We start from the raw sequence: 572348 nt of genomic DNA on the forward strand, positions 1-572348 counted from the left end.
CGGTGATGTAGGTCATAACGACGCTTTTGCGAGCACTGAGACGCGCCAAGCCGGTCTCGAGCAATGTGGCGGGCGGCATCAGCGTGGGCGATGGCATCCGAAGCGTAACTACAGGAAGAGTCGTCAAGAGGCAGCAAGGTGTCGAATGGAAGTAAAGGGTCACGGCCGAAGAGTAGATAAAAGGGAGAGTATCCGGCGGTATCATGGCGTGAGGAGTTATAGGCGAACGTGACGAAAGGTAAGGAGACGTCCCAGTCACAATAATGATAGGACACATACATAGATAGCATGTCGGTCAGTGTGCGATTCAGGCGCTCAATAAGACCGTTCGTTTGCGGATGGTAGGCCGTGGTGAATTGGTGACGAGTAGCGCATAAGCGGAGGTCATGAACCACACGAGAGAGGAAACAGCGACCACGATCTGTTAGCAGTTGACACGGAGCGCCATGAATCAAGATTACATCATGCAAAAGAAAGTCGGCAACGTCGGAGGCGCAGCTGGTGGGGATGGCCCTGGTTACAACATATCGGGTAGTATAATCAGTCGCCACAGCAATCCATTTGTTTCCAGAAGCTGACACGGAAAAGGCCCAAGATCCAGGCCGACACGAGAAAATGGCTCAGTCGGCACTGAGATTGGTTGCAGGGGCCCGCTAGGTTGACGCGAGGGTGTCATGCGACGCTGACATAGCTCACAAGCGGCGACGTAGCGGCGGAGAGAACGGTAGAGACCAGGCGAGAAAAATCTGCGTCGCACACGGTCGTACGTGCGTGATACTCCTAAGTGTCCTGCTGTAGGGGCGTCGTGAAGTTAGGCGAGGACAGTAGAGCGCAGATGAGCCGGAACAACCAGTAAAAGGTCCGCGCCATCTGGACGCACATTGCGTCTGTATAATGTCTCGTTATGGAGCACGAACATGCTGGCGGAAGAATCAGGGTTGTTGTGCAGCTGGTCTATGATTGGTTGCAGGGCAGGATCACGACGCCGTTCGGAGGCGATATTTATAAAGTCCGAGATGGACAAAATGTAGTCAGCAGTATGGTCGGACAAATCGGGACGATCTACCGGATGGCGGGACAAGCAGTCAGCGTCTTGGTGTAAGTGGCCCGACTTGTATACCACAGTAAATTCGTACTCTTGTATTCGCAAGGCCCAGCGACCTAAACGGCCAGTGGAGTTTTAGGTGGGGACAGCCAACACAAAGCATGGTGGTCTGTCACTACACAGAAGGACCGCCCAAACAAATAAGGGCGGAGTTTGGTTAGCGCCCAAACAATACAAGGCATACCCACTCTGTAATTGAATAATTGCGCTCAGAGGACGAAAGCAGGCGGCTGGCATAAGCAATGACCCGGGAGGACCCATGAAGGAACTGGGCAAGGATAGCACCAATACCATGGCCGCTAGCGTTAGTGCGCAGTTCGGTAGGTGCAGAAGGATCGAAGTGCGCCGGAACAGGTGGTGTAGTGAGGGCGGATAAGCGTCGTGAAGGCATAGGCTTGGTCACAACCCTATGTGAAAGGTACGTTTTTTTTTTTTCAGAAGAGAGGTAAGCGGACGAGCGATATCTGCGAAGTTCCGAATGAAGCGGCGGAAGTAGGAGCAAAGGCCGAGGTAGCTTCGCACATCACTTGAGCTACGCGGGGTAGGGAACTCGCGCATGGCTCGAACTTTGTCCGGGTCGGGCTGCGCACCATTTGCATCAACCAAATGACCCAGGACTTTGATTTGGCGCCGACCGAAGCTGCATTTTTTGGCGTTCAGTGGAAGACCGGCGCGGCGAAAAACGGCCAGGACTGTAGAAAGTCGATCAAGGTTCGTTGCGAACGTGGAAGAGAAAACGACGACGTCATCTAAGTAGCATAAACTTGTTGTCCACTTGAAGCCACGGAGGAGCGAATCCATCATGCGCTCGAATTTCGCAGGAGCATTACAGAGTCCAAATGGCATTACCTTGAATTGATAGAGTCCGTCGGGGGTAACAAATGCGGTTTCCTCGCGATCCCGTTCGTCGACAGCAATTTGCCAGTAGCCTGAACGCATGTCGATGGAAGAAAAATAGCTGGCACTATGCAAGCAGTCAAGCGCGTCGTCAATTCGCGGAAGAGGGTAAACATCTTTTTTTGTTATTTGATTAAGGTGGCGATAGTCGACCCAAAATCTCCAACTTTGATCTTTCATTTTGACCAATACGGCAGGGGACGCCCAGGGACTGCAGGAAGGCTCAATAATGTTTTGCGCCAACATCTTGTCAACTTCTTTCTGTATAGCATGCCGGTCAGTATGAGAGACACGATAAGGCCGTCTGTTAATGGGGCTGGCGTCACCTGTTTTGATTCGATGGGTCACAAAAGATATTTGGCCCAATGGTCGGTCCCCGAAATCAAATATATCTGTGTACGACAGTAAAAGGTCGGATAGACCTCTGGCTTGGTCATCTGGCAGATTCGCAGATATCATGCTTGAAAAGAGGTTCGAATGGGAAGAAGCTGATATATGCGGCTCCGACAGATGCTGAGGCGTTAGAGCAGCAACTTCGCAGTCCGCCAAAGGAAACAGATCAGCAAGCGCGATGCCATGGACTAAAGCCTGGGCCGAGCAGCTGAAGTTAAGGAGGGGAAGATAGGTGCGGTTAGCAGTGACGGTCACTACAGTATGAGGGGTATGATATGATGTCAAGTTTGCCACTCCCTGATGATGTCGTGGTTGTAGTGGTGACAGCGGTAATGGGGGTGTTGTTGTTGTGGTAATAGTAGTGGTAGTAGTGGTGGTATAATAGTGGTAATAATGGTGGTAATAGGGATGGTGGTAGTAGTAGTAATAGTAGTATTAATAGTAGTACTAGTAATAGTATTCGGCATCGCGTGTCGAAATATTCAGGCGGAAACTCATGATTGGTCGACATGGTTATGACGTCACAATGACATGACCTGGAATTTCAAGCACCACGAATTCAAAGTTATATAACAAATTTTACGAACAGTCCAAATGAAGCCGAAATTGGCAAGGCGAACGTTCCTGAAATTGAAATATATCAGAAATTTGAAGGCATTAACAAAATATTTTGGTTGCAGCTCGGGTTCGAAACGGTATCTCCTGTCAGATTGGTACGCAACGCAGAGATCACGGAGGGTCCGTTGTGTGAGGATGGGCACCTATAGTGAACGTGTTGGGGTGCGTATGACTTACTAGCGAGTATTTGCGATGAGTGTTACAGTAATGATATTTTAAAAAACGGAAATGGTATAAACACTACAAGTTAAAAAAACATTCGCATAATGAAAAGGTGCTTCCCGTCTACTGTTAAAGCGAAGCTTAAATGTACGGTAATTGTTTTTATTTTTGGAAAGTGACTTCAGTAATTCTTTTCGAGTAATTGCTCGTTGAAGAATCATCTTGCAATTGTAACATTTTTCCACAGTGAAGCAAGTCAGCAGTAACTTATCTCTAGGACAACTCTCGTTTTGCTCCTGATATGGCGTGATGGGCACAGTGTATCTATAGTTGTCCACTGTTGAGTTGTGTAATGCTTTTCCGAAATTTCCTTTCAACTTCTTCAGTGTCACTTACTAAGTGTTTCTACTTTTTGCTTTTTGTTTTTCGCTCCCCATTATGTAATGCCCCGCCGACGGCCAGTTGCTTGAAGAGCTGCTTTAAGGAAGGATTCTTCGCTTACCACTTGCCCGATTTTCGACCGCAGCCCATCATCCAGGTGAGCAAGCACATGACATCGAGCCACAATACCAGTTATTGGGGCGTTGTGCGGAGAATAGGATTCTCATGCGAAAGCTAACGTTCCGGACCCCGGACGTACCTCGCTCAAGCTGACAAACGCATCTTGCAGTGCAACGGGCTAGTGTGCTCGCAGATGAGGGTGTGATTCCCTTCATGCTCATCAGATGGCAGCGAGGCCGCTGATGACGGTCCACGTCGCTTTGAGATCAGCCACTGGTGCAGAGGCACAGCCTCCCGTGCCAAGGCGGTCTACACGGCCCACAAAACCAACCACCTGTTGGCGGCGACGGGAACTTTGAAGAAATGACTAACAGGTGTTGAACCTTGTAAATGCACCGTATCAGCGCCGGTGCGTGCATTTTACACTCAATTGCTCATATGCGACGTATTACATCTCCTTCTCCCCAGTTAAGCACTAACCTTCCCTGCACACGGCCCTGCATACAGACTAAAATAAACCTGACCTCGTTGTTTTCTGACTGCAGTTCCGGTCGATGCAGCCATACAACTTCCTTCAACAAGTCGCGATTGCAACATGTCAGTGCAGGCAGTGCAGCCATGGTCGCGGCTGTTTCGTTTTGTGTTCGTGGCCTTTGAAGTCCAGTTCGCGCTCGTGACGCCGCTACTGTTTGATTTCGCTTCCGCGCCGACCTCTTCTCCCCTGTGAAACATTTGTGTGTTGTCTTATTAAAGCAGAGGTCTTTCATGCTTGCGACCTTTGTGTGCGGTGAGGCTCGCTCACTACCGCTACCTTTGGCAACGAAAGAGGATGGCTGTCCGCGATTTTCACATTTCAAGCAATGTTTCGCTGTGGACGGTGCGTATCTGGATCGTACGTTAAGAAACTTCTCGATAATAACTGAGATGAAGTTAGAACTCAGAGTTTTATTCAACACACAATACTTGGTACAAATGCGCACTAGGTGCAAGAAAAGGAGCGTTTAATGCTTCTTGACTAAGCCCGCACCATTTTTACAACTCAGGAGCAGCCAGCAGAACAAACAGAAGCAATACAGTGACTAGATGCAGTGAAGGAAAAGCTAAATTTCACTTCATTTTGCAAACAAAACTGTAACATATCAATGCAGTGTTTCTGGTTATCTTAATATAAGTCCTTTATATGTCTTGCATTAGTTTGGTCTACGACAAAACACGCTCAGGTAACATATGCTACTTGAGCATGTTTTGTCGTAGAACAAAATATTACAATACATATAAAAGGCTTATTCAAAGATAATCAGAAACACTGCATTGTTTTACTGGCTATCAAGAGGCTCATAAAAGCGTCTACTGGGGCGTAAAACAATAGACCTTATATTAGTCTTTAAATGCCAAACAGCGTGACATTCTAGAGCGCACCGAACGCACCAGTAATCAAATTTCACTCGCAGAGGCGTCGATGGATCGTGGCAGGCAATGAACAGCGATGCGAGTGCACCCGGGGACCTTTCACCCATGAGACATAAGAGTATAAGCGTTGTCTTGAGAAAGGCAGGACGCCAGCTTAAACGTCAACTAAAACATAAAAAAGAATAAGAACAAAACTAGAAGCCGTATGAAAAGTTTTTTTTTTACTTCTGCATACATCTTGCAAACAAGTGTGTGTGTGTGTGTGTGTGTGTGTAATCGAGCTGACATGACCTTTTTTTTCTTTGTAATGACATTTTATGCTGGGCAAATGTCTCGACCCAAAGGAATGAACCCCATTTTTTTATTCAAGGTACGCTGTAGTGTTCTCGGGAAAACTTGTGTGTTAGTAGAGATGGAATACGCCGTTTTTGAAATTTCCAAAAGTCACACGTTTGGAGCCCTGCTGCTTGCGCATTCTGTTTTTGTCGTAGATCATTTTTATTCGGCCGGCACTGGAAACTTTACTTTGAGGAAAGATATTAAAATATTTTTTGGCGCACTTGTTTCAGTAATAGATAGCTAATTGCGCTCCAGGAACAACGAACTGCAAAAAAGTTGACTTTTAATCCTGTGTTCTGGCACAAGACATTTTTTTCAATTCAATTCAATTCAATTTATTTTCAGAAAGCTTCTGAAGGGTCACCTGGCCTAAAATCTGTCATGACAGCTTGACAAGGCCCAGGTGCCCGATGTACAAGGCAGGGCATGGTGGCCTACCATGCATAGGACAGTACAATGAAAAATAAAATACACAAAATTCATGGTACAGATTTGTACATGTGAAAAATCAACTATGATAGGACAATATGGATACATGTTTGCAACAAAACAGCAATGACGTCATTCAAAGAATAGATGCGAGAAAGAAAAAAAAGTCTAAAGATGCAATACAAATAATACTTCTAAAGGGAAACATACAGGAAACAAGTATATTTCATATTAACGGCTTCTGAAAATCAGGATAGCAGGAAATATCACCCCCTAAAATCTAATGGGATAAAAAATACTGCCGTAATCGGTTAAGGTTGGGGCTGCTAAATTCATCATACTTATTGAGAATTTGTGGAAGATTATGTTTCAAAGACTGTAGTTTGTAATTGGGGCGGAAGCGTGGAATCAGCCACACATCAGTTCTGCGTGTAGAGGCATTACTTTGATAATGTTGTAAGGATGCGATAGACGTAATGAACTGCCTGAAAGCGGGTGATGATAAATAAAATGAGCGCAGCATACGGAATTCATAAATGTTTTGTATCGGGACTATATTGTATTGAGGAAAATACTGTTCAGTTGAAGAGAAGTAGTCAATGTTAGCTATAATGCGCACAATCTTCTTTTGCAACATGTAAACCTTCTTAATGTTGCCTTTAGTTGTTGTCAACCACACCAAATTGCAATAGTTAATGTACGAGAAGAACAGCACCTGATATATTTGAAGTTTAGTGTGCACTTTAAGTAATGAGCGGCAGCGAGATAAGGCCCCGGTTGTTTTACTGAGTTTTGCGCAGGTTTTTGGTGATGTGCGAGTCCCATGTTAATGAATCGGAAAACGTCACTCCTAGAATCTTATGTTCTTTTACAACTGAAATTTCTTCTCCATCACAGTGAAGAGTGGTCGCCAAGCTTACTACTTTATTTTTCGGCCGAAAAATAATTACTTTTGTTTTTGCCGGATTAATTTTCAATCGGTTATTCTTTGACCAGAAAACCAATCTTTCGAGCAAGTCGTTACATTGTGTTACAAGACTGTTTTCTTCTGGGCCAGATAAAAGAATGCCACTATCATCAGCATAAATTATAAATTTTCCCTCTAACCCAGTCGTCACAATGTCATGAATATATACATTAAAAAGGAACGGCCCTAAAATACTACCCTGTGGAACTCCATTTGCAATGGGTAAAAACGAGGACTGTCGGTTACCTAAGTTTACGCACTGACGTCCCGAAGGTAAGATCTGATAAGGTTTAAAGGTGTTCCTCGAATTCCATACAAAAATAATTTATCTAAAAGGATATCATGACTGAGTGAATCAAAAGCCTTGGAAAGGTCGATAAATAGACCAAGAGTAAGCAACTTATTTTCAATATTCTTTAAGATCTTCTCTTTGAGAATCGGCAGAGCATGCTCTGTCGAGCGCCCCTTTCTAAAAACAAATTGGGCATCAGAAAAAAGCCTCATCTGGTCAAAACATTTTTTCAACCTTACGGATAAATTTTTTTCGAACCCTTTTGAGAATATTGGTATAACAGATATTGGCCTGTAATTTTTAGTGTCATTTTTGTCGCCGCCTTTGTGTAGGACAGTTACTCTACACCTTTTCATTTCGTAAGGAAATTCGCCATCCTCAATGATCAAATTGAAAATGTGCGTGAGAACAAGAGCAATGGACGGTAATACATACTTTACAGGCTTGATTTGCAAATTATTTATGTCAAGAGCTTGGCTATTCTTAAGTTGCATGAATATTCTTGAAACTTCTGCCTCTGTGACAGGGAGACGAACAAAACTGTTTATAGGGCTATTAATGTCAGGGGGTGAAAATGGGAGGGTATGATCCGTCGTTATGCTGTCGATAAATATTTGATTGAAGTGATCAGCTAGAGCTTGACCAGAAAGTTCACGATTATTAACTAATATTTTCTCAGGTGCAGAGTTCTTATTTCGAAGGCCGAGGACCTTATTTATGGCTTTCCAAGTGGCTTCTGGTTGATACTTGGTAATATCAGCGAAAACATGTTCAAAATATGCAGTCTTTGCACGCCGAAGCTCAGAATTCAATTTATTTCGGGAAGCCTTGAAATTTTCGAGTGCCATCTGCGTACGCGCATTTAGAAATGCATGAAAGAGCTTATTTTTCTTTCTTATCATACGTAGGTGAACTGTGGTAACCCACGGCTTTTTTATCTTTTTTGATGGACGGAAAGTTCAAGAAAGGAAAGTGCTCAGCATATATTTTTACGAAAATTTCAAGGAAACTCGAGTAGGCGTCGTTTGCATTTCTTTTGAGAAATATAAAGGACCAGTCATATGTGCCAATGTCTTGCTCAAAAGATAACAGAGCTTCGTTTGAAATATATTGCATTGTAATGAAATCAGGGCGACTTTTGTTTGAGCTCATATGGGAACGATAAAACATAAAAACAGGGCAATGGTCACTGATATCTGCAGTGATCGTACGGCAAGGGACACGGCCGTTTCAGTGTTTGTGATAAGTAAATCAAGGGTGGAAGATGAGGACACTGTAAGACAGGTGGGCGTTTTTATAACATTTGTGAAACCATTTGCACAAAGTCTTGTCTCAAAATCATGGACACTGGCATTGTCATCCTGCATATTTAAATTGAAGTCTCCACCACAAATCAAGTGAAAATTGTCCGTGCGCAGGTATTCTAGGAATTGGTCAAAAAATTCTATAAACACTCCGTACCTGCCATTGGGGGGACGATAAACAACAGCCAAAATCTCAAGATTATGTCGAAGAGTTACAGTTTCATAATCGTTGGTGGCACGGCAATAATTAGGTACAGTTTCGTAATTTAAATCGTCTTCAATGTAGATGGCTACTCCACCACCACGTCGGCTTTTGCAATTAATGGTGAAGTTTTTGTAACCGTCAATGCGAACCATATTACAACCATCATAATACCAAGTTTCTGTAACCATTATAACGTTATATTTGAAAGAGAACTGGGTCAGCAGATGGCTAATGTTATCTTGTTTATTTATTGTGGAGCGTGCATTAAATTGTAATACAGAGTTATCAGAGGAGCAAGGCGGTTTTATACAGTGTGGAAGAACAAGTTCTTTGTAATCCATTATGAAAAGAGCCGAGCGCTATGTGTGCTTAGTGCGCGCAGATGTGCTTAGGTATCGGGAGACGGTGGTTTGTCTTTCTCGTGCGAGGAAGAAGAGTCGAGGGGCTGTGTAGAGACTATCTTGACAAGATCTTGCTCATGGGCTATATGAATGCTTTTTGAGGTGTCACTTTCTCGAGCAAATATTTTCCCATTTTGTGTCCAAACCGACTTCCAGTGCTGTTCTTTTTTACATTTTATTGTTATTCCAAGGAATCGTTTCAGATAGGGGCAGAGGTGCTCATTAACGTAAATGGCAGCTTTGCTGTTGATTCCAATGTCTTCGTTGCTGATTGTAGCCTTTCTTGCTTTTTGAAGAGTAGTGTCATGTTTCGCACAAGACTTGAACTTAACTACAATGTTTGGTGTGTCAGGTTTATGGTTTGGTACTCGATGACAGGCTTCAATATCACAAACATTGATTGGCTCTTTGATGAGTTCGCCGATTTTGGTTAGAATTTCGGACACGTCCTCATCGTCAGTTTTTGCCACTCCTTGAGTCTCCTGATTGGCGGATCTGGAATATTGCTCCAAATGTACTAACTGCTTTTCTAACTCAACAGCCTTGGTTTCCACCGTATAGCATTTAGCTTGCATCGCCTCGTTCTCTGCTCTTAGCGTTGCGTTTTTTGCTATTAGCTTCTGTCTTAACTCTTCAATATTGCCGCGAAACCTTCAAAACAGTATTTGTTGTTTTTTAACAGCCGCCGGCATACAGGCTTATCACTCTGATTCTGGACCGCGGATCCGTTCCGTAGTCCTTGTTTGTTAATGCTCGATGTCGCGAGTCACACCTTTATCAGTTTTGTTGTAGCGCAAGATGCACCGAGATCTGTCTCGAAGGTACTGGCCACTCGGGTGTCTTTCCACAATGTTCCAGCCCGTGCTGGTAGCTGTTTGCGACGTTATCTAGATTGTTATGTGCAGCCTTTAAATTGAGCGTTACCGAGTGTGACGAGCATTCTTTGTTCGACGATCAACGAGCACGTTTGTTTCTATCGCCGCCGCCGAGTTGCCTAGTTCTTTTGCGGGCGCAAGTCAGCCCAAATAAAGAGTTTCTTTAGTGCAATCATCGACCTTTCATTTGTGTCGTCGACCTCGTCACCACTACGTGACATCTGGTGGAGGTGCTGTCCTTGATCCTTCAAGCGAAGACCTCAGCCTTATTCCTGTCGCCCTGGAAAACCAGCCTACAGGTCACCGAGCCAGCCGCCGACTCCAAGGCCTACAACCCGAACACGGTCTGCTGCCTGACCACATTCGATCTCGGAAGACATCGACGCTGACAATGGCCCAGCCTACAGCACCGGTTGTTTTCGTCCAACCCCGTGAGCCCCCCTGCTTCCATGGACGACCGGATGAAGATGCGGGAGATTGGATGGACCTTTTCGACCATGTAGCAGATTTCAACGGCTGGAACGACGCTGCGAAATTCAGGCAGGTCTACTTTGTTCTTCAAGGACATGCCCGAATTTGGTTTGAAAATCACGAGACTTCTTTCAAGGATTGGGAGATATTCAAAGCACAGTTGTTGATGGCCTTTACAAGTTCTGTCCGAAAAGAAAGAGCTCAGGCCCTCCTCCAATCAAGAATTCAACTACCAAACGAGCCCGGCCTGGTCTACGTAGAAGAGATGAAACGCCTGTTTCACCGCGCCGACCCTAACATGACCGAAGGTGAGAGAGTGAAATTCCCAATGCGAGGAGTTAAAGAGTCGCTTTTTGCGGGGCTTGTCCGAAACCCGCCGAAAACTGTGGAAGAATTTGAAAGTGAAGCATCGACCATCGAGAAGACGTTGGACACCCGGATGCGCCACTACGAGCGACCACTTCAGCCGGACTGCTCAATCCACTACCCCAGCGCATCTACAAGCGGAGAGAACCTTCGGGACCTCATCCGGGAGATTGTGCGAGAGGAGCTCCACCGACTGATGCCATCATCGCAACAACCGCAGGTGGCGACGCTCGCAGACGTCGACCGTGAAGAAGTACAGCAGGCGCCGCGCGTTCCTCAAGCGACGGCTGCGACTGTTCCAGCACACGAGGCAACAGCGATGAACTACGCTGGTGCATTACGTCGCCCTCCGCCCCGACGTGATGACTTTCCGAGCCCTCGCCGCTACCGTCCTGCTCCTGAAAACCGCCCCTTGGCCCCCGCCCGCCACGCCTACCAACGACCAACAAGCCCCAGGAAGTGCGACGGTTGGAGGACTGCAAACAACCGGCCATTATGCTTCCACTGCGGTGAGGCCGGCCACATTCTGCGCCCAGGCCCGTACCGACGAATCGGTCTCCGTGGATTTGCAGTCGACACTCCACGACCACGCCCAGGTGAACGACCACAAGAAATTGACAACTATCTGCGTAGCGGTGAGATTGCGCCACCAAGCCGTCAGTTCAGATCTCCATCGCCGTACAGGGCCCGCATTGCGTCGCCAGGCTGTACCTATGATGAGAGTATGCGCGGAAGGTCCCCAAGCCCGCACAGGGGAAACTAAACCGAGCAACCTTCGGAGGTGAGGTTGCTCAACGGCGAAAAGACGAAAATCCTCCGCCGCCGACGACCACTAACGACGACGCATCCATTTCACCGCCGCTCCACACGACGTCATCAACGACAACACGACCAGAGTGCAAGCAGACACCGCCGCCCAGCGAAGTAACAACGGTATGCCCCGGCCATGACCTGAAGAAACGACGGAGCCGAGATCGGACACTAAGGCCCACGTGCAATGCGAGGACGCGAACAAGTGACCTTGAAGTTGATATCGACGGTCGCAGAGTCACTGCCCTTGTTGACACCGCAGCTGACTATTCAGTCATCAGTGGACCGTTAGCGTCCCATCTCAGGAAAGTTACAACCGCTTGGGATGGCCCGCTGATTCGCACCGCAGGTGGCGACCTGATTACTCCATCGGGACGATGTACTGCAAGAATAACCGTAAATGGGCGTACTTACCACACCAGCTTTGTGGTCTTGCAGCCGTGTTCCAGCGACGTGATTTTAGGCATGAACTTCCTAAATGAAAATAGGGCTATCATCGACCTCCGATCCAAGCTCATCAAGCTCTCTGCAAACAAAGCCATACCTGCTACGACGACTTCGACGCAACACGTCGCTCTAAACGTCCTCGACGGAGAATTGACCGTGCCGCCCCGGTCAAGCGTCGCCGTCAGAATAGGTAGCACAAACATCGAAACCGCTGAAGGCATCGTCGAAGGAAATATCCAATTGCTCTTGGAACGAGGTATCGGCTTCCGGAGAGGACAATTCCGGAGAGGACAAGCTCAGGTGCTGGTAACAGGTGGTGGTGTTTTTTTAACAGCCGCCGGCATACAGACTTATCACTCTGATTCTGGACCGCGGATTCTTTTCGTAATCTTTGTTTGTTAATGCTCGATGTCGCGGGTCACACCTTTATCAGTTTTGTTGTAGCGCAAGATGCACCGAGATCTGTCTCGAAGGTTCCGGCCACTCGGGTGTCTTTCCACAATGTTCCAGCCCGTGCTGGGAGCTGTTTGCGACGTTGTCTAGATTGTTCTGTGTAGCCTTTAAATTGAGCGTTGCCGAGTCTGACGAGCATTCTTTGTTCGACGATCGACGAGCACGTTTGTTTCTATCGCCGCCGCCGAGTTGCCTAGTTCTTTTGCGGGCGCAAGTCAGCCCAAATAAAGAGTTTCTTTAGTGCAATCATCGACCTTTCATTTGTGTCGTCGACCTCGTCACCACTACGTGACAATATATTTATGTGCATACTCAAGACTGTCAAGTTTCTCTGTTCTGCTCTTAATTCCCGGATTTTATTTCGGAGAGCTCTTTCAAGTGCTTCCCGGGCTATTTTCAATTCCACCTTTATTTCCTCTTTTAGCTTCAAGAAATCATTTCTTAGCTCTTCTCTACATTTTCGCAAAGTCATTTGTCATTGTAGGTCTCTGGTACGTAGAAACACGTCACTTAAAAACACAGCTTGGCAGCAGCGACGACAAATATAACACGAGGATAACAAAAAGGTTGCTGAGCACCAACCTGTAGCAAAAATCCTGAGCAATGCTTAATCCCTGTTCACAGCGGCCGTCGCCACTGCCAAGTGATGCTCCGGGAGCCTCGGCAGGCCCTTTTGTAGCTGGTGCCGTGACGTAGATGCTGACGTACAGATAGCTGATGTCGCTCTATCGTCGCTAACCTCCACGCTGCTGATGTAGATTGGTGCAGCTGATCCTTGTCTGAGCAGGCGCACACGGCTGATATCACGGTCCTTGTCATAGCTTTACGGTGACAATCTGTAGCAAAAATCCAGAGCAATGCTTAATCCCTGTTCACAGCGGCCGTCGCCACTGCCAAGTGGCTGTCTCTTAATCTCTCTGTTGTTGTTACGGAGGCTATTTTCTTAATTTCAGGCATATTTGTAGGCTCTTGACCGTTGGGTGTGTTCTCCATAACGCATCAATTTCTGCCAAATTTCTGAAACAGTGAAACATCGACAAATTTGATTCCAGTGTTAAAAAGATGGTTCCGTTTAGGTGGCATAGAAGTAGAACATCCGCCTCGCATGCATGTGGACCATGGTTCGAATCCCGGTTCGGCGCAATTCTCTACCGGATTAAAAAAAATCCCCGTGTCGATGGAATGGCATAAACAACTTTGGGGTACGGCTTGATTTCAGTGAAAACCTCTTGGAACGCACTCCCTTACCAGGACAGGAGTTAGCCACCCCAGTGCAGTAATCGGTCACAACCTCCCATGATCTTATAATCACCGACACTCAGTCACCAGCAGCTGCGGAGAAACTGACCACGGCGGCGGTCAGACCTGTGACGCAGCGGAGGGTGCTAAGAATTTCTGGCTCTGGACAGTCCGCCATGGGAAACTGACCCTGATAACGTTTAACGATAGAACCCTAGCTAGTGAGGCTAGTTTGGCAATGCTATTGGAAGTACTAGAGGGTATTAAATGGGGCATCATAGGGCTTAGTTACGTTAGAAGGCCAAATGAGGCATATAATGCACTGAATACGGACATGTACTGTGGTTATCGAGGTTTACCGGAGAGATGAGAACTATAAATAGGTTTCCTTGGCAATAGGGGCATAGCTGGTAATTTCGAAGAATTTTATAGCATGAACGAGAGGGTTGCAGGCATCATAATTAAGCTTAATAAGCGGTATATAAACTGAAGGTTTTACAAACATATGCGCCTACATGTAGTCATGATAACCAGCCAGTCGAAAGCTCCTACGAAGATGTAGGATTGGCAATGGGGAAAGTGAAAACAATATGGTCACGTAGGGGTGACAAGGTCGACGACACAAATGAAGGGAAGAAACTCTTTATTGGGCTGACTTGCGCCCGCAAAAGAACTAAGCAACTCGGCGGCGGCGACAGCAACAAACGTGCTCGTCGGTCGTCGGACAGAATGCTCGTCACACTCGTCAACGCTCAATTTAAAGACTGCACAGAACAATCTAGATAACGTCGCAAACAGCTACCAGCACGGGCTGGAACATTGTGGAAAGACACCCGAGTGGCCGGAACCTTCGAGACAGATCTCGGTGCATCTTGCGCTACAACAAAACTGATAAAGGTGTGACTCGCAACATCGAGCATTAACAAACAAAGATTACGGAACAGATACGCGGTCCAGAATCAGAGTGAAAAGCCTGTATGGCGGCAGCTGTTGCAAAACGACAAATACTGTTTTGAAGGTTTAAAGGCATTACTCCCCCCTTAAAAAAAAACACCGCCTCGATGTTCCAAAACAAACATAAACACTGCAAAGTTTAAACACCACAGATATTTTAAAGCGCGTAATATGGCTTCAGTCGTACAACATGTACAATTTCTGGGCGTGCACGTCGCCGTTGTGATGCTGACGTTCCGTCGGGAATGACTTCATAGTCCAGTGGCCCGTCGCGGCGAAGGATTTTGTATGGCCCAAAGTATCGACGCAACTTGTCACTTAATCCGCGACGGCGAATTGGTGTCCAAACCCACACTTGGTCTCCTGGATTGTACTCTGCGTGGCGTCGTCGTAAATTGTATCGTCGGCTGTCGGTGCGCTGTTGGTCTTTAATACGCAGCCGTGCGAGTCGTCGGGCTTCCTCTGCACGCTGTAGGTAGGCGGCGACGTCAAGGTTGTCTTCGCTAGTTACGTGCGGCAGCATTGCGTCGAGCGCCGTCGTGGGCTCCCTGCCATACACAAGCTTAAACGGGGTCGCTCTGGTCGTCTCCTGGACTGCTGTGTTATACGCGAAGATCACGTACGGCAAGATGGCGTCCCAGGTCTTGTTTTCAGCGTCGACGTACATAGCGATCATGTCCGCGATCGTTTTGTTCAGGCGCTCCGTAAGGCCGTTGGTCTGGGGATGGTACGCAGTTGTTTGTCGATGGCTTGTGTGACTGTATTCCAGGATGGCTTGCGTCAACTCTGCCGTAAACGCCGTTCCCCTGTCCGTGATGAGCACTTCTGGGGCGCCGTGTCGCAAGAGAATTTGTTCGACAAAATATTTGGCGACTTCTGCCGCGGTACCATTTGGTAGTGCTCTTGCTTCGGCGTAACGGGTAAGGTAGTCAGTGGCCACGATGATCCACTTGTTACCCATAGACGAAGATGGAAAGGGGCCGAGGAGATCCATCCCAATTTGTTGAAAGGGCAAGCGGAATCGGGTTTAGTAGTCCTGCTGGTCTGATCGGCGACGTCTTGCGTCGTCGACACTCATGACACGTCTTCACGTAGTGGGCAACTTCGGCAGGCAGTCGCGGCCAGTAATACTTCTCCTGGATCCGACGCAACGTGCGCGCAAATCCGAGGTGGCCTGCTGTGGGCTCATCGTGCAACACCTGCAGAATTTCTTGCCGAAGGGTTTTAGGCACTACGAGAAGCTGCGCGGTCTTGTTGGGTGCGAAGTTGTTCTTCACGAGGAGGCCATTGATTAACGTGAAGGATGATAAATGTCGCCTGAACACACTGTAGTCATGATAACCAGGCAGTCGAAAGCTCCTACGAAGATGTAGAATTGGCAATGGGGAAAGTGCAAACAATATTGTCACGTAGGGTTGACAAGGTCGACGACACAAATGAAGGGTCGATGATTGCACTGAAGAAACTCTTTATTGGGCTGACTTGCGCCCGCAAAAGAACTAAGCAACTCGGCGGCGGCGATAGCAACAAACGTGCTCGCCGGTCGTCGGACAAAGAATGCTCGTCTCACTCGTCAACGCTCAATTTAAAGGCTGCACAGAACAATCTAGATAACGTCGCAAACAGCTACCAGCACGGGCTGGAACATTGTGGAAAGACACCCGAGTGGCCGGAACCTTCGAGACAGATCTCGGTGCATCTGGCGCTACAACAAAACTGATAAAGGTGTGACTCGCGACATCGAGCATTAACAAACAAAGATTACGGAACAGATACGCGGTCCAGAACCAGAGTGAAAAGCCTGTATGCCGGCAGCTGTTAAAAAACAACAAATACTGTTTTGAAGGTTTCGCGGCAATATACTGTTTTGATGGGCGACATCAATGCCAGGCTCGGTAGGAAGCAAAGACATGACCAGGCAGTGGGCGACTATTTCATTGGGTTAATGAATGACAGGGGGACGTATTAGCTGAGTTTGCTGAATGAAAAAACTTGCGAATCATGAATGCATTCTTCAGCAAACAGAAGAACCGGAAGTGGACATGAAAAAGCCGTAATGGAGAGACTAAGAATGAAATTGACTTTATACTCTGTTCTAACCGTGGAATTGTGCAGGATGTAGAGGTAAGCGTAAAGGTTCGGTGCAGTGACCACAGAATGGTAAGATCTCGAATTAATCTGTATTTGAGGATGGAACGCAAAAGGCTAGTAAGGAAGAAGTCCATAAACCAATTAGCGGTAAGGATAAAAGTAGAAAAATACAGGCTGTCGCTGCAGAATATATATTCAGTGCTCATCGAGGTAGCCGACCTTAGTCTAGAAGCAATAAACAATAATTTCAGGGATACTACTACTGAGTGCGTGGTAGAAGTAGGCAGTAGAATGGTTAGAGATGGTACTGGTAATCTCTCTAAGGAGACCAAAGATTTGACTCAGAAGCATCAAAATATTAAAGCCTCCAACCAAAAAGTCCGGCAAGAACTGACAGAGATATCAAAGCTAATCAATAAGCACAAGGCAGCCGACATGAAGAAGTATAACATGGAGAAAATTTGAGCATGCTCTAAAGAACAGTCGCAGTTTGCAAGCACTAAAGAGGAAATTAGGCATAGGCAAATATCACATGTATGCACTGAGGAACAAGGCGGGCAATGTCATACATGGACAAGATAACCAAGGTAGCCGAAGAGTTCTATACGGACCTCTGCAGAAGCCAAAGTAGTCGTAACAAAAATGAAATTCGCTTTAGTGAAGAGCAATCAGTAACGAATGACTAGGTTAAAAAAGCCTTAGAAGCTATGGAAAGAGCGAATGAACTGCAAATAATGATTTATGACCAAGACAAGAAAAGCAGAAAGGTAGGCTTGAAAATCTATATGCAGAAGACTAAGGTACAGTTCTACAGCCTCGGGAAAGAACAGCAGTTAACAATAGGTAGCAAAGCACTGGAAGGGGTCGGAAATTAGGTCTACTTAGAACAGGTAGTGAGCGCAGACCCGGACCACGAAAGGAAAATAACTAGGAGAATAAAATGGGGATGGAGCGCATTGGAAGTTACTCAAACATTATCACTAGCAGCTTACCGATATCACTCAAGAGGAAGTATTAACATTCGCATCCTACCTGTACTCGCATATGGGGCTGAAACCTGGAGATTAACGAAAATTATTCTACTCAAGTTGAGGACAACGCAGAGGGCTATGCAACGGCAAATGGTAGGTGTAATGTTAAAGGGGCTCTAATGAGCTTGGGATACAGTTTCTCTATGCCTAGTATGTGAAAGAATGTCGATGTAAGAAAACCTTCCCGCAAGAATTTTTGAAATGCCGCAATTGGAAGCAGAGTTTTTGCAATCAAAATTTGAATATCTGCGCCTTCACGGCTTACCTTTTCCTTTCAACTTTCTAGCGCGCGCACAGGCGGGCCCTCCTCATCGGGCCTCACCCACTGGCACGTCACAACTGTCGCATTTGCGCTTTAACATTTTTGCTTAGCGCCGCACGCCGAAACTTCCGTTTTGGCACGCGTGCTTGCCGCCGGGGGTATCTTGTCGTTTGCATCATGTATACCTTGGTTTTGTTGCCACCTCACTCTCGATTTCGTGTTACGTTGTGTGCGCGACGGGTGCAGGACAGCTCTGGGCTAGACTGGCCACTCTCTAAGTTCGCGAAGGCAGTTATCGAAGCGTCGAATTGTCGTTTTGACAGGACATACGCGGGAGATTGCTACAGTGTGCAGTCTCCGGCTGCGAAGGTATTGCTAGTGACGGCAGGAAAGGCATTCTGTATAAAGTGCCTCAAGACGCCAACCTAGGCAAACAGTGGCCACAGCTCATCTGATAGCCAGCATCGGTGAAGAAAGCGTTCATCTACATTTGTGGACGGCATTTCTCTCCCGATTCGTATGATTTTTACCCGAATGTGGTTCGCGATATGGGGATCCCAACAAGACTAAGTCTGCGTGAAAAGCGGACGCTGTTTCTTCCAACGCTGTTTCTTCCAACGCTGCCGGTAAGTATAAAATGAAAAGATTGTGATAATATTAGCTTTAGATGCGTTATCACAGTACAGTGGGGATTTTTTTTTTTGAACGCGGGTGATCTTGCTCGGCGTTGTGGCGTGCATAAGCGGGATTTGTCATGATCACTATTTATTTATTTATTTATTTATTTATTTATTTATTTATTTATTTATTTATTTATTTATTTATTTATTTATTTATGGATACCCCGCTTTGCTCAAGGGCGTGCAAGCAGGGGGTTACAGCTTGTAAAAGAACAGATCTTCATTAGTACAGCACACATGGTCATGCGACAAATCATTCCACTCTGATACGGTTCTGACAAAAAATGAGTTAGCATAAAGGTTCGTTCAAGTCCGGTATTCGCGAATTTTCAGGTCATCATCAGTTCTTCTAGATACGTAATGCGGTTGTTTAAAGTAAATATCTTTATTAATGCCAGTTCTGTTGTGATAAATTCTAAAAAACAATTTCAAACGCAATTTCCTCCGACGAGTCGACAGCGCTTCCCATTCCAGTTCTCTTTTCATTTCAGTGCAGCTCTAAGCTCGATTGTACCGCCCAAGAACGAACCTTGCTGTTCTGTTCTGTATTCTCTCTATTTTGTCTATCAAGGTTTTCTGATAAGGGTCCCACACTTAAGCATATTCGGGGATCGGTCTAACATAAGACAGATAGCGGTGTTTACTTGCTCAAAATAAACGAAGTGGCGAGCTTACGATGTGATTTTGATGTTTTTTACTGTTAAGCTAGCCGACCCCTCACCCCGATGCACCCATATAAGCCGTATCATCGTTGGGGTCACGAAATGCGAGTCAGTTCAGTTCAGTCGTTCAGTCGTGTCAGACTATTCGTGACCCTATGGACCATGTCATGACACGCTTTCCGGTCTCTCACTATCTTCCTAACATCACATAACTTCATCTGCAGAGTCTCGAGAATGCCATCTAACCATCGCGTTCGCTGCCTACAACTTCTACGGCGACCCTCAACCTTTCCCAACATCAAATCTTTCTCCAGCGACTCCTCTCTTCTCATCAGATGACCAAAGTAGCTGAGCTTTAACTTTAGAATTTGACCCTTCAATGAGCAGTCAGGGTTTATGGTCGACAATATCGACTGATTTGATCTTCTGGCAGTCCAAGGAACCCTCAAGGGTCTCCGCGACCACCACAATTCAAGCGCGTCAATTCTTCGCCGGTCAGCCTTCTTCACAGTCCAACTCTCGCATTCATACATCACAACTGGAAAGATCATAGCACAAGTTATACGGATTTTGGCTGGCAGACTAATGTCTCTGCTCTTTACTAGGCGGTCAAGGCTAACCATGGCTCTCTTTTCCAGAAGCAGGCGCCTCCTAATTTCATGGCTGCAGTCTCCTTCCGGGGTAATCTTGGAGCCCAAGAAGAGAAAATCTGTCACAGCGTCCACTTCTTGTCCCTTGATGCTCCAGGACTTGATAGGGCAAGACACCATGATCTTTATCTTTTTAATGTTCAGTTTAAGCCCGAACTTCTCACTCTCTTCTTGTACGCGCATCAGAAGTCTCTTGATTTCCACTTCACTTCCTGCCATTAAAGTGGCACGAAATGCGAAGTGTGCCATAATTCTGGATACCATGACAATGCAAACTTGCCTCTTCCAACCGCTAAAATAGGTTTGTATTGGATTGTCTGACTAGAATAAATTCTTCTATCTTATATTCGCCATGCTGGTGAAAGATATATATATTGCAATGGACCACTGTTATTACAAACAGCTAAGCCGGCTGTTTCAAACACATTACTTATTTCTGTGTTCATACCTCACTCACACAGTCAAACCCCATTTATTGAAGTTGAAGGTGAAGTCAAACTTTTTCGTAACTATTACTCTGTTATAACCATTTCCTGCCAGTATGGCATGCCAGAGAGACATACCACCAAGTAAATTGACGCCAACATGCAGTTGGCCCCACGATCGAGCATCCCCATGTGATCTTCATGGTCTGTTATGGGATAAAACAGACGCTTGGGCAAGTTGGTAATCCATTGAGGGTAAACAGCGCAAAAAGCGTTTGTGTACTTCGTTCGTCCTCGTCGTTTTTTGCGCTGTTTACCCTCACTGTTATGGGACCATGGTTTAGAACACAAAGGAAAAAAAAGAATGTATATTAGCCTCTTTTAGGAAAAAGTAAACGTCAGCTTAGTCCCATTTTTCAGCAAAGTATTCCATCCATTATGCCCCGACGAGTTTTCTCGGAAAGGGCCACATCCTGCCCTATAGCACTATTTCCATCCCATCCTCATCATCGTCCTCTACTGAGTTCGTAACTGGAACAATACAAACCTATTTTAGCGGTTGGAAGAGGCAAGTTTGCATTGTCATGGTATCCAGAATTATGGCACACTTCGCATTTCGTGCCACTTTAATGGCAGGAAGTGAAGTGGAAATCAAGAGACTTCTGATGCGCGTACAAGAAGAGAGTGAGAAGTTCGGGCTTAAACTGAACATTAAAAAGATAAAGATCATGGCGTCTTGCCCTATCAAGTCCTGGAGCATCAAGGGACAAGAAGTGGACGCTGTGACAGATTTTCTCTTCTTGGGCTCCAAGATTACCCCGGAAGGAGACTGCAGCCATGAAATTAGGAGGCGCCTGCTTCTGGAAAAGAGAGCCATGGTTAGCCTTGACCGCCTAGTAAAGAGCAGAAAAAGAAGGAGGCAGCTCGTCCAGACGCACCTTGCTTAGTATTAGGGCACCGCTACGAGCAGAAGGCGTGAATCGGCTAAGTATTGGGCGGCTAGTCCTCTTTTTTCTGTTTTCCCCTGCGCATTTGCGCTTTTCACCGTGTTGATATAACGCTCGCAGAGAGATTGTAACTATAAAGTGATGTCTACGCAGTCTCCCGGCCAGGGGCGCTCCCCCTGGTCGGCTTTCATTACTCCTCACGATCTACCTCTGGAAACGTTCCAACGATCTGGCGTTCCAAACATTCCTGTGGCGCTGGTGCCCAAGCATGGCGGATTTATTAAAATGAATAACCCTGGGACTGTTCGAGCTGCTCTCCAGGCAGCCTCTACCCTGTATGACTCGATCACAGAAGTGAGGCAGTTTGGGCGTGGCGGGATACTGTGCCGATCTCCAGACCTCAATTGCGTGAAGGATCTGCTTAAATGCAATTCATTTGGATCACTTCAGGTGAGCAGCTTTATCCCTACTCATCTTGCATGCACAAAGGGATTAGTCCGAGGAGTAGACTCTTCTTTAACTCCAGCTGAGACCCTCGACCTTCTTTCGGCGGCTGGTGTGGTAGCGGTGTACCGTTGCAGCCGGGAGGTTAATAATACGCGGGTACCAACAGAGTCGGTGATTGCCACATTTGCGGGAACTTCATGCCCGTCAGAGATAAGAGCATGGCCATTGATCTTCCGTGTGGATCCTCTTGATTCTAAGCCACTGCAGTGCACTAATTGCTGGCGATATGGTCACAGTGCTCGTGGTTGTAAGTCCTCCGTGCGGTGTTCAAAATGTGGCGATGGTCATCATTCGTCATCATGTTCACAACAACACGACAAATGCTGCCTTTGCGGTGGAGCCCACGCTGCAAACTCCTTGGAGTGTCCATCTCGAAAACAGGAGCTGCAAATTCTAGAGGTAATAGATAGAAAACGCTGTTCGCGTCGTGACGCTGTAATAGAAGTTAAGGACCGATTACACGGTTATGCAGGTGTGTCAGCCCGATCAGGTGTGCCTATGGATGCATCAATCTCAAAGGCGATAATGACTGCAGTGGAAGCATCAATGAATAAAATGGTCGACCGAATAGTTGCTACTGTCACAGAGTGTTTTTCTAACGTTCTGGCAGTTCAGCTAACGCAAGCCCTGCAATCAGGAACAGCCCCTTTCATAGCAAATATGCCCTCTGAAAGCTCTCAACTGCTTGAAAGCACTACTGTTGCTTCGCCTAACAAGGCTGCTCTCCCAGATGACGATGAAAACATTGATGACGCAGAGATGGTAGAATCAGATGTGAGAATTCTAAAACGGTGTGGGTCTCCCATGTCCAATCATTCTTCTCCGCGGTCCCAACCAAAATCAAAGAAACATCAGCATACATTAAAGCCAAAGGATAACATTTTGGGGCAGGCAGTTGCGGCTGCCAAGATTTCACAATCATAGGGGCACTAAGAGTTATCCAGTGGAACTGTCGTTCAATTCTAACAGCTTCAACAGATTTAGTTTACATTTCTTCTCAATATAATCCACACATAATTATTTTGCAAGAAACTTGGCTAACAGCCGAAAAGCATTTCTATTTACAAAATTATCATTCATTCCGACAAGATCGCCAATCAAAAGGAGGAGGTTTAATTATATTTGTCTGTACAAAATTCTGTCACAGGGCTAAGATTTCTTTCCAGTTATCTTCTATAGATTGTGAGTTATTGGCCCTAGACTTTGAAATTCCAGGGCACTGTCCGTTTTCCTTAGTGAATGCTTATTTCCCTAGCGGTGTACAAGATACAAAACCTCTAGATCTACTATTAGTTAATTGTCGAAACTCAGTTCTTCTGGCTGGTGATTTCAATTCGCATCATGTGTCATGGGGCTACAAGACAGATAGTTGTGGCAAGCGTCTTTGGGATTGGATAACAAATAATAACTTTTCCTGTAGAAATTCGGGTTCGGCCACATTTATAAGAAAACACAGTAAATCTGTGTTAGATTTAACTTTTACCTCTCCCAGTCTCTTCGTTAATAATTGGTCGACACTTGATTGTGGCACCTCTAGTGACCACATACCGATTGCGTTTGAGGTTAATCACCCTGTAACTCCAGCGACTTCTCAGTTGAAGTCATTTATAAACTATAATAACTTTCAGTCAACGTTACGCTCTAATCTTGAGTCATTGACTAACACGGATGAAGAAGAAAAATCAAAACGCCTATGCTCGGTGATTGAGGATTGCCGTAAGAAGTCTGAGATCTTGGTACGGAGCTCAAAGGGGAATACTTCAGCTGTTTGGTGGAATGCTGATTGTTCCCGAGAATACAGACGTAGAAAGGCGGCATGGAAACAGCTTCTCCACAACCAGTGCCCGAAAAACTGGCAGGATTACAAGTTCATTGCTGCTACTTTTAAACGTACAGTTGCAAAAGCGAAGGACGAGTATGATGCTAAGCATTTTGATTTCCTTTCTAAATCTGGCAATCGAACTGCTCTTTTTGGTTTTTTACGCTCGCGGAAAAAGATTCCGCACGCACAAAATCTACATTCCTTCATTTTGACTCCACATGAAGCAATAGACACAATTGAAACAATTGCCAAAGGACTGGAGAAGCGTTTCTCGTCTGCACTTCCTTCGGGCTCGATACCTGTAATGCCAATGGAACCAGTTAATTATGATCCCCAAATTTCCGTTTCTGAGCTTTCTCCTATAGTTATGAGATTACCAGCCGCTGCTCCCGGTCCTGATAAAGTAACTTCAAAAATGTTAAAAATTCTTTTTGACGAGTCACCTCAGACGTTATTAGAGCTAGTAAATTATTCCATTAAACATGCTTGGATACACCCAGAATGGAAACTTGCCAAAATAATTCCTTTACTTAAGAATAAAGGCGGTGCCTTGTCCATTGATAATATTAGACCAATTGCATTAACATCAAACATTGCAAAATTAATTGAAAGAGTCATACTTATACGTGTTTCGGAATTCATGAATAAAGAAAATATCCTCAGCCCTTGCCAAATTGGTTTCCGTCAAAAGTGTTCCATCTGGAATGCGCATGCTGATCTCGAAAGTCGAGTTCTTTTAGCGCGACGCCAAAAAATGTACGCTGCGTTGATAACGCTAGATATAGCCAAGGCCTATGATAGCGTTGAGCATCGCATTCTATTGCAAAAATTGAAATCTCTTCAGTTTCCACATTATTTAGTAGCCTGGATATCTGAATTCCTCCAAAACCGAGAGTTTTACTGTGCACTAAATGGCGTCCATTCTGGCAGATATAAGCAAGCCAGGGGAGTGCCGCAAGGAGCAGTCCTTTCACCAGTCCTTTTCAACATACTACTCAGCTCAATACCAGTTAATTATGACGTTCGCACTTACGTATATGCGGATGATATTGCGTTTTTTGCAACTGCATCGGATATTCAATCCCTTTATCTCCACTTGCAAACGTACCTAAACTCTATTGAGAATTGGTTGTGTGGCTTGCGTCTCACATTAAATGTCAACAAAAGCGCAGTCCTCGTATTTAACATAAAAGATTCTGTAAGTATGTCTGTAATGTATCAGCAGCAAATAATACCACAGGTTAAATCATTAAAGTATTTAGGGGTCACTTATGATGATAATCTTTCATGGCAGCCCCACATTAACCATATTGCTACGAAAGGGGCTCGGGCCGTGGGCATGTTGCGCCGAATTAGTCGTCCCAGGTCTGGAATGCGGAGAGATGTCCTTTTAATGATTTATATTATGTATGTGCGTCCAATTTTAGAGTTTGGTTCAGTCTTGTTTTCTGGATCAGCAACTTATAAAATTCGACCGCTAGTTCTGTTGGAGCGAGAAGCACTTAGGTTGTGTCTGGGACTTCCAAAATTTGTTGCCAACAATGTGCTCTACCTTGAAGCCCGGATTCCACCCTTGATATATAGATTACAAATTCTAACCGTTCAGACGTACTTAAGGATATATGAATCAGAGTTTCACCGATCTATGTCTATTTTTTGCTGTCAACCGACCTCCTTTTTCGGTGTCCATTGGTCTAAATTTCACACCCCGCAGGTTGTTATGGTCAAAAATTTGCTGGACCCTTTAAATGTTTCCCTTCCTAGTATTCTACCCATACAAACCATCGGTTCATCTATTAAAATTGCCTTTGACGACATATTCCCGAATAATGCTAAAAACTTATCATCCGTTATTCTAAACGGATTATTAGAAGACCATTTAAGAAGTCTTTCTGCTAGTTTAGTTGTAGCTACTGACGCATCTCAAAGTAATGAAAAGGCGGGTGTGGGTATATATTGCCCACATTTAGACTGGTCTTTTTCTGTCCGGCTTCCGGACTTCACCCCAATTTTTGAGGCAGAGTTTCTGGCGGTGGTACTCGCTTTACGAAAATTAGACTCCTCTTTTTCTAAAGTGGCAGTAATTTCCGACTCTCTATCCTTGTGTTCATCTCTCTCTTCGTCGGTGGATTCTGCAATAGTAAAAACCTTTGTCTCCCTGATCCCTAGACATTTGAAAATTGTACATATGGTATGGGTTCCAGGCCACAGCAATGTGACTTTAAATGAATATGCTGACAATTTGGCAAAAGAGTCCCTTAATGGCCCCGTATTATCTATCCTTCCGGCGACCGCGTACATCACCGCAGCGAGGTTTCGAAGAAACGTCCTATTAAATATGAAAAATGGACATCTTTTAAGATCTGATGACTACCTGCATCTAAATTATTCTTGGAATAGAAAATTATGTCATTCACGGCAACTTGAGATTTCACTAACAAGGCTGCGATGCCGTATCCCACCTTTAAATTTCTATCTTTACAGGTCTGGTTTGGCACTGTCTCCCGTCTGCGCATTTTGCGGTGAACAAGAAACATCAGATCACTTTTTATTGTTTTGCCGCCGCTTTACTACGCTGAGAAAGCAGTTGATGGAAAGGCCATTGCAACAGCTTGGCCTTAGTTTAAGCAGCCCGACATTGTTATCATTTGGCGCCACAATCCTTGGGCACAGTCACAGGTCTGTGTTAACTGCCATGCTAAATTTTTTACTGGACTCAAATCGTTTGCCTTGCTAAATATTTAAACATCACTTGCTCTAAAATTGTAGTGTCAATCTCCCGTGAGTGTTACCACTTTTCATTTTATATTTCACTTATCTCCCGTTTTGTTTCCTTTGCTCTACCCCTCAAATCATTTTTTTTTTATGCAAGTATATTAAAAAAAAAAAAAAAAAATTCTTTGCTACCCAATTCTTGGCCGATCCCCCTCTGTGGGTATGTGCCATAAGTTATTTGGACAACAACAACAACAACAACATCCCTAAGTTTAGGCTATCAGAGTCAGCTGCGGCACAATCACAGCTGTCCTAATCAGTAAGGTCACAGTGCATACAATTCCTTTCTATGTTCGCTTTTCTGTTGCGACGGAACCAAAAAAAAAAGCGAACATAGAGAAGTCGTACAAAACCAAAAAAAGAAAAGGGAAAGATAGAAAATCACAAAAACACGACAGGATAAAAATATTGCAGACGATTATGCATTCACGCACAGATATTCAATTTCGCTATCGCGAATTGCTGTAGCAGTTATACTGACACACACTTCGCCCCTTTGTCGAATGCTAAAGGCTTTTAAATCTATCTGGTCCGTTGGTCTAAGTACGACGATAAGACTTTAGTCCTGCCGAGCTGGGAAACACATTCATTTTCTCCGCAGTGTTTTGCCAATTTACTGCTGATGGAAGGATCTTTTGTGTTCTTGGAGCTGTTCATTCAACAGCGCCCGGTTTGACCCATGTAGGTGCGCCCGCCAATCCAACAGACCTGATAGAATTGGCAGAGATATCAAAGCTAATCAATGAGCGCAAAGTGGCCGATATAAGGAAGTATAACATGGAGAAAATGGAGCACGTTATAAAGAACGCGTGAAGCCTTAAAGCGGTGAAGAAGAAATTAGGCATAGGCAAAAATCAGATGCATGCGCTAAGGGACAAGGCGGGCCACGTCATCACGAATATGGACAAGATAGTCAAAGTAGCCGAGGAGTTCTATGCTGATCTCTACAGTAGCCAAAGTAGTCAGAACCGTAATGAGATTGCTGGTAGGGAAAAACAGTCATGTTCCACCAGTGCCGAAGGACTTGCTTAAGAAAGCAATAGAAACTATGAAAAGGGGAAAAACAGCTGGAGAGAATCAGCTAGCTATAGATTTGTTGAAGGACGGAGGGGATATCGTGCTAGAAAAACTGGCCACCTTGTATACGCAATGCCTGGTATCATCAACGATACCAGAACCATGGAAGAACACAAACATTATCCTCATTCATAAGAAAGGGGACACTAAGGACCTTAAACATTACAGACCAATCAGCTTACTGTCTGTTACGTATAAGGTATTTACTAAGGTAATTTTTTGGCATGTTTTTTGTTGGCCGTTTATCATGCATCTACACCTTTTCATGATTATGCCTTGTTTATGGTTGGCTCTTCATGCCATTTTTCATTTATCACTCTGCATTTTGTTTTTACTTGCTTCTATGCCTTGTTTTTATAGCCTCTTCTGTGTTTGTTGCACCACGGTCGTTTTTTGTGGGCGGCCTTCTTGTACTGAGATTGTAATACGGCTACTGGGATTGCGATTCGGTATCTGAGAATGCGAGATATTGTAATGCTGCTACTGAGATTGCTATATCTGTCTTGTGAGTGCGCTTGCGTGTCCAGTTCCTTCTGTCAACTATAAATGCGCGGATCAAAAGCGTCCAAAATAAAGTTGTAAGTTCAGCGCAATTGTGTGTGTCCCTAGTCCTTTGTCCTTGTCTGCCAGCGCTGCGATACCATAACGTTTGATCACCTATGGGGCTGAAACGTGGAGGCTAACCAAGAGGGTTCTGCTTAAGTTGAGGACAACCCAGAGGGCTACGGAACGAAAAATGGTAGGGGTAACATTAAGAGATATGAAGCGTGCAGTGCAACGTTTTTAGATCCCTTTCAGTTTGAAAGCTGCGGCGCGGGGAGTGTCGTCTTTCCGTTTCCTGCCGCGCGGTGGCGCTCGCCACGCTGTTTGCCCCAAAACGTTGGTTTGCCCGACTGGCGCGGCCCTTTGTACCTGCGCTCGCAGTGTTTTTGCACGTGTGCGTGTTTGTGGTGTGTGGGGCCGTGATTATTGCCACTTGCTTATCTCTACGAAGTGAGTAGCGAACATGCCACGTTGCTTCGTGCCCGGCTGCAAAAGCGGTTATGACTCCCAGGCACCTGCTACCGGGAAAAGACATTTTTTTCGGCCGCCCAGTAACCCTGTACGTCTCCTAGAATGTCAGCGCATGATTCGCCGACTGGACAGAGAGCTTTCGAGCTCTTGCGTTGTATGTGATGTACACTTCCACGACGAGGATGTACTAAAACATTTTGTGTGCCAGATTAATGGTGACACTGTGACATGCCAACATATGACATGGCTCCAAAGATATACTGGTAATGTACCACTCAAGTTACTTTGTATGGAAAGTTTTTGCTATTCAGGTTAGTGCAGCTGCTGTCCCTGCCAAATATTTGATCACGTCCTTTTTTGCTGGGATCACTTCTAGGTCATTGAACGGTTTTTGGAGCTCCTTGACACTACTGAGAGGAATGCTGTTGAAAAGGGTTTGAAACTTTTTGCATCACAACTCACCAGTGAAGCCCTGCGGGTAACACTGCTGTCAGTACTTGACATCATACGATACCTGTTAGGCCAAGGCGCCCACTATATCTCGACAACCAAGCTCAATCAAGATCCTTTGGAGGTAAGAGCATAAACACAATTTCGTTTCTTTAATTTTAAAGCAGTGTGGTGTTCAGTAGCACTCATAAGCTCGTTTTATATTTTTCAGCGCCACTTTGGACTTGTACGCTCATTTGGAGGAGATAAATCTCATCCTACAGTTGTGAACTTTACCCAAATATTTCGACTGCTTAGTCTGTACACTCCTATAAAGACAGGTTTGCGTGGAAGTGTGGAGGGTGCACCGAGTGCTGTGCTTGTGGGTATTCAAGACACACTGAAGAAATGCAGAGAAGCACACTGATGCAAGCAAGCTCACCTGCGTGAACTGATTGAGTCGAGGATGCTCGACTTAACTTCTGAAGTTGACACGCCCGATCACAGTGACAGTGACCACATTTACTCGAAAGCAGAAGTCGATGAAAGCATACTGTACTATTTTTCAGGCTATGTGGTCCACAAATTCTCCAAAACCTCAACTTGCACTTCCTGCATGAAAGATATCAGCTCTCATGGGCCAGTTGTTGGCAAAGACGCATACCTTACAGTGTATAAATGCTTCAAGCAAGGATGCCTAAAGCATCCCACAAAAAAAGATGCTAGAGTTTACTAATATTGTGAACAAAGCAGTTTCGGTTTCCTTGAAAGGAGGTCCAGTTTTGGGGGACATTTTTTGGGATGTGTTTGATGAGCTGGAATTCCAAAACCTTGCCCGGCTTGGTTGTGCAGAACATAAGGCCACTTTTACATGCCAGGTTCTGCATTTCGTCATAGTTTCACGCATGTACTTCTATGCGAGAGACCAGAATCGCCGGCTGGAAAACAGAGAAAAGGTTGCCATTGCAAATAAAAAAGCTCGCCTTTTGTAGCCATTCTCTCTGTGCTTCCAACTCAGTGTGCCTGCATTTAATGCTTGCCTATGCTCACTGAAATTAACATTCTAAAAATTAAAGTGCAAAACGCTGCTCCCGGCTGTGCGATCATTGCAAATAAAAAGCTCGTCTTCTGCAGCTATCCCCTCCGTGCATCCGGCTAAGTGTGTCTGCATTTAATACTTGTGTCCAGTGAAATTGGCATTGTAAAAAACGTGAAAACGCTGCTCGTATGTGCGGTGCTCTGTTGGTAACAGCGCGTAATTTCGTGAATGCGATCTTGAAACGGAACATCGCTGGTTCTCATTCCTTAATGTGTCGTGCATTCTCCCGAATAGCTATTGATAGCTTTACTCCAACAAATAGTAAAATGTCCAGGATAAACGTCGCAAATGCGATGCGATAAAGCGCCAGGCAAATAAACGATAGCACGGTACCGGGTTAATTGGAAAATAATAGGGGAGGGCTTCACCCTGCACGCTGATGATGATGATGATGATGAGGTGCGCCCGCAAGGGTATCGGATAATACATTTTTTGTACATTTCGCGTGGATGTTCTTGCGCTTCTTTTGGCATTGTTTTTTTTTTCGTTCGCTTGCCTCGTGTTAGCGTTGTTTTTTAGCCACAGATCATACACCAAACAGCCCTTATTTCCTTATTTTACACCCTGTTCTCCTTTATGCCCGTGATATTGGATGACCATCCCCAGGATCCTGATCCAATCCACTTTTGGCATCGGTTTCCGCTCAACCTGAATATAAAACTCCCCGCTATTCTTGCATTGAATGTATTTTGGGTTATATACGAACGACTCCGATTTTTGTAGTCAGCACAAAAGTCACCTTTACGCCTGCGTAATCGACAATGATGGCGGTCACTGCCTGTAAGCGTTTCTCCGTACTCGCATCGCTCCCCAGGTTAATTCATGCTGAAATTTAGCCCCTTGATTTCGCTGTTTCCCTGGGAGGCCTCTCATCGCCACGTTGAATAGGAAAGGTGATATAGCATGAGCCCTGCGGCATGCCTCTGCCTGCTAACTCTATCATGGGAGATTTTACAGTTTGAAATCTCATGCAGACTTTTCTTCCCAAATAAGAAGTCTTTTATGTAGTTGTATGCTCGCTCCCCTACTCCGTGCGCTTCGAGCCACTTGAGGATATCCTCGTGTCTGACTTTTTCGAAGACCTTGGTGATGTCTAGGCCCAGGATTACTGGTTTCTTTCGATTAGTGTGTGATACGTTTTATTGGGAACTGTTGTGTTCCAAGTGCTGTGCTCGTCCGTTCTGTTGTGAGTGGAGCAGTGCGCGCTAATAAACAGGCCCGCACCCCTCTTCGCGCTTCGCCGGGAGGACTCGCCGCCTGCCTGCGCTCAGCGGGACGCCCCCCACGGCGGGCTCCCTCACTCTCCTCTAGCTCCGGCCTCCGTTCCCTCCGTCCTTCGCCCGGCAGTTCGGCCTACGCCTCGGCCGACGCTGGTCGCACCCTCTTATCTGGTGAATAAACCAAGTTAACAGTTTAACAGAAGCGCGTACGTCTTTTCTACATCGACTACGCGCAAACACGACAGGAACATTACGTCCTGCGCGCACAAGTGTGGTCGGAAATCGACCATCTCGTGCAGCCAGAGGTCTTTTTGCTCCATGAAGCACGTTAATCTCGTTAATCTCGGCGTATGGCAGAGCCGGTCAGGGACGGCGTCCCGCCGTGAACTGAGGAAGATTCCGAGTGATGGATGGGGAAGATTTGTGATTCTTGTTTCACTTGTCGTGCGCTGATTGTCAGTTGTTGGTTCCGAAGGTGATACCTCTTCTCCCTCCACTACAATGGGCCGCCGTCGAGGCACCCCGCTACAGGGTGTCCAAGCGCGAAGCTGCATCTCTTGCGGCGGTCAGTGTTGGCGACAGCTGCGCCGCGAGACAGCCTTTTAGCGCAGTGTGGTGCGTATAAACATGGACTATTGCCTCGATGTGGCTGGCCAAACAGGAAAAGGTTGGTATCGGTTCGTGACGAGAAGCGCAGGATAATGATACCAATCTCAGATGGCCGGAATAAGTTGTTTCGCTCACAAATGACAAAGTGCCGAGCGCATTTGAAATGCACAGCGACAGAACGCCGATCGGCATTGCGTGAGGGCACGTGCACGTGGCGAGAACGACGAAGCGCGTTCCGGGCACGAGGAACGGAGGGGTGACGTGACGGGAAATCATGACGTCAAGGAAGAGAGGAAAACAAAAGAACAGCATTCAAGCGTAGATGTTGACAGATGCCGGATGTCTGATCCGTGCTGCTAAGAGGCCTCTCTTGGATCACAAATGCCAAGTTGGCCGGATTAAGCTTTCAGCATGACGGGACAGCATCCACGGGTCTAGCGCTGGTCTCAGAATAGGTACGCTGCCGCTGCCAAGTTCCAGGGGCTGCAACGCAAGTCCACCGGTGTCTTGTTTGGGTCCTCTCTGTTTCTGCTTCCACCGGGCTCATCGTAGAGCATCCGCAACGCTGAACCGCCGACGAGACGCAGCTCACCCAAACGCGTCTTCCCTGGCTACAAGACAGCGCTGCCTTGTCCTGGACCTTCTTTATCGGTGAACACTTTCATTTAACTTGTAGTGTCGTGCGCGTTTTCTGTGATTTCTTACGGCGTCCTAGCTCTAAAATATAAAAACGACTTTGTTTTGTTTTTGCTTCAATTGTTTGTGATCTTGTTAAAAAATCGGCTCGCACAGCGTTCCCCTATTTATTCGGGGACGCGTTCACAAATTTCGCAACAACCTCTTTTTGCGTGAATGCACTCAATCGTCTTGTGGCCTCCGATCTCAATCACGGTGTTGTGATCCGGTCGACTCCCCTGGCTTTCAACAAGGCGCTCGACGCCGCCACGACGGGAAGGAGCGACCGCGCAGCCGCCCGCGATGCGCACGGACAAGACGCCGAGGTGAGGAAAAGAGGGAGCAAGAAGAATTATGCTTCCGGTGGCCGAGCAGGGATGACCGCCCGCTGGGCTGCGCGTTCTCCGCGGTCCCTTTGAAGCCTTCGGCGGGACCGCTCTGTTTCCTGCGAACTGCTGTGTGCCTCTGTCGGCGTTACCGTGACGGTTCGCCGAAAGACAAACGGCGACTATGTCGGACCTTTGGAAGCAGCCGTGCCTCTGTGTTTTGTACTTTTTTGTTACTATATATCACCCTCTCTCTCTAAACTGGCTACGCGCCCTCATTATTGTGCAGTTTGAGAAATAAACGGAGATGATCGAGCATTGAGTCTCTTCCTCGAGGCCCTGGGCAACGCACGGAAGGCCCAGCTCCTTGCAGCTTCGATCCCGAACCACCGCTCGGGCACAATGGCCAAACTGCCCAGCTTTGGCTGGCTTGAGTTTCTCTGGCTTGAGTGTTAAGTCAGCTGACCGAAGGGCATCTAACACTGTGCGCAGGCATTGAACATTTTCGGCAAATGTTTCTTAGAACACGACGACATCATCGAGGTAAACTAAACAAATTTGCCATTTGAGGCTAGCGAGGACCGTGTCCATCATGCGCTGGAAAGTAGCCGACGCTGGACAGAAGCCGAAAGGCGGCACTTTATACTCGTATAGACCGTCTGGGGTGAGAAAAGCCGTTTTTTCGCGGTGCCGCTCATCGACTTCAATCTACCAGTACCCGTTCTTCAGGTCGATTGAGGAGTAGTACTGGGCGCAACGTAGTCTGTCGAGCTAGTCGTCGATACGGGGCAACGGGTATACATCCTTTTTAGTGATGTCGTTCAATTTTCTATAATCAACACAGAAACGAAGGGTCCCACCTTTTTTCTTTACCAGCACGACAAGGGACGACCACGGACTGTTGGAGGGTTGGATGACACCATCGCGAAGCATCTCCTGAACCTGTGTCTGAATCGCTTCATGTTCCGTCGTTGAGATGTAGTACGGCTGCTGGCGTATAAGGCTGGCATCGTCGGGCGTAAGTATGCGGTGCTTCACAAGAAGCGTTTGCAGAATTTTCGATGAGGTCGCGAAACAAGCGCTGTATTCTAGGAGGAGAGAACGCAGTTCGCGCTGCTAAGTTTGCGAGAGATCTGTACTAATATCAAGACGATCAAGGAATGGGCGCATATTTTCAACTGCTCCGAACGTAAAACATTCAGAAACATCGGCTAAGGAGTCGACGAATGCAATTGCAGTAGCGCGGAAAAGATGACGGGGTTCGTTCGTGAGTTAGTAACCAGGAGCTCAGATCGGCCGTTACGGAGGTGGATGAGGCTCCGCGCCTAGGCAATGCCGTGGGAGAGCAAAAAGGACTAGTTGCCCTCAGCGACCGCCGTCCCGTCACGTACGTCGTCGCAGTTAACAGTCACAAAAATTTTGGAACGTGGCGCAATAGAAACGCTCTCGGCAGAAATTCTAAGAGGGGCGCGGCATTGGCGGTCCGCGGTGTCAGTATCATCAGCTTTCTCTGTCGAAAAGGTCACGGTACGCTTCCGGAGATCGATAATGGCTCCATACTCCCGGAGAAAATCTTCACCAAGGATACAGTCGCGGGAACAGTCAGGCATCACAAGGCAGCTGAGTGGGCACGAAAGCAGCGTATCAGCCGCAATGGCTAACAGATCGTCCTTGTTTGCTACACAGGGTCTTGTTTCCACTCGTGGTGTACAGCATCGGCTTTATCAGCATTTCTGCCGGCGCCAACGTTTCCCTTCATCAAGTGACGCAGCTCTCTACCTTTGATTTGCCTGCATTCGTCCACCAGGGGGCACCTCTGGGATTCCCGCCCGTCCCTCATGCCTCCTTGGCTACAGGATGGTCATCGACAGCAAGTGCAGCGCCAGTATTTAGGCGCTGGTTCCCGCAAGACCGCTCCAGTGGGCTGTGGGCACGAGAGCGGCGTATCAGCCGCAATGGCTAACAGATCGTCCTTGTTTGCTACACAGGTGCGTAACTCTTCCTTTGTATACCAAAAAAAGTAACAATCGATGCTTGATGCTGCTCCCGTGCCCACGAGTTCTTTTGAGCGTGTGCAATGAATGCTTTGACAGCAGCCTTCTTTTGCTATTGTCGGTAGATATTGAGGAAAACCCGGGTCCTATGAACACGCGTGGCACCACCAAAGGCGATTTGCACACAGATGGTGCAGACGAGAGCAGTAATTTCGCTACTAACGTTGTACTGACACAAACTGAGCAAAACATGGAAATTATGCTCATCTTGAAGGAATTGCAAGCACAGTCAGCCTCACTTTCAACCAGTAACGAGATAAAGAAATCAATGGAAGAGTTACAGAATGGACAGAGAAACATTGATTCAGCCCTCGCCAATATCAATACCAGACTTATGGCCGTTGAAGGAAAACTTGAAAAGATAAACGACGCAAAACAGGACTTTCAATGTACTTCTCTTGATCTTCAGAAACAAAACCAAATGCTGCAGGCCCGAATCAATGAATTGGAAGACCAAAGTCGGAGAAATAATTTAGTGTTTCATGGAATCGCCGATGACCAAGAAACATGGCCAGAGACGGAGAGTAAACTTCCTGTCTGAATACCTTGGAACCAAGCTCTCACCACATGACATTGAGCGGGCTCATCGACGAGGCCGGTATTCAAACTCTGGATGACGTCCGGTGATTGCCAAGTTCGCAAACTTCAAAATCAAAGAAACAATTCTGAGCTACAAAAAAGAGATAAAAGAAAAAGACATTCAAGTATCAGGAGATTACTCGTTTGCCACACGCAGAAAACTGATTGGTTTTGCAAAATCACTGCCCGGCTCCCCACCTTTCAAACTAAAATACAATAAGTTAGTCGTGGATAACATATCCTACATGTATGACCCTGTTAGTGAAAAAACGTACCAAATTTCCACTGAACGCACCAAGACAAGATCAGCGCAAGCATCACCATCATCCTACGCTTCACCTAGCGCTGACAAATCTGATTAACGGTCGCTGAGGAGTGGTGGGAAATATCAGTACTATTTACCAATATTCGAATTGGTATCAAAAAACGTACTGAACTCTCCACTGCCATAAACGCATGCTCCGCTAATGTCATCATCCTAACTGAGACTTGGTTCCGTGAAAACATACGAGACTGTGAAATTTTCGATTCTTCAAATACCTGTTGCTTCTATCGTTGTGACAGGTTAGAAAGGCAGGGTGGAGGTGCACTAATAGCAATTAAGAAAACAATAGGATCGAGCGCCATTCACTAACATCAAGCATCGAAATGGTGTCTTTGTAACTAAGTTATCGGAGAATAATCCTAGGCGCATGCTACCGTCCGCCAAATGCCCATCCTACATTTGTTGCCGAGCTTCACGATGCCGTTAATACCGTCGTTACGCGCTACCCTTCATCTCCAATTTTTTTATTAGGTGACGTCAACTTTCCGGGTATCAATTGGTCTCTAGCACAACCTTCCACGTCTTCGTCTACATGCCAGGAATTCGTTAACTTATGCTCGCTGTTTAGCCTTACCCAAATCGTCAATCAACCTACCAGCATTACCGAAGTTACCGCAAGCACATTAGACCTAGTACTAACCAATTGTCCGGAATTGTGTTCAGAAATAACCTACATGCCCAATATTAAGCGACCATTCTTTACTAAATTTTTCTGTAAACATACCTATTGGGAAACCTGCTAGTCACTCTAAAACCATACGTTTGTATCATCGCGCTGGCTTCAACATAATAACGAACTAGGCCCGTTCTTGGAAACGTTTTTCGACGGATTCGACTTCCGATCGGTGAATACAAACTGGCTGTTATTCAAGAACAAAATCTTAGTTCTCGCTAATCGCTATATTCCCACTCGTGCAATATTTTATCAGCAGCACGCACCATGGCATAATGTTCATCTTAAGCGCCTGTCTAACCGCAAGAAACGTTTCTTCCGTATAGCTAAGAACTTTCTCGTTACCGCTCTTCTCGTTACCGCTCTGCAGCTGAAACTTACATTTCCGCCGTGAAAAGTGCCAAAACCAATTATCTGAATAATACAATACCGGGCATGTTGCTAAATAATCCGAGAAAATTTTGGAACATCATTAACCCGTCTGAAACGTCTAGAATAGTACTAACGAATTCAAGTGACGAACCGATGTCTGATAGCGCATGCGCAAGTGTACTAAATGATGTGTTTTCGAGTTTGTTTGTTTTTTCAAGTGCTAAAACGACGGATTTGCCTGATTTGGTTGATTGCAACTACCTTCCGATGTATCCTGTTGTAATCAATCCTCATGGTATAGCTAAAATTATTGACAATGTGAAAATATCCTCTTCTACTGGTGTTGACTGCATTACTGCGAAAATTCTAAAAAGTACTAAAATGTATTCATCTCTTGCCTTAACTAAAATTTTTCAGCAGTCATTGGACAATGGTGAATTGCCGGCTGATTTGAAAGATGGGTAAGGTGGTTCCAGTGCATAAATCTGGCAATAAACACTCTCCTTTTAACTACCGGCCCATATCAATTACCAGCATCCTATGCAAAATCTTGGAGCACATACTGTTTTCACATATTGTCAGTTTTCTTGAATCCAACTCATTTTTTCATCCCTCTCAGCACGGTTTTAGGAAGTCTTATTCATGCGAAACACAGCTACATTTATTCACACACAGACTTCACACAATTTGAGACCGTCGCTCGGTTGCCGATTGCATCTATCTTGACTTCTCGAAGGCGTTTGATAAGGTTTCTCATCCCCTCTTGTTACCAAAACTGCGCACGATAGGATTAGATACTAACATTCTAAAATGGCTGGAATGTTTTCTTACGCACCGTCAGCAGTTCATTGCAGTTAACGACGTTAATTCCACCATTCACACTGTTCTTTCCGGTGTTCCCCAGGGCACTGTCTTGGAGCCTCTGCTCTTTCTTATCTTTATAAACGACTTACTCAAAAATCTCTCCTCTTCTGTGCATCTGTTTGCTGACGACTGCGTTCTTTTTCGGGAAATAACAAACGACAGAGACCAGCACTTGATTCAAACTGACCTTAACACTATCTCATCCTGGCGTAAAACTTGGCACATGACACTCAATCCTAACAAGTGCAAACTTATGCGCATTGCTCGTGTTAATAATGATCTGCCCCACTATTCCCTTAATGATGTCTTTCTTGAACCTGTTACAACATATAAGTATCTCGGAATTCATATTACTTCCGATCTCAGTTGGTCCACACACATAGAATACCTTACTCAAAGCTAATCGCATGCTCGGTTATTTGAGACGTAACTTTCACGCAGCCCCAGCAAACGTCAAACTTCTTTTATACACCACACTCGTCCGCTCACAGCTTGAATACGCTTCAGCAGTCTGGGATCCCGGTACTAAACGTTTGATCGACCTACTGGAAATGACACGACACAAATCAGCTCGTTTTATTCTCTCTGACTACCTGCGCACATCAAGCGTAACCACCATGAAACGTAATTTGGGCTTAACTTCACTTGCATCACGACGCAAAACTGCACGTCTGTGTCTTTTTCACAAAATGCTTCATCACGAATCGATTCGCAGTGAGCTGCTCGTTCTCCCTTCATACATTTCACCTCGAACCGATCACATACATAAAGTATGCATCATCATCTGCAGAACTAAAATGTTTTTGGACTCTTTTATACCTCGTACATCATATGACTGGAACCACCTTCCTTCTTCCGTTGCGGCAATTACTGATCCTGTTCTGTTTCGTTCTGCTGTTACCGTTTCTAATGTTTAATATTGTATTATTAACTTGTAATGATTTTTTTTCTTTTGTTTTAGCAATTTGTTGCGTTCTGTTCATGTTTCACATTTTTCAGTGTTTTATGTACTTTCCCACTCCCCTCTGTAATGCTTTGCCCTGAGGGTATAATAAATAAATAAATAAACTTTGAGTTGCGAATTTGGACTCTCGCCGTGCACTGACCACTCGGGGTTACCACATGCCCGCCAGCGGTGCAAATCTGCGTGCCAGACCATTGCGTCATTACTTTTTTTTAGAAGCGCCACTAGCTTCCCGCTTATAAAATCGAAAAATCAGCGTGCGCTAACCTTATAGCCGCCGAGGACCACGAGTATATCCAGCGAGAATCTATATTCATGTGCACGAACTGTAGTCGGGACCGTCAATTCGTGGTCGTTCACAGTTTGCGTTGTCGGGGGGTCTTCGTAGCGTCGATTTGAAGCGGCCTCGCCCCCGGAGGTCGCTGGCTTTAGTTTTCCCGACGCGGACTAGGCGACCGTCGCTGCGCCATCCAGGAGCTAGACCGCGAGGATGGTCGGCGTGGAGACGGAGATCGGGACTGTCGCTGAAAAGTCGGCGCCATGCGCTGCTGGGGTACGTAGTCCTCAATATCCTGGGGTCGTTGACCTAATAGAGGGCGACGCAAGTCGATTGCCGATATGGGCACTGCCGATATGGGCACTGCCGATACAGGTGACCTGGTTCTCCACAGTGGAAGCCCAGGCGCTGCCGATTTGGGGCACGCTACAGGTATGCCTTTCGCTGGGGTGGTCGATGGTTGTCGATGTACGGCTCAGGGTGGGCTGAATACAGTGAGCCTTGGTCGGGTGGAAGTAATTGTGGGGAATCAGTCGGAGGACTTCTCAAGACGTCCGCATACTTTGGCCGACAGGACTCGGTTGAAAAGAATGGCGGGTCAGCAGACGGTACCGAAGGCCGAAAATGCTTGCTGAAGCTCTTCTCGGACGATATTGCGACAGAGCTGACCGTCGGCTGGGGGCCACCGAAAAGAGTCTGAAGCTCTTCGCACAAAATGGGGCGTATGATGTCGCGGAGAAGATCCGGAGTAGTCGCGTAGGCCGAAAGCGGCTCTCTGAGCAAAGCGGCGAGTACCGGCCTGTCGTAGGTCGTAGACCGCTGCTAGAGCATATTTTCCATCGTGATTGCCTCCGTAAAAAAAAAATCAGCAACCGTGGTCGGCAGATTGCGCGTGAAGCTATCGAACAGTTGCTCCTTAAAACCGCGCATAAGATGGCGCACCTTTTTCTCTTCAGGCATTGCCGGGTCAGATCGTCGGAACAGCCTGGTCATGTCCTCCACGTACATAGTTAGTCTCTTTGGGCATCTGCATGCGAGAGTGCAAAGCCCTTTCCACTCGTTCTCGGCGATCCGGGCTGGGGTAGGTGTCCAGGATGCAGCGGCAGAACTCGCGCCACGATTTTAGGATGCCTTCGCGATTCTCGTACCAAGTACGACCGCCATCTTCCAGGCTGAAGAAGACGTTCCTGAGCTTCGCGGCGTCGTCCCACTGATTAAATGAGACGAACTGTTCAAACTTGACTAGCAAGTCTTCGACGTCTTCATTCTGGCTGCCATGGAAAGGCTTAGGCAGTCGTCGGTTCTGTAGAGCGTAATCAGTTGGAGCTTGCATGGCAGGTTGAAGGGCGGCTGCGGTGGTGAATTCCCATGGCCCGTGCTCAGGTGGTAGGCCTAGGTTCCTCCGGCTAGCGCGGTGCACAGGAGTGTCCACTGGCATAGGACCTGAATCCTGGATGTGCGGAGGTGTGCGCGACATACACTGAGATCAATACCCTGCGCCGACACCAAAATATGTCACGGAAAACAGGGCTAAACGTGACTAAAACGACGGGACGTAGCTGTACCAGCAGACAGAGTTCCGCACACAGCACGCGAGCCGACTTCAGCGCCCTTTTCTTCCAGGCTCCACCTGAGAACATCAGGAACACCAGGTGGTCTAAACATAAGGTATCAGCTCTTAACAAACGAGCGCTTTCGCTGGCGCAAAGTCAGCTTCTTCGCGAACCATTCTTTACATAGTTTTCTATGCACCGCACTACCGCAAAATGCATTTCTAACTCAGATTCTGTACAACAAGAGGTTTTAAAAGCAGATTTCCTCGGCAGTGACGCAGCGTACTTTGTCACACACTTCTTCAAAGCGCTTCCCGACGTTTAGCAACCGGCCACTACTTCTGGCGCTCTGCGAAACAAGAAAAATACCGCAGTAAGCTGTGTTTACATGTGTCTATATGGGTCACCCTCCCAACTCGCACCCCATACCTTTCGCGGTGTGTTAAAAATACTTCGCCTCGGTAATGAGATTTCATACTTGAACCATCTGTTCTGAGATGTTCATGGTTGCTCTGTGCCGAATAACGCCATCATAGGTAGCCTGTGAAATGAGAAAACTGCTTTGAAATCTTTCAGTTCCATATATTCTTGTCGCCACGGCCGATCCTGTCGTTGATGCACCGGTCAGTCCCACTAGGCCGACAACGACGCTAGCACGACCAACGACCGCCTGTCGTCGTAGTGTGACAAGTTCCCAGACCAGCGACGCCGACGAAACGCATCGGCCGACGGTCGCCCGATCAGTCCTCGGCAGATCGTCGAGCAAGCGAAAATGAAAGGCCGACATACTGTGCATGGCTGCGCTTCCCTGTGTCATATACATGCTAAAATATAGGGAGGATGGCGGTTCATATTATCACACTTCCACACTCGCGGGTGTGCTTTTTTTCGTTGAACACGAGTCGACGCCGGCCCCGTCGAAGGCGAGTAGGCCCGCAGGAATCGTGTGTGTGATTTCGACGATCGTGGGGAGCAAATTATTATGTTTTAACAAGTGCAAACTGTCATCGAGGGTTTATATAGTGACCTAAGACCGACGTTTGTTTTTATCACGAGACGCCGGCACAGAAAGCGGTAAGCGCCGGCGTAACCCGGTCTGCCGAGCAATGTTGAGGGCGGCTGGTAGTAGTCGGCGGCACTCGTGGGACACAAATAACACCGTTTTAATTCATGCAAATGGTTGACGAACATACTTCCGGTTAAAAGGAACTAGAATCGACCACTGATGGCATCGCAGGAAACGCCGCTCTCGTGCGATGTCAACAACCAAATCCCAAACATTTCTCATGCGGTATATCGCCTCATCGGCGGTTCTTGCGGAGTTATCGCATTGCGTAAATGCGTAATGTGCAGCCTTAGCGCGAGAAGAGTAAAAACCCGAGTAAAGTACAGCCCGGCGGGCGGTTGTTTTGCCATGAAAACGAGCAGCCTGTGTGTATGCAAAGAGATGTAAACTGCAGCAGCGATGGCATGCACTCGTCGTCATCGGCGCATTTCCGATAAAATTTCTCGCTCACACGGAAAATGGCAAAGCGTTTACTATTATCATGAAGTATACATTTAGCGAATGCGGGCGCTATTTAGTGAACAAGTAGTAAAAAGCGAGAAGCAGGTATCGAAATCAGTCTGCAGCAGACGAGAGACGCGGCTGTGGGCTGGGCGAGGTGAAAGCAGCGACTGCTATTGGTCGGCGCGGGCAGTGAGGCATCGCGTCGTCGTAGTGTGACTATACTCGGGGACACTTTTTCTTGGCAATGGGCGCAAAGGTAGGGAGGCGGGGCCTTTAAACGTGTCGCTCCGCCATGTAGTCCGACCGCGCGACTTTCGGCCTGCATAGACGTTGCAGATCATTTCTTTCGTTTGCTTCGACTGCCAGCGTCTCCTGAACTTGACTCAAATCTTGTGTGGTGAAAACGCTTCAAGACGTTGCGGAGTGAACGAACCAGAACCGGAACGACCCGAACAGGCGGCAGTCGCCATCTTGTCTTCAAAGTCGGGGCGTCTCTAAAACCCGCGACAGACATCGCAGAAGAAACCCTGGCGGAGCCAAGACAAGTGTTTTAGACATAAAAGCTTCATTTCGAAAAATCGGCTCTGTTGTAAAAAATATACTGTAAATAACTAGCGCTAAGATTTCAATTTGTTTTCGCAGAAACTACTCATGTAACTAGGGACTATATTCAGCTGCGTAGGAAGATGGTGCGTTTTGGCTCTGTAGCTTTGGCTTCATTGCCAAGAAAAAGTGTCCCCGAGTATAGGAAATCGGCCGACGGCCGCCCGATCGCTTCGCTCTCGGTGTCGGCCGACCAACATCCCCGTCGGTCGGCCATCGGTGCGCTGTCGGTGTCGGCGCCGTGTGGCAAGCACAACGTCCACGCAAAAAACGCGTCTGGCGATCGTCGGCCGACGTAGATCGGCCTAGTGTAAACGGGCCTTAACCAGCATACCTTGCAAAATCATTGAACACGTCATCTATTCTCAAATCATGAACTTTCTTGACAGTAACAACTTCTTTCATCCCTCACAATCCCTCACAGCACGGGTTTCGCAAGGGTCTGTCATGTGAAACTCAAATGGCCATCTTTCTTCATGACGTTCACTCCAACCTCGCCCTAAACTTACAAACTGACGCTATTTTTCTAGACTTCGCTAAAGCATTTGACAAAGTTCCCCACAGGCGTTTACTGCTGAAACTAACCATGCTAAATCTGCATCCTAACGCCTTATTATGAATCGAAGAACTCCTTTCTAACCACTCCCAGTTTGTTCTCGTTAATGGACAAAGTTCTAACCCTCTTCCAGTAACATCAGGCGTACCCCAAGGTTCTGTATTAGCTCCCCTCCAATTCTTAATCTATATAAACGACTTACCCTCAAACCTGGTTTGCAATGTTCGTCTGTTTGCAGATGACTGCGTTATTTACTGCACAATTTCCAACACCTCTGACCAATCACAGCTCCAAAACGACATTAACACAATACATGCCTGGTGCGATGACTGGCTAATGTCGCTTAATCCTAATAAATGTAAACTCGTATTTTTTTCACCGCCGGCGTAACCCCCACATTTTCACTTACTCGGTTGCTAACACTCCACTAGAGCCTGTATCCTCATACAAGTACTTAGGCGTCACCTTGTGCCAGGATATCTCCTGGCGCTCACATGTAACGAACATCGTCGCATCAGCTAACCGATCATTGGGTTTTTTGAAACGCCATTTACGGCACGCCCCTCAAAGTATTAAACTTCTCGCCTACCAATCGCTCATCCGACCCAAACTAGAATACGCATCTGCTATCTGGAGCCCGCAACAAGCATATCTCATCAGTTCACTAGAATCTGTCCAAAATCGCGCCACGAGGTTCATTCATTCTGCCTATTCGTAGAACATCAGTGTATCGTCACTTAAACGGCAATCAGGTTTATCAACTCTTGCCCATCGTCGTCGCATTGCTTCTCTTAATCTGTTCCATAAGTTTTTTTTTTACAGCTCCCTCGGCCAACCACCCTACATCATATACCGCCAGCTCGCATATCTCATCGCACCGGCCATCCACTAGTAGTTTCATGCCAGCGCGCCCGCACCGTCACTTTTTCTTCATCATTCTTTCTTCGCACTGCAAAAGACTGGAATCGCCTTCCCTACGATGTTGATGCCATCACCTGCCCATCAAGTTTTGTTAACAGTTTAAATATGCACTTCATAAATATCATATATGCAATCATATTCAATCAATGTTTGTACTCCCACCCCTTATGTAATACCCCCAATGTGGGGTCTTTAAGGTAATAAAGTGAAGTGAAAGTGAAGTGAAGATACAGAATTTTGAAATTTCTCCTGGGAGCATATGGCTCACCAGGAGCGGATGCGGGAATGTCCCAGTCTGAAGGCGACGACCTCCCTGCAGTTTAGGGTAAAGGCTGATGCAGCAGCCACTTGCCGACTTAGTTGATAGTGCAGTAGAATTTTACTATGATTTGACCCTCTGCGCTCCGCGCTCCAAGCCCCCTTCCTCTGCCGCAGGCTGGATGGTACAACCCTCGAACCTGGACATGGGCTGATTCGTTGTCGAGAATGCCAGTGTGCGCTGGAGTCCAAATCAGCTGTGCAGTTCGCGAGACTGGATATTGGTATAATATTCGATTCGCCTTGGGGCCAATCAACCTACGGCTGTAATTTTGTAGGCCGTCTTGCTGTAGTAAAGCGAAACTAGCCTTCATCTTGGCGCAGGCTAAAGCTACAGCCACTTCCTCAGCTATCCCGGAGGTCTAGTTTTCAGAGTGTCCGCGGTGATCGGTCTGCCCGACCCGCTCCTTACCGCTGCAACCGCAAAGGGGCTTGTCCCTCCAGCAGCACCTACAAAAGGCTACTTCAACGGGAAGTATCGTCGACGACCGTTGCCTGCCGCTTGCAGGATTGCTTGGTGGACTGGGTAACATCGGCGCTTCGTGGTGATTGTACGTGCGTCTTGCGGTGTGAGCAAATGTTAGTTCACTGTTGTCACAACTTTACTCGATGGCTATTTCGATTCGCTAAAATTTGTAATTTTTGCTCTAGAATTACCAGATCGCACACGCGAAAGAGGCTCTCAGAACGGTACACGAGAGCTGTGCCTCAATCAGTGCGATGAAAATTATAAAGTCGGAGAGATTACGCGCCCTCCTGTGTAGCTAAAGCCCCGTACGCTATTTAATTTTTCGAAGCTTCTCGTAAAGCGTAGCAATTTGGGCAAAATTGTAGCGAAGCGAGCGGCCACCGGCATCGGCGTTGCTAGGAGCAAGAAATTTTCGCGGTGTGATGCGGTGTTGACCAACTATTGGAGAATAGGTTGGCGACAGCTTTCGGGGTGCAACCACATGTTTCCGAATAGTTTGTGTTAACGCGACGTGATAGATTCGCCAACACGACCTTCGTGCTTGCGGACGCAGTTGACTAACTGTTCCCGCTGTGTGACATGCATGCCATGAGAGCATGACAGTCACACTGCAAACAGAGCAGACGATGCGCCTATTCGTTGACGTCACAAGTTTTTGCTGCACGTGTCATTTGTTATAGGATGATCTGAATCTCAGCTAGTTGGTTCATGATAGTGTGTAACTACAGACTAATATGTATTGATGAGGATATGTATTGTATTGCTCGAGAGCAGAGCACCAAGCAAGGCCCGCACTTCACATGTACAGTGAATGAGTTAAAGCATAAAGAGTTAAAGATCTGCCTTTCAGACAAGGAAGGAGGTTTTGTTGTCCTTAATGCTATAACGTATGGAAGGAAGGCAATCTATGCCATCCGCGAGAACTTCGCCACTATTTTCTTAAAAATAGCTAGGCGGGCAAAGATGGACATAGTAAACTGCTTAGAACTGAACAACGTGAGCAAGCTGGCCGTTCAAGTGAAGGGAACAAAACTGAACACACTGTCTGTGTTTTTCACAGCCAAGACGCACAAGATCCCGGTCTCGTTCAGTGCCATTGTATCAGAAAGGCACTCTTGGCAAGTGCAAGCTTTTACCTTCCTGGCCAGATACCTGTCGCAAGTGCATTCGCGCTATCCGTTCAAGATTTTCAACTCCGTCCCGGTTACAGAATTTCTTCAGGGGCATGGCGACCAGATTGTGTCAGCTTTTTCTGTCGACATCCAGGACATGTTCTATTCCGTTCCCCACGCCAGTCTTCTCCCGGTTGAGCACGAAGCGGTGGAAGAACAAGGTGTGGTCCCGTTCCAGATCGCTGCTGGGATGCTGTTGGAGTGTTTCCTGGAGCTGCTCACTAACTACTTGAAGGCTGCAATTGTTACCTTTGAGGAATGATACTTCATCCAAAGAAGCGGAATTTGCAACGGTTCGCGGGTCGCTCCGCACTTGTGTGATTTGTTTTTCGCGGCATTTGGGAGGGAAGTGAAGAGCACATTTTGTGACAGAGGTGTGCAAGCCATCTCCAGATACGTAGACAACTTCCTCATCTTCTGCGATGAGCATGTCGTACATGAGTCGAGCAATCGCAAGGACGCCATTTTAGAATTGTTTCATGCCAGTTGTCCTGATCTCATATTCACGACGGAGCTACCACAGGAAAAAAGTATCAGTTTCCTCGATCTCATTTAGAAGTTTTCTGATAAGCACGTTTGTTGGAGGTGTGGAGCTCGTGCTAGGAAGCAGTTCTTGTCGTTTGACTCTAGTCACTCGAAAATAGTAAATCGAGGGGTAGGATCGGCGGCGTTGTCGTCGGTCCTTGAGCGTTCATTTCGGCACCAAATGGCACAAAGGTTCGCAAATCAGATCACCAGGCTCCAAGACGTCGGTTTCCCTGCATCGCATATCTCTGCTATATGTGAAACGCTGTTTCGGAAGCTCAGGGCCACCAAGTTCCCTTCGAAGACAGCGGGATCAAGCAAATATGTTATGGTGATAACGTATGTAACATTGGTTTTCCCACAATCTCAAGAAGGAAGCCGAAAGAGGTGGGGTAAAGGTGGTATTTTTCGCGCCTAGCAAAGCTGTGTCTATGTGCTCGGAAGTTAACAACACTAAAAATAAGCCCAGGTGGGATACGACTCACCAGAAGCCGTTTACGGAATGTGATGTGGGTGTTGTGTACAGGTTTCCCGTCTCGTGTGGTAAATTGCACGTAGGACAGACTGGTAGGGGCTACAATGAAAGAGCGATGGAGCACGCAAGGTTCGCAAGCAACGCTTCGGGAGGGCATTTATCTCAGCACTGCAGGCATTGCGATGCCACTGGATGTGCCCCACTGCTGCACGAGTCATCCTTCTTGGCCAGAAAAAGCGCGCCGTTAACCCATGAAGTGCTGGAAGCAGTGACCATTAATGATTATGGGGAATCCTGCATCAGCACCGTCTCTGTGGCGCTCACTGAAAAAGAGATATTTCTCGGGCAGTTCTATAAGTTTTCAGTGCCCTAGGCTTTTTTTCCACTTTCCCTCACGCTTTGGTTTCATCTATTCCACCATCACTCTGTGTTTCGGGTTATCGCCCCTCGCTCTCCCCCTTTTTCCTTTATATTCCTTGCACCTTTCATTAAAGATCAGTGGTTAGTTCAGCCTCGTGTCGTCTTGTCTTCTCTTTTGTGCATATTGCCAGGGGGCGCTCGCAGCGAAAGACGTTGAAGTGGCACTCGGAGAAAAAGGACGAAGTGAATCGGCTCCGGACTAGAAGGACGTACCTAAAGCTTGGACCTTATAATTCCACCTGCACCGGCTCTGATAGCCTAGCCCTAGTCGCCAATATCGTGACAAACCTGGTGGAGGTCAGGTCTGATGTCCCGTACCCCTCCGCTAAGCAGGAGTGCTGGTCATATATTCGAAGAAACGCCTGTTCACCGCACCAGCCGCAGGCAACGAGGCCTACCACCTGAGTTTTTCCCATCGGCTATGACTACCGGCAGCCACGACGTCGTCGCAATGCCTGGAGCGGCCCCTACTTACGTGACGATTCAGAACCCCCGCGTCCCAAAGACCTTTCACGGGGACACCTATGAAGACGTCGACGACTGGTTGCAGCACTACGAAAGGGTAGCTACCTTCAACCTCTGGGATGACGCCGCCCGGCTTCGCAACGTCTACTTCAGCCTTGAAGATGGCGCTCGGACATGGTTCGAGAACCATGAAGACCAGCTGTCATCCTGGAGTGAGTTCAAGCGTCATCTTGCGGCTGCTTACGGTAGCTCAGATCGCCGCGAACGGGCCGAACGCGCTCTCCAATCTCGGGTTCAAATGCCCAACGAGACGGTCGCGGCATATATCGAAGACATGACACGCCTCTTCAAGCGTGCAGACCCTACAATGTCCGAGGACAAAAAGCTGCGCTACCTTATGCTTGGCGTTAAAGAGCAGCTTTTTGCTGGCCTGGTGCGCAGCCCACCGAAGACTGTCGCAGAATTCCTTGCGGAAACATCCACAATAGAAAGAGTGCTTCAGCAGCGAGCTTCGGCACAGAATCGTAACGTCCACGCCACCTCCGTCTCTGCCGAGTTACCATCGCATGGCAAGGACGCATCGGCGCTACGTGAGCTCGTACGTTCGATTGTGCGCGACGAACTCAGACTGCTGTATGGCGCACATCAACCAGCTTCTACTTCCATTGCGAGCGTTGTCCGCGACGAAGTGCAACAAGCGCTCCGGCCTCCGTTTCCAAGCGGTGAACCTCACCCTGCTCCTCCCCTTACGCCACCTGAGTGCCAGCGTCCCACATACGCCGAGGTGCTACAATACTCGCCACCCCAGTCGCCGACCCTAATTCCTGCTAACGTAGCTGCACCAACAACACCGGCCCCCGTGATCCAGTACGTAACGGATTCCCGACAGTCTAGGCGGAAAGCAGACGAGTGGCGTACCCCCGACCGACGGCCTTTATGCTTTCACTGCGGCGAACCAGGACATGTTTATCGGCGCTGTCCCTACCGTCGACTGGGCCTCGAAGGTTTTTCCGCCGATTCTCCGCGGCCTCGCTACGGCGAACGGCCCCGAGCCGTTGAAGATTTCCTCAATGACCAGCGCCGTGGTGTTCCGTCTCGTCTGCGGCAATCTCGATCACCGTCGCCCAGGGCTCGCCCTTCGCCATCTGCTGCGAGGTCCTCATGGGCAGCGCAGGGCCGATTGCCCAGCCCCCAGCGGGAAAACTGAAACCAGCGACCTTCGGGGGTAGGCTCGCTGGACATCGCTGCGCGGGAGACCCCCCATCGACGCGGACACGGAAACTCTACGAATCGACATTGGAAAAGTCCGCGGTTGTCGATTATAACGCTACCTCGACGCCACCACGACGCACCCGCAACGACGACGAATTGCCGGTGGAACCGACGACGCACTAATGCACCCGCAACAACGACGAATTGCCGGTGAAACAGACAACGCAACAATGCACCCGCAACAACGACGAATTGCCGGTGAAACAGACGACGCAACAACGCACCCGCAACAGCGACGCATTGCCGGTGGAACAGATGACACGACAACGCACCCGCAACGACGAAGAATTGCCGGTGGAACGGACACCGCAACAACGCGCCTGCAACAACGACGAATTGCAGGTGAAGCATACCGCGTACACCGACGCAGAGCACTCAAACACTCAGAAGCCTGATATTCGCGAGAAGCTGTCGCTGGACATACCAGTAATACTGGATGGTCGCCATGTTCGAGCTTTGTTGGATACTGGCACTGATTATTCTATTTTGAGCAGCCAGTTTGCCACGATTCTCGAGAAGGTTTTGACTCCGTGGGCTGGCACACACGTTCGCACTGCGGGTGGTCATCTGGTTACTCCTCTAGGCATGTGCACGGCCAGGGTTCAAATTCAAGAGTCGACATTTGTGGTAAGCTGCCTCGTTCTGAAAAGCTGCTCACGTGACCTAATTCTGGGCGTAGATTTTCTTCGGGAATATGGCGCAATTATTGACCTCCGGGATTTTAAGGTCTCGTTTTCAACTGAGAAAGCAGTGGCCCTCAGCAGTACACAGCGACCACTCAATGTGCTTCGAGTTTATGCGGACAGTGTCACGCTGCCACCCCGAACCAGCACCTTCGTTAATGTCAAATGCAATGCACTTCACGATGGTGATGCAATAGCCGAAACTAACCTCTCGTTACTGTTGACGCAGGGAGTCTGTGTGGCTCGCAGTTTGATCCATCTTAACTGTGGCCAGTCCAAGGTACTTGTTACCAATTTTTCGCACGAGTATCGACACCTTTTTCGGAATACTTCCGTAGCTTTCGCGGAACGCATATCTGAAGTCTCCGAGTGCTTGTCCACAGAAACCGTGCCACCGCCCACATCCCTCGACAACCTCGATATTAGCTCAGAGCTATCGATGAGCCAGCGTGAACAGCTGTTTTCATTGTTACTTGAATTCAGAGAGTGTTTTGCATCATCGTCAAAAGTGCATCAGACTCCCATTGCCAAGCACCAGATCGTGACGTTCGATGATGTCCGCCCAATTCACCAGCACCCCTACCGCGTCTCTTCGACCGAGCGCGAAGCTATTAAGTCACAAGTTAAACAAATGCTCGAAGATGATGTTATCCAGCCTTCAAATAGCCCATGGTCCTCCCCAGTCGTTCTAGTTAAAAAGAAAGACGGCACGTTACGTTTTTGCGTCGATTACCGCAAGCTGAACGCCGTAACCAAGAAGGATGTATACCCCTTGCCGCGGATTGACGACTCTCTCGACCGCCTTCGGCGTGCGAAGTACTTTTCGTCAATCGATCTGAAAAGTGGCTATTGGCAGATTGAGGTAGATGAGCGAGATCTTGAAAAAACGGCCTTTGTCACACCCGACGGACTTTACGAATTTAAAGTTCTACCTTTCGGACTTTGTTCCGCGCCGGCCACATTTCAGCGGATGATGGACACTGTCCTCGCCGGGCTTAAATGGCAGTGTTGCCTAGTCTACCTAGATGACGTGGTGGTCTTCTCAGAATCGTTTTCACAACATCTTAAACGCCTGCGGTCAGTACTCGAAGCCCTTCGATCCGCTAACTTGACGCTTAAGCCACAGAAATGTCACTTTGGCTACCAAGAGCTTGAATTCCTCGGTCATGTCGCAAGCGCTGCCGGCGTGAAGCCCGACCCTGACAAGCTTACTGCTGTTGCGAAATTTCCGATTCCACGTGACAAGAAAGCTGTTCGCAGATTTCTCGGCTTGTGCAGTTATTACCGCCGTTTTATCGATAACTTCGCTGATCTTGCTGAACCGCTGACTCGGCTCACCCGGGGAGACACCCCTTTTGTTTGGAGTCACGAGCAAGAAGCTGCTTTTACCGAGTTGCGTCTCCGTCTCCAATCGCCGCCTATTCTAGCCCATTTCGATGAGCACGGTGAAACAGAAATCCACACTGACGCCAGTAACATTGGTCTTGGGGCGGTTCTCGTGCAACGTCAAGAGGGTGTGGAACGAGTCGTCGCCTATGCCAGCCGTGCTTTATCCCGCGCCGAGATGAACTATTCAACTACTGAGAAGGAATGCCTCGCCATAATTTGGGCGGCTGCAAAATTTCGCCCCTACCTTTATGGTCGCCCATTTAAAGTGGTCACTGACCACCATTCCTTGTGTTGGCTGGCCAACCTGCGTGACCCATGCGGCCGCCTGGCGCGATGGAGCCTTCGCCTACAGGAGTTTGACCTTACTATAGTCTACAAGTCCGGACATAAACATGAAGATGCTGACGCCCTCTCTCGTGCGCCCGTCGAGCTCGCTTCACCACATACGGGTGACTCTGGCAGTTTTCTCGGAGCTGTTGATGCTTCAGATATGTCTCATCAGCAGCGTGCTGATCCAGAGTTACGAGCCCTGATCGATTATTTAGAAGGTCAGCCAGCCACAATACCTAAGTGCTTTTCTCGGAGCCTCTCAACTTTCTGCCTGAGAAGTGGTGTACTCTATAAGCACAGCTCTAGATCCGATTCGAGAACCTACCTCCTCGTGGTACCCTCAGCTCTGCGAAAGGAAATCCTTTCCGCGTGCCACGATGAACCAACTTCTGGTCACTTGGGCTATACTCGCACACTTGCTAGAATACGAAAAACATTCTACTGGCCTAACCTTGCAACTGCCGTTAAGCGCTATGTTAAGAGCTGTCGGCAATGTCAGCGTCGGAAGGTTCCGCAATCAAAGCCTGCAGGCCTTCTCGTGCCCATAATACCACCACGCGCACCGTTTCATCAAGTCGGCATGGACCTTCTCGGTCCTTTCCCTCGATCCTTGGGGGCAACCGCTGGATAATCATCGCCACAGACTACCTGACTCGATATGCCGAGACCAAAGCGTTACCTAGTGGTACAGCATCGGAGGTTGCCCATTTCTTTGTACACCAGATCATGCTGCGGCACGGTGCTCCGACCTGTATTATTACTGACAGAGGGACTGCCTTTACTTCACAAATGATGGCCGAAGTTTTTCATCTCAGCGGTACGGCGCATCGAAAAGCTACTGCTTACCATCCGCAGACCTATGGGCTGACTGAAAGGCTTAATAAGACCATTGCGGACATGCTGGCGATGTATGTCGACGCCCAGCACAAGACTTGGGATGCTATCCTGCCATATGTGACATTCGCGTACAATACGGCAGTCCAAGAGACGACACGCTTCACGCCGTTTCGCCTAGTTTACGGCAGAGAGGTTCGGACGATGCTGGACGCAATGCTCCCTTGCGAAACAGATACCGAGCTTTCTACTGACGCCGAACACTTTGCCCAACAAGCTGAGCAAGCACGCCAACTAGCACGCGTCCACATCGCCCAGCAACAGGACAAGGATTCACGCCGGTACAACCTCCGCCACAAACAAGCTTCCTACAACACCGGGGACCAGGTGTGGGTGTGGACTCCTGTTCGACGCCGTGGCCTATCAGAAAAGCTGATTTGCCGTTACTTCGGACCATATAAAGTCTTGCGGTGCCTCAGCGACGTTAACTATGAGGTCCTCCCAGATGGCCCAGAGCAGAGAGGCCGTCGGCTACCTCGTCCAGAGACAGTTCATGTCCTACGCATGAAGCCGTATTTTACGCGGTAACTGAAAGACGGCATCTGCAAACTTTTTTTTCGTTTGCTTTTGTCCACCTGTGTGCACGTGTGCCGTGTGCGTCACGCTTAAGGAGGGAGGAATGCCAGGGGGCGCTCGCAGCGAAAGACGTTGAAGTGGCGCTCGGAGAAAAAGGACGAAGTGAATCGGCTCCGGACTAGAAGGACGTACCTAAAGCTTGGACCTTATAATTCCACCTGCACCGGCTCTGATAGCCTAGCCCTAGTCGCCAATATCGTGACAATATTTACAAGTTAGGCTGTAGTTACACACTACCGTTTATGTCTTCTGTTTTTTTGTTTGTTTTTTTACGTCTACTAAACACCTGGCAACTACAAAGCGAAACCGAAACTGCTGCGTACTAATAATACGATTAAAAATTGTGTACATAGATTTCAAACTTCTAACACCGTGGTTTGTGATCACGGAAGCGTGCACACTGTTCACAACACAAAAGTGCAGCCCTAATGTTTGATGTCCCATCCCGTTTAGTCTTTGCCCTTAACTGTAGTATGCAATAGCGCTAGGAGCCTTTCAGGATCCTACCCAAGTCTCTCTGAGACATGTGTTCCCGATGACCATGGCGGGTTGCAATAGGCAGAGCAAAATGTCATGACCCCGTTGACCGCTGCCAAGTGACATGAGGTGGCCGCTCTACACGTGCTCATCGGTTACGCCGACGGCGATCCGCTCAAGCCAGCAATGGGTGCCGAAGAACTGCGCTCTAAAACCACCACACTGACGGAATGGTTAGTGTGCTCCGCAACTGAACCTGCATTATACCCGGGTCTGAACACGGCCGCGACTGCTGCGTTCCGAGTTAAGTTAAGCACGAAAGGCGCCCATGTGCTGTGCAGTGTCAGTGCACGGTAAAGATCCCTGGCTAACGCAATTCTCCCCACCCCTCCACTACTAAACCCCTTTTTTTAATTCCCACCTTGCTTTCTTCCTTCACAGCTCACTGAGGTGAGAAACTGCACTTTCCCTTTCCTCATAATTAAAAAAGCTAGTCTACACATTTGCTGTTACCTTGGTTCCATGACGTAAGAAGCATAGGTTAAGACTGCACGTTTATATATTGTTTACTGGTCTTGATTGTTATGAGGATTCAATGGAAAAGCCAGAATTAAATTAGATGAATGCTGTAGAAGTAACCTATTTCCTTGTCATTCTTTTCAAGCCCCACTATTCTTTCCAAGAACTGGTGAACGTTCACTGGTAAAATGAGCTTCAAAGAATTTTACGTTCCAGGACTTGGGGGCGTACGTATTGGGTGTACGAGGTGCCGTAGTGGAGGGCTGTGGTGTAACTTCGGCCACATGGGGATCGTTCACCTGACATCGCACAGCACGTCTTTACGTTTCGCCTCCATCGAAACGCGGCTGCTGTGGACGGGATCAAACTCGGGTCGGTTCAGTAGCCGAGCGTCAACCACTCGGATACTGCGAGGGGTCAGTCGATGCTCGCTGCCCTCCAGGCTTAACGCCTTACTATTTCCGCGTTGTGCCGGATCATGACGATGTTTCAGTAATGGACCACTATTTTCTGGCCTAAAAACAGTCAATAGTACCAGTGAACGCAACGCGCATGGCAAATTATGGAAAGTGGTGTAATCTTTCTATGAGGGCGAGCAAGAATAGGTAATCAGGCAATGTGCGGAACAGGTTTGTCCGATAGAGGTTACGACGACATCCCCCCTCCCCCCCCCCAAAAAAAAAAAAAGAAAGAAAATGAAATCTAGGCATATTGCTGTCATATTATGATAATGAGCCGTCGTCCGCTAGTACCAATAATGTGGCTGCATTCGATCATTAGCGCTGATACCAGGGCCATAGGAGCGAGCCATACCGTGGGGGGGCCACTTGTTTCTCTAAATAACCCGGGTTATCGTGCAGACTTCGCGTGACGAGGTCGCCACGCTGTGAGCTGTAACATGCCTTTAGCGATAGCACGTGTTAGTCTTAAAGGCGGAGCTTAGGAGTTCCCCCACCTCCCGAATCGTTATCGAGTTGAAGTTATCGCAGCATACGTCCTATAATTTAAAGCAAAAGAAATATATTTCAAACTGTTCTATGCAGCTAGGCTGTCAGTGGCATCCATCAACTTCGTCGCAGGTTTTAATGTGAAATCATTTTTTATCTAATGAGTGGCGTGAGAGAGCCTGTCATCACAGTGTGTAAATAGGGCGTGTCAGTCACCTGGCCACCGCCAAATACTAACCCCCCCCCCCCTCCCAGTCGAGCGAGCATTCCACTATTCTATGCACCGAGGTTTTATTTTATCTATTTGCATAGCGCAGCTAGCCTTGCAAAAGGTCGTAAGCAGGAGTGGAACATAGAGTTTTGAATATACAAAAGAAGCGCATCAAAAATTAGTTGTGGTTTAACTCTTGTTAACCCTACTTTAATTGCAATAGCGACGGCTGAAACATCTTTTGCCTGCTACATTATTCACCTATCACGCCCTATCAGTGTAAGGTGCTACATTATTGGGGACACTTAAGTTCATCCTTCAAGAGTATGACGCAAGAGCGTAAGCTACCAGCCCACATATAAATTGAGGAGGGTTCAATGCTGCTGAACCGAATGTGGAGCGAAAGCCATAGCGGCCAGTGATCGATCGTTCTTCTTCTTCGCGGCTGCTCAAGGTCAAACGTGGCGATGGGCCGAAACCTGGCGCAGTATTGAATAAAACACTGTTTCAAGCTGCGCACAAAACAGCAGCGCTTCATAAAAAAAAAAAAAAAACGACCAGCAAAAAGTAAATGCATAATTTAAAAAAAAGCAAAGAAAGAGAGCCCAGGTTGCACGTTGAAGAGAACATAGCACCACCTACACATTGACAACCAACTATGGAAATAGCAAATGTTGCACATTTGTAAACAGTACATGAATTAATCCCTGGCATAAGCTATTGGCATGATAATACGAGGGGTTTATATTGAGATATGAATAATGTCACTAGTGAAGTTTCCACCATATCAGCTAGAAGTCTGTTCAAGTCGTTAATGACTGCTTAACACTTCGGTGCGACTGCAATACTAAAAGCTTTTTGAAATAGTAAGAATACCTTTCCGCCCGGATAACGTTCTGTATATAGGTTTCGCTGTTTATTCCAGGCTTACCGTGAAAGCAAAGTCTATATACAGATTATTATGAAAACTGCGCCAGATCAACACAATGTGGAATAGGGCATACCCAGCCAAAAAGCTCTGTACAAGAGGCATTGGATACACAGCCTCTGGAGAACGAACATGACCGACTGGCTTTGTGAATCTTTTGTTTCTGCAAACGACCATTTCTTAGGGTAATTTTCATTTACGAAAAGTGTAGGCATAGGCCGAATTCTAAACGAAGTGGGACTAACACATAGTGAATTGCTCTGCATTTTCTTTTGTTTACGTAGACTACCAGAAAGAGAGTCCGTAATTCTTAGTGTCCAGCACAAGGACGCCGGATGGCGCTGAGGGACAGGATAACAAAAGTAATGAAAAGACGACAAAAATAAACAGAAAAAGAACTGTCCTGTACTATATGATATGGTGGGTAACAAAAGCGTTTCAGAATATGTGCATGCAAAATTCAAAGCAAAGCAAAGACAAAGAATCTTCCGAGAGATTGACACGTGGGTCCGTCTATCGAGGTTTACACTAAACACCAAACCACAGCAGTCACTTGCACCTCTCGCCAGGGAGCCAAAATATGCTTGGAACCTCAATAGCATTGATTTTAGCGGAAAACACGTGTTAATAAAAACGACAAAGGCAAAACGAATCGAACATGGCGTAACATAATTGGCTGAAGCAAGAAACATTATTTGCATTGTTGCACCCCTGGAATTTTTGTATGGTTGCGTGACACTAATATGAACACGTGAGGAAGCTGCATGAATTAAAAGAGAGGGCTCAGACACGACGCGTTGTTTAGTATCTTTATATTTGCCGAAAGCAAAAAAGCCGAATTAACAACGTTTTTATATTTCCAGGATAAACGAGCTCAAAGGGAGACCTGGACAGCGAAGGGCACTACTTCCAGCTCATTTGTGCAACGTGCTCAGCTGTTGAAGAATAGGTTGAATACGAGAACAGACGTTCTATATTACAACGCTATGTTTTTGAACGAAAGCTCTTCTCCCGATATTGAAATTGGTGCTGAGCTGCCGCAGTCACTTCCATGTGAGACTATTTTCGGCTTCGGATGAGCTCTCGAGGTTGTCTATTTCGACTTGCCACGGTCACATGACCTTTTAGTCTGGCACGTGCATTCTTGGCACTGTTATTGCTTCAGGGTCTCAGATGGGCATAAAGCGCATGTGATGCTGATTGGATAAATCTGTGGGAAGTAGTACTCGTTCTTTCCTTACAAATAATTCTGTTGAAAACTCATTCAAGTCTTTTCTCAATTGTTGAAAATAGTCTCTAGATGTATTTCTAATATAATAGCATGTATTGAGCTGTCTCACTTTTCTGTAGAATTGGCTTCGAATTGATCTTTGGATTGCAATTGATTCATCTTGAGTTGTGATACCATTGTTCTCTTTTGATGCGTCGTTGACATTCTTCATGACTTCCATAAAAGCATAAAAGCAAAAAGAATCACATGCACGTGTTTCTCTTCGGCACAGCCACATTGGCGGGACACAGCTGTTTCATTTAAGCGGCAACCTTTGTTCTTGCAACTTCGTGCTGACGTTGTGCTGCGAACTTGCAGTTATGTCCTTTTTGACCGTATTCTGGTAAGGACGGCAATCGAGGTCCTATGAATTGTGTTCAATGAAATGTTTATTTAAGGGTACATATGTCAACACAAGGTAATGAGCATTGGCGTTTCGAGATACGCTGTAGGTCTGGAAAACGAGGGAAACGAAGTATGAAGCCGTGCTCTGTGTGCACTAAAATAATTGTCGCACATAACTATTTACTCATCAAATGTAGGCAACGTGTGCTCTTAGAAATGCCAAAACACTTTGTTTTGTTTCTGTCTTCGTTTGAGAAAACTAGCGAAGTTTGCTTCCGGAGTTACGAACTGCGAAATCTATTTTGAGACCTACCTTTACTGCTGAGTCTTTTTCGCTCTGTTTTTTTTTTTTTCACATTGATTTTCGTGATCTTGGGTAAAAGTAGTGTAGTAGAATTCTTGGAATTTTCTCTATATTGATACAAATTCAGCCTAAGTTCTAAAATATAAAAAAAAATGATGCTCTTTCTTATTTGAAAATCTTCGTTTTAGATCGTTAACAAAAATTTTCTGCGAACAGACCCGACTACCGCGTAAATATAAGACACAAGAACGTGTTGCACAAAATTCACTGAATTTATTAAAACATTGCAAAACAGAGTGCATGTTTTTATTCTTGAACACTTTCTGGAGCAACTTTTCAGTCTTCTTTTTGAAGCGTCTACAGTTGGTTTAGGTAGTCAGTAATGCCGGCTCAGGAACCTTTATGAAGGCCAAGAGGCCACAGTCAGAACTGGGCATGGTCTTACTGATTGGTTTCCGATTGAGAAAGGGGTGAGGCAAGGCTGCATACTGTCGCCCTGCCTATTTAACCTATATGCAGAGTGCATCATGAGGAAGGCCGGTCTGGACGAGTCTTCAGCTGGAGTGAAGATTGCTGGAAAACGTATCAACAACCTTAGATATGCGGATGATACCACTTTAATGGCAGAAAGTGAAGTGGAACTCAAGAGACTTCTGATGCGCGTACAAGAAGAGAGTGAGAAGTTTGGGCTTAAACTGAACATTAAAAAGACGAAGATCATGGCGTCTTGCCCTATCAAGTCCTGGAGCATCAATGGACAAGAAGTGGAAGCTGTGACAGATTTTCTGTTCTTGGGCGCCAAGATTACCTCAGAAGGAGACTGCAGCCATGAAATTAGGAGACGCCTGCTTCTGGGAAAGAGAGCAATGGTTAGCCTTGACCGCCTAGTAAAGAGCAAAGACATTAGTCTGCCAACCAAGATCCGTATAACCCGTGCTATGGTCTTTCCAGTTGTGATGTATGGATGCGAGAGTTGGACTGTGAAAAAGGCTGACCGCCGAAGAATTGACGCGTTTGAATTGTGGTGCTGGCGAAGACTCTTAAGAGTTCCTTGGACTGCCAGAAGATCAAATCAGTCGATATTGTCGACCATAAACCCTGACTGCTCATTGGAGGGTCAAATTCTAAAGTTAAAGCTCAGCTACTTTGGTCATCTGATGAGAAGAGAGGAGTCGCTGGAGAAAGATTCGATGTTGGGAAAGGTTGAGGGTCGCCGGAGAAGGGGTAGGCAGCGAACGCGATGGTTAGATGGCATTCTCGAGGCATTGCAGATGAAGCTATGTGATGTTAAGAAGATAGTGAGAGACCGGAAAGCGTGGCGTGACATGGTCCATAGGGTCACGAAGAGTCGGACACGACTGAACGCCTGAACTGAACTGAACTGAATGCCGGCTAATTTAAAATTTATTTTTAGATGCAATGACAGCGGTAATCCGGGCCTGGTAAAAATGTCGCTTTTCAGAAACAAGCAGTAAATGTAGTTGTCTGCCTAAGACATCATGTCTACTGCCAGAACTTCTCCTTTTCTAAAAAACGCTGCAGGTCAGCTTAACCTACCCGAACAACTTTGGCTAATAAAGGAAATTAGATTGAGCAAACATCTTCCTTAAGGGCTCCAATATCGTTAGCGCGGAAGTGTACGGCGTGCTCGTGTTTTTGAACTATTGATCCATTCATGATCTTGTGTGAAAGAGTTGGTTCTAAATATACGCAACAAATGTTTTGCATTTTTGTTGAAAGTAAAATTATTCAGTAGTATAAAGGGTTATAATATAATAATACATTCCCAGGTTCGATTTACTACAAACTGAATCTTATTTTTTAACTTTTAGTTCGTGCAATAGCCAAATCCTTCACAATGCTTGTGATGCTTTTGTTCCTCTTGTTTTCGGGGTTAGTGATAGATTGAAATAGAAATAAAAAACTCGCTTCGTAATTACTGAGAACAGGCTGATTGCTGTACAAGGATTCCTGCGCCCTGAACTATTTTCATTGTAAGGCGCACTGCCATGAAATTAATACGTTAAAAATGTACCATCATCATCATCAGCCTGACTATACCCACTGCAGGGCGAAGGCCTGTCCCATATTTCTCCAATTAACCAGGTTCTGTGCTCGCTGCATCCACTTGACCACTGCGAACTTGTTAACGTTGATCCATCCGCCCACTTAACTTTCTGCCGCCCCCTGAGACGCTTTCCTTCCCTTGGAATCCAGTTTGTTTCCCTAAGCGACCATCGGTTATCCTCTCTTCGCACTACATGCCCTGCCCATGTCCATTTCTTCTTCTTAATTTCCACTAGAATGTCGGTAACTTGAGTTATTTCTCTGACCCACTCTGCACGCCTCCTACCTCTTAATGTTACCCCTACCATTTTTCATTCCATAGCCCTCTGGGTTGTCGTCAACTTAAGTATAACCATCTTTGTTAGCCTTCATGTTTCAGCCCCATAGGTGAGTACAGGTAATATGCAACTGTTGTATAGTTTCCTCTTGAGCAATACCGGTAAGCTGCTAGTCATAATCTGCGAGTGCTTGCCAAATGCACTCCATCCCAATCTTATTCTTCTTGTTATTTCCTTTTCATGGTTCGGATCTGCGGTTACTACTCTCCTAAGTAGTCATATTCGCCTACTACTTCCAGTACTTCGCTACCTAATGTAAACTGCTGTTCCTTCCCGAGGCTGTTGGACAATACCTTAGTTTTCTGAATATTTATCTTGAAGCCTACCTTTCTACCTTTCCTGTCTAGGTCATCAATCATTATATGCCCCGAGTTGCTTAGCAAGGCAATGTCATCAGCAAATCGCAGATTACTGAGGTATTCTCGATCTACCCTTATCCCTAACTGCTCCCATTCCACGTCTCTGAATACTTCCTCTAAACAAGCTGTAAATAGTACTCGGGAGATTGTGTCTCCTTGCCTAACATCTTTCTTTATGGGAATTTTGTTACTTTCTTTATGCAGAACTATGGTTGCTGTGCAGCCACTATATATATCTTGCAGCACTTTCACGTACGGCTCGTCTACCCCCTGATTTCGCAATGCCTGCATCACCGCCGAGGTTTCAACTGAGTCAAATGCTTTTTCGTAATCCATGAATGCTATGTATAAGGGCTGGTTATATTTCCAGCATTTTTCTATCACCTGATTGATGGTATAGATATGATCGATAGTAGAGTACCGTTTACGAATACCTGCTTGATACTTTGCTTGATTGCAGTCTAAGGTTCTCCTGATTCTATTAGCGATTACCTTAGTAAATACCTTATACGTAACAGAGTAAGCTGATTGGTCGGTAATTTTTAAGGTCCTTAGAGTCCTCTTTCTTGTGAATGAGGATAATGTCTGCATTCTTCCTTGGTTCCGGTACCGTCGATGACACCAGGCACTGCGTATACAGAGTGGCCAGTTTTTCTAGCGATTGCCCCCCCCCCTTCCCGTCCTTCAACAAATCTGTAGTTATCTGATTCTCCAGCTGATTTCCCCCTTTTCATATTTTCTAATGCTTTCTTAACCTCGTCCTTCGTCACTGGTGGAACGTCTGACTGTTTTTTCCTACCACCAATATCATTACGGTCCTGACTACTTTGGCTACTGTAGAGATCTGTATAGAACTCCTCCGCTACTTTCACTATCTTGTCCATATTCGTGATGACGTTGCCCGCGTTGTCCCTTGGCGCATACATCTGGTTTTTGCCTATGCCCAATTTCTTCTTTACCGTTTTAAGGCTTCCCCCGTTCTTTACAGCATGCTCAATTTTCTCATGTTATACTTCCTTATATCGGCCACCTCGCGCTTTTTGATTAGCTTTGATATCTCGGCCAATTCGATCTGGTCTGTTGGATTGGAAGCTTTCATGCTCTGGCGTTTCTTAATCAAATCTTTCGTCTCCTTAGACAGCTTACCGGCATCCTCTCTAACTATCCTACCGCCTACTTCTACCACGCACTCAGTAATGATATCTCTGAAATTATTGTTCATTGCTTCCAGAGTAATGTCGCCATCCTCGGTTGGAGCGAATATCTATTCTGTAGCGAGATCCTGAACTCTTCTGCCCTCCCCCTCACCGCTAATTCATTGATGGGTTTCTTTCTTACTAATCTGTTGCGTTCCTTCTTCAGATTTAGGCTAATTCGGAACCTCACCATCCTGTGGTCACTGCATTGCACTTTCCCATTACCTCTACATCTTGCATAATGGCGGGGGTTGAACACAGTATGAAGTCCATTTCATTTTTAGTCTCTCCGTTAGGACTTTTCCATGTGCATTTCCGGTTCTTCCGTTTGCTGAGCTGGCAGAGAAGAGCAGCTGCAATGCGGACGCCGGAAAGTTCTTTCTGTTTCTTTGCTGTACAGATTCCCCTCCTTCTTGGCACGTGGTTATCTGCATCCGGCTGTGAACATATCGACATCAATGCAAGGTCATCGTTGTTTGTTGCAGCGAACTGGAGGACTGATGTCATCAATTCTGTCAACACTTTCCTGCCCTCAACGCCACCATGCGTCCAAGGAATGTCGGCCCCACCCACCACGGATATAAAAGCCAGCGGTTTCAATTACGTCTTCAGTGGGCAGAGAAGAGCAGCTGCAATGCGGGCGCCTGAAAGTTCTTTTTACTTCTTTGCTGTACAGGTTGGTAATGGTGCTTCCTTACACGCTAAACGTACCAGCAACGTTTGTACGCTGCTCTTTCCTTGCCCACTTGCGTTAGCTTCAACGATCTGCGAATGCATGCATGTTGTGAAGCTCTTATTGTTAGCAGGCGACATTGAGTCAAACCCCGGTTCTGAACTAGGTGAAGCTAACCCTAATGCTAATGTTCTTGCTGCTATTGCGGCGCTGTCGGCAAAATCAAATGCCCGCCATGCTGAGCTGATGAATACCTTAACCCGGCTCAAGGCTAACCAACTTGAATTAGAGCAGAAAGTGTGTGATCTCACTTCCATGCTTATGGCTGTTGAATCCCACGTACAGACGTTGGAAGGCGAATGCTCCCACGGATTTACTGATGCTATGTCCGAAGCTGTTCATGCTGAGTCTGCTGCAATAAATTCACGATTAGACGATCTTGAGGACCGATCTCGTCGAGGCAAAATAATATTTTACGGTGTCCCGGAGAAGGCTCAGAAACCTGGGCTGAGTCCGAAGAACACATTCGGAAAATTCTTTCTGAGACATTAGCCTTATCTTTTCCTGATGAGTGCATTCACCGTGCTCACAGACTGGGCTCGTTATATCGGAGGGATGTCGACCTATCGTTGTCAAATTCGGTTCCCCCAAATTAAGAGACAAGATTTTATCGCAGCGCTCTAAATTCAAAGGTTCTAAGATAGCGATTAGGGAATACTTTTCTCGCGCCACACGCCAGTCCCGCAAAAAGTTGGCCGAATTCGGGAAGGCTTCAGGACAGAAGTATTGATTGCGAGCAAACCGATTGTACATAGACAAAAAATGTTATGTATATTGCTCATCGACCGATCGTGTTTGTGAAGTAGATCTTGCCGACAGTCGTTCTAGCACTAACAGAGGCCAATCTTCTGTTTCGAATTTCATGGACAATACCATGAGTGTTTCATAACCTTCTAGCTCATCTCAATAGCTATTTACACGCCCGCTCGCAAAGCCAGTTTCCCTTCTTTTTTCGAGTGTACGTAGTGTCCGTAACAAATGTCACGATCTGTCTTGAGTTATCGACACGTGTTCAGCCGACATTGTTATCTTAACCGAAACTTGGCTTTCGAGTGATATTGCGGATGATGAAATCTTCGAATGTGAAAGTGTTTTCAAATTTTTTCTCTGTGACCGCATCTTGCGTACTGGTGGAGGGGTACTGATTGCTGTGCGTGATGGTCTGAGATCTTGTCTTTAAGATATCGCTTCACCGTTAGAAATTGTGTATGCACGTGTCACCCTCAGATATCGCGATTTTATTTTTTGCGTGTGTTATCGCCCACCCACTTCGTCCATGACATTTTGTTTTGATCTACATTACGTATTAAACGAGTTACGTGCGTAGTTTCCTTTAAGTCCGCTCTTTCTTCTTGGCAATTTTAATTATCCAGAAATTAATTGGCATGACTCTCTTCCTACATCAGATGGTTCATCTGAGTGCTCTCTCTTCATAAACCTTTGCCTAGATTTTAACTTTAAACAGCTTATTTTCCAGCCTACGCGATCTACACAGTAGTCTTCTAACACCCTTGATCTCATCCTCACTACCACACTTGAGCTGGTTTCCTGTCTAAGATGCATGCCTGGTCTAAGTGATCGTTGCCTAATTTATTTCGAACTGCGAACTTCTGTTCCCACTATGAAAAGGCGAAAGGTTATTTCTGACTACAAAAACACAGACTTTGACTCTATAAATCTTGAACTAATGAATTTCGTCGCTGACTACATTCCAAGCTTTCACACCCGCAGTGTTGAAGACAACTGGGATTTGTAGAAACAAAAAGTGAAATTTTTAATTAATAAATTCGTCCCTCGGAAACGCATTACATCCAACTCCTATGCCTCATGGTTTATGCGTGCTTGCAACACCTACTCAACAAGAAGAAAAGGTTATTTTGGCAGGCCAAGGCAGCACAAACTGCTGAACGTTGGCACGCTTACGCTGCCGCTAATACTGAATACAAGAAAGTTGCATCTGAAATAAAAAAAGCAATTTTACCATCAAACCCCCCCATCTCTTCTGAAAGAAAATCCCAAGAAATTTCGAAGTGTGGTCAGCGGGAATAAGTCGAATATAGTAGATCTTTCCGATGATAGCAACACACCAATACCTGAGAGTGAATGCTGCAAAGTGTTGAACGAATATTTTGCTTCATGTTTCTCGTCTACATCTCTGAACTGTTTACCCGATCTTTGTCCATCTGACGTTTTACCTATGGATCCCATAACCATTGATTCTGTTGGTGTATCATGTTTAATTGAAAGACCGAAGGTTACAGCTTCTTCGAGTGTGGATGCAATAACATCAAAGTTTTTGAAAAGTGCTGCTACATGCTCATCTTTGATTCTTCGTGAAGTATTTATGCAGTCATTGCAGAGTTGTTCCATGCCCAATTATTGGAAGGTGGTGAAGGTGGTTCCTTTACATAAATCAGGTAACACTGTTTCAGCTCTAAACTATAGGCCCATTTCACTAACCAACTTACCCTGCAAACTTCTTGAGCACATAATTTACTCTCACCTTGTTTCTTTCCTCGAATCTAACAACTTTTTTAGTTAATACCAACATGGCTTCCGAAGACTTTTCTCGTATCAAACGAAACTCCTCTCTTTCACTAATGATCTTTTTCGAGCTCTGGATGCTAAATTTGTTGTGGACTCTATTTTTTGGATTTTGCTAAGGCATGACTTGCTACTCATTAAGCTCAATGCTCTGAATATTGACAATCAGGTATTGGGCTGGATTAAAGTTTTCTTTCTAACCGAAGCCAGTATGTCACAGTCAATGGTTATGACTCGCCTCTAATTTCTGTAACTTCTGGAGTACCTCAAGGTTCTGTGTTAGGTCCTCTCTTGTTTCTCATTTATATTAACGATCTTCCTAACAATGTTTCTTCCCACATTAAACTTTTTGCAGATGACTGTGTTCTTTACCGTATGATCACTAATCCCCTTGATGAAGCATGTTTGCAGTCAGACTTGGATACAATTTCTTCATGCTACAGCGACTGGCTTATGAAGCTTAACACTACTAAATGCAAATACATGCGTGTTTTTAACCGAACTCATGATAACATCACTCGCTATCTTAATTCCACTCCGTTATCGCATGTTTCATCGTACAAATATCTTGCCGTTCACATAACTCATAATCTCTCTTGGAAAATGCACGTCAAATATATATCTAACCAGGCTAACCGCACACTAGGCTTCTTACACATTTCACAGCTGCAGACAGTTCCGTTAAGCTTCATTTGTATAGGACGTTAATAAGACCCAAACTAGAATATGCATGCTCTATTTGGGATCCCAATCAAGTAACTTTAATTAACAGCTTGGAGTCCGTTCAGAACCGCGCCGCCCGCCTTATTGTTTCTAATTTTTCACGAACTGCAAGCGTATCTGCAATAAAATCAATCCTTGGTCTTCCTGTACTTTCTCTGCTTCGTAAATGTTTTCGCCTATGTCTTTTTCACCGAGTTTATTATACTAATCCTATTCTCAAAGATCAGTTACTTCTTCCTCCTTCTTATATATGCTCACGCATTGATCATAGCCTCTGGGTAGGGATCCCGTACTGCCGAACCACACTTTGTTTGAATTCATTTATTCCTCGAACTGCGAATGACTGGAACCACCTCCCTGCCTTCATCACTGCCATACCCGATGTCGAAATTTTTAAGAAGACTACTGCTGATTTTGTATGCCCCTCCTCTCTGTAATGCCTCCGGACCTTGAGAGTATTGAAAACAAATAAATAAATAAATAAATAAATAAATAAATAAATAAATAAATAAAGGTATTCATGATTCGTAAGTTATTGCGCTCTGCAACCTCATCTAGTAACTCTCCACTGCTATTCCTAGAGCCAATGCCATAGTCACCTGCTGCCTGCAGTCTCCTGCCTGCTTTTTCCCTACCTTGGCATTGAAGTCGCCCATTACTACAGTATACTGCGTCTGCACTTTTCGCATTGTCCATTCTACATCTTCGTAGAAGCTTTCAACTGCCTGCATCATAACTACATGTAGGTGCATAAGCCAGTACAACCTTCAGTTTATACCCCTTGTTAAGCATAATTAGGATGCCTGCCACCCTCTGATTAATACTATAGAATTCATCTATATTACCCGCTATATACTTATTGACAAGAAAATCTACTCCCAGTTGACGCCTCTCCCTGGTAGCAATGTATCATTTCTAAATTAAGCCGATTTTCTGAATGTGAATTTATGTACAGCCGTCAACAGACTTAACACAAATGACGGAAGGCGTGGTTTGGACTGCCGATAGCGTCTCGAAGCGATCGAAGTCATTAGGTGCGAGATAATGGTCTCGATACGCTTACGGCGACTGACGATAACTAGTTTGCTGCTCCCTTTGATGTTAGCTAGAGGCGATCTTCGTGTGGCACTAAATTAGAGCTCCAAGTGATCATGGCTTAGTTGAGTGCGGGTGTATACACTCCGTGGTGTCCAACAAGAGGTATACCGCGCCTTCCTTTCTACAATAGTTATTAAATGACACCCTGTATTTTCACTTTGTTAATTCTATACTACTTTCGAACTACAACTCTACAAGATTTGCAGCAAAGAACGATTTTCTACTGCCGAAATTTCATACTAATTATAAGAAAATGACGTCATCTTTTGCAGCCGTTTGATTCTGCAACTCATTGCCTTTATCACTGAAAACAGCAATGTCCTTGCCCGCATTTATGAATAACTTGAAAATTTATTTGTTGAATTGCTAATTTGTTATACTTTTTATACGTGTAACACCTGTGTTATTATACTTTGTTTTGTGTAAAAGTGCTGATTTGGCATGCTTTGTATTTTTAACTTTAGCTCTATATGCTGATATTATTTCTTTTGTTGTAATGATCTATCGAGGGTCCCGGTGCAGTCTTCTGGCTATGAAACCCTCGTCGAGATATTTATGTACTGTGTAAATATGTTCACATTAATAAACTTTCATTTTCAAAAAAAAAAGCTAACCTGGGCCCCACCGCGGTGGTAAAGTGGTTAAGATTCCCGAATACTGTGCCAGAGTACCCGGGTTCGATTCCAGGGAGAGAGAGAGAGAACTTTTATTCGTCCAACAGAGTGACTATCCCGCTCTTCGGGGGTTAGACCCGGAAGGTGGGACAGTCGCCTTAGTTGCAGGCCGGTAGTTCTTGACTCCGGCGGCATTTTCGGCCAGTCGAACAATTTCTCTTTGGGCTCTTGGGTCTGAGCTTCGCAGAAGGGTCTCCCAGTCGTCTTTAGTTATATTTTTAGCACTGCCTGGTGACTTTGCACATTCCCATATTATCTGACCTAGAGATCCCCTTTCCTTACATAGTGAACATAGGTCTGATCGTATTTCTGGCCATATATGGTTGACAAGAACTGGGTTCGGGTATGTATTTGTCTGTAGCTTTCTCCATGCTACTGCTTCCTTTTTGCCTAACGTGGAGTCTGGTGGTGGTAGGACTCCTCTGCTAAGTCTGTAGGGCACTGTTATTTCGCTATAGTTAATCAGGTCCTCTTGTTTGCCTTGCTCCGGTGGCACTCCTCCAGCCCGGTGTGTGAGATCTCGGGCTACTTTGTGTGCCGCCTCGTTTCCGGGCACGCCTGCGTGGGCTGGCGCCCAAACAAGGGTGACGTCTCTTTCTATTCGCTGTTGACCGAGGATTCTACCCGCGATCTTTGCTATTACTCCAGCGGTGTAGCTCCTGATTGCGCTTTTGCTGTCACTGACTATGTATTTTGCCTCGGTCTGAGCAAGAGCCAGTGCTATTGCAGCCTCTTCCGCTGTCTGTATCGATTTTGTTTTTATAGAAACGGCTGTAACCATTTCTCGCTTGCCATTGAGTACGACTGCATTCATTTTTCCTTTGCCGCAGTATGCAGCGTCTACATATGCAATTCTACCTGAATTTTCCGTCTCGAATCTCCGCGTCTGTGTTTCGGCCCTTTTCTTTCATCTTTGCTTATTATATTCAGGGTGCATGTTCTTTGGTAATTGGGGGATATGGATCCGTTTCCGGACCTCCGCTCTCATTTACTCTGTCGTGTCCCAGTATTCCTTCGGTTGTATACCTATTTCCCTCAATATACTCCTTAGTTTTATCTAGCCTTCTTTGTTGTGTAGCTAGTGTTGCTTCAATTATTTCATCCAAGGTGTTGTGTATTCCCAGCATCATTAGCCTGTCCGTGGAGGTACCTGCCGGGAGGTGTATAGTGCTCTTTTAATGCATTTTCTGATCATGATATCGATCCTGCCTTTTTCGGCCTTTTTCAGGTCAAAGTATGCGGTTGCATACCCGACCCTGCTTATTACGAAAGCTTGTATGAGCCTTAATAGGTTACTTTCCTTAAGGCCTCCTTTTTTTATTAGCTATTCTCCTTATAAGGTTTGTCGTTTGTATGACCTGTCCTTCTAGTTTCTTTATCATTTCTTCGTTGTACCCGTTCGTTTGGAGGACCATTCCTAGCACCCTCAGTTGCTCGACTTTCGGGACTGCTCGTCCCTCCACTTCTATATGTACGCCCACTTGTTCTTTTTTCCTCAGGTGTTTCGGATTGTATATAAAGAACTCCGATTTTTCTGAGGAACATTTCATACCCCTCTCTTTCGCATATTGTACAGTGTTGTTTGCCGCCTCTTGCAATTTTTGTTCGATTTCAGCATCGCTGCCTTCGTTTGTACAAATGGTTATGTCACCCGCATATAGGCTGAATTTTATGTCTTTTATTTTCTTTAGCTTTTCTGGAAGTCCACGCATGGCTATGTTGAAACGTGTGGGCGATAGCACCTCTCCTTGTGGTGTGCTCCTGCTCCCCAGTTCGAATATCTGAGATTCTATCCCCTGGTATTTTATTTTTGCTTTTCTGTCTGTTAGAAAATTTCTTACATATTCATACATCATTTCCCCTACATTAAGTTCCGTGAGGCCCTGCAGAATAGCATCGTGTTTTACACTGTCAAATGCCTTCCAAATGCCGGCGGCGGCACTTCAATGGAGGCGAAACGAAGAGGCATCCGTATGCTGTGTGATATAAGTGCACGCTAAAGATCACCGGGTGGTCGAAATTACTCCGAAACCCTCCACTACAGCTCCTCTTTCTCTCTTTTCACTTTCTATCCCACCTCGATCCTTTCCATTAGCACGTGTCCACAGAAACAAGTCTGACAGATATTGCGTCTTTCCCTTCTTGTGAAACGTTTTTACCGGAGAGGCAGCCCTGTGTTGTGCGATCTCAGCGCTGTTAAGAAGAAAACGAAAATGCACGGGCGTGCTACTGGCTCTGTAGATGAGCCACCTCCGCTGCCTCGTGAGGACAGAAGAGAAAATAGAGCAGAAAGAAAAAGAAGAGGGGGTGGTGGTGGTGGTAAGAACATTTATTACCTATACAAGGGCCTGGAGGTATGTTCGGATCGGCCCATATGGGACCGGTCCTTACAAGCACTAGGTGGAGGTCCCTAGTTTGGGACCCCAGTGGCGGTTGCAGCCGCCCGGGCACGCCCGACTAAGGCTTGTTGGGCCTGTAAGTCGTGGCAGCCGAGCAGGATCGCCTCCCAGTCCTCCCGGGTTGGGTTGGGGATGGGGGGAACAGCCGGATTAGAGGGGCAGGCCCACACCATGTGGTAGATGTCAGACGACACCGCTCCACAGTGTGGGCAGCAGCCACTAAAGGAGGGGTCAAAATGTTTTAGTGCTGCCGGGAACAGCAATGTATTTGTGAAAAGGCGGAGAAGGAGCCGCTCATTCGCCTTTTTGAGGCCTTTACATGGGCTGAGGTAAAGGCGTTGACAATTCTGATAGTACATCGTGATATCTTTGAAGCGGTAGGCTGGATTAAAATCGGGTTCCTGATCGTGTGGGGAGGAGAAAACAGCCCGGTGAGAGAGCGCGCGGGCGGCTGCGTCTGCTGCCTCGTTTCCTGCCAAACCCTGATGAGCAGGGGCCCATATAAGGTAACGGAGTGCGGGGTCCGTATCCCGTATGCAATTTGAGTAGATTTCATAGGCTAGTAAGGGTTTCCAGCCTTGTCTGTCGTCCCGACAGGCTCCTCGCGAGTCGGTAATTATGCATTTTGAATCTGAGTCTGAGGCCGCGAGAGCAATCGCCACCTCTTCTGCGTGTGTTGTACTGTGGGCTCTGAAGGTGAGACAGTTAACCGTTTTGCTGTTGTTAACTACAGCGGCCGTGAACCATCCGCCTTGGTGAGGGCCGGAGGCGTCCGCGTTGTATACACCTGTTATGTTGCCATAATGTCGGGCTAGGGCTTCCGCTCGCGCCAGGCGCCGCCATTATGATCTTTGTGTGACATATTGGCTGGAAGAGGTGGCACACAGAGGGCACGTCTCCACAGTTCTGGGGTGCGAAACTTGTCTTTCGTGAGAGTGGTGTGTTCGGTACGGAGTCGAGCAAGAAGGCGGCGACCCGACTCCGTTTGCGATAAACGCGTGTACTTATTTGTAAGGTGCGCCTCCCGGAGCTCCCGGAAAGTATTTACCACCCCAAGGGCCATAAGACGGCTGTTTGAAGTAGTGATGGGGAGGTCTAGGACACGCTTATTAATTTTGCGATGGATGACCTCAAGGGCATCCTCCTGTTGTTTTTGTAGGTGGAGATAAGGTACCGAATAGAGAATCCGACTGGTAACGAAGGCGTTTTCCAGCCACAAGGCATCTTTGCTTAGTAACCCCCCGCGTTTGTTTGAAACCCGCGGACCATGCGGCCCACCTAGTCCCCCACCTTACGGAGTTTGGCCAATGTTGTGTCTGACCGTCTTTGTTTGTGAATGTTATCTCATCAGCTTCGTGTCTGGGACCACTGTCTTAAGAAAGAGTGATTTGAGTTGTGCACTTTGGCGAGGGGCGGAGGTGAACAAATTCCGATTTTTGTGGAGAACACTGAAGACCACAGCAGCGGGCGTAGCGGTCCACTATCGTCGCCGCTGTTTGCAGGCTGGTTTCAATGTCCCCTATGCTGCCATGCGTGGAGAGTGATGTCATCGGCATACAGGGCATGCTGCACACCAGTGACACCATCGAGTTGGGCAGGCAGGTGCATCATAGCCAAATTGAAGAGCAGCGGGGAAAGTATCGCGCCTTGGAGGGTTCCCCGAGTGCCGAGTAGGTAAGGACCATGTTCATTATCTTGGATGCGAATGTAGGACTGACGATCCGTGAGAAATTGCTTTATGTATTGGAATGTGCTGAGGCCACAGTCGGTTAGTGAGTATGATCTCGTGTGTTACGTTATCAAATGCCCCTTTGAGATCTAAGGCGAGTACTACCCGGTGATTATGGGGCATTCGAGTGGGTCAAAGACTTCCCGATTGAGTTGCAGGAGGACATCTTGAGCGGATCTGTGTGTGCGGAATCCGAACATGGTGTCCGCGAATACATGTTTTTCTTCAAGATATTCAGATAACCGCTCCCGCACAATCGTCTCCATTAGTTTGCCCACATAGGAGGTGAGAGAGATGGGGCGAAGGTTATCTGTGTCAATTGGTTTGCCTGATTTAGGAATAAAGGTTACCAGAGCCGTTTTCCAGTCGCTTTGTAGGGGGGTGTCCCCGCGCCAAATTGCATTGATGTAGTCGAGGAGGGACTGGTATGCCGAGTCGGGCAGGTTCGCCAATAGCTTGACGGTGACCTTATCCCTTCCCGCGGCAGTGCCCCGTTTCATTTTGGCAAGAGCCGCCCGCAGATCATGGAGCTGCAAAAGTTGATCCAGCTCTGTGTTCTCTCTGCCTGCATAAGAGTATGCTGATCCACGGGGTTGGATCTGATACACAGAAACTGGTTCCTGAGTTTCTGTGCCAGTTGAGTCGTGTTTCCAGAGAAAGCATGCATGGCTCTCTGCAAATGTTTCTGTGTTTCGGTTCGTGTTTGGGTTGGGTCGATGAGGGCTCGAAAGAGGCGCCATGTGTTGCGGCTGGACATTTGTCGCGCGGCCGTGTTACATCTATCCACCCAGTTGGAGTCGGCGAGTTGGGCCGCGTACTCAGCCGCTTTCTGGTTGAGCTCGGCAATTCGAGCTTTATGCTTGCGGTTGTGTTTCTGGCGTCGCCAACGGCGGACGAGGCTTTGACGGGCTTCCGAGAGGTGTAGAAGGTGGTTATCCACGTCCGTGACCGCCTCTGAAAGCTGGATCTGTGCTTCATGCGAGCTAAGGTGTGTCAGCAGCTGTTGGGACCATGCTGAGTAGCCCTGCTCGAAAATGGGTGTGTTATCAAGTGAGTCAAAATTTTGCCTAAATTTTGTCCAATCTGGGATACGTGCTTGTGTTGTGGGACGTTTTAGCGGGCGTGTGTGTATTGTAATGTTAAGGATGCAGTGGTCATTACCGAGGGTTTCCTCAGTGTTCAGCCAGTCTGCGTGTTTTATGTTGCGAGTGAAGGTTAAGTCCGGACACGTATCCCGTGTCACGTAGTTTCCTAACAGTGTTGGGTGGACGGGGTCAGTCTGGAGGGTGAGGTCCAACGTGGACGCAAGTTCCGCCAGCTTACGTCCGTGCGACTCCTCCTTGCGATACCCCCACAGCTGACTGGGAGCATTAAAGTCCCTCACGATCAGGAGAGGATCGCGACCCGCTACTCTTAGCGCGCAGCTGAAGAGGTCCGCGAATGTCACTCGCTTGAGTTTGGGAGAGCAGTACACGTTGAGTACATGCAATGGCGGGTCCCTGCGGCGGAGTGGTAGGATGGTCACCATTACCTAGGAATAATCTGTTTGGAGATCGAGATCCACTAAGTTGGCTGTGCATGCTTTGTGTACGAGAATACAAGACGCGGGATCCTGCTGGAACGTCGTGTAATTTGAAAGTGTGGCGCCCAGGCCTGGCTCCTGGAGGGCAACCACGGCTGGTACAGACTCGAAGGTTTCAAGGTAGAGGCGGAAATTGTCCCGCTTAGTGCGGTCCTTAACGCCTCTACAGGTCCATTGTGATATTAAAGTTTAGAAGGCCGAATTGGAGGTGGGAGTACGCCTTTGATTAAGGTGTCTCGCCATGATTAAACCTTTTTTGGGAGGAGGATGAAGGAGTGGCCGCCCCAGAGCCAGCTACCTGCGGTACCACGGGGGTGGTGACAGGAGCGGGGCAGCTGTCCTCATTGTCTGAATCAATGATCCGACAGTTGAATTTTGCAGGACGGGATACGTCCCTAATGGGTCCCGACTGACGGAGGAGGCAGGGATTGTCCGAGATGTGTTTTGAGACCACCACGGGTATGGCACTTATAACCTTGGTGAGGATCTGGTCCATAGCGGTCTTGATCATAGATCGCATTTTGGAGGGTAAGCGCTCCTCCATCGCGGAGATTGCTGTCACGAGGGCAAGCGACAGCTCCGCGTCGCTCTCCATTGCGTCCGAGTTCTGCGGGCTCGGAGCGGCAGACACCAATTTTCATTACAAATTTTGAATTTTGTTGAGCAAAATTTCATTCTGTGCCCGGAGGACGTCAATCTGTTTTTTTGTATTCCGCATCGAGCGCGGAGACGGTGAGTGGAGAAGAGGGGGGTTGGGGAGGAGAGGAGACGATCCCAGCCCAGTTGCTCACCTGTTTGCCATGTTGGGGCGCTGATGCCCGGGCGCCGGCAGCGCCGGCCGTCTTGAGGGCCGGGAAGTGGTGGGTGTCCGTGCCGCTGGGCGGTGGCGGTGGAGGCGCCTTCTTCTTCCCGGGCGGCGTTTTGAGGTCGGTGGCGGGAGCACCAGGCAGCGTTCCGCCATTGCCACCTGAAGTTGGCTGTTTACCAGGGTGCTGGTTTGCTGGAGGCTCACAGCGTTTGGCCTTGGGGCCGGGAACCTTGAGCTGGCGGAATTTCCCTGTGCAGTCGCGGGAGTTGCTAGGGTGGGCTTGCCCACAGACTGCACAGGACGGAGTGCATTCGTGAGGTGCCTTGACCCCGTCGGCGACAGGCACCGTTTGGCCACACAGGTCACACTTTTCGTTGTCCGGGCAGTGGCATGTGTCCGCCCGGTGGCCCACAGTGCCGCACCGCATACAGGCTGGGACAGTTCTTTTGTAGGCACGCACAAGGGTAACTTCAGAATTGTAATGAATAAATCGCGGCACCACTTTGCCCACGAAAGTGAGCGCCGCGACGTTTGTGTTTCCAAGCTTGCGAATATCGACAAGCTCGCCAGCACGCCACTGGATCTTGTTTTGTAGTGACTCATTGGTCTCTTAGTTGGCTACAGTGATGACGCCGCGACACACATCACCAGTGAGTTTCAGGTGGCCGTACATTGGGAGCCGACCCTTTGGTGAGTCAATTTCAAAATTTCGCAGAAGCTTGTCCGCGACGTGCGGTTGTCGGGTGCCTGCGACGATGAGATTTTGCTCCCACGTGGGGAGCAGGCTGAGTGATGCTGCGGCCTGGATGCCCAGGTAGGCCGCGAACGCTGCTCCAAGCTCGCCATGTTGGTACACATAATTGAGAGCGACGGTCACCCGGGGCTTCAGGATGATAACTATGTCTTCGGGGTGAAGCCGCGGAAGCTGCGTTGGTTTCCAAACGGGTCCGGTCTTACGTGAGGGCCCGCCGTAAAGTGCTGCAGCGCGCGCAGCAGCGTCTTGCTGTGTTGAGGAGCCAGCCAACTTGGCGTCCGCCTTCTTGGAGTTGGCGTTTCGTTTGCAGGAGCGGCGTTCGACTAACTTGAATAGCCTCTCGTTCTCGATGGGCGCAGAATCTGGGCTATCAGGCGAAGTTGCCAAAATCTCGGCCCAGGACAAGGTGCCCAGGTCGTAGCCACGTTGCTGTTGTGAAGCCATCTTGCCGCGGTTGGGCGACTCACTCACGGCCGGGCTGCGGCGCAGCCGTTAGGCCTAGCGTCACCGCCACGATACGCAAGTGAAGATCAGCCCAACGAAAGTCTTAAATAGTCCCACCTGTGTGCGTGTGGTTTCCACAGGTAGCTGCCAACTTCACGCAGACAGTCGCAGCTGGTTAGATGAGGTTGTGGTCGAAATTTCGTGGCTCCAACCAAAATTTTGACGGAGCCGATGCGCTGTGCGTCCTCTCGCTTCGCGCGCTCACAGCGCCCCCCCCCCCCCCAAAGAAGAGGGAGAGAAAGATGCGCGCCGCAACAACAGCCGTCGTCCACCACCGAAGCGGTGGCGGGTGTAATGACGGCCCACAACAGATAAAAGTTCAGCTGCAGGCCGCCCCAAGCGGCGGTCCCGGCCCCATCAGGACCAGGATCAACCACTCTCACGTTAAAGGACCCTGGGTGGCTGAAATTACTCCATAGTCCTCCTGGTATTCTTCAGCATTTGTTTCAAGTACGCTACGTACAAAGACTCAAGTAGTCTGCCTCACATGTGGACTTCCGCTAGTCATGCTCTATCGTTTTATGTTTACTAGCCGCCACACGCCGCTGTAAATTACTTTGGCTCGGCCATGTAGCAGAAACATTCGCTACGTCTCTTGAGATTTATTGTGCTGCAGTTCCCGAGATGTTTTAAGTGAGGGGAGTCCCGTGGCTAATATAAGATATTGTTGGGAACTATTGCAATGTTTGCTGCTTCCGGCAGCCGCAGGCATTATTAGCGCCCGCCCTTGATAGCGTCCTTTCAAAATTTAATCACATCTCTATCAAACTACAACAAAGACACGTTCAGTTAAATCTTCATTTCCTGAGGGGTCTATTTGGTGGTCGGTTGATTCGCGCATGGAGCACTCACGTGTGTGGGCTCTTCGATGTTGTTTTCAGCGTATTACCGATCCTTCACAGAGAATTTGCCAGCGCTCAATTTATTATAAGAGCTCTTGCTGTCTATAGAGCTAACATCAGGTGCACACATGACAATTATGTAAAAGAACTTTTCTCCAGTGCTACAAGGAAATTTCTTTTTGGCAAGTCATACAATACGCTTTTGGAAAGCTCAGGACTCCATCAATAATTCCTATGCTGAGATACGCTAACGGTAGCTATAAACAGACGGACACTATAAAGCTTCTGCTGAGTACACATGTCGCCGTGGACGATTCTATATAACCACGGCCGCTCGATGGAAGCGCTTTCATCGAGCGGCCGTGATATAACTTTCATATGCATGTGTTTTTTTTTATTAATTTATTTCCAATGCCTCAAAGACCACAGGATCCGAGTGTGGGGTTTTACATGAGGGGTAGGCTTGACAATATTGTCGAGATTAACAAAAAAGTTTTCAATGGCGGTTCTGAATTGGCTTGGGTTAGAGTGAACGACGATGTCAGCGGGAAGATCGTTCCATTTGATGGCTGTCCTTACAAAAAAAATGAGTTGAGGTGCTTTGTCGTACGTGCATATGGCGGATAAACAGCCAAGGTGTGGCTGATGCGACTGGATGTTCGATGAATCGGCATAATGACTGCTGTGCTAGATGACAAGGTATGATAAAATTTATAAAATAAACATAGTCTAGATATTTTACGGCGGGCTTGCAAGCTTGGGAGACCGGCATTAGCTTTCAGATTAGTGGCGCTAGTATTGTGAGAATAGTCAGAGAAGATAAATCTAGCTGCATGGGTTTGTGTTAATTCAATAGTAGATATTGTGAGCGCAGTGCGTCAACTTTCACCTCTTTTATCTGTATAGATCTATCATCATCAGCGCTGACTGCTGCTCGGAGCGTCGTGCGCTGTGTGCCAGCTGGTTCTAGAAAAAAACAGACGTTCGTGCAAGTGCTGCCTTACAAGTGGCGGAGGTGCGATTAGTATTCCCCACCTCTCGCTTTAGACCCACCTACCGTTTTTCCTGGAGATCCGTTCAGGTCTTCGCTTGCGTCAACGGCCCTGTGCTATGGATGAGGGCAACGGTGCTTGCTCACCCCCGGCGTCTCCTGCTCCTACTGCGGCTGCCCCGGCCTGGACAGTCAACCAGCCGCCAGCGCAATCCCCAGATCTTTGCCGGCCTTCACGGTGAAGATGTCGACGACTGGCTCGACAACTACAACAAGGTCAGTACATTTAACCGCTGGGATTACGCTCACAAACTGCTGAACGTCGTCTTTTACTTGGCCGATGTCGCCAAAACCTGGTTCCTCAATCATGAGGATGAATCACTTGCTGGCCTACATTCACGGACCAGCTAAAGAATATTTTCGGCACTCCGGCTGGTCGCTCAGAGCAGGCAAAGAAAAAACTCGAAGCTCATCTCCAGCATCCCGGCGAGTCCAATACGTTGTATATCGAGGACGTTCTGGCCCTTTGTCACTGTTTCAACGCTGCTATGCCTGAACTTGAGCGGGTTCGCCACTTAATTAAGGGCATCAACACTGCTGCTTTCAATGCCTTTGTGGTTCAAAATCTGTCGACCGTGTCTGACATTACATCTACATGTCAACGTCTGGACAAGCTACAGTCGTGCCGCCTCATGCAAGACCCCAGTGATGGCGGCTCCCTCATAGATGGAAATTTGCGGTCACTAATACACACCATGATCCGAGAGGAGCTCTACGGCCTCACCAACTCCTCTGCTGTATCTCCAACTCTTCCACCAGCAACCGTGGATTTGCGCAGCATCATCAACGGTGAACTGACGAATTTCAACTGCACTGTGGCACCTGCTCCCACTCCCATTGCCTTCCAACCTCCCACACCGCCTCCCATCGCCTCCCAACCTCCCTTGCCAACATATGCCGAGATTACTTCACGCCAACCCACCCCGCCTTCCCCTACTTGTTCGACACCCGTGTGCGGTCACGTCGCTGCCATGGCACCATATCCTACAGTGAACCGCCTTGTTCCAGCCTGGCGCCCCTCCCACTCTATGTGCTACTATTGTCGGATACGCGGCCACATTTCCCGTGTCTGTCGTCACCGCCATCAAGACGAGCAACGGGGTTATGCTCCCTTTGAACGTGCCGGCGTGCGCCAGCTTATGATTCTACACTGCCCTACTCAGACTTTTACCGGCGTTCTTCCTCTCCTCCGGATTCCACCAATGTTTCACGGCCCTCACGTCTTTCCCAACGCCGATGTCCTTCGCCTTTTCGCCGCACGTCACCGCTTCGTCCTGCCTCGCAACCCTTCGAACCCGAAGCAGTTTTGGGAGGGAAAGCTGCTTCGAGTTCGAAATCTACAATTCCTCCTGGGCGACCATCAAATATATTAGTAGTGATTGCTGAAGCATTGTACGTTGAGACCCTCATCGACACCGGCGCCGCTTATTCTGTCATGCATTTCTCTCTGTGTTCTCATCTGCGCAAAGTTCTAACGCCATACATCGGCCCGCCCCTTCGGGGAGCTAATGAAACTCTTATGAAACCCACCGGCCAATTCACAGCACGTGTCCTCATCGATAACCAGCGGCATCATAATGAATTTATTGTGCTCCCCACGTGCGTTCATCTCATGATCTTGGGGTGCGATTTCTTATCGTCGGCGCCCGCCCTCATTTCTTGCCGTGAGCGCCTTATTCCTCTTGCGGACCCCGATATATTACCGACTTCTGATTGCTCACCTCCACACGTGTTCGAAGCAGTTGATTTCGGTTTGCCCCCAGGACGCAGGCAGCCGATCATCGTGGCATTAGACTACCTTTTCGATGGCGAGGCCTTCGTTATGCCCGCTCCTCGGTGGACCTCCGACGGCCTAGCTCTTGCCTCGTGCCTCACCTCCTTCACCCGTGGTTGCGCGGTGGTTGCGGTCCTGAATACAACTCTCCAGCCGTTCTTACTGCCCAGAGGTGCCAAAGTTGGGTTTACTTTTGACTGCGATCCCGTTCCCCTCAACACACTTTCCAGTGCACCACCGCCTGCTGTCAAGCCTCCATTTCCGGCATCCTCTGCGTTCACAGCCGCCATCAGCCCTGACCTTACATCCGAGCAGCCCACAGCTCTGCTAGACGTCCTCTTGCGGCACCGAGGATCTTTTGATGTGTGCGCCTCAGCGTTAGGGAAGACCTCCGTCACCTCTCATCGCATAGAGACGGACGGCTCTGCTATTGTTCGACGACGGCCGTATCGCTTTTCAGCAGCAGAACGCAGTCATTGAGGAGCAAGTTGCTGACATGCTTGCTCAAAATGTCATCCGGCCATCCACGAGCTCTTGGTCCTCACCTGTGGTTCTCATTCAAAAAACGATGGCTTAGTCCGCTTCTGCGTGCATTACCGGGCACTTAACAAGATCACGCGCAAGGATGTTTACCCTTTGCCTCATATTGATGACGCATTAGACTGTTTCCAAGGCGCTGAGTATTTATCCAGTCTCGACCTTCGCTCGGGATACTGGCAAATTCCTATGCACGATGCAGACAAGGACAATACTGCCTTTTCTACCCCCGACGGTCCCTACGAATTTAACGTGATGCCTTTCGGACTCTGCTATGCGCCGGCCACCTTTGAGCGCATGATTGATACCGTGCTTCGCGGCATGAGATAGAAAACATGCCTATGTTATCTCGACGATATCATTGTCTTCTCGTCGAACTTCGCTCAGCACTTACAGCATCTCACTGAAGTCCTCACGTCCTTTGCCCAGGCGGGGCTTCAGCTTAATACCAAGAAATGCCACTTTGCCAGTAAGACCATCAAAGTACTCGGCCATGTCGTCAGTAAGGCAGGAATTCAGCCTGATCCCCAAAAAATTGCAGCTGTCGTTAATTTTCCTCGGCCTCAACGTCAGAAAGTTCTTCGCAGTTCCGCCATTTTATTCGGAACTTTGCAACAATTGCGGCCCCGTTACACAAGCTCGTGTCTTCCAAAGTGTTTTACACCTGGTCCACTGAATGTGAAGACGCCTTCAAAGCTCTCAAGCAGGCACTCACTTCCACTCCTGTGCTTCACCATTTTGATGCTGACGCGCCCACCATACTTCACACAGATGCCAGTGACCACGGTATTGGCGCGGTTCTCTTGCAACGCAACGCAGTGTCTGAAGAGCAAGCCATCGCACACGCCAGTCGTACACTTACTGCAGCTGATCGTAACTATACTATTACCGAGCAAGAGTGCCTCGCCGTTGTTTGGTCGATTCGAAAATTTCGACCTTATTTGTATGGCCGCCACTTCACCATTGTCACAGACCATCACGCACTCTGTTGGCTGTCATCGCTGAAGAACTTATCAGGTCGACTGGGTCTCTGGGTGCTACGTCTTCAAGAGTACACCTTCACCATCACCTATAAATCTGGGCGAAAACACCTCGACGCTGACGCCCTCTATCGCTGCCCATTGATTCCTACTGACGCGGCCCATACTAACACTTTTAATGGTCAGCTATAGAAACTCCTTTGTATGGTCGGGTATAGATATCTGGCCCAAATATCTATAGCCGCTTCTATGCCTGTCTTTAGGTTTTTCGATAGTCTGTTCTATAGAAATCTTTAACCTGTTCTATGGACTTATGGCTCCCTATTTACTGCAGTCTTTAGCATTTTTATGGTCAGGTACAAACTTTTATGGTCAGCTATAGAATATACTTTGTACTGACGGCTATAGGTATTTGGCCCAGAAAGCTATAGCTGTCCCTCTGGTAGTCTTTAGGTTTTCTATAGTCAATTCTATAGAAGTCTTTAACCTATTCTATAGACTTGTGGCTACCTATCTACTGCAGTTTTTAGCATTTTCTATGGTCGCATACAAATGTTTAGGGCCAGCTATAGAAAGTGAATTCCTTGTATCGTCGACTATAGATATTTGGCCCAATAGGTTATAGCCTGCTATAGAAGTCTATAACCAATGGACTAATTCTAGTGTCCTGATGTATTGTCAGCTATTGAATATTCACGCGCGCGCGTGTGTATGTGCGTGCGCGTGTTTGTGCATGTGTGTCATGTTCTATATCTTTGGACATTCATTTTTCATTTCGATGAATAAATAACCGAAAATTGGCCAGCAGTCCTCACAACTAAAACCATCATGGGTCGGAGGTACTCACCGCAGGCGTACTTCTATGCGGCGACAGTGCTTCCACCAGTTATACCAAGATTGTGACCTAATCCATGTCGTACAGCGTTGCAGTTGATGACATACGGTTTTTCGTTGCATACAGCACACAGCTCCCAATCAAGCTAGAGTACAAGTCGCACGAGGGATTCGAACCGACGATAAACGTTCTTTCATATAAGGGCGTACGCCTACTGGTCTATAGCTTTTGGTATATACAATATTCTATAGCCAGCTAAACAGGTTATATAGCCGTAGTGGAGGACTCCAGAAATTTCGACCGCCTGGGGTTCTTTAACGTGCACTGACATCGCACAGCACACGGGCGCCTTGCTTTTCGCCTCCGTCGAAAAGCGGCCGCCGAGGCCGGGATTCGATCCCGCATCATTGGGAACAGTAGTCGAGCGCCGTAACCACTGCGCCACCCCGGAGGGACGTACAGAGCTAAAGGTAACAAGTATGAATAGTAGCTTCAGAAACATACACGTTTCTATAACAGGCTAAATCAACTTATATGGCTTGTAGTCTGTAGCTTTAGAGGCATTCAAATTTCTATAGACAGCTAAAGATATTTGTATTACTAATATTCTATATCTTCAGGAGCATGAACTTTTCTATAGCTTGCTAAAACTGATTCTGTGGCTTGCAGTCTGTAGGGTTAGAGCCATTTAAATTTCTATAGACAGCAAAATATAACTGTATGACTAATAGTCTATAGCTTCATGGACATATGGTTTTCTATAGTTAGCTAAAGAAATTTTGTATGGTCCAGAAGCTATAGACAAAGTGGTATAGAATTTTCTATAGCTGCATATAGATATTTCTATGGCACTTTATAGCCGACTATAAAAGTCCATAGATAGACATAACTGACCATAAGCGTTTCCATTGAAGTACATAGACCATTTTTGTATAGGGGCCCCACCTACGGCCTCCTCTCCCTCCTGCCGTCCGAGTCAGCCTTCTGCTGGCAACCTGAATGTTGCACCCATCGCTGTAGCTCCACTCGAGATCAAAGCTGATTTCTCGTCCCTGCAGCTGACTGACCCTTACTGCCGCACAATCATCGCTCGCCTCCGTTGAGAATCAGTTGTCCCAAACAGTCGCTTGCGCCGTCAGCTTCGTTGGTTCCGATTTTACCATGGAACACTTTACCGCGACGTTTATCACCCTACGGGTCAACGCTGGGTACCTGTTGCGCCTCGCTCCCTTCGTTTTAAAATTATGGAGGCTTACAACGACGACCCCACTACGGGACATTTAGGCCACTTTAAAACTTACGACTGTATCAAGAGCCGCTACTTCTGGCCTGGGCTTTCTGCCAGCGTCGCCAAATACATTTCACCATGTCCGTCTTGCCAGCATCGCAAGCTTTCAACATCCCCTCCTGCTGGCCTACTGCAACCTCTTCCTTGCCCATCTGTGCCTTTTGACACGGTCGCCATTGCCTTGTTTGGTCCTCTCCCTTTGACGTCAGACGGCAACCGTTAGTTGTCACTGACATCGACCATCTAACGCGGTACGCTGAAACCTCCCCTCTTCGCTCCGGTGCCGCCTCTTAAATCGCCGATTTTTTCCTGCGTGCGAAAGTTTTGCGTCATGGAGTTCCCCGCATTCTCATTAGCGACCGTGGAAAGACATTTCTTTCTCAAGTCCTTGAGGAAGTACTGCGCGCAGCCAACACCGTCCATAAGACTTCTTCTAGCTACCACCCTCAGACCAATGGACTCATCGAGCGGTTTCATCGCACTTTGTACGACATGATATCCATGTACATCGCTACTGATCACCGGAACTGGGACAACGTTTTACCTTTCGTCACCTACGCCTACAATTCCGCTGTTCAGCGCACTACTGGTTATAGCCCTTTCTTTTTAGTTTATGGCCGACAACCATCGGCAGTATTCGACACTACTTTCATCTCTGCTCCCTCCTCTACGTCTGAATCTCTGGGCGAAGAGTTCGCCACTCGTATGGCCCAGTGTCGCCAACTTGCCCGTTTGAACACTGAAGATGCCCAAAAAGAACGCAGAGCCCTGTGTAATCAACACCATCGAACTCCCTCCTTTTACTCCGGTGATAAAGTTCTCGTGTGGACGTCCACATTCCTGGCCTGTGTGAGAAGTTCCTCCATCGTTACATTGGCCATTATACAGTACTCCAACAAACGTCTCCGGTGAACTATCGTCGTCGCTCCGAAGAGATCGTCCACGTCTCGCGCATGAAGTCTCATGCCCGTAGCCCCTCATCCCTGTAATCAGCGACCAGGGTGACCGCCCTCTTGTCGGGGGCATTTGTGTGAGCGCAGTGCGTGAACTTTCACCTGTTTCATCTGTATAGATCCATCATCATCATCGCTGACTGCTGCTCGGAGCGTCGCGCGCTGTGTGACAGCTGGTTCTAGAAAAGGACAGACGTTCGTGCAAGTGCTGCCTTACAATATCAGGTTTTGAAGATGCGGGTCCCACAATGAGCATGCGAGTACTCCAATTTGGGCCTTACAAGAGTTACATAAGCTAGATGTTTAACGGAAGAAGGTGCCTGAGCTAGGTTACGCCGAAGAAAGCCAAGTGTGTGGTTCGCATCGTTATAGTAACGGATGTAAAGTGAGAATGCCATGTAAGATCGCTGGAAATTGTGACACCTAAGTATTTCAAAAAAAGATACCAGATTTCCTTTTTATTTTAAAAAAGTACGTACGTCTATCCCCCTCTTCACTTTGTTCCTGTGGCAAGATGTGTAATGACGTCCGCCACTACTTCCACGGCTGTTCCCTTACTGCTCCTTTTGTTTCTCGCCTAAAGTCTGTATGCTCATCAGATATTACGTCTAAATGACCGTCGCTGCTTCGGAATCCAGTCGCTTGTGCAGTTTTAATTAAAATGGTTCAACACATAAGCAGCACTATATCTCACTATTGTCGCTGACATTCTTCTCTTATGTGAACTATTTTCTTGCTATTTCACATTGTTTAGATTATATGCCGCAGGTTTAATATTTCTACATATCTCCTCCGGAAGGTTACCTATGTTGTTTTCTTTTTCTCTTTATTTCTGTCTTGATCCATTTTATTTTTATGTTTTCGAAACATGCGGTCCAATTAAAGGGACAGACCACTGGTCAAAATATGTCGTGAGATTATGATGGAGATGAAAAGATCTTGCCTCATATAGTACAGATCCAGCACTAAAATATCAAAGAAAAGAGGCTTTACAATTTTAATTTTCCATTGAAAATCGCATAAAAACAACCGAGGCGCTATCTAGCGGAGAAACCCTAGTACATTCAGTGTACCCCCCACGTGACTACATGTCAGCCAAATATCGCGGATTTTCGTAACTACACATTGTTCTTTTTTCTTCTAGGAGTGCTTGCCATAACGTAATATATTTTGCGCACTCTCCAGTGCGTCCTTAAATAAAAACCACCCCTGCTTTCGCAGCGCGAGAGGTATGCTTTCAAGTTGTGCCACTAGATGGCGCCACAGTGTTTGCAACTTCGTGAATGGAGCAATGACAGTCATGTAATGCCATTAAGGCTATGCGCAAAAAAGACAACACAAAAAACAGAGGCAACGACAGGACGAGCGCAAACTAACAACTAGTTTATTCAGAAGTTTAACCTCTAAAAATAAAACATATAAGCGCATGCGCAGAGGAAAAAACCACAACATGCCTGATAAACGCGAACCACCGTCATACCCAACAAAACAGAATTCAACAAGGCAGACTCGCTTTTGTATAAGGCGATAGACGTATCACTGACACAATTGTGCGCTTTGTTTAATAAAAAACGACTCAAATATTTCGCGCGCCACTGCGTTGCTGCCACGGCCAAGTATCTTAATCTCATTTAGTCGCGGCCGGCACTTGCAATCTCGACAATGTTCGGTTAAGTTTGTAGTACATTCCTTATCCCCTAACGTGCGCACGTGATCCCCTGCTCGATCATTAACGCATCTCCCTGTTTGACCAATGTAGGCCTTTCCACATGTTAGTGGAATTTCATAAACAATGCCTTTAGCGCATTTTACATAGGGCTTACCATGCTTCTTTGTGCAAAAGCCCGGCCTACTTCTCTCTTTCGCCGTGAGCGAGCAGAGTCGGCCTAGCTTAACAGGTGCAGAAAACACCACAGGCACACCAAACCTGTTGGCCACTTTCTTCAAGTTGTGTGCCACTTTATGCACGTAAGGTACAACTACTGGTTTTGTACCCTCCTTTGGGGCCCTTTTGCGCACTTTTCCTTTCATTTTCTACAGGAGAGTTTCACTCACTGCCGTCAAGATCGTGCAGGGGTATCCCGCATTGTCCAAACGGGACACTTGTGCCAAGAAACTATCGCCCATTTGGTGCGGACATGACCTCATGAGGGCAGACTCGAGACACATAGCACCTCTTTTGACCGTCTTCGACTGTGCAGACCCGTACGGCATAAGATCTTTTGCAACTCTGGGATGATACATCCAACACAAATGCTTATCTGAAAGAATCATTTTCATGTCCAAAAACTGCAGACTGTAATGATCTGGTACCTCATGCGTAAAACTTAGACCTCTACCGTGTAGTTTAAAAGCTTCTAAAATCTGATTCGTCACATCAAGGTAGTCAATGTTATCTTGTTCTTTTAGAAGAATTAAAAAGTCATCCACATATCTAAAAACTTTTAAAACCATAGTGCTGGCAAGTACATTTGTCAGGGTACAGTCAATAAAAGACAGAAAAATGTTACACAGTACCGGGGCAACACACGAACCTATACAAATACCGCGACGTTACAGCTAGAACCCATTGTCAAATGTAATGAACGTGCTATTAAGATAAAATTCAAGTAGAGTTATAAAATTATCTACAGTCATCCCTGTTGCGTTTTGAAAGGGAACATCCCCGTTCTCTTCCACACGAAATCTAACAGTTTCAAGTAGTTCAGTATGAGGTATGGAATAAAAGAGGTCCTGGACATCTACAGAAAACATGAACCCAACATTCTGGCTTTTCTCCAAATAGCCACTAACATCCTGTGATTTTCTAGTAGTAAGTGGGTCAAACACATCTAGCTGCTGTAAATGTTTCTGCAGAAACAAACTGACCTGGTTCTGCCATGAGCCTTTCTTGCTCACAACTGTCCTAAGGGGCACATCCACTTTATGTGCCTTTGCCAAGAAAAATTCCTGCAACAAGTTGCCGACACATTTTTTTATACCTTTTGCTATCTGCACCAGACCTAAATCATTGCACAACTTCACAGCCTTACTCTTAACTCTAGTTACACTCCTTTTAACTGACCTAAAGTTTTTGCTGATTGAATGGTCTGCCTTTTCTTTAAACACACCTTTGAGGGTACGACGCTTGAGGGTACGACGATGGAACACATAGTGGTGAAACACAGAATGATGGGAAAGATGGAAAGTGGATACCTTGGTCAGCTTGATGATCGCCAATTCTGTTCGTGCAAAATCCATCTCTTACTGCCTCAGGAAAGGGATCACCCCGCATGAAGTGAGTGCCCTTTTTGGGGTTATTAAACCGTCGGTTGGTCACCGTAAGCGGGTGTGTAGATTACTCAGATCTGAGTTGTGGAGACAGGTTCGCCTATGTCAAGACTGGCTGCGCATTGTGTGCTTGGCTCAGCACCCGTCTAGGCTAGGAGAACATATGCTGCGCGTCCACATGCGAAATTCTTCGCAACATACGGAGGCTATGTGGAACGTCACTATTAAACAACTGTTGAAGCTGACGGACAGGCGGAGTGATGTTCGAGGAAAAGGGTCTGTGACTGTGCTCGGAGACGTTCAAGTTCCAGAGTCTGTAATGAGCGTTCTCAAGAAAGGACCCAAGTATAGCGAAGAGCCTGCCGTACAAGCTCATGAACTTCTGGAACTGAATAGAAGAATTGTCAAGAAAGCTGAAAGCGAAAGTCAAGAGCGGTGCCTTTTGGAAGGGGTGGACTGCTTAGCAAAGACTATTCACAAGCTACCGTCAACAAGGAAGAAGCAGGCCACGAAAGAAGTGCTGAACTTTTTTAGAGATAACGACTTGCGTTTATTGCAGGCTGATAAAGATGGTGGATTTGTCATTATACCTGAAAGTGTGTTTAAATAAAAGGCAGACCAGGCAATCAGCAAAATCTTTAGGTCACTTAAAAGGAGTGTAACTAGAGTTAAGAGTAAGGCTGTGAAGTTATGCAATGATTTAGGTCTGGTGCAGATAGCGAAAGGTATAAAAAAATGTGTCGGCAACTCGTTGCAGGTATTTTTCTTGGCAAAGACACATAAAGTGGATGTGCCCTTTAGGACAGTTGTGAGCGAGAAAGGCTCATGGCAGAACCAGGTCAGTTTGTTTCTGCAGAAACATTTACAGCAGCTAGATGTGCTTGACCCATTTACTACTAGAAAATCACAGGATGTTAGTGGCTATTTGGAGAAAAACCAGAATGTTGGATTCATGTTTTCTGTAGATGTCCAGGACCTCTTTTATTCCATACCTCATGCTGAACAACTTGAAGCTGTTAGACTTTGTGTGGAAGAGAATGGGAATGTTCCCTTTCAAAACGCAACAGGGATGACTGTAGATAATTTTATAACTCTACTTGAATTTTATCTTAATAGCACGTTCATTACATTTGACAATGGGTTCTACCTGCAACGTCGCGGTATTTGTATAGGTTCGTGTGTTGCCCCGGTACTGTGTAACATTTTTCTGTCTTTTATTGACTGTACCCTGACAAATTTACTTGCCAGCACTATGGTTTTAAAAGTTTTTAGATATGTGGATGACTTTTTAATTCTTCTAAAAGAACAAGATAACATTGACTACCTTGATGTGACGAATGAGATTTTAGAAGATTTTAAACTACACGGTAGAGGTCTAACTTTTACGCTAGAGGTACCAGATCATTACAGTCTGCAGTTTTTGGACATGAAAATGATTCTTTCAGATAAGCATTTATGTTGGATGTATCATCCCAGAGTGGCAAAAGATCTTATGCCGTACGGGTCTGCACAGTCGAAGACGGTCAAAAGAGGCGTTGCTGCTATGTGTCTTGAGTCTGCCCTCATGAGGTCATGTCCGCACAAAATGGGCGATAGTTTCTTGGCACAAGTGTCCCGTTTGGACAATGTGGGCTACCCCTGCACGATCTTGACGGCAGTGAGTGAAACTCTCCTGCAGAAAATGAAAGGAAAAGTGCGCAAAAGGGCCCCAAAGGAGGGTACAAGACCAGTAGTTGTACCTTACGTGCATAAAGTGGCACACAACTTGAAGAATGTGGCCAACAGGTTTGGTGTGCCTGTGGTGCTTTCTGCACTTGTTAAGCTAGGCCGACTCTGCTCGCTCACGGCGAAAGAGAGAAGTAGGCCGGGCGTTTGCACAAAGAAGCATGGTAAGCCCAATGTAAAATGCGCTAAAGGCATTGTTTATGAAATTCCACTAACATGTGGAAAGGCCTACATTGGCCAAACAGGGAGATACGTTAATGATCGAGCAGTGGAGCATATGCGCACGTTAGGGGATAAGGAATGTACTACAAACTTAACCGAACATTGTCGAGATTGCAAGTGACGGCCGCGACTAAATGAGATTAAGATACTTGGCCGTGGCAGCAACGCAGTGGCGCGCGAAATATTTGAGTCGTTTTTGATAAACAAAGCGCACAATTGTGTCAGTGGTACGTCTATCGCCTTATACAAAAGAAAGTCTGCCTTGTTGAATTCTGTTTTGTAGGGTATGACGGTGGTTCGCGTTTATCAGGCATGTTGCGGTTTTTTCCGCTGCGCATGCGCTTATATGTTCTATATTTAGAGGTTAAACTTCTGAATAAACTAGTTGTTAGTTTGCGCTCGTCCTGTCGTTGCCTCTGTTTTTTGTGTTGTCTTTTTTGCGCATAGCCTTAATGGCATTACATGATTCAAGCCAACTAGCCCGACAACAACTCTTGTTGAGCAATGACAGTGCCCACTAAACATTTCGTCGAAGAGGGCGTGCGTTATTGTGCAGTAACAGCATTGAGTGTGAAGCTGAAAAGGACGCTACCCTACGCAAAAATATGTCTGATTACTGTCTGGCGAGTGAAAGTTATATTTGTTTTCGGTACGTCATTTTTGTCGACCACCAGTCATCAGCGCGGTCGCTGCTCATGGTCTCCAGCATCGGACTACATAAAAACTGGCGCACGCATTGATCGAAAAATTTCCGGTAAAACATTTATACAGCGTTTCTACCAAAACCGTTATGGAATCGAACATTTCAGACATCAATCTTTCCACTGCGGCGAAAAAAAATGATACCTAAATTCTAGTGTTCTGTCCCTTTAAGTATGTAATCAATTAGAGTTGATTTCCTTTTGTTTTGTCTCTAATATTTTCCTTCAGTGTATTGTTTTTCTTCTCGGGTATCCTTTATTTCTTTTTTTTTTATTTCTGGCTGCCTTATTACTTGTGTTAGCTTTTTCAGTTGCTAACGCGGAAAGCAGTGAACAAAAGGATAGAAGGACGGACTACAAGTTACAGTTAATGAAGTTTAATATAAAAATACACACAATGTACAAGGGTAAAATACTAAGCACGATTTCGCACAACGAACCGCTCCCGCACACGCTCGGACACACACTCCCCGCTTCTCCCGTTTTCCGCACTCCTCTCTCCGCACAAGTAGGGTGCTCTGCTCTTCGTCGCATTTGAAAGCTGAAAGAAATGCAAACACTCCCCGAAAACACAGAAACATAGAGAAGGGACACACACGTGCAAATGTCCTCTTCCGAGAAACGTCGGGGTGGGAGCCTTCCCGCGTCCGAGCCAAGGTCGCTTCCTCGGAATTGGCCACACTGCGTCGGGCCCCTCGCGCGCACAGACTCTCACACAAAGAAGGACCTCACTCCCCTTGGCCGTAAAATAAGAGGAATGGCCGTTAGTAAAGTGAACACACAGAAAGAAACGGAAGCCCGTTACACTTGCTTACACTTGGGTGCATTTAATTGACCTGTTTCCTGGTATGGCGTGCACGCTGATGCTGCCAACAGTTCATCCTTGCCTTTACAAGCCCCAGCGGATTTCCATTAGATCCTGTACTTGAATCTGGGGATGAGGGACTCCGCGGGGTATCCTGCTGACCCCCAGCCACGCTCTGTACAAAGGCGGAAGAATGGTCTTCTTTTCAGCCTGTCTGATTCGGACACGCCCACTTGCTTGCTTGGAGGCGCCTATGGCTGTAGTGCGCAGGTCACTTATGTCTACTGGACCACGTTTCTACGTGTCCATTGGTATTTCGTCGTGGCGTGCCCTTCGATGCCGCCAACTCTCCATCTTGGTTTTTACAAGCACCAGCGGATGACCTGCTGATCCTGTGCTTGAGCCTTATGGTGGTGGGTGTTGTGACCGGGGTTTACGCCGAGGCACGCGCAGACTTCAGCAGCTGAAAAGGGAGGCGTACTTAGCGGACGCCGGCGAGCGACCGGCGCCAAAGGCAGCGGAGTGACGCTTTGTTTCCGGCTGCGGCGACCAACCCTTCCCGCCTCCCCTCCTTCGGGATAGAAACGAGCTGCCTTTCAGGCCTTAATCTCCTTTGGGCCACGGCGGCGACAGCAGGGAACCTATCGTTGTGCTGAATGGGCCAGAGGCGCGCCACCGAACGGCCTTGACGGTTGACCCCGCTCGCCGAATTCTTGAAGAAGGCGGGTGACCTTGAAATTATGCGGGGGAAATGACCGCCGCCCGCGGGCGACTTCGCATGATGTGCGGAAACTCCATCGCCCGCACAAGATCGTCATCGACATCGAAAAATTTGCTCTCGCCAACGAAACATGTGAGAGGAGGTCCGAGCACCACCCTCGGCAGTGGGTGGCACATCGAGTGACTTGTGCCCCAATAATTGGACTGTACTGATTGAACTTTATTTCAACAGCTAGGGAAGTGAGGACTACCGACCGTATCTAAGCGGTGGAAATTGTCTCCACAGAGAGCTTCGTTTTCATCTCGACCTGTAAATAAGCATCATGTAAAAAGTTGTACAAAACGTTCTTCTTTGCCTCTCCTCCCTGGCTCCTTCTGCTCCGTCTTCCCGGCTCTCCATGGTTCGACTACGTTGAAGCCTAGGCCCCCGAACCCCGGCCACATCAACTGGGTGGCAGCTGTGGGATCGTGGTGAGCGCTTGACTTTCTTTGAGAATTTGCCAGGTTTGATAACTCAGGGATTTTATCAAAACCAGTAGATTTTGTTTTTATGTAGCGTGCGTGGTGAAGCGGTTATCACGCTACAATTTCTGTGGGAAAGTCCTCGTTCGAACGTGGTCATGGATCTGAGCAAATTAGGGAAAGTAGAGTTGATTTTGCTTTGTGAAGAGTTGGGCATTGAAGTCGGGTAAGCTTTAGAGAGCCGCAACTTGTGAGGGCAATCCGGAAGTGTGGAGATGAGGCGGATGAAATTTCCGAGACCTGGGATTACACACAGGAGAAGTTCAGGGAGGCTGAGGAAGAGGCCCGCAGGATTAAAAGAGCGAAAGAAAGAGAACTAGAGCTCAAAATATTAGATTTACTAATCGCAGAGATAAAGCGTACCGGAAGTGATGCGAATAGCAATCAGGCAAGCTCGGTCGACGCAAAAATTGAAATCAGAGATCAGCAACTGCAACGAAGAGGATTGGAGCAAGAGAGCGTCCGATTCGGATCGAAGGTGGGTAGGCGTAGTCAGGCGCAGTTTAATGCAAATGAGGAAGTCAAGACTGGCACGAGAAACGCGCCGGCTAATGCCCCACTTGGAAAGATATGTGCAACAGGTAGCACAGAGAAAGAGGCGATAAAGGATAGGTATTTTAAAGCTAGGAAACGGGTCGTCTGTTTCCGTTGCCAAGAGCCTGGCCATAGGGCACGGCAGCTGGGCTTGCGCACAGATGGATAATCCGCTTGTCTTCCTCGTGCAGATCATCGCCAGCCTGCTGGTGATACCGTCGGGATGCCAACAACCACGACAGCATTTCCAGCCCGAACATGTGCAAGTGCTACGGAACGACAACTTTGCAACGCCCCCGTTCCTACGATCCACGGACGAATTTTGGCACCTACCATCGCCAACGACTAGCGGCAGCGACTGTGTGGCCTTCAAGCCATGCGGAGCGGCGCTGCAAGCTTCTTGGACTATAAAAGACTTGACCGAAGGATTTCGAACCAAAGGGCACGGCAGCTGGGCTTGCGCACAGATGGATAATCCGCTTGTCTTCCTCGTGCAGATCATCGCCAGCCTGCTGGTGATACCGTCGGGATGCCAACAACCACGTCAGCATTTCCAGCCCGAACATGTGCAAGTGCTACGGAACGACAACTTTGCAACGCCCCCGGTCCTACGATCCACGGACGAATTTTGGCACCTACCATCGCCAACGACTAGCGGCAGCGACTGTGTGGCCTTCAAGCCATGCGGAGCGGCGCTGCAAGCTTCTTGGACTATAAAAGACTTGACCGAAGGATTTCGAACCAAAGGGCACGGCAGCTGGGCTTGCGCACAGATGGATAATCCGCTTGTCTTCCTCGTGCAGGTAAGAAAGCGCTTTGGGAAATGTTTTCGATCTAGCGAGCGTTGCCTTGTTGTGCTGCCGTGCCCTGCGGTACTTCTTGACACAGTGTGCGATGTGGTGCATGTGATGAAATTGTTACTGCTTGCGGGTGACGTTGAGAGTAATCCTGGGCCTGACATGGCAGAACTTTCGCAACAGTTACAGAATATAGCAGATGACATAAAGACAATAAAAGAAGAAAGGTTAACATCAATAGACAACAAACTAGAACGTCTTACTCTCCTTGAAGACAAACTTTCGTCATGTACCGATCATATTGCCAATCTTCAACAGGTCGTATTATCTCTGGAATTAAAGCTAGACGATCTTGAGAATCGCTCCAGAATCCCTGGAGCGAACTGTAAATGAAGAAGTTTTGAAAGAATCCCTAAAAATGGAAGAAGTTGCAATAGAACGCATTCACAGACTAGGTAGACCAACGGAAAACAAAACAAGGCCTGTAATACTAAAGCTTCTAGATTTCAGGGAAAAAACGAACATTTTGCGCAACTGTCACAAATTAAAGGGCACCGAGTTTACCATAAGTGAAGATTTTTCGCTTCGTGTCCGCGAAATCAGAAAAAAGCTATGGAAATACGGGAAACCAAGAAAAGATCGCGGCGAAAAAGTGTCGCTGGTCTACGACAAATTAAAAATAAACGGTGAACTTTATCTTTGGGACAACGAAAATTGTGAAGTGTTACCAGTTGCAGCTCCTCCAGTTACACCTTCACTAACCGAGACAAAAAACCAAAACACAGGTACACGGACTCTACGCTCGCGCCGTCCACAGCGTCCCAAATAACCTTCATGAACATTAATGCGCGTAGTATCATCAATAAGGTCGGTCCCCTAGAATCCTTATTATTAGGTTTAAAGCCAGAATTCATGGCGATAACTGAAACATGGCTAACAAAAGAAATTAAAGACTTTGAAGTAATTCCCCCAAATTATTCCATATCACGCAAAGACAGGCCGACGCGAGGCGGAGGCGTGGCATTATTGATAAGAAAAGATACAAGTTTCCTTACGTTACCTGAAGTTGAAGGGGTAGAAGCTATCTTTTGCAAACTCTGCTTTTCTGATTCTACCATCATTGTGGGTTGCGTCTATCTTAGTCCTTGTTCTGATCCTATCATACTCCAATCATTGTATACGTATATGCTACATCATGTTAAGGGGGCAAGACTAATACTTTTAGGTGATTTCAATCTTCCTGATATTAACTGGAACACCCTGCACCGTAATTCACCTTGCGCCGATGTTGTTTTTGATATAATGCTTTCTTTTAACCTTTCGCAAATCGTAACAGAACCCACACGTGTACAAGGAACCAGCTCCAACATCCTAGATTTAGTTTTCCTGAGTAGTCATTTCCCCTGTCAAAAAACCAATGTGGAAATTTTAAATGGCCTGTCTGACCACAAACTAGTAATGTGTTCTGTCCCGCATCACTATAATGCACCTTGTTTACAATCAACAATAACGTATCCCGACTACAACCGAGCTGACGACACTACCATACTTGATACTTTATCGCACGAACTAACATCATTTCAACATCTCTCGGATGACATACACACTGATATAGAAACATTGTGGCAGAGATTTAAAAACGTTGTGTCATATTGCATCACTAATTATGTGCCTACCAAGACTAAGAGAATACGCAAACGTAATCCATGGATAACTCGAGCCGTAATTCATGCCAAACGAAAAGTTCGACGACTGAAAAAAGTGCAAAAACGCCATCCATCACCGAGAACAATTGAAACATTAACCTTGGCTATCACTGATTTGAAATCCAAAATAAAAACAGCTAAAACATTTTACTTTACTAATCCGCTGACTCGCTTCTTAAAAGATGCTCCCCAAAAGTTCTGGCGTCACCTGAGCCCTAAATCAAGAAATGAAAACCAAGCTTCCCCAGACGAAAACCGAAATATTGCAGCCGCGCTGAATAACTACTTTACTTCTATCTTCACTACAGACAACGGAACTACGCCTCGTACTAATTTTTGCTCCGGAAATTACCTAGAACCCCTTACCGTAACAGAAACATGTGTCTTAAACCTCTTACTAAACTTGGACACAAAAAAAGGATCAGGGCCTGATGGAATCTCTAACATCTTCTTGCGTAGATATGCCGAATGGGTAGCAAAATTTTTAGTGGTACTCTTTAACAAGTCGTTGTCAGCGCACACCCTTCCTAAAGAATGGAAAATAGCTAAAGTGACACCTATACATAAAACAGGAAGCAAATCAGATCCCTCAAATTTCAGACCAATTTCACTAACCAGCACAGTATGCAAACTACTAGAACACATTATCTTAAAACACATAACAACCTACTTAGAAGAAAATCAAATTTTAACACCTCTTCAGCACGGTTTTCGGAAAGGAGTTTCTACAGTCACACAACTAATCGAACTTACACATGACATATCCTTCGCCATTGATCAGCAGAAACAAATCGACCTAATTTTCTTAGACTTTTCTAAAGCTTTCGACCGCGTATCACACTCTAAGCTTATTATGAAACTAACTGCAACCTTTGGAGCTGGCTCCATAGTAGATTGGATTGTTGACTACCTGACTGACCGTACTCAATTCGTCGAAATTAACAACGCGAGGTCCGAAACAGCCAATGTAACATCCGGTGTACCACAAGGCAGTGTTCTGGCCCCAGTATTATTTTTAATTTTTATAAATGACTTACCTACTACTGTTTCTCACAATATTAAACTTTTCGCCGATGACTGTGTACTTTACCAGGAAATTAACTCTGTCAATGACCATATAACTTTAAATAACGCCCTAACAGCAGTGACAAAGTGGTGTGAAGAATGGCAAATGACTATTAATGTTAAAAAATCAGTTACTTTATCCATAACCAGAAAGTTACATCGATCAGTTTTTCAGTACACATTAAACAACATTCCTCTTGCCTCGGTTTCCGAATATAAATATTTAGGCATAACACTGACCTCTGATTTCAGATGGGATTCTCATGTTAACATTGTCACATCAACCGCCTTAAAACAGCTATTTTTCATTAACAGACGCCTTAAACAAGCACCATCGGAAACAAAGCTACTCGCCTATAAGACATTTGTAAGGCCAGTTCTAGAATATGCCAAAGTTGTCTGGTTCCCTTTCACTAACAAGCTTACTAAACAGATAGAAGCAGTACAGAGGAAGGCGGTCAGATGTATATATAACAAACACAGGTTGACAGACTCACCAACAGAACTACTCAAACAGGCAGGACTACTCACCCTTCAAAACAGAGCAAAACTAGCGCGCCTTAAAACCATGTACCAGCTAATACACAATCACTTAAAAATCGACACTTCAAGATACATATCAAAATCGCAAACAAGACAAACACGTAATAATCACGCTCACACTCTAAACGAGTTTTCATTCCGTACTGACACTTTCAAATATTCATACTTCCCTCGTGCTATACGCGAATGGAACACCTTACACACATCTATTGTTAATAATTCATCATTAAATGCTTTTAGTACACGTGTGAAACATAAGCTACTTACATCTGACTAATTACTGTGTTCTTATGTCATTACGAATTTTTCTCCTTCCGTTTGTGTTTCACTTGTATTATTTGTCCGCGAAAATCTTGTCATACGCTCCTCAGTCTGTCTTATTGCTATAGTATAATTTGTTATGCATAATTTTGGTATCATATTCTTTCATGTACTTGATTAATTGCCATTACTATATTTTGTACCTCTGTATTTTTATGCCCTTCCTGTTACGATCCCTGATGGGATTAACAGTATCGAATAAATAAATAAATAAAATAAATAAATATATTGACCTGTTGCCTTAAGCCAAGAGTTACCTTTTCGTCTCAGTCTAATGACAACAAGTCGCGAGTCATGCAGCCCTTTCGGGGAGAGCGAGGGATAAAAGGAAAACCGCGTAAAGTTCCTCATAACTTGGCTGCGAAAAAGGACGTTGTCCGACTTTTGGCCTCCGGAGTTGCCAGGTGAGCGTGCCTGCGAAAAGCAGTTGGTTGAGGAGAGTAGTTTGCCCATTGCACGAGACGAGATCGAGGAGACATTTGGAGTTCCTTAGAGAGAAGAAGCTGTCCCGCAAAACCTGCCCAAGCATTATCCGCACGGGTTCTCTGCTGACTCGGATATGTTGCTTAAAATAAAGGGCCTTTGTTTTGGAGACGACGATGTTCGGGATTTCACCCGCTTGCGGCCTCAGGATAGTGCAGTGCAAGCAAGGTGCGGGAATGAAGAGGGCAGAAAGGACGCTGAAAGCGAAGGGGACTTTCATGGTCACGAGAAAGAGCGAGAGGTGTCCCAAAATGACCCTTTGAGGGAGGCTAGTAGCTTAACCTGTGAAGGCTCTACGAGAACTAGTGACGCGCCAGTGGAAGTTTAAGAAGGGAGGCATCACATAGAGAAGGCCACACAGGAAGTTTTCAATGCATATAGGAAAGTTCAGGTCACTTTCAAAGCCGAGTTGAAAACCAAGAGGCTACGTAAGCGAAAGGAATCGGCACCTCGGCGCTCTAGGTTGCTTACGAGTCGTGTGAGAACACAGGGCATTTGCAGATCAGCGTGTTCAAGACCCCTCGGCCTTTCGAGTATGTCTTCCCTAACATGAGACACGCAGGTAGCTGCCCTTTGTCGGATGACGTGTGTCGTTTGCTGAGGAGGGTGCGTGGCTGTCGCGCGAAGCAGGTATCAAAGCCAGCTACGGTTCTGGCAGAGTCAGGCTGTACAGGTTTTTGTAGAACTAAATGTTCAAGAAAAAGGTCTGCTTGTGTGTCCAGACACCAGTAGTCTAATAAGAGGTGACACGAGGAGGCTGCGGAAAGGGGTCCTTAGCTGTTGCGTGAAAAGAAAGGAAGCTAAGCGCGCGCACCGGAGTCTAAAGTTGACTGCTGCGCCGTTAACGTCAGGCCGTAGACGCTTTCTTAAACGCTCGAGACACCCTTAGCAGTTCAGACATGTCTTTCTATAACATATGGGACACTCAGGATGTTGTCCCATGAGAGGAAAACTGTGTCGTTTTCTACGGAGGGTGCGCAGCTGCGGCATAAGAGCCGCACAAGCAAGGCGCGCGCAGCGTCGACGAAAACCCCCTGCGGTACTATCAGTGTTAAGCCGTAGAGGCTTCCGCAAATCTATAGGTACAAGGTGCCTGGATTCTTCGAGCATGGCTACCTGTACCTTGAGACACTCCGGTCGTTGTCTTTTGGCAGGTTACAGGTGCGCAGCGAAGACTAAAGTCAAATGCGGCTCGATCGAAGTCCAGCTGCAAAGTCTTTAGCAGAAAAAGCACAAAACCCGGTGGTATTTGGAAAATGTCTCCCTTTACATCGAAACACCCAGGTAGTTGTTTCGCGAAGGGAGACACGTGCTGTTAGCTGGAAAGGGACCGTAGCTATCCCGCGAAAGGAAAACAGGCTAAGCGCGCGCAGAGATCAAAGACAGTTACAGCACGGCAAAGGCAAACAATCGAGGGTTTTGAAAAAATAAATGCTCTAGGCCCTCCTGCCACTCGGACAGTGCAGTAGTGGCCCAGTGACAGGTGACAGGAGTAGCTTGCTACGAAAGAGACGTCGTGGCCGCGTAAAATGGTACTGCAGAATGCGTGGCAGTAAGAGAGGGACGCAGCATGAAAATGGGATCCAAGACAGGAGGATCAGCAAGCAACGCGTTCGCAGTCGCTCGCCCCTATCTCGTGTCCGGCTTTCCAAGCGCGGGCTATTCTTCAGAAGCGTACAGTCTGGGCACGAAAAAGGCCAGGTTCGCGAACCGAGACCGTCAAGGTTTTCTCAGATTTCGGCTTTTAGTTCCGCCGTAGGATCGCGGCCGCCAAGGGCGCGACTGATGCATTGACTTGAGAGGGGTGAATGGAATCGGGAAAAAAATCATCCCCGGCGAATCAGGCTTTTTTAGGGTTCCTGACTGCTCATCCTTCTGTGCTCCAGAGAAAAAAGAATCGAGTGAACGCCGTGTGTGGGTCGTCCCCACTTAACCGGTTGACAATAGAGGGGGAGCACCCCGTAATGTTCCTGACCAAGCAGGCAGTGCGTCCGAAAAGGAAGGTGCTTGTCTTGTTTCCGCAAATTGCAATGTTGTGTACAGAGTCGTAACCGCTTGTCGAAATACCCGTTGTTCAATTACCTGCCATTTTAACATGTATGCTTTTGAAGGAGTTTGCGTCTGACAACCATTGAAAAAAAAAGGGCGGGATAAAGCCAGTGCTGGTGGCCTCAGCCAAAGTTTCCCTGCGCAATGCCCTCTTGTTTGGCCTCCCGACATTAACTTCCTTGGCATATCCCATTTATCCCTTTTTTTTTGGCATTACTCTTTTTTGTATTGCCATTTGCTCTCCTGCAGCACCGCTGTGTGATATGCTCTCGCAGGAAGTGGCTTTCTACGACATCTTTCATGTTACAACATAGATCGAAATTCTAGCTAGAGTGTTCGCTTTTGAACAGAAATTCTACCCTGGTTTCTTGGTTTCTCTAACATGGTTTCTTTCGGAAGAGGACTCGAAATTATCGGGGCAAAATTTGGTTTGTTTCCATTCTTGTTTATTCTTTTTTGTGAAGGTAATTTTGACTAGAAAGCAGCCTGGCATTTTTCAAGTTTGCTTTTGCGCTTGCTATTTTCTGTGTTTTGGGCCTTACGTGGCTGAGGCTGCTAAAGCTGTCCAGCGAGCAAGGAGGAACCAGAGGGCCAGGTTTTATACGCGGCTAAACTGACCAGGCTGATCCGACTCCAGGTCTCTTCGCGGAGCGGCGTGGGCTACCCCACTGCGAGACCTCTTCGGGCGGCGGACGGGCTGTTGTGACCTGGGTTCCGGCCGAGGCACGCGCAGACTTCAGCAGCTGAAAATGTCGGCGTACTTAGCGGACACCTGCGAGCGACCGGCGCCAAAGACAGCGAAGCGGCAGCGAAGGCAGCGGAGTGACGCTTTGTTTCCGGGTGCGGCGACCAACCCTTCCCGCCTCCTCTCCTTCGGGATAGAAATGAGCTGCCTTTCAGGCCTTAATCTCCTTGGCGCCACGGCAATGACAGCGGGGAACCTATCGTTGTGCTGAATAGGCCAGAGGCGCGCCACCGAACAGCCTTGACGGTTGACCCCGCTCGCCGATTTCTTGAAGAAGGCGGATGACCTTGAAATTACACGGGAGAAATGACCGCCGCCAGCGGGCGACTTCGCGGGATGTTTCTGCTTGGTGCAGAAACTCCATCGCCCGCACAATATCTTCATCGACATCGGAAAATTTGCTCTCGCCACCGAAAGATGTGAGACGAGGTCCGAGCACCACCCTCGGCAGTGGGTGGCACATCGAGTGACTTTTTTTGCCCCAGTGATTGGACTGCACTGATTGAACTTTGTTTCCCCAGCTAGGGAAGTGGGGACAACAGACCGTATTTAAGCGGTGGAAATTGCCTCCACAGAGAGTTCCGTTTTGTTCTCTTTACCTGTAAATAAGCATAAGCATCATGTAAAACGTTGTATAAACCGTTCTTCTTTGTCTCTCCTCCCTGGCTGCTTCTGCTCCGTCGTCCCAGGTCCTCATGGTTCGATTGCGATGAACCGTCGGCCCCCGAACCCCGGCCACATCATGGGGCAAGGGTCTTGTCGGAGTGTCCTGCAGGGGCCCCCTACCACGCTCTGCACAGTGGAGGGTTCCGTGCTCCTGTGTTGAGCAGAGTGCTTTAGGCAAGCCTTTCAGTTTTTTGGGCTGTGCCCGTGACTGCAGTCACTCTTGCCTACAGAGCCAGGTACGCATAGGCAGAATGCATACTGCTATGAAATGAGTGGAGTTATTTCTCTATTCCTCTATTATATGACACTTTTTGCCTTGTCTACTGCGGTTGTCAGACGAGTCCGGTATAGTGGCGCAGTAGTTTTTTTTATTTATTTATGTATTTTCCTCCATCGTTTCTCTTACCGAGCATTTTGCGGTTAATATAATCTGGTTTAGTGACACCCCCTTCTCTGTGGTGTCAGCACGTTCGAATTTTTTTGTTATTCTTCTGCTCCTTAATTTAGTATTTTTTCTCTCTTTGTGAATTTGTGGACCAACGATTACAGTGCCGTAGGAGACTGCAATTATCTATTGTTCACCCTATTTTTTATTTCTTTGTTACTAATCCTGGTTACTATTCTACCTCAGTCTCCCTTTTTTTCTTGTGTTTTGGGTTTTATACGTCTGCCTTTCTCTCCACACGTTATTTGTCATTTTTGTATGACTTGTTTTGCTGCTGTTCCCTTCTTCTCTGATTCTGGTTCCTGTTTTTGTTGCATTTGCAGGTCTGGATGCTACCTTTTGTTTGTATTCTTTTTTTATTCTTCTTTAAGCCTGCGTGGACCACCTTTCGACACGAACCTCGTAATTTTTTGTTATACTTTCTTTCGCTTTTTAAAAATTTTAAAAACGTTTTTTTTTATCTAGAGCTTGCTTTTATTTATTTTAAGTGGTTTTAAGCCTGGCAAAGCTTTTGCTGGTCCGGCTCCATCTCCTTTTTTTGTGTTATTTTTATTCAGTTCGAGAGGACGAATAAAATGGTAAAAAATGGACATCGTCTGTGACGGAATGCGACAGGCGCCTGCTACACCACACTTAATGGATACTACGCAGCAATACGAGGCCTGAACTATGCCGCTGCTTACGTAGCTCGTCACCTCGACGACAGACGCCAAGCCGTCATGTCCAACGTGTTGAGGAAAACCGCTTCTCGGCCCCCGCCGACCAGCCCACTACTGACGCCGAAGCTGTACAAAGTGCGACGCCAGGAAGACTGCGAACAATCGCCAACTATGTTTCCACTGCCTAAAGCCGGCCACATATCTACGCCACTGCCATACAGACGCATTGACCTTCACGATTTCGCATTCGACATCACACGACCTTGGTAATTTACCAGAAGAAATGCACAACTACCTGTGCAGGGGAGACTCTGTGTCGTCTGTCCCTCTTCCCATGACCGTTTAGCGCACGTTCCAGGTCACCGAGCTACAGTTAGGTGGCGAGGAAGGTCCCCCAGACTCGGTGGCCTATTGCCAAACCATATCCCGTAGGCGCACTGGAGCAGACGACGCTTTCAGCGAGTTAAAACGGCGATTGTTGCTGAAAGGTCTCTCTGAACGCAACCTAAAGGTAACATACACTCACTGTAAACGGCGATTGTTGCTGAAAGATGTCAGTGAACGCAACCTAAAGGTAACATACACTCACTGAAGCAGGAAATGTTTATGGGGAAGGTAATTGCTTAGTGTTACAGTTGTCATACCGATTGTTACTTAAAGGTGCCTGTGAACGCAACCTGAAGATAACATACACTCACTGAAGGGTGGATGTAATTACGATGAAGGCAACTGAAAAAAAAATATTTAGAAAAAAACCAATTACAACACAGGAGTCGAAGTGGCATCAGTGCAGTGATGGGTGGTGTTAATCCATTGCGCCACCAAAACGACGGGAACGGTGGCCTTTAAATGCGCTCTTATTCGTTTAGACAATATAAAATCAGAAACTGCTTGGACAGCTTCCTCAAATTGAAAAAAAAAAAAGTGGCCGACTTTATCCTTGGAACCAACGAGGACGAACATTCCAGTGCGGGCCACGTGGCTGGGGCCAGCACTGGCATGGAAGGCATAAGCAAAGTAGGTCAGGCGGATCCGAACCGACAGAGTTATTTAGAAGCAGCTACTAAGAAGCCGGAAAAAAAGGACGAAGTAAGGAAGAATGAAAATCTCAGAGATAAGGACACAGATAACCGAAAGCAGGAGCCAACAGTTGGGAAAGGGAGAGAGAAGGCCCTGGTGCTTATCGCCGGATATTCTAACATGAGCAGGTGCAAGCGAGATATCTTGGAACGTGTACAGGGTGATAAGAGAGTGTTAGTTGGAGCCTTCCCAGGGAGCACAATGAGGGCTGTGCTGAGAGTAAAAATAGGCTGTTGAATTCCACAGAGCGCAGTATGGTAATAGTAGCCGCGGCGCTAAACGATGTCCTAAATGGTGACGCTGCAGGAGTGGTGGAAACTTTCGCTAAGGGAGTTGACGAGATCAGGGAGATAGCACATCAAGTACAGATAGTTGTATGCACAGTACCGGAGGTGCTAGGATTGAACGGAAAGCTGGAAAAAGACGTGGTGACAGTTAATCAGGACATAAGAAAGTTAAGCCTGGAGAAGCGTTTCGAAGTGGTTGAGGTAAACAGGGAGGTGCATAAAGCAGGTTTTGGTAGGGCTTTTCAGCGAGATGGCATTCATTTTAACAGAAGGGTGGGAGCAGAGATCGGGTGGCGCCTGGCAGGCAGGGCTGTAGCTTATTTAGGGGGTCCGCGAGGACTCCGTGCACAGAGGTACTTAGAAGTGAAGCATGAGAAAGTGTAATAACGGTGGCTGAGCCCCAAAAAATGGCAAGGAATAGGTCGAGAAAAAAGTACAAAAAAGAAATTTAACACTAGGATCAGCTGCATAAACATGCAAGGAGGTAGAAAAAGAGCTAAATGGCTAGAGATAGAACAGCAGTTGAAGGATGACAAAATAGGTGTGTACGCTCTTTGCGAGACTCATCTCAGGGATCTAGAATATCCGCCGTTTATAGAAGGCTACGTCTGGGAAGGGTGCAACAGAACGAGAACGGAAAAAAAGGGTGGAGGGGTAGGTATGTTGATACACCAGGGAACAAATTGGCAAAGAATTAAATCTTCTTGTAAAGAACATATCTGGGTTTCAGGAACAATTGCTGGCATAAGGACATGGCTAGGGGTAGTTTATTTAGGAACAGGACATCAATGCTGGCAAGAAAACAAGGATCTTGTTGAATGTCTCTGTGACGATATAAGCCAGTTTGGAAACGGGGCCAATATTATTCTACTGGGGGACATGAACGGCCACATCGACGATCTGGATGGATACACGGATTGTAACGGGAAGCTAATGCTAGATTTCTGTGAGCGACACGATCTAGTTATAGTAGATAAAGAAACAAAATGTGAATGCCAAATCCCGTGGGAATACCGCAACAGGCAGACGACCATTGACTGCTGTCTAATGTCGAAGGAAATTTATAGCAAGGTCACAAAAATGGAAATAGATGAATCTGGGAAGTGATCATAAACGTATTAGTCTGCAGATGGGGCCCTTGATAAAAAGAGAAATGGAACTTAGACAAAACTTGAACGCAAAATTAAACGACGACTAAATAGCGCAGATAGCAGCAGACATAGAGGAAGCAATAGAGAAAAGCTCCATGGAAGACTGGGATTATAAACAGGTAGAACTACTCATAAGGATGAAAATTAAGGAAGTTAAAGTAGCAAACCGCTGTAATGGAAACAGGAAGCGACGGAGCTGGTGGAATAAGAAAATCAGGGACGCTATTGAACAGCGACGGGCTGCTTCAAGGGAACACCGAGTGGCAAAGAAAGCACAGTTATCTCAGGAGGAAATCGACCAAAAATGGGAATCATATCGACAAAAGAAACTCCAGGTGCAGGCCCTCGTCCAAAGTAAAATAAGGCAGTCCACTGATCGCTGGATGGCTGACATACACGATGCCTCTAGAGGCGGAGCAAGAAAATTCTGGAACCATATAAGCTGGCTAGGGAAGAAGAATCAAAGAAAGCAGGATAGGATTCAAGACAACGAGGGAAATTATTTAAAGGGAGCCAACGCAGTGAACTACATTACATCAGTTATAGCCGAGTCATTTAAGAGCGACGATAGGGTAATATCCGCAAATCAGGAAGCAACACAAGGTAGCAGAATACAAAGATGCTTAGAACTGACCAATCTAAACTGGAAAAAGGCAGAAAAAAGCTCCTAAAAACACATCTTCAGAAATAGATGGAATTCCGATCAAGCTGATTAATGAACTCGGTCCAAAAAGTAAGGAAACGTTGTTAAAAGCTCTGGAAACAGTCATAACGAATAAGCAAATTCCGGACAGCTGGCGGCAGAGTAAAATGAATTTGATTTATAAAGGGAAAGTAGAAAGGATGCACATAAAATCCTACAGGCTGATTGCCATAACATCTGTTATGTACAGGTTAGCCATGCTGGCGGTGAAATTAAAGATGCAAACATGGGTAGAAAGTAACAAGATACTCGGAGAACTTCAGAAAGGCTTTTGAAATGGTAGTCGCTTAGATGATAGCCTGTCCGTGCTTACCCAATGCATTCGAAATATCTAGAGTGGAAAATAGACCTTTGTATTTGGCCTTCCTGGACATAAACGGGGCGTACGACAACGTAAGCAGGGAACTCCTGTGGAACATATTAAAAGAAGAAGGTATCGGTTATGAGATAATAGAGTTCCAACAGGAACTATACCGGGATAACAAAGTAGAAATTACGTGGGAAGGGATAAGAAGTACGGAAGATGTCAAAGTATGCAAAGTACAAGGCTGTCCTCTACCCCGCTGCTGTTCACGATTTATATGATAAACCTGGAACGGAGGATACCTAGGTTTTAACCTGTCATATAGATTAGGTGGAAAGGCGGTAGAGCAGCGCCTCCCCGGTTTGATGTATGCAGACGATATTGTGCTGAGAGTCTGGAAGAATTGCAAACTCTAGTTAAGTATTGCGGAGAAGAAGGGGACGCTCTAGGCTTCAGTTTTAGCGCAGTTAAGTCGGGTCTGATGATTTTCAACGGCTCAACTGATCAGGGTCTTAAAATACAAGGCCATGAAATACCTAGAGCAGCAAAATATAAATATCGGGGGGTATGGGTAAAATAAGGATTGCATACATTGGAAAGCATGAGCAATCACTTAAGGCCGAAGGGCGAAGGAATGCCGGGATAATGAAGCATAAGGCATTGTGGGGATACAATAGGTATGAGGTTTTAAGGGGTATTTGGAAAGGAATTATGGTGCCCGGACTTACTTTCGAAAATGCGGTTTTGTGCATAATATCAGAGGTACAGTCGACATTCGAAATCAATCAGAGATCCATTGGACGATTAGCACAGGTGCCCACGGCAAAACTACAAATGAGGCGGTAGAGGGAGATATGGGTTGGGCATCTTTCGAAGTACGGGAAGCTCAGAGTAAAATATTATACGAGGAACGCCTGAGGAAATTGGATAGTAACAGATGGGCAGCTAATATATTTAAATACCTGTACTTAAAAAATGTTGACTCACAATTGAGGAAAAGAACTAGGAAACTGACTAGTAAGTATGCTAGTCACAAGGACGGAGAAATGAAGAGCATTAAGCAACAGGTGAAAAACAGAGAAGGTAAAAATTGGATAAATTCGATGCAAATGATACAGTGTGTGGAATTATACCGAAATTGGAAAATGCAGATCAGGAAGGAAGCTTTCTTTGATAACTCAAGAGGCAGTGCCCTACTTTTTGAAGCTAGATCAGGGTGCCTTAGAACACGCAGCTACAAAAAGAAATTTAACAATGGAGATGACGCATGTGCTGTATGTGGTAACTCCAGTGAAACAATTGACCATATTATACTCGAACGTAATGGTATTCATCCGGAAGTTGATGCAGGCGCAATCACTGTTCCTGAAGCTCTAGGGTTTAGAGATACCAGTGGCCGGGTGAATAAACCGGCTGTGGAAACTGGCAAAAAACGACTGGAAGATTGGTGGTTTAAAAACAGAGAAGTGACATAATGTTAGTAATGTAGAAACAAAAATTTAATAAATAGAATGATGGTTTAGATAACCAATCTAAATCAATAATTAAGATATAGGGAAAAAAATGAGCATGATAGCTATTGCTACCACCTTGTTTCAAAGGGGACGCTCCTATATTCCATTCATCCATCCATCCACGTGCCAGAGCGTCGTCTGCTCGAGTAATCCTACGGGATATGGTTTGTTAATACGCGACCCGGTGGGGAAAATTGAATTTACGGTCTAATCCGTGCTACACCAAGACTTTTCCACTGCTGGCCCATCTTCTGTTGTGATAAACAATGACGATAGCGTTCTCGACAAAAGCTTTCACGGTGATAGGCAGTAGTGTTCGAGGAAGGTTCCGCCGATGACGGCGCATTCATGTGAGGTCGTACCGACTCAGCAACACAGTTCGCAACTGACAATGAGTGAGGTATCTAAAACGAAAATTGTCATTCAAGCACGTGCGCCGGATTACCCCATTACAAAATGTTGACCAGTCGTTGCACACGTTGTCACAGGTCCCGAGATACCGGAATTTTGGCCATAATGACGTTAGTGCTGGCGAGTTCCTTTGTAGCGGGTGGACACCGGATTGGTATACCAGCCGGAAAATAACGATATGGAGAAGAACACAGAACAGAGCAAGTACACCAACCAAGCGATCCATCGCTGCACGTCCACAAACGGTCGAAACCGGTGAACTGCGCTTCACCACTTGGCAAGCCTTTTCTTCGCCGCAGCCACTGTGCTGACCATTACAGACAAGCGTCAGCCCGTGACGTCAGTGGAGATGCGGCAGCGCTGGCGACATTCGTGGTGTAGGCAAAAGCCCGAACCGTCTGCATTGGATGCGCGGCGCTTGCTGCGTTTTCGGGCATAATTCCCGATATTTCTGCAAGCTGTGGTGCAGTTGACTGCGCCACGAGGCACAAAAAACAAAATGGCACTTGTTTTAACATGTTTTTTGCGGTCGGATAAAGATGAGAGCGAAGGGTAGCGGCGTTGAGCGCGACAAGTAGACTTCGGTGACGGATTACCTTCGCTGGTAACCTGCGTTGCACTTCTGCGCTGCAACTAGATGAGTTCGTTTGCAATCCTTAATTGTCGTGATTACTTTTCGGCGCCACGACGAAGAACGCAATAACAATAAACGCCTGCAGCTCGTGCCCGTTTTGATATACTATCAAGTCATAAGGCGTTTAGACGCAATATTTCATGTGCGTATGATCCCGCAGGGAAGCTGCACTAGTTCCATTCACATGCAGTATTGCCCGTGCATGTATTCACACAGAAAAAGACACAAAAGCTGCTGCGAAGGTAATTGCAATTACCTTGAGCGGTCACTCCAGCGCACTATTGCCGATATAACAGGCCGCGGACTTAATTCTATTGTAGCTTTTCTTTGTTTTTACTTTCGCGAGTTTCGAGTGACTCTTCATCACCGGTTCTATAGTAACATTGTTATGATCCGGGCAGTCCCGCAGCGTTATTTCTCATAGTCTTAAATTTTCTTTTTGAAGGTCATTAAGATCCTGACGAACGTACAAATTAAATATCTACGTACAACCTAGCTCTTGTCGAGCAGGATATTTAAGTATATATGGTACATGGAGTTTAATGTCCCAAAGTGGAATCGGCTAGGAAGGGTGTAAAATAAGCTTAATAGATGATGTGTATTCGAATAAATTTCCAAGTATATTCAAAAACATCTGCAGATCGCGCATATTTCGCTGCAAGCGATCGTGGAGAACGTTAATTTGCATCTGCACTCATGCGTCTCTCCTAGAGAACAAAGAGAAAAAAATGAGAGCATTAATTCTCACAGGCCTTCATGATTATATTAACCTGTGAATGACCTTGGCTACGTATGTAACATGAGACAGATGTCAAACGTCTTATCGAGCAGGCGAAAACAAGTTGGCAGCGCACTATGCGAACATATGTTACAATTATTAAACGATTGAGTTCTTATTAAATATGAAATTTTATGACTTAAGTTGGCGATAAAGTGAGCAAGAAATGTAATTTCTAGTTCACTATATATAGTTGCCGATAATGTTCCTTAAAGGGCAACTCCGGGGGTTTTTGACATTCGCATATTCTAATAACAATTTTACTGTAGATTCTCCTCTCCGTCCTGAAGCATTCTACAAAATTTGGGCGCCGTATGATAATCCGTTCGCGCGCAACACGACTTTAAAATATACTATTTTCATGGCTTAAGTTGAGACTATTTCTGCTGGCAACACTGAGTTTCTGACGTCACAAACAGTATACCGGCGTTACTGTCCACTTCCCGCATAATTATGAAATTGTGAGGTTTATATTGAACTACCTCAGACATTTTATGCAATGCTTCATGATTTCCATACTTTATTTTCACCATCCAACGCACGTACGAGTGTTTCTCTAATACTGAGTGTGACGTCACCATTTCGTCACCTGGGACGTCGTTTCTGGCCATGAAAGAAGTTTCGGTTTCGGTTTGCTGCTTTTTCTTCTTAAAAATACTTCTAATCCGAATTTCGAAAAACGGTTTTTTGTGTTCGAGTCAGGACGTGCCGAGGAATGTAATTCAACCAAAAACACAGAATGATGGAAAAACCACCGGAGTTGACCTTTAAGTGAAAGTGCTTGAAGCAGCTAGAAAGGCGCGCAGTCAAAAGAGTCGGCATTTGAAAACACACTTCCAGTCATTCACATCGTCGTCCTCCTTGCATGCACTAGGAATAGGCCCGGGAGTTGAGCAATGTTGACTGTTAGTCTTTCTTGTACATTTCGCTTTCTCCTTTTAATTTAACGTTATCACTCACTGCAGCCGCCTACGCACCGTAGCCGCACACTGTTGAGGCCACGGATAAGGAAGCCAATGCAGCGCTCTTCGCCAGGTAATTCCGGAAGAAATTGGCTGATAATGTGCTGAAATACTCTCCAGGCATAAACCAAACTATTTCTACGCAAAAGCGAAGCTTACGCTTCAGAATATTCGCACGCGCGAACTGATTTCGAAGACAGCGTCGCTTGGCGCTGGGTGTAGGCACGCTGCGCTTTTGCCTACACCCCATGTCGCTGCCGATCGCAGCGCCGTCTTTGTTTACAAACATGACGCTTGTCTATAGTGCTTAGGCCCTATACATGGAGGAAGAAAAAAACTAGGAGGGAGCGCCGCGGCGAAAAAGTCAAGCCTAGTCATAAAAAATATAACGGAAAGAATCATGGGAAATTAGTCGTCATGTGATACGGCAAGCGGTAGTCGGTAGCTGGCTTCGCTCTGAAGGAATGCCTTCGCGTGGCCTTCTCTACGCGACGCCTGCACTAGAAACTTGAGGCGCGCGCTGCGAGCAGGCGGTAGATGGAACTTTGGACTTTTAGACGGGCTGATACCGTGGGGGCTGCCGCCGCCTCGCAGTGCACCCGTGTATTTCGCGAAGTATGGCTGGGTTCTCTCAGCTGAGCCATATGAAATGCTTGTGGGGCTCGGCGCTCAGACGAAGCATGCGAGAACAAGAAGGACGAGGGGACGAAGCGCTGATCATCGCTTCGTGCTGTCGTCCGCTATGTTCTTGTGCTCTGTCTTTGTGCGCTGAGTCCCGCAAGCATGAAATCAAACCAACTAGCCCAACAAAAAGAAAGTACTGCCATATGAAACACTGCGTGCCGGGATGCAAGAACTACCTCTCGGGACTGTCGCTCCAACGGTGAGTATTCTGTCATGCGCACTTCTCGAGAAACGAAACGTTCGTTTGTCAGGGCACGTATTGTTCTAGATGAAAATCGTTCGATTCATTTAGGAAATCAAGACCTCAAATACACATTGTTACGCTGAAGCCAGTTCCCCAGGTATGCAATGTTATGTCGAATTCGTAGTCTCCCTGACGAAACCAAAGATGAAAAGGCCACCTGCAGTTCTCACTAGTGTGCCTATAAACACGGAGTACAATGCAACAATTGTAAACAAAGTAACTTATGTGTTACGACGAGACGCACAGCTTTCGGTAGACCACTCCGGTAGGCTTTCCGCGGGGACATCCAAAGTCACTAAAAAATACCATGTACCCTGCTGCTTTTGAGTCTGGCAACTATGTTGGCTAAATTACCAATATAGTGAACTAGAATACTTTCTAGTGGCGCGAACTACGACACTCGGGCACGCCGTTTTTCATTGACGCCGCCAGATGGCGTCACTGCAACATCTAAGAGTCAACTTTTCAATGCTTTCTTGCAATAGTGCGACATAGTACCGTTAGGAAATTTGCCAACTGGTAAAGTGAGGAGCAGCTTCAGGCTGTTACTTTTTTTGTTTTTTTGACAAAGTGGTCATGAAAAAAAAATGCTACACTTTGAAACGAATCATCCGGCGATATTCTGTGGTGTCACTATTATTCGCTGTTCACAGCAACAATATCTGTTATAAATCATCGCTATAAGCCAGGTGCTAAAATTCTTTCATCATCTCATATGCATAACATATGCAAAAAATACATGCATGAGGAGGGCAGAGCAGTTTTGTTTAGGTACTTCACAAGGCTTCTCCACTGCTGTTTAATTTATTTGAGTGCATGGGACAAAAGCCATCAACAATGAGTTGTTTTGTGAAATTATTGACTACACAAACAGTCATAAGAGCATCGATCTGCTCATCTTCAGGTGCTTTGAAGCTTGACATTGCGCTGGTTAATGCATTTTGTGAAAAAGTGAATGCGGGTAGTTAAGCAGTGATTTCAGCTGCACCAATTTGACAGTGGTCAGAGCACCCAAGTTGGCAGGTTTGCTTGGCCAGCTGCATACTGAGTACATGCTGTCTGCTTGAATTTAGGCTGAAGCAGGTTGTAAACGCATTCTCAAGGTCAGCCACAAACTGGTATCACTCGAAGGGTACAAAAGGCCTCTGTTGTCCTTAAACTTAGTAAAATTAGCAAAGTTTAATACATGTGACTTATCTTTTTCTTTTCAAAAAAAAAGATTAAAGCATTTCTCACAGTTAGTCTTCACAATGCGTTTCCTATACAAGGCGTTTGAGGTAGGATAGATAGACCACAATTGTCTACAGCTGCCAGCTTCGTCTTATCCGACTCGCGAGGGCCCTGTCGGAATTATGAGCTGGGCTGGATAACGCCTACAGCACAAATAATACTTCGGAGAACAGCTCGGGATCAGGATCCCCAGACCCGATTTTTCATTTGGACTCCAGGCCACCAGGGCCTACCAGGGAATGAGGCCGCCAACTCGGCCGCCCGCGCACTCATTAACCGGGACCCCGACGTAGAACCTACCGAACTGGAGCAGGACTCTTATCGTCTCTTAACTTTTCAAGAAATCTGTGCCTATTACCGGGACTCGCACCGTCAGTACCCGACTCCTCTCAGGGGGCTAGGGAAAGCGGGCGAAAGAATACTTCTCAGACTTTTTACGAATACTTTACTGTGCCCCGGCAGTACTCAAACATTTCGACCCTTCCTTTTCTGGCCTCTGCTCTTTCTGTGGAAGGTAGATGGCTCCTTTCACATGGTCTGGGCATGCCAGCTAAATCCTTCTCTTTTACCCATAACCCCAATTCCCCTACCCGAGACGACTGGGAGGCGGCCCTGCTCGGCTGCCTGGATCTAGCGGCAAAACAAGCGCTGGTCCAGTGGGCTCGTGTGGCGGCCAAATGGAGTCCCGGAATAAGGGACTCCACCTAGTATTGTAAGGGGAGCGGCTCACAGGGTTGGCTCTCCTAGCAACCTCTCCTTTTGTATTAAATGCTTACCACCCTCAGCCATCTGGCTCACCCCAGGCAATTTTTTTATTCTGAAGTGAATTATTTAGCAATTATGCTTTCTAATTGACTAACTATTGCCTTTAGACAATAACTGGGTTTGCAGAATTTGAGAGCGCCTTCTAAAACCTCCATTCCATCTATTCCCGATAAAGAAAGCCTCAACGTTTTTCCAAGCTCTAAAGAAAGCCCGCGAAATACAAAAATTATCAGCCTGTACAGCGCTGAGACTGGGCTGTTGAGTCACAGCCGCAGCTAATTTCGGTCATTCAAACCATGCATGGTTGAGAGCACCACAATATCGTGGCGCATGAATGCATCAGTCACATGAGGTTTTCTTTATCGGGGATAAATGAAATGGGGGTTTCAGAAGATCCTCCCCAACTTTGCAAATCACATTTATTTGAAAGCAATATTTAGCAAATTAGAATTGCAAAATGAAAAATTGCCTGCACCGTTTTTTTATCGATATTTATTGTCTTAGGGGATCAGTAGGGTATGATATGAAGGATGAATAAATGATTAAATAAATATGCCAGCTAGAGATCCAAGGACATACCATGACTACGCGGAATTGAATATAATTTAATATCAGCTGTCTGCTTTATTGAGCCAGTGGTAGTATTCGAGATCACGCAAACAGCCGAAGCTTTCTTCCCCGAAGTCTTCCTTTTGCTCAGACTGCGCCAGATGGCTGTCAGCAAGAGGTTTCTCTGGCCTATCTCAAATAGTTGTTTAACCCTTGGCTGAAGTTAGCTTGGAGACGCGGTATATAGGCTATCGTTTGGTGCCACAGGCAGCAAGAATCTGCACTGAGCACAACTCTCTGCAACATCAATATTGCCCACATCCAGCCTTGGCTTCACAGGTTTGACGGTAATATATGCCGGACAACCCGGCAATCAGGTGCCAGTGATGGCTTTTCACGCGGTATATCCTCACCGGTATATCCTGCCGTTGATCATATATGTGCGTAGTCACGCAGCAGGATGAGATGGGGCTCGAAATGATGCTCACACACTAACGATGTTTCTGTGAAAAGCTTCTCCTGCCTTCACAAGCTTCGTTTCCACTTTCCGCGATGTTTGTTGTCCCTCGGAGCAGCAAACAAAGGTGACTGCAGCACCCGGATAGCCGCGCTTCGGCATCTAGGAGCAAAACAGTGAGAGTTGGTCTTTTTCCTGGCCATTTCAAACTGCGCATGGTACTTTTGAAGAGCTGAGATGTCTTAGTTGCTGGGATGTAAGGCAGAACTGAAAGTTCGAGGGCAAAATCGCAAGAATGTGTAGACTGCACGGCGCGCCAAGCCTTGACTTCCTTTTGCGGACGCGCACGCGGTCCTAGTAAACTAAAGGGGCTTTATAGAATGGGTGGGTGGGTGGGTGGGTGGGTGGATGGATGGATGGATGGATGGATGGATGGATGGATGGATGGATGGATGGATGGATGGATGGATGGATGGATGGATGGATGGATGGATGGATGGATGGATGGATGGATGGATGGATGGATGGATGGATGGATGGATGGATGGATGGATGGATGGATGGATGGATGGATGGATGGATGGATGGATGGATGGATGGATGGATGGATGGATGGATGGATGGATGGATGGATGGATGGATGGATGGATGGATGGATGGATGGATGGATGGATGGATGGATGGATGGATGGATGGATGGATGGATGGATGGATGGATGGATGGATGGATGGATGGATGGATGGATGGATGGATGGATGGATGGATGGATGGATGGATGGATGGATGGATGGATGGATGGATGGATGGATGGATGGATGGATGGATGGATGGATGGATGGATGGATGGATGGAATATAGGAGCGTCTCCTTTGAAACGGGGTGGTAGCAGTAGCTATCATGCTCATTTTTCTCCATATATCTTAATTATTTATTTAGAATGGTTAACTAAACCATCATTCTATTTATTAAATTTTTGTTCCTACATTACTAACATTATGTCACTTCTCCGTTTTTAAGCCACCAATCTTCCAGTCGTTTTTTGCTAGTTTCCACCGCCGGTTTATTCACTCGGCCACTGGTATCTCTAAACCCCAGAGCTAAAGAAACAGTGATTGCGCCTGCATCAACTTCCGGATGAATACCATTACGTTCCAGTATAACATGGTCAATTGTTTCACTGGAGTTACCACATACAGCACATACGTCATCTCCATTGTTAAATTTCTTTTTGTAGCTGCGTGTTCTAAGGCACCTTGATCTAGCTTCAAAAAGTAGGGCACTGCCTCTTGAGTTATCAAAGAAAGCTTCCTTCCTGATCTGCATTTTCCACTTTAGGTATAATTACACACTGTATCATTTGCATCGAATTTATCCAATTTTTACCTTCTGTGTTTTTCACCTGTTGCTTAATGCTCTTCATTTCTCCGTCCTTGTGACTAGCATACTTACTAGTCAGTTTCCTAGTTCTTTTCCTCAATTGTGAGTCAACACTTTTTAAGTACAGGTATTTAAATATATTAGCTGCCCATCTGTTACTGTCCAATTTCCTCAGGCGTTCCTCGTATAATATTTTACTCTGAGCTTCCCGTACTTCGAAAGATGCCTAACCCATATCTCCCTCTACCGCCTCATTTGTAGTTTTGCCGTGGGCACCTGTGCTAATCGTCCAATGGATCTCTGATTGATTTCGAATGTCGACTGTACCTCTGATTTTATGCACAAAACCGCATTTCCGAAAGTAAGTCCGGGCACCATAATTCCTTTCCAAATACCCCTTAAAACCTCATACCTATCGTATCCCCACAATGCCTTATGCTTCATTATCCCGGCATTCATTCGCCCTTTGGCCTTAAGTGATTGCTCATGCTTTCATATGTATGCCAATCCTTATTTTACCCATACCCCCCGATATTTATATTTTGCTACTCTAGGTATTTCATGGCCTTGTATTTTAAGACCCTGATCAGTTGAGCCGTTGAAAATCATCAGACCCGACTTAACTGCGCTAAAACTGAAGCCTAGAGCGTCCCCTTCTTCTCCGCAATACTTAACTAGAGTTTGCAATTCTTCCAGACACTCAGCACAATATCGTCTGCAAACATCAAACCGGGGAGGCGCTGCTCTACCGCCTTTCCACCTAATCTATATGACAGGTTAAAACCTAGGTTACTGTCTTGTATCCTCCGTTCCAGGTTTATCATATAAATCATGAACAGCAGCGGTGATAGAGGACAGCCTTGTCCTAATCCTTTGCATACTTTGACATCTTCCGTACTTCTTATCCCTTCCCACGTAATTTCTACTTTGTTATCCCGGTATAGTTCCTGTTGGAACTCTATTATCTCATAACCGATGCCTTCTTTTATTATGTTCCACATGAGTTTCCTGCTTTCGTTGTCGTACGCCCAGTTTATGTCCAGGAAGGCCAAATACAAAGGTCTATTTTCCACTCTAGATATTTCGATGCATTGGGTAAGCACGGACAGGCTATCATCTAAGCGCCTACAATTACTAAAGCCGTTCTGAAGTTCTCCGAGTATCTTGTTACTTTCTACCCATGTTTGCACCTTTAATTTCACCGCCTGCATGGCTAACCTGTACATAACAGATGTTATGGCAATCGGCCTGTAGGATTTTATGTGCATCCTTTCTCCTTTCCCTTTATAAATCAAATTCATTTTACTCTGCCCCCGGCTGTCCGGAATTTGCTTATTCGTTATGACTGTTTCCAGAGCTTTTAACAACGTTTCCTTACTTTTTGGACCGAGTTCATTAATCAGCTTGATCGGAATTCTATCTATTTCTGAAGATGTGTTTTTAGGAATATTGTCACGACTGAAGTCACAGGGAGCCGTGAAGGTACACGTAGCCGAGGACCAGAGGAATAAGGTCGCTTGTCGTTCCGAACACAGCGTCCAGCACCAGCGCGCCGCTCGTGCCAACAACAACCGCTTCGTCGTCGTCGGCGCCAAACACTGCTGTCGCGCGGCGCTAGGCACGTGGCATTATCCCCCCCCCCCCCCCCCCCCCGTGAAAGAAAACATCGTCCCGATGACAAGGTGCGAGGAGAAAGTAAAAAAAAATTAGGCGTGAGGTGAACTGTACAATACCGCAAGGTTTCACTTGCAAGAAGCGCTCAGTCACGCGAAAAGTACGGCTTTAAGCGCACCACATGCACAATTTCAGGCCGCTGGCGTCGAACACTGACGGTCACAGTTCCATCTGGAATGACTTCGTACTTTACGCTGTTTAAGCGGCGCAGGACTTCATAGGGTCCGAAATAGCGGTGGAGTAGTTTCTCGCTCAAGCCTTTGTGGCGCACGGGGGTCCACACCCACACTTGGTCCCCTGGTTCGTAGTGGACTTCCCTGTGCCGGAGGTTATAGTGTCGAGCGTCGGAAGCATGCTGCTCTTTGATGTGCAAGCGGGCCAGCTGACGGGCTTGCTCGGCCTGTTCTGCGAAATGGGCGGCATCGGGTTCGACCGCTTCTTCCCCGCACGGGAGCATCGCGTCCAACATCGCGCGGGCCTCTCTGCCATATACGAGACGGAACGGCGTAAACTTCGTGGTTTCCTGCGGCGCCGTATTGTAGGCGAAGGTGACATACGGCAGGATCTCGTCCCACATTTTATGTTCGACGTCGATGTACATTGAGATCATGTCCGCCAAAGTTTTGTTTAGTAGTTCCGTTAATCCATTTGTCTGAGGGTGATACGCTGTTGTTGTGCAATGCTCGGTATGGCTGCGAGTTAAGGTGTCCCGCAGTAGCCGAGCTGTAAACGCCTTTCCCCGGTCAGTAATGATGGTCGACGGCGCACCGTGTCTGAGCACAATGTCGCTCATAAAGAATCGAGCAACTTCGCCGGCAGTACCTCGGGCAAGGGCCTTCGTTTCAGCGTAGCGTGTCAAGTAATCTGTGGCGACTACGATCCACTTGTGTCCGTTCGAGGATAAAGGAAATGGGATTAAAAGGTCCACGCCCACTTGCTCGAAGGGTGTGAGGGGTGGTTCAATAGATTGCAACATACCGGACGGCATGAGCGTGGGCTTTTTTCGCCGCTGGCATTTTCGACAAGTCTGTACGTAACGTCTAACGCTCGGAGAAAGATGTGGCCAGTAATAGTTCTGCCGGACTCGGTTTAGGGTGCGTGTAAAGCCAAGATGTCCTCAAGTTGGTTCGTCGTGGCTGGCCAGGAGGATTTCGTGCCTTAGATCAGCCGGAATGACTAACAGGTATGTTCTCGCACTCGACGTAGAATTCTTCTTATAAAGCACCCCATTGCGGAGGCAATACGACGACAACCCCCGAGCAAGATACCGGGGTATTGTAGGATGCCCACCTTCAAGATGGTCAATAATCAGTCGCAGCTCGTCGTCGGCACGCTGTTTGGAGGCGAGATCGGACGTATTGACTGCTCCGAGGAAGCTATCGTTGTCAGTGGCATCTGACGAAGGAGGGCCGACGGGCGCGCGGGACAGGCTATCAGCATCGGTGTGCTTCCGGCTAGACTTATAAATAACATCGAAATCGAACTCCTGCAGGCGCAATGCCCAACGTGCTAAGCGGCCAGAAGGATCCTTTAAGTTTTTCAGCCAACACAAAAAGTGATGGTCAATGATGACACGAAACGGTCGGCCATAAAGGTACGGGCGGAACTTGGCAGCGGCCCATACTACCGCCAAACATTCTTTTTCAGTGGTGGAATAGTTACACTCAGCACGGGAAAGTGCACGGCTGGCGTAGGCAATTAATTTCTCGGCCCCGTCTTGGTGCTGAACTAGAACTGCACCAAGGCCGACGTTGCTCGCATCCGTGTGTAACTCTGTGTCGGCATCATCGTCGAAATGTGCCAGGATCGGGGGTGACAGGAGCCGGCTTCGTAACTCGTCGAAAGCCATCTGCTGCTCGGCGCCCCAGGAAAATGATGCGTCATCTCGAGTCAGGAGAGTGAGAGGGCTGGCCATCTGTGCAAAGTTTTTGATAAAGCGACGATAATAGGAGCACAGCCCCAAAAACCGTCGGACTGCTTTTTTGTGGGCAGGGACGGGAAAGGCAGCAACGGCAGCAAGTTTCTCAGGGTCAGCTCAGATGCCATCAGCACTCACGATGTGCCCAAGAAACTTCAATTCCGTGAACCCGAAGTGGCACTTTTGAGGCTTGAGAGAAAGGTTGGCCGACCGGACGCCTTCGAGAACAGTTCTCAGGCGGCGCAGGTGTTCCGTGAACGTCGGTGAAAAAATTATCACGTCGTCGAGATAAACAAGGCATGTCTGCCACTTAAGACCTGTGGGCACAGTGTCCATCATCCGCTGGAAGGTGGCAGGAGCACAGCAGAGCCCGAATGGGAGGACGCGGAATTCATAGAGTCCATCTGGTGTTACGAAGGCAGTTTTTTCACGGTCCCTCTCATCGACTTCAATTTGCCAATAACCACTCCTGAGGTCAATGGAGGAGAAGTACTTGGCTCGGCGAAGTCGGTCGACAGAGCCGTCAATCCGTGGCAGCGGATAGACGTCCTTCTTTGTCATACTGTTAAGTTTCCGATAGTCAACGCAGAAACGAAGTGTTCCGTCTTTCTTTTTAACGAGGACTACAGGCGACGACCATGGGCTGCTTGAAGGTTGAACGACGCCATCGGCGAGCATCTCCTTGACTGTTGGATAGCGTCTCCCTCCCGAGGAGACACACGATAGGGCTGCTGATGGATGGGTCGAGTGCCTTCATGCGTGATGATCCGGTGTTTAATGACCGACGTTTGCTGCACTTTAGATGAAGACGTGAAGCACACACGAAACTCCAGCAATAGATCTTGGAGTTGCCTCTTTTCAACGGAGGAAAGGCTAGAATTGATGTCGACAGCGTGTACGGCGTCATCCGGTTCAGTGCTAGGCGTAGCTTCCTCTGAAGCGAAACATTCGGCGACTTCGTGCAGATGGTCGACGTAAGCAATGACAGTGCCACGGAACAGATGTCGATGTTCATTGGAGAAATTGGTGACGAGCACCTCCGTCTCTCTTCCACGAAGGAAACAAAGACCTCTTGCCACAGAAACTCTCAAGGCGAGTGAGAGGGAGACATTAGGCTCAACAACCCGGAGGCCGTGATGTGGCTCGTCACAAGTAACTCTGGCGAGGATGCTGGCGCGTGGTGGCACTGTGAGGCTATCATCGGCGACTCGCAGCGTGGTGTAGGACCCGCGGTACCCATGCTTTTCAATGGCCAGTTTGGGGGAAAACGTCACCAAGCGGTTCGGTAGATCTATAGTGGCACCGTGCTCACGAAGGAAGTCGATGCCAAGAATAACATCACGAGAGCATTCGCGTAAAACAAGAAAAGTCGCAACAGATGTGCAGCCTCGCACCGTAACCCGGGCTGTACACATACCCAGTGGTGCAACCACATGTCCGCCTGCCGTGCGTATGTCTGGTCCGTTCCATGGCGTCATCACCTTTTTCAGTGTCCTTGTAAGCCGCCCGCTAAGATAGAATAATCGGCTCCCGTATCAACTAAAGCGCTGACCTCCTTCGTGTCGACGATAACAGGGATGTCCAGGCCGGGAGACCCGGCCAAGACCAGGGCCTTTCGACGTCGGTCCGGAGTGAAGTGAGCAGTGTGGCGGCGGAAGCTGGACGGCAGTTGGGTGGTCGGCGTCGGGAAAATTTGATGTCGACGGCAGGTCGGCGTGAAGCAAGCAGTGCGGCGGCGGAAGCTGGGCGGCAGTTGTGTGGTCTACGTCGGGGCGATTTAAGCGACACGGCTGTGATAACTAGTCGGCGATGCGGACGACGTCGGGGCGATCTGGCCTGTGCGGCGAAAACTGGATAGGAATTCGGCGTTCGACGTCGGGGCGAATCGAGCGGTGCGGCGGTGGAAGCTTTACGGCGAATCGGTGTGCGGCGGCCTTGCCCCCAAAGGTCGCCGGAGCTAGTTTTCCCGATGAGGGCTCGAGGAACCATGGCGTCCAGCGGTATACCGTGGCCCAGAGGGCGAAGAGCGACGAGGCGAAGGCGAGCGCGATTCGCGACGAGGAGAATGTGGCTGACTACGCTGGCGGGTGACGCACTCGGCGATGTCCTGAGGCCGCTGACCAGGCCGTGGACGAGGGCTGTCGGGGTAAAATCCTCTAAGGTCCATCTGACGATAAGGGCACTGCCGGTAGAGGTGACCTGCCTCGCCACAGTGGTATCAGAGAGGGCGGTTATCTAGAGCGCGCCAGAGATCAGTCTTCCGGGGCGCCTGGCGCCGATCTGCCCAAAGGGGCAGGGTTCCGCAGCGTGCATAGCGACCTGTGGCGGCCTGTAAGGCAGAGGGGTAGGTAGCAGGGCTGGGCGGCGTGTGACATCAGCATAAGTGATCCGCTGGGTGAGGCCCGGGGGTGGTGGTGGAACGACTGTCGGTGTACTTGTCGGTGGCGTGAGTGCGTTCTGGACCTCCTCACGGATGATGCTGGCCAGGGAAGCCGCACCAGGAGTAAATGATCCATGAAGTTGCTGGAGCTCCTCGTGAACCACGGTGCGAATGAGGTCGCGAAGGGAGCTCATATCTGCCCTGGGATTGTAGTCGGTTCGGTCAGACGGCGGGAGTGTGGAGATGGAATTCAGCGGCCGAGTGTACTGGCTGCATCGCTGCTGTAGCAGTTTCTCCATGATCACAGCTTCAGCCAGAAACGCCGCGACGGGGGTGGGCGGGTTCCGCACGAGGCCGGAAAAAAGTTTTTCTTTGACGCCGTGCATCAGGTGCCGCACCTTCCTCTCACTCATGGACGGGTCGGCGCGATGACAAAGGCGCATGACGTCTTCAACGTACATTGCGACCCCTTCGTTTTGACGCTGAACTCGAGAAGTCAGGGCACGCTCGGCATTCTCTCGGCGGTCACTGTTGGCGTACGTACCGAGGAGCTGGCTTCGGAAGGCATGCCACGTAGAGAATGTGGCCTCGCGGTTCTCAAGCCATGTCCGAGCAGCGTCATCAAGGCTGAAGTAGATGTTCCGCATTTTCGCAGCGTCGTCCCAGCCGTTAAACGTCGCGACCCTTTCGTAGTGAGCTAGCCAGTCCTCGGCGTCTTCAAACTGCTCACCGTGAAATGGTTTAGGGGTACGTGGGGTCTGAAGGGTGAGACAGGACGAAGGGGTGGAAGGGACAGTCATGGTACGGGCGGGCGGTGTCGTTGCCACAGCTAGGGTCTCTTCGTCAAGAGCGAAGGCCTCGGGGGGCAAGCCTCGGAGCCGTCGGCTGGTACGATGAACAGGAGTGGTCACGAGAGGCGGCCGCGTAGGATCGTCCGCAGGAGAAGGGATCATCGATGGCACCTCCACCAGTGTCACGACTGAAGTCACAGGGAGCCGTGAAGGTACACGTAGCCGAGGACCAGAGAATAAGGTCGCTTGTCGTTCCGAACACAGAGTCCAGCACCAGCGCGCCGCTCGTGCCAACAACAACCGCTTCGTCGTCGTCGGCGCCAAACAGTGCTGTCGCGCGGCGCTAGGCACGTGGCAATATTTTTTTCTGCCTTTTTCCAGTTTAGATTGGTCAGTTCAAAGCTGCTTTGTATTCTGCTACCTTGTGTTGTTTCCTGATTTGCGGATATTACCCTATCGTCGCTCTTAAATGACTCGGCTATAACTGATGTAATGTAGTTTACTGCGTTGTCTCCCTTTAAACAATTTCCCTCGTTATCTTGAATCCGATCCTGCTTTCTGATTCTTCTTCCCTGCCAGCTTATATGGTTCCAGAATTTTCTTGCTCCGCCTCTAGAGGCATCGTGTATGTCAGCCATCCAGCGATCGGTGGACTGCCTTATTTTCCTTTGGACGAGGGCCTGCACCTCAAGTTTCTTTTGTCGATATGATTCCCATTTTTGGCCGATTTCCTCCTGAGATAACTGTGCTTTCTTTGCCACTCAGTGTTCCCTTGAAGCAGCCCGTCGTTGTTCAATAGCTTCCATAATATCCTTATTCCACCAGCTCCGTCGCTTCCTGTTTCCATTCCAGCGGTTTGCTACTTTAACCTCCTCAATTTTCCTCCTTATGAGTAATTCTACCTGTTCATAATCCCAGTCTTCCATGGGGCTTTTCTCTATTGCTTCCTCTATGTCGGCTGCTATCTGCACTATTTGATCGTCGTTTAATTTTGCGTTCAAGCTTTGTCTAAGTTCCATTTCCCTTTTCATCAAGGGCCCCATCTGCAGACTAATACGTTTATGATCACTTCCCAGACTTCGTCTATTTCCATTTTTGTGACCTTGCTATAAATTTCCTGCGACATTAGACAATAGTCAACGGTCTGCCTCTTGCGAAATTTCCGCGTGATTTGGCCTTCACATTTTGTTTCTCTATTTACTATAACTAGATCGCGTCGCTCACAGAAATCTAGCATTAGCTTCCCGTTACAATCCGTGTATCCATCCAGATCGTCAATGTGGCCGTTCATGTCCCCCAGTAGAATAATAGTGGCCCCGTTTCCAAACTGGCTTATATCGTCACTGAGACATTCAACAAGATCCTTCTTTTCTTGCCTGCATTGATGTCCTGTTCCTAAATAAACTACCCCTAGCCATGTCCTTATGCCGGCAATTGTTCCTGAAACCCAGATATGTTCTTTACAAGATGATTTAATTATTTGCCAATTTGTTCCCTAATGTATCAACATACCTACCCCCCCCCCCCACCCTTTTTTTCCGTTCACGTTCTGTTGCACCCTTCCCAGACGTAGCCTTCTATAAACGGCGGATCTTCTAGATCCCTGAGATGAGTCTCGCAAACAGCGTACACACCTATTTTGTCATCCTTCAACTGCTGTTCTATCTCTAGCCATTTAGCTCTTTTTTCTACCTCCTTGCATGTTTATGTAGCTGATCCTAGTGCTGAATTTCTTTTTTGTACTTTTCTTTCTCGACCTACTCTTCGCCATTTTGGGGGGTTCAGCCTCCATTATTAGTAAACATAACTGCAGCGCCACCAGCGGCGGTCAGTGGCGTCTCGAGGGAGAGAGCGCTACTCTTCTCTTACGGCCTCTCCAATGGGAAGAGTGCCGCCGCTAGCTCAGGCTGGCATACGTCGTGCCCAGTACCCCATCCCCCCTCAACATAGTAACCACCACCACCACCACCTGTTTCCACCGCCCGCCGCGCCTCGGTGGGGTCGCCCCCGCCCCACTGCTGCTCCTCCGCTACAGCCGTTCACGCGCAAGGGAAACGCGCGCTCGCTTTTAGCTTCGCCCGCGTCAGTTGCAACCGGCAGGTCCTGACATTTCGCCCCTTATGGTTTATACAAAGTCCGTCATCAACATCGAACATTTATCGTGTACGAGGAATGAAATACAGTCAACAATCCCCTCACGCACGCGCTCCTTCGTCAGTGCGGCCGTGCACGGTCGAATGAAGCTTCGGGTACACATCAACATTTTTTGCCTCTAAGTTTTGTACAAAAATAAATTTACCAGGCTATGCAATCTACCTTTGAATGTTTTAAGCAGGTGTAGCGCGACCTGACGTGAGTGCATGGTGAACTGTTGGGTGGAGATTCTGTCAACCGCTACCGTTTTCGTTTAGATTATAAGAGGCACCGGCAAAAATTCATGGCGCGTCTCATATCCAGAGTAAATAACAAAAATTTACTCAGATATAAAAATTTCACTTGTCTAGTGGAGCGGGCTGTTCTAGCTTCGTTCAAAACATATCAGTTGGTTGAAAGACCGAAGATGTATATTGTCACGTAGTGGTGACAAGGCCGTACACGCCAAAAGAAGACACAGGAGTAAAGGTACTGAAATAACTATTTATTGGGGCTGACTTGCGCCCGCAAAAGAACTAAGCAACTCGGCGGCGGCGATAGCAACAAACGTGCTCGTCCGTCGTCGAATCAAAGAATGCTCGTCACACTGGTCAACGCTCAATTTAAAGGCTGCACAGAACAATCTAGATAACGTCGCAAACAGCTACCAGCACGGGCTGGAACATTGTGGAAAGACACCCGAGTGGCCGGAACCTTCGAGACTGATCTCAGTGCATCTTGCGCTACAACAAAACTGATAAAGGTGTGACTCACGACATCAAGCATTAACAAATAAAGATTACGGAACTGATAGGCGGTCCAGAATCAGAGTGATAAGCCTGTATGCCGGCGGCTATTAAAAAACAACAAATACTGTTTTGAAGGTTTCGCGGCATTACTCCCCCCTTAAAAAAGGACATCGCCTCGATGTTCCCAAACAAAGAAACTTAAACATAAACACTGCAAAGTTTAAACACCACAGATTCTTTAACGCGCGTAATATGGCTTCAGTGTGCGCGTCGCCGTTGTGATGCTGACGTTCCGTCGGGAATGACTTCATAGTCCAGTGGTCCGAGGCGGCGAAGGACTTTGTATGGCCCAAAGTATCGACACAACAACTTTTCACTTAATCCGCGACGGCGAATTGGAGTCCAAACCCACGCTTGGTCTCCTGAATTGTACTCTGCGCGGCGTCGTCGTAAATTGTATCGTCGGCTGTCGGTGCGCTGTTGGTCTTTAATACGCAGCCGTGCGAGTCGTCGGGCTTCCTCTGCACGCTGCAGGTAGGCGGCGACGTCAAGGTTGTCTTCGCTGGTTACGTACGGCAGCATTGCGTCGAGCGTCGTCGTGGGCTCCCTGCCGTACACAAGCTTAAACGGGGTGGCTCGGTAGTCTCCTGGACTGCCGTGTTATACACGAAGATCACGTACGGCAAGATGGCGTCCCAGGTTTTGTGTTCAGCGTCTACGTACATGGCGATCATGTCCGCGATAGTTTTATTCAGGCGCTCCGTAAGGCCATTGGTATGGGGATGGTACGCAGTTGTTCGTCGATGGCTTGTATGACGGTATTCCAGGATGGTTTGCGTCAACTCTGCCGTAAAGGCCGTTCCCCTGTCCGTGATGAGCACTTCTGGGGCGCCATGTCGCAAGAGAATTTGTTCGACAAAAAATCTGGCGACTTCTGCCGCGGTACCATTTGGTAGTGCTCTTGCTTCGGCGTAACGGGTAGGGTAGTCAGTGGCCACAATGAGATCCATCCCAATTTGTTGAAAGGGCAGGATTGGGGGCGGAATCGGGTTTAGTAGTCCTGCTGGTCTGATCGGCGGCGCCTTGCGTCGTTGGCACTCACGACACGTCTTCACGTAGTGGGCAACTTCGGCAGGCAGTCGCGGCCAGTAATACTTGTCCTGGATTCGACGCAACGTGCGCGCAAATCCGAGGTGGCCTGCTGTGGGCTCATCGTGCAACGCCAGCAGAATTTCTTGCCGAAGGGTTTTAGGCACTACGAGAAGCTGCGCGGTCTTGTTGGGTGCGAAGTTCTTCACGAGGAGGCCATTGCTTAACGTGAAGGATGATAAATGTCGCCTGAACACACCAGGAGGGGAAGCGGTCTTTCCTTCCAAGTAATCGGCTAGCGCTTTCAGCTCAGGGTCTGATCGCTGTTGTTCTGTGAAACTGCTGGCGCTTACCGGTCCCAAAAAGGCGTCGTCGTCATCGGGTCATCGTCCTTCGGGGGAGCATCGGCGGGAGCGCGGGATAAGCAGTCTGCGTCGGAATGCTTCCGGACCGACTTATAGACTACAGTCATGTCAAATTCTTGAAGTCGTAGGCTCCATCTGGCAAGGTGGCCGGAGGGATCTTTCAAATTAGCCAGCCAGCAGAGCGCGTGATGGTCGCTTACCACCTTGAATGGTCGGCCGTATAGGTATGGACGAAACTTAGAAGTGGCCCAGATGATTGCAAGGCACTCCTTCTCGGTCGTCGAGTAATTGACTTCGGCTTTTGTGAGGGACCTGCTAGCGTAGGCGATTACTTTCTCCTGTCCGGCACTCTTCTGGACGAGAACGGCTCCTAGGCCCACACTGCTCGCGTCGGTGTGAATTTCGGTCTCGGCGTTTTCATCAAAGTGGCCAAGTACAGGAGGGCATTGCAGGCGGCGCTTAAGTTCGTCGAAGGCTTCTCCTTGCGGCGCTTCCCATTTAAAAGGTACGTCAGCCTTTGTAAGCTGCGTCAACGGTTCGGCGATGCGCGAAAGGTTTCTGACAATTCGTCGATAATAACCGCACAACTTAAGGAATCGGCGCACAGCTTTCTTGTCGACAGGCGGAGGGAATTGTGCGATTGCAGCTGTTTTCTCCGGGTCTGGCCGAATACCGTCCTTGCTAACGATGTGACCTAGGAACCGGAGTTTTCGTAGGCGAAGAGACACTTTTCTGCTTTTAGCGTTAGTCCCGATGACTTGATGGCTTCCAGCACTGTCTGTAGTCGTTTTAGGTGGTCTTCAAAGTTTGACGAGAAGACAACAACGTCGTTCAAATATACCAAACAAATTTGCCACTTCAAGCCTGCCAAGACTGTGTCCATTACTCGTTGAAATGTGGCTGGTGCAGAGCAGAGGCCAAATGGCATCACCTTGAACTCAAAAAGACCGTCCGGCGTGATGAATACATTCTTCTCGCGATCTCTTTCGTCGACCTCAATTTGCCAATATACGCTCTTCAGGTCCATCGATGAGAAGTACCTTACATTGCAGAGCCGGTCGAGAGTGTCGTCGATGCGGGGAAGTGGGTAGACATCCTTCTTCGTTATGCTATTCAAGCGGCGGTAATCAACGCAGAAGCGAAAAGTGCTGTCTTTCTTCTTCGCCAAAACAACTGGTGCCGCCCAGGGGCTGTTCGATGGCTGGATTACGTCATTACGCAGCATTTCCTCAACTTGATCGCGAATGGCCTGGCGTTCTCGCGGCGATACACGATAAGGGCTTTGGCGCAGAGGTCGGGCGTGTTCATCCGTTATTATGCGGTGCTTGACCAGTGGTGTTTGTCGTACCTTCGATGATGACGAGAAGCACTCCCCGTAGCTTCGAAGCAGACTGAGAATCTGGTCTTTCCTGCTGTGGGTCAATGTCGGGTTGATGTCAAATGTGGGCTGACGGAATAGGTTCGGTGCGTCTTCCAGCGTTTGGTCGTGGAGGGTGAATACATCTTTGAGGTCCTCTAATTCGTCGAGAAAAGCGATCGTCGTGCCCTTGTTCAAATGCCAGTATTCTTCAGTGAAGTTTGTTACCAGCACCTGAGCTTGTTCTCTCTGGAATGTCGCGATGCCTCTTGCGATGCCGACACCTCGTTCCAAGAGCAATTGGATATTTCCTTCGACGATGCCTTCAGCGGTTTCGATGTCTGCGCTACCTACGCTGACTGCGACGCTTGATCGGGGCGGCACGGTCAATTCTTCGTCGAGGACGTTTAGAGCGACGTGTTGCGTCGAAGTCGTTGTAGCAGGTATGGCATTGTCTGCCGAGAGCTTGGCTCTATGTTCAATTAGGAAGTCCATGCCTAAAATCCCGTCTCGGGAGCACTGCTGCAAGACCACAAAGTTGGTGGGGTAAGTACGCCCGTTTACGGTTATTCTTGCAGTGCATCGTCCCGATGGAGTAATCAGGTTGCCACCTACGGTGCGAATCAACGAGCCATCCCAAGCGGTGGTAACTTTCCTAAGCTGAGAGGCTAACGGTCCACTGACCACTGAATAGTCAGCTCCGGTGTCTACTAGGGCAATGACTCCGCGACCGTCGACATCAACTTTAAGGTCGCTTATTCGCGTCCTCGCATTGCACGTGGGCCTTCATGTCCGATCTCGGCTCCGTCGTTTCTTCAGGTCATGGCCGGGGCATACCGTTATTATTTCGCTGGGCGGCGGTGTCGGCTTACACTCTGGTCGGGTGGTCGTCGATGTCGTCGTGTGGAACGGCAATAAAATAGCTGCGTCGTCGTTAGTGGTCGTCGGCGGCGGAGGATCTTCGTCTTTTCGCCGTTGAGCAACCTCACCTCCAAAGGTTGCTGCCTTTAGTTCCCCTACGGGGGCTAAGAGGCCGTCTTTGCACGTAACTGCGGCCCGGCGACGCAAATCGGGCATTGTACGGCGATGGGGAGCGTGACAGACGCCTTGGCGACGAGTGCTCTCCGCTGCGCAGGAAGTCGTTGATTTCCTGTGGTCGCTCGCCGGGACGGGGACGTGGGGCGTCGACAGCGAAATCACGGAGACCGATCCGCCTGTACGGGCAGTGGCGGAGGATGTGTCCTGTCTCACCACAATGGAAGCAGAGCGGTCGGTTGTTTGCTGTCCTCCAGGCGTCGCACTTTCTGGGGCTTGGGAGGGACAAGGGTCTCGCCGGAGGGTCCTGAAGACCCCCTACCACGCTCTGCTCAGGGGAGGGCTCCGTGCTCCTTTGTTGAGCATGAGTGCTTTGGGCATGCCCGCTATGCTCGCCTTTAGGTGCAGTGCTATGGCGTGGAGCTTTCAGCCACTTATGCCAGACGGCTATGCTCTTATGAGGCACTGTGTTCACTTGCCTGAGCAATACATGAATACGTTGTGGAGGTCTGAGTCACTCCCGCCTGACGGATTTGCCTTATTGCGGCAGAGTCATACCGACACCAGGCACCTTTCTTCACCAAGGCTTGAGCCCAAGAGATCGACAAAGGCTCTTAATGGGCATGCCCTTTACAGCGCATAGGCTATATTCCTCTTTCTTATGCAGCACTGGACTATTTTCTGATATCAGCTGTATTGCATAACATTTTTCTTCTGTCTTTTTCTTTTCTGTTTTCTTTTCCTTTTAAATCTGTCATTTGGTATTTACTAATGTAATTACTATTACTTTTATTTTCTCTGTTCACCTCTCTGTGGCCAATTTTTATGTATACATTTATCCGCATTTTCCATTTTCATGTTTCCGTAATTATTTTCCATAGACCGGTATATTATATTTTCAGATTTCAGAATTCAGTTTTTTTTTTGTGTGTGTGTGTGTACGTAATGTACAGCTTTCTCCCAACCGATTCGGACAGAATTTCATTCTATAATTTCATAGTAATGGACGTCTTCTCAAGCTGTCGAGGATTTTATGCGTGATGTTTTGTGTTTCTTTGTGCCTCCATTGGTTTCGTACTTGCGACGTTTTTCAATACTATTTTTTCCCATTTCATTGCAGACTTTGGTAACCGCTTTATATACATATATTTATTTTTTCTAGGCTGAAGTGTGTTTCGCATATTCACTTTAATGTTATATTTTTTGCGAATTGGCTAATCCTTAATGCACAATTTTTATATTTCTGTTTGCTCTTCTTTTGCAGTGTTTGGCTACCCACGGACATTTTCTTCTCTGCTTCCTTCTTTCCTGGACTTCTTTATCTTTTTGTGCTTTTCTTTCGCTTTTCCTTTCTTTCTTTATCCTTTTTCCATTTCATATATCTATCTATTGTAACTAGGCAGTTGTGATCCTTGTTTCCTTTTGTATCTTTAATGTACATTTTTTTACATTTTTATGTCGTTTTTTTTTCATCTAAATTATTTTTTTATTTTGGGCATTTAGCTCCTTTTCTTTTATCTTAAATTGGATTAAGCCTGGCAAAGCTTTGCTGGCCCAGGCTCCCTCTCTGTTTCTTTTACATTTTTTTTTCGTCATATTCTGAGAGGAATAATAAAAGGTAAAAGGTAAAAGGTCGTTGGTAGGCTTAGCGGGCGGGGGCCAAGGGGCAGTTTTCAGGAACAGGTCGGTAACGGTGAGGGCTCGGAAAGTCATCACGTCGGGGCGCAGGGCGACGTAATGCACCAGCGTAGTTCATCGCTGTTGCCTCTTGTGCTGGAACAGTCGCAGCCGTCGCTTGAGGTACGCCCAGCGCCTGCTGGACTTCTTCACGGACGACGTCCGCAAGCGTCGCCACCTGGGGTTGTTGCGAGGAAGGCATCAATCGGCGGAGCTCCTCTCGCACGATCTCCCGAATGAGGTCCCAAAGGTTCTGCCCGCTTGCAGATACGCTGGGGTAGTGACTTAAGTAGTCCGGTTGAAGTGGTCGCTCGCAATGTCGCATCCTGTTGTCCAACGTCTTCTCGATGGTAGAGGTTTCTGTTTAAAATTCCGCCACAGTTCTTGGCGGATATCGCACAAGACCTGCAAAGAGCGACTCTTTAATGCCTCGCAATAAAAATTTGACTCTGTCACCTTCGTTCATATTAGGGTCGGCGGGCGAAAGAGACGCTTCCTCTCCTCAACGTACGCCAGGACAGGCTCGTTAAAGAGTTGAAGTCTTGTTTGAAGGAGGCCCTGGGCTCTTTCCTTTCCGACGACGCTTGAAAAGGCAGTCAGAAACGCTTCCTTGAAAGTCTCCCAATCCTTCATAGTTGCTTCATGATTTTCGAACCAAACTCGGGCATGTCCTTGAAGAACAAAGTAGACTCGCCTAAGTTTCACGGCGTCATTCCAGCCGTTGAATTCTGCCACACGATCGAAAAGGTCCATCCAGTCTTCCGCACCTTCACTTGGCAGTCTTTGGAACATGGGGGGGCTCCCTGGGCTGCACAAAGACGACTGGTGCTGTTGACTGGGCCATTTCCAAAGTTGATGCCTTCCGGAGTCGAACGGGGTCAGGTAGCAGACCGTGTTCGGGCTGTAGGCCTTGGAGTCGGCGGCTGGCTCGGTGACCTATAGGCTGGTCTTCCAGGGTGACAGGAACAAGGCTGATGTCTTCGCTTGGAGGATCAAGGGCAGCACCTCCACCAGATGTCACGTAGTGGTGACAAGGCCGTACACGCCAAAAGAAGACACAGGCGTAAAGGTACTGAAATAACTATTTATTGGGGCTGACTTGCGCCCGCAAAAGAACTAAGCAACTCGGCGGCGGCGTTAGCAACAAACGTGCTCGTCGGTCGTCGAATCAAAGAATGCTCGTCACACTCGTCAACGCTCAATTTAAAGGCTGCACAGAACAATCTAGATAACGTCGCAAACAGCTACCAGCACGGGCTGGAACATTATGGAAAGACACCCGAGTGGCCGGAACCTTCGAGACTGATCTTGGTGCATCTTGCGCTACAACAAAACTGATAAAGGTGTGAATCGCGACATCGAGCATTAGCAAACAAGGATTACGGAACTGATACGTGGTCCAGAATCAGAGTGATAAGCCTGTATGCCGGCGGCTGTTAAAAAACAAATACTGTTTTGAAGGTTTTGCGGCAATATGTAGTCTCGCGACTACTTTTAATCAAGGAAATGCGCATAAGAGTTAAGCAGAATCGAAAAGAGCGGCAAACAATAAAAACAATTGTCCTTCAATGTTACACATTGCACTATACATTCATCAATTCATCAAAATGCGACCTGCGTCTAGAAAATTCAGGCTCAAAATCTTCCTGCATGGTTTGTGCACATAAGCAATTTGCCTCTCGGTCTTCTCTGTCACTTTCCTGGTATAATTAATTGAGAAGAAGAATTCTGGGAATTTTTTCAAATATTAAAGAAGCTCGGCCACTCAGTGTTGAGTTTTGAAATGCTGACTGAATCGGGATCTTAAGTACTTCGAGAACATTTGTGTGTAGGTGCACGGCAGCTTTTTCGAAAAAAAAATTTGTTCAATATAGGGCAACAAGCTCTGGTTTCGGATAATGCAGTCCACTAGAACATTGTCCTCGTAGAAGAGCGTACTACATGGGGCTGCTTCTTTCACTAGCTTCAAGAAAAGCGCAAGCGTCACACCCGAAGTTGATTAACTAAACGATATATCCAGCGACGTAAGGTGAACCGGAATATGTGACAGTGGGAGATGGGATGGTAGGAGATGCCATCACTTCCTTCAGTGCCTTGATTTTGCTCTCAGATGAAACGTCCGTCTTGACAATTCTGGACCCCACAGCCCCTTTTAGCGTTTCGAACTGCGCGCGCTTTTTTCTGTTTGTGTTGGTGTCCGCCCGGGCAGCGCGAGTACGCATGAGCGAGCTGCCCGGAGCGGGGGCGGCATGTTATCAGCGCGAGACAGAGGGTAGATAAGCGCGTTGGAAGCAAGGCTCGGGGCTTTTTCGCCGGGAGGCCGGCCACAGAAGGGCGGCGTGGCAGCGTCCCAAGCCGGCGGGATGTACACGGACGACGGAGCGAAGTCCTGCGAGGCGAAGACGGAAGCGGCGCCTTCAAGGAAGCCTTAGAAGTGTTAGCGTGAGTGCTGCCACGCGAGTAGCAATGTTTTTGTACCGTGATCAACGCTTTGGCCCTATTACTCGCCCATCGCGCCGCAGTGTGTTTTGTGTTGTCGCGGTGAAGCCCTGACCCTTGTTCCGTTTTATTCTCATAGTCCATTGTCGCGAACTTCGACGACATGTTTCCAGCGCAGTTTTGACCAATGCTGTTTCTTTTCTATTTTATACTTTTCTGTTGATCCGGAATAAACCGGTGTTTTTAAGAAAGACTTGGTTTTCACTCGTCGGGCGAGACCATCGCTCGCGAACCCGTGTTCTAGAAGGCGGAGCCTTCATTTGGCGCCCAACGTGATTTCTACTCGAGCTTTGGCTTGCCCCGCGAGTGTACCAATTTGAGGTTCATGCAGTTTCGTGCGTAGCGATGTCGGACTTACCGGGTGCAAGCGCCCAGTTAACGGAGACAGTTCGGCCTCCCACACGGGCGGATTCCGAGCATGAGCACTCAGAAGACAGGAAAAGCAAACCGCCGGACATTTGTAGCGGAATTCTTGGCCTCCTGAACGAGCTACTGGAATCAAAGGCACATTTCAGAGAAATGGTAGGAAGCGAGGCAGTTTCGTTAACGCCTACTCCCTTGTATCGCGATAATCAGCTGCGGCTGAATTTGTCCGGGCCAAGGTTTGAAGGATACGCCGATAAGAAATCTGTGTGCGATTTTCTCTATGAAATCGACGATTATCAGATGGCAATGGCAATTTCGGACAGCGCTCTTGTCACGCGTGTGCTTCCCGTAGCTTTGGTAGGTTCCGCAGCAACCTGGAGGCGTAGACAGCGGCCGTTCACAACAAAGCAGGATTTTATAGACCGTTTTCGAGAAGAGTTTTTGCCGCCTGACTATGACATCCGTATGAAAGACGAGCTTTGCACCAGGACGCAAGGCAAAAGCGAGGGTTTGCTAGAGTTTTTGCGCAGTTTTCAAGAGCTGCATGAGCGGGCAGATCCTGCAGTTCCGGAACCAGAGAAGGTGGCTCATGCTATACATCGGTACCATCCAAGGTACCAGCCATATCTCCGGCGTCGCCAGTTCGCGGACTTCGATGACATGGCTAGAGAAGCATCCCGCATCGAGGCATCTTTCCTGGCGGAGCTCCAGTACAAACCACCTCCCCCTGCAGAGACTTGCCTTGAGCCGTCCTGTGCGTGGCCTGGATCATCGGCATCACGCAGCCTGGAGACGCCAGGCTGCTGTACGGAGGCTGGCGACTTGCACGGAGTCACAAGCCCTGATGCGTCTACTCAGGTGACGAGCCGATTTCATGGGGCGACAGGTCAGACGGGGCCCCGTGTCTTCTTGCCATACGCAGGCGCTGGTACCCCTTGTGTGGCAGCAGTTGGGACACCCCACGTCAGAGCGCGCAAATCCCGGAGATCTCCTACAGCGGCTGCCGGCTACCATTCACCTACGGGTGCAGCGTGGGTGTCACCATCGGGTGCAACGTGGACGTCACCTACGGGTGCAGCGTGGGTGTCACCACCGGGTGCAACGTGGACGTCACCTACGGGTGCAGCGTGGGTGTCACCACCGGGTGCAACGTGGACATCACCTACGGGTGCAGCGTGGGTGTCACCACCGGGTGCAACGCGGACGTCTCCTACCAGTGCAACGCGGACGTCTCCTACCAGTGCAGCGTGGGTGTCACCGCCGGGAGCAACGTGGGTGTCACCAGTGGGTGCAACGTGGGTGTCACCACCGGGTGCAACGTGGGTGTCACCACCGGGTGCAACGTGGGTGTCACCACCAGGTGCAACGTGGACGTCACCTACGGGTGAAACGTGGGTGTCACCACCGGGTGCAACGTGGGTGTCACCACCGGGTGCAACGGTGTCGCCGTCAGGTGAGAAGCGGGCGTCGCCCCCGGGCACAACTTGTCCTCCGATCCGCAGATCCAGGACAACACAGGGGAGGGTGTTTTGGTCATCGCACCATCCAGCGGCCAGGCCGCACAGACGTGGATAACCATCGGGAGAGCTGATCCAGTCGCTACCTTTCCTGCCTGAATCGAACCAGGTGCCACAGACCCAGGTGTCTTCGACACAGGTACCATTGTCACCACCTGCTATGCATGAGGCAGACCCCGAGAAGCCCTACAAACACTCGGTGAGTGCAGTCCCGTCAACTTCTTTTGAGGAAAGCCAACCAGACAAGACCCCGCTGGTCTTGGTCAAAATGGCCGGACTGGAGCTTCCAACCCTTTTAGACACAGGGTCTACAGTGTCAGTCTTCGGCGATCAGGTGAAAAATTCCTGCGAGACAAAATGTGTCCGGTTGCGGAGTGTAAACACTAACCTTCGTATGGCGTCGACTCACATAGTACCCGCAACCTCAGCAGCCCGCCTAACAGTTGCTATAAATGGTCGAAAGATTAGACAGCGTTTCTTACACCTCCCCGGACTATCCTGGCCAGTCATACTAAGCCGTAACTTCATAGTGAAGGCAGGAATCGTGATAGATCTCAATAAGGGAACCTACCGGTATGGCACCGGTACAGAAGCATTTCAGTTCAAGACTAAGGCCGCTGAGCCACAGTCACAGTTGCTTGCCACGAACGGCCATTCGGCCAATATCACAGGCTGTGGTATTCTAACCGTTTTGAATTCCTTCACGGGGTCACCAGCGGAAAAAAGCAGAATTGAGACAATGCTCAGGCCCTTTGCAGCAATGTTCACGGAGGCTCCGGGGAAGGCCAACGTACTAACCCACAGGATTGACACCGGCGATGCTCGTCCTATCAGATTCAATCCAAGGCCCTTGAGTGTCCACAAGCGAGCGCTGCTGGATGGGGCCCTCGACGAAATGGTGGCTACCGGTGCGGTGAGACCATCAAAAAGCCCCTGGGCGTTTCCTGTTGTTCTCGCGCCTAAGAAGGATGGAACAGCACGGTTGTGTGTCGATTATCGACGTCTGAATGCTGTGACAGTGCGAGACTCTTACCCTTTCCCGTCTGTTGACTCTGTCATGTACTCACTTGGGTCAGCAAAATTTTTTACAACTCTTGACTGCAGTAGGGGATTTCTGCAAATCCCGATTGACCGCTGCGGCATTGAGAAAACTGCTTTCACTTGCCACCGGGGACTATTCGAATTTGTGCGATTGCCTTTTGGGTTGTGCAATTCACCTGCTACTTTTCAACGGGTGATGGATATTGTGCTCGGAGACGCTAAATTTAACTACGCTATGGCCTACATGGATGACGTAGTAGTGTTCTCAGAAAGCTTAGAAGAGCACCTCCGTCATCTAACGAATGTCCTTCAACGAATGCAGAAGGCGGGCATCACCATTAACCCCGGCAAGGTTCAGTTGGTGACAAGCACAATCAATCTTCTTGGGTTCATTGTGGAACAGGGCACAGTTCGCCCGGATGAAGAGAAGCTTCAAGCCATTCTGCAGCTCCCCCCCCCAAACAACATAAAGAGCCTCCAGCGTTTCTTGGGCATGATGGGATTCTACCGCCACTTCATCCCGAACTGCGCCGACCTGGCGTAACCCCTCTATCAGCTCCTCCGGAAGGGTGCCCGCTGGTTATGGACAGAAGCCGAGCAAGGATCATTCCATTCACTGTCTGCAGCCATCGCGGATACTGCACGCCTGCGGCTTCCAGACCTTAACCGGCCATTCACGGTACAAACGGATGCAAGTGAGTACGGAATTGGGGCGGTATTGCTTCAAGAACATCAAGGAAAGCTTTGCCCATTGGCATTTGCTAGTCATACACTGACGGCACCGGAAAGGAACTATACTGTGACAGAGAAAGAGTGTCTCGCGATTGTGTTTGCCCTCAAGAAATTTGACATGTATTTGGATGGTGCAGAATTCACTATTCAGACCGACCACCAGGCCCTATCGTGGCTTTCGAGGTTGCAAAATCCAGCTGGCCGTCTGGCCCGCTGGTCACTCGCTCTCCAAAAGTATAATTACAGGGTAGAATACAGAAGAGGCACTTTCAACAAAGTGGCCGATGAGCTCCACTTCCGGGCGAGGGAGAGCGAGCACCCGCGGTCCATGCTGTGACAGCTCCTGCCGACACCTGGGGCACTTTGGTGTCCCGTCAACAGCTCCTTGACGCTCAGCTTTCAGACGACCAGTGCAACCAGATACGCCAAAGCCTGAACAGCGCCAGCCCTGCAGGGAGCCGGGCGCTTAACGGAAGCTATGACTGCTACGTGGAAGCAGAAGATGGTTTGATCCTGCGGTATATACCTGCTGCGGACACCGACAGTGGTGAGTCCGCATTTCGTGTGGTCGTTCCTAAGGGCCTACGTAAGCATTTTCTAGAGTACTTCCACGATACACGCCTCGCAGGTCACAGCGATGGCAAGAAAACATATGACAAATTGTGTCGCGTTGCAACATGGCCCCGCATGAGAAGGGATGTCCTGACATTCGTCCGTACTTGTCATACCTGCCAGACCGCGAAGCCAAGGGGAGGAAAACCACCGGACCTCATGCAACCTGTAGAGAGCCGATACCCATGGGAAATTGTAGCTTGCGACATAATGGGTCCCTATCCCAGATCAGTGAAAGGGAATCGCTACTTGTTAGTAATTACTGATCATTTCTCGAAATGTGTAGAATTGTATCCCCTGAGTAGGCTAGACTCGAAAATAATTTGGGATAAGCTACTAGAAACATTCACTCGCTTTGGTTTCCCAGTTCAGCTTATCACTGATAATGCCACGTATTTCACCGGTAGGATATTCACTGCCACTTGCAAAGTTCTTGGCGTGCAGCACAAAAAATACTGCGCCCTACCATCCTCAAGCAAACATTACAGAGCGAGTGAATCGAAATCTCAAGATTATGATGGTGGCATTCACGGAGCGACACAAGGACTGGGACGCTCGTATCCAGGAGATGGCCTTCGCCACAAGAACCACGGTAAACCGGTCAACAGGTTTTACGCCAGCGGCCATTCTCCTTGGTCGTGAGCTCAGGTTCCCTATTTAGCATGCTCTGAATGGCTCAGATTTACCGGGTCTTAGCCATTCTAAATTTGCTCATGATCTTTCCAGCCGCTTGGCCGAGACTCTGAAGGAGGCAAGGGAAAACCTGGACCTTGCCCGCCTGGAACACTGTAACCAGTACAACAAGGGAAGGCGACCTTTGGAATTCACAGTCGGCGACAAAGTCCTTCGCCGCACGCACCCACTAAGTGATGCAGCAAAAGGGTTTGCTGCTTCTCTCGCTCCACGATGGACTGGCCCTTACACGATAACAAAGCGCGCGTCTCGGCTTTCTTACTTTATTCGCCATGTGCAGGGTGGTCGAGAAGCCGGACCAGTCAACGTGGCCGATCTCCGAGCTTACCACGGCCGTCCACTAGCCACATAGAACCACTTGACCTACCAGGCACTACGGCTACCCACGCTCGGCGGATACCTCCAAGCATGCGCCCCGCCAGCAGCAGTACCAGTTCCGCCCTTATCCCGCGTTATTGTTGTTTTACACGTCGGGAGGTGTCCCGTCTTGAGAGGGGGGAGTGTGGGGCCCCACAGCCCCTTTTAGCGTTTCGAACCGCGCGCACTTTTTTCTGTTTGTGTTGGTGTCCGCCCGGGCAGCGCGAGTACGCATGAGCGAGCTGCCCGGAGCGGGGGCGGCATGTTATCGGCGCGAGACAGAGGGTAGATAAGCGCGTTGGAAGCAAGGCTCGGGGCTTTTTCGCCGCGAGGCCGGCCACAGAAGGGCGGCGTGGCAGCGTCCCAAGCCGGCGGGATGTACACGGACGACGGAGCGAAGTGCTGTGAGGCGAAGACGGAAGCGGCGCCTTCAAGGAAGCCTTAGGAGTGTTAAGGCCGGTTCACACTGGCGACTCGCGGAGGTCGCGCGACACGATTAGTCACGGAGGGGGCGACCCGAACCAGTCGCCAGCGACCCGTTTGAGGGAGTCGCCATGGAGTCGCTCACTGACCGATTTCTTGCGACGCGACTTGAAGTCGCAAAGCTACTGAGCCAATCAGCAGCGCTTTTGCCTCCTTCCAAGGCGGGAAAATTCAAGAGTGCATGCGCGTGTGTGCATGATCGACTTACTGCGCCCGCCTCGGCTGCGGGAGGTGGTCAGTTCGAAACCCACCGCCGGACACCCACCGGTAAAAATGGGTACAAGCGTCCCCCGGCCTGGTGCTCGGCTTTTACAGGGGTGTACGTTTGGGAGAAGCTCCGTAAACCCCGCTGCGCGCCCCTCCTCCGCAGTGGGCCCAAACCCAGTTTCGAACCTCGCAGCCTGCAAAGGTGGTTCTGTACTTACTAATTCACGTTCGTACTCGTATCATTGTTCATGTGCTTGATGCTCGGGCATGAGGCGATTTCGTGATCTGCTATTTCGCGAGAACGCTAACAACAGCGCACACACCACCGCCGCTTCCGTCTTCGTCGAACAATAGCGCGTTGGCGGTCGAAACAGTCCTAAACATGGGAATAACCATAAGATCCAGTTTTTCGCTGATAATTTCACATATTCATAACCGAAATGAGTCCGAATTGATCTACCCCGAGCGCGGTAGCAGAAGCCGTAAAGGCGCGAAAGTCGGCTCTTCGTTCAAATCTCGTTCGGAGGCAGGTTTGTCGTGAAGCGAGTCGCATTCCGGTGTGGTGGTGGTGGAAACGTTTATTGGTTAATTGGAGTTTGGGAGCCACAGAGTGGCCCCGCTACATGGTCGGCGTCCCTAGTCCGGGACACCGCATGACGAGGCCCCGTCTCGCGCCCGTTTCACCAGAGCCCGTTGAGACTCCAGTGTGGAGCAGAGGAGGGCAGTCTCCCATGCCTCTCGGGAAGGGGCAGGGGAAGGGGGGAGGTGAGGATTTCGATTACATGCCCACACCATGTGGAAGACATCACAAGTCTCTCCACAGTGCGGGCATCGCCCATCCGTGTTAGGATCATAATGTTTTAAGATTGCAGGACAGAGTAGAGTACCTGTTTGCAGGCGCCTTAAAGTTCGTTCCTTCGCCTTACTCAGCCCCTTTGCAGGAGCCGGGAAAAGGCGGTGGTTGTCGCTATAATACGTTATGATTTCTTTGAACCGAAGAAGCGGCTGGTTTGTCTCCGAGTCAGAAGAGCTTTGATGAGGAGCCCGGTGAGTAAGCGCTCGGGCAGCCGCGTCAGCGGTTTCGTTACCTCGTAAGCCCTGGTGGCCAGGAGCCCAAATTATTTTCTTTGACGTTGGAGCTGTGGCAGTCCGCCTTAGAATTCGACTCGCTAAGGGGGAGATCTCCCCTTCTAAGTAATGAACACACGCTTTTCGGGAGTCAGTTATGATCATCCTTGAATTCGGGTCCGCGGCAAAGCGCTATCGCTACTTCCTCGGCTCGGGCTGAATTTTGTGCTCGGAAGGAGAGTCCATCAACGTGAATTTCTTGGTGAACAACAGCGGCCGTGTAAAATCCCGTTGGCAACGGCCCTGCAATGTCTACATAATATACACCGGGTCGGGAGCCGTACCGCCCCTCAAGCGCCCGAGCCCGCGCTTGTCGTCTGCTTTCGTGCGTGTCGGTGTCCATGTTACGGGGTAGCGGTGATACCCAGAGGATATCGCGCCACAGATCTGGGATACGACTCGACTCCTCTGGAGTGCAATCATGTTGGATACGTAAGCGTCTAAGCAGGCGACGCCCGGGTGCCGTCTGCATGAGCCGCGTATACTGGTTCACGAGATGGGCCTCCCGCAGCTCCTGGTAGGAGTTGAGCACCCCCAAAGCCTTGAGTTTTGCATTAGAGGTAGCCACCGGGAGATCCAGGGCTCGCTTAGTTGTCTTGCGGATGATGGCGTCTATTCGCTCATCGTGTTGCTTAGTAGTGCGAAGGTATGGCACGGCGTAGAGGATCCGGCTAGTCACGAAAGCATGGACGAGCCGCAGCGCGTCCCTGCCCCGCAGACCGCCCCGCTTGTTGGAGACGCGGTGAATCATGCGCCCTACCTGTTCGCCTACCTTCTTGAGTTTTGCAATAGTGCAGTTCGGTCTGAGTCTGTGGTGAATGAACAGGCCCAGAATCCGGAGCTCCTCTACCTCTCTGATAGGACCTCCCGACAAAGAAATGTGTATTGCTGTGTTATCCTTTGGGTTTGTTCTAACATGCAGAAGTTCTGATTTGGGTGGAGCACATTGGAGCCCACAATCGATACCATACGCATCGACTATGGAAGCGGCCCGCTGAAGGCGCTCCTCCATTTCCCCAAGGCTCCCGTCGGTGGTCCAGATAGTAATGTCATCTTCATATATTGCATGTTGAATTCCTTCCACCCGTGCCAGTTGGCTTGGGAGGCGCATCATAGCTATGTTGAACAGAAGTGGTGATAGTACCGCTCCCTGAGGGGTTCCCCGTGTTCCCATGACGTAAGGGCCATACTCCTCGTCCTCAATCTGAAGAAAGGCCTGGCGTTTAGAGAGGAAATCTCTTACATACGCGTAGGCCCTAGCTCCGCAATTGGTTGCGCTCAAGTTGGCCAGGATGCTACTGTGTTTAACATTGTCAAAAGCCCCCTTCAGATCAAGGGCGAGGATGGTTTTGTCATTACGTTGCATAGCTGTGGGTTGTATTACGTCTCTGTGTAGCTGGAAAAGAATGTCCTGCGCGGACATATGTGGGCGAAACCCGAACATGGTTGCTGCAAAGAAGCCCTTGGCCTCCAGGTATGGAGAGAGGCGATCCCGTGCCAGCGTCTCCATAAGTTTGCCCACACACGAGGTCAGTGATATAGGCCTCAGGTTGTCCGTATTCACGGCCTTACCTGCTTTGGGGATGAACGTCACAAGTGACGTTTTCCATTCGGGAGGGAGTGGACGCCCTTCCCAGATTTGGTTCATGTATTCTAACAAATGGAGGTACGCTGAGTCGGGGAGGTTCGCTAACATGTTCACTGTTATGCGGTCCCGACCCGGAGCCGTACCTCGGCGCATTTTAGCTAAGGCCGCCTTAAGGTCGTGCAACTCAAAAGGAGAATCGAGTGTTTGATTAGGCTTGCCAGAGTACGTGTACTCGGGCCCAGTCGGGTCCTCCGTACGACAGAGATATCTGTCGCACAGGGTGTCCGCGAGCTGCGCCGTCGTACCTTGGTACCCGTGCAGAGCCCGCCGAAGCTGCTTTTGCGTTTCCCCTCTCGTTTGAAAGGGGTCGATGAGATTGCGAAGGAGACGCCATGTCCCCTTCGAGCTCATCTGATTAGCTGCAACGTCGCAGCGTGCTATCCAATTTGAATCTGAGAGCTGGGCAGCATACGACGCAGCCTGCTCAGTGAGTTGAGCTATGCGGTAGCGTAGTTTGCGATTAGTCTTCTGCTTTTTCCACCGTTTAGTTAAGCTCCGGCGCGCCTCCCACAAGTGCAGGAGGTGTGTGTCCACTGCGGGTATCTCTTCGGTAGTTTGTAGTGCAGTGACGTGTTGTTTCCGAATGTCGTCTATGTGTTTAGCCCACTCCGCGTAGCCGCCGGAAAAGAGTACCGGAGGGATTGTTTGCTTTCGAAATTTGTGCCAATCGGTCAGCTTAGCTTGACCCCATTTTTTGCGCGCTGCCTTTGCTAGGAGTGTAACACGGAGAAGGCAATGATCGCTGCCTAGAGAATCGCCCAGGTTCTCCCATACAGCGTCTCTAGTATTTTTAACAAGAGAGAGGTCAGGACACGTGTCACGGGTTACCGAGTTCCCCACTTGGGGTGGGGTACGCCGGGTCCGTGAGCAACGTGAGGCGAAGAGTGGAGATGAGCTCTGCCAGCTTACGTCCTCTGGCTTTTTCAAAGTGATAGCCCCAGTGAAGGCTTGGAGCATTGAAGTCTCCAACGATCACTAGGGGTTCTTTGTCTGTAAGCTTGATCGCGCGAACGAAAAAGTTACGCGCGGCTTACGCGGGGGGCAGTATATATTGAGGATATGTATTGACGGGTCATGGCGTCTGAGAGGCAGCACCCGGACCATTGTGTATTCATGCTCGGTGCTCAAGTCTAAGTCGACCTGAACTGCGGTATAAGCCTTGTTCACGAGGATGCACGTCGACTGGTCCCCCTGGAAAGTGCTGTAGCCTGAGAATTTAGCGTCCATGCCGGGCTCCTGCAGGGCAACGAGTGCCGGCATGTCACCCAGGGACTGCAAGTAGAGCTGGAGGTGTGACCGCCTTTTCCATGCCCTGAAACCCCTGCAGTTCCACTGGATGATCTCCAATTTTTCAAAATTTTTTGCTGTCCTGTTAGGTCGGCTAGCCATGTTGTTGTATTTATTTTAAGGGACAGGGGCCTGGCTCAGGCCGGTAGGCGGCGCAGCCCCAGTCGGGGACTGCGCCGACCCACAGGGAGCCGGTCCTGAACAGTTTTCCTCCGCTGACTGACGGGAGGCTATCTTGCGCTTGAGGAGCGGGGAGTCGCAGCAAGTGTTCTTAATTTGGGTGCTGACCCAGGGCTGCACGGCCTTAAGGACCGAGTCAGTTACATGGGCCACAATTTCGGGGAGTGCTTGCGTTAGGGCCGCCTTGAACATGTCCTCGAAGGACTCGCGGGCTGCCGACATGATTTGATTCGGGAGGGTTGCCACTCGCTCCTCTAGTTGCTCAGTCTGGCGTTGCAGGGCCTCGAGGCCCTCGTGGCCGGCAGTGGGAACTGATACAATTACTGTGTCCGCAGACTGCCGCGAGACGCTAGTTAGGCAGGATGTTACGGATGATCTGTCATCCTCGTCTTCTGGCTCGGTTTCAATGGGCTCGGATGGCCCTACCTGCTTGGCTTCTAGTTCTTGAATTGTGCGCGCTAGAATTTGGTTCTGGCGCCTTAGTTCGTCTACCTGCTGCTGTAGGGCGGTTTCAATAGGGGAGCGAAGATGAGGGGGCCCCGAGACTGCTCCGCTCCAACTGCTCACCTGTGTTTGAGCGGTTGCCAAGGGCGGGAAGTCCTCGGGCTTGAGGACCGGGATCCTCGCCATGGTCCCGGACTTTGGAGTGTTGGGTGGTCCAGTTTGAGATTTCTTGGATTTCTGCTTCTCAGATGGCGATTTCTTCTGGCCAGCCTTGGAAGCAGAAAACTGCTTAGGCTTGGATCCGGGCTGGCCGCCTGGTTTGATGGCCGTTCGGAACCGGCCGGCACAGCCGGGGGCTCCAGTTGGGTGGTCTCCTCCGCAGATGAGGCAGCTCGGAGTGCACTGGTGTTCTGCTGGGCCGTCAGGTGTGGCAGCAGGAACTTGTATTCCGCAGCGTCCACAGCGCCCTGGCTGCGGTCGCGGGCAGATGTCGGCCCGATGACCCACTGTGCCACAGCGGTGGCACACAGGTACAGTTTTCTTGTAGAGACGAACAGGAAGCCGCTCGTAGCTGTAGAGCACCGTCCGTGGCACCTTGGTCCCAGCGAACGTTATCACAGCGACCGGCGATCCCCCTAGCTTGCGCACAGATATTACATTTTCTTCGGCACTGAGTTTTCTTTTGATAGTTTCGTTTGTTTCGTCTGGGGAGACGTTCATAACTCCCTGACAGAACTCACCGGAGAGTTTGGGGTGTCCCCGGAATGGTAGCTGACGTCCCCCGACCGGCAGCATAATATCCCGGAGTAGTTTCTCCGCTGCGTCCACTGATTTCAATGCACAGACCAGCACGTTTTGTTCCCAGACTGGCCACACCGCAAGTCCCGCATTTGCATCATCCCCGAGGATGCTCTGTATTGCAGCGCCGGCCTGTCCAGGACGGAAAGTTTCCTTAAGGTCGAGAGTCTCTCGTGGTTTTAGCACGACGATCATGTCGTCCTTTTCGATGCGTGGGGTGTTCTGCGGCCGCCACCGGAGTTGCTTGGCGCGCTTCGAGGTTGTGTGCAGTGCATTTCCGCCCTGCGCATGCTCGGAGTGAGCCGCCGCCTGTTGCTCGGCCTCACAATTACCGGCATTCCTCGTTGTCGCCGCCGTGTTCTTCCGTCCGCGCCAGACGCGGACCATATCTTGAAGGTATTCTTCCTCAGTAGGTGGAGGTGCCTCGGTTTGAGCCATATCCTCGGTTTGGATCGTATCCATGTTTACGATCCGTAGGGTCTCCGGGTCGTATCCGGTCACTTGATTTGGAGCAGCCATGGCCGAGGGATCCTCGACCGGGGCCGACACGGGCCTCGTCTCTGTTAGACTTGGCACCGCGGTGGCGAGGCGAAGGCTTCAAAACTGGTGGGGCTCCCCTGCAGACGCGTGGCGTCTCGGGAGGCCCGTTTAGGGGGCGGCGCGGCTGATGGGAAATAGCGATGCCTTGGAACGGTCGTGGAGCACGTCCGATCCGTGCGCCGGCTGAGAGGAGACTCCTTCCGGTGTGAACACTCCCTGTTGATCGACGATTGTCGCAGGTCGCCCCCTCCGTGACGAATTGAGCCGCGCGACCTCCGCGAGTCGCCAGTGTGAACCAGCCTTTAGCGTGAGTGCTGCCACGCGAGTAGCAATGTTTTTGTACCGTGATCAACGCTTTGGCCCTATTACTCGCCCATCGCGCCGCAGTGTGTTTTGTGTTGTCGCGGTGAAGCCCTGACCCTTGTTCTGTTTTATTCTCATAGTCCATTGTCGCGAACTTCGACGGCATGTTTCCAGCGCAGTTTTGACCAATGCTGTTTCTTTTCTATTTTATACTTTTCTGTTGATCCGGAATAAACCGGTGTTTTTAAGAAAGACTTGGTTTTCACTCGTCGGGCGAGACCATCGCTCGCGAACCCGTATTCTAGAAGGCGAAGCCTTCACAATGTAGTCATGTAATCATGTGCCGCTAGCTGTTACGGCCCTCGCATCTGGCATATGCCATTCCCTTCCGCACATTAACCTTACTTTCCCGAAAAGAGCCTCAATGGGTCGTTATATAAGGCTTGAAATGAGTCTTCAGTGAGACTGTCCTTCTTTAACGCTTTAGAAAGCATACTTCCGATATAGCAGGTGAACTCATTTGTAAGTCAATGCATCGAGTATCGCCTTCATCATTTATTGGCCGCTTTTTACCACTTCGAGCACAAGTGGTCTCATTGATATCAACCACTTCTTGTTTTCATAATAAGCCTAATATCATGTAAAAATTTCGCTAAAACAAGGTTTATTTGCAAAATTAAAATAATGTTTATAATACCACACATTGGCTAATACATGAATTGTAATAACATTTAAAACTCAACCCTACAACGTTTACTTTGACTGTTATACTATACTTTATAACATGCAAGCATTTCGCAATTTACATTACATTTTTATGAAATTATTTTCATACATACATACATACATACATACATGCATGCATGCATGCATGCATGCATGCATACATACATACATACATACATACATACATACATACATACATACATACATACATACATACATAATTTTATTACCATTCATCAATACAGAGTACATTCTCGTGCCCGCAGAAGCGGTACGTGCTACATGCTTCGGTGCTACATGAATGGTTTCGCATCTAGCGCTGAAAGACGGTTTTGCTGTTGCAGACGAGTTGCTGTCATGTTAGCCTTGACGAAGCTTCGATGTGGTCACTGCTCATTCAGTTTTTTTTTTTTTGTTCCTATTCTTGTACAGGCTAGGGAAAAATTCGGATTAAAATGGACAAAAGTAGCTACCATGCCGCAATGTATGCTTGTCGAAAGTTTGCTGAACGACAGTGTTTTTTATATCCGTTCACGTGTGTAGTACGTTGACGACATGCCGCTGCAGCATCTACCTTCTGTGTTCTTTAATTTCGGGCCGGGCTGCACTCACCACGAAACTCGCGAGCGACAGCACGAAACCAGGCAAAAGCCACCCGCCGCCGCTGAAGCAGACGCGGAGCGAACAGTCGCGCCCCTTGCGGCGGCGGAGAGCTCAACTCAAGGAGAAACGTTTCCATATTCTTCCTGCAGCGATTGAGAAGGCCGTAAGAAAGAGCGCGCGCTCTCCCTCGAGACCGGCCGTGACCCACTGTAGGACACTGTAACTGTATAGGGATGAGATGATATCGCTTCGATTCAGCTGCACTCTTTGCACCATTGCCGTAAAGTTCTGCGGCGGTGCCGCAAGCGTGCAGCACCAGTTCCAGTAGTTCAGGTGCAGCATCGGCACCAGCTACTTACAATGGTAGAGTGCAGGCCGGGCCGTCTGCTAGCCTTGGCGTCGCCAACAAGATGCGGATCGCGTCAGCCGACGCCAACGTTCCGGTTAACTTTTGCTGAATTTTCAAATAGCACATGATAACGAAGTTTTGACATTATCTTTGGCCTGTGCTTTGTAATAAATGGCACTTGTCAACGAGAACACGATCGAGTTCGCCAAGGTGTACCGGCTACGCATACTCAAGAAGTAGACACACGCATGCGGTGTGATGCATGTTGATGACATATTTCCATCATGACCATGTGCGCTTCGATCGCCGGCTGCCGCAAAAGGTGCATATATATGCATTTGCACAAGACGATATGCGATGAGATATACTTGAAAAATATATCTTCATGTTTGGGATGATTAGCGCCGTTGATCGAGCGGCATATACACAGGCGATAGAATTCATTCATTCATGAATATGCGATGCATATATGTACAAAAGCCGACTGCATGTGGCCGGCTATCTGTGAATTATATAGCCACTCTCATCAACCGGCGCTATAACCGGCGCCAACATGCCGAATAAGATCAATTTTCAAACAGCACATCGCAAGCGTTGACACGAACCAGCCTCGATCGATGTATCGAGCCTCGAGGTGCACCATGCGGCAGCTGGCACGAAGCGATCACGATTGAAGTCAGCATTAGCCACATAATGCATGCGCGTGCTTATTTGGTAGACATGGTTTGAAGTACGCGTCGTCACCGTTCTCGTTGACGAGTGGAATAAGGGTCGCCTCACTGTTTATCACAACAAACAAGCCATCGTTGCGTAAGCTGTCGTCTGCTTTCATGCGGCGGCTGTAGCTGCACCATTTCGGCACTGACCGCTGAGGAGGTGCACAGTTTTGCTGAAGTTTTGCTGTGAACTCGAGCTGCACGACGTCTGCACTTTTTGAAACGAACGGCGTGGTGCAGAGGGGGCTACTTGCATCGCTGAAACGAATGGTAAAGTGCAGCACCACGTGAACCAGCTCACGTAGTGCAGGTGAAACGAACGGACCTGATGAGATATCGCTGTGACGTGCGGTTAATGGTTGCCAGACCAGAAAGCTGCTTTCGATATTAATAAAAATTCATTTTGAAAGTATCTACTGAACCGAATGAGTTCAATCAGCACAGTCAGAGTTTCGGTACGCTTGTCAGAAGCAGCCACCAAGACCAATTCCAATCGTTTTTTCCGAGAACAATAGAAGAGTGAAACTCACTGCCCTATGAAATATTATAACAGCACATACTATAAATAAATTTGAATCCATCTAAATGATATTTTTTCAGTGGCTCGAAATACGTAGCTAAGAATTTATGTAAGGTGTGCTTATTTCAATATTTACATTTATTTCTAATTGTGATTATGATTTAATTTTCAGCTGTAGAAAGATGACATCCCGATGAATTTCTCTTCTTTTTTTTTGCTTTGTAGTTGTGCCATTTCTTGAATATTCATGTTGTATTACCTGTTTTAAGCATAGCAGTACTGCTATTTTGTATTTTTTTTTGTAACCACCCTGTAACGGCCTCTGGCCAACAGTATGAATAAGTAAAAATAAAATTTCGAGGATTTATAATTTAACGTGTGTGGAGTGAAACGCAATAATCCGTTTGTGCTCAAATATTAGCTTCCAAGACCCCTTTAACAGCTCGTTAGCTGGCCCTGTGGAATCTGCTCTCGGCAGCATCGCGGATGGTGCGGAGAGGTTGCGTTTGGCAAGGCTTACCAGCGCTACTGAAATGTTTTGAGCCCACCAGTTCCGCTACTGCGTTGCTCACTTTACTCCTGATATTAAGACACATTTAAAGTTAGACCAACACTAACGGAGATTAAATGTGACACACTCCACCCCAAGCAGTACATTTTTCGGCTCTCGCCTTTTTCTGAATGCCTAGGTGCACTGATGAGAAGAGAGGAGTCGCTGGAGAAAGCTTTGATGTTGGGAAAGGTTGAGGGTTATCGGAGGAGGGGTAGGCCGTGAACACGATGATTAGATGGCATCCTCGAGGCGCTGCAGATGAAGTTATGTGATGTTAGGAAGATATTGACAGACGGTAAAGCGTGGCGTGACATGGCCCATAGGGTCACAATGAGTCGGACACGACCGAACTGAACTGAGGTGCACTGCAGCCTGCAGCCCCTCATCCTTCTGAACATGCACGCATGCAGAGGGTATTCTCTACCATAGCTTACTCGACACAAAGAAGATTTTCAGGAAAAAAAAGTGATGAAATAATACAAGCCATTAATTCCACGAATTTATTGACATTGGTCGAGGTAGGCACACAGGAAAGCAACTGTCGGTTACTAAGCTACGGCTTAACTTCAGGTACTTGGCCCATTCACGTTTGCACAAATTTTCTGCGTTCACTCCTTTCACAAAAACGTGAAGCCAGACTACAAGATAAAATTTCACAATCTCTTTTGAAATTTCTTCAGCATAAAGATCATAACCGACCTCATTGGATAGCCTTGCCCTAACCACATCAAAAATCCTATCTCAATGAAGTTGGCTTCAGCTGAAGCATTCTGTGAAATGTTGTCAAGCTTAAACACAAAATCGTGGAGCTGTGCAGAAGGGTACAAGAGTCCGCCCTTGTCAGAGTATTTGGTGGCCGGCATAGTTCGGAGATCAGCACAGCTTTCACAATTTGCCTTTGACACATTTTCATGCTACATAGCCTGCAATATGAAAGACCAGTCGCGAGTCACTCTTGACTACATGCCGATCACAAGATGGTCCAGCCTGAGCAACCACTGAATTGACTGCAGTTGCAGCTGGTATGCACCACTCCACTATATCAGTAGGAGTCTTTGTCCTCCACATCAAGCAAGGAGGCCAATATAAAATCTTGTTTCCCTACAAAATGCATTTCACTCAGCCATAAAATGAAAGACTACGATTAGAAACTGGTTAGTGTCGGATGCTCATTGTTGCCAGATGATTGCTTTATGATGCTGAATAGGTTCTCTAACAGGTCTTGGCATAGCTTAGATGTCATCAGGTACCTAAATTTCAGTTTTTTTCTGAGGTGAGTCAAGAGTGCTTGAAATAGTTACCTACACGAAGGCCGGTAGCAGTAGAGTTGCTCATGAACCCATCATTGCCCATAGTACGTACCTCCTAATTATCAATTAATTCCAAAAATGCTTTCAGCACAGTAACTTCAGAAGAGTTCAGCTGCAGGGCTTCTACTGGGAAGCGCGAGGTCATCATTTGGATCAGCTGGTGGATACGCCTGCAATAGGAAATAAGATATTACTCCAGGACTGCGAGTATGTTGCTATATGGCCCAACTGCGGTCCATGAAAGTTATTTTAATTTGAGGTGGAATCAATAGGCAGGCATCTCAAAATAACAGCTTGAGGGGCTAGTGTGCATGTGTGTTGTGTCTCTTCGCATGTGTTTGTGTTCGTTGCGCCAAATTTCTGGGTAATAGGCAGGCCTTGCATCTGTTCCTAAGAATCATTTTAAATGTTTTTCCGGCCTAACAGGAATTCAATAGGGAGGGTTGCATGTGTTATCAGAAATTGCCACCACACTTACTTGAAGTAATCTTGAGTTGCTGAAATGCTCCTACATTTCTTCTCCAAATCTGCCTTATAAAAATGAAGTCCTTGAAGCACATTCACACCAAACAGCTCAAAAGCAGAGGAGACCCTCATCTTCTCGAAGTTTTTCGGCTGCAGATGACTTCTTGTAATTCCTGGCATTGCCTTTAAAGTCACTGTATTGCAATCAATTTTGAAGACTTGCTTCACAGGATCCATAGAGACCTACAAATCAAGATTAATGAAAGTACACAAACACATCATGCATGCGTATGCCTCTAAGGTCTTGTGTTGCTAACATGCAGTACAAGCAGAACATAGTGATGAAATTTAACTTACATGACCATCTGGAGTATTGAATGGACCCTTGAGAAGAAAGTTCTGCAGACATTTAACTAGATGCGGGAAATCGGAAACAAATAATAGGCTTCTTGAATGGTCCACAGGATGCCGTACTTTGCATTTCACTGAGGATGCACTGCCTATGCTCCACATCTTCCGATTCAAGCTTGCCCCATTGCAAGTTATGAAATCAACAAAAAACCCACTTTTCTCAGTAAGAATTGTGGCTTCTGTGACAACTTGCGCCAGTATATTTCCCTTTTTTTTTTTACAGCCAATTATTTGGCTCCATTAGCCGACAAATGGAACGAAAAGGATCGCCATTCTGTGGTCAGAAAGTACATGCTGCTGGTCAACACCTGTGTACTTTCCAAAATCGACAAACCCTTCAATAACACCTGCTTTCTTGACTGAAAGATACTCAGAAAGATTTACTTCATCAATTATCAAGCCCCCATGCATGGGTCAATGCAAGCAGTTTTATCCGTTAGCTGCCTCAGAACCTTGTTGTTGAAGTCGAATGACAAGCGGTAGGAGACCATATAATGCCTTAATGTACATTTGTTTAGCAAACACAGGATGTTGTTCTTTCTCAGGTGCTCATACAGCCTTGGACATTTCATTTTCATCATTATGCACTCCAGCAGCCACTTCTTGGGGTATCGAGCACCTTTTGTCTTGATTTTTTCTAGCTGCAAAACACTGTCTGACAGCTTCCTGCTACCTGGGTGCAAGACTTGATATCTTTTGCTGAAGAGCATCCTCTTTTAATGAAGCAGCCTTCTTTTGTATTTCCGCAAGGCTTGATACTGAGAGCTGCAAATGGGCTGATAGCCAGCACCTCATCTGTGCAAGTGTTCTCAGTTTGTTCCAGATGAGTGAATGCACTTTGTTCTGTTCACTCTGGACCGATATGTGAGCAGAGCTCGTCTGAAGTACCTGCACGAGGTCCACCTAAAGAAGTAAAAAAAAAAAGAAAAAAGACACCTAAATTGTATGCAGTTTGGAGGCAGAGTAGAATGCCCTGTAAGCTATATAAACTAAGCTCCACATGCTCTGCATTAAACAAAAAAAAACATCTGAAGTATGGCAGTACCTGTTGTTGGAACCCTGGTTAGGCAGCTTCTGCCGAAGTAAACCTCGTCACAGGTGACAGCAGGGTCTTTCAGGTTATGAGTCCAGTAATCTTCAACATAGCACTACATAGTTACTGCGCATCACGCCACAGCAGAGATGAAGAGAATCCACCTCTGTTAGCACGTTTTCAGTGTTCACTCGTAAATTCACAGGCCTTTCCTTCAGTAAAACGGTCTCCACATATACCTCGCAGTGGAAAACTGATAAAACAGGAAGACAAATTACTACTTTTTCTGGTACTACTTCCAATTTTGCATTCAGGATAGACGTGCAAAAACAGTAGCGTCGTTTTGGCCTGGAAGTGCATGCTTCATCGATGTTGCATAGAAAGGGAACCAGCAAATAGTACAGACGCAAGATAAGAACAAAGAAGGCACACACCACAACGCTGGACTTACAACTGATTTACTAAGATGAAGAATTGCTCATTTTAAAAATAACTTCCTGCCTGCGCGCACTCCCTACAGACAATACACATTGCGCACCACATGGTGAAATGGCTACTATAATGATAAAAACTTGCACTCCTTTTCGGTGATAATCACGGACGGCTCACTGACGCATTTCTACTTATTCTTTCTGATCAGGAAAGCTTCCAATAGCTAATGCTCACGTTTGTCTAAACGTGAGCGTGAGCCGTCAGTGAGCCGTTCGTGATTATCACCGAAAAGGAGTGCAAGTTTTTATCATTATAGTAGCCATTTCACCATGTGGTGCGCAATGCGTATTGTCTGTAGGGAGTGTGCGCAGGCAGGAAGTTATTTTTAAAATGAGCAATTCTTCATCTTAGTGAATCAGTTGCAAGTCCAGTGTTGTGGTGTGTGCCTTCTTTGTTCTTGTCTTGCGTCTGTATTTGCTGGTTCCCTTTCTATGCAATATGAACCAACTAGACCAGCAGTTTGCACTCCTGATGCTTTATCCAGAATGCTGAACACATACGCAAACTTTCTACGTCCCCTCGCTGCAGCGATGTGAAAGAAGCCGAAGGCATCGGACAGCACAGCATCAGGGTACATGTCCTGTTGTTGTTCTAGTTTCATTGGCTGAACAACATCAACAGTAGCACTGTTCACAGCATTCGCACCGAAGCTTTTGGGTGTCTTGGCAGCGGCTTTCAAGTGCTGCTTTGGATGCCAAGCTTGCTTCTCCACCTGACAGTTTCTTCGGCTATCTTTGCAGCGGAATTTTCTTCGACAAGTATGCAGGCAAGTTGGACAAGAGGGTTGGAACGGCATCAGCTACTAAAGCTGGCTTTCTACGAGGAATGCGGACCTCTTCTCCTTGCACAACATGGATGTAATCATGGATGATCAAGTGCATCTCGAAGTGGAGCTCGTACACTGCACAGCTGTCGTAGAACTTTTTGTTTCTTTCTAACTGGTCCTTCAAAGCAGTATCTTTCGACACGCTAAAGAGGGCAACTTTTGGGCCATCCTTCTTGTGAACATAGCCAGTCCTGCAACCCGGCGCGAAGCAATGATTCTGTCGGCGACCCGGCATTTTTTTGCTTTTCCTTGCAGGAGACTCTTTCAGTCTTCCCCGCACTCTGCATTTCAACTCTGCAGGTTCGTGAGACACAAAATAATGCTGTACGCACGACACTGGACCCTTAGCAATAAGTACAACACGAAACAACGACGAAAAATCAACTGCTAAGTGCGTAGCCTACCTTTGCTTGCGTCACGAGACTACAGTGTTCAGAACGGTAGTGACCCTAATGTCGACACTTGTGGCATCACCTCTCCTTATGGGGACATGGCACTGTGAGCACACTACCCCTATTCTAGTTCTTTAGTATCGAGGCCCCCTAAACTGCGATTGCTACGAGCACCCGCCGTGGTTCGAAATGGCGTCGCAGTGAAAAGTAGGTATTGTGGGGCCGGTCAACGGATCGCACCACCCTGAATGGCAGCGTTGACATTGAGGCACACTAGAATCGTGCGGTGGCGCGCCATCTGTTGCATCAGTGCAGTATGATTGAAGGAATTTTCTGATGAGCGCCCCATCGCAGGTAAGCAAAGCGGAAATGCTCTTTGCTGCTCGCTTAAATATATTACTTCCGTAATTATTTTCTTTCTAATGACGCACCTAAACATTATCCGAGTCATAAGGCAATGCATACTTAGGTCCACCTTTATTCGGAGAGAAGCAATGTCATTCTGTTGCGGAATGGTTGCATACTCGTCTCGTACTGCAAAGGAATCGTGCTCGACTCCAGGCGTTTCTGCAAAACTTTCTTTACTTTTGATTGTCACGTTACAACTACAATGCTGACACCAGCTTTTCTGCAACACAGGGACCTACGCTACTGCTTTAAAAACTGAAGCTAGCCAAGGCTGTAGCCGCAAGCCTACGCACGTCTTATGCATTCAATCGGTTGTGATATCAGCATTCTTCATTCTCACTAACGAGACGTCATAAACTTGAGATGTGCTCAGAGGGTCCCATGCATCAGGACGGCAATGAACGCAGTCTGTTACCCCAAGACGATGTTCAAGCCTCAGTGATCAGAAAGACAGGTAACGGTGAATGCGCCAAAGTTTGCTTTGGTTTGTGGGGTTTAACATTCCAAAGTGACTCTATGAGAGACGCGCCATAGTGAACTCCAGAAATTTCGACCACGTGGGGTTCCTTAACGTGCACTGACACTGCACAGCACATGGGCGTCTTGCTTTCGCCTCCATCGAAATTCGGCCGTGGCGGCCAGGAGTTGGCCAGTTGGATGAAGCCACTTGTTACATCACACTTACCATTGCGCACATGTCAGAGATGCGTAGTAAACTGAGCAACAGTGCTACTTTGATGATCGCTAACAGTACCGTGTAATCACCAGCCGCGGCCTAACCACTGCGAGACCCGTCTGACGCCATAGCCTTCTGTTGGCGTCGGTTCGGGCCGTGCCGACAAAAATACTTGCCCTTATTTCTGAATTAACGAAGGTCGAATTAATGAGCATTGAGTTGCAAGTCTCGGAGGCCACACAGAACTGAAAGCAAGCAGCCACCACCCCTCTAACCTCCGGTGCTGCCGGCTGCCGTATGCTCTACGGGCTAGGCTTTACCCACTCTTCCATACTTTTAGCTGTCCATATTGGACACACACAGCCTCTTAACTATGCTGCCCTACTGCGGGAGAGTTTCTTCAGCCATGTGCTGAGTGCCAGGCCACCCAGACGTGGTGCCGTGGTTCGAATGATCCGCGGCGGAACACTTGCATTCGAATTAACGGGCTTTTTGTACACAAACCTCAATAGCGTTTAGCCGGACCAAATTACCCAAAAATTCGAATTAATGAGGTTCGAATTATGGAGTTTTCACTGTACGTAATATGTCTAGTTCTGTGAAACTGAAGGGATGATTTTCCCTCTTTGTATTTTCTAACAACTTTGAAGAAAAGTCTAAAGACAACTCCGAACAAAATATAATTCCTAGTTTGAAATTCATGAACTGCATGAATCCTTAACATCTTCCTTTTTTATTTCGGCTTCCTAGTACACGTCGCTTAGAAGAGCTCCTTTGTATCCGCTGCCAGTGCACAGGCCACTTGAGCCTGGTTGTGAATATGTACAGCCACTGTTTTGAGGGAACCAATTCGCACTATGCTCTCCAAATGGAACCAACGATTCGGTTTCAACTCCTTTTCTGAAGTATATCATTCGAGAAGAGCCAACAACAGGTCGAGGAAATCTCTCATCCACTGGAAAACTGGCAGATGCCCCAAAGTGCTAGAGACTGAACCCAGGGCCTTTCGAAAGCGAAGCATATGCTCTACCATAGGGCCACTGCTTCGGCAGCTTTGTTATATTCAAACTCATCCCTCACAGCACATGCGAAGTAAGGGGCGTTAAACCACACATACCTTTATATTTACACATACCTTTATATAACCCCATATACATACACAAACCTATTCGGAGGTCATGGGTTCGGTTCCCACCATCGGCACGTTGTTTTTTCTTCTTTGTGTTTAATTATCTTTCCCCTAAACAGATTACATTACTAATCTCTGTGATTATCCAAGTAAACATAAAAAAAAAAAGACATAAAGTACCGTCCCTAACGCTTTCCTTGGCTTCGCCGACTGTTGGCTTCTTTCCTTCATGTATTATAACGAGCACCCTCATTTCCCCTTAATTGATCTGCTTGTAGCTTACGGGGGTCTCGGTTCTGGCAGTCTTGAAGCCATAGGTAGCGTAAGAGGGTTCTCGCACAGCTTTCGCCCTCGCTCTTGATCACGTTCTACGTGACGCTGGCGGTAACAAAGGACATTCCACGTCCGCCGCCATGGCTGAGGGTGGTGCTGGTGAACACTCTGAAGGTTCGTATACAGACAACATTAATACCCGAGAAAGTAGCAGGGGGGACAGCGGCCAATGTAGCTCAGTTGGAAGAGCACCGGACGCGTTATTCGGAGGTCGTGGGTTCGGTTCCCACCATCGGCACATTGTTTTTTCTTCTACTTTGTGTTTAATTATCTTTCCCCTAAACAGATTACATTACTAATCTCTGTGATTATCCAAGTAAACATTAAAAAAGAAAGACATAAAGTACCATCCCCAACGCTTTCCTTGGCTTCGCCGACTGTTGGCTTCTTTCCTTCCCATATACATACGTAATTCCTGATGACATTGATGGTAGAGGAATCATGGAAGAACGCTAGCATTATCTTAATTCATAAGAAAGGGGATGCTAAGGACTTGAAAAATTCTCAATTTGAAAAACTCAATTTCACTGGTCGTTCGATATATCGAACTCCGCACCACGTACTGGAAAGTGGGTCTTCCCCAAAGACGTTCGCATCACCCTTGGCCGTTTGCCGCGTGACGTTTTGAAGCCACGCTCGGAAGGAATGAGGGGACAGTCCGGCGACGGCTGCTTTGGGCAGCGCCGTGCCCATTCCTCAAAGGCACGCGTATCAGCAGTTATCGTTTCCCGCGCGCCAGCACTTGACGTTTGCAAGTCATGTGCGTGGGTGTGCCCATTCTTTTGCCGAGCTATCTCCTTCTTTCAGCACACGCTACGCATGCACCAAGCCAGCTCAGCCCGTTTTCAGACGGACGTCGGACGCTTTAGCGTGTGTTGCGAACCCCCTGCGCGCGGCGGCTGACGTGGCTCTCTCTTTCTCTTATTTTTTTATTTTTTTTTTTTTGCGAGAGTCATCCATTTTTATCGGTGTGCTGTACGGGCGGCGTAGCGTAAGATATGGCGGCTGCGGACGTTAAGAAGCGACGGGGCTTTTTTTTTTTTTTTTTGCCGGGAGTCGTTTATCCTTGCATTTATGAATCAACGAAAGCACACGGTCAGGTGCTGCGATCATGATGCCCGCTCCAAGCGCGGCGTGATAAACCAGGCTTGTACAATCAAGCCATCACGGGCACTCTGCCAAGTTCGCTCCCCGTCACCGCAGGAACTATCAAAAGATAAACGCGCCCTGACGTTATCGCTGCGCAGCGTCTTGGCACGCTGCCGAGAAATGAGCTATCGATGAGAGGACCGAAACGGAGTGACGCGCGCAATCGACATGCAAGCGAAAACGCTCGCGATTTTCGATTTCTGCCGCGGCGACACAGAAACCTTGTTTTGAGATGCCGCGGTGCCTCGAGCGGCGAGAGGGACGTAGTTCCAAGTTTGAAAATTTTCGCTCTGTCGCTGCCGCATCGTCGCTGAGATCGCTCGCATGTGTGCGAGCTGGCCTTAACGCTTTTTTTTTTAATTCTCGGGTGAAAAAGTGGAGGGTGGGTATATTATGCGAGTGGGTTGATTACGCGACAAACGCGGTATTGTTTTTTCGCATCGTAAGTGCCGCCACAAGCCGATTTCTGCATATCGAATTATCGATATATCGAACTATTTCGCGATCGCCTTCGAGTTCGATATATCCGGATTCGACTGTAATAGGCGATTCACTGATGACATTGCCTCGTTAGTGAACTCCAGGGATCCACTGCAACTAGACAGGAGAAGCAGAAAGGTAGGCCTAAAGGTTAATATGCAGAAGACTAAGGTAATGGTGAACAGCCTTGGAAAAGAACAGCAGTTTAAAATGAGCAGCAAAGCATTAAGAGTGGTAGGCGAATATGTCTACTTAGGACCATGAAAGGGAAATAACGAGGAGAATGAGATTGGGATGGAGTGCATTTGGAAGGTACTCAAACATTATGACTAGTAGCTTACCGGTATTGCTCAAGAGAAAAGTGAATAACAGTTGCATCCTACCAATATTGATCTATGCGGCTGAAACATGGAGGTTAATGAAAAGGGTTTCACTTAAGTTGAGGACAACGCAGAGGGCCATGGCACGGAAAATGGTAGGTGTAATATTAAGAGATAGGAAGTGAGCAGAGTGGGCCGAGAAATAACTCCGAGTTACTGATATTCATACAAACTATAGTCGATGATGAAGCGGAGACAATCAGTGGCTAGTTGGCGTAGACGATGAAGTGGTTGCTGGTTGGCGTAGACGACAAAATTGGTTGCTTGGAAGCACACTCAGACCGCCGCTCAGACCGCTCTCGAACTTCTTCGGCAGTCCTCTAGGCTCAGGGCGTTGCCTGGACATTTGGCGCAATACCCATTACAGTCTGGTGGAGTACGCTGGGTACACTTTCCCACGTTTACACGCTTCGTGACGCATCTGACTCCTGTCCATCAGCGACTCAGTCACCGCCTCGGCGGACAGTCGCCTGAGATTGGGCCCCTTTCCACCCCTACGAGGATAATGCAGCCGTAAGTCAACAATGCTGCGACTAAAAAATAAGTACATCCCAACCATTGTCGTCAAATCGGATTCCAACAATATTTGGTTTAACAAAAACTTGAAGCACCTTCTTAGTAGGAAAAAACGGCTTTATCGTTCCGCTAAACTAAGCCAAAAACAAGAAGCATGGGACAGATACCACGCCTGCGCGAATAAATATTTAAATGAATTGAGTGCTGCGAAAGATAAATTTTTCTCTGTTGACTTGCTAGCCATTCTCAGATCAAATCCCACCAAATTCTGGCGTATCCTCTCCCCTAAACATAAATCTAATCGGTTCGATCTTGTAGGACCTGATGGCGAACCAGCAGATACTAATCGATGCGCAAAACTTTTAAATGACTACTTCTCATCTGTGTTTTCGCCTGTCAGCAATTCTACACCCACAGTCTTGCAAACCAATAGTCAAAAAGAAATGCCGGAAATTCAAATTAGCCCCGAAGGAATCTCCAAATTAATCAGTTCACTCAAGCTCTCATCATCTGCAGGATGTGACCAAATAAACAGTAAACTACTTAAAAACACTCTATCATTATCAAGCCAGATACTACACCTAATATTTACCCAATCTTTAGACACCGGAATCATTCCTGACGATTGGAAGATAGCCCAAATTGTTCCCATTTTCAAAACAGGTGATCGCGCATGCCAAGCTAACTATCGTCCAATATCCCTTACTAGCATATCTTCTAAACTTCTAGAGCACATTATATCATCAAGCTTAATGTCCCACCTTGATTCAATTAATTTCTTTTATCCTCATCAGCATGGCTTCAGGAAATCATTTTCATGCGAAACCCAGCTGGCAGAGTTCACCCAAGACATCCTTAAGGCCATAGACGATAACCTCCAAATAGATGCAATCTTCTTAGACTTCTCGAAGGCATTTGATCGCGTACCTCACAACCATCTGCTTGCGAAACTTTCGTTCCTGGGAATTCCTACTAATCTGATATGCTGGCTCGAACATTTTTTAAAAGGACGCTCGCAGTTCACATCCGCCAATAACATCCAGTCACCCTTAACAGATGTAACATCTGGTGTCCCTCAAGGGGCCGGGTTATCACCATTACTCTTCTTAATATATATCAACGACCTGCCCTCTAATATTCAATGCAAATTGCGACTCTTCGCGGACGATTGTGTCATCTATAATGCAATAAGTAGCCCAACCGATAACCTCACTTTGCAACAGGACCTTGACGTTATTGCATCATGGTGTGAAAAGTGGCAGATGCCTTTAAATCTTACTAAGTGCAAATCGTTGTCCTTCACTCACAAACACACCTTGACGAATCACACTTACAGCATTTCATCCGTCCCTATAACCGTTGCAAAATCTTATAAATATCTAGGTGTACATCTCACATCAACACTTTCTTGGGTCACCCACATTAGAACCATTTGCTCCGACACTTCACGCACACTTGGCTACCTGAGAAGAAATCTGAAATCTGCATCACCTAACATAAAACAACTCGCGTATGAAACATTTGTGCGGCCAAAATTAGAGTATGCATCATCCATCTGCCACCCATGGCAATCGTATCTCACCATCGAATTGGAATCAATCCAAAATCGTGCAGCTCGGTTCATCACTTCATGCTACTCAAGAGAAGCCAGTGTCACCGCCCTCAAGCAGTCCCTCCGTCTCTCAACACTAGAATCACGCCGAGTCGTTTCCCGCCTATGCTTACTTCATACATTTTATCATAACACAAGATCACGGCACGCTCTATTAACCGCCCCACTACGAACGTCCTCCCGGCTAAGTCACGGTAACCCGATAGCACGCATCAGTGGCCACACGTCTGCTTACAACAACTCATTTTTCCCCAACGCAATAGCACTATGGAATTCACTGCCTAACGACATCGCTGCATGCACTGATCACAAAACATTCCGCGAGAAAATAAAAATTCACCTCGCATAGATCTTGATCACTTCTGCGCTCTTTGTAGCGAGTATTGCTTGACATATCTTTAATAAATGATGTATCATTTGCTGGGAAACCCTGATATGACTACAACCCCCTTTATGTTTGTTTCTATGTTTGTTCCTTTTATTGTTTTGCACGTTCCCATCATCGCCGTTGTAAACCAATAAGCCCCCCCTTATGTAATGCCTTCGGGCCTTTAAGGGATCAATAAATGAAATGAAATGAAATGAAATGAAACTCTCGAGCCACCTCGACATGGCCACTGATCCCAGGCTCTCAGCTCCGATCCTCTGCCACCCGCCGCAAACACCATCATCTTTTCACGATGACGTCTTCGAAGACGCTGAGGATTGGCTGGTGACCTTCAAGCGAGTGGCTCGGTACAACGGCTGGAGTGACGAGCATAAGCTCAATAATGTTTACTTTGCCCTAGAAGAGCCTGCGCGTACGAGGTTCGAAAACCACGAGGGTGCCCTTACCACCTGGCAAGCGTTCTGCCGTGAACTTCTGACCACTTTCCCCAACGCCGACCGCCGCGAGAAAGCTGAAGCTGCACTTAGTCCAGAAACCAGTGGCCAAATGAAAGCGTGCGCATGTACTGCGAAGACATGACCCGTCTTTTCCAGCGCGCAGACCCCAATATGACAGAGGAGAAGAAGCTTCGCCACATCATGCGTGGAGTTAAGCAGGAGCTGCTTGCGCGCCTCGTACCGTTGCTGAATTCCTCGCGGAGGCAACGACCATAGAAACGACGCTCCAACAACGGGCCTGGCAGTACAACCGAGATGTCAGCTGCCTGGCACCAGATGTTTTTTTGTCGTGCCATGGAGGTGGTGCGGATGCCTTACGTGACCTCATTCGGTCAGTTGTTCGGGAAGAATTCCAACTTTTCCGTCTGCCTCAGATTGCGCCAGTGACATCACTGACCGAAGTCGTCAGAGATGAAATATGCCAGGCTGCTTATGAATTCACGGTCACCAATGTACTGCAGCGCATCGATGAAATACCCATGCACACATTCGTTGTTTGTCAGGCAGCTGCCTACGATCCTGTTGCTACCATACCTCCACGGGTTGACGACAAACGAACGTACGCGTCCGTTGCACGTCAAGCAGCTGCCTGTGGTTTTATTGACCCGACACCGGTGGTTAGCCACATCAGTCCGTATGACGCATCGGCACAAGCTGTGGCGCCTGTTCCACACCCTTGCAAGTCAGACGGTGTACGTGGGACCGCAGGCCAATCTGCTACCACTGCGGGGAGGCCGGTCACCTTTACCGTGCATGCCCGTATCGCCGAGCGGGACTTCGTGGCTTCGGACCCGATGCGCCCTGTCCACGGAACGGGGGAAGGCCACTCGAAATTGAAGCTCATCTGTTGGCCCGTCAGAGGCCTGGGAGATACAGGCGCTATGACTCAGGATCGTCATCTCTGCTGCGGTACCATTCCCCAAGATCTCGCAGAGATGCCAGCTATACTGAGCGGCGTTCTCCCAGTCCACGTCGGCAAAACTAATTTCAGCGGTCTCCGGAGGCAAGGCCGCTGCTGTCAGCTTCAAGACAATACTGCACCTCGTCACGTTCTGCCACCTGTCGAAATAAACACCAAGTTATCGCCGGCTCAGAAGGAACTGCTTTCGGCTGTCTTGGCAGATTTTGCAGACTGCTTCACCAGGTCTTCCAAAATGGGCCGGACTCCGGTCTCCAAGCACCGTATAATAACAGACGAGACCACGCGCCCTGTATGCCAACGCTCATACCATGTTTCTCCAACGGAACGAGCAGCAATTCTGAGACAGGTCACCGAAATGCTTGCCGACGATGTCATTCAGCCGTCTACAAGCCCGTGGGCTTCGCCGGTTGTTCTTGTCAGAAAGAAGGACAACACTCTGCGGTTCTGTGTCGATTACAAAAAACTTAATCTCGTCACTAAAAAGAACGTTTACCCACTTCCCCGCATAGACGACGCACTCGATCGACTGCGAGATGCCCGATACTTCTCGTCGCTAGACCTAAAACGTGGATACTGGCAAATAGAGGTGGATGAGAGAGACCGGGAGAAGACGGCTTTCGTAACACCCGATGATCTGTATGAGTTTAAGGTGCTACCGTTCAGCCTATACTCGGCACCGGCCACGTTCCAACTCATGATGGATACCATTCTGTCCGGTTTGAAGTGTCAGTCGTGTTTGGTTTACCTGGACAATGTCGTCATATTTTCGACCGCCTTCGACCAACACCTAGGACGGTTACGCCTTGTGTTAAAAGCTCTTCGAGACGCCAACCTGACAATCAAAGCGGAGAAATGTCACTTCGGCTTTGAAGAACTTCGCTTCCTTGGTCACGTGGTCAGCGCAAAAGGTGTTCGCCTGGACCCTGAAAAGACAGTTGCCATGTCTGGTTTTCCGCGCCCAACTGACAAGAAAGCTGTTCGACGGTTCTTAGGTTTGTGCTCCTATTACAGACGCTTTGCACGAGACTTTTCGCACATCGCGGAACCGCTAACCACACTGACTCGAGATGACATGCCGCTCCTGTGGGGAAGTGAACAAGAGGCCGCTTTCCTTGAGATTCGCAGCCGCCTACAGAATCGCCCGATACAAGGCCAATTTGATGAAAATGCCGCAACTGATGTCTACACTGATGCCAGCCATGTTGGAGTTGGTGCAGTAGTAATTCAGTGGCAAGACGGTGCAGAACGGGTCATCGCTTACGCGAGCCGAACACCTACCTGCTCCGAAACCAACTATTCAACAACTGAGAAAGAATGTCTGGCGGTAATATGGGCCCTCACCAAGTTCTGACCATACCTTTACGGCCGACCTTTCCGCGTTATAAGCGACCACCATTCATTATGTTGGCTTGCGAGCCTCAGAGACCCCTCAGGACGATTGGCTAGATGAAGCCGTAGATTACAAGAGTATGACGTAACAGTCGTATACAAATCAGGACGGAAGCATCAGGATGCTGACTGTCTGTCGCGCTCGCACATCGCCATATGTCCAGAAGAAACAGCCAATGATTTTCCCTTTCTGGGGGCTATTAGTACAACCCAAATGGCGCAGCTGCAGAGAATGGACCCAGAGTTAGCGCCACTCGTCGACTACCTGCAGGATGTTGACGCCCGTATCTGACGTGTTTTTCATCGTGGGCTTCAAACGTTCACTCTGCGTGGTAACGTGCTCTACAAGCGAAATTTTGCTAACAGTGAAGAGACATTTCTCCTTGTTGTGCCCTCCGAGTTGCGCCCAGATATACTGAGTGCCTGTCATGATGAACCCACCGCCGGCCACCTGGGGGTCAGCCATACACTTGCATGAATTCGTCAAAAGTATTATTGGCCCAGGTTACTCCCATAGGTGCGGGCCTATGTACGCTCATGTCGTGACTGCCAACGTTGGAAGTCTCCGCCATTGAAACCAGCTGAGTTTCTTCAGCCTATTGCTTCGCCGAAGACCCCTTTCCATCAAGTGGGCATGGATCTTCTCGGTTCTTTTCTGACATCCTCGTCTGGCAACTGCTGGGTAGTCGTCGTGACAGACTACCTAACACGGTACGCAGAGATCGCGTCTTTTGTTAAAGGTACTGCAGCCAAAGTTGCGCAATTTTTCGTTCATAACATTGTCCTACGTCATGGCGCCCCCGCCGTGGTAATCACTGACCGTAGAACAGGTTTTATGGCTCGCCTAATCCAGTTGGTCATGACTCTGACTCACACTAGCCATCGACGTGTGACGGTGTATCACCCTCAGACCAATGGGCTGGTGGAGCGTCTCAATCGCACCCTCACTGATATGATTTTTATGTATGTGGACGCAGAACATCGCACCTGGGATGCGATTTTGCCCTATATAACTTTCGTGTACAATACCGCCACTCAAGAGACGACGCGACTGACCCCGTTTCAGCTTGTCTTCGGTTTCCAAGTGAGCACGCCGTTGGATGCCATGATGCCAGTTGGTCCTTCTTGCGGCTCTGACGCCGAACTTGACACCGACATCTTTGTTCAGCGTGCTGAGGAAGCGCGGCAACTAGCACGCCTCAGAATCCACCGACAACAGGTGAATGACGCTGCTCAGTATAACCTTGGCCGAAGAATCGTCACTTACGAGCCGGGCGACTTCGTGTGGGTGTGGACACCTGTCCGTCATCGCGGCCTATCTGAAAAGTTACTACGCCGATAATTCGGCCCTTACGAGGTTGTTCGCCATATCAGTGACGTCACCTACGCCGTTGTTCCCGTAGCCCCAGCTCCATCCCGAAGGCTACAGCGTCCTGAAGTCGTGCACGTGGTTCGGCTGAAGCCCTATCATGATCGTGCATGACTGAACTTTTCATCAACGCCGCTGGGTCCTTCTTAGTAGCACCGCGTCGCATCGAGTCGATGCTACAGAGGAGGGGGGCAGTGGTACAAACTATAATTGACGACGAAGTGGAGACAATCAGTGACTAGTTGGCGTAGACGATGAAGTGGTTGCTGGTTGGTGTAGACGACGAAGTTGGTTGCCTGGAACCGCGCTCAGACCGCTCCTCGGACCGCTCTCAGACTTCTTCGGCAGTCCTCTAGGCTCAGGGCGTTGCCTGGACGTTTCGCACAATACCTGTTACAATATTCTAGTCAAAATTAAGAAGAATAAATGGGCGTGGGCAGGGCATGCAGTGTAGAGAGAGGATAACCAATGGTCTCTAAGAGTAACCAATTGGATTCCAAGGGAAGGCAAGTGTAGCAGGGGGGGGAAGAAAATTAAGTAGCGGATGAGATTAAGAAGTTCGCAGGAATGGGGTCAAGTGGATGCAACTAGAACTGGACTGGGTTAATTGGAGGAAAATGGGAGAGGCCTTCACCCTGCAGTGGGTATAGTCTGGCTGATGATGATAATGATGACCTTTATATTGTTAGCAGACGCATGATGAACTGGCAGCTGTCATTAAAGAACATCACACGGCCCCTCCAGTCAACAAACTCAAGTTCATGTGCATTGTTCATGTGTTCCAGCCGAGGGACTGAGGCATGAAATGTGTAAGCATTATTAGCGTGCCACTTAGAGATTTTTTTCTGAATGACATGAAAGGTCTTCTTGCGCCTAATTTAAGCTTCGATTGACCGATCATGTGGATCATAAACCTTGTCTTATAAGCCAATATCTGGTGCTGCTGCATTGAGACATCAATGAACCTGACTTTTTCAGGGTATACAATATATTTATTTGCATCTCTTTTAACACTATTAGCTCTTCATGCTTCTCACCACAGGGCTCATCACAGGGAATAAAATACTGGCAGTGTACACTCAGTCTACTTAAAACAAGAACAATATTGTAATAATTGTTGCATCTTTGGCAGAAAGGGAAACTTTGGGTACTTCATGAACCCTTTGAGTTGATCGCATTGCATTAGTTGGAGCACTCCTTCCTCCCATAATAGAAAGCAGTACTACAGAAAAGGGTGCAGTGCAACGAATATCTGTTTAACCCAGCAAAAACAGCCAACCTGGACTGCAACCTGGCCCCTAGCAAATAGTACTTTAAGCAATCACTGTTTGGCAGGAACCATGCCTGGCAGACCTTTTGGATGCAACATTGGTGTGCGCTGTTTTCTCAAAAATTGCTAATTTTTAATTTATAACTCGTGTATTTAAAACTGTTAAAAAATGTCCAATTTGCAGCCAATTTCTAAAAGGTGTATTTGCTTTCCGATTAAAAATTTATATTAATACACCTGTGCTACAAATGTGACCAACTAGTATGTGCTCACTGCATCACAAACAGCTTTGTTTCAGCAGAGTCATCCTCGGCACATCTCGGTCTTCTCAGTTTCAAAAAGAGCTGCTACTATTCAGCCACTAGTGACCAGACAGCTGCAAAGCAGAGTGCATGCACATATTTAAGTTACTTTTATTAAAGATGACAAGGCAGACCTTGGTACAGATAAATTAAAAAGGAAGACGTGCAGGTGATATTCAGTTGCCCCTCCGCGCCTTAATAATATGCCAGTCATACGAGTTCCATGACAGCCAGTGCCATAGAAATACATAATGCAATGAATGCATATGCCTCTAATGGGCTCTCCGGAAGGTGTGCGTCACGATAAGGGGAAAACGCATTTTATGCACACCAACTTACATCTGCATCAAGTTGAGGCACTGCGATGTAACAACACAAACCCAATGATCTACACACACTGCACAGCGAAAAAATGTCATCTGTTGCTACGCCGTAGCATACAGAAGTAACAGTGCCAGAAATAACAATGCTTGGGCAAATATAGTACTGACAGTTAGTGTACCGACTGGAAGAACAGAGAATAGAGAGAATCCTCACATGTGACAATATCCAGTCTTCCAAACTGAAGCTGAAGAAAAGCTTCCTCCATTCACACTTGGGCATTACTCAGCACCTATTGTGCAGGCACTGTGGCTATACAGTAAGGTAGAAGTGTGGTGTTTCATTATGTGTATATAGTACCAGCGCAACACAGAAAAAGACATGTTGCCCTGGTATTTATACACAGTGGCTATAGAAGCAACGACATTTAAGAAAACAGTATTGCACAGGTCATGACACGCAAAGGCCAGTGACTATGAGCAACGGGTTCAGGGCGACTGTACGTGCCAAGCGAGCACCCCTGTACTATGCAGACCCAGCCCCAGTAAAGAAGCCTGTCGTGGATATTTAGGCCAAGACCATTATGAGCCGCACACTCTCGCTGTAGCTAGTATGGTGAGTGCCCAAGCAGCTGCAGGTTCGTCCCATCAGTGACATTTGCGCGTGCTGAGGTGTACCAGCGCAAGCATGCTCTCCATGCTCCTCACATTCAAGTGTCACACACACACACTACTTTGATGAGCTGCATGCTCCAACAGTAGTGGGGTATGCAACAAACACGCACACAGCACAGCTGTGTATGGTCAAAAGCGCAGCACCGGCATGCGTAATGGTGGTGTAAGCACAGCCATGCCTGCGGCCAGTCCAATAAAGGGGGCAACTTGCACGCATTGAGGCATCTAGCACGGACAGTGAGTGGGATATGCACCGGAAGCAAGAACCATCCCTCTTCAGCAATGCTGCAAAAGTTGTATAACTAACAAGCACCACACTGTTCACCATTCAAAACAGGCACCACCATTCTGCCACTGCATGTGTGAAATGAACTCCAGCTTGTTGATAAATGCCACGATGCAAAGGTGAAGCGAGCAGCGAACAAGTGGTCCTGTCCACTGATGCTCATCAGCAGCGCGTCACTCGGCGGTCCTCGGGCAGTCCCGACACATTGCTGCTGGCTGCCTCCTCATGGGCGTGTGCCTGTCCTAGCAGCACGAGGTTGGCTGCACGCAGGCGTGCCAGTGTTGCCGCACCTCCCAGCAGTGATGGGGATGGACTGATGCAGGGCGTCGAGCAGCGTGAGTTGGTCAGGTCACACTGCTCCAGAAGCCGCAACAGCTCTGCATGACTGGGGCCCCCACCGTGCACAAACGCTGGCAAAAAGAAAAGAAGAGTACCATTGTCTCGAGTCTATGCTCTTTGACAAGCAGTCACATTCCAAGACCCAAAGGTAAGGGGTAGAGTTCGCCACTTGTGGACTTCTAATGCATTTGTGTGGGTGTCGCGTAATGCCACAAGCGACAAACTTGCTTATCTCCTGTTGGCTGCGTTCCAAAATATCAATGCTGGAGCTGCGCACACTGATTTTGAGTTCCAAAACTGGACAGTTTCACCGTGCATTGATCAGCATCTGCACGTGGGCCAAAGCAGTTATGAAAGAAGCCAACATGGAAGCAGAAGAAAGGCTACGGAATGCAGATTCCGTTTTTTCCATGTGGTGCTCATTATGGTGGGAGATTAACTGTGTAATTCATTGCGTAGAAGACAACTTCAAAAGAATAAAAGTGAACCAGGCTACCAGTGGGATCCAAATCCATGACCTACAGCTGTGGCCCTGTCCTCATCTACAGTTTCAAGTGCAATTATGAACGGGGTCATGCAAAGGTCACCGGCCTAGGTCCTCATCGGCACACTGCACAACACATTTGCAATGGCTATGCTGATACGAAAGCAAAATGCCAAAACACAACTATACATTTTGGCGTTTACTGGACATTCGTTGACTCTTCCGCCCTACCAGCGAGCGCAGGCACGTCTCAGCAAGAAAACAATATCCGGAAAGTGATTAGGGGCTCCCTACTGCACAGTTTTCCAAATGCAGTGTGGCTTCTTCGTTCTGTTGTTTCTAACAAAGGTTAATTTGTGAACAAGGGCACCCTGTAACGACTTAACTACAGTCGAGCCCACTTATAACAATATTCAAGTGCCACGAAATTTCCATTGTTATAATCGATAATTGTTATAAACGGTTTGCACGAAAAAAAGCATAACAACTGCAGAGAGGGGTCACGGACGGCAAGTGATCTGCGAGCTCCGCCGAGACATCGTTCTGACGGCCCCAAAAGGGGTCTTGTAAAAAATATGAGAAGATTGCCGCTGCTGCCCCTCAGCTAGAGAAATCCCGAATGCTGGGGTGAAGAGAGAGAGACGAAACTTTTATTTAAAAGCAGAGGAGATTGGGGCACGAAGGTCCCTGGGGTGAAATCGCCACAAGCATCTCATTACGTACATCTCACTGGCTTGCACGAGAAAACCCCATGTCCGTTAACCTTGCTTGCCTCACGCGAAGCGTGTTGACATCCTTCTCCATGGCATCTAGGTATGTACACCACGTAGTGCAGCGGAAGGACCCTCGCGAAAACAAAGCCCCAGAGGGACTGAATCAATTGCAGGGCCTCTTGCGAGAACAACGTTGAGGCAGCCTGCCCTGCTGCGTCATCATCGCTGTCGTCGCCGTCACTGTCGTCATCAGGCGCCTTGTTGAACGCGTTTGCACCCACTGTCAAACGAGGACTTTTCTTAGTCGAACTTCTCAGCGGAGCGGATGATCGTTGACACCGTCGGATGCGATAGGGCGTACTCCTTCGTGATATTGCACTTCGTCTCCAAATCGATAGCCGTGCGCTTTCTTTTCACCGGCAACGTCGTCCGATAATCAGCGGGTGGATCAGCCATCTTCCGTTTGGATGACAATTCAAACGAGACGAAGAAACCGCGTGGCCAGGACCGACTACTTCACGCAATCAACTTGCACAAACAACGAAATCCGTTTGCAGAACTGCGCAAAATGAGGGGCGAGCGGGTGATTGAGCAGATCAGCGGATCAGCGCTGTCAGCGTGTTGGCGAAGTCTATTTGTGTTTCGGAGGGTGGCGCAGCGCAGATGGCGCAGAGCTATGCGCGCAGTCCATTTGTGTTCCGAGGGGTGTAAGGGCAGTAGGAGACAGGCGCGCGTGGCTTACAATGCGGAGAAGGCCAGAAAGCAGGTTCTATTGTATGAGCGCGCGGCGGGAAGAATGCAGCAGCTGGAATTTTTTCTTTTTTTTTTTTTTCTTTTCAAGGATTTCGCATTCCATTACCTTTTGGCACGAGAACTTAGGCGCCAGACTTCATTGTTATAACCGATAATGTGGCAAGGGGGCTATAAGCGGGTTATTTTACCATAGAAAACATACAAAAGTGGACGGTACAGCAAGTTTTCATTGTTGTAACAGTCAGTCAGTCAGTCAGTTCAGGCGTTCAGTCGTGTCCGACTCTTCGTGACCCTATACCCCTTAAAACTGGTATCGTTATAAGTGGACTCGACTATATAATGACCTTTCACTTCAGTGCAATGCAGTTTCCTTACATCTGCCTGCATACACCCACCAACGTGGCTCCAGAAACCAGACATCAGGTTGTGTGAGGAGAGAAGTGCGCATGGCAGAAGTAAAAGACACGGGAGACCCCATGTCACAAGTGCTGGTTTTGGTGCCGCCACCTGCTGACACATGTCTGCATCTTGTAGCAACAGCACAAAATGCAGATTGGAAAAGGAGGTGACGACGACACAAGGAGGTGACTTTCAGCTTCCTTTTGAAAACCCACTGTGTAGTCTTCTCCCCTAGTCTTCCTGTGTGCTGTTGCTATAAGATGAAACACCAACCAGCTGCTGTTCTGGATGCCTGCATGGTGCCCCTGTTGCGAATGAAGTGACCAGCAATAAAGCGAAAAGATCAGACTGCCAAATGCTTTCCATTTTGCCACTATATGGAGGCATCTGGTGATGCCTGGAGTGATGAAAGGAAGGATACCGTCGTACTACTGACTGTGCACATGTTCACGACCACACCTTCCGACACTCCCAGATCCCAAATGCAGACGGGCATCGTGCAACTGTTCACTAGTTAAAATTGTTGAGATGCAAATGGTCTGTGGCATTTTTTACAGGTCCATTTGATAATTCCAGCTTTTTGATAACTTGGACATTTTTGCTGGTACTTTGAAGGCTGAATTACGAGCGTTTACTTTTCACAACTTCATTAAAGAGAGGCTAGGAATGCTCCTGTTTCATGCACCTTACAAAGCTAGAAGATGCAGTTCGGTTTTAAAACTATGCTGACACATCATGTTGTCAGAGCTGAAGGCAAAGAAAAAAAGCTCTAAGACACTCAAACTGTCCCAAAGAGTGTGCCAATTTTTTAGGTGTTTCCTGCACAGACTCTGTCCCAATCTCAATACAATTTTTGTCCCTGTAATTCCATGTTTCCCTCCCGCTACCGTGTTTCCAGCACAAAATGGTACCAGCACAGAACAGGAGTTGGTCACTGCTGCAGCAGTGACCAAGCCCACATGGTCACATCGCAGCAGTGACCAAGCCCTGTTACGGCACTGAGCATTTTACAGAAAAACACCCACTTGCAGGTTTAAATGCAGGGCACGGTATGCAACACTAAACAGACGGCGGACACTACTATACAGCCAGCCTAAAGAAACGTAGTTTGGCCCCTACCTGGTTCCCCTCTGGAGGCCAAATCCAGGGCCGTAGTCAAGTCCCACATCTGAAAGGGAAGAGAGGAACACCAATGAGGCAGCTGCTCTGTTGGGTGCCCACTGGGAAGCTCAGTGGAAATGCTGGTAAAGCCGCAGTTCAAGACCTCCTACGTTCCACATAGTTGAATGAAGTGCTGGGTACCAGCAGCATGTTTCTGCAATAAATGTTTCAGCCTGGGCTCGACTTTTTTTTTTCTTTTGCTGTGTTGGGTTAATTGGGAAGGCCAGTTAACTTAGTTATTTTGGACAATTTGCATGGTCCCGATGAACTCGAACTAATGACGATTTAAAGAACAGCAGCTCTTGCTGTTCTTTACTGCTGTTTAAAGAACAGCAGTGGTATTTTCGGGAGGTGGAGAAGATGACAACGAAGACAAAAACAATCGCAAAAAGAAGAAAATGAAGTGCAAGAAAATGCAGTGACAAGTGTACATGCCTTGACAAAAGGTCAAGACCTCAGTATTTTGAAACAATGGTATCCATGGCTATGCTGCAGGCTCCGAGCCACACCACAGTGTTTTAGTGAGCTGGGAGTTCTGGGCCTGGAGAACAGTGAGACATCAGCATCACTCGTGGCAGCAATTCGTGACTTCGAGAAGCCATTGCCCCACTGGTTTACGGCACAATCGGCATCGAGCATTCCATGCTGCATCTAAAGTTAACTGGGCTGGGGCAGACCACTAGTAGCCGAGGAGTTCGATACAGATCTCTACAGTAGCCAAAGTAGTCAGGACCGTAATGAGATTAGCGGCAGGGAAAAACAGTCAGACATTCCTCCAGTGACGAAGGACGAGGTCAAGAAAGCATTAGAAACTATGAAAAGGGGGAAATCGGCTGGAGAGGATCAGATAACTACAGATTTGCTAAAGGACGGGGGGGGATATCGTGCTAGAAAAATTGGCCACCCTGCATACGCAGTGCCTGGTGTCATCGACGGTACCGGAACCATGGAAGAATGCAAACATTTTCCTCATTCATAAGAAAGGAGACTCGAAAGACCTTAAAAATTACAGACCAGTCAGCCTACTGTCTGTTACGTGTAAGGTATTTACTAAGGTAATCGCTAATAGAATCAGGACAACCTTAGACTACAATCAAACAAAGGATCAAGCAGGTTTTCGGAAACGGTACTCTGCTATCGATCATATCCATACCATCAATCAGGTGACAGAAAAATGCTCGGAATATAACCAGCCCTTATGCATAGCATTCATTGATTACGAAAAAGCATTTGACTCAGTTGAAAAATCGGTGGTGATGCAGGCATTGCAAAATCAGGGGGTAGACGAGGTGAAAGTGCTGGAAGATATATATAGTGGCTGCACAGCAACCATAGTTCTGCATAAAAAAAGTAACAAAATTCCCATAAAGAAAGGTGTTAGGCAAGGAGACACAATCTCCCCAGTACTATTCACAGCTTGCTTAGAGGAAGTATTCAGAGACTTGGAATGGGAGCAGTTAGGGATAAGGGTAGATGGAGAATATCTCAGTAATCTGCGATTTGCTGATGACATTGCCTTGCTAAGCAACTCGGGGGATGAATTGCAAATAATGATTGATGACCTAGACAGGAAAAGTAGAAAGGTAGGCTTGAAAATCAATATGCAGAAGACTAAGGTAATGTTCAACAGCCCCGGGAAGGAACAGCAGTTTACATTAGGTAGCGAAGTACTGGAAGTAGTAGGCGAATATGTCTACTTAGGACAGGCAGTAACCGCAGGTCTGGACCATGAAAAGGAAATAACAAGAAGAATAAGATTGGGATGGAGCGCATTTGGCAAGCACTCGCAGATTATGACTAGCAGCTTACCGGTATCGCTCAAGAGGAAAGTATACAACAGTTGCATCTTACCTGTACTCACCTATGGGGCTGAAATGTGGAGGCTAACGAAGAAAGTTTTACTTAAGTTATGGTCTACGAAGAGGGCTATGGAACAAAAATGGTAGGGGTAACATTAAGAGATAGCAAGCGTGCAGAGTGGGTCAGAGAAAGAGAAAAGTTACCGACATTCTAGTGGAAATTAAGAAGAAATGGGCATGGGCGGGACATGTAGGGCGAAGAGAGGATAACCGATGGTCGCTTAGGGTAACAAACTGGATTCCAAGAAAAGGAAAGCGTAGCAGGGGGCGGCAGAAAGTTAGGTAGGCGGATGAGGTTAAGAAGTTCGCAGGGGTCAAATGGATGCAGCTAGCACAGAACCAGGTTAAGTGGAGAAATATGGGAGAGGCCTTCGCCCTGCAGTGGGTATAGTCAGGCTGATGATGATGATAAGACCACTACTTCGAAATATGCCCTCAATTTTACTTTACAAATCACAAGATTGCATAAGTTCTAATTCTCTAGGATTTCATACTAACCCTGTAAGATTATTGAGGTTGCAGGAAGGCATTAAAAAGCTGCATTTTCAGCTCTTATTGCCCGTCACAGTTCCATCCACCAAGGCAAAACAATGTCAACAAGTGCATTGCCGTCTACCACACAGGTTTTTCAAATTGTTGAGTGTTATTGTAGTAAGTGACTTCAAAATGACTTCAAGGCATACTCACTGTGAAAGATATTTTTTATTTACTACAGTCGCCGACTGATTTTTCGGACTCCGAAAATTCGGACATACTCGATTATTCGGACTGCTTCACGGCACCGTCACCTTTCCCATAGGCCGTAATGCATAACAAATACCGAAATTTCGGACAGTTTGCAACCTCCATTTGACTTTTCGGACTCTACTCGCGCCAACTCGATCGACAACACCTACACACACCGACGCTGACTGAAGCATGAAGCGCTTTTTCTGTTTTAGAATGAGCCTCCTTACCGCCCCACGAGGTGGCGGTAGGGGCGGAGTCCGCTCATCATCATCGTTTTTGTGTGTTCCGGTACAATGGCTAGTTTCGGTCGACGAAACATGGGGAGCGGCGAAGTTCATGATTTGTAAAGTTTCCTTTTCGTAGAAAAGTGATTTTCTTTAATTTCACACCATAGGGCGGGAAACTATATTTCCCGGTACCAAAGCTGTACCGCCTGCATTGCATGCGTGCACCAGTGGTGGCAGAAATGGACGTTTCCATCAAGGTGGTGCACAGGGAGGAAGAGTTCATTTGGGGTTTGCATTGCTCCCATTGGAAATCAGAAGTGCTGCAAATTCTCACTGTCTACTAGAAAAAACAAGGGTGCCATTGAACAGCCCATGTATGATTAGTAAAAAGCGCATTAGTAAAAGTGCTCTGCCACCGGCCAGAGCGTCGAGGAAGTGTCTGCTTTCGAAATTCAAAGCACTGCTAGTGCCGCTGCACTGTTTGCTGCCTTGCTGGGATGTTACAGTTGACAGCATAACATAGAATGCTGGTGGTCATTGAATAGAGACGCGTAACGCCTTATTTTACAACCCAATACCAATCGGCTCTTATAGTGAGTTTATTTTTCTTTAAATAGAACTGCAACTAATTTTTCCTGATATAAGCACCAATTCCCCCGAGTTTTCCACGAGCTTTTCCAGATTATCCAAATTCGCTGCGAATCCACGGTTTTGAAGGTTTTCCCGGTCGGTAGACACCGCGTTTTACTATATTTCTGCAAGGCTCCACACTACCCACACACAAGAGGCTACAAGCGAAGCTCAGGCAGTGACATGCTCAACTGTGCACTGGTGCAGCGCACTACTGTTGCCCATCACGCATTGTACCCAATTCCTCTGCCCCTTATTGGGGCATTCAGACACAAAACTGCAGCTGGCAGTGGGGTGGTTGATCAGGCTAGGCCTAGATTTGTCACCATGCCAGAAGTGCAATTCAGAAAAACGGTCAACAAACATGAACAGGAGCTTGTCTGCATCCATCTAGTGAAACATTTTTGGACTTCTGTAATGGCACCCATTTTGCAAATGACCTGCATTGATGGATACACTGCATTGTTCCCTTCATGTGTATATAGTATCTGCCTGTGACCATGAAAAGAAAGAGGGGCTGAGCTCTGCAAGGACACAAACAACAGTGCTCTCGTGCAAACACTGAGAAGCTAACCTGCCAGTAACCAAATAATGCACCTCTTCACTTTTCTCTCAAGGAATAATAAAACTCTTCACAAAATAATCTCTCCAGCAGTTAAGTCCCTAACAGGTGATGGATAATGCTTCTGGCATACACAAAGTGCAGAGTTGCCCATAGAAGGCAAGCTGACAACTTAGCTTGTCATATTGGAAACAGACTTCTCATAGCAGCCCACTCAGCTACTTCTGGCAAGCTGTAATGCTCGATTACCTCAGCAATCTGGCAGACAGGTCAGGGAGAGGGCACAGCACACACCGACAAAGACTGAAAGCTTCCAGGACAAAACACATGGCAGTCATCTCATGCCATCTGTGAAAGTGATTAATCACCGAGTTCACCACGTCTCTCTGTTCTGTCAGGGAGTGTCAGGTTAGATAGGCAACCATAGCAGAACATAACATAGGGTTGCCCTCTCTAGACACGTAATGCAGTGTCAGTTCAAAAAGTGTTTCTCAATCATTCAAAACAAGAGAAAACCCACTGCGGTGTACCTGTATCGCCCCACTGCTGTGGCCGGTGAAGATGTATCGCCGTGGCCGAGAGCCCATCCGGTTGGAGCCCTCGCACTCGTGCACACAGAAGGAAGTCACTGTCGTGCCGTCCACAGACTTGATCACACAGATCCTGAAACAGGGGGTTCATGGGTGCCTCCTCAAAGTGATTGTTGTAGTAAGACAAAGGCAAGCACAGTCAAAGAAATTCATTGTGCCAGGGCTCTGAGACGCATTGCATTCCTGGTGTGCAACAACAACAGAAAACTTGCTAGGGTTGCTACTGAGTTTTGAGTCCATATTGCCAAATTATGGGCAAAATGTCTCCCAAAGTAGCCATTTTTTGCATTGCCATTTGGGCAAAAATGTTGCCACACTACAAATGTAAGATCATGGTGGAAGAAAGAGAGGTGCTCCGACGGCCCGGCCGCTTAGTGTGACCGGAAGAGAGAGCAGCAGCCAAGGGCAGCATATGTTCCGGGGGCCATCCTCTCCGCTGGTTCTGCTGGCGTGCCTATGGAGCACTGGCGCGCGCGGTGATAATTTCCCGCTTAAATCAACATTACAAGGCCTCAATCCCTTCCGATATGTGCACCCTGACTTCTGAGCAAGTAGAAACTTTCGCAATGCTGACTAAACAAATAACTCAATTTTCGAGCACGCAGAGACGCGTCGTCTGCTCGAGCAGATGACACGCAGCGCTCGCTCACCGGGCGTGCTTCTAGCTGATTGTTGCCAGGTGTAGCCAATTAAAGAGCAGCTTCATGACATCATGCCGCCGGTGCAATGCTTTTAGGGTAGCTGTTCAAAGCATGTGCAATGGAGCTTCACTATTCTATCTGCCCCTTCTTCGCACCACAACCTGGTGCTGATAACACAGCAATGAAGGAAGCAGGATCAACACGCTGTTGGGGAGGTTTCAGCGCCCGCTTCACACTCGCGGGAGCGAGAACCGTTGCCACATGAGAAACTGCACTGCACCAGATAGTACAGAATGAACGTGGCGCTTCAGTGGCAAAGCGAAGTATGGAACACAAATAAGCAAAGCTATCTGTAGCCGTATGCACGTGCCTATCTCAAGCGATGGCATTCACATGGTCGGACTAGGTCTTTTGCCGCGCGTTCTGTTTGCGGTTCACACTTCATGCCGGCACGCATTGCCTGGACTGCATAAAAGCAACAAAGAAACTGTGCATAAGAAAGAAGGTGATGTTTTTTGAGACAAAGCCTGCAAACTAGGTAAAATTTCATTTCCTGGGCCGATTTTACCCCGCCGCGGTGGTGCTGTGGTTAAGAGGTACTCCGACTACTGTGTTGGAGTACCTGGGTTCGATCCTGACTGCCGGCGGCTGTGTTTCGATGGAGGCGAAAAGAAGAGGCGTCCATGTGCTGTTCGATGTCAGTATACGTTAAAGATCCCCTGGTGGTCAAAATTACTCCGGAGCCCTCCACTACTGCATCCCTTTCTCTCTTTCCGCTTTGACTCCCACCTTCAATCCTTCCCTTAAAGCGTGGGTCAGGTGTCCACAAAACATTTGTGACAGATACTATTGCCGCGAAACCTTCAAAACTGTATTTGTTGTTTTTAACAGCCGCCGGCATACGGCCTTATCACTGATTCTGGATCGCGTAGCAGTTCCGTATTCTTTGTTAATGCTCGATGTCGCGAGTCACACCTTTATCAGTTTTCGTTGTAGCGCAAGATGCACCGAGGTCTATCCCGAAGATTCCGGCCACTCATGTGTCTTTCTACAATGTTCCAGCCTGTGCTAGTAACTGTTTGCGACGTTATCTAGATTGTTCTGAGCAGCCTGTAAATTGAGCGTTGACTACTGTGACGGGCATTCTTTGTTCGACGATCAACAAACACATTTGCTGCTATCGCCGCCGCCGAGTTGCTTAGTTCTTTTGCGGACGCAAGTCAGCCCAATAAAGAGTTAATTTCCGTACCATCAAGCCTGCGTCTTCATTTGTGTCATCGACACTGGTCACCACCACGTGACATCTGGTGGAGGTGCTGCCCTTGATCCTTCAAGCGAAGACCTCAGCCTTATTCCTGTTGCCTTGGAAGACCAACCTACAGGTCACCGAGCCAGCCGCCGACTCCAAGGCCTACAACCCGAACACGGTCTGCTGCCTGACCCCATTCGATCTCGGAAGGCATCGACGCTGACAATGGCCCAGCCTACAGCACCGGTTGTTTGCGTACAGCCCCGTGAGCCCCCCCCTGCTTCCATGGACGACCGGATGAAGATGCGGGAGACTGGATGGGCCTTTTCGATCGTGTGGCAGAATTCAACGGCTGGAACGACGTCACGAAACTTAGACAAGTCTACTTTGTTCTTCAAGGACCAGCCCGAGTTTGGTTCGAAAATCATGAGGCAACTATGAAGGATTGGGAGACTTTCAAGGAAGCGTTTCTGACTGCCTTTTCAAGCGTTGTCCGAAAGGAAAGAGCCCAGGCCCTCCTTCAGCCAAGACTTCAACTCCCTAACGAGACTGTCCTGGCGTACGTTGAGGAGATGAAGCGCCTCTTTCGCCGCGCCGACCCTAATATGACCGAAGGTGAGCGAGTCAAACTTTTATTGCGAGGCGTTAAAGAGTCGCTCTTTGCGGGTCTTGTGCAAAATCCGCCAAAAACTATGGCGGAATTTGAAACAGAAGCGTCTACCATCGAGAAGACGCTGGACAACCGGATGCGCCATTACGAGCGACCACTTCAACCGGACTACTCAAGCCACTACCCCAGCGCATCTACAAGCGGAGAGCACCTTCGGGACCTCATCTGGGAGACCGTGCGAGAGGAGCTCCGCCAACTGATGCCATCATCGCAACAACCGCAGATGGCGACGCTCGCGGACGTCGTCCGCGAAGAAGTCCAGCAGGCGCTCGGCGTTCCTCAAGCGACGGCTGCGACTGTTCCAGCAAAAGAGGCAACAGCGATGAACTACGCTGCTGCATTACGTCGCCTTCCGCCCCGAGGTGATGACTTTCCGAGCCCTCGCCGCTACCGTCCTGTTCCTGAAAACCGCCCCTTGGCCCCCGCCCGCCAAGCCTACCAGTGACCAGCAAGCCCCAGGAAGTGCGACGCATGGAGGACAGCGAACAACCGGCCATTATGCTTCCACTGTGGTGAGGCCGACCACATTCTGCGGCACTGCCCGTAACAACGAATCGGTCTCCGCGGATTTGCAGTCGACGCTCCACGACCACGCCCAGGTGAACGACCGCAAGAAATCGACAACTATCTGCGTAGCGGTGAGATTGCGCCACCAAGCCGTCGATTCAGGTCTCCATCGCCGTACAGGGCCCGCTTTGCGTCGCCAGGACGTAACTATGATGATAGTGTGCGCGGAAAGTCCCCAAGCCCGCGCAGGGGAAACTAAACGGAGCAACCTTAGCTCTGGCGAAAATGGCGAAAAGACGAACATCCTCCGCCGCCGCCGACCACTAACGACGACGCAGCCATTTCACCACTGCTCCACACGACGTCATCGACGACAACACGACCAGAGTGCAAGCAGACACCGCCGCCCAGCGAAGTAACAACGGTATGCCCCGGCCATGACCTGAAGAAACGACGGAGCCGAGATCGGACACTAAGGCCCACGTGCAATGCGAGGACGCGAACGAGTGACCTTGAAGTTGATAGAAACGGTCGCAGAGTGACTGCCCTAGTAGACAGGAGCTGACTATTCAGTCATTAGTGGACCGTTAGCCTCTCAGCTCAGAAAAGTTACCACCGCTTGGGATGGCCTGCTGATTCGCACCACCGGTGGCAACCTGATTACTCCATCGGGACGATGCACTGCAAGAATAACCGTAAATGGGCGTACTTACCCCACCAGCTTTGTGGCCTTGCAGCAGTGCTCCCGCGACGTGATTTTAGGCATGGACTTCCTAAATGAACATAGGGCTATCATCGACCTCCAATTCAAGCTCATCAAGCTCTCTGCAGACAATGCCATACCTGCTACAACGACTTCGACGCAACACGTCGCTCTAAACGTCCTCGGCGAAGAATTGACCGCCCCGCCCCGATCAAGCGTCGCAGTCAGCGTAGGTAGCACAGACATAGAAACCGCTGAAGGCATCGTCGAAGGAAATATCCAATTGCTCTTAGAACGAGGTGTCGGCATCGCAAGAGGCATCGCGAAATTCCGGAGAGGACAAGCTCAGGTTCTGGTAACAAACTTCACTGAAGAATACCGGCATCTCAACAAGGGCACGACGAGCGCTTTTCTCGACCAATTAGACGTATTCGCCCTCCACGACCAACCACTGAAAGACGCACCGGACCAATTCCGTCAGCCCACATTTGACCTTTATTGTGAACCAGTTATTATACTTAAGAAATTTTATAAAAATAAACCAGGTGTTATAAATTTGGTGGAAAGGAGTAGCCAGAACTACTATGCGCCACGAACCTCTCTCCTTTATTGTTTATGTAAATAAAAAAAAGTCAACACTTCCCAAAAAACCAAAATTATGTGAATACAAACAAAAGCATGCATATTTATAGTGAGACCATTTTCAGCTACAGTAGAATCTCGGTGATACGAAATTCAAAGGGAGACGAAAATTTTCGTATCACCCGAAATTTCGTATCACCAAAAAATGAGCAAAATCTGTTTTCAAGCCTTCCAACAGGTACGAAATATTTATTTTCGTTGAAAGAAATCGCGTATATCCTTCTGCACCTTCTTTTCCGCGAGATCTGATAACAGAGAGTTTTGAAAACTGAAAAATTGGGCCGCTGTCTTCTCCCGCACAGACTCGGAGGTCACAACGCGCCGCAGAACATCGATGGCGTGCATCGTTTCTGCTGCCGTCGGCGGTGGGTCATCAACGCTTTGGTCGTTGTCATCGTCATCACTGCATGGAATGCCAGGCTGTGATGACGCTTCCTCCGCAATATCTTTAAGCGTGCGGAGACCACAGGTGGCGAGGTCGTCATCCGTGGTGACGAAATCGTCGAAGCATAAGTCGACGTCAAGTTGATTCCAGACATCGATGGGAATCGGGTCTGGCACTTGCGAGGCAGTAGCCACAGCGGATATAAAACCCCACACTTCGCGAAACAATTGGCGATGGTCGTAGGAACGACGCGATCACAGGCAATTGCAAGAAAATGCACAGCGTCCAGAAGAGTGATCTGGAGATTCGCGTCCTTCCTTTCAATCTTTGCGAGGAGGCGGCGCACCAACAAAGCTTTGAAATGGTGCTTAACATTCCTTATAATCCCAGCATCCAGTGGTTGCAAATGACTTGTTGCGTTCGGGGGCAGGAACACCACCTTAACATTCTGTAGTGTCATTTGTTTTGGATGGGCGGTGCACTAGTCCAGCAGCAAAACTATCTTTCTGTTGTGGCAAGACATCTTGCGGTCGAGGTACGTGACGAATTCCATAAACAAAGAAGACGTCATCCATGCTTTTTTGTTTGCCTTGTAGACACAGGGAAATCGACCGGCTGCCTTAAAGCATCCGGGCTTTTGATATTTGCCAATGACTGTCAGCGGCATCTTTTCCGATCCGTCGGCGTTGAAACAAAACAAAACTGTGATACGTTGTTTGCTCTTTTGTCCGCCCCGGCAGGCATCGCCTTTAAAGCACAAACTTTTTTCGGGCTGGAAATTGTTTTCTACATTAGTGCTTCATCTACATTAAAAACATCACGTGCCTCATATCCCGCTATGTAAGACGGCAGTGTGGTTGTCATCCAGTCTTCCACGGCGGAGGCGTCAACTTTTTTTCCATCGCCACAAACGGTCTTGTAGGAAAGATTATGACGCACCTTGAACCGGTGAATCCATCCACCAGAGGCCTGAAAGTCACCAATTCCAAGTGTGAGTGCGATGTCCGCTGCCTTCTCACGAAGCGCTTTTCCGTCGATGTTGACGCCGGCAGCCGTGACTTCTCTGAACCACGTTAGAACCTCTTCCAACTTCACATGGTGGGCAGTTTTGGCTTCTTTAGAATTCATTGCGAAGTGCTGCACATTCTGCATAATTTGGTCGCGCTGACCAACGATCGTTGACAACGTTGACAGCGGCAGGCCTAGCTCCTTGGCCATGTCAGTGCGCCTTTTCTTGGGCTCTTTGTCCACCATATTTAAAATTTCCAATTTGTCTTTAAAGGTCAGCGCCTTTCTCTTCCGTGACATTGCAGTATGATGTACCTTTTCACGTTGCCGAGATAATCACAAAACGACGCGCTATCAACGCGGTGTCAGCCTCAACAAACGAGAAAACGAAGCAACGTGTAGCAACGTGTTGCCGTTGCAGCGGAGACTCCGGAAAGCGGAAGAGCGTGGCCTGCGGGGCGGAGAGGGCCGCAAGGCCGTGCGCACAACTAAAAAAAAAAAACAATATGCGGGGGGGGGGGGGGGGGAGAGAAAGAGAGAGAGCGGGAGGGGGGGCAAGATAGCGCCGCCTTCCTTCGCCAACTTCGCTGCTGCCGCGGGTCGCTAAGCCGGTTTTTTCCCGCTGTAACTTTTTTTTTTCTTTTCTTCTTTCGCGCGCGTGCGCGCGATCCGTGCTATCAGTGCTGTGCCGCTGCGCACGCTTTTCTCGCTGTGCGTGTGTGCATGGGCCTCGACCGGTCATGATACCGAAGTTCGTATCACCCGTAGCGAAAAGAAAAAGTGTTCGGAACATCAGATTTTTTTGCCCACTGAACGCAATGCAATTCGGCCGGGGAATTTTATGAATTCGTATCACACCAAATTTCGTATCAGCCGAGTTCGTATCACCGAGATTCTACTGTACCTAACTTTATTAATTGTTTGTGTGATCAATAACCGAAGTTGTCAGAAACAACGAAAAATAAGCTTGAAACTCCACTCTTTCGTTATTATTAATTTCCTATGCCCCGAAAAGAAAATTTGACAGCAAAAAAAATTGCAGATATCTTTTTTCAGTCATCGAGCAACAATATATTAAATTTTAAAATCAATTTATAAGGTCGACTGACCATCCTTTGTTTGATCTTAGAACCCCCCTATAGTACCCTACCTTCAAATTTTGCTGTAATGCACGACACGCACATGTACATGGTAATAAAAAGAAATGCGAGCAAATGCGCGCCTACGTGTTCCGCTGTTTAAATTTCTTTCGTCATATTTACATTTCAGTAGCAGCAAAGGCCTTCTACAATTGTCCGCAATGCAATAAATCAGGACATAGGCGTGTTTTTGTTATCAACTGTAAAAAAGAACGGCGACAAGAAATTCAAACAGCGGAGTGCGCAAACGTAACTATGTTTGTTTTTCTTTTTTTTCAGCGTGACAGTACCTGACACTGCACATGTTGGCAGCTGTGAAGGCTCACATGGTCATCTTGCACTCCTCTGGATGCTTTTTACGCGCCGCTCACAGGAGTGCTTTCAGCAAATGTTGAATTACTCGTGTTTGTCGTACAGTCGCCGACTGATTTTTCGGACTCCAAAAATTCGAACATACCCGATTATTCGGACTGCTTCGCGGCACCGTCACCCTTCCCATAGGCCGTAATGCATAACAAATACCGAAATTTCGAACACTTCGCAACCTCTCCATTTGATTTTTCGGACCCTACTCGAGCCAACTTGATCGACAGCAGCTACCCACAACGACGCTGACTGAAGCATGAAGCGCCAGTTCTGTTTTGGAATGAGCCTCCTTACTGCCCCAAGAGGCGGCGGTAGGAGTGGAGTCCGATCATCATCACCGTTTTGGTGTGTTCCGGCACAATGGCTAGTTTCGGTCTCACCCATCCAAATTCAGGTCAAATCCAGTAGCCGCTGGCCCGGTCATCTCTTCTTTCTTCTTTGTGACTGCGTGCGGTGTAGTTAAAACGTGCAGTGTTCATTCTACTTGTGTTCCTTGTGTGTTGTGTACGCCTAGCAGTGAGACCAACGAAGCACACGGGAATGCCGCCAACATCGGGGCAGTCAGCGCCGGGAAATTCAGCTAAGAAGCGCGGCAAATACGCAACGATGACAATGGCGAAGAGATCGCCGTGATCCATCAAGTGTAGAATGGGCACCTGCAGAGCGAAGCTGCCCGGGAGTTCGGCATCTCGAAGCAGACTGTGTCGGACTATATGAAAAACAAAATGAAGATTTTGAACGAATCATTAAGTCTTCTTCAGTGCTGGAAAGAAAAAATTTCAGAGAGGGCAGCCACCCGAAGCTCGAAGAAGCGCTCCACATGTGGCTGTGTGCGACAGTTACAAAGAGGATCCCAGTGTCGGGCGATCTTCTGAAACAAAAGGCGGAGGCCCTCACACTGCGAATGAACATCGAAGGCTTTAAGTTTAGCGATGGCTGGCTCCGTAATTTTAAGAAGAGGTATGACCTCACTTTCAAGAAGATGTGCGGCGAGAGTGATGCCGTGGACCAGAATCTTGTAACAAATTACCGCTCCGACAGACTGGAATCGCTGCTGGACCGATTTTCGCCTGATGATGTCTTCAATTGTGATGAAACAGGCCTTTTTTATAAGATGTTACCCGAGAAGACACTGTCCGTGTCTGGCGACCCCTGCCACAGCGGAAGGCATAGCAAAGACCGGGTCACAGTGATGGTTGGCAGCAACATGTCGGGAAATGAAAAGCTCCCAATTCTTGTGATTGGGAAATCAAAGAGCCCGAGATGCTTCAAGGGGGTAAAAACATTGCCCGTGTGGTATGAAGCCAACTCGAAAGCTTGGATTACGCAGAATTTTTTTCGCTGCCTATGTACGCAAACTGGACCAGAAATTCAAGGCCCAAAATCGCAAGGTGTTACTCTTTGTGGAAAATTGCGGTGCCCATGTCCACATTGATGACCTGGAATCCATTCAGTTGGAATTCCTGCCACCAAACAAACCGAGCGTCCTTCAACTCATGGACCAGGATGTGATTAAAAATTTGAAGGTGCTATACAGAGCACGCTTGCTGAGCCGCATGGTTCTGTGCATTGACGCCAGCAAGCAGTATGCTGTAGCTCTGCTGTCGGCGATCAGCATGTCTGCTGACGCCTGGAAGGCAGTGACTGCAGCCACACTCCGAAACTGCTTTCGGCATGCTGGATTTGTTGGAGTTGGTGAAGCGGATGCCGCAGCCCAGGATCTCCCGTCTGACATGCTTCCCACAGATGGTGAACATGTGCTGCAAGACTTGCGCAGTTGTGGTAGGGTGATCCCAGACGCAGTCACCTTTGAGAACTTTTCAAATGCCGACAGTGCAGCACAACATGCGCAGAGCTGGACGATGATGAGATAATTCGTCAGGTGTCTGCTGTCCCGCCTGACGCCGAATCTGAGTCAGAGGACGACGCACCACTTGTTCCGCTGTCGTCACACGCGGACCTTGTGAATGCGATGACGATGCTTGCAGCTGCCTACAGTGACAGCACCACCCTTTCCGAGATTCAAGCCGATCTGATTGCTCGCAAATAGAGGAGCATTCAGCAGCGTATTCACGATTTTTTCCAGCCAACTGTGGGGCCTGAATTGAATAAGTGCATAGGGCATGCCAGTGCATAGAAATAATGTTTTTTTTTTCTGATTTTGTTTTTTCGGACTCCTGTTTATTCAGATTTTTTGGCGGTCCCCGTGAGGTCCGAATAATCGGTCGGCGACTGTAAACCACAAAGCTGCATATCAGTTAAGAAATCATTCATGCAGCTCCGATTCGAATTATAACCCTGAAAATGTGCAGAAATATAAAGATACTACTACCTCCAACCAAAAAAAAAAATTGTTTCAACCAGGCGAACGCCCTTGTATCAAAATCAAGAGCCCGTCCTAGGCGCGCCCATAGAAACACTAGTGAAAGGAGCGACGAGACAGGCCCCCAGTACCTGTGCTGCCTCTGGCGGCCGCGTCATGCGTAAAAGTCACACTAAACGGCCGCTCCTCGTGGCGCCGTCGGAGCACCTCTCTTTCTTTCACCGTGTGTAAGATTACAGCAGTTGCCAACTATGAACAATTGTATGCGGCGTGTGTATTATTACTCCGCTAAACAGTAAGCGAAATCTGTTTTTGAACACCACATTAATGAATTTTTCAAATTAACAAATTTTTTAAGAATCTCAAGCAGATTTGCTGTTTTCAATGTAGAACTATTTCAGAATTACGAATTTCAAAATAGCGTATATTTCAGAATAACGAACATATTTTATTTCTTCTTCTATATTTTGGACCACCAGTAGTACCAATCCGGCTAAAATTAACAGTGCCGCAGCTTGCAACTCTCGTGTGAAACGAAACAGAAACCGCCGTTTCTGTGTGTATGGTCCATGGGATGTAGCTATCATCATCAGGACACCTAGGACCAGCTCCTAGCGTCACCATGAAGCTGTGGTTTATTACGCAGTAGCCAGCAGGTCTAGCGGCCTGCATTTTTTTCTTCCTCTGTTGTGTGCCGTATGCGGCTTGGTCGTTAGTGCGTTCGCGCGTGCGGGACGGTATTTTTATTATTTTTTTTTGCAGCAGATTATCTTATTGCGAAGTATGTGCGAGATTGGCGATGATATTATCCAGCGAAGTGGCAAGAATATATCAATGCAGCTGCTTTCACTGCAAGAAATTATGCAGGGAAAAAGCGATTCGGCCTCTACAGACAGCTAGCATTGCCCCATCGACTGCCGCGATCATTACGAAAGACCGAGACATGATTTTCAAAGCTCAGGGAGCATTGAAGATGGGGTCATAAAGAACTTTGATGTATTTTGTGTTTTTTTGCACATGGACAAAGTTCGCACTTTCATCGCTCGGTGCAATCACGCATGCATGAGGTGTTCCAGAAAGTGGAAGGTGTATGTGCTGTAGTGGTGTAATGTAGTACGCGGTCGTGTTTGCTGCACGCGGCAGAAGAAAATAATTGATTTCTACAAATAAATCAGCTTTGCAGTTAGTGCAACCTTTTCACTTGAGGTTTTGCTTGTCTACACACGTGCCTACTGCCAAGTTACGTCATTTTCATACCAAGGTTTGACCATTGGCTTATACAGTTGAACCCGGATATATCGAACTCGAAGGGGATTGCGAAGTAGTTCGATATATCGATAATTCGATATACAGAAATCGGCTTGGAATGGCACTTATGATGCGAAAAAACGATACTGTATTTGTCGCGTAATCAACTCCCTCGCATAATGAACCCACCTTCCACTTTTGCACTCGAGAATTCTGAAAAAAAAAAAAAAAAAAAAAAAAAGGCGCTAAGGCCAACTTGCTCACATGCAAGCGATTAAGCGATCTCAGCGACGAGCAGCGACAGAGCAAAAAATTTCCAACTTGTTGGAACTGTGTCCCTCTGCTGTAGGAACCACCCCGGCAGCTCAAAACAAGGTTTCTGTGTCGCTGTAGCGGAAATCGCCACCGTTATCGCTTGCATGTCGCACTCCGTTTTGGTCGTCTCATCCAGAGCTCATTTCTTGGCAGCGTGCCAAGACGCTGAGCAGCGATAATATTGAGGAGTGTTTATCTTTTGATAGCTCCTGCTGTGGCGGGGAGCGAACTTGGCAGACTGCCCGTGATGGCTTGATTGCACAAGCCTAGTTCGATTTATCCCGCCGCGTTTGGGGCGGGCGTAGTTTACTGCCATAAAATCATTGGAAAGCGTGATAAAGTAGCTGCAAATGATGTTTGAAGCGAAAAATGCTAAAAGCCGGTGTCATGATCGCAGCTGGCCGCGTGCTTTCGTTGATTCATACATGCAAGAATAAATGACTCCTGTAAAAAAAAAATAAAAAAGAAGCCGCTTTGTAACGCCATATCTTGCGCTACGCCGTGCATACAGCACAACAATAAGAACAAACGACTCGCAAAAAAAAAAAAAAAAAAGATCTGTCTCTTTTTTAACTTCCGCAAGCGTCATAGGCACGTCAGCCGCCGCGCGCAGAGGGTTCGCAACACACGCTGGAGAAAGTGTCCGACGTTCTGTCTGAAAACGGGCTGGGCTGGCTTGGCGCATGCGTAGCGTGTGCTACTACGAACGAAGGCTGGGAAAGAGGAAGGAGAGAGATAGCTCGGCAAAAGAATGAGCACACCCTTGCGCTTCGCTCTATCGCGTTTTTCCCCTCTCGTTCCCACCGGTTCTCTCTGGTTCATTCACGCACATGGCTTGCAAACGTCATGTGCTGGCGTGCGGGAAACGATAACTGCAGATGCACGCGCCTTTGGGGAATGGGAATGGCACTGCCCTAGCCGAACTGCCCCTCTTATTCCTTCCACGTGTGGCTTGAAACAGTCATGTGGCAAACAGCCGAGGGTGATGCGATCGTCTTTGAGGAAGGCACACTTTCCAATGCGTGGTGCGGAGTTCGATATATCGAACGACTGGTGAGATGGAGTTCGATATATGACGCGGCTTTCCTATACTTTTACATGGGATGTTCAAGGGGATATTCCATGAGTTCGATATAACCAAAATTCGATATATCCGGGTTCGACTGTAATCACGAATTTTTCATCACAACGATATTTCAAAATAACGAATAATTTTTTGCTGTCGGGCAAGATTCGCTATATCGAGATTTGACTGTACTAAACAAACCAGATGTACTGAAAATCCTGAGCTGGTGATGCTCTAATGTTTGATTCTGTATTTAGGTAACGAGGAAAGCTTTAACGATGGACAATTTTTTGCCATGGGGGAATTGTGAGTGATGGTTGCTGCAGACTTGAGCTGTACCAGACACTAGTAAAAACTAATAATAAAATCCAAATTTCGTACAAGAACTATCAAAATGGTTGAATTATAATGACCTATCTATGGCACATGCAGTGGTGGCGCCGCTGTAACGCCGCTACTGAGGGCATTTTTGTCGACTGACTTGTTGTAAATGTCACGACTCCTGCATCTGTTTCACTCTGTACCATTATTCTTGTCATCCAAGGCGATATTCTTTAATGCTATTATTGCAGCTAACATGCAAGTCGTCTTATAACAGCAACTTATGAAATATAATGCAGAGAGCACGTATGATGTGTCTGATGTTGCTGCACTGAGGCGCACGACTCATGATGGCACATCAGTCACAGGAAGTGGCCTACATCAGACACAACGGCCATTGTAGAATGCCGATATATGTGGGAAGCAATTGCAGAGTGACATTAATATCTCCGCTTTCTTCCTCCAGGGCCTCGGAGAATCTGCAGATCTCGGAGGCTATCCTACCTTAGCACAAACAGTGGGTAACGAGGGATGACAGTGCATGCTTGCAAAATTTTATGATTATGGTGGTGCAGGTTTGTCAGGCACCACACTGACCACACTGACCACACCAAAGCTCTATGCTTGCCAGTTTCACTAGACTCACAAGCTATCGGTTGGTGACTGCGCAATTCCAGCAAAAATAAATGCACTGTGATTGCTATCACATCCAATGTTCTTTCAAATGAGCCCAATTGAGATTCTTCGTCTCTTTCTTTTTTTCTCGACCTTCATCAAAGCTTGCTTTTTCGGTCATTATAGAGTGAAATACGGCTGCACTGACAGATGCGCCTACTAACATGCGCTGTGGGACAAGATTTTACCATGCTCCACAGTCGGCCTCCACGGTTGCATGGTGCCACACTCGTGTCGAATGCGTCGCAGCCGAAAGCGTGGCAGCGCACGAGTGCACACAAATTGGACAAGTGCCACTGATTCGGCTGAGTGCACAGAGCCGAAGCATTGACGAGACATGTGTGGAGCCAAGAGAGCATACTGTCCTAAAAACGCATAGGGAATGCTGTCGTTAGTTTATCGGGAAAAGACTGGGCTTAGAACCCACATCACGAGGCTTTAATAAAAAATAGTCAAAAATTCGCCATGCTGTCAATAATAATATTTGGTAGTCAGGAGCCTCTGAAATCTGCTAATTTGGCAAAAAGTAGCTACTGGTGGCAACCCTGCTCCTCACGCCAGCCTCTTTGCCTCAACTGAATGCATATTTTGGTGCACCAGACACTTGTGCGGCCAGTTTGACAATGCGGAGCACCAACTCACACTTCCTCACCATAACTTTTCTGGCTAACCGTGTCCTGTGCCTCACCCCACAAACTTCTCCATCTATTCCGGCCACCTACTGGCCCTGCTACACTTGCCTTCTTCTGCAATGCAGTCCTCAACCGGGATAGTGTAACAAAAGAGGAGGGACAGGACATGTGTGTCTTGTCCCTCCTCTTTTGTTGCGCCATCAAACATCTGTTATCCTCAAAGACCATCGGGTACAGTGTCGTCCCATTAACTGCTCATCCCCACTTCTAATTGATTTTGATTCCACAGTAAACTCTTGTTGACGTGGCCTTCAGGGGAACACAAAAAGCAATACACTGGCTATGTGGCATTCCATTTTTGCTTTCCTTGTCACTCATTCAAATCATTCAGATTCCCGCCCCCCTATGAAAGTGCACAACGGTGGAGTGCCAAGAGGCCTTTCTGCCACAGCCAACACGAACGTGACAGGGTGTTATTTGAAGCCACAGAATGAAACATGGCAACAGCAAGGGACGAACGACAAGTATGGAGGATACCACTCAACATTCGTGGTACGTGTTTGTCCTTTGTGCCTGTACTGGCAACCAGCTGTGTCCTGTGAGCAATTTGATTTGAAAAGCTCCAACCCCAGCCCGACTCTTACCTCCTAGAGAGCAGTAAAGCGCAATGTGGCTCACCTCTTGCCTGAGGAGGCGAAGCGTACGTACAGCTGGTCTGTCTCGGGCACCACCTTCTGGATGAAGACTTGCTCGTCGTCCTGCTCCCCATATGGACCTGCAGGGAAAACAGGCACCACTCACTCCCCTTTCATTCACTGCCCTAGCCATCACCCTTCGTGAGTCTACTACTAATCACTTAGTGCTATGAAAAAAAAAAAAAAGACATGAGAAGACAAAATAACTCTCCACAGTCTCCCACTAGAGGATACTGTGAGTGGTATGTCCTTTTCTTCTACTGTAAACAGCTGCATGTACAGTAGAACATTGCCGTCACATTTTTGGTTCAAACTTTCAAAATTTTACGCAGTAAATACATCCCACACAGTTACACAATGGTTTTCTTCCAGTTAATACACTCCCAGATAACGATTTCTAAGCTACTGCATCCACAATTTTGGCACACTTCAGTCATGCAATACGTTTAGCAATCGACTGCACATGCTACAACATATGAGCGGGCCGATTTCGGGAGCTTGCAACATGAGCTACAGAGCAACGATGCTCACCCACGTCTCTGCAACGCGTTGACGCAAGAGGGCAAAGCTAAAGCAAAAGGGCCTTTCCCATGGAGATACGATTTGAAGACAAGACGTGAAGAAACTCTCTGCTTTCATTCTCAGTGCCATAGGAGCAAGGCGGCAATGCACTTGAAAGCAACTATATGTGCTCACATACGAGCAGGCCAGACTTAGGATTGCGGTGACAGTCAGTGCCCCATAGTGCATTGGTGTGAACAGGTGCGGTGTCCAGAAACAACGAGGAAGCAATCCTGGCTCCTTATTGTCGTCAACGTACCCAATGTATGTGTTACTAAACCTCGCCTGCACTAAGTGCACCACAAGTACAAACTCATTTTTGCAAGGCCTAAAAAAGGGGCTCTTCACATTTTACGCCACAAAATACCAATCTACACTTTTTTTTATAGAATGAAAGTGTGCATACCTCATTTCAGGGTTACATTCTTCTAGGGATGTATGAATACTAAAATTTTTGAACAGGAATAAAATATGAAGAAAAGCAAAATGCCTTTAAATATTGAATACCTGATCAGTGAAAAACAAACGAGAAATGAAAAATAGCAAACAATGTTTGCCTTCTTTATTTCCAAATAAATAAAAGAAATAAAATATAAACGAATTGCACAAAAGTATGCAGCCTACAGAAGAATCCAGTATAAATTATACACCGTACAGTCGTGCCTCGTTAATACGACCCCTGTTAAAATAGGCGATTTGAATTATGGACAGTTTTTCTGGGGACCAAACCTTTTCCATGCATTTACGTCTCATATGGAAACTCACTGTCCGGACAATGTCAGTTCAGTTCAGTCGTTCAGTTGTGTCCGACTCTTCGTGACCCTATGGACCATATCACGCCACGCTTTCCGGTCTCTCACTACCTTCCTAACATCACATAACTTCATCTACAGCGCCTTGAGGATGTCATCTAACCACTGTGTTCACTGCCTACCCCTTCTCCGGTGACCCTCAACCTTTCCCAACATCAAATCTTTCTCCAGCGACTCCTCTCTTCTCATCAGATGACCAAAGTAGCTGAGCTTTAACTTTAGAATTTGACCCTCCAATGAGCAGTAAGGCTTTATGGTCGACAATATCGACTGATTTGATCTTCTGGCAGTCCAAGGAACTCTCAAGAGTCTCCGCCAGCACCACAATTCAAACGCATCAATTCTTCGGCGGTCAGCCTTCTTCACAGTCCAACTCTTGCATCCATACATCACAACTGGAAAGATGAAAGCACAAGTTATACGGATCTTGGTTGGCAGTGTAATGTGTCTGCTCTTTACTAGGCGGTCAAGGGTAGCCATGGCTCTCTTTCCCAGAAGCAGGCGTCTCCTAATTTCGTGGCAGCAGTCTCCTTCCGGGGAAATCTTGGAGCCCAAGAAGAGAAAATCTGTCACGGCTTCCACTTCTTTTCCCTTGAGGCTCCAGGACTCGATAGCGCAAGACGTCATGATCTTTGTCTTTTTAATGTTCCGTTTAAGCCCCAACTTCTCACTCTCTTCTTGTACGCGCATCAGAAGTCTCTTGAGTTCCACTTCACTTTCTGCCATTAAAGTGGTGTCATCCACATATCTTGTTGATACGTTTTCCAGCAATCTTCTCTCCAGCTGAAGACTCGTCCAGACCGGACTTCCTCATGATGCACTCAGCATATAGGTTAAATAGGCAGGGCGACAGTATGCAGCCTTGTCTCACTCCTTTCTCAATCGGAAACCAATCAGTAAGACCATGCCCAGTTCTGACTGTGGCCTCTTGCCCTTCATACAGGTTCCTGAGGAGACAAATGAGGTGAATTAGAACTCCCATCTCTTGGAGAGCTTGCCACAATCCGCTGTGATCTACGCAGTCAAACGCTTTCGCATAATCAATAAAGCAGAAGTAGATGGGTTTCTGGAACTCTTGCTTTTTCCATGATCCAGCGAAGGTTGGCAATCTGGTCTCTAGTTCCTCTGCCCTTGCGAAACCCAGCTTGCACGTCCGGAAGCTCCCGATCCACATACTGCTGCAGCCTACCTTGGAGGATTTTCAACATCACCTTGCTAGCATGCGAAATAAGCGCGATCGTGCGGTAGTTGGAACAATCTTTGGCACTGCCTTTCTTTGGAATGGGGATGTAAACTGACCTCCTCCAATCCTATGGCCGTTGCGAGGTTGTCCAAATTTGCTGACATAATGTATACAGAACGTTAACAGCGTCGTCATGGTTGAGGCTTTGAAGCAACTCAGCTGGAATGCCATCAGTTCCGCTAGCTTTGTTCTTAGCAAGGCTGGCTAAGGCCCATTCAACTTCACTCTTCAGGATGCCCGGCTCGAGATCAGTAATCACAACCGTCTTATGTTGGGTTTGCACATTCGGGTCCTTCTTGTACAGTTCTGTGTATTCCTGCCACCTTTATCTCTGAGGCTTCAGTGAGTTCCTTGCCTCATTTGTTCTTTATCACGCCCAGCTTAGTACAGAAGCTTCCTTTGATATCTTTGATTGTCTTATACAGAGCTCTTGTGTTCCTTAATTGGCTGTTGTCCTCAACTGCTTGGCACTGTATGTTTAGGAAGGCATTTTTATCTCTCCTTGCTATTTTCTGAAAATCTGCATTGAGAACCTTGCATCTTTCTCTTTCCCCCATAAATTTTGCCATCCTCCTTTTCTCAGCTATTTGCAAAGCCTCTTCAGAAAACCAGCTTGCTTTCTTGCATTTCTTTTGCTTTGGAACTACCTTAGTAGCAACTTCTTGTATTATATCACGAACATCAGTCCACATCTCTTCGGGCTCTCTGTCTTCTAGATCTAATTCTTGAAATCGATTCCTCACTTCCATAGCATATTCTAATGGAATTTGATCTAGATCATACCTGAAAGGCCTTCTAGTTTTCTGCGTTTTCCTCAATCGAAGCTTAATTTTGGCAACAAGAAGCTCATGATCGGTGCCACAATCAGCCCCAGGCCTTGTTTTTACTGCTTGTATAGCGCTTCTCCATCTCTGCTGGCAAATAATATAATCGATATGATTCCTGTACAGACCGTCCGGCGAAGTCCATGTGTACAGGCGCCTCTTGTGCTGTTGAAAATGAGTATTCGCTATGGTGAGGTTGTTTTCTTGACAAAACTCTACTAGCCTCTGCCCAGCTTCATTTGGCTCGCCAAGACTGAACTTGCCTATAATTACGGTTATTTCTTCACTCCCGACCTTAGCATTCCAGTCTCCTATGAGAAAAACGACGTCTGATGATGGGGTGCGGTCTAAAAGGCATTGTAGGTCTGCATAAAATCTCTCATCGTCAGCTTCTTCAGCAGTAGTGGTCGGTGCATAGACTTGGATAACTGTTATGTTGAAAGGGTGACCTTGGATCCGAAGTGAAATCATGCGGTCGTTTTTGGGGTTGTACCCTAGCACTGCTTTGCCCATTCTTCTGTTTACTATGAGAGCGACCCCATTCCTTCTCTTGGATTCGTGCCCACAATAAAAGACATAATGGTCGCCGGAGTTAAATTCTCCCATTCCGGTCCACTTGAGCTCGCTGATACCCAAGATGTTCAATCTGTCCATTTCTCGCTTGACGACATCCAGTTTACCTTGCGTCATAGATCTTACATTCCACGTTGCTATGTGATATATCTCCTTGCAACATCGGACTTTCCGGTCGCTTCCCGACACATCCACAAGTGAGCGTCCTTTTGGCTTTGGCCCAGCCGCTTCATTCGTCCTGGAGCTACTAGGAATCGCCCTTTGTTCATCCCCAGTAACATGTGAGATGCCTTCCAACCTGGGGGGCTCATCTTCCGGCGCCATATCTTTAATGGTATTGTGACTAGCCATAGGGTTTTCTTGGCATGAAATACTGGAGTGGGTTGCCATTACCTTCTCCAGTGAATCACATTTTGTCAGAACTCTCTGCCGCGACCTGTCTATCTTGGTGGCCCTACATAGTAGAGCTCACGACTTCATCGAGTTTCGCAAGCCCCTCCGGCTATGGCGCTCCGTCTCGGCTACAACGAACATCTGTGCGACTAGCGATCGGTTACAGTGAACGCCTTGGTGCCACGGACCAGTTTCCACTTGCTGAGATCCGTCGATCCTGGGCTCTGCAAGCCGCGCCGATCGGCATTCCAGATTCCCCCGTGACATTTCGCCCTAGCATGATGGGCGGTGCAGACGCAGCAAGCGGCTTCTCGGTTCATCTCTCGCGGCATCTCGCCGCAGGAACGAGGAACGGCCCAAACGCGGCAAGCGACTTCCTGGGTTATCTTCCGCGACATAAGCGCCGAAACGAAAAAAAAAAAAAAAAAAAGCTAGCCAAGTCTGCACTGAACGCGTGTCGCATCTCGAAGCATCGTGAGCGACCACGCAACGTTTAGCACGTTGCACGAAACCGTTCAGAGGGCACGACGAGTGATCGTAAATCCGGCAATCGCAACAATGGCGAAAGGCGAACAGAACGCACGAAGTACAAAGACAGCCATCAATGACAGCAAGCAAAGAGCCATAGCAGACGACGTGGGGAGGTAGCCAGCGGAGACTGACGTGTCAGCGGCCGCAGCAGCCAATAGTAGTCGCCTGATCCCCCGCGTTCTCGTGGAGCGCGCGGTTTGCCCAATCGCAGCCTTGAATTCCAGCGCGCGAAACTTGAAAGCCGCCACCAGGCTCCCAATCGGAAGCAAGCCACGCCTCGACCGCGCCGCCGTCGACGAGGGTGGCAGAAGAAAGTGCAAGAATTCACAAACAAAACAAGACCAAGATGGCGGCGCTCAGTTAAGCGGGAGAGGAATGGCGCGCGCGCAAAGTTTGGGAATTTTCAGCGCTTGCTCGCTGCTCCGCGGCAGCCGCCGCTTATTAAATAATTAATTTTGAGTATTTCTACGGCGAGTTAGGCATTGACAATTACAGAAATGGTAGTTTATAAAACATACTACCGGAATATATAATCTTCCAAAAATCGACTGTTTCGTGATTTTTCGGTTTTCAAAGGTCGCGTCCCCCCTTAAGCCATTTCAAGAAGCGCCACGGCCCTGTATCCTGCACAATAGCAGGTGAAAGTGCCATGGTAGATAATGATATTTGCTCTGACTTGCAGCAGCAGAAGCTTCAAGACGTCCTTGCGAATTACGAGCCGAGCGACGTCTTCAGCGTGTGAGAAATGGTGCTTTTTTATAGAGTGGTGTCGTAGAAAACAATCGCCAGAAAACAGTTAGGTTGCCCAATTGTGCATCAGTGTTCACTGCAGAAAGTTATGCCATATCCATAGCTGTGGAAAAAATAATAAAATGCAATATTGAAAAGAGTATAATCTACACTGACTCCCTCAGCTTAATCACAGCATTACACTCTAAAATGCAACAGAACCTTTAGTGGGAAAAATAATACATTGTATAACATCAGCCGAAACACGAGGTTACAAAATTAAATTCTGCTGGGTACCTAGCCATGTCGGAATCGTAGGTAACGAGACAGCTGACGAATGTGCAGCAGCTGCCCGAAAAGCAAAAATAGAAAAAGTAAATGTACCACGCAAAGATGTTTTGAAATTCATACAAAAAAAGCTCAGGGAAAAATGGCAAGCCTCATGGAAAAATGAACTAAACAACAAACTACACGTCGTGAAACCAGTTGTCGAAGAATGGAAGTCATGCAGTCACCAGAAACGCTTCATGGAGGTAATATTATGTCGCCTTCGAATAGGACACACACATCTTACTCATACAGTAAAAGCTCGTTAATTCGAAATTGCTTAATTCGAACCGCCGGTTAATTTGAACTGATGCCCGGGTCCCTGCAAAGCCCTATGTATACCAATGGGCCGGAACGCCCGATAATTCGAACGTACCGGTACTCACGTCGGTTAATTCGAACTAGGAGCCGGCAGCCGACATTGCTTCTCGTAAATAGAAGTCGCCTCGTAACGAGTACAATGCATTGAAATTTTTTTTTTAATATGCACAGCGACGAGAATAAATAAGCAGCGCGCATTTTTGCACGCACGAGGGGAGCCGCCTATTTCCTTGCTGGAGCCTCCGGCGTTGTTGTTGTTGCGACTGAGGGAAGGATGAAAAGGAAAGTGCACGGGCCTGCCGCTGCCGCGTGCAGATAGAGGAGAGTTCAAAGATAAGAGGAAAGAAAGAAAAGAAAAGAAGCGAGTTTCTCTGACGCGCGGGTGGCGCGGGCGCCGCCGCCGCCGATGCTCCGGAGCAAGCCGTTTCAGATTTTCGTTGCGCTGCGGCGGCTGCGATCGGTGGAGTGCACGAGTAGTCTTTTCTTGTCGCATTTTGCATGAGCTTGCTCGTTTGTGTGGTATCTCGCCACTGACGTCTCCTCGACTGTGCCGATCATGGCGAGCCATGGAAAGTACTCGGCAAAGGATTTAAAGACTAAAGTTGAAATATTGCAGGCGGTTGAACGTGGTCTCTTAACGAAGACAGCGATTGCCGAAAAGTATGGCATCAAAGAAAGCACGTTGTCTACCTACATCAAGAACAAGGACTCTATCATCGATGCTTACCAAAAGGAGATTGAGCCCTCGCGGAAAAGACTACGGACGTCGGCTCACCCCGAGATGGAGACTGCTGTCATTACGTGGATAAAGGATGTTCGCAGCAGGAATATTCCATTAAGTGGACCCATAATTGCTGCGAAGGCAGCGGACTTCGCCAACCAAATGGGCATCAGCAACTTCAATGCATCGGAAGGCTGGTTATCACGTTTTAAGGCCCGCCACGGGCTGACGTTTAAGAACGTCTGCGGAGAGGCAGCCGCAGTCGACAAAGAAACCTGCGAAAATTGGGTCTCAGGTGAATTGAAGGAATATCTTGCCGATTACCCACTCAGCGATGTTTTCAATGCTGATGAAACCGCACTTTATTTTAAGTTGCTCCCAAACAAGACTGTGAGCTATAAAGGTGATACGTGCTCGGGCGGAAAGCGCAGCAAGGAAAGAGTTACCGTGCTAGTGTGCGCGAATGTGACGGGCACGGAACGGTGCCGCTTGCTCGTGATAGGCAAAGCAGCGAAGCCTCGTTGCTTTAAAGGCGTGAAGACTCTCCCTGTTGAGTACACTTCTAACAAGAAGTCGTGGATGACGCGAGCAATCTTCACGGACTGGTTGCGCACACTAGACAGAAAGTTCGCGGCACAGAATAGAAATATTCTTTTGTTCGTCGACAACTGTTCGGCGCATTGTGACATCAATGGACTGAAGGCGATCCGTCTGGCATTTTTGCCAAAAAACACTACTGCTGTGCTGCAGCCTATGGACCTCGGGATTATTAAAAATCTAAAGACTCTGTACAGGCGCCACCTCCTAGAACGGATTCTTGTATGCATGGAAAGCGGGAAGCCGTATGATGTCAACCTGCTCGGAGCTTGCCACATGCTGGCAACATCGTGGAACGCCGTCAAGGCGGACACTATCGCCAACTGTTTCCGCAAGTGTGGCTTCAGTGAAACCACAGAAGCCTGCTGCACAGCCGACTTAGATGTTCAAGTGGATCAAGATGATGGCTCCATCATGCTGGACCCTGCCTACGCTGTTTTATCGGAGGGTGTGGACTTCGAGAGCTTTGTCGACGTAGACAACGGCGTGGAGACAACGGGGCCTTTAACTGACGCCGAGATTATCGAGGCTGCGTCCAGTCAGCAGCACGGCTCACGCGCGGCGAGCACGCCTGACAGCGACGAGTCCGACAAAGAGGACGATCCGTTGCCTCCTCCGAGCGCATGTGAAGCAGCATCGGGACTCGATCTGGCTGCGTGCTATTTCTCCACCGATGAGAATTCGGATGCTGCGCTGGAGATGTTGGGCAAGTTGCAGACAATGCTTCTCGAGTCGCGGCGAAGAAAGCGCAAACAAATGCAAATCACTGATTATTTTTCATGTTGATATGCTTTGATCATTACTCTTTTGTTAATAAACATGTTTTTGAAGCATAAATAGTGTCATATTTCATCATTAAGCCTGACGCTCACGTGGGTACATTTATCATTAGTTCCAGGCGCATAAATTGATTGGATACACTTTATTTCCTTTGGTATTTGGACTCGCATGATTTTAATACCCGCAATCGCCGACCTCAAAGAGTAGTAGTGCGTATTCCTCGATAACGATCCCAGATATGGCTATTTTGGCTTCGGCCCTAGCAGCCAAATGCAGTGGCCATCTTTTTTTTTGCCGCCCGCTCGTTAATTCAAACTCCGCTTAATTCGAACAATTTTTCAGTCCCCCACGAGTTCGAATTAACGAGCTTTTACTGTAGTTTCATTCTCAAAAAAGAAGATGAACCCATATGTGAAGACTGTGGACATGGACTGACGATAAACCACATTTTAATTTCATGTAAAAAACTCGAAAAGCTACGGAAAAAGCCTTTCACTCAATTTTACACCGAACAGATACCATTCCATCCATCACTTCTCCTAGGAGAGAATGCAATTGCAGACATTTCATGTGTTTTTAGTCTCTTAGAAGAAACATCTTTCCTGAACAAGCTATGATATCTTAACACTTCATTCCTTCTCAAAAAAAAAAAAAAATAAAACATAATATACCTTGTGCTTGGCGCATGATAGCCTGAATTGCTTATGCGCCACAAAACACAACACAACACAACACAACACAACAAGCTTTTAAGAGTTACAACCCTTAAACAAAACTGTCAATAAACGAAACAGATTTCCTTGTCCCCGTCCAGTTTTGATTAAAGGGAGTCCACTGTAGATAATTTATGCAGGCTGATTTTCATCATGCCCTTGTGTGTTTAGTAATTAGCTCACCTCCAAATGAAGAACATTAATTAGGCAAAATTCTTAAAGCTATGCGCTCTACAAAAGAAACAATTATATATTTAAAATCAGCATGTCAAAATACATAAGTAATGCAAGTTTAATCCAAATCGGTCCATAGATAAAAAACAACGTTCTAAGAGAGGTGTCCCCCCCTAACAGGCCACAACCATACCAAACCGTTGACCGATGACTTGCCTAGTAATGGGTACCAATCGAGCGCAGAGTGCTCCCAACTGTTGACTGTGGAGCGAACAGGAGCTGTCAAATTCCCTGGTGTAGCGCACCGAACCTTAAGGGGGGAGGCTACCCTTGAACACCAACTTTCTTATTTCTTGAGATATTTGAACAAAATTTTCAGGGTAGGTTAATGGTCAGTGCTCATGCACAAAGATGCCATTTCAACAAGAGTGAGTTTTCCGGCTGGAACACAGTAAGCCACTGTTACGGCCAACAACCATTTGTTGTTGGTCCCCCTTCAATGAGGGCCTCAGTTCTGGCTGTTTTGATGCTTATTAAATAGAAGCAATGCTGATGAAGGCTACAAATACGGCCGGCCACACACAACACCTGTACACTCCAAATGAGAAAAGTGAGACTCCCACTACCACCACTCCATCAGCAACGTACCGAATGCTATGTGCAAAGGTTGTGGGTTCAGATCCCACCAGCAGCATGTGGTTGCCTTCTCTTCTACTTCCCAATCAATCAGCTTCTACCCCAAAAAATATTTATTCCGTTGACGCCAGTGGTAAACATTTAAAAACCCCTCCTGTAAAGTTTCCTTGCTTTCAAGGACTCTTGGCTTCCTTCGTAAGTACCGTATACACGCGTGTAATGGCCGCACGCATGTAATGGCCACACCCCGAACTTTAGAAAGAAAACTGGGAAAAAGACTTTTAAAAAATTTCCCGAGTAAAAGCCGCACCATGAGTTTCAGGAAGTTGGGCAGTGCCGTCTACTGTGCGGTGCAAGAAATACGAAACGTTTTGTGGTTACTGCCGCCAGGTGGGGCCCAAAAATCAAGTGAAAGCCAAAATGAAGTGTAAGGTTAGAAGTAGAATTGCCAACAAGAATTAAGAACAAAATATTTGAGGAAAAAAAAAATTGGAGCATGGGGGCAGCGGCCACCATTACAAAGGGGGCGCTCCTAGCCGCAGCGATGCGCGCCCGTTACAAAGGGTGAGGCCAGCAAATCCAATCCAATCCAATCCAAGTCTGTCCGCTCCTCCGTTTTACAGCCATTAACCTCGATTGCCCGAAGCATATCACGTGCGATCTCGCAATCGGAACGTATCGCTGCCCTGATTTGTTCTGCGTTCGTGAGCTGAAGATTTTCTTTTTCCTCGATGGGAAAATACGTTAGTTATACCGCTCACTTTAAGCTGAAAGTGATTCACTACGCGAAAGAAGAAGGAAAAAGAGCGGCTGGACGAAAGTTCGGCGTTGAAGAAAAATGTGTACGGCGATGGTGCTCCCAAGAAGATGCCCTCAGGAAAACAAATGTTCAGAGGCGCGCTTTCCGAGGGAAGCAAAGCAAGTTTCCAGAAGTAGAAGGCTCCCTTCTTGAGTATGCGACGGAGACGCGGCGCAACAGCTTTGCTGTTTCGACTGAGATGTTGCGCATGAAAGCACTAGACATTGCACACAGCACATAGTTTTTAAGCGGATACGTCTACCTGCGGAGAAATTCCCTGATGGCATCTTTGTTCGTGCGCAGGAAAAAGGATGGATGACGGATGAGCTGGTGACAGACCAGTCGAAGTGTGTTTGGGAGAAGCAACCAGGGGCGAATCTTGTCTAGGACAAGTAACAGCTTCAGGGGGCACCTGACAGAGAGTGTGCGGCAACAGCTCCGCGCATCTAACACGGACTTGGCTGTCATCGTAAACCGCCCATTTAAGTGTGGATTTCGCCGTGCGTACAGAGAGTGGATGGCAACGGCCCTCCACCAGAAGACTCCAACCGGCCGACAGAAACGGGCATCACTTGCGGCCGTTTGCCACTGAATACTCGAAGCATGGGCCACGGTTTTGTTCGAGACTGTGGAAAAAAGTTTCAAGGTGACAGGGATATCAAACAGGCTGGACGGTACGGAGGATGACCTTATCTGGGACAAGGACGAGCCTGAAGTCCCGATAAGTTTGGAGGAGGAGGAGGAGGACGACGAGGAGTGATGTTCTGGACACGGGACGAGCCTGAAATCCCAACGCGTTTAGCGGAGGAGGACGAGGAGTTTTTTGACAATAATAAAGGCAGGTACCACCGCAAATAATTTTTTTCGCTGTCTTTTTTCTCATGTAATCGCCGCACCCCCTGATTTTCACCCCAATCTCGGAAAAAAAATGTGCCGCCATTACACGCGTGTATACGGTATACCCCAATGACTTCCATACCCAAGTCTATGCCTACTGGACGACAGCAGCACATTGCAAGGTGGAGGAAGCTTGTGTCATTCAAATTTCAGCAGAAAATAGGACATTCAATCTCAAACTGTGAGAGCTTGACATTTGTGTGAAATTGCCCCCTTTCTATTACCCACCACAGTCATTGCCAGCTGGGTAGCTGGACGAAGGCTCCAGGTCCTCCAGGGAGACCACCTTGAAGGAGGCCAAGGGTGTCGATCCTGGCTGAGTTGAAATCATGCCCCTGAAGCGCGTCACACTCCACGTCCGCACGTGACTGTACTCGCTGCACACTGCACAGGACACACGGAATAAGACGGCTGCCACCAAGCTCACCTCGGGCCAACCACCAATGAGAGATATCTTTAGTTATATTCTGGCAAAATCTTTGCAAGGCAATGCTTATATTGTAACAACTTTCTTTTTTCTTCTATTCTCAATGCACATTACTCAATACAGGCCAGAGTATTCTGCTTGAAAACTACTAAAGCCCACGTCTTGGTTACTGCTGAATGGGTCACACTACTGTTGAGCAACTTTTTCTCCCGATTTTCATACATGCTTTAATACCCCTGCACAGATCATTTTCAAAAGTGATTGAGTCGATAGCTTTCGAGATAATCGCAATTGTACTCGAAGGAGTTGTGCCGCTGCTACACGGCAAAACTCGAAGGCTTTTGAAATTGTTCTGGTGTTTGGTGCCAAACTTTTGTGGCACCATTATTGTTACTTTCAGTTTTGCTTACAGAACTAGTCTTTCTGTAAATGCAAAATAAAATATAACCGTTAACATTTTTTTTAACTGCAGGTTTTTGGTTGTTGCTAAAAAACAATTTTTTTTTTTAAACGCGTTGACTTGTGTTTTTGTTGTATTGTGTATGCTTTTCTCGGCAGCGCAAGTTACAGTGGTAGAGAGTACAAAAATAATCTGTCTCAAAAGAGAGCGATGCTGTTTTTATATTATTACGCACACTAATATATTACTGCTGTAGTGTGGTAATTTTCATCTTTATAGCCACTGACATGCGTCACATGCTGGCGCTCTCGAGAACAAAGAAGTTGGTTGTTGTCTTTGTGATTCGGTACGCCTGACGCTCCGCTGCGAATTCATCCTGAGGAGCTGAATCCATCTGTGTTGACTGAATAAGCACACCCCTACACCGCACAAATTAAAGATAAGAAATAATAACCATTGTTCATGTTTTTGTATCGTAAACGCACTGTGAACGAGTGTGAAGGTGGCACTCCTCGGGTCAAAGCTAGCAACCTTGAGTGACGTTCGAAGATCGTCGAGATCTTGCAGAGTTCTGAGCTGTTCCATTGATTGGATAGACTATCGACTCAATGGCGATTGAAAACACCCATGTGGCAGCGTTCGAAGGCCTTTGAGTTGATAGACAATCGTTTAAAGGGCCTTCAAAATGCCCGCGTGACAGTGGTATAAAGAGAGTTAACTGCTGAGCTAGTTGGTTGTCAGATATAATAACAAGGTATTCAGAGCAAAACAGACATACACAAGAACAAGAACACCACAGGCACTTACTGCAACTGTTTAATCAGGTGAAAGCTGCCAACATATACAGTAGCCTTCTTGGCTAATGCGCACACGTACAAGGTATTAGGGACATGGCACTAATCTTACCAAAGCAGGCAAGGCAGAAATGCTTGCTCAGCCTCATAAGAAAACCCGGTGTCACTGACACAACTCGAACCAGCTTTTTTGACATAAAAGGCTTCTAGAGTTTCATGACCTGTCTGATGTCGGCATCTACCCAAAATTCTCCCATTACGAACTGTGACATACAGTTGGTGCAAGCCCTACAGTGCAAAACAAGTCACTCACCCTGATTGTTTTCAATTACTTTTGCGTGTTCCCTAAGTCAGTCATTCACACAATGTCCCGTTTGTCCAACATAGAATTTTCCACAAGACAATGGAATTTCATACACAACGTTGGTGGCAAATTTAACCAACTGCTGGCAATGCTTCTTCTGACAGACGACCTTTTGGCTTTCACATGTTATGCGACAGCTTAGCTGGACAAGCTTGCAGAGGGCAGGTAATATTACTGGTACATTAAACCGGTTTGGAACTTTTTTCATGCCTGAGTAACATTGTGTACATAGAGAACCACAACAGATCTCTCCTTTCTCACTAATTCGTTCCTGCTCGCACCGGCCTTCATCTTCTTCAGAAGTGTTTCCGCCTCTGGCACTAAGGCCAACTCAGGGAGGCCGGCTTCAACAAGCCTGTCCTACTGGTTATTAAACCTGGCTTGCATCTCATACACAGAAATTTGTGGAAAACCAGTTGTCTTCCCCTTCGCCCCGTGACAGCGCCGGCTGGGAGGGGAGGTAAATACCTCCCCTTGGGGGAAGGAGAATCAGCGATGGGTGCACCACCAAGACGTCTACGCGGGTTCCCGCGAGACGAAGAAAGAGAGCTTCTAGATCCAGCCGGCAACGAGAGCTGTCATCTCCCGCCGCCTCTCCCAGCAAATGCCGGGGGATAGCAGGTAAGGAGTACGCTGCGCACACAAGAGGACCCGTCGTGCACCACTGCCCGTCTTCTGGTTCCCAACGGCGAAGCGACCAGTAAATACCGCACGCTCTCACCGCCGATGAATGCGGCGCGCACGGGAGATCCCGGCTGTCATATTCATGGCACGTGCAAATGTCCGCCACCGAAGTCGCACCCCCATTCCCCAGCCGGTGAGTCAAAAGTCCTTCTTACGTAGCCTTGCCCTTCCAAGGAAAACCTTGTTGATGTATAGCTAGCCAGCATGCTCTGTATTATTTGCAAGTGCAATAGATAGCATTTGAGTATTAACATTGTGTTGCCCCCGTCCTTTGTCCCTTTGTTCCCCTCCGTGGGTCGCTAGCGAAAACGCTGCACCTGCGAAGTAGGAGCAGGGTAGAATACCGTCCCCTCATACCGCCACATTGGCGGCTCAACGTGGTGCTCTCGTGCAGAAGCACTTGAGCTACTCGCTCCCACCGCCCCAACGGTAACCCGACGTGTGGCAAACCATTGGGACAAAGGACGATAGTCAGTTCGCGGCGTGGAGTACCTGCCCGGACTTTAACGTTAGGCCTGACCCGACATTGCTGTGCTAGCAAGGCTATATGCTTTCTTGATGGCGAGGTTAGAATAGTTGCAGCGAGAACAAATGGTCGTGCATGTATTTGTGTATGTGCGGAGCATTTTTATTTGTTTGTGTGTGTGTGTGCCGAGACCTTTGAGAGGTGCAGCCACGAGGTCCGTACATGGAGCGCGAGACCGAGCCGTCCACGGAGAACAGCACACCGGAAGCGAGTGAGTGCCTCAGCCGGGACGGTGGCCCTACTTTTCTTGTATATAGTTGTAAAAATTTCCCCATCTATCTCTTTGGCTCTGGGAGCGAGGTGCCGCAATCGGCTGACTGGTATTGCAGCCATGATTCCCAGAAAGCACCGGGGCGCTCCAACACCGCTGGACGCGGTGGGCGCCGTTCACTAAGTTGCCTTTGGATGGCAGCGAGCGATTAGGGCCACCCTGGGTTCCTTGGCGTTGATGCGCATCCTCGCGGCATTGCGTTCTAGCTATTGTTTTTAGTGCTAGAGCGAGTAGGCTTAAGGCTCTTTTTGGGAGCTGCCTGTCGCACATCGGAGGACAGTCTTACCATGGTATACAGCATGCGCAAATGCGTTTTGTTTGTTTTATATTGACCTCGCTGTAGCCGAACATCTCACTGAATTAGAGAAAACTAACTTCGTTCAATTGAACCTGGTATTTTTGGGCTGAGAAGGCAAATCGAAAATTTCGTGGAACCAGATTATTATGCCGGCAAACAAACCGCGGATGCCCGTGCTTCGTTCGGACTAGCGGAACGCAGTGCAGTGCCGGATAAAATTGTTTGGCACTCGCATTGGCCCGCATTTTACCAAATGGTCATTTTGTGCAATTTATTCGACCTTTTGGAGATCCGGAGGGTTATGCAGAGGTACAGTGAAGCCGCCTGTGCCTGCTGCCATTGTCTACGTTCCTGCCTGCTGCCCTGCGGCCGTGAATCACTGAAGCTGCGGAGTCTCACGGAACCAGTTCGGCTTGACGGGAGGGGAGGCCAACCCCCTGCCTGCAAACAAAGGCGCGTCAGCGGGTACAACACCCTCCCGTCACGCTGGCTTCTGAGACCTGCTGATGGACAGCGGAGGCCCCTTCACCTTGCTACTCATCGGATGACCCCAACGTTTGGATTGCAATAGTGACTTGCCTGTGTGAGCTGCCCTGCGGTCGTCATTGCAAGCCTCGTGTGTACCCCGCGGATGGCATCCAAGGAGCAGCTAACAACCATAAGTGAACATTTAAGGAAGGAGGGATGTGGGAAACCAGTTTCCCCCCCCCTTCGCCGCGACCGGTCACCACTCCGGCGAGTGTCGTGGAAGCGCCGGCTGGGAGAGGAGGTAAATACCTCCCCTAGGGGGAAGGAAAATCAACGATGGATGCGCCATCAAGACGTCTACGCGGGTTCCCGCGAGCAAAGAAAGAGAGCTTCTGGATCCAGCCGGCAACACCAGCGGTCGCCTCCCGCCACTTCTCCCGGCAAATGCCGGGGGATAGCGGGCACGGAGTATGCAGCGCACACGGGAGGACCCGTCGTGCACGACCGCTCGTCCTGTGGTTCCCAACGGCGAAGCGACCGGTATATACCGCACGCTCTCGCCACCTCCCGCGGCAGATGCCGTGGTATGGCTTTGTCCGATGAATGCGGCGCGTATGGGAGATCCCGGCTGCCATATCCACGGTGCGTGCAAATGTCCGCCGCCGAAGTTGCATCCCCCATCCCCAGCCGGTGAGTCAAAAGTCCTTCTTACGTAGCCTTGCCCTTCCAAGGAAAACCTTGTGGATGTATAGCTAGCCGGCATGCTCTGTATTATTTGCAAGTGCAATAAATAGCATTGGAGTATTAACGCTGTGTCGTCTCCGTCCGTTGTCCCCTTTGTTCCCTCCGCGGATCGCTAGCGAGAACGCTGCACCTGCGGAGTAGGAGCGGGGTGGAATACCGTCCTCTCATACCGCCACAAATTCCGAAGTGCATCTCCCAGCAGGTTGCAATGCCCTTTTTCATCACCATTGAGTGGGCAGAGTCATACAGCAAAGACCTTTTCATGCATGACAGGAATAAGTTCAGCATATGTGCCCATCTAAAAATTTTAAATGCAAGTCTAGACTGAAGCATGCCATTATCTGGTAGTTCATAGGTGAAAGTTAGCCCTTTTCCAAGTTTTCCAAAATCCTCTCAAACACTGTTTACTGTTGCCTTAGTGGACAGGATCCGTTGCTTGTTTAAAACAATTAAAAAGTTGTCCATGTGGAGAGACACTTCAAGGAGCCTGTAATTATTGAAATGGTTGAGTGAAGAACAATCGATGAATAATAAAAAGATGTCGCAAAGTATAAGGGCTGTTAAAGCATGCACCGATGAAAGTGGCGCTGTGCCTATGCAAAACGCCACTGGTATTTCGGCAGATATTTTTTAGCCCCTTTAGAATTTTATCTTCACAGTACTTTACCTTGGTTGTAGAAGAAAGGCATCTGCATTGGCTTTTAGATAGCCCCTATACTTTGCAACACTATCCTGTTATTATTCACTGTTCGCTTTCATACGATCATCCCCACAAACTGACGATTTGATGTGAGTTTGAAGGAAGGATTCAGTATGCAAAAAAAAAAGACAGACTTTCTTTTTTGTTTTGTGAGTGCCCTGTATAGGACCAGGGCAGTATTCGCCTTAGCTCCTGCACGCCATTCCTTCGTCTCTGCCTTTCGCACAAGTAGCGCTCGAGTGATCCGCAGCAGCAGCGGTAATGAACACCGAGGGAATACCAAAACGGCGACGCAGATATGCCGACCGACGGGTCCACCTCGTCGACACTGCCACAAAGATGGTGTGGAGCAGCGTCTGGTGGGCTAGGCTAGCTTTGGGCAAACAGAGAAGCCAGTCCTCACAGCACAGCTTCGCAACCTCGTTACCATTTAAACGACGCTACCAAAAAGCGCGGCTACAGGTTGAGTTAGACAATCATGGTGAATAGCATCTGCTACATCAGCAGAAAGCTGTGTTTCTGATCAGTTCCGCCCAAGTCGAGCGCTGGGCGAGCAAAATGGGAGAGGGGCTCCCTCTCACACCAGCTCAGACGCGCTGTTTTTTTTCTTGTATTTAGACTTTATAAACCGAATAACTCCTATTTCCGCCGATTTTTATATTTCATTTTGAACTGACGTCGGCATGGTGCAAAGAACCTCGAAGTTGGCTGAAATTAGCTGCATAACTTCACTGTGCCCCTTTAAGCAAGCACTTTGCTGATGGCATGCACCGGAGGAAAGGAAGGAAGAAGTTCACCTGAGATGAGATACTTTTCGGAGAGAACCACACGTGTGACGGGGCTCCGGTGGACCGTGAATGTCTGGAAGAGCTGTGGCCCATGGCCCACTGTCTCAGGGTGCTGCACAATGACCCGCACTGTGCCCGCACTGGTGCCATACGCTATCTCGATCCAGTTGCCGCACAGGCCTGGCCACAAGAGGGGTAAGGAGGCATACACAATTATTTCTTGCATCGCATATTTAATGCATTCATTCATTTAGCGCAACTGCAGGAACTGCTCCCCCCAACACTTTTTAAGCGATCTATCTGTTTGCTTGCTTCCTTAACAATAACTCAAACTCGGTTATATTTAAATCAAGAAAAATTTGAAGAATTTCTGCGATACTGTACTTTGTAAAACAAATCTGAAGAGATAAATCGGAGCAGCAGTCTACACTTGTCCAGTTCATTTGAAGAACTGCGGTGCTATGCCAGAATGCCAATGCCAATTTCGCAGCAAACCACTGAAGAACTAGCCCCTCGTTGCCGCGAAGCGATGTTCATGACAGATATGCCCCTGTGCACAGAGCCCCAAGCTCTCAGCAAAAAAACTTTATGAATGATCAGTGAGATTCACGTGGCACGCAAGTGTGAGCGTTACTTTTCTACAGCGTGCTATAATTATGTTATCATGCCAATGCCCCTCCAACCAATCTGTACCTGGCCATTTCCTCCCTTGCATATACCACTTGCCAGAGGCATGCTTGTGGTCGAAGCTACAGGCTGCAAACAGCTGACACCCCTGCCTCCAGACAATTTTTTTTTTTCTGGCAAGGGAAACTATAGGAGTTAAAAATCCCTCTCATACAGCTTTTTTACTACCGAAGTGCCCACCCATAGAGAAGAAAGCGTCCTTCACTGCAATGAAGCCATGTACACCGGCATCAAAGTAACATGCTCTTGCCCTTTCCTCAAGGCATGGCAGGAACAGAGGCAGTAGCACATGTGCTCGTTGTTATTCTTCAACCCGGCTACGGCCAAGACCGCGTCTAGCGAAGCTGTTGGCATCAAAGCACCAGCAGCAGTGCACGTCCCATAACGTATCCATCCTTGTTCTGTTCCCGCAGCGGTTAACTGCATGCAACCTCAGCCTGCGTCATTTATTTATCAATGTGCACCAACTTGAGGATCAGGTGGTGGCATCTAGACTATTCAGGTAGTGTCGCATATAGACAACCTTTCTTTACAAAAAAAAAAAAAAAAAATAAGACCATTAGACACTTAGCCGTCCTATTTCTAGGTGTAAGACAGCTTCAGAAGAGCAATGGCAGTATGCACCCCACACTGGCACCCTTCCTGGGTACACACAATGCTCCATGCATCCAAAAAACTACAGTAGAGCCTCAGTGATACGTTCCCAGTTCATACAATTTCCCGTTTCATACATTCAAAATTGCGGGCAGTAAAACATCTCCCATAGTGTTTTTCTCTTGATTACTATGTTCAAATTTTCGACAAACTATGATCGTATAATATTTTTTGTGATCAATCGGACGTGAACTAACGAGCGCTCGCGACGTCAAAAACTGATCAACGGCGCTCCACCACAATTGCTTTCCTGCAGTGCACAGGCGCAGCGGGGCGAAGCATCACAGAAGGCCAACAAGACATCTTATGAAGTGCCCGTTCCCGCGGAAATGTAACTTCGTACGTAACTTCGGGAGGAACCATTTGATAACTACAACTACAGTGAAAGCCCGTTGATTCGAACCTCGAAAATTTGAACTACACTACTTGGTCTGGTCAAGCTCCATAGAGGTCTGTGTACAAAAAGACCCTGAATTGGAACGCGAGTCGGTTCCGCTGCAGATAATTCGAACTACGCTACACCGCATCTGGGCTGCCTGGCGCCCAGCACATAGCCAAATAAAGGCATCCGCGATAGAGAGGCATAGTTAGAGGCTTCGCACATCTAAAACGGGGACAGAAGATGAAACCAGGTAAAAGCATGGAAAAGAGAATAAAGCCGTAATGGTGCCATAACCAGTACGGCGGCCGGCGGCACTGGAGGGTAGGGATTGGCGGCCGCGGTGGCAGCTTCCTGCTCTCCTCTTCTGCGCAACCTCCGAAGCTTGCGTTTTGATGGATGTGAAACGAAGAGGTGTCCGTGTGCTGTGCGATGTCAGCACACGTTAAAGATCAACAGGTGGTCGAAATTACTCCGTAGCCCTCCCACTACCCAGCTCCCTTTTCTCTCTTTCCACTTTCACCCCCACCTTCCTCCCTTCCCTTACAGCGCGGTTCAGGTGTCCACAGAGCAAGTGTGACATATACTGCGCCTTTCCCTTCCTGTGAACCAATTATAACTAAATACTCGCTAAATCGACTACCGTTAATTCGGAAGTATTGATAAATATTTCTGTAGCGGGGTCCCAGCCAATACCTATGAAAGGCTATGACGTAGAACAAGCACTACACATTTCCAAACAAAAAAACCAAATCGGGCGAAAAGAACAATTTTTTTTGTGTGCGACAGTCGTCCATCCTTCCACCCGTGAGCCATCAACGAAAGCACGCGGTCAGTGGCGATCATGACGGTTTGTACTATTACGCGATTGTGTAGCATTGGGCGATACCCGCCCCAAACGCGATGTGGCAGTGAAAACGAGGCCTGCACAACCGGAGTAGTGCTGGCACTCTACCAAGTTGCCCTCCCCAGCTTCTTTTCCCCGTGACAGCTAATGTGAAAAGGTACACACACCATGATGCTATCGCTGCGCAGCATCTTGGCGCACTGCCAGGAAAAGCGCGGTGAATGTGACGGTGACAGGGCGAAACGAAGGGACACGCTGAAGAACTCTTTTTCTTTTCCTTCTTTTTTTTCTTCCAAATGCTCACTGGCAAAAATGGGGCCGGGGGGAGGGGGGTTCATTACGCGAGGGGCATAAGCAAAAGCGCGGTGACTGTAAGCCGTCGCGATGGCTTCTCCACGTGCCACTGGTGTAAGAGGGCTAAGCATCCGGAAACAACCAAGGAAGTGAACCCAGCTCGTCATTCCTTCTACGAACCAAATCTGTAGCTAACATTGTTCTGTGCTTACGACAACGCAAATACGAAGTGAATTCTGTGAGAGCTAAAAAACGAGCTGTGCATATTTCATGTCTACAAATGCTAATCTACGCTTTTATGCAGTGAAAGTCTCAATTCTAAATGCCTTTGTACACATTCAGCAGTTAATTTCTTTAACATTAGGCAGTTCAAATCATACGTTTTCCTGGATAATATGTTTTTTCCCTGCATTTTATAAAAAACATATCGAGTTTTTACTGTACTCAGTTAATCATATTGTTATGGGAGTGGGTTGATTATTTACAACGTAAGCAGGGAATGCATGAATGCAAGGCACAAAGTAAGGCTTGTCCTCATCCCAGTCCACGCGCTTCAACTTCTTCCTCCTCTACTTCATGTGCAGGGCCGTGTGGCGTAGCGTAATTGACGTAACAGTTATCCCCGGAGCAGACGAAGCTCATTCTTGAGCAACTCAACAGTATCTATGATTGCAGCATTTCAATCATGCCACGTGAGCCAGCTGCGTCTTCTGCGAGCAGCGATTCGTTGATGTCACTTTAGTGGTAACGTAGATTACTTCGCTCAACCAACTTGAAACAACAAAGGGTTCGGCGTATTCTCACAGGAACTTTTTATACAATCCGCGGCATTGCAATGCCGTCCACAGCCAAACCAATTCTTTGGACTCATAAGTGACTGCAGCATGAGCTGCATCATATCGAACCTTTGCACAGTCTTGGTGGGAGGCGATGGTTTGCCAACGAGCAAGACTAGATGGTTGCCAACGAGCGCTTCTTCAGCAAGATAGAGATGTTGCGACACAGATAGGTCATCGTGCATGGAGAATGGAAGAATTGTGTTCAGGAAGGTCGATGGTAATAGTGCGTAAAGAAGGAAAAAAGGAATATATCCGGTCACTTCATGCTTAGCTGTGTTATACCGCTGTCACATGGGCATTTCAAAGGCCCTCGAACGAATTGTCTATAGACTCGAAGACCTTCAAACGCTGCCACATAGGTGTTTTGAATGACCATTGAGTCGATAGTCTATTGAGTCAACGGAACAGCTCAGAACTCTATGGAGATCTCGAAGGCTTTCGAAAGTAGCGCAAGGTTGACAGCGTTGACCCGAGAAGCACCATGCGCACTCTCGTACACAGCGTGTTAAGGATACAAAAACATGAATAAGTGTTATTTATTATCGTTATACTTATGCGGTAAAATATTGGTGTGCATAATAATTTAAATATAGCATCGGTCTTTTTTAAGCCGCATTATTTTTGTACTCTCTACCACAGTAACCTGCACCGTTGAGAAAAGCAAGCACAATGAAAAGCACAGCCGTATGAACGTCAACGTGTTTCAAAAAAAGAAAAAGAAAAGGTTGTGCTTTAGTAACAACTAAAAACCTGCAGTTACTAAAAACAGGTAACAGTTATATTTTATTTTGCATTTATAGAAAGACCTTAGTTCTGTAAGACAAACTGAAAACAACGACAGTGGCGCCACAAAAGTATGGCGCCAAACACTAAAACTATTTCAACAGCCTTCGAGTTTTGCCGAGTAGCAGCGGCAAAACTTGTTCGAGCTTAATCGTGATTGAAAATATAGAAGGCTATCGACTCAATCACCTTTGAAAATGACCGTGTGACAGGGGTATTATAGGCGTAGTAACAAATGGCAAGATGACATCCCAGTTCTTGTGATATGATGCTATATACATCAATATCATGTTGATGAGAGTCCGGTTTAGGAACTCAGGCCAATTGTGTGAAAGTAGTAGGGAGTAGAATGACAGTATTCCAAGCCACAAAGGTGCAAAAGTTCCTCCATGATATCTGCAGTGAACTGTCAACTGTGATTACTGATACCACACGGGGCGCGCCGTGGCAAAGAACAATTTGGTGTAATAAAAAGTTCGACACGTTGGCTGCTTTGGCAGAAATGAGTGCAGACATCTCCACATTCTGAGTCAAACAGTCAATAGCTACGATAATCCAGTGATGGCGGTCAGGCAACTTCAGAAAGAACCAATCATATGAATTAAAATTTTCTCAAAAGGCGATGTAAGAGGTTTGACAGGCTGAAGAAAGATAATCAGTGGCGTGGTGTTTCGCTTCAGACGTTTGCATTCATGCATTCCCCGCATCATGCATTCATGCATTTCCCGCTTACGTCATAAATAATAAACCTACCCCTGTCGCAATATGCAAAAAGCTCCGCTAAAAGAAATTTTAAATGCATGCTATCTGGTGATTGCACCCCCAGAACAGCCACACATAACACACAAACTTTTTAGAGGTGTGCTTGCTAGAATTAAATTCCACAGCTGTACTGGTTTATCACAACCCATTCAGGCTGCAATCAAGTGTGAAGCGTCAATTCACGTTCAAGCTCTGCTGCCATCACTATGTAACGTTTGTGTGTGCATCATGATACTGCGCGGGAAACTACACAATGCAATTTAATGGCAGCATGAAGCAGGGAGGTATGACAGTGAGTTCTAGCAAGGAAAACTTATTGCCCCAGTCTGATATTTAGCTGTGTTTGGTCAATCAAAAAAGGCTTGAAACATTTTTCATAACCTCAATGGCTTCGAATAAACGAGGTTTTGTACACTTGTCTATATAGCTGCACGATATTAACCCATCATAAAGGAGAATTATATTGACAAGACAGAAGAAGCTGCTCTTCTTCTCAAAGAACATGTTGCCAACTTCCTCACATTGCAACTTCAGTTGTGGTTGGTTTGGCTGCATTGCTAGCAGGTAGTGCAAAAAGATGAGGATGAACACAAAAGCAGAAAAGGTGCTGAACTACCACCAGCAATTTACTGGGGCCAAAATAGGTTTTGGAGCAGCTCTTGGAACAAAAAAATATGCATTTTTTAGCAGTTATCGAGCAGAAAATGTGGATTTTGGAACAATTACGAAGAAAATAATCATTTCGTAGCATCAATATCAGCATTTTGGAGCAACTTGAGAGCACTAACAATGCAACTCTTCAATAAAACAAACCCACATAGTACCTGCAAGTAGAATTCTGACTGTTTGTGCTACACAGTAACCTAGTAAGTGCGGTAAAAGCTCAATGTTTCCACAACTAGATTCAGGTATATAAAAAATGTGCCAAATCGGGCTTTGCCATGGAGATGGAAAATCACAATCTAGTCTATTGGAGTTACACATGCTGCCCCTAAGCCACACAGGTACAGTTTGGTTAAGCGGAGATCCATGTCGTTCCTGGCAACTTCGGCATCCTCCTCATGCCTCTGGCAGGTGGTGTATAACTTAGTAGAGTGTGGCACAGTAAAGCCACCCGGAACTACTTTGGCCTTTGACAACTACAAAAAAGAACTTTGACCTGCAGAATGAGTACGTGATTTTGTGAAAAAAAATCATGTGACTATCACTCGCAGACAGAATCCGCGCATACGTGTTTCGCTTCTCAGTTGCTCCAATTCAGCCGATGTGTGTACATCACTGTCGGTAACCACGGGGAGCGAGCCAGGACCGTCGGGGCTGTCTGCGGAAGAGATTCGCCGTGCCAAATGACGTGAAGATTTTTCAAAATATTACAGGATTAGCCGAGCTAAACTGTTTGTCGCCTTTTTTGAATACGCAAAAACAGAGGCAGTTGAAAAAAATATTTCTTGAAAAGCACACGTATGAAATATGAACATTACTACGCTTAAACAAATAGAGAAAAAATTTGTGTACAGCTTAAGCAGCACGTTAACTTTTTTTGGAAGATGCTTTTCTTTTTTTGGCTGGTTTCCTGCTCGTCGATTATTGTTTAAGCCTTCATGCTTGGTGCATGACATCCATTTAGTACTCTCGCTTTCAGCAGTGTTTTCCTTCTCTCTGAAGTAGCTGTTTGCTTGGGGACACGTGTAACTGCACCTGCCTACACCTATCTGCCAATCTTCCTCCTCCTACAGGTGCAAGCATCATTCAGTGGCTACACAGAGACGCATGCCAGTATGTTCGCCTAATGGAGCTCATAATGCTGACAGAGTAAATGTTTAAGTAACAAAGATAACGGAATGCTGAACTGCTGCTATGCAGTGGATCCTGATGCATTTTGAGGAAGCAAAATACAGTCGAACCCGGATATTTCGAATTTTGGTTATATCGAACTCGCGGAATATCCCCTTGAAAATCCCATGTAAAAGTACAGGAAAGCTGCGTCGTACATCGAACTCAATTTCACCGGTCGTTCATATCAAACTTCGCACCATGCATTGGACGGTGCGCCTCCCCCAAAGACGATCGCATCACCTCGGCCGTTTGCTGCATGACGTTTTCAAACCAAGCATGGAGGGAATGAGAGGACACAGCTCGGCGAAGGCTGGTCTAGGGCAGCGCCACGCTCTTCCCCCAAAGCTGCGTGCATCTGTGGTGATTGCTGCCATGCTAGCACGTGACGTTTGCAAGTCGTGTGTGAAGGAACGAGAGGGAACCAATGCAGCCGTGGTGTTCGGGAGAGGGGGAAAAGCGCGATAGAGAAAGCGAAGGGTGTGCCCACTCTTCTGCTGAGCTTTATCTCTCCCCTTCCTCTCTCTTTCCTGGTCTCGTTCGCAGCAGCACGCACTACGCATGCGCGGACAAGCCAGCTCAGCCTGTGGCAGACGCTTCTCTACTGCGTGTTGTGAGCGCTCTGAGCGCGGCGGCTGGCGTGCAATGAGCGTCTCGTCGTGCAGAACGCGCACAAGCTACGGCGGCCAGGAACGCTAAGAAAATGGCAGATTTATTTTTTTTTTTTGCAAGAGTAGTTTATTCTTGCCGTCGAGCTGAACGTATGCTATGGCGGCTGCAGAGGTTAAGAAGCGGCAATTTTTTTTTTCTTTTGCGAGAGTTGTACTTGTCAGGCTGAACGTGCAGCGCAGCGTAAGCTATGGCGGCTGTAAACGTTCAGAAGCGGCAGCTTTTTTTTTTTTGCGAGAGTCGTTCATTCTTGCATTTATAAATCAACGAAAGCATGCGGTCGGCTGCGGTCATGCCACCGGCTTTTAGCATTGTTCGCTCCAAATGGCATTTGCAGCTACCATGCTAGCCAATGATTTTATAGGAGTGGACTACGGCCGCCCCACCCCAAGCGCAGCACGATAAATCGAACCAGGCTTGTGTAATCAAGCCATAACGCAGGCGCTCTACCAAGTTCGCTCCCTGCCACTGCAGGATCTATGAAAAGTGTGGTTAAAAGACAAACACGGCTTGGCGTTACCGCTGCGCAGCAGCACGCTGCCAATAAATGAGCTGTGGATGCGACGATCGAAACGGAAGAACGCGCCACCAAAGGCTTTGTTTTTTTGTTTTTTTCAAATTCTCCGGGGCAGAAATGGGGAGTGGGTTCATTATGCGAGTGGGTTGACTACGCAACAAATACCGTATCATTTTTCACGATCGCAAGTGGCGTCTCAAGCTGATTTCTGTATATCGAATTATTGATATATCAAAATATTTCGCGATCCCCTTCGAGTTCGATATATCCGGGTTTGACTATATTTGCAGAGTGACATAAAAGGCCGCTATCCGAGCAGCAGAGCCAAACGTAAAAATGCACCTCAGGGAGACAAAAGAGCAACAATTTGTTACAACATGTGCCAGACCCTTAATCTTTCCATGCGCTCATCAGACACCTAAAAGCAGAGTGGTGGTTGCATCAGTGTGCGCTGCACTCAACTGGATGCAGACTGCCTGGCCCTCATATATCCACTTCAAAACACTAATACCTGTGCGATGGCAAAAATATCCTCACAAACTGAAAGCACACAAATGGAACTATGCTGTGAGATGCAGCGCTCCAACTGGAGCCAGAACTCCTAGGTGGCTCCAAATCTTTAGTTTCTGCCATCCACTTCTTTTTGCTCTCCCTGGCAGCTTAAAACACACACTTCCCGAGTTCTGTATATTTAGTTTAGTTTTACTGGGTTTAACGTCCCTAAGCAACTAAGACTATGATGAGAGACGCCATACAGGAGGGCACTGCAAATTTTGACCACCTAGGGTTCTTTAGCATGTACCGACATTTCACAGCACACAGGCACCTTGCTTTTGCCTCCATCGAAAAGCAGCTGTTGCGGCTGGCATTCGAGCCTGCGTCCTTGTAGGCAGCAGTCAAGCATCCCAACTACTAAGCCACTATGTCAGGATCAAGTTCTGTATACAAAAATTCCACCTCAGCTGAAGCATGGGTGGACCATTACATGCATGTATGCAAATCAAATTATGTGCTCGGACTGAAAAAAAAGAGTGAGCAATGAGGCTCTGCTCACTGCCAAGTGTGGAGACCAGTTTGTCAGCTTGCCTTCAATTTTACTCACTGACAAGGAATATGGTCTCCTAGAATTATGCTGCCTTTTTGTTTTCCTATGCTGAAATTTCCATGCATTATTCCTTTTCACTTAAATGAAACTGCTTCATATTTGTTGCTTTGGGAACAATGAGGAGAGACAGCTTGTTCTCTCTTCTTGTTAGACATGTTTTTGTTACTCTTCACAAGATATTTCAGTTGCTGTTTGACTTTACTTATTGCTGGTGACTCTGCTTTGGCTCCTCATTTTATTTTTGCCCACTGTTTTCTTTCATTGGTCCTAGTTGTGGTTGCCTGGTGTCGAGTTCTAGCTGTGCACATGCCACACGTCTGATAGGTCTCCTGACGTATGATGTTTTTCTTGGTGTCACGAGTAACGTCTCACACTCCATAGATGGTTGGCAGCAGTTCAGTGCTTGTCCTGAACGTCCTCTGCCATGAGCGATGCAGCCTCTGATGATGCACCACATCTGCTCACAACATGTACTCCTCCCCTTTAGTACTCTGACTGGCAGAATCCTCATCTCAATTTCATCTCACCCTTCACAATGTGGCGATAAGCAAGAGTTATGTGGCACACGAGTGGTGTGCCATTCGCTCCAATTTCTTCTGCACCCAAGTAGCCCTTCACCATCACTGATGATTACGTAATCAGAGGTTAGATAACTGAATGCCCAATTCCATGATCTGCATTGACAAGAAAATTATTTCACACCATGCTGTGGTTTCTGAAAACCCTAAGGCGTCTGTGCAGCGTGATGTGCTTTTGTGGGTTATTCCACAACCTTGCATACCGAGAATGAAGTGGGATGTTCACAGTCGCATGCAACGTTAAAGAGCACTTTCACCAGATAAACAGCCTACAGCGACCAATAACTGGTTAATATGTGTCATGAGAATATACTGAAAATAAAAAAATAAAATCTAAACTATTGCTAATATAGTTGGGCAAATATTTTTAAGGGAAACCCCCAAGGTGGAGTAGCCTCATTGCTCACTATTCCCACTTTGAGTTATAGATAAATTCACTCTCGCCCTACCATCTGATCTGCTAGCCATCCTGGTTAGCTCAGTCGGTAGAGCGACTGCCCCAGAAAGGCGGTGGTGCCGGGTTCGATCCCCGGATCAGGACGAATTTTTCTTTAACTACGAAGTTTCTGAGAAGGCTGTATAGCTTTCCTCTGTAGCCGTATGGCTGCGTTCGGGTGGATGACAGTGAGTAATTACTCCCTTATTATTGCTAATATACTGCAACAACAGAGCACCCAGACATCAAAAAGACTTGGCTACATAATGTTAACCCAGGTCAGAGTAGCAAGTCAAACATATTGAAGTGCCATTTTGCAGTGAAACCTTGCCACTATTGGGCATCCCATGAAAAAAAAAAAAACTGCACCTTTATAAAATATTGCTCCTTTGCTATTAGGAGCAAACAAATTTTTTCATAGAACTGTTCATCACCTTCCATTAAAGTCTACGATTTCTCTGGAGGTACCCTTCAATAAAAGCTATGCTTTATTTGCACTGTGGATGAAGTCTTTGAGCTTTTACCACAAGCTGACAGCACGGAACAAAAAAAAAAGGGAAACGAAAGGAATTTGAAAAAGAAAGAAAGGGGAATCAGCACTTACACAAAAAGTGTCCACAAGAAAAGACGTGGACAGATGGTGAACTTTCAACTGCGTTTTATCGAAACACACTTTTCCCCCAACTACATTTGATGCATCTTCAAATGCTCTTATGACACATCCACTGATGATGGCTCTGAACATAGTGCACACAATGTTTGTTTGGCAAACACAAAAATCTGTTACTTGCACAATTTTCTCTGACAGCTAACGCACAAAACATTCTAAGATTATGTGCTCATATCTAGTCCTCATCCCGAAAATGGTCACACGGTCGGACACTGGCACAGTCCCTTTCGCAGCTGCAGCAGTGAACTGCAAAATGGCATCGCTGTCCCCTCCCTAGGAATTTGTTATGTTCCTGCAGATGTTTGTTAACACGCCTGCCTGCCTGCCCTGTACACACTTGACCACAGCCCAACAGATTGTGGTAAACAATGCCAGTCTTGCTCCCAACAATGTTTTACACTGAACAAAGTAAGCACCAATACCCCATGAATCTGATCATGCTAAGGTGGGTAAAAAGTGCAGTAGAGTTATGCGAATATTCGAAAGTTTCATAATCTGCAAAAAAATAATCTAGTATTCAATTCAGGCATTGAAGAGGATAGCAGTATTTGAAAACTCCAAATATTTTCAATGGCTACATGCGATGGGGCAAAGCCCAGATGTGGAAGCGAGCACAGAAGGAACTGCACAGTGCCCTCCGCACAAAAGGACCAAAAGACAAAGATGACGGAAAAGATAAAAATGCAAAAGATAAAAATGTGAAACTATCCCCCTGACAGAGGCTCATCACTGCTGTGGTCGCAAGTGCACACCCAAGTTTGAAGATTGTTCAGTGATAGGCAAACATAGTGATCAAAAAACGAGAAATAACTGAAGCTGCGGCAATGGAAAAAGAGGGGTTGGAGAAGTGTGTTAGTAGTTCTTCTGTTTCATTATCAAACAACAGACAATTTTTTTGAGTTCGGGCAGTAGGGAATTGTATGAAAAGTGCTCACATGTAACCACCACAAGGTAAAACAGCGCAAAAACCCCACACAGGACACAGAAAGGTGAGACGTACACAGGCGCTGACTACATAACTTCTGTAGGTTCCGGCTTTGACAAAGATTTTGGCCCTGCTCTTTACCTTGTTTAAGGACATGTTGCTGCACTCACCGAAGGATGAACCGATGGCTTTAACGGCTTTGGTCACGTATTCGTCCTTCAGTAACCCAGCCAAGCCTCCTTCCTTGTCCGCAGGAAGAAGACAGAGCTGATTGTCCTTGAGGTAGGCCACAGTCTTGCCGAGAGGTAGTCGCTTGCCAGTCGGCTTGCAACGGTTCAGGAAAACGCAACATTCCACTTCAGCCTCAGGAGCGAGCCTTGAAGCCTGCCGGATAAAGCTCAGAAGTGGATCGCTTTCGCTCAACTGCAAACTTCGGACCTCGAGCCAGAACGTCGTGGACTGCCTTCGGAATCTTGACACCTCCGAGGAGGTGAACGTGGTTTATGTTCAGTGGTAGTTTCTTTGGAACGAGCGTTCGAAGATGTGCGAGGATCTGCTATCACAGGAGCTCAGTTGTCCTGTCCAAGGTGCGGGAGAACTGACGGCATAGCTCTCCTGAGCCGCCAATCGGCTTCAAAGATTACAACAGTAACCATAGGTGGTCCTTAAAGAAACGCCGCTGTCTGTAGAATTCCGTCCTTGCAAGCTTGCAAAACTAGATACCATGTCCAGCAGAAGGTGGAAAGCCTCAAAACACGGCCAGGATGTTTGGTGGAAGAACTTTGTTACGGATACAGAAGCTGAGCGAACACGCTCAGCACGAAATTGTTGCGATGAGTGGCACCAGGTGGTGGGAGTCATGCAAGGCGAAGGAGAGAATGCCCGATGTACTAGAAGTGAACTTGAATAACACATTGTGGGCTAGTTGGTTGATCATCACAAGGTAGAACAGCGCAAAAACCACACACAGGATGCAGAAAGGTGAGACGAACACAGGCACTGGCTGCATAATTTCTGTAGGTTCAGGCTTTCACAAAGTTTTTTGGCCCTGTTCTTTACCTTGTTCAAGGACACGTTGCTGCACTCATCGAAGGATGAACCGATGGCTTCAATGGCTTTGGTCACATATTCGTCCTTCAGTAACACAGCAAAGCCTCCTTCCTTGTCCGCAGGAAGAAGACAAAGCCGATTGTCCTTGAGGTAGGCCACAGTCTTGCCGAGAGGTAGTCGCTTGCTAGCTGACTTGCAATGGCTCAGGATGTCCACATCTTCGGAAACGCAACATTCCACTTCAGCCTCAGGGGCGAGTCTCGAAACCTGCCGGACCAAGCTCAGAAGCGGATCGCTTTTGCTCAACTGCAAACTTCAAACCTCGAGCCAGAACGTCGGGGACTGCCCTCAGAATCTTGACACCTCCGAGGAGGTGAACGTGGTTTCTGTTCAGTGGTGTTTTCAGCGCCTGTAGCATGTGTAGGTTTTCTTTTTTTTTGTTCATATGTATTGACTCATCATGCAATTGACAAGATAAACGTTGCTTGTTTCTGTATAAAGCTGTCACAGCAAAATAGAAATTCCTTTAGTGGAAGTTAGGGCTCATGTTGTGTCTCTTCTTTGTTGTGCACTATGGAACATCATGCAGATTACCCACTAGCCCGAACCTTGACCCTTCTAAGATGCTTTGCCGGGCTCTCGTAGCTGTGCTGGAAATCAACTTTTAAATAGATGACAGCTTATTCTTTACATCCTTCGGTGGTTGAAATTAAAAGCAGAGAGTAAAAGTCACCTAACATCGGTGCCGCATCAGAAGGATACATTCTGACATGTGAATATATTCTTCATTGTGAAAAGGACTGCCATTTTCTCACAGTCAAGGCATAGGGGCGAGCCTCCCCTCAAGTGAGCATGAATTAAACGTGCTCTCTAAGAATAGGTGCATCCTGTGGACTTGTGCAGTCTGACGGTGCAAGAGGGAGGGCTCACGTCTCCTTATGTCTCGTGCTGGCCGACAGCATGCCTTCATCCAGAGCAGCGTTACACGAAACTATTCTAGTAGACTAGACACTTTATCTGTGTGTACGCAGTGACTGTGTGAGTAATAAATGTGCATATGCAGAATGCTGCATATCTCAGCATGCCTTGGAGGTGTATGCACCGCGAGATGTGTTGACAGCATGGCTTGAGGAAAAAAAATGCGTTGTGGATGCCTTTGCTGGTCTACGACTGAACCACATTCTCCAATTGGTAGGGGGCATGACGAGCACCCCTTGTCACTTCTCATGCATGCACAATGCCTTCGTTGACACCTTCCGACTTTCATATGACAGACAATTGAGTCAAAGCGTCATCTCTGGCAGTGCTATGAAAGCATGGTCACGCGTGCAGTGCGGTCACATAACTGTATGCGGCATAAATCTAGAAATAAGATTTTAGGAAGGAATTGCATTGATAGATATGACATGCCTGAAATTGCAGTCACGCTAATATGCTCAACTCTATGGGTTGCGCAACTTAGTGCAGAGCAAGCCTGCATTTCCAATCATGTCCCAAATCAGCACCATGCAAAGAGCCTCGCAGTAATGGCCTGAGACTATGATGCTTAGTTCACTTCAGTTTTCTGCTTTTTAAAAAATCACTCAAGTTTGAAAACATTCATTTTTTTTGTTTGATTTTTTATTTCAATTGAAGCACCTTTTGGCAAATGCTAACTCTCTCTCTGTTCTTTTTTTACTCCTACATTTCCAGTCATAAACTATGAACTTAACTTCGGTGCTATTCATACAAAGTAACTAATCACTTCGCATTTTATTTGAACAGAACAGAGAATATTTCCACATGCCTAGGGCACAGCATTTGGAAGCTTCCTGCATGCAGTGGAGAAGAACAGCCATTGCCACTGCATGTTTGGGTTGAGGGGGGCAAGCAGGTTGAGAGGTTGTTTGCAGCACCTTTTCCTCTCTCGCAAATCGGGGCTGCTGCTGAAGCTGGCTTGCCGAAAGCGAAGGGTCTTGCAGGCCAGAAGCCGCCAAATTAGAGGGAATGAAGAAATTGGAAATAATGCTACACCTAGTCCCCTGACAAAATTAGGAGGTGCCAAAAGGCATGGCGTAAATGTTATCTTTTCCACACCTTGCAAACTGGCTGGCCTTTGTGCAGGAGTTGGAAATGGGGAAAAAAGGACAGAGGCACGCAAGATCAACCATGCGAAACATCGAGTGCAACACTGATGTTCCTTTCTGCATTTCGTTAGAGGGGGGCATTTGACATTTCATTGCCACAGCTGCAAACAATGCAAGAAAACTGTCCTGATACATGACCCTGTGACCATTTTGAGGGCAAAGAAGGACTAGACATGAGCAGGATATCTTTGAAGCAGTCAAATAAAACTGTGCAGATGACACATCCTTGTGATTAAGCAGTCAGGGAGCATGCCTACCTAGTGTCAAGACATGAGCAGTCAAAGCTGACATCGATGCACAGAAGGACTTGCAAATGCACATGTGCTGGATGTTTAGTGTGGCAATCTATTTTTCAATAAGGTATCCCTGTGTAACTGCTCAAAGAACTAGTAACTCTAGTGCAAAAAGAAAAAAAAAAAAGAAAAGAACAGAAGATTTGCACCTTTCATTTTTAAAGTATTAATTTTTAGTTCATTACCGTATTTGCATGATTATAGAGCATCCCCAATTCCAACAGTAAAACCAGCTTTTGGGCAAGTTGGTTACTGTGCTTGCCCATAACCGCAGCGTGAAAAAAGACGAGCACCAAGGAAGAAAAACACATGGACAATCGCTGTACTCACAACTGATTTTATTTCGCCAACGCATTGGAAATATAAAGGTTCTGCCGCGGATGCACGCACAGGAAAGAAGAAAGGAAGCACACTTTACACCGTCAACATAAAACATTTTTCACATTTTGTGATACATCTTATCGTGTGGCAGAGAAGCGGTCATATTCTGCTTTGTACAAGTGAAGTGAAGTATCGCTTACCTAATAATCACCCTTTTTCTTTATATGGTAGGCTTCCAGTAGTTCACGTGCAGTTTGAACATTGCTTTTGCCTAGAATCCTTGCACCTTCAAAATGCGACAAACATTTCTGGCAATACCTGTAATGTTTAACCAAGTTCACATCTTCGTCGTTCTCTAAATTTCTTTCATGCTCCCTCAGTTGATCATTGACACATCTGCCAGACTGGCCGACAAAGACTTTTCTGTATCACAGTGGAATTTCATACATGTACCACTCCTGACGGGCACTGTACATGAGGCTTGGTCTTTTTCCCGCATCCAGCTTTAGTGGACTCCTTACCAGAGATATGAGGGCATAGTTGGTCGAGCTTTTTTAGAGCCGAAAAAAGAAGCGGCACCCTAAACCTGTTCACAACTTTCTGCAAGTTATGCGAGACTGAGTGCAGGTTGGGGGTTAACTTCCAGACGCCAGGTGCGCTCAGCTTCCCTAGTCTTTGTGGTCGTAGCACTTTTTTTTTGCCTTTTTCAGGAGGGTTTCGGCAACAGCTGTCACGATCGACTGAGGGTAGCCTGAGCCCAAATTCTTGCCAATTGGCCATCAAAGCTTGTCTGCATTTCATGCTCGCACGATTTATCTATTGCATATTCAGGGCACAAGTTCGTTATCCTTCTTTTAATTATTTTAGAATGTGCGTAATCAGAACCTAACAGGCGTTTTTGTACACGTGGGGCATAGCACTCATACACGATCCCCACTGAAAAATATTCTCATTTGAAGCATTGCAAGTGAAAGTCGGTTCCTTTCCATACTGTTCAATGCCATCTAAAATCCTGTCAATATCAGTGCAGTAGTGTAAAGTGCTCTGCATGTCCAACAAGATCAAAGCATCGTCAACATATCAGTGCTCTGTTGTGACCTCGTCTGGTTTAAAAACAGATGCTAAAATCTGGTCAATACTGGCTAAAAAAATATCAATGGGCGCAACGCAGGACCCAATGCATATTCCTTTGGTTTGTAAGTAGTGCTGGTTGTTAAAAGCGATAGAAGTTCCTTAAAGGTAAAATTCTTACTGTGTTAGAAAACTGTCAGCAGACATACCAGCTGAATTCTGGAATGGGACGACACCACTCTTGCAGGTGAACTGCACGTGAACTACTGGAAGCTTACCATATAAAGAAAAAGGGCGGCTATTGCGTAAGCGATACTTCAATTCACTTGTACAGAGCAGAACATGACCTTTTCTCTGCCACACGATCACACGATATCACAGGGTGTGAAAAATGTTTTATGTTGACGGTGGGACGTGTCCTTCCTTTCTTCTTTCCTGCGCGCATCCACAGTGGCACCTTTATATTTCCAATGCATTGGTGAAATAAAATCAATTGTGAGTGCAAAGATTGTCCGTGTGTTTTCCTTCCTTGGTGCTTGTTTTTTTTTCGCTGCAGTTATGGAGAAGTAATATTTAACGCATGGAAACCATGAAAATAACTTGGTGGTGATTCTTCCAAGTACAAAAAATAATACAGTGAACAAGAATGTCAAAATTGCTTAAGACATTTAATGGAATAAAATCAGCGCACACAACCTCAAGACATGAACGTTATGGGCTAGTTGCCATCAGAGTCTGAAGACATATAAAAGGTCATCTTCAGTACCACCTAATGCACTCAAAATTGTACATTTTTTAAATGCACGCAGAGCTTTTGCCAGCTCAAGGGCCTTCCACGCGCCATAAATCCATCTTGCAATGTCCCTCTCTTGAGACTGCCTGCTGGCGTCGGGCGTGCTCACAGAGCCAGTCACTGTACGCTGCATGCATGCGATCCTTTACGGGCTTGTTTACGCACACATGAAGCGGCTGGACAAATGACCAACCAAAATGATGGAGGTGGCTCACCAGAAACTTACCAATATAGCGCTCTAGAGGATTGGGCAGTGTAACATATGGAGAGCGGGCCGCTTTTGCGATGGCTGTCACCAACTCTCAAGAAAGGGCACGAAGTGCATCAGGGATGCTGCGTTCGCTGCTAGGCATGTTGCGGCTACAGAGATACCGGGGTGACTCCGGAGATGCGCGCGGTTCCCTTTCCAGCTGTTTTCATAAGTTATGCAATTGGTAGAATACTTAATAAAGAGGTAACTTATTTCAGGTCCTTAAACTGATCACAGCAATTTCTTTATCCCTCTATGCAGGCACCATGTGTGCTCCAGTATTCCATGGGTGTAGCGCGCAATGCTTGAATCGCTATTCGAAACTGGTTTTGCATTTCTTATTTTTGCGGGCAGCCGGAAAGCATCCAGGTTAGATATTTGTGCACACTGTCTCCAACAAAGCGTGATGGTTGGCATTCTTTCTTCCCACAAGGAAATAAAAGCTGCTGCCGAGAAGAGCAAATTTAACACTATTCAAACGACATGTCAAACGAAGCTTGTGCATTAAGACGCCTCTTTATGAGCAGCTTGTTTTTACAGCTTGCTCTTATCAATGGATGACTGAACGTTTGTCTTAAATCCTCAATAACGTTCAATGTATTACTCTAACCAGTTTCGCTTTTGTGCCCTAATCACAGCCTGAAAAATGTCAACTACAATGTTTTGAGAAGCATATTTATTCATAAGAGTACTAATTTAGAGAAGTGCAGCAGAACAAAATGAATGTATACTCGTCTAAGAATATTTATTCTTGGTTAGTGATTAAAAAATATTGAAATCGAAGGTTGAACCAGCTGTACAGGTGCAAAAATAAAATCAAGTACAGGACACCACTTGACTAAATAAAACCTGTCCCATATGAAGGAATGCTTTCATAGTGTGCACTTCAGTATGGAAGCTTTTGAGCATAGAATGATATAATTTGTTGCAGATGTATAGAGTAAAAAAAGCATGAAATTTAGCCTCGCCATTGCAAGTATGATGCAGTTCTTGGCACGCACCAAGAAAAAAAAAAAGAAATGCAACAAAAGCCATCAGATGACAAGCTTAATACAGCAAAAACCCCGTTGATATGAATCCGGGTGATACGAATTCGCAAAATTCCCCCGCCAGAGTGCATTGTGTAAAATGTGCAAAATTGCGGATGGTCCGAAGACTCTTCAGCGTCACAACGGATGATATGAACGCGCGAACTGTGGCCGCAACCTTGAGTACTACGCACCGGCCACACATCGTTGATTCCGCGATCGCCAGCCGCGCTGTATGTACGCATCACGAGCAGTTTGCGGTGACGTGTGGTCCGCACCTCGCCGACATTGCGATTTTCTGTCGGGCTCACGCCGCGAAAAGCTTTCAGTGGCGCGTGACCCACAAACAACAGACGTCGTAACCACCGTAGCTGGCGGCGGCGTACGCGGCGGGTGTGCATGGAGCAGACATCGCTGGTTCCGCAATCGTGATCCAGTTTGCAACGCCGTGCGGCCCGCATGTCACCATCTCCAGTCATGCTGTACGCGCTGCGAGAAGTACAACAGAGGCGGACGGATCGCACATCACCGGCATCGCGATCGTTTTCAACGCCACGAAAGGTTTGCAGCAGCACGCAGCTGTGAGTAGTAGTCGGCGGCGCACATGGCGGCGAGCGCGTACGGGCCGCACATCGCAGACTTCGCTACCACTAGTTGCGCTGTACGAATCGCGAGCAGTCAGCGGCGCTATGCGGCTAGCACGTCGCCATCTCTTGTCGTGCAGTACGCGGCGCGAGAAGTCCGCGGAGGCACGCATACCGCGCGTCGCCGACGTTCCGATCGTCTCTCGTACTGTGTGCGCCGCGAGTGGCGAGCTGTGACCGTAATAAACCTTCTCGGACATAAAATGATCTGCGCAACTGCTTTTCCCATGCTTCTGCCTACTTATTTTCATTTGTTTTTATGATACGAATTTTTTCGCGACCTCGTGAGATTCGTATCACCGGGGTTCTACAGTACAAAACCAATGTACACTCTAATATAGGGCGGAATAGAAATGATGACACTAACGCGTGTCTTATTCTTCGAGTGTCAAGCAACATACGAGTAGTAAATTGAATGCACTTGCCAGCTATTCCTTACGAAACTATAAGGAGGCTCTGTCTCCCCAGCAAAAATAACAAGGTTGATATTACATGTAAAATACATGCAAGTAAATTTATTTTTCCCTTTGAGAACTCTTGTCGCTGTTAATTTATTTTCCAAAATGCAAAGCCATAAAAGCAAACCATAATTTGATTGTTTGAAGTGTTTTTTTCTCTTGCTCCTCAGAGCCCAACTTTGGAACTTCCACACGTTCCATGAAGGTTGCAAAATCTGAAGTGGAAGATGCCCTACATTTTCTGCAGCTTAAAGGAACTAGTAGCTGTGAATGAATCCTCCAGTGCAAAACTACACATCGAAAGGCATCCAGGTACAGGGGGGCCAGTATTGACAGATAAGCAGACAGACGCTCGTGGTATCCTGACCAAGAATGACCCCCTTCAATGATTAGCCATCAAATATATATATATATATATATATATATATATATATATATATATATATATTGTGGGGCTCCGCACCTCATTAAGTGTTTTAAACCGCGCGCACGTCTTCCTATTTGTATTGTGTTTGCACGGGCAGTGCGAGTGCGCATGAGCGAGCAGATAATCTTAGGGGGCGTGATGTTAGCGCCGGCAGATGAGGGTAGATAAGCGCGTCGGAAGCAAGGCGCGGGGCCTTTTTTGCCCCGGCGGAGTGGCCGGTGCGCGGCAGCAGGCGAGCATCATGGGCCAGCAGGGTGTGCACGGACGACTGAAAGAAGATCGCTGACACGACACGAAGATGGAAGCAGTGCCTGCAGAAATGGCCTAGGCGTATTCGTGTGAGTTGCTGTCACGCGAGGAGCAATGTTTTATGTGCCGCCGTTAGCGCTTTGGCCCTATTGCTCGCTTTATTCGCTCCGAAGTGTGTTTTGTTTCGCCGCGGTAAAGCCCTGACATTCTTCCCGCTTTCCGTTGGTGCTCAATTGTCGCGCGCATGAACAGCCGGTTCTCAGAGCAGTAGTGCCTTATGTTTCTTTTGTTTTGCTTTTTCGTTTATCCGGAATACACCGGTGTGTTTAACAGACTGGATTTGTCACTCGTCGGGCGAGACCATGGCTCGCGTACCCGTTCTTTTGAAGGCGAGGCCTTCATCTGACACCCAGCGTGATTTTCGCTCGAGCTTTGGTTTGCCCCGCGAATGTTGCAACTTTAGTGAGAACGTTCCATGTTTTCATGCGTAGCTATGGCAGATGATCTCAACTTACCTGGCACAAGTTCCCTGTTGAAAGGTGAATTTCCACCTCCCACCCATGCGGGTTCTATGCATGAGCAATTAGGAGACTGGAAAAACGAGCCGTCGGATTTTCAAAGCGGAATCATTGGCCTACTGTCCCAGCTACTTGCATCAGAGGCACAATTCAGAGAAATAATGGGAAGTGAGCCAGTTTCATTAACGCTCACTCCCTCGTATAGCGATAACCATCTGCAGCTGAATTTGCCCGTGCCGAGGTTTGAAGGATATGCCGACAAGAAATCTGTTTGCAATTTTCTTCATAAACTCGATGACTATCAGATGGCAATGGCAATTTCGGACACAGCTCTGGTGACACGTGTGATTCCTGTAGCTTTAGTAGGTTCCGCAGCAACCTGGAGGCGTAGACAGCAGCCATTCATAACAAAACAGGAGTTCGTACAGCGTTTTCGAGAAGAGTTTTTGCTGCCTGACTACGTCATTCACATCAAGGATGAGCTTTGTGCCATGACGCAAGGCGAAAACGAGGGTTTGCTCGATTTTCTGCGCAGTTTTCAAGAGCTGCATGAACGGTAATATTCTGGAGCTCCGAAACCAGAGAAGGTCCATGCCATACATCGGTGCCATCCAAGGTACCAGCCATACCTCCGGCGCCGCCAGTTCCTGGACTTCAACGACATGGCCAGGGAAGCGTCCCGCATCAAGGCATCTTTTCTGGCAGAGCTCGACTACAAGCCGCCTCCCCCAGTGGAGACCTGCCTCGAGCCATCCTGTGCGTGGCTCGGATCATCAGTAGCACACAGCAGGGCGACCCCCAGCTGCCGTACGGGGGCAGGCGACTTCCACAAGGTCGCAGTCAATGGTGCAGCGCCTCTGGTGGCAAGCCGACTGCACGGCATCGCAATCCAGATCACGCCCCCTCCTGCTGTCGGAGTTGTGGGTGCAAGTCGTCGTCCGCCCCCTCCCTTTGATGAAGTTGCGGGTGCAAGTCGTCGCCCGCCCCCTCCCTTTGATGGAGTTGCGGGTGCAAGTCATCGTCTGCCCCCTCCCTTTGATAGAGTTGCGGGTGCAAGTCATCGCCCGCCCCCTCCCTTTGATGGAGTTGCGGGTGCAAGTCGTCCGCCCCCTCCCTTTGATAGAGTTGCGGGTGCAAGTCGTCGCCCGCCCCCTCCCTTTGATGGAGTTGCGGGTGCAAATCATCGTCCGCCCCCTCCCTTTGATGGAGTTGCGGGTGCAAGTCATCGTCCGCCCCCTCCCTTTGATGGAGTTGCGGGTGCAAGTCATCGCCCGCCCCCTCCCTTTGATGGAGTTGCGGGTGCAAGTCATCGTCCGCCCCGTCCCTTTGATGGAGTTGCGGGTGCAAGTCGTCGTCTGCCCCTCCCTTTGATGGAGTTGCGCATGTTCCGCGCATGTCAGAACAGCACTGTCAGCAACCAAGAAAGTGTCAAATGAAACGGCATCTGGAATCGCAATGCCACCACTTTCCAGATTCTGAAGAACATTTTCGGCGTCAGTAGGGAGCACATCGGACGATGACAGATCTTGGGCTGCCACGGCATTCACTTCATCAGGTGCAACAAATCCAGCGTGACGAAAGCAATGCTGCAGTGTGACAGAGGTCACTGCCTTCCAGGCATCAGCAAGCATGTTTATTGCCGACAGAAGGCTAACAGCGTACTGCTTGCCTGCGTCGACGCAAAGGACCATGCGGCTCAAAAGGCGTGCCCTGTAAAGCACCTTCAAATTTTTTATAACGCCCTGGTCCATGGGCTGGAGGATACTCGTGGTGATGGGCAGCAGGAATTCCAACTGGATAGACTTCAGTCCATGGATGCGGCCACTTCAGCTGATCCACGCTTTTGTGTTAGCTTCGTACCACATGGGCAGCGACTTCACTCCTTTGAAGCACCTTGGGCTTTTCGATTTACCAATCACGAGAAGTGGAAGCTTCTCCGTCCCCGACGTGTTACTGCCTACCATTATGGTGACGTGCTCTTTACTGCGCTTCCCGCCGTGGCAAGGATCGTCAGACACAGAAAGAATCCTTTCGGGCAGCATCTTATAGACGAGAGCTGTTTCGTCGCAGTTGAAGACATCATCCTTAGAAACTGGCACAACAGCGACTCCAGAGTTGTCGAGTGATAATTGACAACAAGGGTCCGGTCGAGGCGCCACTCTCACTGCACATCCTCTTGAAAGCGAGGTCGTACCCATCGCTGAACATAAAGCCCTCGATGTTCATCCGGAGAGCAAGCATCTCCGCCTTCTGCTTCAGAAGGTCTTTGGACACAGGAATCCGCTTTGCGACCGTAGCACACAACCACATGTGGAGAGCTTCGAGATTCGGGTGGCTGCCATCTCTAAAATCTTTTCTTTCCAAGCTGGAGAAGACTTAGTAGCTTCCCCGAAAATCTACATCTTGTTTCGGATATAATCCGATACCGCTCGCTTCGAAATGTTGAATTCTTGGGCAACCTCACTTTCAGACCAGCCACTCTCAACCTGTTGCACAATGGCGATCTTTTTTGCCATTGACATTGTGGTATATTTGCCCTGCTTGCCGGCTTTCCCCTGCGCAGACATCGCGAGCACTGTCGGCGCCATTAGAGGCTTGACGCGATGTTTCCGTATGCTGCGTTGGATCACCGCAACCTCGACACAGCAACCACCACTGCACCATTACCGTCACGCAGACACCAGCTGCTCGAAAAAACGTGACCTACAAGCAGTGTCGTACATGAACACAGATAAACAAAGCAGCTGCTGGACTGCCTCGACTTGGCTTACTAAGCTGCAGAAGGTTCGCAACACATGCTGGAGAAAGCGTGCGACGTCTGTCTGAAAACGGGCTGAGCTGGCTTGGCGCATGTGTAGCGCGTGCTGAAGGAGAGAGATAGCTCAGCAAAAGAATGGGCACACCCACACACGACTTGCAAACGTCACGTGCTAGCGCGGCAGCGATCACCACAGATGCGCGCGCCTTAGGGGAATGGGCGCTGTGTTGCCCAGACCAGCCGTCGCCGAACTGTCCCCTATCATCCATTCCGCGCGTGGCTTGAAAATGTCACGCGGCGAACGACTAAGGGTGATATGATCGTCTTTGGGGAAGGCACAATTCCTAGTGTGTGGTGTGGAGTTCGATATATCGAACGGCTGGTAAAATTGAGTTCGATATTGCTGCGAAACCTTCAAAACTGTATTTGTAGTTTTTTAATTATCACTCTGATTCTGGATCGCGTATCAGTTCTGTATTCTTTGTTAATGCGCAATGTCGCGAGACGCACCTTTATCAGTTTCGTTGTAGCGCAACATGCACAGAGATCTGTTTCGAAGATTCCGGCCACTCGTGTGTCTTTCTGCAATGTTCCAGCTTGTGCTTGTGCAGTTGCGACGTTATCTAGGTTGTTCTGAGCAGCCTTTAAATTGAGTGTTGAGGAGTGAGACGGGCATTCTTTGTTCGACAATCGACGAGCACGATTGTTGCTATCGCTGCCGCCGAGTTGCTTAGTTCTTTTGCGGGCGCAAGTCAGCCCATCAAAAGAGTTAATTTCAGTACCATCAGGCCTGTGTCTTCTTTTGGTGTCTAAAGCCTTGTCACCACTACGTGACATCTGGTGGAGGTGCTGTCCTTGATACTTCAAGCGAAGACCTCAGCCTTGTTCCTGTCGCCCTGGAAGACCAGCCTACAGGTCACCGAGCCAGCTACTGACTCCAAGGCCTACAACCCGAACACTGTCTGCTGCTTGACCCCGTTCGACTCCGGAAGGCATCAACTTTGGGAATGGCCCAGTCAACAGCACCAGTCATCTTCGTGCAGCCCAGGGAGCCCCCCCATCATCCAAGGATTGCCCAGTGAAGATGCGGAAGACTGGATGGACCTTTTCGACCGTGTGGCAGAATTAAACGGCTGGAACGACGCTGCGAAACTCAGGCAAGTCTACTTTGTTCTTTAAGGACATGCCCGAGTTTGGTTCGAAAATCATGAGGCAGCTATGAAGGATTAGGAGATTTCCAAGGAAGCGTTGTTGACTGCCTTTTCAAGCGTCGTCCAAAAAGAAAGAGCCAGGGCCCTCTTTCAGTCAAGACTTCAAATCCCTAACAAGCCTGTCCTGGCGTACGTTGAGATGAAGCGCCTCTTTCGCCGCGTCGACCCTAACATGATGGAGGCGAAACGAAGAGGCGTCCGTGTGCTGTGTGATGTCAGCGCACGTTAAAGATCTCCAGGTGGTAAAAATTTCCGGAGTCCTCCACTATGGCATCTCTCATAGCCTCAGTCGCTTTGGGACGTTAAACCCCACAAACCAAACCAAACCAAATCTAACATGACGGAAGGTGAGAAAGTCAAATTTTTAATGCGAGGTGATAAGGAATCGCATTTTGCAGGTCTTGTCCAAAATCCGCCAAAAACCGTGGCAGAATATGAAACGGAATCGTCTACCATCGAGAAGACATTGGACACCCGGATGCGCAACTACGAGCGACCACTTCAACCGGACTACTCAAGCCACTACCCCAGCGCATCTGCAAGCGAAAAGAATCTTCGGGACCTCATCTGGGAGATCGTGCGAGAGGAGCTCCACCGATTGCTGCCATCAGTACAACAACACCTGGTGGCGACGATCGCGCACGTCGTACGTCAAGAAGTCCAGCAGGCACTGGGAGTTCCTCAAGCGACGACTCCGACGGCTCCAGTACATGAATCAGCAGCGATGAACTATGCTGCTGCATTACGTTGTCCTGCAGCCCGACGTGACCTACCAATCCCTCGTTCGTTACCATCCCGCTCCCGAAAGCAACCCCTTGGCCCCCACCCGCCAAGTCTACCAACGATCTCCAAGCCCCAGGAAATGCGACGCCTGGACGACATCTAACAACCGACCGCTCTGCTTCCATTGTGGTGAGGCAGGACACATCCTCTGTCACTGCCCGTACAGGCGGATCGGCCTCCGTGGTTTCGCTGTCGACACTCCACGACCCTGTCCTGGCGAGCGACCACAGGAAATCAACGACTTCCTGCGCAGCGGAGAGCGCTCGTCGCCAAGGCGTCTGTCACGCTCCCCATCGCCGTACGATGCCCGATTTGCATCGCTGGGCCGCGGTTACTTGCAAGGACGGTCTCCTAGCCCTCATAGGGGAAACTAAAGGCAGCAACCTTTGAAGGTGAGGTTGCTAAACGGCGAAAAGACGAAGATCCTCGCCGCCACCGACCACTAACGACGACGCAGTTATTTCATTGCCGCTCCAGATGACGAAATCGACGATAACATGACCAGAGTGCAAGCCGACACCGCCGCACAGCGAAGTAACAACGGTATGCCCCGGCCATGACCTGAAGAAACGATGGAGACGAGATCGGACACCAAGGCCCACGTGCAATGCCAGGACGCGAATAAGTGACTGTGAAGTTGATGTCGACGGTCGCAGAGTCACTGCCCTAGTAGACACTGAAGCTGACTATTCAGTCATCAGTGGACCGTTTGCCTCTTAGCTCAGGAAAGTTACAACCACTTGGGATGGCCCGCTGATTCGCACCGCAGGTGGCAACCTGATTTCTCCAACGGGACGATGCACTGCAAGAATAACCGTAAATGGGCATACTTACCCCACCAGGTTTGTGGTCTTGCAACAGTGTTGCTCCCGAGACCTGATTTTAGGCATGGACTTCCTAAATGAACATAGGGCTATCATCGACCTCTGATCCAAGCTCATCAAGCTATCTGCAGACAAAGCCATACCTGCTACAATGACTTCGATGCAAGACGTCGCCCTAAATGTCCTCGACGGAGAATTGACCGTGCCGCCCCGATCAAGCGTCGCAGTCAGCGTAGGTAGCGCAGACGTTGAAACCGCTGAACGAATTGTCGAAGGAAATACCCAATTGCTCTTGGAACGAGGTGTCGGCATCGCAAGAGGCATCGCGAAATTCCGGAGAAGAGAAGCTCAGGTGCTGGTAACAAACTTCACTGAAGAATACCGGCATCTCAACAAGGGCACGACAATCGCTTTTCTTAACGAATTAGCGGATCTCAAACACGTATTCGTCCTCCACGACCAACCAATGGAAGACGCACCGGACCAATTCTGTCAGCCGACATTTGACATCAACCCGGAACTGACCCACAGCAGGAAAGACCAGATTCGCAGTCTTCTTTGATGCTACAGGAAGTGCTTCTCGTCATCATCGAAGGTACGAGAAACACCACTGGCCAAGCACCGCATTGTAATGGACGAACACGCACGACCTCTGCGCCAAAGCCCCTATCGTGTACCGCCGCGAGAACGCCAGACCATACGCGATCAAGTTGAGGAAATGCTGCGTGATGACGTAATCCAGCCATCGAACAGCCCCTGGGCGGCACCAGCCATTTTGGTGAAGAAGAAAGATGGCACAATTCACTTCATCGTTGATTACGCCGCTTGAATAGCATAACTAAGAAGGATGTCTACCCGCTTCCCCGCAGCGACGACACTCTCGACCGGCTCTGCAATGCAAGGTACTTCTCACCGATTGACCTGAAGAGCGGATATTGGCAAATTGAGGTCTATGAAAGAGATTGCGAGAAGACCGCATTCATCACACCGGACGGCCTTTTCGAGTTCAAGGTGATGCCATTTGGCCTCTGCTCTGGACCAGCCACGTTTCAACGAGTAATGGACACAGTCCTGGCAGGCATGAAGTGGCAAACTTGTTTGGTATATTTGGACGACGTTGTTGTCTTCTCGTCAAACTTTGAAGACCACCTAAAATGACTGCAGACAGTGCTGGAAGCCATCAAGTCATCGGGACTAGTGCTAAAAGCAGAGAAGTGCCACTTCGCCTACGAAGAACTGCGGTTCCTAGGTCACATCGTTAGTAAAGATGGTGTTCGCCCAGACCTGGAGAAAACAGCTGCAATCGCACAATTCCCACCGCCTGTCGACAAGAAAGCTGTGCGCCGATTCCTTGGGTTGTGCGCTTATTATTGACAATTTGTCAGAAACTTTTCGTGCATCGCCGAACCGTTGATGCAGCTTACAAAGGCTGCCGTACCTTTTAAATTGGTAGTGCCGCAAGGAGAAGCCTTTGACAAACTTAAACGCTGCCTGCAGTGCCCTCTTGTACTCGGCCACTTTGATGAAAATGCCGAGACGGAAATTCACACCGATGCGAGCAGTGTGGGCCTAGGGGCCGCTCTCGCCCAGAAGAGTACTGGACAAGAGAAAGTAATCGCCTACGCTAGCAGGTCCCTCACTAAAGCCGAAGTCAATTACTCGACGACCGAGAAGGAGGGCCTCGCAATCATCTGGGCCACTTCTAAGTTTCGTCCATACCTATACGGCCGACCATTCAAGGTGGTAGGCGACCATCAAGCGCTCTGCTAGCTGGCTAATTTGAAAATCCCTCCGACAGCCTTGCCAGATGTAGCCTACGACTTCAAGAATTTGATTTGACCGTTATCTGTAAGTCGGGCCAGAAGCATTCTGACGCAGACTGCTTATCCCGCGCTCCCGTTGACGCTCCCCAAAAGAACGATGACGATGACGCCTTTTTGGGATCGGTAAGCGCCAGCAGTTTCGCAGAACAACAGCAATCAGACCCTGAGTTGAAAGCGCTAGCCGATTACTTAGAAGGAAAGACTGCTTCCCCTCCTGGTGTGTTCAGGCGACATTTATCATCAATCGCGTTAGCAATGGCCTCCTCGTGAAGAATGACTTCGCACCCAGCAGGAGCGCCCAACTTCTTGCAGTGCCTAAAAACCTCCGGCCGGAAATTCTGCAGGCGTTGCATGACGAGCTCACAGCAGGCCATCTCGGATTTGCACGCACGTTGTGTCAAATCCAGGAGAAGTACTACTGGCCGCGATGCCTGCCAAGTTGCCTACTACGTGAAGATGTGTCATGAGTGCCAACAACGCAAGATGCCGCCGATCAGACCAGCAGGACTACAGTCAAACCCGGTTATAACGAACTGCGTAATTCAACGCAATTTGTTCGCTATATAAAGTATTTCGCTATAACCAAACCCGTTTATAACGCACTTCAGTACCAAATTCGTTATACAATACACGATGTCCAGACAGCGCAGCGAAAACGCACTAACTAAAGAAAAACCGTGCCGCTCACCATGAATCTACAAAAGAAATTTATTGCAGATAAATGCTCACTTATTTGCAGTAGGCAGTGATCTTCGCCTGAACACTGCATTTAACTCCATCAGCGAGAATTGCACTTTCCACACGCGACATCATTTCCACAAACTCCAGTCTGCTTCCCTGTATTCCGGAGCAGTATCGGCGCAGCAGATCGGTAGCAGCGAGGGCTTCGTGCAACGTCGGGCGAGGGCGATCGTCCTCCGGCGGCGGCTCCTCGGTCTCCTCGTTCGCACCAGATGCCAGCATGTCGGCAACAATTTCCGAGTCCAACGGGCTCGCTGTCACGGCTACGTTGTCGTCAACAGTGAGAAAATCCTCCAGGGCAACTTCTTCGGGCACAGCGTCTGGAACATCAGCGAGTTCTTCCCACAGCGTGGCAACATCGCTGTCATCTTGCACAGTGCGCACTTCACTGGCAGCTTCTGCATCCTCTCGACATAGTCCAGCATGGTGGAAGCAGTTGCGGATTGTGGATTGCGTCACGTCTTGCCAGGCACGGTTAATCATTTCTATTGCGGCCAGCAAATTAATCTTGAGCTCGTCATTAACCCGCAATTTCACCAACAGCCGCTCAACGACGCGTTTCCTGTAGCCCAGCTTGAAAGCGCGGATGATCCCCTGATCGAGGGGCTACAAAACCGCTGTTGCATTCGGTGGCAGGAAACAAAGCTCGATGTTCTTGAGCGTGACGCCGCAGTGGTGCGCAGAACAGTTATCGAGGAGGAGGCAAATCTTTCGCCCGCTCGTTGCAAGTTCCTCGTCCCAGCCACGCAGCCACACTTCGAACAACGTTCTGGTCATCCAGGCCTTAGAATTTGAGTTGTATGTGACTGGGAGTGAAGTGCATCCTCGCAGGCACATAGGAGACTTGAACTTGCCTATGATAAGCGGCCGCAGCTTTGATGAACCGTCCATGTTTGTCGTGAGAAGAACGGTGACTCGGGCCTTATTCAATTTGCCGCCATGGCACTTCTCATTCTTTAGCGCCAAGGTTCTGCTCGGCAGCAGTTGCCAAAACAAGGCAGTCTCGTCGGTGTTAAAAATATTGCACGGTTCGTATCTCTCCGTGACAGCACGCCACACGTCTTGCACCCACTTTTCAGCACTCTCAGCGTCCACTGCTTGGCTTTCACCTGCAACCACCTTCCCGGTGATGGAGTAGCGGTCTTTAAATCGTTGGAGCCAACCACTGCCCGCTGTAAACCCCTCGACGTCCAGGACGAAGGCAAAATCTTTTGCCTTCTGTTGTAGCATGGGGCCAGAGACCGGCAGATTTCGCGCGCGAACGTCCAAGAACCATTGGTACAGCGCTTTCTCTACTTGGTCATAAGCCGGCTTGCGGTGGCGAAAGCCGTCACCATTTGGTCGTTCCTGTGCATTGCCTCTGATGGCCGACTGGTTTTTCAAAATGGTGCTTAACGTGCTCCGCAGAATCTTGAAATGCGTGGCAACGTCAGACTTTTTTTCGCCGCGGCCAACGCGGCGAATTATCTCCAGCTTGTCGGAAAGCGGTAGGGCACGCCGCTGCTTCGTCGTCATCTTGCAGGATGTAGTGCCGGAATGCAAGCCAGCAGCAACGTAGGCACGTCCGGAATCGTGAGGATAGCAGCAGCACGACTTGCAAACGCGAACAAAGAAAGCTCCGAGGATGCGGGAAAGTTCGCCACTGACGCGTTCGTTGTTCGGAGGCTGCCTTCCCTTTGCCCAAACTTGAAACCAGTTCTGGCCGCTGTTGCTTCTTTCTCGAAGCGCAATAGGTCCGGAGCTGCTCGAACGTCTTTGATCACATGGTAGGCAGCTGCCGTATAGGAGCGCTGCAAAGAGAGGCTGGCCGATGGCGCGGATTTTAAAGGCTACTCAGGCTACTCCGGGCGACGGCCGCGCATGCGTACAGGAGGGTCCCTCGTGGAAGCTGCTGTAGAGAGCCCCTCCTGCGTTTTACAGAAGCGTGGCATCGGCGCAGAAGCAGCAGAAGCACCCTAGCGGGCGGGTGATGATGTATGCGCTGTGTGAGACCTTGGGGAACGGAGCCGTCGCCAATCCCCCTCCCATTTGACAACGGCATGCGCTAGAAGTATTGCGGCCCGGCAGCGTGGGCTGCCCGGAGAGAACTCGGAGCCGGCACAAAGGCCCGCCCGTTGGCGGGCGTTTGGCGACCGATCGCGCGCGCTGAGTTCGCTATATCCGATGTGTAGTTCGTTATAAAAAATACATTTTATATGCATAATGCTAGCGGAAATTAGAGTGTTCGATATAAAACATAATTCGCTCTATCCGAGTTCGTTATATTCGGGTTTGACTGTACTAAACCTGATTTCGCCCCCAATCCTGCCCTTTCGACAAATTGGGATGGATCTCCTCGGCCCCTTTCCATCTTCGTCTATGGGTAACAAGTGGATCATGTGGCCACAGACTATCTTACCCGTTACGCTGAAGTAAAAGCACTGCCCAATGGTACTGCAGCAGAAGTCGCAAAGTTTTTTGTCGAACAAATTCTCTTGCGACACGGTGTCCCAGAAGTGCTCATCACGAACAGGGGAACGGCGTTTACGACAGAGTTGATGCAAGCCATCCTGGAATACAGTCATACAAGCCATCGACGAACAACTGCTTACCATCCGCAGACCAATGGCCTTACGAAGCGCCTGAACAAAACGATCGCGGACATGATCGCCATGTATGTCGACGCTGAACACAACACCTGGGACACCATCTTGCCGTACATGACCTTCACGTATAACACGACAGTCTAGGAGACGACCAGAGCGACCCCGTTCAAGCTTGCGTACGGCAGGGAGCCCATGACGACGCTCGACGCAATGCTGCCGCACGTAACCAACGAGGACTACCTTGACGTCGCCACTTACCTGCAGCGTGCAGAGGAAGCCCGACGACTCGCATGGCTGCATATTAAAGACCAACAGCGCACCGACAGCCGACGATACAACTTACGATGACGCCACACAAAATACAATCCAGGAGACCAAGTGTGGGTTTGGACACCAATTTGCCGTCGCGGACTAAGTGAAAAGTTGTTGCTTCAATATTTTGGGCTGTACAAAATCATTAGCCACGTCGGACCACTGGACTATGAAGTCATTCCCGAAGGAACGTCAGCATCACAGCGGCTATGCGCATGCCCAGAAATTGTACATGTTGTACGACTGAAGCATTATTACTCGCGTTAAAGAAGCTGTGGTGTTTAAACTTCTCAGTGTTTATTTAAGTTGCTTTGTTTTGGAACATCGATGCAATGTTTTTTTTTAAGGAGGGAGTAATGCCGCAAAACCTTCAAAATTGTATTTGTTGTTTTTTAACAGCCACTGGCATGCGGCTTTATCACTCCGGTTCTGGATCGCGCATCAGTTCTGTATTCTTTGTTTGGTAATGCTCGATGTCGCAAGACGCACCTTTACCAGTTTCTTTGTCTCACAAAATGCGCCAAGATGTCTCGAAGATTCCGGCCGCTCGTGTCACGTCTTTCTACAATGTTCCAGCTTGTGCTTGTGCAGTTGCGACATTATCTAGATTGTACTGAGCAGCCTTAAATTGAGCGTTGAGGAGTGCGACGGGCATTCTTTGATCGACAATCGAAGAGCACGATTGTTGCTATCGCCGCCGCCAAGTTGCTTAGTTCTTTTGCGGGCGCAAGTCAGCCCAATAAAGAGTTAATTTCAGTACCATCAAGCCTGTGTCTTCCTTTGGTGTCTATACGGCCTTGTCACCACTACGTGACAATATATGACGCAGCTTTCCTATACTTTTACATGGGATTTTCAAGGGGATATTCTGTGAGTTCGATATAACCAAAATTCGATATTTATACGGGTTCGATATAACCGGGTTCGACTGTATCTTTATAAGCGGTCGATTCCACGTGCCGCCTGTAGCTTGAGTGTGCACTGCTTTCCCCATCCCAGGCCTTCATTTGGCTTTAGGCTCGGTTGTTTACTTTTTCATATTATTGTTCCGTTATCTCCATTTATTCACAGTCTTCTCCCTTTCGCACATTTGCTGCACCACATGCATCTTTTGTTCACCTTTGCGGAAGCTCTTTTCACGGCGTTGCGCTCCCACTAACACTCCCCACACCATGTAGGCAACAGTTTTTTTTCCCCCATGCAACCTTTACTTCTTACCCCTTCCACTTTTTCTGGCACATGGTGTTCTGTTATTTCAAGGTGTGCCATACATCTTTCATCTTTATCTCTACCTCAAGCAGGGTATTACACATTTGACTCGAGCTGAATGCCGACTTTTCTTGTGGCCACAGGTGACACAGTGTGGTCAGCATCATTTGCGTGTGAAAAAACCAAATATATTTGTTGGGCTGTTTTGCAAATGTGGTTACTGATTGTCAGCTTTAGTTGGTGCTCGAATGTACATTTGTATGACATTTTTTTTAAAACGTTCTGTCTCCACTGCTCTCCTTTCAAAACGCAGACTTTCGAAACCGAGAAGCAGGTGCTTTGGGAACTCAAGATGATGCAATCGCATACAAGAATGCACACTGTGCATGGTATCTGCCCCACCGCAGAACGCACATACACGCGCGCCCGGCCAACTGGCACCTTTGTTGCTAGTAGCGCCCTCTGTGATGCAGTGCCTCCGTCAATGCTAAAGCGGCCCTCTGCTCCCATGCATTTTGCAACATGGTCGTCACACTGACCAATCTTCTAACAGTCAAATCTCAATATAACGAATCCCGCGGGACCGCACGAAATCATTCCTTATTTTGAAATATTGTTGTAATGAAAAATCTGCGATTTAAGCCAGTGGTCAAAACTCGGTATGATGTACCTTGGCAGTAGGAACGCGTGTGTGGACAAGCAAAACCTCAAATGAAAATGTTGCACTAACTTCAAAGCCAATTTATTTTAAAAATGTATCGGTTATTTTCTTCTCCCGCATGCAGCAAACACGATCATGCACTACATTATGCCCCAACAGCACATAAACTTTCAACTATGTGCAACAGTCATTGGGTGCATGACTGCACCGAGCGATGAAAGTATGGACTTTGTCCAGTGCAAAAAAAAAATCAGAGTTTGATATAACCTCATTTTCAGTGCTCCCTGAAGCTTGAAAATCTTGTCTTGGTCTTTCGAAATGATCGCAGCAGTCAATGGGGCAATGCTCTAGCTGTCTGCACAGGCCGATTCACTTTTTTTCCTGCGTCGATTTCTTTCAGTGAAAGCTGCATTCCTATCTTCTCGGTACTTCGTTGGCTGCAATCACCGTCAGGTTTCGCACAAACTTGGCAATAAGATAATCCGAGAAAAAAAAAAAAAAAAGTAACGTCCCGCACGCGAGAACGGCACGAACGGCCGAACGGCACCCAACACAGGAAAAAAGGCAGGCGGCTAGGCCTGCTCGCTACTGCGTAATAAATGCCAGCTTTGTGGGGGCGCTAGGAGCTGACACCAGATATGCTGATGATGATAGGTACAACTCACGAGCCATGGCACTTTTTTTTTTTTTTTGTTCACGCGAGAGTTGCTTTTGAATAAAATCCCCTCTGCTTTTGAATAAAAGTTTCGTCTTTCTCTCTCTCTTCACCCCAGCGTTACTTGGGGATTTCTCAAGCTGAGGGGCAGCCGCGGCAACCTTCTCATATTTTTTACAAGACCCCTTTCGGGGCCACCAAAATGATGTCTCGGCGGAACTCGCATGTCACTTGCCGTCCGTGATCCCTCTCTGCGGTTGTTATGCTTTTTAGTGCAAACCACTTATAACAATTACCGGTTATAACAATGAAAATTTTGTGGCACTTGAATATTGTTATAAGTGGACTCGACTGTACCGTTGCGTTTTCTGACTTAAGAATCGAGAAAATTTCCAGGCAAAAATCTTCAATGGATTTCCTGACATAACCACTACGTAGAAGACAGAGCACGTTTAACACCAAATTTTCCATTGCATAGAAAAATAACTACTGGGGTGCTTTTTAAATCTGAGTGGTGAGTCTGGCCAGCCACATTAACAAATAGTGTAACATAATGAAGAGCACCAACAGAGAGAAAACATGACCTAATGTCTACATAGAGTGCATAATCAGTCCTCAGCTGGTACTTTTTCTAAGTGCTGGACAAGGATTGACCAAACAATCAGTTAGTGGCTCCAAAACAGAGCAATGTTCAATGCAGACTGCTCAAAAGAGGGCACTAACTGGTCTTGGGGGTCAGGTAGACACTGATGGCCGTGATGGGGTCGGCTGACGGGTCCCGGTACAGCTCAGTCACCAAGAGGTCATTGTCCTTCATGCGCAGGGGGAACTTCTGCATATCTGCACAGCCACAATGAATCAATTTGAAAATGGTGGCATTAATGAAAGCAGAGTGTGTTCACAAAGCTTCCCAGTGGACAGCAGCAGAAATGGAGGCAAAGTAAAAAGAAAGATAGTAATAATAATGCTCATTAAAGCTGTCTGGGCATAAATCTCGACCAGCTAAGCTGGTATTATTTACTTGATTAATTAGGCAATTTTAGGTCCTAGCAGGAGAGACAATAAAAGAACTATTTGAACAGCATCGTGACAAAAGTAATGATAACAATTGTACAAAAACAAGCAACACAAAAAAAAATACACAAGGCAAACTTTAAGCAGGGACCGAATTCTAGCCAACCGAAAACAGTCGTTCTAATTCAGCCACAAAATTTGGTGGTAGTATCAAAGTTAAACCTGGTCATAACGAAATTGTAAAATGTCCGCGATTTTTCGTCACATCCAGGTTTTCGTTACAGTTTATGCGTGATGACCTAAAAGGACAATGTAGAATGAAAACTAGATTAAGAATTGATGCAAGAATTGATTGATGCAAAACACTCCCTGCCTTCAGCAAACAAGTGACGGCAGCACCTTCTTAGCACAATGCTGAACTTTATGTCATGCGTCTTCAAGTGTGAACAGCAGTATCCTAGGCCTCCCCTCTATGCCATCTATGTATCAGCACGACACCGGCACCGCAGGAAGTACCCCATTTTGTCACCTCTCTTACTCTTCCACACCACGATGTGGTTTAAACTGCAAAACAAAATGCTGCTTGCCTCTGAAAATGCACGTCAAATGATGAAAAGATTGGGGAAACTAGAGTAAAAGTTACAATGACTTAAAAAGAAGGAAAGCGTCGCCCAGTAATGGAAGCTCTTCTCACCAATATAGTAGATGGAGCCATTGCTGCAGCCCAGCAGCAGGATACAGGAGCCCGCCGTGTCGAAGCTGGTGATGGGCACAACATCCTGGATCTATTGACAAGAGCACCCTCAATGAGCCATTAGTAGATGCTTCTCAAAATGACTGCACCCTTCTCTCATAGCCTGAGTCACTTTGGGACGTTAAACCCGACAAACCAAACCAAACCTTCTCTATCAGTGGCCAATGAGGAGACACATAAAACCCGTGAATTGTACAAGCCTTTTCTTTACACTGAATGGCTCTTTACAAAAATGAAAGCCCACTTAACCCCGTGCCACTCCAAATGGGAGCTGGATCCTTATCTCACAGAGGGCCATACTTTCACCTGCAGTCTGAATACTACAGAGCAGTAGGAACACGAATAGAACAAGAGAGACGGACGCAAACACGGGCACTCATCCTGTCCGTGTTGCTACTGTGCTTTAGTCCTCAGAATAATGAACCAAGTCAGCCACTACATATTTCACCTGAAGCTATCAATACCATTTTGCAGGGCATTTTAGTGCGCGCACAATAATACACGAGGCGCTAAAACCCAAACTCAGGTTTGTGTGTTCCTTGCACCCCATCACCTTAGTGTATGAACAGCGAGTCTCAAAGTTAAACCAAGACGTGCTTGGTAAACCACGAGCATCCAATGACTTACAACGACTAACCGTTGGCCATTGCTATTGCAACTAACCATAACTCTCCACCTCTGACCTTTGACCATAATCTATCTTTGGTTGCAATCTTTGACGGTACTTGACTTCAAGGTTTCACGTCTTACTCGGTTTACCTAAATTAAACCATTGTCAGTTTTCTCAATCTCCACAAGAGAGCCCTGCCAAGCAAAAAGGCGAAAATTCAGTATTGAGCCTAGACGAGTAGGTGGCTTGAGCAAGAGAAGCACTCGTGCACTTTACCACAGGCCAACCCACCTGCCAGTGCTGGGTCATGGCGTGCCAGACTCCCACTTTGCCCAGGTGGCTCAGGGCCACCAGCTGGCTGCCAATGAAGAACAGGCTGTCCACGGGCACACTCAGGTGGAACACACCTGCACAACGAAGACCGTCAGGTGGACACCACAGCTCAAATAAAGGGAATGTGGGGATCAATGAAGGCACAGGGACACACACGACTTGGCCACTTCGCATCTCTGTCACTCGTGCTGGGCTCCTTTAATTAACTGGCACAAGAATCAGCCCAGCCAATGCCCAGGCAAACCAACACACAATGGTTAACTCGAGCATGCTTGGTTGTGAACCTCATTCATGCTAAGCTGCAAGCCCACAACAGTTAGAATTATGACAATTCACACTTTCGGCCATTTGAAATTAGCCCAAATACTTCCGCCACCCTGCTATGCATTGAAGACATTTTTAACATGCTTGATTCGAGTGCAGTTTTGCTGAATGTGAGCTTCCCTCTTCAACACCGAGGGCACACATGTGAATGGCTGAAGTGGGAGAAAAGGCAACACAGCTGTTGGCCTAGCACTAGCATGAAGAGGGGAAAAGAAAGAGTGTGAGAGGCAAAGCAGGATACAAGAAGTTAACAAGCGCAGCACTGCTTGGCTCTACACTAACTAACCAACTGCCAATGCCTATCTGACAAAGTTTTATCCCCAACTAGGAGCCTTCTACGTGAGCTTCTCAGGGTAGGCATAGAATGGCACTTGACAAAGCAGCACATAGAATCTTCTAACCTCATCAAATGGATGCTCACAACAGCTCCTGTATTGAGTTACTTTGATAGGTCCAAGCCAATTCAGATTTCCGCAGATGCCAGACCAATCACACATGCTTGTGCAGTTCTCACGCCTCCCCAGCACATGCACAAATAGAGAAACTGTTGGCTGTGGTGTTTGCATGTGAGCAATTTCCCTATTGCACTTTAAGCCACTCTGTGGCAGTGGAAAAAAATCATAAGCCTCTAGATGGACTGCTCATACAAGACCGAACAATATTTCGGCAGACACACCACCCATGTGTGAGATATAATTCTTCGTGGCTGCCATGCATCACCAAATGTGCATTTAAGTGCATTAAATGCATTAACATTTTCTCCAGCATTCTTCATCCTTTTCGCAGTTTCGCCACTGTGTCTCCGCCTCCAATTGTCGGTATTCATTGTCCTGGTCTCGCTTTTACCGACAATGGCTTAGCTACCTGTTGAGCACATCGAGTACACCGTTCGATCGAAGACAATGAGATCGCTTCGTTAGCAGCAAGCACCGCTCTTTTTGCACGTCTGGCTGCATTCTTGCAATATTGCATTTTTCTTCGCCATCTCTGTACCTCTTTAGAGTCGAAGCATTTGCGTAGAGCCTTGTTGTTGACAGTTCACTGTCCATCGCGCAGACATAACTATCTGCAGATGGATGACGTGGCAGACAAATAGCACAATCCCGCCAACAACCTCCTCCGTTCTGTACAAGCAACTACAGTTTGCCACCCGTCTGTCCCATTTCAGTGTTCTGAGACCTGCCAACACCAATCACTCCTCCACTAAGCTCCCTTCCCCACATGCTGCACCTGCTATATGCATGAAGACGCCGTCGTTTTGGGGTACCATCGAATACCCACGCTGAAAGCCAGCTTTTTGCATAATGGGGCTAGCAAAGCTTCCGCTCACCAAGACTGCAAAGGCTTTTGCTCCGGCTTCAGTGCCACAGTGCTAAAATTGTGCATGTACTAACCAGGGAAGGTGGTGACCGTGGCTGAAACACCTTGACAGTGCCAAAAACCTGAATCCAAGACTGAAGTAGCAGACAGCCATCCAGAACTGTTAGTACCAAGTCTGCTCTAGGCATCATCAACTAGGCTCAAGCAGTTTCAAGGAGTCTTGATCCAGTCTCGCAGCGACTGACTGGGTATACTAAACCAGGACGGCTAGTTTGCCTTCTTGCTGCTCATCCTGTGTCAAGAAAAGAAAGTGCTATGACAGCTACACCCAGTTTCACCCAGGTCCTTTTTGTGCAAAAAGCGTAATGCAGTCACACCCACTTGTAACAATACTGAAGTGCCATGAAAATCCTATTGTTATAAACGATAATTGTTATAACCAGGTTAAGGAGGGACCCTGGTCTTAAGACAATATTTTTTATTTACTGGTAGATTTTGATGAAAGTTGCACCATTTATGCAGCTTTTTGCGCTGATTTCAAATATGCACATTAATTTCATGTAAGCCATTTAGTTCTGAAGATACTGAGCACTTTATGTTCTTTCTTTGGAGGTGAGCTGTCAGTAAAACTACAGGAGTTATAATAAAAACTGACGTATCAAATCAATTTAGGACACACAGAGAATGCAAAAATCAAGATTGATTATCCTAGTTCCATTTTAACCAAAGTTACAGCTTGTCAAAGTACAGAGACCAAAAAGCCACCTTGACATTCCAGAAAACATGAAATTTTTAAAAACTTTCCTCATTAAATACCACGAATTCATTTATATTTTGGCTGTGGCTAAAGGTACATCGGACGGACCCGATCAATGGTCTTAAAGGTACGTCCGACGGGCCCGTTGCATTTTTCTTCGGGATGCGTGGGACGGATCCGGGAAATATTTTTCAGAGGTACGGCGAACGGACCCGATCAGGTGTTTACGTTGTCGGGAAAGCCGGACGGATCCGGAAGGGATACGGCGGACGGGCCCGATCGATTTTTTTCCGATATTACCGATATGGGCCTTGAGATCCGTCGGGAAAGCCGGACGGATCCGAGATCCCCAGATGTGGTTGTAGCAACAACTTGGTAGCCATATATGTAGCCAAATCGAAGTTGGTACGAGGTGTGCGAGGTGGAAGCTAAGTATGTATTATATACTGCATGCGTGAAATGTGAAATTACAAAGAATAGTACAGTGGCAAGAATTGTGCCTAGAATGGGTGATAGACTATGTGATGGCATGATGATAGGCTTACGTACGTGAGTTGGACACCGCGGCAGGGTGGCAAGCACGACCAGAGCGCAAGCGCATGTAATCGCGGTGTTGACGGCCAGCCCGCGACCCGCACGCCCGCTCATTTGGTCCTCGTTATGTGAATTAATGTCTACGACGGTCGTTATGTCATCATCATCATCATCAGCCTGATTATACCCACTGCAGGGCGAAGGCCTCTCCCATATTTCTCCACTTAACCCGGTTCTGTGCTAGCTGCATCCACTTGACCCCTGCGAACTTCTTAATCTCATCCGCCCACCTAACTTTCTGCCGCCCCCTGCTACGCTTTCCTTCCCTTGGAATCCAGTTTGTTACCCTCAGCGACCATCGGTTATCCTCTCTTCGCACTACATGTCCTGCCCATGTCCATTTCTTCTTCTTAATTTCTACTAGAATGTCGGTAACTTGAGTTATTTCTCTGACCCACTCTGCACGCTTTCTATCTCTTAATGCTACCCCTACCATTTTTCGTTCCATAGCCCTTTGGGTTGTCCTCAACTTAAGTAGGACTCTCTTGGTTAGCCTCCACGTTTCAGCCCCATAGGTGAGTACAGGCAAGATGCAACTGTTGTATACTTTCCTCTTGAGCGATACCGGTAAGCTGCTAGTCATAATCTGCGAGTGCTTACCAAATGCGCTCCATCCCAATCGTATTCTTCTTGTTATTTCCTTTTCGTGGTCCGGATCTGCGGTTACTACCTGTCCTAAGTAGACATATTCGCCTACTACTTCCAGTATTTCGCTACCTAATGTAAACTGCTGGTCCTTCCCGAGGCTGTTGAACATTGCCTTAGTCTTCTGCATATTGATTTTCAAGCCTACCTTTCTACTTTTCCCGTCTAGGTCATCAATCATTATTTGCAGTTCATCCCCCGAGTTGCTTAGCAAGGCAATGTCATCAGCAAATCGCAGATTACTGAGGTATTCTCCATCTACCCTTATCCCGAACTGCTCCCATTCCAAGTCTCTGAATACTTCCTCTAAACAAGCTGTGAATAGTACTGGGGAGATTGTGTCTCCTTGCCTAACACCTTTCTTTATGGGAATTTTGTTACTTTCTTTATGCAGAACTATGGTTGCTGTGCAGCCACTATATATATCTTCCAGCACTTTCACGTACGGCTCGTCTACCCCCTGATTTCGCAATGCCTGCATCACCGCCGAGGTTTCAACTGAGTCAAATGCTTTTTCGTAATCAATGAATGCTATGTATAAGGGCTGGTTATATTCCGCGCATTTTTCTATCACCTGATTGATGGTATGAATATGATCGATAGTAGAGTACCGTTTCCGAAACCCTGCTTGATCCTTTGCTTGATTGCAGTCTAAGGTTGTCCTGATTCTATTAGCGATTACCTTAGTAAATACCTTATACGTAACAGACAGTAAGCTGATTGGTCTGTAATTTTTAAGGTCCTTAGAGTCCCCTTTCTTGTGAATGAGTATAATGTTTGCATTCTTCCATGGTTCCGGTACCATCGATGACACCAGGCACTGCGTATACAGGGTGGCCAGTTTTTCTAGCACGATATCCCCCCCGTCCTTCAGCAAATCTGTAGTTATCTGATCCTCTCCAGCTGATTTCCCTCTTTTCATAGTGTCTAGTGCTTTCTTGACCTCGTCCTTCGTCACTGGTGGAACGTCTGACTGTTTTTCCCTACCACCAATCTCATTACGGTCCTGACTACTTTGGCTACTGTAGAGATCTGTATAGAACTCCTCGGCTACTTTCACTATCTTTTCCATATTAGTGATGACGTTGCCCGCCTTGTCCCTTATCGCATACATCTGGTTTTTGCCTATGGCCAATTTCTTCTTTACCGCTTTAAGGCTTCCCCCGTTCTTTACAGCATGCTCAATTTTCTCCATGTTATACTTCCTTATATCGGCCACCTTGCGCTTATTGATTAGCTTTGATATCTCGGCCAATTCGATCTGGTCTGTTGGATTGGAAGCTTTCATACTCTGGCGTTTCTTAATCAAATCTTTCGTCTCCTTAGACAGCTTGCCGGTATCCTCTCTAACTATCCTACCGCCTACTTCTACCGCGCACTCAGTAATGTATATATAGTTATGTAGTTTTGAGTCTTCAAAATTTCCTCACTTCCATCTGTGATGAGATGCGCCACGTAACGCATCGCTTACTGCTCGCATTGAGGCTTGGTGCTGCAAGTTCTACATTCATATACAAGCGGCGCTGAAAAAGCTGGGTACCGCCGGCGTGTCTCTAGCCCAAGCATATTCATGTTTGTTGTACAACTAAAGGTGTGGTTTGTCCTTAACGTGAGATGCTGTGATGTACGAATCACGTCCTACGAAAGTGCTGTGATGAGTGCGCCGATGTCCGGACGGACATCAGTGTCCGTTAATGATCGGCGATGGTGCACGTGCATGTCAGTGTTATTAGGTGCAGAGATAATTTATTTGGACGCGCTGTGCAACAGTCAGACGAAAATAAGTCATCGACAATTTGTTATCAGATTGCACTACAGAGCTCAAAACTCGGAAAATGGGAATGCACATGATGCAGTTTTCGCATGCTGGAGTGGACTGAAAAATAAGTGCCCAGCCCACATCGCCGAGATGCGCATTACGACAGGTGAAATGGTTCAGGTTTCTGTAGAATAGCTGCCTGACACAGCACCTTCCTAAATGTTCAGGCTTTGTACTATTGTTGAAGGTCACTTTATCATTAATAAAGGAACGAATATGCTTGGTTTTAAGGACTAGTGCTTTTTCAATATATTATGTTCATATTTTTTTTTTTTCGTTTTTCCATAGCTTCCTTTCATTTTCATTTTGTAGGTAGCGCAAAAAACGAGGACCAAGAGTAGAAGGACACAACACTCACCCAACTTTACTACAATAGTTTCCTTTGTTTTTCATGCTAGACAAACACAAATAGTACACTTTTAAACTTGTCAGTCCAAAAATGAACATGAATATCTGCCATGCATGTGACAGCTTTAATGCTGGAAAGGCTGATGTGTATAGCATGTACCACGTAGACGCTGCGACATCTCAGCGGCACGTTCGGCTACTTGCTCCAAAGTCGTGATGTTTAATGCCAGTGATGGCAGTCGCACTTTGGTGCAGGTGAAATGCAAATGCATCTGTTTCTTGCAAGATGTCAACGCAAAGTACAAAACCCGGGCAGTCAAATTAGTCTGGAGCTCTCCACTACAGTATTCTTCATAGCTACATAAGTCACTTTAGCATGTGAAACTCTACCTGCCAAAGGTAGGATGTGTTGTTTTTAGATTTTGTAACCTCTCATCTATGTTTTGCAACATTTGGCTAAATTTAGTTCTCAAGCAGTTGTTAAAGATGAAACCGAAGCAGTTCTTGGCATAGTTTCCTGCTTGGATTAATTTGCTAATTGCAGTTCTTTGAAACTTGCATCAATGTTGAACAGTTCATATAGCAGGCAGTTGAATTACAGGAAGGATGTGATCATGCATTTCAGTTCTGACAAATGGAAAGTAACAGTCCCTTCCATGCACGCATAGGTGCCCTTGACAAATACATACTCGGGTGTGTGATTGTGACACATATCAAGGGTCGACAGAAGGCCATGTGGAGCCAGTGTGATATTCTTCATGAAGGCTAAAATAAAATTGTACAACAGCTGCTGTACCATGCAGAAAAAAATTGGTCATTTAGTGTATGATTAACTGACCATGAATAGCATCTTACTCAGAGTATGATGCGATATATAATATCTGGTTTAGCATCCCAAAACAACTATGGCTATAAGGAACACAATAGTTGAAGGCTCCAGTATAATTTCAACCACCTGGGGTTTACATGCACTGACACCGCACGGTGCATGACGGCCTATTGTTTCGCCTCTAATTGAAATGCCCCTGCTGTGGCTGGAATCAAATCTGCATTTATGGGTTCAGCAGCCAAGCACTCTTAACTACTGAGCCAGCACAACGGGGCCAAGTGACAAAATGCATGCCATTACATTTCCTTCTAGCCTGTGGTTTCCTTCACAGAACTAATGTATACAAGAAAAAGTAAATAGCAAGAAAACACTAGTTTTATTGCACATTATATTCACATTTCAGCAAACATTCTCTAGGAAGAAATTTCTCATAATGTTTGCATGGAAACCATGAACATCTTACAGAAACAAAACAATGCACTTACTGCATTCCAATTGTTAATGGGCAAGGTTGCATCTATGCTACTGCACTGCACTTATCATAAAACCGCAAGCCCCATCTGCTTTGGCCAATCACTTGATGAAACTAACGGAGACAGATGTCGCACGCCACAGACTGGTCGTCTCGCAACATATCTCTGCATACGTTGCCTTTCAATTTCATGCCTTTCCACTTAGCTTCAACTGTTGTCAGCATTACTAGTCACCCATCTTCTCTGAAATTCCTTTTTACGCTGTTGGGATCAGCATTCTTGTTAACGATGGTCGCTGGCATTCTCGATGCTATCATTTTCACATCTTTCTCACCTGGAAGAACGAAGAAAATGACAAGCTTTGAGCAGACAAAAAATTAGGGAGACTCATAATCTCCACCTGTAAGGGTATGTTGCGCCAGCGCTGATGGCTCTTGTCTGCAGATCCCACTGTGGATTCCCGTTAATTTACATGCCCTTTGCTACAAACATAATTACTAATTCCTTAATTCATGTCTCTGTTATCTCAGACATACTCATTAGCATACAGTCGTAGGCTGCCCTGTTATGTGATAGACAACCTGGCATAGGCCTCTGTAAGCCTCACATTAACCAAACTGTACAAACATGCCTCCATGGCCTAGGAGTAACCTTTCTTAATCGGAGCTGAAACGTCCCAGAACATATTTCAAATATAACTTTGTAAGCTTGAGTTAACAGCTCCTGCCATGTTGTGTGGCCTCGTGACATTTAGCTCGTGGCACTTTTGGCTTGTGCACAGGGTCTGTCTGTTAATCCTGATGGTTAACATGCATGAAAAATACATTTTCACACAAACTATTGGCAAATGGTCAAGTGGTGCACTGCAGATTCTGAAATGTATGCCCAGATGCATGCAAGGATGACATCATCACATAACATGATCAACAGTTCTGTCAGTACCTGCAGTTAGATGGCATTTCAATGCCCATTAAAGGACCACCTCAGACAATGGTTGTTGTTACCACAAGACCTGTTCTAACAGCGTACTGACACCATTCTACCGAGCGATGGACATGCATATGCATACCCTAGATAGCTCATGATTGTGGATCTCATTTATTTCTATGACTTCCAAGGAGTTCCTGTCGTCAGAAGCCCTACACTTTATGAAATCGGGACAGCTGTCTTGAAAGGTGATGAAAACAAATAACCAGGTTACCTTGCCGCAATGCTAAATTACAGAGGGTGAATATGCTGCATGAAGATAACAAGAAGCTGTACAAAGAAAAGTGAAAGTGAAATGACAAGATTTTTGAAACATTGAAATAAACTACAAACTATACTTTGTCAAACCTGTCATCGAGGAATGGAAATCATGCAGTCATAAAAAACACAGCATGGAGGGCATTTTAGGTCGTCTTCACAAAACATATATCCACACCTGACACACAGCTTCATACTTATGAAAGAGGACAAACCAATATGCAAGGAGTGTGGAGATGAACTAACAATAAACCATATCTTACTTACACGTGCACGAGAGTAGAGAAAATAAGAGAAAAACATTTTGTAAATTTTGCAACAGATCCCTTTCCATCCCAGAATGATCCTAGGAGAGACATGCAAATTTCCTGCATTTTTGGTTTCCTAAAATGTTTCTAAACATGCTACATCCTAAAGAACATTGTAGTCATTACACACAAAATAAATACATTAAACCTTGTTCTTGGTGCATGACAGCATTAGTCACTTATGCACCATAAAAATCAACACAACGCTGTAAGGTATGCCTTGGTTAGCTATGTTATATGAGACAAGCTTTCGGTCTGGCGTGGTCCTTATTCACGTGACAGCGCTGTCATGAGGGCCTATGTCCCAGCGACCGGAAAGTGACCTATTCCAATAATTTTAAAAACTGAAGGCGATTTTACAGATCTCTAAAGACGTGGATGTTTGGTTTCGACTGGAGTGCTCAAGTGCTTAATCAGCGTCCGCCTGCTTTGACAGCCTGGAGTGAAACTGTTAAGGGGAGATGCTCCTCGAAAACACTTTTTCTTTAATATTGAACCTATGGTTATGAAACATTGGCCATTTATAGAGTTTTTAATGCTAATTCCAAATATGTTTTTACTTTCCACATATCTTTATTAGTTTTTGTGTAGAAGTGTCTGCAAAAGCACAATATAGGGCCTTTTGTGCACACTTTTTTGATAATGAAATGCATGTTTAGACCAGCTTGCAATAGCTCATTATGTTGCTTTGGTAATATAGTATGTCGAAAGCTACTTCAAATTTATTCATTTTATCCTATAATTGCGAAAAAAATTCAGGAACACCAATGTGTATATTTTGGGCACCATGTGTCAACATTCTGAATTTTTTTCAAAAAAAGTTCAAGAGATTTTTTATAACCAGGTAGATAACAACATTCTACACACTTTGAAGAGGCTGTGCGCAAAATTTCATCCAAATCTGACTACTGAAAGTACTCAAAATTTTTTGCACAAAATGTAAAAAATGCTGAAAACTACAAATGGAGAAAATTGCATTTGAAAGTTTCAAACATCTGTATTTTTTCATAAACACAACAAAAGCACATGAAACTTATTGCCACTGCTTTCATGGCCGCACCATGAACTTTCTTGCCGATCGCAGCAAAGTTTGTGTGGTGTAATGGGTTCGGCAGGTCAAGAATTGCACAAAATCACGGCAGCTGTTCGTGTCCGATGCCAATCGCGCGCGCAGCCACCACCACCTTCACGTTGACGGCGAAGCTGTCGCGAGAGCTTCCACTCCGATAGTCCCGATTTCCACTGGCAAGTCCACCGGGCACAACGCGGCTCGAGGTGTGCACAGCAGAAAGCACTGATGCTAGGCACTCGCTACTTTCACAGTGCAGCTCAAGAAAAGCCGAAAGCCCATTTCGCTTTTCTACCGGTTCGCGTACCGCAGGGGTACAGGTGCGGCACGTAGGGCAAGCAGCACCGCTTACCAGCACCGTAAGCGTGCTAATCTCGCATATCGCAACACTCGTAGAATATCCATGACCGCATGCTGCCCTATCTTCCTTGAAGAGTCCAATCTTCACCTCCGAGGCGCTCACAAAGTTCACCGCGGCATCGATCTCGTCCGAGTGCACGTTGGCCTGGTTAGGACTAGCTTGCGTCTCCCGCTGCAGTTTTCCAGTGAGGTCCGCGACGGCGTCCTCGGTACGGGTTCTTCGACCGAGACTTTCGAGCTCGGAAGTTGTGCTTTTGCGTGTCGTTCATCGCGAACTCAACAAATGCTAAAAGGCCGCTGAAAAGAACTAGCAGAGCACGATGTAGCGCGATCCAGAAGCTGCACAACACGAAAGCAGGAGGTAGGCTTCGCCACAGCGTCGTATCAGACCAGGCCAATGGCGGCCTCTCTAGAGCACCACGTGATTTAAAAGGTCCAGTAGGGACGCTCGAAGCGTGCGCGGAAAACGTTTTTTTTATTATTTGCAGCCGAGATACGAAACTGCGAGAGATGCTATCTACAAGAGAAAGGCTTTCTCAACCTCTCCCAGCAAACGGCAATGGCGGGCGACGCGGCGTTCTCGAGGTATAGGCGCACGAAAATTGACGATTTGCGCGGAAAATAGCACTTTCTCGAGCCACCGTGGTTGAATAAAATGGACTTTTTACTAACTTCACGATCGAATTTTGCCTTGATCTTTTAGAAAGTTGTAGCTAAATGTTCAAAGATAATTTTACAGGCAAAAACTCAAAACTGAAAAATTACTCGGAAAACTCGCTTTTTCGACGCGCATCTCCCCTTAAAGAGAACAGATTTTTGAATATTTAACGCATTTCTGAAAGCGTTGCATTCAATTACGGGGCCCACAAAAAGCAGCTGAATGTCAAACGCCGCCTAGGTAGGCTTTCTAGCAAGACAGCGGTGTAGCATGGAAAATCGCTACGCTAGTCCATCGCTGGCACCGCTGACTTGAAAGGCTTCAAACTTATAGCTACTGACCACACCTGAAACACTGAATTGTGCATGGTCAAGGCAGAATTTCTTTAACACTGAGCACTGGTAGCTATCGATTTCGCAACCAATATTATGAAAATCCGTCCTCTCTTCAATCATTGATACGTCCACAATTGAACATTTATGCGCCTCAAGGTAGGCCAGCCGTGGGAACATGGATGCGTGGTTATAGCAACGATCACTTGCATGGCACACTCTGCAATGTAGCGCGCATTTTCTACCGTGTACCTACAAGTCTGGCGACGCATGCATATCTCCTGCACGTTTTAAAGCTGCGCGGCTGTTCAGTCAGGTCACGCTAACCTCGAGCGTGCGGGGTTTAAACTACATGTACACAAAATTCAACGACGAGAAAAATATGCAGGCTGAGCACTTTAGTCTAGTCTTCCCCTAAATACCAAAAAACATTGCTGTTCGTAGGGAATTCGGATCATTCGCGCTTCCGGCTTTCCGGTTGTTCACACGTGTACTGCGGTGCAGTAGGTCTTCACCTCGACGAGTCGATGTGCAGCTCGCCGCAGTAGCAGCGCAGGCCTCTAGTAGATTCGGCATGTCTTCTGCCACGGCTCTGAGGTAGAATTTAAATGAAGAATTTAACTAGAAATATCCCGTTTCCTCGGTCTGCATGTGAGGAACGAGCATAATGCCATTTCAATTATATAGTGCATATACATACTTTGGACTGCCGAATGTTCTGCACGGCGAGCTGTGTGTGTTGTGCCAGCGCTAGATCTTCGGAGGTTGATGCAGGACCTAAGACAGCGTAAATGCTAGGAATAGCTCGCTTGCATTACGGGCAGATCGAGGTGATAGTTTAGTGCGAAGCGAAAGCTGCTCGTGAATGTGCGTATCGCGATGCGCAGCTGGTGGAGCTGGTGAAGTATGTCGCATCGCCTGCAGCGATGTGCGTGACAGCGATGCTTGCCGTACACAATCCTGAGTGAAGGCCGTGATCTAAGTTAGAACGAACGAACTCTTCGTAGCACCTCATCGAGAGTCGCGGCTAGCTAGCTGATATCAAGCGGAATGTGGCCATACGCGTTCGACGTGCATACAGCCATGAGACTGTATATCGACGTCCGCCGTATCTTTACGAGAATCGAATGGATACGTCGGACGTACCTTTAGACACTTCGTATATTTTTGCACTGTACATGAGTTTACCTTTCTGGTGCAAAAGAAATTATAGCAATATCATAAGTAGAACCAGAGATATCGCACCTCCAAACATGAACCGACCTCAATATTTTGATTTTGAGAAATTGAGGAAAAACGTGTTGATAAATTTTTGAAGCACCAAAGCTAACAGTAACTCATTAAAGTTGGTTCTGACTAGCTCCTGATGCCAATGCATCCTTTCCCATCGATATAATTCGCCCTCAAGGAATGAAATTTCTGGCGAACGGAACGCATGGTCCGGAGGCCGCCACCAAGACGAGTGCGTTTGCATCGTGACCTCCGAAAAAGCTGGTGCCAAGTTCTGGCGCGCGATCGCCATTCTCACGTTCATGCAGTAAATGCAGTTGGCCTGCAACTAGTGATAAGCGACCGTTGCTCGTCTTGCACCGCGTAGCATTCAGAAGAAAGTTTATTTCGACAAGATTTGGGATTCCGCGCAATCTTCTCTATGTTCCGCGTGTCGCGGGACGCTGCTTCGCGACTGCCGCTGGTCGCGGCACTGCCTCACAGGGCGATCTATCCCGGCGTTGAAAGCTGCACTTGCTCATCTGCACTCTCACGGTGCCATACGCGGCAAATCGTGCCGCTCCTCGCTATCGCACTCAGCACGACCGGCTATGCTACGCCATTATCAGGCCATCGCGGACCTGACGCGGAGCGTTGGCGCTTCGTCATTGATTGCAGATAACCAGATGCGGCGATGCAGCGTCCTCGACGCGTTTATCTCCTCTCGCTACTTTTTTTTAGGCTAATAACGAAGCATGAATCTCAATATTGCGCATTTCGCGTTGTGGTTACGATGAGGGAATGGCGCAAGGCCGACTAGGCCTAAAGCAGAGACCTTTTCAAAATGGCGCCGGACCGCGAGCAGTCGACGCCGCCTGCCAATCAAAGCTCGCCTTTTGCTCAGATGTGGTGGGAGTCCAATAGCAGGACGTGTTTCACACAATTTTGCTCCTTTGCTTTCCGCTTCGGTGGGCTCACTCATGGTCACCAACCGGGATATAGGAATGGCCTGAATCGCGATCTTTCGAGCGACACCAAGATTATGCCCGCGGATCGCATATTTCTCGAACTGCGGGAGATCGAAATTCGGCGCGATTTAGCCTCAGTTTAAAGGGCCACACGCGCAGATTCTAGTCTTTGGAACACTGTAACACGCAAATTAGACAATATTTTTCAACGAAACTTCGGAGATAGCTGCGGAAAGATCTCAGAATCGCGAAAACGAGAAGATTGAAAATCCAATTTTCTGACGGATTTTCGGCTGCAAAGACCCGGGTCCCCCCTTAAGCCGAAAAAACAAAGAAAACATCACAAACTTACGAATCTTTAATGATGGGTAAGTGGCTCACACTTTTCACTTATTCCCAAGCTGAAACCTGTAGTCAGCTTTGACTGCTCACGGTAATCCAGAGGACATCTGTCTGCATAGCATCCAACTGCTGCAAACAGCCGTGTGAAAGATTTAAGATTTTATGACAAATGAAGTCCCAGCACGGACTTGATCATTCTTAGTGCTTCCTGGTGCGGTTTGGCCAGCGCAGTCACAGTACAGTAAAATCTCGTTAATTTCAACTCAATGGGACCGGGTAAAAGTTCGAATTAACCAGGTTTTCAAATTAAGCGAACACAGCAAAAAATCTGGAACAACTAAAAACCTTCATTGCGATGACATGCTGGGCGCACCCCTTTCATTCTTTCATCCATAAGCCCATGGTCAACCACTACCATGACACCAGCTTTTTAGCATCCTTCACTGAAGAAGATGTTTGCTGCTAAATGCACTGTGCACCACAACGCCGACGTGGCATGAAATGGAAAAGCACACTAACAACACTTTTTTTTTGTTTTAGAATTCCCAGTGGCATAAGTGCGGGGTAGGTTCATTATACGAGTGTTTACTATATGAGTATATATGGTAATCGGGGTACCAATTAACCCTCTGAGCCATGACACACCACTAAAATAAACGGTGTAGGTCAATGTTGCGCACTGTCAGGGCCTGTTGCAGTGCAGCAAGTCTTCACTTCTACAGGGGCATGCATCAGTGGTCGCTAAGCCCTACCACAGAGTGGTTTTTCATTCTGGGAGCCCCATAGTCCAGGTCCTATGGCATATAAAACATAAGCATTACTTTGCGGTGCCACTTCGCAGCTCCGATGTGCCGTCACTTCATTGGTCAGCGTCAAAATTAGGCCGCGCCACCCAGACACGGCGGTGTGTAGTTCGAATTATCCGTTGCGGAACCGACTCGCGTTCGAATTAACGGGCTTTTTCATATACAGATCTCTATGGGGCTTGGCCGGACCAATTGGTGCTGTTCGAATTATCCGAAAATATGAATTATCGAGGTTTGAATTAACGAGCTTTCACTGTATATGTAATTCTGTATATGTAATCCTGTATATGTAATCCTGTATTTATACTGCATTATTCAGAATTCACTTCTGTGCAATTCTATTTAACTTTTCTTTGCAAACAACACATGAATTCTGAAGTAAACAGGATGAACAGTGTTTGCTATTTTTTATTTTCCATTTCTTTTTTTCATTGATCAGATATTTGATATTTGATTTGAGATTTGAAGGCATTTTTCAATTGCCATAATCGTATTTGCTCACCTCTATCTTTCAGTTCTCGTTTTCTTGCAGAAAAAATATTGCACACCCTAGCAGTATGCCATGTGCTGAGGGGGTAGAGGCTTCAGACACACTGACTGTAGTGTTCTTTTTCCATAAGAGGAAGACTGATTCCGCTAGGTGAAGTGATACTGGAAGAGGCTGTACCTATCTCGGCGCGGCCGTTTCCCTCCTGGGCGATGCTCCAGAGGCGCACCTGGGAGCCAAAGGCCACGGCCAGCATCTTGGCCCCACTCTCGGGGGCCTGTGCTGAGGCCGTGGTCACGACCTTGGCATTGAGGGCAATGCGCTCAATCACAGGCTCCAGATACGGGCTGGTGAAGGCCAGCTGCCAGCCGGTCGAGTCCTTCAACCTGCAATGCACAGCCTCCATTGATCACACGGGGGCACTTGCGCAGTCGGTAACAAAGGCATCTGCTACAACAGACATAGCTTCGATGATTCAGACTCGGTCAATTCCACCAAATTCAAAAAATGTCTAATGTAAAACTAAGTGGAAAGAGCAGCTTGGATTATCTGGTGGTATGCAGGAATGTGCAACTTTGCCAGAGACACATATGCAAAGTGCCTTACTACTGCTTCACTGCAACATAGCAGTGGATATACAGGTTTCAATGCCACTCGACACTTCACCGGGCATGGCCAGGCTGGAAGAAGCAATGCGTGTGCTTGTAACCCCTCCCCTATGCTGCCAGCTTCCTCCCCTATTCTAGTCAGCCACTTGCCACATGCACTGCACGCTTTGAAAGCCAGGCACAGTCACCAGTGACATGCATTGCCTACCATCAGTCAGCACACTGGCCATTTTACTCGCTTATCACTTATAAATCGAAAACAACCGCATGCAAACGAATGGATGCATTTGAATGGATGCACCAGAGTCCTTCGATACTTCTAATGGTCATGAAACTGCCACCGAAGTTTAGTTCGTGGCGCCACCGCCGACCGAGGTGTCATGAGCAGCGGGTCGCACCGACGCCATATGATACGGTTGCACCCAAGACACTTTTATTCCCGCCCGTGCAGTTAATTCCTCTTCTTATCTTCGTAAGCGAAATTGATCTCGACTGTCAGTACCTGTAGCAGGTTAATAATAGTAGTCTGACTGATGCTTATTGTTGTGTCTTGCGCGTAGATGGGAAAACACTGAACCGCTCAACCACTGCGCGATTCCCGCCGCAGTGTTGTGTTCGCAATGGTTGAGCGTGGGAATGAAGGACCAACGACCTTCTCGACGTTCCATTACTCCTTTCCCCCCTCTCACTCCTGTCTGCACCGGCCAACCGTGTCTGGAGAGGGGAATGACTTCGAACCGCGCCGATAAGCAGCCACCAGCGCGCACCGCTCGAGTCGAGTTCTAATAAATAGTTCTTGTGTTCGTTTACGGCTGGTTTCTTCAAGGCAACCGCGGATATAACACTTATATGAAAAGCGCTGCGGTCAGAGCCACACTTTGATCAAGCCTCGGCCGTGATCGTCTGGCTGCGGCGTGGGGACTTTTCAGGCTTATAATGAGACACTGAAACTGTTCCGAAAGGTTAGCCTGCAACATACACATTACTCCTGCGTAGTGACCGATAAAGCAACGCCGTTTTAACAGGTGGTGCTTACCAGAATCGCAGTGCGCTTGGGCTGTTTGCCCAGCTTGTGTACTCGCCTGTCCTAGCCATAGCTTTAACCACCCTTTATCCTTCGGGGCACTTAGCATTAACCATCGTGGCATTTAAATGGAAGGTTGAATGTATAGCTAAGCATCTGAGGCTATACACAGCAAACACGCAAATGTTGTGGTGGTTGTTGTCCAAGCGTCTAGAAACAGCACTCTTTGCACATTATTTTAAAACAGCGCTAGAACATAGATAGATAGAAAGAGACTGACACACAATGCGCTGATATATCTCTCTGTGTTCTAGCGCTCTTTTAAAATAATGTTCAACCGACTTGCACAATAAGCCACTCTGTTTGCACATACCACACAGCTTTCGCAGACTTTGAACCAGTATTCATCAAGAGCTAGTCGAAGATCTTCTTTTTTTTTCAGAAGGTCAGCTTTTGAAAACGATTAACTAGATTGCTCAGTTTTTTCGCACACAACTGTTGCTTCAGCATGCTTCCACCGGCACTCATACAGTTGGTGCTTTGCCTTGCGGAGCGCCAATTAAAGTTAGCGCAATTCCTAATTGCGCAACGTATTGTAGGTGCCCCTATATAGGCGCATGAGGTTAAGAAGTTCGCAGGGGTCAAGTGGATGCGGCTCGCACAGGACCGGGTAAATTGGAGGAATATGGGAAAGGCCTTCGCCCTGCAGTGGGTATAGTCAGGCTGAGGATGATGATGGTGATCCGAACTTTGCTTCTCTTAAAAAAAAAAAAAAAAAAAAAAAAAAAAAAAAAAAAAACAGAGAAACACACACGGGAGGTTGTCATGCCAGCTGGTAACCTTTCTCTAGCATTTCAAGCTGTGATGCACAGGCCTCACCGCCATTACCTACATCGACTCTGGCTGCATCATCAGAGTCGTCGTTTGCCGGACTGCTCGGGCGGGAGTTATCGGAAGCATAAACTGCAATGCTGGCATCTGATGCAATATGACGTCGCTTTGGAGATGGCCAAGAACATGGTTTAGTTTTGATCAAATACTGCGGAAGCCTTTCAAATATTCTCGGAACAGCATCAGGCTTCAGCTTGGGTTGGCCACGTTGCAGAGACACAACCTCACTGTTCACTACAAACTCATAATACAGTCAAAACCCGCAATAACGAAATCACCGGGGACAGCAAAAAAATTCGCTTTCGCAAGAATTTCGTTGCCGCGAAAATGAGACAGAAAAGATAGAAAACAGCCCGCAAAAAGAAAATTTATTGCCAAAAGTCAGTCAGCTTAGTTTGCCGAGCCTTACAGCAACTTCATGGTTCTATTCTCACACTGCAAGAAGTGATCCATTGCCACGTCGTCGTCGTGTGCGCCTAAGAACGACCGGATCGTGTCAAAGGCATCCAACACATTCCTCGGGTTTACCGTCTCTCCATGTTGTGGACCTTGGTCCTCGGTGTCGTCAGTTTCGCACACGCTGCTGATGATAGCCTCATCGGTCATTTCTTCATGGACAACTACGTCGTCATCAGCGCGAACGAAATTATCGACACTGAGGCCATCTGGAACAACATAGGTGTCGACAGCACAAAGTGCACCCCATGCGTTGGCCGCCTTGTCAACAAGGCAAACACCGCCTTGTCAACGTCCGGGAACACCGCAGCCGTCACTGTTTTATGCTGTGCTCGAGCACCATTCTCAAGCGCACCGAGAATGGCTGGCTTGCTTTTCAAAATTGTCGACAGTGAGCTGCACGCAATCCCGTACTCGTCGGCGATATCCATTTTTTTCCTGCCTTTTTCTGCTTTAGCAATGATGGCAGCCTTCTCTTGCAGAGACAAAAATCTTCGTTTTTTGGCTGGCGGAGACATCTCAAACGCAAACGTGCGGGCTGCTGCTCATACACACCGCCACCACACACAACGAACACATGTGCACCGCTCGCAGGCCTAAAAGTGCAGCGCTGATGATCTAGTGTCGCCCCCTGATGGTGTCGCTGCGAGGCTACCTTCCCTGAACATAGCCTCCGAGATAAACAACCACGCGGAACCGATCACAGAGGACACGCGCTGCGCCGGTATGGTGGCTAGCACCGGCTCAAGGTGGCTAAAGTTTTTAAAGTTGTTCCGGCTGCAAGGTTGCCAGGCGCCAATGCTCTCGCTGTAGCCACGCAAGCGCGCTATTGCAGTTTGCTCAATTTGAGTGCTTTTTTGACGCTGTTATTCATAATATGGGAGATAGTATGCGGACCGACGCTGCAGCAAATTTCGTTATCGTGGGATTGCGGTACAAAAATGTTTCCTTGCCGAGAGATACGAAATACATTGGCCCCTATGGGCATTTGCCGGGATCTCGGAAATATTTCGTTGCGGCGAGAATTTCGTATTCTTGAGATTTCGCTATCGCGGGTTTCGACTGTACCAGATAATGTCTATGGTATCGATAAGCTTCTCGCAAACATGCACAATTGGGGAACCAAATGAGAAGCCAGCAACTTCTCTTCTGGGAATGGCACATATCCACTTCTGTCGCAGTTCGGTGCCGGATGGGAAACGAAAAGGAGGCACCTTTTCGTCGCTACTCCTGAAGCTGGAGCGGCAGCCCGTCACGCAGCAAAATGACGGTATCATTCACACAACATATGCATTCACATATTTCAGCACCGCTATTTTTAACACGCCACGTCAAGAAAACACTGCCCGCTCACGCCAAAAATCAACGGCCACCGCCTCTGCCGCCGGAAAAAACATGCACCTTAATCGATGCCAGCACCCTCTTTTGGCAGCGTACTAAGCTCTCCCACAGAGCGACGAAGTTTCATGACCATAGCGGTACTGAAGGACTTTGGTCGCACCAAGAGTCGCCTTACCACAAGTTCGGGGTTGGCATTTAAGTGGTTTCTTTCTACAGATGCCCAGTTAAATGAAACAGCTTGCCATTTGTTATGTTCTTATGTCTAATGTGTATGTTGCTAAATTCACTTCTGCGCTGACCATGAGACAACCTCTGTCTGGTGCAAGCCCACACCTGTAGCAAGTGACGAAGTGGGCATAGGCCACGGCAATCCAGTTCTGGTGGCCCTTGACCATGAAGACACGCATGTTGTCCGGCCAGCCTGACACACCTGTCGACAAGAGAGACAATGGTCTCACACTGCTCATCTTTGCTGAATCGAACTTAATGGGAGTCCACTACACATGAGGAAAGTCAGTGTGTCCAAATCAAAGTCAAGGGTAAAGTTACAGAAAAGAACATGCACTGCTGAATCGCAAAGTATTGCTAAAGTGTCCTGGTAAAGCTTCACTAAATTTGTTAAAGCATTTTATACCAATAAGAGAGGAGGAGGTCATATTAGTAATGGCTTCTACATAAGAACGGGTTCTCTGTAAACACAAGACCTGTTCTTTTATCAGCAGCCGTGCATGAGTAGACATGCAGGTATAAAAACAAACTTTGCCATCTAAAAAGCCTGTTGAAAATCGGTGCTTGTGACTTGTCCGTCCTCTAACTTCTCATGAGCATCTTCAGTTCCTGCACCAGTATTGCTCACTAACGTAGTGGAGAATACCAGAAAATTACCATCCTTGAGAATAATCTTAGTAACTCTTGGAAGAAGGCAGCAGAGCAGGTAACAACACACAGCATAAGACTATTATAATCTAAGATAAGTATTTTGGAAATCTGCCATTTCTCATCCAAATTTTGTCATCCAAAGGACATGCCATGGATATCACTACTGCACTTGGCTGTTTTGATTATACTGGCATGTGTAATGGAAGTTGGTGGTTGGCTGGGTAAAGACCAAAAAGCACTGCTCACCCTGAGACAGGCCGATGCTAGCCCAGCCACTGTCATCGCGGATTCGTCGTCCAAAGTCAGCGGAGGAGTTGCGTGAGTGCTGCTGCCGCAGATCAAGAGAAGAGGCGCGTGAGTGGCCGCGAACGCCCCCTGCACGCAAATCGGACGAGCTGCGCGACAGCTGGGGTGCGGTGGGGACACCACCTGCAGCCTGGCGGGCGTCCAGCGATGGGTTACGCGAGTGGCTGCAGGACGATGGGGGTGGTCGGGAGCCAGTCGCTGCTGCTTCGGGCATCACACGAAACACTGAGCCTGGTCGCACGTCTGTGGCAGGGAAAAGAAACACTGAGAAACTGGTCCTCCTGGCTATCTGTGGCAGCTTATCATGACAGGTCTGCACTGTAGAGACATAAAAACGTGCCTGTCAGTATAAACCATACACAAAGGATAGTAGTCATGCTCCTTTATATTAAAAAATTATGGAAGACACTTCAGCTCCACCTTTAAGGACATGAAGTGACAGTGTAGGAGACCACCTGACACATAAAACCCTTGGTTAACAAAGCTGTATCATGCCTGATTCAGCATCCAAGAGCACCGAAAGGTTTATTCTTATTCCACCTTACCACCTCAAACGAGCAACCGGAGTTGGCAGCTCTTACCAACTTTCTGATATCATGCAGTCTCATTCAACCCATCGAACCAGTGCCACGCTCGTCATTTTTCGCTCACAATGTTGACGGCGGATTTTCTGCGTAATGTACCCTTTGACGGTACAGCATTAAAAACATTCTGTCAAGCCCACTTAGAAATCACTTACAATGCTCGCCTAATAGAGACAAAGAATGACACCTGATAGTACCTTGCCTATAGTTCCTCTAACCTGGGTCAAGACATAAGGCAGGAAAACATCTCTGTCACAATGTGAAAAGCTTCAGACAAGCACATGGCCTTGAAACAATGTAAAACAACTCATTAATTCCAGTACCGATTGGTTCTGCCATCAATGAGTCAGACTGCAGGCTGCCTACGCAACTTACACTGCTGGTCACTTACAGACCTGTTGATGGGAGACTGCCAAATGTACAAACTTCTACAGTAGGGATTGCTAAACTGGGTTGCGAGGACTGCTTCTTGCAGGTGCATGAGGAACAGACACAGTGTACGGCTTGTTAGAACTGACTCTCACTAGTACTACTCGTCACTGAATTGCTCAGCAACTTTGCTGGTCATACCAATGGGCCAGGCCAGGTGTCAGCAGCAGGAACATTGCACCCGACACAATTTTGAATTCCCACCCACTGCGATCACCATCAGCCTGTACTTGCATTTTCTGTTCATCAACAGATGGCACCATAAAGCAGTGGGTTGTCAAAGAAAGCATCTATGATGATTCTAGGGGAACCTCATTGATGTTTGAGGATAGGGTAGGCATATTGTGGGCTAAGACAAGTATCAAGACATGGCTGTCTTATGCAGTGAGGAGGAGTAAATGTCTGAATACTTCACACTTTTTTTGTAACAGGCTTCACCCACCCTATAGTTGAATAAAACAGGATTGATTTATTCAAGGCATTGGAGTTTGCGGGTTTAAGCATCAGTGGATTCCAAGGGAAGGAAAGCGTAGCAGGGGACGGCAGAAAGGTGGGCGGATGAGGTTAAGAAGTTTGCAGGGGTCAAGTGGATGCAGCTAGCACAGAAGCGGGTTAAGTGGAGAACTATGGGAGAGGCCTTCGCCCTGCAGTGGGTATAGTCAGGCTGATGATGATGATGATGATGATGATGAAAGAAAACGACTTTGAGCATGTAGAAATAACCAAATGGACGCTGTCAGATTGGTGGCTAAGTTCGAGGCAAGAGTAGAAAAAAAATATCTATAAGAACCAGTCGTGGTTAAGTGGCGTGCACAGCTGCAGCCCGATTCCCTGCCAAGCTAGCCAAGCCAAGGCAAGAGAAAATTTATAGAGCTATAAGCTTGGCCCACTTGGGGTTTTTCTCCATGCTATTCAAAGACACTGGCAGCGTTGCTGACGGTGAGACAATGTGCACTGAAAAGCCATTATCTGCAGAAACAGAAAAAAAAACAAAAGATTGTGGACAGGACCCCTGCACAGCATCCAGCAACGATAGTGGGGAGAAAGAAGCACGGAATATCAGAATATCAGAAGCACAAAAGCAAGACTATCACGGGCTTTCTAAAAGACTGGCATTCCCCTCAGCCAGCCAGTGACAGTCTTGCTTGTATGCTTCTATCTTCACCTCACTGGCTGCTGTACGTGTGGTCCATCTGCCTGTGTAATTGCTAGCTCAGCCTTGTCATCCACACCTCCTTATATCTCTCGTCCTTCATCTTGGTGATTTACCTCACTCTTCAAACATGTACCTAGATTTAGACTCTGTTCCTGAAGTCTAAAAACCTGGCAATCTTCCTCCCAAGGAAAAACAGTTTGTGAGTCGGGGAGATGCTCACCAACTATGCCTGGCATCCCAGGCAGACATGGAGGGTCCACCACAAAGGGGGGCCTGGGTGCACCCAGCTCCGGAGGGCGCCTCTCCGATCCCCCTGCGGGAGTGGGCAGGAGTCCCGAAGACGGCAGGCTCCGGGCACCGCTGGACACCTCGTACGGTGGCACCGCTGTGTTCACATACAACGCGAGGATGGCTAGGAAGCCCAGTCCTTCAATGCATGCACACAACAAATTCCTGGCATTCACCCCTTTTCTCCTTGGCTGCAGCTATTTACTCTGCCTATCTCTCTCCTTTCCCCCTCCACGTGCACAAAGATGCTATTCCTCACTTAGCTTTTCAGTCTTGAGTCCTTCAGTGTTTCGTTGCAGTGCATTGCTCCTTTTTTGGTGTATGCGCATTACCCCGCTATTTATTCCACAGCTTTTCATATGTATGCCCTATCCTAAGAAATGGCTCCCTGGCAATGAGGGTACTTGAGTTAAGGCATGTCCCATAACAATGCAAGTTTTCAAGATCACTAAGCATTTTTTTCCTTTTACATTGTGCCTACATGTATCAGGTTGTTCTTCCATTACCAAAAGCCATACATATCTCAGAACAAAGTGCACACATATGCAACATGCATTTCAAGCTAAATATATTCTGTAAAGACCATAAAAATGCACAGACCTGGAAATACAGGATGTGAGCGCAGCCAACAGAAACAGAAGCCAGACAAAACTTCCAAACAATCTTCGCACTTCCCAGTTATAGGAAATGCAACATTGTTACAAGCGCTACAGAGCAGGACAAGAGTTTTAGACAAGACACGAGCGCAGTCTAAACTTGTGTGCAGTTCTGTGGCTACATGTATTAGCGCTGTTATATTAGAATCAGAATGAACCACCTTGCCCAGAAGGAAGCCGTAATTAAGCACTGTTTCACTGTGAAAACTGCAAACCGCAGTCGTCAATGCCCCTTGCCGCATACAGTGACAGAGAGTGCTCAGTTTGTAAATGTAGTGTTGGGTCTTCAACAGTGCAATCTTTCTATGTACTGCACAAACATGTGCTGCACGCATATTACGCTCCCCTTAGAGGAGACACACTCACTGGCCATGGGCAGGTAGCCGTGGAAGAGGACATCGCCACACGATGACTGGTGCAGGTCCTCGCATAAGATGAGCCGTTTCACTGAAAATTCCACACAGACAGGCATCAGGTATGCCATGCCACAAAAGAGAGGCACAAAAGAAAAAAAGAAAAGATGCATGTGACAAACACTTTCAATGTGAAACCGGCTCAGCCATTCGGTGTGTTGTCAAATTGGCAGGCGCTGCCAACTAGGGCTTGGCCACTAATATGGAAGGATAAGATGAGAATCCAGCTTTCAACGAACCTTGGATTCCACATTAGACAAGCTGCCCCTAGGACACACACTGCGCTCTTCCTCCCAAGCATGCATCTGGCAGCTGGTATGGCAATGACTGGATGGTGGTTTCTGCGCCACCATCTGTCGGGCTAAGGTGGCAAAATTTCAGAAAAAGTTTGATTTTTTGTTTTTCTGTAATTTAAAATCCCCATTCCATCCTTAATATAGTTCAGCCTTTTATTTACGCCCACAGGATGTTTTTACCCTGAAATCAACATTTTTTAAAAACTAGGCAGCACCTAGCCATGCCTCCTTTGACACCTGCTTGGGACTTCCGCCTCTCCCAATCTGAAAATGAAAGCTTTTATCGCCTAGTTTTTTCACGTTTAGCGAGGTGGATGTCACTTACCTGAAAACAGTGAAAAGCTAGCTAACATATTTACTTAGCCTAAAAAAAACTTCAGATGCAGCCGCATTACTTGCAATGCGCTTCAGTTGCTAGTGCTTCAGCCGGTTTTCATGGGCAACTGACACTGTATTTATTTTGACGCTAGATACTTATCGCTCATTCAATGACGAAGACAAAGAAGTGGTTTGGAAAATGATGCTTCAACGGTAACTAGCATAATTTGAACAGCAATGACACCAAATCTCTGGAACACAATCCAGCTGCAGATGCCACGGTCACTGCGCATGTCTACGTCGAAACTTTCACGCACGGAGGAATGCTTGGAGACCATAAAGCAAGTGTTAGTGACTGTGGCTATGGCCTCATTGACACTGACATTCTCTCGTGTGCTGTCGCCGAAAGCTGTGAGTACAAAGAATGCGGTGCATAGTTGCAGCTGGTTGAAGATGCTGCCTGAGAAGTTGTTGCTTGCATGTTCTCCCTGAAGTCTGTATAATGCTTCTCAACGCACCGATTCAAGACATCCAAATAAATAACATTGAGGAACATCGCTTGGGCTGACCTTTGAGATCATTCGGAGTTTCTGCTGGACGGCTCAGAGTCGAGTGGTTATGCGAAGCAGACCAGCAGTGAATATGCTTTGTAGAGAAGACTATATGAATGGTTACTAAGGAGGCCCAGAGAGCAAGGCAGCTAGCATAGAAAAGTATTGATAATGGAGGTGACTACCTTGTTGGTAGCTATTGAAAAAATGCATCAGTATGCATATCTAGAGTTCCATACTGTAATAGAGCTCTTTCTTCCACTTCAAAGGCAATTGCCTCAAAACATGAAATTTTGCTGCATTTGACCCTTATTTTAGGAACTACAAGAGTTATAGAGATAAAATTTTAGAAGTATTAAGGGAACACTACACAGAGGCTCCAGAACTAGAATTATGAACACTAATGCAGAGAAGTTTGGTTTAAAAAACATTTACTGCAGATTTTGGCTTCAAAATTTGGTATGCCTAAAAAACAAAAAATCCAATATTCGGAAAACAATAATCCTAGTTCAGTATCACTACCTGGTTATAATGACACCAAAATGATAATTCTAACCACAGCAGATCATGAGAAAAAGGGGGCACAAACTGTGGAAAACCAGTTTCCTCCCCCTTCGCTGCGACCGACCACCACCACCCCAACGAGCTTCATGGCAGCGCCGGCTGGGAGAGGAGGTAAATACCTCCCCTTGGGGGAAGGAGAATCAACAATGGATGCGCCACCAAGACGTCTACGCGGTTTCCAGCGAGAAGACGAGATGAAGCTTCCGGATCCAGCCGGCAACGAGAGCGGTCGTCTCCCGCCGCCTCTCCCGGCAAATGCCGGGGGATAGCGGGCACGGAGTACGCTGTGCACACGGGAGGACCCGTCGTGCACGACCGCCCATCTTCTGGTTCCAACGGCGAAGCGACCGGTAAATACCGCACGGTCTCGCCGCCTTCCGCGGCAAACGCCATGGTATGGCTTTGTCCGAAGAATGCGGCGCGCACGGGAGATCCCGGCCGCCATATTCACGGCGCGTTCAAATGTCCGCCGCCGAAATCGCACCCCCATTCCCCTGCCGGTGAGTCAAAAGCCCTTCTTACGTAGCCTTGCCCTTCCAAGGAAAACCTTGTTGATGTATAGCTAGCCAGCATGCTCTGTATTATTTGCAAGTGCAATAAATAGCATTCGAGTATTAACTATGTGTCGTCCCCGTCCTTTGTCCCCTTTGTTCCCCTCCGCGGGTCGCTAGCGAGGACGCTGCACCTGCGGAGTAGGAGCGGGGCGGAAGACCGTCCCCCTCAAACCCCCACAAAGCATAGGCTAAAATGCATGGGAAGAATAGGGCCAACCCTGTACCCTTAAACATTCTTATTTTTGGGTTTTTTTACGCTGAACGTGTACGCAACAACAGCAGTGTTGTGTTTAATCATACAAACTCGCGTGACGAGCTGAGAGTGAATTCAGTCTGCTTTGAAATTGATAGCGAGCCTGGTCCTTCGCAGCAGTTCTCAGAGACTGAGCAACACTGTGCGAAGCAGCATCGACAAAAGCAGGTCAGAAGACAACACCATCCACCAAGACAAACTATGCCAAACTTGTGCTGTCACGCACTGCACAAGATTTAGTCGCAATGAACCTCAGCAACTTTATTTGCTTGTACTTGTATTTTCAATATCCTTTCAGGATCAAATATTGTTACGAGGTGGCAAGCCGATAAAAACAGAACAGAGAGAGGATGGCCAATGATTGTGGGATGATTTAATGAATTGTGGTGAGCCTAACGAGAGTGCTTCTGCCGATGCCACTGCCCACTTCTTCCTCATCCGTAAAAATATATACATGTTTCTCTCCCACCCTGCTAAAATGGAAAGATTGCTTACTGCAAGCGGGTTGCAGTACCTACAAACAGAACCAAGAAGCAAGGTCTGTTTAGCAACACTGCAACCGGGATGAAGAATCAAGAGCCCTGGCACACAAAAACAGATTTCATCCACAGTTTATGATACTCCTCTAGCCTTGCACGTTTTTCTCTAGTCCAGACCACCAGAAACATTAGCCTTGCCTCTGTGATGCACAGCTACCAAGGGTATGATGCGACAACATCAACGGCTCCCTGTTTGTGTACATGCTTTGCCTGAAATTCTGTAGCAGGATAAGACTAGTAAGGAGTGAAAAGGAAGCACTTAATGTAACAAAGCTCAGATGCAAACACCTCTTCCCCCCACCCCCAAGTTGCACTGAGCCTAGCCTAATCTGCCATATGTTTCATATCCTTGATGGGGGATGCCTGTTCTCTGACACAGCCCAGACGTCCTTTCTGACTGGTGCTCATTCCAAAAGGGTGCACTCCTTTTAGAGCAGCCACCTCAGTAAGTTTCTTTAACTTTCCCAAATAAGCATGGAAGACTCGCAAGCTTTGCCTTTAAGGACTAACAAGCGACACAGTGGCTTAGCCTACTCGTTGGGTCACAACTGTAGTGGACTCTGAGGATGGCTGGAAAAAAAGAGCAGCTCTCTTCATGTGCTTTCATGTGCCTTCTTTGTCCCTTTCTCTTTTGTGCAGTCATCAGAATCCGTCACAGGGACTAGCAGCACTGTGGCGACATGGTGATGACAAGCTGAGCAGGAGACAGAGTACAGGCCACTGTAAGATTCTAAACTGGCTCTTCACTTGCACCCACTACACAAGGAGAGCGCCCAGTGGTGGTGACTAGACACACAACGGGCAGTCCCCATGATCACTCTAAACAGGTCACCGGTAGAGCAAGGCTTGGAAAATTCTGAGTAACGAGTATTCAAACGTGGCCAAAACACTAAAGAACATACTTCAGCTTATCAGTTTTTTTTAACTGTAGTGTAGAAAGAATGTGAAGGTTTCAAGGTTTTGCTATGTGTGAGAGCACGCACCAATCACCCATAAATTTCTACGAACCAAAGGTGCAACTGAAGCGTGCTGCATATTTATGGTCATAGCTGCTCGTCTTCTTCAGAGGTTCAAAACCTGCATGCAGTCGTGGACCTCCACAAACATCTGTTTACAGCATCTTAGTGGGCCCATGTCACGTGCTAAGCGGCCTGACAAGACTAGGACATGTGCACGCCGCACCAAGCTGATGACTAAATCCGTGTTTCTGATGCACTCCCCCATTCTGTTTAATGGCGCTGTCCTGTTGGTTTTTAACTGTCATAAGTATCTTGGCCTACATATTACTAGCAATCTTTCATGGAACATGAACGTTGAATATGTCACTAATAATGCTAACTGTAATAATGCTAACTGTATATAGCCTAACTGTACATTAGGCTATCTGAAGTGCAACTTTGCATCAACAGCTGCCTCACTAAAACATTACATTATACGGGACAGTTGTCTGTCCAAGTTGGAGTATGCTTGTGCCATATGGCAACCTGCTCATACTAATCTTATCAATTATCTTGAAAGCACTAAGAACTGCGCCACCCATTTTCTTTTTCTGTAATTATTTACATCATTCTAGGATAATACAGTAGAAAGTCGAGTTAGTTGGTCAGACGACATGATGCACCATGCAGCAGAGTAGGTGACAACACATACGTGAGGCGTGCGCGCGCACGCACACACACACACACACACACAGACACACACACACATAAACAAGGACAATGCTGCACTGACAACTGATTAATTGTATATCAACACCTCTTCCTTCTCCACTCCTAAGCACACACACCATTTCATCTTGACGGTCTTCCCAGTGATCTTAAAGGTCTTTCTCTTCCTTCGATAGGAAAACAGAAGACATGCTGATGCAATCATCACCAGCTAAGGATTTCGCCCAGGCTTCCAAGATATCTCTCGTTAATCTGCCCTTGTTTTTCTTCAAAACTGCTACTTTTTTAAGTTCTTCTGGAGATATTTCTTTTTCACATAAAGTGCAGTCTTTGCAGTGTAACGCAAGGTTAGTCCGGGACTTATCCAAAATTGCAGAGGCATGTTCTCTTATCCTATCATTTATGCATCTCCCGGTCTGGCCGATGCAATTCAATGTAAAGATGAAGTGGTGCGTGTGCTTAGAAGTGGAGAAGGAAGAGGTGTTGGTGTCCAATTAATCAGTTGTCAGTGCAGTATCATCCTTGTTTATGTGCGTGCGTGTGTTTGCGTACCTCTCCTATGTCACTTACTCTGCTGCGTGGTGCATCATATCATTCTAGGCAGGGTGTTGAACCGGAATTTTTTAGGGTTTGGTTCGGGTTCAGTTTCGGCTTCGGAGACACATTCCGTTCCAGTTCAAATCGGTTCGACCCTGCCTGAACCGGTTCAAGTGGGTATGGGTTCGGTAAAAAATTCGGATGTTTTTTTTAATTTTTGAATACCGAGCTTTCTTTCTTATTAAACTATATAATAAAAGCTAAAACTTTATATAGTAGTCAGCCTATAGTGTTTGTCATCAGGTGTTAAGGACTCCACTGGCTGTACAGACCGCGGTAGAATGTTTATAATGACTGACCGACGATTAGAGCAGGACGGGAGAAAAATAATATTTTAATTCACATATAATCAATTAAAGTTGTCCCACGCTAAAAAAAGTTAAATGAAAATAATGTTTCTTGCCGAACTTTTCAGATACACAAAATTTCACAAGAATTTTTATTTTGGAGCGAAACCTCTACTACTACATGCACAACAATGTTTCGCCGTGCTCCCGCTAAATGACTTTGAAATCAGATCAAGGTCGAACCAAGCTCACACCCCAAGACTAACGATTTATATACGATGTGTGATTACATATTGTAAAGCAGGCGAACGCCTTTGCATTTCACGCTTCTTAAATTCGTCCCTCTCCCTGCTTTTCAAGGTTTTCTTCCTGACCTCCCTCGTCACCGCGCAACCCGTATACCATGTTCCTCATTAGTTATGTTTTGTCTCAATAGCTCGCTTCTAGCTTTCAGTACCAGCTTTCTGGACTGTCTTAGGTATTCGCAAAAGTGATGGCATGAAAGTAATGGCATAAGTGATGGCATGGATGAAAGGCATTGTTTTAAGACGAAAGCCTTTCTTTGTTCATGGAACGAAATTCGATGCGAGAGAGTTGCGTGCAAGAGATCTGTTATATTTCGTGAGATTAAGCATAATGTATTTTGTGTAGCGTTGCTGCCATTTGCAATGCCACACTTGAACACGCACCAAAGCACGCCGCGTGGCAGGAGCGATGGCTTATCGTCCGTGCACTTGCCGGAGAAAGCGTGACAGATATTGAGCATTTCCTTTCCTGTAAACCAATTATAATTATATGTAGCACTGCAACGAATGCTGAAAAGAGGCAAAAGATGAGAGGCAAATGATAGGAAAGGAATGGTAGGTAGGCTTTTGCTATTCTCTTCTTAAGAGACATCTAAGAGACCCTCTAATTGTTTTAAGGCGGTCGAAAGCCTTTCTTGGCTACGTCGGCGGGGTCCTCTGTACAGAATGTGTCCGCAGCCGTTCTGTCGTCTTGAGAAGGGGTAGGATCAAACGTAAGGTTGTGATCGATAGAGGATGATGCGAGGATGCTGCAAATAAAATTATGTCAATAGGGTGATTAGTTTAACTAAATTATAGCCAAATTGTAAAAGAACAATCAATCAGAAGTCGAAATAGCCATATGCCTAATGTCGATGTCCAAGGCATGTGATGTCACGCCAACCGGAAGTGGATGTGTTTCTGATTTAATGAGCCAAATAGATGATTGGTCGTGATCAGAAGTGTGCAATGAGTGTCAAAGTCTCGCGTTGGCGAAATTTGTCCGTGAGATTTCGAGAGTGAGAAATACAGCGCCTTTCCTTTCCTGTAAACCATTTATAGAACATCCGTGAACCTTGATGCGTTTAATGGAACGCTTGTTGTGTTCGACAAGGGGTGGCAATGTACCGTGTGCATCAGCAACGCTCAGGCTTTAGTATTTCTCTACTGTAGGTTCTGCAGTCTTCTCGAAACTTTCTTTTTCGACGCCATAGTTGCATGAGCAGAAATGATAGTACACTGAATAGAGCTTGTGAATTAATCCACTTAAACTCAGTTCCTTGCTCCACCCAGTCTTCACATTTGAACACCGGAGCTCCACTCTTGGCATAGTATTAACTTGCCAAGGAAAATAAAACAAGCAGACATCGCTTAGGGACAAAAAGGAAGAGCAGATCGACAAAAGAAATTGATTCCTTCATATACAACTCAAGAACGGACCGGTAAATTGCTGCCCAAGGCGGCCTTCTCAGTATCAGCATTGGCTTATCATTCTGAAGTCTCATTCCACCATATCGCATCTGCTGGCATTTCTTCGCATACGGCTACTATGCACGTGCCATATGACTCATTGCAACGTTGTGGGAGAATATTAATATAAACTTATTCCCGAAATTTTTAACAGATTCGTAATTTCGTTTTTCAGTTGCACATGAAACATATTTATTTGCCTAAATATTTAGCTCAACTTATGAATTATATGCTATTGTTTCGCTGCCTGGGAAGGCTCTCGAATGGGGCAACTTTCTCCATAAGTCATTTGCGCTATTGCGCAGTGCAGCGGCCACCCGTGTTCTAAATGAAACGATAGCCCGACACCAGAGATTGGTGATATGCATGTGGCAAGGTATTTTTCTTCATTCTTGTCATCTTTTTGCAAGGGACGATTTTTCAATGTGGTTGTGGTGTTTGCGGTGTGCAATGCTGCTTTGGAAATAAGTGAGATGTTTTACAAGCAGCGATAAAAGAAAAATATAATAAGGGTAAGTTGGTAGCAAAAGTGGGTCACAAGAATACTGTGAACCGGTTCGAAACGAGTTCCTCCTTTTCGTTCCGGTTTGGGTTCAGTTCCAAGATGGCGGAAAAAAGTCGGGTTCGGTTTGGCTCCGGGCAAAAATTCAGGTTCGGTTCCGGTTCGACACCCTGATTCTAGGGTCATGTCCATGAAACCAATACTAGATCTGCCTGAACTTTTGCTAAGCCACAAGAACTCTTGCCTCTCTTTTCCATAAAATACACTACTTCAATCCTTTCCTGAAAGAAAATCTTTTCACCGCACCCAATTACATCTCATCTTGCATCGATCATCAACACAAAATTGAGGTGCCATTTTGTCGTATTAAATTGTGCCATTCCTCCTTTTTACCAAGAACAGCCATTGAATGGAACTGCCTTTCTGCATTCATAGTTTGCATTTGTGACACGACTAACTTTAGCATTGCCGTTCAAGGTGCCTTATACTTAATTCTTCATTAGCCTATTAACTTCATCACTCCTTTCTGTTGACCCTGTGTGCCTTGAAAGTATGCTAAATAAATAAATAAATGCCTCAAAACAGGCAGCACCAGCCACTGTACCCAAGAAGCACTCACCAAGGGGTGTGATTCCGTAGAACTCTGCCTCATGACGCAGAATGCTCATATCCAGGTTCCTGAAAGCCAATGGGAATCACCAAACATGCGGGACAGTGCAAGAGCGCAGCTACCAGCAGCAGAGCAGAGGCCAAGTACACTCATGGCAGACACAGGCAAATTAACAGGTACGAACTGTTCTCTGCCCCCATTAAATTTCATCTTCAAAGTCCAGTGCCTTTAGACCCGCAGCAGAGCTCACATTTATAAAGCATGAAATGCACCATCACTGGCAGGTCGCATTCACTTCCTGTTTGCGTGCAGCACACTCAAACCAAAAAATGCATTAAGTGCACAAGAAACTGCGGAAACCCCGAGTAAGTGCACACCACCAAAAGTGTGGCGAAAAATATAAGATGCTCTAAGCCTATATACACATCAATACAATCAGACTTGCCCATGAACGGTAAATATTCCGCCAAAAATTTAAAAACTAATCGTGTCTATTTTCGAACACCAGTGCACTGCACCCTTGATTTTGTCATCTGCACAGCAAAGCGGACCACACTGGGTCGAACAGCAGACGCACCTCAGGTCAATGTCCTTGGTCCGCATGAAGTTCAGGATGACTGAGAAAAGCTTGGGATCCCGGTCTATGAAGATCTGCGGCAGAAGCAGGCATGCCTTTGTTCACTTTTAGAGTCAGTACAGCAGTCCGAGGAGGGGCAGAGCTGCTGGAATGTTTTCCTTTATTTTTAGACTAAATCCGATGCAAACGCACAGTCCCAATTGATTTTCTGCTACTTCAAATATGTAATGATATTCCTAATATGTCACTTTTCAAGATATTACATCTTTTTACATCCTTATATTACATCTTTTTACATCCTTGTTTGTAGAAACAATAGAAAATACTAATCAATAAACTATTATTAAATATTGCTAAGCAGTATAGTACAAGGAATGCAATATCAGCCATACTTTTCTGATTAGGACAATAGTAGTTATTTTACAACCTTTCAAGTTCTATATTGAACTGGAATTGTACCTAATGTTACAATAATCTATTCAAAATCAATAGTTATGAGTATGTTACATATCTTTCCTATATAAATACATGATTTAATAATCAAAAACGATTTCAGAATATCGAGCTCATAGTAACTGATTACTCAATTTTTGAAAAGACAATTGTAAACTGTAACAAACTGGTGAAGTGTGTAGTGGATAGCACAATGTGGAAACTGTCCTTGCTAGCCTGAGAGCCATGAGAGTGTGAACTTTGCAATGTCATACAATATATATGTGTATATTGAACTGGAATTGTTGTACCTAATGTTACAATAATCTATTCAATATCAATAGTTATGAGTATGTTACATATCTTTCCTGTATAAATACATGTTTTAATAATCAAAAACGATTCCAGAATATCGAGCTCATAGTAACTGATTACTCATTTTTTGCGAAGACAATTGTAAACTGTAACAAACTGCTGAAGTGTGTAGTGGATAGCACAATGTGGAAACCGTCCTTACTAGCCTGAGAGCCGTGAGAGTGTGAACTTTGCAATATGTCATACACTATATATGTGGATAATTTAATATAGTCAGACGCACTTATAACAATACCGGTTTTAACAATATATCAGATATAACAATAGGCACCTGCTGCACCGTGATGCTTGCCATGTGTTCTATGGCAAAATAAACCGCTTATTAAATGGCGTCACATTACATTATTGGTTATAACAATCAGATATGCTCATTGAAAGTCAATAAAGACACAGAAAAGCGGCGACCAGAAAAGTCCACGCGTACGCGGAGATGCCGATGTTGAAGCAGCAACAATAAAAAAAAAAAAGAAAACAGGACAGAGCGCATCAAGCCAATGTGCTGGTGGGGTACGTCGGGGAAGCTTGCATGCCGTGGAGACACGGGGGAAGACGGAGCGCTCCCTGACTGTGCCAGTAGACATAGGTGCAGTCTTAGGCAGGGCTGTCCACTCTCTCTAGTATTTTAAGTTGTATGTGGCAGGTTTGTGTCAGCAGTTGGAAGGATCGAGGCAGATCGAGGCTGGGTTATGCACTCGAACACCACGAGGAGGGTCAGGCGGTGGTGCGGAGGATACCGGCCCTCGTTTACGCAGATGATTTCGCGGTGGTGGCGAACTCCTCGGAGGAGTTTCAACAAATGCTGGACATGTGGCACAGGGTTGGCATAACTTAAGCTGCATTTGGTTGAGTATGACCATGGCTAGGGAATGGGCTCAGAACGTATGCAAACAGAATGGGCTTTACAGGGCGGCACCATCCTGCTGGTGGAAGCAGCGAAGTACCTTGCGGTGAGTTTCAGTGCTACGGCGGACTACCTAGCTCCACATGAGCGCGGGTTGAGGATCAAGGCAGCCCACAACAAAGGGATGTTGGTACGACAAGCCCTGTGGACATTCAGCAGATACGAGATGTTACGGGCTCTGTAGAAGATGGTGGCAATTCCGAGCCTGACCTACGCCAGTGCTGTGCTCTGTCTCTTGGTGGAGACAAGAGAATTTGTCGAGATTCACCAGAGGGAGGTGGACCGCATGGCACTCAGAGTGCCCAAACACACTCCTATCAAGAGCATTCAAGGGGACACGGGTTCCTCAACTTTCACGGCCCGGGAAGCAGTGACGAAAGTGGGTTTCCAAAATGGCCTCTTATGTCTCCCCGAGTCGAATGTGGCCTGTCGGACCCTTGTCCACACCATTTTTGCCGGTCAAACAACAAGATGGACGCGCCGGACGTGCACCCTTCGCAAAAGGTACCGACACCCGACAGTTTCAGTGGCTACGAAAACATTGGAGATCGGCTATAGAGCGAAACAGAAGACCCAGCTCCAGGTGCAGCAAGTCGAGACAGAGGAATGGTAGAAATCTGCCATGGGAAAATCGTCAATGGCCCTGCACCAAGCGGAAAAGGCCGCTACCCGAATGGAGCTGCAGTGTGACAACTCGCGCAGTAGTGGTTTGTTGGCAGAGGCAGGCTCGGGAGCTTTGCCTATGTGCAAGTGGAGGGCAAGATTCACGACTGGTCTCGTGACTTTGTGTGCTATCTGCGGAGTGGTGAAGGAGTCAACTGACCACATAGTACTGGAGTGTCCAGCTATCCTCCCGTCTGCCAGTATGGTGTCACTGCTCGTGGTGCTTGGTTTTAGGTTTGGAACGGAGAAGCAGTCTCAATGGACACAACTGAGGCAACAAAGAGACGTTTGGAGTTTTGGTGGTTGCGAACAGCAGTGAAATCCACTTCAAGGTGATCCTGACACAAATGCAGTGACCATGTTTACTGTTTTCTCCCTTTCTATACTCTTTAAGGCATATTGTAAGATCAGAATGTTCTTGGGTACGTGAGATATGGTTAGTGACCTGTCCTGGTACGTGTTCGCGAACGCGACGAACAATAGAGCCGACTTCAGCCACGAGTGATGTATTTCGCCCGATGCTACTTTCTGGAGGACGGAATGTACGACACTCGTTCCTAACTTTCTGTCGGACGCGGTGCGTAACAACCGAGTGTACAAATGTTTGCAACGCATCGCGTCTAAGTAACGCGCGGCGCATCTCAACAGACGATAGTTGTAAAACACTTCGCTCAAACGGTCGTCCGTTTGTACATCTACCCTTGGGGTGGTAGGTAATATGGATCCCAATTCCTTCCTCAAAGTATCAAATGGTAACACTCTAGTCGCAATCTGTGCGAAACTCAATAATGATCTCTTTCTACGCGTGATACCGAGGTTAGTACCTTCGTTGGAAGGAATTGTTATCGTAGCGTGCATGTCGTTGAAGTCGAAATTTCAGGCCACCACTGTGACGAATATGTCGATAGTGCATTGTTAAATTCGTCGACTTTATCCACCGGCAGTATGAACAGTATGAACGGCAGTATGAACACCGAAACGTACGAATCGCGTAGTGCGTAGTTAGTGATAGCTTTTCCCTTGGTGTTTCCGAGCGTTACAATCGATATTTGAGGCGACCACGGGATTACGCTAGCACTGCCTTGATTTTGCTCACTTTGCACCGCCTGACCGTTACCGGTTGCAATCGATATCTGTACACGCACAATTCTATGCGTCTTCGCTTCTTCTTCGGTGAGCATATCTGCAGCAGCTTTAGTCAGACTGACGTCGCTGAAATTAGATATCTCGATAACTTTCTCATCGGTCGAATCGTTGTACGCCGCTCGGCGCAACAATTCGTCCAATTCCCACGGAATTTCGATGAAAGACTCAAACGCTCGCGCATTCAGCAATTCAAACGCCATTATTTTATTCCATCAACCCCCAGCCACCGTCGCGCGCTAAGAAGGAATGGTCGAGCTGGATGCGGCGGTAGCTTCTTGCTTGATCTTTTCTTTGGCACTCTCATACTCTTGTTTCTTCTGTTCAAAATCGGCCTTGGCTCCGTCGTAGCTAGACTTGGCAGAATTGTACGCTTCTTTCAAGTTATCAAACTGATCCTTCTGTACCTTGACTTCTTCGGCAATGTTTCCCATCATGTCTTTCAACCCCTTGCTCACTTTTGCACGTATCGCGTCCACGTCGTCGATGCCGCTGTCGGGCGTGTCGTCGCGCAACGACTTCAACTGTATCGGTTGACTCATGTCGTGTTGCACGTGCATGTCCACTTCATCGTAGTACTCGTCGGCACTATTAGCAAACGGAATCATCGTGGACGTAATGTTCAACGGTATTACCACTCGATAGTACACGTCGTATATTAGCGAATGTAAGGTATTGAAAAGCGTGCTCACTACTGCCTTCTTGTTCTCTTCCGAAAGGCCCTGTACATCCTTCATCAATCATGGCGATTTCCACTGGTCGCTACGGAGCACGTTTTCTTGCTCCGGGACGACGATTTCGATTTCCACTGGTCGACCAAGATAGGGTGCGCATATTCCGCTGGTCGTTTGGGGCAACTCGGGACGCTCCAGATCGATCCGCCGACCGAAGTCGGATCTTGCCGGAAGTCCTAGTCGCTGACGCGGTCACTTCCGGATGCTGCTGGATTCTTTTGGCTGTTTTTGACCGTTTCAGCGACATCGGCAGGGCGCCGTCTGCTGCGACCCGGTTGCAGCAGCGGAATGCTTCCTGCAACCGGGTTGCAGGAGCCAAATGCTTGCTGCAACCCATGACGTATTATCCGGTTTAAGAAAAACGTCACATCCGGCTATTGTTTTGTGGGTTTTGTGTTGCTTTTAGTAGCAAAATGGCTGGTCGTCTTTTATGGTGGGAGGCGGGAGAGCTGTGTCGCCGTGTCAGCCGTGTGCTCTCGTGTTGTACGGTACGTAAGCAATTTTTTCTATTCTTAAGATACTTCAGTATGCATGTATTGAGTCATTGCCCACTGTCCGTCCACGTCCGTGCGCCCGAATGTTCTGTTGACCATTGAGCCTGCTTGGCCGGCAGTGGGCCCGAACGCCCCAAAGGTGTATTATCGAAGGTCTCAATCGAAAGCTCAACGCAGTTCGACACTAAGGAACATGCGGTTAAATACCGTTTATTAGGCCAACCGCGCGAAAATCTCACGTCATGTAAAGCACGCCTGACTATCAGTCTTGCGTGCGCTTGAAAAGGGCGGGAAACTTGGGTACTTTCCGCACCTGTCTGGGTGAATAGTTAATGATTGTAACGTCTCTGAGCTGATAGAGGGACTTTAGGAGGTACTAGGACATGACAAAACAACGCGTAGAAGCAGGAAAGGCGAGGATCACACAGGCCTTTGTGGGAAGCTTTTGTTTCGATGCACCACGACGTACTAACCATTTGTGCGACATACTATCATTTTGTGTGGCCCTCGTTGCTATGACGCGGTGTAATGATTTCATACCTCATTTTATGACTGCGCACGGTCAAATGTATGCAGGGCCGCTTTCTGATTACGGTGAGGTAAGCGATTTCGCCTTGTGTTTAAAGTGCATCAACATGTACTTGTTTTAAATTCAATTTGTTTTGTGTGTGTGAAGATCGCTTATAAGCTGACGTCTAATATTTGGTACGCAGGGACCTTCCTGGTATGTGTTTTGGAGTCTAGCATGTACTTGCTGATTGCTGAGGCTGAACAAATGGGACTATGAAAGGCGGAGACAGCATATGCTCAAACGCCACAAGGTGAGCCCTGTACTTAATTTCAAAACAATTGCTGTGCCACGGCAACTGGTCATTTGTTTTACATGGGGAACATGCTTGGGCACAGGTCCCCAGTTTGCATAGAGTGCATGAATGAATCAAACAAGCAAGCATTCCTGCAGTTGCAGTGTCCAGCTTGTAGTTTGCAGCCTTTCTTTCTCAGTTGCAATTAATGCATTGCAAACAGTGTGCAATGTAACAGTTGATTCAGACTAAGAAAACCAGACTAGCTCCAAAAACAAACAAATGTTTGCGCAAGATGGAAGATCAAACCACGCTATATTGTCTTCTCAATTCGCTGTGAAAAACTGGCAAAGCTGCCTTCTTTAACAAATGATATTCCTGCACAGGTCGGTTGTGTTGCTTTTTTTTTTTTGTGTGTGTGTGTGTGTGCGTGCGTGTGTGCGTGTGTGTGTGTGTGTGTGTGTGTGTGTGTGTGTGTGTGTGTGTGTGTGACAAAGTTCCTGCAAGAACTTTATAGCTTTGGAAACCACTGTGAAAGATAAAATGAGGTCTGCAAGATTGGCATCAATGGCTTGCAGGGCAAGCAGCACAGAATATACACCCTGCCTATTCTTTAACAGTATAGCTCGAGCATCGACTGTCCGAGCAGAAACAAAGTGGAAATCAGGAGAGGTAACAAGCAGGGAGATGTAATCATGCTGCTTCAGCGAGTGTTGTCTACTTGGCTGTTCTGCTCCGTTGGCAGCAACCCCTTGAATCTAGTTTCATATCGGAGTTCTGAGCGCGCTCTGCTATGTGCTTGTGGATTAAATCTGTGCAAGCTTGTAACGTTCCAAATTTTACACTTGTCCCTGGTTCTATTTGCAAATACTGTCTCGTATTTTTTTTTTCATTTTTTTTTTTTTTTTTCCAAGCAATGAAAGTATCGATGGCAAGAGTTATGGGGAAAGTTGGATTTTTTATTGGAAATGTGTGTTCTTTGGAGATACTATTCGCATGATATGCAGATACTATTGCGGCTAAAAACAAACAATGACAGCTTCTCCGGGCACCGACATGCCTACCAGCCAATTGTGGCAGGGTTGCTTCACATTGATCAAAGCAGCGTAGCAAACGAGGTTCACTGCAGCATCAAGAATTGTGAGCACGCCCTCGCACTCCTGCATCTTCCGGCGCAGCAGTGCCGGGCAGTCGACGGTCACGTGGTACTGTTAAAACATTGGCCAGGTGTACACTGCCTAGGGTGGTGCCCATTTCGTAGCAGAGGCAATGCCTGCCTAAAGTATATCCTCTTCACTTGACGAGCAAAGAAGCATTCTAGTTTCCCTTGCTGAGAAGGGGGAATGCAGCCTCTCCACTCCATCCACTATCTTCTCGCCAACATCGAACACTTTCTTTCCGCTCATCAAAGATTATCCTTTTATGCCAGGGGCCTTGGCGCACGGCCCGCGGAGCTGCGTGATGCAGTCCGCCAGCTCAAACTTTTCAGCTGACATTTTTGAAAGCATTACCACCAGCCCTAATTTTCAACTAAAATAAACTCGGACTTTGTACCAGTTAGTATGCATTCATTTTTTAAAAGGCGTTGACGACTTAATCTGCGTGAACTTTTATTTGACATCACTATGCCTTCAAAGCAAGGAACCAGACATCCTTGCCTTCTCTTTTATTTCCAAGTTGTTTTTTGAGGATTATAAGTGTGGTAGTATTTATTAACAGGTGTACCATTTCAGTACCCTCTCCGAGCGATCCTGAAGCGGCTTTTCTTTTGCAATAATAGGAGGGCTTGGTCTGACAAAACGAAGTTTTGCTTATTTTTGTTCATTTTATTGTTATTTATTGTACTTTGTTTCCTGTTGTTTTGTTGATTTCTGGCTCCTGGGTCATGAGAGAAAAAGCTTTCTCAATGCAACCCACATAGCAATATGAGTTTGAGACTCCCTGCTCTATGCCCATAATGGCGGGGGGGTCAATGGATAATTCATAATGAGTTTGTCTGAAAGGTAATTGTTTAGCAAAAAGCTACTATGTGCCACTGGTCAGCCCGGACCCACAACCTCCGCATCATGGTGTTAGAAGTGTGTGAACGGGCCGCTCCGCACCGAACAGTAAGTGACAATACTGATGCTCCGATTTCCGTAGGCTGTCGAGAGACTGCGTTGACTGTTGGTGGCCGCGGGTTCGCTGGGTGCAGTTAAACTCTTCGGGCAAAGGCGTGGGGAATAGATGGGCTTCCCTATACACAGGTGCTTCTTGCTGTTTCTTCTGCCTTCGCTCGTACCGAGTGGTGTTGGTGACCACCGCTGCGTCCGTAGCTCAGCAACACATTGCGGTGCGGAGATGAGGACTTCTCTTCTCGACTGCACACATTTATTTACACTTGTTTACAAACTATTTACAATAACGTCGTCAGATGTGATATCAAAACATAGAGGGCTAACCGCAACTGGGTGCACGATCGGAGGTCAGAGGCTAGCAGAATCAGACCTTGGCCTTCTGCTACACTTAAGGCCGGAGTCCCTTGAGACCTCCGTCAGCCTAGCCTCCCTCCTCGAACAACCCGTCTGCCCTCGTCTGAGCCCAACCGTCCTCCGAGCCCGACTGTCCCAACGCTCCTTCCTTAGCGCTCAAAATTCGAGTCTAGTCCGTTAACCAATCAACGACTAGTCACTCTGTGGCCAATAACATGCAGTCCTTCAAAATGGGCTGGCCAATCGCTGTGCCACATATATACCCCTCTCTTATGCATGTTAAGTAATACAAACACAAAGCATGCACTACGCGGCGAGTGGTTGCGCACACAAACACATACATCTGTGATTTCTGCCTCTCCAAAATCCTCCCACGCAAGAGGTGCCAAGCAGTCGCAAAGACAAACGGCGTCGACGGTTACACTTCCGAAAACACACACATAGACACACACACGCAAACCTGAGGCCCAAACATTCCGATCCCTGCCCTTGTTTGGTTGCGCACGGGCGGCGGATTCAAAGGGACGTACAGGCGCCTTCCCATGAAGACATGTCAACAGCGCGTTCTCCCCAGGCCCGTGTTACGCCGCGTTTCGGGATTTATGGCCTCTGCGCCCTCTCCACTCGAACCGGGAGACACAGCAGTTAGCGCCGAACCCACAACCAATGCGCTTATGCTGTGCCTTCCACTTGCACTGCTCTGCCTCCGTCGCGGGACGGACAGAGCCGGCAGCGTCGCCCGCTGCCGTGTGTTCTGGGCTCACTTCCGAGAAGCGGTCGCCTGCGTGACCGTCATAAATCAGCCCGCGTCAAGCTGCCCCTTGACCTTGGCCGCTGCTTCGGAATCTCCTTCTGGGCGAAGCCCGCAAACTTAACTGGCGCCGCAAGATTGCCAGTCAGTTCTCAACTTGCATCGGTGCGCATTTTGTTTATCTCGCTGACGCCCCCGCTCCACGCCTTTCTTCGATCATGGTATATTCTAAGTTGTAATGTAATGTAATGTGGAAAAAAGTGCATTGTTCACCGCTGCAATACAGGCTACATATTCTGCAATGAAAAATGTCAGCTTTCTTCGGTGCGAAAAGATGTCGAACGACTTCAGCTATGGTGGCCGGCATGCCAAGGCATGCAAAGAAGCTGTACTGTCACTGTTTGTGAGGGGCACTTCGAGCCCAGGTTTGTGTCCAAAACATGGACGACAGAGTTAAATGGGCATATGCTGCAAAGCGTTGCTTGCAAAGGAAGCGGTCCCCACTATATTCTCTGCCTGCTTGCCTACCTTTCAGACATCGAAAAGTAGAAAGCGAACCACTGAAAGGCAACCCCAGGAACCGAAAAAATAGAAGATCGTCAAACCTTATGTAGAAGCGTCAGCTGAAGGTAGCACGCGCTTCACACGACACTGCGTGGGCATGGACAGGCCCAAAAGCTGGGTGCGGCTCAACCCACGGGCCGTCTGGGCCGACACATGAACATTTTTGCTGTACTCGGGGTGGGCTTAAACGTACGGGTCTGAGCCGGATTCGGGTTTGTACACAGAGGGCCGATGTCCTTTATAGTCACTTTGTCGGAGTAAAATACACATTCGCGGCGTCGCTGCAGTGAAATGGATGAAATGACCATGATACGCTCCGAGAAAGAAGTTTAGTCTTCTTAGCTTATTTATTTACTTATTACGGCACCGCGGTGGCTTAGTCATTAAAGCTCTCGAGTACTGAGCTGGGATACCCTAGTCTGATCCTAATTGGGAGACAGCATTTTGGTCGAAGCTGAAAGCATGGCAGGCATATACTTGACGATGGCAGTTTCATTGAAGAATCCCAGGTGGCCGAAGTGATCCGGACGCCTCTGCTACGGCGTCCTCACACTTTGAGCCGGTTTGGGACCATTGCTCCAGAGACATAGCCCTTTTGTTGTTTTTTTTGGCGTCATGTACACTTTTTTTTTTTTCTCCACATGAGAAAATTCAAAACCAAATGTGGGTATGGTTTTCATTTTAATCTGTTGATTGGAACGTCTCATAACTGAAATAGCCGCAAAGGCTCGATAGAGTTTAGAAATCTCCTTGACGATGAAATAAGATAAATCTTTAATGAGCAATTTTTAAATAGTCAATCAGTGTCGTAAACAATTAGGCGCGCGCCGGCCACATTGAACGATACAAACGAATATATGAAATTACTCCCCTCGGTGACTAAAGAGCAGCAGTCAGACACCGCTCTTGCATGTTTTAAAGCGTAAAATGCCATGTGCGGGTTATGCTGGTGTGGTGCAGCGGGGAGTTCGCCTAATAAATTAGAGTAGCGCCAGATGAGGCTGGTCTGCGATAAGGCGCTTTCTCATATGGTCAGTTTTATATACCACTGGAGGCTAGGAACTGGAAACCTCATACAAACCACTGGGAAGGGCCAACATTCGAACGCTTGGTGAGGTGCTATCTTTTTCAAGGTTGGTGTTCAACACTCATGACGCCTCAGCCACAGATACAGTCTTGCTGCCGCAGCGGCGCCATCTTTCTCGACAGAGGAAATTGAGGGCGGGGGGACACGCCTCAGTGAAGAGCATTGCAGCCAGAACACGTGCCGGCCCTGGCAGCAGTGCTGTTGTGAGCTATTATATAACAGCACCTCTCGCACACCACAGGGCGGGCATGCCGCCTGAGCTTCTTGTCTTTTGTCTACCGCCGTCGCCTCCAGTTCACAGATAATTAAATCGAGAAGAATATTGGCTTTCTCTTTCTTTGACGGAGGTGGTACCTACGCTTGACGAACGGCAGTTTTGGCATGGCGTGAAGGCTACATACGCACGCTATTGGCTACTTTGCGTTTCCTCGAAATTTTAATCAGTTATATTTTGCTGCACACGGTGTCTAAATATTAAAGCATCCTCGCAAGAAGTCCGATGACAATTTTTTTTTTTCATTCTAATTGAATGCGATCTCACGAATTGAAATCATGGCCAAACTGGTTGCTTTTAAAGGGGACATGGCTCTTAAAGCTATTTTTCCTACGTTTTTCAACAAATTTGATAAAACCTGGTATTCTGATTGGGCAGCTGGAAAAATGGTTACATGTTTGAAATCAGTGCAAGAAACTGAATCAGAATGCCAGGTTTTATCAAATTTGGTCAAAAATTGGAAAATAATCTTAAGGGCCATGTCCCCCCTTAAGCAGAAGCGAAATGCAATACAGCTGACATATTTCGTGGTGTGTTTGGAGACTGTAAACAGCCTAAACTAATACATTCTTTTTCAGCGAATTTCTAACAGTTTAGAGTTGTCGTGGGAAGACGAAAGAGTCACACTGGCCGTACTGCCCGAATCCGTGAGTCTCGCTGCCTGTCGGAGGTTGGGCACACTACAAGCAGTGGCGCGCCGGCGCGGCTCGTTCATACACAACCCTTCAGACACCACACTCCACATGGTCTACTTGGCACTTGCTGTATTTTATTTTAAACCAGCCAAAAAACAAGACAGGGAATAGAAGCTAACGAGATGAGGCTGGCTTCTCTGTGTCTAGTCTTTTGGCTGGCTTAAAATGAATGGTTACCAATTCGCCCAGTTGTTAACCTTGTTGCTGTATTTACAGGGCATTCCCACGTCTGCTGCTGCGGTTTAGTTGAGCACTGGTGAACGCTGTCTATGTTGGGATACATGCAACATAAATAGCTTGAAAAGATTTCACAGCCATCATTGTAGCTAGTTTGTAAAGCATGGGATGCATAATGTGCAGGTCTCGGACATCAACGGTGGCATGTTTCTTGTTTTTGTTTTTCTAGTTTGCAATGAGTTATTTTTCATTTGACAGTAGATACACTACTAATTACCGTTCATCACCAATGCAGACTTTTTTTTTTTAGTTAATTATATGCTTCCTCAATTTCATTCTGTTGGTTTGCATACCTGTGTCGTAACAGAGCGTTTATATATTTTTCCTTTTCTGCTAAATAGAAGAGCATGAGCCTCTCATAGCCTGTGTTGCTTTGGGACGTTAAATCCCATAACATCTTATAGTAGCGCGAACAAAAACACACACAAGACAGGGTACAGGACGAGCGCTACCTAGTTGGTGCAGTACTTCAGACATCTTATAGTAGCGCGAACAAAAACACACACAAGACAGGGTACAGGACGAGCGCTAGGCCGACAACACATCTTACCGAAATCCCATAAGCCAGACCAGCATGAGCCTCGTTTCTGGCAGTCGTAGATCTATTTCATTGAACTTCTTTGTTAATAATAAGCTTGTCAAACATACGTCAGACAAAAACATACAGTATTATGGGTGTGACACCATGAAGGTGTCAATCATTAGAAATGTCACAAGTGTTGGGCAGGCATGCAGGGCCCATCATTAACGTGTTAAAATTAAGCTCGGGTGCCACTCAAGCGAAAACGTGAGAAGCCACTGACAGAAGGCCATGGAGTAGGGTATCTGAAGGGGGAAAGGGCTACCCTTGAGTGCAGTCTATCCTCACTGAAGGGATTGCTGACCAGTGCCTTGGAAATTTTATCAGAACAGGCATGGATAAAAAAAATTATATGCACACGATAGGGAGTGGAAATGTGCTGCCTATTGATGTGAACTCCGAACTAGTCCAGTGGTGCTTGAGCACATCATAGTGGTATAGTCCACATATCTCAGGCTAAAATAGTCATGTTTTTAGTCGAACTTATCGTTCGGGCATCAAGTATGGAAACAAGCATTGCATTTTCTGCTAGTTTGTTCCAAATTGTTTCTAAGGTTGTTTGTGTTATTTTAAATATCTGTACATGTTTTGGCTGTTAGTCTTATATTTTCAGCAATGCATTGATCTTTGAATAAAAAGGAATCAAATAGGTTATTTTGGTATGTCAGGTATAAAATATTCAGCTAATAAAATCATTTGACTTTAGAAACGTGCTCCAAAACAATTTGAATGCTTCAAAACTTCAGTTTTATAGCTTCAAAGTGCTCGAGCCTGCTTCTACCTCTCCAAGTTGGTTTGTGGTTCAGGTCATTATTAACAGTTCTGCATGACTGAATTGATGTCTTCAATTTGTAGTTTTGGGGAGGGTTGCATCCATTGGGAAGAGTGAAAAATGCTGGCTGAAGATAAGGAACGCAGCATTATGAAAATTCCGATTGCTATTGGGCAACCATCTCATGGATGATGGCACTTGAAAGCGTTTTGACTGGAGGTACTCGCACTGCTTGGGCTAGGCCAGTGCAGTACTTCATCTTACAGGAGCATATGCACCTAATCTTGGTCGCATTTTGCTTGTTAACGACATGCAAGACAGTACTCTGTACAGATCATCACCTGATTTTTATCTTCAACCGCTAAATAATCTATAATTGATTTTTGTCTTATCTGTTTCAGGGTGTCTATACTCCATTAACACACTGAATCTTAGTAGTGCTGCTACTGCACTTAGTCAAGTGTTGGTCTCAGTTTGCAATACTTTCAGCTGCTTTGAGAAGTAAGATGCTCATGGACAGCCTCCTTAACAACATGAGCTGTTGTATTTGTGATGAGGACTGTATATCAAAGACAGCCAGAGGTTTTATGATGCTGGCATTGTAGCAACTGTTGTGGTGCTGCAGTTCAGTGAGGGATTTGGCCATCTTGTGGTTGTTGCCTGTTTGCTGTGGCCACCCTCAAAGTAAATAGCTATGGTCCTGTCACATAGCTAGAGAACTTCTTGTTACTTGTATGGAAACTACTGTTTGGCACAAAATGACTTGTGCCTGCTTCATGTGCGAGCGACTACATTTGGGTGGAACAGTTCCTCATTCTTTTTCACAGCCCATAGGAAGGATTTCGCAAGTTTAGAAAATGAAAAGTCCACAGCTGAATTAGTCGCGATTCTGGAATCATGCTGTGTAGTCGACAAACGCCACAATTCGAGAGCAACGCATGTCGTCTAATGAACAGTGCAAGTGAAACTTCTTGGATGCAGCAGCAAATGAAAATGTGCACACATGGTTTTCAAGATGTCTCAACGTTTATTTATATGCTTCACAACCTACCAAACAAAGCCCGCACGCTTGCGTTACACCAAAGCACAATCACCGGTCTGTTCTGATGTCTGCGGCCAGTGTTGATAATTTCATATAAATTCTTTACCACCCACGGTGTCCATTTCTGCTGTGCATGTGCACTGCAGTGATACATTGTCGCACGCATGCAGAGAGCACTAGTACTGGCCTTACTTAGGGTAACCTTTTCGCTGTTTTGGCTTTTCTCATTCTTGAGCTATGCTACATGGTGCACACTTTTCTTTTTGGTCTGGTTCCTTTGACGAGTCATGAATTCAGCATTTGTGCTTTTCCTTTTTGAGGGTGTAGTGACCATATGCAAATCCACTATTAGAATATATGAGCTGCTGCATAGTCTGCAGTCCTGTTATCTTTTTATATAAATTTAGTACGTCTCTGAATTTCTGAGCTTGCATACTTTTGTTTCTTCTCCCCATGACAGCCGATCCTGCACGTGACTGATGCTAGTCGAGAGATCACAACAGCTGCCCACCTTTCAAAGCATGGCATTCCCTGGCCCAAGTTGACTGCTCCCTGTGCTACTGTCTCAACAGTGTACTCACAAGTCTGCACTTCGCTTACACACGTTGGCCATAGCTTCTGTGTCAAAATAAAGTATTCCTACCTATGTGCCTTTTCATTCATTAATAACGCACATGATTGGAGTAATAAACACTCCAGTGCCAAAACACCATGTTGACACACTCATTTATGTTTAGACTGCCTACCTTCTGCATTACTTCCCTTTTGTAGCCTACCTAGAAAGGTAAGTATTTACTGTATGAGTCGTAGAACCCCATGTATTTCTGTTATTCCTTTTGAGACAGGAAATAATCTGCAAAACCAGTGAAGTAAGAAAAGTTCACAGATATCTTTCGTAGACAATATTTAGAGGTAAGCCCAATGAAGATGCTTGGAACTGCAGACGGGGCCTGGTGATGGAAAGGCAAAGTGGGCGGTGTTTGTTGAATTGCAGAAGAGTGGTTTAATTCAATATTTTGCAGATGAGCAGCAACTTAATTGCAATGCCCTTGTCTGTGGGATGCACCCATACTGTCGCCTCATGTAATGCTCGAACATTTGGCAGTGCTAATCACTTTACTAAAATATTGTAATCTTGGCCCTTCAAAGTGAATTGTGTTCAATAGCGAGGTGACATGCTTGCAGCAATGAGATTCTAACCTTGGATACCCTCTCAATACGCTATTGCTGTGCCTCTATGCTATTGGAATGGTGAGGCAGCATAATAAAAGGGCATAAAAAAAAGCGTGTGCAGTAATTCTTTACATGTAACAATAGTTGAAGCCCTCGCCTAATTTAATGTGATTGCATTAAAAGGTCATATTTACCAAAAAAGGCAATTTGAGCGACAAGGATGACTGGCAGATGGTATGACCGGATGGATTGGTCTGGGTGATGTGGGGACCATGGTATGGTCCAGCTGCCTACCCAAGCGGCTCCTTTGACATGAGAAAAACTCATTGCCTTTCAGAATCCCAAGTCAGATGTGTGAGTTGGGAGTTCATTCACATGTGATAATTAGTAAACTTACAAATTGGTATGTGTGATAAAAGCGCAAACTAAGATTGGTGAGTCAACAAGTAGCCAACTAAATGTACAGGGATGAGAATACAGGAGTCGTAAATGCTGTGGCATGTTTTCCTTAACAGCGGTGCAGAAGTGCCCCCGAAATATTTGTTGCATTTGCTCAATTTAGGTGTATTTCAGTTTCTGGTATAACCTTTCCCACACCTTTAACCTTTAGGCACAGTAATTGTAAGTAAAATCAGCAGTTAAAAAAATAGCATTGTCAAGATGACAGCGTTCCAAAAGATTGAGAAATAGTATTAAGGTACGTATAGCAGCAAAAGTTGCAACACTGTACCATCAGCATGCACGTGTGATCCCAGCCATTTTTGGAACCATAAATGCAGTATTAACTTCAGTAGTTTATCAATTCAGTTTCGGACTATCCTCATGTTTGACAAGATTTTAATGATGAAACCTTCAGCTTAATGCCTCTAGTAGCCTGAGTATTCTGAAGCATAGCATTGTTGCCTTACTTAATTGCTTGGTACACTTTCCAATTTTGCAGTGAGAAATTTCTTAGCCTAAAAAAGTGAAAAATTTGGCAGTACTCTGTCAGGGACAAAGCAAGCTTTTGGAAAAGGAAAATAGAGTAGATGTCTCTGAATGGACACCCCATGTGCACTGTGAATGAAACTAATGAGCAAAAAAAAAAGCATATGCTTTCAAGCAAAGTATTGCAATGCTTAATATTACATAGAATTCCTCCTGGCACACATAGATTTCATATTTCAAGCTGCCAGTTTCCATCATGCAAGGACGACATTTGCTAGTTTCTATACAGCACCTTCGTGCTTTCGCACTGGCAAGCCACGTTTTGCGAGAGGGTACCTTTCTAAGTGGACTCAGCTAGGCTTAACCTGATTTCCATGAAATATATATGGAAGGGTGCTTAAACCAGATGCTATCAGGCTTTACGTATACCTGCAGATAAGAGCCCTGCCAGCTACTATTTTTAATAAAGAAAATTTGATATATCTAGTCGTCACTTAGTGTTTGTCATACATACTCCCTCAAGCACAATTAACAGTGTTCTGATCGAGCTGCATGCTTGATTGATACTAAAAATGAAAACGCAGCGCTGACACCAAACATGAACGAGCCACTGCTCAATTAAAACGCCTGGAGAGAGTGAAACGTAAGTCAACTTCATCCCTTTCACTTCTTCCTTGTCGACTGGTTGGTTAACCAACCAACCTTGTCAACTGCGACGTAAAATATCGGCAGCACTTGTGCAGCGGTCACCTCTACAGACCGAGCATGCTATGCATCTGGTCATCGACTGGAAGCTGTCGGCCGGCGCATCGTCGCCGTCGATTCTCCCAGCGACGCCACGCCCTCCGCGGCACGGATTCAACCCTCTTTCCAGTTTGGTTGCTAATGGACATCAATTTTCGCTGATTATTGTACTAAGCAGGTAAGCCCAGCTCTACTAATTGAGCACATAATTAAAATATTTTATCGAGTTCAGTTTATAGCGCAGCCCTATGGCAGTCGCGTAACCAGCGAAGCGAATAAAGAGCACATCAGAGGAAGAAAGTTCGGCGATGCACTCTGATGCACATCTTACGCATTGGATTTGTTATAGAGACGACCATGGAATAATTTAAACAAATTGTTCGATATACACGGTCATTTGGCTGCTGGATGTACCATTGCTTGTAAATCCGGCCGCGCAAAATATATAGTAAAAGAATTTACTTATTTTTCCATATTTTATGTTCACAACAAACATATGCATAACCACGCACTGAGATCAAGTGCCACATGAAAATTCGCGCTTCCACTTCAGTTCGAATAATAGCTCTCGAGGTCAAATGTTCGAATGAGTCGCGTTACATATGCTGTGTATGCGAGGTGGGTACGTGGGGGACGAATTAAACTGCACTGCAAAAGATAGTTTGGTTTGGTTTATGAGGTCCCGAAGCAACTCGACCAGGCTGTGAGATACGCCGTATATAGTGGAAGGCTCCGAGAATTTCGACCATCTGGCTGGGTTTTTACCGTACCGCGCAGTACACGCGGGCGCCTTTGTTAGTATTCGCTCCCATTGAAAAGCAGTCACCCCAGTCAGGATTGAATCCCACACCCTTGGACACAGAAGTCGAGTACGTCAACTGCACCAGCACAGCGGGGGAGGGAGAAGGCACTGTTGCGTTGTTGGGTGCTTGGTTTTGCCCGCGGCTGCTACGTTTTTGTGACATGGCCATGCAGTCCCGTTCCACCTAGCTTCCACTGGGACATCGCAATTCAATCTCGACTTCCTATAAAATCGCAACCATGCAATTCCTGGCACGAAGTCGCCTCCTGGTCGAATTAGCATGGCTTACCCTGCTCGAGTCGCCAGACAGTTCGTTTATACACGCTGGCCAACAAAGACGTACGGGATCTGTTGGCTCTTAAATGATCACAACGGTGCACTGCAATGCCGATCGACGCCACGTACACGCTTACGGGCGGCATGCAATTCGTTGCAGCCTCCGCTGCTGCGGGTGCGAGTCGTGAAAAAAGAAACTATGCCGGGACTGCGGGCATTGCAGAATTAACATGCAGTTTCACGGGTTGGTTTGGCTGGAGGCTTTTAATTGTGCCCGTGTATGCGGTGCGATAACAATTAATTAAGCAGGCGCTGGTATATAACTGATAATACTTTTTAACTAGTCATGCGCACTAGCGCCTCATTTACTAACAGCTATAGGTTTGCTGAGGTCGCAATTATAATATCTATATCAGTCTTTTAAATTTTGGAAACACCATTATCGTCCCCGCTTTTAGCACACGAATTTAGGCCGCGTATGGCAGAAAACGAAACCTCTCGGTCGAGGATAATTTAGTGCGCGCGGCATATATATGTACGGGTGTACGTTGTACGATCGCTTCGCTAGCCATTCCTCCCGGGCGCTCCCGAACATTATGAAAGAAGTGACACCCGCGGCGGTGCGTGGCGCGTATGCAGCATGCATGACTAGCGTGGCGATTTGCGCTCAACCGCTGTATAGTTTCGGTTTCGCCTGTGTACGGCCGGAACTACCCGAGCAGGTAGCGTAGATGGCAGCGTACTGCTCCGAAGTTGTCACTTGCTCCTTCTTAGCGCACAGGAGGGACGGCAAGCTTCGAGAGCAAGGTATACCCGCACATATGAAACGGGCTCATAAGAGAGCCAGGTCGAAAAAATAGAGAAGGTTATGGCCAGGTACGCGCTCGATCATCACAGTGGTTTCAATTTAGCCCGCGCATAAAAATTTCTTGCGTTAAATACGCCATTAGAATTATGTTTTGGGAAAGTTTACACTGATATAGATACTGACATGGGCGTCGACATGACCCCCTGCATGGTGCCAACAGATTCTTATTCACTGAAATTGCATTGTCAGAACACTTAGTGACATAATTTGTTCATTCTAGAAGGACAAACTCGTGGAAGTTTAAATTTTGAGTCTTGTGCTATTAAATTAAGGAAAAAAGTATGGGAGATGGAATAAACCCCACCCTTTACAACCCCCTTTACTGATACATTATCACCAGGTTTGATTTGGTTGTTTAATCTGATGCAAAAATTCATAAGAATAGCAATAAATGGACAGCAGAAGACAATTAAGTAGTTCAGTTCGGTAGTTAAAATCTTAAGGGTCACTGTATCAAATGCTTTTTGAAGATTAAGAAAAGGTAGCTAATTTTATTTGAGTTGAACATGCCCATGCTTCTCATTTAGTGAATCAGTATATACAAAGCATTCCTCATCACCTGATGGGCCAGCTCATCAAGACACTTACAGTAATTGCTTAACTGTGGCTGCTTGCTCTTTGTATGAAATAAAAAACTAACTTGAATTTGAGGCAAAAATTTCTAAGAAAGGAAAAGGCACGAGTACTGAGTCATCAAAAGTGCCTTAAAATTGAGATACTCGCTTAAAATCAAGAGACTTAGCTGCAGTATATGCAGCCAAAGAAGAAACAGAAAAAGGCTTTTGAAATGTCAAAACAAGTGATTTTAATAGCACCCCCAAAATTCAGCAAGAGTACTGGGCAATTTTAGAGTGTATGGTTAAAGCAGAATTCATTTTACCCAAATTTAATACTCAACTTGGCTGTTCTGCCAATGCCAAATTTTTCTAAAAAATTTCAACACTTAGAAGCACAAAAAAAGCCTAGCCCTGAAGCTTTTGCTTTCTTTTCTAGAATGCATTCATACCTTCAGTTAGAAATGTTAAGGTATAGAAGCACGATCAAAAGCGACCATTCAGAGCTTCTTTGGAACTATCCAAAATATAAGTTATGAACTGCAAAATAAAATGACCCACGTTTAAGGTCTAATTGTGTTTTTTAAGTTTCGCTTTCAGCTATGCTGGTCCCTGTAGACCTTTCCTCAACTCTTTAAACTGTACTTCAAGACCTAGTAGAAGTAGTAGTAATAAATTTTATTTGGCTACAAAAATGAGTGCCAAAGAGGTTTGCAACTTGTAGAACCAGGGCCATCTGTCACTTCGACATGGAGGACTCCAGCCAGGTACACCAATTAAAAGGAGGAGAGTCAAGATAAATGGGGGACTGAATGGCAATGGTGCAAAGGAAAAGCAGTGTTCTAGGTTAATGCAAATGAGAGATATAGTTGGGACAAGATGCTTTAGGTGGATACAGTAAAGAAAGAAATGCACTGGGAGAAGGAGGAAGAAACTTTAACGACACGGAGTATTAGGCACCGAGAATGTCCTGAGTACGGGTCACCAAGGCCAACCAGTCCGTCAGCTGATGCAAGACTAGTCAAGCCCACCAGGTTGGGAAACAAAAGTGAGGAAAATGAAATGTGCCGGGATGGTGAGAAAATTTGTTCCCATTTTACGTTTGACATGAGATTTAGTGACAGAAGAAAGGAAGAGGAGTCAAAAGAAGAATGAGATAATCTCGAAAATGCCTGGAAAGCAGCTTCATTCATCAAATTGACAGGTTGAAAGAAGCCGGCTATCCGGAACATGGTGTCATCTCAGTTGCTGAAGGAACCTATAAAAAAATGAAAACAAACAGCAAGGAAACTATGCCTAACACAGTGGACAGAATACAACAACAAAATCTGGTTGCAATACCCTATCTGCACAGCATATCGCATGATTTGAAACGAATAGGTAAAAAAGTAAATATCGAAGTAGTTTTTACAGCTTCGGAAAAGTTATCGAAGCTTTGTAGGATCACTCAAACTTGTGGTGTGCAGCGACGCGCATGTAGCATAGAACACCAGACTTTATTTGTACCCTGCAGCACAGGTGTGGTGTATGAGATCCCATTAAGCTGTGGGAAATGTTACATTGGACAAATGGGTAGATGCCTCAATGAACGGCTCTGAGAACACAATTATACCTATGAAAAACTTGCAAAAAAGAAACATCTGCAAAGGAAACATTGCTTTGCACTGCAGCAGGTGCACAGGTTGTATGCCCTGGCTTCTACAGGGCTTAAAGCCAGGGGGTGTGTCAGAGACCCCCACCCCCCCCCCCCCTCCCGTAATATTTAAGAGGGGTCCGAGATCCCCACAAGCTTGAATTCAAGCATGAGGACTGTAAGAATACAAACCAGGTAACCATTGTTTTGTTCTTGTCAGTGGTGTAATTGGAAGATTTTTTCTCTACCGTTTCAACATTTTCACATTGAGTATTAATAAAAACCAGAGATGGAGAAAAGTAATGGTTTCTCCCCTTTGTATAAAACGATTTGCAAAACAGGCAACCAGCCACTTTCTCTCTTTATTTCCCTTTCCACCAATGCTCGAATCACTACAGACTCCCTCCGATTGAGCCAGACTTTAAGCACTGGGCTTCACAAAACAAAGATTATTGGTAGAAGCAACAAGCAGATTACAAGAGAGATTCTGGAGGCAAGAGTCATCAAACAGAAAAAGGGCTTGTGCGTCAGTGCACCTTTGATAATGCTCAGTGAAAAAGAACTTGAGATCCTGTAAGTAGCGTAGGCTTACTCAAAACGCTTAGTATGTTATATCTTTTCTTGTATGGCAGTTTTCGGTTCTATATCTGGTGGTTTTTAAGGCTAACGACACGACTTAATCCTGCTCATTCATACTTTATATTTTGACAACGGAAACCCATATACAGCTCAACCTGGCTTTTTCATTTGTCTTCATCGAATGTTTAGCAGTGAGGCATGTGCTTGCTCATGGTGTATACTACTTCACTTGCGTTTTGGATTTTTGTGATTTCTTGTTTATTGTTATTTTTTTTTTTTTGTCAGTGCTTTGTTAGGAGAGAAAACTGGTATACGTGTATATGACGTTTTAACTTCGGCTGAGTCACATGTTATGAAAATGTGCATAAATTCCTCTGTTTTCCAATAAACCTCAGTTGACAGTCAGTGCTGTGTTCATCTCCCTACCTCTGACCACATCTATCTCAATCTCAAAGACCTCATTCCAAAAGTAACATGCACAAGTATTGATACAGCCATAAATTTATTACAATGAATAAGACTTTGCTGTCAACCATGATGAACTTGAATTTCTGCAACATCCAATGTCAAAGTGAAAGTGATCGCTCCTTCTGCTTATATGCTTCGCTTATTATTAAGGAGATTATTAAGTTGGTTTAGACCTTAAGGCAGAATATTAATTTAAATAGTTTAGTCACACAAACAAAAAAACACGGAAAAGAAATTATAACCGAGCTTTTTCTTGGTTGAAGCGCCGTACAGAGGAAGAAAGTAATCATATTTACACAGGTGGAAGCAGGCTCAAGCATTTTAGAACAGCTCAGGGAGCAGTAATAAAGTAACTTCGGAGCAGCCTTGAAGCAATAAAACTAGAGTTTCGGAGCAATCACATTATGTCTTGGAGCAAGATTTTAGACTCTCTTTTAATAATAGAATTCTAGCTTCCTCACTTAACTCTTTGACTGTCGAATATTCCGAAAAAAAAAAAAAAAATCACCTCCAGTGTCGAACTATTTGAAACGCTATGCGTTTAGCGCAATACCCGTACTGCAAAAACACCGCGGAACGGCATGCAGCCGCAGCACCTGTACGGCAAAACCAGTCAAAGGGTTAAATAGCAGCAAATGGAATGCTGCCTTCTACACTTCATAATTGAAGATCGTTTAACTAAGAGATTTATACTGTTTTGTGAGATTGAAAGGTGGACTTTACAACTTTGATGCGCTCAAGTATTACCACTAGTTTGAAGTTCACATCAATGAACAGCACATTTCTGCTTTCTATATTGTGCATATTCTTTTTGATCCTGCGCCTGTACCGATAAATTTCTGGGTACTGGCCAGTAACGCCTTCAGGGAAGATAGGTGGCACTTTAAGTATAGCCTTTTTCCCCTTCAAATTCATTACTTTATGGCCCTCTGTGGCTGCTCAAATTATTGCTTGAGCTATCTTAGTTTTAACACACTGGCGATAGGCCCTGTATGACTTTCCAACACTTTTGAAAACACATTTAGTGACTGGCACCTAAGTGGCATCACCTCCATAAGAGTTCCAAGTGTGCTTTTGTCTGTCGTAGGCATGACAGGCTAGATGGTGAAGCACCTGCTTGTATTCACAGCAGAATCGCTACAAACAAATCATGTAGTTTGTTGCAGCTGGACAAGTTTCTAATGGCTCGTAGTCATCATCGGCCAGACTATATCAACTGCAGGGTGAAGGCCTCTCCCATACTCCTCTACCTGTGCTAGCTGCATCCACTTTACTCCTGCAAAATTTTTAACCTCATCCGCTCACCTAACTTTCTGCTGTCCCCTGCGGCGATTTGCTTCCCTTGGAATCGTTTATTACCCTAAGCGAACATCGGTTGTCCTCTCTACGTATTACATGCCCTGCCCATGCCCACTTCATCTTTTGATTTCCACTAGAATGTAATTAACTCAAGTTATTTCTCTAACTCACTCTATGTGCTTCCTATTTTTTAACATTACACCTACCATTTTTCATTCCATAGTCATCTGCATTGTCCTCAACTTAAATAGAACCCTTTTCGTTAGCCTCCATGTTTCAGCTCCATAGGTGAGTAAGTGTAAGATGCAACTGCTGTATACCTTCCTCTTGAGCAATACCGGTAAGATACTAGTCATAATCTGAGAATACTTACCAAATCCACTCCATCCCAATCTTATTCTTCTAGTTATTTCCCTTTCATGATCTAGATCTGCGGTTACTACCTGTCCTAAGTACACATATTCGTCTACCACTTCCAGTGCTTCGCTACCTCATAGTAGTTTGGTGCGCCTGCTTCACTCGCTGATCTCATTTCCCTCACCACAGGCGATTCAAAAGGCCAGGAGTAGGTGCTATATCAAGTGCACAGAACATTTTCCGTAACGAATTCCTCAAATTTGCTTATAAGCAAACATTATGCTGCATACTAAAAGTAATATTAAAATTTTATACGTATTAGGCTCGGGTGAGATGCATTACACCTCTGCTACCGGTGTGTTGCCATTGTTTTGACTACACCAGCCACATACCCTGTGTACAGAACTCATAACAGACCATTGCCCAGCTGCGCTTCTCATAGTCGCTTAACTTAATTGTCTCGGATTGCGGTTCTTGCTGTCAATACCAGTAATGGCCCACTGTGCGGCAAAGCCGTGCTCCACTAAATTTAATGTCAGAACATTGATGCAGTCGAGTTGGAGCAATTTTGGAGGAGGGAAAGCAGGCTGGAGCAGAATGAAGCAGCACTTCCACCCCTGCATTTAGGATGAATGCAAAGAAAGGAATACTGCAATCAAATTCTAAATTCTAAGTTCATTCTAAGTTCAAAAGGCAAGCCACCATGTCAGTGTTATCACTCAGTATCCTAATTTCTAAGTTTAATATCACAGGAAAGACAATTGTGCCAAGCTCAAGCTTAACACCGTTCAACATGATCCAGTTACATATATATAAATATTCCTGCCGAACATAATCACAGTTCCTATATTGTAAGGAATCTTTATCAACCATGCTTTTATTTATGTGTTTATTGATACCTCAGAGGTCCTAATGCAAGACTTTACAGAAGGAATGGGCTTGTGCACAGTGATAAATGGCGACAGGCTAGTGGTATACATGGCTATGATTAGACAGGTTCTTCGATGGCAGTATTGAAGCTTACAGGATCACTGATGAGGGATGATTGCAGTTGTGAACAGTGCTTGCGAAGAATGACTCATGAAATGTAGTGGTGCGGGCATGCGGTGAAACGCCACTTTTACGATGACCTGTGCAAGGTGTTCTATACACAGGTTAGCCGAGACGACTGCCATGAGGTCTTGTATGAAAAGCTTGTGATAAAGGCAGGGGCATGAAGTACAGTGACGAGAACAGAGACTGTTACAGAGATTTCATGGCAGAGATGCTGAAGGAGTATTCGAGGGAATGAAACTGGTGGCATGGTTTTGAACAGGCTCATAAGGTTCAGTAAAGTTACAGTAGTGTGGATCAACTATATCATTGGCATATTAAAGTTGTGATCACACAAGGATTTTGTAATCTAGTAATTTTACACAAGAAGGTGCCAGCCATGGGTAGGTTACGATAGAGGTATCCAACAGTTCTATTAGAGTAATTAGTTACATGGCTTACAAGGCAAGACAATGTTAAGCCATTAGTGAGGTGAACACCAAGGCACTTAAACGAATTCTTTGAAAAAGTAGTACTAGTGTTAATTTTGTAAGTAGGATGTGTTGTTTTGGCAGTGGTGAGAAGAAATCAACAGTTTAAAGCTTCTCAGGGACGGAGGCCACATAGCACATCACTACTGTATGCGAATTAGATATAGATATAAGGCAGAAGCGTCGGACGAGTTGGTTACAGAGCAGCGAAGTACACAGTCATCAACTAAAATGTGGATGGTAGAAGTTACTGAAGGGAGATCGTTAAGAGTAAGGCACAGTGCTTTGTGGAACACATAGCTGAAAGAAAACTTTGGAAAAGAGGACTGGGTATTAGCAGTTACAAACCGCTAGCGGTCGGTCAGAAAGCCTTGGATCAAACTAGTGGATAGAGGTTTGTCCAATTCAGGCAGCTTCAGCAGAATGCGGGCAACGTGAAAAATGCGTGCACACAGGCGACGCAACTTGGGAAAAGCGCTAAAAGAAAATCGAGTACCGAACCTGCTGGATATTTTTTTCGAAGTTAATATTGGGATATATTGAGGGCGAAAGGCACCATTTCGGCTCCATCTTAGTGCCTATACCCTGTGCGATTCAGGGAACGTAGGAACGGGTGAATGCTAAATATTTCTTACACACTCTTGTACACTACGCGAACGCGCACACCTCGTGAATATTGCGAAATAGAAGTGTCCCTTCGCTAAGGCAGTTTTGGGAAAACTGCTCGCAGCTTCGAAAAGACTCGTTTTATCTGGAGTGCCCGGCATTGCAAAAGAAAGAGCACATAAACACCCTTCCAGAATCAGCCAAGCGATCACATACGGTGATTACATAAACACCGCAACCTTCAAAACGAAAGCCAAGATCACCTACACGTTGAGAATATTCTTCTTCCATGGCAGCACAAACCAAATCACGATCCACATACACAGGCCTTTTACATACGCTATTGGTTTCTAGTATGCCACACTGTGCACCATTCATGCTTCAAAAATAAATCCAAGACGCCCTGTTCGTGAAGCAACACGCAAATATGATTTGTTGCAGAATGAACGGAGAGACCGACGGGGTTCGCAGGTAGGAGCACTCTTTCAACTTCCGCGGATGCACGAAGCCTCTACTGCGTCTATCGCCTCTGTCGTTGCTAACGTAATCCATGAAGAAACTGCAAGATGAGCACTGAGGCACAAAATGCGCAAAAATCGCGATTCACACGACCACACATTCCAAACGTCGTTTACAAACACACGACACGTGATCTGCCTTTGGCTTTCCTGCAAAAACCCCAATCCGAAAATAATAAACAAAGCCAAGCCAATCCATGGGTTGCAATAACGGTTTGCTTATTTTCACCCGGTTGCACCAAGCTTCTAGCTTATTCCAACCGGGTCGCAGCAACGCCGGCCCATCGGCAGAGGACGCTGGATGTCATCGTTTTTTGCGCGAATATGTCGAAGTGCGTCTATCGAAAAACGTCTGCAGCATTAAAGAAAATGAGAAAGCAAGTTGTTGAGGGCCTCACTCCTGCCTATTTATCAACCGCAACCATTTTGGCGCTGGGATGCGGCTACAACTATCGAAACCGGCTCAGCTTTACTTCCGCCGCGCGCTCTACACGTTCCGTTGGTTGACCAAGGACCAAGGCTGATTCGCTCTGTAGCGCTTTAGGTCGGCTCGGGCGCCCAGCTCCGATCGACCAGTGGAAATCGAACCCCCTGCTGCGTCACAGGTCTGACCGCCGCCGTGGTCAGTTGTTCCGCAGCTGCTGGTGACTGAGGGCCGGGGTTTTATGGAACTTATCATAGGAGGTTGCGGCCAATTACTGCACCAGGGTGGCCTGGTGCAGTAATTCTGTTCTGGTGAGGGAGTGCGTCGCCGGAGGTGTTCACCGGCATCAGGTCGCACCCCAAACCTGTTTATGCAATTCCATCGACACGCGGATTTTTATTTTTTTTTCTCGTCCGGTGGAGAATTGCGCGGCACCGGGATTTGAACCCCTGTCCTCTTGCATGCGAGGCGGATGTTCTACCGCTACACCACCGCTGCACTATCAGCTTACTATCTGTTACATATAAGTTATTTACTGAGCTAAAACATACGCTTGGGCAAGTTGGTGATCCATTGAGGGTAAACAGCACAAAAATGATGGGCATAGACGTGCGTCCTTTCGTGCATAGAAGACTGTATTGACTGTCAAGGTGTCTTGGCGTTCCAGAACGAGACAAGCCTGTCTGTGGCAGGTTTTTTAGAACTATTACTAACTTATCTGACTTCTACATTTGTCCCTTGGAATAACGAAATCTACTTGCAAAAACAAGGGGGATGCATTGGCTCATGTATTGCACCTGTGCTAAGTGATCTTCTTCTAGCGCAAAAAGGCATGAAGTTGAGAAATCTGGAAGGGTCGAAGGTTGTGCAGTGGTTCCATTTCGTTGATTTTCTTGTCCTGATCGACACTAACATTAATGACTTCGAGAGAATTTTGCCAGACATTAAATCTATTTTTGAAGAGTGCCTTTATCCGCTGATCTTAACCTGTGAAGTTCCTAAAGATAACGCGATCAGATTTCTTGACCTCAAGCTACCCTTTTTACCTAGTCATACATGCTAGATGTACGAACCACGAAACAGTAAACCATTACTTCCATTTGCTTCATCTCATTCAAAACTAGTGAAAAGAGCCGTTGTCAAGTCCTGTTATAGTAATGCACTTAAAAAGCCATGCTTCCATTCCATGAAAGGCAGCTTCGATTATCAAACCCAACAACTAGTGAATGCCGGGTATCACAAGCAGCTGCTTGTCACAACAGCAAAATCAATTCTTTCAGGTTTAAGGTCGAAGAAAAAGAACGAGGACGAGGCTCCACCTGCAACCGTTCAGAAAAAAGAAAAAGTAACAGTAGTTCCATATATTCACGGCCTTTCACACAAGTTGAAGAAAATAGGAAGCTGATTTAATATCAGAGTCGCCCTTTCAGCACCCAACAAACTGGGGAAGATTTGCAAGAAGGTTAACAATGCTGCCTTCGTTGTGCAACGTTGCTCGGTTAGACACAAAAATCAATTTGTGCCCTGTCAGGAAGGTGTTGTTTATTCCTTTCCGCTTTCTTGGGGTAAACAATATATTGGGCAGACGGGTTGTTGCCTCAATGAGCGCCTCAAAGAGCACCATTACAATGTGCACGAAGCAGTGAAAGCGCACCTCGGCATTCACTGCAGGGATTGTGTTAATTGCACGCCTCAATTTGAATAAACTAGAGCGATAAAGAAACACCACAATCAGCTAACCCATGAAATTCTGGAAGCCGTTGAAATCGCGAAAGTAGATGATGATTGTGTTAGTAGTGCTTCGGTGGCTCTAACAGCGAAGGAATTGAGGTTTCTGAATGCAAGGGAATGACGCCGCTGTTGTCATCCACAGCTGGAGATATTATCCATGTTTATCAGTGTCATTACGTTTCCTTCTGTTGATTGTTCCCAGTATATGTTTGCGGGACAAGCAATAAAGCTTAGTTGAAAGTCAGTGCTCGTTTGTGCACTTCTTATGTCCTCGTCTTTTTGGCGCTGTTTACCCTCAATGTATTTACTAAGGTAATCGCTAATAGAATCAGGACAACCTTAGATTGCAACCAAGCAAAAGATCAAGAAGGTTTTCGGAAAGGGTATTCTACTATCGATTATATCCATACCATTAACCTGGTAGAAAAATGCTCGGAATAGAACCAGCCCTTATACATAGCATTCATTGATTATGAACGAAGATATTCTCCATCAACCCTAACTACTCCCATCCGAACTCTCTGAATACTTCCTCTAAGCAAACTGTGAACAGTATTGAGGAGATCGTGTCTGCTTACATAACACCTTTCTCTATGGGAATTTTAGTACTTCCTTTAGGGAGAAAACGCTGTGTGCTGCCACTGTGCAGCCACTATAGATGCCTTCGAGCACTTTCACATATGACACACCTATAGGCCGATTCCAAAATGTTTCACAAGACGTTATGTGGTTTCAACTGAGTCAAATAATTTTTCGTAATCAATGAATGCTTTGTATAGAGGTTGGTTATATTCCGAGTGCTTTTTTATCACCTTTATCGAACTTCCACATGCCACATACCACACCACAGTGAAACAAGGATGTCAGAACATCACAAAAGAATAAAAACTCCGCACCATACAATGAAATAAATGAGAAAAACACAGCTCAGGACTATGCAATGTCACCATCCCATACTTTAAAGAAAGCCACAAAAGCAGACGATATCAGCTGAATTGGATAGTAACTTTAGAAAAGAAATCAAACAATGCCTTTTTATTGATAAAGCCTCGTTAAATCAGTGGTATCTGATATTTTTTCGCTAAATTTAATGCAAATGTTTGAATTGCTTCAGCTGAAGCAGACAAAATGGTTTAAATGGCGTATTCAAATGACCCACGCACCTTGCAACACTCCCCTTGGCGCCGTGTCGTAACGCTTTCTACCGCAGCAAAGAGATTGCGCCACTACGCTCTCCAGCAATAAAATTGCATTTGCAGGTTTTGGTTTGTGATCTCAACGCAGGCGATCATGCTTTTGCATCATGCATGGCTCTACCAGGTACCACTGTAAAACTTACCACGACACAAAAGTTACCTCAATAAGCAAGCACTGCACTCAGTTTTCCCGCAAATGAGCCACAGTTAAAAGCGGGAAAAATTTTGAAACTCTTCAGAATAAAAATTGAAATTACTCTATGTAGGTCAATTTTTTCACCAGATCCCACTCCACTGTTTCTATCTCTCACCATGACAGCTCCATTACAGGCAGCAATTTCATGGGCTCCGCACTGGAGACTCCTGGTATCACACTGAACAAGTGCGTGGTCAAGTGAGGTCTTTTCATATCTCACACACCTTCTTTTCAAACCGGTAAAAGCTTATTGCAGACAGAGAAAAAGAAAGTAATATTTCAGGCACTATGCAAATTGGCCCTGGAATTTTCAGCAGAAATGCAATATCTGACTAATTTAGATAATTAAAATTTTTATGATTTTTGACAAGTAATTTAAATTATATTGACCAAAATACCACCAGGTAACTACAGATTATAGTCAACAACATAGTACAAGATGCTCTGGTATACATTTTTAAACCTCAGCTAGAGATGGCCAAACCTGTGGTAAGTAAAAATTAAAGGTTAAGGAACTATTTCACAATGCCTATAAATGCCTTTTTAACTTCATCATCCCTTTAGGCCAATTCATCACAAACAAAGGGGGCCAAGACGAAGGCTACCATAATGCACCTTGAGAAATTCCCTTTAGAAGATTTGCGGCATGGTGTTACATACCCATGCGAAGAAAGGATAACCGATGGTGGCTTAGGGTAACAAACTGGATTCCAAGGGAAGGAAAGCGTAGCAGGGGGCGGCAGAAAGTTAGGTGGGCAGATGGGGTTAAGAAGTTTGCAGGGGTCAAGTGGATGCAGCTAGCACAGAACCGGGTTTAAGTGGAGAAATATGGGAGAGGCCTTCGCACTGCAGGGGGTATAGTCAGGCTGCTGCTGATGATGATGATGTTACATACCCAGGGGTGCAGCAGTGGCGTAGTGGTAGAACATCCTCCTCGCATGCAAGAGGACTGGGGCTGAAATCCCGGCGCCGCACAATCCGCCTTTTGCGGGAGGATGTGGCGCCATCATGCGGGAGCGGGCGAGAAACACATTGGACAGCAGGACAGCAGACGACGCGAAAGCGCAGCATACGAAATGGCCACGCCAACGCAGGTGGAAAGTGAAAGCTTCCCCCCCTTTTTTGGCCTCGGGGCGGAAAGTAATGACAGTGATTGCAGTATATGATGTTCACGCAGTATTGGGGAATGTAGAGCGTTTTCACAATCCACTCATAACACACGTACGCATATACTATCTTCGTATTGTAAGAGCGTGTAGCGCGGGCCGTGTTCGACGTGACAGAATGAGACACTCTCAGCGTGCAGGTTTTCGGCAGACAGGAGAGCGCGGGGGCAGAGAGAGGGAGAGAGAGAGAGGGATCTCAAAGGGCAAAGCAGCCAGGGGTTTGTTGATGCTGCAGAGCTAGGTGGAATCGTCTCCTGCGACTTCGAGCGGCGCGTATGCGCGGGGTGTCTGAGTTACTGAGCACAATGCGGTCACCGCGGCGCCGGCATGGTGCAATGGGCGTCGCTTCCTCCTCGCGTCATCTACAAGCGTGCAGCTATAGGATTTCATCTACGAAGCTCAGCAGAGAGGCACATATACACACCCCCTGAAAAGGGCATTGTCCCGGCCGGAATGCACACCGCAGGAAACGAGCGGCATTTTTCTGGCAACAGATGATTCAGCGCGGTAGCCGGTTGCCCTCAGGAGTCAGAACGGGTGTGGTCGCAGTGGTGAATAGGTTCACGGTGCACAGAGAATGATCATTCTGTTGTGAAAGGATCCACAACGTTCCTTTCTGCCTCTGCCGCGATTTCTGCGGAATCAACAACTTGGTGACAAATGTGCATCTCCTACATATCGGATGCGCATCTCGGTCAGGAACCAACCCTGTTCTACGTCCAAAGCGATCCACTCTGCAAGTGAACGAGCAAAAACCCTCCAGGAGACTCATTTATTATGCCGGGCGGTATCCTTGCCGCTGCAAACGGTTGGACGAAGACGACGATTATCAAGCTCCCTAGCGAAGTGCATCTGATTGCGTACACCAAAGGAACAAAATCCAGATGCTTTGGCGTGCACAAAGGCAAGCCTTTAATTTAAAAAACAAATACTGTGCGTCGTGCAAGAGTGTCAAGTGCGTCATATGCTCCAAGCGGCAAAAACACAGATACTACAGGTATGTATGCATCTAAACGAAATATGCATGATGAAAAGTACCTACTGGAGTTTTCACCCAGGCTGTAACGCACCAGTGATAGCTGCACTGAGGATTTCTTCGGTGCGTGATTGCTTTAGTTGCGCCGGGGCCTGAAGGCGATGTATTTTGTCGTTTCTTTTCTTTTGTACGAAAGGGCTAGGTAGCCTAGATATCACAGGCGGCTGTGTGTGCTAGGCCGTAATATTTAGCATGTTTTATTGTGACTGCCACCTCACTAACAAGAAAAAAAATACGGCGCTTTAATGCACTGCTGTTCGCAAGCCTCATGACCAGCTCAACCACTCGGCTCACGAATGGCAATGCATCACAACAAACGCCCAATTTTTTTTTCTTTTTAGTCAGGCGGCAGTCGCGATAAAACATGCTAAATATTACGGTCTAGTGCACACAGCCACCTGTGATATCTGCACTACCCGGCCCCTTTGCACATAAAGAAAACAAATGACAAAATACATCGCCATCAAACGCGCCGAACAAATGCTCATTGCGGCTATCCCTGGTGGCTTACAGGTTTGGTGCAAACTCCGGTAGATACTTTTCATCATGCACATTTCCTTTAGATGCATACATACCTGTAACGAAGTGTTTTTCCCCCAGTCGAGAGTATGCAGTCGGTTGCTAAGGTCAGCCATTCACATCTTGACGCTTGGTGGCCCTAATTCAAGCCCCACGTCGTTGTTGGCCGCGGCTCGCCGAAGGAAACCTGAAAAACCGCGTCTTGCATCCCGGCACGCCTAGAGAGTTGCAACTGTACGCGGCAGATGTGGTCGGCATCGCTTTGCCAAGCCTGTGACGGTCACCGTGCCGCCCGGTGCCGCCAGCCCCCGTGCACTGGCGGCGCCGAGAAACGCCGTCGACGCCGTCCAATGTGTTTCCATCGGTCGCCGCTACGACTTCGCGCATGCGCAGAAAACTCGCGCAAAAGGCGGATTCTCCACCGAATTAAAAAAAAATAAAAAATTCGCCTGTCGATGGCATTGCTTACATAGGTTTGAGGTGCGACCTGATGCCAATGAACACCTCCGGCAATGCACTCCCTCACCAGAGCAGGAGTTGGCCACCCTGGTGCAGTAATTGGCCATGACCTCTCATGATAAGCTCCATAAAACCCCGGCCCTCAGTCACCAGCGGCTGCGGAACAATTGACCCCGGCGGCGGTCAGACCTGTGACGCAGCAGGGGGTGCTAAGAATTCCTGGCTCCACTGGACAGGCCGCTATTGGAACCTGACCCTGGCAATGCTTAACGCTAGAACACTAGCTAGTGAAGCTAGTTTAGCAGTGCTGTTAGAGGAAATAGAGGGTATGAATGGGATGTCATAGGGCTTAGTGAGGTTAGGAGGCCGAATGAGGCATATACTGCACTGAAGGATGGACATGTACTGTGTTATCGAGGTTTACCAGAGAGGCGACAACCAGAAGTAGGTTTTCTTGTCAATAAGTATATAGCGGGTAATATAGATGAATTCTACAGTATTAATGAGAGGGTGGCAGGCATCCTAATTATGCTTAACAAGGGGTATAAACTGAAGGTTGTACTGGCTTATGCACCTACATGTAGTTATGATGACCAGGCAGTTGAAAGCTTCTACGAAGATGTAGAATCGGCAATGCGAAAAGTAAAGACGCAGAGTACTGTACTAATGGGCGACTTCAATGCCGAGGTAGGGAAAAAGCAGGCAGGAGACCAGGCAGCAGGTGACTATGGCATTGGCTCTAGGAATAGCAATGGGTAGTTACTAGTTGAGTTTGCAGAGCGCAATAACTTAAGAATCATGAATACCTTCTTCAGCAAACGAAAGAACTGGAAATGGACATGGAAAAGTCCTAACGGGGAGACTAAAAATGAAATTGACTTCATACTGTGTTCAACCCCCGCCATTATGCAAGATGTAGCGGTAATCTGGAAAGTGCGATGCACTGACTACAGGATGATGAGGTCCCGAATTAGCCTAAATCTGAAGAAGGAATGCAACTGATTAGTAAGAAAGAAACCCATCAACGAATTAGCGGCGAGGGGGAGGGCAGAAGAGTTCAGGATCTCGCTACAAAATAGATATTCAGCTCCAACCGAGGATGGGGACATTACCCTAGAAGCAATGAACAGTAATTTCAAAGATATCATTACTGAGTGCGCGGTAGAAGTAGGTAGTTGGATAGTTAGAGAGGATACCGGTAAGCTGTCTAAGGAGACGAAAGATTTGATTAAGAAACGCCAGAGTATGAAAGCTTCCAATCCAACAGACCAGATCGAATTGGCCGAGACATCAAAGCTAATCAATAAGCGCAAGGTGGCAGATATAAGGAAGTATAACATGGATTAAATTGAGCATGCTGTAAAGGACGGGGGAAGCCTTAAAGCGGTAAAGTAGAAATTAGGCACAGGCAAAGACCAGATGTATGCGATAAGGGACAAGGCAGGCAATGTCATCACAAATATGGACAAGATAGTCAGAGTAGACAAGGAGTTCTATACAGATCTCTACAGTAGCCAAAGTAGTCAGGACCGTAACGAGATTGGCGGTAGGGAAAAACAGTCAGACGTTCCACCAGTAACGAAGGATGAGGTAAAGAAAGCATTAGAAACTATGAAAAGGGGAAAATCAGCTGGAGAGGATCAGATAACTACAGATTTGTTGAAGGACGGGGGGGATATCGTGCTAGAAAAACTGGCCACCCTATATACACTGTGCCTGGTGTCATCGACGGTACTGGAACCATGGAAGAATGCAAGCATTATCCTCATTCATAAGAAAGGGGACTCTAAGGACCTTAAAAATTACAGACCAGTCAGCTTACTGTCTGTTACGTATAAGGTATTTACTAAGGTAATCGCTAATAGAATCAGGACAACCTTAGACTGCAACCAAGCAAAGGATCAAGCAGGTTTTCGGAAACAGTACTCTACTATCGATCATATCCATATAAGGTGATACAAAAATGCTCGGAATATAACCAGCCCTTATACATAGCATTCATTGATTACGAAAAACCATTTGACTCTGTTGAAACCTCGACGGTGATGCAGGCATTGCGAAATCAGGAGGTAGACGAGCCATACGTGAAAGTGTTGGAAGATACATATAGTGGCTGCACAGCAACCATAGTTCTGCATAAAGAAAGTAACAAAATTCCCATAAAGAAAGGTGTTAGGCAAGGAGACACAATCTCCCCAGTACTATTCACAGCTTGTTTAGAGGAAGTATTCAGAGACTTGGAATGGGAGCAGTTAGAGATAAGGGTAGATGGAGAATACCTCAATAATCTGCGATTTGCTGATGACATTGCCTTGCTAAGCAACTTGGGGGATGAACTGCAAATATTGATTGATGACCTAGACAGGAAAAGTAGAAAGGTAGGCTTGAAAATCAATATGCAGAAGCCTAAGGTAATGTTCAACAGCCTCGGGAAGGAACAGCAGTTTACATTAGGTAGCGAAGTACTGGAAGTAGTAGGCGAATATGTCTACTTAGGACAGGTAGTAACCACAGATCTGGACCATGAAAAGGAATTAACAAGAAGAATATGATTGCGATGGAGCGCATTTGGCAAGCACTCGCAGATTATGACTAGCAGCTTACCGGTATTGCTCAAGAGGAAAGTAAACAACAGTTGCATCTTACCTGTACTCACCTATGGAGCTGAAATGTGGAGGCTAACCAAGAGGGTTCTACTTAAGTTGAGGGCAACCCAGAGGGCTATGGAACGAAAAATGGTAGGGGTAACATTGATAGATAGGAAGCGTGCAGAGTGGGTCAGAGAAATAACTCAAGTTATCGACATTCTAGTGGAAATTAAGAAGAAGAAATCTAGTGGAAATTAAGAAGAAGAAATGGGCATGGGCCGGACATGTAGTGCGAAGAAAGGATAACCGATGGTCGCTTAGGGTAACAAACTGGATTCCAAAGGAAGGAAAGCGTAGCAGGGGGCGGCAGAAATTTAGGCGGGCGAATGAGGTTAAGAAATTCGCAGGGGTCAAGTGGATGCAGCTAGCGCAGAACCAGGTTAATTGGAGAAATATGGGAGAGGCCTTCGCCCTGCAGTGGGTATAGTCAAGCTGATGATGATGATGATGTTACATACCCCATGGAAGGTAAAGAATGCATCCAAGCTAACGTAATTTTTTTTGCATGTTACAATTCACTAAAGGTGCCATCATTTAACAGCAAGTATATAATGGACTGAATAACAACAAAAATAGCGCAGGGACAGAACAAGGAACAACCAAGGACACATACGGACACATTTGGGAGTAGAGGAGGAAGTTGTGGCTGGATGTGAAAGAGGAAGTTCAGGTTCCGTTCTGTATTACAGTTGGTAGCGTGTGCCTGTGCTGTGTTTCTATGTGTTTGTATACTTTGTGCCGCAGTTCTGGGTATGATGGACTGCATAACAGAAATGGGTTCCAATGGTGCAAAAGTTGAATAGCAGAAGCATGATCCCTCTAGCCATCTGAATATTACAATTTGTTTGCTAACAAGGAACATATCTTGTTGAAGGGAACATGTAGTGTACTTTGTTATAGTATTGACTGCACACTTCAATTGTCTAATGTTATTTTCAATGACAGGCTTTGTAAAACATACTCCGTCACCTCTATAGAGCTGTGCACGGGGTTTGGGTCGGCCCGAAAGCCCATACCCGGCCCGGTCCACGGGCCGGGTGTAGGCCGCTCGCAAGCCCTCTACCTCGGGCTCGAGCTGGGCTCGGGCCAGTGTATATCTGTCTCTGGCGAGCTGGGCCGAGCCAGACACCCTGATCCTGAGCACATGCAACTTTTGCGAAAACACAAATATGGCCATGGTGCGATAGGCTTCTAGAGTGTGCAGCGGCATTCTCCACGCGAGAGCTTCAGAGTTCTCTCCTGGTATCGGTATGCTTTTTTCCATACCTTCTCGCCGTGAACTGATCTCTGGCAGCCGTCAATGGCCGAGCATATATGGGCCGCTAGGGCAGCTGGTGGGCTATTCAGTTTCGGCTTTCTCGTCTCCTCTTTGCTGACACTGGCACAGATGCTTAGGTATCCCCGCTGTTATTCTTTTAAGTATCCGCTTCGAGATTCACACCACACTGTCGCCTTTCACAAGTCGTTTTTGTGACTAGCACCTACCTTGACTGGCATCGGTTGAAGCGGGAAATATCTCATCATATCCGCGGTGCTCGAGTTTCCTCTCGTTTCTCGGTGCAGGCAGTGCAGTGTCGGAGCCTTGTCGGCGCCTTAAACAGCACAGCGAATGGCACACAGTGGGCAAGACGAGCTCACCGTGTAACGAAAATTAAGAAGTCGCTTACCCAAAACTTGCTTTTCGTGCTAAGAACTTGTTATTCATTCCAGCCACGAGTTACAGCACCGAAACTTCAGCGCGGCAGGATTCACCGAGCCGGGCCTGACTCGGGCTCAGAATTTTGGCCCATGTACGCCTCTATAAGTATGACAATTAAGGACCTGATTCATTTCCAGAGGTGCTTTCACACTGAAGCCCCAATAACTTGGCATCATTACATATTACTGGCAAGGAAGGGATGTGCCTAATAATGGAGCTACCTTGAAGGATAAGAAAAGGCTTGTTGTACTAATTTATTTTAGACACTAGTGACCTCAAACATTCCGTTGGAAAAAAAAAGAACGAAACTCCAGTGCTTAAATGACTTACACAAAATGACTGCAATAACATGCCCCAACTGTGTCAATTGCACAAGAGCTGCCTTCAGCTTTGCATGAAGGAACATTGAGTCCCTCGATGGCCAGTGTTTCAAATTCCCACCACACCAATGGCGTGCTCATTTCTACACGTAGCTTGAACACAGTTTGGATAATGAAAAGTGGCTTCTCTTGTCTTCCTCGTCTTTCACTATGTCACATCTGTTTGCGCTCAAAGAACTCTCGGACAATGTTAACATGTTACCAAAAGCCAGTGCTTTGCCACCAAGGCACCACTGGGAGAAAGATAAGTGAAGCGAGATAGGAAAGCTTCTGCCCAGTGTCCAAGCAGTTTTGCCAGAAATGTAGTGAGAAAAATGGGAAACAATTGGTAAAATTGGCTGCCTCTGCTCTCATGGCCCTCGAAGATTGCCCATGAAAGAATCATGCGCGCCAGAGTCAAGTGCTCCTTTCTGGCCCATAATATGTCTCCACTTCTGGCTCAATGCATCTATGCACAATAAGCTCACACTCAGTTCTGAAACTGCATTATTATGAAACAGTGCCAAAGAACAAAGACGAGAACAAGGGGCATACCGACCATGTGCGCCTGTACTGCTGTTCCATAATGATGAAGGAACCAGCCCGAAGCACTGTTCTTCTGGCACTGCACATGCTGCACTGCACTTTTTCCTCCAATGCACAATGTTCAAACAGAAAGTACACTGTCCTGGTAAGCACACAGACTACAAGGCAACGGCACCACAACAACCAGCAGTGCAGTGATAACTACGTCATTACAGTTGCAAATAAATTTCAACCACACCGAAGGAAACACACTGCAAAATCCCTCACCGCTCCTGTCTCATCCCGGTGGCTGGATATGCGTCCACTCAGCATGCTGAAAAAAATAAATAAATCAGTAAACGGTCTGCAAACCGATGGCTAGTCAACACATCCCATGACATTGCACCAGTCTTCGAATGTAGTGGGCAATGCTCATGCCTGTTACAACCAGTGGATAATGTGTGAAAAGGCTGTGGGGGACGTGCACCCCATATTAGTCTTTCAACTGCTACTTATTTTTCCTCTAATTCCTCTAGTGCAAAGATCTTGGCTTACTTTTCCTGGAATAGCAACAACACAACCATCAACAAAGTTACTGATGGTCAACAAGCCTAGTTGGCCAACAATATGTGTGCCCCTTCTGAATCTTAAAGACTTCTGAAGTCACCAACAGCACCACCACCGTGAAGTGCACGGAAAAGCAGCCTGAGCTTTCTCATCCCAGAATGGCGGCTGTAGAGGGTTCTCATTTGACATGCACCCTCTGTTGTTCAGTTAAAGTATTTGCATCTCATACTGTGCCCAACTCCCATAAAGATATGCAAAGATTCGCATAACTGCAGCACGATGCGACACTAGAAAATGACAGGCAGTCAACAATTATTTAGAAAAATAAAAAAAATGAAAGCAACAAAAAACAGACAAACACAAAAACTAAGTGAAATCAAACATTTCACTATCATTACTAGCAGCAGCCGGATTATACTCACTACAAGATGAAGGCACCTCTCCAAGCTCCATCCAAATGACCCCTGCAAACTTCTTAATTTGATCTGCCCACCTAATTATCTGCTGCCACCTGATATGCTTTCCCTCCTTTGGAGACTAATTTGTTACCCTTAGCAACCACCAGTTATCCCCTCTTCGAACTATGTCTCCTGCCCATGTCCATTTCTTCATGATTTCCACTAAATGCCATTACCTTGAGTTATTTCTCTGACCCACTCAGTGCGCTTCCTATCTCATATTGTTACACCTACCTTTTTCCATTCCATAGCTTTCTGCGTTGTCCTCATTTTAAGTAAAACCCTTTTGGTACCCTCCATGTTTCAGCTTGTTTCCTACATAAAATTCTACACTGTCAGCAATCAGAGCGCAATGCGAGCGCATATATGCATCGTAAAATAGTGCACATTAACCGATGTGTTCACTAATTTCAGAGCCAGTATACAGCTGTATTATGTGTGCTATGCAAGCTTTTAAGCTTAACAATGCTGCCTGTATCAGTGTGATGGCCGGGTTTTTTATTTACAGCAGTATGTATTTCTTTTTGTACAGCATCAGAAGCTATGTTTTTCCTCTTAATTTTTTTTTTTTCACAAAATGCTGAATTCAATAGCTCCTCAGGTTTGTTGAGTGTATTTATTTCTGATGCTTTAAATTCCTTTTATTTGAAAATTTGCATGACTCTTCGTTTCTACATCTCAAGAGAGTGCATTAAAAATATGAAGAAGCGTGAACTGCTGTGCATATTATTTTCTACCTTAGGCCGGGGCTTGGTATATTTTAAGCTTAAAGTAAGTTCGTAAATCTGGCCACAGTGGGCCTTGTCAAGAATTTCAACAGGCAATGGGCCCGATCCCGACCGAGGAAGCTGCAAACTGGAGTGGCTAAAATGTAAAAAAGTTTGGCCATCTAACTCTGTTCAGCATTAGCTCCATTTTACATGACTTTTGCATTATTTAAAACTTGATTTTGAATTCTATTTGTCGAGACCAGTTCAGCGATACATGGCTTGAAGTTTCAGCATACAGTTCAGCTTAAATCATAATTACTAATCATCAGAAGTTAGGATCTTAGTGCAGTGAAGTAACTTTAGTTCAGTAAAACTGTACTCAATATAAGCCACGAAACGATACGATATGCAGGTAGTCTGGTGAAATTATACTCGGCACAAGCTATCCAAAGATATACGACTTGAAGCTATAGCATAATTTTTTTAATTCGTATTCACAAATACCTAATTAGCAGTAATTATTAGGACCTAGTGAACATTGTGTAATTATACTCAACATAAGCTATCTAACGATATATGACTCGATGATGTCGCTAAAGCCTAGGGTTGAACGGCAGAATAGCAGTCGATTAATTAACCATGCTTAATTAATACCTAGAATTAATCCAGTACTATTATACTCGACACAAGCTACATGGTTATATAACACTTGCATTGCTATGACTTGACTCAAAGGCTTGACAGTGAGGTTGAGCCACGATTTTTGCAGTGCAGTGAAAGAGAAAAACACCCCAGTACTCAGATATCATTGAGGTTTTTACAAATTGTTCATATCAATTCGGAGACATCCAGTAGGGCTTGCTTGACAACCTACAGTACTCCATCAGAACTCAAACGTCTTTTAAATACTTGAAACGCCACCGAACAGCGCTCCCAAGTGCTTGGCAGCCCGCTTCTAGCCCCCCTCAAGATGGCCGCTGCAGGCTTCACCCGAGCCCATTGGCTGGTATAGGCAACTTACACTCCAGCCGTTTTTTTTATAACCTCCTTTGTTCACTCTAAAGCATTTAACCCAGCTGTTAGTTTTGGCTGCTGTTATTGGCCCTCACGTCCCGCAGCTTCGTTTGTAGCGGAATTCCAAATATGCTTCTTTCTATAACCACATCCTATCTGCACACGCCCTTGCTTCCATTCTGTGACAACTTTCCTTCAATATCATGAAACAGCCTTGCAGCGACACTAGGTAAACACAACATCACAATGAAGTTCCTTAAACGTACCTCACATTTAGTTTATTTCAACTTGTACCTTTTAACTAGCCTTGATGAAAGGAGGAAGCTGGTCAGATTAGCCTTTCTTCAGTGATATTTTTTCCAACTTGAAAGTAATCTCATTAATCATAAAAACTACTGCATCAACTGTATTTGCAGAAGCACACTCTAATTCAATTTTTTTTCCGGCACGGCCTTAAAATTGAATTTCGTATCGACAAACTCTCCATTTTGTACTTGTTCAACTGTGCATTTTTTTATTTTGCAAATGTATACTATCATATAATGCATTCTTTCTGTTGCATTAAACTTATTGTACCGACCACTCCAGCTAGGGCAAGGTATACTCATAATATACCGCTCCCTCTCTACCCTCAAGCAATTTTCTTCTGAAGCCCCTCCCGACCACATTTTCTGGCTACGCCACTGTTTGTCTAAGCAAGCTGGGAAAAGCACTAGGAAACTCGTGTCTCCTTGCCTAATGCTTTTATTTATGGGAATTTTATTGTACTTTCTTTACGAAGAACTACGGTTACTGTGCAGCGGTGGCATAGAGAAGAACATCTGACTCGTGTGCAAGAAGACCGTGGCTCGAATCCCAGTGCCGTGCAACAGTTTTGGGGTGTAACCTGATGCCAATGAACAGCTGCCAAAAACCAATGCCATAGTCACCCACTGCCTGGTCTCCAGCGTGCTTTCTGCCTACCTTGGCACTAAATTGCCCACCTGTGTTTTACTTTCTCCATTGCCAATTCTACATCTTCGTAAAAACTTTTGACTGCTTGGTCATCATGACTGCACGTAGGCACACAGGCCTTGCACAAGCTTCAGCTAATGCAGCCTATTAAGCTTACTTACAAAGCCTGCCACCCTCTCATTAACACTATATAAATCTTCTATATTACCAGCTATATCCTTGTTGACAAGGAACCCTACTCCTAGTTCTCATTTCTCCAGTAACCCTTGATAACACAATACATGGCCGCCCTTATTTACAGTATATGCCTCATTCAGCCTTTTAAGCTCATTAAGCCCTATGATTTTGCATTTTATGCCCGCTAGTTCATCGAACAGCACTGCTAAACCTGCTTCACTAGCTAGGGTTCCAGCAGTAAATGTTGCCAGGGTCAATTTCCAGTGGCAGCCTATCTGGAGCCAGACATTCTTAGCACCACTGCATCACAGGTCTGGCCACTGCTGTGGTCAGCTGCTCCACAGCTGCTGGTGACTCAAGGCCAGGATTTTATAAGACTATTCATGGGAGGTTGTGGCCAATTACTGCACCAGGGTGGCCAACTCCTGTTCTGGTGAAGGAATGCGTTGCCAGAGGTGTTCACTGGCATCAGGTCACACCCCAAGCCTGTTTATGCAATTCCATCACCAAGCAGATTTTTTTTTCTGTTGGTCCAGTGAAGTGTGAGGCAAAGAGATTTGAACCACACAGCCCTCTTACGTGAGGCAGATGCTTTACTGCTATCATTGCCGCTGTGTCCACTGTCCATGAAATATGCACAAATGCGCATAACTGCAGCACAATGTTACACCAGAAAATGACAGGCAGTCAAAAATAAATTATAAAATGCAAAAATGAAATCAACACATAACAGCTATGAAATGACAAACACGAAAACTATGTGGAATCAAACATTTACACCCCTAAAAATGCCATGTAGAAGAGGAGTGCATTGTTACATTAAAATATATTTAAAAACCAAGAAAATATTTCACGTGCTGTACTCTTTGAATTTAGAAGAAAAAAGTTGCAGTTATTTATTTTAGTCAGCCGCGCTAGCCCTTGATGTTACATTTCACTTGCATTCCGAGAAAAGGCTTTCAAGGTCAGGCTAGTCAGGCATCAGGTAAAGATCGAGAGAGTGGCTGAAGAGCATAGTAGTGGTGAATTAGAATATTTTCAGACCACTTACAGCCCCTTATGAGGGCAATGCAACAGCAGTGTATACTTGGATCCACTGTGCATGGATGGAAGTTGAAGACAACACAAGAGAGTGGCAGTTAACACATGGGGTGATTAGCTGCAGTGAAGGTGCAGTGGCCAAAAGCTAATCTGTCCGTACCCCCGTGCATTTGTGGCCACATGTATTTTATTTCTTTCAAGGCATGAGGGATCACACAGATAGAAAATGGCCTTTTGGCTAGTTGAAATTGAGGAGAAGAAATGGGTGGGTGTGTACAGGACATGTAACAGAAAGGAAGGACAACTAAGGGTCCCTAAAGGTGGCAGACTGGATTCCAAGGGAAGGCAAGCATAACAGGGGAGAGCAGAAAATTAGGTGGGTGAATGAGGTTAGGAAGTTTGTGGAGATCACAAGGATTTAGCTAGCACAGGAACAAGTTGACTGGAGTGATATGAGAGAAACCATCGCCCTGCAGTGGGGGCAGCTGCTGCTGATGACGATGACAATAGGTGCTTACAAGAGCCTACAAAACAACAACACAGGCAAAAGAAATGCCACTGAGCAGCACTTACCTTGTGAAGAAGGAGTCAGGAACCCATGTCAGTGTCTGCCTGGACGTGGCAAACCTAGGGAGAAAAATGCATGTCAGGGGCTGGCCACAAGCATGGGTAGAATCACAAGTCTCTAGTGCACTGGCAGTACAAGGCATCACATTCATCAGTGTGTTGCAAAATGCACTGTGCCCAATTAAGCGCCGAAAAATAATGCAGGAACCACAACACTGGTGGACTATAGAGTGGGAAAGCTGATGAAGTCAAGAGTATGATAGAATATAGAAGAGCTTCTTGTTGGGTGAGTTAGTGCATACTATTGTAGAAACAAGTTGCGCACAGAAGGACACACACAGGAAAAATAAACACAGGTAGGCAGAAAGAGCGCAAACTATCAACTATGATAGAATCCCGTCTGGCAGCGGGACGCATGTGGGAAAACATTTGTCATGATACTTACCATTCGATTCAGTACGCACACAATGATAAAACTTCTTCAATTTGAGTAAAGCTCATTCATCCATAGTCTTCAAATCATAGCTGTCTTCATGTTTAGTTCATGTTATTCAACCGAACGGCCTGTGCAGAGCAAAAGTGCGGTCAATGACACTGCCATGTTGTGTTGCTGCCCCTAAGGCTGCTGTATTTAGTGCCACACAGATAGTGTGAATCATGCAATGTTGACTCAAGATTTCTTTGTGTATTGGCTGGCTGCTTCGTAGGCATATAGATTGGCCATAAGATCTGGGTGAGGCTGCCAGAGAATGCTTTGCACCAAAGAATGAAACATAAGGTTAATTTTTCGGACTGTTTTTGCAGAAAGAAAAACGCTTGAGCAAGCTGGTATGGTGTTATGGTGAACCTCCTAGCTCGAAGGGCAAGGTCGTGAAAGAAGCAAACCAAGTGCTGACTCACAACTGAAGTTTACTGAAACGAGCAAGAAATATATAGACAAGCCAAGCAACTCTCCAAACCACACCATCGCCAAAAAACATACAGCATCATATGAGCCACTGTCACATATAAGAGGCCAAAAAGAGGCCAAAAGTATGTTAGAAAATTCTCTCTATGCCTTTGAGCTTCTTCAACAAAAATATTTTAATTCTTTAATTTTGCGTGTTTTTCTGTGCATTATATTTTGCATGTTATGAGTGAATTGGAAATAAGCTGTAATATGATTATCTCGGCAATCCTTTGGTCTTCCATTACAACCAGTAAAACAGCTAAGCAATTAAAATTACTTCTGCAAAAAAGTTTGTTCACTGCATTCTTTATCAGTTACATTGCAAAGTAAAATTTGCCATCAGGACATGAAAATATACTTGAAAGAAAAACTAGGCTGGTAAGTGTGAGATTTTTTTTTGACAAAATTCGGGATGATCCAAAAAACGCTGGATCACTTGCCATGGAATGGCCCACCGACATATTTCTTGTTCCTGTGTACATGGACGGTTACTTGTTTATACATGTATAAGTAGTCTACATGTATGTGCTTCTCACGTCGTCTTGATTTCATGATAGCGACGTACACCATATAGCTGCATATATCAGGATCATACTAACTAGCCACGCTAGTTTACCTTGCTTTCAGTCTATAGTCACAGATTATGACAGCTCACATAAGAGACATGTATAACACACAATGATCGAGGCTGCCTTACTCAGCTTTGGCTGGTGTGATAAAGATGAAGTGTGATTGCACGTGCGCACGCTAAGGGGAGAACGAAGTGAAAGAATACCGTTCTCTTCTTTGACTCTGTCGCATGCCGTGACCATTGCTAGACAGTGCGAGCAAGCTTCCCGTGAATCAAAAGAGATATCAGAAGAGGTCGCTCCCGAGGGCACATCAGAACACCTCAGATTCCTTTACAGCACATGCAATTGCCAAAAATACTGCAGATACAATGTCTATGCCGGATAACTACAGCAATTAGGCTATTTTACAGGTTAATGGTCGGAAAAACGGAATCTTTGCCACTGTCCTCAATGAAGGCAAGCCCATCCGCTTCCTGATTAACAACGGCTCTTCAGTGTCCACACTTGCTCAAAACATTTACCACCCATACTTCGCGGATACCTGCCTGCTAAAATCAACCATGGTTAAACTTCTGGACTACTCTAAGTTTCGGATTACCGTTCAAAGCTGCGGCTTAAAGCTTGAGCCCGGCCCGGGCCCACTAAATTATGCCTCTACTAAGCCCGGCCCGATGTACAGAGATCTCAAATTGGGGCCCAGCCTAAGCCCTGTGCTTGCATTAAAATTCTTGTCCTTGCAGGTAAACTGCTCCCTGTAAGCATGTAGACTTGCCACACACATAAAAACTGGCCAACAAAAAAGTCAAAACCAGGAACATTCGTCAGGCCGGCTTTTTGAGTGACCCCGCACATGTGCGCTGAGACAGCACAGAACTAAGAAGTTCCAAGAACCAAATAAAAAAGGTTGCATACACGTGAAATAAACTACTTTGCATTTTCTTAAGATTTCTGATCAGTTATATTTTATGGCTCAAGATAGATGTTCAAGCATCTTCACAGCTAAATGACTTATTTCAATGGATACAATTTTACACAAACTAAATGTGTGTCTGTATGGGTACAGATGGTGTTTGGTCATTTCTCTTGCCTCGAGCATTCTCCTGAGATCTGTCGACAAAGCTTTCCCTCGAACTGTAGCAGCCACTTAAGAAATGTTTTGTGGTGCAGTTGCAGGATGCGGGAGCATATTCATGGCCGATATTACGGCTTTATTTCAAACAAGCCACTGCTGTAACACCTTAAGTGTACTTCACTCAATAATAATAAATCACAACTCGAACATTGTGTTATATTCAGTTTCATTTTCGATTTGAATTCTTTATTCCCCAAGGGGGGTTTCAGTTTTCGTTATATATATGTGTGCATGTGTGAATAAACGTTATGTTCATTCGAGACGGCTGGACTCTGCTTCCACCTTTGAAAACACCACATTGGCGACGAGGATGCTGTGAACCTACCCCTACCTACCCCGACCCCGCCGCACCGTCCGGAACCGCCGCCATGAACTTCACCGGGCTTGCTCCACCACTGTTCTTCCTTCCGACGTCCGGCCATCCGTCATTGCCATGGGAGCAATGGGAGCATATGTTCAGCGTGTACTTGGTGGCAACCGGAGCCGCCGCATTCGCCAGAGCAGCGCAAGGCCATTCTCTTGCATTGTTTGGGGGCGGAGGGCCAGCGTGTTTATCAGATGTTACATGGAGGGACTAGCGCCGCAGCAGCACCGTCAGCGCCAAGCGCTGCAGCCCTCGCCCATGACAAGTCTGCCGCTCCTGATAAATACGACTCTGCACTCGCCGCTCTACGGCAGCAGTTTTTGACGTCTTGCAACGTTATCGTCCAGCGCCATCGTTTTCACTGCCGCAGCCAAAACACAGGAGAGTCCGTTCATGACTTTGTTGTCGCTCTACGGGAGATAGCCGCACATTGTTCGTTTGCTTCGCAAGATGATGCTCTGCGGGACCAATTCGTTGTTGGCGTAGCCTCCAACTGCGTACATGAGCAGTTACTGCTAGAGGGTTCCACACTGTCTTTCGATAATTCAGTTCGAATTGCACTTCAGTTTGAGCAAGCAACGGAAGAACTGAAGGAGCTTTCTGCTTCAGTCGAGGCAATTTCATTGCGGCAGTGTTGTAAACCATCCTCGAATCATTAAAAAAAAAAAAAAAGAAATGTGCAGCCAGCAGCTCCTTTTCAGCAAAAGTTAGCGAGGGGCGCGGGCGGCTCATGTGCGCCGCAGCGGAACCGCCCCAATGAGCGGAACCGAGAACGGAGTAGCTGCTCCGGTTCAACACATTGTTTCCGATGCGGCTTGCAGGACCACTTCGCATCAGCGCCGCAGTGCCCAGCGCATGGAAAGACTTGTTCATTTTGCGGTCTCAAGGGCCACTTTCAAAAAGTATGCAACCGCAAACGAACTCAAATGCAAGACCGAGTCCATGAAGTTGAGTTATATGAAGATGTTTCGTCATGTAGCAGTGCCGAGCAAGTTTTGACTTTGCAACGTTCCGCGCGTAGCGGAATTCGTATTCAAGTGTAAGTCGCAAATGTCACTTTGACATTTCTTGTCGATTCAGGGTCGTCTATTTCAATCCTGTCGGAACAAGAATACAGTCTATATTTTCAAAGCATTCCGCTCTTGCCTGCTCCACATGTCACTCTGTTAGACTACTCTCAACGGCCGATTTCCGTGCAGGGTTGTTTCCAGGCAGACGTTCAGTCAAGGCTGCACAGCTTCACTACGCTTTTATGTTGTTCACCAAGAAACTTGTCTGGTCAGTCTTGACGGCATTCAAGCCATGGATCTTCGCACTGAGGGTTCTGCTCTTAAATGCTTGCACATATCCGTTGCTCCGCTGTCGTCAATGACCTGCTACCTTGTTTCATTTCCACACCGTCAAGCGAGCAGCCCCGCAACAAAGATCTGCCGCCAGCCTTAGCAGATGAATTCAGTTCGCTTTTCAGTCCCGAGCTGGGTCTTGCTAAGGGGTTCATCCATCGCATCAAGACACAAGGCGTGCAGCCTGCAGCTTCCAAGCTTCGCCATCTCCCATATTCTCTCCGTTCTCCAGTCTCAACAAAGCTTCAGAGGTTATTGAGCCTTGACATCATCGAGCACATCGATGCTTCTAAATGGGTGTCCCCTATTGCTGTTGTTGACAAGAAAGATGGTAGCATCAGGATATGTGTAGACCATCGAGAGCCGAACAAAGCTATTGTTCCAGACAGTTTCCCATTACCCCATACAGAAGAGCTGCTTCACGCTTTGGTAAGTGCTGCACACTTCACAAAACTTGACTTGGCTTCCGCTTACCATCAAGTTCTTCTGCACCCTGAAAGTAGGGATCTGACAGCTTTCATCACTCATGACAGTCTTTTCCGCTTTAAAAGAGTTTGCTTCGGGTTGGCTTCTGCCCCAGTGGCATTTCAGAAGATGATGGCGACAATCCTCAACTGTTGCCCTGGAGTGTTGTTCTACATCGATGATGTGATCATTTTTGGCAAAACTGCAGAAGAGCACCTTTCAGATTTGAAGACCGTACTGCAAAAGATCAAGAATGCAGGCCTGAAACTGAACAACAAATGCCTTTTTGACGTTCCAGAACTCGAGTTCCTAGGGCATAAGGTCACTGCACATGGTACCTCGGCACTTCCAGAGAAAGTAGATTCCATAGTTAACACTCCAGTGCCAACTGATGTTTCCACCCTCCGTTCATTCCTGGGTCTCGTAGAATATTACTCCAAGTTTGTTCCACACTTGGCACAAGTGGGTGAGCCTATGAGAATCTTGCTTCGTAAAAATGAGCCGTTCATTTGGTCAGCTGAAGCAGACAGTAGTTTCAGGAGGGTTAAGGAAATGCTTTCCTCCAGTACAGGCCTCCAGATGTTCGATCCATCACTTCCAGTAATTGTGTCGACCGACGCGTCCGACTGTGGACTGGGAGCAGTCCTGCAGCATAAAAGTGGCCACGAGCTCCGCACAGTCGCTTTTGCATCTCGTACACTGTCGCCTGCAGAGAGGAAACATCCAGTCGGTGAACGGGAAGCACTAGCATGCATTTGGGCGTGTGAGCGATGGCACACATACCTTTGGGGTCGCCATTTCACTATTAGAACAGACCACCAAGCACTGGTGTCTTTACTGTCGACCCAAGGACATGGAAGACGCCCACTCCGAATCGCACGCTGGAGTCCATGACTGCTTTGCTGCAACTTCACTGTTGAATACCGCAAGAGTTCCACAAACACTATAGCAGATGCACTTTCTCGTCTGCCAGCACCTACCTCAAAAGCAGAGATTGCTAAGGTGGAAGTAATCGTCTCGTTCATTGAGCCAGCCTGTTTGACAAAGGAGAAGTTCAGGCAGGCCGCCCTTAATGACGGTTGCCTGGAAACCGTGAAGTCATTCATGCTGAGTTCCTAGCCGCCGAAGAAGTCCATACCAGAGGAGGCGAAACCATTCTACCCTATCCTATTCGGGAAGAACTGTCGGTTGCTGAGAACTTGCTACTGCGTGCAGAGCGCCTCGTTGTTCCATCCTCCCTCACGGCTCAGATCATCAGCACCGCGTACCAGACACATCCGGGCATCACGCGCACGAAGGCGCGACTGCGTGAGCGGTTCTGGTGGCCACGAATGGACCAGCAAGTGGAAATGACAATAAAAAACTGCCACATCTGCCTGGAGGCAGATAAGTCCGCCAAAACATCACCAGCACCGTTGCAACCTGTTGAGTGGCCTGAGCAACCGTGGCAGAAGCTTGGCCTAGACATTGTTGGTCCTTTGGCGCATGCAGCTTACAACAGATTTGCCATAATGCTTGTTGACTACCATTCTAAATGGCCAGAAGCACACTTTTGCAGCGAAGTGTCTACAAGCACCGTAAAAGACTTTTTAATGAGTGTTTTTGCCCATGAAGGCTATCCAGAAGAGATAGTCTGTGATAATGGACCTCAGTTCACATCGCACGAATTCATCACCTTCCTGCAAAGCAGAGGCATCCGTCTTTTGCATTCGTCGGTGTACTATCCCCAAGTGAATGGGCAAATAGAGCGATTCAATCGTACACTGAAAAACTTCCTTCAAGTTGCACTCCTCGAACGACAACCACTCCGGCAAGCAGTCACGGAGTATCTTGCCATTTATCGATGTACTCTACACGCTACCACAGGGGTCGCCCCAGCAGTTCTGCTACATGGTAGAATGCCTTGAACCAGGCTGGATGTTCTGGGCTTTTAGGCACCAGGATTTGCGGAAGACCCAGCCAAGGAATTGGCACAACTCTGTCAAAGAGTTCGGCGTCAACAGCAGAGCAGCAAATGCTACACGGACAAAAGGAGAGCTGCCAAGAACACTAAGATAGCCGTAGGCGATTTTGTCCGTGTCAGAAAACCACCAGTTCGGTTTAAGGGAGACTGCACGTTTTCTCCACCAACAAAGGTGATTGAGAGAAGGGGAGCAGCTTCTTTCAGACTTGGAAATGGCCGTACATGGAATGCCTCCCAGCTTTCCAGAGTTCCAGAGCCCCGGTCTCCTGGCGTACTGTCTCCTGCCCCTCCGGGCGTGCTGCCTCCTGCCACACCGCAACCCCTGTCTCCTGGCGTGCCGCCTCCTGCCACACAGGAAACCCCAGTCTCCTGGCATACTGCGGCCTGCTGAGCTACAGCTGCCTTCCTCCAAGACGCAGGCTCGGTCTCCTGGCGCACTGCAGCAGCAGTCTACGAGCCTGTCACCAGCGCCGACAGTGTGGCGTTAAAATTTAAAAAAAATACACAGAGCAACAAACATAGGACAAGCGAGTAGACGGGAACAGCGCTGTTCCCTTCTACTCACTTGTCCTATGTTTGTTGCGCTGTGTATTTTTAAAAAATGATGCACCAACTAGCTCAACTCACAGTTCTGTGGCGTTCAAAGTGAGCGCGCCGGCCACCGGCCTGGCTACAAGATTACCAGACCCATTAGTTGGGACTGATATGTACATATGTGTAAATATGTAAATACGTGTAAATAAGTACAGTGTGAATGTCTTGGGGTTTTTCTACTAATACCTACAGCAACTAATCACTAAAAATTCAATTTCGTTTTCGATTTGAATTCTTTATTCTCCAGGGGGCGTTTCTGTTTTCGTTATATATATATGTGTGTATGAGTGAACAAATGTTGTATTCGTTCGGGACGGCTGGACTCTGCTTCCACCTTAAAAAACACCACACATCGGCCCCCTATGTACGAGCCGAAGCCCAACCCGGGCCCACAAAATGAAACCAAAGCCCGGCCTGGGTCCATAACTATGGGTCTAGGCTCTTAGGACGGCCCGAAACGGTGCAATGCTCTAGTTTCAACCTTCAGGCCAGCTGGTTCTAGTAATGTTGCGTCCAGGCTTAAAACAAATAAGTAAGATTAAGATACAGAGCCAAACTGCCAAAAAAAAGAAAGAAAGCATTCTCGCATAAAGCATCATCTCCCGAAATGTCTCGCCGCAGTGGCTCCGTGGTTAGGGCACTCAAGAGCTCGATTCCAGCTACTGGGAGACTGCGTTTCCATACAGGCGAAATCAGGACACGCCCATCCACAGTGCAATTGTAACTCAGGAAGCATACAGCGGGAGAAAAGTAAGCACATAAAAAAAAAAAGACAAACAGTGCGGGAAGAACAGTACGGAAAAGTGCAAGAAGAACAGAGGACGAAGACAAGACAGGACATGCACTATGCTTCTTCAGCTACGATGATTTACCAACCTTCCCAAGCCTGTTCAATTCTCCTACTGTGCAATGTAAGCACACGTTAAAGAAGCCCATGAGGGCAAAATTCCCGAAGCCCACCCTCCAACTACAGCGCCACTTAGTCAATATCTCTTTGAAACGTTAAAACCCGCATACCATACCATTTTGGCAATGTGTCAGTCGGTACTGAGGAGAGAGGGAGGTCAGATTTGGCCAGAACGCACAGAACGCATAGGCTCAAAGGCTGATGGAGGTTATCAAATGAACACTGCCAGCCAGACATCTGATGATTCTGATTCTAAATACTGATAAAGTGAGAAAAGATATGCTCATGATGTGATAAATGTGTGCAGTCATAATGCAATGAACGCAGATGACATTGTCCTGCTAGCAGACAAGAGAGATGGGTTGCAGGAGATAATAAGAATCTGTTGGACAGAGGGTGCCAAGTTGGGAATGCAATTCAGTAGAGAGAAATCAGGGATAATGGTATATACTGATGACAAAGGCACCCCATTAGGGATACAGGAAACAAAGATTAACCATGTGGAGAAATATAAATATCTAGGCATATGGCTAAATGAAGGCAAATACTACCTGGACGAACAAGAAAGAACTGTCAAACGCAAAGGAAAGAGGAAAGCGATACTATGAAACACAGGATGCTTTGGAACTATAACAAGTATGAGGTAGTTAGAGGGGCATGGAAAGGAATTATGGTACCAGGCCTCACTTTTGGGAACGCGATCCTGTGCTTGAAATCAGAGGTACAGAGTCAGAGACAGGTGGGCAGATTAGCCCTAGGGGCCAATGGAAACACTCTGAATGAGATGCCCAGGGAGACATGGGCTGGTCGTCTTTTGAGGCGAGAGAGACAATTGGCAAACTAAAATACGACCAGAGACTGTCCGGAATGGAAGAAACAAGGTGGGCAAGAAAGGTATACAAGTACTTATATATGAAAAGCATAAATACAAAGTGGACAAACAGAACTCGAAAGCTAAGCTTTAAAGGGGTCGTGAAACGAAAATGTAGCAGCCCAGTTGCAATTTTCCTTGCTTCAGTAAACATTAGGCATGCCGATTCCAAAATATCTCGTCGAAATATTGCTTCTGCATTTAATAATACCATTCTGAAAGCGCAGCATTTTAGCGTGTCTGAAGCGACCATGCGACCCTGTAGGCCGGAATTAGAAGTACTCGCCTACGTCATATTTAGCCGTTTAGAAACTCAGATATAATCATTATTTCCCATACAATAATAGGTTGCTGTTAAAGTTAGCAAACAAAAATATATTACATCAATTATTCGCTCACGCAAACGCATTTCTTCAACAATACTGTCACGTGACGCGCGGTCGGCGGCGGCGGCGGAGCAGGACGGGTGGTAAAGCTCACTTTACGGGTGGTGTCTGCTTCTCGCTGCGCTCTGGAACAGAGCGGGAGGTGACGCTCAAGTTCAGATTTTCGGTAACGACGGCTATACCTCGCTCCGCCGGGTACTCCAAATGACAATGGTTCCAATCTAATTTGTTGTTGTTATTTTCTTTTTCTTTTTTTGTGAACATTCGTGATGGAGCACAACGTCTTGAGCAGTCTCATACCACCGGTACAACTTGGTTGTGCGGCCGCTGCTGTAATTTTTTTTTTATTATTATTATTATTGGCGTCATTAAAGATACGATCTAAATACGGTTCCAGGTCAAAGAAATCGACAAGTGTGTTCAATCCGAGTGGTGGGTGGAGTGTTTCAGGAGCGGGCGCCGCGGCGCGTACTCGTATATTAGTTGCTCGCCTCCGCGCTGCATCACTGAGAATAGCGTGTCGAGCTTCGCTTCCTTTATTTCGGCCGGATGACCTAACTATGGCACTACACGGAAAGCCGGAAACCGAACAAAAAAAAAAAAAAGGTTGCTACAATGCACTTGGGTGGCCCTTCCACCCTACGCGTTGTCGCAGCTTTGCTCCCCCACCTTCCCGACGCCTCTTTCGTAATCTTTCTAAAAATACGTCTACAGTGCTCAGACTTCGCCTATTTTTCCTGACAACGTTAGGTTCTGGGTTTAGGCGTGTTGTGCGGGTTTGAGTGCTCGCTATGCCAACCGTGTGCGTCGCGAGATTGCAGCACGGCTTCTCCGAGTGGAAGTAACGTTCGCTTTCACAAGTTTTGGCACACCGATTGGGTTCATATGTGTTCGTACTACTTTCTACTGGAAGTCCTAAATGAACCTCGGCGTCATTCGAAGCCTCGGCATGGACCGGAAACGAAGAAAGCTCACCTCAAACGATGCGTCGTACCGACGCAAAACCGCTGGCCCAGTGCATTGGCAAAAAAAAGTGTAGGTCGCGTGATAAAGGCAGTAAACGTAGTTGCGATTTGTAGCCTTACAGATATGTTTATTTGAGAACTACTCGACTCGCAGAAGCCACCAGTTCTATTTGATTGTTTCCTGCCAGACTGCCCTCATAGCAGTAATATGCGCATTTTGGATTTTTTTTTTATTTTGAACGATACCGTGAGGCCAGCACAACAGGTGCCCCTACCATATCGTACCACCCAGAACAGGCCCCAATTGGTTCCACTTCGATCACGTTCTTTCCACAGCACTCATCTAGTCCCATAGAACCTGATGAAGACTCCAAAGAGGAGGATCATGTTGAGCAGAGCTCAGAATCCTTCACATCATTTAAAAGACATTTCTAGGGTAAAAATTGTTCACCTCAAAAGCTCATACGCCCCATGTCCTTGCATTACGATGGTGTGATTACCAGATCAACCATCCAGGAGAAATGCATTCACGCAAGTGTTATTGATTGGAAAGGCGGATAGATTGGCTTAAAAGTTTAATATCTGACCTGCTACAGAAAGAGAAGAACAAAGAGGGTCGTGACTTGATTAAAATATATACAGAATCCTTCACATCATTTAAAAGACATTTCTAGGGTAAAAATTGTTCACCTCACAAGCTCATACGCCCCATGTCCTTGCATTACGATGGTGTGATTACCAGATCAACCATCCAGGAGAAATGCACTCACACAAGTGTTATTGATTGGAAAGGCGGATAGATTGGCTTAAAAGTTTAATATCTGACCTGCTACAGAAAGAGAAGAACAAAGAGGGTCATGACTTGATTAAAATATATACAGGAATAGTAACTTGCACCACAGTCACGGGTCAAGTCCTGTGTCATGCAAGAAGCAGCAGAAAGCCTGCACTGCCTGTAGAGCTTTCCATTTCTGGCCAACCGGCCAATAAGTCCTCTGAGAGAGGCCTGTTGCCAAAACACTTCAAAGAAGTAACTCAAGTTATTGGTTTGCACGCATATACTGGGACACACCAATAGTACACGCTCCAGAGTCTCCGTAATGTCACGTGTGGAACATTCTGGGCAGTCCGCCTGTCCAATTAAGTATAAATATTTGTGTGTGAAACCACATTTAGATGCAGTCTATGGAGAAAGCATGCATAATGGCATATAATTGGCAAGTGGGTATGGATCCACTAAAGCACTACCTTGTGGCCTTGAGCACAAGTAGATATAAGGAACTCAGTGATGTGTAGTGCCAAAGGCTGGTAAGGGTGTGGTGTTGAAAACTTCCAAAAATTTGTAATGCAGGCTTTGAAACTGTGAATTCACACCACTTCTAAAGTGGTTTCCCACAGATGTGGAAAGCCTCTTACCAAGGGGCCACAAGCTCAGCAGAGGTTTGTGGAGAATTATGCCCTTAAAAAAAAGATGAGTCATGTTCTGAGCGGCATCACCACAATTGTAGGCGACTGTTGCGGTGATACAGATCTGTGTATACATGGATAGAGTTGTAATATTCTCACCAGATATATGTCAGATTAAGTTGCTTGAATCTACTAATTGATATCTTGGATTTCTCCAGTATCCCGAGAACATGCAAACGCACCAAAGGTTGAGTCATTACACACAGAGGTTGGGTGGGGTGGTATGGGAAGTCGTAGCGTGATAGCATTTGTAATTAATGGCAGCGGAGTGTACGTGAAAAACTGCTGTTCAGCTGCTCATCATCAGTGGGTGGCAATGGTGTTGTGCAAGTAGTCGTAAATACACACAAAGTGGTTCGTGTGACAATTATGTAGATATTGGGCAGGCACGTGACATTCTGAAGTAACAGCACAAAACGTGGATGGGAGCACAAGACGAGAAGACGACACAATGTCTCGTCTTCTCGTCTTGTGCTCCCGTCCACATTTTGCGCTGTTACCTCAGGATGGAAAACCAACGAGCCCAACCTGCTATTCTGGCTAACATGCCATTGTTTGAGGTGCATTGTGGCAGCCAAGGTTTATCCCAAGCACCTGCACTTCTATGTACATGTTAAAGAGTACTGGGAGTGGTGCTCATATGGGTGTGTACCATTTTCCTGGCTCGGGCAATCAGATTGCAGGCGGGCTAGCACACACAGCCCAAAGCACATGTAGTAGAAGTTTGGACTGTCGAACCGCAAAGTCTTCAGTTCAATTCCTTTCCTTATATTTTTCAATTTGTATGAGTATCATACAGTCTGTGCTTGTATGGTTAAATTGCGAGGGTGTACATATCACCTGCGCTCCTGACCAACCTCACTCTGCATAAGTATTCAGCAAGCAGTTTTCGTTCCATCAAAAGGCTTTCACAATATTCAGCGACACAAGCAGCTACTCAGACAGCATCAGTGTAGCATTCTTGGAGCTTCGCAAATCTGTGGTTACATTGTTTACTAGCAAAACATGCACGGTATGTAGATATGTGTACTAGGACGCATAAGATGCCGTGACAATGTGGACTGCCCTTACGTCTACAGCTGCCCTTTAACACTGTTACATTCTAGCCTGCAGTGAATTCAGCAGCAAGGTTTCACAATTAAATCATCCCAACTTTATATTTCTAGACTTGACCCCAGCACCGACAAAGTTCATTGTATTACCAGCATTTTGGTGGCATATTCAACCAGCAGGCCAATTAACTCAACGTCATGCAGGTTCTAGTGCAGATGTTTTCATGCAAACTACGGGTATCATCAACGAAGGAGGCTTTACTATACATACCTTTTCAGCACGCTGTTTTACGACTGGTTAAAGTCTGGTACATTTCAAAGTATAAGGCACATATTATTGTATGCATGTCTACAGATTGCAGATTATGCTGGCTTGCTTCTGAATGAGACTGCAAAATGCTGAAAACAGTGGCCACCTTTCAAAGCAGCTTTTGCAGAAAACGGTTTGATTTTTCTATTCCCCATGAGCCACTATTTTTCGAGGTCGTGTAAAGGTGAACGCGGCAACTAGAAAATCTAGGTTTGTCAGTGCCACAAGGACCACCACTTTGTAGTACATTTGGGCATTATATAATGTTACCAAGTGAGTGTTAGAGACATGTTGCTTTCAAAATAATTTATTGGTTGGCCGCAGGTTCATCAATGCATACAAAATTTTTAGGCTAGAAGGAAGTTGACCTAGAGCAAGACATCTTTTATTCACGCTTCTTTGCTGTCTTCCTCTCTCCTAAATATACAAATGTGTATATACAGCTTCACAATCATGATGTGTTGAGGTCAGTGCTAAATAAAAAAAAAATGCATCCGACAAAGGTATAGTTAGAGATTGAGTACACAAAATTCATTCTAAGTGAGCCTATATATGTCTTGTAGATTCCAAGGGAAGGCAAGTATAGCAGGGGGCAGCAGAAACTCAGGCAGGCAGATAAAAAGTTTGCGGGGATCAGATGGATGCAGCTGACAGAGGATCGGGTTATTTGGATAGATATGGGAGAGACATCTATACAAGCAGGTATATACACAACTGCACAATTATGATGCATTTGCAGTCAGTGCTAAAAAAAATTCCACCCGTTAAAGGTATAGGTGGGGAGTGAGCACACAAAATTCATTCTAAGTGAGCCTATATATGTCTTGTAGATTCCAGGGGAAGGCAAGCGTAGCAGGGGGCGGCAGAAATTCGGGCAGACAGATGAGATTAGGAAGTCTGCGGGGATCATATGGATGCAGCTGATGTATCTGCGGTCAGTTCCAAAAGAAGAAAAATTCTACCCGTCAAAGGTAAAGGAAGGGAGTGAGTACACAAAATTCATTCTAAGTGAGCCTATATATGTCTTTTAGATTCCAAGGGAAGGCAAGTTTAGCAGGGGGCGGCAGAAACTCGGGCAAGCAGATGAAATTAGGAAGTTTGCGAGAATCATGCACCTGGCACAGGATCGGGTTATTCGGATGGATATGGGAGAAGCATTTGCCCAGCAGTGGGTGCAGTCAGGCTAGTGATATCAACAAGACTAACAAATGGATGAGTTGGTACTGATTCATCTTAAAACCAGCCAGAAGACGAAACACGTGAGAGGAGCACAAGACAAAGTTTGACTAACAACTGAAATGTTACTGAAGGAAAGAGGCAAAAGAAGATTCGCACAGAAATGCACGTGCACGAAAAACCCCCAAAGCAGTGAAAGCGTGGAAAGCAGAAAGGGTCTAAAAAATCAAAATCTAAAAAAAGCAAATTCCATATGGTCAAGAACCACTCGTTACAAAAGGGAAGCCACAGATCCAAGTCCAAAGGCACACTATACTGCAAAGGCTAAGGACGTATGTGTGGCTAAGAAATCGGTCAACAGTCTTTTGGGGCCTTTTTTACATGTGCATCTCTGTGCAAGTCTTCTTTTGCCTCTATCCTTTAGTAAAATTCCAGTTATTAGTCCAGCTGTCCTGCAATTCTCTCTTCTCATATTTTCCGGCTTGTTTCAGAATGAATAAGGTGATGACTCTACAAACCTTGCACAAACTGAAAACCAGTGTAACTGTCAGATGGAAACCTTTTTCTTATTTGGCTTGCATTACAAATAGGGAGGACTTTACTGTGATGTCTGCCGAGGCATCCCCAAAGCCAGTGCGCAAGCTGGCTGTAGCAGATGTAGTGGTGCCTCCTGTTGACAAGAGAAAAAGCAATATTCACTTTTCAGCATAGCAAAATGAAAATATGATTTAGGTCTTTTACAAATTTGAAAGTTATTCATGCATCTGTACAATTAATTCCCGTCTAACAGAAGCTGTACAGTGTAACTTTCACTATCAATTTATTCTCCCTGGAAGTATGGCAAACTTTGAATTCTGCTGCAGGTGATTGAGAGAGAATGAGACCCACCCAATATTAGAACTCCAGTGCAATCACAATTTGCTACTGCAGCAAAATAATGCCTGAAGGCAATGCAGCTTTTGACTGACAAAACCTGGTAGTCGTCTTACACCCTCTATACTAGTGTTGTGGCCGATGTCAATGTCCACGCTGATATCATCCGCATAGCACGAAGATGTTAAGTATGCGACTTATGCATTAAGCAGCTCTGTGCATGGAGTCATTCTATTCGAAGGAGCCATAAACTACAAGTGCACTTCTGTCAACAGCTCTCAGTTGTTTTCCCACAACACGGCACGTGCCAAACTTTCTGCAAGTGCCGCAAAACTACTCTATAACTTCATTTGCTAACTGTAAAATTTCCAACACTTACTCAAACTGTGGAAGTTTCGGTGTACTGGCCTTTGGGAGAACGTCTTTCTTTTTTTTTTTTTTTTTGGTTGTTACATTTCAGCACATGTAAAATGTCAGTGTCAAAGCATTTTGGAGAGGTTTACTGTGTGCAGGTGTTGATGATGGTATCAGTGAAGTCAATTTTTTTAATTATATTTGCACACTATACAACACTCACCTAATGCAAGTGGGTAAAAAAAAAACTAGCAAATAAAACTTTGAGTGCTGGTATGGTGATTGTTCTGGCAGCAAGTGGGGACAGGCTATAACAAGAGTTGTCAGGCTAGTTAGTGATCGTCTGCAGAAGCCAGTCCTGCTCTGTGTGTTTTTCTTTTCTGTGTCGTTTTTTAGTGCATTTTCCCACGGCTTCCGCAGGAGACAGGCTACTTCACTGCATGCAATTTCACTTAGCACAGAGTCCTCCGAAATGAGATTGCTTTTGTACTTATTTACTGCATTTCTTGTGGCATTCCTTATGTATTTATGTTTTGAAGTGCTGCACTTGCTGAAGGTCATACCTGGCTAATAAAACAAGCAAATGTGTCCGGACAGCGTCCCCCCCCCCCCCTCGTTACTTCACATCAATGTGCATGCCCTTTCCATTTAGCAAGTTCACACTATCAGATGATGCGTGTTTTCTCATTTACTCGTGCATGGAATTAAGCAAACCAGTAATTTGCATGGTGAAACGTCGTGCTCATGCGCTTCTACGAAAACAAGAAAAATATGAAAACCAGCGATGTGTTCGCGCTAACGTGGCGCAATATCAACACTGTAGACAGTGTAGATGATCGCAGGTAAGTAACGTTAAAGGGGAAGCTTTATTTTATTAACACTGCCTTCCGCAATAGATTTCATTACAGCATTTCTTGCTCGAGAAAATGAAAAACAGGTGCCGCTTGTTCAAGTTATGTCGCCTTTCGCTCAAGGTTCTTACCTTGTGTTCTCGACTAGCAGTCCATGATCAAGAAGCATTTGGAGTAAATGCGGATGATCTGTAACACCCAGACGGCTGCTTCAACTACGTAGTCGCCGCCGGGATCTCGCCAGATGCTCTCAAGAGCAGTCGGCATCGGCACGCACCGCCCGCAGCTGCACCTGTTCGAAAGCTTCGGTTAGCGATTGCGCACTCTCGCAACGGTCAAACGTAGGCTAGGCTGCAAGACTCGGACATACATACCAATGCGTAGTTCCGAAACGGCTGGGATCGGGAGGCTGATGGTCGGGGCTTCTGCAAGCCGGAGTTGTGCCGCGGTTACCGCGGCCTCCATCCAGGATCCATCTTCGCCGACCTGGCACCCGAAAAGTTGCGTCGGCGTAAGGCTCAAAGCCCACGATGTAACCATGTTTTAACAGTAGCGACTATATTCTAGTTCACTATAGCAGCACAGCGACGCTGGAACCCACGGAGGAACCTAGGCGTCGGCCATATTAAAAAACCCTGTGCGAACGTAGAGTAGGGCACAATTAGAACCTCTAAAATACACCGAGCTTGGTCAACTTTGGCTCAGTAGGCTCCGGCAACGGGAGCTTCTCATTGGCTTAGCGCTATGACGTACCTGTTGAGTTGAGGAGGACGCGCGCTAGGAAACCGAAATTCTGTTTTTGTCGCTATTAAATCAACGCGGGCGAAGAAACGAATCGAGGTATATTATATGATGCAGGACAAGGATTCCATTTAACTAAGCCGTGCAAAATTTCCGGAAAACGTTTCACGACCCCTTTAAGTACAGCCGCCCTGATTTTTAACAATATAGCGCGAGCATCGACCAAACTGCTGGTCAGCGCCTTATAACGGCGATAAGCGTGCAACACGGCGAGAGTTCGTGCATGCGCAAGAATGTGGAACGTCGCAAACAGATACTGGGGCAGGGCGTGTGTTTTTGTGATCCGAACAGCGTAGCAGAAGACGCTCTCTCTCCGTGCGCGTGCGCGAACTCTCGCCGTGTTGCATGCTTATCGCCGTTATAAGGCGCTGAGCAGCAGTTTGGTCGACGCTCGCGCTATATTGTTAAAAATCAGGGCGGCTGTACATACAGACGATTAACGGGGGCACAGCAAGATAGTAACGTGGAAATGGAGGTAAAAACAGAAAGACGGCTGTGGGAGGCGAGAATGCAGGAAAAATCAGCGCTGAGTGTATACAGAAATCGAAAGCAGGGCATAAGGAGGGAAAATTTATTTGACAACTCACGAGACAGCTCACTGCTATTTGAAGCTAGAACAGGGGTCCTGCAAACGAAAACGTACAGGGCAAAATTTGAGGAAGTAGATATACTAAGTGCAGTATGTGGAGTTGAAATAGGGACTATAGAACATATAAAGCTGGGGTGCAGGAAACCCTAGCCGGCCATCCCAGACGGAAAAGAGACAGATCTGGAGACGGCGCTGGGATTTGGCGGGAGAGATGCATAACAAGATAGTATAACGAAGGGGCAGTTGGGAGATTGGTGGAGTAGGGCAAGGGAGAGGGAAAATTGCGAAAACACAGGCTGATCCTTAAAGAGACACCGTCCATCCTCCAGTCAAAAATATCTTCTTCCCCGGTGACTGTGAGACTTCGCCCCCAGAACGCAATGCCGCAAAATGCTTTTGAAACAAAGGCTTTTCACTCTCCTACCCGGTCGTCTAGCCTCCGCAAGCCAAATTCCCTTTCCTACTCCGCGTTTGGCGGGGGGGGGGGGGGGGGGGGGGGGGGGGGGGGGGGGGGGTGGTACTCTGCATGCGTGGGGAAAAAAAAAAAAAACAGACGAGGGAATGCGTGCCACTGCATTCATTCCCGTGGCGAGGGAAAAAAGCGCAGCGAGCGGTGGAGACAATTAGTGGTGTACGCCCACCCTTTCCCCATCAGTCAGCGAGACGGACCAATGGATGTTGTTTGCTAGTCCTACGTCAGCCTAGCAGCGCGACGGGCCAGCGTAGAGAACGGGGAAGCTGGTTTCCCGAAGGGGAGGATGAGAGAGCTTTGATCTGCATTTTTGCTGCTTTGCGGCGCGCATATCGCTGTAGCATTTTGCACAGACTATCTCTGGTACTTGACCGAAGCACTGGGCTCCTTTGTTTAAGAAGTCATACCCTGGACAGTGGCCCTTTAAGGGAAGGGGAAATGGGGATCATAGGCTAGGCGGCGCAAGCTGCCGCCCGATACAAACAGTAAGGCCACCAACCATCCACCCATCCACCCATCCATCCATCCATCTATCCATCCATGAACCTGATCAGATGTGGAAAGAATGAGAAGCAGCAATATGATCAATCACATTTGATAATGCGAGGGCTGCAGTCCTGCGCCTCAAAGCACTGCAGTTTTGAGCAGGGCTAATTCTGCTGGAAAATGTATCAACAACCTTAGATATGCAGATATTACCACTTTAATGGCAGAAAGTGAAGTGGACCTCAAGAGACTTTTGATGCGCATACAAGAAGAGAGCGAGGAGTTTGGGCTTAAACTGAACATTAAAAAGACAAAGATCATGGCGTTTAGCCCTATCAAGTCCTGGAGCATCAAGGGACAAGAAGTGGAAGCTGTGACAGATTTTCTCTTCTTGGGCTCCAAGATTACCCCGGAAGGAAACTGCAGCCATAAAATTAACAGACGCCTGCTTCTGAGAAAGAGAGCCGTGGCTAGCCTTGAGCGCCTAGTAAAGAGAAGAGACATTAGACTGCCAACCAAGATCCATATAACTCGTGCTATGGTCTTTCCAGTTGTGATGTATGGATGCGAGAGTTGGACTGTGAAGATGGCTGACCGTCGAAGAATTGACGCGTTTGAATTATGGTGCTGGCGGAGACTCTTGAGAGTTCCTTGGACTGCCAGAAGATCAAATCAGTCGATATTGTCGACCATAAACCCTGACTGCTCATTGGGGGGTCAAATTCTAAAGTTAAAGCTCAGCTACTCTGGTCATTTGATAAGAAGAGAGGAGTTGCTAGAGAAAGATTTGATGTTGGGAAAGGAATGAAATGGTTAGATGGCATCCTCGAGGCGCTGCAGATGAAGTTATGTGATGTTAGGAAGAGAGTGAGAGACCAGAAAGCGTGGCGTGATATGGTCCATTGGGTCACGAAGAGTCGGACACGACTGAACTGAACTGAATTCTCAGCTTGGGTGGCAAATAGTAGGGGCAGCTGAAATTTAAAAAAAAAATCTGGTAGCTTGTGCGTCAGCCCCTCCATTTCACTGACAGAAAAAGAAATAAAGTTTCTTAGAAAGCATTATCACTGAAAAAAAAAAAGTTTCAACTCAAGGCAGGCGAGGTAACCAGGTGATATGACAGGCATTCATGTTGCATTTCCTTTTGCTGTCGGGAAAAGCCGCTGTATTTAAGTGGGTGTTTTTTGCAGAAAAACCTCGGTTGTTAGAAACGCTGTGTCCTGTCTTCAGTGTGTTTACGCTCGCTTTCCTGCGCTAACCTTCCGGCAAAAGCTGATCATGGAACACATTACGGCCTCCTTAAGACAAGTGCACAGGCGAAGCCGCGCAAGCTTGAAGCCAACCTTTAATTTGAATTCACACTTAAAGCATGCTATGGTTCACTCGCAATCGCCGTTAAACATAACCACTCTCTGGCCGGCATTCCCGGACCTGCAAGGGGGATGAGTGGCCCGAAAGGAACTCGAAGAGATAGCAAAGTTGCCCGGAAACAGACCGCAGTTTTCGATGTGGTCGACATTAATCTGGAACACCCCACTACGGTCAATCGATGACATAGTTTGCCGCCCAGAGGCGCGTAAAAAATGCACGAATGAATCTCGACGGAACGGCCCAAGTGTGCAAGCAGTAACGACAGTCCAAGCCAGTGAATGGTGTCAGTCACGGGAGAGCCGCGAGCGTTTCACATGTCAATACTATGGAACGCTCGTACTCGAAACAGTCAAAGACCCTACGATCCCTGCAACACTCACCTCGTTCCCCCGACGTTCAGGTTAATGATGTCGCCAGACAGTTGGTGGCTCATCGTGGCACGAACAGCGTCTGTTCACGAGAGGTCAACGGATGCCAGGCGCCGTCAGCTGCACATCACAGACTTCCCATCGCTGCGCAACACTCGGCACGGTGCCTGCACGGCCTGTCAGCCATGGATGTTGTTTTCGGAGGCAATACGGATCAGCAAGGTTTTCAGGAGCAAGCGAATGCGAATCACCGAAATCCGAGAAGAGGGAAAACTGCAATACTACATATTCGAACCACAGACAAGCGAAACAGATGACATCGAAAAAGCGCAGAGAGGATGGGAGGAGGGCTGCAAACAAGGCGGTAACGAGGACAGCGCCACCAATAAGCTGCGACATGGCTGTAACATCAGTCAAGAGAGTAATGTTGATCCTTCAATTTTAAATAAGTATAATATTTAAGTGTTTCACAACTAATTATAAACGTTTTTGCTCGTTACATTTTTTTTCGCTTTGAACAGTAGGGAAGTAGAGTTTTATGTTGGTTTGAAAGAAAGCTACTAGGGGACGGGTAAGTGGGCTGCGCAAATGAACTAGAGATTGCTGGACTCTATACTCACCGTTCGCGTTGTGTCTCGTGTGTGTCTCGTTGCTCGCGAGAATATGGGATCTGTTTCGCGCTGAAGCGGTGGTTCTCTTGGCTGCAAGGCTGTAGGGAATACCATTTGGATTTGGCCTATGTGATTTTGTTTTCGGCTTTAGGCACTGTCGCTGTGTTTTTCATGTGCTCTGCCAAGCTCGCATCAAGGTCCGCGTCGTCGCTAGCTGTACCGGAGCCCTGGGAAGCGCAGGAGCTGTCGACTGCGCTCTACTCGCCATGTCACGTCGTTTGAAGACACCCGGAACGCACTGAGGCTGAGAGGTAACAACGTTGGATTTCATGCTCGGCAGAGACGGCGTTGTTGACCCCGTTACTAGTTATAAGCCGCACGTGTGTCGTTCTTGGACCGAATTCAGTAGCATTTTTCACTGTGCGTGAGTTGGCGAGTTGAGTCGACATGCAACGATGCGCTCAGTTCCCATTACGTAAACAGTGGACTGCGGGCAATCACATGCGCGAAAGGACTCTGGTCGGCACGTAGAAAGATCGCATGACTGTCTACACTTCTGCAATACGGGTAGGATTTTGCAAACTGCAGTGGCCGTTGAGCGTAGTGCTCGGCCACGCGAAAGTAGGTCCGTCCAAATGAGCTTCAAACTTAGATTCTGACTGTACAGGGTAATCGGTAGTCAGTTGTGGGCTTTTGGCGACGTGGTACAGTGGTGGCCGCCTCAAGGTGACTACAACGCGTCACTGACCTCGTTCAGTCAAAGTTGCGCTCCGATCGGAACCCCATATTCAGTTATTTCACGCAATAACGCACACACGGCAGCTTTTTAGTTGGCTGCCGCCAAAGTTCAGTAGCTGCAGAGCAGGATGTGCGTGATCTGATTAGGCTGGCCTACGCCAAAGCATGAAGAGGACAAGCTGTCGGGCTAGTTGGTTTTCCGTCGTTTTTGCAGCGCGTAGTCGTGCTTCGTCCTTCTCCGGCTACGCGCTGCAAAAGGGATGCCAAAGCATGCACTAGGCAGAGAGCATCAGACCAGTTCCCGATGCTCCCGATAGGCAATGCCGCCAACAACCGGCCATTCGCAAAATAACATTTTCTCGAGGGTTCTAAACGCTTGTCTTACTTGGCTCGACTTAACGGTTCAGTGTACACTTATTAGTTTCTTGTAATTACTTGGGCATCTGTGTCATTTTCAAAGTAAAATATGTGCAAGCTAGTTTTCTAGTGAGTGACATTAAGACACGACTAACCCCCAGCATTTCGCCGTTTTATTTGTTTGTCTGGCTTTATATCAGAGTGGGTCAGAGAAATAACTCGAGTTACTGATATTTTAGTCGAAATTAAGAAGAAATGGGCACGGGCAGGACATGTAGTGCGAAGAGAGGAGAACCTATGGTCGCTTAGGGTAACAAACTGGATTCCGAGAAAAGGAAAGCGTAGCTGGGGGTGGCAGAAAGTTATGTGGTGAAGAAGTTCGCAGGGGTCAGGTGGATGCAGCTAGCACAGGACCGGGCAAATTAGAGAAATATGGGAGAGGCCTTCCTCGCAAGCATGTGACTGGCATGTGACAATATGCAAGTGCCGTGGCCTGGCACTGATTGGTCAAATGTTGTGTTGGCAAGAGACGCCAACTGGGGGAGAACTTTGGAATTGGGGATTCGAACTCGCCAGAACCTTTCTATCTGGAATCGGGTATGCTGCTCGTATGCCAAGCAGGCATGTTCTTGGGGCTTGGTTGAAGTGAGGCTTTATATCTATTTTGGGTGGTTTTGCACGTGATGGAGTAGCTGCCGTCTGTATGCTGATGAGTATGTGTGATATATAGCACAAGTTAAGGGATTGGGATTTAAGCGAGTAACAGTTTGCATATTTGTAAACAAGGATTGAAAGGGAGCTGCAGGCAGAATCTGTTAATGCTGTTATGTTAAAAGCAGAGCTGAACTGCCCCTCAGAAATTTTGAATGCAGACAAGGTAGACGCTTGGGCATGTTGGTTAGACATTATCGGTGCGCTGCACCAATAATGCTAGAAATTTTGGCTGGCATTTTTGTATTGAACTAGTCAAACTAAAGTTTATTTTTTATTGATGTCTTCAGAACTGCCCCACCATGGTGCTTCTGTGGTTAGGGTGCTAGACTCCTAATCCCGGGTATGCCCGTTTGATCCTGGCCCACATTTCAATATAGGTGAAATGCAAGCTGCCCGTGTACGTGTAATGACATTAAAGAACCCATGGTGAAAAAAACTTTCTGGGGCTCACCACCACAGCGTCTCTCGTACCCAACGTCGCTTTGGGACATAAGTATCTGTGCATGCTCATCAGAACCTCTAGATTTCAAATGAGGCTTAGGTAAGGATGGCCTGCACAGCCGCAGCAGAAAAAGGTTAGCACAAGTAGTTTGTGACCAGAGCAGAAAACTTCGATACGCAATGCTATTGTTGCCGCATGCGCCGATAGCCAGAGTTTGAGTTTATTGGGATTTAGACAAAATTGTCTGGGTGAAGAGGGCTAAAGGTGACGCGCGTGGTCACCTAATTAGGCCCTAGACACCCTGCATTGATAAAGTGTGGCAAACAAAACATCCAATATTCCAAGAACACAGCATGAAGAAGCACTGTACAAGGGTAAATGGGGTACGCCTTAGTTTGCAGGTCGAGCCAACGTTTCGACAAGTGGACTTGTCTTCGTCTGGGCACAGCAAGGGATTTCATATTGCAGTGAATATATAGAGGAAAAAAATCACCTTTGTTACAAAACAAACAATAAACACAGATAAGTTTGCTTGACAGAGTGAAAAGAAAGACATTCCAGGAGAAGTGAATCTCCCAAATAACATATTATATGCGAACAATGGTTTGCTTACGCATACCAGCTGGTTTAAACTCATTCACAAGGCATTCACTCAAGAAGAAGATCTTTGCCTGTTTTCGGAAAGCAGGCGGAGAGGAACAGGTTTTCATGAGATCAATCAAGTGCCAAGCACATTTCATTTTTCAAAGCAGGGGCGGCGGGTAGAAAGCAGCCCATTCCGACGATGGCTCTCCGAAGGACTGCATCTTAAATTAAAGGTCGTGCATTCTTTATCGGCAGAATCTTGTGCTGGCGTGGCTACTCACATGGTTGAGCTTGCCTTTCCTCTGTGCTGGTGTTGAGATAGCAGCAGTACCTTTATTGCAGTTTTCCTTTGAAAAACTTTTTTCCAAGTGACGCATTGTCAAAATTTGTGGAGGTTTAAGCATGACTTGAACGTAGTGATAGAGTGAAAGGTGTGAGTGTTGTAGTGATAGCCTCTGTAAGACTGCCTTTTCAATGCACAGGGGTTTTTTTTTTTCATAATTTTCTAAGTTAGGTTTTGGGGAAATGTTAGGCACCTTATACTTTTGGGTGAACACCACGAAATAGTGGGCACCTACTCCTACCCAGGTCAAGGCCATATTTTAATGTGTGCTGACATTGCATAACATAGGGCTGCCTCTCCATTTCAGTTAGGTTTAGATTTTGGTGAAAGGAAGGTGCAGTATACTTTTTGTAGGCACCCATACTTAATCAGGTCAAGATCACTTGACGGTCAAATTTAGTGCTACGCAAAAACTGGCTCTACCTAGTGTAGTAAAGCTTTCATTTCAAAAGCAATGTGTGGCAGTGCCCACGTCACAGCAAAAGCTAAGTACAGCACACTGGGCTTTGGGGAAGACGACCACTAATAAAGTACCACTGCTCGCAACACCTGCTGAAAAAAAAATCTACTCATGCACAGCAATGTTTGTGCATGATTCTGGTGGTAAGCAAAGCACAATTTATCATTTAGGATGCAAGCTTTCAGTCGTGATGCTTTCCACAGGCCACCGCTAGTTTGGAAAATGGAATGTGCCTGGCACTCTCACTTTTGGTGAGCAATGCAACAATAGTGCTGCATACTGCAATTTTTCTGCTCCAGTCACAAGTCACTTGTGCTAATCTTTTTTCGTTGCAGTTATACATTGAGCAAAGCATACACTGGACTAAATAAAGTGATCATCAGTGACAAAAAAAAAACAACAAAATAACTAATTTTGTCTCACTGCTTGCACAGAAGCTGCTTCATACATAAGGAGAATGTACTTTGATGAAGCTGACAGAGAGCCAGAGGGAACTTGGCATTGGGAAGGAAGCTGGGCAGTACATATTGGACTAGACCTCGGGACAAGCGGGGCATCTGAATGTGCGATTGACACAGAATTGCTAGGATTAAATTGAGGCCTCGGCATGCGTAGTTCGATGGAGGTGAAGGAACAATATTATACTAGTGTTATGTCAGTGCTCAGTAAAGGTAGCTGAAACTAATCCACAGCCCTAGCCTACAGCATCTGTCATAACCTCCGAGCATCTTTGGGTGCTAACAGCCCATCACACATGCTGTACACAGCTGGTGAACCAGTGTGGCTGTCTGCTGACAGGCCTGCTGTATGCTCAGTGTGTGGGGGTCACTGGGTTGCAGTTGCCCGATGGACCGGGCGTTGATTCAAGGCATCAAGCGTCTGCGAGTGCTGACCCCGTACGACTATGACAACATGGACGAGCTTGTCCAGGACCTGACCAGCGCCCTCGAGGAGTCCTCTTCCTCTGCCCAGCACCGCCAACAGCGACATGCTCCCCACCGCAAGTGGTGGCCCAAGAAGGGGGACCACCACCCTCCAGGAGGAGGTGTGGCTTCCTCGGCAGGCCGCCCGACCACCCGGTCCGTCAGCGCAGTCTCGGGGGATGACTCGGAGTCTAGTCTCGATGGACGCACTATACCCCGCATGGTGAGCTCACGTGCAAGGATTGCTCTTCATTCTTCCAGCTGAGGCGACGTTCTAGTAGAATTCTAGGAGTAGAAGAAAGTATTTCTAGTCAATATCAAGGAGGAGAAATGGGCAGGATGCGTAATGCAAAGGGAGAATAACCAATAGTCGCTAAGGGTCGCAATGTGGATTCCAAGGAAAGGAAAGCGCAGCAGAAAGTTAGGTGTCCGAGTGAGATTAGGAAGTTTGTAGAAATCAAATGGATGCAGCTAGCACAGGACCAAGTTGATTGGTGGAACATAGTAGAGGCCTTTAAACTGAGTGGAAAGGTTCCAATGCATTAACAAAGACAAGTACACAGATAGACACAGACAGGACGAGTCTTTCCATTTAGTTCAGATTCACTCAGCTTGCCCAGCGATTGGTTTTTACTTGAGAGGCCTTTGCCTTGCAGTGGGAACTGACTGGTGATTAGCTTCAAGGCTCATAAAAAGGCTGAAAATTGAATTGGGGACAGCACAACAAGGTATGTGGAAAGGAAATTGATTGGCATGACAGTAAAGGCCAGGAACAGGGCAGCGTAAATCTGGGAGCAAATGCAAGCTAATGGCGTCCTTGCTGGAATTGGGAAGTAGAAATAGGCATGGGTAAGGAGTTGTGTTGCAAAGGAAAACCTGGAAAAACCAGCGTATAATACGAACCCACATATTGTATGAGGTGTAATTTCGGGGTAGCAAAAACGGGAAAAAATGTTTTCATCCGCGTATAACGCAAGCGAGGAAAGATCAGTAGAAGTATTTGCACATTTTGCGGTTGCCCCATGAGGTATACACGCCCCACGTTTCTGCGTCCACTGTATAGTACCCCGGACCTTAATGTGCTAGTGCTGGTTTGCTCCCCTTCTTGCGTCGATACACTAAATCGGAGAATTTCATGCTTCATGAGAAGAGCAGCTCACATTCGCCCCAGCAATAACGGAAGCCACATGCTGCTCAGTGCGTTCTGTACCAGTAGGCCACTTCCAGCTTGGATGCGGGACGGCTAGCATGCGCCGTGCTCACACCTCTTCGCGTCTAGCACTTCGCACAGGTGTGCAGCATATGCGCCCAGGAAGTATGCTCGGATCCAGGGTTTTTGCGATGGTTGTCGTCTGGTGTATTGTTTGCCAAGAGTCAGTTGCTAAAGACACCGCATCATACCCCTAAATGCATTTGGTATCCCGCATTTCTCCAACGCGCTCCTCGAGAAGGCTAGTCAAGCATTCGCAATTCGGCTGTAGGGCGTGGCCAGCATGGCTGGAGAACGTGAGATACCCATGCAATGTGCTGAGCGATCCTTTTCCATACACCGTGTGAGGTGTGATAAACCTCCTTCCGGTTGCGTGTCCATCGCGGGCACCAAGGTATAGTGGGGTCAACGTGGTGAAATCGAAACAGTCAGCCGATGTCATCACTAGATAGTTCCTACCTTGGCTGGAAGCCTGATCTTGATAACGCTGATTAATAATGAGGCCAGAACTGCAAATTTAGGCTGAAATTTGTTGGGATCCACATATAATACGAAACAGAAATCTTACTTGATAATTTTGGGAAAAAAACCTTTTATTATATGCAGGTTCTTACTGTAATCTGTAGTCGCTAAGATTAAAGGATTGGATTCTGAGAGAAGCAAAGTGCATCAGGGGGTGGCAGGGAATCAGAGAGGCAGGTAAAAATCAGGAAATTTACAGCGATAAGGTGACTGGAAGTTCGATTTATTTAGAAACATGCTGCCAGCCTGAGTGTCAGGCTTTAGGCAGGAGCAGGCATACCAGGCATGCATATATCGGAGAAGAGAAAAAAAAAATTGATTGCATGGAACCGTAATTAATAATCATAAGTACAAGTCAACGTTAGACCAGTTTTATTTATTTATTTATTTGCAATACTGCTAACCCCATCAGAGAGGCTCTTGCAGAGTGGAAAGAGACAATATCACCAACATCAGTGAGAAAAGGAGAAAAAAAAAAAAAAAGAACATTGACGCAAGACCGTTCAGACATACATAAACCCCGCTTCATTGGTGCAGTGATTAGAGTGCTCGAATGCTGTACTCAAAGAGGCAGGATCGAATCCCGACTGCGGCGGCCGCTGTTCGATGAAGGCGAAAAGGAAAGGGGCAGGATTACCGGAGCCCTCCACTGCGGTGTCCCTCATAACCTGAGTCGTATGGGGGTGTTAAACCCCATATACTAAACGAAACCATTTAGGCATACATGTGAGAATGAATTGATGCCACGAATAGACCCTGCTGTGATGGCTCAGTGGTTAGAGTGCTTGACCACTAAGCTAGAAAACCCGGGTTTCGACAGAGGCGAAACGTAAGGCACGTGTGTGCTATGTCATCACATGTTAAACAGTCCAGATGGTCGCACTTGTCTGGAGCCTCCTGTACGGTGTTCTTCCTAGCCCAAGTCGCATTAGGATGGTAAACCCCATGAGTCCAAGCAATCCAGTTTAGATAAGAAATGTTGCATGGCAACTGCGTCCAAAGATATCAGCAAGAGTGGTATTAGTTCAGATTTCGTTTTTTATTCGGGCAAGTAGATGATAAGTGAACAACCTCAGTTTAAATCTTGAACAGACATGTATTCCTTTTTCTTCTCACGATCAGTATCTGGAAGAGATTACTGATTGGCATTGTTGCATGCTCAGCGCAGGATTGGTTCCATGTTATTGGTTTGGTTTGATTTTGATTATAGGGTTTAGCATCCCTATTGCCTTGGGCTTCCCTATTGCCTTGGGCTGTGAGGGATGCCATAGTGGAGGATTCTGAAAGTTTCATCGCCTCGGGTTTGACGCTTTCTGATATAACACAGTGAAATCTTTTCTCATTGATACAATTGCACTTAAAAGGCCCATGAAAAACTATTTACTAAAACTAGAAAATGCAAATGCATAATAGGCATCCCATCAGTTTCTCCTCAACACAAAAATATTTAAGCTAGCATCACTAACACTATAAATATCGGCTATTGGAAATGGCGTGACTCCTTTCCCCTCTCAACCCAACGTACACTGGCACGGAAGAAAATAAAATGAATAAAACAAGCCGCGATGGCGCCCCACTGTGCTGTGTTCCATCTTCGTCACTTGAGAGCGTCCAATGAGTGAGTGCACCCAGCAAGCCCCGATGGCGTCGCATGGAAGCTTTGCGGCTTATAGAAGGTTGCATGGGGAGGGACATGTCACCCTAATCGATTGTGAGTGGTCGCCAGGAGTATTTCTAAAAAATTATTTGTAAACTTGGCTCGAACAGTCACAAAGGCCATGTCTATGGGTTTCTTAAAGGCCCACTGTCCACCCTCCGGTCGAAAATATTTTCTTCCCCGGTGACTGTGAGACTTCGCCCCTAGAACACAAGGCCGCAAAATGTTTTTGAAAAGAGTAACTAATAGCACAGTTACAGCCACCGCAATCACCCGATTCTGTCATGCCTCTCTCCTTCCATTCCCTCGCAAAGGTTTTTCACTCTCCTGCCCGAGGTCGTCTAGCCTCCGCAATACAAATTCCCCTTCCTCCTCCGCGTTTGGCGGGAGGTGGGGCGTGGCTCTCCGCGAGCGCGAAAAAAAAAAGAAACAGTCGAGGGAGCGCGCGCCGCTGGATTCAGCCTGGCCGTGGCGAGGGAAAAGCGCGCTGCGAGCGGTAGACACCCATCCTTCTCCCGTCAGTCAGCGAGACGGACCAATTGACGTCGTTCCTGGTACGTACGTCATTATCGTGGCCCGTCGGGCCAGCGCAGGGAGCGGTGAAGCTGGCTTCTCAAAGGAGAGCATGAGGGAGCTTTGAATTGTATTTTCGATGCTTTGCGGCGCGCGTGTCGCTGTAGAATTTTGCACAGACTATCTCCGGTACCTGATCGAAACACTGGGCTCCTTTTCTTAAAAGGGCCTTCCCTGGACAGTGGCCCTTTAAGTACCGTTTCAAGGGTCCTTTAAATACATTTTGCGCCATAATAAATTTTTTTCTCTTTATTAATTTTCGGAGAACACTGTATAGAGGAAATGAATTTGTGTATCAGTTATTTGATCCTATTTTCGTATGAGTTGGGATAATATGATTAGGAACATATGTGAAAAACTTGTGTGCTTTTGATTTTTCTCCAACAGTGCAAGTGTGTGTGTGTGTGTGGCGGGGGTGGGGCTGGAACGAACCCGAATAATTCAAATTTTGGTTATATCGAACTCACGAAATATCCCATTTAAAAAGATAGGAAAGGTGCGTCATATATCAGACTCCAATTTCACTGGTCCTTCGATATATCAAACTTCGCACCACGCACTGGAAGGTGCACATTCTCCAAAGACGATCACATCACCCTCTTGCTGCTTGCCACGTGACGTTTTCGAGCCATGCACAGAAAGAATGAGAGAGAACAGTTCGGCGACGGCTGGTCTAGAGCAGTGCCGCGCCCTTTCCCCAAAGGCACACTCATCTGTGGTGATCATTTGCCACGCGCCAGCACGTGGCATTTGCAAGCCATGAATGTGAAGGAACAAGGAGGAACCAGTTTGTCAGCAGCCGGTATAGAGCAGACGCAGCCATTGCAACCATGGTGTTTGGGAGAAGGGAAACAATGCGATAGAGCAAAGTGCAAGGATGGGCCCATTCTTCTGCCGAGCTTTCTGCCTCTTCCTCTCTCTTTCCCGGTCCTCGTTCACAGCAGCACGCACTGCGCGTGCGTCAGCAAGCCAACTCATGCCCTTGGCAGACAGAATGTCAACGATTTCTCCAGTTTGTGTTGTGAATCCTCTGTGCACGGCGGGTGACGTGCAATGCCCGTCTTGTGTCGTCGTGCTGAATGCACCCGTACCACAGGCTATGGCGGCTGCGGATGTTTACCCGTTCGCTGCCAAAGCCGGGGAATCATCGGGGGCGCGCACTGTGCCGGTATTTCCAAAGCCGGCGAAACTTGTTATTTGTTGCTTTGTAAGGTTGTTATTACGTGGCGCGGCTCATACTTTTGCCAAAATACACTTGTATATATGTTCAACAGGTGGCAGCACGTCACAGGTGGAAAAAAAGTTTTTCGTATTGTTATTTTTGCATTTTGCTTTAACACTGTCATGTCAAAAAAGTGGCAGACTGCAGAGGTCGACGCACTCTTTCCGATGCTGAGATTTTGGACATTCTTTTTGATAGCGATAGGAAAGAGATGTTTAGTGACGCGAATAATTCTTGAGCCATCATCCGACGACTATAGCGATTCAGACAGCTGTTCTGAGCCAGAAGTACGAGACGACAGCCCGCGCTCCTCGACAGCTAAGTGTCCAAAGAAACTGAATAGTAAAACTTGTTGCTGGGTTAGTTGGTTCATATCGTACGGGGAAAAGTAAGTGCAAAAAAAAAGACACAAGAGAGGAGACAGGAAGCGCGTTGTCCTGTCTCCTCTCTTGTGTCTCCTCTCTTGTGTTTGTCCTGTCCGAAGAAGCTTGAATGGATGTGGGAAGACACCGACAGTTCTGAAAAAGTAAGGACAGCTCCATTTACTGGGTCACCTGGGCTGAAACGTCGTATAGATGGGGCCCTGACTAGCAAAAGTTCTCCGCTACAATCTTTAAATGCCCTAATAAATGATGAGATCTAGGAATCGGTGTGCAACTACATGAACGAATTCGCTAGAGAGACGCAGCATTCTAAGCCAGATCCTTCATGGTTCCCGGCAACACCAGCAAAGATGAAGGTATACATTGCTTTGTGTATCTTGATGAGGCAAGTGAAAAAAAGTTCGATTCACGCCTACTGGTCTGAAAGGAGTGTGATTAGAACTCCAATCTTCGGAGAAGTGATGCCACGGAAGTGGTTTTGGCTGCTGTCAAAGTATCTACATTTTTGCAATGCAGAAGTCACAAGCTCTGATGACAGACTCCGCAAGCTCGTTCCTGTTATTGTATATCTGCTCAAATCTTATGAAAGTGCCTATTCTCCTGACGAGCGCCTTGCAGTAGATGAAAGTCTAATGAAATTTCGTGGACGCCTGCCGTACGTTCAAGGCACCAAATTTTATAAGATGTGTGAATCATCCAGTGCCTACTGCCTGAATTTTTAGATATACACTGGCCAGAACACAAAGTCAGACGCAACCTCTTCAACGCTGTGCAGCGAAGCAGTTGTCATTGATCTCGTCGGCGACAGACATGGACGACCACACCGTTTATTTGGACAATTGGTATTTGTCACCCCAGCTCTTCTTGGCTATCAAATATAGTGGCTCCAATGCAGAGGGAACGGTGCTGGTGAATAGAAAAAAAACATGCCGAAAGAGTTCAAAGGCCTGGGCCTGACGAAGGGCCAGTGTGAGACCTTGTTTTCTCATGGAATCATGGCACTTCAGTGGCAGAACCGAAAGCCAGTCACCGTAATTTCCACTTGCCGCAGAAATCACTGACACCGGGAAGCAACGGCACAAGGGTAATGAGCCAGTGCTAAAACCCAAAGTTATAGTTTACTATTACAAGGGCATGGGAGGCATTGACCGCCAAGACCAGCAGTTAACAGCAGTCGTGTTGTTTGATCTTCTCATGTATCTTGTCGGTTTTGCGCTACAATATCGCTATGTTCATGTACCGACAAGCCCAAAAAGCTACGCTTTTGAACATCATTTCCCATCATGCGGAGATATGCTAAAGAATATAAAAAAATATTTTTTTATATTCTTGACATTGCAGTGTATAATGCCTACATACTGCAAGCAAAAAGGTGTGGGAAGAAAGGAAGTTATACCGACTGGAAAATCCGCCTTGCCGAGGAAATAATCGAAGAAACAGTATCTCTCAGCTACCGCAAACGAGGAGTCCAGACTGCCAGACCATCTCCCATGCGTTTAGAAGCAGCAGAATGGGCTCATTTTCCACGCCAGATCCCAACAAATGCAGTGAAGCAGAATCCTTCAAGGCAATGCCAAGTTTGCAAGGTGAAAGGGAAAAAAAAAGTGACAGCCGGTGGAAGTGTGGAGTAGCGCCACACATGCCCGAATGTTTTAAGCTATTTCACACCAGGAAAAACTTGTAAAGCCCAAAACCATTCCTAACAGAACTCAGTGCTCTAGGGGAAATAAAGGTGGTGTTTTTTTCACAGTCTCGGCTTTCGTGTTTACTGCAAAAGCTTACAACTGATGCCGAAACGGGAGTGAAGTGCACCTCAGTTCGGAGTGCTGAAAACGGGTGGTACGGGAGGACCGATCGTGCGCATGGCAACGAATGGGTAAAGAAGCTGCAGACATGTTTTTTTTACAGAGAGTCGTTCATGCTTCTTATACTGAATGCATGGTGCAGCATAAGCTATGGCGGCTGCGGACGTTAAGGGCCCACTGTCCACCCTCCGGTCGAAAATATTTTCTTCCCCGGTGACTGTGAGACTTCGCCCCTGGAACGCAAGGCCGCAAAATGTTTTTGAATAGAGTAACTAATAACGCAGTTACAGCCACCGCAATCACCCGATTCTATCCTGCCTCTCTCCTTCCGTTCCCTCGCAAAGGTTTTTCACTCTCCTGCCCGAGGTCGTCTAGCCTCCGCAATACAAATTCCCCTTCCTCCTCCGCGTTTGGCGGGAGGTGGGGCGTAGCTCTCCGCGAGCGCGAAAAAAAAAAAACGGTCGAGGGAGCGCGCGCCGCTGGATTCAGTCTGGCCATGGCGAGGGAAAAGCGCGCTGCGAGCGGTAGACACCCATCCTTCTCCCGTCAGAGAGCGAGACGGACCAATGGACGTCGTTCCCGGTACGTACGTCATTATCGGGGCCCGTCGGGCCAGCGCAGGGAGCGGTGAAGCTGGCTTCTCAAAGGAGAGCATGAGGGAGCTTTGAATTGTATTTTCGATGCTTTGCGGCGCGCGTGTCGCTGTAGAATTTTGCACAGACTATCTCCGGTACCTGATAAAAACACTGGGCTCCTTTTCTTAAAAGGGCTTTCCCTGGACAGTGGCCCGTTAAGAAGCGGCAGATTTTTATTATTTTTATTTTTTTGCGAGAGTCGTCTATCCTTGCATATATGAATCGAATTATCGATATATCAAACTATTTTGCGATCCCCTTTGAGTTCATTATATTCGGGTTCGACTGTAGTAGTGCAATAACTATAGAGGATATAGAAGGTTTACCTAGTGTTATGACAGAAGCAGCCTGGGTGAAATATCCTGCTATGCATCGACAAATGGCACTACTGTCAGCTGGCAAGCTAATGGCGCCACAGCTTGTACAGGAGCAATGCTATCGGGTCCTGTCGGTTATTGCAGGGTCCGGTGCAACTGTTCTGTCAAAATGTCAGGGTGGAAACTCTTTCGTGGGCTGCAGCGATGCTTCACATGTTAGTGCGCCGCAACCTAGATACAGATATCGCCGATGGACACTATTCGTCGCAGCATAAACACGACTTGCAATGCAAAATGCACTACTTGCTGGCAGTACTGAATCAACAGAACAAACAACAAAAAAACACAAAGCAGCAGGCTGGAATGTTCTTATCTTAGAAAGCTGCGAGCAAGGATGCGCTGAAAAATCCCGTCCTTTCAATTTTTGCGCAAATGTGCACGGCTACTGCGGCACCACCTTATTTTTCTCTCTGCACGCCACACTCCTTTATTCACTGCTTTTACGAATAAATGCAGTCTAATCAGCGCGCTTTCGTGGTTCTTTATCAGTTTAAGCAATGTTAAGCCGTGGCAATTTTTTTTTTCTTTTGACTACTTGTAGCGATCGTTTCCAAAGTGGCATAAAACACTTCCCGCCTTCTTTCTTCAGCATTTTCATTGCAAAGGCATCACTCTTCTATTATTACAATCAGCAATGGAAGCCGCACAATATCCCTCACAAATTATTGTCCGCGTGCACTTTTTCGCGGGGTGAACTGCTCAAAGAATAGCTCGCCTAATTGCTGCAGCGCCAAGTAAGCTTTGCATCCGAACTGGTTTCACAGCGGCCTGCGGATGCGGAGGCCGTTCACGACATTAGATAAGCCTTCGAGCCTCTGTGCAATAACTGTACTACCTGTACCCACAGTGACCCCATTCCCCCACACTTTTTTCATTGAGAATTTGTTTATTCATCTTTTCTTTTTTTTTTTTAATTTTCATAGCAGTTTTCTTAGTTTCGTGGTCTCGCTGTTGAGGTCTGCAGCAGTGACCTTGGCTGCCTGCCGAGTACTGATAACATTTTCACATATTTATCTTTTAACTCATTCTCTTGCGAGGGTGACAATCTCAACAAAGTTGGCAGAGTGCCAAGTATTATTCTCCCTGGGTGACTTTTGTTGCGGGTTCTTGTCGTGGACACAGACAGAGCTAAGCAATGAAATGGCGACCCATTTTTGCCAACTTCAGAAAAATCCAACTTCGTGAAATTGAGAAACATCAAGTCCAGTACAGTGACAAGTTATGCAAAACATGGTAATAAATTCTGAGCCAATTACATTTGATTCGCAATCTTTTGCAATGAATGTGCAATGAATGAAGTGAGAATGTGCAGCAGAACAAATGAATAGTGCTCTCACCGGAAGGTCGCACCATATGACACTCTCACAGCTGGACGCTCCGCAGAGCGACTCGGATGACCTGCTGCAGCGCCTGTGTGCCTGGCGGCATCGGCAGGCCAACGCGGCCGAGTCAGACTCGCTCAATGAGAACTGCCTGCCACCCACGTCTGCGCGGCCCCAGCGACGGAAGCGCAAGCTCAAGCGCATGGCGGTCGACCCCGAACCACCGTCCGCCGACTCCTCCCAGGGGCTGCCTGACCTCGACAAGGTGGGCTTGCCAGTGGCTCTTCACTTGGGCAAGAAGGTTTTCTTTCTTTCTTTGTTCTGCATGCAGTATAAAAAGGAAAATATGCTAGCAGTGCTCGTATCTAGGGTCCAGTGTTGGATCCAGTATGGGTACAAGAGCAGGCAGACAAAACAACAGCAGTGGTTTGCAAAACAGCTTCAGATGATTAGAGCAAAACAACAATGGTTCACACAGGTTTCCTAGTTTTCAAGGGGAGAAAAAAATGCTTAAAATTGTGAAAGTTTATTTTAATTTTTAAATCGTTAGGAATTTTATTCCAGGTTTGGCCATCATTAAATTTTATACTTTGACCATAGTTGCCTTAATTGTTGTTTTATTGTTGTTGAATTGGATTATCCTTTGATCATAAAGGGGTATTCACATGGGGGAGAACCCCATTCCTCTTGACCGGTATGTTGTGAAAGTGAGCCGCCTTCGACCACCGGGACCGGTTTCCCGGGGGCCCCTCGGAGGTGGGGGGCCTCTTGTTGGCTGGCACAAAACCTCCCCTGGGAGAAGGGGTGTCCGCGGCCTTTTTCGCTCGGCTGGCAACTTCGCGGTCACGCGCTGCGGGAAGCGCTTGACTGTAGTTGGTATTCGGCGGTCGCTGGGGAGAATGCGCTGCAAAGGGAGCCGCTGTGTACGTCTTCTCGGGAAGACGCCTGGACGTCCCTTTGAATCTGCCGCCCGTACGCAACCGACCAAAGGCAGCAATCGGAATGTTCGGGCCTGAGGCTTGCGCGTGTGTGTTTATATGTATGTGTTTTCGGAAGTGTAACCGTTGACGCCGTTTGTCTTTGTGACTGCTGGGCACCCCTTGCGTGGAAGGATTTTGGAGAGGGAGTAAATCGCAGATGTATGTGTTTGCCTGCGCAACCACTCACTGCTGAGTGCGTGCTTTGTGATTGTTTTACTTGACATGCGTAGGAGAGGAGTATATGTGGCACAGTGATCGGCCAGCTCATTTTGAAACACTGCATGCTATTGGCCACAGAGGGATTAGTCGTTGATTGGTCAACGGACTAGACTCGAATTTTGGTAACACTAAGGGACGAGCGTTGAACAGGTGGGCTCGGAGGAGAGTTGGGTCCGGACGAGTGTGGAGGGCAGACGGGTTGTTCGTGGAGGGAGGATAGGCTGACGGAGGTCTCAAGGGACTCCTGTCTAAAGTGTAGTAGAAGGCCAAGGCCTGATGCTGCTAGCCTCTGACCTCCAATCGTTCACCCATTTGCAGTTAGCTCTTTATTTTTTGATGTCGCATCTGACGACGTTGATGTAAATAAGTTGTAAAAAGTGTAAATAAATGTGTACAGTCTGAGAAGGGAAGTTCTCATCTCCGCACTGCAATGTGTCGCTGAGCCATGGACACAGCGGTGGTCACCAGTACCACTCTGTACACTGTACAAGCGAAGGCAAAAGAAGTAAACAGCAAGAAATACCTGCCTTTCGCACCTTAACATAACTCTTACCTTGTTTCTTTACATATTGAGCAGTTGTCTTGAGATCCGAGGCTTACGATGAGACTTGTGGCATCTTTGCCGTCTTACTACACATACACTCGAAACGAACGGCATGAAATCGGTGGTAGTCGTTTCGAATCCTTATCACAAACTAGCCTCAAACTTGACTGGCAAAATGGTATGACACCACCCTGAATGCTGCAGAAAGAACGATTGCATCACAATTTTGTTAAAATTAGGTGCATATTTTTTTCTGGTGCATTTCATTTGTGATATCTCAGTTTAGGGGTTTAGCGGCACCTTTCAGGCCAAACAATCCCATACACTAATGCCTAAATGTGTCTCTTGGTTGTTCTATACAGGGCTTGACTAAGTGCATTCAGTGTTGTACCGAGATGTGTGCCACCTGAAGAAGAGGAATCAGTGTACTGGAAAGATAATGGTCTGCCAAATTTGGCATGTGCCACAGCCTGTAGAGAAATCTTTTTTCCCATTTTGTATTTGGTTATCTTTCCAGGCAGCAGGAACCATCAGCCCAATATTGCAATATGTTGGCACTGACCCTAAACAGGGCAAGTACATTGCTAACATACTCCCAATATTGGGCCGATGGTTCATGCTGCCTTGAAAAAGCATGAAGAGCAGTCTTAGGAAAGCTAGAAATAAGAAAAACAACCTCGTGTCTGAACAGAAATACATGTAAGCACTCTTGTTCCAGCAGGCGGTGCTGCCCCAATGTCGGCCCAGCGCTGGCTGTTCCAAGGGTGGGGCAGTGTCTGGGGGAGCTAAACAGCGGCAGCCCCAGTGTGGCCCTCCACCGGTGGCCACCGCCAGGGGTGGCCCAGGGAGCAGCAGCCTTTGTGGCAAGCGCAAGCGGAGTGTCCGCGAGCGCAGTCTCGAGTCCATCTGCCACCGGCGCTCGTCTGAGTGCTGTGATGAGATGGACCTGGAGGAGGCCAAGCCTGCCCATGGGTAAGTGCTGTGCGGCATACTTGCTGAAATGGAGCGGCATTGTTTTTTATGCTATAAAGACCCCATTCTGCAGAAAATCTGGCATCGTTGGGGCATTGTGAGGAAACAATACCAAGCATGCCTGGTGCAGGCAATGGTTGGCTGGTTTCATGACTGTGCACGATTTATGGGCAGGATGTCATGATGTCACGAGATTACATGACGTAGCAGGAGTGGTAAACTCTGGCTGCTCCTTTGAGATGGTGGGGCCAGATGGGAATCGAGCCCTCCAGGATCGGCCCCTCAGATCCAGTCAGACATGCCCATAGTTAACTTGCAGTACTATGAAAGCTAGAAGCCTTATTAGCCTATCATGAGAGCGCGTTAGCATATTCCTCTGTACCACGTCGTCTACTTGTGGCGTATGCCTATATGGTTGTGAACAAGCATAAGTACCTTATTTATTCGCATAGTGCTCGCAAGTTTTTTGCGTAGAAAATCAATGCGAAGTTCAGGGGTGTGATAATTATGCGGGGAAAATTTTCGAGCGAACGTTTTGGAGCGCTAGTACCCGCAGATAGTAACCGCAGATCCGGACCATGAACAGGAAATAACAAGAGGAATAAGACTGGGATGGAGCGCATTTGGCAAGCACTCACAGATTATGACTAGCAGCTTACCGGTATCGCTCAAGAGGAAAGCATACAACAGTTGCATCTTACCTGTACTCACCTATGGGGCTGAAACGTGGAGGCTAACCAAGAGGGTTCTACTTAAGTTGATGACAACCTAGAGTGCTATGGAACGAAAAATGGTAGGGGTAACATTAAGAGATAGGAAGCGTGCAGAGTGGGTCAGAGAAATAACTCAAGTTACCAACATTCTAGTGGAAATTAGGAAGAAGAAATGGGCATGGGCAGGCCATGTAGTGCGAAGAAAGGATAACCGACGGTCGCTTAGGGTAACAAACTGAATTCCAAGAGAAGGAAAGCATAGCAGGGGGCGGCAGAAGGTTAGGTGGGCGGATGAGGTTAAGAAGTTCGCGGGGGTCAAGTGGGTGCAACTAGCACAGAACCAGGTTAAGTGGAGAAATATGGGAGAGGCCTTCGCCCTGCAGTGGGTATAGTCAGGCTGATGATGATGATGATACAGATGAACCCGGATATATCGAACCCAGATAATTTGAATTTTGATTATATCGAACTCACGGCATATCCCCTTGAAAATCACATATAAAAGTATAAGAAAGCTGCTTCGTATATCGAACTCAATTTCAGCGGTTGTTCGATATATCGAACTCGGCACCATGCATTGAACGGTGCGTGTTCCCCAAAGACAATCGCATCACCCTCGGCTGTTTTCCTTGTGACGTTTTCAAGCCATGCGCGGAAGGAATGAGAGGACACAATTCGGCGACAGCTGGTCTAAGGCAGCGCTGTGCCCTTTCCCTAAAGGCGCCCGCATCTGCTGTGACCGCTGCCGCGCGCCAGCTCGTTATGTTTGCAAGCCATGTGCGTGGGTGTGCCCATTCTTTTGCTGAGCTATCTCTCTCCTTCAGCACGCGCAACGCATGCGCCAAGCCAGCTCAGCCCGATTTCAGACAGACGTCGGACGCTTTCTCCAGCATGTGTTGCGAACCTTCTACGTGTGGCAGCGCGGCGGCGGACTTGGCCATGGCGCCTGCGAATGTTAAGAAACGTCAGCTCTCTCTCTCTCTCTCTTTTTTTTTTTTTTTTTTTGCGAGAGTCATCCTTTCCTATCGTTGAGCTGTACGCGCGGCGTAGCATAAGATATGGCGGCTGCGGACGTTAAAAAAGCGGCAGGGACTTTTTTTTTTTTTTTTTGCGGGGATGTTTATTTATTTATTTATTTTTTATCGTTTATCCTTGCATGTATGAATCAGTGAAAGCACGCGGTCAGCTGCTGCGATCATGACGCCCGCCCCATGCGCGGCGTGATAAATCGAACCAGGCTTGTGCAATCAAGCCGTCACAAGCCGATTTCTGTATATCGAATTATCGATATATCGGACTATTTCGCGATCCCCTTCGAGTTCGATATATCCGGGTTCGACTGTATAGGCCACACAGGCACCTTTGTACAGCTTGGATAAAGCTAGGCTTTATATCAATGCTGGGTGGCCGCTCACATAATGTGTTGGCTTGTAGCTGTATGCTGATGAATACGTGTGAGGTATCAGAGGTACTGGTTAAGGTATTAGTGATTAAGCAAGTAGCAAAGTGTATGTGAGCGAGGATATGCAGAGGCAGCTACAGACCGGAGCCATTAACACACTGTTGCATTCTGGCCTTGAAAGCTGACCTTAACTCTCCGCAACTTTTTTTTTTTTCTTTTTTTTTTTTCAAATTTTTCGAATTACTTGTCTGTAATTGTTTTTTCGTTTATAGTATGTAGAGTCAAATTCTAAGTGTGAAGCCATTTGCCAGCTACACCTTCTGCCAGCATTGTCATGCTATGGCATTTGGAGGACTGTGAGTTACGAAAGGTGTTTTTTTCTTTCTTTTTTTTTTTTTCAATTTTCTCTCCCTCTCTCGATTAATCAACCATTTACTGTAATTACAGAATACAGAATTTATTTACAGCTATATACTAGGGGTGTGCGAATAGTGATTTTTTGATTCGAAGCGAATAGTGATTTTCTTCGAATAATTTCGAAGCGAATAGTTCGAATACAGTAAAAGCTCGTTAATTCAAATTCCACAGGGCCGCCAGGCCAGTTCGAATTAACCAAAATTCGAACTAATGAAAGTGAGCAAAAATGAAGGCGTTTGATGCCCGGAGGGCACGAAAAACATTTATTTAGCAAAAAAGTCTGTTATCATCTTCTGCTTCTTCTCTCTGAGGGCTACCGTACTCACTCAGTCTTCTAGCATGCGAATGCAACGCAGGGAGTCTTCTTCCCCCTCTTCAAAGCTGAAGAAAAGGCGCGCGACATTCAGCGCTCCCATAACTTCTGCCGCGGATGGACGCACGGACTCTTGCTCCTCGTCGTCGTCCTCGTCTTCTGCCTCTTCTGGGACAGACTGCTCCCCAACAATTTCAGCGACAATGTCCTCATCACTTAGGGCACCGCACACTGCTGCATCGCTGTCTACTCCAGCGTAATCATCAAAACTGACGTCCTGCAGCACAGCACACAGAGCTGCAGGCAGAGGCTCCGGACTCCCATCGTCGCCACTTTCTTTTATACTTCCGGCAGCAAAGCCACAGTGGTGGAAGCAGTTTGCAATTGTGGACGGCGTGACCTGCTCCCATGCACGCACCAACATGTGCATTGCTGTGAGCAATGTGATGGTGCTGGTCTTCTGGTTTCTAGTGCACAAAGTCATGCGCTCGATCATGTGGCGCCTATAGAAACATTTGATGTTTCTGATCACCCCCTGATCCATCGGCTGCAAGGCCGCAGTCGTGTTGGCGGGCAAAAAGACTAGCCTTGTGGCTTTCAGCTCGGCGTCGACTTTGTGTGCCGAGCAGTTATCCACAATGAGGAGAACTTGACGCTTCCCTAGCTCCATCCTCCGATCGAATTTCAAGAGCCATTTTTTAAACAATTCGCCCGTCATCCACGCCTTGCTGTTGGCGGAGTATTCCGTCGGCAGCATCCTAATGTTCTTGAAACATCTAGGCTTATGTGCCCTGCCGACAACAAAAAGAGGGACCTTCTCCGTCCCGGTCATATTAGCGGCGACCAGAACAGTAATCCGCTCTTTGCTTCGCTTGCCGCCAGCGCAGCTGTCCCCTTTAAATGCTACTGTTCTGTCGGGCTGGAGCTTATAAAACAAAGCCATCTCATCAGCATTGAATACAGTCGTGCCCCGTTAATATGACCCCCGTTAATATGGACGACCCTAATTATGGACAATTTTTCTGGGGACGAAACCTTTTCAATGTATTTATGCCTCGTTAATATGGAAACTCGCTGTCCGGACAATGGACAGGGGAAGAATGCAAGAAGAATGCTTGGGCCCATGTATTTTTGTCTCGTTAATATGGACTGTGCTTGAAAAAAAAGAGTAGTCCGAACACAAGTTAAAGAAGGGCGCGCCGCCCGCGAACCTACGCGACAGCCGATACGGCGGGATGCCTGAACGAGTCCTGTGGGGTTGGAAAGAACCAAAGCCGGCGTGTCGCCGTTTTAAGGAAGAGAGGAGGGGGCGGGGGGGGGGGGGGGGGGGGAGCGCAAGAGCGGAGAGGAGCGTACACAGCAAACCGAGGGCCAGCGTAAGAAAGACCCCGAAAGGGAGAACCAGAAGGCTTCTGGGTGCAGCGGAAGTGCCGCCGCAGTCGGGAAAACAGCAACATGTGGTTGCAATAAATTCTGCTGAACGTGAACAGAGTGGCCGGTAAAAGCGTAAAAAAGAAATGACAGGAAGAAAGACAAGTGCCTACAGGGGCGGTGGGAACTGAAGTTTTCTTTCCCAAAGCGCAATGTGTGTTCCATGAAGCCGTTAACGCTTTTTGGTGAGAGTTAAGACACGCTCACAAAGTACAGCGACAAAAGAGGCGACGTACGAACACGCAACCCGGACCGGGCGTCCCGTCCTGGACGCGCTTCCATCTCATGCTCCTGGTTTTCGTCCTTGTTGCGCTGTCGAACGGCCAAACTTTGCCCACTAGGCGGTCCGTATGTCGGCTCCGCTTTGATTCAACGATGCGGCCTTGACAAGGTCAGAGCTCTTCGTAGTCGGCTAGCCATCGCTCTAAACTGTACTTCAGCTTGCAGTGTTTGTTTTATGGGAACACATAAAAATGGCGCCAAGAAGATGGGATGTTCGATTTGCCCTCTGCATAGCAGCTTGCCAGCTTGACTCCTTCGCTTTCTTACAGAAACAGTACAAGGCAAAAAAAGAAAGAATCAGAAGAACGGAAAGGTAGAAAGGTTAACTAGGCAAAAAAGTGCACAGCATCAGGAGCCTGTAGCCCTGAACTTGAGTCTGGCTTTTGGCATGGCGGAAGTTAAACGCAAAATAACAGAGCTGAACGTAGGCGCGAAGGAATCTGTGAATACAAGTGGCAAAAGCCATCTCAGTCAATCCAAGCTGCGAGGGACTAGAATCGACAGCTCAGCTGTTTCCTCGCCTCAGGAGAATCTCAAGCAGCTACTTAGCGGCTACTTAGCTCAGTGAAGAGCACATTTTGGAAGTGGCGGTGAGTAGAGAATCAGACGCTGATTCATCGCCCAGTGGGGAGTTCGTGCTCGAAAGTTCGATCAACACAAAGCCCAACATCACGGTTGTCATGGTAAGCGAGTCGCTTCAGGCTGCACTACAATTTTTCGAAGACAACAATGACAAGGATAATGCACTCAAATGTGCCGGTGTTCTGTGAAATTTTGAGTCCAGTGCACACCGTTATGTACAAAAGCAGTCGTTAATTACAATTCTCTTTTCTAAATAAAATCCTTTTTGTTTTTATTCATGACTCGTTATTATGGATGACTCGCTTTATGGACAGTTTTGGTCGGGAACCAAAGTGTCCATATTAACGAGGCACGACTGTATATCATGCGCCGAGTAGCTTTCTAAGTACTGCTGCAGAGCACCGCTTCGCCACGTGGCACAAGTTTCTGCATCCACTTCTTTGGCTTCTCCAGACAACACCCGGAAGACAAGATTATGTCTTTCTCTAAAGCGGTGAAACCATCTTTCGGAGGCGACAAAATCTTCCACATTGCGCAGGGCGAAATCGGCCGCCTTCGCCATGATAATTGGGCCGCTCAGTGGAATGTCAGCGCTTCTCATTTCTTTCACCCACGTGATCACAGCGGTCTCAATTTCCGGATACTTGGCTAACCGAAGCCTTTTTCTGTTGCTGGCAAAATCTTCGGCTTCATAGGCATCCTCGATGGCCTTCCTATTTCGGACGTACGTCGACAACGTGCTTGGTGGAATCCCGTGCTTTTTCGCGATTTCCACTTTGCTGGCCTTCCGTTCATCCACCTCGCGTAAAATAGCCACTTTCTCCTTCACCGTCTTGGCACAGTATTTCCCACGCGAACACATCTCGCGGACACAAGCTCACAACAAGCGGCGTGCAAAACGAGGGCTCACGAAATGCAACACGAAACCGTGGTCGATAACACTAAAACGTCGTTCCTCGAAGGAGTCGCGGCAGGAAAGACTGTTTAGTACTGTTTAGTACAGCACCCTAGCGGCGCCCCGATGGTTGTGCCATCTATCGTTCTGCCGTGAAAGCTTCCAACGATGGTTTTTAACAGCGCCGCTTGGCGGCACGCAGTTCGAATTATGGGTGGCGGCCCCAATTTTTGAGTGAATTAACGAGCTGTTACGCGCATAGACTTCTATGCACTGCGGACCGGACCACGATGACTATTTCGAATTATCCAAAATTTCGAATTAACGAGTTGTGAATTAACGAGCTTTCACTGTAGTACTTCTGGCACTAAAAAGAGGCTGAATCACAGTAGGCATTTCCAAAACCATTTATTTTCCCAGTACACGATGCCATTACATACTGCACTGAGGCTTTATTTGAAACCACACTTCAAAATTTTAAGAAAGCACCTAAAGTGAGTGATGAACAATTTTTGCTGGCTTGGTAATAAAAAGGTATTACACATAAAGATACTGCTGGCTTTCTAATAAGAAATTTGAGATAAAATTTAAAAAAATGAGAGTGTAACAGAACGGTGCCAGTAGTACAACCAATGACTGAAACTATAGTAGTAACTGCACTACACTGCAGCAAGAGCACTAAGAACAGTAAAGAAAAAAAAAGATATTCTGCACTTCCGGTGACAGCTGCCATTTACAGCCCAGCATACTCCAATCTAAATGTTATCGTGCAGAAACACAAGCTGTTCTACATGACGGGTGAGCAGGTTCTCTCTCTGACAGTGCACAATGTTTCCTGCAGCTTTAAACAGCCTTTCGCTGGTTGTCTGTGTTGCTGGGATTGAAAGATATTTGCGTGCAAGTGGTGCTATGGATGGGTACAGATGGCTGCCGTTGGTTCTCCACCATGCCAAAGGGTCTTCAGACTGCGGAAGAAGGGGGCTTTTCAAGTACTCGGCGAATTCATTCTTCACTGTATGGTGTGGTCGGCGGCTCTTATCGGAACTAAATTTGTCAAAGGCGCACCACACAGAGTCGTCCGAAGTGGAAAGTCTTGGAGATGCGCAGACTCCGCTTGGAACCTCAGCATGCTGATGCACTAGCACCGTCTCTTCTGCTGCCTTCACAAGGAGATCAAGCGCCCATTTCTTTTCAGCTTCGGTACTGTAGCATGCATCTTTGTACCTAGGGTCAGCCAACATGGCTAATGCTGGAAGCTGAGACATCTTGATGTCAGGAAATCTAGACTTGATGCTCTTTAGTAGGCTGGATGCAATTGATGCTGCATCATAATCATTCAGATGCTGTGCAAGAACGATCCTTGTGCATTCAAGCAGCGGGATAACTTGTGAGAGAGTTGTGTAGCTATCCCCAGAGAGTTCAGTTGTGGCCTGATCAAGCGGCTGCAGGACCTTTACTGATGCTGCTAGTAGCTTCCACTCTTGTGCGGTGAGATTTTCAACCACGTCACATTCTGAAAGTTCCACAGTAATAGGGGCACGAAGTCTTAGAAGTCTGGCCATCATGGCATGCTCGCTGTTCCAACGTGTCGATACGTCCTGCACTACTTCAAGACAATCCAAAAGCATGCTTTTCTGAATTTCATTAAGGTGTGCTCGAGCCTTGGCACTTCGCTTATATAGACCTACTGTTGACCTTGCTTTTGCACAAAGCTGCGCAAGCCCCGCCACATCTTTTTGGCATCATTGATGCATAACTGAAGCGTGTGGCTGAAACACAGCACGCCCTGCCACGACGATCGCTCAACCGCCGAAACAAAATTTCTCCCGTTGTCAGTGACCACAAAGGTCGGCACCGTTCCTTCAGATGGAAGTTCCCACTCCTCTATTACAGTTCCAATGAACTCCACCAAGTTCTCGGCAGTGTGAGCACCCGCCAATTCGGTACAGGCCAGTGCATGTACATGTTGCACAAACGCCTTATCCATCACATGGCAAGTGAAACTTACATAGCTGTCGTTCGCTCGCGATGTCCAACCATCCATTGTGATAGAGAAGGACTCCACTCCGCTTGCGAAGACCTCTGCAAGCTTCGTTCGCACCTCTTCTTTTTTCGATGCATAAAGGTCGGGAATGATGACCCTCGAGAAAGTCGTTCGTGACGGCACTGCGTAATCGGGCACGGCGAGTTTCATGATATCACGAAAGCCAGGCTCCTCAACGATGGAGTACGGGTGCATACCGCGTGCAATGAATCGGCCGACCATCTTTGTCATCTGTTGCGCTTTCGGTGCTGTCGCCTTCATTTTTGGCGTGAAACATTCGGCAACTGACGGTTGCTGAACACTCGGCTGGCTCGCCTTTTTCAAGGTGGCAGCGTGTTTGCGTTCCTGAGAGTCGTCCTGGTAGGCCTTAAAGAAATCGGGGTGTCTTTTCAAGTGCGTCTGTAATGTCGTCGTCGTCCTTGTTGGCGTCTTCAAAATGGCCTTGCATTTCAAGCAGCGAGCCTCATTGCCGGGGGCAACTTTCATGAAGTAGTTCCATATTGGATTACCTTTCGTAGGCGCACTGGCCATAGTGCCAACGATCGAACCAGTGGTCGAACGGGTAGAATGTCCAACAGTGAACTAGACAATCACTTGCCACATACGTTGCTTGCGTTTCTATAGTTTAGGATCATCGCTTCTTGGGCTTGGGTTGCGTCTTCTTTTCAGTTGCGTCGATGAGACTGCTGCGTCCAAAGAAGTTAAAATGGCACATAGGTTGACCAGACCTCCTAGCAGCACTGGCAGCACCGCACCATCGCGTCTCCAAGGCTCCCACACCACCGATACGTTGGCCGTACTATCGGGGACAGAAGTGCTCAGGACGCGCCGCGCGTGGCTCAAATGCATCGCCATCACCTAGCGGCTGGAGGTTGGCACGTCTATTTCGCTATCCGAGGGGTATGGAAATGTCGGCTCTGCTGTGCGTCTCCTGGGTGCGGAAAACTGGCGCTCTTCCCGGGCTATGCCGTCACTCTGACAAGGCGTGTCGCACGATGCATTTTTTTTTTCGCATTTTACTAGCAGCTCGCGGCTGCTGTTTGCCGGAGCGTTGCTTCCCTTATTAAGCCGAAGCATTGTAAGATCGTTCCGGTTACATTCCCAGACTACTACCCCCTCGAGCAAGAATGGAAATGGCAGTACGAAACTCTAGCGCCGCAAGCAAAACGTTTTTCGCACCGATCGCGCGTTCTGACAAAATTATCCCCGATAGTACCTCTGAGCAGCACTTAGCATCGCGCTTCCAAGATTGCTCTGAGCCTTCAGCGCACCGGAGTGCCTGAGTTGCGGCGACGAAGTGCGGCACACCACCGAAGACGGCTCAATGCCCTGATCACGACGGCGTTCCATTCCCATCAACGCGCAAGCAGTCAAAATCGCAAGAAAAGACGTCTGTCACAGATGGATGCGATCATTTCGTTCTACTAAAGTTCGGCAGTCACGTTTTAAGTCCGCAGCCTCCCCTATGCCGAGCGTTCACGGCAGTATAACGCTCCACGGGTGCGCAATAAGCTTGGCGTTATCACACGCTAAAGGCGCCCTTCCCATTGACGTAAGTATACACTTCGGCGACATCGAGTCTCCGGGCTGCCGCTGAATTTGGGCGACCGCGAGAACGGTCGCCCATGTTCGGTACGCATGATTCGTCACCTGACTGAATGAAGCGATAGCGTGGTAGGGCTGCGTGTTTATCTTTGCATCTGTCCTGTCGGATAATCTTTTCCGCAACTCTTGAAAAAGAAAAAAAGGAGGGGGGCCAACGAATTTTCGGGCGAACGACCTGTATACGCTTTCGCGTAAAAAGCCATCTATGCGGCATTACTCGAAACCGAAACCACACAAAGCAAGCGGGCGAGCGTCCCAGAAACACAATTCGCGCGAGACGAATACTTCGAAATTTCGAATACCGAGAATTCGGTTCGAAGCGAATATCGAATGCTGTGCTATTCAATCGAATATTCGAAATTATCGAATATTCGCACACCCCTACTATATACACATTGCAGCACAACTTTGCTTCTGTCAGGGTGCAGCCTCTTATCATGGCACAAGAAATCAGTCTCCCATTGCCGCTTCGCTCGGACTCCTCAGAGCTGCTCCCTCCTTCTCCAGGTCCTCCTCTTTCGCCGTCTTTCCGGCGTCACTGTAGCAGTAGTTAGCCGCAAGCTCCCGTCGAATTCCTTGAAAACCATTTGCTGGCGTGGCTGGGAGTGGTTGAGGGAGGATCGGCTGTCCTCTCGGGAGCGACGCCTTTCTGCAGCCGACATCGCTGACCGTCTATGCTGCGCCAACATGCAGACCTCCTCCCAAGTTCAGACAGTTCAAATAAAGGTGTCAGCTGCGGCCGCTGCATTTTCACGTGCACCCACCCACACACACACAGAAACGCAAACGAATACACATACACCCATACGTTGCCATCTTTCCAACCGTTTGTTTGTTCTGCCCATGATCAGGGCGCTTCAAACGCGCACTTAACACCATGTGACATTGTCACATGCAGTGGTGAGCTTGATGGCAGTTTGCAGATGCACTTGATTGTATGCTGACATATCTAGACAGCTCTGCATATCGCATTGTAGTCAGAATCAGTGTGGCATGTGTACAGAAATGAAAGGGCACTGAACAAGGGTAGAGGTGAGGAAGCCTCAGTTTGCAGGTCTAGCCAACGTTTCGACAAGTGGACTTGTCTTCCTTTGAGCAGAGCGATTAGAAGAAGAAAGCTGTAGATGAGGAGGGTGTGGTGAAAAGAAAGCAGGTCAAGGAGTCCAAAAATTAAAAAAAAAGTTTCTTCAGTATGTATTCTCAGCCTGGAACCAATGATCCTATGGCCCGAAAAAGAAATAAAGGCGGCAGGAAAAACTACACTGCAGGGTGGTTGACTAGTCAGCACCTAAAGCAGGTTCGGTTGAAGAACACTCCTCTGTTGAAAAGGAACAAGCATTACAAAGGGTCCTGATACATCTGCAAGGGAACAATTCTCAAAAGCTTTCCGCAAAAAAAAGGGGGGGGGGGGGGGGAGAAAGACAAAGAAACTGAAAAGTAACAGAACCAAACCTGCCACGCCCAAAAAAAAACATTCAAGGGCCAGCTAAAGTAGAAAGTCATAAGAATGAAACATGTTCGGGGAAACACGTCCAGCTTATGCTATTGCGGAGGGGGGATAGAGTGTACATGTGCTTTGAATGAACTGTACATTTAACGCTATATAGGATTGTTTTCCCGACTAGTTATGGTTAGGGGCTGGACTTTTCGATTTAAACTGGAAAACACCGATAAAGGTACGCCGAAAGCATTCTGAAAGGTTCGGTTTAAACCGAAAAATGTCAGTGCCTTTTCATGCACACCACGAACTCTCAATGACGGGAGAACATTACAACAGTGTTCAATCGAGGGGAGTGATGTGGGACAGTGGGATCGTTGGTTTAATCACAGTGGTTGAGAGTTTTGAGGCATTGTTCATGGCCTCACGAATGGGGAAAGAATGGCAGTTGTGTTTCCCAACTCTTATAAACATTCATGATGGAAAATAGCGCGAAAGTACACGAAGGACGGAAGGAAGTAAGACACGGACAAGCGCTTGTCCGTGTCTTACTTCCTTCCTTCGTGTACTTTCGCGCTATTTTCCATCATGAATGTTAACCAACTCGCCCAACTTTCAGCATTTCTTATAAACATATCAAGCGTCCGAGAAGGGGTGCCTGCAGCAAGGCAGACTCTTCGAGGGACGGAGGACAGACCAGAGCATTTGCAGCGCAAGTGCTTCCAGGAAATCTCGAAGATCAAAGACCTCCAGTTTTTTTGCCGCGTGACACTTCTCAGACACAAGCTGAGAGAAGCGCATTTGTTTTTTAAGTGATTTGGTTTATACAAAAATTTGATCGTAATGAATAGACTCGTTTTCCTCGGCGCGGTATGCCTAATTCGGGCAAATCATGACACCCTGTAAGAGCTCAGTTACCTTTTCAAACAGTCTTTTTGATACATTTGGTACTTATCGATTTTCGTTATTTCAGTTACTCCTTTGTCTAACATGTAAATTTGGTTTATACAGTAAAAGCTCGTTAATCCGGATCTCAAGGGACCGGAAAAAATGTCCGAGTTAACCGAATTTCGGATTATCGAATGGACCATGAAAATAACAAGAAAAATATACGGCGCATAAACATACCGTTATTGCATGAAAAACTGCGTTATTTTTGTTTGCCTAGTCGCCGGAATTTGCGCGAGAACGATTTTCTTCAACCCCATCAGGTTGTGGTGCGCACGCTCACTGTCGCGACACTCTACACAAAATTCCTCTAGTACAGTGAGGGCCTCCGCGGCCTCCTGCACGGTGCGACGTCGCGACGGCGGGTCGCGATCGTCTTCATCGGAATGATTTTCGTCCCCGTCGAGCACTTCCGATAATATGTCATCGTCAGTCAGCAGGCCAGCAACGGCAGCATCATCGTCTATTGCTACATAGTCGGCAAGCTGGACACCACTTGGTAGGAGAAATTCAAAGCGCCTGTCATCCACCTCTTCATTGTCCATATTTTCAGTGGGCTCCGGGGTATCCTCTGCAGTCACCTCTGGAGGAACGTCACAATCATCAGGCCGGACAAACCTGCTGTGCCTGAAGGAGTTGGCTATGACCTCGGCCGGCGTGTTGTTCCAAACTTGCACTAAAATATGAATTGCACTGAGGAGGTTTAAGTCATATTCTCGCCCTGCCTCCTTGCACAACAGCATCCGTTCTAGCACATGCTTCCTGTACCTGCATTTTACGTGCTGAATTATACCCTGATCCAGCGGTTGCAGTGCAGCCGTCGTGTTCGGAGGAAGGAATACGAGCTCGATGCACTCCAGCCCTGTCACTCGGGTGTGCGCGCTGCAGTTGTCCACTACAAGTAAAATCTTGCGCTTGTTAGTGGAGGAGCGGCGGTCGAGCTGCTGCAGCCAAGCTTGAAAAATATCCGAGGTTATCCGGGCTTTTCTATTGGCTTGATACTCCACAGGCAAACGTTGAATGTTCTTAAAACACCTTGGGTTTTTTGCCTTCCCGATGACAAGTAGTGGCAGGCGCTCCGTGCCCGACATATTTGAAGCGAGAAGCACAGTGACCCTTTCCTTGCTCCTCTTCCCTCCAACGCACGGGTCACCTTTAAAGGTGATTGTTTTGTCTGGCAAGGCTTTGAAAAACAGTGCCGTTTCGTCGGCATTGAAGACATCGGCAGGTTCATAACGAGCCAGGTACTGGAGAAGCTTGGTTGTCTTCCAGTCAGCAATGCGGCGTTCATCCATCGCTGCCTTCTCCCAACACACGTTTCTAAAGACTAATCCGTGCCTTTCTTTGAAGCGGGCAAACCATCCTTCAGACGCACTGAAAGATTCTATGTTCATTTTCTGTGCGTACCTGTCAGCTTGCTGACAGATCAGCGGGCCACTCAAAGGAAGCTGTTCATCACGCATATCTGTAATCCACTGTAGCAGTGCTTCTTCCAGTTTCGGGTGCGCAGCCGTCCTTAGCCTTTTTCTCTTCCCGGTGAATTTGCCACTGTTTCTTGTCCCAGACGATAGACTGCTCCATCATTAGTAGCAACAGCAAAAAATCCTAACTATGTCAGCGCACGTTAAAGATCCCCAGGTGGTCGAAATTACTCCGTAGCCCTCCACTACGGCCCCCCCTTTCTCTCTATCCACTTTCACTCGCACCTTCATCCCTTCCCTTACGGCGCGGTTCAGGTGTCCACAGAGCAAGTGTGACAGATATTGCGCCTTTCCCTTCCCATGAACCAACCAACCAACCAACCTGACGACCTCCTTTACGGAAGCTTTGCCGTTGAGTGTATTTCCCGCCGGCTTTCTCCAAGCTTGAGGTACGGAGGGACAAAATGTATGCCAGTTGTTGTTAAGAGCTTTAGTTTTCCAACGATGTAGGAGGCCCCGTACTTCCCGCCCCCGGCACAGTGGCCTATGGGACATAGGCCTGGGTCTCCGCAACTAAATGGAAGGTTTCGTTGATGGTGCACGCTACAACCGCACAGTGCTTGCAATCGCCACGACATCCCTAGCAGGTACTGCACCATGCCTCCTGTAACCTCCGCAGCACTGTCGAAAGGTGCACCACAAAGAAAAGTGTTCGTCATGGTATTAAACTGTAAAGCGAAACCGCGAGGAAATTATTATGCTGCTGTAATCAAACAGCTAGAACAAAAAAAGTAACGACGATCGATCTCTTCTCAGGTTCTCTCTGCACTTTCAATGTTTGGGCATGAAGTGTGAACGCAATAGGTAAATGAAAAGCTACATTTATAAAATTTTTCATTCATTTAATGATTTCTTAATTATCATCAGTCACATATCCGACTGATGCCCTGAGACAATGAATTTCGTTACAAGAAAAAAAAACCATCTCCGTCTACTCACGCGAAATTCAAAGTTGTGCATGCGGGTGTTCAGTCGCGAGCGGTGCGCACTTCGCGATGATGTCGACACCGTTCACGTTCAAGAGATGACCATTCTCGAACAGGCGGTGTCCTTTTTCCAGTATTGATTTTCGGAAGTAGCTCTGAAGACATTCGATGGCCTTAAAACCGCAGAAAATGAGAGCCGAGATGCTTCCCGACGTACAACGCGAACGCAACCCGACCGCGCCGGCCGCCTCAGATTACTCAGCGCCACTGAACGCTGCACTCCACTAGCGCCGCCAGGCCACTGCAGGTTGCCTATGTTCTGTCGCTACTGTGGCTCTCATTTAATTGAATCGGCTTCAGTTCTTCAAGAAGCTGTTTCCGGATTTTGAGTTTTTTTTTATTTTTATTTTTTATTTTTATTTATTTATTTATTTTTTTTTTTTTGCGTGCAACGCGGCAGCGAGAAGGCACTCAACGGAGTCGGTGTTGTGATCTAGTGATTGGTGGTTGTGGTGTGCCTCGACAGAGGGAAAACCTGCTCTGTCGATTTGCTTGGAGCACTTAGCATGCTCGCCGATGCGTGGAAGTCTGTAGCATCCACAACGCTGTGCAATTGCTTCCGCCATATGGGATTTGTGCTGAATGACGAGTCGGCTGCCTTGAACGAGGAGAGCGTCGTCGAGCAGCTGTCAGGCAGGGAGCAGCTCATTCACGACCTTTGCACAGCTAATGTCGAAATTCCATTATTCCATCGGCCGTCTCATTTTCAGAGTTCACAGACGTGGACCACGATTTAGAACTGTGGGCTGGGTGTCACAGATGTAGAAATTATTTGCCAAGTGCTTGTGGAGTCTGAGCGATGACGATGATGACTCACCTGCAGTAGTGCAGCTGACACAAGTTGAGCTGATGCAAGTGAAATTCAGGCGGACCTGTTAGCACGGAAGCGGTGCGTGGTGCAGAAAAGCATTCATGACTTTTTCCGGCCCCCACGTGAATCAGTTCAGTTCAGTTCAGTCGTTCAGTCGTGTCCGACTCTTCGTGACCCTATTGACCATGTCACGCCATGCTTTCCGGTCTCTCACTATCTTCCTAACGTCACATAACTTCATCTGCAGTGCCTCGAGGACGCCATCTAACCATCGCGTTCGCTGCCTACCCCTTCTCCGGCTACCCTCAACCTTTCCCAACATCAAATCTTTCTCCAGCGACTCCTCTCTTCTCATCAGATGACCAAAGTAGCTGAGCTTTAACTTTAGAATTTGACCCTCCAATGAGCAGTCAGGGTTTATGGTCGACAATATTGACTTATTTGATCTTCTGGCAGTCCAAGGAACTCTCAAGAGTCTTCGCCAGCACCACAATTCAAACGCGTCAATTCTTCGGCCGTCAGCCTTTTTCACAGTCCAACTCTCGCATCCATACATCACAACTGGAAAGACCATAGCACGAGTTATACGGATCTTGGTTGGCAGACTAATGTCTCTGCTCTTTACTAGGCGGTCAATGCTAACCGTTGCTCTCTTTCCCACAAGCAGGCGTCTCCTAATTTCATGGCTGCAGTCTCCTTCCGAGGTAATCTTGGAGCCCAAGAAGAGAAAGTCTGTCACAGCTTCCACTTCTTGTACATTGATGCTCCAGGACTTGATAGGGCAAGACGCCATGATCTTTGTCTTTTTAATGTTCAGTTTAAGCCCAAACTTCTCACTCTCTTCTTGTACGCGCATCAGAAGTCTCTTGAGTTCCGCTTCACTTTCTGTCATTAAAGTGGTATCATCCGCATATCTAAGGTTGTTGATACGTTTTCCAGCAATCTTCACTCCATCTGAAGACTCGTCCAGACCGGCCTTCCTCATGATGCACTCTGCATATAGGGTAAATAGGCAGGGCGACAGTATGCAGCCTTGCCTCACTCCTTTCTCAATCGGAAACCAATCAGTAAGACCATGCCCAGTTCTGACTGTGGCCTCTTGCCCTTCATACAGGTTCCTGAGGAGACAGATGAGGTGAATTGGAACTCCCATCTCTTGGAGAGCTTGCCACAATCTGCTGTGATCTACGCAGTCAAACGCTTTCGCATAATCAATAAAGCAGAAGTAGATGGGTTGAGGGTCGCCGGAGAAGGGGTAGGCAGCGAACGCGATGGTTAGATGGCATTCTCGAGGCATTGCAGATGAAGCTATGTGATGTTAAGAAGATAGTGAGAGACCGGAAAGCGTGGCGTGACATGGTCCATAGGGTCACGAAGAGTCAGACACGACTGAACGCCTGAACTGAACTGAGATGGGTTTCTGGAACTCTCTTGCTTTTTCCATGATCCAGCGAAGGTTGGCAACTTGGTCTCTAGTTCCTTTGCCCTTGCGAAACCCAGCTTGCACGTCCGGAAGCTCCCGATCCACATACTGCTGCAGCCTACCTTGGAGGATTTTCAACATCACCTTGCTAGCATGCGAAATAAGCGCGATCGTGCGGTAGTTGGAACAATCTTTGGCACTGCCTTTCTTTGGAATGGGGATGTAAACTGACCTCCTCCAATCCTGTGGCCACTGCAGGCTTGTCCAAATCTTCTGACATAATGTATGCAGAATGTTAACAGCGTCATGGTTGAGGTTTTGAAGCAACTCAGCTGGAATGCCATCAATTCCGCAAGCTTTGTTCTTAGCAAGGCTGGCTAAGGCCCATTCAACTTCACTCTTCAGGATGCCCGGCTCGAGATCAGTGATCATAACCGTCTTATGTTGGGTTTGCACATTCGGGTCCTTCTTGTACAGTTCTTCTGTGTATTCCTGCCACCTCTTCTTTATCTCTGCGGCTTCAGTGAGGTCCTTGCCTCGTTTGTCCTTTATCACGCCCAGCTTAGCACAGAAGCTTCCTTTGATATCTTTGATTGTCTTATACAGAGCTCTTGTGTTCCTTAATTGGCTGTTATCCTCAACTGCTTGGCACTGTATGTTCAGGAAGGTATTCTTATCTCTCCTTGCTATTTTCTGAAAATCCGCATTGAGAACCTTGTATCTTTCTCTTTCCCCCATAACTTTTGCCATCCTCCTTTCCTCAGCTATTTGCAAAGCCTCTTCAGATAACCAGTTTGCTTTCTTGCATTTCTTTTGCTTTGGAACTACCTTAGTAGCAACTTCTTGTATTATATCACGAACATCAGTCCACATCTCTTCGGGCTCTTTGTCTTCTAGATCTAATTCTTGAAATCGATTCCTCACTTCCACAGCATATTCTAATGGAGCTTGATCCAGATTATACCTGAAAGGCCTTCTAGTTTTCTGCGTTTTCCTCAATCGAAGCTTAATCTTGGCAACAAGAAGCTGATGATCGGTGCCACAATTGGCCCCAGGCCTTGTTTTTACTGCTTGTATAGCGCTTCTCCATCTCTGCCGGCAAATAATATAATCGATCTGATTCCTGTACAGACCGTCCGGTGAAGTCCATGTGTACAGGCGCCTCTTGTGCTGTTGAAAATGAGTATTCGCTATGGTCAGGTTGTTTTCTTGACAAAACTCTGCTAGCCTCTGCCCAGCTTCATTTGGCTCACCAAGACCGAACTTGCCTGTAATTCCGGATATTTCTTCGCTCCCTACCTTAGCATTCCAGTCTCCTATGAGAAAAACGACGTCTGATGATGGGGTGCGGTCTAAAAGGCATTGTAGGTCCGCATAAAATCTCTCAACGTCAGCTTCTTCAGCAGTAGTGGTCGGTGCATAGACTTGGATAACTGTTATGTTGAAAGGGTGACCTTGGATGTGAAGTGAAATCATTCGGTCGTTTTTGGGGTTGTACCCTAGCACTGCTTTGCCCATTCTTCTGTTTACTATGAGAGCGACCCCATTCCTTCTCTTGGATTCGTGCCCACAATAAAAGACATAATGGTCGCCGGAGTTAAATTCTCCCATTCCGGTCCACTTGAGCTCGCTGATACCCAAGATATCAATGTTCAATCTGTCCATTTCTCGCTTGACGACATCCAGTTTACCTTGAGTCATAGATCTTACATTCCATGTTGCTATGTGAGATATCTCCTTGCAACATCGGACTTTCCGGTCGCTTCCCGACACATCCACAACTGAGCGTCCTTTTGGCTTTAGCCCAGCCGCTTCATTCGTCCTGGAGCTACTAGGAATCGCCCTTTGTTCATCCCCAGTAATGTGGGACGCCTTCCGACCTGGGGGGCTCATCTTCCGGCGCCCTATCTTTAATTGTATTGTGACTGGCCATAGGGTTTTCTTGGCAGGAAATACTGGAGTGGGTTGCCATTACCTTCTCCAGTGAATCACCTTTTGTCAGAACTCTCTGCCGTGACCTGTCTATCTTGGGTGGCCCTACACAGCAGAGCTCACGACTTCATCGAGTTTCGCAAGCCCCTCCGCCACGATAAGGCAGTGATCCATGAAGGGGTCCACGTGAATAGCAGGCAACAAATTTAGGTTTTTTTTTTTTTTTTTCACATTTGTTTTTTCGGACATTTTCGTGATCCGTTGAGAGTTCGAAAAATCAGTCGTCGATACTCCAATGCCCTTCCAAACAAAGCAATATTCTGCAGAAATACCACTCCGTGCTAACATGCAAGGAATGCCTGAAAAAAATATTCCAGGAGGCACTGAGGGTAAAATACAAATGTACGTATTTAGTTACAAAAGAAGGCTGGTGTTCAGTGTTAGCCTTTAGTCGTTTTGTGAGCACATCGTTGCAGGTTTTAATGCTTGCTTTTTTTGAGAGCCATATCAAGTGAGCTACCAGAATAGTTCCTCTGAATTAGCATTGCTTTCATTGAGTATGGTTCGTCTAGGTAGTCATTATCATCTCTACATATTCTTCTAAGCTGTATCATCTGTCTTACAAATATTCCTTGCTTACAATGTCTAGGATAATAACTCGTAAAATCTAGGTATTGTTGCTTATCCATTGGCTTTCTGTACAAGAAAGGTTTAAGTTTGCCATTTTTCACTAACACTGTGGTGTCAAGAAAGTCGACTTTGAATTTCGACAACTGACAATGGAATTTAATGCTACTGTGAAGATTATTAAAATGCGAGACGAACGACTGGAGTGATTCTGATCCATGCTCCCATATCATGAAAATATCGTCAATATAGCGGAGGTATATAAGTGGATTTCCCGGAATTAAATTTAGTATATTTGATTGTAGAACTGCCATGAATATATTCCCGTAAGTCTGCGCGAACGGAGTACCCATGCTAGTTCCAAATATCTGCAGATGATAGGACGAATCGAACTCGATATAATTTAAAGTTAGGGCTAGTTTAAGGAGTGATAGGTAAACTTGAGAGGCATGCGGGTGAGGGTTGTTGATTAATCAACATTATAAGCAATACATACTAAGATACATTACTGAAGAAACAATTTAATTTTAATTAATTAATAATTTTTATTTTATTATTATTTGTTTTTCACTCTTTGACCTACTTCCTTCAGACCCAACCTCCCCCTCCCTAGCTTTTCTTTTTCGGAAGCAAAAGCGTATTTAAACCCCTGCCAGTGATGATCGCTTTGCCCATACGAAGACAAGTCCACTTACTGAAACGTTGGCTCGACGTGCAAACTGAGGCTTCCCCCCTCTACCCTTGTTCAGTGCTCTTTCATACCGTGTAGCCATCTTCTTCCCCACATTCTACATGTGTACGGAAAAAGTGACCACGGAAGCATGTCACTGAAGATGGAGTATCAAGTGGCTGCACTGAGCTGAGCGTGTGCTATGAACAGCAAAGATGATCAAGGAGGAGAAGCTGATAGCAAGAAACTCGGGCTTTTATTTTGTCTTGTTATCAACACGTAATTTGAGCCCCGCCGGGGTGGTGCAGTGGTTAGGGCGGTCCACCATTGTGCCCAATGATGCGGGATTAAATCCCGGCCGCAGAGGCTGCTTTTCAATGAAGGCGAAAAGCAAGGCCCCTGGGTGCTGTGCGATGTCGGTGCACGTTAAAGAACACGAGGTGGTTGAATTTTCCGAAGCCCACCACTACTGCATCTATCATAGCTGAGTCGCTTTGGAAGGTTAAACACCATAAACCAAACCAAACCAAGACGTAGTATAGTATTGAAATGTAGCCTAAATATTCTGCTACTTTCAGAAAGAGCCGAATGATAGAGTGTAGCAAAAAGCCAGCTTTTTGATGGCCTTGTCATAGGAGGAGAGCCGTGCTCACGCTAAGAAGACAGTTGAGCAGGGGGCCGGGGGGGGGCATTCGCCCAGTTCCCCCTGAAGCAAGGAGTGTTCGCATGCAGCAACTATGCCAAAGGCAATATTTTTTACCATAAAAAAAAAAAGGACGAAGTATATGGAGGATGTATCATTTTAAGGGAGAATATATAACAGGGCAACTGGGGTTGCCCCGTGTGACTGCGTCAATGGAGGTCTGGGAACAAGCTAGTCTTGAACAGAGGAGGGTGTGAAAGGTTAACAGGAGACTGGGCACTGCAAACAGCAGAGCAGCCAGTGCAAGAAAAAACAAAAAAAAACAAAACAAAAAAAAACGGCAGGCTCTACCATGTCGGACACTTAATATCTTACCCATCATTGCCACATGCAAGTTGACTGTTGATATATTAGCACATTCACACAAATTTAACAAGAACTTTGTTTGTAATGTGGGTCTTAGCACATTCACACAAATTTAACAAGAACTTTGTTTGTAAAGCGAGTCTTGCAATGCAAAAGCAGTATCACAAAATAGTTTTTGTAAAAACTCCATGTTCAGCATGTTCTTTGTTTAAAATGTCAGAGCTTGAGTCCACTTTGAAGTAGATCTAAAAGAAGTCAAAGTTTTATGCTTCCATGTGAGCAATGAGAATTGAGAATGGGCAGGCAAAGCTGAAGTTTGCGTGTAGTGCACTGCACAGCTTGTTCCCCGATAGTGGCTGTTTTGGTGTTATTTGGAAGCTTGCTTGCTGCACCACATTTTGACTGCCGCTTGGGCACCGCAAATGACCGTGTGCGATCGGCTGTTTCACATCTTTTCCAAAGCATGCTTTCAGGCAACCAATTGGCTCACCTTTGCTGCAAAGTAAAGAAGTTTTTAGACCCTGTGGCAATATGAGAAAAAGTTCCGGTGTCGTATGAAAGTTCTGTTAAAGTTCACACGAGCTTATTTCAGTAAATAGGTGTCTTGTGTTCAGTAACTGCTGGGCTGCATACTAAAAGCTCAATTTTTTCTATGTTCCAATAGTCTTAAGTCAGAGCAGAAATGAAACATCTTTGCCTTACAGAAGTTTGATAATGTTTGCATGAATGGATTTCAGTGAACTTAGTGTGGTTGTTTGCAGCGGTACCTCGGGTGATTCCCCAACTTTCGTTTTCTCTTTAAACATGATGATAGATTACCACCTAGAACAAATGTGGGCTAAATACTACTGCAGTTCTCTTCTTTTTCTTACTTTGCTGTTGATTTACAATCAACAAAATGGCTGTATGGGTATTTTCTTGGCTTTAGGGTGTACAGTGGACTTTTGGAAATGTCTGCACATATTCTTAAAAAAGTTCTTTTTTTTTTTTTTTTTTTAAATGGGAAATTACTAGGCATGCGTGAATGGTTGCCTCCCATATAGTGTGGACAGTGCAGAGCACTGTCCGGTGGTTTTGAGGGAGCACAGTGTGGTAATGAGGAGTATCTGTACCCTTGCAGGGAGGGCAGCAGCAGCAGCCTGAGCAGCAGCGAGAGCGATGCGGGCATCCTGACCAACGACGAAGGCCGCGAAGGTGCCGCCACTCTTTCTCTTCCCATTGCAGTGATTGGACCACCTCGTGCAGTGTGGCCCAAGTTGTCTTCCTCGAGCTGCTGCACAGTTTGCAGATGATTTCTATCCGCTGTCTCCTTTTATCTGCAGAGGAAGGCTAACACCACTGCAGCAACAGGCAAACAGAGACAGGCGTGGGTTTTGTTTCAAGTCAATACGGATAGTTTCTGCAAGGCAGCTGGCTCTCACATGTCTACATGTGGTTTGTTCCACAAGAAAGCATTCGTAGACAAAGCCATTTGGATGCCCCTGTCACAATACTGTATCAGTCGAGTGGAATGGCATTAGCATCAAGTGATATTGTTCAGCTGCTAAAGCCGCGTTCAGACTAGGTGCGCAAAAAACGTAATGTGTCTGTTCAGATTGCTGTCGCATTGAGCGTAAGATGTGTAACGTCCGCAGCCAGTGTGGACGTAAATGTTGAACCCGCGACTTTTACGACTAGCACAGATACGTCTGTTACGTGCGACCAATGAGCGCAGCTGTTTCGGTTTTCCCTTTTTCCGGTCACGGGGTTTCCGGTCCGTCCATTTTTTGCGCGCAAACCAGCTACAGTCGAACCCGGGTATATTGAACTCGAAGGGGATCGCGAAATAGTTCGATATATCGATAATTCGATATACAGAAATCGGCTTGGGACGGCACTTACGTTGCGAAAAAACGATACTGTATTTGTCGTGTAATCAACTTACTCGCATAATGAACCCACCCTCCACTTTTGTGCTCGAGAATATGGAAAAGAAAAAGCGTTAAGGTCAGCTCGCTCACATGCAAGCGATTAAGCGATCTCAACGATGAGCGGCAGCGACAGAGCAAAAAAATTACCAACTTGGAACTGCGTCCCTCTGCGGTACGAGCCACTGCAGCAGCTCAAAACAAGGTTTCTGTGCCACCGGTCGCGGCAGAAATCGCCAGCATTATCGCTTGCATGTCACACTCCGTTTTGGTCGTCTCATCCACTGCTCATTTCTTGGCAGCGTGCCAAGATGCTGCGCAGTGATAACGTCGGGGCGTGTTTATCTTTTGATAGCTCCTGGTGCGGCGGGGAGCGAACTTGGCAGACTGTCCGTGATGGCTTGATTGCACAAGCCTGGTTCGATTTATCACGCCGCGCTTGGGGCTGCCGTAGTCTGCCACAAAATCATTGGAAAGTGTGATAAAGTAGCTGCAAATGCTGTTTGAAGTGAAAAATGCTAAAAGCCGGTGTCATGATCGCAGCTGACCGCGTGCTTTCTTTGATCCATACATGCAAGGATAAACAACTCCCGCAAAAAAAATAAAGCCACTTCGTAACGCCATATCTTAAGCTAAGCCGTGTGTACAGCACAGCGATAACAAACGGCTCCCGAAAAAGAAAAAGACAAAAAAAAAAAAAGACCAAGGGATAGATCTGCCGCTTCTTAACTTCCACAGGCGCCATAGCCACGTCAGCCACCGAGCCGCTGCGCGCAGAGGGTTCGCAACACACGCTGGAGAAAGCGTCCGACGTTCTGTCTGAAAACGGGCTGAACTGGCTTGGCGCATGCGTAGCGCGTGCGTGGCGCATGCGTAGCGCGTGCGTAGCGCGTGCTACTGCGAACGAAGGCCGGGAAAGAGAAAGGAGAGAGATAGCTCAGCAAAAGAATAAGCACACCCTTGCGCTTCGCTCTATCGCATTTTTCCCCTCTCGTTCCCACCGTTCTCTCTAGTTCATTCACGTACATGGCTTTCAAACGTCACGCACGTGCTGGGGCGCGAGAAACAGCAACCGCAGATGCGCGCGCCTTTGGGGAATGGGCGCGGCGCTGCCCTAGTCAAACTGTCCCCTCTCATTCCTTCCGCGCGTGGCTTGAAAACGTCACGCGGCAAACAGCCGAAAGTGATGCGATGTCTTTGGGGAAGGCACATTTTCCAGTGCGTGGTGCGGAGTTCGATATATCGAACGACCGGTGAAATGGAGTTCGATATATGACGCGGCTTTCCTGTACTTTTACATGGGATTTTCAAGGGGATATTCCGTGAGTTCGATATAACCAAAATTCGATATATCCGGGTTCCATATATCCGAGTTCGACTGTAGTAGGCGACATCATCCAACGCTCCTACTCTGCTGTAGTGTCTCGGCTCACCAATGTTATTGGTGTTGTGTCGGTGATTGTGTCTGTCCGCAGCTTGATCAAGCTCCTACTCTGCTGTAGTGTCTCGGCTCACCAATGTTATTGGTGTTGTGTCGGTGATTGTGTCTGTCCGCAGCTTGATCAAGTGCAGTGCGGAATCTTCTTCGCTGTGGTATTATCAGCCTCTCATAAAAGAAGTTCGGCAGAGGCCGGTTCTCTGCTACCAGTAGCTGAAATCGCACAGAGAGAGGTGCAAAACAATCAGTTCAGTTCAGTCGTTCAGCCGTGTCCGACTGTTCATGACCCTATGGACCATGTCACGCCACGCTTTCCGGTCTGTCACTATCTTCCTAACATCACATAACTTCATCTGCAGTGCCTCGAGGATGCCATCTAACCATCGCGTTCGCTGCCTACCCCTTCTCCGGCGACCCTCAACCTTTCCCAACATCAAATCTTTCTCCAGCGACTCCTCTCTTCTCATCAGATGACCAAAGTAGCTGAGCTTTAACAAATTACCAGTGCACTGAGTCAAAGCAGTAAGTGGTTTTTCAATCCGTTTTTTCATGTGTGAACAAACTCTCAACAAGCAAATGTTTCCTCTAGTTTAAAAAAGTGAGGTTATGGAGGCGGGGGATGCCTGCTTCATCCCAGTGCATTCTCGCAGCCCATCGGCCCTGTTGACAAGTGAACAATTGGCCTGCAGCAAAAGGCCGATGCGGGGTGACGTTGTGGTCAGGCCGCAGAACGGAGCTGGCACGGACTTGTCGAAGTTTGAAAGAAGCTCACCATAAAAGAGAAAAAGAAAACGGCGTTTTCTGAGGGGGGACGAGGTTCCGCGGACGTATCCGAGTCTTCCGCGCGCCCCGGCTCATTGTTTAGAGTCAGCGGTACGACCTTTCAGTCACCGCCCCGACCCGTCTCCAAGATCGCTCAGGGGCACTGGTAAAATCACTAGCAGGGATGCAGGCGTACCGCGCGCCAGAACTACGTATATACTGCGTCCATGTTTTGGTGTGAGAGAGTGCGATCACGAGACACCGTGCAGGAGTGCGCGGTGCGTCGACAATGAGAGCGGGCGCATGAAGAAATGTGCGAAGGAGTGAGCGGTGTCAGCACGGTGAGCGGACATTTGGAAACTGTGTGCGAACATGGGTGTGCGAAACGAAGAAGTGTATTTGTAATCTAGTGGTTAATTGTTAATATAACCATTGTTCTTTTTCGTATTTTATTTGTTTGTCCAGTCTCTTTTCTCGCATCTCATTTTGAGCTTGAGGAACGCGGAGGTGTGATCTCTCTCATTGATGAAATTATATCCTTCGTGGATGCAGGTAACATTGCTGGTTCATTATTAATTGACCTCTCCAGAGCATTTAATTTCCGCAAACTATCAGCCGCTTGCTAACCGGCGCCATGTTGAGAGCGGTGATTGGCCGGTCGTAAAGAACGCATCTTACCAAACGGCCCAGTGTGAACATGCGCAGTCGCAAACTACGTAAACGGGAGTTCCAGCCGCTATGAGCACTGTGATAAATACGATACTTACGACGGATGTGCACGTAGTCTGAACGCGGCTTTAAGCAGCACATGTATTGTCATTAGGTTTGAATGACATTCGCCATCCAGTGTGTTCGGGAAACTCATTCCCATTCGATCTCAGAATCGAATGTATACTCTTGACTGCACGTGAGTAGCAAAGTGAGTATTTTTTTTTTTTTTTTTTTTTTCAGTTTTGCTAAATTATGTTAATTCTGGGGAGAAACTCGCATCACAGGCTGTTGTGAAAAGTCATTACTCTTGGTCACAGCAGCGGCGCTGCCATGCCTTAGTGTCAATCATTTTGGATTCTGGGTTTCTTGCTGTCCTGTAACTGAGCACTTAATATTTTGAATGTCAACTGCATGCCCATCGTGTCTCCGTGCATCTCCACGCTCTGTATCCACACTAGTCCTTGCTCCTTCGTATCAGCCATTTCGTTTGTTCACATTTATTGGATCTGTTGATGCCTTTGTACTTGGCTTGGATTTTGATGGCTAAAGCGCTACAGTATGGCCAGAAATTCTGTTTGACGCCTATAATATCGCACAGAAAACATTGTCAGCTTTAAAATGCTACGAAATGCTTTATACGCCTGTTATGTACACTGATGTCCCTTAACTGTGGTAATTTTTTCCTCAATGACCTTAACTGCCATTATTTGCGAATCACATTATATATGTTACCGTGCAGCACCAACAGAAAAGAAATGACATTCGATGCATCGAGTGCATTCGATTCGAATTACATTAAATTGTTCAGTGCCACAAGAGTATCATTCTGTGACCTTTGCAACAAGAGTGTTGTTGGCATAGGAGCAGTTAGTAAGATTTCTTTCCAAATGTGTCCTCATAAAGGCACTTCTGTGTCTATGCTTAGTTCCATTCACCATTCAGCCTTTCGATCTTTCCAAACTCGGGGATAAGCTCGCTGTGATTATATCAATTTTTTTTTTTTTCCCAAGGAGCACACAGCCATCAGCATTAGGCTTAGCACCAACCAAAATATCTTGAGGGGAACATGGGTCATTGTGACCAAAACTCGGTTGAGGAATCACATTTTTGATCTCCATTTTTATGGTTATATGTTCCTACAGTGATCTGCAATTTTGATCAAAATGTGCTAGCGAATTTATAATTTACAGCATTTTAAAATTCCACCTTCCAAAGTCACTCGACCCTGTTAATTGAGGTTAAATTGTGCTAAACTATGATTACCTTCAACTCGAGAAATATGCACTCTGTCGGCATAACTTTGCTCTCATTGAAAAGGTAGGGGTTCAGGCTGTTGCCGTATTTCTGTTGACGACCGTGAGCAAGCCCTCAAATTGAAAAACTAAAGGACATAATTGCTGCATGCTGTTATCTGGAGAGCATGACGAAGTGCCGATACTCTGAGATAGCCGATGGAAGTATACAGTGGTTCTCAGCATGACAGCGAGGAGTGAGCATAGCCTCCTCAAGGCAATTCCTGCCACTTGAACAGGAGGTGGGGCTGCTGTGCTGTTGACAATGATGCTTAGTTTGCATACCAACCTTCGTACTCAGTAGCTCCATTGTTCGGAAAGCATGCAAATGTCCGCAAGACCTGGGCTTGTGCTTCTCAGCATATAAAGAGGGTTTGTGTTGCTGTTTCCCACTGGAACAGTGTTGCATGCAAGAGCCAGCTGTGGCTTGTGCAAAGAGAACTTGGCAAACCACCTGATTGTGTGGCCTATCCTTTCCTCAGGGGATGATGAGCAGAGTGACTTCTTCCACGAGGGTGGTCCGAGCTGTTGGTGGGAGGAGGATCCCTTTGGGGAGCTGGACGCCCGCTTCCAGGCCATCCTGGCTGGCAGCCTGCGCCACCTGTCACCGGCTGCCCGCCGGGCCTTCCACAGTGCCAAGGTCAGCACATTGATGCCCTCAAGTTCATTTGTTGATGCAACAGTCTCCATAAAAGAAAAAAAATCCCAAGCAGTCATCTGGCACTGATTGGGTGTGCGCAGTCATGACGACACACTGCCCTAGGCCATGCTAGCAAGTTCATGTGGCCTTAAGCAGGAGTAGTAAGGTTGAAAGTTGGGCGAGTTGAATCAGGTTCATTTAGAAGGTACTGCGAAAAACGAGGACTAAGAGTATAGAAGGACACAACACGAGCGCTTTTTCACAACTAAACTTTTTAATGAAAAACATGGAATAAATACCCATCTCACGTAACAAAACACGACAAAACAAACGTGATAGCATCAAGGACAGAAAAAGTGTAGGGTATGATACAGCTGGTGGGGGTGCTTACTAACTAAGATAAGATGTAGAAACAAAAGCAAAAAATCCTCATAGTCATGAAAGCGAACAGGAATTACCAAAAAAGATGAAGGAAGCGACGGGAGAGATTAGTTCCATGTGTGGTCTAGATCTGCCAGTTCTTTTCGTATTAAAGCAATCGACGGTGCGCTTATGCATGTACTCCCTTGTCTTGATATGTAAAAAGCCTCCGTGATTTCATGCTGAAGTCGTTCCTCATTAGCTGACAATTCCTGCCATTCAAAACTTGTAAAATGTGGCCTTGTGGTTTCCCTATTTAAGTCCGCCCTTCTAAAGTCTTTCGAACACAAGGTTAACGACAGTTTTAGAACTCAAAGAGCGTCTTCGCATGGCCAGTTACAAGTCGTCCCTGATGGTGGGAGCCGCGTAATTATTATTCAACAAGTCAATGCACCCAAGAAGAGCGGACACATCATGGGAACCTTTAAGGGGAGACACGGATCTTTCGGACCAAAAAATCGCGAAAAAACCACTTTTTAGAAAATGTGATTTGCGAAATTACTAGCTCTTTATCTGCATATCTGCTAGGTTTTAATCTCTAGGGTCGGTATTTTAATCACAATGCCAATTTATATAATCGATGTCGCCCAAATTTGGGCCGAAAACGACCCCCGAAACAACCATTTTTCGCGAGGTGCAGCTCCCATTTTGTGCGCGGCACCGTAGCCATCTTGGTCTCATTCAAAAGAGCCGCCTTTCGTCTTCAAATTGCCGCCTCTTCTGTGTACATTTGCCTATTGGTCGCATAAAAAATAGCAAAAAAGAAAACGTGGCATTTGCAATTCCATTGGCTTTCGGGGTGCACGTAACGATAAGGCGTCACCGCATTGGTGGAGCTGGCTGACGGCGTCTGCTCGGCGCGCCCGAGCCCTGGGGAGACTGTGGAGACGTGACGCCGGCCGCGCTTGGTTCCGAACCGTGAGTTGCGTTCACGGCAGGAATTCGTGAAAAAAGTGAAAACGATAGTTGTTTAATCATCTCAAGTGATGCCCTGCCCCGGCTGTGCGCGCTCAGGCCGACGAAAGTCGTGCGCCGAACGATCGTGTGTACGAGCCTGAAGTAGGCCTAGCGCGTTCTCCAGCACGGGAGACTGCTATTGCCAGTGGTCGCTACCGCCGCGACGGTGTTATCGCAGGCCGCAGATGAGCAAGAAGGTAAGCTCAAAACAGAAAAAGCTTGAACTCGCGCCAACTCCAGTAACGAAGTGGTAGACGGATTGTTTTCGTGACAATGATGGCGGACAGTCCGCTTGGCGAGGCGGAGTTCACGATCGTCAGATCTAAACAGTTTGCCGAGATTGGCGAAGCGTAAAACATACGGCGGCGATATTGGCATTTAATAAAGTGAACGGGGATAAGAAATCGCCGTCAAACTTATTCTTCAATGCGTAAACTGCGGGACACGTCGTCTTCGTAGAGCTCGCCGCGCGTTTGCACCGATCGGACCTCGTTCATAGTCCTTAGTGAATGCACTTGCTTCCCGTGCAATGCAGAGTACTGGGAAGCAGCAGACAGCTCCAAATTATATTCTTTTCCGCAATAAATGCTCCTCACCGTGGTCTTGATGCGAGGACGTAGCAAAACGATGTACGTAAAAAAAAAATAATAATAATAAAAAATAAGAAAATAAAAGTCGCCTGCAGGTGACTCACCTAGTCGGAAAAGTGACAACTGAATGTACTGCAACTGCAAATTAAAATGAAAGAGGCGACGCTTGGACGTTGGAAAGCAAAGAGACTACATTCCTGGAGGTTTCTAGCCATTTTAAATTGTAAATGTGTGCATTGCACCAGTGCATGTCTGTTAAATAATCCCGTTTCATTTTTGCTCTTTTCTCAAAACGTGCATCGTTGACCATGCGACCTTAATATCTCGGTACCTATTGCAGATAGAGTAGTAATTTCTTTTTCAGCATGAAGCCAAATATGTGGAGCACACAATGTTGCAAGTAGATTTTTTAATTTCTTGTTCAGAATTTTAAGATGGCTTTTTTTTGTGACCATTATATGCTATATTTTGAACTTTGAGCTTTGTTATGCAATAAAACAAGAAAATTTGCTTAATCAAAAAACTGCTTGCAACATTGTGTTCCTCATTCGTTCTAGTGTCCAGCAATGTGTTATCTGAAGTTTTTCTTAGTAGTAATTTTGTAATTGTTCTTGTAAGAATTAGACTAATTGGTGTAATTATATCATGAAATAATTGGATCACAAAAGAAATAATTGCAGTTTTGGAATCTGCACAAAAAACTACACAAACCCACCAAGTAGCATCAATTTTGATTGGTAAATAAGGAAAATAGTCTTTCCCTACCGCGCCCATTGAGCATCGTTAGCCCGCTAACTATGATTTCGCGAGCCGATTTTGAACCTTTCCGCGCCGCTCACTGACATGCTATGCCATCTAGAGTATAGTCGGATAACTGAAGTTTCGATTTTGATGCTGTTTATATTTTTCACGCGAGGCGGCTATTTTTGAACGTGCTCCGAACATGCGACAGCGTCGGATTTGCACGCGAGAATCGCGCCATCCGCGCCAACGGCGCGCGCTTCGAAAAGTCGCAAATTTGACGACTGCGCGCGGTCTACGATCGATTTTATCAATTACCGAAGTAGTAGTGACTCTGAAGATGCTGCCAGTTAGCATCTGATTTCAGTTCCGACCCCGATGACGACGAAAAGTGGCCCGGAACACAGGCGGCCGCACTCCGGACGCACTAACGATGACTTCACGCGCGAATTTTGAAATTTTCTGCGTCTCTCACGGGCATGATGCGCTATCTAGCGTGTAGTCGGATAACTGAAGATTCGATTTCGATGCTGTTTATATTTTTCACGCGAGGCGGCTATTTTTGGACGCGCTCCGAACGGGCGTCGGAGTCGCACGCACGCGAGAGCGGCGCCACCCGCGCCGACGACGCGCGCTTCGAAACGTCGCAAATTTGACGACTCCGTGCGGTCTATGATCAATTTTATTGATATCCGAAGTAGTAGTGACTCTGAAGATGCTGCTAATTAGCATCAGATATCAGTTACGACCCCGTTGACGACGAAAATTGGCCCGGAACCCCGGCGGCCGCACTCCGGACGCACTAACGATGACGTCGCACGCGAATTTTGAATTTTCCGCATCGCTCACGGGCACGAAGCGCCATCTAGCTCGTAGGCGGATAAATGAAGCTTCGGTTTCATTGTTGTTTAGTTTGTTTACCGCGAGGCGGCTATTTTTGAACGCGCTCCGAACACGCGGCCGCGTCGGAGTCACGCGCGAGAATGGCAGCACGGGCATCGACGACGCGCGCTTCGAAACGTCGTAAATCTGACGACTCCGCGCTGACTGCGACGAATTTTATCGACGATACAAGTAGCAGTGACTCTGAAGATGCTACATTATCATCAGAATTCAGTTCTGACACCGACGACGATGGAAACCAGCCCGGAACATCGGCGGCCGCAGTCCGGTTAGTTCGGGCTCCTCCACCGCCGCAAGGCATTCAGCACCAACCAGAAAAAATGGACACATACCGAAATTGCAAGAAGTGCTATAATGAGACCAAAACGCAGCAGAAAACAAGAGTCTACTGCAAGACCTGCAATGTCCCTCTTTGTTTCACATCAAGGAACTGCTTTGCCGCCTGGCATGCCCAGCTATAGGACATACAGTTACTGTTCCTAGTTATTGTTCTTAGCAAGAAAGATACTAAATCTATAACCCTGGATTTTGCAGACACTGGCCAATGACATGGCAAACATTTTGCATATTCAAGAAAGTATTTAGCCTTTTTATTTTTTAGATAAAAGCATATCTTTACGCATTTTTGTTCATTTTTGCCAAAAGTTTTGTTTTTGGCCAAATATATTTTACCTTGCTGCGTATAATTTGTTGTTCAAACTTGAATACCTAAAAAGCACGTTTATATAGCTTTTTTTTCGTGTATTACACCAGGTTTCAGAGATGATATTTTTGCCAGAAAAAAAAAAACTACTGAAACCTATTGAATTTTGTGCCAAACTATAAGCTTCCAGTTATTATTATGCAGCAAGAATACTTTTTGGTACTAGAGTTTTATTTTTTCACAGGAAGTGGCCAATAGATTTCTCTGCATTTTGTATATCTCGAAAAAATTTTTAATATTTTTTCCTTTCATGTACATGTGCATTTATTCAAATTTTATTCAATTTTTTTGAAAAGTCGTGTTTTTGGAAAATAAAATTTTGTGTTACAATACATAATTTCATTTTCAAAGTTGTATGCCTACAAAGCCAATCTATTTAGCTTTCTTTTCATGTATTTCATAAAATTTTACACAGGACAGTTTCTACAGAAAAGAATATCTAGTGCAACCTATAGAAAACGTCCATTTTCCCCATGGTAGGGAAAGAGTTAAGACCAGTGTCCCCCCTTAAGAGAAAAGAAAAAAAAATTTGAGGTTGTACAATACCCAGAAATGTGGCGCAACAAACACAAACCAACTAGCCCCTCAAGCTGTTATTTTGAGGTTGAGCAGTCCGAAAAAACAAATGTGCACCAAAAAAGCTCAATTCATTGCTTATTATTCACTTTGAGGCCGGAAAAATGTCATGAATGCTTTTCTGCACCACGCTCCGCCTCCGTACTAACAGGTCCGCCTGAATTTCGCTGAGAGTCTTAGTGTCGCGGACGAAAGAGTTGCGGCCGCTTGCATGAGCTCAGCTTGCATCGGCTGCGCTGCTGCAGGTGAGTCATTGTCATCATCGCTCTTAGACTTCGCAAGCACTTGGCGAATAATTTCTGCATCTGTGAGCTCAGCGCACAGTTCCAAGTTGTGGTCCACGCCTGTAAGCTTCGAAAACGAGACGGTCGATAGAATTTCGACACCGGCAGTGTGAAGGTCGTCAGTGAGGTACTCACTGCCCGACAGCTGCTCGACGACGCTCTCCTCGTCCATGGCAGCCGACCAGTCTTTCAGCACAAATCCTGCGTGGCGAAAGCAATTGCACAGCGTTGAGAGTGCCACTGACTTCCACGCATCGGCAAGCATCCTAAGTGCTCCGAGCATATTGACAGAGTAGGTTTTCCCACTCACTGTCGAAGCACACCCCACCAACCACTGGATCACAACACCGGCTCTGTTGAGTGCCTTCACGCTGCCACGTTGCATGCGAAAAAGAAAAGAAAAAAAAAAGCTCCTTACTAAATTCGGAAACAGCTTCTTGAAGAACTGAAGCAGATTCAATTAAATACGAGCCACAGTAGCGACAGAACGAAGTTCTCGCATCAACACAACCATGGCTAGGCCTACTCGCTATGCTCGGCAATGCACGGCAAGCACACAGAGGAACAGGCAGTTGAAGCGATCAAGCTAAAGGAAGAAAAAAAAGCACTCCGGCAGCAAGCAGCGATGTTGTTCTGGAAGCGGAAGCTGCTAGGCAAATAATATAGCTTCGATCCAGCGTCAGTTTAGCTGAGGAGCGGCACGCAAGGCCGGCACTGGTTTCAAGGCTATCGAAGGAAAAAGCAAACAAACAAGATGGCGGCGACACCGCTCAAAATGTGTGGCAGTTGGCCGGCTGACGCTTGGAATGTCCCAAAAATCGAATAGCCCTCCCTAATGTGTTCGAAGTTTTGAGCCGTGTAATACATTGACTTTATAAGGTATATCCTAAGACCAGGAAGAAGTCCGAATAATCAAGAATGTTGGGTGTCCGAAAAATCAGTCGTCGACAGTACCATACATCCACAAGGTTTCACACAACCTTAAAAAGGTGTCTACGAAACATGGTGTCAGCATGGTTTTTACGGCACCTTGTAAACTGTCGAAGCTATGTCCGGTAGTCGTCAGGGTGGAATCAGAGACAATAGTGTGCGACAAAAAACACTAGAATCATTTCATCCCATGTGCAGTAGGCGTGATCTACAAGATGAAGTTCACCTGTGGTCAGTTTTAGGTGCATAAATGACAGACCAAGGGAACACTAAACTCTCTCAAGAACAGCACTGGGGAGTACCTGGCGGTGCACTGCAAAGGATGCGGCTGATACAGTTATTTTAGGCCGCAGGAAAGACCAGCTTGAAAGGGAAATTTTCGAAACAGCAGTCATTCTTCGTTCGGGGACGAACACGTGTGAGCAATCCGTCTGTGACACTGCTCAAGAAAGAATTAAATTTCTATCAAAATGATTAGATTTGGTGCAGAGGATGTTCGCTTGTGTCACACGTGCCGTGTTTGCTAATCATTTTATGCCTAGTGATCTATTCACTGTATTTTATTTTTTTTGTCGGTGAGGGCAGGGCATATATTCATTGACTCAGGTTTCAATAAAATCAGTTGTTAGTTGGCGCTCTGTGGTGTGTTTTCTACGTCTTGTCTTTGTCTGCCGCGCCGAAGCATTTCTTAAAGTTGTCTTTCTCCTGATGTGGTAGCTCATAATGACGCTATTACAGTTTCTTGATAGGAAAACACAGACCTAAACTCCCACAGTGCATCAGATGTCCTCCAGTGAGATTTCCAAATGTTCACGAATATTCACTTGCTCCAGTTTCCACCTAAACTAGGTCGTTCTTTCTTTTCTTTTTTTCTTCTTGAACTATTGAAGACTGGAATTCTTTGCCGAAATGTATATTTTATTCTCAAGACTTAATTACCAAACTGGAATGCATCCTTACAAGCTAAATTGGTATTTTTGTGTCTCGTATGTTTTGTATACGGCTAAAAAAAGTGCAGAGAATTCTGGCAGGCTCTCTGCATTTCTATGTGGTGTTTCACTCATTTTGCGCTTTTGCCTAGCTTTGAAAGTTGGCTGGAATGAGGCATATCGAATGAGGTTGATTGAATAATTCAGGGGAATCCCCCAAGTTGGATTCTCCAAAAATCTACTCCACCTTGACAGATTCCCCTAAATTATTCGATCAACACCGCTCCTACTTCGAGTTATTGATCAATTCGCTCTCACCGTACCATATGTTCTGCTGACCATACTGGTTAGCTCGGTTGGTAGAACGACTGCCCAGAAAAGTCAGTGGTCCCGGGTTCAATCCCCGGACCGGGATGAATTTTATTTAACTACGAAGTTTCTGAGAAAGCTGTATAGCTTTCCTTTTTAGCCGTACAGCTGCGCTTGGTTGGATTTCAATGACTAACTACTCCTTTATTAATGAGGCATATATTTGTCATCGATTGAATCTCTGCTTTCACTGATTAGCTGCGGGATTTTCTGTTGCCTTGACAATACTTTGCTCTGCAAATGCTTCACAAGCAAGCCAAGAATTTGCTCGAGATAGTAGACTTTCGATTAAGGCTTTCGCAAATCTTTTGTTCATATTCGTTAAATTATGGGCATAAAGTATGTTTTATTTCTGCTTATGCCTAGCAATGGGCTGCAATGTTTTGATATAAATATTTATAAAAGTATTTCAACGAGCTACAACTACTTCTAAGACATGGGTGTGTACACTATTGAAAAAGTATGGGCGTTAGTTGCGAGATAACAGAAGCAAACCATGGCGCGTGGCTCTGTGTCCTATGGTTCTCGTGTTCTGTTAGCGCTTGCACATATATCTAAGGCCCAAACACACATTCATTCCAGATGTTAATGACTACCAGCAAGCTCTCTTTGTTCTGCCCTGTTGCACAAAAGTGTGCCTTTTTCTTCTCTTCCCAGGGTGGCAGGGCTATCCGGTCAGGCAGACGGAGGCTAGGCAAGTCGGTGAGTGAACTGTGCTATATGTGTACCGGATAACCCCGTTTGTGCAGTGACCTGCACCGAGCAGCGAATTGACACGAACAAATTCCTTCTGGGTATCGTGCATTAAAAGTCCGAATTATGTAGCAAAATATACACGCGCACCCTACCTCGTACAGTAAAATCTCGGCGTTACGAATCCGGTTGATATGAATTGCGGGATGATACGAATTCACGAAGTTCCCCGGCCGAAGTGCATTGTGTGCAAAATTTCGGATGTTTCAAACACTGTCCCGGACCACTATAGATGATACGAACGTGCAAACTGCTACCACAACCTTAAGCACTACGCACTGCTTGCACATCGTTGATCTCGCGATCGGCAGCTGCGCTGTATGTTTTCATCATGAGCAGTTTGTGGTGACGCGTAGCCCGCACCTCGCCTATGTCGCGATTGTCTGTCAGGCTCATGCCATGAAAAGTTTTCAGCAGCGTTTGGTCCACAAACCGCAGATGGATTTCGAAACTGCAGCAGGCGGTGGCGGCGTACGTACCGGGTGTGTAGGGACCGCACATCGCTGGCTCTGCAATCACGATCCGCAAGCAGTTTGCGGCGCCGCGCGTCCTGCGTGTCGCCATCTCCTTTCGTACTATATGCACCGCAAGAAGTACACGGAGGCATGCAGACCGCACATCACCAACATCGCGATCTTTTCCACGCCGCGGAAAGCTTGCAGCGACGTGCGTCCCTTAGTAGACGGCGCACGCGAAGGGTGTGCACGGGCCGCACATTGTAGACTTCGCGACCGCTAGTTGCGCTGTACGCATCATGAGCAGTTTGCGATGCCACTCGGCCAGCACGTCTCCTTTTCTTGTCGTGCTGTACTCGCCGCGAGGAGTCCGCGGAGGCCCGTGGCCCTCATGTCACTGACGTTGCGATCGCCTGTTGGGCTGTGTGCGCCGCGAGTGGCTAGCTGTGACTGCACGACCGTAATAAACTTTCTCGGACATAAACAGATCTGCGCGACTACCTTTCCCACGGTTCTGCACACTTATTTTCTTTCGTTTTGATGATACAAATGTTCAGATGATACAAATTTTTCCGAAGTGACTCGAAATTGTAATCGGGATGAGTTCACAGAATGATGCAGCATGTGACTCCCAAGTTGTGGAGATGGCTCTGACTGCATATGCAAGCGACCTGCACATGTGCAAAACCCTAGCTGCACACAGTAGTACCAATTCGATTGGCGTTAATTCACACCACCCCCATAAGAAATGCTTGGGAGGTGGCTGTGGTCAAGGCAGTGTTGCAACTGCCATATCTTCGCAGGCACTTGACGTGGAACAACCTATGAGGGCTAGTGAGTACTTCGTGAAGAGCTCAAAGGCAGGGAAAGCTCTCGGTTGCACTTGTTGCTCGGCAGATTGACACCAACAAGCAAGCAACAGTGGCAGCACGACAGGCAGTACAAATTTAGTCTGGGACAAAGATGCGCTTTTTCAGTTGCTGCAACCAGTAGGCCTCTCACACTAAGCTCTGCACACAGCTGTGCTGAGACTGGCTTCTTTGCATGCTGTAGTTGCTGCTTCGTCATTGCAAGCAGGCTGATGAAATGTCTAAAAACTAACTCCATGCATCGATATCTGCCTGCACTCAGGTCAAGAATGCAGTGGTGAAGGAAGACGGTGCATCTGTTTACTTACACAGCTGTAACTTAGGAAAGGCATGTTCCTTCTCCTGGCCTTCTTGATTTGACTGCACTTCCTGCAATACTATTTCACCAAAGTGTCGTACTCGAACTGAGTGCAGAAATGCAGTACTTCTACAGCTGGGTTTTGGTGGCTGTTGCAGGGTTTGACAGGTGTGCAAGGATGCGCGTGTTTTGTTGAACATTTCTCGTTTGTTGCAAGTGCCCCACCTGCTGGTAGCAACTGTTAAAATAATGCATTAGAAAAATTTGTCCTTGCCTTGTCTGTTGCGCTCTGCAAAATGGCATGCTCAGACCATTCAAAATTCTGTGCATTGTACTTAGTGCACTCTGGCTGAAGAATTTCACAAATTCATATCAGCTGGTTTCATATGCGTGAAGTCAGTGAGTGTTGTCTATGCTGCCTTCAGCGACACTCAGAGGTGTTCCTGACATTGCATAGCATCTCTCACTAGTAGTATGCATGGTGATTTAAAATGTCGTAATGTTTAGGCTGCCATTCACAAAAAGATTCCAGTGCACCATTTATACGCCATGCACAGCGCCTATAGGGGTGCCACTGAAAGCCGCGTAGCGGCGGCTGTCGGAACCCGAGGCGGGCCTCGTGCGGCAAGCGTGGCCGTGGTGCGCGCATGCGATCTGCCATTTGTGCGCGCATCGAGGGCACTTCCGCGGTGACAGTGTGCGCAAAGGGATCACACTTTATAATGTGGACATGTGTTCGATATCACGGCTGTCTGGAACTACATCGCCACCATATGCATCAGTGTCTGCTGCAGACGAGCGTCAAGAAGGTTGCGTACGAAGTAGAGCTCATTGTGAGTGTCCTGCTTCATTACAACGCCATGCTAATTCGCTTATTCCTTGACCTATGAACCAGTATTCTTTATTTGCTTAATGGTACACGCTTGCTTCGTTTATGTGCAATATATTGCTACAGCAAACTAGGCAGTGTCGTCGAAACTGCAAGCGGTTTCCTACCGGTGCGACCGCAGGAAAAGCAAGAGAGCCGGCAAACCAGCATTCTGAGCATCAGAAAAATAGATAATTTATTGGGGTAGTGAGATATCAGCAGATGCAATATCTGAAAAGCTGCGTAACAGGTTAGCCAAGAGCATATTAGATTTAAATTTTATATCCTATTTAATTATTATAGTATCATCTTAATTTCATTTGTGTCAACCTCGCGCCCAACTGCAGAATTACAGGGCGCTTTATAACAAGCCCTAGAGCCCTTAGTCTGAATAGAAAGTGCATCGACATGTTATGTTTTCGTAATCGTGCCAGGCAACAGGAACACTGGCTCTGGTCTTCAATGTAATTGCATGGCAAGTTTCAAAACGCATATTGGAAAATATCAATAACCTGCCGAAGTGGCTCAGGCTACTGAGGAGGATCGAGTTATCCGGACCGAAGTCGACTGTGATGCCCGCGTTTAGGTGGAGGCGAAACGCAAAATGCAACCGTGTGCTGTGCGATGTATGAGTTTGAGGTACTCATCTGAATGCGATCAACGAGGAAATGTGTTATGTCGACACCAGACACTCAGTGAGAGGATACACCCAAAATAAACTAGAAAAGTGCCATCTGCATTAAATACTACTGTGCTCTTATAAGTTTGCAGCTAGTCATCTATGTGAAATATGCGAAATATGTGAAATATGAAATAGTGTTAAGCTCAACAGGGTCTTCTTTCCCCCGCTGATTTTGCCAAGCCCGTTCCCTTGGCTGTGGTTTCGCTAGATAGTAGATAGGTACAGTGGGAATCTCGTTAATCCATTCATGCGCGTCACTAATTAGATGACGAGGCAATTGGCTAGTAACTAAAATGTCCCTGAATTGGTCAGGGTAAGGTAGCCCCCCGAGAATGTGCCTAATAAGATAGGCTTGCATGGCCAAGTGGGCGAAGTAGAACTTCGCCATAACTGGTCATTGGGCCCACTTGACAGCACTGCAAGCCCCCGCTAGGGTGTGCCGCAGTGTTAGAAAGAAAAAAAAGTAATTTTGTTGATGTACAGGCAAAGAGTGGTAAGTCTCGGGGGGCAACGGGTAAAAAAGTTAAGCAATGCTCTAGAAAAGCCGGTAAAATGAGACATTAGAAGTAAACCGAACACAAAAACACTGAGGTTAAGGTAAAATAATAAAAAATAAAGACCTCATTAAACAACTAAACTCTGGAATCTGCTGAGCACAATAATGCTGCCCAGCAGCGCCCTAGCGGAGAGCCAACCAAGGTCAGCTCTCGTAAGGCCCGACACTTGACCGGCAGCTATGGTAGTATTGCACAACATGGAGCGGTCCCCAAACGTTATCCCCCAAACGGAGACTGTCTTCTCCGGGAAGTGGCCCCTCAGGCACTCGTATTTTTGCCTCTTGTGTTCGCACATGCTCCTAAGAATGGCTACGTTTGCATCCCATGTTACTGCAAAGTTTACAATGTGGACCTCATCGCCATCCTCGACAATCATGTCCGGCCTTAGCCGGGCACCAGTGGGTGCAGGATACGTCTTCTCTCGTATAATGGTTGCAGTGGGCTTTTTCTCCCGCACCATTCGCTCAGCTTGCTGAGCCAGGTAGTTATGCCGGGCTGTCCTCTGTTGATCTAGTATCCTGCACTCTTGGAGGATGTGGTAAGCAGTCTCTGGGGCTCTCTTACAGCGCCTGCAGATACGATCTGCAGGATCGGTTGAGTGCCGATTGTGCAGAGTCCGTGTGGGATACAGATTCGTGCGTAGGCGGAGGGCCTTGATCCGATCTCCATCCCGAAGGAGTTTGGAACCGTGGGAAAGCCACGCATTGGCTGTAAATTGTGCTTTGTGAGCAAAAAGGTCTTTGTTATTGTAGCCTCCCTGCAGCCTCTTCCACCACTGCAGGGAGCCTTTCTTTATTGCACGTGCAAGGTCTTGCTGCGCAGTAGTGCCTTCAGGCACCTCAAAAGCATGCACCTCAACCGGCCACCTTGGGGGCCTTGTTGACGAAAAGGTCTAGGCCAAGGTATCGAATAGGACCACTACGCCCGATCGGAGAGACGAGACCGCCGGCCACAGTGACGGGAGGCAGCTCATAGTCGGAGGACTTCATGGAATGATCGATCCTCCAACCAAAGTACTGCGTCCTCTGCGGATTCAAGGATAACCCTAACAAGAGAGTCATTGTTACTTCCCCCGTTTACACGCGCTTTTTTTAATTTCTTCACGTTGACATTCAGAGCACTGGGCAGAAATCACATTGCGTCAAGCACCGATCAACGGCCATCGCAATGCTTTGTTTTAATTAGACAGTCGGATTCCCTCGGTCCGTGCCAGTTCTGAGTTAGCTGTTTTCTGCCGGCCAAAGCAAGAACCTCGGGCACGAAGCCCCCGGAACAAGCACAGCTGTGGCTTTCCACAGGAAGGTCCCGACGCTGGTCCGGGCTCAGCCGCACCGCTTTTTACGGCGGCGAGCCTCGCCCAGTCCCGGTGCAGTGCCATTCCTGCTTCTGGACCCCAGCCCGACCGGCTCAGCCCTCAGAGCCAATCCTTTTCCCAAGGTTACGGATCCGTTTTGCCGACTTCCCTTACCTACATTGGTCTAGAGACTAGAGGGTGTTCACCTTGGAGACCTGATATGGGTACGGTCCGGCACGAAAATCACACTCCCTCACTCGGATTTTCAAGGGCTGACAGGAGCGCACCGGACAGCGCAAGAGCCGCACTGCTTTACGGAGCCAAATATGCCAAATAGCATCGTAAAAACAAAAACAAAAAAAAAACTGGCACTCATTGCTGCCGCCAACTCTCAGCCACCGCACTCAGCGCGGGTGGAACAGGTCGCTTCTGTTGCCGCTGTCCGTTGGCGCCAAGTCGCCGACACGACGGATTTCTTTCGCCACCTTCAGAAAAGCATGCTCTGTTCATCTTAAATATTACGCGCTTAATTTGAGGAAGGAATTAAAAAATTATCGTTACTGAGGAGCGCTGTTTTGTAACGAGATTTTGGAAGAAGTAATAACAGCAATACAAGCAAATTTCTGTTTTTAGCAGCTGCCACCGGTGTGACGCAGCTCATCCGATTTCGTTCTCCAGCTCTGCTGCTAAGGCGTCGCCGAAGTTATACTTTCCGTGTACTGTAAGACAATTTGTGAGACAATTGAACTGATGTAAGGCAATTTATGAATAGGAAATTTACTATTTCCAAAGCATTTCCAGCTACGGCTTTTATGCGAAACCGTTTAGGCGTTAAGCCCAGCGACGACTAGGGCCTTTCACTTTACCTTGCACATGGCCAGAGCGCTGTCGTCGGCCGCCTTCGCGGGCATTAAGTTCGCGGCATCCGATGTAGCAAGCGTTACGAATTTGCGATATTCTTTCTCGATGAGGCTAAGCTCGAGCATTTTTCGACGGGCCTTAATACACTGAGCAAACGATTTGGCAAAAGCGTACGGGAGTCAACTGGGCTGTAGTATGCTGCGCCGTAGGGCGATACTCGAAGGTTCTATAAATCACTGTCAGGCAGTACACTATACTCCCTATTTTGCGTGTGGCTCTTGACACTTGCTTTAGTGTGGAAAGAGCACGTTGGTTGAATCTCGTACGCGTTTCACTGTCGAGCGCAGACGTGCGCACTTTCCGTACCCTTTTGTAAACAAACGCCGCCGACACAGCCGCTAACTTCGTAATTGATAGTCCTAATCAAAAGGTTGGTTACCAGGTATGCAAGACATGAATGTCAATTTAAAGGCTGCTTTCGTTTACAGCGCCTTCACCTTTGCAACATATTGAAGGCACTACAATATTTGCATATCAATCACAGTTACCATAATTTGGAAATGGCATTAACCTGAACAAATGTCATTTGGGTGCGATTGCTTGCTTTCTGCGTCGAAAAGCCGCAATTCACGGCCTCCGTCGTTCTAGTGAAGCATCACTGAAACTTATACAAACAAGTTCCTGGCAAAGTTTTCTGTGTGTTCGAAAAACCAACTACGCAACAATTCTTCCCGAACACTGCTAAAGGTTGTCAGCGGCGTTATGTCTGTTAAACTGCGAAAAAAGACGAAAAAACGACGCGCGCACATAGACGCTGACACGAACAGCGCCCCGGCCAAGCCCACCTACGCTTTGTGGCTTTGGCGACAGGTGGCGTTGTCAGCGTTTTGCGCATCGCGTATACAGTTTATACGAATTTCGGTTATATCGAGATCGCGAAATATCCCCTTGAAAATCTCGTGTAAAAGTATAGGAAAGCTGCGTCGTATATCGGACTCTGCACCACTCATTGGAAGGTGCGCCTTCCCCAAGGATGACCGCATCACCCTCGGCCGTTTGCCGCATGACGTTATCAAGCCGCTCGCGAAAGGAATGAGAGGGAACAGTTTAGCGATGGCTGGCCTACGACAATGCCACGCCCTTCTTCAAAGGTGCGCGCATCTGTGGTGATCATTTGCCGTGCGTCAGCGCATGACGGTTTCAAGCCATGTGCGTGAAGGAACGACAGGGAACTGATTGGCAAGGGTGGTATGGAGCAGACACAGCCAATGAAGCCAATGCAGCCATGACAGACACAGCCAATGCAGGGGAAACATCACGATAGAGCGAAGCTTTGGTGTGCCCCTTCTTCTGCCCAGCTTTCTCTCTCCCCTTCCTCTCTTTCCCGGTCTGCGTTCGTAGCAGCACGCATTACACATGCGCTAACAAGCCAGCTCAGCTCATGGCAGACAGAACCTGACACTAGACAGAACGTCGAACACTTTCTCCAATGCGTGTTGCGAACCCTTTGCACGCGGCGGCTGATGTGATACTTATGTAGGGTATGCTGCTGGGCTAGTTGGTGGTGGTTGTCAAACATTATGGTGTCGCAGCGCTGGCAGACAATGACAAAAGGACTAAGGACACACAGCACAATTGTGTGTGTCCATAGTCCTTTTGTCGTTGTCTACCAGCGCTGCGACACCATAATGTTTGACGTGTGCTACGCTTCTCGTGTAGTCATGCTGAGCATCCGTAAGCTATGGCAGTTGCAGATGTTAAAAAGTGCAGATTTTTTTTTTTTTTTTTTTTTGCGAGAGTCGTCCATTCTTGTCATCGTACTGCACCAGCTGTACTAGTTCAAGTAGTGCAGCACTGCCATCCTCGTTTTGCCGGTGCCTCCCACGCCGTATGCACTTCTCTCCTCGTTTTCTCAAGGTGCAGGACTAATTCTGCGCGAGGTCTCGTTCATCCTGCACTCGCTCCAGCATAGTGTACGCATCGCTCGGTCAACAGCAGATAGACAATGCTGCACATTGTTCTGCAGAGCTTTGTAAGGTCTGTCTCCTTCAGAACTTGGATGGTTCGCTGCTAACGGATCCTCGAATGGTTGCGTATACAGGGTAGTTGGGCTGCATGCCGGTGATTAGCATTTTGTTGGTGGGAGCGGTATTATATCTAGTTGTGGTCACATATGTAGCGGTACGTGCCGCGATATGGCATCTTCGCGCGCGGTGACCTATGTAGTGTTTTTTTTTTTTTTTTGTCGTGTTGTGTGGCACTAGTCTTGACGTAAGAAGACTGGTAGCTACGAACAGAAATCAGTTGTGATCGATCGAGTTTTTGTCGTGCCAAGTGAGTGTGAGAAACCTGATCCACACGATAGCGTGCGCAGCGACTCTGCGACATCAAACTTGTCTATATACACGTCTATATACACTGTGCAGTGAGGTATGTGCATCTTTTCAGCAGCAGCGCTTTTGGACAGAAGACCGGAATTCCTTGGATTTATACCTCTGAATCAATCAAGTGTCTCGTTAGGCAGCCTTATTTAAACTAATACTCGTGGCAACTGCTCACAACGTCTCTCATACCCAGGCGCATGAATGGCATCTTCGCTGACTGGCCGATATAATGATCGTGCAGTCGTACGAAAGTTCATCAATTGGTCACAGTCAATGTCACTGTGACCATAGTCGTCGGCACTTTCCGATCGAATGAAGTAGGCCTACGGCAGCTGGCTTCGAAATTGGACGCGATCATGTTACAGCACGCGATACATGAAATGTATACTGCGCGCACGCGTCTGCTAGGTTGCAGAGTCCTGCACTTGCGCATACTCATTTTGGCAGCTGCCGTCCCACGCCAGTGTCGGAACTGGCACTGCACGCTCACGGGACCGTCCGGCACCGTTGCAGCACTTTTCAGAACTACAGTCAAACCCGGATATATCGAACTCATAAAAAAACGGGAATTAGTTCGATAAATCGGGTAATTCGAAATACAGCTTTTAGCAAATTTGGCAATGTATAAACCGCACATCATTAAAAAGCATTCTTTATTTGATAAAAACATTTACGGTGGGACTATTAATGCGAGAAACAGTTGCTGATCTTCTTCTGCTTTTTCATTTTGAAAGCATTATTCAGCATGCACTTCTCAACATTATCGAGCGACCGGGAACAGCTGAGCCCACAGCCTTCTATTGACTCACAGTAACGGCGAACAACGCTCAGCGCGTGAAGTGCATCGGAACACGATGGCGGGTCCGAACTCTCATCCTCACAGCTACTGTCGCCGTCGACATCCCTAGTGAGATCGGCAATGATGTCTTCGTCAGCGAGCTCTCCGGTTGTCGGAACATTGTTGTCGACGGAGACGAAGTCTGTTGCTGCAGTCCCAACACAAACAGCACCCGGGAACTCGGAAAGCTGGCTGAACAACTCATCAAGTTCCTCGAGCGGTTCACCGCTATCGAGGGGTTCACTGTAATTGTTTGATGAGCTGGCGCCAGCCTCGCCGGAAGCAGAGAGTCCACAATGACTGAAGCAGTTCTGAATTGTTTCTTGTTTGACGTCGTTCCATGACGCATTCAGCATGGTTATTGCTCCCAGGAGGTCAATTTTCAGCTCGCGGAGGTTTAGCAAAAGCCTCTACACAAGTCGCTTCCTATAGCCTGCCTTCAGTGCACGAATGACACCTTGGTCTAAAGGCACCGACGTTGTGTTGGGCGGAAGAAAACGAAGCTCAGTGTTGCTGACGCTGATGTTGCAATGGTGCGCAGAGCAGTTATCAACCAGCAAGCAGACCTTTCTGCCTTTGCTTACCAGGTCGTCGTCCCAGGACCTGAGCCACTTGCCAAAAAGTTCGCTTGTCATCCAAGCTTTCCCGTTCCATCTGTAAGACGGCGGAACAGAAAGTGCGTTCTTTAGGCACCGCGGCGATTTGCTCTTTCCTACTACGAGCGGTCGAAGCTTAGTTGACCCGTCGACGTTGGTGGCAAGCAACACGGATATTCTGGCTTTACTGACCTTCCCGCCGTGGGACTTGTCATCACGACAGGCCAGCGTTCTGTTCGGAAGCATTTGCCAGAACAAAGCAGTCTCATCGGCGTTGAATATATCACGGGGATGGTACCTTGTTGTGATGTCGTTCCAATTTTCATCGACCCACTTTTGCACGCTGCTGAGATCTACTGCGCGGCTTTCACCGGTGACAGCACGGCCGATAATGCCGTGACGCTCTTTAAACCACTGCAGCCAGCCTGAGCCGCCTCTGAAGTCGGGTCTGTTCAGCATGAAAGCGAAATCCTTCACTTTCTGTTCGATCATTGGGCCAGAAATGGGAATGTTTTGCGACCTAATGTCTACAAACCAATTGTGCACTGCTGCCTCTACGTCTTCAAATGCAGCAGTCCGTACTCGTCGAGCGCTGGTGGTAGCAGCAGGCCTCTTGTCCGCCTTAGCCCTAACGCCGGCCTTATTTTTCAAAATCGTACTCAGCGTGCTTCTGGGGATGCTGTACGCTGCGGCGGCATCCGACTTCTTTTCTCCGCGCTCAACTCTTCTGATGATCTCCAGCTTTGCAGATATGGTTAGGTTCTGTTGCTTTACAGCAGCCATCTTTCACGAAGCGGACGAGCTCACCGCCCCCACAAAGCTATGAAGCACACGGAACGAAGCAGTCGAGCGAGTCGGAGACAACCGCATGCAGGCGCACGTGGCTGCGAGGGAAACAAGAGTGCGCGGTCGAACCACTTTTGCTAGGGGTGGCCGGGTGGCTGTCTGAAGGAGCGAGAGCAGCGCCGTGCGAGCGCTGTTGGGCTAAACCACTTTGTCAGGGGGGATGTTGGTGCAGCTCGCCCAGCCGCCACTCGGGAAAGCAAACTTCGCGGCTGGAAGTTTGATATATCAAGCGCGGCTGCTATTTTTGTTCGATATATTAGTATTTTTTGCTATATATTCTTGTTTTAACAATACAATGTTCATAAATTGTTCGATATACGGGGTAATTCGATGTAAACGGGTTCGATATAGTCAGGTTTGACTGTAGTGCAGCCAGTGCAAGCCAAATCGAAGAAATCTTATGGCGACTGCGAACGTTAAGATGTGGCTGATTTTTTATTTTTTTATTTGGAAGAGTCGACCATCCGTGTCGTGCTGAATGTGCGGCCTAGCGTAAGCTATGGCGGCTGTAAACGTTAAAGGGCTTTTTTTTTTTTTTGCTGCTGCTGCTGCTGCTGCTGCTGCTGCTGCTGCTGCGAGAGTTGCCCATCCTTGCATCTGTGAATGAATGAAAACACGCGGTCAGCTGTGATGATGACATGACATGTGCTTTTTGCATTGTTCGCTTCAAATGGCATTTGCAGCTATCACGCTTTCTAATGATTTTGTGGCAGTGGACTACGCCAGTCCCAAGCTTGGCGTGATAAATCGAACCACGCTTGTTTGATCAAACCATCATGGCCACTATGCCCAAGTTCGCTTCCCGCCACCACAGGAACTAACATAAAAAGTATAGTCAAAAGATAAACATGCCGTGGCCTTATCGCTGCGCAGCATCTTGGCGCGCTGCCAATAATTGAGCTGTGGATGCAACGGCCGAAATGGAGGGATGCGCCACCAACTAAAAGCTGTTCACATTCAAGCGCAAACAGTCGATGTTTGCCGCGGCGATGCAAAAGCCTGTTTTGAGCTGTCGTGGCGGCGAGAGCGACTCAGTTCCACGAAATTTTTCACTCTGTCGCTACCGCTCCTTGCTGAGTTCGCTCAATTGCTTGCATGTGAATCGGCCTGAACTTTTTTTTTTTTTTTTTTTATTGCTTAGCACTACTAGTCGCAATCGTGGATTTTGCCGATGTCTATCCGAAGCTGTTTACTCTCTCTCTTTTCGTGAACTTGAAGTGGAGAAAGAGAAGTTGGCGACACACGTGTCACGCAGCTCAGCATTGGCGATGCAGAGCGGCTGCACAGCTGCAGCAGGAGCTGCTCTCTCTCTCTCTCTCTGTCCATCCGTCTCCATGAACTTGAAGAGGAGAAAGGGAAAGTGGCAACAATCACATCAAGTGACTTAACACTGAGGGTGCGGAGCGGCCACATAGATGCACCTAGTGAGAGTAAGACTGAGAGAGGGGCATGTCTGTTGTGGGCGTGGCGGCCGTCACTGGGCAGCGTTGCACAAGCGTGTGTTACTCCGGAGTGAGCAGTCGTGTGTCGCTCGCGCATCCTCAACTTCGGCATTACTCCCCTCGCATCAGTCATTCCTCAGCCTTCATGGACAGGAGACGTTCACGCGCGGTGCTCCCTAGATCTTGGCTTCGAGCTGCTCAATGCACTGTGAAGAAGCTTGTGCTCACCTCCAAACCTTAAAGGGGCACAGTGAAGTTCGTCAGGCCGCTAATTCCAGCCAACCTCTAGGTTCTTTGCACCATGCCGATGTCAATTCAGAAAGAATTACAAAAAACGAGAGTTATTTGGTTTATAAAATTCAAAATACAAGAAAAAAAAACTGCGCTTCGGAACTGGTGTGAGAGGGAGCCCCTCTCCTATTTAGCTCACCCAGCGCCCAACTGGGGCGGAAGCTGTTCACCATGGTTGCCTGTCCAACTCCACCTGTAGCCACGCTCTTTGGCAGCGTTGTTACCATGGTAACAGCAATCATGTGTGTTTCATGACTGCATAGGTGTCGGGTTTCGCATTCCAGCCTTTGTTTATGCTGACGATTTCGTCATTACAGTCGAGTCCACTTATAACGATATTCAAGTGCCACAAAATTTTCATTGTTATAACCGATAATTGTAATAAACGGTTTGCACGAAAAAAAGCATAACAACTGCAGAGAGGGGTCACTGACGGCAAGTGACATGCGAGCTCCACCGAGACATCGTTTTGGTGGCCCCGAAAGGGGTCTTGTAAAAAATACGAGAAGGTTGCCGCGTCTGCCCCTCAGCTTGAGAAATCCCGAAGTAACGCTGGGGTGAAGAGAAAGAGAAAGACGAAACTTTTATTTAAAAGCTGAGGAGATTTGAGCACGCAGGCCCCTGGGGTGAAATCGCCGCAAGCATCTCACCACGTACATCTCACTGGCTTGCACGAGAAAACTCCCAGGTCCGTTAACCTTGCTTGCCTCACGCGAAGCGTGTCGACATCCTTCTCCATGGCATCTAGGTACACCACGTAGTGCAGCGGAAGGTTCCTTGCAAAAACAAAGCCCCAGAGGGACTGAATCAACTGCAGGGCCTCTTGCGAGAACAATGTTAAGGCAGCCTGCCCTACCGCATCTTCGTCGCTGTCGTCGCCGTCACTGTCGTCATCAGGCGCCTTGTCGAACGCGTTTGCGCCCACTGTCAACTGAGTCAGAGGAGCGGATGATCGTCAACACCGTCGGTTGCGATAGTGCGTACTCCTTCGCGATACTGCACTTGTCGTCTCCAAATCGATAGCCGTGCCGTGCGCTTTCTTTTCACCGGCAACGTTGTCATAATCAGCGGATGGTTCAGCCATCTTATGTTTCGGCGGCGATTCAAACAAGACGAAGAAACCGCGTGGCCATGAACGACTTCGACGCAATCATCTTGCACAAATAACCAAATCCGTTTGCATAACTGCGCATAATAAGGGGCGAGTGGGGGAGTGAGCAGATCAGCAGATTAGCGCTGTCGGCGCGATGGCGAAATCCATTTGTGTTTTGGAGGGTGGTGCAGCTCAGAGCTATGGGCGCAGTCCATTTGTGTTCCGAGGGGTGGAAGGGCAGCGGGAGAAAGGCGCGCGGGCTTACAATGCGGAGAAGGCCAGAAAACAGGTTCTATTTTATGAGCGCGTGACAAGGAGAGTGCAGCAGCTGGGATTTCTTTCTTTTTTTTTCTTTTCAAGGATTTCGCATTCAACTACCTTTTGGCACGATAACTCAGGAGCGAGACTTCATTGTTATAACCGATAATGTTGCAAGGGGGCATTGTAGTAAGCGGGTTATTTTACTATAGAAAACATACAGAAGTGGATGGTACAGCAGGTTTTCATTGTTGTAACCGATATATTGTTGAAACCGGTATCGTTATATGTTGACTCGACTGTATTACGGAACTCGCCGGAATGCCATTTTAGTGTTCCGCCGGCGCCCATCGCTAGTGCTGCGCGGATCACTCGAGCACTACTTGTGCGAAAGTTCGAGAACGAGTGCAAGGACGGAGAAGGAGTGGCATACAGGAGCTATGGCGAAGCCTACCATGTACATATACAGGGCCAGCAAGGAGGTCATCCACCAACGTTCTCTATCTAAGAATGTTGTCATCTACTCCCTGAGCAGTGGGCTGGAGTGCTGCGGACTCGGCTATGGCGAGCGTGCCTCACGAGGGATCTCGACATTTGCGCCATCTGTGGAGCGTCAGCAGAAACGATCAGCTATGTGATTTTGGGCTCTCTAGCGATTTTGCCGGCCTCCGAGATCCGAATCACGGTGGAAGAAAGAGAGGTGCTCCGACGACGCGACTGTGCTGCAGCAGGCGCGCGGCTGCTTAGTGTTACCGGAAGAGAGGGCAGCCGCCAGGGGCAGCACATGTTTTGGGGGCCATCCTCTCCGCCGGTTCTGCTAGCGTGCCTATGGAGCACCGGCGCGCGCGCTGATAATTTCCCACTTAAATCAGCATTAAAAGGCCCCAGCCCTTAGATATTTCTTTTTCGATATTTACACCCCGACTTCTGAGTAGGTACAAACTTTCGTAATGCTAACTAAACAAATTACTCCATTTCCGAGCAAACAGAGACGTGTCGTCTGCTCGAGCAGACACGCTGCGCTTGCCGCTCCCGAGCACGGACCGGGCGCGCTTCAAGCGGTTTGTTGCCACGTCTGGCCAATTAAAGAGCAGCTTCGTGACATCATGCCGCCGGTGCAATGCCTCTTGGGCAGCTGTTCAATGCATGGGCGCACCGCAACCAGACGCCGATAACACGGTGGTGAAGGAAGCAAGATCAAAGCGCTGTCGGGGAGGTTTGAGCGCCCGCTTCATCCTCGTGGACGCAACAACCGTTGTTACATGAGAACTGCGCTGCGCCAGATGGTATCAGAATGAACAGGTCGTTCCTGTGGCAAAGCGAAGTATCGAACACAATAAAAACAAGGCTATTTGTAGCCGGATGCGCGTGCCTATTTCAGACGACGGCCACCACACTGTCAGAGTGGGTCTTTTGCCGCGCGTTAGATCTGCGGTTCACACTTCATGCTCGCACGCATAGCCTAGACTGCATGAAAGAAACAAAGGAACTGTGCACAGGAATTAAGGTAATGTGCGTCGCCGAATGATTAAAATCAACGATTGCAGCCAAGAAACATTGCTTTAATGAGGCAGTTCTCTATGACCATCACAATTTCTTCATTTCACTTTTAATATTTGGAATAGGTTGCTTGCTCATTGAGCTTTATCGTATTATTGTGCAAACCGTGTTTTGGTGAAACTAAAATTCGAAAAACATCTCTGTACTTCCCGATGCCACAAGCGCATCAGGAACATCACGCGTACAAATTTCCTAACCATTCACAATGGTGTCTGCCAGCTAATTTGCAATCTCTAGACATAAATGACTGAATACAATATTATGCCACAGTTGAAGAATAGTGTGCGATTCACAAATGTCGTAGAATCTTTAAACCTGCGTCTTGTGCTGAAACTTGCGCAAGGGCGTCATTGGAGTGGCCGTAATTACTAGTGCAACGCAATTATACAATATGTTTTCAATGAATTTGTAAGCTGGTGTAAAAGAGAATAGATGGACAAAGTTTAAGAAATATAAAAAATAATTGTCTTCGGAAATTTTCATTGTTCGCTGTTTTCTTGAAACCGCACGTACGTCTGTATTGAAACTTTATATAAATATAAGCTTTCGCAGTTTGGTAGATAAATATGCTGAGAACATAGTGTGGAAGTAATGCAGCTGTACCACAAACTTTGTTTTCAGACAAAGGCCTGCAAGATAGGCAAAATTTCATTTCCTGGGCTGATTTCGCCCCGCCGCGGTGGTGCAGTGGTTAAGATGCCCGACTACTGTGCCGGAGTACCCGAGTTCGATCCCGACCGCCGGCAGCTGCGTTTCAATTGAGGCGAAAAGAAGAGGCGTCCGTGTACTGTGCGATGTCGGTGCATGTTAATATACATGGGTGATCGATATTACTCCTTAGCCTTCCACTACGGCACCCCTTTCTCTCTTTCCGCTTTCGCTCCCACCTTCCTCCCTTCCCTTGAGGCGCGGGTCAGGTGTCCAAGGAACATTTGTGACAGATGCTTACGCCTTCCCCTTCCTGTGAACCAATTATTATACTTTAAGAAATTTTATAAAAACAGACCCGGTGGAAAGAAGAACCGATATGCGGCACCAACCTCTCCTTTATTGTTCATGCAAATAAAAAAAATCTACACTTCCTCCCTCCAGAAAAACAAAATTATCTGAATACAAACAAAAAGCATGCATATATTTAGTGAGACCATTTTCACTACCTAACTTTATTATACTTTCTGTAATCAATAACCAAAGTTGTCGAACACAACAGAGAACATAAACGTGCCACTCCACTCCTTCGTTATTATTAATTTCCTATGCCCCGGAAAAAAAAGAATTAGCAGCAAAACCAATTGCAGATATCTTCTTTCCAGTCAGCGGGCAACAGTATATCAAATTTTAAAATCAATTTATAAGGTCGACCGACCATCCTTTGTTTCATCTTACATGGAATCGCCCTACAGCATCCTACTTGTGCTGTAATGCATGACAGGCACGTGTACGTGGTAATAAAAAGAAATGCGAGTAAGGCGCGCTTACGGGTTCAGCTGTTTCAATTTCTTGTGTCATGTTTACATTTGGGTTGCAGCAAAAGCATTCTACGATTGTCCGCAATGCAATAAATCAGGACACTAGAGCGCTTTTATTATCAACTGGAAAAAAGAAAGGAGACAAGAAATTCAAACAGCGGAGTGCGCGAACGAAACTGTGTTTGTTTTTTTTTTTTTTTTATCGCAACAGTACTTGAAACTTTGCACATGTTGGCAGCTGTGAAGGTTCACATAGTCATTTTGCACTCCTTTGGATGCTTTTTACACGCCGCTCACAGGAGTGGTTTCAGGAAATATTGTATTGCTCGTGTTTGTCGTAAACCGCAAAGCGGCATATCAGTTAAGAAATCATTCATGCGGCCCTGAGTCGAATAATAACCTAGAAAATGGGCAGACATATAAAGGTACATACCTGCAACCAAAAAACAAATTGTTTCAAGAGATGCAAACGCCTCTATGTGCAAAAATCAAGCGCCCGTCCTATGCGCGCCCATAGAAACGCCAGCGAAACGAGCGAGGAGACAGGCCCCCAGTACCGGTGCTGCCCCTGGCGGCCATGTCATGCGTAAAAGTCACACTAAGTGGCCGCTCCTCGCAGCGCCGTCGGAGCACCTCTCTTTCTTCCACCGTGATCCGAATGTTGTCATCTGCCTTGGGATTTGAGGAGCCTGCGGGAGTGGAGCTATTTTTACAAGCACTTCAAGAACACGCGCGGTACTAAAACAAATTTTATTTGTTTTCTGCGCAGTAACTTGGAAGAACACTCGATTGTAAAATCTAATGTGCGTGCTCAACAAATCCCAGGCGAGAAGGAAACGTCATATCCGTTAACGAACTTTGCCGTCAAGTGTCACTCACATTGCTGCCAAAACACTGATTATTGAAATGGAATAAATTATTAGGCACCACGATTTCGCCGTTATGATTGGACCTTGGGCCATCGGAAAAGTGTAAAGAACCTAGAGGCCGGCTGAAATTAGCGGTCTGGCAGACGTTACGGTGCTCCTTTAAATGGCGCTCGCCTTCAAGCGTGTTTCCCTCTCTTTCTTTCCCCCTATGATCCCACCCCAGACCTTTCGGCTGCAGAGCAATGCAATGTAAAGGGGTACATTGTGCCTGTTTTCGCTCATTCCTGAAGATGGTGTAAGGAAAGCTGAGGACGCGGCTGTGCCGCGTGTTCGCTTCGCGTCGCAATGGATAAAGCCGGGCCATCTGGCACTGCGGCGCAGGTTTGCTGTTTTCGACGTGTTGAAGTACAACGGTTACGAAGGCAGCAGGATCGTGAGTGTACTGATTCAGATATTGCAGCTAAACGGTGCAAAAATCTAGAAGCACAAAGAATGAGGAGAGGAAACGTGCAGAGCGTGCTCAGGAAACTGCCCAAGACACGGAGCGTCGTCCTGAAGCGGACGCCGAAGCAAAGAGGAACAAACGTGCAGTAAAAACTCCAGGACAACGGGCTATGCGACTGCAAGCGATGGAAAGGTATAGCAGGGATAAGCAGTGCTACGCACCTACTTCTCATTTGATTAACTTCGCAAATCGGCTGTAATTTATTTTTTTTTTTCAAATTCTTGGAGGATGGGTTTATTATGCGAGTGGGCTGATTACGCGACAAATATGGTATTATTTTTCACGATCGCAAATGGGCATCTCAAGCCGATTTCTACATATTGAATTATCAATATACCGAACTATTTCGCGATTCCCTTTGAGTTCGATATATCCGGGTTCGACTTTAATGTGTAAAATTTGTGAGTGAACTGTTCCACAATCACCACATGCAGGAACTCCGCTGATAAGTCGTGTATGCATTACTGAACTAGCTCATCTTCAAGTAAACTACAAGCTTTGGGGAAATGTTTAGTCAGCGCTTATTCCAGACGATCTTGGCTTCTTTTGGCTTTGTTGGTCCGAACTGCAGCCACAGCTAGTGTGATGACATTGAGATGCTGATCGTGCTGCTGTCACCAAGAAGTCTTCTGACATCCCACTTATCAACAATAGCATCTTTGTCACATCCTTGCATCAGTTCCTGATGTGACTGCATTTTTGAAAATGCATGGTGATCCAGTCCATCTTTTTGTGGTGCCACAATTGAAAATGCAACTCAAGCAGAGACTTGCCCTCAATTCTCATTTGATGCTCCGATGGTTTACAGCACTAGTTGCTTCTACCCAACATTCTGTACATTTATGATACTTTCGTTATTCATTTTCAGTTTATTTACATCTCCTACTTGCAGAAAAACATGAACTGGGTAGTCGTCGGGACACACAGCGCACAGCAAAACAGCATGCTTCAGAACAGCACACAACCTGCTCAGCAGTGGTATTGTTCGTGTAGGTTGTATGGCACATTAGTAAACAAAGGATGCATGTGTGGATCAGAAAGCCACGTATGCCACTACGTGGCATGTCATTGTGTTGTGGTGCAATGCAGTTTACTGCTGTGAACCTGAATGGCTTGTGGTCTTCCCGCTTCAGGACACCTTGACAACAGAGGTGAAAACTGCCTGGCTTGTAAATGATATCAATGTCGTTCCCTGCCGAAATGTCGTTCCCTGCAGGGTGCAGAAAACTTGGCGAACCATTGCCTGAAACACGAGTGCAGCCCATATTTCCAAAACACGGTTATTTTGGCGCGGGCAACGGAAAAGAAAAAGCATAAGGTAATTGAGGCCTTTCGGATGGTTTCTGTCAAAGAAGGCGATTATGTTAGCGCTCCTTCCGTAGCTCTTTCCCGCCGGGAAATAGATATTTTGAGAAGAGACAAAAGACTTGCATGAGGTCACCCGCGCGTGTCTGTTAGATGCGCGGGGGGGTTGAGTGCGATTTTATCCCGGGCTTAGATAAGGTGTTTATTTTTCACATTTTCTTGGTTTCATTCCTTAGTTCTTGCTGTTACAGTGCACTGTTTTGATTTATGGGTATTCACAATCCTCAGATTACACCGTGTGCTTGTGTTTCCTTTTTCCTTTTCTAAGAAATAAAACTTCAGTTGGTAGATTGCGCTTAACCTCAGCGTTTGTCCAGTTCCTTTGTCCGTGTAAAACTAAGCAGCGCAGCATTTGTGAAAAGATGTTCCAACTAGCTCAATCTCAAGCACTTCGTAACTTTATATCAGAGAGGGTTGAAGCCTGGGTGCACATCTCTGGCTTCGTTGGTACTTCATTGATCATTTCTGAATTTCGTTTGAGTCTAAATACTGCCTGATGTAGGGCCACAGAGGACAAAAAAAAAAAAAAAAACTTTGAGAGTGGCCAGTCTAAATACTGCCTGATGTTGGGCCACAGAGGGCAAGAAAAGAACTTTGAGAGTGGCCATTGGAGGAATGCAGTGTGTTGGCTGCTCTTTACTAGCTCCTAAAGTGTCGAGACGCATTTTTTTTTTAGTGCCATGACTCAGCACTTTTGAGAGTCGTCACTAGACACTAGTTGTGGTCATAACTGATTGACTTACACAAGTCATGGACTTTATAGTCGTGCACAGTGGAATCAGATCTGACTGACTCATGACTAAACTATAATGACTCGCATGATGTGACTAGGCATGACAGGACATTTATGTACCACCATAGCCTCCTTTACATACTCTGTGCCTGGCAAAACCGCGCTCCGCGGCCGTCGCCGCCGCTCCTCCTCCGTTGACAAGTTACGCCGCTGGCTGCCGAGAGATGGCGACAGCGACATAGGGTCACCTTCGCCAGACGAGTGCCGGGTGCGCCGTGTTGCAAAGCGGTCCGGATAGCCACGCGCTGCCACTATCGCGCTGTCTCATGGACTGTTCTGCAGTGTGCAAGGTCATGCTTCTAGTTTTCTCTGCCTTCGAGTGCTGCAGGAATACAGCATTCCACCAACTGGTAAGTGCCAGCTTTGCTTTGCAATCGCTGCTTAGTATGCAGCTGCTTTGAGGCTTGCAAAAAATAGCGACAGCACCAAACACTGTGTTTATTAAGCGTCAATACTGCACTAGTAATGTTAGATGCGCACCTGTGCTTTCTGGACTGCAATGCTAATTGCTTCCCTGCCTAGCCCGTCTACGTAGTGTGTTAGATGTGCTCCTGCGAAGCTTTTTTTTTTTTTTTTTTGCAGTATACGCTAATTGCGAATTTTTGTGATAAAATAGGAACACAAGGTTTACCTATTGTGAAGATGACTACTTTAAAGTGAGTTAAACCAAATCTTGCAAAGCCTATATTAGTTTTCCTTGTCAACTGAATCTCTGTCCCTTTCTAGCATCGGAAACCGCAAAACTCGCACTCAACCGCATTAAGGCCTGTGAGAAATAATGACAGCACCAGAAGTGTGTTTATTACACGTCAGTAAGGTAATAGTAATATTAAATCTGCACGTGTATTTTCTGGACTGCGATGCTAACTTCCTCCCTGGTTAGCTCGTCTGTGTGGTATGTTACATGTGCCCCAGCGCAGTATTTTAACTGCGCAATTTTGTGAAAAAATATAAACATGAGCTTTGCCTATTGTGACAATCATTTTTAGTGATCGAAACAGAAAGATGCTATGCATATATTTATCTTTCCTTGTTTTTCAAGTTAAAAAAAAAAGACGTTTGTATGACGCTCTGAATCATTGAAAGTAACAGCTGATACCAAAATTGTTCTTACAGATCTCAATGGCATACTGCAATGAAGTTGTTCCAGTCATCTGTAAATCAAGCTGGCTTCTGAAGTGCTATCAGTGACAGCAATCACCGTGAACATTTTTCCCTACTTGTGGCAGCTATTCATCACACCACTTCTACATGGTACTCTTGTAGCACAATTGCTGTTGTGAAATGTGTAAATAAATGCTGGTGCCTTTCTTCATAAATTTTGTTTTATTGCAGCGTAGACTAGCATTGTAATTTTTCTATTACCATTGGTGCTAGCGGAGCAGTCATGCAGTTTTTCGAGCCATGCGCAATTTCTTGAAACTACCTGACATAAAATGTCATATAGCGTTGGTGTTATTGCTTAACAAGTATCATGATCACTTGTTATGCTTAGTGGATGTCGGCCTTACAAGTAAATATGCTGAATATGCACGACTCATGCTTAGGAACAGTTATCCCGCTAGCGAATAACAGCGCTCCCGCCCCGCGCCAACGTTCGTACCCGTGCAACCCGTGCGCCTCGACCCCTACATCAGTGGCGCCCTCAGCGAGGGGAGCGGCAGGGCCGCGCAACTTTAATCAACGGCGCCGCTCTATTGTTCGCGTGGCGCGTTGACAGGCACAGAGTATAAAGGAGGCTATGGTACCACTTGTAACTACATACACATTCATGACTACCACTCTCTTCATGTAACGTCAAGTCACTCATTTATTCAGTACTGTTGCAAGGACCAGTAACAGTGAGCAGTCATTCCTGCCAAGTGGGAGGCATGTGCCCACTACACCTGACTCTTAGTCCAATCATTATACAGTGGCGAAAATTTTTTGCGCGGATGTTTTTCCCGCCACCTTAATTCAACACAAAGTAGCCACTGGTGACAGCACTTTGGTGAGAAAGGTGGAGAACATGGCCACCAACCAGCCTGAATGAACCCACTCAGTGCACACATTTATTTGGCTTTAACAGTAATAATCTATATTTCATTGTAGAATATTGTGTAGAACAGTTTTCTCTTCTAATGAAAAACGTGTGTCTTGGTGTTCCTATTGCCTGTGTCAAACTCATCCTGCATAGTATCTGTGATGCTGCCTTGCTGGTCAGGGCAAAATATGTGATGTGCAGAAATGTCCTTGTCCCCTGCAGATGATGTCCATTTCACTGCCCACAACTTCGTCACAGCGGTCAGTGGAGTTCCTGTCCAAAGCTGAGTAAGTCACCTGTTAACACTAAGGACAGCTGCATCCAGTTTTCGTTCCTGGTAGTCGCTCTTGCTGTGTTCGGGCACTTATTGTCTAGAAAATCGACTAACAATTTTCCCGCTGCCTAATTGAAAAAACCCATGATGCCAAGGTCGACAAGGACTCCGTGATCCTATACCCGGGGATCTGTGCCGTGTCGTGATGTTTGTGCAGTGGGCTCATGTTTCATTTCTTTTTTGTTTTCTTGTCTATAAAGACTATATTTTTGGTCCAGTTCAGTGGCCCAGAATAGGGTGATCATGCAGTCCCCTCCCTTGGCCGTGTGTTCCCTTATTATTCTCTAACCAGGGGCTGGCCCGGGTCCGTCCTGGGTGAGCGGACATCGCGCACCTGCCTAGCAGAGGTCAAACGGAGGCGTCGAACACCACCTGCAGGGCCCATCATCCAGGGTAGGTTTGTCATGCCCCTCACCATCAATCTTCAGCAGCCATCTCAAAGATCAATTGTTTTCCTAAAGAAAGGAAATACAGTAGCCGACGGATTTTTCGGACTCCAATAATTCAGACTTGTGCGATGTTTCGGCAGTGCAGTCACATAGGCTCTCGTTTCTTTCATTTTTTTCCCGTGAGTTCCATCTCGCGATCTTTGCCACTATTGTTAACCATGTTATTGCTTCCCGCGGCGCGTGCATTCATTTGCGGCATGACCATGACCTGCGCATTACAGTATGTCATCAAGTAGCATTGACATGTCAGATTGATTTATAGGAAGGGAAAGGCGCGGTAACTGTCTCACTTGTTCTCTGTGGACACCTCAACTGCGCCGCAAGGGAAGGGAGGAAGGTGGGAGTGAAAGTGGAAAGAGAGAAAGAGGAGCCGTAGTGGAGGGCGACGGAGTAATTTCGACCACCTGGGGATCTAACGTGCGCTGACATCGCACAGCACACGGACGCCTCTTCGTTTCGCCTCCATCGAAACGCAGCCGCCGAGGTCGGGTTCGAACCTGGGTACTCCGGCACAGTAGTCGGGCGTCTTACCACTGCACCACCCCGGCGGGGCGCATGGACATTACAGAAGCATGACTGGCCGAGATATCTGACTGGAGGGCTATAGGGGCTACAGCCTAACACGATTCTCTTCTGCGGGGCACCACTGCACATGCGGTGACCGAGCAAGTTGCGTGCTTCCTGACAGCGCACACTACGCCTACACTGGCACCAGTCCCACACTGGAGGCTAAGCCCGCCATATCGGATCGTGCTGGCGCGTGTGCATGGGCAGCACGCGGAAGCGAATCACAGTAGCAGATCGTGCTATGTTATAACTCCCTATTATCAACATATAAATTAAACATAAGGAGCGGCGAAGTTCGTGATTTGTAAAGCTGGTTTTTTGCAGAAAAGTGATTTTTTTTTCAAGTTCTTCAGACTGTTTGATTATTCGGACCATTTCCCGGTTCCTGCTGAATCCGAAAAAATTGTCAACAACTGTACAGTCATGCCTGGCTAATATGGACAACCCACATTATGGACAGTTTTTCTGGGAACCAAACTTTTTTAATGCTTTTATGCCTCATTGGTATAGAACCTGGCTTTTTAGGTGCTGGAAGGATAAGAAATGCTTTGAGCCTGTTGGGCCCATGTCTTAAGGGTGTGCAGATATTGAAATTTTCAATAATGTATCGAATACGAATATAGGAGGAAATACCGTAACAGTGAAATAAGAATGGAAGATTTAAATATAGCAAACATTGTTCATATTGTTTAATTTTTCAGAATTGACATAGTATGTATATTGGCAAACAGAATTGAACTGAAATTGCACAGAAGTTATAACCTACTGAAAAATCTAGCATAAATTTTATTGCACAACTTATTATTAGGGATGCATGAAACTGTAGCTGTCATATTGCTGCTGAATGCTGCAGTAAACTGTAATTGATTTTTCTTTCAAGGGACGTGAAAACAATGTATGAATTAACTGAAAGCTCGATTCATCGAATGGGTCCTAAGAACTGCCAGAAACCATTTGCATCTCAGTAATTTTATTTGATGAACACCTGCACGATGGATTTTGCATCTGAGAATAAACCCAAATGAGAACATTTTCATTTAGCCTAGTCAAGTCTTGGTTTCACATGGTTAACCTTTGATTTAGCTTTGAGTAAAGCGGAAATTTGGGCCAGTTGGTACCTATTCATTTCACTCACAGCGCATCAACACAGGACTATACGGAGAATGGAATACAAACAAGTGCTGTGTTCATTAAACCTCAGTTGATAGTCAGCGCTTGTTTGTGTTTCATTAGTGCAAAAGTGATCAGCGAGCTGTGCTGCCAAGCGCGTGCGCGCAGCCATGTTCGATTCAGTTAGCTCGGCTATTTGCAGGGTAGGCGGCTCGTGTGCTCTGAGGCTGGCATCAGTGCACTTCCTAATTTTTAGTAATCCTTTGACATTCTTAACAGTCATTAACACTAATAATAGCCTTCTCACTGTTGTAAATTCCAGAATATGATTAATAAATGGCTTTTTGTTGGGACATATTCGTCTGAGCTCATTGTCTGCAGCAGCTACATTTTTGTGCCTCTGCGCTTTGTGTGTGTGTATTTGTGCCTTCTTGTCCCGTTGCCTTCGCGCAGTTCTGTTTTTTTATAACCATGAACCGACTAGCCCAACATCATGTCTTACTTGTGCCTCTTCACTCGTCAAGAATTTTGGAGTGAAATAATCAGGGAAAATGGGAAAAATTATGGATTTTGAAACTGGTGGTTTACTAGACACCCTGTTTAGGTACACACTCATCGCTAAGCAAGGTATGACAGCCACACCTAGGTCGATGGCTTGACATGACTGTTATTAGGCTTGTGTAGACTCACATCGTTAGCCACATGTGATTTGACACAAACATCTAGTTGTGCTAGCATGACATTTATTGTTGCTTCACATTGTTTGGCTTCATGGCTGCGGAGATTAATCGGTGATCAGTAAAGTAGTTGGCGGCAGTCTTGACTTGCCAATTGAACGGCTCGCCTGTCCTCAGTCTCCGACGATAGCTTTGCACGCTTGGCATTCCAGGCCCTCCCTAGTAAAGCAACTTGCCGGCCGATATCCGCGGGTGGTTAGACGCCGCTTGCCAATGACAGCTTAGACTCCCACTCCCACGCAACCTTCAGAGAAGACGGCCCCGCCTCGCTCTCATACATGGCTAAGCACGCACTCACGAGGCAAGCGGGTGCTCCTCTTAGCCAGGCGCACGGCGAGTCATGGGATTGGCCGGCGACCCAGCTGCAGAGAGCACATGCGCCAAGCTGGTGGTGGTTAGTGCACGTGGTGGTGGTGGAGCTTGGCGAGGCGAGTCATGTGATGTGTTTGCCAAGGCTACAGAACATCTGTGGTCAAATGAAGATCAAATTGCTGGTGACGGCGAAACATGGTTTCGATTTAATAACGAAGATGTTTGGCAGTTCTGGTTTCTAACTTGGCGCTGGCCACCAACCATCACAGGTTCGAGTGTTGCATGAGCTGAGGCCCCGATCAGCTGTTGCCACGCATGCATTGAAACATCGCAGCACGCGCTCTACCCTGCAGGGATGAAAATGCTTAGCTGTAATCAGACAAGCTTCCAAGTTCGCAAAGGAGATGTTTATTGAACACCGTCCTTCAGCAATGCACACGCACACTCGGTCAATGCATCCCGGAAGTGCGCGAGGAGCAAGTCTCCGCTGCACTCACGAAGTGAGGAGGAATGCATACCGCAAGCATCAGTGGCATGCTGTGGTGGCCAAAGGGCCTCTTTTGAAAGATAGTGGGCACCTAATGCAAGGTACGCCTGTTGGTAATCCCTGGACCCCAATCGACAGGCTTAAGCTACACAGTAAGGTACGACCCTGAATGGGCGAACTCAAGTACCCACTGGTCTGCACGGACAAGGGTCAGCAGACATAAGCAGTAGCGTACACACCTTGTGATGGCTTGGAGGGGTCTCTCCACAACCCGGTTGGATCATTGCACAAGCGTGGCAGCCCAAGCTGTGCCGTGTTTTCATTAAAGGCACTGTTGAGCAAGACCATTGGGTACCGGGGCAGAACTATGGCTGAACGACAGTGACAAGTTGTCTATGGACTTCTCCACTGCCCGAGATGAGGCAGGGGAAAGATAAAGACAAGAACACGCCGGGAAGCAGGTGCCAGCCAAGCAAAAGGCAATGATGGGAAACTTGAATCCCACATTGTTCCACAAGAGTCGTTATACCGAGATTTGACTGTAAGGCATCTGCATTGAAAATTCCTGGGTGTCCCATGTTGCCAAGCATAAAGCCCACTTGAGACCATATTTTCCCGAGCTGAATATGTGAGAATGGTGTTAATTTCTCTTCAGCTTGACCGCTGTAGAGAAAAACGGTTTGGGTAACTGATATTTGAGCAGCTGCAGCAGCTGTGTTGCTTGTGCAGCGTGCACTGGTTTTGGAGTGCCCAGTGCACTTTGGCTGGATGCAAGCACCCTCATTCAGAGCTACTGCGAAGGAAGCATCAGCGTGTAATGCCACACTTACTTTTGCAAAACCAGCGTGGCTCCCTTGCCTGCTTAAGAAAAAGAGAGGCTGGAACACTCAATGTCTTTACCCGGAGAGCAAGCACACTTGGTTAATGGGAGCGCCACCAGTCAACCCAGCAGCCACTTTGCAGCCCTGCGTAGTGGGCTCCAAACTTTTGACAAGGCTGTACTCGGGGTTGGGGGCTGATCAAGCTGTTTGTGTCATTGTGGAAAAGCTTGTGGAAAAGTGCTGCCGCATAACGGGATACTGGCGCTAAGGTTTCTTTAATTCACGACAAGCGCAAGGTAAACGGGAAAATCTACACCTGGGGCCACAGTAGAAGCGAGTGTTCCCTTTATCAGGAAGAAGGTGATAAAGGCCATTTTAAAAAACACCACATTGAGGTGATGGCGGAGGCTTCACATGAAAGCGCCATTTCACATAATCCACTATAGAAGCAAGGAACTGAAACAGTGCAAGCATAACTAGGCTGCATTCTGGTGAATGCGCGAAGCATAGCTAATAAATCTACCGAACTTGAAAATCTCGTACTCCAAGAAAGCCCACATATCATTCAAATTACTGAAACGTGGCTTACTTTCACCACACCTAATGATTGTATTATTCCTCCAGGATACACCATATTTAGATGGGACAGAGATACTCGCGGTGGAGGCATGGCCATCGTATAGTATCATCTCTCAAGCAGAATCGGTCTGGTGCAGAATACACTTTGAGGACACCACGTATTTTAACACACCCCCCCCCCTGATTTTCTCTATGACTTGAGACTGTTTCTATCCACGCATTCACACGCCGATGCACGGTTGATAATGGCTGGTGATTTTAACCTCCTGCACATTGACTGGGATGTCACCTGGACACATAGAGACTTCGAGTGCAGAAAAAATGTTAGAAATTTCATTTTTGTATAACTTCAGACAAATTGTCCACGAAAATACTAGAGTGACACTTCATTCTCAGTCTTTACTTGATCTTGTATTTGTTTCAAATAAAGTTGGCAATTGCGAACTGATTGTCATGGATGGCTTATCAGATCATAAGATGATTTTCCTGAATGTATCTGTTAACAAAAGCGCTTGCACAGAGCCTTCCCCTCAGGTGCTAATGAAAGATTACACACGGGCGGACGACACATCTATATTGGATTACTTAGCAATTTCTTTTAGTGGATTTGAGTTAGCCCTCGAGCAGGAATCCGTGGAGCATTTATGGCAGCGGTTTAAAAATATAATAAAATTTCGCGTGGATCGTTTTATTTCCATACGGCGCAAAAAGATACGGAAACACAACCCGTAGATAACCAGAAATATCATACACATGAAACGTAGACTACATAAATTACGTAAGAAGAAAGTTACTCCTGCTACCCTGATAGAACTATGTACGTCACAGGATAAAAGCTGCTGTATCAGCATCGAAGCAACGCTTTTTCGATGAAACATTAACCGGCTCTCTCAAACCCTCTCCCTATAAATTTTGGCGTTATTTAGGTAAAAAAACTCAAGGTATAAACGTAGACTACATAAATTACGTAAGAAGAAAGTTACTCCTGCCACCCTGATAGAACTATGTACGTCACAGGATAAAAGCTGCTGTATCAGCATCGAAGCAACGCTTTTTCGATGAAACATTAACCGGCTCTCTCAAACCCTCTCCCTATAAATTTTGGCGTTATTTAGGTAAAAAAACTCAAGGTATAAACCAGATCACACTGGGAGCAACGATTTTGACTGCAAAGTTAGAGATAGCAGACGGTTTTTAATAATTTCTTTCAAACCGTCTTCATGAGGTCTGCCAGAAACTTGAACACTGATCACGTAGATTTCGCACGGGCAAAAGAAAGTTCAATGGAAAACATTTTTTTCACGCAAAGGGGCATACTTCAGCTATTACTAGATTTAGATGCGAAGAAGGCTGGTTGTCCCGATGGAATACCCACTGCATTTCTGAAAAGATATGCCGAATGGGTGTCTTTTTACTTGGTTGCCATTTTTGACAAATCGCTTCAAGTGCATTCCGTACCAGAAGATTGGCGTTGTGCTGCCGTTATTCCCATATATAAAAATGGTAGCCGAATGCTCGTAACCAACTATCGACTCGTGTTGCTTACCTCAGTTTGTTGCAAGCTCATGGAACACATCATAGCAATACATATCACTGTGTACCTCGAGGCTAATGGATCGCTAAATGAGCACGTTTTCCGCCGAGGGCTCTCAACGACCACGCAGCTTATACAGACGGTCCATGATTTTGCAAAGGCTTTAGATGACCGTGAGCAGATTGACATTATGTGTGTAGATTTCACGAAAGCCTTTGATAAGGTGCCGCACAATGACTTGCTTCTTAAACTGCATGAAATAGGCATTAATTATGAGGTTCTGAAATGGATAGAGGCCTATCTATGTGGCCGTAAGCAGGTTGTGCGTGTTAAAGGCTGTGATTCTGGATTATTGGATGCGCACTCGAGCTTACCACAAGGGTCCGTGCTCGGACCATTGCTTTTTCTGGTCTATATAAAGGAATCGAATTACCTGTAAAAATTAAACTTTTTGCTTATGATTGCTTAATTTATGAACCAGTATCTTCTATGGAAGACAAGATTAAAATTAACCAATGCCACGATGCTTTCAATGACTGGTGTCAAAAATGGAAAGTGCTAGTTAATTACGGTAAAACAACTTTCACATATATTACCAGGAAGAAAAATCCACTTACCTTCCAGTACTCTATAGGTAATAATTACTTGACAAATGTGTCTAGCTTTAAATATTTGGGTATAACTATTGCACCAGTCTTAAATTGGCGCATGCACGTTGAAGCGGTTTCATCGGCTGCTTTTAAAAAGCTGTTTTTTGAGAGCGAAGTTGTCGAGGGCAACAAAGCATGTGCAGTTATTGATATATAAGACATTCATTCGACCAGTGCTCGAGTATGCTTCTGTAGTCTGGAATCCTCACCAAAAGGTTACAAGATAATCTCGAGAAAATACGACTTGCGGCACGTTTTATCTGTGGCAGATATCGGAGGACTGATTCGGTCGCGGAAATATTGCGCTGTTGGAAACGCGAAGATAAAAGGTTGAAAGTATTACACCAAATACTGCATGACGATTTAAAGATAAATAAGGAGATTTACTTCCACCCAACTGCTAAGCATAGCCCCAGGTTGAATCGTAATACAACCATATGGCCGTGCTTCGCTCGCACTAACGTATTTCGATTTGCTTTTTTTTCTGACGCGACAGAGCTCTGGAATAAATGTTGTACAATGTGCCAGCAAAACAGCATTCCAGAAAAGTCTCGATCAATACTTTAATGAACTCCCCCCCCCCGTGCGTTGCGTCCTATTACTTTTGTGCCATTTGTTCCAGCTCAGCAGCTTTCTGAGATGGTGTTTGTATAATTGTAACTCAAAGTGTTTGTTACAGTGTTCTGTCATTTGAAATTTTAGATGTGGTATTGACTTTATATGTATTGTTGATTCCCTCCCTGTCATGACCCTCAGTAAGGGTTAACAGTATGAATAAATAAATAAATTGTTACTCAACTTGTTTTCACAGCTGATGATATGGATAAAAAATGCAGTCGAACACGGATATATCGAACTCGATGGGGATCGCGAAATAGTTCAATATATCGATAAATTCATATACAGAAATCGGCTTGAAACGCCACTTGCGATCGTGAAAAATGATACTGTATCTGTCGCGTAATCAACACACTCGCATAATGAACCCAAAGCCCACTTTTGCACCCGAGAATTAAAAAAAACAACAACATTCGGTGCCGCGTTCCTTGTTTCGTCTGTCGCATCCCCAGCTCATTTATTGGCAGCGCGCCAAGATACTGCGCAGTGATAACGTCACGGCGTGTTTATCTTTTGACTTTGATAGAACCTATACTTTTGATAGAACAAGCGGTGGCAGGGAGCGAACTTGACAGAGTGCTCGTGATGGCATTATTGCACAAGCCTGGTTCGATTTATCACGCCGCGCTTGTGGCAGGCGCAGCCCACAGCCACAATATCATTGGAAGGCGTGATAACTGCAAATGTTGTTTGAAGCGAACAATGCTAAAAGCCGGTGTCATGATCTCAGCTTACCGCGTGCTTTCATTGGTTCATAGATGCAAGAATGGACGACTCTCGCAAAAATAAAAATAAAAACCCTGCCGCTTCCTAAAGGAATACTGCAGCACTTTTTTGCAAAAATTGAGTTGGGCTTTCAGCAGAAAGCCATAGTTTTTTATGCTGCGAACTTGAATATCAGATTAAAATTAGGCAGAAGAAAGCAGAAATAGCCTTTTTTCAGCAGAAATATGCAGCCCGCTCGATGGGGCTCACTGCGCGTCGCGCTGCCGCCCGTGATTAGCCAAGACATCGCGTGACAACATTGTGAGGACCGGGGAAGCTGCCGATGCGGCTCCTTCGCTGCGCTGGGTTGATCACAGCTCTCTGCGGCTTTGTGAATGCCATTATGGCATGCCATTTCCATATGAATGACCACTGGGATTTTTACCACATGTATCCGTGCCAGATACGCCCACAAACGATGCAGCACTTATGTTATGGGGAGCGTAGATTTGGCATGAAAACTTACTTTGGTTACAGTGAGGCATTTTGAAAATTAGTGTGTGTCATTATTAGCAGAAACTACATGGACTTCAGCGAAACCTCGGCCCGCATATTCCTAGTAAGGAAGGAAGGACAGCGAACAATGCCCTAGCCGACTACCTCCATCTGGGGCCTCTCGCCCTGCCCGAAAGGTCATTGTTGTGAAAAATGAACCCAAAGCTTGGTGTACCAAATCCTGCTTTGAATGCCAGTCGTGGTACCTTGGGGAAACGAAGAATTTTATATAAAGAGTGAAGCAGTACACAGCTGCCACCAGAGAAATTAGCAATAAGCGAAGCGCGGTTGTGGAGCTCTGCAATGCATACGAGGCATTGATGGGGCCATTGTGCTGGAGAAAAGTCAAATGCGCGCAGAATGCTGCTTGAGTCATACGACATTTAGCAGACGTTCAAAGCCTTTAGTTTTTATCGTACTATCACAATACAAGTTTAGTGATTTGACGGCTGACATATGTTGAAAACCAAGCTGCAGCTCCTGCGCACCCATACCTTCATGAGAAAACCATGTTCCGAAGTGTGTTTTCTTACAAGAGCTTCGTCGTTTGCATTTCCAACTTAATGTGCATCCCCAAACAAGACAGGACTATGTAAAATGATGAGGCAGCAACGGGTGCAAAATCGCAAGGCCATGTATGAACAACTTCGATGATTGATTGCTTGGACGCATCGAAGGAAACCTCGCTCTTTGCGCTCCTTACCTGAATGCACCTATACCCAGCCGAGCGGTGCACTCCTTATCTTCTAATAATGCTCTCGTAAGGGTTCCACAAACGTTACGTGGAAACTCGATGTATTTACAGTATATTTACAGCACAGGTAGAACGCATAGCAGCGAGCAGAAACATGGAACCAGTCCCACTTAATCACCTTGTCCCTTCCGCGAGGCAAGAGAACACGCTTCGTTGTCATCATTGCGTAGCATGACCCCCCAGCGGTGTAAGCGTCGTCCCGGCGCTAAACTGGTAAAGAAGGCATGAATTTGTATGGCTTCAGGCGCGAAACAAGGACAATGTCAGTAGGTGGACGCGGGCACAAGAGGGGAAAGTTCATACGTCACATCAGTGACTTGGCGCACAACCCAATAAGGGCCACTGTAGGGGGACAAAAGTTTCTCCGAGAGACCAATGCAGCGTGCAGGAGACCACAAAAGAACCAAGGACCCAGGGTCATAGGTTGCATGCCGATGTCGCCTATCGTAGGCAGACTTCTGAGAAGTCTGAGAGGCGAGGAGCCAACTACAGGCTACTTGGCGCGCCTCAGTGGCTTGCGCATTGGCGTCACGTGCGTAGGTAGTTATGGGGCGGCCAACAGGCGGAACCAACTTGTTCAAAGGTAAAGCGGGGTGCCTGCCAAAGAGCAGGAAGAAGGGTGAATAACCCGTAGTGTCGTGCTTAGAAGAGTTGTAAGCAAAGGTCACATATGGCAGTGCTAGGTCCCAGTCGTGGTGATCAGGTGATACAACATAGATAACATGTCCGTAAGTGTGCGGTTGAAGCGCTCGGTAAGATCGTTGGTTTGGGGATGGCATGCGGTCACGAGCTTATGCTTCGTAGAACATGTACGCAGGATGTCTTTAACAATTCGGGACAAAAACTAGCGACCGCGGTCGGTGATTAATTTACAAGGAGCGCCGTGATGGAGAATGACGCTGTGTAGAAGAAAATCAGCGACATCCGTAGCGCAGCTCGTGGGTAAAGCTCGGGTGATGGCATAACGTGTTGCATAATCGGTTGCCACTGCGATCCAGTTGTGACCCGACCCTGATGTCGGGAAGGGGCCAAGAAGGTCAAGCTCAACACGATAAAATGGATCCAAGGGCACGTCAATAGGTTGGAGAAGGCCAGCTGGTGACCGCTATGGTTTTTTCCTCCGCTGACACGAGTCACAAGCTGCGATGTAGTGCCAGATGCTGCGGTATAGTCCCGGCCAAAAAAAGACGCCGTACCCGGTCATAAGTGCGAGACACACCGAGATGGCCAGCTGTGGGCAGGTCGTGGAGTTCTTGAATAACAGAGCAGCGGAGCTTTTTGGGAATCGCCAATAGGAGTGGAGAACCGGTGGTAGCGGATACCATCCTATACAACAAAAAGCTGGAGAGAAGAATCTGTTCTTCCAGATGCCAGGCCTTCAGTGATGGCTCTAAAAGATGGGCCGTTGCACTGCTCGCCTGCTATGTTGGCGAGATTGGAAAGGGCGAAGACACAGGGAATCGCCTGTGCGTCGCCAAGATCAGGGGGTTCTACAGGATAGCGAGACAAACAATCGGCATCTTGATGAAGGCGCCCCGACTTGTAAATGACGTTGTAGGAGTATTCTTGAAGGCGCAAAGCCCACCGACCAAGACGGCCGGAGGGATCTGTCAGAGATGACAACCAACAAAGCGCGTGGTGGTCAGTGACAACTGAGAAAGAATGGCCGAATAAGCCGAATAAGACAGCCAATACAAGGGCGAGACACTCGCGCTCAGTAATCAAATAATTGCGTTCCGCGTTGGACAGAAGGCGGCTAGCATATTCAATGACGCAGTTGTCGCCATGTTGGCGTTGAGCCAGCACTGCACTGATCCCATATCCGCAGGCGTCTGTTCGAACTTCAGTGTAAGCTGAGAGATCGAAATAAGCCAAGAAAGGGGGAGACGTCAGTAAGCTTATAAGCGTTGAAAACGCATCTTGCTGGTCAGGGCCCCACGTGAAAGCGGTGTCTTTCTTAAGTAGGCCGGTGAGAGGACGAGTGATACGGGCAAAATCTTTGATAAAGCGGCGGAAGTAAGAGCAGAGGCCGACAAAGCTGCACACTTCCTTCGAAGACTGGAGACGCGGAAAGTCTTTGATGGCTTGAATTTTAGCCGGATCAGGTCGTACTGCGGAGGCGTCAACCATGTGTCCAAGAATGGTGAGTTGGCTGCGACCAAACTGGCATTTTGATGAATTGAGCTGAAGGCCGGCTGTGCGGAATGCATTGAGTATACTAGTAAGGCATTCAAGGTGCGAAGAAAAGGTCGGCGAGAAAACGACGATGTCGTGGAGGTAGCAGAGGCAGGTTGTCCATTTAAATCCGCGAAGAAGGGAGTTCAAAGGTCGCCGGTGCATTGCAGAGACCAAACGGCATGACTTTAAAGTGGTACAAGCCGTCTGGTGTGACAAAGGCTGTCTTTTCACGGTCCTGCTCGTCAACAGCGATCTGCCAATACCCGGACCGTAAATCGATTGAAGAAAAGTATTTAGCTCCATGGAGGCAATCTAGGGCATCATTAATTCTGGGGAGAAGGTACACATCCTTTTTAGTGATACTGTTGACATGGCGATAATCGACACAAAAGCGCCAGCTGCCGTCTTTCTTTTTAACCAGAACGACTGGGGACGCCCAAGGGCTCATCGAGGGTTCGATGTCTTGAGAGAGCAACTTGTCAACCTCCTTTTGTATTACCTGGCGTTCAGCACCAGATACGCGATAAGGACGGTGATGAATAGGAGCAGCGTCGCCGGTGTGTATGCGATGTTGCACAAGAGCAGTTCGAGACAATCTCTGAAAGATGCCAGCAGATGACAGAGTGCATGAGCTTGTAGAGGAGAAAGGTCCGGAGCGATCATCTTGGCGTAGTCTTGAAGATTGGATACTTCAGATAAAGAGCAGTCAGAGGAGGGCGGCAAACCGGTAGTCGCAGCAGAGAGATTACATTCATTTACAGGACACAAAGTGGCGAGCGAGATGCCTTGCGGGAGGGGCTGGATTTGCGACGCAAAGTTCAGAACAGGGAGGCATGTTTGGTTCGCGGTCACTGTGACGACTCTATGAGCAAGGGCAGTGCGTCGGGTTTCAGGAGCATCAAGGGTTGGGGTAACGATATACTGTCCATCGGGAATTGATGGTACAGAGCAAAACGCAACATAAGTTTGCGACTTCAGGTGGCAGGCAGACAAAGTCGACACTACAAAGGCGGTGCAGAACACGTGAGGGTGGGTCGAAAGGAGAGGGCAGGTCAAGTTCAACGACGCTGGTGGCACAGTCTATGATGACTGCATGGTCAGAAAGAAAGTCGAGGCCAAGAATGATGTCGTGAGGACAATGCTGCAGAACTGTGAAGAGGACGGTAGTATGGCGGCCAGAAATCGTTACGCAGGCAGTGCACAAGCCAATAACCTTTGAAGTTGCTCCATCTGCAACACGCACAAGCTGTATAGGGGCAGGGGTCAGCACTTTCCACAAGCGAGAACGGAGTTCTGGGCTCATGACAGAAACTTGCGCATCAGTATCAATGAGGGCTTGAACGGCTGTGCCATTCACGAGCACGGTGAGCAAATTACGGCGTGCACGAAGAGCTAGACGAGGATTTTAGATCGTGGTCCCTACTGCAGCATCACCTCTAGACGCTGCAGAGCCTAGTTTTCCATCTGAGAGCGGCCATATGGACTGGGAGATGAAAAGCGACGGCGTTGGGGCGAAAGGGACTGACGGTGGTGGGGGGAGGGTGATCAGTTGAGGCGTGAAGACTCTGTATCAGCGGCTGTGCTTGAAGGGTCGTGACGAGGTGGGAATGGCCGAGAGTGGTCATCGTAGATAGAGGAGGGTGGCAGGCGGGACCTTTGTGGCTGGAGCCAACGATTTCGGCAATAACGGGCGATATGGCCCACGCAGGAACGAGTAAAACAAATAGGTCGGTTATCAGATGTGCACCATTCATCAGGATTGCGTCGACGCTGGGCAACATAGGCAGGTCAGACAGAATAACGGTTGCGAACGTCAGGGTTATAAGCAAGTTGGCCAGGATAAACTGTGCGAACATCGGTGTCATAAAGAGGTCGACCAGGATAAACTGAGTGAACGTCTGCGACAGTGGGCGGGTTGACGGCAGCAACGGAGTTGAGTCCCAAGGTGGCGAGCTCTTGGCGGACAACGGCCTGAATTAGGGAAACGTCCGGGTGGTGGCCGTCGGCCAAATGTGGCGGCAAGGTAGCGGGAGCTATGGCTTCTAGTTCGCGGCGGACGGTACGGGTTACATTTTCAGTCGAAGTTGGCTGGTGTTGGGATGGCAAATCTTGACACGAAGAAGTCTGAGCAGTATTTGGAAGGCAGGCGAATGAGTGGCCTATGCGACGACTTTTGGGGTCTTCAAAACAGCGGCATTCTTTGATGATGGCCTCAACTGTGTTGCAATCTTTGTACACAAGCAGGTTGAATGCATCGTCCGCGATGCCCTTTACGATATGACCAACTTTGGCGGACTCTGACATGTTGTGATATACTTTGTGGCAAAGGGCGAGGACGTCCTGGATGTAGGCCACGTATGACTCAGTAGCTGTCTGGAGACGGGTCTCGAGTGTTCGCTGTGCTGTAAGCTCTCGACTAAGGGGCTTTTGAAAGAGTTCGCGGAGCTTCTCTTTGCAAGTATCCCAACTGGTGAGCTGATTTTCATGAGTCTCGTACCAGGCGAGCGCAGTGCCCTCAAGGTAAAAAGCATTCGCTACCATGAGGGTCGGGTCCCAGCGATTATACGTGCTCACACGTTCATACTTGCGTATCCATTTGTCGACGTCCGTAGTGCCGGTACCAGTAAAACTGCCAGGATCGCGCGGGTGGGTGAGGATGACCGATGGCAAGGCCCCCGTTGGTGTGGGGACGGTATCTTGAGGCATCTTTGGGCAGGAAAGCAGGCGGCCGCTGCGGAGTTCCGTCGTGCAGAGGCTAACACAGTGATCAACGGCCGCACCTCCACCAAGATGTTACGTGGAAACTCGATGTATTTACAGTATATTTACAGCACAGGTAGAACTGGCGCAGCAGCGAGCAGCAACATGGAACCAGTCCCACTTCTTCATCACCTTGTCCCTTCCGCGAGGCAAGAGAACACACTTCGTCGTCGTCATCGCGTAGCAATATCAGGCACGTGCCGTGCTGGAAAAGATCTCGCAGTCTTCACAACCTAGCTTCGACACAGCAGTGGACTCTTAATCATCTGCTAGTTCGCAAGAATCATCAGCACGTGCTTTTGGTGAGTTGTCCATGTTTAGCAACAGAAGCCGTTGCGCAAAGCTTTTGCGCAAAAAAAAAAAAAAAACTAGACACGCGAATACAACCATGCACCGATGCTGTCTGACCGTCCCATCATGAGATTGCAGTCCATGAACGGATTGCAGATGACTGTCCCGACTGTTTTGTACAAGGAAACAGAAGGAACCGCGTCATGGTTCAGCCATGCCTTTTTGTCAAAATAGAAATCGCATTAGGAACAAACTGCATGTGGTCACAGTTACGAAAATGCTTCGAGTAGAATACAGTCAAACCCGGATATATTGAACTCGAAGGGGATCGCGAAATAGTTCGATATATTGATAATTTGATATACAGAAATCGGCTTGGGACGGCACTTACGATGCGAAAAAACGATACTGTATTTGTCGCGTAATCAACTCACTCGCAAATGAACCCACCCTCCATTTTTGCACTCGAGAATTTGCAAAACAAAAAGCGTTAAGGCCAGCTCGCTAACATGCAAGCGATTAAGCGATCTCTGCGACGAGCGGCAGTGACAGAGCAAAATATTTCCAACTTGTTGGAACTGTGTCCCTCTGCCGTACGAACCACCGCGGACTCAAAAGAAGGTTTCTGTGTCGCCACGGCAGAAATCGCCAGCGTTATCGCTTGCATGTCGTACTTCGTTTCGGTCGTCTCATCCACAGCTCATTTCTTCGCAACGTGCCAAGATGCTGCGCAGCGATAACACCGCGGCATGTTTATCTTTTGATAGCTCCTGCTGGCGGCGGGGAGCGAACTTGGCAGACTGCCCGTGATGGCTTGATTGCACACGCCTGATTCGATTTATCACTCCGCGCTTGGGGCGGGCGTAGTCTACTGCCACAAAATCATTGGAAAGCGTGATAAAGTAGCTGCAAATGCTGTTTGAAGCGAAAAATGCTAAAAGCCGGTGTCATGGTCGTAGCTGACCGCGTGCTTTCATTGATGCATACACGCAAGGATAAACGACTCCCGCAAAAAAAAAAGAAAAACCACTTCGTAACACCATATCTTACGCTACGCTACGCGTACAGCATAACGATGAGTACAAACGACTCTCGCAAAAAAAAAAAAATAGATGCCGCTTCTTCCGCAGGCGCCATAGCCACGTCAGCCGCCGCGCGCAGAGGGTTCGCAACACACCCTGGAGAAAGCGTTTGACGTTCTGTCTAACTGGCTTGGTGCATGCGTAGCGCGTGCTACTGCGAATGAAGGCCGGGAAAGAGGATGGAGAGAGATAGCTCGGCAAAAGAATGGGCATACCTTTGCGCTTCGCTCAATGGGATATTCCGTGAGTTCGATATAACCAAAATTCGATATATCCGGATTCGACTGTATTTCCTTTGGTCGGCTTGAATTTATCTCTCTTCTCAGCAACGCCGCATTGTGCCGCGAGTTTTTAATACAATGGAATATTACATCGTCACGTCCACAGCTGTTCGTGCATCCGAACACATGCAGAGCGGTGCTGTATCAGGTGCACAACACTAAGTTGACATATTTTGTATGTCCGCAACGCACGCAAAACTAGGAACAGCACACGCCAAAAACCCCCTCCGTTGGCTCTGAGTGCCTCCGGCTCCTCACGGTGACGTCACGGCCAACTGAGAAGCGCAGTTTCTCCCTCTGCTTTCCTCCTCTGTAGCAGTCGCGCCAGGCGCGGGAAATTGGAATTGCGCGCTTTCAGTCGACGAATTGCGCAGATGTTTTATGCATAATCGAAAAAATAACTTCACAGGCATGATCAACAAATAATCTACTTCAAAAGCCTATAGTATTGGTACATTTGAAAACCACTGCAGTGTCTCTTTAACGTCCGCAGCCGCCATGGCTTACGCTGCGCCGCACGTTCAGCCCACAAGTAAGGATGACTCTCGCAAAAGAAAAAGAAATTGCTGCTTCTTACCGTCCGCAGCCGCCATAGCATACGCTATGCCGCACGTTCGGCACGACAAGGATGGTTGACTCTCGGAAAAAAAAAATTAAAAATTGCTGCTTCTAGCGTCCGCAGCCGCCATAGCATACGCTAGCCGCAAGTTTACCACGACAAGGATAGTCCACTCTCGGAGAAAAAAAAAAAATCTCACGTTCAGCATGATAGCTAGAATAAACAACTCTGGCAAAAAAAACGAAAAGAAAATTGTCAGCCGCCGCACGCAGAGCGTTCACAACACGAACTAGGGCCGAATCATTTTGAAGGTAGCGCGAAAAACGAGGACCAAGAGTAGAAGGACACAACACAAGCGCTCGTGTTGTGTCCTTCTACTCTTGGTCCTCGTTTTTCGCGCTACCTTCAAAATGAACCAGATTCAACTCGCCCAACTTTCAACCTTACTAGGCTCGAATCCACGAAAGAGTTCGCTTTAGAACGCGTTCGCTTTGCCGTGACGTCAATTTGACGTAGGCATCCGGTGGAGAAGGGTGGGATGAACGCTGAGGGCAGAAAACAGCCAATCGGCTTTGCTGGGGGTCCCATCTCGGTTGCTCTGCCTTGGCGCAGGCCTTCTCCTCGGGAGTCGAAGGAAACGGCACCCAGTTTTTCTCCATGCCAACACGCACGATTGCCGGAGCGACAGCCAAAATCGTTTGGCTCACTGACGACTGCGGGAGCCTTATAGTTGCTTCGCTGCCGCCTGTCACCTGGAAGCCTCCGGTAGCGAAGAACCGCAGCGCGCAGAGTACTTTCCGCTCTGTTGTGAGCGCGCTTTTCATCGTTGGCCCAAGATGGGTTTTTCGCTCTTCGCATAGCATGCGTACAAGCCCCTTCGGCAGTATGAAGTGCCTTCGGAAGGCATCGTCAGGCATGTCGAAAGGATCTTCATGTGCGCGCGACCGCCGAAGCCACCGATCACATTCGCTGAGCACTACAAACAACAGCAGCGGTGGCGTAGCGGTAGAACATCCGCCTCGCATGCAAGAGGACCGGGGTTCAAATCCCGGTGCCGCGCAATTCTCCACCGGATGAAAAAAAAAAAAAAAAAAATCCGCGTTTCGATGGAATTGCATATACAGGTTTGGGGTGCGACCTGATGCCGGTGAACACCTCCGGCAACGCACTCCCTCACCAGAACAGGAGTTGGCCACCCTGGTGCAGTAATTGGCCACAACCTCCTATGATAAGCTCCATAAAACCCCGGCCCTCAGTCACCAGCGGCTGCGGAACAACTGACCACGGCGGCGGTCAGACCTGTGACGCAGCAGGGGGTGCTAAGAAAGCCTGGCTCCGCTGGACAGGCCGCCATTGGAAACTGACCCTGGCAACGTTTAATGCTAGAACTCTAGCTAGTGAAGCTAGTTTAGCAGTACTGTTAGAGGAACTAGAGGGCATGAAATGGGATGTCATAGGGCTTAGTGAGGTTAGGAGGCCGAATGAGGCATATACTGTACTGAAGGATGGGCATGTACTGTGTTATCGAGGTTTACCAGAAAGGCGACAACTAGGAGTAGGTTTCCTTGTCAATAAGTATATAGCGGGTAATATAGATGAATTCTATAGTATTAATGAGAGGGTTGCAGGCATCGTAATTAGGCTTAATAAGCGGTATAAACTGAAGGTTGTACAGGCCTATGCACCTACATGTAGTTATGATGACCAGGCAGTTGAAAGCTTCTATGAAGATGTAGAATCGGCAATGCGAAAAGTAAAGACGCAGTATACTGTACTAATGGGCGACTTCAATGCCAAGGTAGGGAAAAAACAGGCAGGGGACAAGGCAGTAGGTGACTATGGCATAGGTTCTAGGAATAGCAGAGGGGAGTTACTAGTGGAGTTTGCAGAGCGCAATAACTTACGAATCATGAATACCTTCTTCAGCAAACGGAAGAACCGAAAATGGACATGGAAAAGTCCTAACGGAGAGACTAAAAATGAAATCGACTTCATAATGTGTTCAACCCCCGCCATTGTGCAGGATGTAGAGGTAATCGGGAAAGTTCGATGTAGTGACCACAGGATGGTGAGGTCCCGAATTAACCTAAATCTGAAGAAGGAACGCAATAGATTAGTAAGAAAGAAACCCATCAACGAATTAGCGGTGAGGGGGAGGGCAGAAGAGTTCAGGATCTCGCTACAGAATAGGTATTCAGCTCTAACTGAGGATGGCGACATTACCCTAGAGGCAAGGAACAATAATTTCAGAGATATCATTACTGAGTGCGCGGTAGAAGTAGGCGGTAGGATAGTTAGAGAGGATACCGGTAAGCTGTCTAAGGAGACGAAAGATTTGATTAAGAAACGGCAGAGTATGAAAGCTTCCAATCCAACAGACCAGATCGAATTGGCCGAGATATCAAAGCTAATCAATAAGCGCAAGGTGGCCGATATAAGGAAGTATAACATGGAGAAAATTGAGCATGCTGTAAAGAATGGGGGAAGCCTTAAAGCGGTAAAGAAGAAATTGGGCATAGGCAAAAACCAGATGTATGCGATAAGGGACAAGGCGGGCAACGTCATCACTAATATGGACAAGATAGTCAAAGTAGCCGAGGAGTTCTATACAGATCTCTACAGTAGCCAAAGTAGTCAGGACCGTAATGAGATTGGCGGTAGGGAAAAACAGTCAGACGTTCCACCAGTGACGAAGGACGAGGTCAAGAAAGCACTAGAAACTATGAAAAGGAGGAACAGCTGGAGAGGATCAGATAACTACAGATTTGCTGAAGGACGGGGGGGATATCGTGCTAGAAAAACTGGCCACCCTGTATACGCAGTGCCTGGTGTCATCGACGGTACCGGAAGCATGGAAGAATGCAAACATTATCCTCATTCACAAGAAAGGGGACTCTAAGGACCTTAAAAATTACAGACCAATCAGCTTACTGTCTGTTACGTATAAGGTATTTACTAAGGTAATCGCTAATAGAATCAGGACAACCTTAGACTGCAATCAAGCAAAGGATCAAGCAGGGTTTCGGAAACGGTACTCTACTATCGATCATATCCATACCATCAATCAGGTGATAGAAAAATGCTCGGAATATAACCAGCCCTTATACATAGCATTCATTGATTACGAAAAAGCATTTGACTCAGTTGAAACCTCGGCGGTGATGCAGGCATTGCGAAATCAGGGGGTAGACGAGCCGTACGTGAAAGTGCTGGAAGATATATATAGTGGCTGCACAGCAACCATAGTTCTACATAAAGAAAGCAACAAAATTCCCATAAAGAAAGGTGTTAGGCAAGGAGACACAATCTCCCCAGTACTATTCACAGCTTGTTTAGAGGAAGTATTCAGAGACTTGGAATGGGAGCAGTTAGGGATAAGGGTAGATGGAGAATACCTCAGTAATCTGCGATTTGCTGATGACATTGCCTTGCTAAGCAACTCGGGAGATGAACTGCAAATAATGATTGATGACCTAGACAGGAAAAGTAGAAAGGTAGGCTTGAAAATCAATATGCAGAAGACTAAGGTAATGTTCAACAGCCTCGGGAAGGAACAGGAGTTTACATTAGGTAGCGAAATACTGGAAGTAGTAGGCGAATATATCTACTTAGGACAGGTAGTAACCGCAGATCCGGATCATGAAAAGGAAATAACAAGAAGAATAAGATTGGGATGGAGCGCATTTGGCAAGCACTCGCAGATTATGACTAGCAGCTTACCGGTATCGCTCAAGAGGAAAGTATACAACAGTTGCATCTTGCCTGTACTCACCTATGGGGCTGAAACGTGGAGGTTAACCAAGAGAGTTCTACTTAAGTTGAGGACAACCCAGAGGGCTATGGAACGAAAAATGGTAGGGGTAACATTAAGAGATAGAAAGCGTGCAGAGTGGGTCAGAGAAATAACTCAAGTTAACGACATTCTAGGGGAAATTAAGAAGAAGAAATGGACATGGGCAGGACATGTAGTGCGAAGAGAGGATAACCGATGGTCGCTGAGGGTAACAAACTGGATTCCAAGGGAAGGAAAGCGTAGCAGGGGGCGGCAGAAAGTTAGGTGGGCGGATGAGATTAAGAAGTTCGCAGGGGTCAAGTGGATGCAGCTAGCACAGAACCGGGTTAAGTGGAGAGATATGGGAGAGGCCTTCGCCCTGCAGTGGGTATAATCAGGCTGATGATGATGATGATGATGATGATGATGACAAACAACAGCGGGGCGACGGGGGGCATGTACAGCATGATTCTCACGCTGAAGCGAACGCCACTTACAGAGTTCCACACACAGCGACCAAACGTGTTTGCTTACATTTGATTGACATGCCTCGTGACGTCAACGAAATCCATGGTCCTGCCTTCGTGAAATGACGTCACCGCCACCGGTGGCGACACGCGACAAATGGAGCGAGGCGGCGAGAGAGAAAGTGAACTCTTTCGTGAATTCAGCCCGTGGAGAAAGCGTCTGCCACGGGCCGAGCTGGCTTGTCCGCGCGTGCATAGTGCGTGCTGATGCGAACGAGGACCGGGAAAGAGAGAGGAAGGGGAGATAAAGCTCGGCAGACGAATAGGCACATGCTTGTGCTTCGCTCCATCGGGTTTTTGCCCTCTCTCCCGAACACCACGGCTGCTTTGGTTCCCTCTCGTTCCTTCACGCACATGGCTTGCAAACGTCACGTGCTAGCGCGGCAGCGATTAGCCCAGATGCGTGTGCCTTCGGGAAAAGGACGCGGTGCTACCCTAGACCAGCTGTAGCCGAACTGTGCCCTCTCATTCCTTCCGCGCGTGCCTTGGAAACGTCACGCGGCAAACGGCCGAAGGTGATGCGATCGTCTTTGGGGAAGGCGCACCGTGCAATGTGTGGTGCGGAGTTCGATATATCGAACGACCAGTGAAATTGAGTTCGATATACTGCTGCCAGTGTGAAGAAGAGAAGGAAGAAAGAGAGAAGACGACGAAGTTTCCGTTTCGCGCTTGCACCGTTCGTCCCTGAACTTTGCCAACACCAGGCTCTCTGTGTTACCGGCTCTGCGGCCTTCACACGCCTTTTTGCTGCGTGACATCTGGTGGAGATGCTGGGTAGATCTTTCATGTACAGGACGCTCCTTTCAAGCAGTGACTGTAGCCAAGGACGCACTCCCAGGGTAGAAACGCCTGTTCACCAGGGCAGCCGGCGACTATGTGGCCTACCTCTCGAATTTGGTCCGCTTTCTGACCTACGGTCCACAAGTACACAGACTATGAGCACACAAGAGATTCCTGCCTATGTCCTGCTTCGCCAGCGAGACTCCCCTCCTTTCATGGTCTTCCCCATGAAGACGCCGAGGACTGGCTGGACCAGTTCGACCGGGTGACCACATTTAATGCCTGGGACGCGAACGCAAACATGCGCAATGTCTACTTTGCTCTGGAGGAATCGGCGTGGACCTGGTACGTCAATCATGATTCTTGCCTGCAAACGTGGGATACGTTCAGAGCACAATTTCTTCAGGCATTTATTAGCACATTCCGTAAGGAAAAGGCCGAGCTTCTACTTCAGCGTCGCATTCAGCATCCGAACGAAAGCATGGTGGTGTACGCGGAAGAGATGAAGCTCTTGTTCCGCCGCGCAGATCCAAACATGTCGGAAGAGCGGAAATTGCGATTAATAATGAGAGGTGTGAAAGAACAGCTCTTTGCCGGTCTCGTTCGCAGTCTGCCAGTGACCGTAGATGCTTTTGTTACGAAAGCTACTTCCATCGAGAGAGCGCTTGACATGTGGGCACGGCAGTACGAGTGCACGACCGTATCGATGCTGTCCACATGTGCTGAGAGGTCCACCGTGTCATCAGGAGATTCACAGCATGAGACCATTTGAGCCATTGCGCGCGAAGAACTGGCGAAACTCTTGCCTACGCCGGCGCAGCCGCAAGTTGCATCGGGCACCGATATTGTTCGTGAAGAAGCTTTGGGTGCTGCACCGCTTCTTGCAAGCCCTCCACAACCACCTACAATGTTACGCCACCGTCGCAAGGCGTTTTCTGCCACCTGCAACACCCCATTACGAAGCGCCTGCGCCGGTTGCTCCCCAAATGCCACTGCCACCTTCCCAGCCGACTTTCCTCCAGCGCCCCAGGCGCCGCCGAACTGACATCTGGTGAACCGCGGACTACCGGCCGCTGTGCTACCATTGTGGCGAAGCTGGGCATGTTTGGCGTCACTGCCCATACAAAGAGATGGGTCTTCGCGGGTTCCCCTTCGGTGCTCGCTGTCCGCAGCCAGGAGAGCACCCACGGGAGATTGCCGACTACCTTTCTAACCCAGGCTCAGTTCAGCGCCACCGAACACCTTCACCCCGCCGCTACAATTCCTCCGAGCCGCGGGGACAGTCTAGAAATCCGGGAAACTAGACGCAGCAGCCTCTGGAGGTGTGGCTGCTCGACGACGAAATGTACAAGACCCCCTAACGACGCAAACCACTTCGCCGACGCCGAACAACTCAGAGACGACGACGACGATTACCGAGCTGCCCAAGTTAACGGCAAGCCAACAACCCGACCAACTGCATCGCCCGACTCCTTCTCTACGACACCGCACCTCTTCAACTCACCGGAGCCGAGACCGGACACCTCGACATTACCGCAGCGAGACGTCACCGCCAGCCGATTTAGACCTTTCAGTTGATGGCATCGCCGTAACCGCTTTGTTGGATACTGGGGCCGATTATTCCATACTCAGTAGATCATTCGCCGCAGCACTCAAGAAGGTTATGACAGCTTGGGACAGCCCTCAGATACGTACCTCTGGAGGACATTTGATTACACCTAGAGGAACATGCACAGCACGAGTCACAGTTCAAGGGTGAACCTTCCCGGCAACGTTTGTTGTGCTAGCGGATTGGTCCAGAGATGTTATACTCGGTATGGACTTCCTGACGGAAAACGGCGCCATCATCGACCTGCAATCTCAGTCTGTTCAGTTTTCGACAGAGAATGCCCTCGAAGTTAACTGTGTTCTGCCGGCGCCACTCCACATTCTCGACGAGCACGTGGCTGTTCCTCTCCGCTCCAGTGTAATGGTGACCGTCGGTGCGCACACCCTCCGGGGAGTGGAAGGTATCGTCGAGAGTAAACCGCCTTTGCTTCTCGACCGCGCCGTTTTCTGTTGCTCGGGCTGTTGTCATCCTCGAAGATGGCAAAGTCGACTTACTTCTCACCAATTTCACTAACGAACACCAGTATCTCAATAAGGGAACAACGGTCGCTTATATTGATGCCATTGCTGAAACTAGGTGCGTGCACAGTTCAATTTGTGATTTTCGACCGGAACAAGAGGAAGTCGCCGACCTAAAGTATGACATCAACCCGGCACTACCGCAGACTGAGCATGATATCTTGAGGAACCTCCTCAATTGCTACAGAACTGTGTTCGCGTCGCTGCTGCGCGTAGGTCGCACACACCTTGTAAAACATCGTATTATTACGGACGATACAGTGCAGCCACTCCGACAGTCACCCTATCGTGTCTCGTCTAAAGAATGTTCCGCAATTACCACTCAAGTTAAGGAAATGCTTGATCACGACGTCATTCGACCATCTCAGAGCCACTTGTCGTCCTTGTCAAGAAGAAAGACGGCACATTACGATTCTGTGTTGACTACCGACGATTGAACAAGGTAACTAATAAGGATGTTTACCCCCTGCCCAGAATCGATGACGCTTTAGATCGCCTATGCAACACCAAGTATTTCTTTTCCATGGACCTCAAATCTGGGTACTGGCAAATCGAGGTAGACAACAGGGACCGCGAAAAGACTGCATTTATCACTCCAGACAGGCTGTACGAGTTTCAGGTTATGCCGTTCGGCCTTTGCTCCGCGCCAGCGACTTTTCTAAGGACAGCGTTCTTGCGAACCTGAAATGACAGACTTGTCTCGTCCAGTGTGAAGAAAAGAAGGAAGAAAGACAGAAGACGACGAAGTTCTCGTTTTCGCGCTCGCACCGTTCATCCCTGGACTTCGCCAACACCGGGCTCTCTGTGTTACCGGCTCTGCGGCCTTCACACGCCTTTTTGCTACATGACAATACGACACAACAATACGACACAACTTTCCTATACTTTTACATGAGATTTTCAAGGGGATATTTCGTGAGTTCGATATAACCAAAATTCGAGTTATCTGGGTTCGATATATCCGGGTTCGACTGTATCATATTTGTTATTTAATGCGATAGAGTATACAGCTTGTTACACGAAAAGCCGCCGCCATCACCCAGTCCTGATCGATTGACAAGTCATGACGTCACAACTACATGATCTCACTCGGGAATTAATAAAACTGGCGAATTTGGGAGTTCAAATGAAGTCTAAATTGGCAAGGAGGTTTTTTTAATGGGGATATTTCAGAAAGTAGAAGTAATTCATTAAATCAAACTGGCTGCTATTTTTGTTTGCACCCAAGCCCTCTGCCTAGTTTAAACAAAAAAAGATATTTTCAAAAATGGTGGTGTGTAAAGGTGGTGTTAGCGACGCTACTGCATCTGCTCCCAAGGCGAACCATCCTCCTAACTTTTTTATTCTCTCATTGTGCAGGGCTGGTGGGCAGCAAGGCACCCCCTGTTGGAGAGTCCAATGCAGGCCACCAGCTCCTCCGGCGGCTGGGCTGGGAGCCCGGCCGGGGACTGGGGCCTGCTGGCGTGGGGGCCCTGCTGCCAGCACCCGCGCATGTGCGCCCACGGGGCCGCCCTGGGCTCGGATTTGCACCTCCACCACCACCTCCCCCTTCGCCACAGCCAGCACCACCACCGGCCATGCAGCTGGTGGAGGGGACCGCCCTGTCCAGCTGATGAGCTCTGCACCCAGTTCCCCCCACCCACCCACCACTGCCACGAGAAAGCACCGTCATGGTCAGTACCCTACTGTGCTTGCTGGCACATGCAGTTCAACAGAACCTTGTTTACCTCCTACCCTTGTGTGGCGAGAACTGTTGTTGGCACATTTCCTAGTTATGGATGTTGGCATAGTGTGATGGACAAATGACCAGAAGGGAGGAGGAAATTTACGATGGCATGAATCTTGCATCTCTGTGCACGAAGAGGAGTGCTTTGTAGCATGGCAGATTATGCATTGGCCACCGCTGACAGTGGGCTTCGATTATCCAACCTCGGGCAGCCCACTGACTGTCATAAATTGGCACCGTGATCACATGGGCTGGCGCCCACCGGAACCTGCCATCTGGCCAAGACTACATTCACAGTGGAAAGTGATATAACCGCAGCGGCAAGGTGCAATGCGGGGAAGCCGCCTTAAACTGCTCGCCGCCAGTAATGTCAGTTAAATTGGTCACCGATGCATTGCGTGCAGCAGCTTCTCGCTGTAGCACGCTCAAGCGACGCGCATACATTGCTTAGATGTGAAAGAAACAACATAAATTTATCATGGGTGACCGAAGATGGTGGAGTAAATACCTAGCTGCTCGTGCTTCGGGACTACGCAATGTGTGGGTTGTGAAGTGCTCACGTGACCTTCTAGAGGTCTTCAAAAGCATGCGTGCGTTTTAAGGTTTTTTCTTTGGCACCGTATCTGATGAATTTTGCTCGCAGCTTTTACTAAATAACATCCTATGCTCTTAGATTGTCGCATCTGTCGACTGTGCAGAATATGATCTCAGAACTGTGACTCAGCTGTGACATATATTAAAGCGACACCACGAACTTCGAATGTCCTCAAATGGCAGTGCTGTGCCTCCAGGGAAAAGGGGATCCTATGTGGCTGAGCAGATGCCCAAGTGTAGTATGTCTGTCGTAGTGCAGTAATCCCTCGTTATAACGAAATCAGCGGGACAGCGAAAAAATTCGTTATAAGCGGTATTTCGATATACGCGACCACTTGACAAAGTCTTGACCAGTTGGGCTTTAAGTGCACCAAAACTGCAAGCAAGTCAAAATAAATATTTTCAGTGCATCAAAACTTTATTCATGTGCAAAAAAAGCAGTGAGCTTTGGTTGCTTGAAGTTCTTGCCGGGCGCAAGCAACCCCTGCTCTAATTTGAACAAGCTCTGCACGAGGCCGTGGTCGCCGCCCATACATTCAACCTTATTTCGTAGCAGGCGTAGGTATTCCCGTGTCTGCACCATAGTTGGCACTTCACGTGGCTCTTCGTCTGCTGGCTCTTCGTCCTCGTCGGGGCCACCAACAGCGTCAATTATTTCTGCGTCCGTCGCTGGAGCTACCACGGGAGCAGCCGCGTCAGCCAACGCGAATGTGTCGAAGTCACCGTCTACCTCTTCGCCAGCAATTTTATGTACAGCCTCGTACAAATCGCTGCAATTTTGGTCATCGTCGGGCTGGTCATCGTCAGGGTCGGTGACGGCGACACGGGAAAAGCCGGCGTGCGCAAAGCAGTTGGCGATCTTCGAAGGTGCAAGTTCTTTCCATGAAAAGTTTAGCAAATGGATCGCACCAAGCAAATCAATGCTGTAACTCTTGCTGGCATCATACGCTGTGAGCATGCGCTGCAAAAGAGCCTTGCGGTACAGCTTCCGGGTGGTCTCAGTGATGCCCTGATCCATCGGTTGCAATACCGCGGTAGTGTTGGCAGGCAAAAATTCCAAAGTGATCGCCTTGAGGTGGTCGATCTTCCCATGGCTGGGACAATTATCAATGATGAAGAGCACTTGCCAATTCTTTGCGCCGAACCGTCTATCCATTAGGCGCACGTAGTCTTCAAAAATTGCAGCAGTCATCCAAGCTCGCTTATTGCTTCTGTAGACGCATTCATTTGGAACAGTTGCATTTTGGAAGCACCGCGGTTTCTCCGCCTTTCCCAGTATCAACAAGGGAAGCTTGTCCTCGCCTGTTGCATTAGCACCAAAAAGCACTGTGACACGCTCCTTGCTGTTTTCCTCCGGATGAGGATGCGCCAGGGGTCGTGAACGTGCGGTTCGGTAGCATTTTGTAGAAAAATGCTGCCTCATCAAGGTTGTAGATGTCTTTGTCTTCATATTTTTCAAGTAGAGCTTGGGGCCGATGTTGGCGCCATACGTCTACAGTGTCACGGCTCACGGCTGCGCTTTCGCCAACGATCGTCTTCGAGGTCACGCCGTGTCGTTTTTTGAAGCGCTCAAGCCAGCCATTGCTGCATTTGAAATCCTTATGCCCCATTTGGAGGGCGAGAGCTTCGGCTTTTGCAGTAAGTGCAGGTCCATTTACAGGGAGATTTGCGCTCCTGGCGTTCTTCAGCCACTGTAGAAGTGCACCCTCCACTTCCGGATATTTTGAATCACGATTCCTCTTTCTCTTTGACGAGAAGCTCTTTTCAAAGCCATCCAGCACAGCGTCCTTATTTTTCAACACAGTTGATAAAGTTGACGGCGGTATGCCGAATTCCTTCGCGATGTCAGTTTTCTGCCGCCGGCCTTTTTCCACTTCTTTTATCAGCAGAACTTTCTGCTCCAAAGTCAGACATTTTCGCCTGGAGACTGACGGAGCCATTTGTCACTGTAGACCACAAGAACACACGCGAGGCAAGACTAACGTAGCATTCCGAATAACACGCAACCACGTGGCCTGCAGCACGGATCCAAATGCAGGCACCGTCGGCGCGAAAGCGGCGGGCGAAGAAGACGGCAGAAGCTTCAAAATGTGGTCATGCCTTCAGGTCATCTCGCTGTCCTCGTCGGAGCACGCTGGGGAGGACGGTTGCAATGGCGGGCTTCGCGTGTGCAGATGGAAGAAAGGCGACCGGCGTTCCGAGAAGTATGAAGCACGGAAGGCCTCGCGAGGTCAGGAGGAGGCAGGAACAGCGACAGCACTCAAAACTGGCAGCAGGCAGTTCAAACGGATCGCACAGTCGACGTGCATGCGCACTTCACAGATGCCTATCTCGGTGAGGGAAGGCGAAGCCACTTCGGGAGGTGGGGGGGAGGTGCGCGGGAGAGGGTGCCTTGATGCGCGCAGTCTCCCGCCTCCCCATGCGCGCGCGCTTGACGCGCATCGAGGCACCCTAGCGCGGGACGCTGGGTAGCGCATGGGTAGCGCGGTAGCGCCGCTTATTCCGCTGACGCTGCCTCGCCGCCGATGTTTTCGGAAAGCTGTCCGTCAATTTAGGCGAGTCCACTTCGGGAGCTGGGGGGAGGTGCGCATGACGCTGGGTAGCGCGGTAGCGCCGCAAATGCCGCTGCCTCGCTGGCCTCGCGGCCTGCGACGCTCGAATTCGTGTGTTTTCGCAAAGCTATCCGTCGGTTTCCACCGTCAAAAGAGCAACAAAGCTAACGACGGACTTTTTTTTTTCTTTTGTGCTAGCGCCAGAAGAGCTCTTTCCAGCGGTAAAAATTTGCTCACCGAACGCACCCCATGCCAACGCGGTCTTTTGGCCACTTCAGCATCCAAGAGACCGCGCTTTTCTGGCATCGCAAATCATGAGAAAAACATCAATTTTGTGCAGATTCTATCACGGGGGATACCAACGATACGATTCCGACCGGAGTTGACAGGCCGCGCGACGGCTGAGGACTGCCAAAGCATTGCTGCTGGTTGCTGTCGCTCCGTTTTTGGGTTTTTAGATCCGTGCTGAGCGGTATGCACTAGCGGCAACGACAGGCGTTGGTGTCGCATGACACATCGCCAGTGGCTGTTACCGCTGTATACGCAAAAGCGACGCTGCCGCTCGGCGACGCCTCCGCTCGCTACTTCGCTGTAAGCGGGTCAAGCTCTTCGTGCACTTCGAGTAATGCGGCTTAAAATGCATGCACTTGGGTTGGGACCGGAAGATATTTCGAATAAAACGATATTTCGAATAAAGCGATTTCGTTATAACGAGGGATTACTGTACATGCATAACGTTGATAAAAACCATGTCTGCTAAAACCTAAGCTGGCCACGATTGCAAGCCGACCCTCGAAAAAAAAGGCTCGAATGCAAGCCGACAAAAAAATACAGATCGACTGATTACTCATCTTCTTCCTCGCTGGAGGCTTCTTGTCACTGATCCCACAGCACGCTTCTTTGGTACCATCCAGCGCATTTGAAATGCAATATCTCTGACGAAATATGTTCCCATGCTTTTGCAATCCAGTTTATGTGAGCTCACGATCTTGCTCAGTCAGCCAATCAGTGTAGTGCTTGTGCACTCCAGATTTAAATGACTATTGATGGCGACATCAAGTGGCTCCAGCTGACTAGTCATGCCATCAGGTATAATAGCCGCATGTCCCACCTAAAAGCACTTGCTGCTGGGCTAGTTGGTTTTGGTTCATAATTTAAATAGTTTAAGGATTCCCTCAGCGGACACCTAATGGACAGCGTGAAGGCAGCACTAGGTGGGACATAATTAAAATAGTTTAAGGGGCAAAAAACAGACAAACACAAAGGTAAGTGACGGGACAAAGCGCCAAGAAGGGACTGGCGCTTCATCCCGTCACTTACCTTTGTGTTTGTCTGTTTTTTGCGCCTTAAACTATTTTAATTATGTCCCACCTAGTGCTGCCTTCACGCTGTCCATTAGGTGGCCGCTGAGGGAATCCCGGCACCACGTGCACCTGGTAGACGCTGCCAGACCAGCCTTATCCGTTCTTTGACAATCATCGCAGTCATCCATCCGTTTTTGGGCACACAAATTATGACGTTTTTCGAAAACCATTCCTTTGCAGGAAAATTCTTCCACTTGAAAATTATGTGCGGTGGTAGCTTTGCCCATCGGCAGTGTGGCAGAGCATCAGTCGAGTGTTGCTTTTCATAGCCTGCAGTTTCACTTCTTGTGACCCCTTCTCAGCCACTGTTTATGCCATAGGCATACTAGAATAAACTGGGGTTTGTTCAGCATTTTCAATTTGCCCAAGTTCACACCCTTTTTCAAGCTGCTTCATCTCGTACCTTTAGAAAGAAGTCAATTTCTCTTCAACGGGCAGCTTCTGGCACACTGACGTTAGTCGCCACAGGCTGAAGCCAAACCACTTCATGAATCGTTGCAGCCGGCCTCTGCTTGCCTTCAACGTGGTACAGGGTATGCCTTGTGCTTTCGCGACATCCCTGGACTTTGCCTGAATAATTTTCGTCGTCAGAGGGAGTGCTTCAGCCCTCTGCATCCTAACAAACTGAGCGACTTCCTCTACTGCAGCATTGTGACAGCCTCTGTAGGGTCCAGAAAACTCCATTCGTGTTGCAGCGCAGTTGAACAACCGTTCTCATCGTTTTCACCAGCAGCGGATATTTGCTTCAGCCATGCCATACTGTCACTGTGCTTTAGGATTGGATGAGCTTTCTACCACAAGCACAACTTTCCGCCTGAAAGCAGCGGTATAATGACACCACTTTCTTGTTCGCGTCATTGCATCGTGAAACGAGCACACGAACGAACCGCCAATCGCACAGAAAATAGCTAAATCGCACGCCAGCCACAGGCCTAAGGAGCCGATCCGCTGATCTGCAAACCATGCATGAAGGAGGCATTAGAGGTGCTGCATGTGCAGTACAGTCGAACTCGGATATATCGAACTCAAAGGGGATCGCGAAATAGTTCGATATATCGGTAATTCGATATACAGAAATCGGCTTGGGGCGGCACTTACGATGCGAAAAAACGATACTGTATTTCTCGCGTAATCAACTCACTCGCATAATGAACCCACCATCCACTTTAGCAACCGAGAATTTGGAAAAAAAAAAGCGTTAAGGCCAGCTCGCTCACGTGCAAGCGATTAAGCGATCTCAGCAACGAGCGGCAGCAACAGAGCAAAAAATTTCCAACTTGTTGGAACTGCGTTCCTCTGCCGTACCAGCTCAAAACAAGGTTTCGGTGTCGCCGCGGCAGAAATCGCTAGCGTTTTCGCTTGCATGTCGCACTTCGTTTCGGTCGTCTCATCCACAGCTCATTTCTTGGCAGCGTGCCAAGATGCTGCACAGCGATAACACCGCGGCATGTTTATCTTTTGATAGCTCCTGTGGCGGTGGGGAGCGAACTTGGCAGACTGCCCGTGGTTGCTTGATTGCACAAGCCTGGTTTGATTTGTCACGCCGCGTTTGGGGCGGGCGTAGTCCACTGCCACAAAATCATTGGAAAGCGTGATACAGTAGCTGCAAATGCTGTTTGAAGCGAAAAATGCTAAAAGCCGGTGTCATGATCGCAGCTGACCGCGTGCTTTCGTTGATTCATACATGCAAAGATAAACGACTCCTGAAAAAAAAAAAAAAGCTGCTTCGTAATGCCATATCTTACGCTACACCGCGCTTACAGCACGATAAAAATAGACGACTCTCGCAAAAAAAAAAAGATGAATCTGTCGCTTCTTAATTTCTGCAGGTGCCATAGCCACGTCAGCCGCCGTGCGCAGAGGGTTCGCAACACACGCTGGAGAAAGCGTCCGACGTTCTGTCTGAAAACAGACTGAGCTGGCTTGGCGCATGCGTAGCGCATGCTACTGCGAACGAAGGCCGGTAAAGAGGAAGGAGAGAGCTCAGCAAAAGAATGGGCACACACTTGCGCTTCGCTCTGTCGCATTTTTCCACTCTCGTTCCCGCCGGTTCTCTCTGGTTCATTCACGCACATGGCTTGCAAACGTCACGCGGCAAACGGCCGAGGGTGATGCGATCGTCTTTGGGGAAGGCACACTTTCCAGTGCGTGGTGCAGAGTTCGATATATCGAACGACCGGTGAAATCTAGTTCGATATATGACGCGGCTTTCCTATACTTTTGCATGGAATTTTCATATTCCGTGAGTTCGATATATCGAGGTTCGATATATCCGGGTTCGACTGTACTGCCAATGGCAATTTGCGCAACCACATTCTGTAATAATCTAAGCCGACACCCTAGTTTCATATTCGAAATTTCAATAAGAACCATTAACTTAGATTTGAATAAATACAGTATCTGCTGGTTAAATGTTTTTGCTCGTGGAAGCATCTGTGCCATTAATAATTTAGTCTGCTGATTTGAAATTGTTACACATTGGAGCTGTCACAATAGCGGCTTGTGGTATCTGATGGGTGCTTGCATGAAAGGAGTGACAATCTGGCCTTGCATGTCGACGTGCATGCGTGATGGCTCAAACTGGAAACGTTTTCTCTTTAAGGGGAGACGCGGGTCTTAGAATGGCCGAAAATGGTAAAAAAATTTATTTTGAGATATACCCATTTTCTGAAGGTTTAAACTTTCGAGGTCGTGCACTCAAATCATTAACGCTGAAGTCGGTCAGGAAATGTGATTAAATCAGTTTTCAAAACATCACGGCAGCCGCGAAATGCCCCCGGAGAAGAGAAAATGTGTTCGAACTTCTCGCGCACGCCGTGGGCATTCCAGCCGGCCGATCGCCGCCATCTTGGGCTTGATTTGAAGCTGTTTTCTTTGTGCAAAATTTGCGCTATCTCAAAATGGCGTCGCTCAAGCGGTATGGTTGCGAGCGCCGATTTCCGAAGGCCATTTATGGTCTCTGATTGGCTGTCACGCGGCGCGCCCGTTCCGCGTCTCGTATTGGCTGGCGTGACCTGCGCGTCATTTTTTTTTCTTTCTGTTCTGCGTTCGCCGCCGTAGCTGCCTCTTCGCGTGCGTTTGCGCTCGTGCTTCTCGACGCACCGTTTTGCGCTGATCATTTTTTCTTTTTTTCCCCTTGCGATCGAGACGCCGGAAAACGGTAGATTGTAACTGTGCACGCAACGAGCCTTTGAAAGCCATAAGAAAAGGTGTGGAACAAAAGCCAGAAGGCGCCGGTGGCAAGCCTGCTGTCGGGACTTGCGTTACGACGACACCGCGGGTTCAAATTACAGTACGAACTGCATCCCGGATCACGATACACTGATGCCGCCGCCGCGTACTACTCTACGGCAGAGCCGACGCACTGTGTTGAGCGGTCGGCGCAAAGTCCATTGTGCCGGGAAAGTCGCCGACCCAACGCGAGTTTCACCGCGGCCTCAGCGCAGAATCCGATGCCAGTACAGAGTTCGCGATTGTGGACATGAAAGCATTAGCAACTTTATTACGCACATGAAGCGCGGAACCTGCAGCGAGAGCATGAAGATGCGAGTGGTCAATTGCACGAGCGTCACAACGGAGCTTTTGAGGGCCACCCAACTGTTTGCCACAGTTGGGTTGCACAAGCCAACTGTGCAACCCGGGACCGCGGGTTTGGCGCGGGTTGGCGCGGGACCGCTAGTTTCCTCAAGAAACCGTTTGCAAGGCTCAAGATATTATCCTTCGAGCTGGACATCCTAGCCCCACGCTCTCGTCGGCTTTAAAAAAGAAAATAAAAGTAAACCCATAACTTCATGATTTCTTTTCTTTTTTTACAATTTCATCATGTACAGATTTTCAAAATTTTTTAGGAAATGTTTTGTTGGATGGAATAAGACACTTTTTGTTTTGTTTTGCAGGGGGACAGATAGGAACACTGAAATAAAATCTGCACTTGAAGATTCCTCCCAAAATTTTCTGCAGTCAGAGTCAAAACTTCAAAGGCAATTTTCTCAACTTCATATTTTTTGCTAACATGACTAGCCTTACAGAGCTTTTCATTACGTTCTTGTGGTACAATTTTAATAAGTCTTACACTGTTGCATTCAGGAAGAAGTGAACTGTGGAGCTATGCTATTTTTATGTTGCTAGGTTGAACATATCAAATTTGGAGGAGAGTAATGTCAGCTAATTATATTTAAGAATTATGAGGCATCGGCATAATTGGACATTTTTACATGGTAACGCACCTCAGTGATATAAATATATAAATAGCCTAAAGTGATATAATATATATAGCATGGCTCCACATGGCAGGTCCTTGGCTACAGCTACATTTTAATCAGAGCCAAATAATAATGAGGAAAAGTGTCTTAATCACCTGTAAGAAATGACCTAATTAGGCATCAGTTATGTTTCCATAGTGTGAGAACTAATTGAGATATAGTAAAACAAATTATATTTTTGAAAACAGCGGGAAGAAATGCATATACACATCAAATTTGCACTGTGGTATCTCTAATAATAAAAAAAAATGTTTTAAGACCAGTGTCTCCCTTTAATGGTAGGAGTGATAGTACATGCGTATCATACTTCTCAAATATTCCTGGGCATTTTTTAAACTGTGTCTGCCTTTGCACTGCATCGGAAAATGAAAAACAATATGCTTGCACAGTGCGCTCCACACGCTGACGATGTGCATGCATGCATTAATTGTGGTCGCCTGAAAATGTACTGGAGGAGAAGGAAAAAACATTTATTTAATGTGCTGGGAGCTGGAGTCTGCGGCCACGTCAGAGAAAGTCCTCGAAGAGCTTCGTAAAATAAGCCAGCTAAGGCGATAGTCTTGATAGATGAAATATATTTTGCGAATCCGAATTCAAAGAGTGCAGTAGACAAAGCAAATGTGCGCTTTTAAATGGTGAGAAGAGATACGTTGCCACATGCAGACACTATAAGTAAACAGCATCAGTTGAAAAAGATTTCAGAGATGATGTGTACCGTGGACCAGCCGAAACGAGCACCTGCACTGCCCTTGAGATCAAACAAAACGTTTCTTGAAACATCGCAGTCCTTCCAGTTTGTGTAAACACGGCAGCGCACTCTCTCCACTTCTATTTTTAAGCGCTGCCAGGACAAAACGTCCTGGAGAGTCTGGCAGCCAGTGACAGCTTGAAACCGCCCAGCCATAGAAAAACTAACACGTTCTGGCAGCAACACCGGAGCAACCTGAGAAAAAAAAACGGCTGGCTAGCTCCACGCTCAGTCATACCACAGGCTGCCAGGCGTAGAAGATCGAAAAAGCCCGGTTGTCACAGGCCGTCACGTTGCACTGTAAAATTTTGCCACTAGTTTGTCTTCTTTTTTTTTTTTTTTTTTGTACAAGCCATTACGTCTGCACTCCTCCATTATGCCTGGCACAGAGACAACAAAAGAGCAGAATGGGTTTGGGAACAGGAGCAAGTTAGTGATATTCTAACTGTAATCAAAATGCAGAAGCAGACATAAGCAAGGTATGCAATGTGAATGGAACATAACTAGGGTGGTGCAATGGTGGAGCTGTAGTGGTGGCGCACAAATAGAAAATCTGCCCCGCATACAAGAGGACTGTGGCTCGAATCCCAGTGCTGCGCAATTCTTCACCAGATAAAAACAATCCACGTGTCGATGGAATTGCATAAACAGGTTTTGGGTGCAACCTGATGCTGGTGAACACCCCCGGCAATGCACTCCCTCACTAGAACAGTAGTTGGCCGCACCCCGTTGCGTCACAGCTCTGACTGCCATCGTGGTCAGTTGCTCTGCAGCCGCTGGCGACTGCGGAGCAACTGACCACGGTGGCTGTCAGACCTGTGACGCAGCGGGGTGGGCTAAGAATTTCAGTTCCGCTGGACAAGCCATTATTGGAAACTGACCGTGGCAATGTTTAACACTAGAACCCTAGCCAGTGAAGCTAGTTTAGCAGTGCTGTTAGAGGAACTAGAGGGTATGAAATGGGATATCATAGGGCTTAGTGAGGTTAGGAGGCCGAATGAGGCATATACTGTACTGAAGGACCGGCACGTACTGTGTTATCGAGGTTTACCGGAGAGGCGAGAACTAGGAGCGGGCTTCCTTGTCAGTAAGGATATAGCTGATAGGAATTTTATACCATTAATGACAGGGTAAGAACTTAAGGGGACCTGGGTCTTTGCAGCTGAAAATCGGTCAGAAAATCGGATCTTCAATCTTCTCGTTTTCGCAATTCTGAGGCCTTTCCGCAGCTATCTCCGAAGTTTCGTTGAAAAATATCGCCTAATTTGCGTATTACAGCGTTCCAAAGATGAGAATCCGCGCGTGTGGCCTTTTAAACTGAGGTCAAATAGCGCCGAATTTCGATCTCCCGCAGTTCAAGCAATACGCGATCCGGGGGCATAATCTTGGTGTCGTTTGAAAGATCACGATTCAGGCCATTCCTATATCTCGGTTGGTGACCATGAGTGAGGCCACTGAAGCTGAAAATAAAGGAACAAAATTGCGTGAAACACGCCCTGCTATTGGACTCCCACCGCACGTGAGCAAAATGGCGAGCTTTAGTTGGCTGGCGGCGTCAACTGCTCGCGGTCCGGCGCCATTTTGAAAAAGTCTCTCCTTTAGGCCTAGTCGGCCTAGCGCCGTTCCCTCATCGTAACCACAATGCGAAATGCGCAATATAGAGATTCACGAGCGAGAGGAGATAAACGCGTCCGGGTCGCTGCATCGCCGCATCTGATTATCTGCAATCAATGACGAAGCGCCGACGCTGATAACGGCGTAGCTAGCCGGTCGTGCTCAGTGCGTTAGCGAGGAGTGGCACGATCTGCCGCTTACGGAATCTGTGAGGGTGCAGATGAGCAAGTGCAGCTTTCAACGCCGGAATAGATCGCCCTGTGAGGCAGTGCCGCGACCAGCCGCAGCGGCAGTCGCGAAGCAGCGTCCCGCGACACGCGGAACATAGAGGAGATTGCGCGGAATCCCAAATCTTGTCGAAATAAACTTCTGAATGATACGCGATGCAAGACGAGCAATGGTCGCTTATCACTAGTTGCAGGCCGACTGCGCTTACTGCATGAACGTGAGAATGGCGATCGCGCACCAGAACGGCTTGGCACCAACTTTTGCGGAGGTCACGATGCAAACACACTCGTCTTGGTGGCGGCCTCCGGACCATGCGTTCCGTTCGCCGTAAATTCATTCCTTGAGGGCAAATTATATTGATGGTAAATGATGCATTGACATCAAAAGCTAGTCAGAACCAACTTTAATGAGCTACTGTTAGCTTTGGTGCTTCAAAAATTTATCATCACGTTTTTTCTCAATTTCTCAAAATCAAAATATTGAGGACGGTACATGTTTGGAGGTGCGATATCTCTGGTTCTACTTATGATATTGCTATAATTCCTTTTGCACCAGAAAGGTAAACTCGTGTAAAGTGCAAAAATATAAATGAATTTCTGGTATTTAATGAGGAACGTTTTTAAAAATCGCATGTATTCTGAGTGTCAAGGTGGCTTTTTGGTCTCTGAATTTTGACAAGCTGTAACTTTGGTTAAAATGGAACCAGGACATCCAATCTTGATTTTTGCATTCTCTATGTGTTCTAAATTGATTTGATACATCAGTTTTTATTATAACTCCTGTAGTTTTACTGACAGCTCACCTCCAAACAAAGAACACAATGTGCTCAATACTTCAGAACTAAATGGCTTACATAAAATTAATGTGCATAATTGAAATCAGCACAAAACGCTGCATAAATGGTGCAACGTTAATCAAAATCTACCTGTACATAAAAACTATTGTCTTAAGACCAGGGTACCCCTTAAGAATCATGAATACCGACTTCAGCAAACGGAAGAACCGGAAATGGACATGGAAAAGTCCTAACGGGGAGGCTAAAAATGAAATTGACTTCATAATGTGTTCAACCCCTGCCATTATGCAAGATGTAGAGGTAATCGGGAAAGTGCGATGCAGTGACCACAGGATGGTGAGGTCCCGAATTAGCCTAAATCTGAAGAAGGAATGCAACAGATTAGTAAGAAAGAAACCAATCAACGAATCAGCGGTGAGGGGAGGGCAGAAGAATTCAGGATCTCGCTACAGAATACAGTGAAACTTCACTTGAACGAACTTCCAGGGACCTTAGGAAAATGTTTGTTAAAGTGAAAGTTCGCTGAACCGAAATTTTGCAGCACTTTTGAACTTAGGACTGCAGTGGTCTTGGCCTCGGTCACTGTGTGCAAGCTCCCGTGAACCTCGTCAGGCGCAGCGGTCTGCTGGGCAGCAGAGGCATTCATTTCCTCCAACCAGATCATTCCTTCCACAGATCAGAATTAACTAGCATGTCTACGTACGTCTTTCTTGTAGCTAAGAAGCTTTGTAGGGCTGAAGTTGTGGCTATGAGTGGCTATGACTGTGGATCCAATTAAGCATGCAAAGATAGCTGTGATTCCGCTGGATACAAGCTTGTTTAGATAGCCAGTTGAGCTTAGAGCTAAATGAAGGCCAGCTTTCGTCACGCGCTAATATGTTTCTCAAAATATTCAGTAAAACGTGCGCGTTGTTCTGATTCTCAGTATGACGTAGGAAACACAGGATGACGTTATAGAAAATGTTCGTAGAACTGAAATGAACAACAATTGAATTTCGTTAAAATGAAGGGCGTTTGCATAGCGTTTAATGGAGCGTCGGCGGGGGAACTTAATAAAGTTCGTACAACTGAATACTTCGTTTAAGTGACGTTCGTTCAAGTGGTATTTTACTGTAGATATTCAGCTCTAACCGAGGATGGCGACATTACCCTAGAAGCAACGAACAATAATTTCAGAGATATCATTACTGAGTGTGCGGTAGAAGTAGGGGCTAGGATAGTTGGAGAGGATACCGGTAAGCTGTTTAAGGAGACGAAAGATTTGATTAAGAAACGCCAGAGAATGAAAGCTTCCAATTCATCAGACCAGATCGAATTGGCCGAGATATCAAAGCTAATCAATAAGCGCAACATGGCCGGTATAAGAAAGTATAACATGGAGAAAATTGAGCATGTTATAAAGAACGGGGGCAGCCTTAAAGCGATAAAGAAGAAATTGAGCATAGGCAAAAACCAGATGTATGCAATAAGGGACAAGGCGGGCAACGTCATCACGAATATGGACAAGGCAGTCAAAGTAGCCGAGGAGTTCTATACAGATCTCTACAGTAGCCAAAGTAGTCAGGACCGTACCGAGATTGGCGGTAGGGAAAAACAGTCAGACGTTCTACCAGTGATGAAGGACGAGGTCATGAAAGCATTAGAAACTATAAAAAGGGGGAACTTAGCTGGAGAGGATCAGATAACTACAGATTTGCTGAAGGACGGGGGCGATATCGTGCTAGAAAAACTGGCCACCTTGTATACGCAGTGCCTGGTGTCATTGACGGTACCGGAACCATGGAAGAATGCAAACATTATCCTCAATCATAAGAAAGGGGACTCTAAGGACCTTAACAATTACAGACCAATCAGCTTACTGTCTGTTACGTAAAAGGTATTTACTAAGGTAATCGCTAATAGAATCAGGACAACCTTAGACTGCAATCAAGCATAAGCAGGCTTTCGGAAACAGTACTCTACTATCGAACATATCTATACTATCACTCAGGTGATAGACTCGGAATATAACCAGCCCTTATACATAGCATTCATTGATTACGATAAAGCATTTGACTCAGTTGAAACCTCGGCAGTGATGCAGGCATCAGGGTGTAGACGAGCCGTACGTGAAAGTGCTGGAAGATATATATAATGGCTGCACAGCAACCACAGTTCTGCATAAAAAAAGTTACAAAATTCCCATAAAGAAAGGTGTTAGGCAAAGAGACACAATCTCCCCAGTACTACTCACAGCTTGCTTAGAGGAAGTATTCAGAGACTTGGAATGGGAGCAGTTAAGGATAAGGGTAGATGGAGAATACCTCAGTAATCTGCGATTTGCTGATAACATTGCCTTGCTAAGCAACTCGTGGGATGAACTGCAAATAATGATTGATGACCTTGGCAGGAAAAGTAGAAAGGTAGGCTTGAAAATCAATATGCAGAAGACTAAGGTAACGTTCAATAGCCTCGGGAAGGAGCAGCAGTTTACATTAGGTAGTGAAGTACTGGAAGTAGTAGGAGAATGTGTCTACTCAGGACCAGTAGTAACCATAGATCCGGACCATGAAAGGGAAATAACAAGGAGAATTGGGATGGAGCGCATTTGGTAAAGACTCGCAGATTATGACTAGCAGCTTACCGGTATCACTCAAGAGGAAAGTATACAACAGTTGCATCTTAACTGTACTCACCTATGGGGCTAAAGAGTGGAGGCTAACAAAAAGGGTTCTACTTAAGTTGAGGGCAACGCAGAGGGCTATGGAACGAAAAATGGTAGCATGCACAAGTAGGTCAGAGAAATAACTCAAGTTACTGACATTCTAGTAAAAAATCAAGAAGAAATGAGCATGGGCAGGACATTTAGTGCGAAGAGAGGATAACAGATGGTCGCTTAGGGTAACAAACTGTATTCCAAGGAAAGGAAAGCGCAGCAGGGGGCGGCAGAAGATTAGGTGGGCGGATGAAGTTAAGAATTTCGCAGGGGTCAAGTGGATGCAGCTAGCACAGGACCGGTCTAATTGGAGGAATATTGGAGAGGCCTTTCGCCCTGCAGTGGGTATAGTTCGGCTGGTGATGAAGTGTTAAAAGTGTTTAATAATATTCAAATAGTAAGCTATTTGATTTGATTTGCACTGCACTTTCACCATTCAAACTATTTGCAAAAGGTTCTAATGGCAAAAGTGAGGTTTGCCAGCTTCCTAAACATTCAGAAATTACAAACCACATCACTTGGCTTGCTCTTTTCGCCAGGAACCAACTGGCAGCATGTGACAAAACCCTATGGTGTAATGCGCTGATGGCCTTTGCGAGCTGCTACAAAGCTGCCACATGCTTGACAGTGGAGAAACAACGTGAAACGCCGTGTGGTGTATCAGTGTGTCTAGCTACGATGCAGCCAACAATGGGCTGTGAGCTCAACTGGCATTGTTTGTCTTGTTTTGAGATTACCGCACACACGAGTGTGTCAGGAACTTGGCTTGTGTAGGACAGCGCAAGGGGATGAAATTGCAGCTTGCGTGCTGCGCAGCTGCATTGTTTTGCAGCAACTGCTATGATCTATTTCACAATTTTTTTTTTCCAGGACCTAGAATCTGTGCATCTTAGGCCACAGTAGAGGAGAAAAATACCTACGAGAGAAACATCGCTGTCAGTGCAACCGGTGGGCAGCTGTAGGGTGGCCCAAGGTCAAGCCTTACTACATTTGCCAGTGGCGAACCTGGGATGCAACATTTCCGCAACCCCTACCATGGTCATCTTGAGCTTAGATGGCTCGGGCAGTCTGTTCAGTGACAGAGTTTTGATTCAGAGGGGATGCTTAAAGGGGCCTTGCAACACTTGTCCGGTATGCTCTAGATGAATTCTTTGTCACGCAGGTACCGAATCAAAAAGAATTGCAGGAAGCGGTGCACTAGAGGGCAGTTATTAAGGAACAAATTTTCAATTTACAGGCAAACCGAAAATTGCCCTCAATTTTCCCGGTCTTTCGCTCTCCCATTTCACTTGCCCAATGACAACATACGGCGAAACCAATCATAAGAACCTGCGTAAGCACGTCACTACAACATTGTGAAAGATTGCTTTTCATGAAGGTTTACTGGTTTCTATTGTTGACGACCTCTGTCCCATAGCTAGTAGAAATAGAATGAGGAACATAAAGGGAGCAGGCAGTGGAAGAAGACATTCCTTTGTCACCGTGTACCGCCAACTATTCTGCTTTTCTCATGAGCCCCTTCTACCTTTGGTTGCATAGGCGCAGGTAGGAGGACCATGTGTATAGGTTATGAAAGCCTTTGATGCAAAGTAGTAACCATCGCTGTGTTGGTGCTTTTTGTATCACTTACTTTGCAGTGCTTTTGTGTAAAGCGAACATGTTGGAATTCATTCACTTAATATAAAATACAGTGATGCGGCATAGCATATTTTTTCTATTGGACACAGTTTGCAATGCATTTCCTCTTTATTTCAATTGTCATACTCTTGCCAGTTGAAGTCATATTTGTTGCAAAGAACCACCACTGTGTGCTGACATTGTCAGTACTATGATTTTGGTCCTCGATCAAATTAAAATATTAAGTACCAAAATATACGTGTTACAGTCGATGTTAATAGCATTGCCATGACTCAACAACTGCAACATACAATCAAAACAATGCACTCAAATTGTGTTGCAGGACTCCTTTAAAATTACTTGAGGTAGGGTGGCAAGCATTAGGAATGTTACTATGAGGAGGGTGGTGCCGGTAAGGTGGAGTGTGGAGGAGAAGGGTAGTTGTGTGGACACCACATGCTGTTGCGGTGTGGTGTTGTAAGCGTAAAATTAAGAGCATTCCTCTGGCTTGTGATAGGTGGTACTAACCCAAGTGTTAAGATGGAAGGGTGTCATGGGAACTCAAAACCCTTGGAGCTTGAGTTGAGTCAGACATGCAACCTCTAGGCAAATGAAGGATGTCTGGATGGCTTTTGCAGTACAGGGTCATCTATTTCTAGCTATAAGAAAGTCGCTGCTTTGAACTTGTGCGGGACCCGTCTAGGCAATAAAGTTAGGAGACAGCCCTTGTGAAGTGCCACCTCCGGGGTCCTTCTGTGCTTGTATCGCTTTCCTACTGTATGCAAACAGTGACCATGTTATAGCTGAAAGTGAATGACATCTTGCCGTAATACTATTTGGGTTGTTGTCCTATCCTTAGTATAAGCCCAAGGGTGGTTACTGCTGCCAGCTGCTTGCACACACTGCAGATTGCATTCACCAAGGTATACAGGGGTACAGGTTGGTACAGGTTCAGTTCCTGGTATGCATATTCTGGCACTTGAGATCCCACTAAATCTATCAATCATCTCGGAGGTTAGAATAATGCTTCTTCTACAACTGACATATTATTCTAAGATTTAGGGGCACCGTAGCTGCCCTGACTATACTGCTCAGAAGCAGACCCTGTGGCCTGGGAACCCTTGGCTACCCCTGTACCTGTGGTACTAACACAAGTGAAACAACAGTGTTCAAGTTTCAGGCATTGCACACCCAGGGTTGCTAAACACTAGAGACTGGCACCAGCTCTCCTGATGTTGCTGGAGTTTGCATTGCCACTGACCTAGATACTTCTACCCCAATCGAAATCTTATATCCTGCTGTGATTGGTACAGCACTACCCAGCTGCATAACAGCGTGTTTCTACGCATTGCAACTGCAGAACTTTTGCAAGTCTCGCATTATGGCGCTGCAGTTTTGTGCAGCCAACCAATAAATGCAGAGATATAATTGGCAAAAAACAGATGCCTCATTCCACCCAACTATACAAAGTAGAGCAAAGCCTGTGCAACCCCCTTTCACATGATATTAGCATTAGTGAAAATTTTTTGCATTTTTCTTCCTTGTGAGGCTTCGCAACTGATGTACAACTGTCATTCAAACAGGAGATGCTGCGAAGTGGAGCCGTTGCTGCCGTCTGATGGCCAAGGTCATTCCCAACATTGTGGAAGTGGCCCTTTGTGGTACCAGCCCCACACACTGCAAAACCAGCCGGCATTGGACGCCATCATCATCACTGCCTGATGGGACCGTATTGGTGCTTGTGTAGACTCGCGTGATTGTGAACTGACCATGTGTCACCCTGGTGATTCAACAGCGGCGTAAGTGGAAATGAACCGAGCATCGTATCATCGGCAACTGCAGCACATTTGGGAGAACATGTCGTGTCCAGCTTGATAGTGCTGTCTGTATAGTTACTGTGGGCTTCGGTCCCATGGGCAAGGCTCCTTCACATTGACTGCAACAACCTCTGCTAGATGTGTGGAGGTGCAAATGATGCTTTTTTCCCCTTTTCCCCTATGTTTTCACTAAACAGGGTCCGTGTTTTTTTCATTTTTCTGTGCTCTCGGTGCTTGTTTCAACTATAATTTACGGTTGTGTGTCTTCGTAAATTATAAGCTGGCATCCTTGTGACCCCTTGCACGTTCATTCACTTTGCCGGACCATTTCCATTTTGCCTGTTACTTCTGTAGTACCACTGAATTAACTTTTATGCAAATTAGGACATAAAAATGTGGCCTTGCCAGTGGCAAAATTTTGCACAGGTGTGTTTCAATTTTAGCATTAAGTTTAGAGTGACTTAATGCATTTTGGCCTTTCCTCCCTCACTTTTCAATCAGTGTCCCTCCCTCACCCTCACTTAAAAAAAATTGCAGGTGCTCCCTCACCCTCATTTCGTCTGCCCTCCCTCAACCTCACATATTTTTCATTATATTCGATCTATGGCAATGTTATTGAGTAGACATAAACCATTCTTCTCTGTGTCTATTTTTTGCGGTGTCAAGCCACGTTGATCATTTATGCTTAGCACCCCGAATTTCTTGAAGCTAACAATTCAGTTTAAAAATTACTGGCGTTCATGCCGTGGCGAATCACTGACAAGAGCCATCTGGTACTTGTTCCAGCAGCTGCTGACAATGAGATATGCAGTGCATAGGGAAACCAGGGGCTGTGATAGGTGCAAAGAACAATTCTGACAGTGCCCTAAGGAGCCAGTCAAAGGCGAAACTGTGAGGAGGAAGGCAAATAGCACTGTCGTAGTTAACTGGGCAAACCTGCCCACCAGTCAACACTCCATTTGTTTGAAGGAGATAGAGCGACGAAACACCCAACACCGCATGACGAAGAAAAAAAACTGGAACTTCTAACGAGCCGCAGGCAGAAGGCATGAGGCGTATACGGCATATCAGACAACTGAACAGTGTAACCTAATTCAACTAACAGCAAAACGCTATCACACAGAAACAAATTTCTAGAGGATCAGGGGGTCCTGACCCTCGATCGCTTCACTTAGAGATGGGGGCATAGCATGAGATCCTGGGGCCGTGCGCTACAGTTTTAGTAATGTACAGCTAGAATCAGTATGAAAGGGAACATGGGAGCGCGTGGCCTCCATGCTTTCAAATGCGCTGCCACCGATAGGTGATAAGAATCGGTGGTAAAGACGCACCCAAAGTAAGCTTGGTTGGCTGCTCTTTCCGAGCATGCCCTAGGTGCTACCCATTCTCGTCTTGTGTTGGTGGCAGCAGTTTGCAAAGCGAGGAAGAGCAGAGGCCGCGCGCTCCAGTGTTCCCTTTCATTTTGCTTCTAGCTGTACAGCCTCGTCCACTTCTAGCTATAACACGGTCACTGCTTTCAAGGTGTCATTGCATCCGACCCGGCCACGCAGTAATCTAAAGTGGCTGGCCATGTGAAGCAGCACATCCGTGTCTCTGTGTGCTTGCATCGCTTTGCATCGATATCTGCCTGCGTCAGATACAGTGTTGCTTTAAAAGCAGTTACCGTGTTCTAGCTAGAAGTGGACGACCCTGTACATGCGTGGTGTCATTTGGGAGACACCACGTAAAAAAGCAGTTGTTTGGACACTGCACTGCAGGTACCATCAACGATGTGCTCCGGACTTCCTCCAGGAACATACAGAAAATGCAAAGTGAAACATGTTACTTTGTTGCGCTTCTGATTTTCATGAACGCCGCCTCAGGGGCGCCTAAGAGTTTTTTTATTTATTTTCAGTTCCTATTAAAGTTACACGGGAGCAGAACAAGACAATGCCTAACTAGAGTAGTACGACATGCAAGGTGAACAGGCCAGCATTTCGTGCATAAGATTTGATTATGCTTCCTGGAGAGCATAAATCTGCGTTCGCTTATATAAAAAAAAAAAAGCGCTTAGAACAGGGACTGAAAAGCAACACATGCGCCAACTAGCTCGAATCCGCTCTCTGCATCATTTCGGCTATGTTCACATCTCCTGATCTACTTCATTCCGGACAGTAGCTGCATATGCAGATGGCGGAAACCGGATTGCCTGCGCTATGACGGTAAAAGCCGCAAAAGAACGAAACTCACCTCGAACCTGCATGATGTCGTACACACCTTTCATTTAGACCGCGCATTTCCCGAAAATATCTAAGGACACTGCCGCAATGAAAATTTGTTTGCTTACATTGTACACGGACATCCTTGAGGATATAGAATTTGCAGCAGCGCACCAAACTGTTGTTTTCAGTATAAGCATCAACATCTTGAGTGGTCCGATCGAAAGCTACACAGCAGCACAAATTAAAGAGCTTGCCCAGCCGTTCCTGCCATTCGCTGTCTTTATTCTTTTTTTTCTGAGACTGGGTTGAAGGCAGACCCTTCATTTAGGTAGCGAGAGCGGGAAAGGAACGAACGGTGATGAACGCATGTGTACTCTTCTGAGCGCAACGCTCCCATGTGCACCCATGTCTCCCCTCAGTGCAGCAAGGAGGTCTGATAAGACCAGCCACAGCTGCAGCTTGAGTCTGGCTGTGGACCAGCGTTAATAGGAGTGCGTGATCTGCTTGGCGCATGGAAGATTTTTTTCAAACAGCTTTCCTAATGACGGCTGCCATCGCTGTGGGGGAGTCTAGCCTGTTGTCTGCGCATTGCCACAGGGAACGAAGCCCAGTGCACATTAGCTTTGTGCTTTATCTGTCACCTGCCACGCAGTATGGCTTACTGTTCTTGTGCCAAGTCAGTCTTCAAACGAAGCGCCGCCAGCCAAAAAGCTCTTAAGCATGCAGGCTGAGGCGCACCTCGGCCAACAGCGTTCCGGTTACAGCGCTTTAGAATACTGGAATAGCCAATGGAGCCCAATTAAACATTTATCCAGCCTAGTACGAGTAGTCGTGTTCGTTGCTTTGCTTAAAAGTTAGTTTAGCAACATACACATGGTGTATGTGTGTGTTTGGCACTACGCATAAAACGGAGCAGGCATCTCTCTGCTCATTCCACTGCCACACGCGAGAAACAAACAACCGCTTCCACAACAACAGTGATATGATCGGACACTGGGGCCTATTGGCCTCGAGATCGAGCAGAGTCGCCACCTAGCAGCATGGCGGCGAACCCTACCCAGTGTGGGTGCGTGTTCGTGTTGCGTGCCAGCCCGCAGTGATTTACGTGCGTGTGTGTGGCATGTACAGGCTTTTTGTTTGTTTTGCGGTTCCTGTGCACCTTTGCTCACCTATCTGCATATTGGAAAATAAATATGAACAGGCTATTACCCCACGCACCATTAAAAACAAAAATACTTGTCCATATCGAGTATATCTCACTGAAAGGAACATAATCAGTTGCGGTCTTCGGCACTTGAGATTCCTTGACAAGTGGTGTCTCAAACGAAGCGCTGCTGTTGTTAGGCGCCATGTCAAAGCAAAATAGGTTGCTGCTGTCAATACAACTTAATGCAAACGTTCAAAAATCGTATATTCCTATTTCTGTTTGGAACACCGCAACTACTAAAACATGCGACTGCAGACTGCTGCATAGCAAAATCCAGTTTAAGCAAGCCACTCTGTGCATTCTGTATCCACGATGGAGTTGTCCGAGTACCTTTCTTTTCTTTTTCTGTTAAACCTCTGTCAAGGTGTCTCAGTGATAGGGCGCTCGACTACTGATTTCAAGAGGGGGGTTCAATTCCGGCCGCTTTAAAAGGCGTCCTCGGCTGTGGGATTTGATTGACTGCACGTTAGCCATGCGACATCCTCTATATGACGGATGTCGCATGAAGCGTCATACCCTTATATGCATTTCATTTCTTCTATTTTTTTTCTGTTGAAAGGTTTTGTGCATTCGTAACAGTGGTAATGAGCGCATGCTCAAACGATTAAGAAGAAAGTCTTCGCTTACATAATACACATACATTAAAGGGGTCATGCAATGCCTAAAACGGGGTAAAGCAAATCGGTCGAGAGGTAGGTACTCCCTCACAGGTCAATTCACCCCAAGAATTTTTTAGCTAGCTTCATTAACACCAGAGATATCGGCGATTAAAAATGGCGCTCCTCCTCGCTCCCCTCAACTCAACACTCGGAGACACCAGAAAAAAAAAACGAAGAAAACAGCTCGGGAACTCCGCCCCGCTAGCCCCGCCCACGAAGCATCATCGGGTGACGCTCGGTTCTCAGACTTCCGGTCGTCGCGCCTGTTTTCCCCGAGCGTCGCCCATGCATTCACGGTCTCTGCCTTTCCCCTCCCGTCTGCGTTTGCATAGCTTTCAACCTTGTCTGCTGTCTTCCTCGACCGCCGGTTTCTTCAGTTTCTTGACCTCTCGGAATTGTGTGCGACAGCAGCCCGAACGACTCGGGTCGTTCGCGAGCGCATACCTGTAGGTGGGAAGCTGCTGTCCACACATACCGGCGGCCGCCGCGGAGGGAGCAATTTCCTTCATATCCCTGTCCCATTCAGCGCAAATTAGCGTGCACTCCTGCCGAGCACGGCTTTCTACAAGACCGCTTTCTTCTCTCGCGCTGCCTGGGTCAGTCTCTTTGGTACCGTCTTCTGCGGTTTGACCAACGGCGGCCGGTGACCCCTCGCGGAGTTGACGCGATAGCATCGACTCTGCATGGATGCTGGCAGACGATCGAGCGTGCGAGTTGCCCGCGTGCAAACATGTCGTCGTCGCTTTTAGTCCGGAGCACCGGAGCTGCTTTCATTATGGTCGGCGAGAGGCATCTCTTGTGCATAACGAATGGAATGTATACGCGTACGTATCACCGACGAGAGCACGGACTGATTATCGCTACAGAGTTTGGATATCGGATGACAGGTGAGCACGAATTATTCGTCCGCGAATCTTAAAATTGAGATTAACGAAGAGGATAGTGTAGTGGTTTTTTTTTTTTTTGGTTTTTTTTTTGATGTCCTTTCGCACATCGTTTAGGAAGTGCCAATGCGCAACGTGCACGCGTGTTTATTGTGTTTATCTCATGTGTACGCTACATTGACCTTGTGTACGCATCGTCCGAGCCAGAATCGACGGCGCAAAACATCAGCAAAGCAGCTTGGCACATTCAGTTCGGCAGCGCAAGTTGTCACTGATTTTCGCAGCGACACGCAAGAATCGCGCACATGGGCATGCGAGCGGCTACGCTAGAGACGCAGCGAAGCGGGTGATTCCAAAACGCGGTCCGCCGTGGCTTCGACGCAAATAAGGCCTAGTGACGACCAGGGAGCAGCGCACGATCGGAGTGCCGTCGGTCGCAGCGCCCGCGGACGGCATCTCTGCGGTAACCTGGCGACATCCGGTGCTGCACATAAGCGGTGCGAATTTGTGTACTTTCGCGATGAAGCTGAGGACAGACCTTTTTTGACGCACGTTTCATTTACACGAAGGTTGATGCTGCCTTTTTAATCGGTACGGTGTTAAATCGGACCTGCTCGTGCTCTTTTTCGCACTGCTGCACCGACGCGCACTTTCAGTCGGACGTACATCGTTTAAGTGTCAATGCGTAACGTGCACGCGTGTTTTATCGCATGTGTACGCATCGGCCGAGCCAGAAACAACGGCGCAAAGCATGAGCAAAGCAACTGCCCATTGCAGTTCGGCAGCGCAGGTTGTCACTGTTTTCCGAAGCTACACTCTAGAATCGTGCACAGGAGCACGCGAGCGACTACACTAGAGACGCAGCGAAGCGGACGATTCTAAAACGCCGTCCGCCGTGACTGCGATGCGAAAGAAACAAGGCGACGAGCAGGGAGCAGCGCACGACCGGAGTGCCGTCGGCCGCAACGCCCGCGCCTGGCGGCATCGGGTGCTGCTCTTAAGCGGTGCGAATTTGTGTACTTTCGCGATGAAGCTGAGGGTACACCTTTTTTTGACGAGACGGGACTACAGTACGCTGCTGCGCCGTCGGTCGGTGCATGAAGGTTGATGCTGCCTATTTAATCGGTACGGTGTTAAATCGGACCAGCTAGTGCTCTTTTCGCACTCCTGCACCGACGCGCACTTTCAGTCGGACGCCACGATCTTTTCGGTTAACATCGCGAACCGAAGCGCCAAGCTCGGGTTCGCGCATGCATTGCAGCACTCGAGCAGACGACTTTCGCAGCTACCGGAAGTGTGTCAGTGACGTAGGGGCCGTCGCGGCTGCAGCCAGTGGCAGCCTGTGGTGGCCTGTCCAAGGTCAATGGCCTGTCACTCTGTGACTTGTGACGTAGGTAATCACGGCAGAATAGTCCCAAATCTCGCCGCCACGCGGAAATGGCGCAGCCCACGAATTTCAAAAAACGCTGTTTTTTTCTTCATCTTTCATCTCATAACCTACTGATGCCCTGAGGCAATAAATATCGACTTAAAAAAAAAAAAGAAGAAAAACGCTGTTTTTAAAAATTACTAGCGTGGTTTTTTGGGCTTGTTGGTACATGATTCCAATACACTATAGCGCAGCAAAAGACGAGGACACAAGAGACGAGAGACGAACACCACGAGCGCTAACTTCCAACAAATTTTATTCTCCTGAAGCATCATAATTTACGCCAGAAAAACAGGAATCACATGTGCCAACAGTATCAATTCCTTAGAAAGACGAGCTCTTTATCTGAGAGGAGAATGGAAGGTGTGCTTACACACGCGCATCCTGAACTATTTATCTTTTCGGCTTCAATGATTTCGCGCGTTACCCTTTCTCTGCTTTTTCCTATTACCACACTTTTATCAAAGAAAGGTTTACAGGTTTTCGACTTGCATTCGAGAATGTGGTCAACCAGCGATCCGCCTTGCCGGCTGTTTCTGACGTTGCGAGCGCGTTCCATTAGGCGCTCGTTCAGACGTCTTCCCGTCTGGCCGATAGTGTTTCCCGCATGACAAGGGAATTTTATGCACCACACCTTCATCGCACGTGACGTACGGCTTCTGGTGCCTAATTGCGCATCCGCGCGCTTTGTTGGTGTTGGTTTCTTTCAGCTTGCACAACGTAGAAAGTTTCTTCGGCGCCGAGAACACTACGGTCGCATTTGCTCGTTGACCAATTCTTTTCAAATTGTGAGAAATCTTGTGCAGATATGGTAATACAACAAGGTTTTTCCCTTCCCGAGGAACCGGATTTGGGTGGCATTGAGTTTCGGGTTTCATTTTTTATAGAAGTTTTTCGGCAACAGAAACTTCAACATGGGCGGGATATCCAGCATTAGTCAGCCTCCTGGACTGCTCTTGAAAACTATCGCTCATCATGTGTGGACAAGATTTCCGGAGAGCATTCTGAAAACATAAATTGACAATACCTCTTTTCACAAGTTTAGAATGAGCGGAGTGATATGGCAGCATCGGCTTGTCGCTACGCGGCTGATAGGCCCAGCATAAGTGATTAGCGTGAAATGTGAAGTTAATATCTAAAAATCTAATGGAGTTATTAATGGGCAATTCGCATGTTAGAACAAGCGGTTTAAAATGCTCTTTCATGATAGTTAAAATGCGTTGAGCCTTTGGCTCGAGAGAGCCATGGTCACACTTAACAAGAATAAAAAAAATCATCAACAAATCTAAAGACCTTGATTACGTCCAAGCTGTCAAGGTGGCTGGAAACAGCCTTGTCAAGTTTGGATAAAAAAAAAAAACAGTACTCAGAATCGGCGCTATGCACGACCCGATGCATATCCCTTCTTTCTGAAGGTAGGGTTTTCCTTCCCAGTTAATAAACGTTGACTGCAAGTAAATAGCTAAAATTTCTAAAAAAGCTGCTCGCCGACACACCCGCCGAGTTCTGGAAAGCAACAGACCCGAACTCATCTATGTACTCCTCTACACAGCACAGCACTTTGTCGTTCGACAGCGAGTAATAAAGATCCTTAACATCCACAGAAAATGCAACAATGCTGTCATCAGAGCGCGACCGAACGAAGTCTAAAATTTCGTCAGATTTCTTAACCATAAAAGGATCGTCAAGCGGCAAAAGGTTAAGTTTGCTTTGTAAGTACATTGAAACTTACAGTGTACTTACAATGTACTTTTCAATGCACTTACAAGCGTCTGAAACCGCGCGCGCTTTTTTTTGTTTGTGTTGGTGTCCGCCCGGGCAGCGCGAGTACGCATGAGCGAGCTGCCCGGAGCGGGGGCGGCATGTTATCGGCGCGAGACAGAGGGTAGATAAGCGCGTCGGAAGCATGGCTCGAGGCTTTTTCGCCGGGAGGCCGGCCACAGAAGGGCGGCGTGGCAGCGTCCCAAGCCGGCGGGATGTACACGGACGACGGAGCGGAGTCCTGCGAGGCAAAGACGGAAGCGGCGCCTACAAGAAAGCCTTAGTGTAAAGAAGATGAAGAAGAAACAACGCTGCGGCATCGCCATCACCATCGCTGGTCTCCGGCGCCCATCTCTCTCGCGCTGAAGCTGTGCCCTGCGGCTGGTACTCCGATCCTGCTGTGCCCGAATTACATTTAGCGCTACACATTCCAATCAACTATTAAATCCACATTTCACCTGGTGGAGGTCACGCTGAAGTTCCCTGTACCAATCTCGCTAAGTAATGCCGAAAGTTGGGCGAGTTGGTTAACATTCATGATGGAAAATAGCGCGAAAGTACACGAAGGACGGAAGGAAGAAAGACACGGACAAGCGCTTCCGTCCTTCGTGTACTTTCGAGCTATTTTCCATCATGACCAATCTCGCCCTGGAACTTCGCAGCAGAACGTTAACTATCCCAATGACGGAGCCTACTTCATCGCATCTACCTCCGCCAGTCACCTGCACAGGTGCCCTTCGTCAACGGGACCCCGCTACCTTCAGTGGAAGCAGCGATGACGACGTCGACTATTGGCTGCCCACTTACGAACGGGTCAGCCGTCACAATAACTGGGACGACAACCGTAAGCTCAATAATGTCATCTTTTACTTGAGCGATGTCGCTAATCTGTGGTTTCGAAACCACGAGTCGGACTTTACCACCTGGGCAAATTTCAGGACCAAATTTTCCGATGTCTTTGGCCGCCCCACCGTCCGAAAACTCCGCGCGGAACAGCGTCTTCGATCGCGACTACAGCTGCCCGGTGAAACGCTCACCAGTTATATTGAGGACATTGTTGATTTGTGTCGCCGCGTTGACCCGACCATGACCGAAGCCGTTAAGATATGTCATGTCCTCACAGGAATTGATGCCGGCGCTTTCAACATGCTTATCGCCAAAGGCCCCAATACGGTCAAGGAAATCTACGACCTCTGTCAAAGCTACGACGAACTCCTCAAGGAGCGTGCTTTGATTCGCCAGCCTCATGCATCACTCGCTGGATTAGCCGCGGAGAGGGGGTCATCTAGCCTCTCTGAAGACATCAAGGCTTTTGTACGTCAAGAGGTCGCGCGACAACTGTCCCTTAAGGAGTCGTCACCAACTGGCCTTGTTCCGGAGCTTCGCCGTGCAATACAGCAACATGTATCTGAAGTCGTCCCTAATCCTGCTCCTCAATCAGCTCCGGTCGCACCCTCAATGCCGTTCCCCACGCCCGCAATTTCATCGTCCGGCGTTGCGCCACTGAGCTACGCTCCAGCATTCGCGCCGGCTCCTCCTCAGGTATTGCGTCGCACGTATGCCGAAGTTACTTCAAGTCAACCTCCTGAGCCACAATATGCCTATGCATCGCCCCCTATGCGTTCGGCACCAACAGTTTTTGCTCCCCCCTTGCGTCAGACACCATCTCCATGGCGCACTGCAGACAACAGGCCTATTTGCTACCACTGCGGCATCCCTGGACACGCTACTGCCGGCGCCGAATAAATATGTCTTTTGCTGCACGGCCTGCGCCACCTTATTTGGCCCCCCAGTTCCCAGTCCCATCAGGTCCTCCAACAGCACCCCCTGATACTCCGGACTTCCTCCCTCGTCGTTCGCCATCACCACGTCGCCGCTCCATTTCGCCAATGCGCCGACGACCCGTTACCCAGCCGGAAAACTAAACGCCGCAGTTCGCGAGGCACGAACTGCGTATTCGACAGAAATTCAAAGTCCTCGTCTTAATCCCGCGAATGTTATTCCTGTCATCGTTGAAGGTGTTCATACTCTTGCGCTCGTCGGCACCGGTGCCGCTGTATCAGTTATCAGCCAAAAACTCTGCCGCTCCATCCGAAAGGTGACTACGCCTCTCGAGGGACTATCGCTTCGTACCGCATCCGCTCACGGTATACAGCCGACAGCTATCTGCACTGCTCGCGTCGTCATTGCTGCAGCCTTGTACATCATCGAATTCGTCGTTCTCCCCACATGTTCTCATGACGTCATTCTCGGCTGGGATTTCCTGTCCCAGCATCATGCTATCATTGACTGCGCCAGTCCTCAAGTAGAGCTCATTGAATCGAGTGATGCACCGTCTGATGCCCTGCTCCACGAGCCGTGTCCTCGTTTTGCGACCAAACTCCTCGTAGCTCATGACACAACCATCCCACCCGTTAGCGCTGTTTTGGTTCCCCTCACTGCCTCTTTTACCACCGCCGCGACAGTCCTCTTTGTGCCCTCTAACGTTGTCTGCCGCCGCCGCCACTTACCGCTGCTGTTTGCCGTCCTTGACATGAACAACGGCGCTAGCACACTTCTGGTTGCCAATCCTCTTGCGTCTCCCGCTATGTTGATCGAAGAGGAGTGCCTCGGCCGCATCGAGCCCGTGGACCTTCTGTTCGCCTTTGATGATTTGTCATTCCCTGTTTGCCAAGTTGACGCCTTGACTCCAACCCGTGTGGCTTCAGATCCGCTCCAGCGGGATCTTTTTGACCATTCTGTGGACAGCGCTCTAGAGCCGCGCAACCGAGAACAACTTCTTGACCTTCTACACCAATTCCGCTCCTCCTTCGACATCCCGCAATCTTCCTTGGGCCGCACGACGACCGTTACTCACCTCATTGACACTGGCGCTCACCCACCTCTCCATCAGCGGCCGTATCGGGTGTCCCCGACTGAGCGCCGTGTTATTGCCCAACAAGTCGATAACATGCTGCAACGTGGAGTAATTAGAGAATCCTGTAGTCCATGGTCGTCTCCTGTGGTCCTAGTTAAGAAGAAGGATGGATCCATACGATTTTGTGTTGATTATCGCCGCCTAAACAAAATTACTCGTCGTGATGTGTATCCCCTGCCAAGAATCGACGATGCTCTAGACTGCTTGCAAGGCGCAGAATTCTTTTCCTCACTCGATTTGCGCTCTGGATATTGGCAGGTGCCCATGGCAGAGGAGCATCGCGCTAAGACCGCCTTTATTACTCCAGACGGACTATACGAATTTAATGTTATGCCATTCGGACTCTGTAACGCCACACCAACATTTGAAAGAATGATGGACACTGTACTACGCGGCCTGAAATGGAACATCTGTTTATGCTACCTCGGTGATATCGTCGTCTTTTCAACAGACTTCCCGACCCACCTGACTCGACTTCGCCAGGTTTTCACCTGCCTAACCCGCGCCGGTCTTCAACTGAACCTCAAAAAGTGCCGCTGCGGTGCCCGCCAGCTCACAATACTCGGACATGTTGTGTGCAAAGATGGAGTTCTGCCTGATCCTGAGAAGCTCCGCGCCGTTGCTGACTTTCCGAAACCGACCACTTTGAAACAACTGCGAAGCTTCGTGGGCCTCTGCTCGTACTTTCGTCGTTTTGTTCGCAATTTCGCGACCATCATAGCCCCCCTTACACAGCTCTTGAAAGGCGCCCCTAACCTCTCCGCTTGGTCGCCAGCCTGCGATGACGCATTCGCAACGCTGCGCAATGTTCTGACGTCACCGCCAATCCTTCGCCATTACGACCCTACTGCACGTACAGAACTTCACACCAATGCAGGTGGTGTCGGCCTCGGCGCCGTCCTCGCCCAGCGCAAGCCTGGCTTCTCCGAATACGTTGTCGCCAGGTGAAATGTGGATTTAATAGTTGATTGGAATGTCTAGCGCTGGCAGTAATTCGGGCACAGCAGGATCGGAATACCAGCCGCAGGGCACAGCTTCAGCGCGAGAGAGATGGGCGCCGGAGACCAGCGATGGTGATGGCGATGCCGCAGCGTTGTTTCTTCTTCATCTTCTTTACATTAGGAGTGTTAGCGTGAGTGCTGCCACGCGAGTAGCAATGCTTTTGTACCGTAATCAACGCTCTCGCCCTATCCGCGCCGCAATGTGTTTTTTGTTGTCGCGGTGAAGCCCTGACCAATGTTCCGTTTTATTCTGCATAGTCCATTGTCGCGCACTTCGACGGCATGTTTCCAGCGCAGTTTTGACCAATGCTGTTTCTTTTCTATTTTATAATTTTCTGTTGATCCGGAATAAACCGGTGTTTTTAAGAAAGACTTGGTTTTCACTCGTCGGGCGAGACCATCGCTCGCGAACCCGTGTTCTAGAAGGCGGAGCCTTCATTTGGCGCCCAACGTGATTTCTGCTCGAGCTTTGGCTTGCCCCGCGAGTGTAGCAATTTAAGGTTCATGCAGTTTCGTGCGTAGCGATGTCGGACTTGCCGGGTGCAAGCGCCCACTTAACGGAGACAGTTCGGCCTCCCACACAGGCGGGTTCCGGGCATGAGCAATCAGAAGACAGGAAAAGCGAACCGTCGGATATTTGTAGCGGAATTCTTGGCCTCCTGTTCGAGCTACTTGAATCAAAGGCACATTTCAGAGAAATGGTAGGAAGCGAGGCAGTTTCGTTAACGCCCACTCCCTTGTATCGCGATAATCAGCTGCGGCTGAATTTGGCCGTGCCAAGGTTTGAAGGATACGCCGACAAGAAATCTGTTTGTGATTTTCTTTATGAAATCGACGATTATCAGATGGCAATGGCAATTTCGGAGAGCGTTCTGGTCACGCGTGTGCTTCCCGTAGCTTTGGTAGGTTCCGCAGCAACGTGGAGGCGTAGACAACGGCCGTTCACAACAAAGCAGGATTTTATAGACCGTTTTCGAGAAGAGTTTTTGCCGCCTGACTATGACATCCGTATGAAAGACGAGCTTTGCACCAGGACGCAAGGCGAAAACGAGGGTTTGCTAGAGTTTTTGCGCAGTTTTCAAGAGCTGCATGAGCGGGCAGATCCTGCAGTTCCAGAACCAGAGAAGGTGGCTCATGCTATACATCGGTGCCATCCAAGGTACCAGCCATATCTCCGGCGTCGCCAGTTCGCGGACTTCGATGACATGGCTAGAGAAGCATCCCGCATCGAGGCATCTTTCCTGGCGGAGCTCCAGTACAAACCACCTCCCCCTGCAGAGACTTGCCTTGAGCCGTCCTGTGCGTGGCCTGGATCATCAGCAGCACGCAGCCTGGAGACGCCAGGCTGCCGTACGGGGGCTGGCGACTTGCACGGAGTCACAAGCCCTGATGCGTCTACTCAGGTAACGAGCCGATTTCAGGGGGTGACAGGTCAGACGGGGCCCCGTGTCTTCTTGCCATGCGCAGGCGCTGGTACCCCTTGTGTGGCAGCAGTTGGGACACCCCACGTCAGAGCGCGCAAATCCCGGAGATCTCCTGCAGCGGCTGCCGGCTACCATTCACATACGGGCGCAGCGTGGGTGTCGCCACCGGGCGCAGCGTGGACGTCACCTACGGGTGCAACGTTGACGTCACCTACGGGTGCAGCGTGGGTGTCACCACCGGGTGCAACGTTGACGTCACCACCGGGTGCAACGTTGACGTCACCTACGGGTGGGTGTCACCACCGGGTGCAACGTGTGATTCACCTTCGGGTGCAACGGTGTCGCCATCAGGTGAGAAGTGAGTGTCGCCCCCGGGCACAACTTGTCCTACGACTCGCAGATTCAGGACAACGCAGAGGAGGGTGTTTTGGTCATCACACCATCCAGCGGCCGGGCCGCACAGACGTGGCCAACCACCGGGAGAGCTGATCCAGTCGCTACCTTTCCGGCCTGAACGGACCCAGGGGCCTTCGACCCAGGTGCCATTGATGCAGGTGCCATCATCACCACCTGCTATGCATGAGGCAGACCCCGAGAAACCCTACAAACACTCGGTGAGTGCAGTCCCGTCAACTTCTTTTGAGGAAAGCCAACCAGACAAGACCCCGCTGGTCTTGGTCAAAATGGCCGGACTGGAACTTCCAGCCCTTTTAGACACAGGGTCTACGGTGTCAGTCTTCGGCGATCAGGTGAAGAATTCCTGTGAGACAAAACGTGTCCGGTTGCGGAGTGTAAACACTAACCTTCGTATGGCGTCGACTCACATAGTACCCGCAACATCAGCAGCCCGCCTAACAGTTACTATAAATGGTCGAAAGATTAGACTGCGTTTCTTACACCTTCCCGGGCTATCCTGGCCAGTCATACTAGGCCGTAACTTCATAGTGAAGGCAGGAATCGTGATGGATCTCAGTAAGGGAACCTACCGGTACGGCACCAGTACAGAAGCATTTCAGTTCAAGACCAAGGCCGCTGAGTCACAGTCACAGTTGCTTGCCACGAACGGCCATTCAGCCAATATCACAGGAAGTGGTATTCTAACCGTTTTGAATTCCTTCACGGGGTCACCAGCGGAAAAAAGCAGAATCGAGACAATGCTCAGGCCCTTTGCAGCAATGTTCACGGAGGCTCCGGGGAAGGCCAACGTACTAACCCACAGGATCGGCACCGGCGATGCTCGTCCTATCAGATTCGATCCAAGGCCCTTGAGTGTCCACAAGCGAGCGCTGCTGGATGGGGCCCTTGACGAAGTGGTGGCTACCGGTGCGGTGAGACCATCAAAAAGCCCCTGGGCGTTTCCTGTTCTCGCGCCTAAGAAGGATGGAACAGCACGGTTGTGTGTCGATTATCGACGTCTGAATGCTGTGACAGTGCGAGACTCTTACCCTTTCCCGTCTGTTGACTCTGTCATGTACTCACTTGGGTCAGCAAAATTTTTTACAACTCTTGACTGCAGTAGGGGATTTCTGCAAATCCCGATTGACCGCTGCGACATTGAGAAAACTGCTTTCACTTGCCACCGGGGACTGTTCGAATTTGTGCGATTGCCTTTCGGGTTGTGCAATTCACCTGCTACTTTTCAACGGGTAATGGATATTGTGCTCGGAGACGCTCAATTTAACTACGCTATGGCCTACATGGATGACGTAGTAGTGTTCTCGGAAAGCTTAGAAGAGCACCTCCTTCATCCAACGAATGTCCTTCAACGAATGCAGAAGGCGGGCATCACCATTAACCCCGGCAAGGTTCAGTTGGTGACAAGCACAATCAACCTTCTTGGGTTCATTGTGGAACAGGGCACAGTTTGCCCGGATGAAGAGAAGCTTCAAGCCATTCTGCAGCTCCCCCCACCAACCAACATAAAGAGCATCCAGCGTTTCTTGGGCATGGTTGGATTCTACCGCCACTTCATCCCGAACTGCGCTGACCTGGCGCGACCCCTCGATCAGCTCCTCCGGAAGGGTGCCCGCTGGTCATGGACAGAAGCCGAGCAGGGATCATTCCGTTCACTGTCTGCAGCCATCGCGGATACTGCACGCCTGCGGCTTCCAGACCTTAACCGCCCATTCACAGTACAAACTGGTGCAAGTGAGTACGGAATTGGGGCGGTATTGCTTCAAGAACATCAAGGAAAGCTTTGCCCATTGGCGTTTGCTAGTTATACACTGACGGCACCGGAAAGGAACTATACTGTGGCAGAGAAAGAGTGTCTCGCGATTGTGTTTGCCCTCAAGAAATTTGACATGTATTTGGATGGCGCAGAATTCACTATTCAGGCCGACCACCAGGCCCTATCGTGGCTTTCAAGGTTGCAAAATCCAGCTGGCCGTCTGGCCCGCTGGTCACTCGCTGTCCAACAGTATAATTACAGGGTAGAATACAGAAGAGGCACTTTCAACAAAGTGGCCGATGCCCTGTCACGAGCTCCACTTCCTGGTGAGGGAGAGCGAGCACCCGCGGTCCATGCTGTGACAGCTCCTGCCGACACCTGGGGTACACTGATGTCCCGTCAACAGCTCCTTGACGCTCAGCTCTCAGCCGACCAGTGCAACCAGATACGCCAAAGCCTGAACAGCGCCAACCCTATAGGGAGCCGGGCGCTTAACGGAAGCTACGACAGCTACGTGGAAGCAGAAGATGGCTTGATCCTGCGGTATATACCTGCTGCGGACACCGAGAGTGGTGAGTCCGCATTTCGTGTGGTCGTTCCTAAGGGCCTACGTAAGCATTTTCTAGAGTACTTCCACGATACACGCCTTGCAGGTCACAGCGATGGCAAGAAAACATATGACAAATTGTGTAGCGTTGCAACAAGGCCCCGCATGAGAAGGGATGTCCTGACATTCGTCCGCACTTGTCATACCTGCCAGACCGCGAAGCCGAGGGGAGGGAAACCACCGGGCCTCATGCAGCCTGTAGAGAGCCGATACCCATGGGAAATTGTAGCTTGCAACATAATGGGTCCCTATCCCAGATCAGTGAAAGGGAATCGCTACTTGTTAGTAATCACTGATCATTTCTCGAAATGGGTAGAATTGTATCCCCTGAGTAGGCTAGACTCAAAAATAATTTGGGATAAGCTACTTGAAACATTCACTCGCTTTGGTTTCCCAGCTCAGCTTATCACTGATAATGCCACTTATTTCACCGGTAGGATATTCACTGCCACTTGCAAAGTTCTTGGCGTGCAGCACAAAAGGACTACGCCCTACCATCCTCAAGCAAACATTACAGAGCGAGTGAACCGAAATCTCAAGACTATGATGGTGGCATTCACGGAGCGGCACAAGGACTGGGACGCTCGTATCCAGGAGATGGCCTTCGCCACAAGAACCACGCTAAACCGGTCAACAGGTTTTACACCAGCGGCCATTCTCCTTGGTCGTGAGCTCAGGTTCCCTATTGAGCATGCTCTGACTGGCTCTGATTTACCGGGTTTTAGCCATTCTAAATTTGCGCATGATCTTTCCAGCCGCTTGGCCGAGACTCTGAAGGAGGCAAGGGAAAACTTGGACCTTGCCCGCCTGGAACACTGTAACCAGTACAACAAGGGAAGGCGACCTTTGGAGTTCACAGTCTTCGACAAAGTCCTTCGCCGCACGCACCCACTAAGTGATGCAGCAAAAGGGTTTGCTGCTTCTCTACACGATAACAAAGCGCGCGTCTCGGCTTTCTTGTTTTATTCGCCATGTGCAGGGTGGTCGAGAAGCCGGACCAGTCAACGTGGCCGATCTCCGAGCTTACCACGGCCGTCCACTAGCCACATAGAACCACTTGACCTACCAGGCACTACGGGTACCCACGCTCGGCGGATACCTCCAAGCATGCGCCCCGCCAGCAGCAGTACCAGTTCCGTCCTTATCCCGCGTTATTTTTGTTTTACACCTCGGGAGGTGTCCCGTCTTGAGAGGGGGGAGTGTGGGGCCCCACAGCCCCTTTCAGCGTCTCAAACCGCGCGCGCTTTTTTCTGTTTGTGTTGGTGTCCGCCCGGGCAGCGCGAGTACGCATGAGCGAGCTGCCCGGAGCGGGGGCGGCATGCTATCGGCGCGATACAGAGGGTAGATAAGCGCGTCGGAAGCATGGCTCGAGGCTTTTTCGCCAGGAGGCCGGCCACAGAAGGGCGGCGTGGCAGCGTCCCGAGCCGGCGGGATGTACACGGACGACGGAGCGGAGTCCTGCTAGGCAAAGACTGAAGCGGCGCCTACAAGAAAGCCTTAGGAGTGTTAGCGTGAGTGCTGCCACGCGAGTAGCAATGCTTTTGTACCGTAATCAACGCTCTCGCCCTATCCGCGCCGCAATGTGTTTTGTGTTGTCGCGGTGAAGCCCTGACCAATGTTCCGTTTTATTCTGCATAGTCCATTGTCGCGCACTTCGACGGCATGTTTCCAGCGCAGTTTTGACCAATGCTGTTTCTTTTCTATTTTATACTTTTCTGTTGATCCGGAATAAACCGGTGTTCTTAAGAAAAACTTGGTTTTCACTCGTCGGGCGAGACCATCGCTCGCGGACCCGTATTCTAGAAGGCTGAGCCTTCAACTTGCAGTCAACGTTTATTAACTGGGAAGGAAAACCCTACCTTCAGATGGAAGGGATGTGCATCGGGTCGTGCATAGCGCCGATTCTGAGTACTGTGTTTTTATCCAAACTTGACAAGGCTGTTTCCAGCCACCTTGAAAGCTTGGACGTAATCAAAGTCTTTAGATTTGTTGATGATTTTTTTATTCTTGTTAAGTGTGACCATGGCTCTCTCGAGCCAAAGGCTCAACGCATTTTAACTATCATGAAAGAGCATTTTAAACCGCTTGTTCTAACATGCGAATTGCCCATTAATAACTCCATTAGATTTTTAGATATTAACTTCACATTTCACGCTAATCACTTATGCTGGGCCTATCAGCCGCGTAGCGACAAGCCGATGCTGCCATATCACTCCGCTCATTCTAAACTTGTGAAAAGAGGTATTGTCAATTTATGTTTTCAGAATGCTCTCCGGAAATCTTGTCCACACATGATGAGCGATAGTTTTCAAGAGCAGTCCAGGAGGCTGACTAATGCTGGATATCCCGCCCATGTTGAAGTTTCTGTTGCCGAAAAACTTCTATAAAAAATGAAACCCGAAACTCAATGCCACCCAAATCCGGTTCCTCGGGAAGGGAAAAACCTTGTTGTATTACCATATCTGCACAAGATTTCTCACAATTTGAAAAGAATTGGTCAACGAGCAAATGCGACCGTAGTGTTCTCGGCGCCGAAGAAACTTTCTACGTTGTGCAAGCTGAAAGAAACCAACACCAACAAAGCGCGCGGATGCGCAATTAGGCACCAGAAGCCGTACGTCACGTGCGATGAAGGTGTGGTGCATAAAATTCCCTTGTCATGCGGGAAACACTATCGGCCAGACGGGAAGACGTCTGAACGAGCGCCTAATGGAACGCGCTCGCAACGTCAGAAACAGCCGGCAAGGCGGATCGCTGGTTGACCACATTCTCGAATGCAAGTCGAAAACCTGTAAGCCTTTCTTTGATAAAAGTGTGGTAATAGGAAAAAGCAGAGAAAGGGTAACGCGCGAAATCATTTAAGCCGAAAAGATAAATAGTTCAGGATGCGCGTGTGTAAGCACACCTTCCATTCTCCTCTCAGATAAAGAGCTCGTCTTTCTAAGGAATTGATACTGTTGGCACATGTGATTCCTGTTTTTCTGGCGTATAATTATGATGCTTCAGGAGAATAAAATTTGTTGGAAGTTAGCGCTCGTGGTGTTCGTCTTTCGTCTCTTGTGTCCTCGTCTTTTGCTGCGCTATAGTGTATTGGTATTTGAAAATTAATAATAAATCGCTGGATTTTTTCCGATGAGTTTTACTTTGGACGAATACTCGGAAGGGTCTAGCCGTTTCATGCCCCCTTTAATATATACACTGGTAGTCCATTAGATATCATTAGAACCCCTTTTCGTCTGTATTGTCTTTTGAGCAAACTGGCTGTTTCTGACATGGGGAGTAAAATAGCTTCATACGGGCGTAACCATCGGTGTTAAGTTTGGGATAAATACATATTTATAGTCGCATGATAAGATGACCTCCAGTTTTATATCTGGCACCTGGTTTGGGAGTAAACGACAGAACCGCCCCAAGTCACTGCTGAACAATAATTGCAATGATAAAGAAATCTTCACTCTTCTAAATTCCTTGCCAGTACTTGACAGCGACCAAGCGCAGTTTTTACGATGTCATCACAGATACTGATTCGTAGCAATTGCAATTTAACTTTACTGAAAATAATCGCTGATAGTCCTAAATTTTGTCAAGTGTGTAAAAGTTTCGTCACATGGTGAAATTCATTGTCATTAAAATAAAAATAATTACACTACTAATTTACTATTTATGACCATCACACACATCAGAAATTCCTTATACTTGCTTCGCTTTCAGGAAATCATTTAAAGTCATTTCCCAGTGCAACACCAAATTATCTGCCACAAGAAGCATCCGCCTTGTTGTGAGCTTGGCAAACTCAGTCAACTCACCGCTCGTGAGCAGTCAGCGTAATCTCATTTTTTGGGAATACTTGTGCCTGGTTGTCTAGCCAAAATTGATGTCCACTCAGTCTACGGCAACCCGCCGGGCAGTACACTGTCAGTGCTACATTTAACCTGCTTAATCCTTGAGTCAAGTAAGATATAATGATTCTCTAAAGTACTGCAGGTCAGAGCACGAACTTTGTATCTCCGTGGGCTTGACACTTAGTTTGCCGTTCTAACTTGTATAAGACGTGCACGCTGTTGAAAAGGTGACACGATATGTCAAGTTCAGGCCCAAGTACCAGGACTGTGAGCGCCATACAACGCAAAAAGTGTGCAAAGCGATGCTAGTACATCTAAAAGGCGGTTGGTTGCGTGCCTCGTTGTCCTAAAATCCACGCATCTTTTTTCTTTTTTCTTGCTGCATTGGCGAAATCCACGAATATTTTTCTGCAATATCCGTGAATTTCTGAGTTAGCCCTAACGGGGAGGTTAAAAATGCAATTGATTTCATGCTGTGTTCTAAGCCCGGCATTATGCAGGACGTAGAGGTAATCGGAAAGGTGCAATGCAGTGACCACAGGATGGTAAGGTCTCGAATTAATCTGGATTTGAAGACGGTGCGGAACAGATTAGTGAGGAAGAAGTCAATCAACAAATTAGCGGTAAGGGGAAAAGTAGAAGAATTCAGGCTCTCCTTGCAGAATAGATACTCAGTGCTAACCGAGGAAGCCGTCCTTAGCCTAGAGGCAATGAACAATTTCGGAGATATCATCACTGAGTGTGCAGTAGAAGTAGGCGGTAGAATTGTTAGGATATCGGCAAACCAGCCCCTATACACAGCATTCATTGACTACGAGAAAGCATTTGATTCAGTCGAAACCTCAGCGGTCATGCAGGCATTGCGAGACCAGGGTGTAGGTGAGCCATATGTGAAAGTACTGGAAGATATTGTTACGGAGATGTAATTAATGTATTGTTGTATCCTGTGTATCCTGTATCCTGTGTTGGCCCATTTCAACCCGTCTGCCCCGACGGAACTTCGCACCGACGCCAGTGGCCACAGAATTGGTGCCATTCTTGCACAGCGACAACGCGGCCAACACTGCGTGATTGCCTACGCCAGTCGTCTCCTGTCATCAGCGGAACAGAACTATTCTATTACGGAATGGGAGTGCCTGGCTCTCGTTTGGGCCGTTGGAAAATCCAGACCCTACTTGTTTGGCCGGCCCTCCACTGTAATTACCGATCACCACGCCTTATGTTGGCTCTCTTCCCTCAAGGATCCTGCTGGCCGCCTCGGCCGCTGGGCACTGCGCTTGCAGGAGTATACCTTTTCCGTTGTATACAAATCCGGTCGGCTCCACCAGGATGTAGAATGTCTGTCCCGTTATCCCGTCGATCCCCCTTCCTCTACTGACCATGAGTCGGACCCCTGTGTCTTCTCTATATCGGACTTTTCCCACATAGCCGACAAACAGCGCTTGGACCCAACCCTCAGTTCTCCTATCGACCGCCTCCGCACACACAGCCGTGACTCTTCCCTCGCCCTGCTCTTCCTTCATGGGAATACGCTATACCGCCGCAACATGCGACCTGATGGCGCTGAGTACTTGCTGGCCGTTCCCCAACACCTACGCTCTGCCGTTCTCGAACAAATGCACGACGCCCCTACAGCTGGTCATCTTGGCCTCTCACGCACATATGACCGTGTGCGCTGCCGTTTCTTCTGGCCTGGACTCTACCGCTCTGTCCAACGTTATATAGCCGCTTGTGACCTCTGTCAACGCCGGAAGAAACCCCCTGTGCTACCACCTGGACACCTGCAGCCGATTGCTATCCCGACTGAGCCATTTTCTCGTGTTGGCCTTGACCTAGGGCCCTTCCCTGAGTCCTTATCAGGAAACAAATGAATCGCTGTGGCCACCGATTATTGAAATTGGAATTTTTTTATTGATCCCTCGTACAAGCGAGAGGAGGCAGGGACTAAAGGCTATGTGAAAGCCTGACAGAGGTCCCTGCCCTTCGCACAGATTCTGGCATTAAAAATGAAAAACATGTATCAGTAGCAGTTTGTCATTTCACACACTGTTAGGATAAAAACGCACATAATACCGACAGTGAAAAATGGTTACAATTACTTCTACCATGTACTAATTACACAAGAAAAAATTTTATTTCAAAATCATACATTTCGCACAAAACATCTCCATCTATATGCCACGCGGTACGTGATCACTCGCGCCATTCCAACCAGCTGCGCCACAGACGTTGCTAGCTTCCTTTTGTACGACGTCATACTTCACCATGGTGCTCCCCGTCAACTACCTACCGACCGTGGCCGCTGTTTCCTTGCCCGAGTTGTTGAGGAAATACTTTGTTCTTGCTCCGTTCGGCACAAGTTCACCACTGCGTATCACCCGCAGACGAACGGCCTTACGGAGCGTATTAACCGCACACTCACAGGCATGCTCTCAATGTACGTATCCGACAGTCATCGCGACTGGAATATTAGTCTGCCATTTGTCACCTTTGCATATAAATCTTCGCATCATGACACTGCTGGGTACACTTCATTCTATCTTCTCTTTGGAAGAGACCCCTTACTGCTCTTCGACACTTTGCTTCCCGCCGCTGGCCCCGTCACAACCTATGCCCGCGATACCATCGCCCGAGCCGACGCTGCTCGCCAGATTGCTCGTCACAAGGTCACCATCTCTCAAGACGCTCAAAAACGCCGCTACGACGCTCACCACCGCGATGTGCACTATCCTCCCGGATCTCTGGTGTTGCTCTGGCTTCCGTGCCGTCGTGTGGGGTTGTGTCAAAAACTTCTGCCCCACTACACAGGTCCTTACCGTGTACTACGCCCAGTAACCGACATGACCTATGAGATTACACCGCTCCACCCAAAGTCACCGACTGCTACACCCACTTCCGAAATCGTACATGTCGCCCGCCTCAAGCCATATTACTCCCCCTCCACACCGCACGCCTAATACGCACCAGGACGTTGCCTTTTGCCGAGGGAGGTAGTGTTACCGGGAAACGCGGGACAAAAGTGATGTGCTCACTGACAAAGACGACGACTGAGGAACGCGGGCACGACGAAGCATTGAGAAAGAGGACGACGCTAACAGAGTGGGATAATGCACGGCTACTGAAGTCTTAGCGTCGAGTTCAGCCCATCGTAGTACCGTTACATTAAGTACATCCCCGTAACAATATGTACAGTGGCTGCACAGCAACCATAGTTCTGCATAAAGAAAGTGGTAAAATTTCAATTAAGAAATGTGTTAGGCAAGGAGGCACAATCTCCCCAGTGCTATTTGCAGCTTGCTTAGAGGATGTATTCAACGGCATGGAATGAGAGCAGTTAGGCATCAGGATATATGGAGAATATCTCAATAACCTGCGATTTGCTGATGACATTGCCTTGTTATTAACTCAGGGGACCATCTGCAATTAATGATAAATGATCTAGACAGGAGAAGCAGAATGGTAGGCCTAAAAATTAATATGCAGAAGACTAAGGTAATCCTGAACAGCCTGGGAAAGAAAACAACGCAGATGGTTATGGAACGAAAAATGGTAGGGGTAACATTAAGAGATAGGAAGCACGCAGAGTGGGTCAGAGAAATAACTCAAGTTACTGACATTCTTGTGGAAATCAAGACGAAATAGGCATGGGCAGGACATATAGTGCGAAGAAAGAATAACCGATGGTCGCTTAGGGTAACAAACTGGATTCCAAGGGAAGGAAAGCGTAGCAGAGGGCGGCAGAAAATTAGACGGGCAGATGAGGTTAAGAAGTTTGCAGGGGTCAAGTGGATGCAGCTAGCACAGGACCGGGTTAATGGAAGAAATTGGGAGAGCCCTTTGCCTTGCAGTGGGTATAGTCAGGCTGATGATGATGATTGGAACACTCTCAACAGTAAATCGCTATTGCAGTGCATAAGGTACGTTTTCATCGCCAACAAACCCGCTGTAAACTCAGAAGCAGACATACCTCGCGTCAGTTTCTGCGAAATCCTCCGGCTGCCGATCCCCACTATCGGAGCGACGTTGGCGCCACCTCTAGTTCGATCTTGCGGCGAATAGGACTTTACCGGGATACATGTGGCGTTTTTTTCCATGATTTTCGCGCGTCGAAAACTGCCGCGCCGACGCGACGCCCAGCTCGAGATACATGGAACAACGAAGCGGCGCGAGCGCCATCGCTGACCCCTCGATGCGAAAGCAAATGCATCAGCGAGCGGCAATAACAACAGAGCGAGGTACGGGAGAGAAACGACGTTATCCTTTGTGTTAAAATCGCGAAAGGGCTCAATTTATTGCTACTGTGCTAAATGTATACAGAAAGCGTACATAGGTCGCACAAGGATTGTCCGCGATCGAATGAACGAAGATACTTAGGAATGCCCGCTCGGATACCAACGGCACGGTTATTATTTTTTTTTTTTTTACAAATTTTGCTTCAGGGAGAAAACAAATACATTACGATCCGAGAGTAGGTCGTATACTCACAAAAAAGCGACATTCCGTGCTTGATTAAGCGTTTATTTTAACGATAATCACATTTTTGCGGCCAAACTGCCGCCCACCTCGTCAACAATGGCGGCCATGTTGGCAGCTGCCGCTCAAACCGGAAATGCCAGCTTTCCGCATTCCTATTGGCTCGCGTCGGCAGTAGCTACCGGTTCGAGAGGACGCCGCGTGGCCGCGCCGCCCGCGCGTCAAATATATGGCAGGACCAGATCGGCCGCTACGCGCGTTTTTTCCGACGCCGGGCGTCGAGTGCGCGCCGCTTGACGCGGCAAAAACGCTCCATGTATTCCGGCAGAACCACATGACAACGTTTCTTCGGCGTCGCCGAAGGCGCAATTGGGGCCCTTGAAGCGAGGCGACGCTGAAAGACGCCAGCAGCAGGTATCTGGCGGTGCCAGGTTTTCAGCGTCGACGCCGAAAATTCTTTGCAGGTGGGGCCAGTGGCAATAAGCAACGCATGGACAGCTGCCACCGGCGCAACTCATTTCCGCGGAAGCAAGAGCTCCTCTTTTGTCCGCGCGCATGCGTGCACCTTTGTTCCCATTGCCTCCCCCACCCTCCGTATTAAGCTCTCGTCGTCGCTGAATAGGACGATTTTAGCTACGGACGGGGGGTAATTGTTCGAACTTCCAGGATTCCCCCATGTCTTGACTTGCAGACTGTTCTAGTAAGGTTGTTGCAGACGTCAGTTCGTACATCATCGTGTGTTTGATCAACACCTTCTCGACTTTTACAAGGCCTGCTCACATCCTCCTCTCCCAGCCGTCTACGTCACGCTAGTTGTCCTGTTGTTGTTGTTGTAGTGGTTATTTATTGTATGTACAAAAGGAAAGAAAAGATGTTTGCCAGCCCCGGTATCTGCTATCTTATATCTGAAGCACCTGAACTGGGGCGGCGGAAATAAAGGGATAGCGAGGAGAAGGTAGAGGAAATCAAAGAGGTGAGTGATAGGGAGAAAGAAAAGGGTAGGTAAAAATAAAATAAATGTATACACTATGGTACAGTATACAGTAGTTTGCTTGAGGCCCACCCGCAAATGTCTTAAGTCACTGAGCACTCGGCACATCGGGCGGGCCTCCGCAATAGCTCTGCGTCCAGGCAACTGTTCACAACGCACGCACTGGCCAACTGTACAAAACACTGACGGCTGTCGTGGGCGATCGGCCGTTATTGTGGGAAATAGCACACGTGGAGCGTTCAGTCCCAGCGCGCACTATCTGGCAAGGTGAAATAGGCGGGTCATCAAGCCCGCCTGTTCGATGTACTCACACAGGCTCACGTGAGCTCGCTCGCGAACGCGCGCACAGCCCGGCGGCCACAAGAGCACAGCTACGCTGTCCGGGATTGCCCCCTGCGCTCTATAAGCCGCCAGCAACTCACGTCGTGGTTCGGCTAGCGCGGTGCAGTGCAGTAGATGTTCGAGAGTTTCTACCGCGCCACAGCCGTCACACACGTCACTAGTGGCAAGTCCGTGGCGCATCCGTCGTTCCCCAGGCCACACACATCCAATGCGTGCACGGAGGATCATTGCGCGTTGCAGCCGAGTCAGCGAGCGGCCGCTGACACTGTGAATGCGCTCACCTCTTGCGATGCGTGGGTCGGGGTGCTGCGTCCGGAGGTGATCGTCGATTACCGCACGCACATCCTCCAAAGCGAGTTGCTCGTCGCTAGGAGGGAGTTCATGTGCTGTGGTCGCGAGCTCGTGGGCACGTTTGTTGCCCTGTATGCCGCAGTGCCCGGGGATCCACTGTGCCTGTATAGCGCAGCCACGCTCCGCCAAGCGCTTGAGACGCGCGCGAATCTGACACAGCAGCGGAGTTCCCCGGCCGGTGGTTCGAAGGCGACTGAGGGCAGCGCGGGAGTCACATAGCACGGCACACCTGGGTGGCGGCGGAGTCAGTTCAAGCAGTAGATCCAGGCCTAGGCGTAGGCCCAGCAGCTCCGCCGTGGTGGAAGAACCCAGGTATGACAGGTGCAGCTGTCTGTGCAGTTGCAGGGCGGGGATGGTAGCCGCCGCTGCTAGCGAGCAACTGTCTCTGGCCACGGAGCCGTCGGTGTAAACGAGGAGGTGGTGTTGGCGTTCCTCGTAGATGACGGCTCTGGTCAGCTGCTGCACTGCACAGGGCGGTGTTGTGCGTTTCCCCGCGATTCCGACAATCTCTCGCTGAACCTCCGTAGCAGCGGGCCAGGGCGAGAAGAGGTCGTAGGGAGGCGTTGCATTGGTGAGCTGCTCGTACTCGAGCAGCGCCGCTCCCATGCGCGAGTGGCGATGATGTCGCAACCGATGTAATAGCGGGCCGCCGTCCTTTGCGCGCTGTAGGCGATCGATGTGTCGGAGCGCCCGCCGCGTGGCCTGAAGTTGTAAAGGCCACGCACCTGCCTCGGCCAAAGTAGCTGCGCATTGAGAGTTCTGAGGAAGGCCGAGGCAAATGCGGAGCGCCTTGCGATGCTCGACCTCTAGCTTATTCCAGCATGGTTTGCGCAGTGTGACGAGCGGTAGCGCGTAGAGTATTGCCCCCAGAGCCGCGGAGTTGTACAGCCGTACGCTGCTTGCTGGGAGATGCCCTGGCCTCGAGCAGTGAGCCTGTGTACGGCGGATGTGGTTCTCTTCATCTGCAGGCAGGCCTTGATCGCCGCGGGTCGGAAGGAAAGGCGCTGGTCTATGTCCAATCCCAGGTACCGCACCGAACGTCGCCACGGCAAGAGGGTCCCGTCCAGTGTGAGCGGCGGTGGTCGTTTGCGCGAGCAGGCCATTGCGACGGATTTGTCCGCGTTGAGCGAGAGACCTAGGCCGCGCAAACAGTCGCTCACCGCCGTCAGAGCTGCCTGCAGGCACGCGCGCACCCGTGCTGTCTCGCCCGGCAGTCCCAGGCACCACAGAGCAATGTCATCTGCGTATATGGACATGTACACATGATGCCGGCAGCCTGCAGGCAGGCAGCCCGGCACCACCGACATCGCCAGCATTGGCGTTTGGACGCAACATCGCTCCTGTCGCGTGTCGTTCCTTGGCGAGCGTTCCAGTGTGTAATTGCAGATGGCAGGAACGCTCCTGTCGCGTGGCGTTCTTTGGCGCGCGTTCAATTGTGGGATTGCAGATGGCAGGAACGCTGGAGAAGATGAGACTTCTGGTTGGTCGCGAATTTAGTGGCTGGTGACGTCACTTCTTTGTCGACCAATCAAGTACGCCGCTCACCCGGACAGCTTTTCCGACGACAGTATGAGCCAATAAAAGCTTTCTCCGAACGTTCGCGGAAACAGGTTCGAGCGAAAATGTTTGACAACTCAATACGAGCTTTTCAGTCGTCATTGTCTACTCTCTTGGTTAGGTTTGGTGCTGCACAGCTTCGCGATGACGTTATTTTTGGGTTGCGTTTCCGCGCAACCCAAAAATAACGCGCAAGTGTGCTTTCCGCGCAAGGGTGCTTTCAATCGTGTGCATGCATTTTTGCATGTGTGTGAAAAATATTGAAGTGTGACCAGCATCACCGGTGCTTGAAACGAGGATGTGGCGTTGAGCAGAAGACTACGCTTGACGTGGCGTAACATGGGGCGGTGTTGTGTTCCTCGATGTCGCGGGAACTATAACAGTGGTCCCAAGGTGCGTGTTTTCGCGTTTCCGAAGGATTCCAGTAGGACGTGAATTAGAGCCATCCCGCGGAAGGATTTCACACCCAGCGTGCATTCAAAGGTGAGCAACTGAAGTTTATGCCGTCCCCCTAATGTTCCGCGTGCTCGACCTGAAGGTCAGGAAGCCTTAAATAATGTTTGACGTGAAAAGACTGGAGTCTTAGTGAACTTTGACCAGGGCAGGGCAGGGATGATGAACAGAAGTATGCAGTACTGCGCTGGGCTGCCTAATAACACGCAAATTGTGTGTCCATATACGGGCAATAAGTGACTAAATTATTTTCATACATTGCGCAGGTTTGTGAACTTCACTTCCAAGAGAATGACCTAATCAAGAAGCTATCACACTTCGATGCAGCAACAGGAAAGACTTTGACAGTTGGCAGTGAGAGAATTCATCTAGTGTCCAATGCCGTACCATATATTTTCCCGAACTGCCCAGCTTACTTGAGCACGAAGCGCACTCGACGTGAAGATCCCCAGCCTCAAAACAAGCTCGAATAGAAAACGAGGCCTTGAGCAGAGCATTCAGGAGCTCTATGGACACACACAAAAACGAAGAGCAAAGAAATGCGATAGCATCATTTCAAGACCTCAAGCACAAACTTTGTGGAATTTGCAACCGTGACTTCTGGACCATCAGTGTCAACTGTCGATGTGTGATGTTTCTACGCATTGAAGATAATCCTTCGACACATGTTAGGTTTTCCGTCACAGTATTTGCTGATCTCTCCCTTTCAGTGTCAGCAGCAATCACCAAATTAAATTTCTTACCCTATGGAGGGGCAATTCCAGAAGACGTGCATGACACTTGTAATTGTCTGTACTGCTAGAGCAGTTAGAAAAGCACATGACTGAAACATCAGAAGAAACAACTGCATCAAAAACAACGACATTGTTGCAGCACATCGGCTCCTTGCTGAATGACCTATCAGAAGAGGGTGACACAACAAAAGAACAAAGTGCCTTGATTCGACTGCTAAAAGAGCAAATCACTCTTACTCTCGCTGGTCCCATTCGTCGCTATAGTGCTGATAATTTAGTTTTTTGCAGCATTCTGCACTCAATTTCTCCCCACGCTTATAATCTCGCGAGATCAGCGTCTATGTTAACATTGTCTCATCCTTACACTTTGCGCCGCGTTTGTTCGAAATATGGGGGTGACCCGTTGAAAGAACAAAGTGAAGCCCACTTTTTATCCTACATCTGCGGAATCCTACAGGAGGAATCATAGTAGGATCTTCGGCGAATTCACAAGAAGCAGCCACAACTGCCCACGTTTTCATGATACAGTCGCTTCTCTCAGCAAACAAAGACGTTATTCATATTCTGCCAGTGGCTAAAATGAACTCTGAAATCCTGCATTGTTACTGCAAAAGGATAATATTGGAAATGGAATCACTGGGCCTTAAGGTAATTGCTGTAATTATTGACAACTCACTAAATAGAAAAATGTCGTTTCTCTCTGAAAAACGAGAAGCGAACATTGTATATCCGCACCCAGCCAATAAAAATCGTCCTTTCTTTTATGTCGTTGACCCTGTGCATATACTTAAATGCGTGCGTAACAATTGGCTCAATCAGAAGAACCAAGGAACATGTTTTTACTTCCCTGAAATGAGTCTCTCTGGAGTACTTCCCGATGGGCCTCCCAGAATGAAAGCTGCATCATTTGATGGCGTTCGCCAGCTGTATAAATGGGAAAAAACGTCGCTTCTAAAGCTCTGCTACCGATTAAATTCCAAAGCTGTTTATCCAACGGAGAGACAAAATGTAAAGTTGGCATTAGACGTCATGAACCAATTTGTCTCAAACGCACTTAAAATGCGGGGCGAAGCGCTTGAAATTGCGAATTCCAGCTCAACAGCTCTCTTCATTAACATCATAGCAACATGGTGGAAGATAGTGACCGTAAAGACCCCTTCCAAAGGTCGTCGTCTGAATGACCCCTTTCAGCATCCAATCTGTTCAGTCCATGATCAAGAGATGATATTTCTGAATGGTATTGTGGACTGGCTGGACGCCTGGCGCAGTGTTAATATGACCAGTGGCTGCATGATGAAAGAAACCCTCTGTGCTTTGAGACTGACGTGCTACTCCCTTATTGATCTTTCGCGGTACTGCCTACAGGAACTCAAACTGAAGTATGTTTTGCTAGGAAAGTTCCAGACGAACACTCTTGAACACCATTTCGGTCGCTACCAGCAGCTTTCGGGGTCTCAGTACCATGTTTGTGTGAGGCAGCTTTTGGAGTCTGAAAAAAAAAATTCGGTTACAAACTGTGGTCTGCTTCCAGAGCCAGACCACAACAGCGAGAGCGAGGAAGAAATGTCACCGCACAACTTTTCAGTGCTCATTTCAGATGAAGAAATCTCAAGCCCAGAGCGTTGCCTATATAGCTGGCTACTGTGCCTATGCTGCCCTAAAGAAACTGCCCTGTGAATTTTGCCGCAGCGCACTTATTCTGGAAAATAAAGACATAGAAATTGAATCTTACAGAATGATTGCCAACATATCCAGTGGTGGGTTAAAGTTTCCACAACCATACACTGTGCATATGGTTCCGCTTACGACGCTTGTTGTTGAAAAACTCACAACGGGTGAAAATGGAAACGTATTCCTTGCATCTAGCAACCAACAAGCAATTTTCACCTCCAGTGCCATTTCATTTCTGCGAGATGTCGCCTTGGAAACCTGCGAGAATGGTCACATACCAAAAACTCTGGTGCGGCATGTAGTGCGTGCTGCAACAAACGTTGTTTTGAACAACTTTTGTAAAATGAGAAACGATAAAATTCAAAGTGCAGCGCAAAGAAAACCTGCGCACAGAAAAATGAAGACATTAAGCAAAAAATGAAATACCCTTCCTGTCAATAAAATCATTTGTACAAAAGCATTTGCGACTCTATTTCAGAACGCTGTTGCACAAAGCCTGCAACAGACGCGCACTTGGGTGTCATTATAACAAGCAGCCGCGACAAATTAAACGCGAACGGCAGGCGGCCGAAAGCAGCGTCCGGGGTGCCGGGGCAACTGGCGTGACGTCACGGTCTCCGTGGAAAGGCCTTAGTCAAGAGGGTGTTGGTTTGGTCCCCTCTCCAGCGCGCGCCGAGCGACGACGCTCATAGACGAGACGCTGACGCGACGCCGAAGAAACGCTGCCATGTGGCGTTGAGGAAGGCAAGGCAGACGACGGCAGGAGATGTTCAAGAAAAGAATAAACTGGATATTTATTCATTTTGGGTGAATAAACAGCGCGAAGAGACGTAATACAAGAAATGAACCTGTACTAACTCGCCCAGCTTTCCATTCTACAACAGTGGAGATTTATTTTACATATTTACAACAATGCAAGCACGTCAAAGGGAGCGAGGTAGTTCTTAATCTAATGAGAACACTGGCGAGTCACACTAAAGCTGCCCTCATAGGCTGCTCCAAGATTCATATAGCTGTGGAATCCGCAGCTTCCTAAACGTTCAGTGGGCGCTGAACCGCTTCTTTCGGCTCCGCCCACCTTCTTTAGCTCCGTCCAACTGTCCTACCAGCACATCGCGCGCACACACGCACACCTCCTCGCACTTGAACAGGGAATACTGTAGACCACTGCAGAATAGCCAAGCCGTCCCAGTTGCTCTGTTTGAAGCGGCGAATGTCCCCTCTGGTTCCAGCCATAAGTCGTAAATCGTGCTTCGATGGTGCACACATCATCAGCAGCACAAAGCCTGGTTCAAGCCAATACGTCTTAATGGCCATAGAGCGGCATGTGCAGCAGCTCCTTTGAATCCATCGCCGTCTCCCTGAGAGCAATTGAGGAAGCAATCCTCCGCAGTGCAGTCACAATACGACGGCGTGGAACTGCTCCGGTCCGCCCCGCGTAGTCATGCTACACGGCGCCGGCCGGGAAATTGGGCACCCATCTCCCCGCCATCAAAATAGAACCCGGGAGAACCACACCCTGGTTCAGGCCAGTATGTCGTAGCGACTATGGGGTGGGTGACACAAGTAGCATCTTTGAATGCAAGTCAGCTAAGGAAGCCCTCTCCCGCTGCGCGGTCACGACACAACGGTGTGCTGCGGCTCCTGGTTTGTCCCGCCGCCCAGGTTCTTTGTTCAGAAGAGGTTTGCCGGAGATCAAAAGACGCCCGTCCTGTTTGCCGACAAAAGCGCTTGACTTCAATTAACTTGTAGAAGACTCGCCTCTCCATGTCGAGAAGATACGGATGCATTCTTCTTTGTACTGATGTCTCCGGTCAACGCACCTCGGTCCGCTGTCGCATTCTCGAAAAACCACAGCCGGTTTTCCAGCGGCCTTCTCCGAATGCAAGGACTTTCTGGGGCGATTTATGGCCGATTGCTCGGGCATAACAGCTCGACCACCGCCAAGAAGACGCTGCGAATTGGTTGCAGCCGGTGGGTGCACCACGAAAGTGCGTCGCTATCCGTGTCCAAGGGGCAATGTCGTCAGCCAGGGAACTCTGCATAGCCTGCCCTGGCCCTCGAAATGGAGCGTTGCTGGGGAAATCTGTACCGAGCCGCCACCTCCGGGTAGGCCGCACACAGCCAGCCTCTGAGATTTGCCAGGCGCTAAGTCGTAGAACAATTGCTACACACACACACACACACACACACACACACACACACACACACACACACACACACACACACACACACACACACACACACACACACACACACACACACACACACACACACACACACACACACACACACACACACACACACACACACACACACACACACACACACACACACACACACACACACACACACACACACACACACACACACACACACACACACACACACACACACACACACACACACACACACACACACACACACACACACACACACACACACACACACACACACACACACACACACACACACACACAAAATTTAACCGGCTACCCAGCCGTCGCTAATAAACCACATGGGCGGATAAGGGGCACGACGAACGTTCTGGTTTGTATGTTGAATTTGTATTTCCACATTGCGCCCTTGTGTGTTTTTTTAAGCTCTTTGGCTTTTCCCCTAAAAGAAAACCGCTCACAGTTTACACAAAAACAGAAAAACACGCAGCTTAACTATGCGCAATGTGCAAGAAGAAAACAATGGAAAAAACTGCCCACGATTACGTTACTTCCTAATGCGCAATTTGAGCACAGCTCAGCAGCTGTTTGACCTTTTCAATAGATTGAGGCAAAGATTTCGAGCAAGACACGTATGTACAATTACAGACATTTTTTTTAAATTTTTCAGATGTATTCCTTCAAGAAACACTCCACTAACAGTTCTTGGCTGTCAGGAAAGAAGCTTTGTGGTCGGAGAAATGAAGAGAGCAATTGAGTTATCGGGAGGTTGCGGGAGGCAGCGCGTGGGCCCATAGGAACGTTGGGCGACGAACAGATAGCAGCGACTGAATGAAGCTGCTAGCGAGTGAGAACGGGATGCACGCACCGTGATCCGCTGATAACGGGCCGGCATTTCGGCAACCGGAGAGCACCCTCGCTGCCACGCAGGAAGAGGGGGGGACCCCTTCCTCCTTTACCTCCCTCTTTCTGGATGGCGGCGACGGTGTTTGAACGCGCCGAATCCCCCTTTCATCATCCCCAACAAGATCCACTTCTCTCTACGCAGTCACATTGTCTTGGCTCGCTATCGGCGTCAGGGGCATCAGTCAGTCGCTGCTAGCGCTGCCTTCAGCGACCCCCCCCCCCTTCCTTTCCTCGTGTTCTCCGGTTGCTGCGCGCGCTCCTGCCCCCATCGTTCGCAGCTGAGTGTACCCCCCCCCCCCACCTTTTCCTGAGAGGCTCCGGTTGCCGAAGCGCCGGCTCGAACTGGGGGGATGAAAGAGGGACGTAGCTGGTTACGAGACCGACGACGACGCGAAATCCAGGAACGGGCTCCAAAAAGCTGCTCTCTAAAACAAAAACACTTGTTTTCTAAGTGTCCTGAGCCCTTTTGCGCTGTTACTGGGAAAAACTCTGGCTGAGGCCAGCGGCGTTACCGTTTTCTCGCCATCGCGGTACATGACCTCGAAGTTGTACTCTTGGAGTGCTAGGCTCCAGCGCAGGAGCCCCTCCCATTTTTAGCGGACATATTACGTAGCCACGTCAAGGGGCAGTGATCGGTATCGATCACGAACTGAGAACCGGCTAAGTAGCATCGCAGCCTTTGGGTGGCCCAAATCAAACAAGCACACTCTTTCTCCGATGTGCTGTAAGCCTGCTCTCGGTTGGTCAGTTTGTGACTGACAAACGAAAATTAGTTGTGGTTTAACTCTGGTTACCTCTAGTTGAAATGCAATAGCAATGGCGGAAGCTTCCTTTTATTCCCCTATCACGCCCTATCAGTGTAAGGTTCTACATTATTGGGGACACTTAAACTCATCCTTTAAGAGTATGACGCGCGAGCGTAAGTTACCAGTCTTCTTTTTCTGCTCCTCCTCCTCGGCTGTTCAAGGTCAAGCGTGGCCTCCGCTGGGACCACGCGACGGCTTGAAACCTGGTGCAGTATTGCTATCGCAATAATACAGGATGCTCTTCACCCCGCATGTCGCTCTGATTGTCGCTCGTATCGCATTGGAGGATGAAAGGACGGTCACAGAGTGGAGCCCTCAAAATTGGTTTGCTCACCAGTGTCACGGCCAGGCTCGAGGGAGAGCACACGCTCTTTCTTACGGCCTTCACAATTGCCGCGTGAACAATGGGAGCTTTTCTCCTTGAGTTACGCTCTCCGTCGCCGCAAGGGGCGCGACCTTCTCACTGTTCGCTCCGCATATGCTTCAGCGGCGGTGGGTGGCTTTTTGCATGGTTTCGCGCTGTCGCTCGCTTGTTTCATGGTGAGTGCAGCCCCGAAATGAAAGAACACAGAATGTAGATACTGCAGCGGCATGTCGTCAGCGTACTACACACGTGAACCGAGCCTTTATATAAAAATACTGTCGCTCAGCAAACGTTCGACAAGCATATGACATGCATTGCGGCATGGTAGCTACTTTTGTCCATTTTAATACGAATTTTCCCCAAGCCTGCACAAGAATAGCCCCCCCCCCCCCCCCCCCCCCCAAAAAAAAAAAAAAAAAAAAACTGATCACATCGAAGCTTCTTCAAGGCTAACATTACAGCAACTCGTCTGCAACAGCAAAACCGGCTTTTAGCGCTAGATGCGAAACCATACATAGCACCGAAGATGAAAATAATTTCATAAAAATGTAATGTAAGTTGCATAATGCCTGCATGATATAAAGCATTAATATAACAGTCAAAGTAAAGACTGTAAGGTTGAGTTTTCAATCTTATTGTAATTTATACATTTGTAAATGTGTTGTATTTAAATATTACTTCATTTTGCATATAAATGCTGTTTTAATGAAACTCTACATGATATTATGCTTATTATGAAAACAATAAAGAAATGGTTTGATATTCATGACACCACTTGTTCTGAAAGCGGTAACAAGAGGCTAATAAATGACGCAGCTGGTGATACTCGATTGCAGTGGCTGACAAACGAGTTCACTTGCTATATCGAAATCATCCAAGAAGCTTCTAAAGCGGTAAAGAAGGAAAACTTCACTGAAGAAACATCTCAAGAAATGCTGTTCATCAGGAGTCTACTGTACAAGTGGTAGAATACCTCCTCGGGAAAGGTGTCGGCTCCGTCCTCATCATGAAACTCAACAGCGGCCCCATTGAGGCTCTCTTAGGGAAAGTAAGGCTGATGTGCGGAGAGAACGACATGCTAAATGCGAGGGCCGTAACAGCGGCACATGACCACATTGTCAAGACAGACGTTTCATCTTGGAGCAAAATCAAAGCAGTTTTCGTCGATACCAGAGAAATCATTTCTGTTCGGCCACAATCAGTAACCGAGGAAATGACGGAATTGTGGTGGTATCTCCTGTCATCCCATTACTGTCACATATTCCGGTCTAGCTTACGTCGATGGATACATTGATAAGTTAATCAGTGACCACGGGTGTGACGCTGCGCTATCTTTCTTGAAGCTAGCGAAAGAAGCAGCCCCATTTACACTCTTCTACGAGGACAAGAATTCTACTGGACAGCATTATCCGAAACCAGAGTTTATTGCCCTATTGGACAAGGTTTTCTTAAAAAAAAAAAAAAAAAAAAAAATACTTGTGCATTTACCACACACAAATGCTCTCGAAGTACTTCAAATCCTGATTCAAGCAGCGCACTTGAGAATTCGCCATTGCTGAGTTGCCCTGAAGGAATTAACAACAGCCTATAAGGTCCGCTTCTTTGATAGCTGAAAAATTTATCAGAATCCTTCTTGTCAATTATGCCAAGAACGTGAGAGACAGGAATTACAGGCCAGCTGCCTATATTAAGAAACCGGCCAGGAAGATTGAGACTGCATTTTCTAGCCGCAGGTCACGTTTTGATAAATATGTAGTACAATGTATAACTTTGAATGACAATTTTTTAATGTTTGCCGTTCTTTTCAATTAGGCATAACTGTTCATGCCCATTTCCTCGATTAAAAGTTGTTGTTTATTTATGTATTAAACCGACTACGTCTGCTATACACGTACACGTACTGAGCGCCCTCGCTAGGCATAACCAAGCTTCGCACACGTGAAACCACAGCCCGCACATCATACGCGCCTAGTTTTTATCATCCAACGAGCGAGAGTGAGGGTGCGAAGTTACGTCTGCTGTTGTAATCTCGGAGCTGACGAGCACCGATAAGCCACAGCGAGCGCAACGCCGCCACACGGCCGCGCACTTGCTTCGCCAGCCTTCGCAACAGCCTGGTTACTTTTGGCAAAGACGGTACGTGCGTCAGTCACGAGACTACATATACATATTCTAGCTTTCAACCGACTGATTTGTTTTGAACGAAGCTAGAACACCTCACTCCACTAGACAACTGCAATTTTAACTATATGCGTAAATTTTGTTCCTTACTCTGAATCTGAGACGCGCCATGAATTTTCGCCGGTGCATCTTTTGCTCTAAACGAAAACAGAAGCGGTTGACAGAATCTCCAGCTAACAGTTTGCCATGCACTCACGTCAGGTCGCGCTACACTTGCTTACAGCTTTCGAAGGAACACTAGATAGCCTGACGAATTTATTTCTATACAAAAGTTAGGGGCAAAAAATGTTGAAGTAAGTGTACCAGCTTCATTCGACCGTGCTCGGCCGCACTGACGAAGGCACGCGCGCGCGCGTGAGCGGTGTTGACTATATTTTATTCCTCGTAGACGATAAATTTTAGACGCTGATTACGGCGTCTTTGTATAAACCATAAGGGGTGAAATTTCGGACCTGCCAGTTGCAACTGAGGCGGGCGGAGCGAAGAGCGAGCGCGCGTTTCCTTTGCGCGTGAACGGCTGTAGCGGAGGAGCAGCAGTGGGGCGGTGGCGATCCCACCGAGGCGCGGCGGGCGGTGGAAACAGACCCCATTGGTGAGGCCGTAAGAGAAGAGAAGCGCGCTCTCCCTCGAGACCGGCCGTGTCAGTGCAATCTTTAACGCTACGAAGGGACTTTCCTTAGCCTCATTCCACGCCACCCGAACAGGTTCGGTCTTTCTTAAAGTGTCAATAAAAGGACCAGCTATCTCTGAGTAGTTGGGAATGTAGCCATGATGATAGCCCGTCAAGCCCAGAAATGCCCGGACGTCGGTTTTGGTAACTGGTCGAGGGTAATTCTGAATGCAGACACCTTTGCATCTAGGGGCCTCCGTGATCCTCGGCCAATGACATGACCAAGGTATTTGACATAGGCCTTTGCAAGTTGGCACTTTTCTGCTCTGACAGACAAGCCTGCCTGTCGCAGGCTGGTCAGGACTTCGCGCAAATGACTCAAGTGCTCCTCCAAGCTATTAGAGAAAATCGCAATGTCGTCAAAGGAACAGCAAAATCTTAGCTGTTCCTTTTAGGGCATGGTTCATGGGTCGAGAGGAACAAAAAGGGGCATTTTTCAATCCTAAGCTCATCACGAGCGGTCGAAAACTGACTACGGGCGAGATGAACGCCACCCGCGTAACAGCTCGCTCTTTCCGTCAAAGCAACCTGCCAATATCCTCGCGTGAGATCAAATGTCGAAACATAGACAACCCTGCTGACAGCCTCAACGCATTCCTCCATATTTGGAGATGGGTAGACTTGGTCCCGAGTCACAGCATTCAACTTATGGTAATCAATGCAATGCAATGCAGCTTACTGGTTACCTCAGCTGGTCCTTTCCATTAGACGTCCAACTTGTTGTCTTTGGATGCCACCGGACGCAACACCTTATCGCCCACAGTAAACGTACGCTGGCGCACCTTTTTGTCGTAGTACCGCTTTGTCGTCTCCTGTGTGGACCTCATGTTACTCTCTACTAGCTCCCTGCACGACCTCAGCCTTTCGAGCAGGCTTAACACATGTCTACCACGGTTGCGTCTTCGGTGACCTCCAAGGCCTCTTTGACCATCTTGAGAGGCGATCTCGGCGATCGTCCATAGACTAGTTCTGCTGGGCTGAAGTCTGTGATCTCATGAGGCACTGACCGCAGCGCGAACATAGTTGCAGGCAGGCAGGCCTCTCAGTCTTTGCGATGGTCCTGGCACATGGCCCTTAGCACCCGTTTTAGAACCGAGTGCCACGCTTCCACGCTGTTGCTTTGAGGGTGCCTGACTGAACTGTGAATAATGTGGATGCCACACCTTTCCAAGAAAGTAGTGGTTAGCTTGTAAAAATGCTTCCTTGGTTGCTCTGTATCTCAGCTGGAAAGCCTACCCGAGAAAAGACCGACAACAACCCGTCCACAATATTCACTGAGTTCAGTTCCTTGAGCGGAACTGTAGTGTGTGCGAGTGACGCTGGGTGGCACCACTGCTTCCCTGGATATATATTTGGGTGCAATAAAGCTTGGGGGTCCTTGGCCTGCAGAGCGGTGGTGTGTCTGGTTAGTGTTTGCGCTTACAGAAGCACGTCTCGCTACATGGTGTCAGAAGTGGATCACGAAGCCACTGATTCGGCGCTCTTCGGCTCTTCACCATGAACGACGCCGCCGCCGCCTCACTCGGAGCAGTGCTTCGCCCACCGCCGCCGTTCGACTTTGACAGTCCAGGGATCTGGCCGACATAGCTGCTGCAGTTCGAGGACTTTTGTTTAGCGACAGGACTGTCTACCGCTGCACAGTAAGTTCAGGTGCGTTCCATGCTATTGCCGCGAAACCTTCAAAACTGTATTTGTTGTTTTTTTAACAGCCGCCGGCATGCGGCCTTAACACGGTGATTCTGGCACGAGTATCAATTCTGTATCCCGTGTTTGTTCATGCTCGTTGTCGCGATACAACGCGTTATCATTTTCTTTGTCGCGAAAGATGCGCCGAGATCTGTCTCGAAGATTCCGATCACTTGCGTATGTTTCCACAATGTTCCAGGGTGCACTAATAGCAGTTTGCGACGTCATCTAGATTAAACGCAACCTTTAAATTGAGCGTTGACGAGTGTGAAGGGCATTCTTTGTTCGACGATTGACGAGCATGTTTGTTGCTATCGCCGCCGCCGAGTTGCTTAGTTCTTTTGCGGGCGCACGTCAGCTCAATAAAGAGTTTCTTCAGTGCAATCACCGACTCTTCATTTGTGTCATCGACCTTGTCACCACCACGTGACATCTGATGGAGGTGCTGCCTTTGATCCTTCAAGTGAAGACCCCAGCCTTGTTCCAGTTACCTTGGAGGACCAGCCAACAGGCTACCGAACCAGTCGCCGGCTTCAAGGGCTCCAACCTGAACACGGTCTGCTGCCGGACCCCATTCGATCTCGGAAGGCATCGACGCTGACAATGGCCCAGCCTACAGCACCGGTTGTTTTCGTCCAACCCCGTGAGCCTCCCCGCTTCCATGGACGACCGGATGAAGATTTAGGAGTCTGGATGGACCTTTTTGACCGTGTGGCAGAATTCAACGGCTGGTACGACGCTGCGAAACTCCTGCAAGTCTACTTTGTTCTTCAAGGACATGCCTGAGTTTGGTTCGAAAATCACGAGACTTCTTTCAAGGATTAGGAGATATTCAAAGCACAGTTTTTAATGGCCTTTGCAAGTTCTGTCCGAAAGGAAAGAGCTCAGGCCCTCCTCCAATCAAGACTACAAATCCCAAACGAGCCCGTCCTGGTATACGTAGAGGAGATGAAGCGCCTGTTTCCCCGCACCGACCCTAACATGACCGAAGGTGAGAGAGTGAAATTGTTAATGCGAGGCATCAAAGAGTCGCTTTTTGCAGGACTTGTTCGGAACCCGCCGAAAACTTTGGACGAATTTGAAAGGGAAGCATCGACCATCGAGAAGACGTTGGACACCCGGATGCGCCACTACGAGCGGCCACTGCAGCCGGACTATACTCAAGCCACTACCCCAGCAGCGCATCTGCAAGCGGAAAGAACCTTCGGGACCTCATCCGGGAGGTCGTGCGAGAGGAGCTCCGCCGATTGCTGCCATCATCGCAACAACCCCACGTGGCGACGCTCGTCCGTGAAGAAGTCCAGCAGGCGCTGGGCGTTCCTCAAGCGACGGCTGCGACTGTTCCAGCACAAGAGGCAACAGCGATGAACTACGCTGCTGTATTACGTCGCCCTGCGCCCGACGTGGTGACTTTCCGAGCCCTCGCCGCTACCGTCCTGTTCCTGAAAACCGCCCCTTGGCCCGCGCGTGCCAAGCCTACCAACGACCCCCAAGCCCCAGAAAGTGCGACGCCTGGAGGACAGCAAACAACCTACCGCTCTGCTTCATTGTGGTGAGGCAGGACACATCCTCCGTCACTGCCTGTACAGGCGGATCGGCCTCCGTGGTTTCGCTGTCGACGCCCCACGACTCCGTCCTGGCGAGCGACCACAGGAAATCAACGACTTCCTGCGCAGCGGAGAGCACTCGTCGCCAAGGTGTCTTTCACGCTCCCCATCGCCATGCAATGCCCGATTTGCGTCGCCGGGCCGCAGTTACGTGCAAGGACGGTCTCCTAGCCTCCGTAGGGGAAACTAAAGGCAGCAACCTTTGGAGGTGAGGTTGCTCAACGGCGAAAAGACGAAGATCCTCCGCCGACGACGACCACTAACGACGACGCAGCTATTTCATCGCCGCTCCACACGACGACAACACGACCAGAGTGCAAGCTGACACCGCCGCCCAGCGAAATAACGGTCTGCCCCGGCCATGACCTGAAGAAACGGCGGAGCCGAGATCGGACACCAAGGCCCACGTGCAATGCGAGGACGCGAATAAGCGACCTTGAAGTTGATGTCGACGGTCGCAGTCACTGCCCTAGTAGACACCGGAACTGACTATTCAGTCATCAGTGGACCGTTAGCCTCTCAGCTTAGGAAAGTTACAACCGCTTGGGATGGCCCGCTGATTCGCACCGCAGGTGGCAACCTGATTACTCCATCGGGACGATGCACTGCAAGAATAACCGTAAATGGGCGTACTTACCCCACCAACTTTGTGGTCTTGCAGCAGTGCTCCCAAGACGTGATTTTAGGCATGGACTTCCCTAAATGAACATAGGGCTATCATTGACCTCCGATCCAAGCTCATCAAGCTCTCTGCAGACAATGTCATACCTGCTACAACGACTTCGACGCAACACGCCGCTCTAAACGTCCTCGATGAAGAAGTGACCGTGCCGCCCCGATCAAGCGTCGCAGTCAGCGTAGGTAGCGCAGACATCGAAACCGCTGGAGGAATCGTCGAAGGAAATATGCAATTGCTCTTGGAACGAGGTGTCGGCATCGCAAGAGGCATCGCGAAATTCCGGAGAGGACAAACAAGTCGACAAAGAGAACAAAGAGAATCGTACTTCATACACAAATTTCAGACTCTAACCCATGGAATTAATGAAACATTGGGCAACTTTGCCTTCTGAAAAGCCTACATAACTAATAGACGAGGCCTTTATCTCCATTTGCCCAAGAATTTCCTCCTTCTCACGCAAACAATACTGTGCGTTATTTAGCTCCTTAGCCTCCCCCCTCTGGTCGGGTTTCTATCCCGCAACAAACGTCTTCACTTAGGACACGCTTGCGGGAACGACTTGACGCGAATGCCCGGCTGCGGCATCGGGTTTCGGGAGAGCGCGTCTGGCCGACGGCTCTTCCGTCGCCGCGGCGGCGCGCTGCCCTAGCTCCGATCGCTGGCGCGTCGCGGGGTGGAACAACTTCGTCTAGAACACATAACTCGTATCCCAACAGTTTTTTGAACACCTGCACCGCTGGGGAGCGGGCCGTTCTGGTATGCATGTTCGCGTTGTCTGTTTTTCACTTTTTTTTCTTTTCTTTTTTTTCTAATGTTATTCTAAACCTTTGCTCAATTTCTGGCTTCCTTCGAGGGAGACTTGTCTTGCTTTTAGTGTCGTCTTCGTGGAAGCACGGCGCGTATGTAACATTCGTCGGCTCTCCACTTTCTCTTTTTGCCTCTCCACCCCCCCCCCCCCCCCTTTTTTTTATCCTTCCCTCTCCGTCTTTGTTGCATTACCAGCCAATAATCAATGGGAGCTTTTCGCCCTTTGTATCTATTCAGTCATGTTTGCTTCTCCAAAGACGGAGAGCGAGAATTCCTTCTCTTTCTCCTAACAGTGGCGTAATGTGCGGACTCATTCTCCATTCTCAATTCTACCTTGAAGAAGGACGATCCACCGTCCGAAACTGTTGGAATAAAATAGATAATCGGGAAAGTTGTGTGACATCCTGTTTATATATATATATATATATAAACTTGAAGTAGGTGACACACGGTGAAAAACAACACTTTAATCCGACGTTTCGGCCGGGGTCCGGCCTTTGTCAAGGAATGTAGAAAGAAGCTGTCGGTTCCCATTTCTTATATACATGCACAATCGAAACACGTGACCAGCCACTGTCAACAAATAAACACCAAAATATCAAAAACAAGATTTCACACGCGTGATGTAATGGCGGTGCAAGGTATATAGACCGAATGACACGTGTTGCGCTTAGGTCATGCATCCTAATATGTTGCACAAAGAAAGGAAGATATATCCCTAAAAAGATTGTTGTCACTATCAGCGCACAAAACAAAATATGACGAGGTTAGAATGGGTGGAGTACATGTCACACTTAATCCTGGAATATTCAGGAGGGGGAGGGGGGATTGATCTACTGAAATATCATTCTCATTGGTAGGCGACAGTAGCAGATAACACGTCAGTAGAATTTAACAGTGAAATATAACTGTGATTTAGCGCGGTACACACACACACACACACACACACACAAAGTAAACAGTCACTCAAATCGCGGCATGGTGACAAAACTCGATTTTCTGCTCAATGCTATGGGGACAAAAAGAAGCAATGAAAGTTAACTGTTCGTAACAGTGTTGATAAAAGGAATCGTGGGCAAGGATATAGGATAAGTTGTAATGATCAGTGCATGTTACGGCGGGAAGCAATATGACAGTGAGAAACTGGCAAGCATGAAAAGATCAGTGCAAGTAAAGCATGACATACTGCGAGGGGCTTTGGGCTGTGACCGTAAAAGCGCAAGCGAAGAGGCAAACAGTGCAAAATGGAGCCAGTGTCGATTAAACATAATATCTTTTAAGAAGTTGCCAATGGTGCTACCAGTTAGTTAAAATGCTACGACGAGAGACAAATTAGCTTGCCAATGTTTTCATTCAGACCACAAGAAACCGTGTTAAACTTATGTATTAAAAATGATTCGCGAACTTCGCGTTCATGGTGGGTTCTGAAGCCTGATTCCAGTAAAGTTACTTGCATTTTTTCAAAGGGGTGCTTGGTAATGTTTACATGCTTAGAGATAGGAAGGTTAGGCAGTGTATTACAATGAGCTTTATGATTATTAAATCGGTATCTGAAGGGTGTTTCGGTTTGGCCAATGTACTGAATTTTGCAGATAGAACATTCAAGCATGTAAATCACGTTGTCCGTATCACATGAGAAGTTGCCTCGAATCTTTATATTAAAGTTCGATGCAGTGCTGAAAGCTTTCACTGGTGTAGTCATTTGTGCACAAACTTTGCAGCGTGACTTGTTGCAAGGATGGCAGCCGATTGGTGCAGTGGGGCTAGTTTTAGACGAAGTTAAAATATCACTGAGGTTCTTGTTACGGCGATAGACAACACGGGTGGCTTGCTGATAAATTTCTTTTAGACGATCACTTTGCATGAGAATACCATGATGTTTCTTTAATATGCCTGCAACGTTGGGGACCGAAGCTGAATGCGTTAGCACGAGATTGATTCGTGATTGGCCGGATGGTTCCTTTTCCGCTTTGAGGAGTGCTTTGCGATCAAGAAGGCTTGCTCGTTCCACTGCATCATTTATTAGGCTCTCTGGATATTTGCGTTCCATTAGGGTGTTACGAAGGTTGGCACAGTGAAATTCAAAGTCGCGATCGTCTGAACATATCCGTTTAAAGCGGAAGGCTTGTCCATATGGGATGCTAGTCTTCCAGTATTTAAGATGGCTGCTGTCGAAGTGCAGGTACTGAGGTCTGTCACTGGGTTTCCGGTATAGATCAGTGATTAGTTTGCCATTCTTTATTGACACTGTCACGTCTAGAAAAGCAATAGTGGTTCGAGAATAAGAATGAGAAAAGTTTATGGCCTCATGCACATTATTAAAACTAGAGATGAATGATAGAAGTTCTGCCTCACCATGTTGCCAAATAAAAAAAATGTCGTCTATGAATCTCTTGTAGTAAAAAGGCTTTAGCGGGTAGTCTTCGAGAAACCGGTCTTCTAATAAGCCCATGAATATGTTGGCGTAGTTGGGACCAATACGTGTACCCATCGATGTTCCGTTAATCTGGACATAATGTCTGCCATCAAATTCAAAGTTGTTAAGTTCAAGTATCAATTTAAGAAGGATAGCCAATGTAGAACCGTCAATATTACTGCACAAGGTTCGATCTTCAAAAGCCTTTACAACTGACCGGATGCCATCGGAGTGGGGAATATTGGTATAAAGTGACGCAACATCCAGAGTTACGAGCAGAGTTTGTCACCATGCCGCGATTTGAGTGACTGTTTACTTTGTGTGTGTGTGTGTGTGTGTGTGTGTACCGCGCTAAATCACAGTTATATTTCACTGTTAAATTCTACTGACGTGTTATCTGCTACTGTGGCCTACCAATGAGAATGATATTTCAGTTGATCAATCCCCCCTCCCCCTCCTGAATATTCCAGGATTAAGTGTGACATGTACTCCACCCATTCTAACCTCGTCATATTTTGTTTTGTGCGCTGATAGTGACAACAATCTTTTTAGGGATATATCTTCCTTTCTTTGTGCAACATATTAGGATGCATGACCTAAGCGCAACACGTGTCATTCTGTCTATATACCTTGCACCGCCGTTAACTAACGCGTGTGGAATCTTGTTTTTGATATTTTGGTGTTTATTTGTTGACAGTGGCTGGTCACGTGTTTCGATTGTGCATGTATATAAGAAATGGGAACCGACAGCTTCTTTCTACATTCCTTGACAAAGGCCGCACCCCGGCCGAAACGTCGGATTAAAGTGTTGTTTTTTCACCGTGTGTCACCTACTTCAAGTTTATGACCTACCGGACTCATTCGAGATTCAGCCCCCTCCCTATATATATATATATATATATATATATATATATATATATATATCCTCTTTATATATATAGGTGCAGCGGTGGCGTAGCGGTAGAACATCCGCCTCGCATGCAAGAGGACCGGGGCTCAAATCCCGGTGCCGCTAAATTCTCCACCGGATTTAAAAAAAAAATATCCGCGTGTCGATGGAATTGCATAAACAGGTTTGGGGCGCGACCTGATGCCGGTGAACACCTCCGGCAACGCACTCCCTCACCAGAACACGAGTTGGCCACCCTGGTGCAGTAATTGGCAGCAACCTCCTATGATAAGCTCCATAAAACCCCGGCCCTCAGTCACCAGCGGCTGCGGAACAACTGGCCACGGCGGCGGTCAGACCTGTGACGCAGCAGGGTGTGCTAAGAATACCTGGCTCCGCTGGACAGGCCGCCATTGGAAACTGACCCTGGCAACGTTTAACGCTAGAACCCTAGCTAGTGAAACTAGTTTAGCAGTGCTGTTAGAGGAACTAGAGGGTATGAAATGGGGTGTCACAGGGCCGAATGAGGCATATACTGTACTGAAGGATGGGCATGTACTGTGTTATCGAGGTTTGCCAGAGGGGCGACAACTAGGAGTAGGTTTCCTTGTCAATAAATATATAGCGGGCAAAATAGATGAATTCTATAGTATTAATGAGAGGGTGGCAGGCATCGTAATTAGGCCTAATAAGCGGTATAAACTGAAGGTTGTACAGGCCTATGAACCTCAGTTCAGTTCAGTCGTTCAGTCGTGTCCGACTCTTCGTGACCCTATGGACCATGTCACGCCACGCTTTCCGGTCTCTCACTATCTTCCTAACATCACATCACTTCATCTGCAGTGCCTCGAGGATGCCATCTAACCGTACGTGAAAGTGCTGGAAGATCTATATAGTGGCTGCACAGCAACCATAGTTCTGAATAAAGAGAGTAACAAAATTCCCATAAAGAAAGGTGTTAGGCAAGGAGACACAATCTTCCCAGTACCACGGCCGCTCGATGGAAGCGCACTAGGTGCGGCCTGCTACATCGCCCGAAACCGGCGGGAGGCGCCTACTTCCAGTCTCCACCGCCGCGGCGCCACCGTTCGGGGACAGCCGCGCGCGGAGAGCTGCGCCTGGCTGCGCTTTGAGGGAGGCGTCGGCGTGGTAGAAGCGCTTTATTTTAAGGATATAAGAGCTCCGCTTCACACAATTTGGCAACAAGAATTAGTATATAATGTCATGTCTAGTCCGACCATGTCAGCACTTAGCGCTTGCTCGGCAAGGATGTACACTGGAGTGTACGTACCCCGAAAAACTTATTGTCACGGTGGTTGAAGGCCACTCGAATGGAGAGCTCGCATTACCGTGATGTTGCACCGGATCCAGTTGTTCGCCACATTAAAATGTGACCCGGCTGTGAACAATTCGAAGCTGTTCAGCTGCCATGGTAGCCTAATGCATAACCACTTAACTGTGTCGCGAATTCCGTGTGTCCTTTTCATACCATTTACTCATTCCTGCATACAGCTGTTATACACAAATTGATGTCAACCTGGTCTAAGCTGCCAGCGCTATCCGATAAAAAAATGCCCTACTATTAGCAACCTATGCGACATGTAACCAACCTTTCGATCTCATTATGACAAATTTTACGGTGGAAATATGAAGATGTTTGTTAGGTTAAATCTAGATGATAACCTGGGATCTTCGACTCAGTTGGAGACCTTAAACTTTGTACGCCGGAACGCTATCCGTGATGGCTTCCCGCATTTTGCATGACCGGACAAAGTAAGCGCGCTTGATAGAGCCGGTCTGCCTCAAGGTGCTACGTATATGCGCCGAAAGTTTTTAATAATATTTTTATTGGCTGCTCGCAAACCCTTACAATTTTGCTGGTTCGTAATTTTCAATGGAAGAACGCGCATCGAGTGTTGCTGTTGTGAAAGTCTTAGCTGTGATCACAAGAATGTTCACGCGTCAGAGCTCAACTGCAGCCGAGATTCAGCGAGCAGCAGAGTACGCTTATTAAATGGCCACACAAAAAGGAAGAAAATTAGCAATCGCAGATGGAAAACCTTTCTTGAGAGAGGTTTATGCCATAGCCGTAAACGTCGCTCTACTGTTGAGTTCACATTCCCAGCCCAGCTCGCTATCAGTGGGTGCAGCAACTTAACGATATCTTGCATAGCGCCTCAGCATGGACACGATCATTGTTTTCATAGATGAGCTGCAGGTACTGTGTACAGTGAGAAAAAAATGATGAAATCAAAAGTTTACACAGCTTGCTACTGCGCCGGACCTTTTCAGGCTTCATAATCCTGTAAACGAAAGTGCTCGTAAGCTGACAAAGCTTGACTATACCTCCTTTGCGGGTATATCAAGACTCCATTGTCCTTGGTTTTCATTAGCATGTAACTGGCCCAGTTGACTACATTTCCTGCAACAGGCTCTTGCTCGACTGACATGTTGCCTCAAAACCATTACCAAATATCGCATAATTGAAGCAACAATCTCGTAGTAATAAACAAAACTTGGGGTTCTTAAGTCTCCTTGAGGAGCCTCGTTAGAGTGCCCGCACTTTGCTACCTGCTTATTCACCGTATCCCGTAATTGCTGCCTCTGTCTCATATCATTAGAATGCAGCCTTAAGCCATCGCATTATATGAAATAGCGCCCTACACATATCTATATAAAGCCCCTCTTTAACGCAGCCGTACGAACGTGCCCTATAGGAGTATAGTGTGCCTGACTTGGGATCTAAGGGTCCCGCTTACAATAATTCCCATTTCACCCTTACATCTTATTGACTCTCTGGTTTGGCAGCTCCTGCCACATTGAACATGTCATGTGTTCTCATTGCGCCAAAGGTGTCTGGCCATATCACCAACTAAAGTGCCTCTTACCAGAGAGGTTTCTTTCCGACTTTCCGCCGACAGAGCGGGCGCCGGAGTTTCTGTGGAACGTGGCTTTTCATTTTATCGCATCGGCTCAAACAGTCTCAACAGTATAAACAAATGTTGTATGCACAGGCTCCTTTACTTGCAAGGCCACTCATACTAGCGCGGTAAAATTTAGAACAAATTGCATGCTTATATAAAAAAACAACCTTCGTAGCTTTTTCTGATATGTCCTCGCAACATAACGTGCGAGAAGAGCTTCTGGTGCTACCTCATCGTGTTCATCTGCTTCACAACACATAGTTAAAAATCCTAGTTCACTGGCAAGCTCCCTGGTAACTAAATAGATTAAACAACGTGACGGGAACACAGGAAAATAGGACGACACAACTAGCGCGGTTATGCCGTCTTCTTCTCCTGTGTTCCCATCGCGTTGTTTGCACGGTTAACCTATAATTAATCACCAAGTCCAATCTGCTGTCCCTTGTAGCAAATTCAATGGCAGCTGATAGGGCATTATGCTTCAGCATCTGGACGTTTTAACCGCAGCGCCGCTTTCATTTCAGAGGAAGCGAGCGCATTACCACTCCTCGCTGCTGTCTTTGCCTGAAGCGAGCACAGCAGAAAAAATTAGAGGGTCTCTTAGATGTCTCTTAAGCGCAGGACGGCGAAAGCCTGCCCTTCTCCTATCATTTGCCTCTCATCGTTTGCCACAGTTCGTCATTTGAAGTCGTCGTTTGATATATTGGTCGTTTCTCAGTCATGATGAGTCTGCCTGCGTAGTCATTGTAGCCCTTATCACTCATAACTAAGCTGGTTACTCATTTAGAATCTGCAGTGGTCATTACATGTCGTTTCACATATTGATCATTTCGTTGTCATTAACCGTAATGATGAGTCATGCCTAGCTATTATAGTCATTACCACACATTGCTAAGCACTTTTACTCATTTCTAATCAATTGCGGTCATTACATGTCGTAGTTTGATATACTGGTCATTAAAAATCGTTTGGTCATTTTTAACCGTTATTAGTTATTAGGATTAGTCATTATCTCTATCAATGTCTATAACTTTTATTAATTACCTATCACCATCAATCATTTTCATTCTTAATCTCCCTCCTTGCACGTCCGCTTTTGCGACTGGCACACCAGTGCACAGATGCGACGCACAGATAACAGGCACAGCTTCTGCGCATAGATTTTCGTTCCATGGGCCTAGAACGGCTTTCGCCTTAAAAAACAAACGCATCCAGTCTCAACGTTAACGTGCTTGTACACGCGCGCACAAAAAATTTTGCCTTTACCACGCAGACACGAGGTGAACGCGCTCAGGAAGGAAGCAAACCGCGCGTTCAGAGCCGGCGACCCCGGCGGCGATGTGGGATGGATGGATGGAATATAGGAGCGTCCCCTTTGAAACGGGGTGGTAGCAGTAGCTATCATGCTCATTTTTCTCCATATATCTTAATTATTGATTTAGAATGGTTAACTAAACCCCCATTCTATTTATTAAATTTTGTTCCTACATTACTAACATTATGTCACTTCTCTGCTTTTAAACCACCAATCTTCCAGTCGTGTTTTTGCTAGTTTCCACCGCCGGTTTATTCACCCGGCCACTGTTATCTCTAAAGCCCAGAGCTTCAGGAACAGTGATTGCGCCTGCACCAACTTCCGGATGGATACCATTACATTCGAGTATAATATGGTCAATTGTTTCACTGGAGTTTCCACATACAGCACATGCGTCATCTCCATTGTTAAATTTCTTTTTGTAGCTGCGTGTTCTAAGGCACCCTGATCTAGCTTCAAAAAGTAGGGCACTGCCTCTTGAGTTATCAAAGAAATCTTCCTTCCTGATCTGCATTTTCCACTTTCGGTATAATTCCACACTCTGTTTCTTTTCCATCGAATTTATCCAATTTTTACCTTCTGTGTTTTTCACCTGTTGCTTAATGCTCTTTATTTCCCCGTCCTTGTTACTAGCATACTTACTAGTTAGTTTCCTAGTTCTTTTCCTCCATTGTGAGTCAACGCTTTTTAGGTACAGGTATTTAAATACTTTAGCTGCCCATCTGTTACTGTCCAATTTCCTCAGGCGTTCCTCATATAATATTTTACTCTGAGCTTCCCGTACTTCGAAAGATGCCCAGCCCATGTCTCCCTGTACCGCCTCATTTGTAGTTTTGCCGTGGGAACCTAGTGCTAATCGTCCAACGGATCTCTGATTTGTTTCTAATGTCGACTGTACCTCTGATTTTAGGCACAAAACCGCATTTCCGAAAGTAAGTCCGGGCACCATAATTCCTTTCCAAATACCCCTCAAAACCTGATACCTATTGTATCCCCACAATGCCTTATGCTTCATTATCCCGGCATTCCTTCGCCCTTTTGCCTTGAGTGATTGCTCATGCTTTCCAATGTATGCCAATCCTTCGTTTACCCATACCCCCAGATATTTACATTCTGCTACTCTAGGTATTTTAAGGCCTTGTATTTTAAGACCCTGATCAGTTGAGCCGTTGAAAATCATCAGACCCGACTTAACGGCGCTGAAACTGAAGCCTAGAGCGTCCCCTTCGTCTCCGCAATACTTAACTAGAGTTTGCAATTCTTCCAGACTCTCAGCTAGCAGCACAATATCGTCTGCATACATCAAACTGGGGAGGCGCTGCTCTACCGCCTTTCCACCTAATCTATATTACAGGTTAAAACCTAGGTTACTGTCTTGTATCCTCCGTTCCAGGTTTATCATATAAAGCATGAACAGCACCGGTGATAGAGGACAGCCTTGTCTTAATCCTTTGCATACTTTGACATCCTCCGTACTTCTTATCGCTTCCCACGTAATTTCTACTTTGTTATCCCGGTATATTTCCTGTAGGAACTCTATTATCTCATAACCGACACCTTCTTCTTTTAATATGTTCCACAGGAGTTCCCTGCTTACGTTGTCGTACGCCCCATTTATGTCCAGGAAGGCCAAATACAAAGGTCTATTTTCCACTCTAGATATTTCGATGCATTGGGTAAGCACGAACAGGCTATCATCTAAGCGCCTACCATTTCTAAAGCCGTTCTGAAGTTCTCCGAGTATCTTGTTACTTTCAACCCATGCTTGCACCTTTAATTTCACCGCCTGCATGGCTAACCTGTACATAACAGATGTTATGGTAATCGGCCTGTAGGATTTTATGTGCATCCTGTCTCCTTTCCCTTTATAAATCAAATTCATTTTACTCTGCCGCCAGCTGTTCGGAGTTTGCTTATTCGTTATGACTGTTTCCAGAGCTTTTAACAACGTTACCTTACTTTTTGGACCGAGTTCATTAATCAGCTTGATCGGAATTCCATCTATTCCTGTAGATGTGTTTTTAGGAATATTTTTTTCGGCCTTTTTCCAGTTCAGATTGGTCAGTTCTAAGCTGCTTTGTATTCTGCTACCTTGTGTTGCTCCCTGATTTGTGGAGATTACCCTATCGTCGCTCTTAAATGACTCGGCTATAACTGATGTAATGTAGTTCACTGCGTTATCTCCCTTTAAACAATTTCCCTGGTTATCTTGAATCCGATCCTGCTTTCTTTGATTCTTCTTCCCTAGCCAGCTTATATAGTTCCAGAATTTTCTTGCTCTGCCTCTAGAGGCATCGTGTATATCAGCCATCCAGCGATCGGTGGACTGTCTTATTTTACTTTGGACGAGGGCCTGCATTTGAAGTTTCTTTTGTCGATATGATTCCCATTTTTGGTCGATTTCCTCCTGAGATACCTGTGCCTTCTTTGCCATTCGGTGTTCCCTTGAAGCAGCCCGTCGTTGTTCAATAGCTTCCCCGATTTCCTTATTCCACCAGCTCCGTGGCTTCCTCTTTCCATTCCAGCGGTTTGCTACTTTAACCTCCTGAATTTTCCTCCTTATGATTAGTTCTACCTGTTCATAATTCCAGTCTTCCATGGGGCTTTTTTCTATTGCTTCCTCTATGTCTGCTGCTATCTGCGCTATTTGATCGTCGTTTAATTTTGTGTTTACGTTTTGCCTAAGTACCATTTCTCTTTTCATCAAGGGCGCCATCTGCAGACTAATACGTTTATGATCACTTCCCAGACTACACTCCCCTTCTTCGTCTATTTCCATTTTTCTGACCTTGCTATAAATTTCCTGTGACATTAGACAATAGTCAATGGTCGTCTGCCTGTTGCGGAATTCCCATGTGATTTGGCCTTCACGTTTTGTTTCTCTATTTACTAGAACTAGATCGTGTCGCTCACAGAAATCTAGCATTAGCTTCCCGTTACAATCCGAGTATCCATCCAGATCGTCGACGTGGCCGTTCATGTCCCCCAGCAGGATAATATTGGCCCCGTTTCCAAACTGGCTTATATCGTCACTGAGACATTCAACAAGATCCCTGTTTTCTTGCCTGCATTGATGTCCTGTTCCTAAATAAACTACCCCTAGCCATGTCCTTATGCCGGCAATTGTTCCTGAAACCCAGATATGTTCTTTACAAGATGATCTAATTCTTTGCCAATTTGTTCCCTGGTGTATCAACATACCTACCCCTCCACCCTTGTTTTCCGTTCTCGTTCTGTTGCACCCTTCCCAGACGTAGCCTTCTATAAAAGGCGGATCTTCTAGATCCCTGAGATGAGTCTCGCAAAGAGCGTACACACCTATTTTGTCATCCTTCAACTGCTGTTCTATCTTTAGCCATTTCGGTCTTTTTCTAGCTACTTGCATGTTTATGTAGCTGATCCTAGTGTTAAATTTCTTTTTTGTACTTTTCTTTCTCGACCTACTCTTTGCCATTTTTGGGGGCTCAGCCTCCATTATTACACTTTCTTCTGCTTCACTTCTAACTACCTCTGTGCACGGAGTCCTCGCGGACCCCCTAAAAAAGCTACAGCCCTGCCTGCCAGGCGCCAGCCGATCTCTGCTCCCACCCTTCTGTTAAAATGAATGCCATCTCGCTGAAAAGCCCTACTAAAACCTGCTTTATGTACCTCCCTGTTTACCTCAACCGCTTCGAAACGCTTCTCCAGGCTTAACTTTCCTATGTCCTGATTAACTGTCACCACGTCCTTTTCCATCTTTCCGTTCAATCCTAGCACCTCTGGTACTGTGCATACAACTATCTGCGTCTGTTGTGCCACGGCCGCTCAATGGAGGCGCACTTGGGTGCGGCCCGTCGCGTCGCCCAGAAGAGCCGTATTGCGCCTAGTTCTCATCGCCACCGCTGCGGCGCCACCGCTCCGGGACAAGTCCGGGCGGAGAGCTGCGCGCAGCGGCCGTGGCTGTGCTTTCGTTTCGGCGTCCGCGTGGTCGGCGCTTGCTCAATTTAGGATTATGAGCGGCGTTTCACACATTATGTGATGCTATATGCAAGTTTGCTATTGATAAGGTGATAGAGGCAAGTCATCATCACTAGGCTTTTCCAAGTCATTCGTGGTCTTCCGTTTACAACGAGAACGAGGCAGTCGTGTGCTTCGCTGAGTGCGCACCCATTTAGTTGCGTTTCAACCGCTGTAATAACGTATTAGATATTGCAATCTTGAAGTCGGGACATGGTCTGGGGCCATTTATTCAGCGTGCACTTTTCTGGAAACTTACAATTCATGACGTAGCGTTCAACATTATTATTGTTCAGCTTGTTCCTCCCTTTTCACTGGAAATGATATTCACTTGGGTACCATCACCAAAACATACTAGCTAACACAAACTGTTGCAAAAGAAACAACAGAAGACAGCCAGTTCAACGACACGCCCGCAGGCTCAGACATTTTTTTTTCTCGTTTGATTATGAAGCCGCGTGATGCACAGAAGACACGCAAGCTTATTTTACAAGCGAAGAACTTTTCTCGAAAAAGGTTTACGTGCAAGCGTGATTTTTTCCACTGTCTAATTGATGTTGCCTGTCCAGTTGGTCAGCAGTGGTCGCATTAGTTTGGTTAGGTCATTAGTGTGACTGCGGTCTTCTCCCTCGCAAATCAACTCCAATTGCACAAAATAGGGAAGAAGGGATGAAACTAACATGTGGCATAGCTTGCTGCTTCTTACAACCTGCGGGCACTTCATCACCTTGCTAACAAAGGTGCATGGTGATTTTCAGATACCTTAGGCGTCCATCATCAAGAATTTTGATAAGTCCAGGGTTTTGCAGGAATCACAAGGCACAAAGTTAATAAATGGATGGGGGCTAATAAAATAAAATTATTGACACTCTAAAGTAAGCACTAGAAGTTTTTTAAACTTTGGTAATATACAAATAATGAAAACACGGGCAGGCACTGAAAACAGAATAAATAAAAATGTTTCATGAGATTCTGTAAAACTATTCGTATAATTTCTCTTCAAATGGACGTGCAAGGTAACCAGCCAAGAATGCAATCGGTGCTAACTCTATCTCAGCTGCTGGTTCACACCACACATGAATGAATCCAAGCTGACTCGAAAACTCTCTCGCAGCAGACGTGATATGGCAGTTGGCAAGGTACTTTCATAATCACGAATGCCAAGTTTTATAGCTGCCTATTGTTGACAGATGCATTTGCAGACTGATGCTTGCAAGATGTCAACCTGCACAAAGCATGGCAAAATGTGTATAATCTCAGTCGATATATATATATATATATATATATATATATATATATATATATATATATATATATATATATATATATATATATATATATATTGCTAGTACCTTCAGTGTTTTCTCCGAGGTGAAAACTGCAGCCCTTGCGTCAACTTTGTCGTTCCCGCCTTTTAATTGCCTTAGGCTGCTAAAAAGCGATACTATAGACGCGCTTTCAGAGCCTGCTTTAGGGCGTATCGGAAGCTGAAAATAAGATTCGGGTAAATGCAATGCACTAGTAAGGCACACAGAAGACATTGTTGTAAGATACTTGATGTGATCAAGAAGGTCCTTAATTTGCGCCACTGTGGATCTGGTTGTCATGATTGTCACTTCGTACGTTTGTTTGGTTAGCCTTTGCTTCGACGTGCCTCCTTGGACCTGAATGTCTTCGATATGGCAAAGTCCAACTCAAACCAAGAGAGTCGCTCGTCATCTGACAAATAGAGCGGCTTCTCTTGGTGTCTCCATGGCTTCACTTATGCTATGTTGGGCAAGGCATACCATTTTGATATCATCGTCATAAAAGTGATCGTGGCGCAGCTATCTTGAAACACACATGATTCAGGATCACATGGGGGGTTATAGCTAAAACAAGTGGGGAAAATAAAGCTATTGACCTGCGCACATTAATTTTTTCAAGATTGTTTGGCTCAACATGAGCCCGCGTGAGTAACTTGTAACGGTAGGCAGTTCGGGAACACGGAGGGGATAGCTGAAGGAAGCAGGATCTTCAGTTTTATGTTCTTCCAGTAATCGTCATCTGTGAAGTGCAGTGAGTATACCAGTGACTTGTCACTCGGCTCCCACCGGCTTCCTTTTCCATCCTAGCCCTCCCGAGATATTTTTTTCAGCCATGCTGCTCGACGTTGTGAATCGCATGGGAACTCATGGTAACCGATCTTTTCTTGCTTTCGTGGTGCACAGCGGCACACAGCAGTTGCCTGGCATGGTGCTGCATACGCTTAGCACGCTGTTGACACAGGCACCGATGACACGCATGCAGAACTATCAGAACCACGCGGTTATGCTGAGTAGTCAAAACGATAACACGCGCCAGCCCAGCCAGCGCGCTCCTTCCGCGTCGTCTGCTCGTCCGTGCCCGGCGTGCCGGCGGCGCTTTGTCCTGGAGTGGTGGCGCCCCCGCGGAGAATGACGGCGGAAACTGTAACTTCTCTCAATACGCGCTTCCCCAGCCATTGAGGCGCGACGCGACGGGCCGCACCAAGTGCGCCTCCATTGAGCGGCCGTGGTTGTGCTATCTCCCTGATCTCGTCAACTCCCTTAGCTAAACTTTTCACCACTGCTGCAGCGTCACCATTTAGGACATCATTTAGCCCCGCGGCTACTATTACCATACTGCGCTCAGCGGAATTCAACAGCCTATTTTTACTCTCTTTTAGCACTGCCCTCATTGTTCTCCCTGGGAAGGCTCCAACCAACACTCTCTTATCACCCCTTACACGTTCCAAGATATCTCGCTTGCACCTGTCCATGTTAGAATCTCCGGCGATAAGCACCTGGGCCTTCTCTCTCCCTCTCCCAACTGTTGGCTCCTGCTTATCTGTGTCCTTATCTCTGGGATTTTCATTCTGCCTTACTTCTTCCTTTTTTTCCGGCGTCTTAGCTGCTTCTAAATAACTCTGACGGTTCGGATCCGCCTGACCTACTTTGCTTATGCCTTCCATGCCAGTGCTGGCCCCAGCCACGTGGCCCGCACTGGAATGTTCGTCCTCGTTGGTTCCAAGGACAAAGTCGGCCCCTTTTTTTTCAATTTGAGTAAGCTGTCCAAGCAGTTTCTGATTTTCCGCTCTTAACAAACGTACTTCATTTTCTAAATCATCCATACGAGACACTAAACTGCCCCTTTCTTGATCAAATCTATCCAGACGCGCACTCAGTACGCAACACCGACACAAAAAGTCGCTGCCTTCCGCTTCACCTACAGAGTCAAAACGCGTTTCCTTTAGATTAACCTGTTCCTCACACTGAGTACACTTTACCTTCTTTTGATTGCACATCTTAAGCGCTCATCGACTGGACTATATCCATTACGAATTCTCAGAATATACAAATTGCCAAAAGAAGACACAAGAGACGATTAGCAAACACGCGTTAAAAACCAATTCTGCGAATGCCAATAGCCTAGAAATTTTTTTTTTATCTAAACAAGATAGCTAAATAATGAACGCCAAGAAAACCTAGCTGCCGGCACGAAAAACCAGGCCGCTAGGACCAAGAGCTAAAATCTATTCTTTAGGCGGCACCTAACCTAACTAGCTGAAAACGAAATAAAGTTAATAAAAGAAAGTACTCATCTATTTGACTCTTCGGAAGCTCCCGCTGTCGCCAGTCCGTCCGTTTCTGGTAGCCACGTGCAATCGGAGGAGCGATGGAACACGCGTCCGCACCACACGGCTGTCAACTGTCAACTCCCCGAACAGTGGCGCCCTCAGAAGAAATAGCGGGCGCAACTGTAAACTCCCCAAGGACGCGCTTGCCCATTGATGGCGGCGCGACGCAGCAGGCCGCACCTAGTGCGCTTCCATCGAGCGGCCGTGCCAGTACTATTCACAGCTTGCTTAGAGGAAGTATTCAGAGACTTGGAATGGGAGCAGTTAGGGATAAGGGTAGATGGAGAATACCTCAGTAATCTGCGATTTGCTGATGACATTGCCTTGGTAAGCAACTCGGGGGATGAACTGCAAATAATGATTGATGATCTAGACATGAAAAGTAGAAACGTAGGATTGAAAATCAATATGCAGAAGACTAAGGTAATGTTCAACAGCCTCGGAAAGGAACAGCAGTTTACATTAGGTAGCGAAGTGCTGGAAGTAGTAGGCGAATATATCTACTTAGGAGAGGTAGTAACCGCAGATCCGGACCATGAAAAAGAAATAACAAGAAGAATAAGATTGGGATGGAGCGCATTTGACAAGCACTCACAGATTATGACTAGCAGCTTACCGGTATCGCTAAAGAGGAAAGTATATAACAGTTGCATCTTAGCTGTACTCACCTATGGGGCTGAAACGTGGAGGCTAACCAAGAGAGTTCTACTTAAGTTGGGGACAACCCAGAGTGCTATGGAACGAAAAATGGTAGGGGTAACATTAAGAGATAGGAAGCGTGCAGAGTGGGTCAGAGAAATAACTCAGGTCACCGACATTCTGGTGGAAATTAAGAAGAAATGGGCATGGGCAGGACATGTAGTGCGAACAGAGGATAACCGATGGTCGCTTAGGGAAACAAACTGGATTCCAAGGGAAGGAAATCGTAGGAGGGGGCGGCAGAAAGTTAGATGGGCGGATGAGGTTAAGAAGTTCGCAGGGGTCAAGTGGATGCAGCTAGCACAGAACCGGGTTAAGTGGAGAAATATGGGAGAGGCCTTCGCCCTGCAGTGGGTATAGTCAGGCTGATGATGATATATATATATATATATATATATATATATATATATATATATATATATATATATATATATATATATATATATATTGAAATGTGGATTTAATAGCTGGTTCGAACGTCTAGCGCTGGCAGTAATTTGGGCACAGCAGGATCGGAATACCAGCCGCAGGGAACAGCTTCAGCGCGAGAGAGATGGGCGCCGGAGACCAGCGATGATGACGGCGATGCCGCAGCGTTGTTTGTTGTCTCCTTTACATTTCCACCGCGTGAAGTAGTCGCCATCCTGGCGACTCAGGGAGAAGAGACGACCAGAGGGTTGTAATACGGTTTCAGGCGGCTAACATGGACAACCTCACGGCCGCGGCGGCGGTGGTCGGAAGAAGGGGTGACTGGCTCGATTACGTAGTTCACAGGGGATGTGCGTTCCAAGACTCGATAAGGTCCGTGGTATTTCGGTTCTAGTTTGCTGGTGGCAGCAACGCATAGCCAAACGAAGCTGTCGGCCAGGAACGTTGGATCAGGGGTATCGCTATCATGCTGGTCTTTGTGATAGCCTTGAGTGTTGGAGGTAAACGTGCGAGCTAGCTGACGGCATTCTGCGGCCTTCTGTACAATATCGGACAAAGCACTGTACTCAGAGGCATCTGGATGGTATGGCAAGATTGTGTCCATAGTACAAGGCGGTTCACGGCCGTATAAGAGAAAGAAGGGCGAAAAACTAGTTGTTGCTTGGGTGGCAGCGTTGTACGCGAACGTTACGAATGGCAGTACCTGGTCCCAGTTGGAGCTCCCAGATTCAGATGTAACATACATTGCGAGCATGTCCCCAAGCGTACGGTTGAAACGCTCCGTGAGGGCATTGGTTTGCGGGTGATACGCGGTTGCAGCACGATGTATTGATTTGCAAGACGAGAGGAGCTCTTGAACTACTTCGGAAAGAAAGACACGACCTCTATCACTGAGTAGCTCGCGAGGGGCGCCGTGTCGAAGAATGAAGTGGTGCAGAAGAAAATGGGCTACCTCTCGGGCTGTCGCCGCGGGAAGTGCAGCAGTCTCCGCGTAGCGGGTCAGGTGGTCGACGGCGACGATGACCCATCGATTACCGGCGGCACTGCATGGTAGCGGACCATAAAGGTCGATTCCCACGCGATCAAACGTGCGAGCTGGACACGGTAAAGGCTGGAGAGGGCCAGCGGGGTGGCGAGAAATCTTACGTTGTTGACAGGCGGTACAAGAGCGAATGTAACGACGGACGAAATTTTACATTCCCCGCCACCTCTGAAGAATTAGATCATAGGTTTTCAGGACGCCGGCATGAGCGCTTTGCGGGTCAGTGTGATGGTGGGCACAAACCTCGGAGCGGAGGTGGCGCGGAATGACAAGAAGCCATTTTCTGCCGTCTGAGTTGTAGTTCCTTCGGTAGAGGAGGCCATCCCGAATGGTAAAATGGGAGGCCTGTCGGCGGAGTGCCCGAGGATGCATAGCCGCAGAAGTGTGCCTAGGATATTTAGCAGGTTAGAAACCCAAGGATCTTGTCGTTGCTCGAAAGGCATATCCTCAATGGTGAGTGCTGACAAGGATGCTTGATGAGGGGATGATGAGTTAGGCGAACGTACCGGTGCCCGAGAAAGAGCGTTGGCGTCAGAGGGCTTGCGTCCAGAGCGGTACACTACACGGATGTCGTATTCCTGAAGCCTGAGAGCCCAGCGCCCGAGACGGCCAGACGGATCCTTGAGAGACGCGAGCCAGCAGAGAGCGTGATGATCTGTAACTACCTCGAAGGAGCGGCCATAAAAGTAAGGGCGGAACTTCGTTATAACCCAGGCGATTGCTAAGCGCTCCTTTTCGGCAACGGAGTAGTTGGACTCGGCTTTGGTAAGAGCACGGCTTGCGTAAGCGACAACGTATTCGGAGAATCCAGGCTTCGCTGGGCGAGGACGGCACCGAGGCCGACACCACTGGCATCGGTGAGAAGTTCTGTAGGTACAGTAGGGTCGTAATGGCGAAGGATTAGCGGTGACGGTAGAACATTGCGCAGCGTTGCGAATGCGTCATCGCAGGCTGGCGACCAAGCAGAGAGGTTAGGGGCGCCTTTCAAGAGCTGTGTAAGGGGGGCTATGATGGTCGCGAAATTGCGAACAAAACGACGAAAGTACGAGCAGAGGCACACGAAGCTTCGCAGTTGTTTCAAAGTGGTCGGTTTCGGAAAGTCAGCAACGGCGCGGAGCTTCTCAGGATCAGGTAGAACTCCATCTTTGCACACAACATGTCCGAGTATTGTGAGCTGGCGGGCACCGAAGCGGCACTTTTTGAGGTTCAGTTGAAGACCGGCGCGGGTTAGGCAGGTGAAAACCTGGCGAAGTCGAGTCAGGCGGGTCGGGAAGTCTGTTGAAAAGACGACGATATCATCGAGGTAGCATAAACTGATGTTCCATTTCAGGCCGCGTAGTACAGTGTCCATCATTCTTTCAAATGTGGCTGGGGCGTTACAGAGTCCGAATGGCATAACATTAAATTCGTATAGTCCGTCTGGAGTAATAAAGGCGGTCTTAGCGCGATGCTCCTCTGCCATGGGCACCTGCCAATACCAAGAGCGCAAATCGAGTGAGGAAAAGAATTCTGCGCCTTGCAAGCAGTCTAGAGCATCATCGATTCTTGGCAGGGGATACACATCACGACGAGTAATTTTGTTTAGGCGGCGATAATCAACACAAAATCGTATGGATCCATCCTTCTTCTTAACTAGGACCACAGGAGACGACCATGGACTACAGGATTCTCTAATTACTCCGCGTTGCAGCATGTCATCGATTTGTTGGGCAATAACACGGCGCACAGTCGGGGATACCCGATACGGCCGCTGATGGAGAGGTGGGTGAGCGCCAGTGTCGATGAGGTGGGAAACGGTCGTCGTGCGGCCCAAGGAAGATTGCGGAATGTCGAAGGAGGCGCGGAATTGGAGTAGAAGGTCAAGAAGTTGCTCGCGGTGGCGCGGTTCTAGAGCGCTGTCCTCAGAATGGTCAAAAAGGTCCCGCTGTAGCGGATCTGAAACCACACGAGTTTGAGTCAAGGCGTCAACTTGGCAAACGGGGAATGACTCATCATCAAAGGCGAACAAAAGGTCCACTTGCTCGATGCAGCCGAGGCACTCCCCTTCGATCAACATAGCGGGAGACGCAAGAGGATTGGCTACCAGGAGTGTGCTAGCGCCGTTGTTCAGGTCAAGGACGGCAAACGGCAGCGGTAAGTGGCGGCGGCGGCAGACAACGTTAGAGGGCACAAAGAGGACTGTAGTGGCGGTGGTAAAAGGGGCAGTGAGGGGAACCAGAACAGCGCTAATAGGTGGGATGGTTGTGTCATGAGCTGCGAGGAGTTTGGCCGCAAAACGAGGACACGACTCGTGGAGCAGGGCATCAGACGGTGCATCACTTGGTTCAATGAGGTCTACTTGAGGCGCAGTCAATGATAGCATGATGCTGGGACAGGAAATCCCAGCCGAGAATGACGTCATGAGAACATGTGGGGAGAACAACGAATTCGATGATGTCTGCAGCAATGACGACGCGAGCAGTGCAGACAGCTGTCGGCTGTATACTGTGAGCGGATGCGGTACGAAGCGATAGTTCCTCGAGAGGCGTAGTCACCTTTCGGAGGGAGCGGCAGAGTTTTTGGCTGATAACTGATACAGCGGCACCGGTGTCGACGAGCGTAAGAGTATGAACACCTTCAACGATGACAGCAGTAGCATTCGCGGGATTAAGGTGAGGACTTTGAAATTTTGTCGAATACGCAGTTCGTGCCTCGCGAACTGCGCGGTTAGTTTTCCGGCTGAGTAGCGGGTCGTCGGCGCATTGGTGAAATGGAGGGGCGACGTGGTGATGGAGAACGACGAGGCAGGAAGTCCGGAGGATCGGGGGGTGCTGTTGGAGGACCCGATGGGACGGGGAACTGGGGGGCCAAATAAGGTGGCGCAGGCCGTGCAGCAAAGGCCATATTTATTCGGCGCCGGCAGTAGCGTGTAGTGTGCCCATGGATGCCGCAGTGGTAGCAAATAGGCCTGTTGTCTGCAGTGCGCCATGGAGATGGTGTCTGACGCAAGGGGGGAGCAAAAGCTGTTGGTGCCGAACGCATAGGGGGCGAAGCATAGGCATATGCTGGCTCAGGAGGTGGACTTGAAGTAATTTCGGCATACGTGCGACGCAATACCTGAGGAGGAGCCGGCGCGAATGCTGGAGCGTAGCTCAGTGGCGCAACGCCGGACGATGAGATTGTAGGCGTGGGGAACGGCATTGAGGGTGCGACCGGATCTGATTGAGGAGCAGGATTAGGGATGACTTCAGATACATGTTGCTGGATTGCACGGCGAAGCTCCGGAACAAGTCCAGTTGGCGACGACTCCTTAACATATGGCTGCAAGGACAGTTGTCGCGCGACCTCCTGACGTACAAAAGCCTTGATGTCTTCAGAGAGGCTAGATGACTCCCTCTCCGCGGCTAGTCCAGCGAGTGATGCATGAGGCTGGCGAATCAAAGCACGCTCCTTGCGGAGTTCGTCGTAGCTTTGACAGAGGTCGTAGATTTCCTTGACCGTAGTGGGACCTTTGGCGATGAGCATGTTGAAAGCGCCGCCATCAATTCCTGTGAGGACATGACGTATCCTAACGGCCTCGGTCATGGTCGGGCCAACGCGGCGACACAAATCAACAATGTCCTCAATATAACTGGTGAACGTTTCACCGGGCAGCTGTAGTCGCGATCGAAGACGCTGTTCCGCGCGGAGTTTTCGGATGGTGGGGCGGCCAAGGACATCGGAAAATTTGGTCTTGAAATTCGCCCAGGTGGTGAAGTCCGACTCGTGGTTTGGAAACCACAGATTAACGACATCGCTCAAGTAAAAGATGACATTATTGAGCTTACGGTTGTCTTCCCAGCTATTGTGACGGCTGACCCGTTCGTAAGTGGACAGCCAATCGTCGACGTCGTCATCGCTGCTTCCACTGAAGGTAGCGGGGTCCCGTTGACGAAGGGCACCTGTGCAGGTGACTGGCGGAGGTAGATGCGATGAAGTAGGCTCCGTCATTGGGGTAGTTAACGTTCTGCTGCGAAGTTCCAGGGCGAGATGGGTACAGGGAACCTCAGCTTGACCTCCACCAAGTGAAATGGGGATTTAATAGTTGATTGGAATGTCTAGCGCTGGCAGTAATTCGGGCACAGCAGGATCGGAATACCAGCCGTAGGGCACAGCTTCAGCGCGAGAGAGATGGGCGCCGGAGACCAGCGATGTTGATGGCGATGCCGCAGCGTTGTTTCTTCTTCATCTTCTTTACAATACATACATACATACATACATACATACATACATACATACATACATACATACATACATACATACATACATACATACATACATACATACATACATACATACATACATACATACATACATACATACATACATACATCATGCATACATACATGCATACATACATACATACATACATACGTACGTACGTACGTACGTACGTACGTACGTACGTACATACATACATACATACATACATACATACATACATACATACATACATACATACATACATACATACATACATACATACATACATACATACATACATACATACATACATACATACATACATACATACATACATACATACATACATACATACATACATACATACATACATACATACATACATACATACATACGCTTCAAACAGGCAATCAGCGCCTACCAGTTCAGAAATTCAAGCATAAGCTGATGACAACTCGTGATCAACTACAGAGTGTACCATCCCCGCCGCGGCTCAATTAGTACGCGGTTAAAGCTTTATTTCAAAATATATATAAATAACGGTTAATTTCACCTTCTGTTGCGTGATGTATAATTATATCAGCAGGCTCAAATGATATAGTGTCAATATATATATATATATATATATATATATATATATATATATATATATATATATATATATATATATATATATATATATATATATATATCATGCACGCAGTATAATTCAATGCTACATAAAATTAGCTGTTTCAATGGTTGAAATTTTCCACTTTTCTCCTGCTTTGCCGACTGCCTCATGGAACGAAGGGAAACCTGCTGTATTGCAGGAAACTTTACTTTGATATGCACAATGTCATTTAATGGTATATTTAGCAGCAGTGAATACGCGGCTGGGGAAAAGGGGATTCGAGGAACTTTATATATATTCTGGCATTTCATGCCATATTTCTGCGTGTGAGGCTCCCGTTGAAGAATTTAACACAATGTAGACCGCCACTGGGGCAGAAGCCGATCGATTCTCGTCATTTTGCGCGGGATTCTCAAAACGCAATCCCTTTGAATTTTCTCAAAAGAACCAAAGGTTACTCCTTGCACAATGCTTGTTTTCGGAATCGTCCGGCAATCGGCTCTTTGCGTGCCTTTCATTTTTATTTTGAAACTATCATGACCGCATTTGTGTTCTGGATAAAGACAGTTGGCCTCGGCATATTGATATATCAGGAATAAAGCTTTCCTAATCCCCGTGTTTTAACTGAGGCGGGCAAATATTTGTCCCAAGCTGTTCCATTTATCCTCATGTCGGCAATACACTCAAGTTTCGTCTATCGAGAGTGCAGCATATATGTATATATGCGAAGCGTTACAGCTCATTTGCTCCAAAAGCCGCCTCGCTAATCAGGTTTTCGGCTTGAGTTTTGTCGAGGTTTGTCTGAAATATTCGGAACGCGGTAGTAAATATGGAGATGCGGTTCAGGCTCCCACCGGGATCTGTAACAGATGCTGCGCCTTTACTTTCCTATAAACAATTTACAGGGCAGGGGGCGGCAGAAAGTTAGGTGGGCGGATGAGATTAAGAAGTTCGCAGGGGTCAAGTGGATGCAGCTAGCACAGAACCGGGTTAAGTGGAGAAATATGGGAGAGGCCTTCGCCCTGCAGTGGGTATAATCAGGCTGATGATGATGATGATGAAACAATTTGCAAATAACAGCGGTTGTCCACCGAAATAGAGAGATAGAAGAATAGAAGGCGTTGTATCCCGTCGAATGTTTAGGGAAGCTTGAGCGTCCCCCTAATTTTTATTTCCTTCTTTCAATTATAATTAACTATTCCATCGTATCACTGTGTAAGGTCGTGGAACAATTTACTCTGTGCGAGTGCATACGTGCGTAAGTGCGTGCGTGCGTACGTGCATGCGTCACACACGGCTTCGTGCTGATGTCGGGATAGACTATTAACTCAATAATCTCGGACATCTTGTTCATCCTAAAGTTATAGCTAATTAAAGTATGCGCGAAACTTTTAGCCTAGTGCACACAGGTGCCAACTTTCCCACATCTGTGTTCCTTGATTGTTTATTGATCCAGTCTCCCAATGATACGACCCTGCATGGCTTAGCACGTGCTTTATTCCTCTTGCAAAGCCAATGTACTTTGATTATATTTTCACTATAGCTAGGTGGTGGCGCCTATTTCGGTTCCGCCTTGTCTTCATTCCACCCTTTGTTGTGCGCTAATGGGTATCTGAGTTAGTGGATCACATATAGGTTACGTTGGAAGGCCTTCACTTTTATACTGGCTTGGCGCACGTGTTCGCATAGTTAGAGGATATGTTTGTAGACGGAGCATGGATAGCAATAGCCGTATCTAATCTCTGCTATTCTGCGCCCCTAGACATATGTACCAAAGGTATGCGAAGGGGGAGACGCCTGTTGCACCCAATCTCCCGCGTGCTGTAAGAGACTTTCGGTGGCGCACTGTGTGTGGAGTACACGATCCCCACCAAATTAGGACAGGCTTTACAGCTGGCATACTGATACCCACTGTATCAACTTTGGCCAGGTCGAGTCTCACACACGTGTCCTTCAGGACTGCGTCGCAGCTTGGACATTCCGCATGCCTAGCGCCGTGAGCTTTTTCGTCGCACAGAGGAAGGCCGCGCGAAGCGTTCGAACAACGTTTAGTGAAGTCCGTGGGATTGATCATTTGGCAGAATAGGAAGGCGGTCGATCGTAACCTTTCGGTGACTCCGTTGTCTACTGTTCCCCATGCTAGTGCGTCTCACCTAGATATAGCCAGCTGTTAGCTCTTGGAGAGCAAAGTTTTATCCAGAGGTTGTTGACGCGGCCCATCCACCTCAGGAAGGTCACTTGTACATCGTAGTGATTTGAACTAGGCTCTTGTCTTGAAAGACGCAAGCCTGTGGCTCACGCGTATATGTGTGAGCACAAAGGATCGAGCAAACGATTGCCTGGAAATTTGTTAGGTGATCAGAGCTCCCGAGGGAGTCCTGTTGCAGCTGCATTATTGGCATACAACGTGTGACCAGAAACCCACTGCATCATATATTTCTTGCCGCTACCTTATATGTTTGGTACTGTTTGATGTTTTACTGAAACATTATTTATTGTCCCAGTGTGCTTTGCTATTTCCATGTTTATCAATAAAATTTATTTGGTTTCCTTCTATGTAAACGGTTGCAAGTTTGCGCCTATGACGTCATCATCGTTTCTACTCTTATCCCGGTATTTTTCAGGCAGAAGTCTTAACTTTCTGGACTTATGCAGCATTCCATCCATGTGCAGGGCTATTCTACAAGCGATCTTTCGGCTTAGTACGTATGACAGATAATTCGCTTTATTCCCTTCCGATACATGTTCACACCTTAAAACTAAGTAAAAGTTCTCCATATTATTGGTCTGCAAGCCACTACAAAAACCCCGAAATTGCGGCAGCTGCTTCAGGAAAGAATCCTTTTCAATTAGGTTTTTTTACCTGCGCGTACCTCGTGTAGCTGTCAATAAATATTCTTAATTTTCAATCACGCTGTACAACATAGGGGACCTCAAACTCATATTGATATGCAGGATGCGTTCAGAAAATGTCTCACGCGGACCAGAAGTGGACAATAACAAGCAAAAAAAAAAAAGAAGCCATAAATCAGAACAATGTGTACAACAAAAACAAAATACTAATAAAATAATCAAAAATCAACTGTTTCCTTCTTATGAAACCACACTCCCATTATTTGAGCAAGAAAAAAAAAACAGGAAAAGCGGAGCATCTTCGATTTTTTGTGTCCAAACGCGCCGGAGGAGCGCGTTACTTGGCGGAGTTACAAAAAGGATACAGCGGTTGAAAACTACCACAGTCACTTGTCCTGACAATATATAAATGCGAATGAAAAAGAGGTCTGGTTGTCCAGCGCCTAGTTATTGAAGGTAACAAAATTGACTGTCTCGTAATTTTAACTAATAACGCGCAACTTTGGAAAACGCGCTTACATTTGCAACATTTCTTTCGCACGTACAGCGTCCTCGCGCGCTTGAGATCACCTCTTGGTTCCCGCTCTACGCTACTACGCTTTTGTAATGAACTTGAAAACACGCACCCACGAGCACAAGCTGCCTAGTCTTCCAAGAACTATTGACAAGAAGCGGGGTAGGAGAGGGGGGTAGTTTCCGGTCCATTGTAGAATCGGACCGCTCCCTGCGAAAATGCGCCCCTCCGACTTCAAAAAAAAAAAAAAAATTAAAAGAGCCGCTTGTCCCACCCCGGCAGGTTGTAAAAGAGGATGAATGGGCTGCACGCAAAGAAACAAAACCAAAGGACAAGGACGCTGGCCTGTTTTCTCGCGGCTCTTAGCTTTACCAGACTGTTTTGAGAAAAAAAGTATGCGATTAATAACCTGATCAATAATCATTGTCCTTCGTTTTTTTTTCATGTATTTGATCAAACAGACAACTTTGTTCGAAAAGAGCTCTCCCAAAAATAGTATACAAATCGCACAAAACTGCATGCTCTCTTCAAAGTCGAAGTGTTCACTCTCTTCTCTCGCCCAGTCAGGAACGCTCGCCACCAACTTTCGAGCTGCGGGGGTGACCATTTCCCCCCTCTTTTCCGCCCTTCCTTCAAACGTCCGAGCACGCGGTTGGATTGTTTTGTCCGGGTCTCCCTCCGTGTACGCATTTTTCTTCTCCAGCTGCGAAGTCGTGTTTTTAGTTTGTCTCTTTGCTTGCTTGCCTGAACTATATACCGGAACGTTCGCCGGCCAAGGCTTGCCAGTGCCCTACGCATAATGTCTGCCCCGTGTGCTTTTTCTCTTCTGTCCGCTTCTTTTATTTTACACAATGGCCTTTTCCCCCTTACAATGCGAAGTTGCGTCTACTCAAGTGCACTGCCATATAGCGGACGAATTTCAGTGAGTGATACGGGCTAAATGGGGTGTACGGGCGCATGTCACCTACTGCTGCGCTTCGTAACAAGCAAACAATATAATGGCATGATCTACACATGAAATCGCGGTCACCTCGCGGCTTGCTGTTTATCAGAACGTGGTAAAAAAGTTCACTAAAAATGTGAGCGATAAATTAAACAAACAATAGCATTAATGTAACAAAACATTTACACTAAATAGCATGTTTCATTTTGTTCCACAGCAAGCGCAAATTACACATCGCGAAAAACCAAAGCCAAGCAACAGGCAAATTAAAAAAAAAGTAGCAGTTGTGCTCTTCATATTTTTTTTTTCAATGTACCGCCTCAGCGGTCGGGCCGACGCATTGCCAGACTCTTGCCAGACTCGTGCCCGGCATTTAGTCCGCCCGCGAAGTCGGGCCAAAGCCCTCTGCGAACTACTTGCCGAAATTGCTGGCGGCCACCTCCGGGCCGACTACTTGCCGTGGTTCACTAGCCGACTAAGTCGGTTTCCGGCCATTTTCCGAACGTCGACCACACGGAAGTGGTCGGCCAAGGATGTTTGGGAAGTGCACTTTCGCAGCCAGCAGTTTCTGGGTGTTATTGTTAGCGCTGAGGTAATCTCTCCTGACCCAGTCTAGGTCGCTGCAATAAAAGCGATGCCGGCGCCGCAAGACGTCACAGGTGTCTGTAGACTTGTGGGCCTTGTTAACCACATCGGACGCTTTTTGCCTCACGTATCGGAAACGACAGGACCGATCTGAAGTTTGCTGCTGAAGGAGTCTACTTGGGGCCACGCTCAACAGTCTGCCTTTGCCAAGCTGAAGGAACTGCTCTCTCGGACCTTTGCGTTGCTCGGTACAACACTGCGTACAAGACGACAGTATCAGCTTGTGCCAGCTCCTTCGGTCTTGGTGCCCTATTACTACAAGAGCAGCCTTCCGGTGAGCGTCGTCCAGTTGCCTTCGCATCGCGTTCACTGACTGCAACGGAACGCCGTTACAGACTAAGAAGGAGGCTTTGGCAGCAAGCTGGGAGGTGCTTCGTTTTGACGAATATGTCCGTGGACTAAACGTTTTCCTGGAGACTGATCACAAGCCACATCTGGCGCTCATGGAATCTATGGATATTGACTTACTGCCTCCACGGATACAGCGTTTTCGGATGAAGCTGATGCGCTTCCAGTACCAAGTACTGTATGTACCCGGCAAGTTTTTAGCTACTACTGACACGCTCTTACGAGCACCAGTGGATGGTTCACTGCCAAGAAAAGCAGATCAAGCTGAGCTCTTTGTGGAAGGCATTCTTCGCTCACTCCGAGACTTCGTCTCTACACGTCAAAAAGAGCCTCGCCAGGCACAAGCCAATGATGGTGAGTGCAACCTTCTGCTTAAATACTGCACTAAAGGCTGGTCCAAGCCATTGCAAGGCTGCCTGTTCACGTTAAAAAGTCTTGGCAGCTTCAGGGGAACCTTAGTGTTTTGAAGGGCTTCTTCTGAATTGTTGTGTCTTTGGCTCTTCGGCGTTCCATGCTTGACCTCATTTACAACGGGCATCAGGGTATTAACCGTTGCAAATCTATTGCTCGATAGTCAGTAATAAACAGCCACATAGAAACGTTCGTCTCTAACTGCGCCAAGTGCGCTGAAACACGCGCTTAACGCGCAGAACCGATGTTGCCTTCACAGACTCCAAGTCTTCCCTGGCAGAAAGTAGGAGTACGCCTTTTTAGCATCTGAATGGTCAAGATTATTTGCTGCTGGTCGACTACAGGTCCCGCTGCCCAGAAGTCATCAGTCTGCGTTCTACAACAGCACAGGTAGTCATTGCAGCCATTAAGAGCGTCTTTGCACGCCACGGCATTCCAAACGTCATCCGCAGGGACAACGGTCCACAGTTTGCTTGCATTGATCATGGAGGTCTCGGCCAATCAAAGAGCATCACCACAATATGCGATCGATAAAAGAAAACTCATCTTGTCTAGCGTTCCTGCCATCTGCATGCAATTCCACACATGAACTTGCGTCAAGGAACGCCATGCAGCAATCGGACGTGTGTCGCATGGGCTCCCGCTTCGAAGCCAAGAACGCCGGTCACAAGTTGAGTAACCTGCTACTCCCTGGCGGTTTTGGAATACGACGCATGAGTCGGTGAGTTGGCCAGTTGGCCTTCTTTTCTGAAGATTGTGTGTTTGAAGAGGTAGTGTTACCTCGCGTGACCACAGGGACACGTGTGCGTCCGGCGCGAGCCGGCGCGCTGTTCGCGATGGCTAACGGGAAGCGTCTGAAAAATTGGTTCACAGGAAGGGAAAGGCGCAGTAACTGTCACACTTGCTCTGTGGACACCCGAACCGCGCCGTAAGGGAAGGGAGGAGGGTGGGAATGAAAGTGGAAAGAGAGAAAGAGGAGCCGTAGTGGAGGGCTACGGAGTAATTTCGACCACCTGGGGATCTTTAACGTGCGCTGACATCGCACAGCACACGACGCCTCTTCGTTTCGCCTCCACCGAAACGCAGCCGCCGCGGTCGGGTTCGAACCCGGGAACTCCGGCACAGTAGTCGGGCGTCTTACCACTGCACCACCCCGGCGGGGCAAAAAGCGTCTGAAGCCGTTCACGTTTTTCGGGCATGTGCCGCAGGGCACAACGCTTGAGCTTACCAAGATTTTGGTGAAGCGGTTCACGAGGACAGAACTGGGAGGTGTGCAGGACTTTACCGGCGGCAAAAAGTTTGAGATTTTTATCAAAATACGTGCCGCGATTGAAAGGTTCTTGAAGGACCCATACAGTGGTTGAGGTTAAGGGTACTCCGGTGACTTTCGAGTACCGGGGCATACGTGCAAAGCTTGTGCGCATCTTCGGGCAGTCATCCGAGCACCAGGACGTTGAGCTGACGAGCGCGCTGCAACCCTATGGCAAGGTGGTCAGCATCGCACGCGAGACTGTCCCCGGTTTCCCATATTCGTTACTGCGGGAATCAGGCGAGTAAAGATCGAGCTCAAGAACGCCATCCCGAATTTTCTGGGCGTGATAGACACGACAGTCCAGTGCGAGTGTGTCGCAAGTGTGGTTATGAAGGCCACATGGGGGCCAACTGCGACATGCCGCAGTGCGAAAGATGCGGCGCATACGGGCACGAGATGCGCGAAGCGCCATGCCTCAAGTGTGGCCACGGCCGGTCTCGAGGGAGAGAGCGCTTGCGTGCGCTCTCTCCCTCGAGACCGGCCGTGGTGGTGGTGGTGGTGGTGGTGGTAAGAACATTTATTTACACAAGGATGTTTGGATCGGCCCATAAGGGACCGGTCCTTACAAGCACTAGGTGGAGGTCCCTAGTTGGGGACCCCAGTGGCGGTTGCCGCCGCTCGGGCGCGTCCGACTAAGGCTTGTTGGGCCTGCAAGTCGTGGCAGCCGAGCAGGACCGCCTGCCAGTTCTCCCGGGTTGGGTTGGGGATGGGGGGAATAGCCGGGTTGGAGGGGCAGGCCCACACCATGTGATAGATTAGGTTGGTTATTAGGTTGGTTCATAGGAAGGGAAAGGCGCAGTATCTGTCACACTTGCTCTGTGGACACAGCCTGAACCGCGCCGTAGGGGAAGGGATGAAGGTGGGAGTGAAAGTGGATAGAGAGAAAGGGGGACCGTAGTGGAGGGCTACGGAGTAATTTCGACCACCTGGGGATCTTTAACGTGCGCTGACATCGCACAGCACACGACGCCTCTTCGTTTCGCCTCCATCGAAACGCAGCCGCCGAGGCCGGGATTCGATCCCGGGAACTCCGGCACAGTAGTCGGGCGTCTTACCACTGCACCACCCCGGCGAGGCTGTGATAGATGTCAGAAGACACCGCTCCACAGTGTGGGCAGCTGCCACTAAAGAAGGGGTCAAAATGTTTTAGGGCTGCCGGGCACAGCAATGTATTGGTGAAAAGGCGGAGAAGGAGCCGCCCATCCGCCTTTTTGAGACCTTTAAATGGGCTGGGGTAAAGGCGATGACAATTTTGATAGTACTTCGTGATATCTTTGAAGGTGTAGGCCGGATTAAAATCGGGTTCCTGATCGGGTAGGGAGGAGAAAACAGCCCGGTGAGAGAGCGCGCGCCGCAAGCGGACGTGGTATGCCGCAAAGCGTGCCGCAAGCGGACGTTCGCGTCCGTGCTAGGAGGTGACGAAGCGTCCGAGGCGCCCGCTGAGTACTGGTAGGAATCCGCACCGTAGCCGATAACCTCCACCGGCAAAGCGCAAGACAAGGCGACTGGCGCCGAAACGCAGGACAACTGCCCATCTGAGGAGGGCGCCGCTCGCGGCCCCGAGGAGGGCTCCGAGTTTTTTCTTCCTCCATGCCGAGAAGTTCAGCTAGTAAGTAAGTGATGAGGATGATGATGATGATCAGGGCCATGCCCTTTGAAACAGGTTGGCACCAAAACCGGCGCGCAGGCCAAATGTGAAAGGAAGATAAAAGTAAGTTTAAAAAGAAAGGAAGAACAAACAAACAAAAGACAAAGGACTGGGAGAAGAGAAGCACGAACAGGATGATGCCACATCCGAAGGTGGAGTTCGGGGTGGGGTAGCTGGCTCCACACTACACTCCTACACCACGCCGCATCACAGTCATCCACTCAGTTAGTCGCCTTTTTGTCACTGCCACTCATGGAGGAAGAAAAAACTGCTTTGAGCCTATAAATGAATTAGGAGAAAATTCTGTAGACAGTAATCCACAGGTTAAACTGGAAATCAAAATGCCTGCAAAGGATTGTGTACCAATGCAAGACAATGAACAAAGTTCATTTACTAGGAGGGAGCGCGCGCAGCCTCCGCAAGCCAACCTCCTCTGACGCCGCTCCCTTCTCTCTTGCGCGCAATGATTCTTGGGAATTTAGCCAACATAGTTGCCAGACTCAAAAGCAAGCGTACGTGGTATTTTTTAGTGACTGGATGTCCCCGCGGAAAGCCTACTGGAGTGGTCTGCTAAAAGTTGTGCGTCTCGTCGTAACACATAAGTTACTTTGTTTACAATTGTTGAATTGTACTCCGTATTTATGGGCACACTAGTGAGAACTGCAGGTGGCCTTTTCATCTTTGGTTTCGTCAGGGAGACTACGAATTCGACATAACATTGCATGCTTGGGGAACTGGCTTCAGCGTAACAATGTGTATTTGAGGTCTTGCATTTCCTAAATGAATCAAACGATTTTCGTTTCGAACAATACATGCACCTGCCCTGACAAACAAACGTTTCGTTTATCGAGAAGTGCGCATGACAGGATACTCTCCGTTAGAGCGACAGCCCCGAGAGGTATATCCGTGTAGTTCTTGCATCCCGGCACGCAGCATTTCATATGGCAGTACTTTTTGTTGGGCTAGTTGGTTTGATTCCATGCTTGCGGGACTCGGCGCACAAAGACAGAGCACAAGAATACAACGGACGACAGGACGAAGCGATGATCAGCGCTTCGTCCCCTCGTCCTTCTTGTGAGCTGAGGGGACCCAGCCATACTTTGCAAAATACACGGGTTCACTGCGCGGCGGCTGCAAACCCCCATGAGGTCAGCCCGTCTAAAAGTCCAAAGTTCCATCCTTCGCCTGCTCGCAGCGCGTGCCTCAGGTTTCTGGCGCAGGCGTCGCGTAGCGAAGGCCACGCGAAGGCATTCCTTCAGAGCGAAGCGTGCGAAACCGCAACCGAAACCAGCTACCGGCTACCGCTTGCCGTATCACGTGACAGCTAATTTCCCATGATTCTTTCCATTCTATTTACTCGCGTATAACCCGCCCCTGCATATAACCCGCACCCTTAACTTTGAACCCCATGAAATAAAAAAAATATATCCTCGCGTATAACCCGCACACTTACCTGAAAATATGAGGACTAGGAAGTTACAACTGAGAAAACAGTCACCATTTTAGTCTTCAAAACAAATATATTTGAAAACGACTGCCGCAACGTTGTCAGTGCTGTCGTTCAATTGTCAATCGTCGCCGCTCTCACTGCTGCCGTCCGAGGCTTCATCGCCGCTCTCAAAGACGTAATCATCTTCGGAACCATCTAGGCTGTTGCTTATGGCACACTTCTTGAAACTCTTGCGTACCATGTCGGCCGGGATCATCCCCCATGCATCTACGATCCACTGGAACAGCAGTGCAATATCTGGCCTTCGCACGCGTCCCGTCGGCCTAAAGGCGTAAAGGCCGTCAGCCATCCACTGGGCATATAGCCGCCTCACGTGAGCCTTGAAAGGCATATTAACGCACACGTCGAGTGGTGGGAGCATGGAAGTCATGCCGCCAGGTATTACGACAAGGTCTGTGCCGTTGTCAGCGAGGCGAGCTTTCACCGCGTCAGTGCAGTGGCCTCGGAAGGAATCCAGCACCAGCATCGAACGGCGTACCAACAAGGCACCTGGTCTTTTTTCCCAGATTGCTTGAATCCAGTCAATGACGAGGTCACTGTTCATCCACGAGTTATTTCCACTCGCACAACAATTCTTGGGGGAAGTGGTGTACTCGGTAGAGTCTTGCGCTTGAATATTACATACGGGCGCAGTTTTGTGCCGTCGGCCAAAGCACACAACATCACTGTGCAGCGCAGCTTGGTGTTGCCGCCAGTCAGCACACTAACAGATTTTGCGTGCTTTTTGTCCAGGGTCGTGTCCATGGGCATATCGAAATATACTGGCGTTTGGTCAGCATTTCCCAGCTGAGATAGCAAATAGTTACGCTCTTTCCTCAGTCAGATGACGTAACGTAGAAAGTTGAGCAGCTTCTCCTCGTAAGCGTCGGGAAGCCGCTGGCACATGGTAGTTCGCCGCCGCATCGAAAATCCATGCCTGGCCATAAAGCGCTGCAGCCATCCGCGGCTCGCATGAAACTCGCGTGGAATATTCATTTCCCGGGCCAGCTTCAGTGCTTGCACCTGTGCCATCTCTGTAGACACCGCGTGGCCACGACTCCTCTGCTTCTCAATGAATTTGGCAAGCTGCGTCTCGAGGTGAGGGTACGCGCAAGTCTTCGGGCCGCGAAACGCTCGCCTGTCCTTGGTCGCAGCTTCGAGAGTCTTTTTTCTTCCGCCAGTCACAAATGCAAGATTCGTCGACATTGTTCTTTCTCGCAGCAGCTCTGTTGCCTATTTGTTCAGCAGCGGCGACGATCATGAGTTTCTCTTTCGCCGTGAATGATTGCCGCCAGACACACTCATGATGCCTAAACATCATATTCATCATCATCAGCCTGACTATACCCACTGCAGGGCAAAGGCCCCTCCCACATTTCTCCACTTAACCCGGTTCTGTGCTAACTGCATCCACTTGACCCCTGCGAACTTCTTTATCTCATCCGCCCACCTAACTTTCTGCCGCCCCCTGCTACGCTTTCCTTCCCTTCGAATCCAGTTTGTTACCCTAAGCGACCATCGGTTAGTCTCTCTTCGCACTACATGTCCTGCCCATGTCGATTTCTTCTTCTTAATTTCCACTAGAATGTCGGTAACTTGAGTTATTTCTCTGACCCACTCTGCACGCTTCCTATCTCTTAATGTTACCCCTACCATTTTCCTTCCATAGCCCTCTGGGTTGTCCTCAACTTAAGTAGAACTCTCTTGGTTAGCCTCCACGTTTCAGCCCCATAGGTGAGTACAGGCAAGATGCAACTGTTGTATACTTTCCTCTTGAGCGATACCGGTAAGCTGCTAGTCATACTCTGCGAGTGCTTGCCAAATGCGCTCCATCGAAATCTTATTCTTCTTATTTCCTTTTCATGTTCCGGATCTGCGGTTACTACCTGTCCTAAGTAGACATATACGCCTACTACTTCCAGTACTTCGCTACCTAATGTAAACTGCTGTTCCTTCCCGAGGCTGTTGAACATTACCTTAGTCTTCTGCATATTGATTTTCAAGCCTACCTTTCTACTTGTCCTGTCTAGGTCATCAATCATTATTTGCAGTTCATCCCCCGTGTTGCTTAGCAAGGCAATGTCAGCAGCAAATCGCAGATTACTGAGGTATTCTCCATCTACCATTATCCCTAACTGCTCCCATTCCAAGTCTCTGAATACTTCCTCTAAGCAAGCTGCGAATAGTACTGGGGAGATTGTGTCTCCTTGCCTAACACCTTTCTTTATGGGAATTTAGTTACGTTCTTTATGCAGAACTATGGTTGCTGTGCAACCACTATATATATATCTTCCAGCACTTTCACGTACGGCTCGTCTACCCCTGATTTCGCAATGTCTGCATCATCGCCGAGGTTTCAACTGAGTCAAATGTTTTTTTCGTAATCAATGAATGCTATATATAAGGGCTGGTTATATTCCGAGCATTTTTCTATCACCTAAATGATGGTATGGATATGATCGATAGTAGAGTACCGTTTCCGAAACCCTGCTTGATCCTTTGCTTGATAGCAGTCTCAGGTTGTCCTGATTCTATTAGCGATTACCTTAGTAAATACCTTAAACGTAACAGACAGTAAGCTTATTGGTATGTAATTTTTAAGGTCCTTAGAGTCCCCTTTATAATGAATGAGGATAATGTTTGCATTCTTCCATGGTTCCGGTACCGTCGAGGACACCAGGCACTGCGTATATAGGGTGGCCAGTTTTTCTAGCACGATATCCCCCCCGTCCTTGAGCAAATCTGTAGTTATCTGATCCTCTCCAGCTGATTTCCCCCTTTGATAGTTTCTAGTGCTTTCTTGACCTCGTCCTTCGTCACTGGTGGAACGTCTGACTGTTTTTCTCTACCGCCAATCTCATTACGGTCCTGACTACTTTGGCTATTGTAGAGATCTGTATAGAACTCCTCGGCTACTTTGACTATCTTGTCCATATTCGTGATGACGTTGCCCGCTTTGTCCCTTATCGCATACATCTGGTTTTTGCTTATGCCCAATTTCTTCTTTACCGCTTTAAGGCTTCCCTCGTTCTTCACAGCATGCTCAATTTTCTCCATGTTATACTTCCTTATATCGGTCACCTTGCGCTTATTGATTAGCTTTGATATCTCGGCCAATTCGATCTGGTCTGTTGGATTGGAAGCTTTCATACTCTGGCGTTTCTTAATCAAATCTTAGTCTCTTTAGACAGCTTACCGGTATCCTCTCTAACTATCCTACCGCCTACTTCTACCGCGCACTCAGTAATGATATCTCTGAAGTTATTGTTCCTTGCTTCTAGGGTAATGTCGCCATCCTCGGTTAGAGATGAATACCTATTCTGTAGCGAGATCCAGAACTCTTCTGCCCTCCCCCTCACCGCTAATTCGTTGATGGCTTTCTTTCTTACTAATCTGTTGCGTTCCTTCTTCAGATTTAGGCTAATTCGGGACCTCACCATTCTGTGGTAACTGCATCGCACTTTCCCGATTACCTCTACATCTTGCATAATGGCGAGGGTTGTACACATTATGAAGTCGATTTCATTTTTAGTCTCCCCGTTAGGACTTTTCCATGTCCATTTCCGGTTCTTCCGTTTGCTGAAGGAGGTATTCATGATTCGTAAGTTATTGCGCTCTGCAAACTCAACAGTAACTCCCCTCTTGTATTCCTTGAACCAATGCCATAGTCACCTACTGCCTTGTCTCCTGCCTGCTTTTTCCCTACCTTGGCATTGAAGTCGCCCATTAGTACAGTATACTGCGTCTTTACTTTTCGCATTGCCGATTCTACATCTTCGTAGAAGCTTTCAACTGCCTCGTCATCAATTCTACATCTAGGTTCATAGGAAGGACAAGAGGCCACAGTCAGAACTGGGCATGGTCTTACTGATTGGTTTCCGATTGAGAAAGGAGTGAGGCAATGCTGCATACTGTCGCCCTGCCTATTTAACCTATATGAAGAGTGCATCATGAGGAAGGCCGGTCTGGACGAGTCTTCAGCTGGAGTGAAGATTGCTGGAAAACGTATCAACAACCTTAGATATGCGGATGATGCCACTTTAATGGCAGAAAGTGAAGTGGAACTCAAGAGACCTCTGATGCGCATACAAGAAGAGAGTGAGAAGTTTGGGCTTAAACTGAACAATAAAAAGACAAAGATCATGGCGTCTTGCGCCCTATCAAGTCCTGGAGCATCAATGGGCAAGAAGTGGAAGCTGTGACATATTTTCTCTTCTTGGGCTCCAAGATTACCTCGGAAGGAGACTGCAGCCATGAAATTAGGAGACGCCTGCTTCTGGGAAAAAGAGCAATGGTCAGCCTTGACCGCCTAGTAAAGAGCAGAGACATTAGTCTGTCAACCAAATCCGTATAACTCGTGCTATGGTCTTTCCAGTTGTGATGTATGGATGCGAGAGTTGGACTGTGAAAAAGGCTGACCACCGAAGAATTGACGCGTTTGAATTGTGGTGCTGGCGAAGACTCTTGAGAGTTCCTTGGACTGCCAGAAGATCAAATCAGTCGATATTGTCGACCATAAACCCTTACTGCTCATTGGAGGGTCAAATTCTAAAGTTAAAGCTCAGCTACTTTGGTCATCTGATGAGAAGAGGAGTCGCTGGAGAAAGATTTGATGTTGGGAAAGGTTGAGGGTCGCCGGAGAAGGGGTAGGCAGCGAACGCGATGGTTAGATGGCATCCTCGAGGCACTGCAGATGAAGTGATGTGATGTTAGGAAGATAGTGAGAGACCGGAAAGCGTGGCGTGACATGGTCCATAGGGTCACGAAGAGTCGGACACGACTGAACGACTGAACTGAACTGAGGTTCATAGGCCTGTACAACCTTCAGTTTATACCGCTTATTAGGCCTAATTACGATGCCTGCCACCCTCTCATTAATACTATAGAATTCATCTATTTTGCCCGCTATATATTTATTGACAAGGAAACCTACTCCTAGTTGTCGCCCCTCTGGTAAACCTCGATAACACAGTACATGCCCATCCTTCAGTACAGTATATGCCTCATTCGGCCCTGTGACACCCCATTTCATACCCTCTAGTTCCTCTAACAGCACTGCTAAACTAGTTTCACTAGCTAGGGTTCTAGCATTAAACGTTGCCAGGGTCAGTTTCCAATGGCGGCCTGTCCAGCGGAGCCAGGCATTCTTAGCACCTGCTGCGTCACAGGTCTGACCGCCACCGTGGTCAATTGTTCCGCAGCCGCTGGTGACTGAGGGCCGGGGTTTTGTGGAGCTTATTATGAGAGGTGGCGGCCAATTACTGGACCAGGGTGGCCAGCTCCGGTTCTGGTGAGGGAGTGCGTTGCCGGAGGCGTTCACCGGCATCAGGTCGCACCCCAAACTTGTTTATGCAATTCCATCGACACGCGGATTTTTTTCATATATATTCCGGTGGAGAATTGCGCGGCACTGGGATTTGAGCCCCGGTCCTCTTGCATGCGAGTAGGATGTTCTACCGCTACGCCACTGCTGCACCCTAAACAAGGCTGCAAGGCTGGCCAACTGTGCAAACTGGGCGTACAAGAAACGGCACCTTACTCAAGGCCCATCAACGTCTGAACAAAGCGTATGCAAAGCGTGCGAAAAGCGTGGCTGGCGTGGCGCTATAGACTAAACAGACTTTGGATGTGGATCTGGCTATGACCTGCGTTGGCCTCTTGTTGGCTGGATGGATGGATAGATGGATGATAGTGGCTCAGCCCTTTGTAACGGGCGGTGGCTTGCGCCCCCTAGCCTAGGATCCCCCCCCTCCTTAATTTTGTTCGTATTGTGAACTGCCATTTGTCCCTCTTCTATAGACTCACTCGTTCCTAGCCCTTTTCCACCAATCTTCCAACCTACTCTTTGTCACCATTACCCTTCTCTCATCCACCCGTCCGTCCTCCCCTGCAAATTCCAGGGCACCCTCTATATCTATCGCCGCGCCTTCGGCAATGTCCGGGCGAAGTGTTCTGCACCGCAAAACGATGTGCTCCGTAGTCTACGCTTCCACGTGTACTTCTTACAGTCCATACTGGCCTTCGGTGTTCAAAACGATGGTGCAATATTAATATGCACTGCAACACACGTTGATGTCGATGGGGATGCGGACTCTGCACGGCAGGCCGCGCGTTGCCGTGAAGCCGACCCGCCGAACCCCCTTCTCCGGAATATTCGCGTATTACCTGCACCCCCACTTTTTAAACACATCTTTTCAATTTTTGGTGCGGGTTATATGCGAGTAAATACGGTATCTTTTATGACTAGGCTTCACTTTTCCGCCGCGGCGCTCCATCCTAGTTTTTTTCTTCCTCCATGCTGCCACTGGACTTGAACCGGGAGAATGTTTTTGCAGATAGACGATGCGCAATCACGTGACACATAGCCTACACGTCACGTACGCGTTCTCGCGGAGTCCTTTTTTCTTGAAGAAGAAGCGCTCGCGGCAGTTAGCCTTGTCCGCGCCATCGCCCCTCCTCCAACACAGTCTTTTCCCCTCCCCCATATGGCTCCAAGCAGTAAACAGAATTTTCCTCCCCCCGGGGAATCAGTTAGCGCAGATTTTGTGCGTTCGCAGTCTTTTGCTTTCGTTCTCTTCCGGTGGTCTGGCGGGGTTAGAGCTGGTATTCGAAGCGACGCAGGGACTTCTAGTCGTGAGTCTGCTGCTCCGCAGCGCGCTGCAGGGATTGTGATTGGTTCCTCACTACAGTATATGAAAACGTGCAAGAGTACTGACCTTATGCGGGGCCTCAAATATATTGAGTACCTGCGCATGAGTTATTTACACACATGCAGTTTTTTAGTGGCAAAAAGCAAATAAATTTACAGCATCTTGCGGCGCGTAAACGTTGATGTTTGGAATTAAGCTGCGAAATTATACAAGATGTTACTTAGCTTACGGATACGTCATTTCCACAGCCGAAACGTCAATAAATTGTTTCACACGTTGGTCTTCATTTTTCACTACTATTGACCGTAGCCAAGATTTCATTTTGGTATATATATATAAATATATATATATGATGAGGTAGGGGCGCACAACCGAAAACAATGGTTTATTTCCGACGTTTCGGCCGGGGCCCGGCCGAAACGTCGGAAATAAACCTTTGTTTTCGGTTGTGCGCCCCTACCTCATCTTATACATATTTCTGGATCCTGGAAGACTTTTATGAAACATATATATATATATATATATATATATATATATATATATATATATATATATATATATATATATATATATATATAAGCAACTCAGGAGCTTCTTGGGCCTGTGCTCACACTTTCGATGTTTTATACGGAACTTTGCTTCCATTGTCGCCCCGCTGACTCAGCTACTTGGTAATAACTCAGATTTTTCGCTGCGGTCACCAGCATGCGACGCCGCCTCTATACAGTAGACCTCTCCCGGCCTACGTCACGAGTAACGTTTAGAAGGAGGGCCGAAGGGGGCGACCGCCCCTTGGTGGGCAAAACATTCTGCTGCTGGCGGCATGGTGCGGAGGATTTGGTCTCGTCTGGTGAGAACTTGCTGTGTTTTTCGCAACACCGTCAAGTGCCCACGTGGTGTGATGCGATATACGTTCGCAGATGACCAACTGCATGCTTCTTCTTTTCTATATACGCGGCCCAAATGTGTTTTTCAGCTGTGCAAAGAGCAAGTGACAAAAGTCGTGCGCCGGCAGGCCTCGGCATTGTTCTCGACCGTAAGAACAATTTTCTGGTATACAAGTGCGTTCGCGTAATTTCGGGAAAAAGAACAAGCACTTATTAGTTTGCTTTATTGCCCTTCTGAACGAATCATGCTGAATGCTGGCCAATTGCACTCTAAAAGGTCCGGGCGGCATGCGATCAATTGCAGCGCTTTTAGAGATTCTTGCTCGGCATTGAATTTATTACAGTTCAGTGGGATATGCATGTTGAAGGAGCTAGCTCTTCACCAAACGGCCCGCAAGGTCATGCCAGCGGCATGATCGCAGAAGTACACAGCATCCCTTGACCGAATCGTTATATAGCTCTTTCAAAAGCTATCGTGTCCCAAGCGAAAAGCGTTTTTTTCTGAAATCATTTAAGCGCCCTTATGAATATTTGTACGCCTTGCATGAATATTATTTTGTGGTACAAATCGTGCTTTGGTACTTTCCATACCACCGGACTCATTCGCGTGTTATTGCTAGCTTCCTTGTAACACAGTTTTGGCGACAGTACTACACGACTAGGCGGAAATAATTTTTTTTTTGTCTGGCCACTCATAGCAAAAACTAAACTTGGGATGGAAATCATACAGCCAAGCACGATGCTCGCGCGTGCGCTGATGTTTTCGCTCATAACTGCCCACGCTTGGTGGGGCTCACAGTCGATTTTGTGAAGATTAAAAAAAAAGAATAAAAATGATGCCGGTGATATGCCTGCATCGGCCCGTTTTCCAGCATGCTTACGTCCTATCAGTTTCAAGCGTTTGGTAGGGCTTCAGGTAGTCCGCTAGCGGCCGTGCCAGTTCATTGAACAAACATAATTGCATGCATGCTTGCCGAGACTGTCATCTCGAGACTGTCATCAAAATTGCTAGTAGGTGCGTGCACTAGAGTGCGCATATTGTGCCGAATGCGAATATGGCTATCGCAGGATTTGAAGCAAAAATTGCACAGCAGCGCGCAGCTTCCCGCCGCTTCTTGCAGCAGGGAGACACGGCTGAAAGGAGCCCTTTTGCCCACCAAGACCGGTCGTCACGTGCCTCCCTGACGTCACATATTGTTTGCAAACAGGGTTGCGCCGCCTCCTCACTGCCCCGCCCATCCTTCGCCATTCTGACCCCCATGCGCCCACCGAAGTAAAGTCCCTTGATAATTTGAAAGTAGCGACACTCTCCTCCGCGCCGCGCTGTCCTCCTCGATTCTCCTCGCGCGGCGGCGGCGAGCGCTGCGCACGACACGCTTTTTCCCCCTGACGCCCGCCGGCCGGCCGCAGCAGTGAGTGAAGCGCGAGCTTTCGGGCCAGGTCTGCGCTCCAGGAGTGCACAAAATTTTTGAAAAATTGCGAGAAAAGCATTGAGAATGCCTATAGTAAAGTTCATGAATTGATTGCTTTCTTCTTAGAACTGTTTGAATGGGGAATACTGATAAACAAAGCTTTCAGGCGAGTTCTGTGCTACAGGCACTTTTTAAGTCTCATGATAAGGTTTTACTTTGTGCACTTAATCTAGTACTGCCTCTGACTTTATGTTTGTTTTTTTAAGAGCGTGAAATCTGTCACCGCGGTAAAACTTCAGAAAACGATCCAGGCTGGTGCTTTGAGCTTCAAGATTAGAGAAGGTTAAAGCAGGACTTAGTCTATTTCGCTACTGTCAAGCTATCTCTCTAAGCATAGTATATGTCACGTGATCAACCATGAGATTGGATTATTGGTTAATTGTACATGTATTTCAATCAATTACTGGGCCAAATTAATTGATAGTTTGTAAATTGCAATTAAAATCTAAATTTTAGCTGCAACACCGAACCGTATACCGTTGGAAAGCTTAGGCCAAGTGTAATGGCACTGTGCTAGTTAGCAATCCGCGATAATCTGCGTTCATTAGTTAATTTCGTATAAAACGAAATTTTGAGCTGTTCCTTGCTGCTTCGAGGCAAGGAACAGGTTAGCCACGGCAGTCTTGATATGATGATGATGGAGGGATTAAATAATTTTATGAGTACGCGGCCACTCACTGACTTCGCGTGTGGTTAAAAGACAGCAGGGTACACTGGGAGAAGTGGTGGGCCCTATTGCCGATACACTGAAGTTCTGGGGCAAGCATGCTGTGGTCTCATGCGCTGTGTAAAAGAGCTTGATTTCATTGAACGCAACAATCAAATAAAAAAATTACAAGGTGCACATAGGTCTTCAACGTGCGGAAATGAGAAAGCATATAACTGCCAATTCATTAACTATCGCTATCCTATCTATCACTATATCTACTAATGCCAGAGACCTATCGTAACTGTCACTATCCGCAACGAACACTATCACCTCACTATCCGGGCCTATTACTATAATTTACTATTATTATCCGTAACAGTCACCATCATTACCTATCACTATTCATAACCATCACTATTTAATCTGATGCCGTCCCATGACCCATTGATATACTTCAATTTTCATTGACTTACGTTGTCAGTCATATCTCTATTATCTCATAATATCTGACGAGACTATACATTGACTTTTAATTCGTATACTTTCTTGTTTTCTCATAAATGGAGGTGGGAAAAGAGCAAGCCACAGAAATAACTGACTACTATCAGCGCGAGGTTCATGTCTCTGTCGAGGAGGCTTCCTTTACTTCAGGACAGGTCGGTGAGAGAAAATTGATGGAACTGCGTTTGGTCTGTTTTTTTTTTCGAGTTCGTGTAATATTGGCGGCTCAAACTAGTCTTCAGTGAAATGTAGCTAGAACATAGAGCGATGAGATAATTACTCAGGCTAGGTGAAAAAAAAATCTTGCATACAATTGAAATGAGTAATATGTTACAGTGTTAAGAATTGTTGCTCGCAAAATGTTCCCCTATTTTTACATAATAACTATAATCATCATTGATTGTTTAAGTTTCGTAAATACAGAAAATTGATGCAATGATTCCGGCTGATTTGACATCGATGGGATAACTTTTCTCACAATAAATGAATACGCGGAATTGCGCTTTTAGAGCTCCAGCTTTCAAAGCGAAGGTAACCTGCCAACGCCTTGTAGTCATGGTCAAAGAGAAGTGTGTGTGATCATATGAACACCTCCTGCACATTGGCCGTATCCCTGATAAAACGAACGCATATTTTTTAACCCACGCGTGCGTCGAAGCATGGCAAGACACATTCAAGAATTGAAAAAAAAAAATGCCATACGACCTAACTAGTGCAGATTACCCGCAATACCTCGGGTTTACTTGCCAAACAGTTTTTCAGGGCCAGCATTCAATGCTCCCGAGTAACCGACGCACACTACAAGTAAAAGCTGGAAAGGCTAGCTCCTCTACAAGCCCGAATTTTGATTTTTAGTGAAGGAGGCCAGGGATCCTAGCATAATCGCGACAAATGCAATCGAGAGACTGTAATTTTCCAGTTATTTCTGACAGCAAAAAGCAGATTATAGCGCCCTGTTTCTCACTGTACAGAAGTCGAAGCGTGTTAAATGATGGAGCCTTGGAGCCTCGCAGAATATTCAGCATGCTGCAGAGGACAACCTTATTTTTATACAATGAACATGCTGCCGCCGCAAAAATATTGAGCAGCAAGCAGGAATAAAAAACGCAGCGTCAGGTGACGCGTTATTACGGGGAGTGAGAAAGGCACTCGACGTCGCAAACAACTCTGTTGTTTCTAGGAATAAACGTCTTTCGACTAATCTTGTGAATCCATTGACTCGTGCGCGAGCCGTCACGCTTGCCTTGAGATATCATGAATACCGCATAACCATCTTCACGTCGCTTGCTGCAGTTGTACGCGCAACAGCACGGCATAGAGCTTGCACGCTGCAATAAAAGCACAGCGCGCAATATTCGCTCGCCGAGACTGGGGGAAAAATGGCGCGAAGGAAAAAGAAAACACAAGGAAAACGCCGGACGCGCGTCGGTTTCCAATGGCAACGGCAGGGAGACCAATCGTCGCTCAGGAAATCGGGCGGAGAGCCGGCCTTCAGCGAAGGGGCGCGCAAGGGGCGAGGAGGAGGCGAGGAGGTAGCGCGGCGACGGCAAAGTTCAATCGTTGGCGTAACTTTCAAAGTATCAAGGGGTTTTACACCGAAATGCACGCAGACGCCAGTGGTGTCGGCCTCGGCGCTGTGCTTGCTCAGCGCCCCTCTGGCTTCGGCGAATACGTGGTCCAGCCGTACTCTCACGAAAGCTGAAACGAACTACTCAGTAACGGAAAGGAGGTCATTGTCTGGGCGCTCACAAAGTTTTGCCCTTATCTTTACGGCCGTCACTGCAGTCACTGACCATCATGCCCTCTGCTGGCTTTCATCGCTCAAAGACCCCTCCGGCCGTTTGGCACGTCTCCAAGAATATGATATCCGTGTCGTTTACCGATCTGGTCGCAAGCATAAAGACGCCGACGCTTTGTCTCGCTCGCCGCTTCCAGCCGACCTTGCCAGCCTCTCCGTCTTCGACCCCATGGCGCTTTCGCTCGGCGTCAGTGATATGCCTGCCGAACAACGAAAGGACCCATGATCGCCTCTCTTACAATCTCTCCAACCATTCGGATATTACCCCTTCACGCACCCTTCGCCGCCAAGCTTCTCACTATGAGATTCGGGATAACCTCCTTTACCGGCGCAACTACAATTCAAGTGGACAGAAATGACTCCTCGTACGCGCCATCTACGGACCGAAACATGTACAGCTTTCCACGCCGATCCGCAGTGCGGTCATGCGGGAGTTTTCAAGACGTACACCAGAATCCGTCTTCGCTACTATTGGCGCGGTATGTACAACTCGGTTCCTAGGTACGTTCGATCGTGTCTGGCTTGCCAACGCCGCAAACCTGCCTCTCACCGTTCGGCTGGTGAGTTACTAGACCCTTCGACCGCACTGGCATTGACCTCTACGGCCCTCTTCCGTACGCAGCTGATGGCGATCGCTGGTTCATAGTCGCGGTCGATCATCTGACGAGATATGCCGAAACCGCCGCCCGAGATGTGGCCGATTTCTTATTGACGAACTACATTCTCCGTCACGATGCTCCTCGCGAATTGCTCAGCGAGAGAGGCCGCGCTTTCTTATCTGACGTCGTTCAAGCCCTGCTCGCTCAGTGCAAAATATTTCACCGCACTTGCACCGCCTACCACCCGCAAACAAACGGTCTTACTGAACGATTTAATTGCAGCCTCGTTGACATGCTCGCGAAGTGCGTCGGATCCAATCACATCAACTGGGACATTGTCTTTCTTTATATCACCTACGCATACAACACTGTTACGCAATCCGGCACGGGTTTCTCTCCGTTCTTTTTGCTTTACGGTCGGCATCCAGATCTGCTCCCCTTGATACTGTCCTCCCCTACAACCCTGATGCATTTGAATGTACCACAGTTACCGAAGCTGCACAGCACGTCGAAGAATGCCGCCAGATTGCCCGGTCGTTAACGACAGACTCTTAAATGCGCCAAAAACATCAGCATGACACCAATCAGAAGAATGCACAACACTTTGAGCCCGGCTCACTCGTGTGGCTATGGGTTCCATCCGGCCGCCCCGGCCTCTCAACAAAACCGGTCTCCAAGTACCATGGAACCTACCGTGTCGTCGAGCACACTTCACCAGTCAATTACATTGTTGAGCCTCTTGTTTTTCATTTCATTTCATTTATTTTTCCCTTAAAGGCCCGATGGCATTACATAAGGGGGGGGGGGGGCAAACTCAGTATACAATGCGAACAAGAACAGGAAAACATTAAAACAACAAGAAAAGAAAACAGAAACAAGAGAGAAATGCAAGGGTTAGGCGAAATAATATTAAAAACAAAAAGAACAATATACCATAAGTGAACGACGCCGAAAATGTTATACAAATTTGCATGAGAAAAACGCTTTCACGAAACTGGTGAAACTTGAGCCGGTTGGTACGTCATCGATGGCAACGTCAGCAGAACTACAAACACACGTAAAAAAAGTCAAGACAAGGTAAGCGCTGCCTCCCCCGCGCGCCCACAATTCTGCCGACGTCATCAGCAATTTCTTCACGAAAGATGGTCGTTTAATTTTATCCTGAATGATTTGCGATCAGTGCATGATACGATGGTGTTTGGCAGGGCGTTCAACAGTACTATTGCGTCCGGAAAAAATGAAGAATTTAATGCTAAGGTGCGACAGTTGATACGTGCAATGCTATGATTATGGTTTAGGCGGCTAGATGTCCTGTGGGGGGGCTGTAGCTTTGCATGTCTCGTACGGGGATGATAATAGAAGTGATGTAGAAGACATAGGCGAGATATGATACGGCGTGACATGAGCGATGGAATGGCGATGGATTGTCTCAGTGCTGTGATACTGGGTTTCTTTGAATAGCAAGATGTTATAAATCGGATGGCGCGATTCTGTACGGCTTCAAGGTCGGTGGCAAGATACGCTTGGGATGGGTGCCAAACAGAGGACGTATATTCTAGTTTGGGGCGAATGAAAGTTATATAGGCTAGTTGCTTTATTTCCGGGGATGCGGCCTTCAAGTTACGTCGCAGATAACCGAGTGTGCGTGAGGCTTCAGCGCAAATGTTTTGAATGTGGGTTACCCATGATAGTGATGGTGTTAGGTGGAGGCCAAGATATCTGTAGGATAATGCGGGGGTAATTAAAAGCGAGCCAATACTATATTGATGCTGATTCACAGTGCGTTTCCTCGTGAAAGTCATGGATTTACACTTGCTAATGTTTAAGGGAAGGAGGAATTTATTAGACCAAGAGGAGAGTGTATTAAGATCAGATTGAAGCAAACATGAGTCGTTGGTCGCCCTAATCTCTCTGTATATGACGCAGTCATCCGCAAAAAGACGTAATTTTGATTTTATATTACAAGGGAGATCATTAATGTAAATTAGGAATAGTAGCGGTGACAGTCCGGTGCCTTGTGGGACTCCCGATGTTACATTGGTGAGAGGTGAGTGGCTATCATTTGCGGAAGTGAACTGCTTGCGTCCTGAAAGAAAATTTTCAATCCAGTGGATTAGGTTGGCGGGAATTCCTAGGGATGAGAGTTTCTGAAGTAAATGACTGTGGGGAACGCGATCAAATGCTTTGGAGTAATCGAGGAATATAGCATCTATTTGAAGGTTATTGTCCATGGATTCTAGTAAGTCATGTATGAACTCAGCAAGCTGTGTTTCACATGAGAGATGTTTTCTAAAACCATGGTGTTGAGGATAAAAGAAGTCGTTAGGTTCGAGGTGTGCCTATAGGTTCGTGGTTATAACGTGTTCGAGAAGTTTGGATGGGACACTGGTTAGAGAGATAGGACGGTAGTTGGATGCTGATTTGCGGTCACCTGTTTTGAAGACTGGAACGATTTGAGCGATTTTCTAATCGTCCGGTATTTCCTCCGATTGGAAAGACTGGGTGGAGATTAATTGTAATATCTGGGACGAGGTTTCCGATGTGTTTTTCAGTAGCTTGCTATTGATATGGTCAGAGCCTGCCGATGAAGACAATTTTAGAGAATCAATGAGGTTACTGATACCGTTTGCATTAATCTGTATCTCAGGCATCGTGACTGGTGGCGACTCTGATGGAGGCTGGGTCGAACAGTTGTGTGCGGGGGTGAAAACCGAAACGAAATAACGGTTCAAGACGGCGGCACACTGTTCTGTTTCCCCTGGTTCACCATCACCTCCCATGAGGGCTATTTGGTTCGGCCGAGACATGGGGGATAGAATACGCCAGAATTTGTTTGGGTTTGATTGCAAGATTCCAAGTAGATCGACTGAAAAGAATTTATGCTTTGCGGCAGCTACACTTTCAATATATGTTTTTGCAGACTGGTGATATCGGTCCCACGTAGCACGGCTGTTGGATGACTTTGCTGATCGATAAAGGCGTTTTTTCCTGTTTAGGAGACGTTTCAGACTTACGGTAAACCACTCAATGGTATGATCGGATTTTATATTTATTTTAGGGATGTATTTGTTTCTTAGGTTTGTTAATGTTGTTTTATATAATTATCAGTTGTGATTAACCGTTCTCGATAAGTAGGACTCGAGAAAGTACGTGTGAAACTGTGCAAGTTCGTTATTCATAGCTTCAAAGTTCCCCCTTTTATAGTCGAAGATTATCTTTTGAGATGCTAATCTTACTTTTAGTAGCAGTGATATGGAAATGTGTAGGAGAGCGTGGTCACTGATTCCAGGGAGAATCGTTACGTTTTTAATGTCGTCAGGACTGCTCGTCAGTAAAAGATCAAGAGTGTTATTCCTTCTCGTCGGAAGGGATATGGACTGATGAAGATTGGAATCAAGAGTTGGATCGAGAAATTGCTTGGGCTCACTGGATTGTGAATTTGCAGGTACGCTAAGTAGAGGCCAGTTAATCTGGGGAAAATTAAAGTCGCCAAATAGAAAAATAGGTGAGTTGGGGAAGTTGTCCCTGATATATGTTAGACTATTGTACAGTGAGTTGCTAAAAGATGGACCATGATCGGGTGGCCTGTAACAAATGCCAAATACAGCTTTCGCAGTTGAAGTATGGACACAAATCCACGATAGTTGAGTACGTCGTCGTGGCAAACTAAGGATGATGATAGTGTATTTCTTACAGCTATCAGTACGCCACCCACTCAACGGCCACTGCGATCTCGACAATAAATGGTGAAGTTCAGATTAGTGGGAAGCAATTCGTTATCAAGGACTTCTTCAGTTAACCACGTTTCGGTTAGAATGATAATGTGAGCTTCAATGTCGTCGACAAAGCTAAGGAGCTGGTCACGCTTTGGAATAAGGCTTCTTATGTTGGTGAATGCGATTTGGATGTCGAGGTATGATGAAGGACGTCTGTTGGGAGCATGATTTGTTGCGCGTCATTCGCTAACATTGGCATTGGAAACACGTATAGTGCATTCGGTAACCGAGTCAGTAACATGGTTGTAAGTATAACACTTTTTTCCAGCGTACAATTTATCAAGTCGCAGTTTGAAGGCGCATTTTCTCTCTCTCTCTCTGATTGCGTATGGCGTGTCTTTCAGTTTAGACCCACACGCCAGGATGTTTTCCTTAGTCTTGAAATGCGCTAGTCTAATGATGATTGGCCGCTGTTTGTCGGAGCAGAATGATCCTAGTCGATGTGCGCGTTCTATACATCCTGCGTCCAGATGAACATCGAGCTCAGTGGAGCGCAGGTGTCGAACTTTTGTTTCCGACTCTTGCAAAGTTTCTTTTTCGACGTCTTTAAGGCCGAAAAAAAGTAAGTTGTTCCCTCGCATGCGATTGTTTGCATCGCGATTGGCGGCATAAAGAACTGCAAGCTCGCGTTTTATTTTGTTGGTTTCGTCTATTTTCACTTCGTTTGGGTCATTTTTGTGAGCGACACAAACACATAACGTCTAATAAACTTCTTTAAACAGCTCTGGAAGGCTACAAACATCCTGTTCTAAAACAAAACCTCTCACAGACGTCGAAGGAAAGAAGTTTCCTGGAAAACTTCGTTAGCACGTCTATACTAAGACGCCTTTTCAAAGACGTCTCAGATATGTTTTTTTGGAGATATCAATTAGATATTTTTCCAAAGATCTCTCAGCGATATTTATTCAGAAACGTTTCACAAATACTATTGTAGAAAGGGTTTACTAACTTCTAAATGTCCACAAAAAGATACTCCATGTTTACCCTGTTCATAATGTTGAATCCCTATTCAAAGAATGTTCACGAATCACAGCGAACATTTTCTACGCATTGTTTATTGCAGCCACGGAATTAAGCAATAATTACGGCACATAAACAGTTAGACAGCTTTGCATTACTCCAATGTCTCAGCTTGATTATTTGATAATCAGGAACAGAAGGTAAGAGACCACTTTAAAATAACCTCGAACTTTGAAACTGCGGTTCGTTCTAGCGGGAACCAAAGCCCCGTCATTTACGGTCCAGCTAACCTACCGCTCGTAAGGCTGCACTGGGTTGCACACCGGTCCTGAAAGACGAGGGGAGGCACGCGAATGACACTTTTTTATGCTACGAATGCCTCTTCATTCCAGCTTGCCTGCCCAACACCAGAAAACCACCGTATTGCCGCTCGTAAGGCCGCACTGGGGTAGCATACGAGTCCTGAAAGAAGACGGGAGGCACGCGAATGACATGCTTATACTCCGCTTGCTTGGGGGCACGAGAAAACCACCGCACTGCCGGAAAATGCACAGCAACTAATGTTGTTTGTTGCTTGGGCAAGAGAACAGTCAGCAGGAGAGCCGATCATACGCTCAAACATCGTTCCGCACGCTGAAGCCTGCTGCGTGGTAGCGCTCTACACGATGCCGATGCAATTTAAGAATTGTCAACATTGCTTTATTGTTTCAAGTTTTTTTCTTGTTTCTTTGCAAAGTATAGGGTTAAATTGGGAAACAAAATAAAATACTCATAATTGTTTTTGTAATAGTTGGGTTTTGTAGGCAGTCATTGCTTTATTAGCATTTTGGCATTGCAGTCGCTAGCGACGTCTTGCTACCCGCGCGCACCGATCGTTCAACTCATCCTTTCTCGTGTTTCGACATGCTCAACGGTTGCTCAACGTGCTCTCGATGGTGTGTGTTCGGTGTGCTGTCTTTGTTTCCCGCGCTTGGACATTTACGCTGATTTCGGAGCTTTCCCGCGCTGTATTTTACAACCACTGCTGTGCTGTGATATGGAGCTCATATTTTTCAACAGTAAGTAACTTTCCACTTCTCTTGTATGGTGAATGCAGCGCGCCGAAGTTGAACCGCAGATGCATCTGACTAGCGCGCTAGAAACACGGGTAGATAGCAATGCGTGTTTGTCTTTCGATCTGTCCATGTTTCTAGCGCTCTTTCAACGTACTGTCCAACCAACTCGCCCAACAAGCAACTTAGCTGTATTGTATTGGCTTTGTTAACTTCACTGATGCGTGCTAAGTATGTGCGGTAGCAAATGTGTGTAATATATCTTGAGGAATTATTTTGTTGCTAATGGTAGTGTTGAAGATGTGGAATTATACGAGTCTGTTTGAAAACATTCCGGCACTTCACTGGCATCAGGTGTAGAATATTCGTGTTTTCTTCCAATAAATAGTTGGTAGTTGTGCGCATATGGTGTCCTATTAGTTATTGTTGTCATCTTTGCACCGTAGCGTTTTCAAATCAGTAATCTCAGCTCACTTTAAGGTTTTCTGTGTATGTACAAGGTGAATAAAACTTTCTTCTCTTAAAACACACTAGAAAAGATTGTTTAAGTTCACGGTAGGTCAATGTCCGAAGCATAAGGCCACTGCCTCGACCTCGTTTTGTGGTGCGAGCTATAGGGGATTTTTTTTTTTCATGCATGGCCTACTAGGTGAATTCTTTCAATGGCATTCATGGTCGGTCCGGGCATTTTGAATAAATTCTAGTGGTATCAGCGCATTTTGGTGTTTCCTTTCTCCGTGCATATTTTTCCTTTCTTAAGAACCCCACAAAATTCAGGCACGTAGCTCCACTGCCTTTGGCTCGTTTGAATATTTTGAGCTTTTTTTGTGTCTTTGCAGGTTGCTGGAATCTTGTCTGTCTTAAAGACCCCTGGAAAAGGCAGAACCTGGAGCTTACGATAAGCCATTGAATTTAGCTCATCAGCCAATGCCTTCAGTGTGCATTATGATTTTATATATCTATGCAAGTTATAAAAAAATATTTTTATGCAGAACCTTCTGGGCGGATGGTTCCAGTGAGTTTACACCAGTGCATTTGCATGCATGCCTGTAACTTAACTGTTTTTTGCCAGTGCAGGTTGTTTGGAATTTACTTTTGCAGAAGAACCTTCAAAAAAGGCTTCGCAAATCCATATTGTCAACAAGTTTATTTGCTGCTTGCTTTTACTTTTGTAGATGGAGTGCAATAAAAATTCGGACTGGAGAAGCATGTGTTCTTCATACATTCAGCATGTGCATTCACTATTGAGTGTAGCGACTTGTAGTTGTGCTCATTGTCCTCAATTCTGCATGTGAGATCACACAATAGTCTGCTTTGAGAGCATTTTTTTTCTAAATTTTAAATTACAGTTAACTGGGAGAGGGTGAATTGTTGAAGGCTTGCATTTTCTACACCACTATAAGAAACAGCTAGAGATGGCACATAATCGGTGGGGTGGTAAAGGAGTAAAATTGAAAATTCTATAAAAAAAATTTAAATTTTAAATCTCCTTAGCCCAACTGATTTTGCGCCATCTCTAGCTGTGTCTTATTGTGTTGTACAAAGTTCAAGCCTTCATCAATTCGCCTTCTCCACAGTTAGCTGTGTCATTTCATTAAATTTAGAGAAAAAAATGCTCTCAAAGCAGAGCACTGTGACCTCACATGCAGAATTGAGGACAATGAGCACAAACTGCAAATCGTTACACATCTAAAACAAGAATAGAAACGTTCTAACCAAGAGGGTTTAAAGATGTCTACTAGCACAGCTATAGCAGAGCTACAGTTAGAAGCAATGTCTAGAACAAGCATGAAAATTTTCTAGGCGAGAAGTTTTCAAGATTTCTACTGGCGTAGCGTTAGCAGAGCTAAATCGGAGCTACAGGAAGGCTTGTAGCTCTCGGGTCTACAGAACGGCTGAAATGAGTCTAATTTTAGAAGTGCCCATTTCTCGGCCTAGACATATTCAAGATGTCAATTAGCTCTTTTTGTGTTTCGTGGTAACAACCTGCAACAACAACCTGTCCAATAATCTTCGCACAAAAAGCCTACAGCTATTTATCATCATAGCACATGACTTTGTACCATCTCATCCAAAATTTGTATCCACCACTTATGTAATGCCCCTCAAAAGGGGTCTTTAAGGAAATAAGAATGAAATGAAATTCCAACAAATAAATGCGATTGTTTAGCTCCGATATTAGCTTTCCGTGGTTGTCTTGCTTAGCCTTAAGTTCTTTTAGTTCAGCAGATATGACAGATTGCGCGTCCTCGAGGCGTTTGAGTGCGTTTAGAACAGATGGATCGCCGAGTGATGTTGGCGGGCCTGGGTTGAGCTCAACGTCCCCTGATAGATACAGCAATATTTGGGACAACAGGGGGAAGGATATACAGTCGCAGCATATTCGCACAGCGCTACGCTACTTTGTCACTTAGGGGCAAGACACCGCTACAAGACAACGGTTGCTAGTTTTACATTCACTGCAATTGTTCATATAACCAACCTGTAATGTCAGCAGAGGGTTGAGCATGTTGCCGCGTGTGGTGTCGGGCCCCAGATGATCGGCGGCAGATCGCGGTATATATGCTGCGCGGTTGGGTGCGGTGACTGATGATGTCGATGAAGGGCTATGTTGCCAGGGGAGCAACAGTATCCGTGCTAAGTTCGGAGTATCGTCCACTACGGCGCTGAGCACACGGTCACTGACCACGCACTTCCCACCGCGAGCGGGTGACGGGGCTTGAGGAAAGGGGCGTTCAGCAGCAGGCAGCCAGAGTAGCAGAACCTGTAATGTCAGCAGAGGGTTGAGTATGTTGCAGCGTGCGGTGTCGAGCCCCAGATGATCGGCGGCAGATCGCGGTATATACGCTGCGCGGGTGGGTCTGGTGACTGATGACGTCGATGAAGGTATGTTGCCAGGGGGGCAACATAGCCCTTCCAGGGGAGCAACATAGCGCCTTAAGCCGTTCTACGTGCCGTAACATGTCTCCCGTGTCTAACACCCATACCAGTACTTCAGGAGCACACCCAGCTAAATATGCTCAGTGAACTCATTGATTAGCGGATGGGAGAGCTCGCAAACAGTCTTTACAACTCCATCGTTTAAAGACACTACCTCCACGGTCGTACTGCCAGCCCTTCCGGAAATTTCATATCTGCTCCAGATTTGGAACATATGCTGCCAGATACAAATATCAGTCAGTTCAGTTCAGTCGTTCAGCCGTGTCCGACTCTTCGTGACCCTATGGACCATGTCACGCCACGCTTTATGGTCTCTCACTATCTTCCTAACATCACATAACTTCATCTGCAGTGCCTCGAGGATGCCATCTAACCATCGCGTTCGCTGCCTACCCCTTCTTCGGCGACCCTTAACCTTTCCCAACATCAAATCTTTCTCCAGCAACTCTCTTCTCATAAGATGACCAAAGTAGCTGAGCTTTAACTTTAGAATTTGACCCTCCAATGAGCAGTCAGGGTTTATGGTCGACAATACCCTTACGGAAATGCCATATCTGAACTTATAAAAAAAATTCAGATCAGGTATATCAGGAATTGGGCAGTAATGGTATATTAGGACAGATCTAGGCCAGATAAGGCATATCTGCCCAATTCCTGATTTCGAGTACCAGATAAGGCATATCTGGTTGTATATGCCTGATCTGCCCAATTCCTGATTTCGAGTACCAGATAAAGCATATCTGGTAAGATATGCCTTATCTACCCAATTCCTGATTTAAAGATCTAGCCCGCATGGCATCTAGGCTTTGAACTATAGATCTATATATCTGCATATGAACATAACACTTTATTACAACACACACAAGACAATTTCAGTATTCCAGCTAAACGCACGCTAAATCAAGTTTGCCAAGGGAGACCTGAATTTCCCATTTTATTTCAAACCTTACAGGAAAATAGCTTTGAAACCACAGGTTTTCTTTTTTCCCTGCCTATATGGAATCGCTCAAAGACGGGCCTGAATTACGTGTGCATACCGAGGGTCAAAGACATGCTCATCCATTAGTAAATATTGAGATTCTACTGATTTAGGCGCGATACTATGACAAACTAATGGAATATCTGAACAGAATAATGTCTACACGAGAAGCTAAAGTGAAAGACATTAACCTATTAAATTAGATATTACATTTTTATTCTACTCTTTTACACACAGAGCTTTAACCAGTAAATGCTTTTAGTTTGAGCTGGTTTACTTGCGAAGCTAAATAAAATAAACGGCTAATAATCGAACTAGACGACTGAAAGGAAATTTAAATGTTCGTCGATACCCGGAAAAGGTACCGCTAAACTGCAGGGCGATAAAACACACACTGCTGGGACTGCTGATAATACCTAAACCTTAGCAAAGTATATATAGGCTGTCAGGAAGTACCGGTGTTACCTTAAGCAGAGACTGCAGTAAAAAATGAGCGAACGCGCCTAACTCGTGGTTGCTTTTGAAATTAAGAGAGAAAAAAAAGAAAAAGCATGTCCGATGGCATTTGTCATGACAGCAACAGCTCTGCCGCTAAACCAAATCAAGCATGAAGCTACTTAGGTAGTGCAAATAATAATATTATTAAACAACGAAGGACCCTATCCACCCACTGAAATTTGTTAAAAATGCTGGAGCGAAAGACAAATTAGCGACGAAATGTACGGAAAAATATCACATACTGGCAATTACCATCCAATTTACTGATTGGGAAATTTTTCCATCAAAATAATAAAGCGAACAATATCCTGAGGCTGACAAGTGCTAGTTCCCGACAAGAAGTCTCACGCTCACGGTTTTGGTGATCGGGCGTGAAGATGAGGCGGCACGATGAGGGTGCGATCCGACGCAATGATGAAGATTTGGCCGGGCCACCCAGAGCAGAAGCCTCGAAAAGCTCAATCGACCATCAGGTTCGCTGCCAAGGCTGGGGAGGCAGCTTCTACCCACCGTGGGACACAGTAATTTCCTCTGTGCCGACAGTCAGACTAAAGCTCTTGTAGGTTTGCTGTCGCATTTTTGTTACATGCACACCGCTAATAGCGAACAGGCGCTGGCACACACACACCAGCATACACAACATGCAGCACGCCCGCCAGCCGCACCGAACTCCGATGTCTGCCACCGCGAAAGGAACGAGACAAGTGCTTAGGCGCACGGAGTTGAAAGGGGGAGGGGAAAGAAGCAAGCACACACAAAACGGAGAGCTCGCGGCCTACGCGGTATAGAGCGTGGCAGCGAGGAGAAGAGATGAAATGCGAGCCAGCGACGGAGCCGCCGCTGTTTAAGAGGGAAGAGGGGAGCGCGGGAGAGGAGGAGTCACTGCCTAGCCAGTGCGGCCCTCCACGCAGCCACCGCCAGCTGTCTCTGAGGGTGAGTCACCGTCTAGACAGCTCGGAGGGGGCCGTATACTGAACTGCCATCATTTTCTTGATATTTTGAATCGCTCAACTTAACCGACCATGCGTTTGTGCATCGGACTGCCGCCGCACTTTAAATGAAAACGCGAGTTAGTAGATGAAAAGAGGAGCATGTAGCCATAACCCAGCGCTCTCCTGCATTAAGGAACACATGGCATAATAATTACAGTGCAGCGAAATCTGCATATTTGAAATATTAGGAGTAGTAGCTATTTTCTAAATTGGATACAATTAACACTAAGCATGCAGGCCATGTTGAGTGTAGAAAAATTGAAGGTTGACCACATGATGCGAATATTGAATATTTGCAGAAGGTAGACGAAAGCCATATATTGCTAATATACAAGCACTATGGCGCCTACATAATTAAGGCCCCGATGAGGTTATATAAAGTCCTGTTGATGCCAGGCATATGGCCCTGATCTGTCTATATAAGGTCGTGACGATGCCATATATGCCCTTTATCAGGTCACATAAGGTCGCGAGGATACCATATATGCCCCTGATCAAGCAATATAAGGTCCCGTTACCCGTTCAGATATGGATTATATGTTGCATGATATGGCCAAATCTGAGCCATATAAGGGCAACATATTGAGCATATATAACCTTATCTGGCCCAGATAAGGTCTTATTTGCTGCCTTATATATTTGTATCTGGCAGCATATGTTCCCTATCTGAAGCAGATATGGGATTTCCGTAAGGGTATCGACTGATTTGATCTTCTGGCAGTCCAAGGAACTCTCAAGAGTCTTCGCCAGCACCAGAATTCAAACGCGTCAATTCTTTGGCGGTCAGCCTTTTTCACAGTCCCACTCTCGCATCCATACATCACAACTGGAAAGACCATAGCACGAGTTATACGGATCTTGGTTGGCAGACCAATGTCTCTGCTTTTTACTAGGTGGTCAAGGCTAATCATCGCTCTCTTTCCCAGAAGCAGGCGTCGCATAATTTCATGGCTGCAGTCTCCTTCCGAGGTAATCTTGGAGCCCAAGAACAGAAAATCAGTCACAGCTTCCACTTCTTGTCCATTGATACAAATATATAAGGCAGCAAATAAGACCTTATCTGGGCAAATCAAATAAAAAATCAGGCCAGGGAAGGTCATATATGCGCAAAATGTTGCCCTTATATGGCTCAGATTTGGCCATATCATGCAACTTATAATCCATATCTGAATGGGTAACGGGACCTTATATGGCTTGGTCAAGGGCATATATGGTATCCTCGCGACCTTATGTGGCCTGATAAAGGCATATATGGCGTCGTCATGACCCTATATAGACAGACCAGGGACATATGCCTGGCATACCAACAGGACTTTATACAGCCTCATCGGGGCTTTAGTTATGTAGGCGCCATAGTGACTGTATATTGTCACGTAGTGGTGAAGAGGTCGACGACACAATTGAAGGGTCGATGATTGCACTAAAGAAACTGTTTATTTGGGCTGACTTGCGCCTGCAAAAGAACTAAGCAACTCGGCGGCGGCGATAGAAACAAACGTGCTCGTCGATCGTCGAACAAAAGACTGCTCGTCACACTCGGCAACGCTCAATTTAAAGGCTGCACAGAACAATCTAGATAACGTAGCAAACAGCTACCAGCATGGGCTGGAACATTGTGGAAAGACACCCAAGTGGCCGGAACCTTCGAGACAGATCGCGGTGCATCTTGCGCTACAACAAAACTGATAAAGGTGTGACTCGCGACATCGAGCATTAACGAATAAAGATTACGGAACTGATACGCGGTCCAGAATCAGAGTGATAAGCCTGTATGCCGGTGGCTGTTAAAAAACAACAAATACTGTTTTAAAGGTTTCGCGGCATTACTCCCCCCTTAAAAAAACATCGCCTGGATGTTCCAGAATAGAGAAACTTAAACATAAACACTGCAAAGTTTAAAGACCACAGATTCTTTAACGTGCGTAATATGGCTTCAGTCACACAACATATACAATTTCTGGGCGTGCGCGTCGCCGTTGTGATGCTGACGTTCCGTCGGGAATGACTTCATAGTCCAGTGGTCCGACGCGGCGAAGGATTTTGTATGGTCCAAAGTATCGACGCAACAACTTTTCACTTAATCCGCGACGGCGAATTGGTGTCCAAACGCACACTTGGTCTCCTGGATTGTACTCTGCGTGGCGTCGTCGTAAATTGTATCGTCGGCTGTCGGTGCGCTGTTGTTCTTTAATACGCAGCCGTGCGAGTCGCCGGGCTTCCTCTGCACGCTGCAGGTAGGAAGCGACGTCAAGGTTGTCCTCGTTGGTTACGTGCGGCAGCATTGCGTCGAGCGTCGTCATGGGCTCCCTGCGGTACACAAGCTTAAACGGGGTCGCTCTGGTCGTCTCCTGGACTGCCGTGTTATACGCGAAGATCACGTACGTCAAGATGGCGTCCCAGGTCTTTTGTTCAGCGTCGACGTACATAGCGATCATGTCCGCGTTCGTTTTGTTCAGGTGCTCCGTAAGGCCATTGGTCTGGGGATGGTACGCAGTTGTTCGTCGATGGCTTGTGTGACTGTATTCCAGGATGGCTTGCGTCAACTCTGCCGTAAACGCCGTTCCCCTGTCCGTGTTGAGCACTTCTGGGGCGCCGTGTCGCAAGAAAATTTGTTCGACAAAAAATTTGGCGACTTCTGCCGCGGTACCATTTGGTAGTGCTCTTGCTTCGGCGTAACGGGTAAGGTAGTCAGTGGCCACGATGATCCACTTGTTACCCATAGACGAAGATGGAAAGGGGCCAAGGAGATCCATCCCAATTTGTTGAAAGGGCAGGATTGGGGGCGGACTCGGGTTTAGTAGTCCCGCTGGTCTGATCGGCGGCGTCTTGCGTCGTTGGCACTCACGACACGTCTTCACGTAGTGGGAAACTTCGGCAGGCAGTCGCGGCCAGTAATACTTGTCCTGGATTCGACGCAACGTGCGCGCAAATCCGAGGTGGCCTGCTGTGGGCTCATCGTGCAACGCCTGCAGAATTTCTTGCCGAAGGGTTTTAGGCACTACGAGAAGCTGCGCGGTCTCGTTGGGTGCAAAGTTGTTCTTCACGAGGAGGCCATTGCTTAACGTGAAGGATGATAAATGCCGCCTGAACACACCAGGAGGGGAAGCGGTCTTTCCTTCCAAGTAATCGGCTAGCGCTTTCAGCTCAGTGTCTGATCGCTGTTGTTCTGCGAAACTGCTGGCGCTTACCGGTCCCAAAAAGGCGTCATCGTCATCGTCCTTCGGGGGAGAATCGACGGGAGCGCGGGATAAGCAGTCTGCGTCGGAATGCTTCCGGCCCGACTTATAGACTACAGTCATGTCAAATTCTTGAAGTCGTTGGCTCCATCTGGCAAGGCGGCCGGAAGGATCTTTCAAATTAGCCAGCCTGCAGAGCGCGTGATGGTCGCTTACCACCTTGAATGGTCGGCCGTATAGGTATGGACGAAACTTAGAAGTAGCCCAGATGATCGCAAGGCACTACTTTTCGGTCGTCGAGTAATTGACTTCGGCTTTTGTGAGAGACCTGCTTTTTCCTGTCCGGCAGTCTTCTGGACGAGAATGGCTCCTAGGCCTACACTGCTCACGTCGGTGTGAATTTCGGTCTCGGCGTTTTCAACAAAGTGGCCAAGTACAAAAGGGCATTGCAGGCGGCGCTTAAGTTCGTCGAAGGCTTCTCCTTGCGGCGTTTCCCAATTAAAAGGTACGTCAGCCTTTGTAAGCTGCGTCAACGGTTCGGCGATCCGCGAAAAGTTTCTGACAAATCGCCGATAATAAGCGCACAGCCCAAGGAATCGGCGCACAGCTTTCTTGTCGGCAGGCGGTGGGAATTGTGCGATTGCAGCTGTTTTCTCCGGGTCTGGGCGAATAACGTCCTTGCTAACGATGTGACCTAGGAATCGGAGTCCTTCGTAGGCGAAGTGACACTTCTCTGCTTTTAGCGTTAGCCCTGATGACTTGATGGCTTCCAGCACTGTCTGTAGTCGTTTTAGGTGGTCTTCAAAGTTTGACGAGAAGACAACAACGTCGTCCAAATATACCAAACAAATTTGCCACTTCAAGCCTGCCAGGACTGTGTCCATTACTCGTTGAAACGTGGCTGGTGCGGAGCAGAGGCCAAATGGCATCACCTTAAATGCATAAAGGCCGTCCGGTGTGATGAATGCGGTCTTCTCGCGATCTCTTTCGTCGACCTCAATTTGCCAATATCCGCTCTTCAGGTCCATCGATGAGAAGTACCTTGCATTGCAGAGCCGGTCGAGAGTGTCGTCGATGCGGGGAAGCGGGTAGACATCCTTCTTCGTTATGCTATTCAAGCGGCGGTAATAAACGCAGAAGCGAAGTGTGCTGTCTTTCTTCTTGACCAAAACGACTGGTGCCGCCCAGGGGCTGTTCGATGGCTGGATTACGTCATCACGCAGCATTTCCTCAACTTGGTCGCGAATGGCCTGGCGTTCTCGCGGCGATGCACGGTAAGGGCTTTGGCGCAGAGGTCGGGCGTGTTCGTCCGTTATTATGCGATGCTTGGCCAGTGGTGTTTGTCGTACCTTCGATGACGATGAGAAGCACTCCCCGTAGCTTCGAAGCAGACTGAGAATCTGGTCTTTCCTGTTGTGGGTCAATGCCGGGTTGATGTCAAATGTGGGCTGACGGAATAGGTCCGGCGCATCTTCCAGCGTTTGGTCGTGGAGGGTGAATACATCTTTGAGGTCCGCTAATCCGTCGAGAAAGGCGATTGTCGTGCCCTTGTTGAGATGCCGATATTCTTCGGTGAAGTTTGTTACCAGAACCTGAGCTTGACCTCTCCGGAATTTCGTGATGCCTCTTGCGACGCCGACACCTCGTTCTAAGAGCAATTGGATATTTCCTTCGACGATGCCTTCAGCGGTTTCGATGTTGGCGCTACCTACGCAGACTGCGATACTTGATCGGGGCGGGACGTTCAATTCTTTGTCGAGGACGTTTAGAGGGATATGTTGCATCGACGTCGTCGTAGCAGGAATGGCTTTGTCTGCAGAGAGCTTGATGAGCTTGGATCGCAGGTCGATGATAGCACTATGTTCATTTAGGAAGTCCATGCCTAAAATCACGTCGCGGGAGCACTGCTGCAAGACCACAAAGCTGGTGGGGTAAGTACGCCCATTTACGGTTATTCTTGCAGTGCATCGTCGCAATGGAGTAATCAGGTTGCCACCTGCGGTGCGAATCAGCGGGCCATCCCAAGCGGTGGTAACTTTTCTGAGCATAGAGGCTAACGGTCCACTAATGACTGAATAGTCAGCTCCGGTGTCTACTAGGGCAGTGACTCTGCGACCGTCGATATCAACTTCAAGGTTTTTATTTATTTTATTTATACAAGTACCTGCAGCGCCCAGGGGCATTATAGCAGGGGGGGGGGCAATAACGGTAAAAAAATACCTAAAATGAGCATGTTACAATACTGAAAGTATACAGTAAAGCAGATTTGTTTAACAATAAAAAGAACAACACTGAAAATGTGAGTGCGAGAAGCAGGTTTAAAAGGGTGGAAAGCTACTACGACAAATTGGACGCCAGGAAAGACTGAAAATGTTTACCTGTTTTACATTGTTCTATGCTCTTAGGAAGACTATTCCAAAGTGAAGAAGTGTGAGGAAAAAAGGAATTACGGAACACATCAGTTCGACATTGCGTTACAAGAACTTTCATCTTATGGTCGCGGCGTTCAGAGATAAAATGTGGAGGTAGAATGTACAAGCTCTTGTTTATTCCCGTAAGATCAGAGTATATTTGGTAAAAAAGTTCTAATTTTGCGGTTAGTCTCCGGTGAGCCAATGTTTTCCATCTAAGATTTTCTTTAATGAATGTGATGCTACTACGGAAGTTATAGTTGCCGGAAAAAAAACCTGGCAGCGCGGTTTTGGATGCGTTTAAGTTTTTCCACAAGGTAAGAGCTTTGAGGGTACTATGCCGCACAAGCATACTCGAGTATTGGACGGACGTTAGTTACGTATAGCTGTTCTTTTACTTTTGTGGGGGCTTTATAAAAATTTCGTCTAATGAGATTTAGCGTTCTAGATGACTTTAAGGTTAAATATTCTATGTGTCGGTTCCATGTCAAATTTTCTGAAAAATAGACCCCTAGATACTTGTAATGTTGGACCTTTTCAAGTGGTAGCCCGTCCAAATTATAGACTGATCTCACGGGAAGACGTTTACGGGAAAATGACACATACTGGCATTTAGCAGAGTTCAAAGACATGCCCCATTTAGTGCACCAACAATGAATTTTGTTCAGATCACTCTGTATACTACTTACATCAAGATCATTTCGCATATTCCTGTAAATGGCACAATCGTCAGCATATAATCTCACTTTACATTCAAGCCCTTCAACAATGTCATTTATAAAGACTAGAAATAGCAAAGGCCCCAAGACAGACCCCAAGCGGCAAACCTATGGTTGGCCCGCGCTCGGCCCTTGGCAATATGGCCGACTGAAACTCACCGGGCCAACCTAGGCGACCAACCTCAGCCCGAGGTCGGGGATTGACAATGGCCTAAGAATGGCCAATCATCGGCAATCGACCTCGGGCCAACGAGTATGGCCGACTTGGCCAGCCTACCGCCGCGCTAGGGTCATGCATGGGCCATGGCTTGCAGACTTGGCCAACCTACTGCCGCACTTGGGTCATGCATGGGCCATGGCTTACCCACACATGGCCCAACCTTGTTGGTGGTACCCGCTGGCAGGTGGTTTATCCACCATCGGCAGTAGACCTCGGGCCAATGAGTATTGCCGACTTGACCAGCCTACTGCCACGCTAGGGTCATGCATGGGCGCTGGCTTGCCCACATGGCCCAACTACTTCGGCACTACACGCTGCCCAGTGGCCTATCCATGTGTAATTAGTGATCTACTCATCCATGGCCTATCGCTTACCCATTAAAGCGTGCGCAGTGCTATTGTTGCTGAAAATTAGCGCTGCGGCAGCATTTTGAGATGCGCATCTTCTCCTCCAAGCGGGCTCTAACTTTGTGGCATCAGCAGTGCTGTTCTCCGGGCAGGTGAAAAGCAACCCATACGTATGTAGCTTGAAAAAGCCTGTGCATCGACAAATGTAGGTTTAAACAGCACTTTTTATTGGTCTTTCTTAAATATTCGAAAGGCTCAAAGCCCTCCGAATAAAAAAATGGCACTTACAGCTTACTAAGTTTGTGAGGCTTCACAGCAATTTATTCTGGCATTCAGCTTCTAGGCTGAGTTGAAGATGTCACGTTTCCCTGCTCATTGTGCCTGCAGTCCCATTACTTCACTGTTACGAGCCATCGCTTGACTGCTGCCGCGGTCTTCCTGGAGAGGACGTCACTCAGGTACACGCTGCCTCTCCTCAGGCATCCTAGAAAATATACGAAAGAAAATATCAGCCTTCATTCCGTATTCATGTGAATTTTCTAGCCTGTTAGTGATAAAAGGCTGTCACTCAAGCAAATATAAGGACCTTCAGTGGGATCAGTGGTGATGTAGTCATCGGATGATATATTTTTACACATATACTGCTTGTGTAAGCAAATTTGATCCAAGGGGGAAAAAAGACATTTCTGAGGCAGGGGAAGGAAACCAGATACATATCGCTGGAAGCTACTTGAGCGCCACAGAAAAGGTTTTCTTTGGAATCCTTAATTGACATTATTTACCTAAGTTACTGATTAATGACTTACACATTAAATGGTGTTGCTACTTTGAAGAGTACCGGCACAAACCACGTTTCATTATTTGCGATAAAGAACCCTCACGTCTGTATTTTGTTCCCCAGTACAATAGGAAACCCCGAAAATACATCCCTCGTTCCCCATTGTCCTGACGCTTCCCCTCCTTTGGTTCCAAAGTTGCAGCAGGTCATCCGCGAACAGGTCACAGTACTTCCCACGCTTCCTGAAGCTCCTGCTGTCGCTCCCTTGACATACGTCGGAGCACCACTACAATATAGCCAACCTTCTGTCCCAGCCCCTTTGACCTACGCGGCCTCCGCCTGAGCCGTTACCACCCGTGCAGCCTGTCCTACGCTATACACCGCTTCATCCTGCGACTCCGCGCTATTACAACCCGTAGCACACTTCGGACAATCGCCCAAGTTACTACTGTGGTTGCCCTGGACACGTGGCCCGTCGGCGCCGTCGCCGCATGGCTGCGCGTCCCGAGCCTGCGTCTTCGAAGTACTCCCCACCGCTGCTTCATTCTGCTCAGTCTTCACCTGCATACGCCGCCGAACAGCGTTCGTACACGACCCATCGTTCTCCTTCTCCACGTCGCAGGTCACTGTCACCAATGTGCCGGCGACCACCCCCTGCTGATGAGGGAAACTAAGTTCCGCGGTTCTTGAGGCGAGAACTGCTTGCTCTGCGAAAAGCTCAAGGCCTCATATTTCGCCCCCGAACGTTATAGTCATCTCTAGCGATGGTCTGCCTGTACATGCGCTGGTCGATACAGGTGCTGCAGTGTCTGTGATTCATGAGCGACTTTGCCGACGATTACGAAAAGTTACAACGCCATTTAACGGTTTTTCGCTCCGCACTGCCAGCGAAGAGAGGATTGCACCTTTAGCAGCATGTACAGCGCGTGTCGTCATTGAAGGTCTTTTATACAGTGTCGAGTTCGCAGTTTTGTCGTCTTGTTCTCACGATGTGATCCTTAGATGGGACTTCGTCTAAAAATAACGCCGTGATCGATTGCGCCCGAGCTGAAGTGGAATTTTCTGCACTGTGCGACGTACTGCACGACGACAACCGTTCAGTGTGTCCTCAAAAGCTTACCATCGCTGAAGATGTCGACATAGCTCCAGAAGCTTGTGCCCTTGTGCCTCTTTCGTGTCCTGCCGTGTCAGCCGTTAGTGTTCTATTTACGCCGTCTGCATCCTTCATCCACCGCAAGCACCTGCCGCTGTCGTCTGCTGTTCTCAATGTTCACGGTGGCTTCACGAAGCTACTCATCTACAATCCGTCTCCGCACCTGATTACTTTGCTACGGGGGAATCTCCCAGTTCCATTGAACCAGCCCACCTTCTGTCTGACCTGGATGCCTCCAAGACCAAATGTGGTAACTACATCGATGCTCTGCAGTCTGATCGACGCCTGATTCGTTGCCAGACGACTTCTTCCGAACCGCCATCGATGACGCCCTTCCTTCCACCTACCGAACGCAGCTTGCGGCCCTTTTACAGACGGTTTGCTCCGCGTTCGACGCCGCCCACACACCTCTCGGCCGCACTTCCACAGTCGCACATCATATTTAGACTGGCTCTAACGCCTTTTCGACAGCGCCCCTATCGTGTGTCAGCGGCAGAGCGTCGCGTGATCAATGAGCAAGTTGAGGACATGCTACAACGTGGTGTGATCCGTCCATCTCAAAGCCCCTGGTCTTCACCAGTGGTGCTAGTAAAGAAGAAAGATGGCTCAGTTCGCTTTTGTGTTGACTACCGGTGCCTGAACAAAATTACCCACAAGGACAATTACCCCCTGCCGCGTATAGACGAGCTCTTGATTCCCTCCAAGGTGCCGAGTACTTTTCACCCCTTGATTTACGTTCCGGTTACTGGCAAGTACCGATGGCCGCCTGTGACAGAGATTAAGACCGCATTTGTGATGCTGGATGGCCTTTATGAATTTAATGTGATGCCCTACGGCCTGTGCAATGTGCCCGCCACATTCGAGAGAATGATGGATAACATCTTGCGGAAGTTCAAGTGGCACATCTGCCTCTGCTACTTGGACGACATTGTTGTCTTTTCCACTGACTTCGCTACGC

General features: G+C 47.4%; 5 protein-coding genes, 2 long non-coding RNA genes, 1 other non-coding gene and 5 pseudogenes across 11 annotated transcripts; 8 read left to right on the forward strand and 5 right to left on the reverse strand.

Moving 5' to 3' along the window:
• Window positions 1-28847: 28847 nt before the first annotated feature.
• Window positions 28848-30002, forward strand: LOC146177843 (uncharacterized; annotated as a pseudogene).
• Window positions 30003-92594: 62592 nt separating this feature from the next.
• On the forward strand, window positions 92595-94369 carry LOC146177844 (uncharacterized; annotated as a pseudogene).
• A 38128-nt stretch (window positions 94370-132497) lies between these two features.
• On the forward strand, window positions 132498-136639 carry LOC146177845 (uncharacterized). The gene is made up of 2 exons (XM_084580610.1): window positions 132498-132666; window positions 133704-136639. The coding sequence occupies exon 2, from the start codon at window positions 133750-133752 to the stop codon at window positions 134662-134664; it is 915 nt and encodes a 304-aa protein (XP_084436736.1). The 5' UTR covers window positions 132498-132666; window positions 133704-133749; the 3' UTR covers window positions 134665-136639.
• Window positions 136640-138764: 2125 nt separating this feature from the next.
• On the reverse strand, window positions 138765-141736 carry LOC146177846 (uncharacterized; annotated as a pseudogene).
• Window positions 141737-142235: 499 nt separating this feature from the next.
• LOC146177847 (uncharacterized) lies at window positions 142236-144848 on the reverse strand. Its single transcript, XM_084580611.1, has one exon. It carries the CDS (start codon window positions 144733-144735, stop codon window positions 142912-142914), a length of 1824 nt encoding a protein of 607 aa, XP_084436737.1. The 5' UTR covers window positions 144736-144848; the 3' UTR covers window positions 142236-142911.
• Window positions 144849-165673: 20825 nt separating this feature from the next.
• Window positions 165674-343998, reverse strand: LOC146177848 (BTB/POZ domain-containing protein KCTD3). Of its 2 annotated transcripts, XM_084580612.1 has the most exons (19): window positions 343639-343998; window positions 322952-323005; window positions 317746-317791; window positions 279155-279228; window positions 278587-278645; window positions 270039-270119; window positions 268949-269113; window positions 266500-266802; window positions 265708-265804; window positions 261235-261440; window positions 246120-246235; window positions 245159-245249; window positions 244174-244290; window positions 208692-208862; window positions 202447-202602; window positions 190571-190667; window positions 175943-176075; window positions 171364-171412; window positions 165674-167966 (listed from the first exon to the last, which is right to left on the reverse strand). In XM_084580612.1, the coding sequence occupies exons 1-19, from the start codon at window positions 343689-343691 to the stop codon at window positions 167719-167721; spliced, it is 2316 nt and encodes a 771-aa protein (XP_084436738.1). In that variant the 5' UTR covers window positions 343692-343998; the 3' UTR covers window positions 165674-167718. The 2 variants fall into 2 exon arrangements, with proteins under 2 accessions (XP_084436738.1, XP_084436739.1); XM_084580613.1 differs by lacking the exons at window positions 317746-317791; window positions 322952-323005; window positions 343639-343998 and adding an exon at window positions 309942-310138.
• Window positions 219097-219170, forward strand: TRNAS-AGA (transfer RNA serine (anticodon AGA)). Its single transcript has one exon. It is a non-coding gene; the product is annotated as a tRNA-Ser (tRNA).
• Window positions 283751-293699, forward strand: LOC146177850 (uncharacterized). Its single transcript, XR_014701097.1, has 3 exons — window positions 283751-283890; window positions 284610-284717; window positions 293633-293699. It is a non-coding gene; the product is annotated as an uncharacterized LOC146177850 (long non-coding RNA).
• Window positions 325946-326621, forward strand: LOC146177851 (uncharacterized; annotated as a pseudogene).
• LOC146177852 (uncharacterized) lies at window positions 338026-340000 on the reverse strand. The gene is made up of 3 exons (XR_014701378.1): window positions 339914-340000; window positions 339671-339831; window positions 338026-338131 (listed from the first exon to the last, which is right to left on the reverse strand). It is a non-coding gene; the product is annotated as an uncharacterized LOC146177852 (long non-coding RNA).
• Window positions 343999-344221: 223 nt separating the features above from the next.
• On the forward strand, window positions 344222-467281 carry LOC146177853 (G patch domain-containing protein 2-like). Of its 3 annotated transcripts, none has more exons than XM_084580614.1 (12): window positions 344222-344548; window positions 348716-349022; window positions 358552-358770; window positions 360967-361220; window positions 383350-383423; window positions 388822-388979; window positions 397039-397083; window positions 416386-416487; window positions 419573-419637; window positions 419977-420077; window positions 445279-445592; window positions 463699-467281. In XM_084580614.1, the coding sequence occupies exons 2-11, from the start codon at window positions 348723-348725 to the stop codon at window positions 445530-445532; spliced, it is 1572 nt and encodes a 523-aa protein (XP_084436740.1). In that variant the 5' UTR covers window positions 344222-344548; window positions 348716-348722; the 3' UTR covers window positions 445533-445592; window positions 463699-467281. The 3 variants fall into 3 exon arrangements, with proteins under 3 accessions (XP_084436740.1, XP_084436741.1, XP_084436742.1); XM_084580615.1 differs by having other exon boundaries at window positions 360970-361220; XM_084580616.1 differs by lacking the exon at window positions 416386-416487 and having other exon boundaries at window positions 344223-344548; window positions 463699-467280.
• Window positions 368011-369830, reverse strand: LOC146177854 (zinc finger BED domain-containing protein 4-like; annotated as a pseudogene).
• A 9618-nt stretch (window positions 467282-476899) lies between the features above and the next one.
• On the forward strand, window positions 476900-477629 carry LOC146177855 (uncharacterized). The gene is made up of 2 exons (XM_084581696.1): window positions 476900-477394; window positions 477459-477629. Exons 1-2 carry the CDS (start codon window positions 477002-477004, stop codon window positions 477618-477620), a joined length of 555 nt encoding a protein of 184 aa, XP_084437822.1. The 5' UTR covers window positions 476900-477001; the 3' UTR covers window positions 477621-477629.
• Window positions 477630-572348: the final 94719 nt, after the last annotated feature.

Source organism: Amblyomma maculatum, chromosome 10 (genome assembly GCF_055883805.1).
Source record: "Amblyomma maculatum isolate TAMU_Amacu chromosome 10, ASM5588380v1, whole genome shotgun sequence".
NCBI lineage: Eukaryota > Metazoa > Arthropoda > Arachnida > Ixodida > Ixodidae > Amblyomma > Amblyomma maculatum.

Excerpts from the sequence above, each read along its gene's own strand:
- LOC146177845 (XM_084580610.1), top strand. The coding sequence starts at position 133,750 with ATGGCTAGAGAAGCATCCCGCATCGAGGCATCTTTCCTGGCGGAGCTC.
- LOC146177847 (XM_084580611.1), bottom strand. The coding sequence starts at position 144,735 with ATGGCTGCTCCAAATCAAGTGACCGGATACGACCCGGAGACCCTACGG.
- LOC146177848 (XM_084580612.1), bottom strand. The coding sequence starts at position 343,691 with ATGAGCCACCAACTGTCTGGCGACATCATTAACCTGAACGTCGGGGGA. Across the intron at positions 266,803-268,948 it reads TGGGATGCCAGGCATAGTTG|ACGTGCGACCAGGCTCAGTG; the intron begins GTGAGCATCTCC and ends TCCCTGCCACAG. Across the intron at positions 261,441-265,707 it reads CACTTCGTCACTTGCTACAG|GTTGAAGGACTCGACCGGCT; the intron begins GTGTGGGCTTGC and ends TGTGCATTGCAG.
- LOC146177853 (XM_084580614.1), top strand. The coding sequence starts at position 348,723 with ATGGACCGGGCGTTGATTCAAGGCATCAAGCGTCTGCGAGTGCTGACC. Across the intron at positions 361,221-383,349 it reads GAGGCCAAGCCTGCCCATGG|GGAGGGCAGCAGCAGCAGCC; the intron begins GTAAGTGCTGTG and ends GTACCCTTGCAG. Across the intron at positions 419,638-419,976 it reads GAGTTCCTGTCCAAAGCTGA|GGGCTGGCCCGGGTCCGTCC; the intron begins GTAAGTCACCTG and ends TTCTCTAACCAG.
- LOC146177855 (XM_084581696.1), top strand. The coding sequence starts at position 477,002 with ATGAAAGACGAGCTTTGCACCAGGACGCAAGGCGAAAACGAGGGTTTG. Across the intron at positions 477,395-477,458 it reads GCCCTGATGCGTCTACTCAG|GCGCTGGTACCCCTTGTGTG; the intron begins GTAACGAGCCGA and ends TGCCATGCGCAG.